Consider the following 422,181-nt stretch of genomic DNA (forward strand, 5'->3'; position numbering starts at 1 on the left):
GCCTTATCCTTGTGACAATCCCTCAGACTCTTGAACTTTGCCCCGAAGAACTCTCCTCTCTTACTGTTCATTAATAATCCCTTTAAATAGTGTGTTCTAGAAGTTTTCTAATAGTCAAAGTAAAGCTCAATGGCCTATAGTTTGTAGATTACCTTTTAGAAAATTGGTGCGTTTGTAGCCGTGTCACTTTTTGTTAGTGATCTTCCAAAGATCAATGAAAATGGAGTTTAGTGATTGGTTGCCAATTATTGGAGTGCTCTGAAATATGTTGATCTGTGTCTGATAACTTGAACTCATCAAGACAGCTAAATGTCCACTAGCGGTCTCCAAGCTTACCTTTTATTTCTTCTCCCTTTTATCCATTTTTTCCTCTTATCCTTTCCAGTTCAAAGAAGATACTTTTTGGCAGAGAAAATAGATGTAAGAATCTAGTCATTCTGCCTATTCTCCATCTTTTATGGTTATCACCCCTTCAATCCCAACTGGCCTGCTTTTTCCTCAATAGAACTTAAGACAAATCCTTATTGTTATCTTTGGCAGTACTTCCTAGCCTCCACTTTTTCTGAGCTTTAGTGTTTCTTTAGTGTTTAGTTTTTTAAAATTGATATGTTTTGACATGTCCCAAGAAACACTTAAATTCCCCACCAAGTATTACATACAAAGAGTTAACTAAAACTATGTAATGGTGTGACTGGTACTCACAGGACTTGTACTGACACTTGAATTTTCACCTCATACCCATCAACAACAAATAAAAAATTTATTGGAAACTCAGGTTCACTAATACGCTTCTGTTGGAGTTGTGAATTTATATAAATACTCTGGAAAACAATTAGTAACTTTTCTTCCATAATCCCAAAATTGTTTATGTAATTTCACCCAGAAATCCTACTACTGAACATGTACTCCAAGAGACAGAGAAAGCAACTATACATGCCAAACTCTTCAACACACCTTTCTGGGGGCTGTCACCAGTTGTCTGAACCTATGTCTTACAGCTGGACTGTGGTGACTCTGGAGAAGTGAGTGAGGTTAATAACTTTGCATAGCTTTGCCTCACTTAAATTGGAGTCATTTGCAAGTCAAAATATCACCCTTCTTATGTTATTGGTCTTCTTCAAGAATAAAGGACAAACAACCTACCTTTCCAGGTTTTATTTTATATATATATATATATATATATATATATATATATATATATATATATATATATATACATATATATATATATATATAATAACTGCCTTTACTATGCCCTGTGTACCAGTCAAACGAGTCCTGTTACTGTTCCTCACAGATGATATTGCATCTCCTGTCTTTATACAGGTTTCCCATGTCTCTCAATCCAAATACCTTTTCTTCATATTCCATGGTTATCCTTCCATTCCTTCAAATCCAACTAAAATAACTTCTATCTAGACCTTTCCTGATTTCCTAAACTGCTAGTATCTTGCCCTGAATATATATCTTCTATTTGTGGATATATAAATATGTATACATATATATATATATATATATATATATATGTATACATATATTTGTATTTATGCATGTTGTTGTTTCCCCTGGAAAAAATATAAACTTCCTATGTGCAGGAAACATTTCATTATTATATCTGATAAAATCACAGATCTAGGCAAAAAAATATAAAATTAAAATCCTTAACTTTAGCACTAAGAGACAAATACCTGTTGATTGTTGATTTTTATGGTAGCAGAAGTGTACATGTTTTGAAATAATTGTGATATAAAAATATAAAACAAAGACAAAACATAACACAAGAGATTTGTAAAAACATGAGAAGACTTGTATGAACAATGTAGAATGAAATAAGCAGACTGTGATAAGGGGGAAAAAAAGACTAAAGCGTAGCTGAACTCTTCATTGAAAAGACTAATCTAGATTCTTTAAAATAGATGAGATCTTGTTCCCCTTAGTAGAGAAGTATGGGAGTGTGAATCCAATACATTACACAAATTCTGTGTTGTTTGCTTCTACTTAGCTGTTTCCCACCCCACCCCCCATAGATCAGGGGAAAGGGGATGGTCAGGAAGTGATTACAGTATTTTAAAATGAATGAATAAAACTTTAAAAACGAAAATAAAATTTAAGTTGGTTATATCAGATTATATTCAGTTTGCTTCTATATCACAAATTCTAAATTTCATCAGTCACAGTACAGTAACAAAATTTCATCAGTTGCTCTCTTCCTGGTTCCCATCATTTCTACTTCAGCAAGAAGTTCCTCTCTGATTAAGAGAATTTGAGTCAGAAATGAAGTTCACTTTATGAATTTTTATGCCATCAAGACAACAAAATTTTCATTAAAGCAATCCAAATTATTACTCTTATTTGGAATAGCTCCAGTAAATATCTAAAGAATCAGTCTCCTAATACCACACTGTCATGCAAGGTTTCTGATCTACTTCCAAAATTCTTCATCTACTTACTCTTCCTACCCAGGTGATCTATAGTAATGTTAGTACTATTAACTACTAAATTTCAATGTAATAATCTGTAGCAATATTAGTTCTTTTTATGTAATCTCTTCATCTTCACACAAATGCTCTCTACTTTCTGCCCTCACATAAATATATGTATATAAATATGTCTATACATACATAGATATATAGTGAATATTCAATGATGTTGTTCTACTTCATTCACACACACACACACACACACACACACACACACACACACATACAATTATATTGTCTCTTTTAAATAAAATATTCTCAAGTCATATTATAGTCATGGATTCTTTCCCAAATTTCAGTGATATGTATAAGGTCAAATTTTTCTCCTTACTTATTACACATTTGTGTAGAGACAACTTAGACCTCAAAGCTATTTGTAGTCATATAAAAACATCTAAATCACTATTGATTAGAGAAATGGAAATTAAAACAAGTTTGAGATGCCAGCACACACCTATTAAATTGCCTACTATGACAGAAACAGAAAATGACAAATGGTGAGGAATTGTGAAAAAAATGGGATATTAATGCACTTTTACTGGAGTTGTGAACTACTCCAACCATTCTGGAGAAAAATTTAAAAACATGTGTAAATATATGCATAGTCTTGGACCCAGCAATACCATTATTAGGTCTGAACTCCTAAGATCTAAAAAGAAATAGAGAAAGGAGCTATTTGTACAAAAATTTTTAGAGTAACTTTTTGTGGTAGCAAAGAGTCAGAAATTGAGAGCATGCTCATTAATGAGGGCTGACCAAGTTGTGGCATATGATTGTGTTTTGTTGTTGTTGTTGTTGTTGTTGTTTTTTAAGGTGACAACATTTTTATTAACATCTGATTTTACATTTTTTTTTTTTTTGGTGGGAGTAATATGCTAATCTTCTGCCCCCTTGCAAGTTAGGCTAGTTTTTCCTTAAAGGAATTGAGATTATCTTTGAGCTTTTATTGGCTCAGGAGACAAAATCTTCAGGATACCACTTTCTGAGCTGGCATGTGATTGTAATGGAATACTACTGTTCTGTAAGAAATGACAAGCAGGAGGCAATTAGATGGCATAGTGGATAGAGCACCAGCCCTGAAGTCAGGGGGACCTGAATTCAAATCCAGCTTCAGACACAACACTAGCTGTGTGAAACTACTCCTAATGTCTATTTAATTAGCAAATTTTATCATGGAAGTCAAACATCCCAGATAGTTGTCTGATCTCTGGAACAGCTGGAAAATGTTTTTCCTTAGAGGTGAGACTGCCATAGAATTGTTTTTCTGGTTCCAAGTTACTAGTAGAGACTTCAAATGTTCCTGCAAAGATCTCTTACAAAATGGATATTAATACAAGTTGACACAAATTTTATTTCTGCAATAACAAGTTCATGTTGTAAAAAACAACTCACAGTTTAGAACTCATGGTTCTAATCTAATCAATAATTAATACTAAAAGGGGGAACACCAAATTAGGAACTCAGAGCACTTGAACTTCAGGAAACTTAGTTCTTTACAAGTCCCATGAGAATCACATATACTTCAATATTTGACATAAAAGATTGTTTGATCTTATTGTTTCTCAAAATTTTTTACTTTGATTCCAATTCCTTGAAGAAGATAAGATGCTATTGAGGATTCAGTCCTATACATGAAAACATAGATAACAATACTCTTGCAGGTAGAGACTTTCTACCTCTAAATTCAATGATTATACAAATGAATTTATTTAAAGAAGTTGAAGTCACTTGTCAACTAGGCAAGTCACTTAACTGCCTCACCAAAAAGAAAGAAAAGAAAAAGAAAAAAAAAAATGACAAGCAAAATTGTTTCAGAAAACTCCTAAAAGATTTATATGAACATTATGATGGAAAGTGAAATGGGAAGAACCAGGAGAATATTGTACATAGTAACAGCAAAACTGTATAATGAACAATCGTCAATGAATTAACTATTCTGATCAATATTGATCCCAGACAGTTCTGAAAAATTTATGATGAACAATACTATCCATCTCCAGAGAAAAAGCTGATGGAATCTGAATGAAAACTGAAGCAAACTTTTTTTTTTTTAACTTTCCTTGTTTTTTTGTGGGTTTTTTTTGGCGGGGGGGGGGGGGGGGAGGTATTGTCTGTGTTTTTATTTTGAAAAATGATATTTTATATGATTTCAAATAATCCATACCAAATCGCTTACCTTCTCAAGGAAGAGAGAAGAAGTAGAGGGAGGGAGAGAATTTAGAACTTAAAATTCTTTTTAAAAATGTTTTAAAATTTACATGCAATGGAGAAATTTTTAACAAATTAAATAAAGATATTTGGGGGAAATGTAAAAAAAAAAAAAAGAAAGAAAGTTAAGGCAAAATGTTGGGTTTTTTTTAATTATAGTTTTTATTTACCAGATATATGCATGGGTAATTTTACAGCATTGACAATTGCCAAACCTTTTGTTCCAATTTTTCCCCTCCTTCCCCCCACTCCCTCCCCTAGATGGCAGGTTGATATTCAATGCACGTTAAATATGTTATAGTATAAATTAAATACAATATATGTATATATGTCCAAACAGTTATTTTGCTGTACAAAAAGAATTGGACTTGAAATAGTGTACAATTAGCCTGTGAGGGAAATCAAAAATGCAGGTGCACAAACATAGGGGTATTGAGAATTCTGTGCAGTGGTTCATAGTTGTCTCCCAGAGTTCTTTCACTGGGTGTAACTGGTTGAGTTCATTACTGCTCTATTGGAACTGATTTGGTTCATCTCATTGTTGAAGATGGCCACGTCCATCAGAATTGATCATCATATAGTATTGTTGTTGAAGTATATAATGATCTCTTGGTCCTCCTCATTTCACTCAGCATCAGTTCATGTGAGTCTCTCCAGGCCTTTCTGAAATCATCCTGTTGGTCATTTCTTACAGAACAATAATGTTCCATAATATTCATATACCACAATTTATTCAGCCATTTTTCAATTGATGGGCATCCACTGGGTTTCCAGTTTCTGGCCACTACAAAGAGGGCTGCCACAACAAACCTTCTAGGAAAAATGTTTTTTAAAAATATTTTTAAACTGTACTTTAAGCACCAAATAAAATGAAGATTTTCATATAAATAGAAAAAAAAACAACAACAGTGGAATTGGAAATTGTGGAAATCTTGTGTACATCTTATGCAATTCTGCTTTTCTTTTTAAGTATATTTACTTAATCTTAGTTTTGATGGGATGAAAATACATATATCAAAGTTGTACTATTTGTTATTTCCTCTGGCCTTCCTGTTTAAGTGCTCAGATGACCCTCTTTCCTTTTTCTTTATTTTATGACTGTATCCTTAACCTTTTTCTACCGCTCAACTTCTTCTCCCTCCATTGAAAAACAAAAACAAAAGAAAAAAAAAAGAAAATCTTTATTACAAATATGCGTGGAAAATCAAAATAGACTTCTACATTGGCAAATCCCAAAGTATATCTTATTCTTCAATATGAGTCCATTTACCTCTCTTTCTGGCAGTGAGTAGCATGCTTCATCAAGAGTCCTCTGGAATCGTGGTTGGTCATTGCATTTTTCAGAGTTCTTAAATCTTTCAAAGTTGTTTGTTTTTATAGTATTGTTGTTAGGCCATCTATTTTATGGGTAGCTTCTTCTCTCTCAGATAATCTCCATCCTCCATTTGTGTGTGTGTATGTGTGTATGTGTGATTCTATCCTCTCTGGGTGCCTTTGTTCGTGATGTCTACCATATATAACTAATTTTTTTTACATTTATTTTTTTCTGAACTTAAATACTAAATGAAATTATATTTTCCACATACACAGTAGAATAGGAAAAGTATTGTAAATGAAAGTACTACATACAACTTTCCTTTCCTTTTAAGGAAAATATAGAATAGATTTTAAACTCTTAAGCTCTTCTATCCATGTTTTTCTCAGGCTTTCCTTTTGCTTTCCTCTGTGCATTTTTTTAGAGTTGTTCTTATTATGCCACTTTAGTATATACCTCATTGGAAAAGCTAATTAAACCTAGCTACTTGTTTTCAACTAATAATCATTGGAGGAAGCATTCTCGTGGTGATTTGTGAACTGTAACACTAAAAAAACCTGCATTTCTTAGGGCTACTTCTAGACTACTAGTACAAATGGAGATTAAGTTCAAAGCCTATATATACTACAATTGTATTTATTTTGCATATAGTTTGTATATATTTATGTGAGGACATGTTGTCTCACAGAATAAAATATAAGCTTCTTGAGAGAAGAAACAATTATAGTTTTCTGTTTATATCCCTTGTATCTCACATAGTTCCTGACAGGTAATAGAGATTTAAAGATGTTTATTGATTTCTTAGAAAAGAAAAGAAAATAGCAGGAGACCAGTAACTTGAGGTTCAGTAACCTCAGCCCCACTTGGGCCAGCACATGTTGCCATGTGCTTCTCTGAAATCATAATTTTTCTGCTCCTAAAGTATATGGAGAAATCCCTTAGCTAACTTCCCCTGTACTCCAGTTTTGGAAATTCAAGAATAAGAAGGCACATGAATCTAAGGTTGACCATTGTTTAGTCCGGGAAAGGGTTCTAAACAAAGGGTCTTACCACCCACTCTCACACCCAGAGATCATACTTCATGACTCTCAGTTGACAAATACTTTGGAAGTAAATCTAGTCACTGGTAAACGAGGAATTTTCCATGCCCTTTCAACAAAGTATTAGGGAGATAGGTGGTATTATTATCTTCAAGTGCTTGTCAGATTGATTAAGATCATTCCTAACAATCACTCTTAAATGATTATTATAAACTGCTTACAATTTCAACAATCAATTTTCCTTACCTAGATATATTATTTGTTGCAGTGACCTTATCCTAAATTGCCACAATAATCACTTTAATCTCAGAAAACCATATGTGTGTTTACAATATGTCTTGGGTGATCAGAACCTCTTTTCTCTCCTAAAGAAGCATGTGAGTTAAGATTAGTCCCTTTCTGGCAACAGTGACAAAAGTTGTTTTTTTTCAAAGGGTAACTTTGAGATATGCCAATATTTATGCTAAAATTTGTACTGAAAAGAAAAGTATACAAAGTGATGTTTATTTGCAGAGTGTGCCATGCCAAGAGTAATGACCTGGAAGGTAAGATAGGGCCCTAGGTGGTGATTGGCAATAAGAAACATGGGAGTCAGAGGGTACTTTTTTTTTTTTTTTTAATTTTAAAAGAATGGAATCAGAAAGTATAAGGAACCTAGAAACAACCTACATGTTCACCAATTGGAGAATGACTGAATAATGGTATAACAATAATAGTATAACTATGTAATAGAACATGATTTTGTCCTATAAGTGAAAAATATGAAAAATACCCAAAATCCTTATATAAGAATGTATCCCAGTATTGCCTTGAATCTATTACAAAAGATCTTGCTGTCCATGGATAAAGACTTTGTTATGGTAATGAGATGTGAAATTCCTATGGCTATAATCCTATCAATAGTTTTAATAATTATTACTGCTTGATTATGCAATTTGTAGTGTGATAATTTTTTTCATTTTTTTTTTTTTTTGAAATGTGGCCCTTCTGTTTCTCTAGTTCTATAAAATTGAATAATTTGGTTGTTCTTGTGCCAAATATGTAGATCAATTTAGGTAGTACTATCATTTTCATTGGTTCGGTACAGTGATAAACATTGAGTAGCTCTACAATTATTTATCTTTCAATTCTTATTTTGTTTGTTGTCTCTGCCAGTGAGAATGAACTATGGACTGGAGAGGACAAAACAAAATTGGCTAATGGGAAACTGATCCTCAAATAAATGTGAGAATAGTAAAGAATCTGGCTATCCTTGATGAATTCAAGCTACATGGCCAAGATGTATTATATATCATTGAGTAGAAGAACTAGAAGATGTGACTACTGAGCTACTCAAAGTGAGACCTGAAAAATCATTGAGAAAAAGAGAGATATTGCAGGGAGACATTGCCCCTTTTCAGAAGAGTAAATATGTCTTTATTTTTTTTTATTTTAAAATAGAAAAACAAACAAAATAGAAAAAGAAAAAATATTTCCATGTGCCCAGTAGAACATAAAAGAGGATTCAAAATATGAAACAATAAATTTCCATTTTAAGAAAGTCTATATAATGAATCCTACACATTGTGTTCAGAGCTATCTTTGCTTCCTTGTAGATTTTCTTTTGTTCTCTGCTGTGCACTTTTTACTTTATTCCTTTTCCTTCCTTTCCTCCCCACCCTTGTATCTCCTCCAAGAAGCTACAATTAAGCAGAGATATATTTATATATACACATACACACAAATAGAGAGATTTATACTAACACACATGTATACATGTACATTCATATACATCTATATAGGTAAGGCTATACTATGCTTGTTTTTCCTCTGTTTCTTTGAATGTGAATATCATCTTTCATAAGTCTAAGGCTTTCCATATTTTTCCAAATCCACCAACTCATCATTTCCTAGATCCACAGCAATATTCTAACCTTTTGCCATTTAGTTATTTTAAATAATCTAAAACAATATTGATTAATATGGCTAGTATATAGTGTAGTTTTCTTATTTTTCTTTTTTGATTAAACCTATTTTAGTTTTAACTTTATCTGAAGTCAATGACTATTACCCCTATTTTCTCTAGTAAATTCTACTCCTGATCATTGTTATGTCTCTTTGTATCTATTTCCTAGCTTACTGACTCTTCTGGTTTATTTATATCCAAAGTAGAATTATTACTTAATCTAGCTTCCCTCAAAGATCCCTTTCTTATCCTCTACCTTGATCTTTCCCCTCTCTCTTTATATCATCCTGTTAAACTATGCACTGTATTCCATTTCCATTAATCTACACACCTTTCTATATTCCTTACTGTTCTATTCTCTCCCTCTTATTTCTTTACAAATTTAGAAAACTTTTATACATACATGTGTATATGTATGTATGTATATATAATACGCGCACACGCACACACACACACACACATATATAGTTTCCTCTTTAACACATTCCTAATATGAATTGGATTCTAGAACTATCAGACTTCTTCTAATTCCTCTATGGCATTTCTTTCTCTCACACCTTATTCATATAAGATATTCTTTTTAAAAAACATAATTACTCATAAAAATAATTTAAAATAAAACACAATCACCTTTTTTTGCCTTTTATTGCTTTTTAGAATCACATAACACTCAGCTCTACCCCAGTCTTCCAAACTACCCAATTACTGACGACAATTTTATATCTAAACATATGGTTTTACACTTCCACATATAAAAGTTTGTCTTTAATGAGTCCTTGAAATTAGTCTTTGGTTTTTATTTTATATTTCTCTTGGATCTTAAATGTTAAATGTTCTATTAAGTTTAAAAAATCCTAATAAAATCTGAGAATTCATTGAATATTCATTTTTTTCATTCAAGCTTAAGTATAATTTAGCTGCACATTATATTTTTGGCTACTACCCCAAATCTACTAAGTGACCTGGTATATTTACACCAGATATATTTTCAGACTTGTCTATCTTTGTGCATTTAGGGTTGGGCTTGGTTTTTTTCTTCTTCCAATGAAACAGCAAGTCTGATAGTTTTTATGCCCTAGCAAAGATTACAAGATGAGAATGGGTTACATAAAACAATTAGATTAAGAACAAAATAAAGTCCTTAAATTTTTTTCAGTGTAATCCAAAGAATTAATTCATTATTTAGGTTAAGTGGAATGTACCATTAGTAGTAATTACCATAACAATGATAATGAAATGAAAAATAAATAGAAAGTAAAATATAATAACATCAAAATCTAGAGTAATTTGAATGGGCATGTGGTTTTGGAGAAAATGTGAATTTACAATTTTCCATACTTTTCTTCATATTTTATCCCTTGCTCTCAACATGGGGATAGACAGTGTTCTGGGTCTTTTTGTAAATGAGTGCTAGTAAGCATTAGTCTTAGAGCCAGCCCAAAGATATAAGGAGAAAGGAGCCAAGGGGGCCACCCCATCTCCTTAGTTTTTTGGTGGTGATTATGAATACCTCTTACATTGTAGCTTCTAAAAAGGCTTCATTCAGTTCAATTCCTACCATTCTGGTTGATAGTCTGATTCTAATCATCTGATACTTCATCAGGCTAACTTGGGGGGGAGGGACCCAAGGAAGCATTCTCCAGGCACAATTTCCTCTGCCCCTTTTTCCCTGTGTGTGGCAGATGTACAGTGTAAGTTAGAGAGCACCAGCCCCAAAGTCCTTTGAAATCTGGTTCCATTCTTTCTTTCTAGTTATTTCACATAACTATCTCTAATGTACATAAATTTCAGTCAGATCAGCATCCTGTTCTCTGTATACACCAGTCCATCTCCTCCCTTAGCAGATCATGAGACCTTTCTCCATTTACTTCTACCTTATGAAGTTTTCATCTCAGGTTGAAGAAATATTTTTAAAAATTATAGCAAGTTTCTTTGATAAAAGTCTCTTCTCATTCAATATTGTAGATAATTTTGCTAAATATAATATTTTTGGCCATAGGCCTAGTTCTTTGGATTGTTGATAGATATGATTCCAGATCTATGTTCTTTTATTGTGGCTACTGATAAGTCCTATATACCTCGAATTGAAGCTTCAGCATATTTGAATTGGTTTTTTCTTCTTTCTTGTATAATTTTCTCTTTGATCTGGAGGTTTGGAAATTTGGCAGTAACATTTCTATATATTTTTTTTGTTTGTTTGTTTGTTTGTTTTTTTTTTTTTTTACAAAGGCTCCTATTGAGGTCTATTCTATTTCTACTTTCCCCTCATGTTCTTTCATTCCAGGACAATTTTCTTGGATTATTTTTTACATTATTGTATCAAGGTTCTTTTTTAGGGATCACAACTTTCAGGCAGTCCAATTATTCTTATATATTTTTCTTTTTGTTCTGTCCTTCAGATCTATTCACATTCTGTTCTATTTTCTCATTCTTTATAATCTGTTTTGTTATTTTTTGGTCTCTCATAGTTTCACTGGCTTCTCCTTGCTCGATTCTAATTTTCAAAGAATTAATTTCATCTTTGAGACTACCTCCTGTTCTAATTGTTTAACTTTTTAAATAATGTTCTTGTTTGTCTTTGTTGATTAAAATTTAGTTAGTTTTTCTTCAAGTTACTCTTTGAGGTAGAAGTTTTTTTGTTTTGTTTTGTTTTTTTACTTCAGTGGCCTCCTCTGAAGATGAACTCGATCTTTCCCTTTCCATAGTAAGTTTCTATTGTAGAGGTTCTTCTTGTAGATTCATTTTTTGAAATAAGAGGTATTGGGGCAACTTGGTAGCACAGTGGATAGAGCACCAGCCCTGAAGTCAGGAGGACCTGAGTTCAAATGTGATCTCAGACACTAATACTTCCTAGCTGTGTGACCCTGGGCAAGTCACTTAACCCCAATTGCCTCAGCAAAAAACAAAAAACAAAAAAACCCTTAAATACACAAAATAAGAGATATTAGTATAATCATCTCTAACTTTCCTTCTGACCCCCAAACCAAGAACTCTACTCTCCAGTAAGTACCTGAAGCCAACAGTGTCACTGCCCCATAACCTGTGCATTCAGTAGGTGGGCTAGTTCCTTTTAGCCCAGGCTGTGTCTCTGCAGTACAGCTGGGTCTGGGGTTACCAAACAGCCAAGGTTCACTCAGGCACTCAGACCCCCACTCCACAAATGGTCCTGGAGGTGAAAAGTTTCTGTGGTTCCTGCTGAGATTCCAGCTAAACCTAGCTAGACTCAGGGATCCCCACTTGATGTTTTTGAAAAGCTAATCTGGAGGTTTTTGTACTTCACGTTGGTTAATCCCCGGCCTGGGGTCTTTCTTCAGATCTTTTCAGGTTGTGTCTGGGGAACCTCTGTTCTTCCTCAAGTCTTCTTGATTTTTCACCAGTCTATGTTCACCCTGAAAGTGCAAACTTATTCTATTTGGGGGGAAAATCTGGAGAGCTTGAAATTTACAACCTACTTCTCCATCTTCCCAGAATCCTCCCAAAGCCTCCTTTCTCAAATACATGCTGAGTCAAATTTTTATATATATATATATATATATATATATATATATATATATATATATATATATATATATATATATATATATATATATATATATTTTTTTTTTTTTTTTTAAATAGCCATTATCCAATTGATAAATTGTCAAGGGATATGAACAGGCAATTTTTAGAAGAAATCAAAGCTGTTCTATATTTTAAAAAATGGTCTAAATCACTATTGTTTGGAGAAATGAAAATTAAAAAATAACTCTAAGGTACCACTTCACACCTATCAGAAATGACAAATGCTGGAAGAGATGGGGGAAAATAACAGGTAATCTAATGAAAAGTTGATGGAACTGTGAGCTGGTCTAATCATTCTAGAGAATAATTTGGAACTATGCCTACCTTTTGACCCAACAATTCCATACTAATTTTGTCTATACTGGTTTGAATCAGGCAAAAGAGATCAAATGAAAAGGAAAAGGACAAAAATGTTCATAGCAGCTCTTTTTGTGGTGGCAAAGAATTGAAAATTTAGAAGATGCCCATCAATCATGCAGCTAGGTGGCGCAGTGGATAAAGCACCAGGACTGAAGTCAGGAAGACTCATCTTGAGTTCAAATTTGACATGACACTTAATAGCTGTGTGTCTATGGCTAAGTCACTTAATCCTGTTTGCCTCAGTTTCCTCATCTGTAAAAGGATCTAGAGAAACAAACGGCAAACCACTCAAATATCTTTTGCCAAAAAAAAAAAAAAAAAAAAACTTAAATAGGGTCACAAAGAGAGATGACTGAAATGACTGAACTACAAAAATTATCAGTTGGGAATGGCTGAATATATTGTGGCATATCATTGTGAAGAAGTACTATTGTGCTATAAGAAGTGACAAGGGAGATGGTTTCAGAAAAAGTGTGCTAAGATCAATGTGAATTGAGCAAAACCAAATCATTGTACACAGTAACAGCAATATTGTAATGATGATCAAATGTGAGGACTTAGCCACTCTAATCAGTATAATGATGGGGGAAAAATTCAAAAGACTCATGATGAAAAAAGGTTAATCTCCAAAGAGAGAAAACTGATGAATTCTGGGTGAAAACTGTAATATTTTTCTTGCTTTTTTTTTTTTTTTTTGTGTGTGTGTGCAATATGGCTAAAATGGGAAATAAGTTTTCCATGATTTCACTTGTATAATTATACGTAATTTATAATTGATATCATATTGCTTGCCTTTTTAGTGGGATGTAGAGGAATAGGATGGAGGAAGAAGATTTGGAACTTAAAACTTTAAAAATACAAGAATTAAAAGCAAATAAAATTAAAAAAAATTAAAAGGAAAGGTTCAGAGAAACTTTGAAAGACTTGTGTAAACTAATACAAAGTGAAGTGAACAAAACTAGGATAAAAACTTATACTATGACAACATGATAAATATAAACAATCTTGAAAAACTTAAGAATTCTTAAAATCATTGTAATAACCAACCAACATTTCAGAGAAGTGCACTATCTACTTCCTGAGAGGGGTGATGAACTCAAGATGCAGTATGACACATATTACACACTTTTTTCTTTTTGGCTGAGGAAATTGGGGTTAAGTGACTTGCCCAGGGTTACACAGCTAGAAAAGTATGTCTGAGGTCAAGTATTCAGATCCTCCTGATTTCAGGGCTGATGCTCTATTCATTGAGTTACCTAGCTGCCCCTACCATACATTTTTATATATGACAAAATCTGTTTTGCTTGAAAATGCATATTTGTTAAAAGATTTTTTTTTCTTTTTTTAAATTGATAGTAGATGGAGAGAGAAATAAGTGCAGGAGTATTCTGGAATCAACTTATCTGGGTTCCTGGACTTACTGGAACCAATTGTTAAATTTTCAGTCTGTGCATTTACCCTCTGAAAATTGGGAAATTTTAAAAATCAAGGCTTGATTTACATTTTATTATTTACACTTAAGAATGTGATAGAGAAAATGTTAATAATGCATATTAAACTTAAAAGTGTGTTATACATATATTTATTTTCAGAGAACCAGGTATTAAATATTTACCAGCATACCTCTGGATTTTTTTTGAGATGCTACAGACAATATTCTTTAATCAAAATAAATGGGGATGGGGTGAAGGAAGCCACCTAGTTCCCCATGGGAAAGAGAAAGAGTTTATCATAATCATCTTTTAGTTTAGTTAAAAAGGGAGCCATGGAAATTGAAGGTCTAAATAAGGTGAGGTCTGGGGAATTTGGTGTTTGAAAGGGCTATGGGCTTTGTGTGATTGAATTGTTGGGGGATTTCTAGTTTCTGTCTGACTAATTTGTGTACTGAATATTGCCACAGATATTTGTCCATTTTCTTTATATTTTCAGTTTTGATGGTATTTAATTGGATATAATAGTATGAAAGGAAACTGAGGCTGTCCCTGTCTCCTCTTTAAGATGAATATCACAAAAGAATATTAGGACAATATTGTTATCTAAAGTCTTTGGTCTCACCCAAATGAGAAATCCCTTATCGGCCTTTCTTTAGCTTCTAATTCTGAAGCAACTACTCTTTACTAATTCCCCTTTCCCCTTACCAATGACCTGAATCACTTTCTGAGTGGAAACTGGCTAAATGTTTAAGAAGGAGAGGTGGGAAGTCCACTAGTGTAGTCCATTGTACATATTTTCAGATATTTGGCTAGGTATTGATCGGTTTTGCCAATTTCCTTTTCTTTACAAAAATATTTAGTTTTAGGGGCAGCTAGGTGATGCAGTGCCAGAGCAGAGCACCAGCCCTAAAGTCAGCTGAGCTCAAATTTTGCCTCAGACACTTAACACTTCCTGGCTGTGTGACCCTGGGCAAGTCACTTAACCCCAATTGCCTCAGCAAAACCAAAACAAAACAAATATTTAGTTTTGGAGTTGCTCTCTTGGGAGGGAAAGAAAGAGTGGGGGAAATTTTGGTGATGTTTAAAATATGTTATCAATAATTTCTCTTTAAGTTTAAGAAGGAACTCTAAATGGATTAATATGGCAACCAGATTTAGAGAAGGATCATCTTTATCTAATTAAGAGATGGGTAGTTGGCTCAGTGAATTGAAGCTCTGGAATCAGGAAAAGCTGATTTCAAACCTGGCCTCCTACACTAGTTACATGATCCTGGGCAAATTATTTAAAATCTCCTTGCCTTGTTTCCTCATCTACATAATGAGGATAATAGCATTATTATCCTTCTAGAGTTATTATAAGGATCAAATGAGATAATAATGTAAAGTACTTAGCACAGTGCCCAGTGATTTCATTATAAAGAGAAACGGGATATTCCCCACCTTCTAGCACTAGTTCCCACCTTCTCTACAATTTATAGTTTTAGAAAATTGCTTGGGACACTGTAGTCTTCTGGTTGGTTTTCTGGAAGTCTCTGGACCAGCCTTCATTTTAACAAAGTAACCACCACAAGAATAGCCAGGTATTAAAGTGCAAATTCCTTATTATCTCCTTCAAAGTTTTGTCTCCTTGCCTGGGGCTTTGGCTAGCTTTCTTGGAGGCCTTTCAGAGTCTTAGTTTCAGTGGAGAAGCAAAGGAGGAGAGCCTGCCACGTGGTGTGAGATGGAATGATTCTGTCTGGCTGAGTTTGTCTCAGCTTATAAGTTCTGTTACATTATCATAGCTATGAATCTTGTAGAATAGGTGTGAATCTTGTGGATACTTAATATAGTTCCACAAGATTCATACCTGTTCTACAAGACTCACATGTACTGAAGTAGAGAACAATTAATCACCAGGCTAAACCATACTAAACCATCATCACATCAAATTCCACTAACTTAACACCTTGTAAGAATCCTTGTTTCAAGTATAGAGTTCTGGCCCATAACAGGAAACTGAAGAGTTAAGTGACATTCCCTATCCCAACATCTTCTCTCCCTCCACCCCAGCACTTGAACCCAGCTTGTACTGATTTTTCAGAATCGTAGAATAGAAGAATTTGAGGGTTGGAAGAACTCTCAGAGGCCATCTAATCCAATCCATTCCCCAAAAGGAATCCTGACATAACACATTTGACAAGGGGTCATCCACTTTCTACTTGAAGACCTCCAAAGAAGTAAAAAGCATGACCTCTGAAGGCAGTTCATTCCACTTATGGATAGTTATAATTGTGAAGATTTTTCTGACATCAAGCTTAAATATGCAATCTCATTGCAACATCTACACATTGCTCCTGGTTTTGCCCTTTGGAACTAAACAGAACACATCTAATCCCTCCTCCATATGACAATTCTCCAAATACTTGAAGTTACTTATCTTGCCCCATTTCTGACTCATATATCTCTTACTCTTCTCTAACCTAAAAATCCTCAGATCTCTAGCCACTATATCCTAGTGCCTTTGACCTGATCATAGGATCCTAGATTTGTCTGGTTGTTATTCAGTTGTTTCAGTTATGCCCAACAGTTCAGGACCCTATTTGGGGTTTTCTTGGCAAAGATACTAGAGTGTTTTGCCATTTGCTTCTCCAGTTAATTTTACAGATGCAGAAACTGAGGCAAACGGGGGTAAATGACTTGCCCAGGGTCACACATCTAAGCATCTAAGCCTAGACTTAGACTCAAGAAAATGAGTCTTTATGACTTCATGCCCAGTACTTTATCTACTATGTCACCTTGCTGCCAGATTTATCTTAAAGTGACCATAAAATTCATCTATTCCAACACTCCATCTTATACCTGAAGAAATTAAAACCCAGGGAAATTAAGTAATTAGCAGAAAGTTATTTAGGTAGTAATTGGCAGTCTGAATCCAAATCTGTTAGCTGATTTTAAATCCATTTCTTTTATAGAAATTAGAGCTGGAAGATTCCTTTAAAGTTCATTGTTTGGAGAAGAGTGAGATTTTATAGCAGTTCCCTTTGAATCCTCATATAGGACCATTTCCACTGATAGACTTTTATAATCAGTGGATTCATTACATTTTGCTGGTGTAAGCCCATCCTTCACAAGCACGGATCATAATCTCTTTGCTTTTTTTTTTTTTTTTTTTAATTTTGTACATGCTTACCCAAATCCTGTGTTTTGGCTTACTTGGTATGATGCTCAAGATCATCAAACCAAGTTATATCTGCAATTGTTTTTATTAACTAATTTTGTAACATAATTTTGAGAGCTACTTTGCTGGATGAGAAATGCTAAGCTGTGCTCTCTTTTGCTTGCCAAATATCCTTTTGTAATAAAATAATAATAAAACATGGAGCAATTGCATGATGCAATGACTAGAGCACCAAGTTTTGAATTAGGAAGGCTTGCGTTCAAATTTGACCTTAGACCAGCTTGCCTCAGTTTTCTCATCTGTAAAATGAACTGAAGAAGAAAATGGCAAGACACTCCAGTATCTCTGTCAGTAAAACCTCAAATGGGACCACAGAGAGTTCAGCACAACTGAAATGACAGAACAACAATAAACACAATGTTTTCTCACATATTCCATAATATGGGATCCAACAGATCAAAAGCTTGCCTATATGTTTACTTCTTGTGTTTTTAATCAAGGATACTCTTATAAGACCATTTTCAAAAAAATGTTATAGAGATAAAAAAGTAATTTTACTAATCAATAAATTTTGATTCTTTATAATTCCCTTTTCTTGGACCATGTCATCTGCAATGATTTTAATTCTTTGGAATCTTATTTCTTAGCAATATCATTAGAAAGCAATCCTTGAGTGTCTTTAAATTTGTGTTACTTCCCAGTACAGATTTATTTTGTTTGTTTTTGCTGAAGACCAGCCTTCCCTGGTGCTTCTTCTTACATGTCTTCCTCGTTACTGTTACTTTCTTAAACTTTCTCATATAGAATTTTGGGTACTGAGGTGTTAAAGTCCAAATGTATGATTTTACTACTAATAATGAGCATATATTGTTATATTAAAAAATTGGCAAAATCTATTGCATTTTTCACATTTTTATTATCCTTTCAGTTTTTTCTCTCTATTTTGGCCAACATTTTGTCAGGTTTCTTTTCCTCTGCTTTTCATGATTTTTGAGGTGAATGTTGCTTATAATTTATATGAATTTATAATCTAAGCAAAAGTAATTCTTAGCTGCTACCTAATTTGAAAAAGAGACAAGTAACACTTCAACAACAATACTGTATGGGGATGTATTCTGATGGAAGTGGAAATCTTCAACATAAAGAAGATCCAACTCACTTCCAGTTGATCAATGATGGACAGAGGTAGCTACACCCAGAGAAGAAACACTGGGAGGGGAATGAAAATTGTTAGCACTAATATCTGTCTGCCCAGGTTGCATGTACCTTCGGATTCTAATGTTTATTGTGCAACAAGAAAATGATATTCGCACATATGTATTGTACCTAGACTATATTGTAACACATGTAAAATGTATGGTATTGCCTGTCGTCGGGGGGAGGGAATAGAGGGAGGGGGAGTAATTTGGAAAAATGAATACAAGGGATAATATTATAAAATATATATATATATATATAATAAAAAAAAAAAGAAAGAAAAAGAGACAAGTATTCAGCGAATGAGATAGCTTCAGTTCCCTTTTGATCATTGTCACTATGATGGCTGTTTGTGGCTAATCTCACTAAGAAATGGTCATCCACTAGAGTTAGTCTTTTAGCCATTTTCCATTTTTCAAAATTAACATTTATTTCAATAGATCAAGCCAATGCTGTTGTGATTGAATCAAATGTCTTCTCATTTATTTTTTCTTTTGGAGAGTTGATAATTGATAAATATAGCTGATTCATGGAGGAGGGGGAGAATCCCACAATGATAGTTAATTATTTCCCATGCCGAACAGTATATTTTGTTTTTTATGATGTTGTTTGATAGTACTCAAATTTAATGCCTTTAAACTCTTTTTTTTTATGGTATGTATGTATAAATAATCCAAAATTTATAAACCTTTGATTTCTTTCATTTCTTAACCCTCAACCATATTTTCAATGTATTTTTCACCAATCTTCCTTTTTTCCCCTCTTTTTTAAAATTAATTTTATAATTATAACAATTTTTTGGCAGTACATATGCATAGGTAATTTTTTTTACAACATTATCCCTTGTACTCCTTTCTGTTCTGAATTTTTCCCCTCCTTTCCTCCACCCCCTCCCCTAGATGGCAGGCATTCCCATACATATTAAATATGTTATAGTATATCCTAGGTACAATATATATGTGCAGAAGCGAATTTTGTTGCTGTTGTTGTTGTTGCAAAGGAAGAATTGGATTCGGAAGGTAAAAATAACCTGGGGAGAAAAACAAAAAATGCTAACAGTTTACGCTCATTTCCCAGTGTTCCTTCTCTGGGTGTAGCTGATTCTGTCCATCACTGATCAATTGGAATTGGATTAGCTCTTCTCTATGTTAAAGATATCCACTTCCATCAGCATACATCCCCGTACAGTATCATTGTTGAAGTGTATAATGATCTCCTGGTTCTGCTCGTTTCACTCAGCATCAGTTGATGTACGTCTCTCCAAGCCTCTCTGTATTCCTCCTGTTGGTCATTTCTTACAGAAAAATAATATTCCATAACATTCATATACCATAATTTACCCAACCATTCTCCAATGGATCGACATCCATTCATTTTCCAGTTTCTAGCCACTACAAAAAGGGATACCACAAACATTTTGGCACATACAGGTCCCTTTCCCTTCTTTAGTATTTCCTTGGGATATAAGCCCAGTAGTAGCACTGCTGGATTAAAGGATATGCACATTTTGATAACTTTTTGGGCATAATTCCAGATTGCTCTCCAGAATGGTTGAATTCTTTCACAACTCCACCAACAATGCATCAGTGTCCCAGTTTTCCCACAGCCCCTCCAACATTCATCATTATTTGTTCCTGTTGTCTTAGCCAATCTGACAGGTGTGTCAGATATCTCAGAGTTGTCTTAATTTGCATTTCTCTGATCAATAGTGATTTGGAACACTCTTTCATATGAGTGGAAATAGTTTCAGTCTCATCATCTGAAAATTGTCTGTTCATATCCTTTGACCATTTATCAATTGGAGAATGGCTTGATTTCTTATAAATTAGAGTCAATTCTCTGTATATTTTGGAGATGAGGCCTTTATCAGAACCTTTAACTGTAAAAATGTTTTCCCAATTTGTTACTTCCCTTCTAATCTTGTTTGCATTAGTTTTGTTTGTACAAAAGCTTCTTAATTTGATGTAATCAAAATATTCTATTTTGTGATCAATAATGATCTCTAGTTCTCCTTTGGTCACAAATTCCTTCCTCCTCCACAAGTCTGAGAGGTTAACTATCCCATGTTCCTCTAATTTATTTATGATCTCGTTCTTTATGCCTAAATCATGGGCCCATTTTGATCTTATCTTAGTATGTGGTGTTAAATGTGGGTCCATGCCTAGTTTCTGCCATACTAATTTCCAGTTTTCCCAGCAGTTTTTGTCAAATAATGAATTCTTATCCCAAAAGTTGGGATCTTTGGGTTTGTCAAACACTAGATTGCTATTTTTATTCACTATCTTGCCCTGTGAACCTAACCTATTCCACTGATCAACTAGTCTATTTCTTAGCCAATACCAAATGGTTTTGGTGACTGCTGCTTTATAATATAGTTCTAGATCAGGTACAGCTAGGCCATCTTCATTTGATTTTTTTTTTCATTATTTCCCTTGAAATTCTCGACCTTTTGTTCTTCCATATGAATTTTGTTGTTGTTTTTTCTAGGTCATTAAAATAGTTTCTTGGGAGTCTGATTGGTATAATACTAAATAAATAGATTAATTTAGGGAGTATTGTCATCTTGATTATATTCGCTGGGCCTATCCAAGAGCACTGAATGTCTTTCCAATTATTTAAATCTGACTTTATTTTTGTGGCAAGTATTTCATAATTTTGCTCATATAATTCCTGACTTTCCTTTGGTAGATAGATTCCCAAATATTTTATACTATCCACCGTTATTTTGAATGAAATTTCTCTTTGTATCTCTTGCTGTTGGATTGTTTTGGTAATATATAAAAATGCTGAGGATTTATGTGGATTTATTTTGTATCCTGCAACTTTGCTAAAGTTCTGAATTATTTCTAATAGCTTTTTAGCAGAGTCTTTGGCGTTCTCTAAGTATACCATCATATCATCACCAATCTTCCTTATGAAAGTTACCAACTATTTAAATAAATATTGAGTTGGGATCATGAGATCATAAATTTAGAGTTGGAAATTGCTTTATAGATTATCTCCTCTTCATTTGACAACTGAGAAAACTGGAATTCAGAAAAATTAAGAAATTTGCCCAAGGCTTATTGGCAAGCAGCAGAAGCAGATTGTAAAGCCAGGTGTTCTAATTCTACTACCAGTGTTCCGTGTTCCTTGGAGGATCTTGTTGAGTTCTCTGTACAATTTCTCTTCTCTTCTTCTTCATTCTTTACTAATTTAGCTCATAGGCTACAAGAGCCTTCAAGATCATCTGTTTGCTTTTGAAAGAATAAATAAAATGACCAATAACCCCATGAAATCATGTTTTTTATGACTTGAGATAAAGAATGAAAATGAGTCCACTTACTCCTTTTTTCACTTTACTGAGAACTTGTGAGAGATCTTTACATTTAATTTTCCCATTTTAATTTTACATTACATTTAATTTTAAGTCACATCTAATTTTTTCATTAAATTAAATTTAAATTAATTATGGTTTATTGTATCATATATGGGTAATAAGTATATATACAACTCAGTCCATTAACTTGTTTATTAAACATGGATTTCATTTTTAGAGCATTACCACTTAATTAATTTTCAAGCTATGTAAAAAAATGGCTCTTCTGTCCTTTCTGAGCATCATTACTCCGTTTTCTACTTTTGTTTATTTTGCAGGTCACCACAACCAAAGAATTCATCATCTAATTAGTGGCCAATATAATGGTGATGAGCATCTTTGTACTTGTATTTCTTGCTTTGACAGTAGCTGTTGTCTGTTGTCAAGACTTTAAGAACTTCCAGACCTGGGGTCATCGCCAAGTAATAATGAGACATCAGATACACATTTTGTGGAGATCCTACTCTCTATACTACCCAACTTCCTTTAATACTGGAACAATTAGTCTATATTCAGTTGTTCTCAGGGAAACAACTCAGGAACATCCAAGAGGAATTGTACAAAATGACTTTTTTGCCTGTGAACCTCATACTACTAATTCTACTTATTATTCTGTTCAATTGAAATAACAGGAACTATTTACAGTTTCTCAAGGATATTTTTCATGCTAACTTTTCAAATTTTTTCAAATTTCCACTATTGCCAATTTATTCTCAATCACCTGTTTTCAAAAGTGATATTCCTTTTAGGTTCTTGACAATTATCTCAGTTTGCTAATTTAAAAAAAAGTTAAACAGATTCTGTTTTCCATAAACTTATTTCTTGTCCCTTCTATCAATAGTTAACAATATTTATGACTAAAACCAGCTCTAACATCCTGTAAACAACGTTGTTAGTTGCTTTTTTTTTTAAGGTTTTTCACAGCTTTTGGAATTACAGAATGATAGTTGAAAATGATGATTAGTTATGAGTAGTTTGAATTGATGGTTTTGGAAAAACAGTAAAGAATGAGGTGCTAATTTAGCATACTAGGAAGAGCATTAACTTTGGATTCAAAAGACTTGTGGTATCTTGGGCATATAACTTCATCTTTTTTATTATTATAGCTTTTTATTTACAAGATATATGCATGGGTAATTTTTCAGCATTGACAATTGCAAAACCTTTCGTTCCACTTTTTCCCCTCCTTCTCCCCACCCCTCCCCCAGATGTCAGGTTGACCAATATATGTTAAATATGTTAAAGTATAAGTTAAATACAATATATGTATACATTTCCACACAGTTAATTTACTGTACAAAAACAATCAGACTTTGAAATAGTGTACAATTAACCTGCATCACTTCATCTTTATGGCCCTTAGTGTGCTCATTTATAAAAGGATAAAGGTATACTAGATAATTGCCAAAATCCTTTCTAGAGTTCAATTCTATCAGCTTATTTCTCAGCTTTCCCCTTCACATACTCTATATTGTAGAAGAAACTACTATCCCCAATTTCCCTATTCTTCACTGTTTTCTATGTTTTGGTGTATATCCTTTTTTACATGGAATGCACTTGGACCTTATCTTTTCCTCTTTCTATCCCTATCTCTGTTTTTTGAAATCCTTTCCATATTTCAAGGCTCATCTCCATGAAACTTTTCCTCATTTTGGATCTAGCTCTAAATTGTGTGATCCTAGGGAATGTAAGATGAAGCTTTAGAATGGCAGTTGGAAGTAGGAAGTTGGGAGGGGGTGGATAGAAATTATAGTTTAGAATAACAGTTGGGAGTAGGTGGTTAGAAATGCAAGTAGATATCTGAAGAAAGGGAACTGCCAATTGAGTTATATTGGGCAGGACCTTGCAAGCTTTTAGTTCTAATATTTCCTCCACTTGTCACTATGTGGAGGACGTCCTGATGCTTTTCTTTTTTCCCTTTTAATTAAAACAACACTCCACCCCTTGAAATAACTCAGATATTTATGAATGTATTTAATAATTTTTCATAAAGGATAATTATAGATAGTGTGTGCGAGATGCAAGAATACAAGCTCAATATATGGGCATTAAGTAATCAAATAGAAATCAACTAATGCCATTACTTGGTTTTGTGAAAGCATTCTAAACCAAATGACAGCAATTAGGTATTGAAGAATTGTAGATTTTAGAGCTGGAAGAGACCTTTGTGATCTAGTTTTGTAACTCTTGTTTTGTAACCTGAAACCTAGAGAAGGGACTTAACGAAGTTCACATGGTAAATAACAAAGCTGGGAATGGAATACTAAGACAAGAGCTTCAAATCTGGTGTTTTTTTCTGTTAGACTACCTTTTTCCCATTGAAATAACCTTATAAATGACTAATTATCATTATAGAAGGTTTATCATTAACAACAGCAAAATTGTGTTGATCAGATCATTGTAATATGAAGTATGTCACAAGTATTTTTCTCTAAGTATCAGGATGCATATGGGGGAAAACATATGTATTTTTATTTGATATATTGTGTAATATGCTTTGAACTAAAATGACAAGAACTGATATGAGACTGGGTAATAATAATAATATAATAATTTTTACTTAATTAATGTGATTTAATCTTCACAATAACTCTGTAAAGAAATATGTGGGCGTTATTTCCATTTTATACATAAAAAAATGGCCCCAGGAAGTAAATGGTCATCACCTGGTAAGTTGCAGAGAGTTAGGATTTGATCTCAGGTATTTATTTTATGTTGAAATACATGTTAGATCCAATATGTGTATACATATTTATACAGTTATCTTGTTGAACAAGAAAAATCAATTCAAGAAGGAAGAAAAAGAAAAACTCAGAAAAAAATGCAAGGAAATAACAACAGAGAGAATGAGAATACTATGTTGTGTTCCACATTCTGTTCCCATGGTTCTCTCTCTCTGGGTGTAGATGGTTCTCTTTATCACTGCACAAGTGGAATTGGTTTGAATCATCTCAATGTTGAAGAGAGCCACGTCTGTCAGAATTGATTGTCATATAGTCTTGTTGTTGCCATGTATAATGATCTCCTGGTTCTGCTTTTTCACTTTGCATCAGTTCATGTAGGTCTCTCCAAACATCTCTGAAATCATCCTGCTGGTCATTTCTTATAGAACAATAGTATTCCCTAGCATTCATATACCATAATTTATTCAGCCATTCTCCAATTGATGGGCATCCATTTAGTTTCCAGTTTCTTGCCACTACAAAGAGGGCTGCCACAAATATTTTTACTCATATGAGTCCCTTTCCCTCCTTTAAGATCTCTTTGGGATATAAGCCTAGTCGTGTCTGCTGGGTCAAAGGGTATGCACAGTTTAATAACTTTTTGAGCATAGTTAGTTCCAAATTGCTCTCCAGAATAGTTGGATCTGTTCACATTTCCACCAACAATGTACCAGTGCCCAATTTCCCATATCCCCTCTAACATTAGTGATTATCTTTTCCTGTCAGCTTAGCCAATCTCAGAGGTATGTATTGGTATCTCAGAGTTGTCTTAATTTGTATTTCTCTGATTAATAGTGATTAGGAGCACCTTTTTATATGACTAGAAATAGTTTCAATTTCTTCATCTGAAAATTGTCTGTTCATATCCTTAGATCATTTATCAACTGGAGAATGGCTTGATTTCTTATAAATTTCTCTATATATTTTGGAAAAGAGGCCTTTATCAGAACCTTTGGATATAACAATATTTTCCTAGTTTATTGCTTCCCTTCTAATCTTATCTGCATTAGTTTTGTTTGTACAAAAAACTTTTTAACTTAATATAATTACAGTTATCTATTTTATGATCAATAATGATCTCTAGTTCTTTTTTGGTCATAAATTCCTTCCTCCTTCCCAAATCTGAGAGGTAAACTACCCTATGTTCTTCTAAATTTGTTTATAGTATCATTCTTTCGGTCTAGATCATGATCCCATTTCAACATTGTTAGATGTGGATCCATGCCTACTTTCTGCCATACTAGTTTTCAATTTTCCCAACAGTTTTTGTCAAATAATAAATTCTTATCCCAAAAGGTGGGGCCTTTCAGTCTGTCAAATACTAGTTTGTTATGGTCATTGGCTATTTTGTTCTGTGAATCTAACCTATTCCATTGGTCAACTAGACTATTTCTTAGCCAATACCAAATGGTTTTGATGACTGCTGCTTTATAATATAATTTTAGATCTGGTACAACTAGGCCATCTTCATTTGCTTTTCTCTTCATTAATTCCTTTGAAATTTTTGACCTTTTGTTCTTAAAGACAAATTTTGTTACTTTTTTTCTAGTTCAGTAAAATAGTTTCTTGAGTGACATACCACTAAATACAAGGGAGTATTGTCATCTTTATTATATTTGCTCAATTGATCCATGAGCACTTGATATTTTTCCAATTGCTTATATCTGACTTTATTTGTGTGGAAAGTGTTTTGTAGTTTTGCTTATATAGTTCCTGACTCTGCCCTTGGCAGATAAATTCCCAAATATTTCACATTTCAATAGTTATTTTAAATGGAATTTCTTTTTGTATCTCTTGCTGTTGGATTTTGTTAGTGATGTATAAGAATGTTAATGATTCATGTGGATTTATTTTGTATCCTGCAACTTTGCTAAAGTTGTGGATTAAAGTTGTAGCTTTTTAGTTTATTCTCTGGGGTTGTTTAAGTATACCATCATATCATCTGTAAAGAGTGATAATTTGGTTTCCTCATTACTTACTTTAATTCCTTTAATCTCTTTTTCTTCTTTTATTGCCAAGGCTAGCATTTCTAATATAATATTGAATAGTAATGGCGATAGTGGGCAACCTTGTTTCACTCCTGATCTTATTGGGAATGGTTCCAGTTTATCCCCATTACATATGATTCTTGCTGATAGTTTTTAATAGATGCTACTGACTATTTTAAGGAAAAGTCCATTTATTCCTATATTCTCTAGTGTTTTTTTTTTAATAGGAGTGGGTGTTAGATTTTATCAAATGCTTTTTCTGCATCTATTGAGATAATCATCTGATTTTATTTATTTGGTTATTGATATAGTCAATTATGCTAATAATTTTCCTAATATTGAACCAGCCCTGCATTCCTGGTATAAATTTTTTTGTGGTCTATTATCCTGGGGATGATTATCTGTAATCTATTTTCTAATATTTTGTTTAAGATTTTTGCATCAATATTCATTAGGAAGATTGGTCTATAATTTTCTTTCTCTGTTTTCACCCTACCTGGTTTAGGTATCAATACCATGTCTGTGTCATAAAAGGAATTTGATAAGAGTCCTCCATTCCCTATTTTTTCAAATAGTTTATATAGTATTGGAGGTAATTATGTTTTAAATGTTTGGTAGAATTAACATGAATATCCATCTGGTTCTAGGGATTTTTTTCTTAGGGAGTTAATTAATAACTTATTCTATTTCTTTTTTCTAAAATGGGATTATTTAAGTATTTATTTCCTCTTCTGTTAATATGGGCAATCTATATTTTTGTAGGTATTCCTCCATTTCACTCAGATTGTCAAATTTATTGTTATAAAATTGGGCAAAGTAATTCCTGATAATTGCTTTAGTTTCCTCTTCCTTGGTTGATAGTTCTCCCTTTTCATTTTTGAGACTAACAATTTGATTTTCCTCTTTCCTAATCTCAGGTATTTTGACTATCAATCTAGCAGCATTTCATGGCTATCTTAGGTGTGAATATGTTGGAAATTGCCTCTAATCCATCATCAACTCTTTTTGTTCACCAAAAACACATCTTTATTTTAAAAGATACCTCTATTGATAAAGTACTAATTTCTATTTAAATATAAAGTGAGACATGAAGTGCAGCAAAGGTATTGTATTCACATACTTGGGTATGATTTAAGAATCTATTTCGAAGTAACTCTTATTAAGATTCCATATAAATCATTTTGTGTGTAAGTGTTTGGATTTAGTTAGTTTGTTAAATACAATCATCTCTGGATGATGTCAAGGCTTATTAACATCTTTGGCCCATCTTGTTGTCTGATCTAGCCTATTTTTCAGCCACTTATCAATGAAGCTTATCAAAGTTGATAGGACATAATAGCATCCCTTCTATTATTTTGACAATAAGTTTACCATTGTGTGAAAATACTAAATCTTATACAAAGGTCCACCTGACCTATACCAATATCAAAATTCCTAGATACTATTTGTTAATTGCCAACTCACTGACAGAATCTCTAAATGAAATAAGTCCTTTTCTCTAACATTATCCCATCCATGTACTAATATCTACTGTCCCAGTTTTTCTTAACTATATAAATCAATTAAAATAGAATATTATTTAAACTGTCATCTTAAAGGAAACAAATGTTGGACTCTTTAGATGAATATAAGAAAAGAAGGGGAAGGGAACAAGCATCTATTAAGTGTTTATTATGTACCAGGCAGTGTGCTAAGCACTTTACAAATATCTGACTTGATTTTGGACTGGCTTGAGGAAAACCACTTGAAATTTTCAATAAGTGCTAGTTTTTCAGAATAAGTGCCTCTCTCTGGGATATAGATCATATATCTCAAAAAGATTTGAACACTAACTCAGAAAAGACAAAAGAAGTCCTCTGACTTGATCCCATCCATAGAGAATCTTTGAGATCTAAGAGCTTTTCCAGAATGTGATAGTTGCTATCACAACTTTGTTAAGAACTCTGCAACTATTGTTAAACCATTGCATGATCTTACAAGTATACATGATTGAAGCAACCCAGAAAGAAGCATAAAGGCAAGAAATGCAATCTTGTTATAAAACCCACAATAGCCTCTAGAAACTGATCGATAACTAAGTGAAAATAAGTGTTCAAAGACATGGTTAAATTGCCTCACATATTCCCTAGTATTGATTTATGCTGATTCAGAGAAGCCTTTTTTCTCCTGCTACATATATACCAGTGTAGAAGGCATTAAAGCTTTCCTGTCACCAATAGGGTGCTAGTCCCCAGAAAGTAGCAGAAGACTAGTGACTAATCTTGATAGTATTATTCATTTTAAAGTAGGCTGTCACCAAACAATATATGGAGTGGTTTGGTAGTAGGTTCAAGTACAGACTAACAACAATTCACTGACATATTCTGACTGATGCCAAGTTAGATGTTACTTGCCAGATGAGTAGTGGTACTAGACACTTCAATTTTAGCCTCTATTTCTGGCCAGGGAAGATTAATATATATGCAGATGCCTCAATCTGTCTTTTTCTTTCTTTGCTGAGGCAATTGGGGGAAAGTGACTTGCTCAAGGTCACACAGCTAGGAAGTGTTAAGTGTCAGAGGCTCAGGTCCTCCTGATTTCAGGGCTGGTGCTTTATCCACTTAGCCATCTAGCTGCCCCCAGATGCCTTGTTCTTAAAGTTTTGAGTTAGTAACTGGGCTCCCAAGACCCAAAATGGTAAAACTTTGTGGTAGAGTAAATTGCTTTAAAGGAATAATTCTCCCAAATTCACTTCAAACAACCATAAAATAGCACCCCAAAATAAATCCTGGAACAGCAGAGCCAGTAAAAAGACAGAGTGAATTAATCTATAGACTCAGAACAGACAATGTCAGAATCATTGGACTATCTGAAAACCATAATCAAAAGGAGGACAAGGACAGCATCTTTGAAGAAATTATCAAGGAAATCTGCTCTGATGTCCTAGAACCAAAGGGCAAAATATACAATGAAAGAATTCACTGATCAACACAGGAAAAAGATCGCAAAGTAAAAACGTCAAGGAACGTTATATCCAAATTACAAAATTATCAGATCAAGTTAAAAATACTCCAAGTGGCCAGAAAGAAACAACTCAAATATTGGGAAGCCACAATCAGGATTACACAGAACTTAGCAACTAACATTAAAGGATTGGAGGTCATAGAAATGATTCTAGAAAGCAAAGAAGCTAGGACTACAACCAAGAATCACCTACCAAGTGAAATTTAGCATAATACTTCAAGGGGGGGGGGGAAATGATCATTCAATGAAATAGAAGGATTTCAAGTTTCATAAGGAGACCACCAGAATTGAACAAAAACTTGATCTGCAATATCAAGATCCCAAGAAGCATAAACAGATAAAAAGGGGAAAGAACACATAAGAGATTTGATAGAACTGGATTGTTTACATTTCTACATAAGAAGATGATACTTGTAATTCTTAAAAATTGTGCCATTAATAGAACAGCTAGAAGGAATATATATTTAAAAAAAATAAGGAATGAGAAAGAGGAGTATACTGGTGCAGAAGAAAGGGAGAGGTAGTAGGGTGCATTATTTCACATAAAGAGGTACAAAAGACATATTACAGTAGGGGAAGATTGGAGGGTGGGTTAGAAGGAATAATATATACAATCACTTGAATATAGAACTCTATCTTAACAGGCAGGAAAATAGGAAGGGAAGAGATTAAGTAAAGGTGTTGGGAAGAACTGACAGAAGTGTGGGCAGACCAGAGAAAGTGGTTAAACAGAAGTAAAACATTATTGAAGAGGAAAAGGTGAAAGGAAAGAGAGGACAAACAGGAGGAAAAATAGGATGGAAAGAAATATGCAGTAATTATAACTTATAATATAAATGAGATGAAATCTCCCATTTTAAAGTGCATCAAAAAACAGAATCCTACCATTTATAAGAAACGCACATGAAACAGACACCCAAACACAGAATAAAGGTAAGAGGTTGGAGCAGAATCTATTATGATTTAGTTGAAATTTTAAAAAGCAGGAAAACAATCTTGATTTCAGACAAAGCAAAAGCAAAAATGGACCTAATTTAAAAAAATATTGAAGGAAGCTACATCTTGCTTAAAGGTATCACAGACAATAAAATAATATTAATACTAAAAATATATGCACCAAGTGGTCTAGCCAATTCCTTTTTTCTCCCTGAGGCAATTGGGGTTAAGTGACTTGCCTAAGGTCACACAACTAGGAAGTGTTAAGTGTCTAAGGTCAGATTTGAACTCAAATCCTCCTGACTTCAGGGCTGGTGCTCTATCTCCCGAACCCCAGATGCCCCAGCATCCATATTCTTAAAAGAGAAGTTAAGGGAATTGCAGAGTCATGACCAAACAAATTGATAGGATTATGAAATGGAAAAAAAAAAGATGTTTTTATTATATTAAAAAGATTTTGCATAAAACCAAAATTAGAAGGAGAGCAAAAAGCTAGGAAACAATCTTTATAGCAAGTATCTCTGATAAAGGTCTCATTTCTCAAAGGAGTCAAAGGATATGAACAAACAGTTTTCAGATAAAGAAAACTATATGTAGGCATAGGAAGGAATTCTCCAATCACTGATTAGAGAAATACAAATAAAAAAACAACTCTTGAGCACCACCTCACACAGTCAGATTGGCTAATATGACAAAAGAAAAAATGTAAAATGATAAATGTTGGAGAGGATATGGGAAAATTGGGACACTAATGGACCATTGGTGGAACTAGGAATTTTTTTTATGTTTTATTTTGTTTTTTATTAATTTTTATAATTATAACGTTTTCCTTGACAGTACATATGCATAGGTAATTTTTTTTACGACATTATCCCTTGTACTCCCTTCTGTTCCGAGTTTTTCCCTTCCTTCCCTCTACCCCCTCCCCTAGATGGCAAGCATTCCTATATATATTAAATATGTTATAGTATATCCTAGGTACAATATATATGTGCAGAACCGAATTTTGTTGTTGTTGTTGTTGCAAAGGAAGGATTGTATTCGCAAGGTAAAAATAATCTGGGAAGAGAAACAAAACAAAACAAAACAAAGCAATGCTCACAGTTTATACTCATTTCCCAGTGTTCCTTTTCTGGATGTAGCTGATTCTGTCCATCATTGATCAATTGGAATTGGATTAGCTCTTCTCTATGTTAAAGATATCCACTTCCATCAGAATACATCCTCATACAGTATCATTGTTGAAGTGTATAATGATCCCCTAGTTCTGCTCGTTTCACTCAGCATCAGTTGATGTAAGTCTCTCCAAGCCTCTCTGTATTCCTCCTGTTGGTCATTTCTTACAGAACAATAATATTCCATAACATTCATATACCATAATTTACCCAACCATTCTCCAATTGATGGACGTCCATTCATTGGTGGAACTAGGAATGGAACTAGGAATTAATCCAACTATTCTGGAAAGTCATTTGGAACTATGTTCAAAGAGCAATCAAACTGTGTATACCTTTGATCCAGCAGTAATATCACCACTGTATCCAAAGAAATCATAAAAAGGAAAAAGGATCTAAATGTGCAAAAATATTAATAGCAGTTCTTTACATGGTGGCCAAGTTTTGAAAGTTCCATCAATTGGGAAATGGATGAACAAGTTGTGCTTTATGAATACAATGGAATAATATTGTGCAATATGAAATGATGAACAGACAAATTTTAAAAAAGAACTTGGAAATACTTATATGAACTGATAAAGTAAAATGAGCAGAAACAGGAAAACATTGTATACAATATCTGAATGTTGTATGACTTAATTATGAATGACTCAGGTCTTGTCAGTAATACGATGATCCAAGACAAATATAAAGGACTCGTGAAGGAAAATGCTATCCACATCCAGATAAACAACTGATGGACTCTGAATGCAGATTCAATTATACTTTTTTATTTAATAATTTTTCATGTTTTTTTCTTTTGATCTCTTTTTTCTTTCACAATTGTGACAAATATGGAAACCAATATAGCTTCTATCAAATCGCTAAACATCTTAGGAAGAAGGGAGAGGAGAAGGGAAAGGAGAAAAATTTGGAACTCAAAACTTTGTAAAATTTAATGTCAAAAGTTGTCTTGACATGTAATTAGAGGGAAAATACTATCAAAGTTAAAGCTTTGAGGCACCACAGCAATGGTGATAACTAAACAACAACAATAAACTGAATTATGTTTAATACCCAGAGAGTTGGTCTAAAAGCAAATGACAGAAATTGAGAATTTGAGGATTCCACCAGCCAGCCTAACAGGAGTATATGCAGATCATTCTTCATTGAACCAAAATTTTTGTGTCTGTTGTCTGTGGATAAGTGTTAATAAGAGCAGATAGCTGATGAGAAGCTACAAGAAATAATATAAAATGCAAAGTAAATTCTGATATATCATCTCACACCTATCAGACTGGCTAACAAAAGAAAAGGAAAATAAATTACTGGAGAGGATGTAGGAAAATTGGGACATCAATGAACTGTTTTTGGAGTTGTGAATTGATCAAATCCCTTTGAAGAGCAATTTGGAACTATAGTTAAAAAGGCAATCAAAGTGTGAATATCCTTTGATCCAGCAATACCACTAATAGATCTGCATATATCTTGTAAATAAAAAGCTATTAAATAAAAGAAGAAGAAGAAGAAGAAGAAGAAGAAGAAGAAGAAGAAGAAGAAGAAGAAGAAGAAGAAGAAGAAGAAGAAGAAGAAGAAAAGAAGGAGAAAAAGAAGGAAGAAGAAGAAGAAGAAGAAGAAGGAAGAAGAAGAAGAAGAAGAAGAAGAAGAAGAAGAAGAAGAAGAAGAAGAAGAAGAAGAAGAAGAAGAAGAAGAAGAAGAAGAAGAAGAAGAAGAAAAAGAGAGGAGAGAAGAGAAAGGAAAAAGGAAAGGAGGAGAGAATCCTGGAATTAGTAGTAATAAATTTTGCTCACCAAGATGGTTGCTGTTATGACAAAGAGTTATGAGATTTCAAAAAAAAATGTACTACCAGTTTATGTTGTACATTTGGAGAATATAAGGAATAGCAAGGTTTGGGAATGTATGTGAATTGACTTTGTATTGGGAAGAAAGGACAAAAAAGGGGGGGAGGGAAATTATTATTGCATAAGAGGAGGTGCAAAAGCTAGGGATGGATGGTACATGTCTATAATTCTTGTTACTAAAGAGATTGAGGCTGGAAGATTGATTGAGCTTGGCTGATTAGGTGTCTGTGCTATGTTGGCATTAATATGGTCATCCCTCCCCCTCTTATGGATGGTTGAAATGAAAGTCAGAAATAAAGTAATTGATCAAATTAATTAGGTCACCCTGTCAGTGTCAATCAGAGTAGGACTGGATCCATCTGGGTAAGAGAGGGTCTTTAAAAAGAGAGGCAGAGATAGAGAGCACAGAGGGGGAAGAGGAGGGCAGGCAGAGAAAAGGAAAGAGGTAGAAATCTAAGATGGAGGGGAGGTAAGGAAACTATCATAAGCAAAACAAATATGAATATTGGATGGAGGAATCTGAAGATATAATGAAAGGAAGAAAGAGTGAAAACCTGGAATCAGGGGCAGGATAAGGACATGAGAAGAGTTGCAGCAGAAAGGAAACAGGTTGTTCCATTAAGCACATAACAAATATTTGGCAAACTGCCTCTCCTCTACCTCCTTCTTATATGTATAGAGGGAGGTGGGAACCAAGAGAAGAGGTACAAGAAGATAGGATGGAGAGAAATATGCAATTAATAATCACAATCACAAATGTAAATGGGATAAATTTGTCCACAAATGGAAGAGGATAGCAGTATGGAATAAAAAGTAGATTTAAAAATAAAATCTTATTTATGAGAAACATATGTGAAACAGATTCACTGATTTAAAAATGAGAAGTTAGAGCAAAATTTTGTATTGCTTCAACTGAATTAACAAAATCAGAAGTAGCAATCCTGATACAGATAACTCCACCATAAATGCAGAAAAGAAAAAAACCAGGAAAGTTATATTATGCTTAATCCAACCATATATAAAAGACTTTAACACCTCTTGCTTTGCTCTATATCCAATTCTTTTTTTTTTTTTTTTTTTTTTTCTTTTCTGAGGCTGGGGTTAAGTGACTTGCCCAGGGTCACACAGCTAGGAAGTGTTAAGTGTCTGAGACCACATTTGAACTCGGGTCCTCCTGAATTCAAGGCTGGTGCTCTATCCACTGCGCCACCTAGCTGCCCCCTCTATATCCAATTCTTTAGGTAAAACTTCAGAAAATGTTTTATGTATACAATGACTAAAGCAATGTAATTTTTAAAATACTGAAATGATGATGAACTCTGATTAATTGTAATAACTAATTTGATATTAAAAACAAATAAATACTTGGCTCCTTTTGGCAGAAAGTTGGAGGAAAATGGGTATATATTACTCATGTGCAGTCCAAAGTGGTCAATGTGCATGTTGGTTTTAAATAACTTTCACTTTGTATAAAGGGAGGATTCAGTATAGGGAGGTGGGGAGAGTAGCTCAGGAAATGACAATGATTGCAAAAACAAAAGAAAAAATTGTTTTAAGGATATAGTTAAAAAACAAACTCCCAAGCTAAGGTATTGTTTGTTGCTAATCATGTTGCCAATGAAAATCCAGCTTTGGCCTAAAATAAATGTTGAATTAAATCCCAAATATCACAGAAGAGATTAAAATACAGAGAAGATAAGATGTTTCTTAGTAATTTTTCAGTTGTGTCTAATCTTTGTGACCCCATTTGGAGTTTTCTTAGCAGAGATGCTGTAGTGGTTTGCTATTTCTTTCTCCAGCTCATTTTATAGATGAGGAAACTGAGTTAGAGTTAAGTGATTTGTCTGGGGTTACATAATTAGTAAATATCAGATCAGATTTGAATTCAGGAAGATGTCTTTGTGATTCTAGGCCCAGTACTCTATCCACTGCAGCACCAAGCTGCCGCTAAGTAAGATAAACTGTGACCTAATTAATTTTAATATGCCTAATATAATAATGTTGTTTTAGAGAAAAGTGAGGATTCAGGAAGTTCAGGAAGAAGGGATTTTATCCAGGTGAAAAGATTCCCTATCTAGTCCATACAAATAAAAGCTACAGTCTATTTGGTAGATTGTGTGAGTGTGAGTGTGTGTGTGTGTATGTGTGTGTGTGTGTGCATGCACACATGTGCAATGTAAACCAGAGCAAAAGGAGGTTTCTTATGCATGATGCAGTAGAAGATGCCAACTGACAGTTTTATCACTTGTTCCCCAGTCCTGAGTAACATATTCAGGGTAAACTGAAGAGGGAACATGTGCCCACCAGGTAGCTTTGTGGTTCAGATCCCAGGAGCAGAAAAGGGGTCTCAGTTTCAGCTTCTAGCTCAGTCTACAGAAAGATAACCAAAACAGGAAGCTGGAATCTATGAGGAACCTGCAATTCTATTACTCATCATCAATAGAGCTTCAAGGCTGTCTGATGGTTGCTGAGTCTAGGAGTAATCTATTATGGCTTAGTCCCAAACCCAAGTTAGAAATTTACAGAACTCAAGTTAGGGGGGCATCAATCAAACTTTGTTCTGGATTAGACCACTTTAGGAAGACTAAAAGCTTGCAGATCCCCAGCATGCGCTTTCCTTGAGATTCTAGAATAACACTTAAAACACTTAGAAAATAACAACAGGATCAGTCCAGACCTTAACTCTAGAAGTGTGACCCAACCCAGCATTAATACCAAGTCCAGAGTTGGGAAACAGATAGGAAGAATAGTTAAACAAACAAACAAAAAAATCCTACCATAAGATAATATGGTGATAGGAATACTCAAGACACAAATCCAGAAGAGAATGATTCCAAACATCTTCAAACTTCAGAGAAAAACACAATTAGTGTTTTGGATTTTTTTCTTTTTAATCAGGAGGAGGTTGAAAAAAGAGAGAAAGAGAAGAAGCAGATTTTTGCTGATAAATATATATATATAAAAGTAGAATGTTCTTGTGGGTTTGATAGATGCCAAACATTAATCAGAGAACCTGATCACCCCTGGGTTATTTGAAAAACAAAATTATGGAACTTCTAGAGCTTAAGTCCAGATAGTAAGCCCCAGTTATAGATCATTCTCTCTACTCAAGTCTTCTTCATCAAGGTCCTTAAAGTAATATCAGGCATATTGTCAAGGAAAAATGATTTTCAAAACATTTCTCCAACATTTATATTAACAAGATGCCCAAGACTTCATAACTTCTCAATTTAAGCCCTATTCAACCCCTCTTCTTTCCTGACATTCACTTATTACAGGATATATAGAATCATTGGTTGGAAGCTAAGAGTGTCCTTGAGCCCACTGCCCAGCAGGTAGTAGTGGGATGAGAGACAGTTTCTAATCCCATGGTCAGAATTGCTGCCAAGAATGTGGCAAGGATATGCTTACTTAGAATTCTGAACATATATTCTCAGAAAAACATTATTATACATTGTGGTTAGATTCTATACTATTATTAGAGCTACATTTTGGTACGTTTAATATACTTTTATAGTTTAGTCTTAGCACTATGCTAAGCTCTGTGGATAAAAAGAAACAATCAGAGATTTATGCTATCAAAGAGCTCACATTTTAAAGGGGGAGAAACCACATATAAGAGGATTTTAGCTTCAAGAAGGAAAGGTTCTGTGATCCTTAAGGTACAGTAGCAAAACAAATGGTGATACATCTTTTTTAGTGTTGATTTTACTGATGAAAACATAAGCTTATGGTTTTGAACCATTTGACAATGCTTATCACCTTTAATATTAATTAATTATAATAGTAGTTTGACTTGCCTAATGTACCCTACCTCTTACCTGTTGTATCCTGCTTTCTAGAGCTCCCAAGTTGAGGTGACAAAACATCACGCTTCATCACTTCTCCACTAGAAAAGTATATTTTAATCACCCCAGCGGGGACTCTAGAATGCAGGACACAACACTTACCTTTTCTACAGAGCGACTGTTGTTTCAACTAAACTGTCTTATCTGAGAATCCAATCTTCATGTACAGGTATACCTCACAGATATTGTGATTTTGGCTCCAAATCACAATAATAAAGTGAGTCACATGAACTTCTTGGTTTTTTAGTGTATATAAAAATAAACTACAATGCTATATTGTAGTTTATTGTGTAATAGTATTAGGTCTAAAAATGTACATTCTTTAATTAAAATATTTTATTGCTAAAAAATGCTAACCATCATCTGAGCCTTCAGTGAGTCATAATCTTTGCTGGTAGAAAGTCTTGCCTTGATCTTGGTGGCTGCTAACTGATTAGAGTGATGGTTCCTGAAGATTGGGTTAGCCATGACAATTTCTTAAAATGAGACAACAATGACTCTTCCTTTTGTGAAAAATTTCTCTCTAATATGAGATGCTATTTGATAGCATTTTATCCTAAGTAGAACTTTTTTCAAAAGTAGAGTCAATCCTCTCAAACTCTGTTACTGCTTTATCAAATAAGTTTATCTAATATTTTTCAATATTGTGTCTCAGATACTAGGACAATAGGGAGGGAAATTGCAGGACAGCTGGTTGGTGGAGCAGTCAGAACACATACAACATTTATCAATTAAGTTTTATCATCTTAAATGATTGTTGTTTGGATGCCCCAAAACAATTACAATAGGAACAGTAAAGATCACTGGTCATAGATCATTATAACAATTATAATAATAAAGTTTGAAATATTTCAAGAATATAACAGAGAGACATGATATGAGTATATGCTGTTAGAAAAAAAAAAAAAACCAGTGCTGATAAAGTTGCTTGATGTCGTGTTCCTACAAACCTTCAATTTGTAAAAATCAAAAAATTCCAACCCCCTCAAATCCCACCAATATCTGCAAAATAATAATTTTTGAAAATGAAGAGAAACAAAATAAAGTATACCTGTATTACATTGTTTGTATGAAAAATACATTTACATGTAGCAAACACTATGCTAAAGTGCACATTTGCTTCTTTATATTATATATCTAATCTGTTCCAGTATTCATGTTCTCTAAATCTTGCCCAGTAATTGTGCATTTTTTGGGATTAGAGCTTTTGTTTAAGATGTGTATGGTCAGGCTCTCTTTTTCATTAATTCTCTTGATATTCTTCACCTTTATTCCTTCATTATTATAATAAAATGATTCTTTCTCAGTTTAATTGATATGGCATAAAAAAGTGATTTGTTAGCTTGTATTGTTATTTTTACTATATTGTATCAGCCTACTCACGAGCAATTAATATTTCTCCAATTATTTAAATCTGTCTTTATTTAAATAAAGATATTGTATAATTTTGTTCCATGTAATTTCTTGGCAGGCAGACTAGCAAGTATTTTAAACTATCTATAATTATTTTAAATGAAACTGATTTTTATCTTTCTGTTGGATTTTGTTAGTAATATACAGAAAGGCTGGTAATTTCTGTGAGTTTAATTTGCTGAAGTTAATTGTTTCAATTAGTTATTTTTTTTAAAGTTCCATAAATCAAAACCATCACATTACCTGCACAAAGCAATAATTTTATTTATGATAGGGTTATTTTAATATTTCATTTCCTGTTTAGCTAATCTGGGCAACTGATGTTTCTGTAAACTTTCATTCATTTAATGTAGATCGACATTTTTGTTGGCTTACAATTGGGTTAAATAAATCCTAATAATTTCCTTTTTAGGGAAGAGATTGGGAATAAGATTGAGTTATAGTTTCTACTATGTGGCAAGCACTGTGCTAAGATCTTTTACACATATTATCTCATTTTCTCTTCCCAACAACTGAGAAATAGGTGCTATTATTATTCCCATTTTACAAGTGACAAACTGAGGCAAACAGACTTGACTAGCATCACAGAGTTACTAAGTGTCTAAGATCAAATTTCAACTCAGGTCTTCTTGACTCTTGACCCAGTGATCTATTCACTGAATCATTAGCTGCTATTATTTCTTCTTCATCACTTGTGAATTCACTTAATTAATTTCTGTTACCAGTAATTTGTTTTTTTTTTTTAATTTTGAAGAGCCATCTTTTGCTTTTATTCAGTAATTTAAGACTTTTTGCCTTTAATTTTGCTAATATCTTTTTTTTTTCTTTTTGAGGCTGGAGTTAAGTGACTTGCCCAGGGTCACACAGCTAGGAAGTGTTAAGTGTCTGAGACCAGATTTGAACTCAGGTCCTCCTGAATTCAGGGCTGGTTCTCTATCCACTGCGCCACCTAGCTGCCCAGCTTTTTTTTTTTTTTTTTGACCTGAGTTCAAATCTGGTCTCAGACACTTAACACTTCCTAGCTGTGTGACCCTGGGCAAGTCACTTAACCCCAGCTTCAGAAAAAAGAAAAAAAAAAAAGAAAGAATTTTGCTAATATCTCTTGATCTTCAGAATTTCTATTTTGGTGTTTAATTGGGGTTTTAATTTGTTGATTTTCTATTTTCTTTTTTAGTGTCATGCCTAATTCATTTATCTGTTCTTTTTCTCTTTTATTTATAAAAGTATTTTGAGATATAAATTTTGTATTGTTTTATCTGCATCTCAAATTTTTTTGGTATTTGTTTCCATTATCTTTAATAAAATTATTATTTCTATGATTTCCTCCTTGTCCCACCCATTTTTAGAATTAATTTTGTTTCCAATTAATTTTTAATCTTTGCTTCAAATATTGTTTATTGAATATAGTTTTATTGCATTATGACTGCTGAAATATGCCCTTAATATTTCTGTGCTTGTGAGGTTTTTGTTTTAATAATGGTCAAATTTTGTGAAGAAACAGGTATACTCTTTTTATTCCTTTTAATATTCTACAGAGATCTGTAATTTCTAACTTTTCTAAAATTCTACTTAAGTCCTAAAATTTTTTTTTAGATTTATCCAGGTCTGAGAGGGGTAAATTGACATCCCTCACTCTTAGTTTTACTTTCTATTTCTCCCTTTAACTCATTTAACTTTATTTTTAAGAATTCAGAAGCTTTTCCATTTGGTACATATATGTTTAACACTGATATTGTTGTCCTTGGTAAATTTAATAAAATGAAAATTTCCTATTTATCTCTTTTCTCCCCAAAATATCAATTTTTGCTATTTCTGTGACTGAGATCATGTTTGCTACCCAATTTTTTACTTTAATTGAAACATAATGGAATCTGTTCCTGTTTATTATAATTTAATATGTATCTTTCTGTTTCAAGTATGTTTCTTCTGAATAATATTTAATTTCTAATTTATTCCTCTTCTATTATGGGTGAGTTAATCCCATTCACAGTTATGATTGCAATACACATAACATTTCAGCATTATTTACATAAACTGTTCTACTGATCATCCTCTTGTTGTCTGACTCTTTGTGATCCCATATGGATTTTCTTGGCAAAGGGAATATACTGGATTTGCTATCTCCTTGTCCAAATCATTTTACAGATGAGGAAAAATAGGTAAATGGGGTTAAGTGAATTGATCAAGGTCACATAACTAGTCAATGTCTAGGGTCAAATTTGGATTTAGGAAGATTAGTCTTCCTGATTTTAAGTCCAGTACTCTATCTTTACTATTATATTAATAGTAAAGTAAGTACTATATTACTATTACTACTATACTATTTACCTTATTGCCCTCGATCATTCTCTTACCCAGTACAAATTTGTTTTCATGATGGTGGCTTTTGTCTTAGACTTTTCCTGCCCCATTTTAAAGAAATTCTTTTGCTTTTAACTATTCTTCCCTTAAACTTACGTCTCCCACATTTCCTTTAACACTGCTTTAACACTACTGTTTCCTTGTTTAGTGAGAGATAATTTTGTCTCCATCTGTAGGTGTATGTGTATTCTTTCCTTTGACTAGTTCAGATGAAAGTATAGTTAAGTGTCACTAATTCTGTGCCACCTCTCTAACTCCCTCTTCTTTGTTGTGTAGACTTCTATTTATGCATACAATTCACATAGAATCCCCCCCATTTTTCCTCTTCCTTATCCCCTTTCCTAAGTTATTGTTCTTTTCTACTCTTTCTGTTCTTTTTAAAAAGTCATCAAAAGATAAGAGAAGCATTCTGAGCTCCTCTTTTTAATATAAGAATTTCTCAATGATCCTTGACATGATAAAGTTCTGAGGAGACACATACACATGTATATCTGTATGTATATATGTGTATATATGTATATATATACACACACATACATACACACACATATATGTATATGTGTGTTTCTCTGTGTGAGAATGTAAATAGTTTATCTTTCTTTAGTCCTTTGTGATTGCTCACTCATTTACTTTTTTATGTTTCTTTTGACCCTATATATTATATGTCAGATTTTCCACTCAGGTATTATCTTTTCATCAAGAATGTAGGGAATCATCTATTTCTTTAAAGGCCCCTTTTCCCCTAATACAGCTGTATTCAATTTTGCATGACAACTTATTCTAGGTTCTAAATCTACATAATTTGCCTTCAGAAACACCTTGTTCCAACTGTCCACTACTCATACTGGTAATTTATAAATCTGGTATTACCCTGACTGTGGCACTTCAGTACTTGAATTCTTTCTTTTTTGGTTACTTGCAGTATTTTTTCTTTGACCTAGAAACTCTGGGTTTTGATTATAATGTTCCTGAGAGTTTTCATTTTGCTTTTTTCTTTTAGCAAATGATGGATTGTATTCTTTTTTATTTCTACTTTGTCCTCTAGTCCTAAGAAATCTGGGCAATTTCTTTTAAGATTTCTTGAAATATCATGTCTAGGTTCTTTTTTTGGGGTGGAGTGGGGTGGTGGTCATGACTTTCTGGTAGTTCAATGCTTCGTAAATTATCTCTCTTGAATCTGTCTTCCAGGTCACTTGTTTTTGCTGTTACTTTACAATTGTTCATTTGCCTAGTCTTTTGACATTGCTTTTAATATTTTCTTGATATCTCATGGAATCATTTGGTTTTTTTTTTTTTTTTTAGTTAATTCAAATTTAGTCATTCAAGATGTTTTCTTGCCAAAGTTTTTGTACCTCTTGTTTCAGGGTGTCAATTCCCTTTTAATATCCTTCCTCTGTAGCTCTCATCTTTCCATTTCTCTGACTACTACTTTTGTTTGAATTTTAAAAAATTTAGCTCTTTCTTTAACTCTTCCAGGTTATTAAATTTATTGTTGAGGCTTTGCTTGCAGATATTTTTTGAGCCATTCTCTTCTGGGTTTGTGTTTTGAACTATCATTAATATACTATTTCTTTTTGACAAGATTCTTATTTATTTTGCTCATTCTTCCATACTACATCTTGACTTTGGATTTTATATTTATGTTGAGTTCTGTATGACCTTACTTTCTTTTTTGTGATAGCTTTTTATTTTTATAAATATATGCATAGATAATTTTCAACATTCACCTTGGTAAAGCCTTGTGTTCCAAATTTTTCTCCCTCTCTCATCATCCCTCTCCCCTAATTAGCAAGTAATCCAATATAGATTAAACATGCACAATTCTTTTAAACATATTTCAATGTTCATCATACTGCACAAGAAAAATTAGATCAAAAAGCAAAAAAAAAACTTAAGAAAAGAAAAAAACAAAACAAACAAGGCTTTTCTGAAATAATATCTTATATTTGCATATTTATAATATAATATATATATAATAGGACGCATGCAAATATAGTTTTCAACATTCATCTTTGTAAAAACCTTGTGTCCCTAATTTTCCTCTCTCCCTTAGACAGCAAATTATCCAACATAGGTTAAACATATATAATTCTACTAAATATATTTCCACATTTATCACGCACAAAAAAAAAAAAAATCAGATCAAAAGGGGAGGAAATGAGAAAGAAAACACAAGTAAGCAAACAACAACAACAACAACAACAACAAAGTGAAAATACGATGCAACAATCTACATTCATCCTCCATAGTTCTCTCTCTGGATGTGAATGGCTCTTTCCAACACAAGTCTATTGGAATTGCCTTGAATCACCTCTTTGTTGAAAAGAGCCATGCCCATCATAGTAGATCATCACATAATCTTGTTATTGCTGTGTACAATGTTCTCTTGGTTCTACTCACTTTACTTAGCATCAGTTCATGTGTCTCTCCAGGCTGTTCTGAAATCAGCCTGATGATCTTTTCTTACAGAAAATAATATTCCATTATATTTATATACCATAATTTATTCAGCTATTCTTCAGCTGATGGCCATCCACTCAGTTTCCATTTCCTTGCCACTACAAAAAAAAAAAGAAAAAAAAAAAAAGGATTGCTATAAACATTTTTGCACCTATAGGTCTTTTCCCCTTTTATATGGTCTCTTTGGGATACAGTCCCAGTGGAGACACTGCTGGATCAAAGGGCATGCACAGTTTGATAGCCCTTTGAACATAGTTCCAAATTGCTCTCCAGAATGGTTTGGAGCAATTCACAACTCTACCAACAATTCATTAATGTTCCAGTTTTTCCATATGCCCTCTAACATTTTTCATTATGTTTTCCTGTCATTTTAGCCAATCTGAGAGGTCTAAAGTGGCATCTCAGAGTTGTCTTAATTTGTAGTTCTCCAGTCAATAGTGATTTAGTGCTCATCCTTTCTTATATAACAAGAATATTCCAATACATTCATACACTATAACATTTATTCAGCCACTTTGTAACTGATGGGCATCTATTCAATTTCCATTTCCTTGCTATGACAATGTTTGCTTGTTTTTTTTTCTTTATTATGTTTTCCCCTTTTTATTTAATTTTTCTTGTATAACATGACAAATATGGAAATATGTTTAGAAGAATTTCACATTTTAACCTATATAGGATTGCTTGCTATCTTGTGGAAGGTGGGGAAAAAGGAGAAAAATTTGGAATACAGTGTTTTGCAAAGATGAATGATGAATCCATGTTTGCATGAATTTGGAAAACAAATTACCATTTAAAAAACACATTTACTGATGCAAAATGAAGTAAACAGAATCAGAGTACTGAACACAGTAACAACAATATTCTATGATGATCAACTCTGAATGACTAGCTATTCCCAGCAATACTATGATCTAAGACAATTCCAAAGGACTTATGATTTTAAAAAATGCTATCCATCTCTAGAGAAAGCACTGATTGAGTCTTAATGAAAATCAAAGTATACTTTAAATTTTTTCTTGTTTATTTTTGTTTGTGTTTTTTTTAATCAGAACATGATTAACATGGATATTGTTTTACATAGCTGCACATGAATAATCAAATCAAATATATCAAATACCTTGCCTACTCAATGGGGGAAAGGAGAGAGTAGGAGGGAAAGAATGTGGAATTCAAAATTTTAAAAAATGAATGCTAAAAGTTTTTACGTATATTTGTAAAAAATAAAATAGTAATTAAAATGTTGAAGGTTGAAGAGGATGGGAATAAAGAATCAGATGATGAATTTTGGAAGACGATATTCAGGGCAAAATCATTCGAATGTAAAGAATATGATCAGATGAAGAATGTTCATTAATGAATAGAGGATACCATTTTTCCCAATAGATGTTAGAGATCAGGCTAGAGGCAAGAATAGGAGAAAATAAGAAATTCTACTTATTTACTCCTCTTCCAACAAAAGGGATTAGGCAAGGAAAAGATATAACAGAAGACTGAGGCTGACCTTGTTCAGTAGGAGAATGAAGTTTTATTTCCTACCAACTATCTTTTCTCTTCCTTCAAAGGAAAGATGAAGCTAGAGTCGGAGTGGGAGACTGGGCTGGCACCAGGAAGAAATCAGTGCTTTTGGGCAATGCCTGAAGATGTCTGGCTAATTGTCACCTTTCTTCAAGGGACAAACTGTATCCAGGAAATTGAAGACATAAGTTCATCTCTTATTCCCTCTTCTCACCTTAGAAGGCCATAGCAGGAAGTGGCAGACTCCTTGCTCAGGGGCAAATCCTTTGGAACCGATGGAAGATACTTAATGTGTTCTCTAATTGTCTTCCCTCAGAGGACATGCCATATCCAACAGAAGATATAAAGTATTTAGTCCATAACCAATGTATGTTTGTTCGCTAGGTCCCCTTGTTTCAACATGAGAGCATCACTGTGCTCAGCTGATAAAAACCTTACATAAGTTTCGGCCCACATATAATTATGACTTTTTCTGATCAACTAACCAGAGTAAAGAAAAAGATTTTCTGATTGGTCTCCAAGCCAGAATACAAATGCAAATAAAGGTTTACCACGTGAGTAACATGGTCTCTCCTTCCTTTTCATTGTTTTTTTCTCAATAGGATTTTATTTTTCCAATTACATGTGAAGATATTTTTTAACATCCATTTTTGTAAGATTCTGAGTTTCAAATTTTTTCTTCCTTATCTCTCCCCTCCCCAAAGATAATTGCAGCTGATATTGGGTTGTATATATACAGTCATTTAAAATATATTTCCATATTAGTCATGTTGTGAAAGAAAAATCAGAACAAAAGGGGAAAAAACACAAGAAAAAGCAAACAATAACAAAAAAGGTGAAAATAGCATACTTCAATTTGCATTCAGTGTCCATGGTTCTCCCTTTGAATGTGGATGGTGTTTTCCATCCCAAGTCTATTGGAATTGTCTTGGATCACTGGTCCATCTTCCTTTACATTTTTTCCCCATTAATTTCCTTGCTATTCCAACCTTTTGTTCTTCCAGATGAATTTTGTCATCATTTTTTCTATTTCAATAAATTGTTTTGCTGAGAAGAGCTAACTCTATCATAATTAATCATCACGTAATCTTATTACTGTGTACAATGTTCTCTTGGTTTTTCTCACTTCATTCAGCATCAGTTCATCTAAGTCTTTCCAGACTTTTCTGAAATCAGCCTGCTCAACATTTCTTATAGAACAATAATATTCCATTACATTTGCATATCACAACTTACTTATTCAGATATTCTCCACAAAAAGAGTTGTGATAAACATTTTTGCACAAGTGAGTCCTTTTCTCTTTTTTATGATCTCTTTAGAGACCCAATAGAGACATTGCTGGATCAAAGAGTATGCACAGTTTGATAGACCTTTGGGCATAGTTCTAAATTGCTCTCCAAAATGGCTGGATCAATTCACAATTCCACAACAATATATTAGTGTTCCAATTTTTACACATCCCCTACAACATTTGTCATTTTCTTTTCCTGCCATTTTAGCCAGTCTTATAGGTATGAGATGATACCTCAGAGATGTTTTAATTTGCATTTCTTTAATCAATAGTGATTTGGAGCATTTTTTCATGTGATTGTAGATTTAATTTCTTCATCTGAAAAATTCCTGTTGATATCTTTTGACCATTTATCAATTGGGGAATAATTTATATTCCTATAAGTTTCTCTAGATATTTTACAAATGAGGCCTTTATCAGAAACATTGGACATAAAATTTGTTTCCCAGCTTTCTACTTACCTTTTTTTTTTTCCCCCCCTGAGGCTGGGGTTAAGTGACTTGCCTAGGGTCACACAGTTAGGAAGTCTTAAGTGTCTGAGACCAGATTTGAAGGGTTCTCCTGAATTCAAGGCTGGTGCTCTATCCACTGCGCCACCTAGCTGCCCCCTCTACTTACCTTTTAATCTTGATTAAACCTTCTAATTTAATGTAATCAAAAATACCCATTTTTCATTTCATAATGTTCTCCTAGTTCTTCACTGGTCATCAGTTCCTCCTTTCTTCAAAGATCTGATAGGTGAACTATGCCTTGCTCTCCTAAATTGCTTGTCATATCACTCTTTATGTCTAAATTATGAATTTATTTTAACTTTATCTTGGTATAGGATGTGAGATGTTGATCAATGCCTACTGTCTACCAAACTGTTTTCTAGTTTTCCTGACAATTTTTGTGAAATAGTGAGTTCTTATCCCAGCAGTTGGAGTCTTCGGGTTTATTAACAGCAGATCACTATACTCATTGATTATTGTGTCTTGTATAACTAACCTATTCCACTGATTCACCATTCTATTTCTTAGCTAGTACCAAATGGTTTAGAGGACTGCTACTTTATAATATTGTTTTAAGTCTGGTAGAGCTGGGCTACCTTCCTTTGCATTTATCCCCATTAATTCCCTTGATATTCTGGGCCTTTGTTCTTCCAGATGAATGTTGTCATTATTTTTTCTAGCTTTATAAAATAATAAAATGGCAGTTTGATTAGTATGACACTTTATAGGGGGTAGAATTATTATTTTTATTGTATTAGATCAGTCTCTCCACGAGCAATCAATATTTTCCTGCTTGTTTAGATGCATGAAAACTATTTGCATGAAAAGTGGCTCGTAATTGTGTTTACATAGTTCCTGATTTTGTCTTGGCAGGTAGACTCCCAAATATTTTATATAGTCAACAGTTATTTTAAATGGGATTTATGTCTCTATATCGTAATTTTTTTTGTTCATTATATATAGAAATGCCAATGATTATGTGGGCTAATTTTATATCCTGCAACCTTGCTAAAGTTGTTATTTCAAGAATTTTAGCTGATTCTCTAGGATTTTCTAAATACACTATCATATCATCTGCAAAGAATGATAATTTTGTTTCCTCACTGACTAAATCCTTCAATTTTTTCCTTCTCTTATTGTTAAAGCTAACATTTCTAGTATGCTTATCGAATAATAGTGTTGAAAATAGGCAACTTTATTTCACCTTGGGTCTTACTGGGAATGCCTCTACATATTGTGCTTGCTGATGATTTTAGATATATGCTACTTATTATTTTAAGGAAAACTCAATTTATTTTTATGCTCTCTAGTATTTTTATTAGGGTTGGGTGTTGTATATTGTCAAATGCTTTTTCTTTTTTTAAATCTTTTTAGGTTATACATATACATTGATTTTTTTACATATTTCCATTAAGTCATATTGGGAGAGAAAATGCAAAATAAAAGGTGAAAAACATGAGAAAAAAAAGCAGAAGAAAAAATAAAGGTGAAAATAGTATGTGTTGATGCACATTCAGTTTTTATAGTTCTCTCTTTGCATGTGGATGGCACTGTCCTTTCCAAGTTTATTGAAATTGCCTTGGATCACTGAATTCACTGAGAAGAGTTAAGTCTATTATAGTTGATCATTACACAGTCTTGTAATGTTTTTCTGGTTCTGCTCACTTCACTCAGCATCAGTTCATCTAAGTCTTTCCAGGTTTTCTAAAACCTACTTCCTCATCATTTCTTATAGATCAATAGTATTCCATTACATTCAAATATCATAACCTATTCACACCTTTCCTAATTGATGGATCTCCACTCAATTTCTAATTTCTTGTCACCACAAAAAGAGTTGCTGCAAACATTTCTGTATGTAGGTCCTTTTCCCTCTTTTATGATCTCTTTGAGAGAGAGTCCCACAGTTGTATTGCTGCATCAGTATATAAGCATAATTTGATAGCCCTTTGAGTGTAGTTTCAAATTGCTCTCCAGAATGGTTGGATCAGTTCACAATTCCACCAACAATGCTTTAGCGTCCCAGTTGTCAAATTTTTTTTTTCTGCAGATATTGAAATAATCATATGATTTCTGTTAGTTTTATTATTGATATGGTCAATTATGATATTACAGCTTTCCTGATCTTGAACCAGCCCTTCATTCTTAACAAATTTCTTTTATGCCAGAGATATGGTACTGCTACCTAAATCAGAGAGAGCCAAAACAAAAAAAGAAGATTATAGACCATTTTTCCTAATGAACATTGATATAAACATCTTAAATAAGATAGTAGCAAAGAGATTGCAGCACTTGTCACCAAGATAATAAATACACTATGATCATTATACGAGGATTCCTTTTTTTAAAAAACTTATTTTTCCTAGTTGCTTATATAATATTGGAATTAATTTAAATATTTCATAGAATTTACTTGTAAATCCATTTGGCTTATGTTGGAACATGGAAGATATGTTGTAAGTCTCTGGGTAGGGCCTTAGATAACATATGACTGGGCTAACTTGTAGCCTTTGTTCTTTGCATTGGTTCTTTTGTGTTCTTAGATGGAGTATTAGGAGTATTAAACTCTAATTTGTGAGTTTCAAAACATCAATGGGAGGGAGTTGCCATTAGTCCAGTAGCCAGATTTTGCCAATAGATGAGCCCTATGAGGAGCAAAATCCTAAGTAAATTGGCTGACCCAGCATAGAAATGAACAAAAAGGAATGCCAGCATATGAACTTGATGGGGTGAATGTTTTTGTGGCAACTGCTTTTAAGTTGAGCTCAGTCTTCCCAGGGACTAAAGTAGTTTAAGAAAGACTATATCACCAAATAGTATGAGGAAATACTTTGTAATATCTAATCTCACTATATTTTCTTAGCATATATCCTTTTGTAAAAGCTAATTGATATTATATGGTTAAATGATAGTGGGGTACACTACTGGAGGTGTTCATTGGTATAAGGGTGATATTAATTATAATTGGCCATTCATACTAAGGAGAGTACATTAGAATGGTGACTTCAGTCAATAGCATAATAGAGTCAACCCCTACTGCATAGAATCTAGATAAGGACTCCCAGCTATCTATAAAGCCTATACTTCACTTCTTGAGAGTAACTTTCTATTATACAGGCAGAGGTATGTTCCTGAGGAATCCTAGGTAAAAGAGGAGGTAGAATAAACCAATGGTGACATTAATTCCTTCTCTGAGAAGACAGGCAATGTCAGAGAATGAACCCAGATAATTTTTTAAATATAACTTTTATTTACAAAACATATGCATGGGTAATTTTTCAACACTAACCCTTGCAAAACCTTCTGTTCCAAATTTTCCCTTCCTTCCCCCCACTCCTTCCCCTAGATGGCAGGTATTCCAATACATGTTAAAATATATGTTAAATCCAATATATGTATACATATCTTTACAGTTATCTTGCTGCACAAAAGAAAAAAAAAAAAAACCTGAGAAGGAAAACAAAAATGCAAGCAAACAACATCAGAAAGAGTGAAAATGCTATGTTGTGTTCCACACTCAGTTCCCGTCTTCTCCCTGGGTATAATGGCTCTTTTCATCACTGAACAATTGGAACTGGTCTGAATCAATCAATTAATTGTTGAAGAGATCCCTGTCCATCAGAATTGATCCTTGTAGAATCTTCTTTTTGCCGTATACAATGATCTCATGGTTCTGCTCATTTCACTTAGCATCAGTTCATGTAAGTCTCTCCAGATCTCTGAAATCATCCTGTTAGTCATTTTTTACAGAATAATAATATTCCATAACATTCATATACCATAATTTTTTTCAGCCACTTTCCAAATGATGCGCATACACTCTGTTTCCTGTTTCTAGCCACTATGAAAATGGCTGCCATAAATATTTTTGTACATGTGGGTCCCTTTCCCTCCTTTAAGATCTCTTTGGGATATAAGCCCAGTCTTATATCTTCTGGGTCAAAGGGTATACACAGTTTGATAACTTTTTGAGCATAATTCCAAATTGCTCTCCAGAATGGTTGGATTCATTCACAGTTCCACCAACAATGTATCAGTGTTCAGTTTTCCCGCATCCCCTCCAACATTAGTCATTATCTTTTCAGAGATGTGTAGTAGCATCTATCGCAGAGTTGTCTTAATTTGCATTTCTCTGATCAATAGTGATTTGAGCATCTTTTCATATGACTAGAAATAGTTCAATTTCTTCATCTGAAAATTGTCTGTTCATATCCTTTGACCATTTATCAATTGGAGAATGGCTTGATTTCTTATAAATTTGACTCAATTCTCTATATATTTTAGAAATGAGGCCTTTATCAGAACCTTTGAATGTAAAAATGATTTCCCAGTTTATTGCTTTTATATCAAAGATTGCATCAATTATTGTATTTGTAACCTCAGCATCTAACACAATACTTAGAACTGAATAGTAGTTTAATAAATATTTATTGTCTATGTCCCCTTTTTTTCCACTTTCATAGCCGTTACATCTCCTCTCACTCAGGGTACTGAAATAGCTTCTCTCCTTCTAGTCCATTCTCCATGTAGACAATAAACAATAAGAACATCACAACACTATCACCACCAAAAAACTTCCTTAAACACAAGTCTGACCATACAGCTTTTATTCTTAAGAATGAGTCAAAAAATAAATTAAACATTAAAAAAAAAAAGGCAGCTAGATGGTACAGTGGAGAGAACACTGGCACTGGAGTCAGGAGGACCTGAGTTCAGATGTGACTTGAGACACAATACTTCCTAGCTGTATGACCCTGGGCAAGTCACTTAACTTTGCCAAAAAATTGCCTTACCAAAAAAAAAAAAAATTGTTATTCTCTACTGTTTCTTGCCTTTAAAAAATGATAAAGCTTTGTATTTACAGCCTTGTATATTTGATTCCTATCTTTCCCAACTTATTTTACATTACTTTCTTTAATGCATTTCATTGATAATGATTTACTAATTATTTTCCCATCTTGACATTTTCTCTTTCATCTTCCACTTCTGGGCCTTTACATATGTTGTCTTATATACATGGAGTAAGTACTGTCTGACTTCACCTCCCCCTCTTAGAGTATCTTGCTTTCTTCAGGGTTCATTTTACGGACCATAGGAAGCCTTTTCTCCTTCCTTTAGTGGTTAGTGCTTTCCAAATCATCTTGTAGTTACTAATTTGCTTTTGTTTGTATATCTCACTAAAATATAAGCTTTTTGAAAGCAAGGGCTATTTTGTCTAATTCCCAGAATTTATGTTGAACGTACTAAGCACTCAAGTAAAACTTGCTAAATTATATTAATTAAATAAGGAAGATTCTTGCAAATATAACAGGGACTAGAACTCTCTCCCTGATCCAGTTTCCCTCATTAGGAGTAACCAACTTTTTCTTTTTTTCTTTTCACCCTTTTAGTGATCTTTCAAAAAATGGCTTTAGGTTAATTTCAATAATCTGGCCCAGAAGTTTAATGGCAGATATGGAATTGAGGAATAATTAGGAAATGCTGGTGGGAATAGAATATATAGTATTTGGGGAACTGGGAAAATAAAGAGGCTGAGTGGCAGCCATTATTCATAAGTCTATAAAAAAAGTTAAAGATAGAAAAAATAACATAGCAATAATATTCTATTATATCCATAAACCACAGCTTATTTAGTCATTCTTCAATTAAGAGGAACTCAAAGGCATCTCCTTAGATTCTAGTTCTTTTCTTCCTCCTCAAGATCAAGATTCTTTGTAGTTATTCTGTTCCTGGTATTATCTTCCCTCTTGTTCCCTGCTCTCTCCCTAATTTTGTCTGCTTCCCTGTTGAGACTAATGTGTTTCCTCAAAAAAATTGTCTCTATGTTTTCAACCTTCCTTTCAGATATTAGTAAAGTTTATCTTACATTCTATCTGCCCATTATTCCATGTATATATACTCTTATTACCCTAGTTAAATAGCATCTCTTATCCTTTTCTTCCTTTCTATGTGAGTATATTTCTTTTACATTTCCTTTTCTTTCTCCTTTTCAAAACAGAACCATTTCAACCTTTAAGACTTTTATTTTTCTTATTTAATTCCTTTGGTGCCCTTTGAGGACATTAAGATGCCGAGGGGTCACTTATTTCTTCCCCTCTGTTAGAATGTTAGCACTCCATCATCATACAGCAACATGTAATTACTCAAATTTACCTTCCTGGGTTTCCTGGATTGTTGTGGTTGTATTTCAAAGTTCCTATTATTCTCTGTCCTTTTAATCAGGAATGCCTGAAAATTCTTTATTTCAATATAAATCCATTTTACTCCCCTTTAGGATGATACTCAGTTTTGCAGGATATATTATTCTTGGTCTATATCTTGTCTTTTTGAATTTTGTATGCCAAGATTATTTTTAGTATCCACTTCTATCTGAACACCTTTCTGGATATTTACAATATTTTTTGAAATGAGAGCTCTGGATTTTGGTCATTTCCTTTTGGGCTCCTTTTGGAAAGTGATGGATGGATTCTTTCTATTTTTCTCTTGCCTTCTAGTTCTAACACATTCAAGTCATTTATGACTTCAAATACAGTGTCCAGGTATATATATATATATATATATATATATATATATATATATATATATATATATATATATATATATATATATATATATATAATGTTTTTCAATGATTCTTAAATTCTCTGTGTTTACTGGTCAGTTGCTTTTGATTCCTAACATTTTCTACTTCCACCAATCTTGATATTGTTCTTATATTTCTTGCTATCTTGTGGAATAATTGATTTTTGTTTAGTCTATTCCAGTTTTCAGGGAGTCCAATTCATATTCTCCTCCCTATTCTTTCCTCTAGAACTTTTAATTTAAAAAAACAAAACAATGTTGCTTATTCTAGGTATTCATTCATGTAGTCCTTGTGGAAAGTCCATATTTTCCCTCTTGGAGTCAATGTTTACAGTTATTTTCTTCTTTTTGGAGATCTTTAGGTTCACAACAATATTTGATACTACTTGTTTAATTTACTTATCTCTCCTTCCTACTTTAATTGCTGAATTGGAACTTTGTGCCAGGGCCAGGCTCTGCCCTCTGCTGCTGCTTTTAAGTAAGATAAGTCAGCCCCTTGGTGTCATCCTGAGTCCCCTGAAATTTTTTAAAAATTGATTTCTACCTCCCAGTGCTAGTCCTCTTTGGATCTTTTGAGGTCCAGAGCATAGGATCTTCAGAGTTTGCTCTGGTATTTCAGGAAAGGTTGTTAGGGGCAAGGAAGTGCTGGTAATTGTTAAAGAGCCAACTCTCTAGAATAAAAGGACACAGGGCATACTTCTAAATTAATCTGAATTATTAACATTTTCTCTCTTAAGGTCAAGACTATTTACAATATGAATCAAGTAAACTGATTTCTGAGATGAAAATACTGACACTGAAAATTTAATAATCAGCTCTTGAGGGTGGATTCCATTTGGCTTCAGCAAATCCCTGCTTAAGGCCCAGAACCACTGGGCCCGGACTGTTTTGATCTGCATGCCAGCTATGGTCAGGAGCCACAGCTCCGCTGTACTTTCATGGTCCCCATCCTGGGACTTTTTCAGGTGCTCGTGTTGCTCCAGGACAGTTATTTAACATGTAGCTGGCTATACCTGGTTGTCTCTTGTCATCCTGGGAAGTTATGCTGGGATGATGTTAGCTTTACTGGTGGAAATATCCTATGGCTCTTGGGCTTCTGGCTTATTTCTTGTGTAGTTCTGAGGTAGAAGAAGTCACTATAGTTTCTTATTGGATCATCATGTAATTTAATGCAAACTCAAGAGTTCTGCTGTAACGGAATATGGGAGCTGGCCGGTCTGTCTGTAATCCTGGCAGGAAGTCAGTAGTGTTAATTTCTATTGGCTCAGGTTTGAGTCCTATCTATTTCTATTAACTTGCAAATAAAGCTGCTCATGTTTTGAGCTTTGTGACTCTAGATAATTGTAAAGGAAACAGAGACTGCCTTTGAGGAATCCTAGACCCGACTACTTCCAGATCATTTGGATAGGAGCCACAAATTAGAGAAGTAAGGGATCCCTTAGTGTCAAGGGAGATGGTACCAAAAGTTTTACATACGCCCCCTTCATTTTACATTACACCTTTGTTCCTTTGCTTCAGATATTATCACAGACTTCTAAAATTCATAAATATTGTTGTTGGGACCTTATCTGGAGTTTTCTTAACAAAGATGTTGGGCAGATTTGCCTTTTCCCTCTAAAGTGGATCCATTCTGTAAGAGATTAGGTGACTTATCCCAGATCATACAGCCAGGAAGTATGTAAGTGGATTTGAACCTAGGTCTGTCCTGACCGCAGATCCAAGTGCTGCTCCCCACAAGCCTGACTACTGGTCGCCCCCCAGTAGTTGCCATGATCTCCGCCTGCGTCGGATATTATCACAACCTCGGCATGTAAGTCAATGGCTGTGATCATGTAGTGAGTAATGACTTATTACAAGCGTTAAAGCGAAGACCAGGTTAGACAATAGTCACCGGAAGGAATAATGGTAAACTCCAAGGTAGAATCATCTTAGAAACCATCAAAACATAGAAGTCCTGAAGAGCTTCTGTATTGTTCTTGGTCCTCCTCTGACTTAATAGGGATTTTCGGACATGTTTTATTCGTTCTCACAACTGCTAGGTGAAGATTGGGGGAAAGGAGATGAGTGTGTGTAGGGGGTGGATGAAGGTGGGAGAGAGGGAGAGAGGGAAAAAGGGAGAGAGAGAGAGAGAGAGGGAGAGAGGAAGAGAAGGAAGGAGGGAAAGGAGGGAGGGAAGGAGGGAGGGAGGGAGAGAGTGTGTGTGTGTGTGTGAGTATATGTGTATGTGTGTGTGCATGTGTGCGTGCGTGTGTGTACACGCGCCGGTGAGCACGCGCACGCGCGGCGAATGTGCCCGGGAGGGAAGGGGGCAGTCGCGTGCGCGCGTGCTCACCCCCGGGTAGGAGGGCAATCGTTTGTCGGGCGCGCGCCTTCTCTAAGTTGCCCCGCCCCCTTCCTCGCTCTGGAAGGATCCCGGGAGAGGCGGGAGGAGCCGGGAGCCGCCGGTGCGCGCACGCGGGGCTGCTAGAGCTCCAGCGCGACCTCCGAGGTCCGCGTTGGCCGAAGGGGAAGCGGAGGGGAGGGGGGAGAAGGAGAAGGAAGGCTGGGGGAGGAGGGACTCCCTACGCCTCACCACCCGGCGGACTGGGCGGGTCGCGGTGACGTAGGCAGGCGCCTGGGCTGTGCACTGGTTGTGGCGGCGGCGGCGGCGGCGGCGACAGCGACAGCAGCCTTGGAAGTGGTGGCGGAGGCGAAGCAGAGGCAGCGGGAGTCGGAGCAGCAGTAGCGGCTGCAGCCGCCGGAGTAGCAGCAGCAGCAGCAGCAGTAGCAGCCGGAGCCGGAGGTACCCGGGCGCCCTCTCGGCTCGGCCGACGTTCAAGCTTCTAGTCCCCGGGAAGCTCGCTGCCTCTGGCGTCTCGGCCCCGGGCGGAGTCTGCGGCCGGGCGAAGCGCCCCCCGGGAGGGAGGTGGGGCTGGAAGGTGAGGCGCCCGGGACCACCTCCTCTGCTCCCCTCCCCCTCTCCTCGGCGGCCGCTGCTCCTCCCCCGCCGGGCGGCCCCACCCTATCGGCTCGCTAGACCGGGCGGAGACGGAGGCGGCAGGTTTGGGGGATACCCGGGGAGGATGCGGGGATCGGGGAGAGTGGGGCTGGACCTCGACGGGGCGCCGGCTTGGGGGAGCGGGGAGGCGTGGGAGTGGGGGGTGGGGCCCCCACGAGGTTCGGGGGACTAGAGGGAACCGATGTGAATGAAACTGCCGAGGAAGCGGAGGATTCCTTACTATGCCTTTGAAGCCAGACCCCCGCCCCCAACCTTCTGGTCCCCCCCTTTCCTTTCCCTCCTCCCCCCCCCCCCCCCGAGCGTATTAAAACCTGCCGCCGTTCTTGGGAGGGAAGGCGCGGGGATGAATGGATCTGAAGTGAAATGTCCGTAGGGGAGATCCCGCGTGGGAACTCTAGGCTCCCGGGCTCCCGCCGGGGCGGCCGGGTCTGATCCCACCTGCCTTCCCGACGTGACCACTGCCCCCTTGCTTCTACTCCCTGATGCAAAGCCTGCTCTGCGCGGCTATCTGGGCTGTACCGTAGGAGGTCTCCAGGCCTTCCCAGACTGGAGCGGTGAGAGCAGGGAGGCCTTGGAAGCAGAGATTCTGAGTCACTTCGCTAGGCGTTTCTGGATGACAATTCTCTGAGGCTGTCGGAGGCACCGAAATCCAGTTTTATTAGGAATGGATATTTGAAATACAGCTGTGTGGTTTTCAATGATTGACATCTTGTGTTTGACAGTTTCCTAAAATTGAAGTTTTTCATTTGCAGTTATTTCACTAAATCTCAGCTTAAACGAAATAAAGTATTTCCCCAAATGGGCCCTTCAACTTCCGAGAAATTTTTGGTGTTCTGATATTCACTGTGCTAGGTAATGCGCATTTCTTTCCAGTTAAATTTATAACTCCATTTTCCAGGGAAATGTAAAAATCCTACCATAGGCAGATGTTGCCCAAGACCATACCCACATTTTTGTTTTAAACTTAATGCTGGCACGGTAAATAAAACTTTTGCTGCCTTAGACTTGCTATTCAAAGTTCACAATGAATTGACCTTACCTAATACTACCTGTTAGTGCATGGAAGACAGTTCCAAAAAAGAGATGTAGTGAATTTTTTTCTCTAGACTGATCTAACTTTGGAAAATAAGTCACTGGTATCAAAATAATTAAGAGAAGTACTTTCTTTCAGGAAGCACCTTTCAGTTTCAGTAAAATAGGTATAATTAGTTGTCTTTTCTCTTCAGCACTTAATTGAGCTATCTTATAAATAAGAGTTGCTTATACCACAAATTGATTATAAGTAAGGATGTTACAAGTATTAAGAAAAAGTGTTATTCCAATTGTAACTATAAAGTAAATGTTTGACCATTTTTAATGATATCAAGTATAAAGTGGAATTATACAGTGACTTGTTTTTATTTTTGAGATAGGAAAATTAAAATTTAGTCTAATTAAACTTTATGTCTAGAGTTTTGAAAATTTTAAAATACTATTCAAACATAAACAAAATATGAATAAGTTAAATGAAATTTTCTGAAGTTGTTCAATGGTATTTGCAAGGCTATGAGTAGGATATCTTTATTTTCAGTTCAAAAACGTTAAATACTTGCAATGCTCTAAGTTCTTGGGATACAAAGAAAAATAAGATTACTTGCTCTTGAGAAACTTGACATTTAGATTCATTTAAGTATGAGGTAAGCAGAAGATGAAGGCCACTTTTATTCTTTTGAATGGCTTATAACTGAAGGAAATTGTATATCTGCTTTTCCAACTGTGCTACTTGCTACTTGTCATGACTTTTTAATGTAAGATATTAAGATATTTTTTTCTGTTGCTCAGTGGAATCCCAGATAAGATGTAAATCTTTTCATTCATTTTTAAAACTCCTGATGAAATGAATTGGAAAGCTAGCCAGAAAGACCTTATCTCAAGTCCTGCCTCTGACATAATCCTGGGCAATTCACTTAGGCAGGTTTCTTTAAGACTAAAAGTTGCAGAAATACACCTGCCTGGGTAGAGGGAGTTTCTAGTCCTGGAGTTCTCTAAATCATTGAAATCATAGTTCTACTTCCTTTCACTATTTCTCACGGTATCACAAATACATGGAATGCTTTTCCCCTCCACCTCTTTCTCATGGCTTCCTTCAATTTCCAGATAAAATCCCACCTTCTAAGGCAAGTCTTTCATGTGTTCTCTTAATGCTAGAACTTTCCCTTTGGTTATCATTTCCAATTTATCCTGTATATAACTTTTTTGTACATAGTCATTTGTATTTTACTTATCCCATTAGATTGTCAGTTCTGAAGAACAAAGACTATCTCTTTCCTTTCTTTGTATTCCTAGAGTTTAGCCTTGTGCCTGAAATACATAGTAAGAGCTTAATATATGTTTTATTGGCTGACCCCATTAACCCTGTACACTCAAAATAAAATGAAAAAGTCTCATAGCAACTGCTGAGTTTTTCCAAACCATACTCATGCTTTGTAGACAGCTCTCTTGGAAGAGGGAATTTCTTCACCTGGAGTTTTCTATATAGTTGCATTTTGAACAAATTCTGATATAAATGATTCTACTTTATGGTGTACCATTTGAAGCTGTTAAAAGTGTTTGTGTGTATTCTATGTCTATAAATGGGGGGAGGGGGCTATGTTATAGTGATAAGGTGTTACTTCAAAGTACTCAAAAGGTATCTGTCATCTTACTGATATGGAAATTCCTTTCAATGAAGCAGGTCATGTTTTAGACTTTTCATGGTGTCCCTAAAATGTGAGAGTAAGGTCTGAAATTTTTTTTATACTTTGTTTAGATACTTTGTAAATTGGTACCTCAATGGTATTATGATTGTATTCATTCCTTGATAACATCTCTGTCTATACTTGCAATCCAGTTGCCTCCCTTTTTATTTGTTCTCCTTTGTGCCATTTTTACCTTCTCTGTAAGTGTCTCAAGGGATTGTGTGTAGAGTCCAGGTGTAACAAGAAAGTTTATAATACTTTTTGCAAATATCTTCCATTTTTCTTTGTTCTTTCATTCTTTTTTTTTTTTTTTCATCTTAGAGTGCCGATAAAATGGCTTTCTCAAGTTGTATATCTTGCTAAAGTTTCTTTTCATGGGTTTTTATCTCCATTACTTCTCTCTGCTTTATGATATGCTGCTGCTCATAACTGTTCATCATCCTTTATTGTAACATTTTATAGTTGAGTTTTTAGTTGCCATTTCAATTTGGCAAGAAAATCGACTATTTGCTGACTAAGGCTCTTTTGGCCTCTTGATTTAGCTATTAATTAATATTGGTTTAACTGAATGAAACCATAATCTATGTTAATAGAATTTCTGTTCTTTGTTTTCCAATTTTTTTTGTTTGTTTAATTCAGAATTAAAACTTCTTGTGTGCTAAAATCTTTCTTATTTTTTTCTTGTTATAAATTTTATTCTTTGTTTTTAAAAGTTGATGGTTCAATGGTACACAGATATCTGACTCTTGTATAACTTCCCATAACCATAAAAAAGTCTTTCTGTCATTTAAAATTTAGTGATTTTCATTCTTCATTACCTTGTTTGGTGCTCATCATTTGTGTTTTTGAAGAAAGTATTTAGGATATATAGGCAAGAGGCTTCTCACAAATATAATCAATCTTTTAAGTTTCTGGGCACTCTTAATTTTTTTCCATAGTTTTCCATATCTTTCTCTCCATTCTCACCTTTGCAATGGAGTTGCTAAGGAATAGAGTATATTTTGATTTGTTTTTTAACGTTCACAGCATTGATACTTAAATTCTTCATTCTCAGATATTAGCATATAAGGGCACAATTATTTATTTATTTATTTATTTTTTTAACTGCCAAACATGAAGGCCAATTGTCCAGTAAAATAAGATTTCTTGTTGCTTTTGAACTTTTGATGAATTCCACTCTGCTAACTCCTTTGCTTCTCTGAGGACTACTTGTAATCCAATCTTTCATTTAATTATAGCTGCTTTTTTGTAGATTCATTTATAACAAGAGTATAAAGATTGATGTGATTTTGTTCCTCCAGAATATGTTTACTTCTTAGTAAGTGGACAAAGATATTTAGAGTACCAACAATCAAATGAAAGTTTGTTGATGGTCTTCAATTTGTATGTTTCTTAGTACCCCTCTGTTCTTCCTTCCTGTAATTTTGTTACTTTCATTGGAGTAAGGAGACTGTAGGACCGAAAACCATTTTTACTTCTCTGCTTATTGTATATTGTGTGGTGAAAAAAAGCTTCATTACCAGGTGGTTTACAAATCTACTGGTGATTATCCATGATAAGTTAGACTGGTCCTTGAAAAGAGATTCAATGTGTTTCTGGGGCCAACCTGCCAGAGTTTATATTTCATAACCTTGAAGAAACCAGAGACACCTCCATATCACAATGAAGCATCAGAATAGCCCTTTCATGTTCTATATAAGTGTATTACCTTCTGTTTCTTTAAAATATGCACATTTATTTTCCTTCCTCCCTTCCTTCCTTCCTTCCTTCCTTCCTTCCTTCCTTCCTTCCTTCCTTCCTTCCTTCCTTCCTTCCTTCCTTCCTTCCTTCCTTCCTTCCTTCCTTCCTTCCTTCCTTCCTTCCTTCCTCTCTCCCCCTCCCCCTCCCTTCCTCTCCCCCTCCTTTTTTCCCTCCCTCCCTTTCTCTTTTCTTTCTTCCTTCCTTTCCCCTTTTCCTTCTTCCCTACCTTCCTATCACTTTTATCTACCCATTCACCTCAGTCTTTTGTTTATCTCCATATACAGTTTCCCAAAAGTTTTAATTCAGTTTTAAGCTTTAATAACATCAGAAGTATCAATGCTGTGAACTTGCAAAGAACATAATTTGAAAGTTTAGTTATTAATATATTTGACATTTAGTTTTGTGAATTTTAAATATGTTTTAAGTTTTAATATTTTATTTTATCTTTTTGTTTCAGCTACTCTTAAAGCCGAGATCTTAATCATTTTAGTGACAGTGAAGGTTTTGGCAAAATTTGAAAATTGACTGGAGTGTATAGGACAAGACTGTTTTTGTTATTCACTTATTTCATTCATATGGGTCTTTGTGACACCATTTGTTCTTTGGGTTTTTTTTGCAAAGATATTCCAGTGGCTTGCTATTTCCTTCTCCAGCTTGTTTTACCTATGAGAGAATTGAGGTAGTCAAGGTTAAGTGACTTGCCCAAGGTCACACAAGTTAGTAAGTTTCTAATGCCAGATTTGAACCCAGAAAGATGTCTTTTTTACTCTAAACCTGTCCTGCCATTCTGTCCATTGTGCCACCTTGTTTTCCTAGCACAAAACTATAGTTATGTTTAATTTTAATAAGAAATAACATTAAAAATTATAATTTATGTACTCTAGTCTTGCTCTATAAATATACCACAGTATTTGATAATATAATGTTAGAATAACTTATTGTATTCTTGGGGGAAAAGGAATTGCTGTTTAAGGATAATTGCTAGGGGTAGACAATGAGAAATTTTCAGTTTTGTAGATTCTTAGTTTGATTCCCTCCCCAAAGTTAGTAAATTATAATCTGATGATCTATTTTTCTTGTAAAAAAAAGTTGTTTTCAAATTTATTACTTGGGTTGTAATTTAAGCTTTTAACCAGTTTTTAAAAGTATAGTTTGAAAAAATATTTTATCTCAATCACTTTTTCAAATTTACCTATCTTTTAAACTCTTTCACATTTTAACATTCAGGTGTCTTCTGCTATTATCTCAGCCTCTACTATATCTCACATGAAGAAGTGATGTATTTCCTTACCGAGGCAGACAGACCCCTGTCTTTGTATAAATTATTCCATTCTTCCTTATCTTCTTCAGGAGATTGTTCTCTCCTCTCCATCATCCTTATTCTCTACTTACTTTCAGGTTCTCCTTGTATTTTGACTGCTTCCCTACTACCCTATACTCACATGTCTCCTCAGTCCTTCCTGCCCTACCCACTCCATCCTGTCTCTCCCATATCTCTCCTCCTTTTGGGAGACTAAACTTGAGAAGGCCACTTCTCAAGGATAGGTGCCTCCACTTCTTTTCATCTTACTCTCTTTGCAACTCTTTCTCATGGCTCTACTTTCTCTCTTCTCACTTTTTATCTCTATTCTAATTGGCTTCCAACCTTATCATTCAATCTAAACTGCTTTCTTCAAAATTACCAATGATCTCTTAATTGCCAGTTCCAGTGGCCTTTTCTTAATCTTCATTCTCTTCTTTATAACCTTTGACACTCTTCCTCACTCTCTTATTTGTGATTCCCTCTTCTCTCTTAGTTTCTCTTTTCTATTCTAGTTCTCCTACCTGTTTGATTATTCCTTCTTAGTCTTCTTAGCAGTATCTTTATAGTAGTAATTCCTGGTCAAAGTAGGTGGTCTCCAAAGACTTTGTTCTGGGGCCTTTGAAATCATCAGCTCCCATACTTTCAATTATCATCTCTATACAAATGATTCTTTGATCTATTTATCTAGCTCTAACCTTACCTTCATATCCCACTGCTTATATGGTGACCTTGAGGCAGGTGGGATTAAGTGACTTGCCCAAAGTCACACAGGTATTAAGTGTTAAGTGAGGTCAAATTTGAATTTAGGTCACTACTGACTCCAGGACCCATGCTGTATCTAGTGAGCCAGCGAGTTGCTCTTACCTGCCAACACATCTTAGTATTTTTCTCCCCAAATCTCCTCTTCTGAATTTTTCTTGTTACTGTTTCTACTGCTATCTTTCTAGTAACACAGGTTCACAAGTTAGGTGTATCCTCAACTTCTTACTTTCTCCTCCATATCCAATTTTTTTTGCCAAGTCTTACTGTTTTTATCTTTGATAATATTTCTCCACATATTCTTCCTTTTCTCTGCTGACACTGCTACTATTGTAGCACAAGCTTTTATTACCTCATACCTGGACTGTTACAGTAGCCTTTTGGTTGATCTCCCTGCCTTAAGTTTCTTCCCACCCCAGTCAATTCTCTATTGTGCAGTCAGGTTCTTTGATCTAAATCTTAGGTCTAACTATGTCACTTCCCTAAACTTTTATCATCTCTGGAATAAAATATAAATCTTCTATTAGACATTTAAGGCCATTCATAATCTAGTCTTTTCCTACCTTTCAGGTCTTATGCTTTGCATACTACCATGTACTTTCCAAACCAAAAACTCTTGTGTCCTTGCTGTTCATCGCACAAGACTGTAATGTTCTGTTGTCTCCAGAAACTGCTGATCCCTCTCTGGGAGGAGATCTGCTGTCTCAACTCAATCTCCCGGCCAGACTCTGACCTAGAGTAGACTCTCCCTTGCTCAATGTTGCCTCCTTTATCCTCTCAGAGAATGGGTGTGCAATAACTCAGGGGCTTCTGGGAAAAAATACTTCAACCAATAAACTTGCTCCTCCTAAGCATGCAAGCTCCTCCACAGAAGTTCCAAGGGGTAAAACTTCCCCCAAAGGCCGGAACTAGAGAATTGTTAAGTACCGACTTAGCACCTAGTAAGAACCTAATATCTCATTATCTCTTTAGCACTTAGTAAGAACCTAACACAAGATACTCAGTTTCTTGATTTTAGTCATTTTCACTAGTTGATACTTAGATTTTTTTTCTCCCTTATCTACCCTTTCTGGCTTCTCTGGCTGTCTGTTTCAATACCCTCCTAATTAGTTGCTGGACTTTAGTCTCTTCCCTTTCCCATTCATCCTCCACATAACTAACAAATTGATTTCCCAAATGCACATTTCTGACCACATCACTTCCCTAAATTCTAGGGATTCCTATTCCCTCTATGACTAGATATAATCTTTATCTCATTCTTTCAAAATTTATGATTTCAAAATTTTTTATGGCACACAAAATTATTAATGCACTAGAATTAGTGCATGTTATTTATGAATAAGTATATTTAGGTTGTACTGCAATTTTTTAAATTGATAAGTTTGCATCAAAAAAGTTTGGAGACTTTCTAGTAATTTAGAGAAAGATTCTACCTCTATTTCTTCCTATTGTTGGTATTTATTCCTACTTTTTTACAGAATCTTAACATAGTGAAAGGGAAAATGAGGGAAGAGGAGAAAAGAAACTCTTCGTTGCCACTACTCTAATAATCTTCTCATTTCTTATCCCTATTGCTCTGAATAGTCCTTATCACTAGTAAATGCTTCACAAATGCTTTTTCATTTATTCATTAATTCTGATATCCTGGCCTTATAATTACTACTCATCTCAGAGTCTTCTAACTCTTTTTTCATTGTAGCCAGTTCACATGATAGGACAGATTAGACTTTTAAAGTACAGATTGAGTTGTCATAAGTTGACACTACCATTGACAAAAGTACTTTTTTTCTTTTTAAAATTTATGTTAGAAGAAAGAAGAGTAATAAAGAAGCAATAGGACAGCTATTCAGGAAGTATTTTTAAATGTACGGTAAAGCAGCTAGGTGATATAGTGGATAGAGCATTTACCCAAAGTCAGGAACACCTAAGTTCAGATGTGTCTTCAGATCTCAGGTAATACTGTGTGACCTCTGGCAAGTCACTCCATATACCTTAGCTTCCTTAGCTGTAAAATGGGGATAAGAATAGTTTCCTAGACTTGGAGTGATGATTAAATGCAACATTTGTAAAAGGTTTAATACAGTGCCTGGCACATATATTTAATAAATACTTGTTTTTTTCTTTCCAATGAGCAGGGCATATGAGTACTCATCTCTAATTTTGTTTTTGTTCTCTATGTCTAAAGAAAGGTCCTTTGGAAAGTAAAGAATTGTAAAATAACAACTGACATGATAGTTTACCTTTGTCTCATTTATACTTCACGATAACTTGTGATGTTGGTGGTAAGGTGTTATCCTTTTTTATGTAGATGAGGAAGTTGAGATGTGAGGGCAGACCTGGAATTTTTCAGATTTTTCTGATTTACACAGAATCACAAAATTTTATAATAGAAAGGGACGTTAGAGGAAATTAGTATAACCCATACCAGGAAAAGAATCACCATGACAACACACTTGAAAAATGGTAAGCTAGGTTTTGTGTGAAGATCTCCAATGAAGGGGAATGCTTTACCTGGAAAGGCAGACCACTCTACTTTGAGACAGCTTTAATTGTTAGGAAGATTTTCTGACATCAGATCTAAATTTGCCTTTCTGCACCTTGTTATGTTCCATGTGGAAGAGCCCCTCTTCCACATGATGGCCATTCAGAGATGATGTTCTCCTTGAATAAGATTATGTTCTCCTTGAATATCCTTTCCTCCAGGCTAAAAATCCTTACTTCTTTCAACTGGCCTAAATATGGTAAGGATATAAGGGTTTGGTTTTCCTCCAAGTTACTTTTTCTTAATTTAGGTGCTAGAACTCCAGATATGGTCTCATCAAAGGACAATATACCAGAACTGTCACTTTTCTTGTTCCAGCGTGCAGTCTGTCTTGGTGAAGCCTAATGTAACACATTTGCTTTCTTGATTATCATATGCTGTTGATTCCTATGGTTCTAGAAATATAAAAGTCCTAAGTTCTTTTTAAGATGAATAGCTCTCTCCTTTATCTTATATTGAATTTAATTATTTCTATTAAATTTCCTCTTTATTGATTCAGCCTATTGCATTAACCTGTTAAGATGTTTTTGAATACTGTTATCATTGTATTATTCCTTGTGTCATTGGCAAATATGACAAAGATGCCTTAATTTAACTCATTGATAAAAATGTTAAACAGCACAGACCTAATGGTAGATTATAAGAATGTATTGTATCTACAATATATACAATATATTGTATCTCTCTATTGTATATACCTTTCCAAGACCTTTTTTTTCTCCTTAAAATATTTTTATTAGGGACAGCTAAGTGGCGCAGTGGATAGAGCACCAGCCCTGAATTCAGGAGGAACTAAGTTCAAATGTGATCTAAAACACTTAACACTTCCTAGCTGTGTAGGACTCTGGGCAAGTTACTTAATCCCAATTGCCTCCGCAAAAAGGAAAAAAAAAAATATTAGAAACTTAAATGTAAACTAAAATGGATATTTCTTTGTACTAAGAACAGAAAAATAGGAATTTATGAATCCGGAATTTATCGTGTATAGCTTGCTTTTCCTTGTAAGCATATGATAAATTTAATCTATCTCTTTTTCTTTTTGGTTTTTTTTTTGTTTGTTTGTTTGTTTGTTTGTTTTTTTTGGTGAGGTTGATGGTGTTAAGTGACTTACCTAGAATCACTGAGATAGGAATTGTTAAATGTGTGAGGTCAGATTTGAACTAAGATCCCCTTGACTTCAGGGCTGGTACTCTATCCACTATGCCAAATAGTTGCCCCAAACTATAACTTTCAAAACTCTCCTGCTCATGGCTTTCATAACAGATTAACTCATAATAATGTTTTCTTTTTATTTTCTAGTTTAAAAAAAATTCTGAATATAAGCACCAAATAAAATGGTTATTATGTAGAAGAGGAGATTGTATCTAAAATTGTTAAGTTCAATTATATACATGTTAGCATGCTTTTAAAAAAATATATATTACATGTAACTTTCAAAGCTGTTTTGTTTGTAATGATTTCTATTATAATTATTTATTCCTTCTGTTCTTTCCCTGTGCACTGAAAGAATGCTTCAAGTTTCTTATTTCTTTTTTGCTATCTTATTGCCAAGTCTCTTCCTTTCTACTACTGAATAACCCTCTTCCTACAATTTGGAGGAAAAAAAAGGAAAAATGAAGCTCTTATAACATATGCATAACCAAGCAAAACAAAATTCTATATTGGTTGTGTCTGAAAAACATATATCATATTGTGTGTCTTGAATCTATCACCTTTCTGTTGATAGATAGCGCATGTTTCATCATCAGTTCTGTGGAATTATGATTGGTTGTTGCATCGATCAGATTATTTAAGTCTTTAAAAGTTGTTTTTATTTCTAATGTTATAGTTATTGCATAAATTAGTCTTCTGGTTCTGTTCATTTCAGTCTATCAGTTCCTAAAAGTCTTCCCGGATTTCTCTGAAACTATTCATTTCTTTTCTTAGGGTGCAACATATTCCTTTACCTTCATATGTCATAATTTGGTCAACCATTTCCTCAACTGGTCACCTCCTTATTTCTTAGTTCTTTTCCTCCACCAAAATAGCTCCTCTTAATATTTTTGTATGTAATATTATGTATGTATAGGTTCTCTTCTGCTTTCTCTGAGTTTGGGGGGTATAGTAATAATATTACAAGGGTCATAGTTTAATGATTTTTGGGAATGATTCCACATTGTTTTTAGAGCAGCTGGGCCAGTGCAGGGTTTTTACTAACAGGACAATAATGAGTAACTCCAAAAATTGTTATTTTTTTTGAGTCATCTTTGCTAGTCTGATGAGAATTTGGTGGAGCATAAGATTTGTTTCAAAGTGTATTCTTCTAATTGTTAGTAATTTAGACTTTTCCTTAAAATATGATTATTGTGATATGTATTGATTTTTCTTATTTTGAAAACTGCTTGTTCCTATCCTTTGGTCATTAGAGTATAGCTATTGTTCTTAATATGTTTGGATAAATCCCTTATGTATTAATGAAAATGAAACCTTTCTCAGAGAAACTTACTACAAAGATTTCTTTTCCCCCCTATTTATTTCTCTTTTTAATTTTAGCTGCATTTGTTTTGATTGTACAGGAAAAATTTGACTTTGTGTAATAAAAATTGTTCATTTTAGCTCTGTGATCCTTTCTAGTTATTGTTTTAGTTTTAATGGAATTTCCCATTTTATGCTGAAGTTTCTTGATAGTAGAAATGCTTATGTTTTTCATGACTTTATTTTATATTCTATAATTTTGTAATTAATTGAGTCATTTAATTTTTTTGGTTCTCAGGATAGACCATTATATCATCTGCCAAAAAAATCAATTATTTCCTTTTTACCTATTTTTTAATTTGATTTTTCTTTCTCTTTTTTATAGAGCATGCGTTTTTAGTACTATTTTAAATAGTAATAGTGATTCTAATCTTATTGTTTTATCCGTGTTCATGAAAAGATGATTTGTGTACCACAATTTTTTTTAGTCATTATCTTGTGGCCAAATCCTCATTGGATCAAACAGTGCTTTCTCTATTTTATGCCTTCTGAACATGTTGTTATTGAAGCTTATTTCAGTCCAAACAGGGCCAGACCCTAGATCAAAAAGCAGTACAGTGAGATCTTGAGAATGACTGATGGAGACATGCTTTCATCTAGTTAAGTATAAAGGTTACAGAAAGGTGAAGTGGTTTCAGTTCCATGTTAGTGAGTTTTTCATGTACATTGTTGTAGTTTGTTATATTTTTCTTTTGATCCTGCATATTTTATTTTGCAGCAATCTATAGAAATCTTCCTGCAATTCTCTGAGTTCCTTTGTTGTCACCATTTTTTAGTGCATAATAGTAGAGAGATAGCCTTGGATTCAGGAATTTGGGTTCCAAGTGCTGCTTTAAATACATATTGATTTTGTGATCCTGGGCAAATACTTAACTTTTCAGTGTCTTGGGAGGCTCTGTAAATCTTTAAGTTTTAAAACAGGGAGAGATTTATACTGACAAAACAAATTCTTTCTTAGGAGCTTTCTACTCTAATGAAATACCAGATGCTATTAAAAAAAAAAAAGTTCCTATTTCAAAGTTTTTTCACTTGTTCCCCAATTTATAGGTGCCCAATTTGTTTCCAGTTTTTTGCTATCATAAGAAGTGTTGCTATGAATATTTTTGTTATTTAGTGATCTTTTTCTTTAATCCTGACTTTCTTAAGCAAAACTCAATAAGGGTATTGCTGGGTCAAAGAGTATGAATAGTTAAATGAATTTTCTTACATATAATTCCAAATGGATATCCAGAAGAGTTGAACCAATATATCTGCAAAACTCCAAATAGTAGGACTGCATAAATTTTACTTTTTCAAATAATTTTTTTTGTTTTGAACTTAAACACCAAAAAAGACATTTCCATGTATTCAATATAACATTTAAAAAAAAAAAAGAACCTGTTAATTTTCATTGTTTCATTTAAAAAAAAAAAAGGTGACTGTTCCCTATTATTGTTTCACAACAGTTCTGCTTATCTCTGCTTCCTTCTGAAACTTTTTTCCCCCCTTCTGTTCATTTAAAAAATGTTTCAGTGGACTTTTAAAAAATATCAGACTTAAGTCTTTCAAATTCGATTTTCTTTACAATATTGTCTCTGTGGATTGTTCTCTGATTCTGGTCATTTCATTCTACTTCTGTTGCTATTACACAGAATTATTTGAAATTATCTTTTTAAAAAATTTCTTATAGCACATTAATATTCAAATACTAGTACATTCACATAACAGAGTACACCCATTCACCAACTGATGGAGGGACACTTTTAGGTTCTAATTCTAAATTAGATTCTATTTCTTCACCAGGTAGATGTGTGTATGTGTGTGTTCCTTCTTTGTTTCAGATAACAGTAAGATTCATTGAATGCCTGCTTCATTCAAGCCTTTTTCCATGTTTGTATAGTTTTCTTCCATATTACAGTATTGAGAAATAGCAAATTTCATCCTCCTCTTTACACTAGTATATTCCTTTTAGCCTGCCTTCTCTTTCTGCTTTTCAAGTTCCAAGAGCAGAATTAATCCATTCCCAAGACTTCTGTTTTTCTTATTTAATTTCCTCAATATCTTTTGAAGATAAGTTGTGAAAGAATACTTGTTTCTTTTTCTGCTCTTATAATATTAGTGATACATCATCATATAGACCTTGCCAATTGCCCGAGTGAATTTACTTTTTTTTTGTTTTCTCTGTACTCTTATGTTCATATTTCAGAATTCCTATTCCTGTCTCATCTTTTCATCAGTAATGCTAGAAAATTCTCTTTCATTAAAGTCCATTTTCCCACATGGGAAGATATTTTTGCATGTAAACATTTTTTTTTGGATAAATAGATAAATCATTTATTAATTGCCTACAAAATGCCAGGCATTATGAATTCAAATATATTAAAAATGGCAGTTCCTGTACTTAAGGATTTTACATTCTAATGGTGGAAACACATAAAAATGGAAATAAACTCATAAAAGAATCTGGAAGACAGGGAGCATGCTTGTTTGGGGAAAAGGTGGAAACACCTGGAGAGGCAGGAATGGAACCAAGACAGTGAACATGAATGCTTTATGCATTTCAACAAATGGTTGTCCTGAGATTGTTTTTTTACCTATACTTGTGATTTTTTTCTTTGCTGTGGAAACTTTGTTTTTTGAAGCTGATATACTTAGAACTTTACCTTTTGGCATTTATTTCGTGTGATCAATGCATTTTCACTTTTTAAAATTATTATTCTAATAAGTCTGTATAATTTTAATTTGTGATTTCTTGATTATAATATTCAGAAGATGTTTTTTAAATAATAATTTTCAGGGGATTTATTGTTTGTTTTTTGAATTTTTTCTTTTCTTTTTTTTGGTAAGGCAGTTGGGATTTAGTGACTTGCCCAGGATCACATAGCTAGAAAGTGTCATCATCTGAAGTTGGATTTGAGCTCAGGACCTTCTGACTTTAAAGGCTATGCCACTTAGCTGCCCTGAATTCATTGATTCTTTAAAAAGACCTCTTCCCTTAGCCAATTTTCATAACGAGCTGTTTTTCATACCAGATATCTTATATTTTCTTCTGATTTTCATTCTTTTGATTTGTTTAACTATTTCTTTCTATCTCTTAGAGTCATTGATTTCAATTTAGTCTAATTCATTTGTCAGGGAATCCATTAGCTAGACAAATTTTATTGTTTTTTTTTTTTCCTGAGTTCTTTATTCTGCTATCAGTTTTTTCTCTAGAACTTTCATTTCATTTTAATTTATTGCTTCATTTCTTCAAGACATTCTTGTAAACCTTGCAGAAAATTCTTTTTATCTCCCTTCACATATTAGTATTATGGAGAGTTTATTGTGGAGTTATACTCTTTTTTGAGGATTTCTACAGTAATCAATCAGTAAACATTTATTAAAAACCTACCAGTGTACCAGACATTATGCTAAGTGCCAGGGATACTAAAAAAGGAAAAGAGATAACAGGAAAACAAATATGTACAAAGCAAGCTTTCTACAAGATAAATAGGAAACAATGGAGGTAAGGCACTGGAATTAAGACTTCCGATAGAAGTGGGATTTTAATTGAGATTTAAAGGAAGCCAAGGGAGATCATTAGAGTGGAGGAGGGAAAGTGTTCCAGGCCTGGTGAATAGTCAGAGGAAATTTCTGATGCTGAGAGATGAAATGCCTCATTTATGGAGCAGTCAAGAGGCATTTCATTAAAAGAGTACCTGGTAGGATAAAAATAGCAAAAAGAACATTTTGTATTTGCCCCGTTAGGCAATAGGTAAGGCAGTGAAGCTTATTGAATAGGATGTGATGTGATTAGATATTCACTTTAGAAAAATTGCTTTAAGTACTGAATAGAGGAGAATTGGACTAGAGAGACTGTTGAGGCAGGCTAACCCTACTAGCAGGCTATGCAATAATTTGGGTATGAGTTGATGAGGGCCTGCAACAGAGTGTTGGCAGTGACAACAGGAGAGAAGAGGGTGTATTAGAGAGATGCTGGGAAAGAGAAATCAACAGCCCTTGGAATAGCTTGGATATGAGGCATGTGAGATAGTGAGGAAACCAAGATGACTCCTAGGTTAGGGGGCTGAAGGAACTAGGAGGATAGTATTAACAGTTGTAGGGAAGATAGCTTGGGGGAAAGGCTTTGAAAAAAAGGAAATTTATGGTGTTTTAAGTTGACTGCTAGGCATTTAGAGCAGTTAGGTAGCCCTGGATAGAACACTAGAGTCTGGAAGACCAGTGTTTAAATCCATCCTCAAGTACTGCATGACCTTGGGCAAGTCACATAATCCTGTTTGCTCCAGTTTCTTCATTTGAAAAATGAGCTGGAGAAGGAAATAATAAATCACTCCAGCATCTTTGCCAAGAAAACCTCAAATGGGGTCATGAGGAGTCGATGACAGAACGACAACTGTCCATTCAGTTCAGGATATCTGAAAAGTAGTAGTTGGAGATGCAAGATTGAGGGGCCAGTAGAGAGTTTGTAGGCACAATAGATAACTTTAGGAATCATCAGTTCAGTGATACTAATTAGATCTAAGGGAGTTGATGAGATAACCCAGTGAAGTGGTACAGAGGAATAGGAAAAGAGGATCCAGGACAGAGCCCTTTGGGACATTTTTGGTTAGAGGGCATGATTTGGAAGAGGGTCCAACACAAGGAGGCAGAAAAGTGGTCAGAGAGGTAAAAGGAAAACCAGGGAGAGTGGTATCCTGAAAACCCTGAGAGAAGAGAAGGTTGCATAGGCCAAAGAGAAGAATTGAGGAAAGACTATTGGATTTGACAAGTAAAAGATCATTTGTAACTTTGAAGAGAATAATTTCAATGGAATTAAGGGTTAAAAAGAAAGAAAGTAGAGGCAGCTCTTGCAGATAGTCTTTTTGAGGAGCTTAGCTATAAATTCAGAAGAGATAGACAATAGCAGGGATGGAGGGATCAAGGGAGGATTTTTTTTTTGGAGAATAAGGAGAAATAGACATGTTTATAAGCAAAAATAATGAACCAAGGAAGAGAGAGAGAGAGAGAGAGAGAGAGAGAGAGAGAGAGAGAGAGAGAGAGAGAGAGAGAGAGAGAGAGAGAGAGAGAGAGAGATTTTGAAAATAAGTGAAAGATGGCAGAGGGGCAATCTGTTGAAAGAGACAGTATGGTCTCATCCCTCACTTGAACGTGTAGCAGGATTACCCTTCATAAGGAGTAAGGTAAGGTCATTTCATCATGTGTGTTTGTTGGAGGGGGCACTGAAGAGAAAGGGGGAAAAGAGGGAATTCGTTGCATATGGCCTCCATTTTTCCTGTAAAGATGAGTCAAAGTTGTCAGCTGAGAAAGTCTGAGGAAGGGAAGTCATGGAAAATTTGAGGAGGGATTTTTTTGAGGAGCCATTGTGGAGAGTGGGACAATGAGTGGATAAAGGAATGGGGGAAGGATTGCCTAGAAGCATTGAGGACCCAGTTAAGGTTATGTAAAGATCTGTGAAATTTTGGGAAATCTGAATTAATGTGTTTTGTTATTTTCTTTGTTTTACTCACCTCTCCAGCTTTAGTTCCTAAATTGTGGCTTTGTTCCTGAGTCATTTTTGTTCTCTGATATTTTTTTGTTGAGACAGTTCCCCTATTTGATCACATTTTTGGTCCTTTGGGTTCTTTTGCTGACATCCTCAGAACAGGTCCTCCTGGATCTTTGAGGTTCAGAACACTGGATCTTTAAGGCTTTATACGCTATCTCAGGATGGAGAGATACAGACTTCATAGTTTCCCTGGTATCTCAGCTATCTATTCCTAATCTGAGGGCTACTTTGCTTTTGCTGCTGCTACTCCCAGGGGTTTCTGTAGTCTCTTAAACTTTCTGGCTACCTAGAGGAATCAGTTCTCCCTGTGTCTTTCTAATCATTCTTGGACTTACTGACAGCTTGGGATTTTTTGGGAGGATCTGTTCTTGCTGCTTCTGGATACAGTGTTGTGAGCTGTACATTTCTCTGATCTGTTACTGGTTGCTCTGGGAGGCTGGGCTTATTTGCTTGTGTTGGTGTCCTGCAATTTTCTTTCCTATTGCCTGTGAGTTTCTGGCTCACATTTTGTGTACTTCTGAGGTCAAAGAAGCTGTTTACTTTAGTTTCCCATTGGGTTTCTTAACCATTGTTCTGTCTAGTACAATTTTCAGCTTTAGAGTAGCTATTTGGGAGCTGAGTGGTCTCCCTCTGTTCAGACAGATATCTTGGTTGGAATTCCTCATGTGAGCTAATTTTATTTTATTTTATTTTATTTTTAGAAATTAGCTTCAAATAATGAATGCATTGCCTTTTTGTTGTACACATTTATTTTTATACAGTCAAGTCTATTTGGTATCTAGTAATTTATTTTGTTTGCTTGATGGTATTTTTTTTTTCTTCTCTACAATTGAAATATAATATTTATATTTCTTCCTTTTTGTTTTTAGAAATATTTAGGTCATTGAAACAATTAATATTTCTTTTGGTATGTGATATGTTTAGAGCTAACTCATTCAAAACACTGTCTGCTATTCAGTTTTCATGATTTTTGTTGAATTATTTTCCTTAGTGCTTTACAGTTTTGAACTTAAACACAGAGCTCTTATATATTTTTGATTTTATATTATGATTTGGTTCGATTTATTTTTTTTTTTCCTTTTTTAATATTAATATATTTATCACTTTTTTAGATGAACTACATTTTAATCCTAACATCTCATCATTGTAGTGAGCTGTCGTCTCCAGAAGCTGCTGGATCGCTTTCTGGGAAGAGATCTTCTGTGTCTACTCAAATCTCTCAGAAAGATTCTTCTTCCTGTAGTGAACCGTTGTCTCCAGGTAGTTGCTGTGAACTCTTGTCCAGAGAAGTGACTTCCCTTCCTGCAGAGAGCTGCGTCAAGCCAGATGTAGTGCAGACTCTTTGACTCTTGTCCTTCTCCAGTCCAATCTGCTCTCCAGGTCCAATGTTGTCTCTTTTACCCTCCCAGAGAATGGGCGTGGGATAATGCAAGGGCTTCTGGGAAGAACCACTTCAGCCAATGAGCTTGCTCCTTCTATCAAGTCAACCTGAGTTCTCACCTTGTAATTGTCCAGACAACCTGAATTCTCACCTTGTCATTGTCCAGACAACCTGAGTTCTCACCTAGTAATCCTAACATCTCCCCCTTTCTTTTGATTTAGAACATAGGTTCTCACCTAGTAATCCTAACACATCATGATGATTCAGTTTAATTGATTTGGTCTGTTCTAATCTGTCTTTTTTGAATGACAGAAACATTTAATAATGTTAAATTTCTAGTTTTATATTTGGGTTCAGAAAGTAAGTCATACATATACAACCATTGAATATTTAAAAGACCTAAAGTTTTAGTGGATACAAGCTATTACTTGCTCCATTTTTGGCCTGAGTGAATTGGTTGCTTCATGGGTAGCCTGCTGTCAGACTTTAGCCCATTGCAGCTCAGAACTCTGGAGTTCTGGCATCTACCAGGATCAAGGATCAGCTTCTGGTAATAAGAATTATAGGAGTTGAGCCCCAGCCTGGGTCCAGATAGATTTTCTTAATTGTTGTTAATGTGATTGTCCAGGCTTTGAATTTCTCCTTGAATACTCCTTTTATCTGTATCATTTAGATTCTGATACACAGTAAGATTGATAGTATTATTATCTTTGAGGTACTTATAATTGAGGTGTTTAAAGACATCTCTCATTTTCAAATGCAAATACTTTGATTTTTCTGAGGAATGATTTTGGAATTTTTAAAGCATTTTGTGTATGTCAAAATTCTTTGTCTTTGCTCATATTTGGTTTTTATAGAAACTTCTAGTGATGCCATAATTTAAAAAAAATAAATGATTTCTTTCTTTTTTATATGTTATTTTGAAGTTTGATAGGCTGGAGTGAGTGGAATTTTGAGTTTCTGAGGAGGGGAGAGCAAAATTGTGTTTCTGGATTCTGTTTGTAGAAAGTTGTTTTTTATTGCTTGGGCAATTTTCCTGTACTGTTTACTGAAATAAAATGATTATATATTGTCCTTGGGACCATATTGGAAGCATTTCTGGCTTGTAGATGTTGTTTTCTGCTCTTGTCTTAAAGACTTTTTAAAGTTATTTTTAAAATGTAGTGAAGCATAGAAATTAAAGTAACTTCTGAAGAGATAATTACTTAGACTTATTTATTTATTTATTTTTAGGATTGTAGGTAAAAGAAAAATTTATCTTTTTATTCCAGTATTGTTTGTTTTAAATTGATTATGTGTTGATGAACCCAAAGATTCCAGTTTCAAAGATAAGAACTCGCTGTTTGACAAAAATTGCTGGGAAAATTGGAAAATAGTATGATAGAAATTAGGTATAGACCAACATCTCACCCCCTATATGAAAATATAGTTGAAATGGGTTTATGATTTAGACATCAGGGATGATACTGAAAGGAAATTAGGAGAGCTGTGGAGAAGGGAAGAATTTATGACCAAATGAGTTAGAGAATATTATGAAATGCAAAACTGATAAGTTAATCATTATAAATAAAAGAGGGAAAAGACCCACATGTGCAAAAATGTTTGTAGCAGTTCTTTTTCTGGTAGCAAAGAATTAGAAAATTAGTAAATGCCCATCAATTTGGGAATGGCTGGATAAATTGTGGTATATGAAGGTAATGGAATATTATTGTTCTATTAAAAATGATGAACAGGCTAATTTTTAGAAAGGCCTGGAAAGATTTACATGAACTGATGCTGAGTGAAACAAGCAAATTGAGGAATATATTCTACACAGTAACACTAAGAATGTGTGATAATCAAGTGTGACAGATTTAGCTCTTTTCAACAGTGTGGTGATCTAAGACAGTTTCAATAGACTTGGGAATGAAAATGCCATCCACATCCAGTTTTATTGAACTATGGAGACTGAGAATTGAAGCATAGTATTTTCACTTTTTTTTTTCTTTTTTGTGATTTTTCACTTTTGTTCTGATGTTTCTTTCACAACATGACTAATATGGAATATGTTTAAAAATCCTTGTACATGTATAACCTATATCAGATTATTTGCTGTCTTGGTAAGGGGAGAGATATAAAAAGGAGGGAAAAAATTTTGGAGCTCAAAATCTTATAGAAACAAATGTTGAATTCTATCTTTACATGTAATTGGAAAAAAATAAAATACTATTAAGGGAAAAACAAATCATGTGCATTATTTTGTTAAGTTCTTCCAGCAATCCTGTGGGGTTGATATTGCAGATATGATTATTCCATTTTACAGGCAAAGAAAAAAACTTAGAAAGATTAGAAAAAGTTTAGAAAGCTTAGATTGCTTTGGGGTCACTCAGTAATTTTTTCAAAGTGGAATTGTTCTGAGCTTGTGTCTCCAAATTTCAAGTTTGTTTGTTTTTTTCTTTTGTGCCATGACAACTTCTTTTCCCTTTAAGTTCTTGATAAGTATCTGGCTATATTTTTAATCATTTGGGTCTAAGAATCAGCAGTGGAGTTAGGAAGACCTAGGTTCAAATCCTGTCTTTGACACAAACTGATATATATATATATATATAATATAAGCAAATCATTTGTGTCCCTGAGCATCTGTCTTTGAGACTGTAAGTTGCAAAAAAAAAAAAGTTCTAGTCTTCATTGGTAGAAGTTTCTCACTGACTTCCTATACAAAAGTATTCAAGAGTCTTCTCTTCCTCCCAGTCCCAGATTTAGAGTTATGACTGTCCCAGACAAGTAAGGTCTTTGCCATAGACATTTGAAAAATATGCTATTTTAAAAAAAACTTACCTGTTCTTTCAGCCTTATTTTCTGAATTGGGGATTTGTGTCAAGGCCTTATTTGGTCTTGTTTTGTGTTCTCTAGGAGCTTGGCTTTTGTATATTTAATTCTGTGTTTTTTGAAGGAACTCAGGCACAGTTTAGATTAGCTAACTGCATATTTTCTTTTTCTTTTTTTTATTATATCTTTTTATTTACAAAACATATGCATGGGTAATTTTTTCAACATTGACTCTTGCAAAACCTTCTGTTCCAAATTTTTCCCTCCTTCCCCCTGCCCCCTCTCCTAGATGGCAGGAAGTCCAATACATGTTAAATATGTTAAATTATATGTTAAATCCAATATATGCATACATATTTATATAGTTATCTTGCTGCACAAGAAAAATCAGATCTAGAAAGAAAAAAAACCTGAGAAAGAAAACAAAAATGCAAACAAACAATGATAGAAAGTAACTGCACATTTTCAATTTAGTAAGGTAGTTTGATCTAAAGAGAAGGCTGATTGATAACTGAGCATTGGACTTCACAAAAAGCACTGAATTTGGGTCTGAGGAACATAATTGCAGGCTTGTTTCTGATTGGAGCTTCAGTAGACTTCTGCTGGCTTCATTTCCTGACAGCTAGGTAAAAGCAGGTTCAAAGAAACAATAAGAGTCTACTTTGATCTGAATTTCTTGCCCAGGTCTCTAAGCTTTGGATCACAGACTGAGTTGAGTTCTGACTTCTTAACTACGAAAAAAAAATAAAGTTAAAAAAAATTTCATCTGCATTCAGAGGCTCTATCTCTTCTTTTTCTGAAGATGGATAACACTTTTCATCGTTAAGTCCATCTAATTTTTTCCAGGTTTTTTTGAAATTATCCTGGTTGTCATTTCTTATAACACAATAGTATTCCATTGCAATCATATACCACAGTCTTTTTTAGTCATTCCTCACCTGATGGGCATTCACTCAATTTCTTCTTGTTAGCCATCACAAAAAGAGTTGCTGTAAATATTTTGTACAAATGGGTCCTTTTCTCTTTATTATATTTTATTGATGTCTTTAGGATATAGATCTTGTAGCAGGACATCCATAATTTGATTGTTCCTCCTGCATAGTTCCAAATTGCTCTCTAGAATGATTGGATCAGCTTATAACTCCACCAACAGTGCTTTATTTCTCGTGCCTATTTACCCATTTCCCCTCCAAAAATTAACATTTTTTTTCTTTTGGCATTTTAGCCAAATTGAAAGGTGTGAAAGTGACCTGAGTTTTTTTTTTTAATTTTCATTTCTTTAATCATTAGTGATTTAGAGCATTTTTTTCTTATGACTATAGATAGCTTTGATTTCTTCATCTGAAAACGACCTGCTCATATCCTTTGATCTTTTATCAATTGGAGAATGACTTGTATATTTTTTTAAATTAAAGTTTTTTATTTTCAAAACATGCATAGATAATTTTTCAGCATTAACCCTTGCAAAACCTTGTGTTCCAAATTCCCCACTCCTTTCCTCTCACTCCCCTCCTCTACATAGCAGTAATCCACTATATACTAAACATGTTAAAAATGTATATTAAGGGGCAGCTATGTGGCGCAGTGGATAGAGCACCAGCCTTGAATTCAGGAGGACCCGAGTTCAAATGTGGTCTCAGACACTTAACATTTCCTAGCTGTGTCACCCTGGGCAAATCACTTAACCCCAGCCTCAAAAAGGGAAAAAAAAAAAAAAAAGGTAAAAATGTATGTTAAATCCAATATATGTATACATAGTTATAGAATTATAGCGCTGCATAAGAAAAATCAAATCAAAAAAGGAAAAAAATGAGAAAGAAAACAAAATGCAAGCAAATAACCACAAAAGTGGTGAAAATGCTATGTTGTGATTCACACTCAGTTCCCATAGTCCTCTCTCCCTGGGTGTAGATGGGCTCTTGTTCATCACAAGACCATTGGGACTGGCCTCAATCATCTCTTTGTTGAAAAGAGCCATGCCCATCAGAATTGATCTTCATATAATGTTGTTGCCATGTACAATGATCTCCTGATTCTGTTCATTCTGCTCATTAGCATCAATTAATGTTTAAGTCTTTCCAGGCCTTTCTATAGTTATCCTGCTGATCATTTCTTATAGAATAAATAATATTCCATAACATCCATATACCCTAACTTATTCAGCCATTCTCCAATTGATGGGCATCCACTCAGTTTCCAGTTTCTTTCCACTATAAAAAAGAGCTACTACAAACATTTTTGCACCTTTCCCTCCTTCATGATCTCTTTAGGATACAAGCTCAGTAGAAATACTGCTGGATCAAAGGGTATGCACAGTTTGATAGCCCTCTGGGCATAGTTTCAAATTGCTCTCTAGAATGGTTGGATCAGTTCACAACTCCACCAGTAATGTATTAATGTCCCAGTTTTTCCACATCCCTTCCAAAATTTGTCATTGTGTTTTTCTGTCATCTTTCCCAATCTGAGGGGTGTGTAGTGGTATCTTAATTTGCATTTCTTTGATCAGTAGTGATTTAGAGCACTTTTCATATGACTAAAAATGGTTTCAGTTTCTTCTTCTGAAGTCTGTTGGTATCCTTTGTCCTTTTATTAATTGGAGAATGGCTTGAATTCTTATAAATTTGAATAACTTGTATTTTTATAAATTTGATTCAGTTCTCTAGAGATTTGAGAAGTGGGGCCTCCTTTATCAGAGAGACACTTGCCATAAAAGTTGTTTCCCAGTTTCTCCTTTCCTTCTAATCTTGGCTGGATTGGTTTTGCAAAACCTTTTTATTTTAGTATAATCAAAATTGTCCTTTTACATCTTATAAGGCTCTCTCTCTCAGTTGGTCTTCTGTAAAATATAACAATTAAACTATTCATTGCTCTGCTCTCCTAATTTGCTTATTGATTCATCTTTTATGTCTAAATCATTTATTCATTTTGCCCTTATTTACTGGTATATGGTATAAGATGTTGGTCCATACCTAGTTTCTGTCATATTATTTTCTAGTTTTTCCATCACTTTTTGTCAAATTGTGAGTTATTGTCCCTAAATCTGGGGTCTTTGGGTTTATCAAATACTAGATTATTATGATCATTTACTATTGTGTCTTGTGTACCTAATCTACTCCACTGATCCACCATCCTATTTCTCAGTCGATGCTGCCTCATAAGTTTGAGATCTAGTATGGTTAGGCTACCATCCTTTATTTATTTTTTTTTTATTTCAATAATTTCCTTTATATTCTTGACCTATTGTTTTTCCATCTGAATTTAGTTATTATTTTCTTCTAATTCTATAAAATATTTTTTGGCAGTTTGATTAGTGTGGCACTGAATAAACTAATTTAGGTAGAATTGTCATTTTTATTATGTTGGCTTGTCCTATCCATGAGCACCATGAGCATCTGATATTTTTCCAGTTGTTTAGATCTGACTTTGTGTGGAAAGTGTTTTGTAACTGTCTCCATATAATTGCTGACTTTATCTTGGCATGTAGAGTCCCAAGTATGTTATATTGTCTATTGTTATTTTAAATGGAATTTCTCTTTCTCTTCTTGCTGGGCTTTGTTGGTAATATATAAATGTTAATTATTTCAACCAAATTTTAAGTTGATTCTCCAGAATTCTCTAAGTATACTATCGTATCTGCAAAGAGTGATAGTTTTAGTTATAGCTAAGATTTCTGGTACAATATTGAATAACAGTGGTGTCAGTGGGCATCCATGCTTCAACTTTAATCTTATTGAGAATGCTTTTAGCTTATCCCTATAACAAATAATGCTTGCTGATGGTTTTAGATAGGTAATGCGTATCATTTTAAGGAAAGCTGCCTTTATTTGTGTTCTCTAGTATTTTTAATAGTAATGAGTACTGTATTTTGTCACAACCTTTTCTGCATCTATTGAGATAATCATATGATTTCTGTCAGTTTTATTATTTATATGGTCAGTTATGCTGACCTAATATTGAACCAGTTTTGTGTTGTGGGTTTATGACCCACCTGGTCATAGTGTATGATTCTTGTGATATATTGCTGCATTTTCCTTGCTAGTATTCCAAGATCTCGTATTTTAGTAGAAACTAAATTTTATATGATTCTGACTGTAATATGATACTTGATACTTGAATTGTTTCTCTTTGGATCCTTTCAGTATTTTTTCTTTGATGTCTAAGGTCTGGATTTTAGCAACAGTATTCCTAAAATTTTTCCTTTTCAAATTCTTTTCAGGAGACAATATTAGTTGGCCATTTCACAACTTCATCAACAATGCTTTAGTGTTCCAGTTTTTCTACATCCCCTTCAACATTTATCATTGTCATTTCCTGTTATCTTAGCCAGTCTGAGAGGTGTAAGGTGATACTTCAGAGTTGTTTTAATTTGCTTTCTTTAATCTATAGTGATTTAGTGCACCTTTTCATAAGACGATAAATGGCTTTAACTTCTTCATCTGAAAATTGTTCATATTATTTGACCATTATCAATTAGATAATGTATTCTTATAGATTTTATACCATTCTTTATATATTTTAGAAATGAGGTCTTTATCAGAAACACTGGCTGTAAAAAAATTTTTTTCCCCAGCTTTATATTTCCCTTTTAATCTTGTTTCTATTGGTTTTGTTTGTGCAAAAAGTTTTTAATTTAATGTAATTAAAGTTGTCCATTTGCCTTTCATAATGTTCTCTAGTTCTTCTTTGGTGTGCAGGATTTTTAAAATATCAGGGAGTAAGTACATTGATTTTTTTTTTTTTTTTGATACCCAGTTTCTTATAATTCCATTCATTCTTTAAATCTTTTATATTTCTTAATGTCATTAATTTCTGTTTTGTCTAGTCTAGCTTTCAAAGATTCCATTTCTTGAGTATAAGCCTAATTTTCCAAACACCATAATCTCTTATCAGTTATTTCCTCCAGAGTTTTTATTTAATTTAAAAAGATCTTTTGCTTCACTTTTTCTAGGTATTCATGCAAGAAAATTAATTTTCCTTGTGGAAAATACTTTTAAAAAAATCTGCAGTTGTTATGGTGTTAGATTATCAATTTTTGAGTGTAGTTGGTGTTTTCTTTGACTCATATCCATCTTTAGTTCTTGAATTGTGATTTTTTTTATATTTCCATTTCCTGTTACATTTTTGGATGATGTGGCAAGTCCTGATGTATCTTGCTCCCTGAGTCCTTAAAGTTCTTGAACTGACCTCCACTTCTCTGGCTTAATAGTACTAGCTCTGGATATTTGTGGTTCAGAGTGCTGGCTCTTTGTGGCCCTGCCTGGCATGCCAGGATTGATTGTTCCTTGTCCTATCACCATGTTGGCATGTTATACCAGCTGCTGCCAGTCACTACTTGATTCCCAGTTGGCTGTTCTTTCTTTAGGTTTTTTTTTTTGGGGGGGGGTTGCCATTATAGATTCTATTTTTTAATTTTCTGCCTATTATTTTTGTTCTATATACTAACAGTTCTGTACTTATGATTCTCATTTCCCATTTGAACCCATAAGAACACTATATTATAATTCCATGTTCTCACATTCCACAGGGTTTTCTGTGTCAAATATGGAATAATTTTCTTTTGTTTTTTAGGACTTAATATTTACTAGACTTGGAGGCTGCATTTTTTTGTTGTTGTTAATTTTCCCCCTATTGATTTATCTGTTTATATTCAAAGTCTTTGAATGTTCTTATTCCTGAGGTCTTTGGTAATTTCACTCTTTTCTCTTTTTCCCCTTATTTTTCTCCATTGCTTACTTTTTTACTTTTTAATCCCTCTGATGATAGTTAGATTTCTCTTATGCTGGGCAATTCCCACTTCCCTAGCCTAGCTTTCGGCCCCAAGTCGCTTTTGGGTGGGTGAAGGTATGTTGAGCTCTTTCCCTCAGACCTGGCAGAGTGCTGCATATTGGCCATTGCCTCTTGTCCCCCCACTACTCCTCCCCAAAGCACACAGTAGTGAATTGACCTGGTGCCTTGCCTCGCCTTCCTTATTTCCTATGTTCTCTGGCTGGGCAGAACTCTGTTGCATTGGTGTTGTGGGTTTGATTTCTGTTGTTTGGTTCTTTAAGGCTTTAGGAGGAGGAGAGAGTTAAGATCTTTTGTAGCCCATCTCAGTGCTGGCTGGCTGTTCTGTTCTGCCCAAGATCTATGCTGTAGCCTCTCTGTTGATATTAGATGAATCTCCCACAATTTGGAGCTGAGATCTGGAAGGGGGCCTGGGATGTGAGATTGGGTTTTGTTATAAATTTGTGTATTGGGTCCTCAAGTCAGCTAGGGTTCAGTCTCATTGCTTGTGGGAGGTGAGGAAAAAGTACTGAGTAGTGATCAGTTCATGGTGGTGTGTTTTTTAAAAATCTTCTTTTGGAATCAATGTGCCCTAAGTTAAAAAGATGTTAAGCTCAAGGCTTACAGATTCCTTAATGTGCAACCAAATTACAAAATTTTCAGTGAAATAAATATAACATAAGACAATGCAAATTTGTAATTTTCTAAGTCAATATGAGGCTTTCAGGAATCTGGTTTGTTGGTTTGTTTGTTTTTTGGTTTTGATACCACTGCGTAGACCATGGGGACAGTTGAAATTGCTTTATGTTTGGCTTATAATTTCAATTTTGGAGTTTGAGAGGTTGTGGGGTTTAGAGAGAATGCTTAATTCTCTATCTTTTTGCTCAGAGTTGCTGTCCACTCCTGCTGCTGGGGGCTTCCAGTGTCTCCATTAGCCTTACTGATCACCTAGAACTTTCTCAAGGGAGCCTTCTGTTTCTGCAGTCTCTAGACACTAAGTGTCCATGTGTCCATACCAGATGTAAGTTACATATTTCCGGGGGTAGAAGAAATTAATTACTGTAGTTTGTCCTTGGGTTCTTTTTTTTAAAAAAAATCATTATTTGGTGTGTTTTTTGCTAATTTTGGTGTTTTGCTGAAATTTGTTTGAGGGAACAGTGCTGTTTGACTACTGCTCAGGCAGTCATATTGTGAGTCCTAGGTCCCCTCTTAAATTCATTCTGGTTTCTTCTGCAACTCAGAGACACACAGCTGTAGGCTGATTGCTGTTACTGTTACCTATAAGTACAGAGGGTCAGATCTACTGGACAGATCTGCTGGACAGATTGCTCCTTACTCTGGATCCCAGCCACAGGTCAAGGGCCCTTACTTGCCCTCCCAAGTTTCTATTGGAGTTAGAACTCAGTTTTCGGGTTGGAAAGAAAGAGCAGATAATTGCTGACTAGCACCTGTTTATACTCCTGGGTGTGGAAAATAACTTGTGTTTTCTGCTTGTATTTGCCAATCATTTCACAATGTGGTACTCTTAGATCTTAGTTGGAGTAATTGAGGGGAGAGCTGATCCACACTGCTTTCTTCTTCACTATTTTGACTGGTCTAGTTCTGTAGGATTTTTTGGGGGGTGGCGATAGGGGATGGTTTGTTTGACCTTAGTTCTTTTTATTTATCTAATTTTTTTAGAATAGTACTTCATGTTTTTCCCCAGTTTCATGTCAAGAAAATTTTTAGCATTCATTTTGACAAGATTTTGAGTTCCAAAAAATTTTCCCTCCCCTCTTCTGAAGATGATAGATAGACGGTTTGATAAAGTTTATACTGTCATGGAAAATATATTCTCATATTAGTCACAATTGTAAAAGAAGAAGACTAAATGAAAAAATAGAGAAAGAATAAGTGAAAAAATACTTTGATCTGCATTCAGATTCCTTCAATTCTTTTTTTCTGGAAATGGATAGTACTAGCTCTGTTTTTGAAGATGTAGGAGCATTATATTAAAGAAAGAAGTGTTAAATTTTGAAGTAGATCTTTACAAATTTGTAGATCCCTGGAAATTATATTAAGATATTAAGACCAGTTCTAAACATGCATGAGATGACCAGTCTCTTTTACTTGTACTTTTATGTGGAATTGTAGAATTTAAGTGTAAAAGTCACAAAGTACTTGTGTGCAAGCCGTATTATTCACTGAAATCTTATTGTTTCCATTTATTTAAAATTCTACTATGAATACTGTTAAAAATTGTCTAATGATTTTCAGGCTTTAAGTTAATTTCCTTTTTACATAACATAAATGAATATGGCTTTTTGATCTAAGAAAGAGAACATGAGACAGTTTTTGATGGTGTAGCTAGCTGCTGCTATGAAGACATAATAAAATTTTTTATGTGCTATATTTTAGCATATTCAGTTTGATTCAGCTCTCTGACTTTAATGTAATGTGGTATTTTGCAGTGTCATTTCTAAATTGTACTTTGAGAAAGATATGATGGGCCCAAGTAAACTTCAGCATGTTATCAACAATGGACAAGGGAGGGCTGACTTGCTCACCTACTGGGCTTACAAATGGACAGCCTACATGTTGCCTTGATATTCTTGAAATGTTTGTTAAATTGGAAATATAACAAGATTTAGAGAAAGACCTTTTGCATATTGAATTGATTCTTTGTGTATATTAGACTAGATATCCAACTTCATAATGAAAACATTTTTATTTTTTGGCAAAGGTCTTTTCCTATTGAGTGGCAAAATGAATATGAATATTTAAAAATTCCTTTGCCTAAAAACATGTAAGATGGTGCCCCATATTCTAAAACTAGTCATATATTTCTCTGATTTCCTTCAAGACTCAGTCCTATTTCCATCTTTTTTTTTTTTTTTTAATGCATGGTCTAGTGAAAAGACTGCTGTATTTGGAGTCAGAATCTGTTGGATCTCAGTTCTGCCACCTCTTTTAGTTGTGTACACCTAGGCAAGTCATATAACCTCAGAGCCTCAGTTTCCACATCTGTAAAATAAAATTTTTGCCTAGTTCAACTCTAATACTTTTTCCAAATCATTCTTGGTTCTTTTCCTCAATAGAGCACCTCACATTTTAAACAGATCTTATATTCATTGTGTGTGTGTGTGTGTGTGTGTGTGTGTGTGTGTGTGTGTGTGTGTGTGTGACTTGTTCAGTTGTTTCAGTTGCGTGGAATTTTTTGTGACATCAGCACAGGTTTTTCTTGGTAGAGATATGCTGTATTTTTATTTATTTTGCTAAACATTTCCCTGGTCCATTTTAACAACAAACATGAAATATATCAAACAACTGAACAAGCGACTATTGGACCTCTGGGTGTATAACATGAGGGATAGAAGTTTTCAGCATGAGCGTTTCCAAAGACAGTGATGGGAATTTTTTCGGGTGGCATTCCTAGAAAGGAGGAGCTTAAATGTTACAAAATACAAGAGGTCTCCCTTATAGTCTGAGGGCTTTTTGGAATATTACATATTGATTCCTTTGAAAAGAAAGTATGTTTTTGATTGGTATTTGGATAGCTAGAGGAATTGGGAATTGGGAATTTTTCCCTTCCATTTGGTAGAAATAAAAGGTTCTTAAAGAAAAGTCTATTTACAGCTATTTGTGTGTTCCTTTTATTGCAGATATGATTTTTGACATCATGAGCATATGACTTCAAGAATGGATAACTGGGACTCTACTAATTCTTATTAGCCTTAAGGAGATTCAAGCATAGAGAAATCTCATCCAATTCCATACTTTCCCATTTAAACCTGCCTTGACATCACAGTTCTTTGTGCAGCCATGTATGGGAGTGCACGTTCGGTTGGTAAAGTTGAACCAAGCAGTCAGAGTCCTGGACGTTCACCAAGGCTTCCTCGTTCACCTCGTTTAGGTCACCGTCGAACCAACAGCACAGGAGGGAGTTCTGGAAGTAGCACTGGAGGTGGCAGTGGTAAAACTCTTTCAATGGAAAATATCCAGTCTTTAAATGCTGCTTATGCGACATCAGGGCCTATGTACTTAAGTGACCATGAAAATATGGGTCCAGATACTCCTAAAAGTACCATGACACTTGGCCGTTCTGGGGGTCGGCTGCCATATGGTGTTAGAATGACTGCTATGGGCAGTAGCCCCAATATTGCTAGCAGTGGGGTTTCCAGTGACACCATAGCATTTGGAGAACATCACCTCCCTCCTGTGAGTATGGCGTCCACTGTACCTCATTCACTGCGTCAAGCAAGGGATAACACAATTATGGATCTACAGACACAATTGAAGGAAGTGTTGCGGGAAAATGATCTATTACGTAAGGATGTAGAAGTGAAGGAGAGTAAATTGAGCTCTTCAATGAATAGCATCAAGACCTTTTGGAGCCCAGAGTTGAAGAAAGAACGAGCTCTGAGAAAAGATGAAGCTTCCAAAATCACTGTTTGGAAGGAACAATATAGAGTTGTACAAGAGGAAAACCAGGTTAGTAATATTTTTATTTATTTGTGTACACTGAATTCACATATATATGAAATGGAATCACATTTTATTCTCCTAGCTGTCCCTATCTTTCATATCCTCAGTAGTTGAGGGTTGTTTTTTTTTTTTTTTTGCCTACTTCCATTTCTTTATTTTTTTCCTAATTGTTTAATTTTCTCTGTCCTACTTTTTTCCTGTTTGTTTAATCTACTTTGTCATTTTTCTGCTTATTTTGTTTCCATTTGATTTTTAGAACTGCCTCTGACTCTCTCCTTTGAGCATGTTGTATTTTCCCAGTCCTAGGGAGAATATACTACACCACAAGCTGTACCATCCATTGCTTAGAGCATTTGAGAGCACATAAAGTTATCTTCTGTTTTCACAAATGTCCAGAATTATAGCACTGTCTTTTCCTTTAAAACAGAGTGCTTCGAGCTGTTCTCTATTGAATAATAATATAACATTGATGACAGTGCATTGAAAATTTAATTTTTTAATTTTAATATTTGAGTATCAGCTATAAATTATCAATCAAATGTTTGTTTTATTTTATGACATTAGTAGAGTTTGATATTAAAGATGAATAGGCAGCTTGTTTCTTGTTTCTTTCTTTAATTAAAGTTCAAGAAAGAGAAAAATTTAAAAACTTAAACTTATATTTAAAAAATTGGCTAAATATTGGAATGATGAGATATTATCAATTTCATAAGCTGTTCATTTAATGCTTGCCTGCGCTTTCAGGTAATTTAAGTTATGCTTAATTCATTATTCTATCATTTATCTCTCCTTGCAGATGCTTTATAACATTCAAAGTGTGAATAGATACTTTTGTGTTTCATCAATAGAAATCTAAAATATAACTTCTTTTTAAAAGATTTTTTGGGAGCAGTTTTTGAATTTGTGAGTCTCCGTGATTTGTGAGGGTTTTTTTTTTTTTTTTTTTTAAGCATTTGGCTTTTGACATGAGTGCATTTAAATATATCACTTCATTTACAGGAATCTATTGATTGCTTAAATGATTTGTTTGAAACTTCAGCTGCATCTTGTCATGTTGCTAAGAAGGAAAAGAATAAGTATTATAGCAATTTTGCTTTCTGTTTGTATAATGCATATATTGTTAAATATAATTTATAGTTGTGGTGGTTAGCTTTCTTCGCCATCATAAATACAATGTATGTTCAATAATTAAATAACTCTGATGTGATAATTTTAAAGTCATGGACTTTTGAGAAAAAAATTTCTATTTTTTTTTATTATTATATATTTTTTTGTTTACAAGATATACGCACAGGTAATTTTTCAGCATTGACAATTGCAAAAATTTGTTCCAATTTTTCCCCTTCTTCCCCCCACCCCTCAGGTGGCAGGTTAAATATGTTAAAGTATATTTTAAATACAATATATGTATACATGTCCATATAGTTATTTTGCTGTACAAAAAGAATTGGACTTTGAAATAGTGTACCTGCGAAGGAAATAAAAAAATGCAGGTGGACAAAGATAGAGGGACAATTTCTATTTTAAACAAAATTACATTTGACATAATTTCCTATAGTAATTTTCTAGATCAGTTTGTCCTCAAACATATTGACCTTCTCTTGAAGATTTTACTGGTGCTTTGGAATGCCATTTCTAGAAAAGAGAAATTTTTGAGAAAGTCCGTGACAAGGAAAATCTAATTTACCATTATGTAAAATTAGCTGATGAAAGCAAAGTACCAAAGCCCATACCTACATTCCCGAAGCATAAAACATATCCTGTATTTTCTGAATATTGATATGTTATGGTTTTGAGCCATAAAGTCAATATGGCAAAAATTTGATAATATGAAAAAATGAAATGATAATTTATTACCCTATGTTACTCTAAAGAATGTAGAATCTGCTTCTGCTATATGTATATAGTTTTGTTTTAATGATGATGATGATGATACCTAGCATTTATATAGCATCTACTATGTGCCAGTCACTGAGCTAAATGCTTTACAATTATCTCATTTGAAACTCACAACAACCCTCTGTGTGGAGCACTGCAAAAATTATCCCCATTATACAGGTGAAAAAACAGGTAAAGAGCTAAGAGACTTGCCCATGATCACAGAACTATGAAGGGTCTTAGACCAGATTTGATTTTAGGCCTTTATGACTTTAGGGCCAAAGCTCTATTTTCTGCACCTATTTGTGTGAAAATGCACAGGATACTTCCAATATCTAGATATATTATTGTGGGTGTGTGTGTATGGCATTCTAAAAGTCTTAATGTAGCTTTAAGCTTTAATAGTTTAGTATTAGCTTAGTAGAACAGTGTAGATAGGTGGGTCAGTGGAAAGAGCACTGAACCTGGAGTAAGGAAGAACTGAGTTTTCATCTGGCCTCACACACTAGCTTTGTGACCCTGGACAAGTCACTTAATCTCTATTTTCATATTATACTGGAGAAGAAAATGGAAAACCATTCCATCATCTTTGCTAAGAAAACCTCAGATGGAGTAATGAAGAATCAGACTAAAGTGAACAACAATTACAGGGGTGCCTTGTAATACTAGATAGTTGTGTAAATTTGTGTCCATAAATATTTTAATTGTTTGTAAATTTATGGTTATAAGTAGTTTGAAGAATTTTCTCTACTAATGCTGATCAGTATTGTCTATGTTACTTGTAGACTGAGAGGTGCCTGAGGTATTAGAGATTATAGGCAGTATATATCAAAGGTGGCACTTGAACCCATATCAGCTTTCATCCACTATGGTACACAGCTTTTACCTTATACACTTATATATGAACAAGAATTTATTAAATGCCTTTTTTTGTACCATGTGCTAGTCATTATGTTGGATATGGATGATACACATTTTAAAAAATGAAACAATCTATTATTTTAAAAAAATAATAATAGTTTTTATTTACTAGATACATGCATGGGTAATTTTACAACATTGAAATTGCCAAACCTTTTGTTCTAATTTTTCCCCTCCTTCCTCCCCCCCTCCCCTCATATGGCAGGTTGACCAGTACATGAAACAATCTATTCTAAGGCTCATTCTGTTAACATTTATATACAGAATAAATACAAATAAATACAAGGTATTTGTATATACATGGAGGAAGATGATGAGAAGATCAGGAAAGACTATGTAGAAGTAGTTGAGCTGTGTCTTGTAGAAAGAGCAGTCTGGGAAACTTTAGGTAAGGAGGAAAAGGAAATACATTAAAGGACTAGGGGTGAGGGGTGAGCAAAGGAATGGAATAGGAAATGGAGTATTATGGGTGAGGAAAAGAAGGAAAGCTGATTGACTGGAAGACAGAGTAGCAGAAGGGGAGAGATGAGAAATAAGCCTAGAAAGAAGTTTGTGGCAGGTTTGAAAAGATTTAAAAGCTAATCAGAGTTGTTTGTATTTTGTCTTAGAGGCCATACAGAGCCCGTGACTTGAGTAGGGGAATTGAGTAGTTGAGTATGTCAGATCTTGCTTAAGGAGAAGCAAGCTCCTTGTGGGCTGGCTGTTGCAATGATGTAGGTAAGAAGTGAGGATCTAAGTTAAGGAGGTAGCAGGGGAGTAAAGAGAATGGATTGAATGTGAGAGATAGCAAAGTATATTCAACAAGATTTTGCAAGTGATTGGATATGTAGATGCAGCAAGAGTGATGCTGAGGTTTAGATTCATGCCTATATATACACAAACATACATTCATTTACATAAATATACAAATGCACATAAATAGGTGAGGTGTGGCATAATGTATTAAGGTAGTCTCCAGTCTGCTTCTGACACATACTAGTTGTGAATTAACTTTAGGCAAGGTAATTAATTTTTCAGTATCCTTAGTGATACTCTAATTTATTTGTTTGCTTGCTTGTTTTTTGCTGAGGCAATTGGGATTAAGTGACTTGCCCAGGGTCACACAGTTTGGAAGTGTTAAGTGTCTGAGGTCAGATTTAAACTCAAGTCCTCCTGACTTCAGGGCTGGTGCTCTATCCACTGCGCCATCTAGTTATCAATATGAATTGGTAGGAAAATTTCCTTGTATCACAGGAATGATAGGTCAAAGGGTGTGAGCATATGTGCGCACATGCATAACTATTCTCTCATGAACTAGGGGGCTAGCTTCTTGCTTGTCTTTTAAAAATTGATTTCATAACATTTGTGTATTTTGGGTATCTTAGTTCCTCATTACACATTGTAAGGTATTTAATAGTTAATTATAATGCTTGTATCAGGATACCATCCAACTTCAAATGGATTAATTGATAAAGAAAAAAATCAGAACCTATTTAAATTGCATTTTTCAAAAGTCAAATAAGCAAACATTTATTAAGTGGTTATTATGTGCCAGAAACTATATGAAGCAAGGCAGAGATCAGTCCCCACCCTCAAAGAATTCAGTCCAATGCCATAACTTTTTAATGTGGGAAATCTTTTTTTTTTTAATTGAAAACAAAGTCACTTTATTATAAAATTTTTTGACAGTATATATGCATGAGTAATTTTTTTTTTTATAACATCCCTTGTAATCATTTTTCCAAATTATCCCCTCCCACCCTCTAGTCCCTTTCCTAGATGACAGGCAATCCCATACATTTTACATGTGTTACAGTATAATCTAGATACAATATATGTGTGTAAATCCAATTTTCTTGTTGCACGTTAAGTATTAGATTCCGAAGGTATAAGTAACCTGGGTAGATAGATAGACAGTAGTGCTAACAATTTACATTCACTTCCCAGTGTTCCTTCTCTGGGTGTAGTTGTTTCTGTCCATCATTGATCAACTGGAAGTGAGTTGGATCTTCTTTATGTTGAAGATATCCACTTCCATCAGAATACATCTTTAATGTGGGAAATCTTAAGGAAAATAATACACGTGACAGGAAAAATACTAAGTAGGTTTAGTTTTAAGTGGTTTATTTTCTAAGAACTGCGTATGTAGTGCTTTTTGTTAAATGGGTGTAACTGAATTTAGTTCACCCTTTTTGACACTTTTTTTTTTCTCCTTTGTTCCTTATATGCTTTGAGTGCTCAAAAATTAAACAGCAAAAACGTTTTATGTTATATTTCCAGTAAAATGCCCATTCCTAAAATGGGTATTTCCACCAGAATGCTTAAGTACTAATATTAACATTGGAGATAAAATCAGGCATATTCCTTTATTTTGAAATAATCTTGTTAATTTCTGTTTTGAAACTATCATCCTTTTCTCCCAATTATGCTGTTTTCAAAGAAAATTCATTCAATTTTAATGAAAACTCTAGGTTATACTCAATTCTTTGAAAGTGAAATAGTCTAGGGAATTATGATGCTAGAAAAAGCCATATGACTGAACATTGACTTTTCTAGATTTAGAAGCTGGCAGGACTTGATTCTTCTTGCATACACTGTAATTACTACTACAAAGCTAAGAGTGTGCAACTTTGGGCCAAAAAAGGAAAGGTACAATTTAAAAGTAAAGCTGAAACACTGCAATGAGTTGTAGTAACTGGAAATGCTAATTAATAGATTATAGTAAGCCAGCAGTGTGCACTAATTAAACTTTGCATTCATTATATTCTCCAGAGCCTTTAGTGGTCCCTCTTTTCACTTTTTATAAAGAGGTTGCTTTAATAGGATTTACTGTAATTAAACCAATTTCCCCAATTTACTTTGGGACTAAGAATTTTTTGCTATGTTTTGTCTATTTAGAATATATACTCTGAATAGGACATTGATATCTTGGTCCAATTATAACAAATTATACATAAGTAACTGGTATATGGTTCATTTTTGTTTAGTTACTGCAGAAGATTGTTTTCAGCATACCTCTGCTGTTTTTAGATTCTAATAAATTCTTTTCAACTTAAATTTTCTGATAGTGGAAGCTGTTTGGTTTAAGCAATAAATGCTATATCAGAGCTTTTTAATTACATATTAGCATTGACTAAATTTGAAAATGCAACTAATCCCTTGGTAAACTCCCAGAGGTAAGTCTTTGGAAACATATGCTCACATGCATATCTGATCTGTAACTACAAAGATTTTTATCCTTTCTTTATGATAATACTATCTTGTACTCAATATTTATTAAAAAGTTATGTTTTAAATAATTTTATTGTTTGGTAATTGATTTAAAAACATTTTTTACTGGTGTTTTTCTTTCACAATTTCCAGAAATTATTTCACAAATTAATATAGTAGTTACATAGATAGTTTTTCTTTTATGGCTTGTTTTTACAAGTTGGATACTTTATATAATTAAAGCCTTATCTTGCAGTATAAGAGATCATTTCTTTGATTTAAAAATATAATTCCTTTAAAAAATATTTTAATTGATAACTTTTGTATTTTTCCTCATAGCCATCCTTACCTTGAGAGCCATCCTGTATAACTGTTAAAATAAAACAAAACAATAGTTTAGCAAAACTAAAAAGCATATCTAAAAAAACTCTGACCTTATAGCCAGTGTTCAACGTCTAGAGTTCCTCATATCTGTTAAAAAAAAAAAAAAAAAAAAAAAAAAAGGTGGTGGAGGTTACCTTTACAATGTCTGCCCTGGGGCTATGACATCATTTTTATGGTTTCACAGTTTCAGTTTCAGTTATTTTGTATTGTTCATCATTATTACCATTATGTATCCAATTCCCAATTTTAATCCTGTATGACTCTTCATAACTCTATGTATCATAGCATACCAAGCCTTTCTGTCTTCCATTTTTAGCATTCTTATTCTGTCTATGGGGTTTTCTTTGCAAAGGTACTGGAGTGGTTTTCAGTTTTCTTCTCCAGTGGATCACCTTTTGTCAGATCTCTTCCCTTGCTCTCCTTGGGTAACTGCACAGTATAGCTCATAGTTTCATTGAGTTACACAAACCTCTCTGCCATGACAAGACAACCCCTTCTGGAGTTGCTTAACATTAGTGGATTTGAGCTCCTTGGGGACATGGATTATTATTATTTTTTTTTTCCCCCCCTGAGGCTGGGGTTAAGTGACTTGTCCAGGGTCACACAGCTAGGAAGTGTTAAGTGTCTGAGACCAGATTTGAACTCGGGTCCTCCTGAATTCAAGGCTGGTACTCTATCCACTGCGCCACCTAGCTGCCCCCGATATGGATTATTTTTTGCATTTCTTTATATTTCCAGGGTCTAGCACAGTGCCTAGTACAAATTAGATGCTTAATGGTTGTTGTCTATCTTTCTCGAACAGGGTCAAAATAACATCACTATGTTGGGATCAGTATATAGTGTGTCCAACTGTGGCTGATCAGACCAATATGAGCCTGGACAGCTCTATCACAGGTCTGGCACTGATAGTCTGAACATTTGTATTGGAGATGTCTCCAAATTTGCACATTTTTTCCCCAGCTACTCCAGTTCCACTCTGCTCCTAGAACATAGAGTTGGCATTAAGACATTGTGGCTGTCCATGAGTTGTGTTCTCTGCAGTAGAGTTTGAAGGCTTGCCAGTTCAGCTTGAGAAAGTATTGCAATGTCTGGTACCTTATTTTGCCAGTTGAACTTCAGGATCAGACAATTCAAAGGAAAATGATTTAGTTTCTTTGCATAGTGCTTGTAAATTGTCCAGCTTTCACAGACATACAACAAGGAGGTCAGTACAGTGACTCTGTAGACCTTCATTTTGTTAGACAACTTCACTATCTTTTCTCTTTCACACTTTCCTTTGGAACCTCCCAAACACCGAACTATCTCTAGCAATGCATGCTTCCGTTTCATTGTCTATGTGTACATCCTTAGAAAGTATATTGCCAAGGTAAGTGAGTTTATCCATAGCATTCAAACTTTTCTCCATTTGCTGTAACGGTCCTTCCTTTGAGCTCCTACTCTACCCTGTGCCTGTCCCTTGGACTTGGGGGTGGGGAGGAGGCTTCCTGGGAGGATAGCACTTGAAGATGCTGGGCATTATTGCTATTTTACCCTCTGTTTGATAATAGCTTTCTAGGCCAGTGTGGGAATTCTCAGTGTGAGAAGAGGGGTTTATAAGTTCAGGGATTGACTCAAGCAAGAAATGAATGTTGACCCCTCCCCCCCCAATAATCCAGGGTACCTGGACTGCATCTTCATTCTCACTATCCTCTTCTTCCTGCTATAGGAGGGAGAAAGTGTAGGGTCATTTGATCAGTTCTGGCCCACAACTAGTCCCATCTGAGAAGCAGCCACCCAGTGAAATGCAAATGACAATTGGAGCTTGGAAGTTGATCTTATAGGATATCTTATTAGAGCGCTTTAAAAGGGGAATGGAGCCCCTGACTTAGTGGTGATTTGAACTCAGGAGTTCAACTGTTGTCCCTCTATTCCTACCCAAGGTAATAAAGCCCAAATCAGCCTCCAAAAAAGTTTGTCGACTAATTGACTATAGGAATTACTGGGTTTTAGCTGCGTCCTAGTATCTTCAATAAGGTTTTAGCCTTTGTTCATTTTTTTTCTCCTTTTGGCACAGTTTTGAATCTGCATTTGGCTTTGTTCCTTGCTATGTGAGCATGACTTGTCTCAGTCACATGTTGTTTATTGTGTTAGTAACAGGCTCCCTGGGAGGACTTATGTGTTCCATATGTGCTGCCTGCTAGAGGCAGGTAGGTGTTCCAGTGTTCTGTCTGGGAGGTAGAGGAAGACCAGAACTTAAATTCAGTGTTACTACTAGGTAAGCTATCCATAGGAGGTTGTATAAGCTCTGCCTCAGTTTCCTCAGTTGTAAAGTGGGGATAATAACTATGTATTGCACAGGTGTTGTGAGGAGCAAATGAGATAATATTTGTAACTTGCTTATATCTTGGCACATTATAGTTTTGGGATTCAGGGGTACAGGAGGTCACCAAAATATAGTAATTCCAGACTAGTATTGCAAGTGTCCCAAAGGATTTCTAATTCAAGAGGCAAAGTTTTATGATAATTTTAATGCTAATTAAAGCAGACTAAATTTCTTTTTTTTTTTATTTATAATTTTTTTTCACAGTATATATGCATGAGTAATTTTTTTTTATAATATTATCCATTGTATTCATTTTTCCAAATTATCCCCCCCTCCATTCCCTCCCCCCGATGACAGGCAATCCCATACATTTTACATGTGTTACAATAAAATCTAGATACAATATATGTGTGTAAATACCATTTTCTTGTTGCACATTAAGTATTAGATTCCGAAGGTATAAGTAACCTGGGTAGATAGACAGTGGTGCTAACAATTTACATTCACTTCCCAGTGTTCCTTCTCTGGGTGTGGTTGTTTCTGTCCATCATTGATCAACTGGAAGTGAGTTGGATCTTCTTTATGTTGAAGATATCCACTTCCATCAGAATATATCTTCATACAGCATTAAAGTGTACAGCGATCTTCTAGTTCTATTCATTTCACTCAGCATCAGTTGATGTAAGTCTCTCCAAGCCTCTCTGTATTCCTCCTGCTGATCATTTCTTACAGAGCAATAATATTCCATAACCTTCATATACCATAATTTACCCAACCATTCTCCAATTGATGGACATCCATTCATCTTCCAGTTTCTAGCTACAACAAAAAGAGCTGCCACAAACATTTTGGAACATACAGGTTCCTTTCCCTTCTTTAGTAATTCTTTGGGATATAAGCCCAGTAGTAGTACGGCTGGGTCAAAGGGTATGCACAGTTTGATAACTTTTTGGGCATAGTTCCAAATAAGCAGACTAAATTTCAAGAGAGAAAGATAACAAAGAGCAAGGAGCAAACAGGTACATTTATGGGGATTTGAAGAGTACAAAACAAAGAACAGAGCAGAGTAAATGACATCTTGGATTTGGGATCAATACGATTCGTGGAAAGTTTGGTAATGAGAACTAACAATAACCCTCTTTAAAATTTATTAAAGATTTTATTTTTCAAAACATATGCATAGAAAATTCTGCAACATCAGCCCTTGTGTTCCAGTCCCCTCCCCTTACCCGTTCCTCTCCACTAGTTGGCAAGTTGTTCAATTTATGTTAAACATGGTAGAAATATGTTAAATCCAATAAATGCATACATATTTATACAATTATCTTGCTGTTCAAAAAAAATTAAACCAGTAAAAAAATGATGAAGAAAATAAAATGCAAGCAAACAACAACAAAAAGAGTGAGAATACTATGTTGTGAACCACATTCAGTTCCCACGGTCGTCTCTCTGGGTATAGATGACTCTCTTCATCACACCACCAGTGGAACTGGCCTGAATTATCTCATTGTTGAAAAGAGCCTCATACATCAGAATTGCTGTTACTGTGTACAATGATTTCCTGGTCCTGCTCATTTCACTTAGCATCAGTTCATGTAAGTCTCTCCAGGTATTTCTGATATCGTCCTGCTGGTCGTTTCTTACAGAACAATAATATTCCATAACATTCATATACCACAATTTATTCAGCCATTCTCCAATTGATGGGCATCCACTCAGTTTCCAGTTTCTGGCCACTACAAAAAAGGCTGCCACAAACATTTTTGCACATGTGGGTCCCTTTCCCTCCTTTATGATCTCTTTAACTCCCTTTCTTTCATGAGATTAAGAAGTACTCATTATTTGGATCCATATGTGGGATAGCAGCCCAGACTTTTAGATGACAAAGCAGACATCCTTGGAAGACAATTTAGTGGAATAAAGATCTCAGGCCCAGCTCCCTTTCTCTCACATTTCTCCCACATCACTCCCAGTGGCTGCATTCCTTAGTCTGAGGATTGGACTACATTATTCCCAAGGTCAGGTGACCTGAGGGTTTCTGTAATCACTAGGCACTATATAGCTACTTATTCCCTTCCCCCATCCTCTTCTGACCCTTTATTTTACTGTGGTTTGGGCATGGACTATGTTGGCTCTAGGTTGCCCCATATGTGTCTGTGAATTTCAAGCTGGCCCATTCCCATTGTACCTTGGGCAGAGCTGTTTTGTTGTGCCTCTTAGGTTCTGAACTGCTGTGGTGTTGCATGCTGTATTTCCTCAGTACAGCTTTGGCTCAATCTCCTATTGTAACCTTCACTGCCTGCATTCTTTGTGCTGTGCCCCTATATGCTGAGCATTGATCTGGCTCCATCTTAGACTATGCCTCCATTGAAGCTGTCTGGTCACTGGTTTCTTAGCTACTTAAGTACATGAGTCCAGCAGCTTAATACCTTTATTGCCTGGGTGTATGGCCCAATTTCTTCTTGTATTTTTGTTTGGCCTAAATGGCTGCTGTGCTTGTTTTCTCCTGGGCCTCTTTAAAGTTGCTTAGGCATAGAGTTGCCTGGGTGATGAGCTGCTTGAGTATTGGTCTCATCTTGCCTTTTGATATGGGTCTGTGCTTTGGCTTTTGCTTGTCTTGTTTTTTCTTCACTTTAAAATTCCCAAGGTCTTTAGAATTCTGGAAAACTAGCTAGAGGAGTGTGTAGATGTTTCTCTTTAGTTTTTATTTTTCCTTATGTTTTATTTTTAGAGTTTTTATAAGGTTTTTGTGAGAGAACCTGGGCTACTAGATCTTAGCATGCCTGATATTTTCAAAGCTCCTATCTGAAGCTCCTTATTTTTAACTCTTTGTAAATTTTTACATTTTAGCTGTGTTTCTTTTTTGAAGTTGTTTTTATTTTTTCTTGATTTGAGAGCTGAGGGTTTTGACTATTGTAATATTCCTGGGAAATTTCCTTTTCCAATTTCTTTCAGTAGGTTACCAGTGAATTCTTTCTGTTTTCCATTTTGCTTTCTCATTCTAAGAGAACATAACAGGTTTTTTTTTTGTTTTTTTTTTTTAATGATTCCTTGGGGGGGGAAAGTCTAGCCTATTTTTTTTTTTTTTTTTTTGGCTGGGGGAGACATCTTACTACATGCTATCTTAGAATAGTCACGCAAAACTCCAGTGACCTAAGTACTTGGTAGATATTGGTAGATACTGTCTTCAAACTGATATTGGATGATTTCAAGGAGGAGTGTATTTAGGGGAGGAAATAATGAGTTATCTTTGGTACAAGTTGAGTTTTCAAGCTTATAGGACCTTGAAACAGAGATGCTAAACAGACCATTAAAAATATTGGACTTGAGCTCAGGACATGTGGTAGAGTTGAGAATGCTTTTCTTAAAAGTGGTAATTGAATGTGTGAGAGTGGTACAAATGGAACTTAGTTCCTAATTTGACAAGACTCTACAGTGGATTCTGGGGTATATATAATTAACCTCATTTATAAAAGAATAAGTTTGTAGAGGGGAAGGACAATGTTGGTTTTTTCTGTATGTCTACCTGTAAATATCATTCTTCTTAATCTTCACCCCACTTAATAATTTCTCAGACTAGATCAACTATCAAGTCTTACCACACCTTTTCCCTTTCATCACTTCTCACCTTGTCAGTTATTATTATAATAGCATTATAAATAGTCTCTTTGCTTTTCTATTCTCTTATCTCTTCAATCTATCATCCACATAGTTAAAATACAAGGATAACATGTGTTGCCTTCCCCCTCCAAAAGATCCCTAAATCTTCAGTAGCTTCTTCCAGTTTCTGGTATAAAGAACAAATCCCTCCATTTGTCATTTGAAACTCCTCAAAATTTGGTGCTTCCTTTTTCAGATATACTTTATTTTATATTCCTCTTCACACAGAGCCACATTCTAGTTAAACAGGTTTTGGTGCCTTGGTATTAAATATAATATTCTATCTCCCATATCTTTGCTTTTTCACACATGACTACAATGCATTTTCTTCTTACTCCTGTAGCTCTTAGAGACTTATAAGTAACCTTTCTTAAAGGCTCACCTTAGTATTATCTTTTACTTAAAGCCTTTCCTACTTCTCTTCAACTTGTTCATAATTTTTCTCTCTCCTCAATTTACCTTGTATATTTGTCTGCAAGTAATTTCTTTCTAGACATGTTCTCTTGGTTCTGCTCAATTCACTCAATATCAGTTCATGTAAATCTTTCCAGGCTTTTCTGAAATCAACCTGTTCATCATTTCTTATAGAACAATAATAGTCCATTACATTCATATACCATAACTTATTCAGACTTTCCCCAACTGATAGACATCCATTAAAGTTTCAGTTCCTTGCCACACTATAAAAAAGGACTGCTATATTAATATTTCTCTTCTTTTTGTAAGAGCTTGCTTTGTAATTTGTGGTCTTTACTGTGGTTTCTTAGTACTTAAACTTTTTATTTCTGACTAATTATATTTCTTTGACCTGGGTGATCTCTGGATTTTGGTTATGATGTCACTGAGACTTTTCCTTTTGGAGTTTCTTTTGGAAGGCAATCAATAGGTTCTTCCCATTTTTTTTTTTCCCCCTGAAGCAATTGGGGTTAAGTGACTTTCCTAAGGTCACACAGTTGGGAGGTGTTAAGTGTCTGAGAACAGATTTGAACTCAGGTCCTCTTGACTTCAGGGCTGGTGCTCTAACCACCAAGCCATCTAGCTGCCCTGGTTCTTCCCATTTTCACTTTATGTAAAGTGCAATGATCCTAGTAGATCTAAGCAGTTTTAAATTTGTGATTTCTTGAAATATAATATCCATAAACATCCAAGGCTAAGTACAAGGGACTCAATAAGGATGGACATTATATATTTTATACATGGACATATAAATTGTATGTTAAAAATTGTCATGAATAATTGGATAATTCAAAAGAAAGATTGGAGTAGAGCTGAGTATGATGTGAGATGGGGGAAAAAGGCTGGTAATTTTGCTTTCATCAGGAATGGTTTAAAGAGGGAACAATACATACATATCTAGAATGGTATAAAATTTCTTCTAAATTTATAAATAAATAAAATGGGGAAGAAAAAAGGTGGAGAATATAGAAGGGTGTGTAGATTAATGGGAATGGAATAAAGAGGAAGGGAAAGGGAAGGGGAAAGAGAAAAAAAGGGATCCTTGGAGAAAGGTAAATTAAATAATAGCAAGGCAAAGTAATGGGTAGAAATAAAGCAGAGAAATCTGCAGGTATAGGAAAAAAGAAACCCACATAAACATAATAATGATCATGAATACAGTTTATTAGAAGAAAAAGTCTGATATCAGACAAAGTTAAAGCTAAAATAGATTTAGTCAAAAGAGAAAAAAATAGGGAAACTTCATTATATGTTAATATTGTTTTAGATTATATAAAGTAACTAGATAGTATAAGGTTGGAATATTGCTGTGGTATAAGAAATGATGAATTGGTAAATTTAGAAAAATATGGAAAGACTTGGTCTTATGAAGAATGATGTTATTTACCTTTAGAAAAGCAGAGTAAACAATTATAGTGTGCCCTATGTGTGTGTGTATGATCACAGATACTCTATATTTATATATGTGTATGTATACATATATGTGTGTGTATGTATATGTGTGTGTATGTGTAAAATAAAATAAGTATATTCAGGGTTAATTGTAGCCTTCTGGAGTTAGGGAGAAGGAACAAAGCAGGGGAAAGAATAAGAAAGAAATTCACAGTAGAGAGCAGAAGAAAACCTACAAGGAAACAAAGATGGACAGCTGAACATAGTGTGTTGTATTTATTACATAGGTTTTTCTTGAAATGGAAATTTATGGTCTCATATTTTTGAATTCTCTCATATTTTGTTGTACAAATGGTAATTTTTTTAATATCCCAATTTTATTGTTTTTTAAGTTAATTTTATAATTATAATTTTTTTGACATTACATATGCATGGGTAATTTTTTTACAGCATTATCCCTTGTACTCACTTCTCCCCCCTCCCCTAGATGACAGGCAATCCCATACATGTTACATGTGTTACAGTATATCCTAGATACAATATATGTGTGTAAAACCGAGTTTCTTGTTGCACGGTAAGAATTGGATTCAGAAGGTAAAAGTAACCTGGGTAGAAAGACAGTAGTGAAAACAGTTTACACTCAATTCCCAGTGTTCCTTCTCTGGGTGTAGCTGATTCTGTCCATCATTGAGCAATTGGAACTGAATTAGATCTTCTCTATGTTGAAGATAGCCATTTCCATCAGACAGAATACATCCTCATACAGTATCATTGTTGAAGTGTATAATGATCTCCTGGTTCTGCTCATTTCACTCAGCATCAGTCCATGTAAGTCTCTCCAGGCCTCTCTGTATTCATCCTGCTGGTCATTTCTTACAGAATAATAATATTCCATAACATTTATATATCACAATTTGCCCAGCCATTCTCCAATTGATGGGCATCTACTTAAGTTTCCAGTTTCTGGCCACTACAAAAAAGGCTGCCACAAACATTTTGGCATGTACAGGTCCCTTTCCCTTCTTTAGTATTTCTTTGGGATATAAACCCAGTGTAGCACTGCTGGATCAAAAGGTATGCACAGTTTAATAACTTACAAATGGTAATTTTCAAAAATACTTTTTTATTCTATTTATTGGTCTTTATTTTTTATCTTCTGTATGAATTGATTTCTTTTTATTTTAACTTTTGGGAAGTATTTTTTTTTCTCTATCCAATTTTTTCTTCTAGAGGTATTCTTTTCATTAGAAAAATCTCTTGCTTCATTTATTCCAGATATTTATGTAGTCTTTGTGGAAAATCCAATTTTTTTCTTTTTCCTTTGTATCTCTTTGCAGTTGTTAGAGAGTTGACCTACCATGTTGGATTTTTTGGAGCTACTATATTTCTTTCGTTCCTAAATTGGGATTTTTTTTTTTTTTTTTCTTTCTTGCCAGGACCAGACTTTTTTTCCTATTCTGTATTTGGGTGAAATGAATTATTCCTGCTTGGCTTGGACTTTGGTCACTTAGTTTCTGCATAGATTTCTCATGGTGTAATTATTCCCAAAGGGATTTTTGAGGTCACTTAGTCAACAAAGATTAAGAGCTTTCTATGTTCTATCCTCCTAAAGGCAAAAAACAGGCCCTGCTCCCATCTAATGGGGCAGAGTACATGTAAATAACTAGGTACATAGATAATTTGGAAGAGGTCATTATTAGCTGACATTCTGAGTGATGGATCTTCAGTGCTTTTATTTCAGAGTGCTAAGAATATCTTGGGCTTAGATTGTCTTGATGTCAGCACTCTTGCATTGGAACTGGTTGTTAGTGTGTTTTTTTTCTTTTTGGAGAGGCAGTTGGGGTTAAGTGACTTGCCCAGGATCGCACAGATAGTAAGTGTTAAATGTCTGAGGCCAGATTTGAACTAAAGTCTTCCTGACTCCAGGGCCAGTGCTCTATCCACTGATCCACCTAACTGTGCCTATTCTTGTTCTGTTTCCAAAGTCCATGCTATGGATTCCCTGTAGGAATAGGAACCTTTTGCTTTTGATGTCTTTGGCTATAGAACTTTACAGTCTTGGGTGCAGCTAGGTGGCGCAATCGATAGAGCACCAGCCCTGAATTCAGGAGGACCTGAGTTCAAATTTGGTCTCAGATACTTAACATTTCCTAGCTGTGTGACCCTGGGCATGTCACTTAACCCCCGCCTCAGGGGGGAAAAAAAAGAAAAGAAAAAACAAATTAAGGAAATTTACAGTCTTCAGGTGTATTTGCTCCTAGGGATATTTCTTCTTAATTTAGTGAGTCATCAAACATTTATTGAACAACTGCTGCCTTCCCCCCCCCCCCCCCCCATTTTTAGTTTTTTGGTGGATTGAATTTAAAATCTGGCTTAGTTGGAAACCTTACTGTTCTTATATAGTCTTGTTATTTTCTGGAGGCATTAGAAGCTTTTAGCAGAATAATTGGCTGTCAGAATATTCCATTATGGTTGTGGTCATATCCTCCCTTTAACATTATTTCCATAGTAAATCATTCATGAATGTATCTGATGATTTTAATGAACTACTCCACTGCGGAGAATTACAAATATCAGACTACCTCTATTAAAGGAAAGTTATGTGTTCCATTTATTCATTGTTTTTAGAAAGTTTGTTATTAGAGTAATAATATAATAAAGTTGCTTTCATGCCAATTAAGGAAAGTTTAGTATGGAAGCTTATTATAGGAAGTACAGATAAAAAATATTCTGAGATAACAAATTGGCTGTCATTGAGTTGTCAATAAATGTGTTTGATTATGTTTTAATCAATGAAAACACTGAATCAAAAAGACTGATATCATATGCTTTCTTATTTGTACTAGGTGATAAAGTAGAGACAAAAATAGCTCTCACATATAAATATGTATACTGTATATATTGTGTAGCATGGTGTCTTGGACATAGGTAGAAAATTCTGGGATTTAAAATATGTATGAAAGAGAAAATAAAATATGCCTAGTCTGCTGTTGGAGGAATAGCTTTTAAGGAATAAATAAGATTTAGGTTTTTAATGCCCTTGAAGAGCATAGTTGTATGTTCATAAAATCACTAGGAATTTTTTGTAATATACTACTATTTTTTCAAAGGAAGCTCAAAGATGTCTTAGAAAACAAGAATAAATATCCTTTCACCCATTCAGAATGAGTGTTGATTTCTGTGAATTTTTTTTTTTTTTTTTAGCTTCCTTGGATTTGGGGGGAGGGGGCAAGTCAGAGGGAAAGAAGTCACTAAATTCAATCCTTCCATTAAGGTGATAGGCCACTGGCTGTTAATATTTGCTTTGCATCTGAGAACACTTCTCTGTGTATTGTCTCCTATAATTAAATTATAAGCTCCTTGAGATCAGGGCTGTCTATTTTTTATTTGTATTTCCAGCACTTAACATAGTGCTTAGCACATAGTTAAGTGTTTAATATAAGCTTTTAAAACTAATTTGTGTATTCTTTGTGAAGCGGCCTTATTCTCAACAGAAGTTTTTTTGTCTTATAATAAATAGAATCATTGTAATACAGCTATTCTCAAAATGTTGGTCCACAGGTGCTTGAGGATCATTGAGACCCTGTCAAATTATTTGGTTCATGAGGTCAAAACTATTTTACATAGAAATAATAATACTTTTTTAAAACTTTAAAAAATATTCATCCCTTTTTTAGGTATTTATTTGTGTAATGCTATTGTTGCATTTTATATAGGGTATACTTTAACAGTGTACGAAACCAAAACAATGTATTATAGCAGATTGTGTGCAGAAGCAGATATAAGAATCCAGTTTCTTCTAATAAATCATATAAAGAGATTTGCAAAAATATATAAGCAGTGCCAGTGTTTTCACTAATTTATTTGTCATAAAAATAGTCATTTTTTTGTAAAAAGGTTATTTACATTAACATGTAATGAATTTTTTGTTGTTTAAATAAATCCTTTAATAATTTACCAATTTTAATTTTTGATATAGTAAAAATCTATAGTTATGACTCACATTTTAGACCATTGTTAATTTTTTAAAATGTAGACAAGATCTTGAGACCAAAAAGTTTGAAAATTGCTTTTGTAATCTTGTGGACAAGGAGATCCTGCATTTCTAACTCCTTTGACTTTTAAAAAAATCTATAAAGTAATGCAAAACTTAATTGCCTCAAGATTACTTGCAAAACTCTTCTGCTTGGTGCTCTCTAGGAGCTTTCAGTGATAATTCCAATAATTGTTTTAAACATTTTTTTTACCCTTTAATGACTATATTTGAGTTAATGGTTAATAATGAAGAATTGACACTGAATATGATATTCCCAAGCAGTCAACAAGCTTCGCTCCTACTTTTTCTTAGGTATTGGGGACAAAAATGCAAAAAATGAAACCTTTTCTCCCCTTAAGGAATTTACATTTTTCAGAGGAAGATGGCATGTGTATAGATGCATACAAAATAGATTGATTTTGGTGTTTAGGCTCTAGTATATGAAGGAATCAGGAAAGACCTTACATGGAAGGCGACACTGGATATTATCCTTGAAGGAAATTTGATGTTCTGAGAGATGAAGATGAGGACGAAGTACATTCCAGACATAAGGAATAACTCATAGAAAGGCAGAAAGACAGAGTATATGCTGAAAATAAAAATAAAACTAAAAAAGGCCAATTTGACTGAATTGTAATGGGAGCATTTTGCAATAACCCAGGATAGACAGATAGGAGCCAGTTTGTGAAGGACTTAAAAAGTTGAATGGAGGAGTTTATGCTTGATCCTAAAGGTAGCAAGGAACTCATCTAACAGAGAATGAAGGGTGTCTTGTTAAGGGAAGTTTGGGAGAAGGTACATAATGCTTTTTTGGACACATTGATTTTGAGATGTCTGTGCAAAATATTTATGTAAATCCAGTGTAAATTGTCCAATAGAAAGTTGGTAACATAGTTAGTACTGGAGTTCAGGAGAGAGACCAGAGCTGGATTTATAGTCAAAGTTACATGAGATGTGGTTGGCCAAGTGGCTATCAAGATATTAAAGGAGATATGAAAAGAAGGGGAGAAACCTTTTCTCATTTTAAATAGTCTGTTTACAGACCCTAAAATAAAGGAGAGAGAGAGAGAGAGGGAGAGGGAGAGGGAGAGGGAGAGGGAGTGTGGGTTAGTTTATTAGGGAAGAAAGGTCTTTAGCTTTGTTGGGAAAACTTAACATTTCGGCTGATACTCTGATTCATTCTAAAGTTTTGTGTAAGTGTCCCCTAAACTAGAGGTGTGTAAAAGCTCAAAGAATATTACTTTCCACTTGGAATTTGTTTTACTTGGCTGAACTTGTTAATTTCTTTTTCTGGGAGACAGAGAGAAAAAATACTTAGTAATTGAATAATAATAATAATAATAATAGCAACTTACATTTATACAGTGTTGACTATGTGTCAAACGCTTTATAAATACTATCTCATTTGATGTTCACAACAGCCTTAGGAAATGAGAGCTATTATTTCCCTCTTTTTCTAGTTGAGTAAACTGAGGAAGAAAGAAGTGAAATAACTTGCTGAGAGTCACATAAATGTTTGAGGCCAGATTTGAACCTAAGTCTCCAGGCTCAGCACTGTGCCATCTGGTTTTCTATTAATAATATGATGATAAAATAAAAATAAAGCTTTGTTACTTATCCTGTTTTAAATGAAATGAATTTGCTTAGTTGAAACTTGTGCTTTTAGGTGATAGTGATGGAGAGTGAATGCCTATTTTATAGTTCTCAAATTTTATAATAGAGGAAGTGAAGTTTGGTCAGTTTTTCTTCTTTCATTCATATTTTTTACATTGGTATTTTTGAAAACTCACATATCAAGATCAATTATACTCTCCCCCTATCCCACTGCCACCCCCAAATTATAATACAATATAATATAATCCTCCTTTTCTTTCTGTGAACAGATGGCTTCCCCATGTGGCTACATGCCTACTGCTGAGTTTTTGAAGACTAGATGCCATGCATTTCGTATTTTGGCTGCTTCTAGGTTCTCTCCACACTCACTGGCTTCAGAGAATCTTGAAACTGCATGTACTTGCTGTTGACATTTATGGGGAGGAAATAGGAAATCTCCAAACTTACAAGCAAGATGTTAATTTATTTTTAAAAATTTGAAACATCCTAAGTGATTTGTCCTCTACTTCCCCCCCCCCCTTTTTTTCCTTTTACTAGATACTTATTTGATAAATATTAAACATATTAAGTGGCTTTTTTCATAAGTACTGTTTGAAATGCAGGCTTATGTTTCTTAATTGATATAATTTTGTAAAACTTATAAAAACATTTAGAGTAAACTCAGCTATATTTTCATCTTCTCAGGACATTAAACTGATTCTTGCTATGGAGACTAATCCCATAGAGAAGATGCTAGGTGGTGCAATGGATAGAGTGCTGAGTCTGAAGTTAGGAAGACTAATCTTCTTGAATTCAAATATGGCCCCAGAGAGTTAGTAGCTGTGTGACCATGGATAAGTCATTTAACCCTGTTTGCTTCAGTTCTTCATTTATAAAATGATTTTTTTTTTGTTGTTGTTGCCAAGAAGACTGCCTTGAGAATCTCTGAAACAATTCAACAATAAAAGTAGCATAAATTAGTTTTAAATAAGTACGGTTTTTGAAACATTTGAATGTGGTTGTGTTTGATCTTAGAATTCAATGAAAACAAGGAAAGGGAGAGAACTTGTCAGTCTTTCATTTTCCTTCCCTGCTAAGAGTTCTTATTCTTTATTCCATTAGTAGGAATGGACATCATCACCTTTCAGTTCAAGAATACTCATTGATGAAAATAGAGAAGAAAGAAAAAGGAAGTAATTAAATAATAATGGAAGGGGTAGGCAGGGATTTTACCTTGGTAGGCAGGGATTTTACCTTTAAGCTACTGCTGGTGTAGGCTAAGCAGAGATCTTATTTATCACTAGGCAAAAGTTAATTAAACAGAATCAGTGACTATATAAATAAATATTGGAAAGCCAGATTTTCCAAGCTTCATTGTTGGAAATCAGTTCAGGTTAACAGACCTTCTAAAGAAATAGCACATATTCTACTTTGGGGGATTACAAAACAAAAGACTCACTTATGTATAGCTGACTTTGTTTCTCACAAAAAATCTTGTCAGGTAGATTGTACAAAAAACCCTATTTTGCAAAAGAGAGATGTAAGCCCTAGAACAGGTCTAGTAGCATAAATATTTTAGGCAAATACTATGGATGACTTTGCTCAGAATTGATTAGGAGGAGAGGTGTGTCTGTGATCTCATGTTGTCTTTTTGTACAGCTTCTGCTAGGGGTACTCCTTACAGAACTCCCCAAATGGTATACTTTTGCCCTGTCTCAGTCTTCAGTGTCAGCTGACCTTCATGGCCAAGAGGCCAGAGCCTTCTGTCTATCTTGTCTGGAGAAAGAGACATGACTTTTTCTAGATTTATTTGGCAAGATTTGTTGTGGTGCATTTTCTAGATCTTTTTTGTTAGGTCCTTGAGGTCAGGGATTGTCTTTTGCCTCTCTCTTTGTAACATGCATAGCACATGGTGAGCATTTAATAAATACTTATTGGTTATTGATTGGTTTAGAGGGTTTTTGTGGAATAGTACTTGGTTATATTGCTTTCTGTTATTTCATCATCTTGTCCTGACTTTTAAAGTTCTTCATAACCTCTAACCTATCAATCCATTCTTCACATTATTCTCTTCCACACATATCCTTCCATTTTTCATCTCTGTGCCTTTTTGTAGTCTTGTGTCCAGAATACATCCTTTTCTTTTCTTTTCTTTTTCTTGAGGCAATTGGGGTTAAGTGTCTTGCCCAGATTCACACAGCTAGGAAGTGTTAAGTGTCTGAGGCCAGATTTGAACTCAGGTCCTCCTGACTTCAGGGCTGGTGCTCTATCCACTGCCCCACCTAGCTTTCCCCAGAATACATTATTTTTTCATCACTACCATTTATGATTCTTAGCTTACTTTCAAAGCACAACTCAGGTACTGCCATTTTCATGAGAACGTTGACATTCTTCACTGAGTGGAAATACTTTTTCCCTTTTGAGATTACTTTGTAGTATTAGTTTTATATTTTTTGTTTACTTATCTTTGTATATATTGTATCCCTGCAGTAGAGTGTAAGTTTTTTGAGAACGTTTGCTTTGCTTTTGTGTGGCTGTTATTAATGCCCAGTTTATTGCAGATATTGAGCATTCACAAATTATTGTTAAATTGAATAGAGATAGTTTGATACTTTGGGTCTCCAACAATGTTCACATGGAACTTCTATTTCTAAAGGAGTAAGGCCCCTAATAAGGGGGAGGTAGAAAGCAGAAAAAGTGACATTTTGTAGAGAAGCTGAAAGAGTGGTGAGGAGGTTGAGTTCTAGGCAAAACAGAGTATAAGCTCTCCTCTCAGCACCTGGCTTCTTGGGGCAGAGTCCAAGATATTAATGAGAGGGAGATGAGGATAATTGTCAGTGTAGGCGGCATGGTGTGGATATTTGGAAGAAGGGTAGTTTTAGGTGAAAGCTAATTCTGTTGTGGACATATTTGACTGCTTTGAAATATGCAGAAGACAGTTGGTAATAGGGTATCAGAACCCAGTAGAAAAACTGGAACTTCAGATATCTATATCTATATCTGTATGGAGGTAATAATTAAACTCATGAGAGTTGATGAGGTCATCATGTGAGAAAATATACAGAGAAATGATAAGAGTTCCCAGGGCAGAGCCTTGGGGTATACACCCACAGTTAATGATTATGATGTGAATGAGATAAAAATTCAGCAAAAGAGACTAAGAATCAGTCAAACAGGCTCCTCCTCAAAAGGAGAACCAAAGAAAACGCCAGAGAAGGGAGAGCCACTGAAGCAGTCTGAGACCATTGCCAGAGTACCTTCCTTCTAACCAATAAGTGTGATCAAATATCCTAATTAACACATTTAGCCAAATTAGAAAAGGTAGCATTCTCTGTACTTGTAGGACACCTCCTTTCTCTTGAGGGAGCATATTTTACCATTGATCTACCAACTCAGCATTGCTCTCTGCATTGGTCAATTCTGACATTTTTCATTGTTGGGGTCATCAGAATAGCTATTTTTCTAGTTCTTCAGGTTCACATTATTGGAGTTTTCCTTGAGTATTCTATTTCTCTCATCTCTCACCTATAGAAGTTTTCTCCTATCTAGTACATTCTGTCCACTTAGACAGCTCATTCCAGAGGTACAAAATTCTTTTACTCATCTCATATATTTTACATTCCAGCTAGGCAGGTTCCCAAAATTGCCTCTGTATTTGTCTCATTCCTCCCACCAACAAGGATCAATGTCTGGAATATACTATTATACATTTCAAAGTTCCTTTTTTCCTTCAAAACTAGGCTCATGTGTTACCATTAGACCTTGAACTCCCTGAGAGTATACTTTTTTTTTGGAGTGCATTTTCTTTCCTTCCCAGTGGTCATTAGTTTACTATCCTCCTGTTCATAGTCTCTCTTCGAAACATTTTTTAAATCTCTCCTCAAACCTCCCATGACTCCCCTTCTTCTCAACTAAGAACCTTGCCTTATATTTTACAGAAAAAAAAATTGAGCTCTTTTTCTTACCTTAAACTCCCTTTCTTCTGTTCATATAACTCTTTTGTCTTCTCTACAATCTCCTTCAGCCTTCCTATTCCACTTATTGTGAGACAACTTAACTCTTTTCCAAAGCTAAAGCCTCTACTGCTCAAGTGAGCCCATTCCATTTCATCTCTTCTAGCAGATTTCTCCCTCTCATCCCCAGTTCCCACTTACCTTCAATTTTTCCCTGTTTACTGGATCCTTCCCTGCTCCCTATAAACATGTCCATATGTCCTCTTTTTCTTAGAAATCACTTACTTGGTGGTTCTATCCCTGTTTCCTATGTTTCCCTGTCATGCTACGTTTCATCTGCCCTTTGTAGACAGACTGCTTGAAAAGAACCTCTACAAAAAAGGTGTTTCCATCTCCTCTCACTCTCTTCTTAACCATTACATTTTGATTTCCAATTTTATCATTCCATTGAATTTCATCCACTCTGTAAGATTGCCAACGACTTTAATAGTAGCCAAATCCAATGGCCTTTCCTTTATTCTCATTCTTTTTGATTTCTCTGCAGTTTTAGACACTGCTGATCATTCTCTCCTCTTGGTTTTCAGGATATCACTCTATTTTGATTTTTCTTTTGCCTATTTAACTGCTTCTTTTTAGTCTCCTTTGTGCAGGATCTTCACCTAGATCACACTGTCTAAAAAAGTTCTGTCTTGGGTCCTCTTTTCTTCTCTCTCTGTCTTTTTCATAGATAAAAGATCTCATCATTTCCTATGAATTTAATTACCATACCTTTGATAATCTAATATATCATCTACCTCTCCTGCTGCAACCTCTAAAGTCCAATATCACATCTCCATCTACTTTTCAGACATTTTGGAAGTCAAGAGTTTTTTATTATTTTAATAGCTTTTTATTTTTCCAAATATGTGCAAAATTGGTTTTCAATATTTATCTTTACAAAACCTTGTGTTCCAAATTTTTTTCCTTCCTCTGCAGCCCCATCCTCTAGAGAGTAAGCAATTCAATAGAGGTCATACAGTTTTTCTTTAAAACAAATTTTCATATTTTTCATACTATGCAAGAAAAATAAGAACAAAAGGGAAAAAAAACAAGAAAAAAAAACAAGCAAATATACAAAAACTACAACAAAAAAGGTGAAAATATTATAGTTTAATCCATATCCAGTCTCTTTAGTTCTCTCTCTGGATGTGGATGATTCTTTGCATCTCAAATCTATTAATGCCTTGGATCATCTCATTGTTGAAAAAAAACCATGTCCATCACAGTTGATTATCATATAATCTTGTTGCTGTGTACAATCTTTTGTAACTCGCTGATCATCAGGTCATGTAAATCTTTCCAAGCTTTTCTTATCCATATCATTTCTTATACAACAATAATATTCCATTACATTCATCTAACATAACTTATTCAACTGAGAGGAGTCACTCACTTTCCAGTTCAGTCATAAACTCAGCATGTCCAAAACCTGATGCTTTCCCTTCTAACTTCTTCCTCCCCCATCTTCCTTATTAAAGAGGAAACCATTCTTTTCCCATTTCCCCAGGTTTGCCATCTAGAAGTCATCCTGGATTTCTCACTATCTAACTACCCATTGTTCCATATGTTTCCTAAAATTTTCAAGTTGATTTTGCGATTATCTCTTGAATGTGCCTCCTATTCTCAGACACTGTAGTGCAGGCCCTCACCATTTAATGCCTGTATTAATACAATAACCTGTGGTGGATTTGCCCTCAAGCCTCTCCCTACTCCAGTTCATCCTCCATTCAGCCAAAATCACCAGAGTGATTTTCTTAAAGCCAGGTCTGACTATGCTGTCCCCTTACTCAATAAATTCCAGGGACTCCCTCTTGCCTTTAAAATCAAATACAAAATGCTCTTTGACATTCAAAGTCTTTCATAATTTGCCCTCTTCTATCTTTCCAGTATTTTAACTTCTTCCTCCCTACCATGTACTCTTTTAATCCATTGACACCAGCCTCTTGACTGTTCCACCAACAAGACAGTCCATCTCTTAACTAATGGCATTTTCTCTGGCTGATCATCATACCCGGAATACTCTCTCCTCATCTCATCTCTCTTCCTGGCTTCTTTAATGTTCCAACTAAAATTTCATCTCTTGTGGGAAGCCTTTCCCAACCCCTCTTAATTTCAATTGCTTTCTTCTGCTAATTGTTTCCAATTTATCCCCTTAAAGCTTGACTGTAAGTATTTGTTTATTTTCTCCCCCATTAGATTATATTGTAAGCTCTTTGAGTTGAGGGATTGTCTTTTGTTTCTTTTTGTATCCCCTGAGCTGATAGGTGCTTAATAAAATTTTTTTTTGATTTAATATATTGTAGGCATTTAACAAATGTTTATTGACCTGACTGAATCTTGAATATAGTGAACAATTCTGAAATATGATTTGAGATGAGTACAATAGTAATAATTGCTTTCTCTCCTCCTCCTGTCTCAAAGGCGGGTAGCTAATACTTTGTGACATAACCATGGTCATTGAAGACCCAGAAGAGAAGTTTCTTACCACCAAAATCTTTCTCGATAATATATTGTTGACTCAGAAGAGAAGCTTCTCACCACCAAATTCATTTGCAGTGTTAAATGATTAAACATTACAAATGGATATGATGTTATTAATAAAATAATTCTAAAGAAATGCATTGTCTTGCTGCTCTATCCTATGAACCCTTTGGCCTTTCTGTTTGATTTGAAGCTGAAATCTGTGTGTGTTTCCTTCATTAGGATCTGAGTTACTTGATAGCAAGAATTGTCTTGTCTATTTGTATTCTTGCTGCTTATCACATGGTGAATGCTTAATAATTTTTTAAAAAATTCATTTATTAATATAGTACCTATGACTAACTCAAAATTCTTCTTGACAGATCAGTCTAAAAGATATATTATATAGAAATCTAAGGGGAAGGATGTTGCTTAATTGAGATGACTTACATATGGACAATTGTCATAAATGATGAGTATTCAAATATTTAGCATTTGATAATGACAAAACCAGAACTTCAATAAAAATATTTTTTCAGTGCTATTTTTTTAGGTAGCATGACTATTAATTTAATTTAATCCTGCTTTTTAAGGAACTTTTAAAATTGGTATTTTTTATTCTGTTTAATATATATTTCCTGATATTGGTGAAGTTTTGGTCCATTTAAAGTTACAATCCAAGTGACTGAATGTAATTTTTTACCTTCTGAAATTTTTCATTCTCAAGTGATTTTATATAATAATTTTCCTTTTGGTAAAGAACGAATGTGTCATCTTTGCCATTTATTTTTGCTAAATTGTGTCATCATAAAGAGTGTTTCTTTCCATTTAATTTGATGTGAAAAAAATTATTTACATTTGTCTGGATAATTATGGAGCTTTTCTTTTTTCTTTTGCCTTTCTCATGTATTTTTGTTGTTTTCTTGGAAGAAATATGTGTTAAAAATAAATGCGTATTCGAAATTCTTTTTCTCCTTGCAACATCTGAAATTTGTAATCTTGAAGTATTCTTTTCATAGTATTTGTTTGAATTCTACAAACATAGATATTTTAATAGTTCTTTTAAAATAAGTTACCTATACAAAAATGGGAAATAGAATATTATTTCTAAGTTTGCACACTCACTTTCTGGATTTCATTTATAGGCACTTTTAAATTTCATTTTGACATTATGTTGCTTAAGATCTAACTACAGTTTTTTTCCCAAATGTCAAGGCAGTGTGATTTTATCATGCCTGAATGATGTGAATCTTACTGATGTTTTCTATTAGGTATTATGTTAAGGTTATAGCATTATGATCTTAGTGTTTTAGTTGCTGTTTGTTGCTTTTACATGGTATTATGAAATGAAGATCTCAACTTCTATCTTTTATTATTTTATTCACTATACCTACTTTATTATATTCATTTTCAAGCCTTTTGTTCTTTGTATTTTGCTTACACATTCTTTTAAATTCTTTAGAACTTTGATTACTTATTAGATTGAAATCTGAAATCATTGTGGAAGCAAAGGTTCAAGCTTCTGAGCATACCAATTTTTTTTTTCATATGACTATAGATAGCTTTGATTTCTTCATCTGATACGTGATCATATTTTTTGATCATTTATCAATTGGGGAATGGTTCTTATTCAGTTCTTGATATAAGAAATGAGGCCATTATCAGAGAAACTTGCTTAAAATTTTTTTTAAAAATTACTTTTCTAACTATATTTCCCTTCATCTTTTTATTCTATTCTCTCTCTTCTTTCACTCTTTCTCCTCAAAAGGAATTTGGTTCTGATTATCCTCTACCTTAATCTGCCTTCCCTTCTATCATCTCCCCTCCTTGGGCTATCAGCTCTCCTCCTCAGGCTTTCCCTCTATTCTTTTATTCTTTTGACAGTTTCTTGAAAGATGATTGAGTGGCTCCCAGTCTGTGACAGTGTAATTTAAATATCTTTTCTTGTGCAGCATGATAAAGGTGGAAATATGTATAGAAGAATTGCACAAGTTTAACATATATTGGATTGCTTGCTGTCTAGAGGAAGGAAGGAGTGGGGAGAAAAGGAGAGACAAATTTGGAGTATTTTTTTTTTTGTAAAGATAACTTGAAAATTATCTTTGTACATATTTTAAAAATAAAAGGCTATTCTTAATATATCATTGAATTAAATTAAAAAAAAAATCCAAAACTTTTTTTAACCTGAATCTTACCTTTCACTGTGTCAAATGATAGTGTAAGAGTGTTGTACTGGATATTCTACTGCTGTAAACTTTTTCTACTTTGGCTGCCTTCTGAAAACCAAAAGATTGCTGGGACTGAACCTCATTAAGAGCCCAAAGGACTTATACTTTGCAACATAAAACTCGAGTTTTAAAAGAAAACAATGGAAAAATACAACAAATGCACAAAGCTGTAGCCACTCACCCCAGTCTAGGCCTCCAGTACTACTAGGGAATTAGAGAATAAAATCTGGGTGTTTTTAGTCATTGTGTCCACTATTCAGGTATTGGAATCTTCCACTTAAATACTACTTTTTTCACCCTTGAAGTTGGCTCATTTTATGGTGAACCAAATTTAATTTTTACTCTCTTTAAAATGTAGAAGCAGACTAGTTAGGTCCTCTCACATCTGACCAAGGCCTCGGTTTCTAAAATTAGTTGATTTTTTTAATTACCAGACATGTAAAATTGATTTCTGTAGAATATGGAAACTAGTTATTACTTCTTAGTAATAAGTCATAATCCTAAAATAATAAGTACATCTATTTGTATTGTTATTCATTTCTATAAGCATTCATTGCTATATATAAATGATATATTAATATAAAAATTCTGTGGCTATAAAGATAAAAATTCCTTCATGGAATTTAAGTTCTGCTAAAGGAATGCAACATGTTCTCTCTCTCTTTCTCTCTCTCTCTCTCTCTTTCTCTCTCTCTCTCTCTCTCTCTCTCTCTCTCTCTCTCTCTCTCTCTCTCTCTCTCTCTCTTTCTCTTACACACACACACACAGGTGGGGGGCGATCTAAGTAATTTCAAGGATGAGAGTGTTGATAATTGAGGGAGTTTGGAAAAGGTGGACAGAACTGTCCTAGGAGAAATAATTAACATTTTATGTCAGAATCTGGGTCCAAAGATGTCTTGATAGAAGACATTGTTGGGCTGATTGAATTAGATGAATTCTAATAGGAATAAATATGAACTTGTATATTTGGGTTAAGAAAAATCTTCTTCACAGATTCAAAACATGGAAGGTGTGGCTAGATACCAGTTCAGTTGAAAAAAAGACCATATCTACTTAATCAGCAAGGCCAGTATAATTGAATAATTAAGCCAATGCAATTTTAGGCTGAATTAAAACTGTGGTCTGATTTAATACATTGCTTTTCAAAGTAAGAAAGGAAATAGTTCTATACTCTGCTTTAAATATCACTTTTTAAGAAAGACATTGATGACCTTGAGCCAGAGGGAGACAGAGGAGGAAAGGCATCGAGATCATGACATAGAAGAAAAGTCTTAGCTCTCTCAAGTATTCAGACGTTTTAGATTTGCCCTTCTTGGCCCCAGAATGCAGAATCAGGACTAATGGATGTAACTTGTAATGATTTAAATAAATTTACTAATAGTTTTTAAGCAAATTCTGGATGGTCAATTACTGTATATATTTCAATAGAGATGTTTTTGTATATATTGGACTCAACCCCTGTGGTTCCTCTAAACTCTCTTTATAATAATGAGCACATTCATTGTGATTTGGTAAATTGAGTCTCTGTGTGAGTGTTTGCTGCCCTATCTTCTTTCATTTAAATTTCATCAGAGATTAATGCCTAATTTTGTTGATGTTTAGGTCAATTGAGGTACTTTTAAAGTAGTTTAGTCTCTCTCTTTTTTTTTTATATGCAAGAAAAAAATTATCATCTAATTTTTAGGCTATTTATAGCTATACTTGATAGCTTAGGACAGAGGTGGGGAACTATTTTTCTGCCAAGAGCTATTTGGATATTGATAATATCATTAATGAGTCATACCAAATTGTCAACTTAAGAGAATTCAAGCAGTAGGGAGGTTGTTGTATCTGGCTTTCAACTCATCATTGTCTGTGGACCTTATATGGCCTATAGACCAGATGTTCCCCATCCCTGCCCTAGAATATATATGTGGAAAATAAATTACTCACTTATGTTTTGAGAAATCTTACATCTTGGTTAATTCCTTTCAGAATTATTTATGGTACTGGTTGAATTTTTGGCATTTTGTAAATCAGTCTTTCTCCCCTTCATTTGAGGATAAAATAAGAAAGACATCTCCTGTGTAAAATGCGGGATTGTAAGAAATGCCCTTAGTTAATTTCTAGCTTACCCAAGGATCTAACTATAATCTCATTATTCCTCAATATCAAGTTACTGATTTAGGATTTTTGGGTTTTTTTGTCATTAAAGCACATGCAGATGACAATCCAGGCTCTCCAGGATGAATTGCGGATCCAGAGGGACCTAAACCAGCTATTTCAGCAAGACACCACTAATAGAGCTAGTGAACCCTTTGCAGCAGAGCTGACTGAAGAGAACTTTCAGAGGCTACATGCTGAACATGAGAGGCAAGCCAAGGAGCTATTTCTTCTTCGTAAGACTCTTGAAGAAATGGAGCTGCGCATTGAGACTCAGAAACAAACACTGAATGCACGGGATGAGTCCATAAAAAAGCTTTTGGAGATGTTGCAGAGTAAAGGACTATCTGCCAAGGCTACTGAAGAAGACCATGAAAGAACAAGACGTCTGGCTGAGGCAGAGATGCATGTACATCACCTGGAAAGTCTTCTGGAGCAAAAGGAAAAAGAGAGCAATATGTTGAGAGAGGTGAGTGTCTTAACTTTTTGGTTGTCATTATCCTTGTTTTTGTCTTTTGCTAGGCATGTCTTCTGTGTAACAGTTATCTATTTTGTTATCCCAGAAGAAGAAGGCATCTCTTTTTCTGTTGAATTTTTCTGTGATGTTTATTCTTTCTTGCCTACTAAGTAGAGGATAACTGTCTGCTGAATTAAAGTAGGCTGTTATCTCTAGGATTTCTAAAGAACCCTATCTAAAGATTTAGTCACTCAGTTTCTTGTGACTTCTTACATTGTTTTTATATGTGGACAAGGAGAAGTGGCTACTATCTCTTAAAAGCTGATCATTGTTCAATTAAAAAAATGAATAAAACAGCCATGTGTAATTACTAGAGTACATAGGAAGATCTTGACAGTTATAATAAATGATTGCCCTGTGGTTTCCATGGAAACAGTTACTTTAACTGTAAAAGAGCATTTGATAAAGTCATTGACTGCTATGTAGATACAGCCAGAAAAGAAATATTTAAAGGAAGAGTGTTACATACATTTAAAAGAGAAACATAGTCTTCAACTCATATTCAGCAATTAACACAATATTCATTGTTTTATTTTCATTTGTACATAACAAAACTCTTTTAATCTGATAGCTTTAAAATGCTATCCTTTGTGACTAAGAGGAGAAAATGTGCTTTCAGATATTGTTTTCTGTAAGGTGATGTGACTCAAGCGATTTACTTGTCGGTCTCTTTACAACTTAAAAAAAATTTTTTTTTTTTAAACAGATATATGCCCTCATATTATATGTGTAATGAAATTAGCTGTTACAAGAATTGTCATGTTTTTGAATATTACTGTATATCTCAGTAAAAACAGTGAGAATAAATTGAAGTTACTTCTTTACATGAAAAGGAAAAAAATACATGAAGATTAGGGCATTTAAGAATTTATTAAAAGGAAAGCTGTGCCAATAATATTTTAAGGAAAAATATAATAGCTACTTCCAAAAGGTGGCCATAGCTAGATAGTTAAATTCTAGTATAATATATAGCCTGTAAAAAAAAAAAGAGAGAGAGAGAGCAAGATGTTACACAATGTAGTATAGTCCAAAAATATTTAAATTCTATATTATCTTAAATTTTTATAAATTGAAACTGATAATTCTCTAGTGGGGAAGAGGCTATTCCTTTCATCTTTCCTAAATCCCATCATTACCTAGTATTTATACTTAATGTCAGTTATTCACTATACCATTTTATTTGTGTTTTAGTGTTTGTTGAAGAAGTAACAAATATTTTTATAGATATAGCATAATCAGTTCTCAAAAGATTCTTGTATAATTGGGAATGTAACAAATATTATTCCAAGTTTGTAGCTTGTAATGTATTAAATGTACTTTAGAATGTACTAAAAGACCAGTCCTTTCAGTTACAAAGTAAAAGAAGTATCTGAACTCAGTACTCTTTATTCAATTTGGAAGATTCCCCTGCATCACTTCTGAAAGGGTCTAACTTAATAAATTAAAAATATGACTTAAGGAATATGCTTAAAATAAAACTGCCAATTCATTATTTATTTTTAGTAATTAATAAAAACTGATTAAGCACAAGAAAAGCATTGTTCTTAAGTGTGTGTATAATAGAAAAAACTGTCAGAATAAGTAGCAATAAATATAACTAGTACAGTGTTGAGAATCCAAAACTGAGTTAACAGCATGATGAGGAAATTTCAGGGGCTGAGCTTACCTTGGATAAGGCGTTTTTTTCCTGGATACCAAACCAACCCAGTCCAAACCAAACTGGTGGAAAGTGGAGAGTAGGAAAAAGACCCAACTAGCATTTCCATTGCTTACTCCATAATTCCAGGATACATATCCCGGGTGTGTGGAGGAAGGGATGTGGGCTTAGTGATGATGGGTATATGACTGACCGCTGAACAGGCTCTTCTCTTAACCCCATCTGAAGTGTACAGCAGTTATTCTGCTTGGGCAAGAATCTAAGACCAAAAAGAAGCCTAATGTCATCTGAACCTAAAGAGTATTCCAAATGATGGATAATGTCTGAGTACAGTAAGAGTTTACTAGATATTTAGCCAGGGCCAGGTTCAGAGGTTAAGGGCTGTGATCTAAACCCTATGCAGGAACTTCCAGAACTCAGATCAGGGCTATGAATCCCCAGCCCAAATTGTCCCTAAGATCTTGGAATAACACCAACAGTTAAAACTCTTAAGAAAATAGCAGAAAGACCCAAAAGAATAGAAGCTCAGCCCAAACCCCCTCTCCAGAAAAGTTCCAAATAAGACATAGGCTGAAATGATTCCATGTTATGGGGATGGGGATGCCAAGAATACAAAGCAAGAAAAAAAAGACTCCAAAACTTATATAAGCAAAGGCTAAACACATCAAGAAAGAAACCAACAAAGCCTCCCCGCTAAACCACAACATAAGTACAAATCCAGTGAAAATTCCTGGAAGGAATGAAACACTACTAAAAAACTTGATTTTAAAAAATGAAACAAGTAAGTTAGAGGAAAGAATTAGAAAAGAAATATGATCCATGGAAGAAAGTATTAGAAAAGAAAATAGCACAGTGTAGTGGTACAAGTAGTATTTTGATACTTACTGAAGCAACAATCTCTCTGAAAATTAGAATGGATCAAGTATAAGCTAATAACTCCATGAGACAACAAAAACATGTTAAAACAATGTCAAAAGATTGAAAATATAGAAAACAAGTACACAAGGGTTAGGTAAGAATATATATATATATATATTGTACTGAATAGGGAAATATGATACAAAGAAGCAAAAGGGAAAAAAGAAGAAGGGTAGATTAACGGCAAGGCAATTAGGTGGCACATTGAATAAGTACACTGTTGTTAGGTTCTTACTAAGTGCTAATAAGAGGAGGAAGTGTGAGGAAAAAAGGAAAGATCAAGATCTTGCCCAAGAGCAAAGGGATTTAAATGAGGAATTAGGGTGTGATAACTCTAATTCTCTTGAAGAAGCTTCAACCCCGCTTAGAGAGCAGATTATTGATAGGCCCACATCAACTTCACCTTCAGAGGTGGAGGAAGAAGGAGGAGGGGAAGAGGCAGAAACAGAAACAGAATTACCTGTGAAGAAGCCTAAGCCTATGACAAGATTAGAAAAAGCATTGGTTAAAGCTAAGAGAGAAGGACAGGATATAAGTGATTTTATACATACATATCCTGTGATTGAAGATATTGACTCTGTAGGTCATAAAAGGAGAATATATGCACCTTTAGATTTGAATAAAATTAAAAAATAAAATTAAAGATTTGAAAAAAGGTTGTACCCTTTATGGGGCTACATCAGCTTATGTTAAAATGTTACTAGATGGTTTGTCTTATGAAGTCCTAACCCCAAATGATTGGAAATCCATAGCAAGGACATGCCTAGAACCTAGAGAAAATTTGTTATGGCTTGTGGAGTTTCATGAATTATGTAAAATCCAAGTCAGATGCAATTTGGAAATAGCAGTTAACACAAAATTCACTTTTGAGCACTTAGCTGGTTAAGGTCAGTATGGAGAGAATTCAGAACAGATTAATTATACCATGACAATATATGAGCAAATTGCTAAGGCTGCAATAAAAGCTTGGGGTGTCCTCCCTGGACAGAAAGATCAGGGAGAGGTTTTCATTAAAATAGAGCAAGGTCCCAATGAAACTTTTGCGGATTTTGTGGGACGTTTGAAAACTGCTGTCAAAAGAACTATTGGAGAAAATGCAGCTACAGATATAATGACCAGACATCTGGCTAAGGAAAATGCCAATGAGATTTGCAAAAGAATTATATGGGGATTAGACAAAGATGCTCCTCTAGAGGGGATCATAAGACGATGTGCTACAGTGGGAACAAATGCTTTTTACACCCGTACAATGAAGAATGTGGAAAGACAGGGTCCCTCCTGGCAAGGGACTTCTAGAGAAACTCGGCGATGTTTTCAATGTGGAAAAATTGGGCATCTAAGAGCTCAATGTAGATATACAGTGAGAAGACAGGGTGAGAGAAGACCTAAAACTCCATGTCCAAAATGTCACAAGGGTCTCCACTGGGGCTCCGAATGTAGATTGACCCAGGGAAATGAGAGGCGGGGCCCAGCTTCAGCCCCCCAAGTGAGGCACGATGGCAGCCGAGGTTACATCCAGAGAATTTTAAGACATGATCAATCAGCCAAAAGGCAATCAGATGGAAGAAAGGGATTGAAATTAGGGAAAATAGAGTTGTGTGCAGTAGACACTACTGAGATACTCCCTGGAGAAGTGAAATCTGTTCCTGTTGAGCCTATGGATCCTTTGCCTCCAGGCACAGTAGGCTTGACCATTTCACCTTCTGAGAGTGCCTACAAAACAGTGTCCATGCATACACTGATGTGGGAAACTGGAGAACGTGTAGCTAATATCCCAGTCACTAACACAGGTAGACGACGTGTGATTTATCAACCAGGAGAAGTAGTAGCATCAGGCTTATTGTTACGTACCCCTAATAAGCAACCTGGTGATAGTCGCCTAGATTCTGACTCCAATGAACAAAATCCAGGAATATATTGGACAGCAGCTGTGACTGCTGACCGACCTATGCTTACTATTTATATAAATGGAGTACCATTTGAAAGATTGGTAGACTCGGGTGCAGATTGTACAGTTATTAGAGATGCCAATTGGCCCAGTCACTGGCCAAAGATTAAGGCAGACACCTACATGTCTGGGGTAGGAGGATCAATAGCATCAGAAGTTAGTGCTAGGCCTTTGAGATGGATATTTGAAGGTGAAACAGGAGTTTTTACTCCTTTTGTGGTTGAAAAAATCCCCATCAATCTGTGGGGAAGAGACATTTTACAGCACATAGGATTACAAATAAGCACTTCGGCTTTTAGGCAGGGCTGCTGTTGAAGGCCTATCTGCACTTTCACCAGTTCCTATTCAGTGGAAGACTTATTCACCAGTGTGGGTAGAACAGTGGCCCTTAAGAAGTGATAAAATTCAGGCCTTATTAGACATAGTGAACGAACAACTTGACCAAGGACACTTGCGGCCTTCTCTAAGTCCTTGGAATTCCCCAGTATTTGTGGTGAAAAAGAAATCTGGGAAATGGAGGATGTTAACTAATCTAAGAAGAGTAAATGAACCGATGGAAACTATGGGAACTCTTCAGCCTGGACTTCCATCTCCTACTCAGTGGCCAAGAGAATGGCCTCTATGGGTTATAGACATTAAGGATTGTTTCTATTCTATCCCTCTAGATAAGGAGGATATGAAAAGATTTGCTTTTTCAGTGCCTAGTGTTAATTTGGCTGAGCCTTATAAAAGATATGAATGGACAGTTTTGCGACAGGGAATGAAAAACAGCCCTACTATCTGCCAAATGTATATTGCTGCTGCTCTTGCTCCAGCAAGAAAAGCCTTTCCAAAAGTAATATTGTTACATTATATGGATGATATTTCGGGATGTGCACCTGAGGAACAAATGTTAGAAGCATGTCTACAAAAGACCATGGAAACACTAAAGTACTACAAACTGCATATAGCTACAGAAAAAATTCAAAGACATGCTCCTTTTCAATATTTAGGATATGAAGTATATCCTAAGACACTCACAGTACAAAAGCTTTCTTTAAGAACAGAGGAGTTGAACACCTTAAATGATTTCCAAAAATTAATAGGAGATATCCAATGATGCGTCCAGTGTTAGTCTTAACTACCAATCAACTGCAACCTCTGTATGACATTTTAAAGGGAGACAGCACTTTAAATTCACCACGCCAGCTTACAAAAGAAGCACAAGAGGCTTTGAGAGAAGTTGAACTGGCTTTATCCAATGTGGTTGAAAGAGTCACTCAAAAACCCTTGGAAATATCAGTTTTTGCTACAAAAGAGGCACCCACAGCAGTCCTTCATCAAGGAGACAGTGTGATTGAGTGGGTGAACCTCCCAGCACAACCAGAACAAAGCCTTACTCCTTACCCAGTGCTTGTGGCTAGAATTTTATTAAAGGCAATTAAGAGAGTAATACAATTATCTGGAATAAGTCCTGAAAAAATATACACATTCTATACTAACGCACAAATTAATGTATGCTGTGAGACCATCCCAGAATGGCAAATTTTATTGGCCACCGCTCCAAATTTTGCACATGGATCTTCATTAAAGATAACCCGGATACTACATAATTGGCGATGGATTTTTGAAGAAAAGATTTCTAAGGTTCCTCTTAAAGGACCAACAATCTTTACAGATGCCTCCAAAGAAAATATTTGTGCTGTATACTCTCATGATTTAACCATAAAGAGAGTAGTTAGGACTCCTTTTCAGTCACTCAACAGAATGAATTATTTGCTATCATGCTAGCTCTTACTTATTACCCAGGAGACGTAAATATAATTACTGATTCAGCCTATTCAGTAGGTGTAGTACAAAAAATTGCCACAGCCCAAATAAAATTTGCAGCCTCTAATATTTATCAGCTCTTTAAGGAACTTCAAGAGCAAGTGAGAAAACATCCAGGCAAGATTTATATCTTGCATGTCCACTCACATAGTGGACTTCCAGGTCCTATTTTTGATGGAAATTCAAAAGCAGATAGCCTTCTAACCATGTTTGCCAGTAGTCCTTTATTTCAGGAAGCACAAGAATCTCATTCTAAATATCATCAGGCTGCTCGAGCTTTACATTTACAATTTGGAATCACAAGAGAGGAAGCTAGGAGCATAGTAAAAAGCTGTACAGCTTGTCTTCCTTTCCAGGCTCTTACACTCCCTCCAGGGAAGAATCCTCATGGTTTGAGACCCAATGAAATCTGGCAAATGGATGTGACCCATTATAAATCTTTTGGTCGTCTGTCTTTCATCCACGTGGTAGTGGATACCTTTTCAGGATTCACTTTTGCAGTGCCAACAGCAAAAGAGACAGCTCGAGTGGTCACTGAATTCCTTATCCAAGCATTTGCAATTATGGGTGTGCCACAAGAAATAAAAACAGATAATGGACCTGCATATAGTTCTAAACATTTTGTGCACTTCTGTGAGCAGTATAAGATATTACACATTACTGGAATACCTTTTAATCCGCAAGGTCAGGCAATAGTAGCGAGAAGAAACAGAAACATTAAGAAACTCTTCCAAAAACAAAAGAAAGGGGGAGCCACAGGCAACCCTAGAGAACTTCTAAATTTAGTTTTCTATACCATTAATTTTCTAATTTTTGACAAAGATGCACTGGCTCCGGCAGACAGGTTTTATAACCTACCAGAAGGGCAGTGTCCAGTGCCAGCAGCTCCACTGTCCTTAGCTAATCGCCAGGTGATGTGGAGAGACCCAGAAAGTGGTGAAGGGAAGGGACCAGATAGGTTAACTGCCTGGGGGAGAGGGTTTGCATGTATTTCTTAAGATGGAGAAGGAATCAGATGGGTGCCAACGAGTCGTAATTGCCTTGTCCATCAGAGAGAGACAGAAAAAGAGAAAGACCTCAAAACAAAGGAGAAAATCTAAGAAACATCTGACACTGAAAGAGCATGGCTAATAAGAACTTTTAATAAGACTGTTTAAGAACTTTAAAAACCAGCAGGAATCATTGGATTTCCTAACACAAGATGGGACTAATGGACAATGGACTTATGGACATTTATAAATTCTCAATTTATGATTATTTGATCATGTTATTTGTTACATACTTCTAGCATATGTTATGTTACTATGTAATCTATGTAATTATATGTAATGCCTCCCATATTGATGGATTTGTGTTTCAAGGTCATGACCACCCTATGTTCTAAATCAAAAGAAAGGGGGAGATGTTAGGTTCTTACTAAGTGCTAAGTCGGTACTTGACAATTCTTTAGTTCCGGCCTTTCCTGTGGAAGAGCTTGCATGCTTAGGAGGAGCAAGTTCATTGGTTGAAGTAATTCTTCCCAGAAGCCCTTGTATTATCCCTCGCCCATTCTCTGGGAGGATAAAGAGGGCAGCTCTGGAAGAAAAAGGGAGTCTCTGCTCTAGACCAGACAGCTCTCTGCAGGAAGGGAAATCACTTCTCTGGACCAGAGTTAACGGCAATTGTCTGGAGACAACGGCTCTCTACAGGAAGAAGAATCTGTCCGAGAGATTTGAGTTGACACAGCAGATCTCCTCCCAGAGAGTGATCAGCAGCTTCTGGAGACAACAGCATGTTACACACTGTATCTGCAGTCAGGAACACTATCCTCCTGAATTCAAATTTGGCCTCAGATACTTATTAACTGGGTGACTATGAGCAAGTTACTAATTCTATTTTTTTTTAGTTTTCTTATTTGTAAAATGAATCGGAGAAGAAAATGGCCAGTCACTTCATTATCTGCCAAGAAAACCCCAAATGAGGTCATGAAGTGTTGGACATGACTGAGAAACAGTTGAACAGGAACATCAGAGCATACTGTCTTGAATAGAAGGGATGGGAAACAAAAAGAAGGAAAAATTTAAGAAGTTAATGTGGAAGGAAATAGGAATGATATGACTTATATCTTTGCGACATTGCTTGCATTTGCCCATTTCTTTCCCCGGTGTAGGTCTTCATCTTCTCATCCTTGAACTGCTGTAATAACTTCTGGTAGAGTTGCCATCAATTCTCTCCCCACTCCAAATCATTTTTCATTCTTCCTCAAAAGGCGATTTTCTGAAAACCCAAGTCGGATTCCTTTTCCTACTCTCCTTCCCCTCCCCACTTTGTCCTGCTCCCCTCTTCTTTTTCTCCCCTTCCTCTTCCCTTCCCTCCTCCCCAATTAATGCCGGTAGTTTTCTTTTATCTCTAGGAATAAATACAAATGCTGCCTAAGTAACCCAAGCCCTTCCTATTTTTCCAGTTTCCTTATACTGTACTCTCTAACAAATATAGTCTTTTATGTCTAGAAGGTTCTCCCTTCTTTTTTCTGTCTATTACTTTTTTGGTTTCCTTAAGTTTCAACTGAAATATTTCTATGGGAAGCTTTTCCCAATCCTCTTAATTCTAGTACCTTCCCTCTGTTAGTTATTTCCTATCTATTCTGTATATGGCTTGCTTTGTATGTATCCATTTGCTTGCTATCTCCTTTGTTAGTTTGTAAACTCCTTGAGGATACGAATTGTTTTTTGCTTTTTTTCCCTCAGATATCTCAAACACTTAGTGCAGTGCTTGGCACATAGTAGATGCTTGATAAATGATTTGTGATTGATTAATTCAGTGTAACAGAACACAAGGTCCAGTGAGATATTGTTTGTAAGAAACATTCAAAATAGAAAAATTCACATAGACTTAAAGTAAGGGATTGGAACAAAATCTTTTTTGTTTCAACTGAAGTAAAAAAGACAAGGGATAGCAATCATGAATTGACCAGAAAGCAGCAAAAATTGATTTAACTAAAAGAGATAAATGGGGAAACTACATTTTATTGAAAGGTACAAAGAAAATGAATTAATATTAATATTAAATATGCATAGTGTCTAAATACAAAATATTAAGCCATTTTTAAAGAATCATGATACAATAAAAGTTATGTTAAATAAAAGGCTGCTGAAAAACTGGAAAACTAATTAAAGACAATATTGTGAACTGCAGCAGACAAAGAACAAATCATGGAAGCAATTGGTGATTTCATTTAAGATAGCAATAAGATAATAATATTAAAAAAATTTGGGGGAATGTAGGCAAAGCAGTCTTTTGGGAAAAATTATATTCCTAAGCACTTTCATCAATAAAAGAGAGGAAAGAGCAGAACAATGAATTGGGCTTGCAATCAAAAACACCTAGAAAACTAACAAATGAAATTCTAGTTAAATATCAAAATAGACATCCTGAAAGTAAAAAAGATTCATAAAATTGAAAGGAAAAAAAATTCAGCTTAATCAGTAAAAAACACTAGATATTTACTGGTTTAGGGAACACATCAATATCATAGAACATTAGTTAAAACCAAATTACTACTACTGAAAGTGTGAATTCAAAATGAAAGAAATACATTATTAGAAACTAATTTGCCCAATTGTATACCAATAAAATTGATATTCTAAATAAAGTAGATGAATATTTACAAAAACAGGAAATGCCTAGAACATGAAATAGAGCTTGTAATTGAAGAAGATATAATGTGGTTTCTTAAAGAAAAAAAATCTGCATTATATGAGTTTATAAGCAAATTCTTTGAATCATTAAATATTTCTGAACTACAAAATTTTTTTTTTCTTCTTTTTTAAGTAGGGGGAAAATGAGGCAATCGAATTACTTATGTGGTACAGATATGGTCTTGATACCTAGACCAAGGAGAATCAGTGCAGAGAAAGAAACCTTACACTCATTAGATTGGCAAAGGTGGCAAAAAGAGAAAATGGCATGTTGGAAATCTGTGGGAAAATATTGATAGACTGCTCTTGCAGTTAGTTGTGAATTGGTCCAGTCATTCTGGAAAGAAATTTGGAACCAAAAGTTATGAAAGCTTGCATACCTTTTGTCCCACAGACATAATTACTAAGCTTCATAACTAAACTTCAGCAGAGAAAAAAGACCTGTATGGACCACAGTTATGTAGTCTTTTTGGTTTGGGTGCTAAATAAAATGAGACTCTTATCTGTAAAATTTTATTATCAGGCTACAGTTGTGTATTTTTGGATTTTACAAATTAAAAACCCAAATGATTGTTCTGGTTAAAAATAGCTCCATCCTTGAAAAAACATGCAATATAAAGCAAAAACCCCAAAGATAGAAATCCACCTAGTATACTATCTTTTGCTGATACATGATCTTTATCCAGTCCTCTGTTCATTTACTTTAGTTGTTGTGAAAATTACACCATCTGGTGGACAACTTCAAACAGCAGCAGATTCTTTCCAACAAACTATTAAAATAAAGCAAAGCAAAAAACCTCTTTGCATCTAGAGCCAAACAAACCATGCCTAGTGATAAACTTTTAGGATCATTGATTGCTGGATGAGTACCAAGTGGATTGAGGTCTTGACTTGGCAATAGGAGGACCAGAGTTCAAATAATGCCCTATATCCCCTAGTTTTGTGATTCTGGGCAAATCACTTGACCTCTTCATGCCTCATTTTCTTTATAAAATGAAAGAATTAAACTCAGGGACTTTTAAGGTATCTTCCTCTATAAAATCAGTGACCTTGTGACTCTCTGATCTCTAGCAATTGTGAGATTTACTGTTAGCTGGGGATAGAGAAGATAAGAGTAAGGAGAAAGGAAAGGAGGTGGAAGAGGAGGGGACAGAAGACTTAGGCAATTCATTTCAACTATCATTAATTCGGGAGCGAGATCATTCATTGTAAGTTTAAGAGGAAGAAGAAACAAAGAATTGATGATGATTGCTGATTTCCTTCTGAGGTGTGTGTACTGAAGCAGATATTTGTTGCCCTCATGACAAAAAGATGGATATCTGCCATCTATCTGGCATAGGATGAATGAGTTTCCAAGATGTGTAGAATCTTATAGTTAAAGTCAGTGACTTTTGCTCTTCAGTGTGAGCACAAATGATACTGCCAGGAACAATCTCAAATGTCATGGTTAAGATGATGAAGTGAAACAGAATTAGGAATGCTGGTTAAGAATGTGATTTGAGAGGCAACTAGGTGGTGCAGTGAATAGAGCACTGGCCTTTGGGTAAAGAAGATGAGTTCAATTTAGCTGTGTGATCTTGGGCAAGTCATGTAACCCTATTTGTCTCCCCCCCAAAAAATTAAAAAATAGACAAATAAAAGAAAGTATGTCTTTAAATTTTTTACAATTTTTAATAATATTCCTAAAATAGTATTTTGATATTTAAAAATAATATTCTAATAAAATATTATTTAAATAATATTTGATGATAAAATAATTAATAATTAATTTAAAATAATTTAAATCATATTTTTAATAATAGCTTTTAATTTTCAAAACACATGCATAAGTAGATAACTTTCAACATTCATCCTTGCAAAACCCTGTTTTCCAAAATTTTCTCTCACTTCCTTCCACCCCCTCCTCCCTTAGAAAGCAAACAACCCAATATATATTAAACATATGCAATTCTTCTAAACATCTTTCTGCAATTATCATGCTACACAAGAAAAATCAGATCAAAAAGGAGAAAGAAATGAGAAAGAAAAAAAGCAAGCAAATAACAAAAAAGGTGCAAATACTATATTAAAACATATTCAGTTCCCACTGTCCTTGTTCTGATGAAGATAGTTCTCTCCATTACAAATCTTTTGGAATTGGCCTAAATCACCTTATTGTTGAAAAGAGCCACATTCATCAGAATGGATCATCATAATCTTTTGCTGTATGCAATATTGTCTTGGTTGTACTCACATCATTTATTTATTTTTTAGTTTTTTTTTTTTTTAATCGCTTTTTATTTACAAGATATATGCATGGGTAATTTTTCAGCATTGACAATTGCAAAACCTTTTGTTCCAACTTTTTCTCTTCTCCCCCCCACCCCCACCCCTTCCTCTAGATGGCAGGTTGATCAATACATGTTAAATATGTTAAAGTATAAGTTAAATACAATATATGTATACACGTCCATATAGTTATTTCACTGCACAAAAAGAATCAGATTTTGAAATAGTGTACAATTAGCCTGTGAAGGAAATCAAAAATGCAGTTGGACAAAAATAGAGGGATTGGGAATTCTATGTAGTGGTTCATACTCATCTCCCAGAGTTCTTTCGCTGGGTGTAGCTGGTTCAGTTCATTACTGCTCTATTGGATTTGATTTGGTTCATGTCATTGTTGAAGATGGCCACGTTCATCAGACTTGATCATCATATAGTATTGTTGTTGAAGTATATAATGATCTTCTGGTCCTACTCATTTCACTCAGCATGACTGAGAAGTTTATAAAAAGAATTTGCTGGTGTTGACTTTCAAGGTGGTCTTTATTGAAGTGCTGTAGTAATTTGAGCTTGATGTTGTGCTTTTTGTCATTTTCTTCAGATGATAACTTGATAATGAAGAACCTTGAGACCATATCATATACAGTTTCATGGAGGGAAGTAGAGATATTTAGCCTGGAGAAGATAAAATTCATGATTTTAAGCATAATAACAACAACAACAATTGCAGATGTTTATTCTTTGTTTTTGAAGAGGACTGATAACATTATGTTGCGTGTGTATGTGAATTGTATTTAAGTTCTTGAATTATCAAAGTCCAGTCAGTGATAAGATAAAAGTCAGGATAAATGGTGATATCCTGAAATGGTTTGGATGAACTTGGTGTCTTAAATGTCTTCCTCCTTGTTTCCCTCTCCCTTATTTCTTCTGACTTTGGGTCCTCCTGTGGGAACCTTGCACCAGGAGCAACTGGGCAACACAATTAGAGGTTTAAACCACCCACCATACACCCTGCACAGTTTGATTTACAGTACACTGAGAGATGCCTCAGTTGGAAGACTTTTTTTTTTTTTTTTCATCTACCAGGTCTTTGGGATGCCAAAGCACCAACAGTGAAGTCAGATGGGACAGGAGAGAATTTTCTTATGCTGAAAGCAGAGCAGTAAAGCTTAAGGAAAGGTACCAGAAGAAAATAAGGAAGAAATACTTCTTGGAAGAGTTCATTTGCTCCATCTGCAGGCAGTACTTCACAAACCCAGTGATCATTAGTGTGGTCATAGTTTTTGTCATAGTTGCCTTGGCAGCATCTGGCAGGAATCTTCAACCCCTTTCTCTTGTCCAAAGTGCAGGGCTGTCTCCCAGTGGAGGGATTTTCAAACCAATGTGTAATTTGGGAAACGGGCAGACATTACCAAAAAACTAAGGTCTCATTGTTTGCAGAATGCTGGTGTCCAGAACAAGTGTGAGATGCACCAGAAAGTACAGAAACTGTTCTTGAGGATTATCAGAGTCTAATCTGCCTGTCCTGTTCTGAGTCTCAAAAGCATAAGGCTCATAGTCTCCATTGCTTAGATGAAGTTGCTGAGAACTTCAGAAAGAAACTCCCAAAAACTGCAACAGATTTGTGGAGGAAAAATAAGGATATTATGTAACAAATGGCTAATAAGAAGATGGAACTGGTTTTTTTGGAGAGCAGGTGAAGACTCAATAGGAAACTCTTCTGAATTCCAGAAAGTACAATGGTTCCTGGAGAAGGAGAAACTTGAGTATCTATCAATTGTGCAGAAGCAGGGAAAGGCCAATGTGAAAAGTCTGAAGGAGTAAGGGAACTGTCCCATTAGAGTCAGAAATTAAAGAAGAGGATCCGAGAGTCACTGGATATTTGCAGGAAACCAGATGTGGATTACCTCCAGGATGTGAAAGGAGTGTTAATCAAGAATGAATCTGTGCTCCAGATGGAAATAAATACTTTTCCCATAAACATGATTATTTATTCCATCCCTGAAATTATGGAGATGCTTTTAAAATGTAAAGTGGACATCACTCTGGATTATGACACAGCCAGTCCAGATTTCATCATCTCTGAAGATTTGAAGAGTATGAGATATGGAGGTGCACAAGTGGAAGTGCCCAACAACACTGGGAAATTCAGTGATTTTGCTCAAGTTTTTGGTACTCAGTCCTTCATTTCAAATAGATACTTACTATTGGTCAGTGTAGGTGCCAATCAGTACTGGATGGTGTGTTAGTATCTCTAAAGGATTCCTTGAAGACTTCTTTGTACTTATGGCTATACTGAGTCACAGTGGCTGCCATCTTTATGCCATAGGCAGCATCCCCTTCTGAATCTCATGTGAAATACTGCCAGAACTCACTTTCATTTTCACTTTCCCAACCATTTCTTTCTTGGGATCCTTCCAACCTTTCTGTCTTTCTAAGGAAGTCTTAACAAATGATTGTTGTCTTATGATCTGTCCCTTAATGACAGAGATCAAGGTTATGTACTCATCCTTCAAAGAAACTCCAGGCACTGTATTCCACCTTTCTTGAGTGTCATAATATTTTAAGTGGATCTTCAGAGAATACATCTCATCACCATTTAATCTCACTCTTTAACAACAGAATTTGAGAGGTCAAACGACTTGGTCACACTAAGAATCACAGACCTATCTCCCACCCAAACCAAGTACAATTATACACTTTGTGTAGTTGTATCTACTTATCTTTATATATTTTCCCTCTAACCTTAGAATAATATAAACTACATGACAATCCAAATGGAGAGAGGGGAGAGGAAGAGTGAGAGGAGGCTTCCAAATCCTCCTTAGGATTTCTTTGGGGGAAACCTGCTAAGAATTGGGTGAAATTCATAGGGAAGGATCTGAGGAAGAAGAGTATGGCTTTCTTTTAAATACTGCCTAGCCCCAATATAATTTAGAAAATCGGGAAAGGTGGCCTGAACATGGGTTTAATGTTCTTAGTCACCTTTGGATATACCACCTTCCTTCCCCTCCTGCTCCAAGATCCCATGATGGACTCAGGAGCTTTTCATTCCCCTCTTCTTTTCATTTCTTCCCTACAGGCTTTCCCTCTCTGCTGTTTCTCTTGGACCTTGAATTCTTTTCCTCCAAGTCTCTGGCCCTGTGAGCCCAGAGTAATTTTTTTTTGCTCCACCTTCTTCCTGTTCCTCAGGGAGCAGAACAGGGCAATACTCCCAGTCCTGCTAATCATACCCACTTGGCTGCAGTAGCTCCTTCTTACCCCATGGAGCCCCATGCTTGGGCAACCCTACTCAAGCCTTTCCATTTTACTTCTTGGGCTTCAGGTTACCTTCTCTCAGCCTTGTTGTAAAGTCTCAAGTATCCAGATGGAGAGTCCCGTTAGATCCTGTGGATGCATGCACAAGCACGCTCAGGCTGCTAGAACCCTTAAGTGCTGGGAGGGTCCTCATGTGCATTGGGGATGGCTCTAAGGACAGCAGGGGCTTCACACTATGATCTCTCCAGGCAGTGGCCAGTGAGCTTCTAGCAGGTTGGAAATTTCCTGCTTAGGGAGACTGAGACTTAAAACAATCTGACCGCCCAGGGAGCAGAACTAGGGTGGGAGAGGAGGGCAGATCCCCAGAAGAGAGAGGGAAAAGCAGGGGAAGATGTGGAAAGAGGAAATAGGAAAGGATTGAGGAAAGAATATGAAAGTTACTAAAGGTTTGGTCAAACCACAAGAGAGACATACAAAAATGAAAAGAAGATTTAAGTATGTTTACAAGATTAGACAGAAGAAGGTTAGGTTTAGAAAGTTTAGAAGGAAGTTATAGAATGCTAGGAGAAAACTGATAAGCATTGGGTTCTTTCTGAGATTACAGAACCTAAATTTAAATTAAATTATGATATATTCTTAAGTCTGATAATTGGGTTAGTGTGATGTTCTGTTGTCTCTAAATTGTTATCGTTTTCTTGGGGAGCTTCTGGAGGCAGCCTTCCTTTCAGTTCAGTTCAATAATCCCAAATGCAGCCAGGAGTTAAAGTCCTTTATTGTCTCTTTCCAAATCTTATTTCCAGATCCTTTATTTTCTCCTTCAAGTCTTGTCTCCTTCATTTGGGGCTTAACTAACTTTCTTAGAGGCCTCTCCTTCATTTGGGTCTTGGCTAGCTTTCTTAGAAGCCTCTCTCTCTCTTTGGTTCCTGAGAGCTCTTGTCTGAGTGTCTCTAGCCAGCAGGAACGTTGAAGTTGGAATGAAATCTTGACTCCTCCTCCCAGAGAGTGGGCTTTTATATGTTCTCTAAAGGTGTGAGTCTAATGGGTGGACCAATGAGTGAACTCCTTTAAAGGTGTGAACCAAGTACATTATCTTGTCTCAAGTTCTGGCCCATAACATCTTGTAGGATTAGATCAACCATGCTAAATTAGATAATTATTATCTCTTATCCATTCCAGTGATTTAGCACCTTATAAGAATCCTAACAGAGTAGATTGCTGCTTCTTTGGCATTGGATTGATTGGAAATAGTAAATCCATAATATGAAAATGTGTACAAATTGGAAAAGTGAATGAATTGGGAAACTGTGAGATCTTAAGACTGACTAGCATCTTGCAGAACTCACAGAAAAATCCTACCACTTCCTCCGGGAGGCACAAATTCTGGGTCAAGTTCACCGATCTAGATTCCAAATTCTAGGCAGGGTCTACAATCCTGGCCATGTATTTTCTTTCAAATTTAGCTCTGAACAGTTTTCAGAAGCTCCAAAAACTTAAAAAGGGTCCTCCAAACTCCCTTTTGGAAACTTCTTGTTGTGACCTTTGAGGAAGATGGAGTAGAAGGTTTGGAGGATTAGACAGAAGGCTCAGGCTTTGGCTAGCACTTTAGTAGCAGTCAGTGACCAGAACCAATGGTTCCCATCTCTCTAAGGATGGGACACCGGTCCCAAGACTGTTCTCTCAAGTCCTTGTGTATGTGGCAATTTCCTGGACCCTGCCCTCTCTATAATTGCAAGGGACACTGGAAACAGGACTGTCCCCAAGGTTGATGTGCAATATGAAGCTGGCTATTTAGCTTTCTGGCATCTGAGACCCTCAAGTCTTAGACTGATAGGAGTCTGGAGGAAGTCTGTCTCCCTTCTTGAACATCTCTGTGGCTGAACCAAGGGTAACTTTGGATGTCCAGGACAAGTCTACCTCCTCCTTGATAGCTACAGTTATTATATACTTACTCTGTTCTGACCTCCCTCTCCTCAGTCCTCTGTGCATTTAGATGGTAAACCCTGAACAGGGAAATGCACAGGATCTCCTTATTGTCTGTCAGCTTTTGGTTTTCCATGAATGTCTGTGTCTTCTGCTCATCTGAAACCTTATGCTTAGCTTGGTCCCATTTTTATATTCTTTTCCCAGCTGGCACTACTTGCCCCCATATACCTCATCCTTGTCTCCCCTTTCCAAAATCTTGTAAATCCAGAGGTTTGGGAAGATGGCATACTGATTACCCTCAGCGCAACCTTCATATTCATATGTCATATTCCATAGGACCCCACAAAACAATATCTTTTCAAGCCCCATCCAGAACTGTGGCCATTCTCTCCATTCCCTATCCAGTCACTTAGAAATTGATGATTTTCCTTGGTGTGGCTGCATGTTGCCAGCTCTAGATATCCTTTTTTAGCTCTATTGCTGTATCCCTCTATGAAGCCACTTGTGGACATTAGGTAGCTCCCTCCTTGAATGGGGATTCTGTCAGGAAACATCACTTTGAGATCTAAAGGGCCACCTTTCTTCAGTGCCAACTTTAAGCTCCCCGACCTTGCCAAACTCTTCTATTTTTATGTTGTTATGTGTCCTTGTCCAGTTTGCAGGCCCTGACCCTTGTCCTGTGGTGGACTATTTTTTCAAAGCTCTTAATCTGGTCACTTCTGGCTGGCCTTCCTGCTTGTAGCAGCTAGTACATGAGGCTTTCAAGATAGATCTTGGAAAACCTCTTACTGTCTATACCCCATTTGTGTTCAGTGCATCTTCAAGGTAAAGGGATCTTAGAGGCTGTCTAGTAAGCACCTAATTCCTTGACCTAACCTAAAGATCTGCTCTATCCTCAAATCTGCTACATTATTTTCACTCTTACAGAACTCTATGTAGATTCCATGTCCTCCATGCTCAAGGGGCTGGAAAGAACAAGGCCTCCAAACCTCCTGTGGGCCCCTTGTTAAACAGGGTCCTCAAATTATGGACTTCCTCACCATTGTACAGCTCTCCTTGTAGATTACTGTCTTGCATTGTTAAGGGACTCCAGATTGACAACTTTTGAGTGTCCCATGGCAGTTGGCTTGCTGATCAGGCTGCCTAGAGCACTGCCCAAGGGCTCTTTTCCATCTTCTATCTCCCAAATCACCCCAGGGGTCTCCAAAGCATTAGGAGTCACATTATCTCCACTCTCCCTGATACTCTCAAACCTCTGGAAAGGTAGAGCAGTCTAACCAAACCTCCCACCTGCCTTCTCTGTAGTAGGATAGCTCTGCCTGAGCATCTGTTAAACGTAGCCTTTTTGATCTCCTCTATGGGAGATCCTTTAAAATGCATCATAATTAGAGATGGCCCCTGAATCAGGAACTGTGGCTTCTTGCTATCTCCTTGCTATTTTTAACCCTTTTTATCACTTCTTCGTGGTCATCTATTGGGACTGGTGCAAGGAAGGCCCATTGACAATCATGAGCTGTCCTCCTATTAGGGTATGGTTTTTACTCACTAGCCTGACTCTCCATAGCTCCTTTCATGCCTTATTTCTACTGGCCAGTGCCACCAAATACCTTCTTCATCTTAATCTCCTGTTGGCTCTACCCTGGCAATCCTAACTCTATAAGGATAAGTCCCATTTCACCCTTTGCATGGGGTGAGATTAACCTAAGTCTCACCAGCTCCCCTTTTAAATACTCAGACTGCATAATACCTGAAAAAGATAATCTTCATGATCTAAAGATCTATATAGGCCTTATAGATCTCCCCACTGAGGTAGATAACTCGGATTCACCTTCCTAGGACCTAAGACACTCCTTACTGAGATCCCCCATGTTCTCCTCTATTCCTTGAGGAGTCTCTCTCATTTTATTTTTTTTAGCGAATCCTAAAAATGGGACTCTTATGAGCAATGTCTCTACAACTTTGGCCGATATCTGCTCTTCCTGCATTCCTGCTCCCCCCAGTCCCTATCGAGAGTGCAGATAGCTTAGCTGGTCAGTTCAGATTTCCCAACTTAAAGTCTTCCTTTTGAAAGGTTCCATGGATAAGAATTCAGTTCCTCCCACTTGCCAGGGGAAGGTTAAGGGGATAGGTACCATCTCAATACCCACTACATCCTGGGTAAATGAAAGAATCTTGTCAACAGCACTTTTGCCCGTAAACATTCTGTAGGGTTAAGTCTGCAATGCTCATTCCAACAGTCACTCTACCCACTCTTTCTTAAGAAGGTCTAACTAATGAGCAAAGAGTAAACATCTCCCCCTTGTGCCCTTACTTTTTTCCTGGAATACCCTCTTAGACCAACCAGTCCCCTGGTATTGCATGGTCCCATGCTGCTTTGTATGACAATAAAAGCTTTTCCTTTGAGACTGCAGTCCCCTGTCCAGGTAATTCTTACCAATTGAACTAGTCTTCCTCTGTACCACAGCATCTTCTGCCTTCATGGTCTTTGGAGTAAAATGTTCTCATTTGCCCATTCTTTTGGAGGAAGTCTTTTTATCCATTGAATCTTTAACTCACCTGTGGTTTGGTGGATTGGTTGATTTTGGTGAGGCAATTGGGGTTAAGTGACTTGTCCAGGGTCACACAGCTAGTATTATGTGTCTGAGGCTGGATTTGAACTTGGGTCTTCTTGACTCCAAGATAGGTGCTCTGTCCATGCAGCCATCCAACTGCCTTATCGCTTATGTATTTTAAAGCCTATTAGTTACCTTCAACCTGTCTCAGCCCACCTCCTGAGATGTTTTGTTTTGTTTTGTTTTTGTTTTTGTTGTTGTTATTGTTGTTGTTTTAACCAGCATTTGCCTGCTACACATTCTATTGCTTCTTGGAACCATTCAGGATACAATGAATAAAAAAAGAAAGTTTACAATAATAATAGTTGATTTCATAGAGTGTTTAAGGTTTGTAAAGCATTGTTTGTAACTGTGTTCAAGTTTTTGAATGGTTATCTTATAGGAGAGCTTAGATTATCCCATTTAGCCTCATAAAGAAGAACCAACAGCAATGGGTGTAAGTTGTATTGTTGGAGGGAATTTCTCACACCAATAAAATTATGCGCCAAGATAAATTTTAAAAATGTTTATTTTTGTCTCCTATGTCTTCTTTCATCTTAATCTTATACCTATACCTTATAGGTTATACCTATTTCTCTTAAGCAAAGTTATGAAAGATCACATTATATTAAAAAACTTGTATATCCATTTGGAACTTCAAGATTGATCTAAACTGAAAATATTTTTGAATTGAATTTTTGTTTTTATTGGGTCAATTCCTAACTCTACCAGTTTTATATTATTGCTCTTGTCTTTCAACAATTCCAACAATTTGGAGGAGGTGTGAGAAAACTGGGACACTAATGCATTGATGGTGGAGTTCTGAAATGATCCAAATATTCTGGAGAGCAGTTAGGAACTATGCCTACAGGGCTGACAAGCTGTGCATACCCTTTGTTTCAATGTTGTCTCTCCGGGTCTATATCTCAAAGAGTTCATAAAAGAGGGAAAAGATCCACATGTGCAAAAAAATTTAGGAGCCCTTTTTGTAATGTCAAGAAATTAGAAATTGAAGAAACGACCATCAGTAGTGGAATGACTAAGTTATGGTATATGAATGTAACAGAATATTTTTGTTGTATGAGAATGATGGACAGGCTAATTTCAGAAAAGCCTGGAAATAAATGAACTGATGTGAAGTAAAGTGAGCAGAACCAAGAAAACATTGTATGTAGGAATTAGATTATGTGATGATCAACTGTGATGGACTTGATTCTTTTGAACAATGAGGTGATTCAAGGCAATTCCAATAGACTTTTAAAAATTTATTAAAGTTTTTTTTCCCCCCAAAACATATGCATGGACAATTCTTTAACATTAGCCCTTGTAAAACCTTGTGTTCTGATTTTCCCTCCCTTCCCCCCATGCCCTCCCCAGATGGGAAGTAGTCCAATATATGTTAAACATGATAGAAATATATGTTAAATCCAATATATGCATACATATTTATACAATTATCTTGCTGTACAAGAAAAAATCAAATCAAACCAGAAAAAAAAAAGTGGCAGCAGCAGAATAAAATGCAAGCAAGCAACAACAAAAAGAGTAAAAATGCTATGTTATGAACTACATTCAGTTCTCACAGTTCTCTCTCTGAGTGTAGATGGCTTTCTTCATCACTGAACAATTGGAACTGGTTTGAATCATCTTTTGTTGAAGAGAGCCACATCCATCAGAGTTGATCATTGTATAGTCTTATTGTTGCCTTATATAATGATCTCCTGGTTCTGTTCATTTCACTTAGTATCAATTCATGTAATTCTCTCCAGGCCTTTCTGAAATCATCCTGCTGGTCATTTCTTAAAGAACAATAATATTCTATAATGTTCATATACCATAATTTATTCAGCCATTCTCCAGTTGATGGGCATCTATAACATACTGTTGTCTCCAGAAACTGCCGATTGCTCTCTGGTCTAGAGACTTTTTCCTCCAGAGAGCCACCTCAAGTCTGGCCCAGACAAGAGACTCTCTCTCTCTCCTCCAGAGAGCCGCTCTAACTCTGACCTAGAACAGAGACTCTCTATCTCTGGAGTGCCACCTTCTTTTATTCTCCCAGAGAATGGGCGTGGGATAACACAAGGGCTTCTGGGAAAAATTACTTCAACCAATGAACTTGCTCCTCCTAAGCATGCAAGCTCCTCCCCCAGGAGTTCACAAGTAAAACTCCTAGTAAAGGCCGGAACTAGAGAATTGCCAAGTACCGACTTAGCACTTAGTAAGAATCTAATAGGCATCCACTCAGTTTCCACTTTCTTGCCACTACAGAAAGGGTTTCTACAAACATTTTTGCACATGTGTGTGGGTCCCTTTCCCTTCTTTAAGATCTCTTTGGGATATAAGCCCAGTAGTAGCACTGCTGGGTCAAAGGGTATGCACAGCTTGATAACTTTTTGGGCATAGTTCCAAATCGCTCTCCAGAATGGTTGGATCTGTTCACAGTTCCACCAACAATGCATCAGTGTCCCAGTTTTCCCACATCCCTTCCAATATTCATCATTATCTTTTCCTGTCATCTTAGCCAAGGTGTGTAATGGTATCTTAATTTCCATTTCTCTGATCAATACTGATTTGGAGCACCTTTTAATATGATTAGAAATAGTTTCAATTTCTTCATCTGAAAACTCTATTCATGTCCTTTGACCATCTATCAATTGGAGAATGGCTTGAATTCTTATAAATTTGAGTCAATTATATATTTTAGAAATGAGGCCTTTATCAGAACCTTTGAATGTAAAATTTTTCCCCCCAGTTTTCCAATAGACTTTTAATGCAAAGATCCTTCCCCATCCAAAGAGAAAACTGTGGAGACTGAATGTGGATCAAAACATAATATTTTCACTTTTTTTTTTAAAATTTAGTTTTGTTTTATTGTTTTGTTTTGTTTTTCCCCTTTTAATCTGATTTTTCTTGCACAGTATGAAGAATATGGAAATGTATTTAGAAAAATTGCATATGTTTAATCTGTCTTGGATTGCTTGCTGTCTTGGGGAGAAGAAGGGTTGGAGGAAACGGAGAAAAATTTGAAACAAGGTTTTGCAAAGTTAAATGTTGAAAACTATCTTTACATGTGTTTAGAAAAAATAAAATACTATTAAATTTTTTTTAAAAACCCAATTGTTCTAACATTCACCATTTCCTTCTTTTATCATCTTTGCCAGATTATTGGATAAGGTAAAACCTCAGAGTGGTTACAATATACATTTCTCTTATTAGTGATTTGGTACAGTCTTTTATATAGTTGGTAGTTTTTAGTTCTTTTAAGAGCTGTTTGTTTATATCTATTGACCATTTATCCATTGGAAAAAATCCTCTTGGTTTTATATCAGTATTGTCTCTTTTCTTATAAATCACACTCTCATCAAAGGTATTTTATTCACATTTTTATGTCTATATGTGTGTATGTATGTGTGTGTGTATATATATATATTTATATCTATGTAACTAAATATATATACTTGACACCTTCCATTATCATTGCTAACTTTAACCCTAATAAACTGAACAAAATAAATATTTTATACATGTAATAGCTTTTCATTTTCACACATTCAAAATTATTTTATCTTTTCTGTGTGATCTCTGTCCCTTATTTGATGAAGACTTCACTTATCTGTAGCTGTGAAAAACTAACTGATCTGGTTCTCTTCTGGTTTTTCTGTGCTAAATCTCTTAATATGCAAGGCATATATTCATTCTATAGTGTTTATTGTAAGATACTGAATTTAGGGGCAGCTAGGTGGCGCAATGGATAGAGCACCAGCCTTGAATTCAGGAGGACCTGAGTTCAAACGTGGTCTCAGACACTTAACACTTCCTAGCTGTGTGACCCTGGGCAAGTCACTTAACCCCAGCCTCAGGGGGATAAAAAAAAAGATACTGAATTTAAAACTTAATTTTTGTCACCTACTTTCCAGTTTTTCTGGTAGTGCTTTCAAATAAGAGATTATTTCTCAGTTTATATACTTTGGTTTTTCAAGCAGTGGTTTATTGATTTCAACAGCTAACTCTAAATTTCTGCCAAACTACTTTCTTCTTTTCCTGACATTCTCCCATTCTCCTAAATTGTCTGAGGTTTTTTTCTTCTGTACTTCTTTTCTAATTTTTTTTAACCACTAGCAAATATTATTTATGAATAGTACTTTATAATATAGTTTATGATTTTGTATACTATGGTCCCTTCATTTCTGCATTTTTCCCCCTGTAATTTGCATTATGTATTTGGACTATCTGTTCATGTAAGGTAATCTGGGAGCCAGAGAGCAAGATAAGTGACATCATCAAGAATGTTCTAATCTACCTGGCTAGGAAAAAAAAGTGAGTTTAGGAAAGTAATTACTACTTTACATGGGATCATTGATGATGGCATTAAATTATTTGGGAATCTGCTAAAAGCAGTCCTTAACTTTTGACTTTACTTAATTATAATTTTATCCTTCAAAAAAATGGAAGAATGAAAGAATTATTCTGGGTTTGATTCTCACTAGGTTCCTATGATGTAAATGAAGACACATTCGTGGGAAATATTTATTTTCAAACTTTGTGACAGATTGTCTTTGAGTTTATTTCTCTAACGTGCAATTTCCATTTTGGAAGAACAGAAGTCAAAAGGTTCAGATAAAGCATAGGTTGGATCCTATGGATCCAGAATCTTCTGGGAAAGCTTGCTGTGAAGAGATATGTGAAACTTTTTAGAATGAAACTTTTTTTTTTTTATTATATATATATATATATATATATATATATATATATATATATATATATATATATATATATATTTTATAATATTATCCCTTGTATTCATTTTTCCAAATTACCCCCCCTCCCTCTATTCCCTCCCCCCGACGACAGGCAATACTATACATTTTACATGTGTTACAATATAATCTAGGTACAATACATGTGTGCGAATATCATTTTCTTGTTGCACAATAAACATTAGAATCCGAAGGTACATGCAACCTGGGCAGACAGATATTAGTGCTAACAATTTTCATTCCCCTTCCAGTGTTTCTTCTCTGGGTGTAGCTACCTCTGTCCATCATTGATCAACTGGAAGTGAGTTGGATCTTCTTTATGTTGAAGATTTCCACTTCCATCAGAATACATCCTCATACAGTATTGTTGTTGAAGTGTACAGTGATCTTCTGGTTCTGCTCATTTCACTCAGCATCAGTTGATTTAAGTCTCTCCAGGCCTCTCTATATTCCTCCTGCTGGTCATTTCTTACCGAGCAATAATATTCCATAACCTTCATATACCACAATTTACCCAACCATTCTCCAACTGATGGACATCCATTCATCTTCCAGTTTCTAGCTACAACAAAAAGAGCTGCCACAAACATTTTGGCACATATATGTCTCTTTCCGCTCTTTAGTATTTCTTTGGGATATAATCCCAGTAATAGCGCTGCTGGGTCAAAGGGTATGCACAGTTTGATAACTTTTTGGGCATAATTCCAGATTGCTCTCCAGAATGGCTGGATAGAATGAAACTCTTAAGGCATAAAGGAGAAACTGCTACTGTGAAGGAAAAAGAGAATTTGAAAAGAATGATTGGATGCACCAGAAATTCTTTAGATGATTTAGAATTGCACAGCCAACTTATTCATATTCACTCCAGTTTCCCATATTAAGGAGATTTGCTTGCATATCAGTCATATTTTCTCTTGCCTTTTCTAGCAGATTACTTCCTTAGTTATCCCAACTCTTTCTAGTCTTCAGCCTCTTTTTATTTACTGATTATTTCCCTATTGCCTTCAAAAATGCCTGTCTTCCTTTAACCTTTTTAAAACAAAAACAAGAAACCTTTCCTCATACCATATTACCCCCTCAAGTTATCCTCTATTTCCTTTTTTCAGGTAAACTCCTAGAAAAGGCAATCTACACTTCTTGCTTCCTCCTTTTCATATTCATTCCTCAGTCCTATTGCATTCTGGCTTCTGACCTCATAACTCAAATGAAACTATTTTTTCAAAGTTGCTGGTGTTCTCTTCATTGGTAAATTTTTTGGTCTTTTTTTTTTTTTTTTTTTTTTTAAGTCCTCCTTTTTTGCTTATCTGCTGCATTTGATACTGTTTACCATCTTCTCTTCCTGGATAGGCTCTGGGCTTTTGTGACACTACTTGTTCCTGGTTCTCCTTCTACCTATTCAATCACTCCTTGTCACCCTACTTTGCTGGCTTATCCATCAGATTACACACATTACCTCTAAATTTTTCCTAAGACTCTGTCCTGGCCCTATTTCTCTCTTTACATTCCCTCTCTGACTTCAGGGCTGGTGCTCTATCCACTGCACCACCTAGCTGCCTTCTACTCCTCCTTTTTTTTTTTTTTTTTCCTAATGAATTTTATTCTTGATCATTTTGATGTTTGAGTGTTACCTTACCTTGCTGTTACTTAATCTACCTCCTTATCCCCTTCTTTCCTTTCCCTTTTTATCCCATTCCTATTAATCCATGCTTCTTCTACATTCCCACCTGTTATCCTAATTTCTCCCCTTCATATTTCTTAATAAATGCAGATTTTTATACTTGTCTAGAGATGTCTCTTTAATCCATTCCTAATGTGATAGGATTCCAGAACTGCCAATCCTCATTCCCCATCTGATTCTTGTGTCATTTCTTGCTCTTATACCTCATATAACTCATAACAATTACTCTTTTTTAAAAGAAACATAAATTACTCCTTTTACCTTTTCCTACCTGGTTTTGCTTTTTAGAATCACATCATACTCGGTTCTACCCCAGTCTTTTGAATTACCCAATTGCTAATGACAATCTTAGACATAAGATTTATATTTACACATATAAAACGTTTGTCCTTATTGAGTCCCTTCAAGTTAATCTTTGATGTTCACCTTATATTTCTCTTGGATAGTATGTCAAATTTTTTTATTAAGTTCAGGGGTGTTTTTTTTTTTTTTTTTTTTTTTTTTTAAGCAACAATAATGAAAGTGTGGTAATTCATTTAATGTCCTTTTTTTTTTTTTTTTTTTTTTTTTTGGTTCAGGATTATGCTTAACTTTGCTGCAACCTTAGTTCTTTTGTTTTAATATAGCTACCGCTAAATCTGTGTATTCTAATTGTGACTCCATTATATAGGAAATTTTTTTCCTTGTTGTTCCCTTGTTTTGGAGGTTTTGAAATCTGGTAATGATGTTCCTTGTAGGATCCCTTTCAGGTGGTGATTGGTGAGTTTTTTCTATTTCTACTTTCCCTTCTTATTCTAATAATTTGGGACAATTTTCTCTATTATTTATTATATTATATTATAAAAATATAATAATATTTATATTAATAACAATATCAATATATTATATTATGATATAAATTTTATTTAAAATAATTATTTTTGTATAATTATTATATAATTGATATAATTTTTTCAAGATATAATAATAACTATTATTATATGGAAGTCCTATTATTTTTATTTTTTTGTTCTTGATCTTTTTTCTTCTTGATCAGTTCTCCAGATCTGTTGTTTTTCTTATAAGATGTCTCACATTCTCATCTATTTTTTCATTCTTTATATTCTGTTTTGTTATTTCTTAGTCGCTTAAAATCCAAGTGGCTTGCCCTTGCCTTTGCTCTAGAATCTTTAAGAATCTGGATCTCCTTTTCTAATTGGTTGACTTTCTTTGTATAATCTTTTTCTTTCCTAGATAAATTTTTTAAAGTTTTTCCTTAATCTCTCACTTGATTTTTAAGGCTTTTTAAAGTTCTTACATGTTTTCTTTTTTAGACAGGTAACCATCTAATGTTACTCTTTAATATAGGAGAGGCTGTTTTTATTTCAATATCTTCTTTGAAGATGAGCCTTGATCTTCCCTATTCCCACAGTGATTTTCTGTGGTTGGGGCCTGTCATTTATCAGATTGTTAGTGTAATCACTTCTAGTCCTAAGGGATGGTGTCTCTAGGCTCAGGTCCTCCTTCAGTTCTCCCCTTTGGCCTGGAATCCAAACTAAGAACTCCATTCTCTTATAACTAACTGCCTGGAGCCACCAGCTTCCCTGCCCCACTGTGCTTGCATTACAAGCTATGTCCTGGTTCTTTCTCACTCAGGACTGCATCTCAGCAGCACAGGTAGGCTGATATTCCTTATCATCGAAAGTTCAATGTCTTACAGAATCTTCCCTGACTCAGACCCCTTGACTTCTCACACTGTCTAGTAAGTGAAAGTTTTTGTGGCTAGAGCTGAGACTGCTTTCCAACACAGATAACCCCAGGACTTTCACTGTTTGCTGTTGGAACTAGCCTGGGGGTACAAACTTTTGTCCTGATATCTTTTTTTCCCCCCCAGATATTTTGATTGCCTTAGGAGTACTATTCTTTTACTCCAACTCTTATTTGTTTTTAACAATTTTGTGTTTATCTGTGTTGGAATTTTGTCTTGTTTATGGGGGAAATCTGGAGAGTTTGGGTTTTTCTGACCTATTCTACCATCTTCCCAGAATTCTTTCCTCTAACTTTTTCATTCTAAGTAGAATTGGAAACCGAATCTTGATTATGTGGTTCTCATGATACAATGAGTGTATTATGAGGAATTTCTTGAAATAAAAAATTTGTTGATAAAACTTATCTGTTAGCAGTCTTTATCTGCAAATGTTGTTCAGAACATCTTATTTGTTTGTACTTATTTTCTTTGTTTCCTAGTATCTTATAGTTGAGAGACATAATTTCTGACTACTTAATCATTTTATTAATAATACTAGCATATTACCATTAATATGTGTCAATGGTACTCTTCAATGCCAAAGATGAGTTGTGGTGATAGACTTGCAATTTAAGTGTCCTTGGAAGAGTAGATATAGATATTCCTGAACATGGCAATCCATTCTGAACCTATTATAGTCTGAAGTAGACATATTTTAATGAAGTGCTGGGGTAACATAGAATACCTTACTTATAGAATATCCAGCCTGGGCAAGCTATTCAAAGAATTTATCCCCTCCATACAAATACTACAAATACTTGTATAGTATACTAAGGACTTCCCCATCAAGGTGGGATCTGAAGAAGATTGAGAAGTTAATTCAGTCTCATTATCGGCAATATCCTTTAGAGGTTAAGCCTTGAAATGGAGGCTTTAGGGGAAAAAAAGAGATCTCTAGACTTCTCCAAAGTATTGGTTGTTAATAAGTCAAATCCCTCAAGTGACATTACATGATGTATTGATGCTTAGACTTGGAGTCCTGTCTTCTTATAGCCTTATTTTGAAGAAATCACTTTATGAGGACAGCTAGGTGGTGCAGTGGATAGAGCACCAGCCCTGAATTCAAGAGGACCTGAGTTCAAATCTGGTGTCAGACACTTAACACGCTCTAGCTGTGTGACCCTGGGCAAGTCACTTAACCCCAGTCTCAGGAAAAAAAAAAAAAGAAATCACTTTATAAACTATATTTTACTGTGTAAATATGAACTTTCATTATTGTAGCATCAGCCTTGTAAATCATGTTAAATCACTTGATCTGCTTTATTTGCAATATTGTATTGCAATACATGATTATATGCAAATTTTACATCTCTGAAAGCAGAGAAAATATCAATAGCCTTGCTTTAAAACTCTGAGGTCCTCATTTTAATGTCATTCTTAGCCATTATCCAAAGCATACTTGTAGTATGATAGGTGATGCTTTTTTACATTGTATAGAAATAAAATGTAGGTATTTCTAACTTTCCAAAAGTTAACCTACCCGAGATATTTCTTGGTGAGTCACATTTTTCTATTGATTCTATACATAAGCAGATTACTTATTTACATAAAATAACATTTTTCTTGGAGTATGGATGCTATAGAGTGGGATATCAACATGAATTCTTTCACAGTTGCTGCAAAATATAAATGTGGTTGTTTCATTTTTTCTCCTTTACAAAAAAAGGGAAGTATTTCTCACAGAACACCTTTTTCTTTTTGTTATATTACTGTTGGTATTATTATTTTTTTTTTTGCAAAATCAAGTTTATGAGAAACAAAAAAGCTTTTGATAAACTGTTTCTTAGAGACATGAACTCTCTGTGCTTTAGCGAATAAGTTAATTGGAGCAGCAGGGATTGGAAATGTATGGTGGAAAGTTAGTTTAAAAGTTAACTGGAGAGATGTCTTGTATAATCACTTTTCTCTCTAAAGAAAAATTCTATTTATTTTTTGTGAAATGGTGATGTTGCAAATTTCATTTGGGCTTACATATTGTTTTTCCTCTTATTTAGGAAATGCATCGGAGGTTTGAGAATGCTCCTGATTCTGCTAAAACAAAAGCTCTGCAAACTGTTATTGAAATGAAGGTGAGATTCACGTTTTCAGTTGATACAGAATACTCTCTTTTTAGAGCTAATAAAAAGGAAAACCTTACAAATTTACTAATGAAGGGGGAAATTATTACCATTTGGTTAAAAATAAAGGTTGAATTATAAAATATTTTAAAATAATGCAATTTTGTTATTTTTTTGATATAGGTGGTAATTAGATTAAGTTAAAAATGTTACACAAGCACTTAATTATATTAATAATAACCAATATTTACAAATTCTTTGTAAAATTTTAGATTTTAATACTATATACTTTTTATATAGTATCTCTTTTGATTTAAATGAATGGATTAGAATATTCATGTATTTGTCTTATTTCCCAAGCTGATTTATGAGATTCTATATATATTCTATGGTAGAAAGAATGATAAAATCATCTATTCCAACTGTGTAATTTAAAGAAGAGAAATATGAGGCATGGAGAATTTAAATGACTTGCCTTTCTCTTAAAGAGCTGGAATTTGAACATAGGTCACCTGACTCCAAATTCAGTGTTAATTTTAAAGCATCATCTCAATTATATGTAGCCTTCAACTTTTGTAAAAAAACAAAAAACAAAACAGAGCCAAAGCTGAGCACAATTCCTGTTCACCCTCTTAATACATATTCTTTGATTTGGGAAAATGTTTTATAGTTGACATATCAGTTTTTTCATTAAATAATTGAATACTGTTATATTTTAATCTTTTGTTTTGAAAAAAAATTTAAATTGATTAATTAGTGCTATCCATGGGGAATAATTTCCTAATCAGTGATATATTTATTTTAGTCTGGCCTTTTATGGAAATATCTCAGATGCATAATTAATGGAGCGTGGAATTAGAAGATTTGCTGGGAAGTCAAATAGGAGTAGAATTGAATATGGGTTTCTTTAAAAAACAAAAAATCTTCAAAAAATGATTCTATTGGCCTCAGCTTTAACTTTTTCACCATCCACTACAGGTTGGAGGTACTAAATTATTGACTATTAGAATGCAATCTTTTTATTGTATAGATATTGAATCTTAGGTTCATTCTTGGGGTTCCATAGAGCCAGATTAAAAATTCTGCTAGTATTTTTTCTGTTAGCTTAATTCCTTATTGCTCTTTAAAAAAATCCCTATAACATTAATCATTTTTAAATTTATAATTTTCATTTTTCCTATATGTTTGCCAGATTTGTTATTTGTCATTGTTATTGTGATAGTTAACTTTTCTTGTTTTGGAGTTTGGAATATGCAAGGTTTTTTTTTTATTTTTTGGGGTTTTTTTTTTGTTATTTTTGGGTTCTTTTTGAGTCAATGTGTGGATTCTCTTTAGCTTGCTGCTTTGTTTTTTGCATTCAGGAGGGGTCTGGGCTTTTTTTTTTTTTTTTTTTTTTTTTCTTTTCCTCATTGTGTCCATGGTGGTATGTTTAAAAAATTTTTTTTTCATTTGTCATGGTTCCTGTAGTGGGACAGTTAAGCTTTCTTTGCATATTTTGTTTCTTAAGTCTGTAGTTTTTTTGGCTTTTATGGAAATAATGTGTTCCTTTAACATTGTTGCCTTTTGGTTCTCTTCTGCCTTATGACAGTCTTTTAATGTTAGAAATATGTTAATCTATCTTCCCTTTCTTTGGAAAAACTCAATTGTGAATCAGTTTTTTCCTAATGTGTAAGTTGAGTTTTTAAACTCTGCCTTAAGAGCTATAAAGTAGCTTAACCATATTGCTCATTTCTTCTTTTTTGATTTTCATTTTCTTTAATCATTCTAGAATATCTTATTCTATATTCTGCTAAGATTCCTTAAGATCTTGTTGCATAAGGTTTTTCACTTTCCTTTGTCATATAATACTTGTTAAAGGAGTTATGTAATCTAATTTTAGGATCTTCTCTATTGAGTTATTTTCTCATGCTCCAGATTTTTATTGAATTTTCTTCCTCTCCAAATCATTTATGTTTTAGCTTTTTTTGTTATTACCCTTTGTCACTCACTTTCTGACACTTTTCCTTTTGCTTGTGGTAGTACTTTTAGGAGTAAGTTGTAGAGCTGCCTCAGCCTTTCTACTTTTGGGGATTGAGTATTTTTATGCCTTTGTCCCTGTCCTAAGTAACATGATACTATTTAACCACTAAAAACATAAGACTTCTTACTGGATTTTAATCCCATTTCCTTTTAGCCAGTTTAGTCATTCACTCTGGTCCACTTGCTCTTTCCTTTTTTAGCTCTCCGGGCTTTCTTTGAAATAGCTGCTGCTTTAAAAAAAAAAAAAAATCAATTTTACAATTAATAAAGGTATTTTATTTCCCACCTATCCTATTGGAAAAATAAGAAAAACAAAATTATTTTAAGAAGTATGTGCAGTCAAGTTATTAATTCCCACAGTGACCAAAAACATCTTATTTTGTACTCCAAGTTCATCATTTTTCTTTCAAAAAGGTAGCTAGCATGCTTTACCACTAGTCTTGGTTGATCACTTTATCAATCAGAATTTTTTTAAGTCTTTAAGTTGTCTTAGCAGTGTAGTGTATAAATAATTATTCTTTTGTTCTCTTCAGTCTGCATTTAGTTGTGACTGATTTTTTAAGTGTTCCACACAATATACTCTCCAAATTGGGGTGTCCTTAACTTAAGGGTTATCCCAGGCAGAACACAGCATACTTCCCCTCTTACCCTTTCATCTCCAGTGTGACTGTGCAGAATCTGTTGCTTGTTTTGGGCTGAGGCATGGGCACATTGTGGAACATACTAGAAATAATCTCTATAGCAGGAGGGCATCTGAATGTGGGCCTAGGGACAAAACAGCTGGCCATTTTGTGCATTCCTGCCGAAAGCATTGGAGGCTGATTTGGGAAAGGAATAGGGTGAGTTTGCTCCTTTAAGGATTGACACTCTTTAATGCTACTTCATATGGATTTTACTTTTGTCTCTTCTTTACTTTCTATTATATGGTTCCAGCTGTAATTCCTATTAGATGTGACATAATTCTTTTTGGAGTCTCTGCGGGTTGAGAATTAGTGGTGATTGAGAAATTGCCTCCTCATATTGTTGGTTCTTATCATTGTTGACACTAATCATGTCAGCACCACAATAGGATTCATATTTATATTCATTTAGTCTGAAGCAATTTATCTACCAAGATTAAGAATTTGAGCGACAATGATATATGTTTTGAGAAGTTAATAGTTATTTAAAAGGAAATTTCTAGTGATGAGAGCTTTATTTAGTTTGCTACAAGAAGCAACTTGCTTTTAATGAACTAGAAGCTGTCTCTTCACCCAAAAATTTTAGATACAGAGTTCAGAACCTTAGTGAGCAGAATTTGTAATTACATCATGGTCACTGCATACTGTTTTTCGGCAAAGATTGAAACAGTTTTAATTGGAATGGTTTTGGGAGTTGCTATTATGTTTCTTTAGATATAGGGAGGTAATGAATTGATTCAGAATTTTTTTTTTTAACATCAGAGCATGTTACAATCTTCTGCTTAAATATTTAAACATATATATAGTCCTTTAAGTTGTACACAGATATTTTCATCTTATCCTCATAACAAACATGGGAAGAAGATATTGTTACCCATTGGACAGATGAAGAAACCAAGGCAGTGAACAGTTAAGTGACTTGCCTAGGGTCACTAAACTGTTGTCTGAGACTGGATTTGAACTCAGATTTTTCAGACTGGGTACCAGTGTTCTGTGTGGTGCATATATATGTAATTGCTTAATAAGTGATTGTTGATTGACTAAGCAAGAGATAAGGGAAAGGTTTTCTTGTAAATGAAAATCAAAAGATACATTGTGAAAAATCTGATTTGATTACCCTTTTTGGAGGAGTGATTCAGCTTAATTAAAGTAGCATCTATTAAATAGCTATTGTATGTTAAATGAGAGGCAAAATATAGTGGCTAAAAAGTTGGCCTCTGAACCTGGAAGACCTGGGCTTGAGACCTGTCTTTGGTCATATCACTTAATCTCTCAGATGCCCTAGACAGCTCTTTAAGAATTTGAATTTCAGAGAAGGCAGCACTTGCTTTGTAGGAGGTGATTTGTTACCTGGGAATTTCTAATAAAAATGAAATTACAGAACTCTGTCCCTTGTCTCTACGTGTTAGTTCTCATCCCTATTCTAAATAACATCACCTCTTTAGTTTCGACTTCAACCTTGTTTACCACCTTAAATTCTTCCTTTTGTTGTTCTGTTTGATAATATAGTTGTATTTGCACCAAAATCCTCATCTCCTCAGATGTTCTAAGCCATATTTCTTTTATTCTGAAATTGTGGAATATGAGTATTATGATTTTATACAGTAAGAAATTATGAATCTGGGATGTTTAGTGAAACATAGTAAGACATATAAACTGATACAGAGGTTAGAAGGGAGAACAAGAAAATGAAAACATTCCATTGATCTTCATTTAAAAAAAAAATAACCCAAATCCTACTACTTTATTATTTTTGTGAAATGTGCCATTCTCTATTTATTTGTATTTTTTTTTAGCCCTTATCTGTGGATAATTTTAACCTTTTATTTTTCCAAGTTAATTTTATTTTATTGCGAAGTATCTCTGGTGATTTTGTTGACCCCAATCCATCTACTAAAGTGATTTTCTTTAAATAACCAAGTCACTTTCTTAAGTCACCATATGATTCCCCTAGTCAGAAAACTCTAGTGGCTTTTTTTTTACCTATAAAAGCAAATACAAACTCCTCTGTTTGGCATTTACAGCTCTTTATAACTTGGTGCCAACCTTTATTACCTTATTTCACATTATTTTTCTTTATACACTATAGTCTTTGGGGGCAAAATGATTTTTTGAGTGTTCCTTATATTTGACACACCATCTCTTCTTTTTGTATCTTTTCATAGACTTTGTTTTTTGTCTGGATTTTTTTTTTTTTTTTTTTTTTTTTTTTTTTTTTTTTTTTTTTTTTTGAGACATTGTGGTGCAGTGGAATGAACTCTCTGATTATTCACAAGAGACCTGGGTTTGACACTGATTGCATGAATATGGTCAAATTACTTAAACTTTCTGACCTTTTATGGTTCCCTCTGTAAAATGAAAATAGTAATACTTGTAGTACTTAACTCATAGGGTAATTGTAAGATTCTAATGGCATATAAAGCCATTTCTGAATGGCTTTATGAATCTTAAAATTTCTATGTAAATTTCAATTATTACTGCCTTCCTTGCCATTTATTCATTGTATTTTCCTTCTTAGCATCTAGCTTGGAGGTCTTCACAGAGTAGGAATTAATGTCTTCGTTGTATTCAAATATGATGAATGAATTCTGCTTGTTAATCTATTTAAGGGATTCTTAATTTGACTTATTTTAACCACATGACTGTTCTATTCCTGTCAGGACTCAAAAATATCCTCCATGGAACGTGGGCTCCGAGATTTGGAGGAAGAAATCCAGATGCTGAAATCCAATGGAGCTTTGAGCACAGAAGAACGTGAGGAAGAAATGAAACAAATGGAAGTATATCGCAGCCATTCCAAATTTATGAAAAACAAGGTAATGGGATGTCATTTTCAATCTCCCTAAACAATTTACTTCATTGGGTAGAACATAAGATGTCTTCCTTACTGATCAAAGAGAACAGTTCTATCCTATTTTTATATTGCTTCAGAAAAGCATAAATATTAATTTCAGGCTCTGAAACTAACTCAGTATTGAGGAGAGAATTGCTGAATGGATACAATTATTAATTGATGTAATGTATTAATGTGTTTTCAAATAAAATTACCCTCATGTGGCTTAGTGTACATTTGACAAATTCAGCATTTCTCAATTTTTTCAGTAGATTTGGATTGACTTAGAAACATGTCTACCTGTGCTTTCCACAGTTTATAAAACAATATAATGTTTTACTTTTCTTGTGAATTATTACAGTGCTCAATAGGCTGGAATAATTTTTCTAAGGAAAACTACAAACTACATCCTCTTGAGAGGAAGTTTCATTTAATGGGTAATTTATCTCCATTCTCATTCTGTCTAGTTACTGGAGTATTACATAACAAAATAGGTAGTAACAAAGCATACCAGTTTTCAGTCAGTGCAAGCATGATTTTATTCTTGCTTAAGGCCCAAACATTCCACTTTGATTGATCTAAATACTAGAAGACTAATTAGAATGATTAGCTAGTTGGAATTTAAAATATTTGGGAATGAATTAATGACACAAAGCAATTGGAAAGCAGAGTTTTTCTTTGTAGAGTCTGATTATACCATTATAATAGTTCCCCATTTCTATTTTTTCATAAAATATAAATAATCATTAGATCCAAGGAATCTTTCTGAAAAAGAAAAAAAAAAAAAAGAAACAGAAAGAACACAGAAAGACTTGTGTCTCTCCTAAATCTTGCTTTTGGCAAATCTTTTGTTCCATATTACTCACCCCCATCTCCCTGAATTTAATTTTTTTTTTTCTATAACAAATTTTTTTTTCCCCTTGTGATATTTGTATTCTCTTGGCTCTTCTTGTTGCCCCTACCTTAACTATGTCACCCATAAGTAGCCTAGAAATATATAATTATGATTTGTTACCTTATATATCAAATAAATTAATATTTATAAAAGTGCTTAGTACAATGCCTAGTATGCAGTAGGTAGCTAATAAATGCTTATTCCCTACCTTCCCTCATTTTATACTAATTATAAATGTGTTTTCAATCATTTTTGAATTTAAACATTTATAGTTCCAGTTTTTTAGTAGTTTTGTTTTTATAACCTTATTTGGAAGGAAAGGTAATTGCAGTTATTTATGTATTGGTGAATAATCAGTGCAATTTCATATCATTTTTTGATAAATCCTTTCCTAAGATCCCTTCAAATACTAGTAAATGAGCAGAATAGGCTTGAGTGTTTTTTTTTGTTTGTTTTGTTTTGTTTTGTTTTTTAACTTTTTCTTTATAATTTTTCTTAATTTGAATTCCTGCCCTGGCCTTGAAACAGATAATTAGAAGATATATAAACTGATTGAGAAATGAAAAAAGAATAATAATGTCGTGACAGGTAGAGCAACTGAAGGAGGAACTAAGTGCGAAAGAGACTCAAGGGGAAGAGCTGAAAAAGAGAGCGGCTGGTCTCCAGGCTGAGGTCTTTGCCGTAAGATTTATCTCTGTGTGTGCAGTGACCCCTTCCTAAAGTGGGACTCTGCTAGCTCTTGGCTTTCTGGGTGGTTCATGCTTCATTTCTCTTGTGGTAAACAGCTGTACCAAATATTAGCACTAACCAGCCTCCTCTGCTTTTTAACCAATGTCTGTTTCAACCAGCTGAAAATATGCTTAGGGAACCTGTACATGGTGATTTGATGTTGGTTTTTGTGAGATTCCTTTAAGGGTGTTATGAATCTCTTTTCTTCTGAAATTTTCCTGTATATAAATAGTATTGAATAATTGGGATTTCTCTTGTTTTAGATGCAAAAGCATGGATATTTCATGCTTTCAGAAATTTCAGTCTATCTCATATTAAACATGATAGACATTTGAAATTATCAAGCAAAATATTTTCCTTGCTTTGTGATCATTAGTTTACAAAACTCCCATTAGATTTTAGTTACCCAGCATTATTTTCCCTATAGAACAAGAGATTAAAAAACTTAATCAGGTTGCCTTGAATTACAATAGTAAATGAAGGACAACTTGGGGCTGTCTATTGCCTTTTTGAAATAGACCATAATTCTAATCACAAAAACTACTTAAGTTAAAATGTTTGGGAGAAGCAGAAAGAATATGAACTTTTTTTTGTTTGTAACAAATTATCAAATAAAGAATTGTAGGGCTTAGAAGTCTAATTTTCAGACTTAACCAGATGTACAAGAAAATCCTATATTGTCTTGAGAAGAAAGATGATTAAAAATTATTTTTTTTAATATTGCGTTTTTTCCTTTTGCTTTCTTTTTTCTCCTGTTTTAAAAAGGACCATTAATGATATTTAAAATGTATGTAATAATTCAGATGACACAAAACTGATTATAGTTCTTTTAGGTCCCCTTCTGTGTCTGTTTTTTTCTTTATGTATAGGTAGATGTGATTCATAGAAAAATCTAGAGCAACAAACCTAGACATAAGAACTATTCCCATTTGTCTTTTCATGATACTATTAACTCTATATTGTGACTAGTTACTGATCTTTATAGAAATAAAATGCACTTACAACATACTTTCTACTAAAGAGAGGTAGTTAAAAGTAAAACATTCCTAGAGCTTTCTTTAATTTTTATTTCATTCCCTTTATTAAAACCCACGTTTTGAATGAAAGCAAAATGCACTTAAAATATTATTTTAAATTTTTTTGGTCTTTTTATGCAAAGGAGAGGGTAATAAGCACATAAGATTTCTGTCTGGCTTTATATTTTAAATATGCAAACAGATGGGATTGGAGAGATCAGGTAATTGCTTAACTTAATAATGGAAATTCAGAGGAGAATAAGATACACTCTTTCTATTTGGTTTAATTTTATCCTACAGTAGACATAAGTTTCAAATTGTAATAAATTATTGACAACCATGCTTTTTACTTCATTATAATTTTTCTTCTCTTTTTTATGAGAGTTACTTGATTTAAAAAAATTAGTGGTATTTAAAATTTTTAAAAATACTTTCAGTATAAATACTTAAGTTATCCATATTTAAAAGTAAATGAGAAAAGCAAAATTAAATTTAAATGTAAAAAATAAATTTGAAATATACCAGTTGGGAATGAAAGAGCTGCTTGATTTCCCTCTTTGCTGCATCTTTTATAAGCCTTTGTTTCATATTTTGGGATATGTGAATGTCTGGCCTTGCTACCTTGATTTGCGAAAGAGAAAGGTGGTGGTATGATGTCTATTGATAACCTCTCATATCTTATATTTAGTTAAGATTTCTTTTTTATTCCTTTTATATTAATTTTCTTGGCAAGTAGACGGAGATAAAAAAAAACTCAGACTTAATTAGTTTTTTTTTCTAATCTTTTAATGGGTTTCAACAGAGAAGAATTACAGGTGGTGTTATAGAAGGATCATTTGGGCTTGGACAGAGAACATCTGATCTGATTCAACTTCTGTTTTTATAGTTTATTAGCTGTTTGGTTCTGGCCTCTATGAGTTTTAGTTTGTTCATATTCATATTCATCATATTCAGAAGGGGGTGAAAATGCTCACTCTACCCATGTAGGTATTTTGGTGAAGAAAGTAATTTGTAAAGAATAATTATGTAAATCCAAGTTATATTTTTGTTTATAGAATAATTTTGCAGGACATATTTTTATTTGCTTTGATATTGCAGATTACTAATAAAAATTACATTTAATTTCTGTCTTGTGATTTGTAAAATATTCTGATCGGAAATGATTATCTTTTCCCTTTCTTTCTCATTGAATTTCATTTTCTTCTCCAGATTGGTCAGGTGAAACAGGAACTGTCTCGAAAGGACACAGAACTCTTAGCCTTACAGACAAAGCTAGAAACACTTACAAATCAGTTTTCAGATAGTAAGCAACACATTGAAGTGCTAAAGGAATCATTGACTGCAAAAGAGCAGAGAGCTGCCATCTTACAGACAGAGGTAAATCTTCTTGTTGATGTTTTCATATTGTTTCATTTGCTCATTGTAACTTTTTAAAAATTTATCTATTTGTCTTAAGCAAGTCATTTAATTTCTTGGCATCTTAGGTTCTTCATCTGTAAAATAGAAAGGTTGAACTAATGGCCTCCAAGGTACTTTCCAGCTCCAAATATATGTTCTTCTAATCCCCGATCGGTGTCAACATCTAGCCAGGCTAATTATTGAGTCTCATCCCCATTTAGTTGGCCAGTGAGATTTTGAATTCTTTGGTCTTAGTAACACATTAATCAAAACAAATTATGAAGTGACCCTTAATGTTGAGTTTTTCCCCCTTCTTCTTTTGCATTAATAGTTGCCAGAATAACAAAAAAAAGGAGAGTGGTAAGAACAATAGTTTTTTAGACTATTTGTAAACATTAATATATCTGTTGAAATGCTAAGTGTAAAATGCTTATACATTGACATAGAAGGTTATTTATTCATTACTAGAGGAACAAAGCCATACCAATGTCGATCATCTTGGTATAAAAGGAAATAAGATGGTGTAAGGAAGTTCCAGGTAAATGGAAGGATTGTTCTGAGATTCTCTTTAATGTTTTTCCTATAATATTGTTTTTATGTATATCTTTTGTTTTTATGTCACCACCATTTAAAAATTTATGCCTACCCTTTTCTCTGTCCAGCAACCCAACTTTTGTAACAGATTTTTAAAAAGGAGGGGGAAAAAAGCAGTTTAGCTAAATCAATCATCCAATATGTGATCCCACGCAAGAAGTATAAATAAGAGTCTCACTGTGAAGATAACTAGATTGTATTTGCCAAAACCTCTTACAAGAATGACTGCATCACAAGAGAACTGTACGGATCTGCACACATATATTGTATCTTAAGATATACTTTAAAATGTTTAATATGTATGAGACTGTTTGCCATCTAGGGGAGGGGTGGAGGGAGGGAAGGGAAAAGTTGGAACAGAAGTAAGGGACAATGTTGTAAAAATTACCCATGCATATGTTCTGTCAATAAAAACTATTAAAAAAAAAAAAAGAATGACTGCATCAGAGGAGAAGGAGAAATTTGAAGTTACAAAGGCAGGAGATGATCCTTGAAGAGACAAACTTCTGGAGAAGATGAGTATAAAAAGGATCAAGGGATTAAGTATAGGGTTTGACAAGTAGAAGGGTCATCTTTTACTCAGACTAGATCAAACAAAAAAGGAAGAATGACGTTAGAGTGATTTTTAAGGGTAGAGTTGAGCAGAGGGAATTAGAGAAAAACAGTCTTAATTTTATTTATTAAGAAGACTGAACTTCATATTTTTTCCTTCTGTTCTAATGTAGCACAAATTAAAGTATATCAGAAAAAAAAAAAAAGAATAACTGCATAAAGCAATTCTGAGAAGAACTAAAGGTTTTCTCTGCTAAATTGGGAAGCTCCTTAGTGACTCAGAGGATTGAGTCAGAAATACCTGAATTCAACTCTGGCTTCAGACTCTTGCTGACCGTGTGTTCCTGGTAACCTCTAATTTTTTTTAATTCACTGGAGAAGGAAATGGCAGCCTGCTCCAGTGTCTGCCTAGAAAACTTTTTGGACACTAGGTTTCATGGGGTCATGAAGAATCAAACACAGTTGAATCAGTTGAACAACAAGAAGCCATGTTAAACTTTATAAAAATTTAAATTACTTAGACTATACTGTAAATTATGTAAAGTGATATGCTAAGACTTTCATGTGAGTCTAAAGGGAAAGAAAGACTATTTGTTGGAAGTGTGACTTTGGGTTTGAAAGGATAAGAATTGGACTAGATGACATAAGTGGTTCCTTCTAATTCTTAAATTCTGTGATTTTATGATATAAAGAAATCATTAGAGTGAGGAGACAGAAGAGACCAGAAGCAGTCTGAGTTTACACATACTTGATCTCTTTGCCAAGTAGAGATGTGGCAAGCCAAGGATAATTTAGTTTACGACATACAAAATCCAGCTATCATCTGTTAGGATAAATATTAAAGAAAAATGTAAAAATATGTACAACAGACACATTCTTCTCATTAATTTTTTTGTCTTGGAAACTATAATTACTTTCCTTAAAAATTTTTTAAAATTGTAATATATTTTTTCTGGTTATACATGTTTATTAATGTTTAAATACACCTTTCTTTATGAATCATATTGGAAGAAAAAAACATCAGAGCAAAATGGAAAAACCATGAGAAAGGAAAAAAAAAACACCAGAAAAAAGAAGTGAACATATTATTGTGTAGATTTACATTCAATCTCCATAGTTCTTTTTCTGCATGCAGATGGTATTTTCTATCCAAAGTTTATTGGGATTGCCTTGGATCACTGAATCACTGAGAAAAACCAAGTCTTTCATAGTGGGTCATTGCATAATCGTGGTGTTACTGTGTACAATGTATTCCTGATTCTGCTTGTTTTGATCAGCAACCAGTTCATGTAAATCTTTTCAGACCTTTCTAAAAAGAGCTTGTTCATCATTTTTTATAAAACAATAATATACCATTATCTTTATATACCACTATTTATTCAGCCATTCCCCAATTGATGGGTCTACACATTTTCCAATTCTGTTGCCAGAAAAAGAGCTGCTACAAACATTTTTGCACATATGGGTTCTTTTCTGTCCTTTTCTTAAAAAATTTATAAATATACAAAAGGCTTATTATTATTTATCTATTTTAATTTTTAATATAGTAATTATCAGTAGATATAATTCCCATAAACAATAAAAGCTCTTTGGTATTCTCAATGTTTTTAATAAGGCATAGAAGTCCTAAGACTAAAAAGTTTGACAACTATTGGTTGATTCATATGTATTTATGACATCCAAAGGTTACTGGAAAATTCACAAGTGGTAGTAGGTATGAGAAGGTGATTTGACTAACAGTTGGCCTACACCCCATGATGGTCTTTGAGAATATTTAATGATTATTTTGCTTGTTTCCACACTCTCATTTCAAAACCAATCAACAGATAGTTTTCAACATTCACCCTTACAAAACCTTGCGTTCCAAATTTTTTTCTCCCTCCCTTCCCCTTACCTCTTTCTCAAGGCCAGCAAGTAATCCAGTATGTTCTAAAATGTACAACTCTTCTATACATATTTCCTGCATACACATGTTGTACAAGAAAAATCAGATCAAAAAGGGAAAAAAAAATTGAGAAAGAAAACAAAAAGTGAACAACAACAACAAAAAGAAAAAATGCTGTGTTGTGATCCACATACAGTCCCCACAATTCTGTCTCAGGATATAGATGGCTCTCTCCATGACAAGATCATTGGAACAGTCCTGAATCATCTCAGTGCTGAAAAGAGACACAGAACAATAATATTCCGTAACATTCATATACCATACTTATTCAGCCGTTCTCCAACTGATGGGCATCCACTCAGTTTCTAGTTCTTTACCACCACAAAAAGAGCTGCTACAAACTTTTTTGCACATATGGGTCTTTTATCTTTTTTTATGATCTCTTTGGAATACAGGCCCATTAGTGACACTGCTGGATCAAAGAGTATGCACAGTTTGATAGCCCTTTGGGTGTAGTTTTAAATTGCTCTCCAGAATGGTTGGAATAGTTCACAACTCTACCACTAATGTATGTGTCCTTTTTTTCTTTTTCTAATTAATTTGTCTTGTAATATTCTCTAACATTTGAGACATAGTGTTACTCAAAATTAAATTTCATTGAGAAGATCAGAGATTGGAAAAATGAAGAGGTAATACATACTTATAAATCTTGCCTATAAATCAGCAAATTTGATGTTACATGAAGAATTTTGAAAGAAATCTGAATGTTGAGTGAGAATCTGATTGTGCTGTTGGGGGGGAGATTACAGGAGAATGGGAAATTTTGGAACTCAAGTTCAACCCAAAAAGTTCATAGCAAAACAGTTGGAAAAAACATTTCATAATTTGAATGAATTTTTTTTCTGTGTTGAAAAGATGAATCAAAATATTTGAGGAGTTTGAAAAGTTAAAAGATTAAGAGGAAGTAGACTCTTGAAGGTGGAGTAAAGGCAGTGACTCACCTGAATCCCCCAAATTTCACTTCAAACAACTTTAAAATGATGCCTTAAAACAAATTCTGCAATGTCAAGAGCAACAAAGGGACAGAGTAAAACAATAAATATTCCAACTCAAAACAGATAGGTCAAAAGAAAAAGTCTGTCTTACTGGGGTAAGATAGGAAGTCAGTCTAGTGCATACCACACCTGGACATCAGCAGGGCAGCAGTGAGGTCTTACCACATGCCAGCAGAGTAGCAGTGAGGCCCTTGTTCCTGCGCAAGACACTCAGTAGTATGGCATGCCTGGTACAAGCTTTAGGGAGAGTCAGGCAACTGGGGTCAGGAGATTACAAGGACCCTTTATGGGCAGAGAGTGCGGGACTCTGTTGCCTTGATTCTGGATTGCAGTCCCAGGGTGAGGAGGAGAAATAGCACCACAGGAGAGTGGGGTCCTGGTCACAATTCCAGGGCAGTAGAAAATATTTGAAGTTATTCACAGATCAGAGTATAGTCCAGAAGAGCAGTGATGATGCTTTTCCTTATATCATACCATATTAAAAGAAAACTTATGAACTTGAAAACAATAGAACAAAAAATCTGAAGCTTTGGATGGTACCCTTTTTACTCGAAGGAGCAGAGACCACTTTTAATATAAAGTTAAAAGTCAAGACATAGGTTGGAAAAATGAGCAAACAACTGAAAAACACCTGACCTAAGAAAGTTACTATAATAACAAGGGAGATGGAAACACAAACTCAGATGAGGAAAACATTGTCAAAATGGGTACATGCAAAATCTCAAAGAAAAATGTGGATTGGTCTTAGGTTCTGAAAGAACCCATGAAAGAATTCAAAAAGGATTTTTTTAAAACACCAAATGAGGTAGAGGAAAAATTGGGAAAACAAATGAGAGTGATGCAAGAAATAACAGTTACAGAAACAGAATAGGCCAAATGGTAAAAGAGATAAAAATCCACTGAAAGATCTTTAAAAAGATAGAAAAAGATATGCAAAATTTCCAACTTCTTAAAAAGTAGAATTGGCCAAATAAAAAAGAGGTACAAAAGTTCACTGAAGGAAGTAATTAATACCTAAAATTAGAATTTGGCAAGTGGAAGCTCATGACTTCACTAGATATCAAGAAACAATAAAACAAATCATTGGCATTAAAAAATAGAAGAAAGTATGATATATCCTATTAGAAAATAATTGACCTGGAAAATAGATCCAGTAGAGAAAATTTAAGAATTTTGGGCAGCCTCAAAGCCATGATCAAAGAAAGAACCTAAATTTGTATTTCAGGAAATTATTAAGGAAAAGTGCCCTAATATTCTAGAACCAAATGGTAAAATAGAAATTGAAAGAATCTATTTGTCATCAGAGATCCCATAATGAAACTTTCCAGGATTATCATAGCCAATTCTAGAGCTCCCAAATCAGAGACAGTGTTTCAGATAACCAGAAAAAAACAGTTCAAATATTTTAGAGCCGTAATCAAGATAACACAAGGTTTATTAGCTTTTATTTTAAAGGGTCAGACAGCCTGGAATATGATGTTTTATGAAATTATAACCAGAAATCATTTACTCAGCAAAACTGAGCATATAATCCTTTAGGGGGGAAAAAAAGGATATTCAGTGAAGTAGAGGACTTTCCATCATTCATGAGGAAAGAATAGAAGATATGATTTTTGAATATAAAACTCAAAAGAAACATAGAAAGAGAAACAAGAAAGAGATAAAAGGGAGTCAGTAAAACAATTGTTTACAATCTTATATGGAGAAGTGATACTTGTAACTTCTAAGATGTTTTCATTATTAGGACAGTACATACAAAGAGAGCATTCGTGTGAATTGACTACAACGGAATATCTTCCCCCCTTCCCCCCCCCCCCAAAAAAAAAAAAGAAAGAAAGAAAAAAATTAAGAAATTAGAAATAAGGATGTATTCCTAAAAAAAAAAGGAAGAAGGGAGAGATAGAATAGGTGATTTCTTCTGTGATTTCTTGATCTTAACCTGTTCTTGTGCTCTCCTTAATTTTTTTTAGCTTTTCTTTTATATTAGCATGGGAGAAACGTGAGCTATACCACTTCCTTTTGTTCCTCTATCTTTGTTGCTATCCTCTGTGTTCTAGTGTTTGTCAAGTACTGTATTATAACATTTGATTATTTCTGGGTCTTGTTTATAGTTTGTTCTAGTGACACTACTTCTGAGTTTTTGAGCCTGTGGGACTAATTGTCTGGAGTAATGAAGGTGGTGGAGAGGATTCATACTAGGGAGATTTTTTCAGGGATGAATTCTATCAATTACAAGAATTATTGGATATTTTCTAATATCCTGCATAGATCTGTCTGCATTTTATAATAAAAGCTTTTTAAAAAGAAGTCAAGCAAAACAAGACTAACAAGGTAAATTCATGTCAACTCATGATTACCATATTCCCATGTTTATTTAATATAATATTTGCAAAAAATATCCAATTTGAGGTGTGCCAACAGAGACAGTTAAGTAGTAGGAATATAGAAACAAAATAAACAGCCTGCTCCAAGAAATATAATCTATTATTTATTACTAATAATGCTAATGATGAGTATTAAATTCACATTGTTTACTTTGTACAAATACTTTTACTGCAGATAATGACATTCAATAAATTGAAAGTATGCCTTAAAAAGGTTATGTCCTGAATATATTGGCTAAATAATAGAATTTTCCAGAAAAGATTAATGCTGATACCAAATTACACCAGACTTTTTCAAAAACTGATTGTGTGGCAGACAATATAAGGATAGTGTCTATTGTGCAATTTTTTTTGTTAGTGCTGTCAGTAGGTCAAAATGATGTAATAAATCATATTAAAACAGCTTTATAGATTTCATTTGTAAAAATATGGAGGGAAATTTGTACCCACACATATTGGATGGCAATAGATTGCTAGACTTGGAGTCAGTGAGAAGTATTGGATTCTGATGCTTTCAATTTCTAGACGTATGGCCATAGGTCAATAACTGAAAGTCTCTGAATCTCCTCAGTGTGAGAGTAAAATAATAGTACATTGAATGCCACAGAATTGTTGTGTATAAAAATTATTCTGGGCACGAACTACAGATCAATACCCTTGTATTCTGCCCAAGATGCTGTTACTGATGAGGGACAATGAAGAATCAAACTTAATTTAGCTACATAGGAATGATAAGGATCCAGGTGCCAAATCTCTTACAGAATTAGAGAATCTTAGAACTTTAAAATTGGTTGGCTCATCTGCCAATTAATACAATTGGTGCCTTCCTCTACAACATATCCTACAAGCTTTTCATTCTCTTCTTAAAGCCTTCCAGAAATGAAAGCCATTTCTGCTAAGCAGTTTATTTCACTTTGGAATAGCTCAAACTCTTTTTCCCTCCAATATTAAGCCTTTGCAATTTCTGTGCATTGCTCCTGGGTTTTGCTTCTGGGCAGCTGGAACAAGTCCAATCCTTTTTCATTCTAACTTCTCTTCCCAGTATTTTTTTCCTATTAGCAATTTATTTTTTCAAACACATGTAAAGATAGTTTTCAACATTTATTTTTGTAAGATTTTGTGTTCTAAAATTTTCTCTCTCTTACTTTCCCTCACCCTAAGACAGCAAGCAGTTTGATATAGATTAAATTATATATAATCCTTTAAAACATATTTACAGATTTGACATGCTATACAAGAAAAATTAGATCAAAAGGGGAAAAAACACAAAAATACGATCCTTTGATAATATTAGTCTCTATAGTTCTTTCTCTGGATACGATTAGCATTTTCTTTCCTAAGTCCTTTGTCTTCCAAGTATTTAAAAAGAATTATAATTTTTCCCTGAGTATTCTTTTCTACTGACTAAATATTTCTATATGGAAATAGTGTGGAATAGACTGGAGGACCTTCACATATTTCCAGTGCTTAACACATTGCCACAATCAAACAAAATTTTACCTGTTAAAATCATATATGTTGGATTAGTGGTCAGCAGACAAGTTAGAGATGAATGGATTTAAAAATCATCAGCATAGAAAGGGCAATTAAGAGATCATCAGCACTTAGCACACGATGCCTAGATTATAGTAGCTGCTACATAAATGTTTGTTCCTTTACTTTTCTCTTCCTTTTTCTAAGTGCTGGATATAATTCTCTAATACTAATATTCTTTTAGTTCATGTGGTACAAAATGACACATTTTAAAAGTTATTGAATATTAAGCAAAAGGAAATTTACTTTGTCCTAACACAGCCAGGTTATGTTGCAAGGATATAGCAGCACAGCTTCTCTGAAAATAGCACCCATTCTATGCCCATTTCTGGCCCCCAGGTTCATATGGAGTTTTACTTATACAACAGGGCTAAGTATGGTAATGTGTGTGGCCTTCAGAAATCTACCAAGCAAGTCAAATGGACCAAGACTCCATCTACTCAGAACTTTTTATGTCTTTAAATAATCAGGAAACTGCTTCAAGGAAGCCTAGTTGGGAAGCCCTAAGTGCCAAGGGCATCTTTGTCTTAGGCCTATGGCATTTTGAATGGAGGTGGGCAGCAGCTGTACAGACAAGCTGTATATAGCATAAATTGTAAATAATCAAAAGAGTTTCCTTTTAAGGGGGAATCATAAAAGATTTCCTGTAAAAGATGAGATTTTAGCTGAGACTTAAAGGAAGTCAGGAGATAGAGATGAGGGCAAACATGACATAATTGAAGATACCTAGAGCCACAAAGTGTTTTTTGTTTTTGTTTTTTTTTTTTTTGAAAGAATAAGGGGGGGGGAGGTAATCACATGATCAAAGACTCAGTGGCAGAAGTGTATATGTAGGAGGGGGGAGGGTTGTAAGGTATAAGGAGATTATATAATAAAGAATATATTGAATATGGGAATGATGTGGTGAGACTTACACTTTAGAAAAATCCCCTTGGCAGCTGAATGGAGGATGACTAGAGCAGAGAGAGGCTTGAAGCAGGTTATCCACCAACAGGCCATTGCAAAAGTCCAAGACATGATAAGGACCTGTACCAGGTTGGTATCAGTATCAGAGGAGAGAAAGGGGTGTATTTGACAGATGTTTTTAATGTTAAAATGGATAGATTTTGGCAACAGTGTGGAAATAAGAGAGGAGTGAGAGATAGTGAAGATAGAAGATGACATGTAGATCATGAGTCTGGGGGATTGGGAGGGTGGTGGTACTCCAGTTATAACGGGGAGTTGAGTGAAGAGAGATTTAGGGAGAGAGAGAGAGTTCAGTTTTGGACATTTTCAGTTTAAGATGTCTGAAAGAGAGTCAGATGTGTTGGAATAGTGGCCAGCAGACAAGTTAGAGATGAATGGATTTAAAAATCATCAGCATAGAAATGGCAATTAAGAGATCATCAAGTACAGGGGGAAAAGAGAAGAGGGCCTATTCAGGGATCCCTGTGAGATACCACTTATTAGGTGTGATTTGAGTGAAAATCAAGGGAAGGAGTGGTCAGATAGAGAAGAACCAGGAAAACAAACTTCGAGAAATGAAAGTGACTGACAGTGTCACAGGTTATAGAAAGATCAAGAAAAATGAAGATTGAAAAATAAATCATACATATCTTTGGATAGAGCAATTTTGTTTACGTGGTAAGATCAAAAATCAAATTGTAGAAAGTTTAAAAGAGAGAAGACCAAGTAGAGAGACTTAATTGTAATCGTCCTTTAGGAGCTGGGGGGGGGGGGAATAGGAGAGATCAACAGGGAATGCAAGGATCAAGTGTTTGGGGTTTTTCCCTACAGGGAAAATGTGGGCAGAAGTAGAGAATGAGCCAATACAAAGGGAGAGAGATTGAAATGAAGATAAGTAAGAGAGTGGGTATATCACAGGAGACAGTTTGTTGGAGGAGATGAGATGGAATCATTGGAACAAGCAGAAGGATTGGTCTTGGCCAGGAAAAGGGCTTCCTTACCTCTTTATGTGAGATAGAAGTGAAGGAAGAGAAATTGGGAGAAAGCATGCTAGTTTTGTGAGATGAGAAGAGGAGGAAAGAGCCCTATTCAATAAATGGCTTCAGTTTTTTTTTTTTTTTTTTTTTTTTTCTGGGAAAAAACATGGTAGGTTTGAGGAAGAATGAAAAGTTTAAGAACTGCTGTGGATAATGAGTTAATTAGAGAATTATGAGAATTGTTTCATATTCTTCAGGACCCATTTGAAATTTAGTATCATACATTTATAATAGCCCCAGTCAGATCAGTTGCATGTTTTTCTCTACTTTTATTCAGTAGCATGGGTGTAGGAATGAAGGCAGTGGTTGGTGGAAGAGATCCAAGGCTGAAGCTGAACAGAGTACTATATGATGAGGGAGCAAGAGACTCAAAAAGAGATATAATAGAATTGATTGGTCGCCCCATGAAGTCAAGATGAGGAGATGAGAAGAGAATGGCTAATGCAGAGGGTAGTGTCTTGGGAGAGAATTGAGATGTGGAGATTGGAGGATGCATAGGTAGTTAGTGCCATAGAAGTATAGAATCATAAGTTATGACAACTCGTATTTGAGGCCTAAATATAATTCATTATGGATCTTACATTGATCAACCTTAGCTTCAGGAAGCAAACTTATTTTTAACATTACATAGATAACTAAATGTATCATGGGACTTTCTGGTCTCTGAGTAGATTGGTTCTTTTTTAAAAAATCTAAATACAAAAAAGAAAAATATTGCCACGTGCACAGTAAAACATAAGAGGATTCAAAATATAAAGCAATAAATTTCTGTTTCAAGAAAACCTATGTAAAAAGACTACGTATTGTGTTTAGAGCTGTCCGTCTTTTCTTTACTTCATTGTAGGTTTTCTTTTGTTCTTTTCTGTGCTCTTTTTACTTTATTCTTTTTCCCCCCTGTGCAGATATATATTCTCTCTCTCTCTCTCTCTCTCTCTCTCTCTCTCTCTCTCTCTCTCTCTCTCTCTCTCTCTCTCTCTCACACACACACACAGATATCTATATCACACACATCTATACATAAATACATTTATATATCTTTGTAAGACTATAGTTTGTTTGTCCCCCCTCTTTAAAAGTGGATAACATTATTCTTCATAAGTCCAAGTTTTTCCATATTTTTCTAAATTCACAAACTCATCATTTCTTCTTTTTTTTTTTTCCCTGAGGCAGTTGGGGTTAATTTAAGTGACTTGCTCAGGATCATACACCTAGGAAGTGTTAAATGTCTGAGATCATATTTAACTCAGGGTCCTTCTAATTTCAGGGCTGGTGCTCTATCCACCACGCCACCCTGCTGCCCTAGGTTATCCTTTACAATCTTACACTGTCTAGCTATTTTAAATAGTTTAAAACTTTAATATAGCTGACCTATTTTTCTCTTTTGGCTAAATCTATTTTAGGTTTAATTTTAGCTTTACATTTCTTACCTAATTTTTACCTAAGAAATGCTACTCCTGATCATTATTATTATTATGTTTGCATGTATCTCATTTCCTATCCTAATTCCTCTGTTTTATTTCTACCTACTATTTTGCCCCTTCTATCATTTAATCTACTCCCCCCCAGCCCGCAAGGATCCCTCTCTTATCCTTTTCCCTCCACGTTTCTTTCCTTGCCCTCTTGTTTCTTTCTGAATTTTGACTTTTATAACCTTTCAAATATGTATTGTTCCCTTTTTATCCCATTTCTGTTAATCTAAACATACACCTCTATTCCCTCACCCCTCCATCCAGTTCCCCTTAGTCTCTTTAACCCATTCCCAATGAGTACTGTTCCAGACTACCAGTCTTCCTCCTTATCTAATTACTCTGTCAGTTTTCCTCTTGTATATTTTGTATGTAAAATTTATGTATTTTACCTTTTCCTACAGTTTTTTTTTTTGTTTTTTTTAGGGACACATCATATTCAGCTCTACTTCACTCTTTCTCCCAAAACTACCACATTACTAACGTCAGTATATTTTTTATGTGATATTGTTATCTGTTATCTTTTCAGTTTATCCTATTTTCTTTCTTTTTTTTTTTATTTTTTATTCTTCATCATTAGGTGGATGCACTGCGATTACGGCTAGAGGAAAAGGAAACCATGCTTAATAAGAAGACAAAGCAGATACAAGAGATAGTTGAAGAGAAAGGAACCCAAGCAGGAGAAATACATGATCTCAAGGATATGCTGGATGTGAAGGAGAGGAAGGTCAATGTTCTACAGAAGAAGGTAAAATGCATATTCTCATTAACTCCACACTACACCTTTGATGTACATTTTCATTCTAGCCATCAAACAATAGCTAAGAACTGCCAAAATGTCCTTATTCCTCAATTTATATTTTTGAAATTAGGGTGATTGGACTATTAGTGGTAAATTGTTCTGGTTAGTTTCTAAAAGTTCATGTAGCTCTTTTTTTTTTTTTTTTTTTTTTTTTTGCTGAGGCAATTGGGCTTAAATGACTTGCCCAGGGTGACACAGCTAGGAAGTGTTAAGTGTCTGAGATCAGATTTGAACTCAGGTCCTCCTGACTTCAGCACTGGTACTCTAACCACTCAAAATAACTTACCCTGGAAAACTATAAATAAGCCTTTAAGAAATGAAGGACTTTGAAGCCATGTTGGTGAAAAGACCATAACTGTGAATAGATACTTTAATATAAAAACACATGAGCCATGAGAATTAGAAAAGGTAAATATAGTTGAGCAATTTGGAAAGGTTAGTATTATGAAGTGTTTGCATTTTAATGAGAAAAGAAGAAATAAATGTTTTCTCAGAATTATAATTCTTTCAAGCACTACAGAGTAGTCTAAGAAAAATGTAGCACTTGTGGGTGATATTATTATGTTTTGATTATCTTAATAGCAGAAAGGGGGAATCGGGGAAAAATAACATATTGGGGACCAAAGGAGAAATAAATATGTACAGTGAGAGTTTGAGAAAATAATGTACAACCTTGAAGGGAAAAGGTAGGGGAAGGAGGTATCATATGAATCTCCTTGAATTAATACATACAAAGGAATGAAGAGTTTGGATTTGAATTCATCTCAGATGGAAAAACGACAAGACAGAAAGAAGGGATACTTAAAGGAGATGATAAGGGTCAGGGGGACCCTTATCTTAAAAGTATAATAAACTAAGTATAGAGGATTGATAGGGAAGTGAGCATTATTAATAGGAGAAGAAAAAAAGAACAGTGTGTATTGTGAGCAGGAATCTGGGTGAATGGTAGAGGAGATAGTGGAGCATAAGTAGATTGTTTATCAGCGTTGAGCACATTCTATATTCACTTCATTCTTTTTAAAGAGAAGTGCAAAGGAGTAAGGAGAGGAAGATAGTATAAAATAAAGTAAGTAGCATAAAATAGCAAAATGTATTAGAATAGCAGAATAGGTATTTTATCTGCAAAATACTGAAGTATATTCTGTATAAGAAATGTTTAAATATAAATAATTAAGCTGAATTAAAATAAGTGACGAGCTGTATTTATTTTGCATAAGTTAAAAAATAAAGACCATCAACTATGATATCTCATAAGATAATAGTAGATATATATGGGATTAAAAGAAATAAATATGTTCTTTTTGAGTAAATTAAATGTCAGACAATGAATTAGAATCAATACTTAAATAAATATTCCCTGAATGGCATTTCATCTAAATTAGAGCTTCTTAAACTTATGTGACCTCAGACATAGAGATATATAAAATATGTATACAAATCAAACATTTAGTGATACTTATAAAGAAATTTATTTTAAAACTATTCTTTGGCATACATAAAATTTTACCACTTATTAAAGATGAAAGCCAATTTGCATAGTAATGAAATGAATGTGTTTGTTTAGTTTTACATAAAGAATTAAATCTTGGAGGAATATTTGATATTTTTTATCATTGCCAAATTTTTTCCCCTCCCCCCACATTCAGTTACATGACCCCATATGAGGTTGTGACGCACACTTTAAGAAACTTTGATCTAAATAATTAAAGGAAAACTTTACAATTTATTTTGAGAAATGGACAGTAAAAAACTATAATATGTAGTACCTTCAGTATTTTCAACACTTTTAGTATTTGCTAATAAGAAAACTAAATAGGTAAAACTAATAAAAAGAAAAAAAGAAATTGAGGACCTGAACAGAATCTTATAAAAGCCAACTATGATGTATCTTTGACAATTGCTGAATAATTATTTAATGAAATATATGTATCCCTTAGCTTTGATCAGAATTTTTATAAAAATAAAGTTTAAAAAGTAAAAATAAATAAATAAATGAAATGCAAAAAAATTTTTTTTCAAGTAATCCATCTATTAGTGGACACACACACAAAAACCCAGAAACAGTAGGAAACACATCCGTCGTCTACATTAACCACACTGCTATAGGTCTTTTCACCTCATTACCTACATCATTCCTATTGCCCCCTGATTGGTCTCTTTTCTATCTTCCACTCACCTTGATATTCCTAATACACAGACCTTGTCATTCATGCCACTTCCTTTCCTAATATTCATTTAACTCCAGTAGCAGCCTGTTTCTTTCAGGATCAAATATAAAATCCTTTTTTGGCTTTCAAATTCTTTTATAACCTGAACCCATCCTACCTTTTCAATTTTCTTCTATCTTACACTCCTCTAAATACTATCCAATGAAACTGGCATCCTTTTGATATTCCTGGCACAGGACTCCCTAAATCATTCACACTAAGAGTATTTTCAGTATTTCCTTCTCCTTACTTCCCAGCTTCACTAGCTTTCTTTGAATCCTTGCTCAAGCACCACCTTCTACAAAATGTCTTTCCCAGGCTTCCTGAAACTTAATTATTCCTCTAGAGACCACCCCCATTTTTCCTGTATACATTTATTTGTATATATAGCCATTTGTATATTTTCTCTCCTATGAGATTTTGAGCTCCTTGAGACCAAGAGTTGTTTATTTTTTTCATTTCTTTGTATATTCCGCATTATGGTGTTTGGCACAAAGTAGATACTTAATAAATACTAGTTGATTGGTCATAATGCTATGGTATTTTTAATTGATATAGATCCTTTTGGAAAAGTATTCAAAATTAATTGAATACTCTTAATCCTTAGGTGTTAATGGTTCAAAAAATGAATCATAAAAATGATAATTTCATTACAGAAAATGAAAACAGTGTGGCACATATCAAAACATGTAAGGTATAGCCAAAGTAGCCCATAAAGAAAAATGTGTGTTTTGTCCACAAAAGAGAGAAATATTTAATCAATGATTTGGGTGGGAAATAAACTAAAAAGTAAACTTGAGAACCAATAAATCAAAATACCATAAGAACAATGGAAATTGTGAATTTTTTTTTATATTACTGTTTTAATAGTATTTTATTTTTTTTTTTTTACATTTCATAATGTTCTTGAGTTCTTTTTTTTTTTATAAATTTTTTTGACAGTATATATGTATGAGTAATTTTTTTTTTTATAACATTATCCCTTGTATTCATTTTTCCAAATTATCCTCTCCCTCCCTGTACTCCCTCCCCTTGATGACAGGCAATCCCATATATTTTACATGTGTTACAATATAACCTAGATACAATATATGTGTGTAAATACCATTTTCTTGTTGCACATTAAGTATTAGATTCCGAAGGTATAAGTAACTTGGGTAGATAGACAGTAGTGCTAACAATTTACATTCACTTCCCAGTGTTCATTCTCTGGGTGTAGTTGTTTCTGTCCATCATTGATCAACTGGAAGTGAGTTGGATCTTCTTAATGTTGAAGATATCCACTTACAACAGAATACATCTTCATACAACATTGAAATTACAGCGATCTTCTGGTTCTGCTCATTTCACACAGCATCAGTTGATGTAAGTCTCTCCAAGCCTCTCTGTATTCCTCCTGCTGGTCATTTCTTACAGAGCAATAATATTCCATAACCTTCATATACCATAATTTACCCAACCATTCTCCAATTGATGGACATCCATTCATCTTCCAGTTTCTGGCCACTATGAAAAGAGCTGCCACAAACATTTTGGCACATACAGGTCCCTTTCCCCTCCTCAGTATTTCTTTGGGATATAAGCCCAATAGCAGCACTGCTGGATCAAAGGGTATGCACAGTTTGATAACTTTTTGGGCATAGTTCCAAATTATAGTTATAAAATACCAATTTCACAAGAGTAAGACAGGATATAAGCATGGATGGATAGCAGTTCTTCTGAAAAAGATCTGAAGCCAACAGTGTGAATGTCATAACCCAAAAAACTAGTGTAGTTTGGGTTACGTTAATATAAAGGAATAGCTTACAAAAAAACCCATGTTATAAATAGTTCCATTTTACTCTTTTTCCCCTAGCTTAGCTGGTATCCAATTCTCAATGCAATAGTTTAAGGACATTAATAAACTAGAGATGATCTAGAGGAGGGAAGCTAGGGCAATAAGTCCATGACATGAGAGAATTGATTGAAAAAATTGGACATATATCTACATATATATATATATACAAATTAGATGTTTTTTTATGGCTAAGGGGTAGATTTAGGTTTGATGATAGGGAAAACTCCCAACAAAATAATAGCTATCTGAAAATGAAATGGATTGCCTTAAGAGGTGGGAACCTTCCCTTTTGTGGAGTTTTTCAAGCATGCTTTTTTGTCAGTTATTTTATGGTGGAGATTCCTTTTATATACATATCTATTAAAGCTTTTTTATTTACAAATCATATGCATGGGTAATTTTTCAACATTGACACTTCCAAAAACTTTTGTTCCAAATTTTTCCCTCCTTTCCCCAACCCCCTTCCCTAGATGGCAGATAGTCCAATGCATATTAAATATGTTAAAATATATCTTAAATCCAATATATGTATACATATTTATATAGTTATCTTGCTGCACAGGAAAAATCATATCTAAAAGGAAAAAAAATCTGAGAAGAAAAACAAAAATGCAAGCAAACATCAAGCGAAAGCGTGAAAATGTTATGTTGTGGTCCACACTCAATTTCCACAGGCTTCTCTCTGGGCGAATATGGCTTTTTTCATCACTGAACAATTGGAGCTAGTTTGAGGTTCCTTTTATATTTAAGTTGGACTAGATAACCACTAAAGTCCCTTCAAATTCTCAAATTCTGTGATTTCTCTCAGTATTATTAAAATAATAATTTTTATTGTCCTTAACTTCTTTCATCAGCCTTAAAAGACTGCATCAAATTCCTATATTCATCCACTAGTACCTGATTTAGCTTCTTATCTCTACATTTCTTTTTCAAATCTGAGGTAGAAAATCTGGGATTAGGAAAGGTTTCATAGAGCAAATAATATAAGCCTTGAAGTAGACTTAAAGATTCTGAGAAGTAAAGCTAAATAGGGACTATATTCCAGCCTTTGAGAATGGATAATGCAAGCATATGGAGTCAGGAGAAGAAATATCAAGTTCATGAAACTATAGCTATTTCTCTGAATTGTTAGAGTGCTTGAAAGGGAATAAATTAATTAAATCTAGAAATGCAGATTTGATACAGATTGTGGATAGCTTTATTGCACTAGCTTCTATTCTGTGTCCCATAAGCAGCTGGGAATCATTAAGAGGAGGATAGCGACCTGTACCTTTGAAATTATTGATGGTGATTTGAAGAGTGAATAGACTTAAGGTAGCAAACAATTATGAGGATATAAAACAATTTTTTGAAAAGATTGTAAGAGTCTCAATTTTATAGTTGTGACTTTGTGAACAAAGGCAGTTGGGGTTAAGTGACTTGCCTAGGGTCATACAGCTAGGAAGTGTTAAGTATCTGAGGTCAGATTTGAACTCAGGTCCTTCTGACTTCAGGGCTGGTACTCTATCCACTGTATCACCTAGTTGTTCCCTATATACTAACTTCAATAAAAATTTAAAAATCTTACTGAACTAAATGGTAGTCAAGAAATCTAGAGCTAGAGTATAATAAATGACTGTTTCCATCTCAAAATTACACAAACTTACTGATCACAGGCATAGTAGTTGACGTCATTGTTGAGTGTGTGCTTTACCATCATCATTAGTTGACAATGTATATCTTTGTGAAGAATTTGATTGGCAAAACATTACCCTTGAAGTGGAACTAAGTGATACCATAGAGAATATTAGGGAGGTGGGAAAAACAGACATTAATACGCTGTTGTGAACTGATTCAGCCATTTTGTAAATTGACTTGGAACTCTACCCAAAGGGCTATAAAATCCTGTATACCCTTTATATCCTTTGTTCTAATAATAGCATTTTTAGGGCTATATCCCAAAAGAGATTAAGAAAGAAAAAGGACCTAGATGTAGGACTTTTTTGGGGGCCAAAGAATTGGAAATCGAGGGGAGAGCCATTAATTGAGGAGTGGCTAAACAACCTAATGGTGTGTGATTATGGTGGAATACTATTGTGCCATAAGAAATGATGAGCAACTGAGATTTTTATCCCAAAGAGATCATAAAAAAAGGGAAAAGGACCCACATAAGGAAAGATGTTTGTAGCAGTTCTTTTTAAGGTGGCAAAGAATTGGAAATTAAGTAAATACTCATTAACTGTGGAATGAATGAGTAACTTGGGTTATCTGAATGTAATGGAATATTGTTTATTCTATAAAAAATGATGAACTTACATGAATTGTGAAGTGAACAGAATCAGGACAACAGTACTAACAGTACTAACTAATTCTGTACTAATGTAAGATTGTGTGATGATCTCCTAGATATATTTAGCTCTTCTCAGGAATATAGTGATCCAAGATAATTCCAGTAAGCTTTGGATAGAAAATACCATCTCATTTAGAGAGATAACTATAGAGACTGCATATATATCAAAGCAATACTATTTTCTTTTTTCTTTTTTTTTTTTCTCAATAGTATTTTATTTTTCAAATACATGTAAAGATTGTTTTCAGCCTTTATTTTGGTAAGATTTTATGTTCCAAATTTTTTTTTCTCTCTCTCTTACCCCTCCCCTTTCACTAAGACAGTAAGCAATCTGATATGTTAAACATGTACAGTCCTTTTAAACATATTTCCATATTTGCTGTTTTGTGCAAGAAAAACCAGGTCAAAAGAAAAAAACCACTATGAAAGTAAAAGCAAATAAATAAACAAATGTGAAAATACTATGTTTGAATACACATTTTACTCTCCATAGTTCACAAGAATTATGTGAACAGTGTTCTTTTGGTTCTGCTCACTTCACTCAGCATCAGTTCATGTAGGGCTTTCCAGTCTTTTCTGAAATCAGCTTGCTCATCATTTCTTAATAATGTAATAGTATTAATAGTATTTTATTTTTCTGAACTCATGAAATGATAGTTTTCAACATTCACCTTTGCAAATCCTTGTTTCCAGATTTTTCTTCCTCTTTCCTCTAGTGCTTCTCCCCAAGACAACAAGCAATCCATTGTAGGTTAAATATATACAATTCTTCTAAATATGTTTCCATATTCATTATACTGTCCAAGAAAAATCAGATCAAAAGGGGGAAAAAAACATGAAAAAGAAACAACAACAACAACATGACAAGGTCCGGGCTAGCTCCTCTGAAGGGCTCAGAATCAGTCCTTGTCAGGATAAGCAAAAGTCCTTGCCCCACACTGGGGCGCCAATATGTAATGTTCTGTCTTCTCTCAGTTGTAATCCTTTTCTGGGAGGAGTTTTCTTTTCTCTGTGAATCTTTTTCTCTGTTCTCTTTTTCCCCTCCAAAAGTGTGGAATTGCTGGGCTTGCGAATCCACGGGACATCTTCTCCTTGATGTTGGGCACCAATATGTAATGTTCCTGTTGTCTCCAGAAACTGCCTATCGCTCTCTGGGAGATCTGCTGTCTCAACTCAGTCTCCAGGCCAGACACTGACCTAGAATAGATTCTCCTCTCCCTTGCTCAATGTTGCCTCCTTTATCCTCCCAGAGAATGGGTGTGGAATAACTCAGGGACTTCTGGAAAAAAATACTTCAACCAATGAACTTGCTCCTCCTAAGACTGCAAGCTCCTCCCCATAAATTCAAAGGGGTAAAACTCCCTCCAAAGGCAGGAACTAGAGAATTGTTAAGTACCCACTTAGCATCTAGTAAGAACCTAGTATCTCATTATCTCTTTAGCACTTAGTAAGAACCTAGCAACAACAGAAGGTGAAAATACCATGCATGGATTCATATTCTGGATCCATAGTTCCTTTCTGGATGCAGATGACATTTTCCATCCCAAGTCTATAGGAACTCTATTAATTCATCTCACTGTTGGAAAGAGTCAAGTCCATCTCAATTGATCATCCCACAATCTTGCTGTAACTATATATGATGTTCTCTTGGTTTTTCTTGCTTCATTCAGCATTAGTTCATGTAAGTCTTTCTGGCTTTTCTGAAATCAGCCTACTCATCATTTCTTATAAAACAATAGTATTCCATTACATTCATATAACATAACTTATTCATCTATTACCCAATTGATGGACAGTTTCCAATTCCTTGCCTCTCTAAAAAAGAGTTGCTACAAACATTTTTGTACATGTGGATCCTTTTCCCTTTTTTATGATCTTTTTGGGATAGAGACCAAGTAGAGACACTGCTGGATCAAAGAGTATATGCACAGTTTCATTGCCCTTTGGATATACCTTCAAAATTGCTCTCTAGAATGGTTGAAGCAGTTCACAACTCCACCAGTCAGATTTTCTATTCAACTTTAGTGTTTTTCAAGAATGCTTGAAAATCCTCTGTTTTGTTGAATTTCCATTTTGCTGGGTAATGCTAACTCCTTTATCCTAATGCCTATTCTTTATCCTTTGGAATATTGTATCCTAAGTCCTCCAGTCCTTTAATATGGAAGCTGCTAAATCTTGTGTTATCCTGACTATGGTTCCATGATACTTCTTTATGGCTGCATGCAGTGTTTTTTCCTTGAACGGAGAATTCTGGAATCTGGCTACAATATTCCTTGGAATTTTCATTTTGGTGCCTTTTTCAAGAAGTGACAGTTGGATTCTTTCAGTGACTATTTTACCCTCTACTTCTAGACTATCAGGGCAGGCTCATTTTTAAAATCGTGACTTTCAGGTAGTTCATTAATTTTTAAATTGTCTCTCTTGGATTTGTTTTCCAGATCTGTTGTTTTTCCATTGAGATATTTTACATTGTCTTTTAGTTTTATTTTATTGTTTCTTGATTTCTCATAAAATCGTTAGCTTCCATGTTCTCAATTCTAATTCTTAAGGAATTATTTTCTTCAATGAACTTTTGTATCTCCCTTTTCATAATGTCCAATTCTCCTTATTAAGGAGTTTTTTTCCTTCAGTGAATTTTTATATTTCTTTGATCATTGCACATTCTCGCAATGTTATTGTGAACATTGTATTCCTGGTTCTGCTTGATTCACTCAGCATCAGTTCATGTATATCTTTCCAGGTCTTTCTGAAATCAGCTTGTTCTTTATTTTTTTTATAGAACAATAATATTCCATTACCTTCATGTACTACAACTTGTTCAGTTCTTCCCCAGTTTATGGATATCTGTTCATTTTCCAATTCTTTGCTACCACAAAGGAAACTACTAAAAGCATTTTTGTACATGGGGGTCCTTTTCCCTCCTTTGTGATTTCCTTGGGATAAAGACTCAGTAGAGACACTTATGGGTCAGGGATTATTATATACAGTTTTATGGCCCTTTGGGCATAGTTTAAAATTGTTCTCCAGAAGAATCTTGTCTTTCATGGGTTTCTTTCATGTCTAGAATCCCCTTCCTCCTCATCACAACCTTTTATAATGTGTGGCTTCCTTCCAGATTTATCTCTGGTACTACCTCCAATGGTTCCAGGTCCCCTCCAATTGTGAATGCTTTAACGGGGTGATTTTTTTTTTTTTTCCCTGTAAGTTCCTTGAGAGCAAAAATTGTTTCCTTTTTCATTGAGTTCCCAGGGCCTCTTATACAGTTTCTGGCACATAGTAGATGCAATAAATGCTTGTTGGATTGTTTTTAAAAAAAAAAAAAAAAAAAAAAAGAATATTTTTGTGTGCGTCTTTTTCCATGTGGCCAATTAATTATGCTTTTTAAGACATTCTTCTCATTGATTTTTTTGTACCTGCTTTACTCTTTTCTTTTTTTTTTTTTTTTAGATCTAATTTTCTTCACTGTGTGTGTGTGTGTGTGTGTGTGTGTGTGTGTGTCCGTCCTTTACCAAGCTGTTGACAAAAATCAGAGGGAAGAGTTTAGGGAGAAAGATAATGAATTTTGACTTTGTATTGAGTAAAAGATTCCTGCAAGACATCCAGTTTGAGATTTTAATAGTGTGATAACAATATGAGAGGAGAGGAGGCATATTCATCATTCAAGGAATTTTCTCTTTTCACTGTTATGATTTTCTCTTTTCACTGATGATAGCTATAGGGAATAGTGATTAGATTTGTCATTTCCTTGATACTGGGAATTTTCAGGTGAGGAAATTCCGTCTACTGATGAAAGTGGTCACTTTTTTTCTTGCAACTTTTTGAGAATTGATTAGAGCACAGAATGAATGTTTGAATGACTTGCCTAAGTCCAAAAGCCAGTGTGGGTTAGAGATGGGATTTGAACATGTCTTTCTGTCTTTGAAACAAATTCTCTGTTCGTTGTCAGCCAGAAATTAAACTTTAATTTATTACAAGAGAAAAACACATGTATGTGTGGACTCCTTTTACTAAGGAATTCATAATAAAACAATAAAGGGTTTGAAAATCTTTTCATCATCTCTGAAAATCCCTTGCTAGCTTTGGCTTCAGATATGCAGATTAAATTAAAACATCTGATTAAAATTCCAGATAGTTAACCTTCCTACCTACATTGTCAAGACAATTCTTAAGATCATTTATCCAGGTCCTATGGCCATGAAGTGTGGCATTCTCTTTAGGCGGCTTTGTTAGATGCCTTATTAACCAAGGCGAACATACGAACAAAAAAATTTATTTTATTTTTATATTCTTAATTCATTCATATGTTCTGTGTTTTGTGTGAGTTTTTTAATCTTTAATTATTTTCAGATTACTAGAAACCAGAGCTCAAATTAGAGCCCTCTTCGTTCTGCTTGTTATTTAGTTAGGTCACCTGAAACCAAAGCTCACCATAGAGCCTTCATTGATTGCACCTAATTGACTCCACTCAGAAATCAGAGCCCAACATAGAGCTCCTTTTGACCAGTTCTTTTAGCTAACCACCACCAAAATCTAGAGTGGAGAAGCCCAATCCTGTCCATCTAGGATAATTTTTTCATTCTTATCCATTCAATATGCCCCAATTGTCTGTATCATTGGACTTTGAAATCCATTTTGGTTGGGATAGTCTAAAGCAGTGGTCCTCAGACTTTTTAAATAGGGGGCCAGTTCACTGTCCCTCAGACTGTGGGAGAGCCGGACTATCGTAAAAACAAAAACTCACACTCTGTCTCTGCCCGTCAGCCCATTTGCCATACACCCAGCGGGCAGCATAAGTGTCCTCAGCGGGCCGCATCTGGCCAGCAGGCTGTAGTTTGAGAACCTCTGGCCTAAAGGGTTAAAATGCCTTACATGAGAGCTCTTTCAAAAGCAGGATCTGCTACTCCCTTAGCTGTGAACAACCTGGATTCTCTTAGCTGTGAACAACCTGGATTCTCTTGTAACAGGGGACTCAACTGAAAGAGAAAGGAATAGGAGATTGGAGCAGAGGAGTGTTGCTTAGGGAGCCAGGTACCAGGGACAGGAGTACAAGGACTCCCCTTAGTACCTTACTTAACATGGGCCTCCTGGGTAGCCTGAGTCATTTTGTCTGATCTTAATCCTACTTTTGACATCAATTAAGCATTCATTCAGAAATTAAAACTCCATGGGATATGGGTAATAATTTGTTTTATTACAAAAGGAAAACACATATGTGTGGGAACTCCTTATACTAAAGAGTTTATAATCTAAACGGAATCTTTCATATTTATGAAATTGCCACAGAAAGGGGAGGAGTGGACAGTAAGTGCTCCCTGAATAGGAATGGCTTGGCAGAAGTGAAGACTGCAGAGATGGGGGGAAAAATCCCCTCTTGAAGGGGAAAAGAAAGGAAAAGAAAATGGAGGAGAAAATAAGAACATGTAATAAGGTAAAAGCAGCATTCTTTTTCCTTGAGGGGTGCTAAACTATGAAAATAGGATGATCTGCTTCTCTGCAAAGGTCTTAGTTGCATAGTTTCTCATTCTGGTGCAGGCTGACTGATAGCTGTCTTTGTAGCTGGTTCAACTTCCAAGGACACATAGGGAGTCCAGCTAAGGATACAAACAACTAATTATGCCTACACAGGAGCAGGGGAAAAGACCTTCATCCTTGATATGTTCAGGGAATCTTGCATATTTTATGTACAGTCTTTCTGGAAAATATGGCAACTCAAGAAGACAAGTTCAGGTCACCCCATATCACCATTAAGCCATGGCGTCCCTTGGCTTTTATTTATATGAGGTCATATTTTCAACTATGCTTTTAAAAAATTTTGATTAAGTAGAAAAATATTTGGAAGATGGATCAATATCTTTATATTGCCACATATTAGGCAAATGCATCACAAAATTTTTGAAATCTTTGTTATTAAAATCTCATTTCAGATGTTTATGTTAATGCCAGTTGATTTTATCAAGATGAGAAATAATCCTTATGTCTGAAACCTTTACAAATATTTTTATAGGATGTCAAAACCAATGCATTTGTGAAGGCCATAACTATTACTTAACTTTTTCACAAGGATATGTTAATTTGTGTACATCTTCTCATGATTGTGTTCCCATTCGTAGGCCTTTCTTAAGTGTATACTTTAATCTAACTAATGTTAATAGGTCCTTTGAAAATCTTTTCCATTTATAGTCCACCATTGATTTGCCTCTCACCTTGGGAAAATTGTTTTATTTTCTATTCAGCTTTCACATCTTTTTGAAGAGATATACTTTTATTAGTGATTGCAAATAAATTGAGATGATATGTTGTGTCAAAAAATATATAAACTTAAATTATTATTTAACTGTTATTTACCTATTTTGTTTCATATAGCTGTTATATTATTTTTCTGTTACTTTTTGTAAGAAATTACTTTTATTATTTTTCATCTTCTTGGAAGTGTTTAAATATTATGATGTATGTGTATATTCATAATATATAGATATATAATATAGATTTATTTAAGCTGTTATTCTTCCTGTTTTCACTTCTTTTCCTTTTTTTTTTTTTTTTTTTTTTTTTTCATTTTCTTTCCATCATGGCCAAGAATTGCATTTAAGAGCAATTTTGAAACTGAGACTTGGGGATCTGGTTTGAACTGTATTTAAAGCATAAAGGCCTTGGGGTAGCTAGTTGGTGTAGTGGATAGAGCATTAGCTCTGAAGTCAGGAGGACCTGAGTTCAAATGTGGCTTCAGACACTTAACATTTCCTGGCTGTGTGACCCTGGGCAAGAAGAAGAAGAAGAAAGGCTTCATATTTGTGCCTCAAGAGCAGTGAAGGACTTAAATTCATTCTTGTGTCTACTTTTCTCAGTTGGCTTTCCTTTTGGCTCTCTTTATAGATAGAAAATCTTCAAGAGCAACTTAGAGATAAGGAGAAACAGATGAGCAATTTGAAAGAACGAGTCAAATCTCTACAAGCTGACACCACCAATACTGACACTGCATTGACTACTCTTGAAGAAGCCCTTTCAGAGAAGGTGAGTGGTAAATCTCATGTTACTTTTGATGCTTTAGGAATGGTATTTGTTGCTAAATAATATTTTGAAAACAAAGGGAACATATATAGGGGGAAATGAATGGTAGAAAATTAAATTGGAAAGTACCTAGCTGTTTTTTTTTTTTTAAATAATAATATTTTTATTTTTTCCAGTTACATTTTAAATATTTTTTTACATTTGTTTTTTAAAATTTTGCTACTGACAATTCCCTCCCCCAATATGCTCTCTCTTTTATCATCTTCTCCCCTTTCTTTCTCCCCTTCTTTCTTTTCCTCAAGGTAAGATAAATTTCTATATCCATATGAAGTGTATATGTTATTTCCTCTTTGAGCTAATTCTGATGAAGGTAAAGTTAATTTACTCTCCCTCTCTTCCCCCTCTTCCCCTCCACTGTAAAAACTTTTTCTTACCTTGTTTTTGGCTGATAATTTGCACTATTCCATTTCTTCCTTTCTCTTTCTCCCAGTACTCTCTCACCCCCTAATTTTTTTTTTTAAAGTCCCTTATGCTATCGCTCTTCTGATTATCTCCTTATGCTTCTCCTCAGTCCCGTATTTGAAAATCAAATTTTCTATTCAGCTCTTTTCATCACAAATGCTTGAAAATCCTTTATTTCATTGAATGACCAACTTTTCCTCTGTAGGATTATACTCAGTTTTGCTGGGTAGGTGATTCTTGATTGTAATTCTATCCCTATTGCTCTCTGGAATATCATAGTCTTGTGTGAAGTTGTTTGTATTAATTAAAAATGATATTGGGTCGTTAGAATATTAATGAGTAATTGATATTCTTCTAGTTATTTAGATCTAGCTTTGTGTGAAAAGTGTTTTGTAATTGTGTTCATATTGTTCCTGATTTTATCTTGTCAAGTAGATTCCCAAATATTTTATATTATCCTATAGTTACTTTAAATGATATTTTTCTTTATTTTGTTGGTAATATGTAAAAATGCTGATAAGAAATCTTGTTCTTTTTTTGAACAGGGTTGTTAGATTGATTTCATCAAAACTTTTCTTGAGTGGTATATTTATTTTTGTTTATTGTAGGGAAATTGGATATTGTGGGATAGTAATGTTAAGTGGATTCATAGCTTGTTGAAGGAATAGTTGTTATTGGGTCACTATCATCTTGATAATAGTTCCTTAATGAGAGAATCTTTGTCCCCATTCTGTTTATTTGTTTATTTTTATTATTGATTTACACAAAGGCCAAGAAAATTATGCTTATTAGATTTGTAGAAACACAAAACTAAAGGGGTAAAAATAACAGATGAATTAGGATCTTAAAATATCTAGTCAGATAGTATCTAATAGAGATTGTAAAATGTTACTATTGGGTTAAAAAAAAGTCAGCTTTACAAGCATGCGATTGGGAAATTTGGCTAGATAGCCATGTGTCTGAAAAGTTTTGTGGGCCATGGAATTCAAGTTCGGTATTCCAATATGGATTGAACTAGATGACCTCTAAAGTGTCTTGTAAATCTCTGATTCTGTGAAATCCCTGGGGTTATAACAGAGGAGAATATTTAGCACTCTCTTATTGGCATACATCTTATACAAAAAGAGAAAATCCTCTCACAAGTTTCCAATTTCAGCAACTGCTACTAGAAAAGATAAATTCCATATCTGAAGACAATTAATTCCAAGATTTTCCAGGAAGCTACATGTTCTGCCATCAATTCTGGGGCTTTCCTCCTATTTTGAATTTGTTACACATTAATCATGTTTATTTTTAGAATATAATGGTAACTTTTGTTGTTCTGGAATTGTTTTAGTCATGCCTGAATCTTTGTGAGCCCATTTGGAGTTTTTATGGAAGAGATTCTGGAATGATTTATTATTTCCTTCTCCAGCTCATTTTATAAATGAGGATCTGGGGCAAACAGGGTTCAAGTGGTTTGCCCAGGATCATACAGCCAATAAATGTCTGGGACCAGATTTGAACTCATGAAGATGAGTCTTTGATTTTAGGCCCGGCATCCTATGCACTGTGCCACATAACTGTCCTTATCATGGCAGTGGAAGTCCTGAAACTTTATTTGCCCCAGTAATTATCTTCATTATGGGATTTTGCATAGTTAAGACTTAGAATTCTCTTTCTATAGAACCAGTTATGATATGCAACTTTCCCCTCTTCACCCTTCCTCACCTTCCCCCCCCCAACCTCCTGCCTCAGTAACCCCAGTACTTCTCTGTTATCCTTTGTTCACAATCTGTCTCTTTCTGACTTTTTCCAGTTTTGTATACAGCTCTCCTGTACCCTGCAATTCAACCATACTGACTTTGTATGAAAAAGAATCCAAGGTTTCCTTGGTTCAAATCTTATCTTAGACATAAGCTTCTTATCTTAGACATAAGTAAATCTAAATCACTCTCCACTTCCCCTTGAAAGGAAATAGCTTAATTTGGGCCAGTCTTGGCATAGCCCCTCTCATCTCCCTGACCTCATTTCTAGCCCTATGCCTTTGCTGAGCCTGAGACATCTCCACCCTGAAGGCTGACTCAGTGATTGCTGCTTCTCTCCCTGAAACCTCCATACCAGGAAAAGGCCAGCCTTGCCTCTCATTCTACATCACCATCTGTTGCTCTTCTGCCTGACCTGCTGAGAACACACAGGCATTGGTTCTCAGTGATTATCATGACCTCTGAACCCCATGAATCCTTCAACTCTTACTGCACAGCCATGTTCTCTGTGCCATTGTGCCTGCTCCCGAGGTCCCTGTTTTCTCCTTTGTCCCCCTCCCAGTGGTCCATCCAAGCTCTGCCCGCCTCCTCTGCTCTCCTCTCCACAGGAAACAAGCTGGTTATCATCTGACATCTTGTTTTTCACTCATTCAGATTCCTTGCATTCAGGTAAATCTCGTTCCTTTTGAAGACCTAGCTGCTCCAACCACCTTTTCTGGAGTTGTTACCCTCCCCTCTTCCCTCCTATCTTGTCATGGTGCAGGAGTCACAGATCTCCCTGGTTCTATCCACTTCTACCCATCCTCTACCACCATCACTTAATCTGTTCTCCTTTGAGGTTCATTCAGTACATATTTATCACCTAATCAGGTTTCTGGTAGATGTTTACCAACCTCTGGAATATTCCCTGAATTCCCTGAAGAAGGAAAGTCTCTCCATATAAGGTGGCCTTTGTCCTTGCCAAAGCAGATCTGTGTCCATAGGTGTCCCCTCCATCCCCTTTTCTCTAGCAGATTGCTCATTCTCTCATCCCCACTCTCTAACTGACTTCAGTCTTTGTCTGTTGGCTTCTTATCTATGTCTACAAATATATCCAGGCTTACTTCACCTTTAAAAACTTGATCTTTTTCACCTTTAGGTTTATTTTGTTTGTTTGTTTTTGTTTTTACATTTGATGTCCCCAATACCTGCAGTACTTTCTCCTCTTTCAAAACTTCTCAGGATTCTTTTCTGCCCTCCATCCACTTTCTGGAGAAAAGTGCTCTCACATGTTAGCATCTCTTAGATAAGATTACCTTTCATATTTACTCTGGATGTATCTTTTATGTACCTACTTATTATTTGTGGTCTTCCTCACTAGAAAATGACTCTTTGAGACAGGGATTTTTTTTTTCTTAAACTTTTTGTTGTATTCACAGTGCATAAGCATAGTATTTAGCAGGTAGTAAATGCTTAATAAAGGGATGTCAATCAACAGATTGATAGGTGTATATTTCAGATATTGACCACCTGGAACCCTTCAAGTAATCCTATGCTGTCTTCCTAATTGCATCTTTTTAATAATTCTTTTGCTTGATCTTTTTAAAAAATCATTTTTAACCAATTTTATTATCTTTGTGTGTTTTTTAATTTAAAAAAATGACACACTTGTTATTTTTATATTTTTAACCATTTGAAATTGTATTGTAGTTTTGGAGTGAAATAACCGTTAATCTTTGCTGTTATTTCATGTTTTTATGTACGAAGATGTTGGTTTATTTTTTGTTATTATTTAACATTTAATATTTGTATATTATTTAAGAATGACTATTTAAAGAAGTGGCTTGACTCATCCTGGGGCAGCTGGGAAAGAGATCCCTATGCATTTTAGACTTGATTTTTTTTTTTAAAGAACATGGTTCCCTGACTTTCTTGGATTCAGAAAATTTTGGTCTTAGGGTTTTCTGTTTCAACTTTCCAACTTAGCGACCCCCTTGAAAACAAATCATTTTAATAATATCCCTTCTTTTTACTTAATTTTTAAATTGCATGCTTTATATACCATAAAGTTTAAGATGTTTTTGATGACTTCTAAATAAATTGGCTTGTGAATAATTGAAAAGGAAATATTTGTTTCTTGTTTGTCATATACCTAGAAGCAAAGGTGGGTGGGATTCTGGATCTGAAGTCAGCAAGACCCAAGTTCACTTGTGGCTTCAAATACTCTGTATGACTCTGGGAAAGTCAGTTAACCTTTATTTGAATCAATTTCCTCAAATAGGGATAATAATACCATCTTTACCTTACAGGATTATTGTGAAAATGGAATGAGATATTGTAAAGCTCTTAGCATTGGTTCCAGCACATAGTAGGTTCTTCAGTAGATGCTTATTTGCTTTCCTTCCTTTCTTTAATGACCTTAGCAGATATGACCAGTTTTATTTATTTATTATTGGTTACTTGGAACATGAATTAGTGGAGTTATTGCAATCTCCAGTACTAGCAGAAGTTGAAAAAAACAACCTGGGTTTTTCATGAGGGCAGAGTCAGATGAATATTGACTCTCTGTTGTCAGAATCATTGTAGGAAAGATAGCTTGCTTTAAAACAAACAAAGGCAAAAAAAAAAAAAAAAAGTCCACAATATTTAAAACTGTTATAGATGATCCTTACCCATAATCAGAATTTGTAGCAGTACCAAACAAAAATCCTTAAGAGATTGTTATATTTTTTCCTTAGGAAAGGACAATTGAACGCTTGAAGGAGCAGCGGGACAGAGATGAGCGGGAGAAGCAAGAGGAGATTGACAACTATAAGAAGGATCTGAAGGACTTAAAGGAAAAAGTCAGCCTCTTGCAAGGAGACCTTTCTGAGAAAGAGGTTAATTTCATACAAATTGATATGCTTGATTTGACTTAAAAGACGTGTGTGTGTACATATTTTCTCATGTTGTGAATGTGGATATAGTGTCATAGTTACTTTTGAGATAGTGATCATATAGAATATATTTGGGAGGGTGAATCTAATAATTTTAGCAACAAGTTTTCTGAAAAGCACTTGAAGGATGTGTTCAAAATGGCTTTATTTTAGGACATTGTTCAGTATCAGCAGAATATTACATATATTTTTAAAATTCTTGGCTAATTCCTTGAATAATTGAAATTCTGATAATTTATATCATTTCTCTAGATCAGTTCTTGAAATCATTGGGGCCCTGTTAAATTTTTGGGGTTGTTGGAATGATGGTAAGGCAGAAGGAATGTGAAGATGAAGGAAGGATTTACTTCATTTCTGGAAGTATTTCTTGTTATTGGCAGTGAAATCTGGAATTATCGTCAACCAGCAGGGTATTTAATTTCCTTTTAAACTGAATTTGGAGATACTCCTTCATGTGAAATATGTAAACTAAAGAGCAAAAATGGCTTACAGCCATGTGAGCCGTTAATACAAAGGCTTTTGAGGTACCTTCTGAATACTTATCCTTTGGAAATTTATAGAAGCATAAATATGTAGCAGAGTCGTATATAGTATTTTTCCATGTTATATGATTGAAGTTATACCTATTCAGGATTATTGAATATGATAACAGAAGCTTTAAAAGTATAATTCTTAATTTGACTGTTATTAACTTTCAGTTACTCTTAAATACCCTTTGACTTGAGGTTAGATTTAAATTTAACATGGAGAAAAGCCAACTTGTCTAACAATCATTGTTTGTTTTTTAAACAAGAACACATTTGTATATACTGGTAGAGTGAAAATCAAAATGCACAGACATAACATAAATGTTGAGGCCTCTGGCTGTCACTGATAATATGTATCAGTTATTTTTGTTTTTAGGCTTCACTGTTGGACCTCAAGGAACATGCTTCTTCTCTGGCTTCTTCAGGACTAAAGAAGGATTCAAGACTTAAGACACTGGAGATTGCTTTGGAGCAGAAGAAAGAAGAGTGTCTGAAAATGGAATCACAATTGAAAAAGGTTTTTTTTAAATACCCTGTCTGGGCTGGTTCAATATTAGGAAAACTATTAGCATAATTGAGTATTTCAGTAACCAAACTAACAAAAATCATATAGGTACAGTCACTAGACAAAGATGTACACATCCCAGCTAATTATTAATACTACTTTTTTTTTTTTGGTAGGAAATTCATGTATCACTGAATATCAGAGTAGGAAGAAACTTCAGAGAGAATCTGGTTCACTCTATATCCAAAAAAGAATTCTCTCTGCAACATAACCTTAGAAGTGTCATGTTGTCTTTGTTAATAATAGTGGGACCTCACTACTTTTGAGGCAGCTCATTCCATTGTGATAGACCTTAGTCTTAAGATTTCTTTGACAAAGCCTAAATTTGCTTTTTTCCAATTTCTACCCATTATTCTTAATTTTGTTCTTTAGGCCACTGTTCCAATAATAGCTGTTATGCCTTGCCTAAATTTCTAAATTTTCTTACTGTTAAACATTCCCTCTCCCTTCCAGTTCCTTTAATCTGCATCTAATTATCTTAAAGTACTTCATCATTTTGGTCACTATGCATTAGTTCTTCCATTTCTTTGTTTTGTCAGAAATCTTTCTAAAATGTGTTATCCACAATTGATCATATTTCTTAGTTTTGAGCTAGCCAAAGTAGGCTGTAACAAGGCTATTATTTATTTAGTCCTTTCTTTGGCCACTGCATTACACAAGTTGACTCCACAATATTACATTATTGAATTTGAAGTCTACTGAAGTTGCCAGATCTTTTCCAAATGAACTTTTGTATAACCATAGTTTATCCATCTTAATAATTTTGAAGTCTTTTGCATTCACTTCATCTTATTAGATTGACAGCTTAGGTTCTTTTAGAGTCTTAACTCTTCCAAGGTATTATGTATTCTAACAACTTAATATTCTGTAGATTTGCCAATCATCTTATAAATGCTCAGTTAAACAGCAGAGAACAATTCACAAATCCTTAATGTAATAATATAAAGAACTTCTAATTTGACATCAACTTCTTAATGATTCCTTTTTGAGTTAGCCGTTCAACTAGTTTGGAATCTACTTAACTATTTTGTTTAGTCTACATATCTCCATTTTGTGTATAAAACAAGGAAATTAATATGGTTATGAAATGGTAAAGCCAGGAATAAAAATGGAAATTTTCTGATTTCTGCTTTAACTCTTTCTCAAATACTTAGGTTATCTGGAAGAATCATTGGTATTAAGACTGTATTTGTGAAATGATGGGGGAGCAAATTTCAAACCTAAAACAAATGAGCAAGTTATGTATCGTAAGGTTACTTTTGAATAGATAGAAACTACTCACCAAACTTCATTCCTTAGGGATTTATTTAGTGATGCCTGACTCAGCTCAATCAATAAACATTTATTAAATACTGTGTGCCAGGAACTGTTCTGAGTGCTAGAATTACAAAAAGAGATAGAAAACAATCCTGCCTTCAAGAGCTTACAGTGTAATAAGGGAGAAACATGCAAATAAATGCATGCAAAGCAAACTATACATAAGATAGATAGGAAATAATTAATAGAGGAAAGGCACCTGGAATTGTTGGGGAAGGCTTTTGTAGAAAGTAGGACTTTAGTTGGTATTTAAGGGAAGTCAAGGAGGTAAGTGGTAGGAACAAAGAAGGGAGAGAATTCCAGGTGTGAGAGACTGACAGGGAATACCTAAAGACAGTATTTGGAATGTCTTCTTCATGGAACAGCCAGAAAATTCAATAACGTTATTCTATGGAAGAGTACATTGGTAGGAAGAGGCATAGGATACAAAAGTGATGAAGGAGATGTGTGGCATAAAGTACTGGACTGATAGGCTTATTTTCTTCAAGTTAAACTTTTGCTTTCAACAAAAATAGTGGCCCCAAGGCAAGACAACTCCCAGAAGACAATGTCAACAGAGTAGAATGTTTCTCTGAGTATGAGCAGTTCATTGCTAACTTGAAAGGAAAGCTGCACAGAATGAATACAGAGAGGCTTAGAGAGACTTACATCAACTGATGCTCAGTGAAATGAGCAGAACCAGGAGATCATCATACATTTCAACAACAATACTGTATGAGGATGTAATCTGATGGATGTGGATATCTTCAACAAAGAGAAGATCTAACTCAGATCCACTTGATCAATGATGGACAGAATCAGCTACAACCTGAGAAGGAACACTAGGAAATGAGTGTAAACTGTTTGCATTTTTGTTTTTCTTCCCAGGTTATTTTTACCTTCTGAATCCATTTCTTCCTTAGCAACAACAACAACAAAAATTCGGTTCTGCACACATATATTGTATCTAGGATATACTATAACTTTAATATGTATGGGGGGGGGTGGAGGGAAGGAGGGGAAAATTCGGAACAGAAGGCAGTGCAAGGGATAATGTTGTAAAAAATTACCTATGCATATGTACCGTCAAAAAAGTTATAATTATAAAATTAATTTTTTTAAAAAAAAAAAAGGAAAGCTGCACTAACATGTTATTGGTAATAGTGGAGTAGAAAAGGAGTAGGCAGCTTTCAGAAATTTGGTGTACAACATTGCATTTACTGTTCTGGGCTAGAATACTCACAAACATCAAAATTGGTTTTAGGAAGATGATGGGGAAATTCAGAACTTGCTAAATGAAAAGCAAGAATTCTACAACAGAATAGTTCATCTATCTCTAAGAAGACAACATTTAACTCCTTTAGAAGTAAAGTGCAAGGAAAACTTAGAGAGATGTAGGGTTCTTGACTCAGTAAGAAGGCAGATGAAATTCAGTTTCAGGTTGATAGGAAAAATCCATGTTTTTTTTTTTTTTTGTTTTTTTTTTTTGTTTTTTTTTTGATGCCCTGAAGGATATATATGGGCTGAAGCCCTATAGTCACATCTCAAAATGGAGCCATATTGATTAATGATAAGGACATCATCCTAGAAAGATGTATTAACACTTTTATAGCATTCTCAGCAGATGATCATCAATCAATGCTGAAATCATTGAAAGTATCTCTCAAGTAGAAGACAATACCTTTATTGCCGAACTTCCAACTGAAGAAGAGATTTGGATTGCAAGTACCTGATGCTGATTCTGTTTCCAACTGAGATGTACAAGACAAGACAGTACACTGCCGATATATGCTATATGACAAGAGGAGGAACCTCCCTCAGGAGTTCAAGGATTCCTCCATTGTCCATCTCTATAAAGGAAAAGGAAATAGGTTCTCTTTTTTAGTCAGAGCTGGCAAGATTCTTGTCAGAGTCCTTAACAGGCTACAGAATGGGCCAAGGATCAGTCAGTATGGTGTTTACAATTCCAGGAAGAATGAAGATTGCCCCAACTTTCATTGATTTGATCAAAGCCTTTGATATAGTTGTGAGAACTTGTGAAAAATAATGGCAATTTCATGACAATATGTTTGCATAGCTTCTGGATAATGAGCAATGCTCTTATATTTTCCTAGAGACTAATGGAGTGAAACAGGGATGTGTGTTTTTTTCCTTGCTTTTTAGCACAGTGAAAATGGCATCAAGTCAGCTACCTCACATTAATGTAAATTATTTAATTTAAAAAGGATATGAGGCAAGACCAAAGTGGAGGGAAAGTTGGTGCATGACTTTCTGTCTGCAGATGATTATGCACTCAGTGCAGCTTCTGAGGCCAAAAGGCCACAAAGTTTGAATTGATGTCTACTGCTCCTGCCAATTTTGGCCTAACAGCTAACACCAAGAAAACTCAGGTTCTCCACCCACAAGCACCCCACCATCTATTTATGGAATCGTCAGTTATAAGTGGAGAACTGTTGAATGCTGTGGATAAGTTACTTACTTTGGCAGTATATTTTCCATATAGATAATGAGGTTTATTTGTGCATTGCCAACGCTGGCTCAGTTTGGGAAAAAGTATGAAGGAGGTATGGAAGAGAAGAGATATTAGACTACCTACCAAACTGAAGCTGTACAGAGCTGTTGTGCTGACTTCATTGTTGCATGCCTGAGAATCTTGAATGGCAATCAGTGCCATGCCAGGAAACTGAATTGCTTCCCTTTGAATTGTCTTAGGAAGATTTTGAAGATCACCTGGCAGGATAAGGTGCCTGATACTGACATGCTTTATTGAGCTGAACTGCCAAACCTTTCAACTTCAGAGAGTTGGTATTGAATTATACAAAGAATGCAACTGTATTGGGTTGTTTGAATGTAAATGTACTTTTTGCCCAAAAGACTATTTTTTTTTTTTTTTTTTTAGGGAACTCATACAAGGAAGGTGCTTACATGGTGGTCAAAAGAAGTAATACAAGGATTCTTTCAGTCTTTCTGAAAAACTTTAGAATCAATTGTGAGACCTGGGAGGTACTGGCATTGGACTGTCCATCATGGTCTGCCCACATCAAAGAAGGCTCTATAGTCTATGAGCAAAGCAGAATTGTAGAAGCTCAAAAGAAATGTGAGATGCACAAATTGAGAGGCATTTCCACTTCATATGTTTATACAGACTGTTTGTGCCTGATCTGTTGTAGAGCTTTCTGAGCATGTATTGGTTGACCCAAACATAGTAATGTCCTTACAACAACCAAGCACCATGATGAGAAATAAAGTGTAAAAAAGGCTGGAGCAGTGGAGAGGAGCAGGGTGAAGTTAGGTTATAAAAGGCTTTTAATGCCAGTAGGTCGTTTTAATTTGGTATTTGTTACTACTTCTCATAAAATAAGGATTATTTTTTAATAATTCCTTCCCTCCATATCTCCCTTCTTTCATTTTCTATCACCCTCCCTTTCTCATCTCCCTCCTACTTTACTTCCTATCTTCTCTCTCTCTTTCCCTCAACATAAATTTCTTGAGGGCAGGACTATCTCATTTTTCCTTTATATTGACAATACTGGGTACATAGCAGGTCCTTAATAAATATGACATTTTTTGATTGGGGTTGTGTGGGGGGGTATGTGTTTCTAATGGATTTTACTACTTTATTTTGTAGGCACATGAAGCAACTCTAGAAGCCAGAGGCAGTCCTGAGATGAATGATCGACTCCAGCAGTTAGAGAGAGAGATTACACAGCATAGGGATGAATCCAGTAAGGCCCAGGCAGAGGTAGATCGTCTCCTGGAAATCCTCAAGGAGATGGAAAATGAGAAGAATGATAAAGATAAGAAGATAGCTGAGCTGGAGAGGTAAGGATGGATAAGTTGGAAGTTACCTGATGAAGTCAGAATGGTTAAAGATTTGTAACTTTTGGGTTTAGGGGTTTGGATGGGAGTATAATTTGTGTAACTGGTTTTAGCTTTAACTACATTAGTTCTTTTTTTTTCTTTCTTTCTTTATTATATTATTATATTATTTATGCTTTTATTATTATAACTTTTTATTGACAGAACATATGCATGGGTAATTTTTCAACATTGTCCCTTACACTCCTTTACAGTTACACACACTTACACTTACACTCACTGTACGAACTTTTCCCTTCCCTCCCTCCAGCCCAGCCCCTCCCCTAGATGGCAGGTAGTCTCATACATGTTAAACATGTTAAAGTATATCTTAAATACAATATATGTGTACACATCCATACAGTTCTCTTGTTGCACAAGAACAAACGGATTCAGAATATAAAAATAATCTGGGAAGAAAAACAAAAATGCAAACAGTTTACACTCATTTCCTAGTGTTCCTTCTCTGGTTGTAGCTGATTCTGTCCATCATTGATCAATTGGATCTGAGTTAGATCTTCTCTTTGTTGAAGATATCCACTTCCATCAGAATACATCCTCATACAGTATTGTTGTTGAAGTGTACAATGATCTCCTGGTTCTGCTCATGTCAGTTCATGTAAGTCTCTCCAAGCCTTTCTGTATTCATCCTGCTGTTCATTTCTTATAGAACAATAATATTCCATAACGTTCATGTATCACAATTTACCTAACCATTCTCCAATTGATGGGCATCCATTCATTTTCCATTTTCTAGCCACTATAAAAAGGGTTGCCACAAACATTTTGGCACATGTGAGTCCTTTTCCCTTCTTTAAGATCTCGTTGGGATACAAATCCAGTAGTAACACTGGGTCAAAGGGTATGCACAGTTTGATAACTTTTTGAGCATAGTTCCAAATTGCTCTCCAGAATGGCTGGATCCATTTACAATTCCTCCAACAATGCATCAGTGTTCCGATGTTCCCGCATCCCCTCCAACATTTGTCATTATCTTTTCCTGTCATCTTAGCCATTCCAACAGGTGTGAATTACATTAGTTCTTGATCTTGCTTTATTAAAATCTTGGCATTCAGGTTGATGTGATCATTGCCTGTAGTTTATTAGAGGTTGCCATATTGGTGAGCAAAGTAATAGGGTAATCATATTATATAGTACAGTAAAAGGTGGTCATTAATTCAAGAATTTAAGGCTTAGTCAATGATATTACTATTGGTTTCTATAATTAATAGAAATTACAGTATTAGAAATATTCCCTGTTGGAATTAACCTTATTAAATTAGCTATGTTTCCAGTGTATTTTTAATTCTTGGGATTTTCAAAATGATAGGTGTGTGAACAGTTATATCACAATTGATAGTTAAGAAAATTTAGAAAGATTTTGTTAAGATTTTGTGGGCCTTTGACCATAAATCTAAAGTTTCCTTTATGAACTTTGTTTCATAGGCCTACTTAAAGTTCTCTAGTTAATTTTTTTGGTCTCAGAGTATTTGAACACAATGAATCTTCCTACTTCTTTCCTTTCTTATTGCTTTCATCACTTTTACATAGAGATATGTATCTATAAGCATTTAATACCAATTACGTTAACCTCTTCAACATCTTCCACTGGATCCCGTTTAAATGAAGAAGTTAATCGGTGCCAAAAACTATTTTTTTAATATCTTGAAATATTGACAAGGATTTACAAACACTAGTATGTATTGTTCAATTTTTGGGAGGTGTTCATTTTCATTACATTGAAAGCTATGGAAACCATCCTATAATTGTTAGGTAATTTCCTTCCCTTTTCATTTCCCTTTCCTTTCCTCATTCTCCCTTCCCCCTTCTCCTTCCTCCTTTTCCCATGTCTTATTCCTTCCCCTCATCCTTTCTTAGAAAATTTTGAGGCTTAAGTTTCCTAATTTTTTTAATGTTATATTCTATTATTATACTATTATTATATTATTAATATATTAATTTTAGATAAACCAAACCTCTCCTCCCCCCCCCAACGTATATCCCATAACAACATTTTTCATTATTGTAATGACTGTTTAATATGTAACTTCCTTCTGTATTAAATGCCTCCAATTTTGGTGTATTTAGCTCATCACATTGTGTTTTCAAAGCCATCATTACCTGAAATGACCAAGGTTAGATACTACTCTTGTTTTCTTTGATTTTTGTCTTGTCATTTATTTGTGTGTATCATTTTCATATTTAGAATTATTGCCAAATATTTACTTAGTAAATTTTTATGAAAAAGCACTTGGATTTATTATATTGCCCATTTTACCATATGGTAGTGAGGATTATGTTTAGAAAGCCTCACATTGCTATTAAAAAAATAATACAACAGTGCTTGAAAGTATCATCTCTTTATTTATAAAAAGGAGAAAATAAATTCAGTAGTGCTTGCTTTGAGGTATAGGTGTAGTTTTTAAAAGGAGTAAATCTTAGTTTGCTATCTAGAATTAGGTCCAGTGGCTATTTTTTATTAGTCATTATAATTCACCCAATTGAGGAAAAACTATAAATTTCCCATTCTTTACTCAGAATTTAACTCGAAAGACTATTGAAAACATTGTCCCTTTTGCTCTTTCAGGCATTTGCTGATATTTTTTAAATAATATATAATCCAAAAATTTTTAACCATTTGAAAATTTATATTTTTCTATTCCACACCCATATAATTTCTTATGTATAATGATTTTAGATGGAAACAGATTTATAGAAATTTAAAAGTTCAGGAAACTTTATAGATTATCTCCTTTTGGCACTATGGAAGTAGAGATGATCTGTCTAATTAGTCATTGGTAGAACAAGATTTAACAATTCAGGGTCTCCTTAATCTTAGAATTATATTCTTTCCATTCCACTAAAACCATGTGTTTCTGGCTGGATTTAGTTGTAGCTAGCTTTCAAACCTTTTCTGCCTGGATCTGGTACCTTGATACTACATTAAAAAACATTGTATTGTATGTATGAATGTGGCATTTTTTTGTGACTTGATGTTTTTCTTTTTGATCTAAAGAGTGATATTTAATTTAGCTTCTCACAAGTCTTAAAAAAATTCCTTTATCTTTGATGAAGACTGTTTAAATCTTTATACTTATCTAGTGGAAGAACTATTGAGAAGATCACAATTTTTTTTTTTTTTTTGCTTATTCTCTTATTATAAAGTATGTGTTGTGGTGGTTGTTCCTCCCCCCCCCCCCCCCTTTCAAATCATTGCTTTTTGTTTTGCCATTTTAATTTTTCTTTTGTGTTGGTGTGTATTTCCCCACAATTTATTTTTTAAATTTCCCCTCTTTTTCATCTGCTGGTTCCATTCTTGATGTGTCTATCTTTTTTCCTCTTAGTCATGCTGTTTCTCAAAAGGCTAATCTTCTATAAATTGTATCCCAATACCACATGTTGGTCTTCATTGTGAAGAGAGTTTTTTTGGGATGTTCTAGGGAAATCATTGTCATATAAAGGCTTTTATTGTTCTGAATTGTTACTGTTGTTCTTGACTGTGCTAGTGTTTGCTGGGATTTGGCTTAAATAGAATAAAAGAGGAACCACTTACATTAAATAAATTTTTATTTTTTTGTAATTCTTATCTGATTTTAGACAAATTTAGTTATGTGCTACACCGTACTGTGGTTTAAATATTGCTAGTTTCAGTGAACTTCATTCTTTCTATTTACTCTTATTTGGTCATTCTAATTTTGTTGTACTTTTTCAGTTCTCTGCTATAGACTCTTTCCAGTTACTTTTTTTTTTTCTTAAAAATTTTTTAAAATTTAGGACAAATAGAAAAAATTGTTATTGCACAGCAGAACATAAGAAAAGATTCAAAATATATGATGATAAATTTTCACCTCAAAAAAGCATATATAATAATAGAACACATTGTATTCAGGATTATACATCTTTTCTTTGCTTTCTTCTAGATTTCCTTTTGTTCTCTGCTGTGCCTTTTTTACTTTCTTCTTTTTTCTATTTTCTTCCTCCCCACTTCCCCCAAAGCAGCCACATTTATATATATAGATTTTTTTTTTCTATTTCTATTTTTCCTCTTTTTTTCTGACATTTTAGTACAGTTTTCTTCCTTTATTTCTTGTATTATTGTATCAAGGTTTGCTTTTTTGTTTGTTTGGGGGATTTTTGGTCATAGTTTCAGGAAGGTCAATTATTTTCATAATTTTGTGATCTGTTCTCTGGCTCTGTTGTTTTCTTATGAGATGTCTCAATTTCTCTTCTATTTTAGAATTCTTCTCTTTTGTTATGTTATTTTTTGATCCCTTATAACTTCACTGGTTTCCTTTTGCTCAATTTTAATTTTCAAAGGGTCATTTTTCCCTTAAAACTATGGATCTTTTTTTTTTCATAATCTTCTTGTTTTTCTTGGATTATTCTTATCCTTTTTTTTTTTTTTTTTAAGTTTTTCCTCAATCTTTCTCATTTGACTTTTAAAGTCTTTTTTTGAGTATTCTTTGAATTCTTTTTGGTAACTTGCTCACCAGTCTGTGTTTATCCTGAAGCACAATTTTGTTTTGTTTGTGATCTTTCTGACTTGCTATTCCATCTAACCAGAATTTTATCCTCCTATTATTTTTTCAGTGTCAAAAAGTTCATTCAGTTGATGTACTTAATTCCTAGAAGGCAGGTGTTTCTATGAGAGTTGCTCACAATTACTCATAGACCTTTAGATTCTTCTCAGAAATAAAAACATTTTCACAGTGCATTAAAAGAAAAGGAACAATGTTAAAATTTTGAGCATTGGGTTAATTTGTATTTATAGCATTTTTTTCCATATAAAGGTCTGCAGATAATTGATCCACATTACAATGTACCTATCTTTAGAGAGAGAAGTAGGTGTTGTCTTAGTTGGATAACTTTCCATAATAGACATTTTCTTAGGGAATATCAAAAACTTCAAAACTTAACAATTCCTGCCTTTATCTGTTTTCAGTTTTACATATAGGTATAAATTTCCTTGCCTGTTTTTGATACTTTCATTATAGTTAAAAGAAAGCAAGATTATTTCTTTAAATTAAAGTTAGTATGGTGTTGTAGGATCATAGATTTAGACCTGAAACTGACCTCAGCCCAGACCTTGTTTTACAAATGAGAAAACTGAAATCCAGAAAGATTAAGTGATTTTCCCAGATAAAATATTGGCTTTTATTGACTTTAGTCAAGAATACCAAGATTAAAATCTTGCTTCTATGATATAACCACTTACCCTTTACCCCTTATATCCTCCCTCACAAGAATATTGTAGAGTTACAAAGAAAGTATTCCACAAACATTTATTAAGCTTTTACTATGTTCTTGGTATTTTGCCAGATACAAATGGCATAGTATCTTCCCTTCCAAAACTTGCGTTTTACTGAAGGGGAAATAAAATGTATAGAGAGAAGTTATTGGGAAATATAGACAAAGTAAAAAACACAATAATTTCCAGGTTTGAGGGACAAAGAGCACTACCTACTGGGGTAAACCACCTTGAGTAGGAGCTGCCACTTGAGTTTATTAGCCTTAAAGAAAACTAGGGATTAAATGAAGTAATGGGGAAGAAGGAGTATGTTCCAGGAATGAGAGCCTGTTTGCTCTAAGGCATGGTCAGAGGAATGTCATATATGGGAAGTAAGCCAATGTGGCTGCTGTCTAGCATAGGGCACACAAAGGAGAAGAATTGTTCAGTAAGTCTGGAAACCCAGGCTAGACTGGGAAGGTCTTTAAATGCCTAACAGAGGAATTTGTACTGGATCTTTTTGAGCAGAGGAGTGATGTGAGCACGCATCTATGCTCTGGAAAGATCAACTTTTGGTTCTTTTTGCAGGAAGGATTGGAGAGGGTAGAGACTAGATGCAGGAGGACTAAGAATTTCTTATAATAGTAAGGGCCCATTTTAAATGTTTTCCTTGACCTTTCTGCAGACTTTGACACTGCCGATCACATCCTCTCTAGGTTTGGGGGACATTATTTTCTCCTATTTGTCCTTCAATGTATCTGACCATTCTTCTGTCTCCTCTGCTGGATCCTCATCCAGATTATGTCTATAGTTGTCCCTCAGTGTTCTGTTCTGTGTCCTCTTCCCTTTTTCCTTTATACTACTTCATTTGGTGATTTTAACAGCTCCCGTGAATTTAATTAGAGATGAATTCATCTCTAAGCTGATATTTCTTATATCTGTCTTTTTTGCTCCATTTTCTTTGTTGATTTACAATCTTGCACCTCCAACTGTTTTTCAGATATCTCAGACGGAATGTTCAGTAGGCATCTTAAATTCATTACATCAAAAATTGACTTCTTTATCATTCTGCCTAGCATCCCAACCCCATTTCCGTATTATTTTTGAAAATACTACCATCCTGTCAGTCTCCCAAGCTTTCCATTTCATTTCAGTTCTGAGTGTTTTTTCTCCTTTTCCCATTTTCCTGAAATGCTTTCTCTTTTCATTTCAATGTTCATCTTCATGTTGACCAATTGGCTTCTTTCAAGTTCCAGCTTAAATTTCACCTTCACTTACAGGAAGTCTTTCTCAACTTTCTTAATTCTAGAGCCTTCCCACATTATTATATCCTATTGCTTGTTGTTACTTATTTGTTTTCTTGCCTCCTTATTAGATTGTGAAGTCTTTGAGAGCAGAGGCTATCTTTTTGCTTTTTTATATTCTTAATGTCTAGCACAGTGCCTGGCACATAGTGAGCACTTAATAGATGTTTATTGACGGATTAACTGTGAATAAAAGAAATTATATGTCAGGAATGAAAAACTTTAATTTTTCTCTGGCACAAAAGAAATGAATTCTTTAACATGTGCCATTCATGTCAAATTCATATCATAAAATACATTTTTCTTGTCAGAAAATCTTCAGCAATATAAATTATTAAATACTTATCTGAGATAGTATTTACTTTTTGAAGATCCATTTGAGGTGATGTTTGAAATTATTACTTCTTTCTTCCTTTTCTACTTTCCCTTCCAATTATTCAGTGAATTAACAAAAGTTTTATATTTGTGAATTGTAATTTCTGTTCTGCTTGAACTGTTTGAAGGAAATGAAGATTATGATTTCATTCATAGTCACTTGAGGAGTTTGTGATTGATCCATAATTCTTGTATCTTCCTGTCTCATTTTTGATACTAATATGTCTATGAAATATTGCCATATCTTTTCTTAGAATTTCTGGGAATTTTTTTGAAGTCATTGCTTCCATATCAAGAGGTGGTGAGATAAATACCCTTTAAAAGTTATCATAGCCTTGAACGAAGAATATAGAAACAAAGTCCAAGTGGTACTTGATGTTAGTAAATAAAGTACCACTTTCCCCTTTCTTTTTTAAAAAGTTCTATTTCTTTTTCCTTTTTTGTGTTAATAGATAATAGTGAGCCCTAAGAGCTTTATGCTTTTCAGTAAGTTGGAGACTGGCTACATTGTGATTTGAAATTTGAGTGCCACACAGAGAGAAGTATGAATATATTTAAAAATATATATTTTTTTGTTTTTAGATTTCATTTTATGAGCTATACTTTAAAACTTTTGAGGTCAGCATTATGGGAAGAAATGAAAAAAATTCTTCCTACATTCAGATAAAATAAATTCCCATTTGAAATTTTTAGAGAAACAAATTTTTTTTTTTCTCTACTATCATTTATAATTTAACAGGAACTATATGGTATTGCTATTTTCAATCATGTTTCATATAATTTGGAACATTTTCAGGAGGAAGGTTTATAAAAGCTTAGTCCTAGGCATCAGAGGAATAACCTTTTATTTGAATAGTCTATTAGCTCTGTCCTTAAATTAAATACAGTCCAATTTTCACATATCTAATTACTATTTCTGAAAGCAAAGTAGCCAATTTCTTTACCCCATGGTGTAGTTGAATTCAGATAGTATTCTTGCTGGAGAAATTCATATTGATGTAAAATGGCATAATTTTATCAAAAAGTACTTTTTTTGACTTTAGAAAATCTGGCACATAATAATTGCTTAATAAATGCTTATTGATAGTTTGGTATAACTCATGGTGTCCTTCTTTCTCTCTTTAATGCTGTGCTTCTTGTTTTGTTTTGTATTCTCCATTAGTATTATTTCTGAACAGTAATTAACTCTTTACAACTTTCTCTTTCGCTTCTTCCTGGATGTGCTGCTCCCTTCAGTCTCACCTCAAGGTCAGTATGTCCTTTTAAAAATAAGTATGTTTAATATTCCATGTACTAAATTTATCTTGAGTTCTAAAAAGAAAGTGGAATAATACAATTTTTCCCAGGAAACATATCTAAGAAATCAGTGCAGAGGACATAATATCTTCCAAACTATAAATTTTATAAAGAAAGAATTTTTAAATAATTAGCAGCTGTCTTGTGTGTTTGTTAGAGAATTATCACATGATCAATCTGTGGGAAATACATAATAAATTAAATTTTTTCCCCCTTTTTCTTAAGTAGACTCTTATCAGTAAGAGAAAGTACAGTACATGTTTATAAGGTGATTCTTCTGATTTGTTTTTCAGTTGCTATCACCCCAAAACATGTTTCTTCTCCTATTTGTAATTTCTTTTCCTTTATGGATTTTGCTTTGTCTTAGAAGCAGCTATTTCAGTGTGGCAGCAAAAATTGCAGCATTAGTAGTATTAGTTTATGTCCTTTTTGTAATTTTTTTTGTAGAATTCACACATTGTAAGGGATAAGGAATGGAAGAAGGAAAGAGTATATTGTCAAGAATGGTCATTGAAAAAAATACTGATATCCATACATTTCAAATGTCTTTAGAGTAATAGTTACTCTAGAACTGTCAAATATGTTGCTCCCAGTTCACTTACAGACCTCAACACTACTAAGTGCAGCTTAAACCAGATTAAAAATTATCTAAAATTATATTTTAAAATTTAAATAAATAAAAATACATATATACAACAGATAGATAGATAATGTTAATGTGTGCTTTCTAAAGGCATATATATTCTTATGGGGATTCCTTCTTTAGAATCTGTCTCTTTCTTTGTCATTGCTAGCAAGAGTCTTACCAGAGTCCTCCTTAAACAGTTTATCCTTCATCTGGAACATAGTCATTTGTGTGAAGTCAATGTGGCTTTGGAAAAGGTTGAGAAAGTTTCTTGATGACATACTTGCATGGGTCCTGGATAATGGATGATGCTCTTGTACTTTCCCATTCACCAGTGGAGGGCTTTTTATTTTATTTTATTTTCCCAACACTTTTAATTTAAAAAAAATTTTTTTTAAATAATTGTTTTTCAAAAAACATGTAAAGATAGTTTTTAAAATGCATTTTTGTTCTCTGTGTTCCAAATTTCCAAATTTTTCTTCCTCTCCTCTTTATTTTCTCCTTCCCTAAGACAGCAAGCAATTTGATCTGGTTAAATGTGCAATTCCTTTTTTTTTTATTTTTTTTTAAATTTTTTTTATTATAGCCTTTTATTTTCAAAATACATGCAATAATAATTTTCAATATTCATTCTTGTACAACCTTGTTTTACAAATTTTTTTGGAGTGCTTTTTAGCTTGATGTTTTTAGCAATGTTGTCAGATGCCTTTAGCAAGGACAAAACCAACAAGTTCAACTAACACACTGATGGCATCCTATCATGAATCATTTTGTGGTAGCTGATAGCACATTATTCAAGTGGAGAAAGAGTTGGTGGAGGTGTTTTTTTTGTTTTTTTGTTTCTTTCTTGTGCACTTAGTGCTGCTTCTGAGGTCAAGATGCAACAAAGTTTGTATTGATCCTCTGCTGCTTCTGCCAATTTTGGCCTAACAGTTAACACCAAGAAAACTTGGGTTCTCCACTAGCAAGTACCATACCATCTATAAATGGAGTTATCTGTTACATTAAGTGAAGAATTATTGAGTGCTGTGGATAAGTTTGCTTACCTTGGCAGTATACTTTCCAAAGATGTCCACATAGATGAGGAGGTTTATTTGTACATTTTGCCAAAGCTGGCTCAGTGTTTGGGACCTTCCAAAAAAATATGGGAGAAAAGAGGAGAAAAGACTGCCCACCAAAGTGAAGTTTTCCAGACCTGTTGTGTTGATCTCATTGTTGTCTACCTGTGAAATCTGGACAGTTTGCCAGTGCCATCCCAGGAAACTGAACCACTTCACTTATTATTTTAGGAAGATTTTTGAAGATCATTGGTGGAATAAGGTACCAAGTGTTTGGGGTTCTTTCTTGAGTTTTACTGCAATGCATTCCGACTATGCTGCAGAGTGTGCAACTCTAGTGGGCCAGCCATCTTTGAGTGTCAAATGTATATTTGCCTAAGACTGTTCTCTAGAGAACTCATAAAAGGAAGGTGAAATACAGCTGAGATAAAATAAAGTATTGATCTGTTCTCTGCTACATATACTAATTTTGGCCTACCAATTAACACCAAGAAAATGCAGGTTCTTCAGCAGCCAGATAACAAGGTTACCCTACACATTGCCAGACGTAGCTTAGTGTTTGACAGGTACTGAAGGAAAGTTTGGGAGAGAAGAAGTATAAGCTTCCATTTGAATTGTCTTAAGATTCTGATCATCTGGGAAGATGAGGTTCTGAGCACTGAGATCCTTTCTTTCTTTCTTTCTTTCTTTCTTTCTTTCTTTCTTTCTTTCTTTCTTTCTTTCTTTCTTTCTTTCTTTCTTTCTTTCTTTCTTTCTTTCTTTCTTTCTTTCTTTCTTTCTTTCGAAGATGTGGTTCTGAGCACTGAGATCCTTTCTTTCTTTCTTTCTCTCTTTCTCTCTTTCTCTCTTTCTCTCTCTCTCTTTCTCTCTCTCTCTCTCTTTCTCTCTCTCTCTTTCTCTCTCTCTCTCTCTCTTTCTCTCTCTCTCTCTCTCTCTCTCTCTCTCTCTCTCTCTCTCTCTCTCTCTCTCTCTCTCTCTCTCTCTCTCTCTCTCTCTTTCTTTCTTTCGTTTTTGCTAAGACAATTGGGGTTAAGTATCTGAGACCAGATTTGAACTCAGGTCCTCCTGACTTCAGGGTTGGTGCTCTATCCACTGTACCACCTAACTGCCCCACTGAGGTCCTTTCTTAAGCTAAACTCTAATGGGCCAATAATGTTGTTTGAATGAGAAATGTATGTTTGCCTAAAAGAGTATTTTACAGAGAACTCACACAAGAAAGGTCTGAAATGGTGATCAGAAGAAGCAATACAAGGATATTCTCAAGGTTTCTCTGAAGAAATATGGAATCACTTATTTGACATGAGAGACACTGGCAAAGGACTGTCCAGCATGGCATGTTTGTATTGAAAAAAGATCTATGAGGGAAGAATTGCAATAGCTCAAGAAAGTGATGTCTGCAAATTGAGAGACATCTTCACTCTTAAGTGTTCATGTGGACAATTTGTGCCTGATTTGTGCTAAGTCTTATGAGCTCAGAGTGATCTAATCAACCATAGTTGGACACACTGGATTTTGACCCCAACATAGTCATGCTGTTTTGGTCCTCTTTGAGAATGAAGGACAACAGCCAACATGCCTGTAGAAATCCTGATGTACAATTTCATGGTCTCCGATTCTCTTTGGTTCACTGCTATGGAGAATATCCCTTCTTTTTGTTAGTCTTAGTAATTTTTTTCTTCAGTAATGTCCAATTCTTCATGACCTCATTTGGGATCTTCTTGGCAAGCATACTGGAGTGGCTTGCCATTTCTTCAGTTCGTTTTACAGATTAGGAAATGAGTTAAAACAGTGACTTGTGACTTGTCCAGATCACACAACTAATAAATGTCTGGGACCAGATTTGAATATCTAAAGTTGAGTCTAGGTCCAGCACTCTATCCATTGTGCCACCTGGCTTCACTTAACTTTGTTAACCTTCTTATAAATAATCACATTTTAATGGGCCCCTTTCCCAGGAGGCCTATTAATGGCCTTTTAGTCTTATTACTGCTGACTGTTTCTCTAATTTAATTCTTTAAATTTGTAACACCATAATGGTACCATTGTTAGACTAGAGAAAAATGACAATATTAAGCCAAAGGATTTTTTTAAACTTTTTTCCCCTCCTTTCCTCCACTCCCTCTCCTAGATGGCAGGTATTCCCATACTTGTTAAATATGTTAATTGTATTTATCTTGCTGTACAAGAAAGATTGGATTTAAAAGAAGGTAAAAATAACCTAATAAGAAAAAACAAAAATGCAAGCATGCAATAACAGAAAGAGTGGAAATGCCATGTTGTGGTCCATACTCATTTCCCATGGTTCTTTCTTTGGTATATAGCTGATTCTATTCATTATGTTCAATTGAAACTGATTTAGACCCTCTCATAATTGAACAGAGCCACATCCACCAGAATTGATCATCATATAGTATTGTTGTTGAAATGTATAATGATCTCCTGGATCTGCTCATTTCACTCAGCATCAGTTCATGTGTGTCTCTCCAAGCCTCTTTGTATTCATCCTGCAAACCCAAAGGATTAATGTAGTAAAGCCAAAACTGATCTTTTGACATTTAAAAATGACTTTTACTTGTGATATAGTTTTTGATACTAAATTGGCAGATATGCAGAAAGAATAAATGACATGATTGTTACAAATTCAAAGCAAGGAAATAATTTAAAATGTACACATATTTAATTATGACACAACCATCATTATTTATTTTTTCATATCAGATTTAATTCTCCATAATTTCTGAAACTAGTTTATCTCCAGAAATTGTAAATCAAAGCAAGTCTAAAATTTTATCTCACTTCCCACAAACTAGGTTTCTAAAGATGAAAATAGATTGGAGGGACTGAAAAACAAGAATATTAATACATTGTTGGTGGAGAAGTCCAATCATTTTGAAAAGCTATTTTTTAATTATGTTACAAAAGTGATGTCAGTTTCTATAACCTTTTCCCAGAGATTAAATTTCTAGGCATATGGAATGTCAAGAAATATTGACAGGTCAACAAAAGGAAAATAAATTATTTTTTTAACAAAATGAGCAGAGCTAAATAGTTAATTTGTTTCTACTAAATAAAAGATGCTTTCTATTTTTAAGAAATTTATTAATACAAATAAAATATACCTCATTGCTGCTATGACTAAAAGTGTATCTGAATGAAAAGCCAAGAAAAAACACAAACATTTTGTGGTAGTTAAATAGAAAACTCTTTAATTATGTAATTTAGACCTTTATGATAGAAAAGACAATATCAAATTTCAAACTTGTATTTCCTGTTCAAACTATTTTCAATATATAAAAAAGCCAAAAGTATTCTTAACTTCTGTAAATCTGACTCCAAATATGTAATTTGTTAAGGTTTCTTTCCATTATCATGAAGCATGTATGAATTGATAAATATATGTTAATGTGTATAGATATATTAATTTGTGAAAAAAATCTGTTGTATGTCAAAGATATTATATGCTAATTGGCAGCACAAAAGCAAAAAATAAGATAGTCCTTAACCCTCAAGGAATTTACATTCTGATGGGGGGAAAACAAATTTTAAAAAGTGATCAGTTAGGAAGGAATAGCATTTATATTTGAAAAATTACACGACTTATTTCAGTGCTGTCATGGGAGATTCAGAGTTCATCCTTTCTAGAAACAATGACTATAAATATTTGTTACTAGTTGAAGAATATGAAAGTTGATGGGAGAATAAGATTGGAATATCAGCTAGGGGGCTGGCAAAAAAATGTTAGGGGAGTTAAAAAATAGAGGAACTGACTTGATTTATTGGGCCAGTCATGGAGTGTGGTTGGAGATAAATAGATATGGTCTCCAGTCAAAGCAGCAACTGTGATGAAAAATTCTGTTTAAGGCTTTTTTTTCTTGCCAGTGTGAAAGGCTTTTTTTTCTTGCTTGCTACTTTAAGTTAAACCAAATATGGGCAGCTATACTCTTATTGGCTAAAGCTCAATTTCCTGGGGTAGTTCCCATAAACCCATTCCTTCAGCCAATAAGATTGAGAGTCAATGATGGGAGAGATTTTTTTGCTTTAGGACTATTTTATCTGCTGTTCTGTCTCCATAAGGCTCCTCCTCCCTTTGCTTGTTTGACTGTAGTGATACCTGTTTCTCTCCAGAATGTATAATAAACTTTTGTTTTGCTCCTAGAGATATCTCCAGCTATTTTATTATATGGTGGTCTCTCACCTCTCTGTCTGAACCACACAAAATCTTATTAAGTATAGCAAATAGGTACAAAAGGAGTTTACACTCTAATGAGGAAGATAATATGGAAACAAATATTTAGCTAGCAATCAATCTGTTTATAAGTTATAAAGGAAATAATTAATTGAGTGAAACACTGGAATTAAGAAGGTTTTGTTAAAGGCTTCTTGTGGACAGTAGGGTTTTAGTTGGGATTTAAAGGTTGCCAGGAGGCCAAAAATCAGAATGGAAGAAGGAAAAAAATTACTTAAATGGGAGACAGCTAAATAAATGATGGAATGTCAGCTAGGAGGAGGTGGAATGCTCCTAGCTCAAAGAATATGTGTTAGGGAATAAGTTATAAAAAGATTGGAAAAGGAGAGGGCCTGGTTATAAAGTACTTTGAATACAACATTTGAATACGCATTTTGTATTCATTCCTGGAGGCCATGGGAAACCTTTGAAATTTACTGTGATAAGAGCATTAGGTTATCACAATGACTGAGAAGAGAAGGAAGCACTATGAAAGATATTCCAAAGGTGAAATTGGCTTTCCCTCCTGATAACAGATTGGATGGATGAGATGTCTGAAAAGACTGTTGGAGATAGGAGATTAGAGTTCTTGTTAGGAAAGAAATTTTTGACATTCATCAGTTTAGATATTGTAAATTCCTGTTCATTAGAGAAATGTACATTTAAACAACTCTGAGGTATCACCTCCACCTATCAGCTTGAATAATATGACAGAAAAGGAAAATGACGAATATTGGAGAGGATATGGGAAATTTATGACGCTAATACACTACTGGTGGAGTTCTGAACTAATTCAACCATTCCGAAGAGCAATTTGGAACTATTCCCAAATAGCAACCAAGCTGTCAGGCAGACCCTTTGATCCAGTAATACCACCACTTGGTCAGTATCCCAAAGGGATCATTTAAAAAAAAAAGAGAGAGAGAGAGAGAGAGAAAGAAAAAAATACTTACCTGTACAAAAATGTTTATGGCATCTATTTTTGTGGTGGCAAAGAATTGGAAATTGAGGGAATGCCCATGAAATTGGGGAATGGCAAGTATGTAATGGAATACTATTGTGATATAAAAATGATATTCAGGCAGATTTCAGAAAAACCTGGAATGCACTTTGCAAAGTGAAATGAACAGAATCAGGAGACCATTGTACATAGTAACAACATTCTTGTCATGATGATCAACTGTGAATGACTTAGCTCTTCTGAGCAGTACAATCATCCAAGACCAAGTCCAAAAGAACTCATGTTGGATAATGCTATCCATTATCCAGAGAAAGAACTGAATTCAGTTTGAATACTGTTTTCAGCTTATCTTCATTTTTTTTCCCCTTTCAATCTGTGTTTTCTGTGTGAAATAGGTTTTACAAGATTGCACATATAAAACCTTTTTTAAATTCTTTCCTTTTTAGGGAGGTTTAGAAGAGAAAAAGAAAGTGAGAAAATTTGGAGCACAAAAAAAATTAAATTAGTGCTAAAATTTGTTTTTACATGTAATTGGAAAACATAAAATAGTATTTAAAACTTAAAAAAAAAAAAAGACTGAGCCACTCTAGACATAACAGATCAACTCTCAGACTTTGTTTTAATCCCTCTATGACTCATGAGGGTTATAGACTTCAGAAGGGACACTTCTCTCCATATTAGAATGTAAGCAGGTTATCCTTGTTTGGTCTCATATTATTTTTTGGTCATATATATCATTTTACATTTCTTTGAACTCTTGTATTTGAACTTCATTATTACACAGCTCTGATCTTTTCATAGGAATGCTTATCTTTACTTCATTAAAGATATATTCTCCCCTCTTTTTGCCACTCCTTCCCTTCTTGCCTCCCTTCCAAACAGAATTATACCCATTTTTGCTAACTAAATATCCCTGTTTTTTGGAATATGGTATTTCAGAGCTCTCTGTTCATTTACACTGGTGCTACTATAGTGTGTATGGTCCTGACTGTGGCTCTTCATTACTTGAATCCTTTCTTGCTTGCAGTATTTTTTCTTGATCTAGAAGCTCTGAATTTTTACTGTGATGTTTTTATTTTGGAATTTCTTTTAGTGATCAATGGATTCTATTTCCATTTTTGTCCACTGCTGCTTAAAGTTATCTGCAGTTTTTTAAAGAGTTCTTGAAATAGATTGTCTCAGGCCTTTTTCTTAGTCATGGGACTCAGGTAGTTCAGTGTTTCTTAATCTTCCTTCTATTCCCTTCCCCCAGTTCTTGTTTTCCAGGTAATTTGTTTTTGCTATTTTTAGATTTTCTTTTATTGAATGTTCTTTTCCAATATTTCTTTTTGTTTCTGGTTCATTATAATTTTCCAGGAGTTTGGTTCAGTACCTCTTGTATTCTCTTTTTTATTCTTTATTTCATAGTTTGCATTTCCTTCTCATTTTTTTCTTCTAACACTCCATGAAAATTTAAAAAAAAATTTTTTTTCATCCTTGTTTCTTCTCATCTAGAAATTCTAATTGAATTTATGTCTAGGGTGCGTTTTTCTCAGAAAATTCCAGTTACCCTAGTACCTTTTTATGATAGAATTTTAATTTTGTTTGTTTTGTTTTGTTTGCATTTTATTAGGTCTAAGGTCTGCACTCTTTTAGTGCTCCCAAAGTGTCAGAGTAGAGTCTGATTATTACTCTCATAGTTCAAGCTCTACAAGTAATTATAGACTGCTGTGTACTATTAGCCAGTTATGCTATTTGATAGTAACAGAACTGAATGCTGCTCTCCTTTGGTGTGTGATTCTTGCTTTAATTATTGTTGGAATCGAGATCCTGTTCTACTTCTGAAATTGGAGTCAAACTATTGCTATTTGCAGTTGAAATGGAAAAGAACCCCAAATGGGACCGTGAGAAATATAATCTTGAATCTTTGTAGTTAGAAATTTATTACTAGTTCTTCACTCCCTAATGCAGATGGTATTTTTTAACAACCCAGATGTATTGTCCTGAGATACCTGAGACCTTCACAACCTGATAAGCTGCTGCTGCCTGAGCATGACTCCCTTAGAGTGATAATTTTTTTTTTTTTGCCTCCTGTTTAGAATAGAAATTCCTTTATTATGACAAATGTATCAAGAAACATTTTGATGTCTCTCTCTTCTTTCTATAAATATGTGGCCCTGAGACCACTCATTCACTGACTCCCCTGTTCTAGTGGGGTTCAGTCGCTAGCTAGCAATAAACACTCTTAAATTTTCATTATTTTGGCTTCCCTGTTTTTCTCTCGCCTGGGTACTTCACAGTGGTGTCAGTCCTTGAAATTGAAAATGAGCAGGAAAGTTTACTGTAAAAAAAATTTTTCATTTATTTTTCTTGTCATTAGGTTTTTTAAGCAATTTTGGCAACTTTTCCATGAAATTAAAATGTTTTGAGATATGAATAGCAAATATCACAACAACTTAGCGAAAATTGGTTTCAAGATTGGCTTTCATTGTAGCTATTATGAGGCATCTAAATAAGTTAAATTTAAAACTTAAGAGTGGAAATCAGATTGTAATATTTATGTAGATTAGATTATCTTAGAATCTTTAAAGTAAAACTTGGTCTTTAATAAAAATACATAAAATTGTAATTTGACTTAATTTAACTCAAATTCCTACATGTAGAAAACTATCAAGAATCATTTTGCTGTAATTTCAATAAGTATGAATCAGATATTCAGGAATTAGTATTTTAACTTTGTAAAAATTTGAAAAATTCAAATTTTGTGAATTTTGCACTCCATTTTCTTTTAATGGTGAAAGAGCAAAAAGTAACATTCAAATAAAACTGGCTGAAATTATTGCTTAAAAAAAATATAATGAAATGTTCCAAAAGCCACTTTTTGGAAATGCATGTTTGTTCTAAGAATCTTCATAATGTTTGATAATATGTAACTATACAAATAATTAGGGCAAAATTTACAAAGGGATATTCATCATACATACTGAAAATTTATCTCAAAAACTTATACCCAATGTTGATGAAATGGTTTCTGGCAAAACATGCCAAGTTTCTAGCAAATTATGTTAAATTGATTTTGAATTTTTTTTTTTTTTTACAGTGGTATGTTTTGTAATGATTTTGAATCTATTCAATGTAAAGTCATAAAATTGTATGCTTTTCATCTGTAGTTTCTATCTGATTTATATGCAAATGTTATAATATGTAAATACACATAAATATATTTAAATAGTCATGTATTATAATACTAATATGTGGAGTATTTACATATTTGTTATATCTAGTTTCTACATGATTTTAATGGATTATTGAAATTATTAAATATATACATAAATATATATACTTTTGTAGGCCAGTGAGTGGCTTCAGGGACTCTTATATACTGTAGTAGCTGCCGTTTTTGTTTTTGATATTGCTGTCTTGCAAAATATGCATCAGTAAATTATGATAAATTTATGTTTGCATGTTATTTTTTAAAAATACGATTAATGAATTTGTTTCTAGTATTTTTGTTATCTCTCAAATGAATATGACCGGTATACATTAAAATACACTTTATCATTAAAAATTGATGAGGTGTGTGTGTGTGTGTGACAGACAGAGAGAGAGAGAGAGAGAGAGAGAGAGAGAGAGAGAGAGAGAGAATTCTGCATTTGTAGCTATGAGTTCCCCACCTCATATCTTAGGTGACTCTTACTTCCATCACAACCCTCACAAATACAAAATAGTAGTCTCTTATCTATTGTGAATTTCTTTTTAAGGATTTTGTATCACTAGTCAGAGAAATTTGGCTAAACATCATCAAAACTCTCTTGGTACTAGAGAAAAATTCAACTTTAGTCTTAATCACACCTCCAGGGTTCACAGTTCTCTAGATTGACAAACTTGTCACATTTGTAATTTAAGACTTTGATAATATTCTTTTCTGCCCTAGGAAGTTAAAAATCACCTTTTCTGATCCCCTAATTCTGTTCATAACATTTTGACATGTAGTTTTTTGCATATTATTAATCCTATTAGACCCTTGAGATTAGGCATTCTGTCCTTTACTCCCTCCTTTATTTGTATTCCCAGCACTTAGTACAATTTTTAACATATAGTGATTGCTTAATAAATGTTTATTGATCATTGACCATAGAGTGTTCTTTTGTTGTAGGAAATCATTGTTAAGCCCTATATATGGAATTTAAATAAATATTACTTAATAGAAAAATGAGGTATCATTTATAAAAATTTTGTTTCAGTGGAGTAGGAAAGTATTGGAAACCATAGAAATCTCAAGAACACCTACCTGCCTTAAAGTTTCTTAGCATCAGCTTCATAGAATTAAAGAGAAAATACATTTTTGAAAAGTTCATTTTCTTTCCTCACTAGGCAAGTAAAAGACCAAAATAAGAAGGTTGCCAACCTGAAGCACAAGGAGCAAGTAGAGAAAAAGAAGAGTGCGCAGATGTTGGAGGAGGCCCGGAGGAGGGAGGACAATCTCAATGACAGCTCTCAGCAGCTCCAGGTCAGAGCAGAAAGAAAACATTTATGGAGTGTGTTGGTGATTTGGAATGGCCTATTGTTGCTTGGATGTCCCTCTCTAATTCTTTTTGCTGCCTTTCTCCACTCATTGATCAACTTGAGCTCAAACATCCCCTTAATTAGTCCCTATACTCCTCTATTCCCTTCCTTCTGCCGTGTCCTAGATACTTTTATCTCTCCTGCTCTTGCATTAATGTATTTACTTTCTTTCTAGATCTTTTCAAAGTGTTTCTATCTTGTGCTCATGAAAACCTGAGTCCCTTAGAAAACCATTGCATTCTTGGCTCCCATCTTTAGTGCTGGAGACTTTCCATTGACATACGGAGTGGGGAAGTGACACACTGTCATTTATTAGGCCTCCCTCTGCCACCTTTCCCAGCCATCTGTGCCCCTTTGAGCTCCATTCCATTTGTTTTTATTATTCGTCCAAATATCATCTGGCCTTAGCTTTTTTTCTCAAAAACTTCAGCTCTCAGTTAAATCTTTTTTTCCCACTAAAGTCATTTCTCTCATATTGAGGAATTTTATTGACACTGTACTTTTTTTTTCTATTTGTAGCTTAGGTTTGTTTGTTTTTTCATTTCTTCATTAATACCTTGCTATACACTCACTCATACAGTGTTCTCTCATTTTCTTAGCTTCCTTATTTTTTCAGTTGTTTACACTTGAGTCAGCTGTACACTTACTTAAATGAGCAATCATAGAATCACCTGTAGCTAAGTTTATTTTTCTGATCCTAGATTCTGAAATTCTCCTTTCTGATATTAATGTTCTGTTCTCTCATCTTTCTTTCTGCTTCACTCAGTAAATTTGTTTGTTCTCACTAAGCAAACACTTCATTTCCATGCCCTGACTTCATTCACTTTTCTTTATTTTCTTTGTCTTTTAAACCTATTCTAGACTCACTTTCTCTTCCTTTCTGTCCACTACTCCAGCCCCTGCTGACATGAGGTTCTTATTACCACTTACCTTGTCCATTGTAACAAACTCCTGGCAGATCTCCCTGCTTTTGGTTCTGCCTTTTTCAGCTGTCTTCTCATTGATTCCCATAATACCCTTTCAAGTGCTGAGGCTATCACTCTTCTGCTTAAAAATCTTCAGGAAATCTCTGTAGCCTCAAGACAAAATAGGAATTCAATTATCTGGCATGCTAATCTCTCCTCTCTTTCAGTTTTTGCATCTCCCATTAATTTAATTATCAGTTCTATTTAGATGACTTCCAAATTTGTATTACCAATCTATTTTCAGTCTAAATCTGTCTTTTGAATTCAAGTCCTATGTCATGAACTACCTAGAAGACATTTTGAATTAGGTGTTTTTTAAGACTCTCATTTAACATATCCAAAGTAGTACTAATTACTTTTCTTACAGTCTCTCTCTCTCTCTCTCTCTCTCTCTCTCTCTCTCTCTCTCTCTCTCTCTCTCTCTCTCTCGCTCTCTCTCTCTTGCTCTCTCTCTCTCTCTCTCTCTCTCTCTCTCTCTCTCTCTCTCTCTCTCTCTCTCTCTCTCTCTCTCTCTCGCTCTCTCTCTCTCTCTCATTCTGAATTTATCTCTTGCTTTTGAGAGTATCACATTTTTCCATTCACCCAAGTTCTCAAGCTTGGTGATATCATTGATTCCTTCCTTGTAATCTTGTTGTTGCCATGTACAAAGATCTCCTGGTTCTGCTAAAGAATGTTTTTTTAAAAATCATTTCAATTATTTTGAAGGGTTTGGTTCCAGTAAGTAGATCAGAGTTTGAATTTGGACAAGATGTTTGCAAAAGTTGGGAGAAATTGATGAAAATTTGAAGAACGATCTCCAAACTCTGATATTGGTTCAATTCATGTTTCTGGGTAGTAAAAGAAGTCGTTTCAAAGACAATTAAGAAGGAGAAAATTGAAGTTAGGAAAATTAGACAATAGAATCTAAGGAAGAAGATAGGAGAAGAGAGTTGAAAAGACATAGCAAGGTGAATTAGGAAAAGTAAATGAATAATTAGTTAGCTAATCAAATTGAGTAGATTCCTGGGTAGAGTAAAACTGACAAGTGATTGATTCAGGCCTAAAGGGGAAAAGAGGTTCATGGCTGTCTTTGGAGAGTAAGAAAAAGGGATTTTTTGAGGTTGAGATTATAAATTTATTTTAAAATGATAATTGATCATAAAAGTTTTAATTGAGTGCTTAGGGTTCTGATATAAACCCTAAGCACTTAGTTAAAATGTTGCAGTAATTACAGCTTAAAATTTCTATTAAGCAGAATAAAGAAATTTCTACAAGTGACTGGTGTCAAATGTGAGATGTTTGCATTTTTCTGCTACAACTAAGTGACTGGTGTCTATTTTTTAAATGTAGGGTAATTTCTCTTTAGGAAAAAGTAAAGAGAATGGAAAAACATCCTTCTATATGTTAGGTTGTTAGGAAAAGAATGTCTTCACTAAGTAAACAAAGGATCTTAGGTGGAAAAGGGAAGACTTTCTTGCTTTTTGTCAGGATACTGAAGAGTAGAAGAGTTATTCAGAAGAGAAAGAGAAGGGAAAGAGTAGCTGCTGTGCAGTTAAAAAACTTTAAAATGGACTAGAGTCTCTTCCTGAAAATTAGAGGACTACATATTCTTTCAAGATTTCCCCAAAATGTTATGAGTATGACAGAAATGATAAGTTTCATCCACTAAGACATTAGCTAACTGAAAAGTTATTAAGATTTTCCATTAAGAGAGAGAAAAAGAAGAGTTGATGATTCCTTGGTTACATTACTGTCACCTGTTCTCTGCTGACCTGATAACAACAATGGAGAGGTCTGTTGTCTTCCTGAGGCATGTATTCAAGACATAACAAGGAACCATCACTACCCCATTCTGGTAATTCACTTGGGCAGTAGCATTGTTATTATTCAGTAGTTCAACTGTGTCTGACTCTTCTTGACCATAACATGCCAAGTGCTTTTACATTCTATTACCTCTCAAAGTCTGTTCAAGTTCAAGTTTATAGTTTCCATGACACTGTCTACCCATCTTATCCCCTCCCGTCACCGTTTCTTTTTGCCTTAAATCTTTCCCAACATCAAGGATGAGTCTTGTCTTTTCATTTTGTCACCAAGTATTTAAACTTATATGTAGGCTAAGAAGCAACAGTTAGAATTAAATTTTGAACTACAGATTGGTTTAAGATTGGTCAATATTACAGAAACTTAAAATGTTTCACTAATGATTATAAAGTCTTAGACAAGAAAATGTAATAGGGAGTAAACCTGAAGTAGTAATCTCAAGAAAGGTTAAGACAAGTTACTTGTCTAGTCAGAATGAGGTATGAAAAAATATAGGGACACATAAGTTGATTTTTCTTAACTCTTGTCTAATGAAGGCAAAGGACACAAAAGAGAATAATTTTTTAGGGAAGTGAACACTAAAAGGATGGTGTTTACAAAAAGGATTTAGATTCCTTAGTTATGGCTGACAAGCTAAAGTTGTCAGATTATTGCTTAGAAATAACATATATCTAAGAAAGGCTGATTTGATTGTATTTGTCAAATGTCTTGCAAGGCTAGTCAAAAGATTTTTAAACTAAAAGGGTGATGGAGACAAAAGACTAATAGATAAATCTATCTTTCTTTCTGTCCCTGCAAATTAGATACTAGAGAATAGCCCCTCCAAAAGGAAAAACAATAGTAAACGAGACATCCCCAAATTCATATGAGACAAAAATGAAAAAAAAGAATCAATGATCTAAACTTTCTATGTAGGAAGTAAAATTACCCAAACCAGAATAAAAATGACTGAGGTAGAGCTCTGAGCCAATAGTAGTTTATTAAAAGGTTTATGGACTCCTCTAATGAAGTGGATCTCAGATTTTCCTCATGATCTGAGATACTTCCTTCTTCCAGGACTTTATTTTTATGACTTAATAGTAGATTTAATAACTGATCATTCTAAAGAGGCGATACAAAATAAAGAATCCTACAAGATCTTGCTTTGTGGGCCAAAAAGTGATGCATCTTCTAGAAAAAGTTTGTCAGAGGGGGTTCTTAAGTTAGGTGGTGCATGAAGCATCTTCACTGACTAAGTGGACATGAGATGGTCACATGCTCATGTTGAACAAAAGAGAATGGTCAAAATAAGTTGGAGGATTTTTCATATGATTTGAGTCACCTCTACCACACTAAGTTTGGTTACTATTATAAGAAAAAACAAGAGTGAATGGTTTCTAGTTAGCTTTCTGTGATTAAACAGGTGGACTTAAAATCTGTAACTCACTGCTCTGGGGCCTAATATACAGAATTTATAATCATTACTCTAGGGAATCATATCAAAGTGATTTATATAGATAGAGTAGGGTTCCAAATGAATTATTTCTCACACATATGTCTATGTAAATATGTTGTTTAGAAAGCAAATAACAGGAATTAATGGTTAAAATGAAATTATGTTTAACAAAATCCAAAATCCATTTCTTTATAGGAATAAAGGTATCATTGCTTAATATGTTAAGAATTTTATTTTAGATTTTGAGAAGAGAACATTAATCACAGACAGAAGAACTGTGAAAATTACATGTTGAGTTTGTTATCCATCCATATATCCATATATCCATATATCCATATATATGGATATATGGATATATGGATATATGGATGGATAACACACACATACATACATATACACATGTAGAAGTATGAACAGAGAGGTACCTTAGTAGATAGAATCACCAGGCCTGGAGTGAGGAAAACTCATATCCCTGTGTTTAAATCTGGTTGCAGATTCTTACTAATTTGGTTACCCTGGGCAAGTAACTTGTTTGTCTCAGCTTCCTCATCTGTAAAATAAGCTAGAGAACTATTCCAGTATCTTTCCCAAGAACACCCCAAATGCAATTATAAAACAAAAATATTTACAAGTAGGCATGTGTTAAGGCAAATTATATGTCGTGGAAATGTATGTTCTTTTTTTTCTGTCCTTTGTTTGTATGAAGACTTACATTATTTGGCATTCAGTTAAAAATAAAACATTTGCATATGAAAAATTAAAATTCTTGAGGGGATTACCAGAATACTGGCATACTTGTTGGTGCACTATTGGTAGCATTGTGATTTACCCTAACCATTATGAAAAGTAATTGCAACTGTGCTCAGAAATCAATAAACTTTGCATGCCCTTTGAATCCAGTGATACTATTGACCAAAAGAGACAAAAGAAATAAGAAAAGGACATATATACATATATAAATTTATAGCAGCTTTTTCGTTATAGCAAAAGAACTAGAAGGAAGGGATATGACTATCAAGTAGGGATTTGAATAGAATAGTATTGTAATAAGATGACAAAGGAATTTATATAAACCTAGTAAGAATTGAGTGAAACTGATTCTAAGTGAAATGAACAGAATCAGAAGAATAATGTATACAATAACAACAGAACATAAGGAAAAATATCTTTGATCAGTGCAATAAACAACCATCATTTCAGAGAACCTGTAAAGAAGCTTATTTACTACCTATTTCCTGACAAAATTGATGGACTCAAAGTACAAAATGAGACATACATCTCTTGGCAAGGCAAATTTGTAGATTTGTATTGCTTAACCAAGCCTATATGTAAAATGATATTTTTTAAAAATTGGGTTACTGTAGGAGAGAGGAACTGATGATAAGTATAGTGTCAGGGAAAAGAAAAAGGAAAGAGGATCACTGAAGCATTTTTAAAATGCATAAAAGTGAACACAAAGAAGATCAGAATGAAAGACAAAAAGAGCTTTGAAAATAAAAACGTTGAATGTGTTATATATGTACATATTCTTAAAAATAGACTAAAATTTTAAAGAAATCAAATCTTTTTATGAAAAGTTTCACATTTTACTTTCTTTTTAAAATTATATTTAATATTTATTTCCCCCCAATTACTGTTGTTTTGTTTTGTTTTTAATTTTGAGTTATAAATTCTTTTCTTCCATTCTTCCCTTCCCCTTTCCTTGAGATGACAATTTATGCATATGTGTTATACATATGTGTTCATACAGCATACATTTCCATATTAATCATTGTGTAAAAGAAAACACAGATCAAAACACACACACACACACACACACACACACACACACACACACACACACACACACACACCAACCAAGAAGAAGAATAAAGAAAGTAAAATTAAGTATGCTTCAATCTGTCTTCTGTCTCCAAGAATTCTTTCTCTGAAGATGAATAGCATTTTTGATCTTGAGTCCTTTGGAATTGTTTGGATCATTGTATTGCTGAGAGTAGCTAATCATTTATAATTGATCATCATGTATTATTGCTGTTACTGTGTACAGTGGTACCCTCCTTCTACTCATTTCACTTTATATCATTTCATGTCAGTCTTTGCAGGTTTGCATGCTATTCATCATTTCTGGTTTGAATGTGTTTCATTTTTTTCCCCCAAAGCATTTGAGGTAAAGTTATCTGCCCTGGGGTCACATAGCTAGTAAATGACCTTTCCCCCTCCTTTTTCCTCTCTTCCAGTACATTCCTCTTTCTCACCCTTTAATTTTATTTTTAAAAATATCGTATTCATCTCACACCAGTTCCCTCTGGTTCTTAGGAGTTAAAAGTATCATCTTTCCATTTTGGAATATAAATAGTTTATCCTCATTGAATCCCACATGATTTCTTTGAATCTTGTGTTTGAAAGTCACATTCTATTCAGCTCTGGTCTATTCTTAGGAATACTTGAAAGTCTTCTTTTTCATTGAATGTCTGTTTTTCCCCCTAAAGGATTACATACTTAATTTTTCTGGGGGCAATTCTTGGTTGTAATCCTAGTTCCTTTGCCCTCCAAAATATCATATATCAAGCTCTCTGATTCTTTAATGTAGAAGCTGCTAAATCTTTTATTATCCTGATAATAATACTCCATAATACTTGAATTACTTCTTTCTTGCTATTTGCAATATTTTCTCTCGACCTAGGAGATCTGGCATTTGATTATAACATTCCTGTGAGTTTTCATTTTAAGGTCTCTTCAGGAGGTAATCGGTAGATTCTTTCAATTTCTATTTACTTTCTTGTTCCAAAATATTAGGGCAGTTATCCCTGAAAATTTCTGAAAAGATGATGTTAAGGCTCTTTTTTGGATCATGACTTTCAGGTCATCCAAGAACTCAAGTGAACACTTCTCAATCTGTTTTTCAAATCAGTTGTTTTTCCATTGAGAGATTGAGAATCAGTTGGAGTCAGGATAAGCAAAAGTCCTATTCTTGGTCTTTTGGGGTTGCTGTCAGGGGATTAGATATAGGAATCTCCACACAGCCCCTCTCTGTCTCTCTGTCTCTGTCTCTCTGTCTCTCTGTCTCTGTCTCTCTCTCTCTGTCTCTGTCTCTCTGTCTCTCTGTCTCTCTCTGTCTCTCTGTCTCTCTCTCTCTGTGTCCTTCTCTCCCTCTCTCCCTCTCTCCTTCTCTCCTCTCCCTCTCCCCTCTTCCTCTCCCCCCTGCCAAAGAATGACACACCTCCTCCTATTCCCCCCACTGATATCACTTCCCCTTCTTTGTCCACACCCACTGATCCAGCCAGGACAGAATAGTTAATAGACTATTGTCCAATTGGTAATTAGCCTCACGTGCCAGGTTATCTTGCATCTGCTCATTTGTAGCCCTTTACAGATAAGTTTGTCCATCATTTAAAGAATAACTCATATTGTTTATTAACATCTGTAGGTAGTTGATCTTCAAGGAATTGATATAATGATGTTTCTCCTTTTACTTTCCATCAGGTAGGCCAAAAAACAGGATGGAGTGATTTCTAATATAAGACATTAGCATGTGATGAAGAATAAGAAGGAAAATTTAAATTTAATTAACTTAAATAATTTCCCTTAACCATAGATATGACAAATACATTTTTTCATGAACCTCTAATTTATTTATGATTTCACTGTTTGGGGCAGCTAGGTGGCGCAGTGGATAGAGCACCAGCCTTGAATTCAGGAGGACCTGAGTTCAAATCTGGTCTCAGACACTTAACACTTCCTAGCTGTGTGACCCTGGCCAAGTCACTTAACCCCAGCCTGGGGGGAAGATTTCACTTTTTGTTTCTAAGTAATTTATCCATTTAGAACTTATCTTGGTGTACAATGTGAGATGGTAAGTTATTACCCCTAAAGCTTGGATCTTGACTTCATTTAGATCTTATCTTGGTATATTGTGTGAGATGTTGGCTTATTCCTAATTTCTTCCAAATGACTTTCCATTTTTCCCCAGTAATATTTGTATGGTTATTTCCCTTTTCCTTTTCCCTTTTTCGAGTGGGTGGGGTAAGGCAGTCAGGGTTAAGTGATTTGCCTAGGGTCACACAGCTAGTAAGTCTGAGGCTAGATTTGAACTCACATCTTTCTGACTCTAGGGCAATGCTGTCCCATCTAGCTACCCCTACTGTGGTTATTTTCTGCTGTGTATTATATAACTAATGTATTTAACTGATTTACTATTCTCTTTCTCAGGCAGGACAAAATTATCTTGATGATTGCCATTTTGTCAATTGGTAGACCTCCTTTATTCACAGATTTTTTTCCCTTAATATTTTTGACATTTCATACTTACAGTTGAATTTTGATATGATTTTTCTATTCTGTAAAATAGTTCTTTGATCATTTCATTGGTATGGCACTGAATGCGTAAGTCAATTTAGGGTTATTTTTATTATATTAGTTTGGCCTATCTATGAGCAATTAATATTTCTTCAATTATTTAGATCTGTCTTTAATTGTGTGAAAATTATTTTGTGATTATGTTCATATATTCCCTGGATTTATCCTGACAGGTAGATCCAAAGTATTTTATATTGTATGTAGTCATTTTAAGATTTTGTTGTTTATGTGATAAACTATGCTGCTCCTTTTCCTATTATTGAAATAATGTAGCATGCCTGGTACAAATCAGACTTTTTCATTGTGAATTATTCCTAGAGTTTCTCTGGTAAAGCTTTATTCAAAATATTTTCATCACTATTGATTAATGACAATAATATATAATAGCAGAGTGATTTCTGTTACTTCATTATTGCTCAGCATTTGGTAGATTTGTCATGTGTGTTGTTATTATTACATATTATATTATATTACATTACATTATAATATTACAGTTGGTAAGTAACTTAAATTTCTTGAGCCCCAATTTTCTCAGGGGGAAGTGATTTAAGAGATCATTTTTAAGGTCCAATGCATCTTTGTCATTGTTGGTATCCAGAACAATATGGAATGCTCAGTGTCATAGGTTTCTTGCCAATGTCTTTGTTGGTTTAAAGGCTTCACCAGGAACTAATACTGATTTTTCTTTGCCAGAATTTTAATTTATGGGTGAGTAAACTAAATTATAAGACTAACAACCACCATGTCATCAGAAACTATTGTAGAATGAGAAATTTTATCTTTCTCATTTTTATAGGGGCCTCAACTCCAAGAAATTCTGCATCACAAATCTAAAATAATTATATTTACTTTTATAGTAGAACTTAAAAAAAAAAAAAGCTGTTGCACATTCAAGTAAAACTCTACATGAAATATCTGGTCATTTTCCATTGAAATAGTTAGCAAACAAAAAAATTTATTTTGGAACACCAGTTTTTTATTTGAATAGGATTTTATTTTTCCAGTTACATGCAAAGATAGTTTTCAATATTTGTTCATTTTTTGTAAGATTTTGAGCTCCAATTTTTTTTCTTCTTCCCTCTCTTACCTTTTCCCTCCCCAAGACAGCAAGCAATTTAATGTAGGTTTTATATGTGCAAAATCATTTTGAAAAAAAGAGAGAACAGAATTTTTTTATCCACATTCAATCTCTCTAGTTCTCTCCCTGAGTGTGCCATGCCAAGTCTAATGTAATTGTCTTGGATCTTTGTATTACTGAGAAGAGCTAAATCTATTATAGTTGATCATTATACAATCTTGATGTATACAATGTTTTCCTGGTACTGTTTGCTTCACTCAGCATCAGTTTATTTAAGTCTTCCCAGGCTTTTCTGAAGTCAACCTGCTAATTTTTTCTTGTGGAACAATTATATTCCGTGACATTCATATGACATAACTTATTCATCCATTCCCCAATTGATGGATATCCACTCAATTTTGAAACACCACTGTTGTGAAGTATTACAAAGTTCTATTCTTTGTTTCATGGACTTTTTGGTTATTCAGACTATTTAGTCATGTCTAACTCTTCATGATTCCATGTGGAGTGTTCTTGGCAAAGATGTTGAAGTAGTTTGCAATTTTCTTCTTCAGTTCATTTTATATATGAAGAACGACAGCATAGAGGTTTAAGTGACTTACCCAGAGTCACACAGCTAATAAGTGTATGAGGTCAGATTTGAACTCAGGAAGATGAGTCTTCCTGACTCCAGGCCCAGCATTCCATACACTGTACCATCCAGATGCTTCATTTCTGGAATTCTCTCCTTATGAAAGTCTGAGTGTAAAATAAATAAAAGGGAAAGGAAACTATAGTCTCTCTTAGTAGGTTTGTTATTAAGTCTCAAAAAACAAATTAACAGCCAAATTTTATTTATCCTTTCTCTTGTGGTGTTCTGAAGAAGATTATCTCTGTCTTCAATTTGCTTTGTGACTAGTCTGGCTTATTTTTGTTCACTGAAAATGTCTACTGACACATTCCATTGTTGGTAAATTATTTATATCAACTATATAATAAAATGTGTTTCATTTTATTCTTTCTCCCTTTTTTTGCCATTGTTATTTCACATGGCACTTGTTCTTTTTCTTCATATGGGGAAAAAAGCTTTTGAAACTGATTTTTATCAGTGTAAACCGAAGGAGTTCCATCTAATCAGGTGGCTTTCTCGCTAAACTGAACTATGAAATGACATTATCACTGGTTTTATTCCTAGTAAATCAATTTAATGTTTCTATATTTCTATTATTCTGTGATCCTTTTTAGCAGTTCATGAATCACTTTTTTACTGCATAATATCTGTACATTTTATCTTTTAATACCATAATAATTCAGACTTTTTTCTGATTTGAAAAAAAGGGCCAAACATTTTTACACTGATTTTTTTTTTTTCAGATCATGGAGCACTGCATCCCGATTCCTATGATGTGGAAGGGATAACTGTATTCTAATCCTATCTCTTCCTTCAATACTCTTCTCTTATATACCATTCCAACACATTTGTCAGAATATAAACATTTATTATATGCCTACTTTTTGCTAGATATTATACTAAGTACTAAGAATACAAATATGAAAAAGAAAAACATTTCTTGCCCTGAAGAAGTAATATTGAAGCAAATGAAGAGATGGCTGACATGGGAACAGACCTGTTTAAATAAAAGGCTTTGGGAAGCATTTATTCTTTTTTTCACGTTCTATGCAGACCCCTAGCTCTCTTATAATATGGCTCCCTCTCACCCTCTCGAAACAGAGTGGGACCCAGAAGAAAGCTGTGTAATAATGGTATAATTTTTAAAGTATTTAAGTGAATCCATGCCTTCAATATAATTATCTCAAAGTAACTTCTTTCAATATTCTTCTTTCAATATCTCATTCATATCAGTTGCTTTACTGTCTTGGGATTTGAGATCAGTTTCTGACTTTTTGATAGCTTTCTTATGACTCAGTTATAGCTTCAGCAGTATTGTGAACAGATTCCTTTCAGAACAAATAAACTTGCCTTCTTGATGAAGAAACAACAATAACCAGTAATAAATTGGTACAAAAAGACCAAAACTCTAACTTAGGTTTCAATGGAGGTTTTCAAAAAGTATACAAAAAATATTTTTCTGGAATTATATGAAGCTATATATTTCCCAAATATCTTATTTTCTTTGAAATGCGAATTTGCTGGATTTTTTTTTGTGAGAAGAATGAAAATTTTTAAGACCATACTCTTCTTTACCTTTACTTAACTTGACTTGCCTGGAAGAAACAGAAACATGGGCCTTCAATTTAGCTATTTGTATTACATTTCAGCTTGCTATAAACTCTTATTATGTGTTCCAAAATATCTACATTCCTTAAGAAAGAAACTCTGCTACCTGTGCTAATACAGTTTCAGTGGCACTATTGCACCAAGCAAATTCATCATCCAGTATATTTGTCTTGCTTTGCTTACTTGTTGCTTCAATCTTTTTTTTACTTCTTCTTTCTTCTTTCCTTTTTTCCTGTGGATACTTCTTTCACCTTCATTATTTCCTTCTACAAGGAAAGAATTGGTTTAGCCATTTTCACTTTCTTGAAAAAGAGGCTCTTCTTTTGGTCTACATTGGTCTACTTCATCCCATCTTCCATCATTTTCCAGGACAATCTTCGTAAGAAGGATGACAGAATTGAAGAACTAGAAGAGGCACTAAGAGAAAGTGTACAGATAACTGCTGAACGAGAAATGGTGCTAGCCCAAGAGGAGTCAGCCAGAACCAATGCTGAAAAACAGGTCTGCTATTTTATAATTCACTGGCACTTCTGCTCAGTGAATTTAAGGTGCCGTTCAATTGGTAATTTATTAGTTCTAGGTAACATTTTGTATTTTGCAGATCTCAACACTTGGTCATGTTTAAGTATTCCAGGGTTAGATAAGTGCTCCAAAAATTGGTGGAGGATTTCTTTAAATGTATGGGAATTTAAATATATATATCTTAAGATCTTTAAGTCATATTAAACCAGTGCTCTTCTTTGAGGCATTCGTTTCATGTTTTTCTGCATGTTTTTAGCTATTGGAATCATAGAAACTGACAACATTGAACATGGCGTTTTCATTGAATAGCATTTTGAATAATTCTTTTGCTTATGTATTTTCATGTTTATTACATTGTAAGCTCTTTGAGAGCAGGAAACTTATTTTCTTTTATTCTGTATACTCACTAAAACAATTAAGGTTCTCAGTTTATATTTTCAAAATTTAGTTTTATCCAACTCTGCCATTTTTTTTTCTGTATTAATAATAACATTCAAAGGCTGATTATAATTAGTAGGGCAAAGTAAAAAAGATCCAAGTGTCATTATTTTTCATATTCACTAAAGGAGACTTGGTTAACACTTTTCTCTTACTAGAGTTGATTACATTTGGGAATTTAATTGACTTTTATTTTTTACTTGATTTTGCTGCCTTAGGTTGGGAATATTTGGTATAGTTTTTATGAGATTTTTCTTTTTGCAGAAAGTTGAGAAATAAGAAAGAAGGATCATTTATTTTTAGAGGCAATTTTATGCAATTAACCATAAGGATGCTTTCTTTTGTTCATAATAGGCAGGAATGAGACATTTGTTTTCAGAAAATTTTATCAGATCTCAAAGTGAGTAACTTTCCTTTATCTAATTCTGGAAAATGCTGTGTCCAATTTCCTTTTTGCATAATTTTCTCCATATCAAGTAAATTGAGTGTAGATAGTGAAAGAATAGCAAGCAGACATTGGTCCAGAACTGGAAGGGATCTCCTTTTAGCTTTATTTTGTGTACTTTTTTTTTTCCCACATTCTTTTCCTTCATTTTAAAAAGTCTAATTTTTTTTTCTTCTTCTGAGATTTCTTTTGTCTCTTGCTTAGCATATTTTTTCATTGTTTAATGAAAATATTCACACTAAAGGTATAGATACATATACATAGAGTTTATTAATTTTAATGATGCATTTTTATCTCTGTACCATGTGTGTTTTTTCTTTGTTATATTGGTCGCATACTTACTGTTGCCTGACCTGATTATAATTTGCTTTTAATTCCATGCTCTTTCTTTTTTCTTCCTTCCTTCCTTCCTTCCTTCCTTCCTTCCTTCCTTCCTTCCTTCCTTCCTTCCTTCCTTCCTTCCTTCCTTCCTTCCTTCCTTCCTTCCTTCCTTCCTTCCTTCCTTCCTTCCTTCCTTCCTTCCTTCCTTCCTTCCTTCCTTCCTTCCTTCCTTCCTTCCTTCCTTCCTTCCTTCCTTCCTTCCTTCCTTCCTTCCTTCCTTCCTTCCTTCCTTCCTTCCTTCCTTCCTTCCTTTCCTTCCTTTCCTTCCTTTCCTTCCTTTCCTTCCTTTCCTTCCTTTCCTTCTTTTTTTTGTGTGTGTGTTTATTTTGTTTTCTACTATTCTCTACTCCCTGTCTGAAGCTATTCAGTGATTTAGTGCATAAGACCAATCATTTGGCCTGTAAATGGTTCAAGGTATGAAGGAATTGCTTTTTTTGTTTCTGTCTCAGAAATTTTCCTATCCTCTTCCCTTAGTTTCTTTTTATTCCCTTACTCTCTTAAAATCCTAGTATAGATACTAATAATCTAATATTTTTGCTTATTGTGCTACTTAAACAGATTTCTGAAATCTCTTTTAAAAAAAAGAAATGTTTGCAATTTTAGCTTGGATGGGAGTTGGGGTTGGACTAGGAAAAAACAATCCTAAGAATTGCATCAAAGGCCAGAAATTTAGCATTTGCACATAGAAGAAAAATTATTTAAAAGAAATGTTTCTACCTTTGAAATGTGAACATCTTTGAATTTTCAAATATTATAAGTAGAAATGTAATTTGTAGAATACATTGTATCTATATTATCTCTACATACTAAAAATTATATATTGAAAAGAATATTGTTTGCTTCCTAATAATTCATTTATAAATTATGTGTGTATTACCACAACATTGCTATCTTGCATAAATCTTAATTGTGGCAATTTGTTTTTTGAGGGTAGATTGAATTTTTGGGAAAAAAATCAAAACTTATTGAAACCTAAGTCTCATAAATAAGGTGAGTTTAAGTTTAGCGGTACTTTTTAAATTCTAAAAAACAAATCAAAATAACCCATGTAACTAGAAAAGTCATAAAAAGACTTCTTTTCTTGTGGGCCTTGTCAGCTAACATTGATGATAATTTTGAAAAAAAGGAATTTCAACATGTTGGAATTACTGGAAATTTAATGAAATCTTTGGTGAAATGTTCTCGGTGACTACTTTGAGAAACAATGTGTTTTGAGTTTATAAGTTCTTATATATTCCTTTAAAAAATCAGCTTAGCCACATCACTAAATACAATGTTATCACCATCACAGAGTTGGAAGTAGAATTCATGATATTTTTAGTTTACTGGCTAATATTCCAATGTTGGGCCATGCTCCCTCATCTAAAATCAGATTTATCCTTTTATTCAAATTCATGCCAGTACCTTGTTTTATTCTTGGATGGCTCTGCCCTCCATAGGATTATGCCTCTTCATCTACACCTCCACTCTTTTCCACCTGTTCTGCCAAATCAAACTACCAGAGGCTATGGCTGAAAGGAGATAAGCCACTTAGCTGTGTACTTTTTCTTCTTTTTTTATTTTTACCTCCTAGATTCTTTATTTTCCTTTATTAATTTTAAAATTTTTGTTTTCCCCGGTTACATGTAGAAACATTTTTGGGGGCTATGCACGTACATTTTTTTTTTACACATTTCTTTATGAATCATATGGGGGGGGGAAATCAGAACAGAAAGGAAAAATCATGAGAGAAATAAACATAAAAAGTGCTGATTTATGTTTAGTATCTATAGTTTTCCCTCTGTATTTGGATGATGTTTTCCATTCAACATTTACCAGAATTGTCTTGGATCATTGAACTATTGAGAATAGCAACTCTGTCATAGTTAATCATCATACAATCTTGCTGTTGCTGTATACAATATTTTCTTGGTTTTGCTTGTTTCAGTCATCATTAGTTCATGTAAATCTTTATAAACCTTTCTAAAATCAGCATACTCATCTTTTTGTTTTTATTAATAGTTTTTATTTACCCGATATATGCATGGGTAATTTCACAACATTGACAATTGCCAAACTCCCTCACCCCACCCCCGATGGCACATTGACCAATACATGACAAACATGTTAAAGTATAAATTAAATACAACATATGTATACAATATTCATCATTTTTTTACAGAACAATACTATTCCTTTATTTTCATATACCATAATTTATTCAACTATTCCCCAATTGACGGGCATCTAACTAATTTTCTATTCCTTACAACTACAAAAAGGGATGCTACAAACATTTTTGCACATGTGGGTCCTTTTCTATCTTTTATGATCTCTTTGGGATACATGCCCAATAAAGACACTGTTGGAATAAAGGATGTGCACAATTTTGTAGCCCTTTGAGCATATCAACTATGTACTTCTTAAGAGTCTTAAGAGTACTTAAGTACTTATAATCTCTCACCTTTAATTCTGCCTTTGCAACTATTCCCTGATAATTGTAATCAAATTGCCATCAATCAGCCAGTATTTTAAAAATGTTTACTACGTGCCCCTCAAAAGAAAGGCCAAAAAAATAATTTCTCCATTTTAGAATCTTAATATTCAGATGGGAGAGACAATGTGAAAATAGCTAGCTAAATACAAAGATAGAAGATAATTATTCTGTAGAAACTAAGGAAACTGGGAAGAGACTAAGGAAATTGAAGGGAAGAGGAAGCAGGGAGAACATTTCAGTTAGTATAAAAACATAGAATTGCGATATAAAATGTCCTATGGGAGGACTAGAGAGTAGAAGTAGAGTGTGATATCTGGATTGTATGTAGAGTTCAGAGAATGTGTAGAAAAGTAATGTGTATGCAGACTGGGAGGGCAGGAAGGGAGCTAATTTGATGGACCTTAACTACCCAACATTAGACTTGTTTTCTGATGCTGTCAGTCACTGGAGTGATGCTGTAAAGAGTGTGTTAATGGGTTGATCTACTTTTTCATTCATATTTTTGTGACTCATAAGAGTCAGTCCCTTCCTATCTTTCCAGTAGAATTGGAGGGCAAGGATTCTTCCCTTTTGTATTTTTGTATTCCCAGAACTTAGAATAGCATTTGGTATGTTTTTCTGGGTTAAATAATATATTTAATTGATCTTATAAATTCTATAGTAATTAGATGGGTGCTTGAATAAAAAGCAAACTACTAATTCTCACCAAACTGAATAATAAACAATAAATTCAGTGAAAAAACTGTAAAAGGTGAATTCTACCTCAGAACTGAAAAAGAGGTTTTAGTAATGAATGAGGAAAAGTGGTTTTTCATATTTTGAGGGGGAAGTCCAAAATTAGTTATCATAATTTCTTTTCATTCATTTTCAGTTGTTTTATCATTATTTTCCTTTCAATCTATAATGTAGTCATATGGAGTTACCTACTTTTACTTATTTTACATTTGTTCACTTGTTATTAAACAATTATTTAACATAGGAAAGACAATTGCTGTGAAAAACAAAAAGAAAAGGAGTTACCATTTGTAAAAATTACACTTCTGTTCATTATTAAAAGAGTTAAAGCTTAGCTTAATGAAGAACACAGTGCTTTTTAAAAATTTATTTTTAACACACATTGCTTTTTGAATCAGGTTGGGAGAGAAAAATCAGAGCAAGAGGGAAAAACCATAGGAGAGATTTAAAAAAAAAAAAACCAGAATAAGGAAATAAACATAGCATGTGTTGATTTACATTGTCTCCTTAGTTCTTTTTTTGGATGCTGATGGCATTATCTGTCCAAAGTATATTGGGATTGCTTTGAAAAAAATACATAGTAGTAAAATCAAAACTATACCTTGTTTTATTCACAAGTTTTCATGGCTTCAGGAAATTAATCTTGAGATTATTCTCTTCAGAAAAGATTAAGAACAGTGAGAAAATTGACGATATATTTTATTATTTATAATTGTGAGTGGTCTTAATGAAAACAAAAATGTTGTAGCAAAACTCATCGATATGGTATTTGTAGGAAGTATCCTTAATGTTATGTTTACAGTTTAAAATTAAGAATTTGATCTAAAATAATGTAAGTTTAACAAACCAAAAGTTTAACAAACAAAAATAAAGTTGGATTCAATCCTAATTCATAAGTGCTATAACTATTTGATAAATTCATTAAAAGTTTAACAGTTACATAGGAAGATACAGATAAAATATAATAGTAGGCAGTTATGATAAAAATGCTTAGTAATCAAAATGGAATTTCAGAATCACAGAGAAAACTACATGTGAAAGTAATTGTGTGTACAGTTACATATATACATACATATACTTACTTATACCTATACATAAACTTTTTAAGTGCCCATAAAAATGCCCACAAAAATTTAGCATATAAAAGTTTACACATTTGAAAAGGCAGAAATTATATTGAGTATTTTCAAATCGGAGTGAGAGGAAAACAATAACATTAAAAAGAGAAAATAATATAAAACTATGTGTAAACTAACTAATGATGTATTAGAAAATTATTGTATTTTAAAAAGTATAAAGTCAATTGAAGCACATCCCTGGGAACTAGTAAATTGGGGGAAAAAAAACAAACACACACTTATTTGGGACCCTGAAGAAGACATATTGTCAAACATATAAAAACCCTTTCTACAAATAGGAATGTTGGGGAAATGCTTCTAACTTAATCAAGACAGGAAGATCCAGTTTCAAATGTGTGTAATTTTAATTGTCCCTTAAAAGCATAAGAAAAGGAGCAAAGGAGACATCCAATGGAAATATTAAAAAGCCAGTTATGGTTTTTTAGGAAAAAACAGAATAGAAAATAAAAGTATTGAATTGAAAAATAAAACCAAGAAATTTTTTTTGAAAAGACTGGCAAATTAGCAAAACAATGATAAATTAATTTTAATGGGAGAGAAATATGCAAATCAGCATATAAAAGTTAAAGACAAGAATAAAGAGAAAATACATTTAAAAATCATTAAATTGTATCAAAAGTTATATTTTAAGTTTTTATTAATGCTTTTTATTTTTTACATTAAAATTCTATTTTTGCATACTACTTTCCCCATACTCACCATTGAACAAGATTTCACAACAGAAAAATATCACATAAATCCAAGGGACAGTTAACTCATCTGACAGCATATACAAAATTTCAGATTTATGATGTCACTTCTTTAATGAACTTAACTGGCCAATAGGAATTTGAGTATGTTTAAAATTTATTATTTTAAACTCTTAAGAGAAATCAACAAACTTGTCAGGAAGTTGCCCCATATAAAAGTATAAATCCTTTGGGGCAGCTAAATGGCTCAGTGGATAGAGCATCAGCCCTGAAGTCAAGAGAATCCAAGTTCAAATGTGGCCTCAGACACTTAATACTTCCTAGCTCTATGACCCTGGGCAAGTCACTTAACCCCAATTGCCTCAGGCCCCCTCCCCCCCCCCCAAAAAAAAAAAAAATATATATATATATATATATATATACACACACACACATCTTTCTCTGGTGATATTTAATAATTGCATATTATTAAACAACTAGATAGCAAAAAAAGTGAATGTAGTTTCAAAAATAATAAGTAAAGTACCATTTAATTAAACAAAGTACTATATATGTGTACACACATTTGAAACTGGATCTTCCTGTCTTGATTAAGTTAGAAGCATAGCTTCCTCTCTGATTGTCATGGGAGCTTCCTTTTTTTCCAACCTGGATTAGTTCTATTTCTCCTTAGCCTAGTAATGTTGCTCTAGGGAGCTTACTATATTGCTACAGGTTGTGGGGACACCCGATCCACTTAAAACATTGCAGCTCAGAATCCCCAAATGTAAGCATTCCACTTATCTTAGCTTTTCTGGTAGCAGAAATTATAGGTATTTGTTACTTTTTACTTGACATAGTTTTGAAAATACTTAATAATTTCAACTTGATGACATCATGTGAATTCAATTGTGTCTCAAGAACTAAGACTAATCTACAAAAATCCACAAAAATCTTTTGCTTTATCATGTACTATCCATAAAGATCAAGAACACAGAATAAGTAACAAGAATTCTAAAACTATAATTACTGAAATAGACATGAATAATATGAGACATTTGTTTTTCATGACAGTTACTGAAATATAGTATAAAAGCAATTCATTCCATATTAACTTAAATATTTAATGCAACAACAATCAATACCAAGTTGTTCCTTTTCAGAATTAGATGAAACCACAGTGAAATTTTTTGGAAAAAAATGGGCTGAACATCAAGGCAATACCAGAAATAAAAATCTAGTAAAGTTTTTTGCCTTGATTTTATTTTGTTTCTCACTTGTTTTAGGAAAAGAAAAAGAAATGTCACTGTGATAGAATAGAATCTAGACACCCAACCAAATGGCATATAAAAATATTAGTGTTTGAAAAACCCAATAGAATTTTTATAAAAATAAAAACTCTGCTATATGGTAGGTTTAACTATAAAAAGGTATATAGCAAGTCTATAAGAAAATAGAATATTATATCTCAATTGTAGAGGGGAGATATCTTGGATCATTTTGTTTAACTGAGCTTCTTACTAAATTTTCATTAAACTGGTTTTCCCCCTCAAATTATTCTCTATTATCTTATGAGATGATATTGCCCATAATCTTTAATTGGAGACTTACTATAAATTAAATTATCTCTTCAGTTTTGGATGCACCTTTGTTCACACCTTTGTTTACACCTTTGTTTATAATGTTCTTGGTTGGGTTTTCTGGAGGTCTTAGAAACAGCTTTCTTTTTATTTCAGTAATCACCACAAGAATAACGAGGTGTTAAAGTCCAAAAGTCTTTATTGTCTCCTTCACCTGCTTAGCCTGGTGCTTTCTTTTGCCTTCTGAAGAGACTTGGTTTTAGTGGAGAAAATGCAGGAGGATAGACCACCATGGTGGTATTAGGTGAAGTGAGTGAATCTGTCTCTCAGTCCCCCTGGAGAGCCACCAGGAGCCTGACTGAAGATGGAATTGAATCTCTCTGAGTCCTCCCTGGCTTATATGCTCTTTTCTAAGTATAAACCAATCATTATATCACTAGGAAACCATTATTTGTTGTAAGATTAAATCAGTCATACTGAGAACTATTAAGCACCATGCTAAACTAGATAACTATTGTCTCATCAATTACACTGACTTAACATTTTATAAGAATACGTATTTCAGAGTCCTGGAATCATAACATTTGTTATATATTCTAGTTTTATAATTTGATTTCTTGTCTCATTGCTCAATTAAATCAGTTCTTTTTAAAGTTTACAATGATCTCTGAATTGCCAAATCTAATGGTCATTTTTCAGGTTTAATCCTTTACTTTTCTGCTGCATTTGTTACCATTCACCATCCTCCTGTCCTCTAGAGTGGAATATGAAATTAAATATCATGAAATACCATCTCTTTACTACTGATATACTCTTTAAGAATAGCTATTATTTATGTTTGGATTATCCTCATTAAAATGCCATTATATAGTAGCCATATAAGACAGTGATACTGAACATTTTGGGTTTTTTTTTTTTTTTTTTTGGTGGGGAGGGGGGACTATTAACAAGATACAAAAAAATTTCCCCCTCATCTTTAATAATTTTACTTCCAACAGCCTTATGAATCAGCTTTTTAAACTCTTAAAATTATGTCTCATCTATTTGACAATCAAAAGCTTTTACATCCTGGCTCTAGTCTGTTTTTCTAGTCCCACTATATTTTATTTATAGGATCATAGATTTAGAGTTTGAAGGTGCAGAAGGAGAAACTGAGACTGAGAGAAGTGACTAATTCATGTCAAGCAGCTAGTTAATGTTAGAGGCAGGATTTGAAGTTACTGACTCCAAGCACAATACTTTTATTAATGGTACACTTAGCTGCCTCTAGGTATTCTAAGTTGGAATTCAGCCCCAGTAATTTCTTCCTATTCATCGCACATTGGCATTCTATTCCCCATGTATGTGTCTTTACACTGGCCATACCCTATGTTGTAAAGCAGGAGTTCTCAAACTACGCCCCTCGGGCCGGATGCAGCCGCTGAGGAAGTTTATGTGTCCCCCGGTTATGGCAAATGGGCTATGGGGCGGAGACAGAGTGTGAGGTTTTGTTTTTACTATAGTCCAGCCCCCCAACAGTCTGAGGGACGTGAACTGGCCCCCTATTTAAAAAGTTTGAGAATCGCTGTTCTAAAGTGTCCCTTACTTCCTTCAAGACTTAATTCAAGCATCACCTTCTGCATAAAATCTTTGTTAATCCTCCCTACTGCTAATATCTTCCTTTCATAAATAGTTTATGTTTACTACTTCATTTTTATTCAGAGGCAGAACTTAAATTAAGGCAAACTTAAAGAGGAAGAACTAATCTTCCTGGCTCTGGTGCCACGGGAACCACCTGTTAAAGGTTGCTGGGGATCTAATTCTGACCAGCAGAATAGATCTTATCATGTGAGAAGATGGTAATGATACAAGGAGATGGAGAGGCAGTTACAGTAAAAACCCATGAACCTCTCTCATTTATTTCATTCCCAATACAGAATGTATATAAAAGTTTTTAAGTACAGCAAGGTTATTAAAATTAAAACACTTTTACAAGCAACATCTGCATCAGTAAATTTGTTTTATGATCTCCAGACAGATATCTCTGATTGTCAGGGTCATGTGTTCCTTGAGTCAGTCAGTTCTGCTCAGAGAGTAAGATAAAAGTAAAGACTTGATTTGCAGCTTCTTACCTCTGTAAAAATCAAGAATTCTTTTAGTCTCTAAAGTATGCTGTGATTCCCAGTTGTGGGGCTTCAGAGAACTAACCTGCCCCATACGGTGCAGTCCCCTTGAACTCTTTACAGACTTTTCTGGGTTCCACATTTAAGCGTGGTCCTCAACATCTTTCTTCTGGCACATACTGATTATGTAATATTGAGAGCCGCTCTAGGTTCTAGGTTCTAGGAAGGAGAATTCTACAAAAGGCAGAGAGGGGACCATTTTTCTCTTGTAGCATGAGGTGTCTCACCAGATTTCCTGCCTGGGAGCAATTGGAGCTATATTTCCTCATAATGATTTTTTTTTTTTCTGTGATGCAGAATGATTTAACTATTTTTAATATCCTGCGAATTTCCACTCCAAAATATTTTGGCTATCTCTTTTAAAAACTAATTTGCCCCCAAATTAAGAAGTTTCTCAGATCTTATTTATTTCCAAAGATTATCATAATATCTATGCAATGAAATATAGGTTGATAATTGAATTAGTGTGGAAACTAATATGAGCTATTTCTAATTAAAAGATAATTCTTTAAACACTTTTTCTAGTTGCTTTTTGTGAACAAAAATACATTTTTCTGTGGGAGCATATCTTAAGAAAGCTATTAAAAATGAAAACATTCAGATTCAGATGATATTGGTTCATAGCAATAGACTCAAATCATGTCATTTTTCATTTAGTATTCAAAGAAAGATAAGTACCATAGGCTTCCTACATCAGTTTTCACATTCAGTAGTTTACCTTTTGAGTCCAGAAGCCCATGCTTCACACGTTCCCCCAGATTGTTTTTAAAAAAAAAAATATATATATATATATATACACAATTTTACTACTTTAGTGGTGAAATACTACTTTACAAATGATAAAATAGCCAAATGCAAAAAACTCAGTCAATACATATTGATACATTAATAAATATATAATAAATTGTCTGTCCTCCTAGAATGTAAGATGGGGGTGTGAGGAAGAAGGAAGGGAAGGATAAGAGAGAAACCACTGCTTTGCCTAGACATTTTAGGAACTTTAACACTGATAAACTAATTGTGTATTGATCCAAGTTAGCCTTTTTTTGCCCAACTTTGAACTTTGCAATTATGTTTCTATTTTTATAAGTATACCATCCATTATGATTAAGTTAATATTCAAATGTGGTCGTTTCAATGTCTTCAGTGATCTAAATAATTTATTTTTTCAAATCTTTGCTACCTTTCATCTGTTGTCCATACTTGGAGGTATATCCTTCAATGTTCTTGAATCATTTTGTGTAACTGGGCCTCTTAACAAGCTTTCATTAAACTGTTTTTTACTCTTCACTGCTTTCCATTATTTTGCAAGGTAATATCACTCATAATCTTCTGTTGTTCTTTTTCATAAGATTTTACAAGGGAACTTATATTCTGAATCAGTGTTGACCTTGATTATAAAATATCATTCCACTTGGCATGTCGGTCAAGTGTTTTCTAAGACACTTCTTAATTTCTTTTGGAATTTTCATTATGGCAATTGATTTATATTAACAACTAAATTATATTGATTAATTTCTACGTGATAATGTTATGATGAATGTGTGTCCTATCAAATTTCCTATTTTTACTGTCAACAACTTATTTCAGTATATCACATTGAAATATTTAATTGCATATCCTTTTCTCACTTTGACTCTGTTTAATAAATAATTTTGAACTTTTTGCTAAAAAGGTGTCATTAATTTTTTTCCTGAGAATATAAATATGATATATTGCTACATCATTCTCAAAGCTTTTCTAATATGATAGAAGCTTGTAAAATTTGTATAACACTAGTATTACTTTTATAAACCTGGACTTACACTCATGTTGTGATATAATTTAAGTGTAAATTTCTGAGTTTTTTATGGATATCTATAAATATATATTATTTATGAAAATTAATCACACCTGGGGTTAGGCTTTCTAATTATTTTTTCTTTTAGTGTCTTTTCTTAGTGATCATTTTAACCAGGATTTGCAAAAAGTTGGATATGATAAAATTATAACGAATGAATTAAATTTACAGTAATGTCTATAGCTTAATTATCCTAAGAGTGTTCACTACTTGAAAGAACTTTATAGCAAATGTTTAGATAAAGCTGAGAATATTTTTGTAATATAGCCATTTTAAATGATTTAAGAAATCTGTGATCTTGTTTATTGGGTTTGTTAAAAAATGGAGAACATTTTTAATTTGTTTCACCTCTTGCATAATTTTTTTACTCAGCAAAATTTAAAGGTATCCTAAATTTTATAATATCTGTTAAAACATTGAAAAATTTATGAAGAAATAAAAAATAAGCCATTAAAATCCTTGCTGATTTTTTTTTATTAAAAATGGCTTATAATGTTGATTAAGCATACATACAAGTATTTGTGAATAAACTACCATGTGATGTACAATAAAAGAAATTTTGTCCTCAATTAGTTTTCTTTGTACCATTTGTAACATTTATGAAGGGCCTAATATTTGGCAGAAACTTGTACTAAGCACTGGGGATATACAATTGCTGTTTATCCTTTGTTCTCAAAGAGGACCATGACATCAGGAAGAACATGTCATGACTTGTAAGTGAATTGGATTTGAGTGAAGGTGGTGTGCAAAGTCACCAACCTCACTCTCTCCTCCAGAGCCAAGTTGAATCCAATGGCCAGGTAAGAAATAGGACCACTTGGAAATGGCCCTAGATGCAGTGGGAGGCCTTGGTCTTTTTAAGCTGTAGTCTTTTCCAGGTCTCAAGACCTTGCCCTCAAGAGCTTAAAATCTAATGGAAGGAGAGTGGAACATGGGGAGGAGAGGAAAGCACCAGGAGACATCTAGTTTTATGTTGTTTAAACCAGCAGAGTAGCAGATACAAAATGAAATGAGCCCAAAAGTCTGGGTTCTGCCCTCTACAAAGGAAAGCATTGGGAAGAGTTTGACACTGAACACCTTAGCCTTCCAGTCAGAGGAGAGAGGAGGCTGAAGGAGGTAGTGAGTGGTGTGATGGTAAACACAAATATATACAGCTCAAAGGTATTACAGAGAGGTTGCTTATCTGAAGTTCACTCTTTCAGTGAATTCACATCTAGCTGTGTGTGTGTAAATAGAGATGTGATAAAATCAGTGATATCAGTGTGTCAAAAACATATGTGCAAATGTGAAATTCTCCATTTAAAATGCACCCCAAAGCTTCCTTTTAAGAAACAGTTTGATGGGAGATTTTTTTGCTGAAGAGTTGCTAAGTAGTTGCTATTTATGTTAATTTAATTGAAGGATACCAATTTATACCTTCTGGTCCCATAGTTTAATAACTACTATAATTATCTCAGTTTAGGAGATGAAAGGGGATTAAGACATGGGAAAGGAGGTTGTCTGGCTATTATGTGTTGTAATCCATATTTTTCATGTGATTGATCTCCCTTTGACTATCCAGAAACTAGGTACAATCTTTCATTTTTGCTAGGAATAGAGTAAAGTTCTCTCTTTTATCCCTCTTTCACACTCTCTCCTCCTCTCCCCTTACCTCACTCATTAGGAAAAAGTTTATTGCCACAAAAATTACTGCTTGACAAATAGTAAATCTAAGATTGTTGCATTTGGCGATGTTCTTCCTCACTGAAGGGTTTTTTGGTTACTAAATAGATATATTTTGTGATAAGCTTGCTTTTGCTCCCTATTTAAAATGAAAAATACAAATATGAATAATTTCCCATGTATGAATGGTGCAGGGAGAAAAATAGAAATGACTCATGAAGTCTATTCCTTGCTTTTTGATTCTTTTTCTTGACTTTTAAAAAAAATAATCTTTCTTCACTCTACTTTCTATTTGAACATAGTTTTGCACATAGTTTTCTTTTTTTTCTTCATGTTCCTTACAGTTTTTGTCTTCCCATTAGTCTCTTAATAGTTTTTCAAAGGGAAAAATGAAGTAGACAATAAAAATCTAGTTTGAATCGATAAAATTGGATCCTTTATATTCTTAATACCTTCCTTTTCTTTAAAGATGTATCATTGAAAGTTGTTTCCATTATCATACTTGAACATCCTTTTCTAATTCTATCCTGTCACTTATTCTATGATTTCTAGAAGGCTCCTCAAAAATGGATTTTTAATAACTTATCTTTTTTTAATATATGTTTGAGTTGTCAAAATATGATGTCTTTGGTGGTTTATTAAGAGAGGAAAGATTTTTTTTTCTCTTGACTCAAACATAAAAGAAATGTAATTGGTTGCTTATAAACTGTAACAAACTTCAGATGATATTATATTAACAATAAGGGCTCTTTAGGTGAGTTAGAAATCTTAGGTTTCTTTGGAGTTGTTTGTTCCAAGATTTATATCAAATTCCATAAGCTCTTATGTATTCATTACTGCTGTGTTTTAAATCATTTTCTTTTGGTAATTGTGTTCTATTTTTTCTCATTTCTGTGTTCCTTAAAGGTGGAAGAATTGATGATGGCCATGGAAAAGGTAAAACAGGAACTAGAATCCATGAAAGCAAAGCTGTCTTCTACTCAACAATCATTAGCAGAAAAGGAAACTCATTTGACCAATCTTCGGGCAGAAAGGAGGAAACATTTGGAAGAAGTCTTAGAAATGAAGTAAGTGTTTATAATTTATTTCATGCAAATGTTTTAGAAACTTTTTTCCTATATTGATTTTATCTTTTATCATTGTTTATTGGCACTTAGAAAATTAGAAAATTTTAGAAATGATAGGCATGTTACTAGTTATCTAGACCAACTTAAAAGAAAACTCACTATAAATACCAAGCTTATTCTGTACTTCAATACCTCCTATGATGAATTACCTCCTTTCTCCTGGGGCAGTCCATTCCACTTCTGAGTAGTTTTAATTGTCAGAAGAATTTTCCTTGCCTCAAGCTTGAGTTTGCTGCTTTGTCATTTTTGTACTCATTGTTACTAATTTTGCTTTCTTGAACCATCACACAGAGATAACTCTTCTCATATGAAAGCTCTTAAAAATCTTGAAGATGTCCGTCAAATCTCTTCTCTAGGCCCAAAGTTCCAAGTTCCTTAAACTTATCCTAATGTAACATGGACTCAAGGTCCTTTCAACAGCCCCACTGCCCAACTTGTCAATGTCTACTTTAAATTATTACTTCCAGGTCAGAAGATAATACTTTTGGTATAATCTGAACAATGAAGAGTATAACTATCACTGCTTACTTCCTGGAAATTATACCTTCCAGTGCTACTCAGAGTCACATTAGCTCTTTTGTTTGTCACATCACACTTCAAACTCAAATTGAACTTGTAATCCCCTAATACTCCCATAGATCTTTTACTGATAAAATGCTGTCTATGTTAATTCTATTCTATGCAATGCATAATTTTATCTCTAAAATTGTGTAATCATTTAGAGAATTGAGGGAAAAACCTCGTCTAGAAAGCCTTATGAATGATGAGTCTATGAATGAATGAATCAATTTTCTCTATTATTTCAGTTACCAATTTTGCTGGTAAAATATTCTCTTTGTTAGCCAATTTAGCCTTATTCCTTTCTAAATGATGATTCTTACATTAATATTTCATATCTCTAAAATTCCTTTCTAAATGATGATTCTTATATTAATATTTCATATCTCTTATACATATTCCATACAAATTCATATTTGTACAGTTTGTTATTACAAAAAATTTATGAATTAGTTTGTCTGAATATTTTTATTACTATTTTCCAGATAAAAATTTTAGCCTCAGAGAGGTTAAATGATTTGCCGAAAGTCAGAGTTAGAAAATCAGTCTTGAAAATCCATGTGTAGAGTTTGTTGCTTAATCCTAATTTATAGTTAATGCTAGATTTAGTGCTTGGCAGTCCTTCCTGCTTCTTATGTGCAAATAATCTTAGGGGTGTGTGTGTGTGTGTGTGTGTGTGTGTGTGTGTGTGTGTGTGTGTGTGTGTGTGTGTTTAATGGAGTGGTTGGAGAAACACTATATTTTAAAGTAGTATTTACTTTTTGAGACCTACCTGCAGAATATGTTATGTTGGAAGGAAGAGATACAATATAAAACAAAGATTATCTAAAATGGGTGAAATAAATCATTCCAGGTGTCAGGAGATTAGAGAGTGGAAGAATGTGACAGTTAAAGTAAATGCTTGTTATTGGAGTTACCTGATAGAAAATTCTCACCAAAGATGAATGAGGTATATCCTCTGGAGGAGGATAAAAAAAGCTTCTTGTTCTCTATTCTGTGCACAAATTCTCTCAGATGAGAGAATAATCCAGCACGAATCAGAGAAGAAGACACTGCTTAGAGGTGCTGATGAAATACTGACATACATAATGGAGAAGCCTGTTTAATTCAGTAGTTACTTCTGTTTTCTTAATTTTTTTTTAAACCATAACAATTATATCTGTGATATTTTTCTAACTTCCCCTCTTTAAGATTACCCAAAAAATGGATTCTTAAAATAGCAGTTGTTCATTTACTTTATGGACTTCATCTGGTCTAACCTCTTTTTACTGTCCTTGTTTTCTTTAGCATCATTTCTGCTTCATCATGTAGCACATCAAATATTGTGATGTTAAAGTCCTGATATGATTCTACTTTTGTTAATGGAGAAAGAAATTTGAAATTATGTAAGAGGAAAATATGAAAGCATATTTAACTTCTGCTCACTTTAGTCTGTACTATTTGATAATTCTAAGGTTAAACTAAATTTTCTATTTTGGAATATCTTGGTCAGATTCAGTGAAGAAATGAGATATGAGTGGTGTGGATATAGAATGTAGCTTTTCTTCATCTCTGCATTTTATGATTGTAGTTTCTGAGCAATATTTTACAAATAAGTGATTGCCCTACATTTTTGGAGAGTTATTCAACTATTCATTATGGTGGTAAACTGACCTAACAGTGTGATTCATTAAAAAAAAAATGTTGTTGTTTAACTAGGTCTCAAAAAAAACCCAACAAAAAACAAAACAAACAAACAAAAAAACCAACATTTTTATTGGCAGAGCAAACATTGATTTCCTTACTCTTTGGTGGTTTTTAATTTTTTTTTTTTTTTTTTGTTCTTTAAAAAAATTGTGAAACAAAAAACAACTAAATGAAAAGAAACAATTTAGTTTGAGATATACTATCAAGAGATAATAATCCTTTATCCAGGTTTCTGTTGCAGTTCTACCCATTACTAGTATGACCGTTGTAAAATGAGAGAACTCAAAAAAATTATGCTTTTCATTTTTAAGAAAAAAAATTTAATTGACCTATAAATTTGACTATCCCAAGAATTTGTGTGGAAAGGAATATCTCTCAGTTGTATGTGAGAATCATAGTAGCTTTTAATGATGCATCTTATAACCATTTCGCTGACAAGTAACTGAGCTAAACTACCATGTTAGGGGCTTGTTAAAATATACATAGTGGATACATGTGTATGTTATTTCTTCTGTCTCTCCATATTTAGCCTTTTTGTGGAATTGTTTATATATCTCGATTTGATTTTCTTTCTGTCTTCTGAATCTTATACCTAGTCAACGAGACTTATTAAGTGTCTGCTGTATAACAGGTACTGTATTAAACTCTTGAGGATACAAAGAAAGGGTCATACATGGTGTCCTTACTTTGAAGGTGTTCACATTTTAATGGGGGAGATAACTTGTATATAACTATGTAAATGGAAGATATAGGCAGTGTAAATAGAAGGCACTCTGAGGAAAACCATGGGAAAGTAAGAGTGGACCAGGGAAAGCTTAATGCAGAGTTAGAATTTGAACTAATTCTTGAAAAAAGCTAGGGAATCAAGGAGATAGAGATGTGGAGGGGAATGTATTCTAAGTATGAAGGACAGTAAGAGAAAAGGCACCATATTGTAGTTAGGAGGGTGAGAGCTCTCTGCAAGGAATAATTTAAAAGGTCAGTGTTGCTTGACTGTAGAGTGTATGGAGTGGAATCCAGTATAACAAGACTGATTTAAGTAGGATGGAACCAGATTATGAAGGACTTCAAAGCCAAACAAGTTTCCTCTGCTTTACCAGAACTAAAATCCATACCACATGTCAGAGTGATGGTTTCAAGGAAGTGAGTCATTCATTTGTTCACTTTTTTGGGGGGAAGGAGGCATTCCTTGACCATTGCTAGTATTTTTATGTGTAACGTACCTTATGCTTTCCTGTGCTCTGGAATGTTCTTGTTTTCTTCACTTACATTAAAGTTTACTTGTGTTCCATTTATGTCTGTAGGAGGAAATAGATTCACTATAGAAACTCTCTCTTATGCAGAAATTGACTATTGCCTTTTTTAGATAATGTAATCTAGTTAAAATGCAGTTTCCTAAAGACCTAGTCATGAAAAGAAATATTTTTAATCTCATTTTTCCTTCCATTGCTTTTTATGTCAGTGAAGGGGAAAAGAACATGCATTTATTAAATACCTACTATACATCAAATGTTAGGTTCTTACTAAGTGCTAAATTGGTAATTAACAATTCTCTAGTTCCAGGCCTTTACTGAGAGTTTTACTTGTGAGTTCCTGGGGAGGAGCTTACATGCTTAGGAGGAGCAAGTTCATTGGTTGAAGTAATTTTTCCCAGAAGCCGTGTTATCCCACGCCCATTCTCTGGGAGGATTAAAGGGGGCGGCACTGGAGAGATAGAGAAGAGTCTCTGTTCTAGGTCAGACCTGAGGCGGCTCTCTGGAGGGAGAGAAAGAGTCTCTATACAAGGGTCAGAATTGGTGGCAGTTAATAACAGCAGATCTCCTCCCAGAAAGCAATCGGCAGTTTCTGGAGACAACACAACATTACAAAAGTGGAGAAGTAATATAAGAAAATGAGAAGAAGGAAAAAGAAACTAGACATAAAAATCTATGATAGTGGCAGAGCAGAAGATAACACTATGGAAAGCAGTTGCAAGCAAAGCCTCAAAGAAAAATGGAAGTGGGACACAAGTCCAATATGAATTCCTGTAGGAGTTAAAGAAAGAAATAACAGGAGTAGAAAAAAATTGGAAAAGTAACATGAGTGATACAAAAAAAAAGTATGAAGATAATTAACAACTTTGTAAAAGAGGAACTAAAAAAAAGTTGAAGAAAACTACACATCAAAAACAGAATTGACCAAAAGGTAAAAGATGCAAAATAAATTCACTGAAGAAAAAAAACACCTTGAAAATCAGAACTGGGCAAATGGGAAAAATTACTTCAACCAATGAACTTGCTCCTCCTGAGCATGAAAGCTCCTCCCCAGGAGTTCACAAGTAAAATTCCCAGTAAAGGCTGGAATTAGAGAATTGTTAAGTACCAATTTAGCACTTAGTAAGAACCTAATAACCAAATAATATGTTAAGAGCACTGGAACAATTCGTTGAATTTTAATTTAACATACTCTTACTGACTGCTGTTTGACTTGATCCCTATTCTGGTATACTCTGCTGCTTCCTGCCTATCTTTTGTTCTCTGCTCTCCTTCTACTTGTGGTGCCTCAAGTGGTAGCAGAAAGTTCATTTTCTTTTTTTTCTTTTTTTTTTTTTTTTTTTTTACATAATTAACATTTTTATTATTTTAAAACTCTTTCTTAAAAGCATGGTTCAAATGTATCTTTTTTTCCCAAGAAAACTTTTTTTTTTTTAATTCATTTTTCCAAATTATCCCCTCCCTCCCTCCACTCCCTCCCCCCGATGACAGGTAATCCCATACATTTTACATGTGTTACAATATAACCTAGATACAATATATGTGTGTAAATACCATTTTCTTGTTGCACATTAAATATTAGCTTCCGAAGGTATAAATAACCTGGGTAGATAGACAGTAGTGCTAACACTTTACATTCAATTCCCAGTGTTCCTTCTCTGGGTGTAGTTATTTCTGTCCATCATTGATCAACTGGAAGTGAGTTGGATCTTCTCCATGTTGAAGATTTCCACTTCCATCAGAATACATCCTCATACAGTATTGTTGTTGAAGTGTATAGTGATCTTCTGGTTCTGCTCATTTCACTCAGCAACAGTTGATTTAAGTCTCTCCAAGCCTCTCTGTATTCCTCCTGCTGGTCATTTCTTACAGAGCAATAATATTCCATAACCTTCATGTACCACAATTTACCCAACCATTCTCCAACTGATGGGCATCCATTCAACTTCCAGTTTCTAGCTACAACAAAAAGAGCTGCCACAAACATTTTGGCACATACAGGTCCCTTTCCACTCTTTAGTATTTCTTTGGGATATAATCCCAATAACAGCAATGCTGGGTCAAAGGGTATGCACAGTTTGACAACTTTTTGGACATAGTTCCAAATTGCTCTCCAGAATGGCTGGATTCTTTCACAACTCCACCAACAATGTATCAGTGTCCCAGTTTTCCCACATCCCCTCCAACATTCATCATTATTTGTTCCTGTCATCTTAGCCAATCTGACAGGTGTGTAGTGGTATCTCAGAGTTGTCTTAATTTGCATTTCTCTGATCAGTAGTGATTTGGAACACTCAGAAAGTTCATTTTCAATATAGTTCTGTAAGCCCAGTGTCACCTGAAACAATTTCAAACTCTCCTTAGAATGTGTTTTGGCAAACCAAATTATCTGCAGAATGTCAGTTGTCCAATCAGGAATTAGTCCAACTCTAGAAAAGTCCAAGAAGAAGACAAGGTTGAGAGTGTGAAGTTAGAGATTGCAATTTTGCCTGACTTCTCCCCAAACTTCTACAATGACCTAAAAAGTGCTTCAGACTGAAAGAAAAGGAAAAGTCCAAGTCGTTTTCTAGCCTAGAACATTCTGTAGCTTAGGAGATAGACAAGTTTATAAACCCTGGAGTGGGAAGTTCACTGGGAGCACAGTCACAGCAGCAAACAAGTGAAACCTTGTACTAGAGAACAGCCTAGCACCCAGGAGCAGCAAAGATACTGAACATCTAGACAAGAGAATTCTGGGACCCTGAGCTAGTATTGGGAACTATAGTAAATGCCATCTGGCAACCCTGTTGTCTGTTAACTTATTCTGGGTCATGGTTCCAGAGCAGAAAAGAGCAGTTGTGATTGTGAAAAACAGTTAAGGGCCCTATCTGTGTAAGGAACAAAAAGCAAGGAGCTATGTGGCTCTGAATCTAAGAACAGAGTGAAGACTCAGTTCTTCTACTCTTTAGCCCTACATGTGAAGGCAAGAGACACAAACCAAGGTGGATCCATCAGTTCATTCTGAAATTACAGAACAAAACTACTGGCTTATTGTGATTGAGTCTGGTAACAATTATATCCAGACCAACGGACGAAAACTAGTTCAGGAGTTTGCAGACCATAAACAAGGAGGTTAGTGAATACACTTCCCCTTGAATTATACTACTTGAAAATACCAACAACTTAAAGACCCTTAGACTGAGCTATGAAAGCAACAGAAGGATATAAAAAACAAGTTCAGGTCAGAACTCCTGTATTCCCCCAAACACATACTCCTAAGGAGAGAGTAAAAGCTAAAGTTTAAAGTTAAGAAGTAGACTAGGAAAATTTAAAAAAAAAAAAAAAAAAAGAATAGGCACAAACACAAAAGAAGATAGTGATTTGAAAACATATAAAAGTAAATCTTTTTGAAAAATCAAACGAACAGTAAAGAAAAACATGAGAAAATAAATGACTACTCTACTAGAAAAAATTTAAAAGAGAATTAACAACTTGGAAAAAAGATATACTGAAAAATAACCCCATTGACCAAATAGTAAAAAAATAAAATAAAATAAAAAAAATGCATAAGACTTAATCTCCTGGAAGAAGATAACTCCTTAAAAAATTAGAATTGGCCAAATAGAAGGTAATGACTCTATGAGGTAAAATAAAGTTAAAAGAATGGGGGGCGGAGGAATTGAAGAAAATGTTAAATTTCATGCCAACTGACCTGGTAGATTTATCAGGGAAAGACAATTTAATAGTTCCTGCACTACCCAAAAGCCATGAGCAAAAACAACAAAAGTCTAGATCTTGTATTTGGAAAGAAAATTGCCTAAATGTCTTCGAACTAGAGGGCAAAATAGAAATTGAAAAAAGCCACTAATCACTTCCCTGAAAGAAAGCCCCAAGTGAAAAACTCCCAGAAATGTTATATCCAAAAATCTAGAATTCCTAGGTAAAGAAGAAAATATTCTAAGCAATCAAAAAGTCTTTCAGATACCCTGGAACTATGGTAAGGCTCACGCAAGATTTAGTAGCAACAAGGGAGTAGAGGACTTGGAATACCATATTCTAGAAGATAAAGAATATTTATAGGATAATTACTAAGAATAACCTTCCTTTACAAAAAACAACACTGGAAACCTTAGGAATTGTTAGGAATTAAAGTGAAATCTATTTAAAATCAATTGCAAACAATTTTTTTAGTGGGGATAAACTAGAAACCTTTTTTAATAAGATCATGGCTGAAGCAAAAATGCCCATTATCACTTTTATTATTCATTATTGCACTAGATAGCTATAACAGAATAGCAAGAAAAATAATTGAAAAAGTAAGCATAAGCAATAAGGAAATATAGCTATTACTTTTTATAGATGATATACTTATTTATTTAGAGAACCCTAAAAAATCAACTAAAAAACTTGACAGAATTAACAATTTTGTCAGAGTAGCAGGATATTAAAATAAACCCCCCCAAAATCATTGACATTCCTGTATATTACCATCAAAACCCAGTAGAAAGAAACATGAAAGAGAAATTCTATTTAAAATAATTACAGAAAATATAAAATATTAAGAAGAGTATCTGCCAAGACACACACAAATTACATGAACACAATTATAAAAATAAGTTTCATACAAATAAAGACAGACCTCGGGGCAGCTAGGTGGTGCAGTGGATAGAGCACCAGCTTTGAATTCAGGAGGATCTGAGTTCAAATCTGGTTTCAGACACTTAACACTTCCTAGCTGTGTGACCCTGGGCAAGTCACTTAACCCCAGCCTCCAAAAAAAAAAGAAAGAAAGAAAGAAACAAATAAAGACAGACCTAAATAATCAGAGAAATGGTAATTATTCATGGCCAAACCAACATAATAAAAATAACAATGCTATATAAATTAATATACTTATTCAGTGCCATACTAACCAACCAACAATTAATTTCTCCATAGAGCTAAAAAAAAAAAAAAAAAAAAAAAAAAACAATTCACCTGGAGAAACAAAAGTTCAAGAATATCAAGGGAATTAATGAAAAGAAAAATGAGATAGGAAAGGGTGTTTTGTAGTACCAGATCTCAAAGTTTATTAGAAGTATGTAATCATCATATAGTTTGATACCAGATATAAAATAAAGAGATTGATCAGTGAAACAATTTAGGTATATATTATATGAAAGCACATGAGCCCAGTAATCTAGTGTTTGTTAAACCCAATGATCTGAGCTATTGAGACTCAAACTAAATATTAGACTAAAACTACTTAAGCTGGAGGTAATCTGGCAGAGACCAAAATACCACATATGCTATAACATATGCTTAAAATGGGTATTTGATTTGTACACAAAAGATAATATCAGGAGCAAATTATTGAAATATGAAAGAAATTGTCTTTCAGATCTACAGATGGGGAAAGGTCATACCAAACAAAACAGAGAGGTTCACAAGAGGTTAAATGAATAATTTTGATGACATGAAATTAAAAAGTTATTCACAAACAAAACTAGCACTGCCAAGATTGAATAAAAAAGAGGAAATTAGAAAAGAATAGTTAGAGCAAGTTTCTAAGATAAAGTTATAATCTTTTGAAAGAGAAAACTGAATTAAATTTATAAGAAAAAAAAACCATTCCCCAGTTGGTAAATGGTCAAAGGATACGAACAAACTGTTTTCAGAGGAAGAAGTCAAAGCCATTAGTAATCATATGGAAAAATGCAGTGTATCACTGATAATTGGAGAAATTTTAAAAGTTCCGTATTAATCTGTCACATCGCCCAGACTAGCTGACATGAAACAGGAAAGGAAAGTGAAAAATGCTGGAGGGCATGTGGGAAAATGAATATGTTACTGTACCTTTGGTTGAGTTGTGTACTGCTCCATTTATTCTGGAAAGTAATTTGGAACTATGCCCAGAAAACTATTCAACTCTGAATATCCTTTGACCTAGCTATATTGTTATTAATTCTATGTTCTCTTATTAATTAAACAGAAGAGATCAAAGAACAAGGAAAAGAGTCCATATGTACAAAAAAATATAGCAGCTTTTTTGAGCGGGGAAAAAAGTTAAACTGAAAAAAATTGCCATTATTGAGGGAACAATGAAAGAAATATGAATATGAGGAAATACTTTCATTCTATAAGAAATGATTAACATTGATGGTTTCAGATAAAACTAGAAGTCTTATATGAACTATACAAAATGAAATGAGCAAAAGTAAAAGAAAAATTGTAACAGCAATATTATAAAGATAAACTGGGGAAAAAAACCAACTTTGATCAACAATAAGCCTACCATAATTCCAAAGAACTCATAAGAAAAAATGCTGTGCATCTTCATATAGAACTGATGAATTCTGAGTAAAGATTAAAGCATAATTTTTCCCCTGGAATGTGGGGTAATATGGAAATTTGTTCTACATAATTTCATATTTCTAATGGGATTTTTTTTATTTCTGGCTTTGTAAATGGGTAAGAAAGAGGATTTTGTCAAATAATCTTCCCCTTCCCCCCCTACTTACATGTAAAGATAGTTTTCAACATTCATTTTTTATAAGATTTTGAGTTTGAAATTTTTTCTCCCCAACAGCACCCCTCCCCAAGATGGCAAGCAATCTGATATATACATGTGCATATTTCCACATATAACATAATTAATATGGGTAAACATAATATAACATATTTCCCCATTAGGCATTTTGGGGATGAAGAAACTACAAATAGGGAAAAACCACATAAAAAACAACAAAAAAAAGTTAAAATAGTATACTTTGATCTGCATTCAGACATCCCAATTCTTTTTTGGATTTGGTTAGTATTTTCTGTCACGAGTCTTCAGAATTTATTGAAGGAGAGAATTTTGAGCTGAATCTGAAATAAAATTGAATATCATTAAATATTCTACAGCTTTTCTATGATCCCATTAAAGGTATAGCATCCAACTCTGTTTTCTTGAATCTTAGCAATGTGGGTGTATAATAACAAAGAGGAATAGAAGTAAATTCTGACTCTTTGGGATGTTCTCTCCTATATAACAACTGAGCCCATTGTGAAGCAGTCACTGACATGATAATAATTCATGCTGTGAGTTGGCAAAAGTCAAATGATATTTGGAAGTTTAAATTTGTGCTCAGCGACTGAACATTTACAAGTACCTTCATCAAGTATTTTGACTTTTTATTTTCTGTTATTTCTTCTTTCTTCCTTTCAGTTCTTCCTTTCTCAATATAAGAATAGTAATATTGGCTGACATTTATATAGTGCCTACTGTCTGTCAGGCATTGTGCTCCATTTTTTAGATACCTTATTTGATCCTCACAATAACCTGGGAGATAGTTCATATTATTGCCTCCATTTTATAGATGCAGAAATTGAGACAAACGAGAGTTAATTGATTTTCAATTCAAAATAATATAATAAATGTCTGGAGCAGAATTTGAATTCAAAGCTTCTTTACTCCAGGGCTGATCTTAACTGCCCTTAATCTGTACTGAGTCCTTTTCAATAAAGACTTCATAGCCTATATTTTGATTTTTACCTGCTTAGTTAGACTGCTATTATGCAAAGTCTTTTATGCAAAGAATCACTCATATATTTCTTTTCATTTCTGCTGGAATAGGATGGATTAAAATAATCTGTCCATGGACTACATCATTGTATCAAATAATTGGATCAAAACTATGATGAAAAGGCATGTTTATCCCTATCTCTTGTCTTCCTTTTAAATATAGTTAATTTAAAAAAAAAAAAAAAAAAAAAAAGGACTGTGGCCTTTCCCCTATTTATGTAAGATGGGTCATTATTTCTCCATAATACTTAACATTTTCTTCTAAATATTTTTTATGTGATAGAATGCTTTTTTTTACTTTCCACTCTTAAAATTTTTTTTGTTTCCAGTTTGCTTGTTTTTGCTTTGCTTCATAGTTTCATTCTGCCTAACAATAAACACCTCTCTGTATCTCATTATATCTCAAACTCAAGAAATAGCTTCCTAGAGGGAATTCTCTGAACCATTTAAATGAGCTCTGACAACTCTAGGAAAGTAATGGATTGCTGAAAGTACACCAGGTGTTAAAAGAGCTTGTTAAATGTTCAACCCATTAAAGTTGAAGAAGGAATGAATAAAAATGAGTTCTTTTAGCTCCTGGCTTTCTGGAAAGGTGGAGTTACATAGGGATAGGATTTTGTATCTCTACTCGTCCAGTTGTGGTTGTTTCTTTTTTTTTTTTTTCCTGTGTCTGTATTCTTTGCATCTTTGTATTTCCAATTCCTTTAGTTAAGAACAGCTAGTAAGAAAATAACTGGAATTAGATTTTTTTTGGGGGAGGAAGGGGGCAACTGACTTGGGAAAATAACAAAATTCTTATCCTGTTAGAAATCAGTTCTGATTATAATTTAATTTGATCAAAAATTATGTAAATTATTACAAGTGGGAAGAGAGAAGCCTCATTTCTTAGGTCAAACCTAGTTAGGTGTATCAGCTTTCCTTTAATTTTATTTTGTTTATTAGATTATTAAATATTTGTTGGAATTTATCTTGAAAACTTACACCTTTCCATTAGAAAGCATCTAAGTATATAAGTATCACACATAAAATATTAGATACATATTATTGAAATCTTTTCTTAGGATGCTGATAATTAGAAATTTTAACTTGGAACTATTTGGGAAAATGCTTAGTCTTTCCCTGATGCTGTTCTATGTACCAAATGTCTCACGAGCAAAATGCAGCCTAGGAGATGATTTATAATATGGGTAAGCTTATTAGTACCTCATCTCTTATATCACTCATTATTTTGACAAAACTAAATTACTGTCAGGCCCTGTGGATTGATTGCCCTAAAAAATAAAACAAATGAGTTATTTTTCTTTCTTCCTTCCAAACATAGCTTATCAAGTCACTTAATGTTTTATTAACAAAGGATTGAAGGGACAATTGATTTTGATTGATATTGGGGGAAAAATGGTTCTTTATGACAAGAACTTGAGTTGGCACAGCCCATATTCTTATCTACCTTCCTTTTTTCCCTATGAATCCATCTTTGATTTCTATAGAATTCTTTTAATATTTTTATACTCTCAGATCCTGAAATTAGAATCTGTGGTTAGTTTTTATTTTACATATTTCCTTTTGAGAAAAGAAAATGTGTATTTTTTTTTTTTAAAACTCCTTTATTTAATGAATAATTATTTTTAGTTCTGTCCAACTCCATGTTTAGCCTTTGAAAAGAAAAACCAAATCCTTGTAACCAACATATACACAATCAGGCAAAATTTGTTTCCATGTTGACCATATCTAAAAAAATTAGTTCTCTGTCCCCCAATCTTCAAATTCTACATTTTTTGAGGCAATAACAACAGGTTTCCATTGTTGTAGACTCTATCGTCCTATCATCCTTACTTTTTCTTTTTCCAAAACATTTCAGAACAGGATCCTATTTTGTACAACTAAACCCTTGTTTTTACTTTAAAACAAGAAATTTCCAATGTTAATTATAAAGCCATTTTCTTCAATAATAGACTCTCTTAGTAAGCCAATTGATAGTGACTCTATCTTTACTATAGGCTCATTTTAATAATAAATCTATAATGCTTCTGGCTTATTTTGAATTTGATTTAAAATTCATTGAGAAATTTTGATTTTCAGTCATGATCATGAGAATTATGGCATCCACTATTTTCACCCATACTCATATCAGCATTTGTAAAGAAAATTATTAAAATTGTGGCTTGTCTTTCTAACTGTATATGAAATACAGAGCAAAAATTCTTTTTTTTTTTTTTTTTTAATATTTATTTTTATTTTATTTTATAATTATAACATTTTTTGACAGTACATATGCATGGGTAATTTTTTACAACATTATCCCTTGCACTTACTTCTATTCAGATTTTTTCCCTTCCTCCCCCAAACCCCTCCCCCAGATGGCAAGCAGTCTTATATATGTTAAATATATTACAGTATAATTTAGATACAATATATGTGTGTAGAAGCGAATTTTTTGTTGCACAGGAAGAATTGGATTCAGAAGGTAAAAATAACAGTTTACATTCATTTCCCATTGTTCCTTTTCTGGATGTAGCTGGTTCTTTCCATCATTAATCAATTGGAATTGGATTAGCTCTTCTCTATGTTGAAGAAATCCACTTCCATCAGCATACATCCTCGTACAGTATCATTGTTGAAGTGTATAATGATCTTCTGGTTCTGCTCGTTTCACTCAGCATCAGTTGATGTAAGTCTCTCCAAGCCTCTCTATATTTCTCCTGTTGGTCATTTCTTATAGAACAATAATATTCCATAACATTCATATACCATAGTTTACCCAACCATTCTCCAATTGATGGACATCCATTCATCTTCCAGCTTCTAGCCACTATGAAAAGGGCTGCCACAAACATTTTGGCACATACAGGACCCTTTCCCTTCTCTAGTAGTTCCTTGGGGTATAAGCCCAGTAGTAGTATGGCTGGGTCAAAGGGTATGCACATTTTGATAACTTTTTGGGCATAATTCCAGATTGCTCTCCAGAATGGTTGGATTCTTTCACAACTCCACCAACAATGCATCAGTGTCCCAGTTTTCCCACAGCCCCTCCAACATTCATCGTTATTTGTTCCTGTCATCTTAGCCAATCTGACAGGTGTGTAATGATACCTCAGAGTTGTCTTAATTTGCATTTCTCTGATCAATAGTGATTTGGAACACTCTTTCATATGAGTGGAAATAGTTTTAATTTCATCATCTGAAAATTGTCTGTTCATATCCTTTGACCATTTATCAATTGGAGAATGGCTTGATTTCTTATAGATTAAAGTCAATTCTCTGTATATTTTGGAGATGAGGCCTTTATCAGAACCTTTAACTGTAAAAATTTTTTCCCAATTTGTTACTTCCCTTCTAATCTTGTTTGCATTAGTTTTGTTTGTGCAGAAACTTTTTAATTTGGTGTAATCAAAATGTTCTATTTTGTGATCAATAATGGTCTCTAGTTCTCCCTTGGACACAAACTCCTTCCTCCTCCACAAGTCTGAGAGGTAAACCATCCCATGTTCCTCCAATTTATTTATGATTTCGTTCTTTATGCCTAAATCTTGGACCCATTTTGATCTAATCTTAGTATGTGGTGTTAAATGTGGGTCCATGCCTAGTTTCTGCCATACTAATTTCCAGTTTTCCCAGCAGTTTTTGTCAAATAATGAATTCTTATCCCAAAATTTGGGATCTTTGGGTTTGTCAAAGATTAGATTGCTATTTTTATTCACTATCTTGCCCTGTGAACCTAACCTATGCCACTGATCGACTAGTCTATTTCTTAGCCAATACCAAATGGTTTTGGTGACTGTTGCTTTATAATATAGCTTTAAATCAGGTACACTTAGACCACCTTCCTCTGACTTTTTTTTCATTAGTTCCCTTGCAATTCTCGACCTTTTATTCTTCCATATGAATTTTGTTGTTATTTTTTCTAGGTCATTAAAATAGTTTCTTGGGAGTCTGATTGGTATAGCACTAAATAAATAGATTAGTTTGGGGAGTATTGTCATCTTTATTATATTCGCTCGGCCTATCCAAGAACATTGAATGTCTTTCCAATGATTTAAATCTGACTTTATTTTTGTGGCAAGTGTTTTGTAATTTTGCTCATATAATTCCTGACTCTCCTTTGGCAGATATATTCCCAAATATTTGATACTATCGACTGTTATTTTGAATGGAATTTCTCTTTGTATCTCTTGCTGTTGGATTGTGTTGGTAATGTATAAAAATCCTGAGGATTTATGTGGATTTATTTTGTATCCTGCGACTTTGCTAAAATTCTGAATTATTTCTAATAGCTTTTTAGCAGAGTCTTTGGGGTTCTCTAAATATACCATCATGTCATCTGCGAAAAGTGACAATTTGATTTCTTCATTTCCTACTCTAATTCCTTGGATCTCTTTCTCGGCTCTTATTGCCAAGGCTAGAGTTTCTAGTACTATATTGAATAGTAATGGTGATAGTGGGCAACCTTGTTTCACTCCTGATCTAACAGGGAAAGGTTCTAGTTTATCACCATTACATATGATGTTTACTGAAGGTTTTAAATATATGCTCCTTATTATTTTAAGGAATACTCCATTTATTCCTATACTCTCAAGCGTTTTTAGTAGGAATGGATGTTGGATTTTATCAAATGCCTTTTCTGCATCTATTGAGATGATCATATGGTTTTTATTAATTTGATTATTAATATGGTCAATTATACTAATAGTTTTCCTAATATTAAACCAGCCCTGCATTCCTGGTATAAATCCCACTTGGTCATAGTGTATTATTCTGGGGATGATTTTCTGAAGTCTATTTGCTAATATCTTATTTAAGATTTTAGCATCAATATTCATTAAGGAAATTGGTCTATAGTTTTCTTTCTCAGTTTTCGATTTACCTGGTTTAGGTATCAGTACCATGTCTGTGTCATAGAAGGAATTTGGTAGGACTCCTTCAATCCCTATTTTTTCAAATAGTTTACATAGCATTGGAGTTAGTTGTTCTTTAAATGTTTGGTAGAATTCACCTGTAAATCCATCTGGTCCTGGGGACTTTTTCTTAGGAAGTTGGTTAATAGCTTGGTCTATTTCTTTTTCTGAGATGGGACTATTTAGACTACTTACTTCTTCCTCTGTTAATCTGGGCAAGCTATATTTTTGAAGGTATTCTTCCATTTCATTTAAGTTATCGAATTTATCGGCATAAAGTTGAGCAAAGTAGCTCCTAACTATTGTTCTAATTTCCTCTTCATTAGTGGTGAGTTCACCCTTTTCATTTTCAAGACTATCAATTTGCTTTTTCTCTTTCCTTTTTTTAATCAGGTTTACTAAGGGTTTGTCTATTTTGTTGGTTTTTTCATAAAACCAACTCTTAGTTTTATTAATTAATTCAATAGTTTTTTTACTTTCAATTTTATTAATCTCACCTTTTATTTTTTGAATTTCAAGTTTTGTGTTTGTCTGGGGGTTTTTAATTTGTTCCTTTTCTAGCAATTTTAGTTGTAAACCCAATTCGTTGGCCCTCTCTTTCTCTATTTTATGCAAGTAGGCCTGTAGAGATATAAAACTTCCCCTAATTACTGCTTTGGCTGTATCCCACACATTTTGGTATGATGTCTCATTATTGTCATTTTCTTGGGTGAAGTTATTAATTATGTCTATGATTTGCTGTTTTACCCAATCATTCTTTAGTATAAGATTATTTAGTTTCCAATTATTTTTTGGTCTATTTTCCCCTGGCTTTTTATTAAATGTTATTTTGATTGCATTATGGTCTGAAAAGGATGCATTTACTATTTCTGCCTTACTGCATTTGATTTTGAGGTTTTTATGCCCTAGTATATGATCAATTTTTGTATAGGTTCTATGAACTGCTGAGAAGAAAGTATATTCCTTTCTGTCTCCATTTAGCTTTCGCCAAAGATCTATCATATCAAACTTTTCTAGTATTCTATTTACCTCTTTGACTTCTTTCTTATTTATTTTGTGGTTTGATTTATCTAATTCTGATAGTGCAAGGTTGAGATCTCCCGCTATTATAGTTTTGCTATCTATTTCCTCTTGCAGCTCTCTTAATTTCTCTTTTAAGAATTTAGATGCTGCACCACTTGGTGCATACATGTTTAATATTGATACTGCTTCACTATTGATGCTTCCCTTTAGCAGGATATAATGCCCTTCCTTATCTCTTTTAATTAGATCAATTTTTGTTTTTGCTTGATCTGAGATGAGGATGGCTACTCCTGCTTTTTTGGTTTTGCCTGAAGCATAATAGATTCTGCTCCACCCTTTTACTTTTAGTTTGAATGTCTCATCCTGTTTCAGGTGTGTTTCCTGTAAACAACATATAGTAGGATTCTGACTTTTAATCCAGTCTGCTAACTGCTTCCTCTTTATGAGGCAGTTTGCCCCATTCACATTTATGGTCAGAAGGACTAATTCTATACTGCTTGCCATCCTATTAACCCCTGCTTATGCTTTTCCCCTTTCCTTCCCTTTTACCCTCCTATCCAGTATTAAACTGGTAAACACCACTTGCTTTTCACAGCCCTCCCTTTTTAGGATCCCTCCCCCACCTTAAAGATCCTCCCCTTATTTTATCCCTTTTCCTCGAAATTACTGTATTCCCTTCCCCTTAGCTTACTCCTTCCCTTTCACTTTTCAATGAAGTGGAAGAAGTTTCACCATAAATCGAATATGTCTATTGATACACGCTATGTTCATCTCCCTCCTTTCTTTCTCTCAGATATAATAGGTTACCTTTGCCTCTTCATGAGATGTAGTACCACCACTTTATACTTTTTTATGATATAATCTCCTTTCCACCTCTAGTTTCTAAGACAAATTGTACATATGTTCTTTACATATTTTTTTGACAGAAGTATAGCTCTCAAGATTTCTTTTTACCTTTTTTAGAAGTCTCTTGAATTCTGTATTTGAAGATCAAACCTTTTATGTAGGTCTGGTTTTTTCATCAAAAATAGATGGAATTCATTTATTTCGTTAAATGTCCATCTTCTTCCCTGGAAAATGATGCTCATTCTTGCTGGGTAAGTCATTCTTGGCTGCATACCAAGTTCCTTAGCCTTTCGGAATATCATGTTCCAGGCCCTGCGTTCTTTTAATGTGGACGCTGCTAGATCCTGTGTTATCCTTATTGTGGATCCTCCATATCTGAATTGTTTTTTTCTAGCAGCTTCCAATATCTTTTCCTTTGTCTGATGGTTCTTGAACTTGGCCACTATATTTCTTGGCGTTTTGATTTTAGGGTCCCTTTCAGTAGGTGATCGATGAATTTTCTCAATGTCTATTTTACCCTCTGTTTCCAAAACGTCTGGGCAGTTCTCTTTGATAATTTCCTCGAAAATGGTGTCCAAGCTCTTTTTTTCCTCCCATTTTTCAGGGAGTCCGATTATTCTCAAATTGTCTCTCCTGGATCTGTTTTCCAGGTCTGTTGTCTTTCTGGTAAGGTACTTGACAGTCTTTTCAATTGTCTCATTTCTCTGGTTTTGCTTGACTCCCTCTTGGTTTCTCCTTGAGTCATTCATTTCTACTTGTTCCAGTCTAATTTTCAATGATGTATTTTCTTCACTCACTTTTTTTATATCTCTTTGTAATTGTCCAATTGAGTTTTTATCTTCTATGGAATTTTTTTCCATTGTATTTTTTAGAGAGCTGATTTCTTTTTCCAGCTCTCTAATCCTGTTTTCCTTGGAGTTGTTTACCTTTTCCAGCTCACTAATCTTGTTTCTCAATGATTTGATTTCTTTATCCATTCTGTCTTTGAATGCATGGGATGACTTCTCCAGGCTCTCTTGCCAAGCTTCCCTTTCCTTTTCCCATTTCTCTTCCAGCTCTCTTGTGAGAGCCTTTTTGATTTCCTCTATGAGGTTCTTTTGTATTGAGGAGCAGCTTATATCCCTCCCAGGGGATACATCTGGGGACATTCTGTTCCTAGTCTCTTCAGCATTTGAAGTCTGCTCCCTCTCCACACAGAAGCTGTCAATGGTTAGAGCCCTTTTGAATTTTTTGTTCATTTTGTCAAAGTAGGAATCAAAGAAAACAAACTGACAAGAGAAACAATTGGTCTGTTTTGCGGGGGATAGGGCTGGATGGTATTAATGGGCTTCCTCTACAGACTGGGGGTAGGGCAGCAGAGAGCCACTAACAGAACAGCAATGACTGTACTGAGTCTGCGCTCTGAGGCTCCGAGAATGCACCGAGTCAGTCCAGGTGGGGGTTGGGGGTGGCCGGGCTCTGAGAGACGCTGGCTTTCTGGGGTTTTAATCTTCACCTCCAGTGTTTACACCCTCTCCACCGCTCCTGGCTTGCTGCCAAGACGGAGCATCCACACTGGGGCAAAAGCCCTTTCACAAAAACGACAGAGATCACACCCCTCCCCCTCCAGTCTGAGCTGTGTGAGCTGCCTGTCTTGCTCTGGCTGTCTTCCCTCAGTCTGCGCCCAGTCTGATTGACCCTCCCCCGAACAAACACAGACCTTTTCTGGCGACTTTCAAGGATGTCTTCTCTTGGTGATAATTTGTGGATTTCTTTCTGGGTCAAGCATTAAGTCAGAGGCTTGTCATGAAGTAAGTTCTGAGAGAAAACGAGGAGCTCAAGCAGCTGTCTGCCTCCATGCCGCCATCTTGGCCGGAAGTCCAGAGCAAAAATTCAAGGGAAAATATTATATTATTGTACTCACATAATTGCACTGTTTTATATTCTATACAATGTTATATGAATCGTAATAGTTTAGAACCATTCTAAATCCCATGTGGACAAAACCAGAAAATATCCATTACAAAAGATTCTTATATGTGCATATTTGTAGTATTTTTGACAAAGATGAGTGTTGCACTTTCCCAAAGGCTTTTTCTATAGTTACTGATATAATCATGTGGTTATAAATTCTTTTGTTTTTACTGTGATTATTTTTGTTAGTTTCCTGATGTTGAAACTTTCATGCCATCTCTGTTAAAAATCTAGCTATATAATAGTGAAGTGGAGGGATAGGGGGAGGAAGAACACATTTTAACAGTTTTTTTGGGTTTTTTGTTTTTGCCTGCATTTTATTTAAAATTTTCAAATCAACATGTACTAACAATGTTGGTTTTTGTTGATTTTCATTCTCTTTCCTTGCTTTAGATATTAACACTCTGTCTGATTCATAGAAGGATTTTTTTTAAAAAATGTGTCAGAGTAGGGAAAGATTAAAATGAAGAAGATTTTCAGTAATCCATATAAAAATAATTTAGACTATATTATTAGCCAGTAGTCCTCAAACTTTTAAAATAGGGAGCTAGTTCACTGTCCCCTCAAACTGTTGGAGGGCTGGATTGTAGTAAAAATAAAAGCTTACACCCTGTCTCCACCCCTCAGTCCATTTGCCATAACCCAGTGGGCTGCCTAATAGTCCTCAGTGGGCCACATCTGGCCTTCAGGCTGTAGTTTGAGAACCCCCTGCTAGCTATGGAAATCAGATTTTTCAATAATTTTTCATGGATGGAATTAGGAAGGGATGGATCAATGAGAGAATATAGAATACCATAATAGGTCTTCCTTTTTCATTTAATTGGGGAAAGAATAATAAAAGCACTCACATTAATCTTTTTTAAAATCACCTTCTCAACTTCTTTTTAGTACCTTGAGAAGTACTCTTTATAAGCTCTAATCCTTGTTATGCTTTCTCCAGACTATTTCGTTAAAGGAAAATGTATAAAGAAATATCATTTCTGTGTAACAGAAAAAGTTTTATAGTTAATCTTTTATACCATCTAAAATTCAGGTATTTTCCCATGTTTTTCATATCCTATCAAATGTTGTTAATACTATAATTTTCATATTTAAAAATAATTCATCACTGATTGAAAAGACTCTTATAATTCATGTTTTATTGTATAAGACATTGATTTAAGGTGAATCTTCCTTATGACATTCAAATCATGCTTTAAAATATCATAGAATTAGTATGATTGGAATGAAACTCAGAGTATAACTCTATCATTGACTTAACTAGTGACTGAAATAACTCCTGGTAGGTGGACAATCACCAAGGACATTTAATAATCCACCTTGATTCATTCTTCCCTTGATTCCTCCACTCCTCAACAGGGAGGAATTCTGGAGTTAAGTGTGCATGGAGGGAGAGAAATGTTGGTGAAGAACTAGTGGAAAGACTGAAAGAATAAGAAAACCAACCAACCAGCCTCCAAATACACTATTAATAAGTATTTCAGAATAAGGTAATCCTGGTCTTGGGCTGTAGAAGAAAACAGTTTTGTGATAACTACAACTGAAAGTCCAGAAAAGGACTGACCCTAAGACTTTGTTAAGTGGAAATAAGTAGCAAGAACTGAAATCTCTTTGAGAACATTGTACAGAGAGAGGTAAGCTGTTGACATGGAGCAAATGGCTCTCATCTCTGTGGCCTATGGTGATTTTCCTCATAGTTGCCCAGGCTTGCTCCCTGGTCAGTGTGGTTTTTCCTACTGGAACCTACTATGGCTAGGAAACCCCATCATCAGGAAACTTATCTTTTTAGATAATGTCAGCCTTGGTACTCATATTTTTGATTAGAGAATTAAAGGACAAAGAACTCCTCCTAAAGCCTCTTATTTAAACAGGTCTGTTCCCATGCCAGCCATCTGTTCATTTGCTTCAATATTGCCCCCCCCCCCAAAGGCAAGAACTATTTTTCCTTTTCATATTTTATCTTTAGCAATTAGTACAGTATCTGGCACAAAGTAGGCACTTAATAAATGTTTATTTCCTGACAAATATGTTGGAATGCCGAATAAGAGAAAACTGTTGAAGGAAGAGATAGGATTAGAATATAGTTATCTCTTCCACATCACAGGGATTAGGGGTGCCTTGCTTCCATGATCTGGAAAAATCCGTGTAAAATTTTTTGGCCCTTTCATATCAGAAAAAATCTGAATTATGGTATTGAGAGATAAAATGTGATTATGTAATACTATACATATATTTTATGCATTTCTGAATTTCTAAACTTTGTCATCTGCTGACTTTCTCATGTCATCTGCTGCTTTTACAAAATTCCCATTTAATTTCTTATGCCAACCTGTGATCTATCAGAACTGATGAGGAAAGTTGCACTGTGGAAGGGCTAACTGCAAATAGGTCAGAAGATTAGTTGGGAAACCTTAGTCGGGTTTTAAATGTTTTGAAGGAAAAGGATGCATCATAAGGATTCAAATGATAGAACAATTTTTAAAAAGTCACTTGATAGTAAAACTGGGGAACCAGGTGAGATATCTACTCTCAAAAATAAGTGATCAGAGAAATAACATAACTATCATCTGCATCTAAAAAAAATAAGAAAACCTGAATACTCTTTAAAAAATAATTAAAAGAAAATAATCTATATTATTGGAAGGAGAGGACAAAATATAAATACTTTTCAGATCACTGTTAGAAAAGCAGTGTGGGCATAATATTCCCCATCACAAAGACTTACTGTTAAACAAAATACATTTCTAGATTAGTCATGTGTGTATGTCCAAAAAAAAACCTCAAACCAAAAATATGTAAAGCTGCATTGTAGGTATTTATATTTCATCATTAGTCCTCTGGAATTGTGCTTAGCCTTTACACTGATCAGAGTTTATAATTCTTTGTAAGTTGTCTGTCTTTACCAAATTGTTGTCTTTGTATAAATTGTCCTTCTAGTTCTGTTCATTTCACTTTATATCAATTTATACATATCTTACCAGATTTTTCTGAAACTCTCATTGTTTTTTATAGCACATTAATATTTCATCACATTTATATAGCATAACTTGTTCACAGCCATTACTTAATTAAAATGACCAACCCCTTTCTTATTCTTTATTATCTCAAAAAGAGTTTTAAATATTTTTGTACATCATTATAATATGTTTTGCTTAAGATTAATCCCTTCCTTAATTTACTTTCAAAGTCTCGCTTCTCCTTTCCTCTCTATTTGCCTTTTTGAAGTATATTTTTCTATCCAACTCTGTATGTGTATTCTTCTCTTCCTTCACTAGTCCAGAGAGGTTCAAGTGTCAGCCACTTCCTCCCCCACTCTTTCCTCCATATTAACTTCTTACATTTTTGTTAATTCAGTCAATTCAATAAAGTGCAATTCTTTGGGACCCCAAAATTGGGACTGACTGGTGATAGAATTATAAGAATCAAATAGGTATATGACTTAATTTTGTCATAATATCATGTAGAAGAAGCACTTATTCAACTTTTCTAGATACTTGTTTATATTAGTTTAAATTTTTTTCTTTTTGTATACAGTGTAAAAAAAATCCATGTTTTTCTTCATTTCCCATTTTTCAAGAATCAGTGGTAAACTGTGCTGGAAATGCTGAAATCTGTCAATCATTTTGAACTTTAATTTCTCATGTTAAAATTACCTTTGTAAGTTTGACTTTATAGAAAAAAATGAAATATTAAAACAAAAATGTTTTATAAGTTTTATGTGTTTATTTCAAATTTGTTTTGTTTTTATTTCTCCAGCCAAGAAGCACAGTCTGATTATCTTTACAATTCGTGCTTCTGTATATGGCTAAATTAATTTGTGTAGGAAACAAAGGTGATATAAAACTTATAATTATGGTTAGGCTCATGATTTTTTTAATGGCAGTATATATAAAGTATGTTTAAAATTATTGAATGTAAAGTAAAAATGAAAAATTATGTAACCTTGGTACTTTTGCCTGCAAAAATAGTCTTGATTTTTTTTGGACTAAAATTTTATTACTTTTATTGCAAATAAAGCATGAAACAAATTGGCAAGTCCAGAATGGCTTAAGAACAGTGGTTCAGTGTTTGCTTTCCAGTTGCCTGACCTTGAAATTTCAGCAGAATTCACAATTTAAATAAAATTGGGATTAATCACAGCTATATTAAAATAAATCTCAAATCATTAATCCTCTTCTTGGTTACAATGCAGTGGTGGTGTAATTATTTTGAGAATAGGCATTTTATATCTTATAGAAAAAAATCTTTGGAGCTAAAAAAATAGTTTATGTAAAATTGCAAATGAATTAATAGAAGAATTGGCATTGGGCTGCAGAACATGTAGAAACCTTACTGGGATCTTCCAATGAGAGTAAGTCATTGCTGGCAACTAAGAACCTTTTGATCCCAATAGCAATTTTTCCAAGGTTGGGTTCAAAAACATCAAATGCTACAGCCCTCAGTTCTTTCCAAGGTTAGAAAAGAAATAAATACAGATAAGTTTATTATCTTTGGTAGAAAATAAGTGGCAGAACCTAAAACTTTCCCCTCATTATCCCCCCCTTAAAAAAACCCTACACAGATTAAAATTTTCAAATAATTTTCTTTCATCTTACCAATTTTTAAAGTCATTGATAATTGTTTTATGATGTATTTCCCAACTTTCTGCTGCTGTTATATTCTATAGTGATGATTTTTTTTCATATTTCATTTTTTATATTCATATAAATATCAATATTATTTCTTTTTTAATTGGAATTCAGTGTAATACCATTTAATGTTGGGATTAGGATGTCTAAGATGGTAGCCTCATGGATTCATTTTTCATTTATAGTTATAGCCATGTTCTCTATAGTGTGTAAGAGTAGTTCTTTTCACATCATTTAGTTCTTGTTTCTGTTTGCTTGCTTGCTTGTTAGTTTTGAAGGCAATATAATAAGTTTTTAAAGAGAAAAAATATCAAAGTATCATCTGATTGACATAGTGACAAAGCTATGAGAGAACTATAATCTACTTCTATTAAGGGCATGTATTCAGTTAAGATGTATTATGTAATTTGTCATACAATCTTGATTTAAGCCTGATTTCTGGCAGACTGCTTTCTAGTTTTTCTAGCTATTTAATTATTAGATTGTGAAATTTTCCTAAGTAATTTAGGTATTCAGTTTATTGAGTTCTATTCTTTTTTTTTTTTTTTTTTTTTTAATTTTTTAATAGTTTTTATTTACCAGATATATGCATGGGTAATTTTACAACATTGACAATTGCCAGACCTTTTGTTCTCTTTTTTTTTTTTTTGGCTGGGGCAGTTGGGTTTAAGTTACTTGCCCAGGGTCACACAGTCAGGAATTATTGTCTAAAACCAGATTTGAACTTAGGTCCTCCTGATTTCAGGGCTTAGTGCTCTATCCACTGCACTGCAATTTGCAACTATTTTGGGGAACACAGGGAAAGAAAGTCAACAAAAAGAAGAAATATATATTATATGGTAAATAAATTTGCTAAAACATCATATTATTAGTTTCTGAAGTCCTGCACACAATTAAGTATGTTTGATTGTATTTTTTAATTCTCCACTCTCTTAAGATGTGGTCAGAGACTTTGCTGTTCTCAGCAAAACAACGTTCCAAGACTACTCTAAAGGACTAAAGATGAAGAATTCTGTCCATACTCAGAGAAAGAACTGTTTGTGCCTGAATAGAGACTGAAATATATATATATTTACTTTCTTTTTTTCTTGAGGGTTGTTTTTTTTTTTTTTGGCAGGGAGAGAGAGAAATCTAAAATTTCTTATACAACATGACTTATGATAGAAAATGTTTTTTGCACAACTTCACATGGGCCTTCTCAAGGGGGGAGGGTGAGGATCTGGAACTCAAACTTTTAAGAAAAAAAGTTAAAAAATGTTTTACATGTAACTGGAGAAAAATTAAAACAAAAACAAACATCCCCCCCCAAAAAAAAAAAGTTATGGTCAGAGAAAAACTTTTTGCCCCACAAATTGAAAACTACCACAAGAATGAGGCATCAATATTTATTATACATAATTCCATAGAGCAGTTTTTTCTCCTCTATTTTGACTCTCCTTAATTTCATTTCTTTTTTTAAGGAATGTGTTTCGAAATGTAAATTTTCACCTAAGGACTATTTTGGCTTACCCCCTACCCTCCCCCCAATTTTAATGTTTCTCATTGTAAAATTGCGTATTATTTCTATGATTTTTCTTTGACCTCTTCTTTAAAAATTTTGTTATTTTATTTTAAATAATCTTATCAAGCAGTATTTTATTAAATATAGTCATTTTTATTAGATTATTTCCAGTAAAAATGTTTTGGCATTCGTTGGTGAGGTTTTAATACCATATAAAATATTTCTGATTAATTTTTATAGCATTTTTGGAATGCAGAATTGAAAATAAGCTTAAGCAGCTAGGTTGCACAGTGGATAGAGCCCTAGCCCTAAAGTCAGGAGCACCTGAGTTCAAATTTGGTTTCAGACACTTAACACTTCCTAGCTGTGTGACTCTGGGCAAGTCACTTAACCCCAATTGCCTCAGAAAATAAAAAGAAAGGAAAAAAAAATAGGCTCTCTTTAATTTCATTAACCATAACAAATAGCTTCAAGATTATACTTGAAGTTAATAATAAAAAGCTTTTAGGAATCTTATAAACTTATAATTCTTTTAGGTCTTTTTTTTTTTTTTTTTTTTTTTCTGATCTCCAAAAACTAAATTGTGGATCATTTGGGAAGCATCCATGATCTTACTACTTATGAATCTATTTTGAGAATTCCATTCAACAATGTAAATAATAGCCCGGCTGAGTCCTAAAGATTTTCCAGCTGCCTAGAAAGCTAAGTGATTCACTCAAGGTAACAGAGCTAGTGTCTGAGATTGGACTAATGCCAGTTCTTCCTGATTCTAAGTCCAGCACTGTCCTTATCAAACCCTTTCTCAACCCACCACATAATACAGTATCCCAGATGATTCCTGTCCAGAAGTAAACAGGTTTGGGTGACTTTGACTTCTGTTTTTAGCATAGAAGAAATCTTTGAAGGTTTTCTATTTTATTGGATGGAAAAAGATTAAGGAGAATAGATTTTTCCATAGAAAATACCATTTTCTTGGGTTGGGAAAAAATAAAGACAGTTGAGACAGAAAATAGGATTTTTTGAGTTAAATTTCCTTCACAGTTCTGTCACTCCAGTAATAACCCGGAAAAGGGGCATTTTTGAAGCTGCCATTTTGAAGGGGCATTGAGAAACAATGGTAGAGCTAAACCTGTTGTGTTTTTAAGTGGTTTTAGGTCCTACCAGGAGTTCAGACGATTTTCCTTTTTCACATCTGAGCTTAGATTTGCTGTTTTTTTGAAGCATGTTTCAAATTCTATCTGAATTTGTTCTTGATTTTGATAGAATTCTTTTACAGAAATGATTAAGTTTTTTTTAATTGCCTATACCTTTGAAAAATATTAATATTGTTTGAGGAATGGATATGCTTTAAGTGTCTGTGATATGTGGGGGGTAAAAAGGGTGTGTGTGTGTGTGTGTGTGTGTGTGTGTGTGTGTGTGTGTGTGTGTATTTTTCCATTGCAGGTAAAAGTCTCTCTTTTCATTCATGAGTTATGGCAGAAAACATTAATTTAGCTATATGGGATCCTTGGATGAAGGACATAGAATCTTTCCTACTAGACTCACACTTAATGCCTTTGCACCTTGAATCTGTCAGACTTTCTGTTGCATTATTAAAGCCTTGTATATCCCAGGCTTAACTCTATTTTACAATAAGACACTGAAATAGTACTTGAATGACTGATAAGATTGGTCAACAATAGTTATTTTGGACAATATCTCTTAAGTCATTCATTTTCCTTTAGGACATGTTTTTGTCAGAGATGGGAAGTCATTGACACCAACAATTACCTGGTTATCCTATATAATTCCTTTAGAAGTAAAACAGCTTTTTTTAAGTCATCACATCAAAACTTCATTGGTGTTTTCCATAACCAATATGTGGGGTAACTTGTCAACACAGCTTAGCATCATTTTCCCTGCCCCTACTGACTTAGGTATCATGTCTCATGTGCTGTATGTATTACATAATGGACAAAAAGCCAGCCTTGGATCTGCTTCCCACCTTTGATATTAGTTATGTGACCCTGAGCAAGTCTCTTAACATCTTAATATGATACAGACAGTTCTCTAAGCCCATAAGATAAAGTGAAGGTACCAACTTAAATTGGTAAAGAGGGTTTCCTCACTGGAATTTCTTGTGCTACATTAGTCTCTATACCTGTATATCCCCCTGTAGGTCTCTCCGAATATTGTGTGTGTGTGTGTGTGTGTGGATACATACATATATACCGTGTATATTGTGGAGGAAAGGCTTATCCATGTATAGGTTGGATTTCACTGCCACAAATCCTGACAGTGTAAGTATGTGAAGGCTTCATTCCTATCCTATTTAGAGTTAAATTACATTTCAAGAAGAAATAATTAGAATATGACAAAGGGTTCAGCTTTTTTTTTTCTTATGCCTTGAGAAAAGAGCATAATTCATTTTTAATTTAGTAATCTGGACCTTTAATTGTATAGAAACTTTGTAATAAATGTGTAGCAAATGTAGTTTTAGATCATGTTGTAAAGTATCCAGTTCAAGATGTCCAATTAGCAGCTAGAAATGTGAGATTAGAGGTCAAAAGAGAGATCAAGACTGGACAGATCTTTATGACAGTTTATTCTATGAGAGTTGATAAGATTGCCAAGTAGTATATATAGAGGAAAAAAGAAAGGATAGTACCTTGTGGTGTGCCCAGTTAAAGGTCATAATTTGCATTGAGATACAGTCTAAATTTGCCTTAGTGCAGTTTTACCCATTGCTTATATTTCTGCTTTCTTCTGCAAGATTGGACAACCTCACTTCCACACGACAACCCTTCATACTTAAAAACTGTCATAGCATCTTCAAATCTTAACTTCTCCAAGTTAAATATCTTTACTAGAAAAATGTAAGGAATGCCAAGTTTAAGAGCTTGGAAAGAGAAAGAAGAGCCAGTAAAAGAGACAGAAAAGAAGATGAGGATTGTAATCTTATGGAAAACAAGGGAAGAAAGGTTATTAGAGAGGAGGTCACAGTACTGTCAGACTCTACAGAGAAGTCAAAGAGGATGACGACTGATAAACATCCACTGATTTGGTACAGAAAAAAGAAGTGTCTCAGGAATTTGGGAATATTAAAAATTGAAATTCCATTTCCTTAAAATCTATTGATATAGGCAGTAGTCTGTGTGACCTATGGATCAGTTAAATCAATATTCTTTCAACTTTCAACCATTTATTGTGTGAGACCAGATTTTCTTGGTAGTAAATAAATAAACCAAAACAACATATTGCAGTGGATTCATATGTGAATCCAGCTATTCTTTAAGCTGGACATCTACTAAATCTACTAAATTTTCTTGGAAAATAGGGCTATTTTTATAAAAATTTGTTATTTATATTAACATGATATTTTTATTGTCAGTTTAAAAAATTAATTACTGTTTTTAGTTTAGCAATTTTGATTTCTGATGCAGTAAATATCACTAGAATACAATCAAATGTGTACTGTAAAATGTTTAACAACCAGCTAGGCTCTCCAGGAAAAAATTGTGCACAACCCTTTTATATTTAATATTCATTTTTAGGACTTTCTTAAATCTAGATAATCAACAAAACTTAAATCTAGATAATCAACGTCAAATTTTCAAAAATTGACATTCTGGAGTGAAATTTTAATTATTTCTCAGCATACTTTTGGAGATAACCTCCATAAATAAAGGCTATTTGGGATTCTGTGTTGTTGTTGTTGTTGTTGTTGTTGTTGTTTTTTTTTTTTTTTTTAATGAAAAGGGGTTGTGAGAGCTATCAAATTTGAGAACTACTAACTATAGGTATCCTTCTTCTACCTGCTTTTTCTAACACTAAACATAACTCGTCCTACTTCCTGTGTAACCTGATTAGGTCAAGTTAATTAAACTCTCTGAGCCCCTTTGAATCACTTATCTTACAGGATTGCTTTGAGTTAAGTGTTTTATAAATTGTAAAATACATTATAAATATAGTTATTATGTTAAACTTCATGTTATACTTTTAATGTTATTAATAATGTCATTCTTAATAAATTTATGTTACTTGAGGTCAAGTATCTTCTATCTTTTATCTTTCTATCTCTTCTTGCAAATAGCACAATTACCCATCGTAGTAATTTAAGAAATATTTAATGAATGAAATTGAGATTTTCTTTCTTAAAAATTGTTTAACTTAACACAACAGTAAATTTTACTTAAACAAAGCTATCTGGAAAGTTTTTGTTTATTCAAGAAAGAACCAATGAGTCAAAAGAATGTTAAGTCAAATAGGTTACCACTTGTTTTATAGAATTTACTCTATTTGAACCTTTGGAAAGAAATATCAGAATTGGAGCTAATTTCCAGTACTCCAATTACTCGTCATTATTAATCTATAGTTTGGCTAAACTTTCTTAAGTACTTTTTTTGTGTGTGTGATGTCTTTCAATAAAAACTTTCATTTCAGGGCCCACAGATTCCATTCTAAAATTATAAAATCATCTTTCCAGATTTTCCAAGAAAATAGATTTTTGGTGGCAGTTAGGTGGCGTAGTGGATAGAGCACCAGCCTTGAATTCAGAAGGACCCGAGTTCAAATGTGGTCTCAGACCAGACCCCTTCCTAGCTGTGTGACCCTGGGCAAGTCACTTAACCCCAGCCTCAAAAAAAGAAAATAGATTTTTTTAAAAACCAACTACTTATCTTTGAAATATTTACATAAAATCTACAATTCTAGCCTGCATGATTTAGAGGAGGATAGAAGAGGAAGAGAAAGACAGGAAAAGGGGGAAAAAAAAAAAGCAGAGCTTCATTAGGTTACTTATACAACTTAATCTTTGCCAAAATTAAATAATCCATTTCATCTAAAGATTATTCCCCAACGAAATTTTTTTCCTATTCTGTTCATTACAAGGGATCTTCATGCTCAGATCCTCTGCAAGCTTCTTCTGCCCCCTTGTGGCATCTCTTCAGCATTACTTTTTTATTTTGTATTATTTACCAGATATGTGCATGGGTGATTTTTCAGCATTGACAATTGCAAAACCTTTTTTTCCACTTTTTCCCCTCCTTTCCCCCACCCTCTCCTCCAGATGGCAGGTAGACCATTACATGTTAAATATGTTAAAGTATAAGTTAAATATAATATATGTATACATGTCTATGCAGTTATTTTGCTGTACAAAAAGAATCGGACTTGAAATAGTGTACAATTAACCTGTGAAGGAAATAAAAAATGCAGGCAGACAAAAATAGAGGGATTGGGAATTCTATGTAGCGGTTCATAGTCATCTCCCAGAGTTCTTTCGCTGGGTGTAGCTGGTTCAGTTCATTACTGCTCTATTGGAAGTGATTTGGTTCATCTCATTGTTGAAGAGGGCCACGTCCATCAGAATTGATCATCATATAGTATTGTTGTTGAAGTTTATAACGATCTCCTGGTTCTGCTCATTTCACTCAGCATCAGTTCATGTAAGTCTCTCCAGGCCTTTCTGAAATCATCCTGTTGGTCATTTCTTACAGAACAATAATATTCCATAACATTCATATACCAGAATTTATTCAGCCACTCGCCAATTGATGGGCATCCACTCAGTTTCCAGTTTCTGGCCACTACAAAGAGGGCTGCCACAAACATTCTTGCACATACAGGTCCTTTTCCTTCTTTAAGATCTCTTTGGGATATAAGCCCAGTAGGAATACTTTCAGCATTACTTTCTTTAGATTCCTAGCTACTCTGTAGAAGATTCTCCCTCTCTTCACTAGGAAAGATTATTTCAACTTTGAAGTGACTCTTCTTTGTTCCTACCCTCCTTTTGGTTCTCAACTGACTTTCTAATATCTCCACTTCCCAATAGCACTGGACATGTGGTTTGAGGGAACCATAAACAGTAACTGTAGCCATAACAGATTTCAAGAATTTCATTTGGCCTACATATATTTCCAAGTCTCACAAACTAGCTGAAATGTGGTAAAAGATCATGATGTTTAGGGCTTGAAAGGATCTTTAGCAATATCTGTCCTAAATCTCACTATGCCATTTCATAAATATTGATTAATTAACTACTGTATACCAGGCAACACTGGGGACACCAGGAGACAGTTCATGCCCTCAAGGAGCTCATAGTCTTTGGAGGGAAACAACCTACAAATACCCAAAAAAATACACAAATACACACCTTGTCCTTCCTTTCTCGGTCTCCTTTCTCTTTCTGTGTGTATATATAAACACACACACACACACACATATACACACGCACACACACAGAGAGTCTGTGTATAAATGTATACACAGAGAGAAAAAAAGGGAGGGGGAGAGAAATTGGAAATAATCTTACAGAGAAAGCAGTTGCATTACAGAGGATGAGGAAAGGAGGATGTGGTGGGATTTTGACGGATACTTGAAGGAAGGCAGAAAGGCCAGGAAGCAGAGATGAGGAGTGGAAAGAGAGAATCCCAAGCATGAAACACTGCCAATGAAAATGCCTGGAATCTAGAGATGGAGCATCTTGTTTAAGGAAAAGCAAGGGGGCAAATGTCACAGATCAGACCTCTGTTGAGAGGTGGGACGCTAAGGAATAGAGGACTGGAAAGGTGGGAAGAGGTCATTGAGGAATTTTGTCACCCAGCAGAGTTCTCATTTGATATGGAGATGAGAGGGAGGAATCAGTTATTGGGGGGGGGTAATGATATGATCAGGCCTATGCTTTATCATTTTTACAGCTGAGGGCAGGATGAGCTTGTGTGGAAAAGTGTACCACTCCCTAGGCCAGTGAAACAGTTGTGACTTGGGGTGATGAGGGCCTACACCAAGATAGGGGCAGTGTCAGAGAGAAGAAAAGCATGTCTGAGGGATGTGAGTGGGAATGGGATGGGAGAGGTGATAATCAGGAGCTAAGGGTGATACCTAGAGAACTGGACAGATGTTGGTATCATTGTGCCCCAGAGAAATAGGAAGGAAAAAGGTCTGCTGAGACTGAAGAGGATCCATTTTGGACAGGTTGAGTTTCAGATGTCTAAAGACATCTAGTTTGAGGTTTGTAATAGTTAGAGATGCAAAACTAGAGATCCACAGGATTTTGGATTGGGCATGGAAGTGTAAGAATTATCAGCCTAGAGATGATTGCATCCATGAAAATGGAGGGGATCAGCATGTGAAGCATTCTAGAAGGAAGAGAAGGCTGAAGGACACTGAGGGCTGGTGGCCTGAACTGAATTGCGGTAGAGATTGTGAAGGTGAGCTCAGATAGGGAAGAGGAGCACCAGGCCAGCCATTATTCTTACCATTACCCAGAGTGTGTGCAACAGGATAATTATTACCCACCATTTAAAAATGCACTGCAGAGGCATAGTGCACTAACCACAGTAAATATTAAGCTCTTATACCCTGTGTAAAGCATTATATTACTCATTGAAAATAATACAAATACATGATTCCAATCATAAAAACAGGAAAAGAAATGGTGTAGACAATACATAACATAAAGTAGAACACGTTAGGTGCTTCTAGCCGAGGGGAGAGCCTTCAAGGATTTTTGTGGAAGAGATGTCACTTGAGTTGGACCTTGAAGAAAGAGCAGGAATTTTTTTTTAAATAAGTGGAAGAGATAGAGAGAGTGAAAGAGATAGTAGCATGTGTGAAGGAGGAATTATGTATGGGAGGAAGAAGGAAACCAAAGTATGTATCTAAAGTTCCTTTGAAAGTGAAATTGATGTAATAAGTCAGTCATTAGCATATTCACTTTGTGATATTTTTCCAGTTATGATGAATTTGCATTAATTTATCCATAATTTTTCCCAGTCTCCTTTTAACAAATGTGTTATATCTTGAGGATAAATAGCTGACATCAGATGCATACTGATCTTGAGACAGAATCTTAGAGTTAACTGGGAATTTATGTCTTAACATGTGTGTGTGTGTGTGGTGTGTGATCCCTCTACCTCACCAAAAGATATATGAATGTATACAATTGCATGTATGTATTTGGTTCGTGTGTATACATCACACATATACAACAACTATTTGTGTGTGTGTGTGTGTGTGTGTGTGTGCGCACACACATACACAATTGTACTGTTTTAGTGGGTGGCACTAGATTTTTTTTTCCCTTTCCATAGTGGATTGTGAAGAGGACAGAGTCAAGGGAAGAAGTCTGAAATTACTTGAGATAATGGTATGCAGCCAGTTGTGAAAAGAAAAGAGAATTTAGAGGGATTGTTCTGATTTTTAGTTTTATATTAAAGTTTATTCTGTATTAAATTTATATTAAAGTAGACTTCATAGACATATAGGTAGAATTTTGTTCCCTTGTACAGAGGATAGAATCAGCTATTCAAAATGTTGGAAAATTTTGAATCTTTAGAATTTATATTTTAAAAAATAACTTTTTATTTCTTTTTAAGTACTTTATTTTTTCCAGCTATATGTAAAGATTTTAACATTCATTTTTTATAAGATTTTTGAGTTCCAAGTTTTTCTCCCTTCTTTCTGTTTTTCTTCCTCAACACAAAGAACAATCTGACATAGGTTACATATTTCAATCATGTTAAACATATTTCCACATTAATTATATTGTAGAAGAAGAAACCAGTTCAAATGGGGGAAAAAAATGACCAAAAAAAGTTAAAATAGTATGCTTTAATCTGCACTGACTCCATAGTTCCTTCTCTATATGTGGACAACATTTTTTATAATGAGTCTTTTGGAATTGTCCTAGATCATTATATTGCTGGGAAAAGCTAAGTCTGTCATAGTTGATTCTCGTATAATGTTATTGTGTACAATGGTCTTGTGATTTTGCTGACTTTACTCAGTATCAGTTCATGTAAGTCTTTCCGGGTTTTTCGGAAATCTTCTTGCTCATCATTTCTTATAGTACAGTAGTATTCCATTATATTCATATATCACAGGCATTCTTCAGTTGATGGACATTCCCTCAATTTCCAGTTCTTTACCACCACAAGAATAACTGCTATACATGAAAATAAACTATATATCTCAGATTTTCAAATACTGTCCTTTTTGTATCAAGAAGTCATGAAGAAGATAATCATTCTTTTTTTTTTTTTTTTTTTTTTTTTTTCCATTTGTCTGCCTTTAGATCTTGTGATCAGATTCAGAAAGTATTCTTCAGCTGAAGAGGTTTTAGGAAGACAGAAAGCTTGTTTAGCTCTAGAAAATGGATTCAGTGGAATCTCAGCTTAAGCTTATTAGTTAGTGTGAGTGGGGAACATATGAAACAACCGTATAGGAAGTGCTCAGCATGATTGTATGAGGCTACAAGTTGAGACAAAGCCAGCTCAGGGATGAGGTTCTGTTAGGACACCTTTCAAGAATCCTGACACCAACTATCTTCAACATCCATTTGATTTGTTTTAGTTCCATAACAAATGATGTAACCAATTTTTTGTTGGGATTGTTCAAGGAAAAGAAAATTGAGCAAGGTTGACGCCAACCTGCATTGGACTGGCAAGAGACAATGAAAAAGCTAGCTTGGAGCTTGATTCCAAACATCCTTCAGAATTGCAATGGTAGTAGCAGTATCTAGACTAGAAAGATAATAGAACCAAATAGGGTGTCTTCTTTATCAAAGAAGAGAGAGTCTCTATCTTAGCCCCAAATCCCAGTCATGAAACAGATCACAAATAGAAGTCATAAGGAGAAAAAAACTTTAATTTTTTAAAAAATAGAATATAAAAGAAGCTCATGATGTTAATCTAGAAGAAGATAATAATTCCTTGAGACGAGCAAATAGAGGCTCTGAGCAAAGAGTGGTTTGATTGTGGTTAGAAGAAATGACATAAGATATAGAAACAATGATTTTAAAACTCTTGAGGGAAAAAATAAAGGGAGAATGTAATAAAAAGTATTGTCCAAATAATGATTTCCCTGGGAGGGGGGAAAATGGAATGATCAGAACTTAGGAACTTCATAAGAGAAAAAGAAATAATAGATTAAAGTTAAAAGACTAAAAAATGGAGGAACATGTAAAGTCAACTTATCAGAAGTGATTACCCCTGGAAAACAGATCAATGAAAGTTAATTTAAGAATCATCAGATTCCTTGAAAACTATGACCAAACAAAAAATCTGGATACTCATTTATCTTTTTAAAATTTCATTTTAATAGTATATTATTTTTCTAGTTTCATTTTAAGATAGTTTTTGGGGGGCAGCTAGGTGGCGCAGTGGATCAGCCCTGAAATCAGGAGGACCTGAGTTCAAATATGATCTCAGACACTCCACACTTCCTACCCGTGTGACGCTAGGCGAGTCTTTTAACCCCAATTGCCTCAGCAAAAAAAAAAAAAAAAAAAAAAAGTTTTCAACATTCATTTTTGTAAGATTTTGAATTTTAGATTTTTTTTCTCCCTCTCTCCCCTTGCCTTTTTCCCAAGACAGCAAGAAATAAGGCATAGGTTATATGTGTATAATCATTTTTAATATATTTCCATATGAAGCATATTGAGAAAAAAAATCAAAAGAAATGGGAAAAACCTAGAAAAAGAAAAAAACAAAAGCAACAGAAAGTGAAAATAATGTGCTTCATTCCATATTCAGTCTCCATTTCTCTCTGGATGTGGATGGCATTTTCCATCCCAAGTCTGTTGGAATTGTCTTAGATCACTGTGTTGCTGAGTCTATCTTAGTTGATCATCCCGCAATCTTACTGTTGCTGTATTCCGTGTTTTTCTGATTTTACTTGCTTCACTGAATGGCTTAAAAGAAAAATAAGAATTGCAGAAGCAGAATTTATGAATTGATTGAATAAAAAAAAAATCTTAAATCTTTGAAACAAAAAAGAGAATAACTGTTTAGGAATCCAAGTGCATAGAACCAAAGGACAATCTACTAGAGCAAAAAGCAATATTTTTTAAATGAAAACAAGCAAAGACTTGTTGAATGAAAACATCTCAAAGACTAAATGCCTAGAGCTAAAAAATATGAACACCAAAATATAAGAAATAATACAAGAAAATTACCTAGACCTTCTGAACATTAAAAAATCCAAGGTTCATTAAAAGAATTCACATATTATATATTGCCTCTAGATAAAAAACACCCTAGGCTGCAAACTCCAAGATAAATAGGGATTAAATTGAATAATTCCACTAGTAAAGAACACTATTACTTTAGTCCAGACAGTGTCTGAAAAGGGTCAGAATGAAAGTGGTGGCTATGGAAGTGGAGAAAAGAGAAGTGATTTAAGAAAGGTTATGAAAGTTGAATCCATAAAACTTGGGAAATTTTTGATTATGGACAACTAGGGCGAGAGGGAAAACTTTAAAATGCTTCTAAGATTATATACCTAGTTGATGTTAAAGATCATGGCCTTTTCCTACAGAAACCCAAATTTGAAGAAATGTTAAAGTTCATTTTAGAAATGTTGAATTTGAGATTCCCATGGAAGATTTGGGAAATATCTAGTTGGAAGTTTGTGATATATGATTAGAACTCAGAAGAAATTTTGCCTTTGGATATAGATTTAGCATTCATATATATAGATTTTACAGTTATCTGTCTAGAGAGGATATTTGAACCCATAGTAGCTGAGAGTCCCAGATGTAATTATGCAGTAAGATGAGAAAAGCCCAAGATCAATCACCTTATGTTTGGAGTGATTCCTAGGTCTGCTTCTCTGCAGTGAAGACTGTAAGTCTTAAGTGAACTTGAAGATCTAGCTCTCTGCAGATGAGGGGTCTCCTGCTGGGGTAAGATGCTTTGGGGCAAGATACCATTACTAACTGGGTGAAAGGAAAGGAATCTCTCCTTGCACCCTTATTATGGAAGGGGAAGGGGGGGGAGAGACAGAGCCAATTCCTTCTCAAGAACTGGTTTTTATTCCATAGCTAACTTTTTGTGACTAATTAAGCTTTTGCTGTATATTGACTGTTAAAGTTAATGAAGGTCTATATTTAAAGGGCACTAGGGGCATGGCATGGAATTATAATTCTGGTTTGATTGAGGAACTTCTTTAACCCTTTAAAGGAGAAAATAAACAACTCTTTTGAAATATAATTGGACCTCCTTTATGATGTTTGTGTCTGGATCCTCTATTCCTTTCTAGATTGAAGTCCTAATCATTCCTAAAATCTGGTATTTGCCTGCTTCTTTGTATTAACTAGAAATTAACTAGAAATGCTTTCTCCAGATCTTGGCTTGTAAGTTTTTTTAATTTACTTAAGACTTGTGTACTATCTCTTTCCTGATTTTTTTCCCTGATCCTTTCCTGTAAAAATGATCTTTTCTTCAACAAATACTCTGTTCTTAGGAGATTTTTGTCTTTATTACTCTATTTTAACCTATATGTTCATTCTTGTTTTCTCTGTCTCTCTTTCTTTCCCTCTCACCCTTTCTATATTTGTCTGTCTCTATCTCTATCTGTCCCTCTCTGTCTCTGTCTTCTCTCTTTGTCTCTGTGACTGTGCCTGTCTCTCTAGTGTGTCTGCTGTGTGTGTATTTCTCTCTCTAGTGCTTTGAGATTTTGACAAGTAGAAATATTACAAAATTTTATCAGTTAATCCTCATCCCATAAATCAGGAATGTGAGGAAGATAGGTTAAGTGAGCTGCTCAAGACTGCCCAGCTAAGTATGTCTGAGATGGGATTTGCACCGAGGTCTCCAAATCTACTCCACTTGGATGTTTTCTGAAAGCTAAAAAATATTTTAATAATTGGACTTCAGTGCTACATTGTTCCAATAAAATATTTTTGATTTCTTTTAATCCTTTTTGCTTTCTGGTGGATTAACCCAAATTGATTTTGTTGCAAGTCACAAAATTGTATTGCTCTATTGATTCATCCTTTCACTTCCTTCACTACAGCTAATTTAACTTAATGTTTCTCTGCTTTTGACTCACGTTTCATGTTCCAGTTGTATTTTTAGTGATAAGGTCCTGAGTAACTAGGTGAGGTTGGCAGAGAAAGACTGAAGTATTGATGGAATGACTTCCTCTGGCAAGCAGGGAAGGACACTGATGGAGTCATTTCAGTCTTATCATCCCACCCTCTAAGACAGCCTGGCAGCCCCACCCTGCTATGTTCATTCAAAAATCTAAATTATGTCAAACACCTGAAAGTAAATTTCCCTTATAAATATGTCCATGGCTCCCCCTGTACCTTTTACTCTGCCTGATGATGTCTTTTCCCCATTCCTATGCCACAAGACATGGCATGTAGTATCTCTCCTTTTACTCTCCTCTTCTCTCCCCTCCCCCCACTATATGGCTATTCTTTCTCCTTCTTATAGTTGTGCTAAACTATAGATTTAGCCTGTCAGTTAAAGGCATATTCCAATCCTATGGGGTAATCTCTTCTTCCTGGTTAATTGTGAGTTCCACTAAGGATTTGTCTTTTTCTTCATTATTAAAACCCTTTTCATTGCTAACTATATGCTCTCCCAATTCTATTTCATATTAACTACTCTTGGTGTCTACTGTATCTCTTCATTTTGTCTTTACCTCTTGTAAAGAAATCTATCTTTTGACAAAGAGACTGACCATTGTGAATTCTTTACATGACCAAACCTCATCATTGGTGCCAAACTCCAAACACATCATTTGGAACCAGGAATTGCTCTCCTAAATCACATCATTTGGTGCCTACAATCCTTTCTTTTAATATTAGTTTTTTCCTTCTCTACTGAATCTTTTTTATTATTATTAAATTGGTAAAATTTTCTCTTAATTAAGCTGGAACCTGCCATATTGAAATTCACCATCCTTGATCCTCAGATTATATTGACTTTTTTCAGTTTTACTTGGCCTAAACTTTTTTTTTTTACACAAAGTTTCTCAAATTTCTTCCAGAGTATCTGTTACTGAGTGAGTGATTTCTCTAGAAGAGAAATTTCCAGATTTATAGGCACAGTTTTTCTTTTTTATTACATCAGATGCTTTCCAGTTTGATTTGTTACTTAAGATCCCCTGACTTCATGGTGTGCTATTTGTTTCTTTTCTAACACCTTATAGACGACTTTGCTTATTATTATTAAAATGGCTTTAAAAGGATACTGGAGGTAATAGGCAATCACTCTGGAGTGTTTTGAAAAAAGAATTAACTGGGTGGCAATTAAATTCTGCCAAATCATTCAAATTAGCAGACTGTAATCAGTCAAGATAGACATTTCCTTCCCCTCTCAGATGAAGAGAATGATATGTTGGTGGACATGCCCTGAAGGAAGAGATGGAGTGTCTTGGGGAAGTAAGAGCAGAAGGCCAGGCAAATGTGTGGAGGGGAGTAAGCTGTAAGAATGATGGAAGAGGAAATCATATCTTAAATGGATTTAAAAGGATACTGGAGGTAATAGGCAATCACTCTGGAGTGTTTTGAAAAGAGAATTAACTGGGGCAGCTAGGTGGCACAGTGAATAGGGCGCCAGCCCTGAAATCAGGAGGACCTGCGTTCAAATGCAGCCTCTGTCACTTAACACTGCCTAGCTGTGTGACCCTGGGCAAGTCACTTAATCCCAATTGTTTCAGCAAAAAAAGAAACAGAAAAGAGAATTAACACATTGTTTCTTCACCTACCTTTGAAACATGGAGTTGGTATAGTTTTGTAGGCCAGAAAGTTTTAGGATTATGAAAGCCTCTGAAATGCCAAAAGAACCATCTATTTTAAAATTAAAAGAATTTAAACCAGTTTCTACCTAAGAAAGGGAAGAAATCATTGATGGAACATGAACTGTAGTATTGCTGTCAATATCCTTACCTAACACTATGAAAATTCAGTCATTCTGTATTTGCTTTTATTCTACATTTGAATGGGAGAGGGCCATGTTTTTCAAGGTTCGTAGGGTTGTTTTAAAGATTAATAATTGTAAATAAATAACTCTCTTCTGAGAAGGATATATTAGTAAAGTTAGATATATTTCTGTAGGTTTTTGGAACCTATCCTTTTACTTGAAAAAGCCAAATTTTCATAAGTATTGTAATGGATCATCTTTATAAACCTTTGTTATTTTTCACCATCAGTTTGGAGGGCCAAACTAAAGATTGAAGGTGATTAGTTTTTACAGATTTTAGACTACAAGCTCCTTGAGAGAAAGGATGATTTCCTTTATTTTTTTTAAAATAATAATCAATCATCTCATTGTTGAAAAGAGCCATATCCACTATAACATATTTAACATGTATGGGACTGCCTGCCATCTAGGGGAGTGGGTGGAGGGAAGGAGGGGAAAATTCGGGACAGAAGTGAGTGCAAAGCATAATGTTGTAAAAAATTACCCATGCATATGTACTGTCAAAAAAGAAAAAGGAAAGAGCCATATCCATCAGAATTAATCATCGCATAAGCTTGAAGTTGCCGTGTATAATGATCTCCTGGTTCTGTTCACTTCACTCAATATCAGTTCATATAAATTTCTCCAGGCCTTTCTGAAATCACACTCCAGATCGTTTCTTACAGAACAATAATATTCCATAACATTCATATACCACAATTTATTCAGCCATTCTCCAACTGATGGGCATCACTCAGTTAAGGATGATTATCTTTTGCCCTTATTTGTATTTCCAGTGCTTTAAAAAATGCTAGTTGGCTGGGTGACTATCCTTTAGGAAAATCACTTTGATATCTGTATTGAGGATGGAATGAAGAGAGGAAGAGATTTAAAGCAGGGAGGCAATTAGAAAGCAATTACAATATTCTAGCCATAAAGCAATGAGGTCTGAACAAGGGTGCTAGGAATGTGTGAAGGAAAAGGAATGCTTATGAGAAGTATTATGAGGTAGAATAAGATACAAATACTGTTTTAATCCATCACTTATTCTAAATAGTTGAGTAAATAGCCATTGACAAGAGGCAAAAAAAAAAAAATCAAAGATTTTTTGCTACTTGACTTATTATCAGTTTACTTTGAGACTTTGTTCAGGAAAAGAAACCAAAAAAGTTGGAGTAGATAACATATCTGTATTTCAGTACCTTTAAAACCTCTGAAAGCTCCTGACCTCAGTAGAGCTTTCGTCTGATACTATTAGGGTTACTTTGTGTGTGAGGAAAATCAATTTTAAATTATTCACAGGGAACAACACTGTGATTGATAGAGTAGGGGAATGGGGAAAAGGAAGAGGGAATAATAGTCTTTTATAGGTCCTCTTACCTTTATTCATTATTTTCTTTCATATTTCCACTCCATATACACACAGACACTCCTTGGTTTGTCAACTACCATCAGTTCAATGTTAATTATAGCCTGTCATCATTTTAATTTTATTGTTGATAATAGACCCAATGTCATGGGTTCAAAGATTCTTGTGGATTCTCAAGGGGGTTTTGTGTTCCATTTTCCTTTCATATCTGTCAAAAGGCCTCTCCTCTGGTTTCTGAGATTTGTTTGAAAGGGGTAGGGGAAAAGGAGGGGGGTGGTCAAACTATTTCCTGAAATCCAAATGCCACAGCAGAGCAGCTTTACAGACATCTTGGTTCTATTAAGATTTGCAGGTCAAAGGGCAGCCAGGACTGGTCCGGCGGTTTAAAGAATTGGAGTGGGTTGAATGGACAAGTTTAATAGCTTATAATTAAACTTCTGCTACCATCAATTCATTATCCATAATGAACTTATTAAATCAATAGGGAGTTCGTTATAGCTTTGGAAAGGTTCTGTGTTCACATTCTTGAATGTGTTTTATTTTGTGGGGGGGAAAAAAAACCAAAACAACTAGCCAAGGCTTCGAAGTTTGTCATCTAATTCAGGCCAAGGTAGTGATGCAGGCTCAGAGACACTAGGTTCCTTGCTATTCCTTGGAGGCAATATGTCACCTCCCTGTTCCATTAATTTTTACTGAATTACCCTCATGCCTAGAAATCCCTTCTTCTTCATCTTCACTTCTTACCTTCTTTGAATTTTAAGTCTCACTAAAATCCCATATTCTGAGTCTTCATGGTTTGTTTTTTTTTTGGGGGGGGGGGTTTGTTTTGTTTTGTTTTGTTTTTCTTTTTGCAAGGTAATTGAGATTAAGTGACTTACCCAAGATCATATAACTAGCAAGTATTAGATTTGAACTCTGGTCTTCAGACTTGATGCTCCATCCACTACTCACTCCATCTGGCTGCCTCCATGAGTCTTAATCATAACATTAGTGCCTTCTTTTTACCATTTTCTCCAGTTGAACTGATCTAAGTCTTATTTGTACATATTAATTTGCATATTGTCTCCCTCTTTGTTCTGTGAACACTTTGAGAGCAGCAACTATTTTCTATCCCCAGCCCATAAAAATAGGAGCTTAATAAATACCTGTAGACTGAAAAGTGAAATATTTGTGTATCATAAAATGCAGTGAAATAATATTACTTTATTACTAAGCTTAAAATATAGTTATTTAGGTAAAATAGCTACATTCCTTTGCATTCACAAGAACAACTGGTCACTCTAGATCAAGAAGATGTCCTAAAGAATAAGACATATCTCCATTAAACTAGATCTGTGCCTCCTGTGGCAAGGAACTCAAACAGCCTTTTTCACATTCCTTTAAGGATCAGCCAAGCCTCGATAAAATAAGTGCTATTCCTACCACACAGTTCTTAGTTATTCCAGGCTTGTAACACATTTTTTATATGAGTTGCTCTATCAGAAATTTTATATCTTCCAGGCTTTTAATGTTAAGCTTGATGTTACTTTTATTTTTTCTTGTTTCATTTAAATACAACATCTCTCCTGACATGACCCAATTCACTTTCTCCAAAAATAGTTTAACAAAGTGATTACAAGTAGTGATATATGAGATTTTTTGTTTCTCAGTAACAGAATGGAAAAACATATTTGCATTGTTATAATTGTTTGCATAATTCTAAATTTTCTAACAAAATGATTAGACCAATTTCACAGTATTATCACTCCATTAGACCCTCTTTTTTGCTGATTCATTTCCTTGATCTCTTTTCTTTTTGCCTGTGGGCTTTTCTTTATCGTGATTTATTTTCTTCTTGTTGTTCTTTTACTTTATTTTGGTATATTTCTTAATGTTCTGAGGTGATTGAGGAAAGCTGGCTTTAAAGATGCCTATTTATTGAAATTCCAATTTTTTTTCTTACTTTTAGAGAAGGCAGCTATTGAAGTAAATGCAATAAATAATTAATTGTATTATCTTCCTGTTAATTTCATTTCCCTTTAGAAAACCAAGTATTATTCATTAATTTTAGGATTTTGTGTCTTTCATCCTATAGCAAGTTGCCAGTATTGCTTGATTGTAATATGTTATATTTCCCCATTAATATTATGTAAGCACATCTTTCTTTTTCCTAAATGACTACTAGATGCTTTCTTATTTTATGTTCCTGAGAGACAGTGATGATATGTTACATAGTGAATAGATTGATGAATTTAGAATTAAAAAGACTTGGGTTCAAATACCTATCCTTTACTTATTTGCTGTGTCACCATTTGCAAAATACTACATCTGTCTATAAAATGAGAATAGAAATCATCTATATGTATATGTTTATAATAAAATGATATATATGTGTGTATAACATAGTATCACAATATTATTGTAAGCCTCAAAAAATAATTTAAAGTACTTTGCAAATATTAAAACCTTCTATGGATGTCAGCTTACACTAATGACCGTGCCTTGGAAATTTTAACCATTTTATCTCTGAGCTTTCTATTCTGGGATTTTACTTTCCTTCAGGAAATAGAAATGAACATTGAGCAAGCAGAGGTTAAGTGAGTTGCTTAAAGTTTTAATTCAGGTCCTCTCAGTCCCAGGCCAGATTCCTTATCTGCTACACCACTTAGCCTTGGATTCTCTTTCTATAATATTTCTCATTTTGTCAGAATGCTTTTTAGATAATCTGAACTTTTATATAATGAAGTGTAATATGTATGTATGTGTATACATATATATATGTGTATATATATATATGCATGTGTATAGTGTAATATTTCATACATTGTAAGAGTTCATTTAAAAAAAAAACAACCCAATTCAGAATGGGGAGAAAGAAAAACTGATAGAAATCAAGTTATTTGGGTTCTAATTATCCAATAGATTCAACCAGGATTTCTCTGAATTATGCATATCACTAAGCTAATATCCTTTTTTAAAAAAAAGACATTTTTATTCAATTTTATTTTACCTTCAATTCCTAGTTTTCTCTCACACTCCTCTCCTGCCCACATTACCAGTTGAGAAGGCTAAAAAACAAAAACCCACTGTGTTACAAAAATGCACATAATCCTGTAAAACTAATTTGGCATTGTGTGTATTTGAGAGAAGAAAAGATAGGATAAAAAGACAAGCTTCATCAAAAGTTCTTTGGAATTCTGGATGATCATTGCATTAATAAGAGTTCCTAAGTCTTTAAAGTTGAGATGTTTACAGTATCATTATTATTATATAATTTTTTTCAATTTTAGAAATTGAACTTTGCATCAGTTCATATAAATCTTCCCAAGTTTTTCTAAATCTATCTGCTTCAGTTCTTATAGCACAATAGTATTCTATTGCTTTATATACCATAATTTGTTGTCAGTCTCTGATCAATGTGTACCTCATCAGTTTCAAATTCTTTGCCACCACAAAAAAAAAACAAGAGTTAGTATAAAATTATTTGTGCATATGAATCTTTTTCCTTTATTTTTGGTCACCAGTTCATAGCTCTACCTATAGTACATTAAGATACCAGTTTTCTCAAATCCCCTCAGGCATTATCATTTATTTTGTCAACATAAACAATTATTGGGTGTGAAATATTACTTCAGAATTGTTTTAAATTGCATTTTTCCAATTATTTGTGATTTAAAATATTTTCTTTCATATGATTATTGATAACATGTCATCTGAAAACTTCTTATTCATATCCTTTTGATCCAGTACCAACTGGGGAATAGCTCTTATTCTTATAAATATAACTGAGACCTTTATCAGAGAAACTTGCTGCAAAGAATATATATATATATATATATATATATATATATATATATATATATATATATATATATATATATATATATATATATATATATATATATATATATATATATATATATATATATATATATATATATATATTTTTTTTTTTTTTTTTTTTTTTTCCTTGTTTCTCTTCTAATTTCAGCTGCATTGGGGGGGTTTTTGTACAAAATTCGATGTAATTAAAATTTTTCATTTTACTTCCTTTCTAGCTCTTTTTTTGAGTATGAATTCTTTCTCTAACCACAGCCCTGACAAGAGTTTTTCCCCCATACTCCTCTAATTTGCTTACGATGTCACCCTTTATATCCAATCATGTACCCATTTGGATTTAGCTTGATTACAGTGTAAGATAGTCATTTATTCCTAGTTTCTGCAAGACTACTTTGCAGATTTCTCAACATTATTTGCTAAAATGTTCTTTGGGTTTTTGAAATGCTAAATGCTAAATTGTTGTGCTGATTTCCTCATATTTTGTGTGCTTAATCTGTTCCATTAATCAACCTTGCTGTTTGTTACCCAGCATTAAACTGTTTTGATGATTATAGCTTTCTAGTAGAGTTTCAGATATGATACTCTCTTCTTTCCCACATTTTCCATTAATTCCCTTGTTATTCTTGACTTTTTTCCCCTCCATATAAATTTTATTATTTTCTTTTCTAACTGTCTAAAGTCATCTTTTGGTAGTTTGATAGCTATGGCACTGAATTGGTTAATTAATTAAGGCAGTATTATTTTTATTATATTGCGTGGCCTACCCATGATCAATTAATATCTTCCCAATTACTTACATCTTTCTTTATTATATAAATAGTATTTTGTAATTCTGTTCATATAATTCTTGAATGCATCTTCACTGATTATAATTTTTTAAATGGAATATCTCTTTCCATTTCTTTCTGGTCCATGTTCTTAGTAACATACAGAAATACTTTTTTTTTTTTTTTTTTTTTTTTTTTTTTTTTTATATTTATTTTTATTTTATTTTATAATTATAACATTTTTTGACAGTACATATGCATGGGTAATTTTTTACAACATTATCCCTTGCACTTACTTCTATTCAGATTTTTTCTCTTCCTCCCCCAAACCCCTCCCCCAGATGGCAAGCAGTCTTATATATGTTAAATATATTACAGTATAATTTAGATACAATATATGTGTGTAGAACCGAATTTTTTGTTGCACAGGAAGAATTGGATTCAGAAGGTAAAAATAACAGTTTACATTCATTTCCCATTGTTCCTTTTCTGGATGTAGCTGGTTCTTTCCATCATTAATCAATTGGAATTGGATTAGCTCTTCTCTATGTTGAAGAAATCCACTTCCATCAGCATACATCTTCGTACAGTATCATTGTTGAAGTGTATAATGATCTTCTGGTTCTGCTCGTTTCACTCAGCATCAGTTGATGTAAGTCTCTCCAAGCCTCTCTATATTTCTCCTGTTGGTCATTTCTTATAGAACAATAATATTCCATAACATTCATATACCATAGTTTACCCAACCATTCTCCAATTGATGGACATCCATTCATCTTCCAGCTTCTAGCCACTATGAAAAGGGCTGCCACAAACATTTTGGCACATACAGGACCCTTTCCCTTCTTTAGTAGTTCCTTGGGGTATAAGCCCAGTAGTAGTATGTCTGGGTCAAAGGGTATGCACATTTTGATAACTTTTTGGGCATAATTCCAGATTGCTCTCCAGAATGGTTGGATTCTTTCACAACTCCACCAACAATGCATCAGTGTCCCTGTTTTCCCACAGCCCCTCCAACATTCATCGTTATTTGTTCCTGTCATCTTAGCCAATCTGACAGGTGTGTAATGATACCTCAGAGTTGTCTTAATTTGCATTTCTCTGATCAATAGTGATTTGGAACACTCTTTCATATGAGTGGAAATAGTTTTAATTTCATCATCTGAAAATTGTCTGTTCATATCCTTTGACCATTTATCAATTGGAGAATGGCTTGATTTCTTATAAATTAAAGTCAATTCTCTGTATATTTTGGAGATGAGGCCTTTATCAGAACCTTTAACTGTAAAAATGTTTTCCCAATTTGTTACTTCCCTTCTAATCTTGTTTGCATTAGTTTTGTTTGTGCAGAAACTTTTTAATTTGGTGTAATCAAAATGTTCTATTTTGTGATCAATAATGGTCTCTAGTTCTCCCTTGGACACAAACTCCTTCCTCCTCCACAAGTCTGAGAGGTAAACCATCCCATGTTCCTCCAATTTATTTATGATTTCGTTCTTTATGCCTAAATCTTGGACCCATTTTTATCTAATCTTAGTATGTGGTGTTAAATGTGGGTCCATGCCTAGTTTCTGCCATACTAATTTCCAGTTTTCCCAGCAGTTTTTGTCAAATAATGAATTCTTATCCCAAAATTTGGGATCTTTGGGTTTGTCAAAGATTAGATTGCTATTTTTATTCACTATCTTGCCCTGTGAACCTAACCTATGACACTGATCAACTGGTCTATTTCTTAGCCAATACCAAATGGTTTTGGTGACTGTTGTTTTATAATACAGTTCTAGATCAGGTACAGCTAGACCACCTTCACTTAATTTTTTTTTTTCATTACTTCCCTTGAAATTCTCGACCTTTTGTTGTTCCATATGAATTCTGTTGTTATTTTTTCTAGGTTATTAAAATAGTTTCTTGGAAGTCTGATTGGTATAGCACTAAATAAATAGATTAGTTTAGGGAGTATTGTCATCTTAATTATATTCGCTCGGCCTATCCAAGAGCACTTAATGTCTTTCCAGTTATTTAAATCTGACTTTATTTTTGTGGCAAGTGTTTTGTAATTTTGCTCATATAATTCCTGACTCTCCTTTGGTAGATATATTCCCAAATATTTTATACTATCGACCGTTATTTTGAATGGGATTTCTCTTTGTATCTCTTGCTGTTGGATTGTGTTGGTAATGTATAAAAATGCTGAGGATTTATATGGATTTATTTTGTATCCTACAACTTTGCTAAAATTCTGAATTATTTCTAATAGCTTTTTAGCAGAGTCTTTGCGGTTCTTTAAGTATACCATCATGTCATCTGCAAAGAGTGATAATTTGATTTCCTCATTTCCTACTCTAATTCCTTGAATCTCTTTCTCGGCTCTTATTGCCGAGGCTAGCGTTTCTAGTACTATATTGAATAGTAATGGTGATAGTGGGCAACCTTGTTTCACTCCTGATCTTACAGGGAAAGGTTCTAGTTTATCACCATTACATATGATGTTTACTAAAGGTTTTAAATATATGCTCCTTATTATTTTAAGGAATAGTCCATTTATTCCTATACTCTCAAGCGTTTTTAGTAGGAATGGATGTTGGATTTTATCAAATGCCTTTTCTGCATCTATTGAGATGATCATATGGTTTTTATTAATTTGATTATTAATATGGTCAATTATACTAATAGTTTTCCTAATATTAAACCAGCCCTGCATTCCTGGTATAAATCCCACTTGGTCATAGTGTATTATTCTGGGGATGATTTTCTGAAGTCTATTTGCTAATATCTTATTTAAGATTTTAGCATCAATATTCATTAAGGAAATTGGTCTATAGTTTTCTTTCTCAGTTTTCGATTTACCTGGTTTAGGTATCAGTACCATGTCTGTGTCATAGAAGGAATTTGGTAGGACTCCTTCAATCCCTATTTTTTCAAATAGTTTACATAGCATTGGAGTTAGTTGTTCTTTAAATGTTTGGTAGAATTCACCTGTAAATCCATCTGGTCCTGGGGACTTTTTCTTAGGAAGTTGGTTAATAGCTTGGTCTATTTCTTTTTCTGAGATGGGACTATTTAGACTACTTACTTCTTCCTCTGTTAATCTGGGCAAGCTATATTTTTGAAGGTATTCTTCCATTTCATTTAAGTTATCAAATTTATCGGCATAAAGTTGAGCAAAGTAGCTCCTAACTATTGTTCTAATTTCCTCTTCATTAGTGGTGAGTTCACCCTTTTCATTTTCAAGACTAACAATTTGCTTTTTCTCTTTCCTTTTTTTAATCAGGTTTACTAAGGGTTTGTCTATTTTGTTGGTTTTTTCATAGAACCAACTCTTAGTTTTATTAATCAATTCAATAGTTTTTTTACTTTCAATTTTATTAATCTCACCTTTTATTTTTTGAATTTCAAGTTTTGTGTTTGTCTGGGGGTTTTTAATTTGTTCCTTTTCTAGCAATTTTAGTTGTAAGCCCAATTTGTTGGCCCTCTCTTTCTCTATTTTATGCAAGTAGGCCTGTAGGGATATAAAACTTCCCCTTATTACTGCTTTGGCTGTATCCCAGACATTTTGGTATGATGTATCATTATTGTCATTTTCTTGGGTGAAGTTATTATGTCTATGATTTGCTGTTTTACCCATTCATTCTTTAGTATAAGATTTTTTAGTTTCCAATTATTTTTTGGTCTCTTTTCCCCTGGCTTTTTATTAAATGTAATTTTGATTGCATTATGGTCTGAAAAGGATGCATTTACTATTTCTGCCTTACTGCATTTGATTTTGAGGTTTTTATGCCCTAGTATATGATCAATTTTTGTATAGGTTCCATGAACTCCTGAGAAGAAAGTATACTCCTTTCTGTCTCCATTTAGCTTTCGCCAAAGATCTATCATATCAAGCTTTTCTAGTATTCTATTTACCTCTTTGACTTCTTTCTTATTTATTTTGTGGTTTGATTTATCTAATTCTGAGAGTGCAAGGTTGAGATCTCCCACTATTATAGTTTTGCTATCTATTTCCTCTTGCAGCTCTCTTAATTTCTCTTTTAAGAATTTAGATGCTGCACCACTTGGTGCATAAAAAATATTTTTCAATTTATTCAATTTAATTCTGACCATTTTGCTAGTATATTCCCTTTTTTTCTTTATTGAATCTTGTTTTTTTTTCCTTTTTCTATCTGAACTATGTAAAGCCTTCATAAGCCACAAGGGATCTGTTTCATAGTCTAAAGATCAATTAAAAGGTCAAGTTTCTCAAGAAAAACCATGAAAAAAAAAAATAGGGGACTAGGAATGTCTAGCAATACCAGAAGTGAATGCTATAGTGCAATAATTATCAAAGTAATTTAGTACTGGGAAAAAGAAAAAGAGATGTTGATCATTAGAACACATTAAATACACAGCACACAGAAACAAACATAATTACAGTGTTAAACAAATCCAAAGACTCCAGCTACTGCAGTGAGGACTCATTATTTGACAAAGGAAAAACTGAAAAACAGTCTGATCAAAATTAGATTTAAAACCTCTTATTGCATATACACCAAAATAAATTCTAAATGTATAAGTGGCCTAGATATAAAAAAGTAACATAATACTGAATTTAGAAGAGTAAAGAAAGCAATGTTTTTCACCTTTATAAATAAGGGAAAAGTTCATGACCAAAGTATAAAGAGAATTTCAAAAATAAAATGAATAATTTTAATTATATTAAATGTAAAATGTTTTTCACAAAACAAATACAGTTAAAATTTAAAAGATAAAGTTAACTGGGAGAAATTTTTGCAACAAGTTACTCTTTTCTAAGATTTGTAAGGAACTGATTAACAAACATATAAACAAGTGTCGTTTCCAGTAGATAATCAATTAAAAGATTTGATCATAAGGGACTCAGAGAAAGAATTCCCAGTATCAATTGACCTTATGGAAAAAAATTCTCCAAATTATTAACTATTTGAAAAAGTCAAAACAACTTGGGCTTCCATCTGCCACACATTATATTGGCAAAGGTGACAAAAATTGAAAATATAAAATTATTTATATTTTCCAAAATTATTTGAGGAGTATAGGACAATAGGTACAGTGATTCACTTCTGGTAGAACTGTGAATAGATTCAGCCATTCTGGGAAACAGTTTTGTACTATATACCAAAATTCATGAACTCGCATACTCTTTAATAATAATGATAATAATAATAACAACAATACTACTAGGCTTCTTTACCACAAGTAAATAGAGAAAGATCCATGTACACAATTTTTTTTTATATCAAAAAAATTTTTATAGCAATTCTTTTTCAGTTAGAAAAGAATTAAAAAGTAAGGAGGCGCTTATCAAACTATGAAATATGAATGGAATAAAATGTTATTATCCCCAGGAATGATGAGAGGTACTTTCATAAAAACAAGGGAAGACTTAAGAATTAATATAAATTAAAAAGAACAGATTCAAGAGAATGATTTCTTGAATAGTAATGTGACTACAAAAACTCTTAATAACTTTGATCAATACAGTGATCATCCATGATCTTAAGATAAATCATCCTCTTTCTTATGATAAAGGAAAATTAGATTCAAGGTGCATAATAGGATATACACTTTTGACATGTCCAACATGGGATTTTTTTTTTTTTTGGTCAGACTGTGTATTTATTACAAGGATTTTATTTTGTTTTAATTGTGGATCAAGATGAGAAGGAAAGAGGGACTAATGATAAGACTCCTTCTCCTCCAATAAAGAAGAAAAAAAAACTGGGTTCAAATTTTTTTTTTTTTAATGCATAGATGATAACATATGGATGGTCAGAAACACAAATTAAATAGTTTTGAAAGTTGTTATATTTTTAATTTCTTAAAGTTAAAAAGTTTCCTTGTGACAGAGATTCAGTTTTCAAAGACAATCATGTCCAATTCATAAAAAGTCTTTTCTTTTCTACTTTGTATAGGGCAAGACTCATTTTATTTGATGTTTAAATTAAAAATAATAACCTTGCCACATAAAGTCACTAAGTATAAATATGTATATATATATATATATATATATATATATATATATATATATATATAGGTTAAGGAAAGATTATTGTTAATACCTCAAGAAGAAATAGCTATTTTTCTAATTTGTATTTATAATTTGTCTTTGACTTTTTCCATGTGAGTGTTGAAGATTGCAACATTGCATCTTCACTCAAGCACCTGCAGAATGCTTTCACTGGAGTGAGATGTGTGGGTAGAGAGAAATATGTAATAGTTCGTCTTGCCAAAAAAAAAAAAAATAATAATAATGATTAAAACTTTTGAGCCGAATTATATTTAAATCTATTAATTTGGGTTCTGCATTTCCAGTTTTATAATTATTTGTTCATTTCTCAGTTCAGTTATATCTTGCGCTCCAAAGAATTACTAGCTATTTATTTCAGATTATTGATCAAAGACAATAACATCTTTGATATTGAAGATGAGAGACCCTCTTGTTGGCTTTCTATTGACTTCTTTACCTTTATCATTTTCTCTCCTGTATTTTTTTTTATATTAAAGCCTCAGTATCATCATTGTATTATTATCTTTATCTGTTTCTGTGTTCAGTACATATGAGTTTTTCCATTAAAGGTATCCCAGACATTAAATTGTCCTAGAAAATGTCATTTTTTTGCAATAACATATTTAATTCCTCATAATCAAGCTTCACATTTATAGTCCAAAACACCACTAAAATATTATTTGTCCTTGGTAATAATTGCATGGTTATCAGTATTATGAGCTATCATGTGAGACTTAAAAGCAATAGCTCTTTTGGAAAACAGCCTTTTTTTCTGTCTATTGCTTACTTTGTATTCATAAGCATTATTTTTATAACATTAACTATGTGGAATAATGTCTTTTACATTAGGAAAGCTAGTTTACATTTTTATCCAGAAGTAACAACTTTTTTTGAAAGGGCAATTTCATTAAATCCTGATTTATGCAATGTCCTAAGTGCTGCTATGAGAAGAAAAAATAAAATAAAATAAAGATCCTCCCCTAAAGATGCTTATAATTTGTGGACTAGATGTGGAGGAAATTAAGAAAGACACACAAAAAATAATACAAATTAGAATATGTGAATATTAAAAAATTGAAGTGTTCTGAGACAGATGAAGAAGTTGCCCAACTAATTAGTTTTTAAAAGTACATGAAACTTAATTAAGCTTGATGTCTGGAAAAATTTGTGACAAAATTGCCCAGAAGTAGAGTTGGCTGCATTAGGAACCTCATTGGAGCTATTTGAGCAGAATCTTAATGACTACTTTGTAGTCATGTTATATAAATATTTATATTACACTAATAAATATTAAATGTATTCATCTACTAAATCCCTAAATTTTATCTAGTATTGATTGGACTAAGTAATCACTGAAATCTCTTCTGGCTTGAATTTTATAGATATAGGAAAAATGGACAAATAGAATGCTCATGGGAGTGGCAAGGGAAGAGCATTCCATATTTAAGGAGCATTATTCACAAAAGAATTCTTCCCCAAATTATGAATAATTATTTTTACAATTATAAACTATGTAGACATAGAGTATCATGAATTATAGCTGAAGCCACATTGTGGAGTATCTTGAATACCAGCCTAAGGAATTTGATCTTTATATGGGAGACAATAAAAAACCACTGAAATGTTGAACAGTGAAGCAACTTGATCTTTTTATTTGTTCACTAGGAAGACCACTTTGGTCACTTAGAAATAAACTCCATAGTTCTGTGACTACTGAGTCATGCAGAATCATAAAATATAACTTATCAAGACTAAATTTTTACATAGCATATAATGCAAAATAGTGTTTGCTTAAGTCCCAGCACATTCAAGTGACAGTTTTGCAACCATTCCAAATGATCATTTGATTGGAGGGTGGTGAGAAGGGGGAATCTTGTGCTGTTCAGAATATTAATAGGCTTTTTACTTTGTTTCATAGGCAGGAAGCTCTCCTTGCTGCCATCAGTGAAAAAGATGCAAACATAGCTCTTCTGGAGCTTTCATCCTCCAAGAAGAAGACCCAAGATGAGGTAGCTGCATTGAAACGTGAGAAGGATCGTCTGGTGCAGCAACTGAAACAGCAGGTATGATTAAAGAAACAGTGGAAACCAAGTTAAGAAAGGGCCTCTAGAAATATAGTTACATTTCATTCCAGGATATGTCTGTCTTCCCTCCTTCCTCTCTCCATCCCTCCTTCTCTCCCTCCCCATGGTTTAAAGTATCGTGTGTTTTTTAAAATATTTCATTTTCTAAGTATCAAATTGGTCTTTGTAAACAAATGAGCTCATCTTTATTATAGATCTCTTTTCTGTGGATATGATATGTATAGTTTTCTAGAGAAGCATTGAAGAATCTCCAGGTACCTCATAACCCTCTCTGTGTATTGTAGAACAGGAACTTGGGATCCATTAACTTTTTTCAAATATGTTTTGAACTGTATTTCAATATATCGATTTCCTTTGTAAGCATTTGCATTTTATTTTATCAATTTTAAAACATGATTCTGAAAAGGAATCCAAAGGCTTCACTGGACTGTCAAAAAAAGTCCAAGAACACACAAAAAAGATAAGATTCACCTCAAACAATATCAGGCACAAAGAGGACTTTATTATAAAAGGATTTATAATTCTTGGAGATTAGATGGTAAAGGCAATATTGAACTCAACTTTAACACCATCCCTTTCAAAATTTTGTGCCTAAGGTTTACCTAAACCCTTTCACCTGTAAATATGAGAGAGCCAAAAGTTACCCTTTGTAAAGGACAGAAACAGATCTGAGATTTCCTTTGGTTTTGTTCACTGCTTAGGTCATTCTCTTACCATCACATTATGCACTCTGTCTTTTCTCTATCATTATTCCCTACTCTTTTCTAATTACATTACTTTTTTTTCCCTAGTTGTCTATGTGATTCTACTTGAAGAAATTAGAACCACAAGGCTTTTTCCCAGATTTCTTCTCTTCCATTGTGGGAGATTCTAGTGATCAAACAGTTCTGTTTTTCATGGAATATTTGTACTATAAATTTATTTTTTCATTTTGCAGACCAATATTAAATGTGCTCAAAAGTTTACTTATTAATTTTATAGCCCCCAAAGTTGTCCCTTTTCCACAAGATGGCATATACAACACATAGGATTCACTTAAGTACAAGGAAAATTTGAATATTCAATACAGGAAGTAGAATTATCTGATTTTAGGATAGTTGTGAAACAAATATCAAGTCTATTTACTTTGCCATGCATTTCCATTAGCTTATAGGAAACAATGCAGAAAGTCATAAAAAATGGTACATAATAAGAATATTACTACATATGATTCTAATTTTTATCTTTTTGCTTCACTATTTTCCCTTGCTTGAAAGGAGGATTCTCGTGGGTGAGGTAGGCGGTATCAAGTAGAAAAAGATTATAGTGGGGCAGCTAGGTGGCGCAGTGGATAGAGCACTAGCCTTGAATTCAGGAGGACCAGAGTTCAAATCTGGTCTCAGACACTTAACACTTCCTAGTTGTGTGACCCTGGGCAAGTCACATAACCCCAGCCTCAGGGAAAAAAAAAGAAAAAGAAAATGATTGTAGTATAAAGAACAAAAGACATCATAAAGCAACAACAGAAAAATACTGACTAGGAAAAGAGGTTGCTCTCATGAAGTAAGAACAAAGTCTAACAGATAAACTACCCTTATGCCACACTTGTATGTATGCAATGTCAAGCCACAAGTCAACAAGTATTTATTAAATACCTATTATGTACTAGTCATTGTACCAAAAATTGCCAAAAACAGTCCCTGCTCTCAGAGACAGATTCATGGTGGAAACAACAAACAGATACTTATATACACACAAGATATATATATATATGACAAGTTGGAGATCTCATAGGGAAGGTCCTGGCATTAAGGAAGATCAAGAAAGGTTTCTTGTAGAACCCAGCTTAAACTGTGGTTCATGACCCCATGTGGAGATTCATAAACTGAATGCAAGGGTTTCAGAATTGTGACATTGTCAGTAATTGTTTGATTTGCATACCTGTTTTATATACATATGTATCCAGGGTCATGTAAAAATTTCTCAGGCAAAAAAAAAAATAAAAAAAAAATCACAAGCCAAAAAAGTTTAAGAAGTCTTTTTATAGAAGATAGGATTTTAGTTGAAATTTATAAAACAGTTGGTAGAGATGAAGTAGAACATTATAGGCATTAGGAACAGGTAGTGAAAATGCCTAAAGTTGGGAGATGGAGTATCTTATATAAGGAACTGCCAGGAGGACATTGTCAATATATTGCTGAGTACATGAGGATTGATAAATTATAATAAAATTGGAAAGGTAGCATTGAGCCAATTTGTAAAGTTTTAAGTGCTAAACATGATATTTAATATATAGTCCTAGAGGTGGTAAGAAATCAGAGTAATTTATTGATTGGGAGTGGTAGGAGTGAAATGGTCAGATCTGTGGTTCAAGAAGATCAATTTGATATGTAATTGGAGGATGGACTAGAATAGGGAGAGACTTATAGCAGACTATTGTATGAAGAGATAAGATCCTGCATCAAAGTGATGATAACATGAGAGGAGTGGAAAGCTATATCCTATCACATATCCTGTGACGAAAAATAGAACCACCGGGAATTGAACACAGATTGGATGTAGGGAAAAAGAGGGTAAAGAGCCCAGAATTATTCATGAGATGAGCCTGAGTTATTGGAAAGTGGTGTCCTGGAGAATAGTAGACAAGTTTGAAAGAAGGGATTCTAGAGGAACTTTTGTATGTTGGACAGGAAACTGCCTCTCAATTTTACCTACAAAATTCTAAATTTAATTATTCCATAGTAATTGTCAAATCTAGATTAATATATGCCTAGTATATGTGAATGTCCCCAAAATCCTACAAGAGTATTGTCCATTTAAAGATAAAGATGAAGCATTTCTGAGGAAAACAGTAATGATTCCCTCCAGATTGTAGAACCCAGCTTAAACTGTAGTTCATGACCCCATGTGTAGATTTTTTTTTTTTTTTCTCTTGCATGCATGGCTTTACAATCCTACCCACTCACGGTACATCTGGGTTGTATAAGAGCAAAGAAGGAGAGTTCTGTCAGAGACATTTTTGGTTCTTTAATTTTTCAAAGAGCATGTATTTAAAGCTTAGATAATAGAAAAGCATTTTGAGAAAAGGATATGGCATCAGTGTTGTTTTAATTTAAAACTCCTAGACTTGAATTGCAAGGATGTGCCTCAGTCTAGAGACCATTTCTTTATAGAATCCTAACACAGAATTAACTTGAAGTAGACTTTTCAGTAAATGGAACAGCTGAATCCTGATTGATTGTTAGCATTCACGTGGGGCCATTTTCATCATGGGATGGAGATGGGGAAGGGATTTAAAAAGTGGGAGTCCTTATCTAATGTGGTACCAATTTACACATACACACTCACACACACACCCTCTAGGATAGTTTGTCTCTCTGACTTATTCATGGCAAAGCAGTCATAGGGGAGGCTTTTTCAGAGAGAGAGAGAGAGGACCATTACAAGAAAACAGAGCTAAAAGTTGTCTAACAAAGTCCAGATGTGCTGTGGTGTGTGCCAGCCAGCATGTTCAGATTATAAGTTATGGCCTGCTGTGCTTGTCAAGCCAGCAGTGCAATTAAGTAAAAATAGAAAATTCACTCTATTCAGTGGCACAATCTTTCACAAGGTGATCTCCGAATGTTTTTCCTTTTTCAAGTAAAGATTTTTGTAATTTTCATATACTAATTGCTATAGTTTGTGGGTCTTGTTTTTTAACTGAGTTGCAAAAAAATTCTTTTAAAAGGTGGGTTAGAGTTTCTTAGTTAATTTTAGAGACTATAAAGCTCAATGCTAAAAAGGTTCTCCTTTATTTTATTTAGTTATACTTTTAAAAACATTTTTAATTGACTTTGTATTTAATATCAATTATTTGTACTTGTGATTCCTGTCTGGTGATCCCTCCATACCAACAAAATCAGAGGATTTGTGTTCTGTGTCCTATCTCTGTGACTTTGGGCAAGTGATTTATCCTTAATAGGGCATAGTTTCCTTCACTGTAAAACTGAAGTGTTAGACTAGATAACCTATAATGTGCCTTTTTATTCTAAAATCTGGGATTTTCTTGAGGAAATTAAAGATCAAATAACTAAAAATATGAAAGACTAAGTAACCTTTTCAGCAATTCTTGTAACTTCTCAAAATGTTGTAAAACAGTATTACACACAAGGTAAAGTATCTTCACAAACTTAGATATTTAAGAACCTTTTAGAAATAAGAACCTGACGAATTAACACTAGAGAAGGCTAATCCTTGCATGCTTTACAGAACCCACTTCATCACTAACCCCTAGGCTTTGTACTGCACAAGTACCCATCGGCTAAAGCTATGGGATCCACTTAGCAGTTCTCTTCCTACTAATATAGTCTTTGCCAGCACACACCAGCTTTGCCCTCATGGTACTATTATGTGACAACAAGCAGAAAAACTCAGTTCTTTGCTTCTTCTTTCCTGACCTTTACAAGAATCATCAAAGGAGAAGAGTCAGAAAGTGAGCAATAGGGGATTGAAAGGAAAAAAATGACTGAAATTTCTAAAGATCTTAGGAAGAAAAGAAAGTAAGTTTAAAAACTTAGGCATAAATAGATAAATCAACAAGGAAGACATTAATAAGAGAAGAAAAGATGCCATCCAGAACATCTTTAATAAGTCCAAACAGCTTTGGATAATTGCAAAAAAGATGAAAATGAATCAAAATCTAAGGAAGTAGAGGACCTATGCATTTCCAAAAGAGCACAGTAACTTGGAGGATCTCTTGGTTTAAGAGAGAAACAAGACTTGAGAAAGTGGAACTTATGACTTGCTCACCACAAAAAGTTGTCAAAATAGAAAACTTGACATTGGCAGTCTCTCTAAAGAAACAAAAGAGAAAAAAACTAATTGGAAATAAAAAAACATAAAAGTGAAGGATATTCTCAAAGAAGAGAAGCAAAAAGTAACACTAAAAAAAATAATAATCTGCACATAAGAAAAAACATGGATATAAAATATAGGATGCATAGAGACAAAGATAAATCTCCCAAAAGAAAAGTAAAAACAAAAACAAACAAGAAAAAAAAAAAAAACTCTTACTTTTCAGAGTATGAAATAAAATAAGACAACTACCTTGAACTTCTGGACATAGAAAATAAAGCATCAATTTTTAAAAATCTAAACTTCTCTTCCAGAAGAAAAAAATATTAAAAACATGTACTGTAAATTCCAAAACACATATTGATTAACACTAACAATTTGAATGACAGAGAGCAAGTTCTGTAAGTGACCAGGAAAAAGACTTTCAGATATAAAGAAAAGGAGATTCAAATTACATTGATATTCTGTACCTAACAGAAATCACATAAGGGAATGGAACAGTGTGTTTGGGAAAGGAATTTAAGATAGAACCCTAAGTAGCATAAAGTTGAGCTGAAACATCAATCAAAAATATGATTGATGAATAAAGGTTAATTATTTGAAGGATTTTTTTTTTAAATAAAAAAGCAAGTTGTTTGTTTGCAAACAATTCAGATAATAGAAACGAAAAAATGGCAAACCATACAGCAACCAAAAAAAAAGGTGATTCAGGGTAGTGGGGAAAAGGGGAGAAGCCAGAAAGACATCTATGATTTAAAAAATAATGACAGGAACCATAAAGAGATTTCTTCCTCAAAAGTACATAAGAGAAAGGGCCAAAAGGGGAACATATATGGATCAAATGAATGGAATAACAGTCCTGAAAATTCATGGACTCACTCACTATATCCTATCATCTAAAAGTCAATCATTTCTTTGTTGGTCAAGATAAAAGAATTGTTTGATGTACTTTAATAAAATTAGTAGTAAAAAAAAAAAAAAAAAAAAAAAGGAGGGGGGATTAACTCCTGTGGTTTCCTAGGACTAAAAAGGGTTATATATGGAGGAATAGGTAAGGTTTCGAGAAAGCTCATTACTAAAAGAAAAAGGTGGAAATCTCTATTTGGTGGTAGAGAATACAATTGAAGAATCACTACTGATTATAAAAGTCAGTTCTTGCCCTTGAAAAGCTTACATTCTTTTGGAGGAAGTTACTCTCCACCTTAATTATTCCTTGATGTCTAATGGGTTTCAGTTCTCTAATTTGTTTCATTTCTCCAATTTAATTTTCATAATTGTGGAAAACAAACACCCATCCATTTCTCCTAGCTCTAACAGTAGTTATCATTGAATGAAAGTGTACAGACAAATTAATAAAATACTTTGCTTTTCATGACGGCTAGACCAATTCAGAGTTCCATTAACATACCTGTTTTTCCACAAGCCCTTTAGCCTTTGTCATTTTATTTTTTTTGTCAACTTTGATAATAATAGATGTGAGGTAGGACCTCAGAATTGTTTTAATTTGCATTTCTCTAATTTCTAGTGCAATGTTTCTTTTTTATGTGAATATTGATAACCTAGATTTCTTCTGATAACTTTATGTACTTTGACTATTACTTGGGGAATGTCTTTTATTCTTTTCTTAGAATATTACAGAAGGCTACTGTAAAAAAAAAAAATTTCCCCCATTTACCTTCTTTTCTTATTTTAGTTCTCTTGTTTGTGCAGAAATTTAAATGTTATGTAATTAAAATTAGCCATTTTACTTTATATGATCTTCACTCTTATTTGGCTATGAACTCTTCCTTTATCCTTAGATTTGCAGATGATTTCTTTCATGTGTCTCAAATTTTTTAAAAGACTAAGTCATGGACCCATTTGTACTTTACCTTGATTTACAGTGTGAGATGGTGGTCTCTATCAGACTGCTTTCTAGTTTTTCCAATGGTTTTTATCATATGATGAATTTTACTCTTAATAGGTAAGATCTTTGGATTTACCAAACACTAGGTTTATCAAATTGTTTTGATGCTTATTGTTTCGTGGTGTATTTGGAGATTTAATGATAGGTCATTTCTTTTCCCATTTTAAAAAATTAATTTCCTTGATTTTTCTTAATTTTCTGAACTTCATACAAGTTTTGTTATTTTTTTCTAGTTCTCTAAAGTCATTTTTTTGATAGTTTGATTAGTGTGGCACTGAATAATTAAATAGTTTTAGGCAATATTGTCAAGTTTATTATTGTGGCTTGGCCTATCCCAGACAATATGTCTTCCTTTATTTAGATCTGTCTTTATTTGTGTGAGGAATGTTTTGTACTTATGTTCATATAATTCCTGTATGTGCTTTGACAGGTAGACTTTCTTTCTTTTTTTTTTTTTTCCAACTCATTTTTTTTTTTATTTAGAATTTTTTTCCACAGTATATATGCATGAGTAATTTTTTTAAATAATATTATCCCTTGTATTCATTTTTCCAAATTATCCCCCCTCCTTCCACTCCCTCCCCCCGATGACAGGCAATCCCATACATTTTACATATGTTACAATATAACCCAGATACAATATATGTGTGTAAATACCATTTTCTTGTTGCACATTAAGTATTAGATTCCGAAGGTGTAAGTAACCTGGGTAGATAGACAGTAGTGCTAACAATTTACATTCACTTCCCAGTGTTCCTTCTCTAGGTGTAGTTATTTCTGTCCATCATTGATCAACTGGAAGTGAGTTGTTGAAGATATCCACTTCCATCAGAATATATCTTCATAGAGTGTTGTTGAAGTGTATAGTGATCTTCTGGTTCTATTCATTTCACTCAGCATCAGTTGATATAAGTCTCTCCAAGCCTCTCTGTATTTCTCCTGCTGGTCATTTCTTACAGAGCAATAATATTCCATAACCTTCATATACCATAATTTACCCAACCATTCTCCAATTGATGGACATCCATTCATCTTCCAGTTTCTAGCTACTACAAAAAGAGCTGCCACAAACATTTTGGTACATACAGGTCCCTTTCCACTCTTTAGTATTTCTTTGGGATATAAGCCCAATAGCAGCAATGCTGGGTCAAAGGGTATGCACAGTTTGATAACTTTTTGGGCATAGTTCCAAATTGCTCTCCAGAATGGCTGGATTCTTTCACAACTCCACCAACAATGTATCAGTGTCCCAGTTTTCCTACATCCCCTCCAACATTCATCATTATTTGTTCCTGTCATCTTAGCCAATCTGACAGGTGTGTAGTGGTATCTCAGAGTTGTCTTAATTTGCATTTCTCTGATCAGTAGTGATTTGGAACACTCTTTCATATGAGTGGATATAGTTTCAATTTCATCATCTGAGAATTGTCTGTTCATATCCTTTGACCATTTATCAATTGGAGAATGGTTTGATTTCTTATAAATTAGGGTCAGTTCTCTATACATTTTGGAAATGAGACCTTTGTCAGAACCTTTAACTTTAAAAATATTTTCCCAATTTGTTACTTCCCTTCTAATCTTGTTTGCATTAGTATCGTTTGTACAGAAACTTTTTAGTTTGATGTAATCAAAATCTTCTATTTTGTGATCAATAATGATCTCTAGTTCTCCTCTGGTCATAAATTCCTTCCTCCTCCACAGGTCTGAGAGGTAGACTATTCTCTGTTCCTCTAATCTATTTATTATCTCATTCTTTATGCCTAAATATAAAGAATGCCTAAATCATGGACCCATTTTGATCTTATCTTGGTATATGGTCTTAAGTGTGGATCCATATCTAATTTCTGCCATACTAATTTCCAGTTTTCCCAACAGTTTTTTCCAAATAATGAATCTTTATCCCTAATGTTGGTATCTTTGGGTTTATCAAAGATTAGATTGCTATAGATGTACCCTTTTTTGTCCTTTGTATCTAATCTGTTCCACTGATCTACCGGTCTATTTCTTAGCCAATACCAAATGGTTTTGGTGACTGCTGCTATATAATGTAGCTTTAGATCAGGTACACTTAGACCACCTTCCTCTGACTTTTTTTTCATTAGTTCCCTTGCAATTCTCGACCTTTTATTCTTTCATATGAATTTTGTTGTTATTTTTCCTAGGTCATTAAAATAGTTTCTTGGGAGTCTGATTGGTATAGCACTAAATAAATAGATTAGTTTGGGGAGTATTGTCATCTTTATTATATTCACTTGGCCTATCCAAGAGCACTGAATGTCTTTCCAATTATTTAAATCTGACTTTATTTTTGTGGCAAGTGTTTTATAATTTTTCTCATATAATTCTGACTATTCTTTGGTAGATGGATTCCCAAATACTTTATACTCTCAACATTTGTTTGGAATGGAATTTCTCTTTGTATCTCTTGCTGTTGCATTTTGTTGGTGATATATAAAAATGCTGAGGATTTATGTGGATTTATTTTGTATCCTGCCACTGTGCTAAAATTCTGAATTATTTCTAATAGCTTTTTAGCAGAGTCTTTGCGGTTCTCTAAGTATACCATCATGTCATCTGCAAAGAGTAATAGTTTGATTTCCTAATTTTCTACTCTAATTCCTTGAATCTCTTTCTCGGCTCTTATTGCCGAGGCTAGCGTTTCTAGTACTATATTGACTAGTAATGGTGATAGTGGGCAACCTTGTTTCACTCCTGATCTTACTTGGAAAGGTTGCAATTTATTTCTGTTGCATATTATGCTTACTGACGGTTGTAAATATGTGCTCCTGATTATTCTAAGGAATAGTCCATTTATTCCTATACTCTCAAGAGTTTTTAGTAGGAATGGATGGTGGATTTTGTCAAATGCTTTTTCTGCATCTATTGAGATGATCATATGGTTTTTATTAATTTGATTATTAATATGGTCAGTTATACTAATAGTTTTCCTAATATTAAACCAGCCCTGCATTCCTGGTATAAATCCTACTTGATCATAGTGCATTATCCTGGGGATGATTTTCTGAAGTCTTTTTGCTAATATCTTATTTAAGATTTTAGCATCAATATTCATTAAGGAAATTGGTCTATAATTTTCTTTCTCAGTTTTCGATCGACCTGGTTTAGGTATCAGTACCATGTCTGTGTCATAAAAGGAGTTTGGTAGGATTTCTTCATCCCCTATTTTTTCAAATAGTTTATATAGCATTGGGGCTAATTGTTCTTTAAATGTTTGGTAGAATTCACATGTAAATCCATCTGGTCCTGGGGATTTTTTCCTGGGGAGTTGATTAGTAGCTTGTTCTATTTCTTTTTCTGAAATGGGACTATTTAAGTAATTTATCTCCTCCTCTGTTAATCTAGGAAGCCTATATTTTTGGAGGAAGTCATCCATTTCACTTAAGTTATCAAATTTATTGGCATAAAGTTGGGCAAAGTAACTCCTTATTATTTCTCTAATTTCCTCTTCATTGGTGGAAAGATCCCCCTTTTCATTTGTAAGACTAACAATTTGATTTTCCTCTTTCTTTTTTCTGATCAGATTTACCAAAGGTTTATCTATTTTATTGGCTTTTTCATAAAACCAACTCTTGGTTTTATTAATTCAATAGTTTTTTTACTTTCAATATTATTGATTTCTCCTTTTAATTTTTGTATTTCAAGTTTAATTTTTGGTTGGGGGTTTTTAATTTGGTCTTTCTAGCTTTTTAAGTAGCAGGCCCAATTCGTTAATCTTCTCTTTCTCTATTTTCTTCAAATAAGCCTCTAAAGATATAAAATTTCCCCTTATTACCGCTTTAGCTGAATCCCACAGATGTTGGTATGATGTTTCATCATTGTCATTATCTTGGGTGAAATTATTAATTGTTTCTATAAGTTGTTGTTCAATCATTCTTTAAGATGAGATTATTCAGTTTCCAATTACTTTTTGGTCTATTTACCCCTAACTTCTTAGTGAATGTAGCTTTTATTGCATTGTGATCTGAGAAGAAGGCATTTATTATTTCTGCCTTCCTACATTTAATTTTGAGATCTTTATGTCCTAATATATGGTCAATTTTTGTATAGGATCCATGAACTGCTGAGAAGAAAGTATATTCCTTTCTATTGCCATTCAGTTTTCTCCAAAGGTCTATCATACCTAGTTTTTCTAATGTTCTATTTACTTTTTAAATTTCTTTCTTATTTGTTTTGTGGTTTGATTTGTCTAAATCTGAGAGTGCAAGGTTGAGATCTTCCACTATTATAGTTTTACTGTCTATTTCTTCTTGCAATTCTCTTAACTTTCCCTTTAGAAAGTTAGATGCTATACCACTTGGTGCATATATGTTTAGTATTGATATGGCTTCATTATTTATGCTACCTTTCAGCAGGATATAGTTTCCTTCCTTATCTCTTTTAATTAGATCAACTTCTGCTTTTGCTTGATCTGAGATAAGGATGGCTACCCCTGATTTTTTGGCTTTACCTGAAGCATAATAGATTCTGCTCCAACCTTTTACCTTTACTCTGTATGTATCTCCCTGCTTTAAGTGTGTTTCGACAGGTAGACTTTCAAGTGTTTTATGTATTCAGAAGTAACTTAAAATTAATTTTATACAATGATAAATACAAATGTTACTAATTATGTATAGGTTTGTTTTATATCTTGCAATTCTACTCAAGTTCTTAATGGTCTAAATTAGTTTTTAGTTGACTTTAAGGTTTTCAAAGTAAACCATCAAATCATCTGAAAAAAGCAATAATTTTATTTCTTCACTGCCTGTATTTATTCCTCTAATTTCTTTTTCTTATCTTATTACTATAACTTGCATTTCTAGGACTATAATGAATAATAATGATGATAACAGACATCCTCACTTTTTTCCTGTGCTTTCCTAATCATTTTAATAGGAACAAGTAATTTTTTTTGTCAAAACCTTTTATTGTACCTCTTGAATTAATTTTATGATTTTGGGGGGTTTTTTGCTATTAACATGGTAAATTTTATTTATAGTTTTCCTGGTATTTAATCAATATATTTCTGATATAAAATCAACTTGTTATGTTTTTGTCATGTTTGTCATTTGCTGTAATATGTTTTCTAATATTTAATTTATAATTTTTGCCTCGGTGTGTTCCTTAGAGATATTATATGTCCATAGTTATCTCTCCATTTTGATTTCCTCAGATTAGAAATTAAAACTTCATTTGTATCATAGAAAGAATTAGGGAAAAAAAAAACAAAACTTTTTAAAAATAAAATAAAAAAAGAATTAGGCAAGACATATAGTTCCTTCTTTTCCTATTTTTTCCAGTTTATGTGGTATTGGAATTAACTGATCTTTAAATGTTTAGTGGAATTCATTTGTAAATCTATCTAATCCGGTTAGCTTTTTTCCCCTTCTTTTGGATCAACTCACTTCAGTGTTTGGAAGTCTCTAATGGAAAGTGTGGGAGAAGAGAGGTATTGTATTAGACTGATTACCAAAATGAAGGTCTACAGAGCCATTGTACTGACCTCATAGTTGTATGTCTGTGAATTCTGGACAGTATGCCAGCACCATGCCAAGAAACTGAATTGCTTCCATGTGAATTGTCTCAGGAAGATCCTGAAGATCACCTGGCAGGATAAGATACAGACACTGAAGTTCTTTGTTGATCTGTTAGCATTCCATTTCTACTGCAGAGAGCACAACTCAGTTGAGCTGGTCACTTTGTTCAAATGCCAGACATATGCTTACCAAAAAGATTATTTTATGAAAAACTCACATAGTAAATGCTCACAAGAGTCAGAAAAGGAAATACAAGGACACTCTCAAGGTCTCTCTTAAGAACTTTAGAATCCATTATATGACATGGAAGACACTGGCACAGGACCACCAGCATGGTGTGCCCTCATCAGAGAAGATGTTGTACTCTATGCACAGAATTGAATTAGCTTAGAAGAAACATGAGATATGCAAAGTTAGAGAAACCTGAAATGTTCTTTAAGACTATTTCTGTCTGACTTCAACAACAATACTGTATGAGGATGTATTCTGATGGAAGTGGAAATCTTCAACATAAAGAAGATCCAACTCACTTCCAGTTGATCAGTGATGGACAGAAATAACTATACCCAGAGAAGGAACACTGGGAAGCGAATGTAAATTGTTAGCACTACTGTCTATCTACCCAGGTTACTTATACCTTCAGAAGCTAATAATTAATGTGCAACAAGAAAAAGGTATTTACACACATATATTGTATCTAGGTTATATTGTAACACATGTAAAATGGATGGGATTACCTGCCATCGGGCGGAGGGAGTGGAGGGAGGGAGGGGATAATTTGGAAAAATGAATTAAAAAAAAAAAAAAAAAAAAAGACTATTTCTGTCTGACCTATGGCAGAACATTCCAAATTGTATTGGTTTGGTCAGCCACAGTTGGATACTCTATAACTTGACTCTAACATAGTGATATCATTTTGGTCCTCTTCAAGAATGAAGGATACCAGCTAAAAGCTGTGCCAGACACTATGCCAAGGGCTGGAAATGAGATAAGAAAATAGAAATTAAAAAAGGTGAGTTTCTGCCCCCAAGGAGCTTACAGTCTAATGGGGAAAGATAGACAAAAGGATACTGAAAAGGGAAGGGAAAAGTGGCCATCGAGAATTTGATGGATTTGAAGCCAAGCAAGAGATGCCAATGGAAAATGGAGTTACCTAAAAGATTGTGAATTCTCTCTAAAGAAAGGCAGAATTTAGTGTTTAATGTTCCATCCTCAAATAGTGAGAGGCAGAGGTGAAGAGAGAATGCATTCATGGATGGGAAACAGCCAGTGCAAGGGAGTAGGATTGAGTGTGCAGAACAGCAAGTAAACCAGTTTCACTACAATTGCAGTTTGCCAGTTTTTGTAATATTTAAGACTAGAAAGGTAATAATAATAATAATGGTAACTAGCATTTAAAGGTAGCTAGCATGTTAAGATTTGCAAAAAAAAAAAAAACTTTTATTAGCTAATTTGATCCTACTTGATTTAGGAAATGACCAGATTGTAAAAAGATATGATATCAGAAATCATAAGAGCCCTTAGGTCATATGAGAAGTTTCCATTTGATCATGGGTTTAATAGGGATTCACTGAAATTTTTTTCAATGAAGAATTATCTTTGTGGCACATGATTTGACCCATACTATAAGAGAATCATGTTAGCAGATAAATGAAAGATAGATTGAAATGTGGAGAGATTCGAGATAGACCAATTAGAAGTATGTTGCAGTTGTTGTTTGTCCTTTGTTCACAAAAAGGAACATGGCCTCAGGGAAGTGATACCATGTAAGTGAGGAAGGATTTAAGTGAGAAATAGCTGTGCAGTCACCTGGCTCCTTGGGTCCAGTGGCCAGATATAGATCAGGACTGATATGCTATTTTATGGCTTAAAAGTTAGATAAATAAAACTAGTCTTCTTTCTTCCAAACTCTTAGGCATTTTCAGGGTAGAGCCAGCATAACTGAGTCTATAAAACCAGCATTCTTTTGTAGTTAAACTAAGACAGTGTTCTTAAGACAGAGGTCTTTGAATCACAAAGTATACACTTAAAACAATCTAAATAATAGAGACAGCTTGGAGTCATGGTACAGTATCCCTGAGATTACAATCACATCATTCCTCTCTCAAACAGTATTCTAGAAATTACAGTCACATCAAAAAGATAATAGTACCCTTGCTGGTAATACAAAAATGTGGAAGAAGAATGGACTTAAGTGGAAAAAAATAGTGATTTCTATTTTAGATATGTGAGTTGGACATAGCTACAAGATATACAATTTAAAATGCCCCGCAAACAATTCATGATGGAAGACTGGACCTCTGAAGGAGACAGGTGGAAACATATATGTCTTGGACGTCCTATCAATACAATTACCTGAAAAGAAGTCAGTTTGCTCAACATTGATATAATTATTTCAGAAAAACCCTTTTGGAATATAGTATTCTAAATTGTTTTCTGATTATAGTAGAAGCAACCATTTCTTTTGTTATCCTGACTGTGATACTTTGGTTTTTGAATTTTTTATTTCTAGCTCCTTGCTGTTTTTTTCTTTTGACTTAGTAGCTCTGGATTTTGCTTATGATATTCCTGAGAATTTCTATTTTCAGGTTTTTTTTTTCAGGAGAATGACCAGTGAATTCTTTCTAGTTTCATTTTTCCCATCTCATTTTAATATTTATTGGCAGTTTTTATTTTTTTGAAATATGGCATACAGGTGGGGTTTTTTTAGTTATGATTTTCAGGCAGGCTGATGATTCATACATTATGTCTTCAAAATTCTTTTCTAGATCAGTTTTTTAATAGAAACTATCTTTATATAATGGTTTTTAATTTTGTGATTAAAATCAACATAGCACTAAATAAAAGAAATGTGAGAAGAAAACAAAATCATCAAAATTGAAAATGAGAAGGAAAAATCACAACCAATAAATAATACAGAAATAGAGAACATTGTGGACAGTTCTTTGTCAAGAGAATTAATTTTATTCTTATTAATAAGCTATAAAAAGATCTTTTCCTGTATCTCATCAGTTCATCTATGTGTTTTATTTGTATTCCAAATACCTAACCCAGAAACTGTTACATATAAGTTCTTTAAAAATTGTAGTTTGTCAACTTGATATATGTTCTCCAGGGAAAAGTGTTCTTATCTTAGTTCTGACATTAACTAATGTGGTTTTAGACAAGTCACTTACCTCCCTAAGCCTTGGTCTCTTCATTAAGCACTTTGAATCTCCATATTTTGATGGACAAAATATTGGGATATTTTTGCATTACCTATTCAGGATAATACATTCCTATTAATTATTAATTCTAGTGATGGGGAAAGAAAAGGTGAAGGAAGAGGAAATAACTTGTACTGATTGTCTGCAACATTTTTAGAAATGTTATCTTCATGGAAAAATAATTTTTACATCTTGAGATAAAACCAAAATCCTCTTTATTTTGTATCTCAGCTCCCTTCTAAAATCCACAGGAAAATATTCTAAATTTGAATGAATTCTTCTTGATTAGAATAAATGAATTTGAGGTTGAGAAACAGAAAAATGTGGAATCATCCCAGTTTTTCTTTGTCCTTCCTTTCTGCCTTTCAATTCCATATATTTAAGTAATGCTTCTTTAGGGTTTTTATAGGATTCTTCCTTTCTTCTTTACCTAACATAAGACTTGACTCATCTCTTCATTGTCTTATTGTTGACTTTTATAATTTCCGTTTTGATTGGTTTGGGTCAACCTCTCTTCTCTCTCTCTCCTCTCTCTCTCTCTCTCTGTCTTCTAGATGCAAATAAATCAGCATACAATTCATGCTTCTGTTTCTAAGCTCCTCTATCTATTGCAGCTTCTTTCTTTTTTATCTGTCAGGATTTCATGATTTATATTATTTTTTCCTGTACTTGTCCTTGGACTAAATAGTCCAAGTCACCTCACCTACTTTGTTCTTATTATTGAAGGTTAGTCTCTTCCTCAAGCCCTTCAATGAGTTTCTTTAACCTGATGGAAAATAGTCCTTGTTAAAATTAATTAGGGCAGCTAGGTGGCACAGTAGATAGAGCTCTGGACTTGAAATCAGGAAGATTCATCTTCCCGAATTCAAATCTGACCTCACACATTTGCTACCTGTGTGATCCTGGGCAGATCACTTAATACAGCCTCAGTTTCCTCATCTGTAAAAAAAAAAAAAAAAAAAAAAAAAAAAAGCTTGAAGGACATGGCAAAGTACTTCAGAACTCTACTAAGAAAACCTGTAATGCCAGAGAAACTCAGCAAGATAATGATTAGAGAGTATTTAATAATTTATTAAATGGAAGAGATTTACTGGGACCAAATGGATCCATGTTTGGTCCCAGGGCTGAATGAGACTATTGTCTCAAAGAATCCAGCAGTGAATGTCAGATACAAAATTCTTTTATAGGGTAACTAGAACAATGACATAATGGGGGAGGTACCTGGATGGGAATGACCTAATGAGGGGGGAACCTAGGATGAGGATGACATCATGGAGAAGGCTCCTGATATTCTAATGATGTCTAAAAAGGATAAAGACCTTTATCCCATCAAATATTAAGAGGGAATGGTTATAACCTGAAGCAGAGTAACTGAATAGGACAATTAGGGAAACTGGGTCCAGACATTAAAAGAGAACTGTAGCACAACATTCCATATTCTCTCCCTTCTAACTATTCAAATCATTGAATTACCTTCCTTTAGAAAGTCTTAGCCCCATAATTTTGACCAATCCTATGTAAATTAAATAGGCCAAATAAAAACCAAAATAAAGCTAGAACAATGCTAGGACTTAAGGCAAGGACAAGTCTCTCCCTGATAACCCCAGAGTTAATCAGCAATACACAAAGCTCCTCATTGCAATAACTGTGAGTTAAGTCTGTAGTCATTTGTGCATTTGACTTGGCCTCTGCTTACAGAGCACAGGGCTCAAGACAGTAGTGCTGCCCATTCAGAGGAGTAACCCACTCCAGGGAAGAAGGGTGAGGCTCAGAGTAGCTCCATCTGTCCCTGCCCAGAGGAACAGACAGGGCTGCAGAAAGGATCAGATTTCTGAGCAGATTGTGCAGTTAGACCAAGGCAGGCAAACCCCAAACTTTTAGAGGCCTGACACCAAAACTGTAAGGTTCTTTTAAATATGCTGAAATACTAATTAAGGACCTGGGGTAACAAGATTGGAGAAACAAATCAGAGAGATTGCCAGTCCCAGGACAGGTGTCCAATTTCTGCTTATTTCTAAAAAATAATCCTGAAAACTGATTTTGTCAGGGCAATTCAACAGAATAAGGGGTTCCAAGGTTAAAGCATAACCAGCAAATCAGTCCAGTAAATTTAAGCAAGGAGTGAAAAATGAAAAGGACTGTTTAAATTAAATCTGTACTAGTAAGATAGGAGGTAGGGCAGAAGTGCCTAAGAAAATACACCAGTTTCCCCAATTTCCTACGCCTTCCTCCCTTTTTTCTTATGGAAAGGAATTATTAAATAACTGTTCCACATAGAAATCCCAAGAATGAATCAAAATTCCTATGCAGATACATAACAGACTAAAATCCCTCAAACATAACAGCAATAGTTTAACAATTTCCATCCCAAGTCTTAAATACAGTAATAGTTTTAACAATTCAGCCACTTTCCCACTTCCCCATATCAGTCCAAATTACATCAGGAGCAGGGGCGATAGTTTTCTCAAAAACTGCTTCCTTTTGAAGATGGGAGAAGATGCTTAGTCCAGGGAGGGGGATGTTATTCTCTGTTCACTTCAAAGATATAATAGATTTTTATCTAGATTCTATGATACTTGGAAACAAAGAAAAAGAAGTAGACATTTCCTGAAAGGATCATAAATTTAAATTAGAAGTGAATTTAGATCCCATTAAGGGCCCTCATTATTCCTTCTTCTATGAGTTCAGAGATCTTTCTTTTAAACCAAATATTGTTGGATGTTGCTTTCTAATTCATTCTTTTCTCTGTTTTGTGGGGCCGAAGTCATCCCATTTAGGCTCACAGTCGTAATCGATACTGTTTATTTCTCTCTTTGTCCCTATCCCCTTTTTCATAAAAAAGAGATTGATGGGAGAGGAGTATGCTTAACACTAATGATCCATAATGAATATCTTATTCTTCATTCTGATGCCTTTTTTTCTTCCCCTTCCCAACCTGCTAAACATAGGATTTTTTATCTTCCTCCTCTCTTTCCATCTCCCTTTCATATTCTGTCTTCCAAATTTGGAATGAGTTTTGCTCATTATTAATCTTTCCCTCTTAATACTCTCTCCTCTCCCAGTTTGTGACTATTTTTCTTTTGAGTTTAATGTGTTATATATTTTAACATATTTAACATGTATTAGACTACCTGCCATCCAGGAGAGGAGGTGAGGGGAGAGGGAAAAATTTGAAACAGAAAGTTTTTCAAGGGTCAGTGTTGAAAAATTACTCTTGCATATGTTTTGTAAATAAAAAGCTTTGATGAAAAAAAATTGAATTTAATGTGTTTCTACTCCACCTTCTGTTTAGATAAACCTTTTTTTTCTTTTTAGATAAAAGTGTTTTTGTGATCCCCTCCAACTATTCTAGCCCTTTTTTCCATTTACTATCTCATTTACCTTGATTATATGAGGAAGCAAATTCTAGTTTCTTTTCTCTTTATTGCCTAATGAATTTTTTCCTTCTTTTTTTATATGAACTCCTCAAATTATTTTTTTTAAAATTAATCCCAGTACTTCTTTCTTACTTTCTCTATATCCATTGAAGACATTCAGATTCTCAGAATCTGAATTGTATTCTTAGAAAACCAGCATTTCCATATCATATAGTCCTTTTCAATTGCTTAGACTATTTAACTTTCTTGATATCTTTTATTTATGTACTTATATTTTAGAGTTTCTCATCATCTGGGTTTTTTATCAGAAATGTTTAAAAGTCTTCTATTTCATTAAAGGTCAATTTTTCCCCATAAAATTATATTCACTTTTGGCAGATAAGTTATTGTTGGATGTAAGCTCTATATTTTGCCATTTGGAATATAGTATTATATACTTTACTTCAGTTGTAATATTAATTGGGGCAGGGGTTAGCACTGTGCCTATTTTTAGAACACCAGTCTCCACATGACCAATAGATATAATACCAAGACCAACAATCTTGTAGACATCTTGGAGGCAAATTAGTGCTTGGCTTCAGCATAGTGTCACTATTTCGACCTGAAACTGGTACAAAGACTACCATATTGAAATTGTAACTAGTTTTCTTATTATAAATACTGATTTCCTTGACAAACTTTAACCCAATCTCATTTGTTTTAAGTATTGACCTCCCAAGACCCATTTTTTAAGAACTGTCTTGAATATTTAACTTGACCAAAAATAATGTTAGTACTAGAACCTTCAGTAAGAGCAATTAAATTATTATTAGTTGATATGCTAAATAAAATTTCTAAATGACTATATATGTATTTTTAAAATCACAAAAAATGAGTTGTGGTTACTATGCACATCAATTATATTATTAACAACTACATAGACTCCTATTGTAACAGATTCAAAAAGTATACACTGAAATAAGCTTCTGGTAGGGCTATACTTGGGCAACAAATAGTTCAGTGTCAAAATGTTGAACCTGCAATCGGGAAGACACATTTTCCTGTTTTCAAATATGGGATCAGATTCTTACTAGATGTATGACCTAGGATGAGTCACCTAACCCTGCTTGCCTCAGTTTTCCCATTTAGAGAATGTTCTAGAGAAGGAAATACCAAAAACTCCAGTGTCTTTGCTAAGAGAACCCCATGATGGTATGCATCACCCAAACTTGGACACAACTGAAACAACTAAGCAACTATAAAAATGCCATACTTAGTTATCTTTTTTTTTTTTTTCTTTTTTGAAAAGAAGACATTTTTGAGAGTTATATAAAATTCCTCAGGACTGATACACTAAAATATAGATCAATTTAGGACAAAGTATACAATTTAAATGAAGAGATTACATACAATTAAGGCAATCTAAGTTAATTGACTTACCCAGGGTCACACAGCTAGAATGTCTGAGGTAAAGATTAGAAGAGAAGCTAATTTAAATCAAGCTTACATAGAGTAGAATTGTGCTGGAGACAACATAATTTTAAAGACATTGAAGGACTTCTTCTCAGGCTAGTTGAAAGATGAAAGATTTTGATCTTATTTTTAACCCCAAAAAGGTGATTGAAAAACTGTTAATAAACACTAGTCCACATTTTCACTTTTCTGAATGCAAACTTTGTGTGAAGATAAGCTAACTACAAACGTCAAGGACATCCTTGATGAAAATATGAGAAGGAAACACTAGGCTCCTGTCAATTATATTCTATAACAAACCATATCTTTACATCTTATACTTTGATTGAAATGTATAGAATACAAAAATATGACTGTATCTGTTATTTGTTGACTACAAAAAAGTATTTGATTAAAGAGAACAAAACAACACTTTAGAGACTTTCCATGTACAAGTCAGAAACATACAAGTTTCTTTGAAGTATATAACAACAGATAGCTTTCTTCAGTGAAGCTCTGATTATTGATATCACATGGTGATAGCAAGAAACTCAAGGAAAAGCTCATGTGCTCCTTTGGAGTCTACATGATGTCAGGACATCCAAAGGAAGACCCCCAACTGTGTGAGTGGACCCATGATGGAGGAGTTTTAGGAAGACTTAGACAAAGAGCTTCTTAGGATAAGAGGACACGGGTGACTTTTCTGAAGAGCTGAATGCTGACCTCTTCTGCAGCCCATGGAACAGGCCCCAAGGACACTAGATTAGGGATAATAAATTCATCGTGTCATTGTGGTAAGTGGTTCCATTCATACCGCTGATATCCAGAAACTTTTTTAGCCAATTAACAAGAATCTCAGGACTAGTGAGTCTGCTGCTTATGGCACAAACTTCTATCTTGTCGGGGATGAATCTAAGAATGAGACTCCAAGACTCACTGCTTATGGAGTTATGACCCTTATAATCCCTCCCACACGCACACACCCCAAGCAGACACAGCCTTCCTCAGACAACCAGACAGATGTGCTTATTCAAGTTTGTGAAGGCTAGAGAGCAACAACAGAGGATGACAGCCTGCTTCATAAGCTTGAGCTCCAAGGCAGTCTCTCTGCCTTAGGGATGTTCCTTAGATGGAAGTAACCTTCAGCATTGAGGCACCTGGACGAACACTGAAAATAAAAATAAGAATTTGTCATGAAAATGTGGGCCAAAGCCAGGGCCAAGATGACAGCAAACTCCACTTGTCCGTTATGTAATAGTCAGATTTTCTTTTTAGCAATCTTTACTCAAGTAATGGTTATTAACATTCTGGCTCTTTTGGTCCCTTCTGCTTGTGGCTTTCCAGTCACCAAGCTTAAAGGTCACCTGAGCAAAGAAGACATTCTATTGATTTTTTTTTTTCTTTTCTTTTTTTTTTTCTTTTTTTTTCTTTTTTGAGGCTGGGGTTAAGTGACTTGCCCAGGGTCACACAGCTAGGAAGTGTTAAGTGTCTGAGACCAGATTTGAACTCGGGTCCTCCTGAATTCAGGGCTGGTGCTCTATCCACTGTGCCACCTAGCTGCCCCCCAAAGAAGACATTCTAGAAGCTGAGAAATGCAAGACTGAAGATGAAAAACAAAAAAAGAAGATATCTTTCAAGGACTCGCTTGAATTTTATATTTTCAACATGAAGGCTACATTAGAGGAAGAGAAACTCTTAAGTCAAAATTTAAAAAGACAAAAGAAGATCCTTGACAAATGTAGGGAAATAATTAGCCAGCTGGATAAGACTGCTAAGAAGGAAGACTGAGCAGCCACAGAAGAAAGAGTTGAAGAAAGTCTTCACTCCATTATTACTAAGCTATATAAGAATGTAGAGGCCATGTCTGGCATGCCGGGTGGATTGCTGTGTGATGGGGTAGACCTACTCAGAAGAGCTACTTCTGTACCTGTCTCTGGAGAGACTCACTAATGCATCAGAAAAGAGAGCATTCAATACAGCTTTTTAGAATTTTAAGGACTCAAATTTGGAGCCAAGGCAATGGCTAAACTAAAACTTAAGCTATAGTATAAATCTGGAACTGGAAAAACTGCAGATTTGTGTAAATAGTATAATTTTGGGTATTCTAAATACTTGAAGAACAGAAGTGCTATAAATAAGTAGAAATTGATTTGTAGATATTGAGAATAAAATTTGTTTAAAATTGACACCATAAAAAGAAGGGAGGGATATGGGTGAGTTTCAATTTGTATCACTGAACGAAGCAACTGCATTGATGGGATCTAGACTGTCTAGAAACATAATTCTTAAAAAATCTCAATGCATTATCTTGGCCCTGAGATTAGTGAATGGCCATGATCCTGAAACAAAATATTGTCTTCATCTGTTCCTTTACTACTTTCAGGCCTGAAGATTCAATAATCCCCAAAATTTGAGAACTTACCACAAGACTGTCGGATTGTCAGAGAGCCAGTGACATGCCCCTATTATAGGAAAACATGCTAGTCTGTTATATAATACTTGGGTTTTCCTTATTTTAGTAATGGTTAGCGTAATGGTTGTTAACAATTAAGCTATCCTTTGATATCTTTTTTCCTGGTACATAATCTCAGAAAATCTTTCATAGGATAACACACTGAAGATAATAGAAGTCTTCTGACTGGTTTTTTCTTATTAATAGTAAGTTCTTCCAGTTCCAAAATAAGGTCAGAGTTGAAAGTTTCTGTGTGTCTTAAGATCTAGGTAATTCATTCTTGGTAGTAGATGAAAGGAGTGTTTTGTGTGTGTGTTATGACTGGCATGTAGCTTTTGTTACAGCAATAGATTGCAATGCTTCCTAAGATTTGACCACAGAGACAGCTAAACTATTTTTCAACTGAATGATATTCTAGTTAGGTATGATTTCCTCTCAGTCTGAAAATTATATCTGCATTTTTTATCAAAATTATATTCCATTCCTCTTTTCATTAGTATTATTGTCTACCTATATAAAAAATCAGGAGCATAAAATTATGGTGTACATTCTTCCTGGGTCAATTTATCTCTGTGTGTTTTAAAGCTTCTTGAGATACATCCTCCTAAATCCTTATTAATTGTTTCTCTCACATACTTGGAGACTTTTGTGATCAGAGTAGATGAGAACTTTGATAAATTTTTTACTGCCTAAGTATTTAACTTCAGTTTAAAAAGAGAAAGGAAAGGAAAGAAAAAGAAGAATTTACCTTTAATTAAAAGGGAAATTCCTGGACATTTTTAAAACGACCAAATTTTTAAATGAGCAATACCAAAATTTAAGGTTCCTTAGGGGAAGCATGGCAGAGGGGAAGAATTGTATCTAAAATTTTGTTGTGACAAAGCCCTTGAAAATAAGATTTCTGCATAAAGCTCTTCTTTCCAGATGAAGTCATAAAATAACTTTTTTCTCTGAGATGTGGAAGAATATTATCATGATATTTAATTTTTCATGTCTTTCTGTTTAAAGTCTCTCTCTATCTGGGCAGCTAAGTGGTGCAGTCGATAGAGCACCAGCCCTGAAGTCAGGGCTGTGTTCAAATCTGGTCTCAAAACACTTAACACTTCCTAGCTGTGTGATCCTGGGCAAGTCACTTAACTGCAATTGCCTCAGCCTCCCCCCCCCCAAAAAAAAAAAAATCTCTTTCTATGTACAGTTGTCCAACAAATGTGACCTCACATTTTTTGGTTTGCTCATATCATGAATTTTCAAATTTTCTTGGAAAATAGGTATGACTTGCAAAAGTTGTTAAATTATTTCAGATTTATAAGAAGGAGTGGACAGAGTAATGTGGTAGTGATATGAAATGAAACCTGTACCTCAGTCTGTTTGGTGAATATCAAATCAAATGAATATATAGAAGTTATATTAGCAAGAAAGTCAAAGGAACAAACCCTCTGATTTTCTAGATATTTAATTCCTAAGAATGCTTAGTTCATGACCTTATTTAAAAATGAATGTGTACCTCTAGCATTCAATATTTGTACCTAAATTCCAAAACAAGTGGCTTTACCAAAAAAGTACTCAAGTAGAATAACAATGTTGGTTTATAAATTTTGAATATGTCTTCATGTTTGATAAATGGTTGAAAGGAACAACACATTAAAGACTGTGCTAACCCGTGATGTTATAAGGAAGTACCAGATCTACATGATAACTAAAGTTAGCTTTGTACAAATAGCATTTTTTCTTTAAGATAAATATCTTAATCTCAAATGTAATCACTGGAACATCTTGCTACCTCAATTGATGATGGTGGTAAGTAGTGGTGATGATGATGATAAATTACCATCTAAGTATGTTAAATAAATGATAGACCAAACAACTGTGACCTTTTCTCATAAAGCTAAATGAGTATATATTGGTTTATAAGGAAATTATTACCAAAAAGTGTTATCAACTGTAATAACATGTAAAGTAATTTGCAAATCTTATAATACTATATAAATGCTAGTTATTATTATTCCGTTAAGGAATTCTGATTCTGTGGATAATGTAACATTATCACTTTAGAAATTAAATAGTAATGTCCACATGTGTTCATTCCTGTCGGACATATAGAGAATGCCCTTAAAATTCATGTTAGAAAATGGTACTTGTATTCATTCTAGTTTTAGTTAAGTTTCTGAAAAACATTACAGTAGAGTCATTGCTTGACATTCACCGGTTTCACAATCACAATTTTGGTTATTTGTGGGTTGACCACTTATAATTAAATGAGCATTTTTGGAGATTTGCAACACACTGTGGAAATCACACATGGCATATGTATGTAAAGAAATCTAAAATATTTTTAGTAAGTCATAAATGCTGTATATTATTAACCTATTTTATCATTTACTACCATAAGCATATATCCATAAATTTATTATAAACAGTTAAATTTTGTTTAAAGTTTTAATGTGTTAAAGAATACAGGTTATATACTCTCTTTGGGAACACCTCCTCTTTGTTTCCCTACCTTCCAGAGTTAGTCACATAATTTTCCCCACATCTTGCACTTTTCTTAAGAAAAGGACATCATTTTCTCTGTGAAGCAGTTGCTGTAGCTACACCTGTGTCTGCAAAGACTTTGCATATTATGTGAGATATTAATATCCCTCACATAGAACCTAAAACTTTTAATGGGTGCAAGCATGTTTTTTAATTACTTGATTTGTGCGTTAAATAAATATGATCAGAATTATTAAAAATAAAGTCTTGGTGTGAGGCCGAATTAATTGTGGCTTTTAACATTCACAGAAGTCCTGCACCTCTAGCCCTTGCAAATGTCAAGAGACAGCTGTATATACCTTTTTTCCCCCCACTTTTTACTGAAAAGATCTGAGTCCTAAAATTTCTGATTCTGCTTACTATCCTAAGTAAGCTTTATTAATCTTCAGTATAGATGTAAAGGACCTCCATTAAAGTCACTGGGGGATCCTTAAAGGTTGTAAGGAGAGTCTTGATGAGGATGAGCCAGTCAATATCTACTATGATGATGATGATGATGATGATGATGATGATGATGATGATGATGATGATGTTAATTTTGAATCAAGACTCACTTCTACAGCATGGAAAGAATCTGAAGGAAATCTTGATGGGTCTTTATCCTATTTAATATTATTAATGGTCTACTAAGATTTATAAAACTTTTCTTAAAATCTTTATTGACCTCCCTGCAGTTTTTTGACACAGTTGGTCACCCTCTTCTAGATTCTCCTTCTATATATCTGACTGCTTTTCACTCTCCTTTCCTGGATTTTCTTGCAGATCAACCACAGTAACTATACAGATGGTCCTCCAGGCTCTCCTCTTTTCCCTCTTTACCATCTCACTTGTCAATCTCACCAGCTTCCATCAGTTCACTTATCTTCTCAATATGCAGGAAAAATGTATTTTATCCTACTGTAACCTCTTTGTTAAGCAGCAGTCTCACACAACCACCTACCTTTCATACATTTCAAATTCAACATAGCCAAAGCAGAATTATTTTCCCCAAAATCTATCCTTGTTACAAATTCTTTATTACTGATGAGGAAATCACCATTTTTCCAGTCACTCAGGCTTACAACCCAGATGTTATCCTTGACTCCTTACTCTTTGTATCCAATTTGTTGTCAGAGTCTGTCAGTTTTACTTTTGTAAATTTTGTCCATTTTTACGCCATTATTCTGATGCAGGCTTTTACTACCTCATTCCTGGAATGTTGGCTATAGCCTTTCTGTTGGTCTTCCTGGTTCAAGTTTCTCCCTATTTTAATGTATTTTCCACTTAATTGACAAAGAGTTTTTCCTACAATGTTTTGTTCAATTCTGTATTTGTCCATTGGGTCATCTTTCTGTTAGACTTGTCTAAAACCAAGAGAGGAACATTGAAATCTCCTACATTATTGTTACCATTTTTGTATTCTTATAATTCAGTTAATGTTTTCTTTGTAAATTTAAGTGTTAAAACTTTAGAACATGTAAGTTTAATATTGATATTAATTTGTGCATTTTTTAAGCAATATTTTTTTATTTATTCATTTTTGTATTTTGATTGTTTTTTGTTTTATCTCATTGCAAGATTGCAGCTTTTGCTTTTTTGGATTCATATAATGCATAATAATTTTTTTGTTTGTTTTTATTTTGTGTACATCTTATTTTTTTAATGTATTTCTTGTGAGAAAGAGATTTTGGGAGTTTTGTTTTCTTACCCCATCTATCTGTCATTTTCTTTCATTTTTATTGAATCATTTAATCCTTAAAGTTGAGTTAACATTTTCTTCCATTTTTCAATAATATTGTCTTGACTTTTTTCCTACAAATTAGGACTTTTCCCCTCTTTCACTATAAACACAACATATTCATTATTTTAGTTTAATCTATTTTATGATGATTTTATTCCCACTGTCTTTTTTCCTTACCCTCAAGACAATCCCACTCATCTGTTACACGTTTCCCTGGTTTTGAAGTGTTGCTTCATTTTGTTCTCTTAATTGTTTTTACCTTGCTATTTAATTCTTACTCTCTTTTTTCCCCTCTCAGTTAAGTAGTCAAATAAAATACCCCTTTCTTTCCTCTCCAATTTGATTTTTTTCAATTCATATTCTGTGCTTTATTCTAAAGACAGAGTCTTTCTTTCATTCTCTTTATTGTTTTACATTTCTGTTTCTGCTAGACTTTTATTCTTTGATTCATGGTCCTTAAACTTTAGACCTTTTTTCTCTGCTTTTTTCTCCTCTGACAGGGACCCACCTTCAGGGCAGTTAAATGGTTTCATTAAGATTAGCCCAGGACCACTCCCTACTTAGCTCAAACTTAAGTGGTCTCATTTAGCTGGACATCTGGACCTGATATCTCCATTGATTAACTGCACCCTCTATTGAGTTGAAAATTAGTCCAAGACCATTCCTACTTAACTTGAACTTAAGTGGTCTCATTCTATTGGAAATCTAGGCCTGGAGGCAGTAATTTCATTCTCATATTTTCTATTAAAGGGCAATTTGGGGCTCATTTCTTTGCAGGGGCTCAAAAGCAGGACCACAACTTGTCAAGGAATCTCTCTTCTTGGCATAACTAACTGCCTATCGGACCCCTGTCTGCTGTGAAGACATTCTTTTCTCACTGGTAACTCTGCCAATCTTTATCTCTCTACCAGGACTTTGTCACTTGGGACTCAGTCTTCCCTAGCAAAAACTGACTTCTCAGTGTCAATAAAACTTCCCTTTTGCCATCTAACCTTTTTAGGTTCGTGAATTCTTTCACGTTGCACCTGTGCTGACCAAAAAGGGGTTCCCACAACTTTCTGCACTGCCACTAATCACATCATTTGGTTCCCTGACCAACTCTTCCAGAATCTCTTATTGTGAAAATTATTATTGACTTTTGTCCTCTTCTGAGTAATTTTTTTTTTTCCCCTACTTGCCTCAAAATCTTTTCCCTGGAGCCATGCCCTCCACTCTTATGAATGTCACTTTATTCCCTCTTCCCTCCCACCTTGAGCTGATTTCTCATCTTTTTAGGCAGTATGATGGGCACATCAAATCCTACAAATCCTGTTCATTGTAAGGGTCCCCAATATTCCCTTAGTTACTATCTCTATTATTCCATATGCACATTTTTTCAGTGGGATCCCCTCCCTCACTGAAACTTGATTTGTCCCCATTTCCTCCTTTTTCTATTTCCCCCTTTATCTCCTCACCCATTTTCCTTTAGGTTGTCTTCTTTCTGAGAGATTACAAGACTTATTTTCCCTTCCTTAGCCTTTGACTTTATTAGACCATGTCACATGTTAAGCTCTATATTTTGATTCCCTATTCTCCCTTCTGAATATCCTTTCATTTTGCTATCTAGTCCTCCAAAAAACATTGATTCACCTTATAAGCAGTGTCATGAGGTTTAATCCATGATATTTCAATCCTGTTTCTCCATCATTTCTGTTTGTCTTCTACTTTTACCTTAGTCTCCTCTTGTATATTTAGGGAAAAAACTCTTAATAGTATTTTTGTTATCATTTTATTGTTGTCGTTCTTGGTTGCTATATTTGTTGACTCTTTGGATATTTCTGTTGTTTGTGATGGTTAAGAAGCAAATAATTTCTTCAGGTCTGGATTCTTTCTAGAAATATTAAATTTATATTAAATATACATCTTTTTTTCATTAGTGATTAGGCTCAGATTTGCAGTGTAGAGTCATCTTGAACTGCTTCTTGAGTTTCCTTGCTCTTTGGAACATATTATTCCATTTCCTTATATATTTTCCCTTGGGTACAGAATAGTTTTGTGTTATTCAAATTTCCTTTCCTTTATATTTGGAAGTTTTTTTTCTTGATCACCAGTTTTGAAATTATCTTTACTTTTGTAGAATTAAAAAAAGATTAAGACACTTGGGGAAAAGCATATTGTTGTTGGCACATTCTTAGTATATTGATGTGAAAAGCTTCCTTAGCCAAATGAATAAAATACAGGTATTTTCTTCCTCTTTACAAACTTTGTGGGTGAGTCCATTCAGTCCATTTCTCTCCCTTTTTCACAGCTTTCTTTGCAACATACTCTCATGTATGCAGGAAACATAAAAAAAAAAAAAAATTGCCTAAAATGCCCTAAATATCAGGAATGCCACCCTAGAATACAACCTTAAAGATGTTCAATATCCCAAAATCTATAACAATTTAAGATGCTATTAGGAAAGAAGATTCAGTGTCTAATACAAAAATATATGCAGATCTGTACATCTTAAAATATTTCTTTTGTATTATCTTAATACTAATATCTAATTTAATCACTAATCCTAAATGACTCTCATTCCTTTCGATGTTGCATAATTATAAATTGTAAAATTTGCTCATGTCACAAAAATATTTTTATGTTGCTTTAATTCGGAGTTTAAATTAATTAGAGTCTTCATAGGGTCACTCACGGTTCTAATTCTCCTTCTTGTAAAATATGGATAGTAAATGGGATATTCAAGTATAAAGATTCAGGAAAAATAATTTCCTAACTAATTCCTTATCCAGTTTTAGATGTCTGTTTTTTTGCTTGTCCTATATTTAATGTGTATTCACAAACCCTTTGCTAAATTTATTCTCTTAGTGTTGTTGTTAGCCTCTAATAAAATTCTTTAAAAGCTTCTAAATTTTACTTTATCGTGTCATAGGAATTTTATCTAAATATTATTGTATCTTTTTAGACTCAAAATCGCATGAAGTTGATGGCTGACAACTATGAGGATGACCACTTCAAATCTTCTCATTCCAGCCAAACCAACCACAAACCCTCCCCAGATCAGGTATTCCTTCTCTTGTCTTTTTTTTTTTTTTTTTCCCCCCGGATGTCTTAAATATGTGGAATGTATTTTACATCTGCATATAGAATCTTCATTTTCAAATGATGGTAGAAAAATGAATCATTAACTTCCTAAAAACCTTCTTAAAAACTGTTAAGGTGATGATTTTGAACCTTAAAAAAATTAGCTACTCAAAAATTTTAATAAGAACAAACTGTTATAGAAATTTTTAATACTTGAGAAGTTCTTTCTTTATCCTCCTTCAGAATTGTCCCATGAATTTTCAATTGTCCTGCTATTTACTATGAAAGGAACTGTGTCCTATGAGCAAAACAAACTGAAACTATTTCCTTGTGTATGGAAGGCATAGAAGGAAACAAAAAATAAATGAACTCTTTGGCATGATGATACATATACATTTACATATATGTCACAGATTACCTTGGATCACATAGATGAAAAATGGAAATGGGAGGGCTGGGAAAATAAATGACCTACAGAATATAAATTAAAATGTGAGTCATCTTTGATTCAACTGAAGATTTCCAATTTCTTTTGAAATTAAGATTAAGAACTCAAATATGGAATTTCTTCCATTTATTTAGAAGAGTCCTTTAGCATGAGTCATTCTCAAGGAAATTCCCTACTTTCAACTTTCCTCTCTATAATAGAGACAACCATATCTAATTCTATTCTTTCTGGAGAAAAGGGGGAGGATAAGAAATTTTTTCAGGGTCTCTTAAGTGATGAATGGGGAATAGAAGTAAAAGAATTGCCTGTATCCCATCCTCTAAAATGTAATTTCAAAATCTCCATCATACCCAATCTTGAAATATTTTGATAAGAGTACAATGGTTACTTATATCCACATGACTAAAAAAGTAAAGAAAATTCCTCTCTTAGCCTTCTCTAAGAAGACAGCCCCTTCACTGTCTTTTAGGAGACAAGGCAGAGTTTTTATAGATCAAGACAATTTCTGATTCTTTAAAGTTTCAGTGGGAATGTCTAACTATAGTAGTATATCATGTGCTGTACTAATAAAGTCTCACACAGAAGAAAGAGGAGCTATTAGAGTATAAATAAGCAAAAAGGAAGGCTGCCTTAACTAGTGTTATTTTAACTCTTCATTATACGCTTCCTTTAATGAGGACGAACACTTATTATTTTATTATTAAAGCTAAACGTTCAACTGCAGGTAGCCCTTGGAATTAGAATATTGTATTAAATTCAAACTGAGGCATGTATTATAGATGACAAGATCTTTTTTGCAAGCAATTTTTATTGAGGATATGTAGTCCTTCATTCTCAAAGAGGACCATGAGATCAGGGAGGTAATGTCATTACATTCAAGTGAAGTGGATTTAAGTGAGGCAGAGCTAACCTCTGCCTAGTCATTCTGCTACTATGTAAAGTCACTAGCCTCCCTCTCTCCTCCTGAGCCATCTGGGCCAGTGGCAAAATATAAATTGGGACAATGGCCCTGTATGCAGTGTAAGGAGAGATAGGTGAAAGAAACAGGAAAGGGTACATAGAACAGATTGGAAACAAGTAACCTAATTCACAATTTTGCCTAGAACCACTTTATGATATAGACTTTCTCCCTTAAAGGTAATAGAGTAGAATGTATAAATTGTAACATCCACATACCAGAAAAAGTACATTTCTTGAACTAGATAATGGTCAGTTTTTAGAAAAATGTGTTAAATTGTTTTACTCTATTTTTAACTATCTTTTGAAAATATAACTTTTTGTGGGAGTCTTTTTAGATTCAAAAATCACCTGAAATGTATAACTTGAACCTATAAGGAAACTACTTTCAGTGAACCAGAATATTGAATGGGAAGATGGAAAGGTCAAAAATGAGTAAATTAGAACCTAGTCTTTTCAACTTTATACTTTGTCTGTTTTAAATACTAACCAACTCTTTTTCATTCCCATGCTGCTCTGGGGCATTATTCCCCTTGTCATCTCTCTTCCAATAGGATGAGGAGGAGGGTATATGGGCATAGCCAATCAGATGCTCTTAGTTCAGCCATTTTGTTCAGAACGGTGAGAACCAGTTTTCCTTAATTATAGAAAAGTTGTTTTTTACACAATCACTTGTTTCTGTGTGATTCATGAATTTCCCTTTTTTCACGTGGTGAATGTATTGTGTTTCTGACATCCTTGTGTTTGGGTGATGGTGTTTTTCCTGTTGTGTGTTTTTATTGGGGAGAACTTCCAGGGCATATAATTAATTTTTTCCAGCTATGTTATTTTTAAAAATAGGATATCATTTTTAGGATGCCCTCACAGGGTCCTGACTACACTATAATATGATTCATGCAAAACTAAAAGCAGAAAATAGATCCTGTATTATATTATTTTCTAAATGGAATAAGTCTGGGTTTGGGCTTTGGGCTTATTCTTTGCATATAACAATTATTCATATGTGAAGTATTTTTTAAAAGCCCAGAAATTTTAAAAAGTCATCCAATTTAGGGTTTATTTCATTTTCATCTATAAATGCACATCCTAAGGCCAGTGGCTTAGGATAACTCATTTGAATTATTGGAAGCAATAGTTTATCCCCTACGACATTCTAAAAAGTTATTGTCCAGAAACTGCCAAGATTGGGGAGAAGGAAGCGAGGATTTTTTTAAACGTCAATGCAAAGAGCTATATTTTCTCCTTTTATAGTTCAGCAGCTATGTTAAACAGCTGTCAGGATACTGTCTAAATTTTTATTTCTGGGCCAAAATTTAATACGACCTTGGCAGCATCCTTGATCTTATGCCCTGAAGGTTCCTTAGGAAATCCATTTCTGTAACAAAAATAAGAATTATGATTATTAAGTTTATACTCATTGATGATTATACTCAATTAGATTCACTATCTAAGCTTATTATAAACTCACTGTTTATGAATTAGCTCCTTTTGAAATGTCTTTCCTTGGTATTAAATTGCCTAAAATGAATAGAGCACTCATTAGGAAACACAGACAAGGATGTTAAGGTAAGTTAATGGAAATGGGTACAAATTATATGGAATATTCCTAGTAACTTATACCAGAAAGGTATAAAGGAAAGTAGTAAAGCTGATACCAATAAGCAAATTCTTTGGGAAATAGCACAGACCTTTCTAAGAAGGGGCTAAAACTGAGGGAATTTACTTCCATATGATATAAAACAGCAATAATACAAAAGTTAATATTGTTTATTAGTCTTTCTTTCAAAATGTAAAAATAAATATCAATAGAAATAAATAGTTCATTTGAGTCAGAGTTTCTGCCATATGACATATCTAGTGAGAGGAACATTTATTTGCTTTGTACCTCCATACATAAGTATGTATCAGTTATGATTCCTGCTACCGTGCTTTTTCCAAGAGTTGGTATCAGATGTTTTAGTGTTCCAGGATTTGTTATTTTAATTCAACTAATCTACTATATCTAAGAAGTCCCAATTTATCAGACCAAATTGTGCTTGACATTTTATTATAAAAGTTCATTATAATCATCTTAACATCTGCTCTTACCAGTCATCTTCACTCTACTAGTTTTCTCTACAAACTGCCAGTTTTTCACCTCTTGCGCTGAACACAGTAATCAAATCAGTACTACCATATTATTTTCATTCTTGGAAAGAACTTTTAGTTAATTGCGCTGTGCATCACCTCACCACTCCTTTGACTTCTCATACAGTCTTTTTTCTAGTAACCACTCTTTAGTTTACCACAATTATTGGCACACACTAAACTCTATATAAATGTTTTTCTTATTTATTCATTGAAAAGTAGCACTAAATTTAAAATATGATTATGCCTCGTCTTGTTCCAAATACTACTGTTTTGATCTATCTCTTTTCCTCTGTTGTACTGTCCAGTATTAGACTTTACCTGATCTCAGAATTTCAGGGAATACCCCTCAGTGGCCATCAAGTGTAACTCTTATGCCAGACTATACAACACCCAACCAGATGGCCATAGAACTTCTGTTTAACTCCAGTGAGGAGGAAGCTGCCATGTTCTGAGACAGCCTACTCTTCTTTTGGACATTTGTAATCATTAAGAAGTGTTTCCTAACATCAAATCTAACTTTGCCTTTTTTCTGTTTCCATGCATTGTTCTTAGTTCTGTTCTTTGGGATCAAACTGAACCTTTTCCACCTAAACAGATCCAATATTAATAACAAAGTTCTATACCAATATCTGTTTGAACAGCTTTGGAAGATCATACCTATCTATGCTACCTTTAGTCTTACTAACACTTAAGCTGTGAATTACAAAGTAGGAGAGTTTTATTCAAGATTTTTAAAATAAGAATTGACTATTGATAGTGATGTAAGTACCATCAAGAGCTTAAGTAAGTACATTAAGAAAGGGAATAAATAAGCAGTAAAAATGATTGGAAACAAGAACTAGAAAAGAATGTTGGAAGCCAAAAGGAAAATCATGAGTGTTCCAAGGTTTGAATTTTGCTGTTCAATACCAAGGAAAATGCAGCTAACCATGACATAGAAATCTTTTCCTTTTGTTGCTAACTAAGCATGCTTCTGAATGATGTTTTCTTCCTTCCTGTACAGAAGGTACACTTGATGCATTCTTTCTGTGAATTTCGTCATGCAAAAGTATATATAAACTAGTACCAGAACTCCTTCAAATAGTATATGTGCCATCTAAAAAAGACAACATTCAATTGGGGGGAGGGGGTGCCTATATATATGCACATGTAAGTATATGTAACACGTGTATGTGTGTGTGTGTACACAGACACATACATTCTCCTGACTAAAATCTAAAAATTGATTGCATGCTTTAATGAACACTGTAGTTTCCAAAGAGTTTTGATTAAATATATACATTATATATTTATATTATATTATATATGTTATATATTACTTAATATAGCTAATTAATATATAATTAGTAATAATGCATATTATAATGTATTTATTATATGTATTTTAAAAATAATATCTATATATACATATATATATATATATATATATGTATGTATGTATAGTTATACCTTAAACTGTAGTTTCTTGGGGGGGGGGGGACTATGGAAACCTTAGCACACCTTTCCTTTCAGAAGAATAATGTTTTAAGATAGTTTTTTTAGTTTTTTTTGTTTGTTTGTATAGTTTTAAATGTTCGTAATGTTTCCTTATTACTTTTTTAATTTCCCAAGTGTTCAGCATGCTAATTTAGTGTAGTTATCAGTATTTCCATAGAAGTCTGTTAAATCTTCAAGAGAAATTTCTTTGGATGGGGCCTGTTATCTAACAACATTGAAGAAAATATCATATGGAAATATTACCTTGGAGGAAACAGTTACCTCATTGAAGCATTATAAATTCTCCCATATAATAAATATGAGGATTGGTTTTTGAAATAGAAGATTAATCAAAGCAAAACCTGACCCCCAGTTTTCAAAAATGGGTCAGAGATCACTTTAAGCACAGAGTTTATCTGGATAAAGCTAATATGAAATTTGAAAATATTGGTAGAGTTCTGGAAATAAGAAAATCCTAACTGCAAAGAGAAGATATGTATTTTTTTTCCTAAAAGGGAAAGTAGTACAACTGCTTTTGCTTAAAAGCAATTTAACTGTAGCATCCATTGAACTTCTGTGGTAAAGAGTATAATCTCAAAGCAATCTCATAACAAAAAGCACCTAATTAACTTCTGTGAACTTTGCCCTGCTGCCACCCAGAGACTCAGAAGCATAAATCAGTCATCAGTTCTTCTAAAAACTTTGTTCCAGGAATTCATTCAGTAAGTAAAAAAATCAGTACTTAGTCAGTACCAGCCATGTGCTCAGCATTTTACTAGTCACATAGTAAGAGTGAAAAGAATATAAAACTAGTTTGCCCTCAAAGGGTTTAAGTCTAAAAGTAATATCCTGCACATAAAACAATAGTGAACAGTATTATTTTTTAAATCTAGGTCTGTGATTTTTGTACTATAATATATAATTAAAAATTGGACCTATGACTTCATTGGTATAGGGAACTCCTAGGTAAGAAACCTTCTGCTACCACTGCAGGTCACCACTTTCTTTGCAGTTTCTAGTCATCTGAAATTCTCTAACACACTGAGAATTCTAAATGCCGTGCACGATGGCAGAGATGAGACATGAGTCTGCTGTCCCTCCAAAATGACCCAAGAGCATTCATATGTAATTAAAAAATCTGGAAAATGCCCAAGCATTTTAAGGCTATTAACACTAAAATATAAAGTGAATTACATTTGACTTTAAGGAACATTCAGTTTCCTGAAAAGGTTAGTAATAAGAGAGATTATTTTTAAACAAATTCTTATCCTATTTATTTCCCTTATGAAAAGAGAATGTTTCCAAATAATAAAAAAAAGGTATAGATAAAAGATCACAGGACTGCCATAGCAATATGTGTAAGGGAGTGAAGGGGAAAGGCAACTGGGTGGCACTGTGAAGGGTGTCATGCCTGGAGTAAGGAAGTCTCATCTTCCTATGTTCAAATCTGGTTTCAGACGATGAATAACTGTTTGGGAAAGCTTGGGTGAAAAAAAGAGATGGGAGAGGTTAAATAATGTAGACTACATAGAAACCTCACACCTGTATTTTATGAAAACTTTCTTCAAGAAAAGAAATTGCTAAACCTAGATGTGGCAACCAGAAAAATGGCATTTTAAAAAAGAAACTGATTAATATTCTAGCAGACCAAAAATGTCTTGTTATTGATTTGGGAGTTTTGCCTGAAAATAGGCTGTCTGATGTAATTACAGTCACTATACAGGCAGTATAAAGTTAGAATTTGTTAAGAGCAAAAAAAAAAAAAAAAAAAAAAGGAGGGAAAATATATATAGCACACAGTTGAGGTAATCCAGTTAAACAAGTAGTTGGCAATGGGAAATGGATAGCAGAATGATATCTATGCCAAGTACAATAATTTATTCAAAAATTAAACATTGGTCATTTTTTTTTTGCCAGAATAAGAGCATCTAGAAAGCACCTTAGTTAACAAACATTTGACTTACTTGCCAAGCAGAGTGAGATGGCATATTTAGATAATAGATTTATTTTTAATACTGTATGAAGAAAAATAATGAGCAATGTGTTCTTATGAAGCAAAAAAATAAAAAGTATGAAAGATAAACTCAGTTTAAAGAAAATTCACCAAGAAAGACAAAGCCTTTCCAAGAATATATCACAGTCAAAAAATTTACAACAAATAAAAATGGAAAAGATTTATAAAGATTGTGATGATAAACTACCAAGGACAAAGGAAAAACCATGCATAAATTCTAACATTACAATCATTTATGCTCTCAAAAAGGAAAAAGTTGAAAGGGAAAAGTTGCCAAATGGGACTAAATACATGTAGAAAAGATAAATTCTGGAGATTAATTCAAGGGCCACTTTCTTTAAGAGGCCTTGCTTCTCCCATTAATTAGACTCTTTCACCTTATATATGTTACTGATTTGTGAAAATATTGAATTTGACTCCTTTTGGGCTAACTTTTATATTTGTGCCCATAGAAGTTAATATAACTTAGAAAGGGTGCTTTAGAAATGTTAGACTGTTTCAAGTACTTCTATCATTAAATTCACAAATTCCTTTTGTCATTTCTTGTAGGTCCTCATTGCAAATATGTTGCAATCTGTTAATGCATAGCTCTTTGGGTCAGCCACAACTTAGATAAATTCAAATATTGTGGATTTTCTAAGAATTATAATCCTATCAATTCACCAGGAGAACTTAGTGAAATAAAATTCTTAAGTGAATCTGTGATTTCATCAATATAGATGTTCTCTCTTTAATGGTACATATTACAACGTATCTATGCTTTCTTATTCTGTACAGCTCTTCTCTGTATATTCCCATAAATCTTCCATTAGGACCTTCTTCTGGGTCTTTCAACATTATTTTAGTACAATTGCTCTTTCTCTCACTACAGGACTGGTTCTCTCCTTTTATATTTCTTCATCTATTTAATGATACATTTATGCTACTTCTGGCATGTAAATATTTACTACTTCTGGCATACAAATCATATTTACAAATTATGAAGCTAAGTGGCACAGGCCACAGTGAATAAAGAGCCAGCCTTGGCCACAGAAAATCCTGTTCTCCTCCTTTACAACTCCTCTCAAGTATCCTTCTTCTGCACGAAATCTTTTCTGATCCTCCCTATCAACTGCTAGTGCCACCATTCCAAACTATCTTTTATTTAACTATTTTGAATAAGTTTTGTATTTATTGACTTTATATTATGCTATATATTTTCATAAACACATATTTATTACACACACATGTGTACGTTATCACTGCCATTAGAATTTGCTTCTTACAAATAAGAATTGTTGCCTTCTTTATCCTAACATCCCCAGCATATAACCCATTAGATGATACTTCATAGATTGAATACATTATTTCTTTTGTCATAGTTAAAGATCTAGGTAATATACCAACAAGTAAGTTAATTTTTAGAGATGGTTAAATTTTATTGATGTGACTTTTAGCGCCTACAATCCCTTTGTTATACTATATATACCACAAATAGCATTAAACTGATTACAGTAAATCACAATATAAGTCTTCTTTACGTAAGAAACTTTAAACTGTTTTAAGTTTTATAGAAAAAAAATGCAAGGAAAAAAAAAACCAAGAGCTAATAATAGTGAATTACACAGAGCAACAGTAATGTTCTAATACAACTAATCAAGGAAAATAACAATAAGATGAGAGTTCAGAAATCTGTCATATTAAAATACATGGGGCTGGTAGTTTGCACAATGGATAGAATAGTGGCCCTGGAGTCAAGAGAATCCTAGTTCAAATTCAGCCTGAGACACTTAACAGTTATGCAATTCTGGGGAAGTCACTTAACCCCAATTTCTAATAAATAAATAAATGAAGACAAACAGCTTCCCCCCCCTTTAAAGTTTTTTTTTTTTTTTTTTTTTTTTTTTTTTAACTTTGGAAGTCAAATACATTGTTACTCTAAGATGGAATTTTGCATCCTTTCCTTTTGCAGACTCCTTGGTGAGAGGTTAATTTGAATCTCAGCCTCTTCACTGACACTTTAAGGACTCTAGTTTGTGAGGTAATATTTCTATCATCTATAAATAGTTATTTGACTGCTGTTGTAGATGACTTCCTTTGGTTCCTCTCTTCTCTAAAGTTTTTAACATCCCAAAGCCCTTGCAGTTGCTTGTTAGTGCCAGATCTTGCGATTCTTATTCAGTTAAAAAATAATAATTATCAGATATCTAAACCTGAAAAGTAGCAGTATTCTGATAGTTTTCAGTTCCTTTTCAGAGCAATGTTGAAACAATGATTTTGTTACAATATGGCACTTACTTGTACTAGGTTTAGGGAATACAAGGGAGACAATCTTTACATATGGAGATGTAGTCAAAATAGAAACAAAATAAATATGAAGTAATTTTGGAGAAAAGCAGCAAGTGGATAGAGCACTGGGCTTAGAATTAGGGATATGCATCTTCCTGAGTTCAAACATGGCTTCAGATACTTACTAACTGTATGAATCTGGTCAGTCACTTAACCCAGTTTGCCTCAGTTTCTTAATCTGTAAAAATCAGCCAGAGAAGAAAATGGCAAGCCACTCCAGTATCTTTTGAGGGGAATACACCAAAAAAAACCAGAATGTGCTCACAAAGAATCTGACGCAATTAAACAATAATAACTTAGGGAAAAGGCATAAATATTTGAAGAAATCAGCAAAAACTTCAAACAGCCATCTTTCTCTCCTTGGCATAAAAGAATGTATACTCTTTCCTCATTAAATTTCATTATCAGGTGCTAAGATACTGCATTAGCTCTGCCAGAGAACTGTTGAAGTAAATAAAAATTTTAATTGAGATCATAAAGCATAGATAATCTAAACCTTAATTTAATTCTGTTGTTAACTAACATGAAAACAAATAAGGGTAGCCAGCCGGATGAACAGCTGTACTTTCCTAGAAGGTACAAGCTATAATTAGTAGTATGAGATACCAGGATATAGTAGTTTCATTTCATAAGAGCCTACCCGGAGCTAAATCAACTCCCACATATTTGCAACATATGACTCTACAGTATTACTATCATACTTAACACTGGAATACAGCTTTGTACATATGAGGCACTTAAACAGTTACTGATTTTATGAATTGGTGAACAGGCTTTTGTAAATGAAAGCAGATCAAAATTGGATATATTGAAAATGTTTATAATACATAGGGTTTTGGACATAGATAATAATAAGAATTGATTTCATGATGGCCTTGTAGTGTGCTTTAAAGAGAAGCAGCTGATTAAAAGAGTGAATTGTTATTATGAGGATGAACGATATTGACAAATTATTCATGTGATCTAGAAAAAGCTTTCTTTTTCTATCAGCAGCACTACCATGTACAGAAGTGTAAAGTATCGATACTTTTTTTTGTTTTATGAAGAGCTCCAGCAAGTAGGTAGTACAAGCATAGTATTTTCATTTGGCTGATCAATTTGAAGTTTGACAAGAGCATTTATTCCTCCTAGTTGTTGTTATGTTCTCTGATAACAAAAGGAACACTAGCTGGAAAGAAAATGAAGGAAAAATAACATTAATAGTAATAAGATAATGACTGGTCTTAATGGGAGGAAAGGGTAAGAAAAAAGAAATATCATTCTATAAGTAGAAATTAGGAACGTACATTGATGCACATGCTTTTCCCTTCCCTCCCATCACTGTTCTCAAGTGTGGAATTTTCTATTTCTTCTTCTCAAATATTAATAAGACTTAATTTGCTAACTTAAGCATTCTAATGAATTGAGTACTATGAAAAGTAAGAATAACACAGTCTTTGACCTCTAAGTACTTACTGATTAAAAAGTATTTTACTAGAGTTGAGAATAAAAGTAAACAACCATGACTATTTATGAAGTATCAGCATAATCAAAAAAAATATATGTAGGTGTGTTTTACATTTCTTTTTTAAAAGTACAAATATAATATACATCTTATCAGAATGCTTTAATAGAGATTATCTTAGATTAGAGTCAAAAATACCTCAGCAACTATCCTTGGGCAAGTCACTTCACCTTTCTGTGCCTTAGTTTCCCCATCTGTAAAATGAGAAGTTTGAATTCAGTGGCCGCTAAGATCTTTTTAGCTCTAAATATATGATCATGAAGTAAAGCTAAATGGTTGAATAATAGGAAAAAGTACAACTATGTCTCTGTCCACAGCTGTGAATTCTGATAGAGAAATCCAAGAAAAGATTAATAAATCATTTTTCCAGCCCAAGTTGACATAGGAAGACAAACAAGAGAGGTCTGTGGATAGTGGGGACTGGGTGTAATCATGATGGCTGCACAGAGTACTCCAACAAGCAGGAAGTGAGGGCACCTTGGCAAAAGGAGATCCCAGATTAAGTAAGATGGCCCTGGCCAAGTGCCAATGGGCACCTCTGTCACTTGGCACCCACTTTTAGGTCACAGGAATACTGAGGGAGGGATCCATACCAAGGGATAGTGGTCCAGAGCAGGGAGTACTTAAAGGTGTTTTAGAGTGAGGAACGAGTTCAGAAGCAAGAAACAATTATAAAGCTCTGGCTCTGAGAACAAAGCAGAATGAGGAAAGAGGCTTCTCAGTTCTGTCCACTAGACCAAAAGGGAACCAATAGTTCCGTTACTCTCAACCTGTAGAGCTTTTAACTGGTAGTGGTTGATAATAGTTATCTAATGGAACTCTCAACCAGAGGCAAGCCCACAGTTGTGCTGCTCAGATCCAAACCTTTATCAGAAACTAGTAGCACTGAGACCAAAAGAGTGGGGATCAATTTGCTCAAAAGAGAAAAGTGAGGTTTAAAAGAAGAGAAAGAAAAGATAAGTCGTAATTGGGTGCTGAATGAAGAGAAGAGAGGCAAAGAAAAAGAAGTAAATTGTACCTTAGAACATGTGCTGAGTATACAACTTATCTCTTGCCACCTTCTTTATTTAAAAAAAAAAAAAAAAAAAAAGGAGGCAGCTAGGTAGTGCAGTGGATAGAGCACCAGCCCTGAAGTCAGAAGGACCTGAGTTCAAATTTGGTCTCAGACACTTAACACTTCCTAGTTGTATGACCCTGGGCAAGTCACTTAACCCCAACTGCCTCAGCAAAAAAAGAAGGGGGGGGGGAGTGAAAAACTAAGCAAAAATGCTGCTATAAGGAAAAATGGAGAGGAACTTTTTTGTTGTTGTTGATTTTTTTATTACATTAATTTAGGTTTAGAAGGGATAATTTGAGATTCCTCATTATTATAGTTTTACTATTTCTCCCTATAAACTCACTTACTTTTCCTTTAAATTCTGATGGAGAAATTTGGTGCTTGTCTATTTAGTACTGATATTAATTCAATGATCATGGTACCTTTCGGGGGGGGAAAAAAAGGAATTTCCCTGTTTATCTCTTAAGATAATTTATTTTTATTGTTGTTTTATCTTCAATCCTAATTGCTACCCTTTGTTTTTACTTTAAGTATAAGAGGTTTTGCTCTAACCTCTTTTTTAAATTCTCTGTTCATTTTTCTGTTTTAAGTTTAAGTAAACAACATTGGATTTGGCTTTCCAATCCATTCTGCGTTTTTATATTTTATGAGTGAGGTCATCCAAATGACATTGACAGTAATATTGCTAATTATAAATTGGCTAATTTATACTTATTCCTAATAAATACTTATTCCCTTCTCTTTCACCCATTCTATAGCTCAACCAAATTGGCTGTCTCTCTCTTCCTCATATGTAACACTCCTCCTTTCTCCATGGTTTTGCACTGCTTTTTCTCCATATCTGTAAGGTACTTCCTCTCATTTCCACTTCATAGAATTCCTTTTATTTCCTTCTCTGATTACCTTATATTTATCTCATGTTATATTTATTCTGTATTCTCTCTGTTCTTACATGTACATGTACACATACACATTGTCTTCTGTGATAAAGTATAAAGTCCTTGAAAGGAGAGATTGTTTCATATTCAAGTCTGATAGAAAAGTTCCTAGAGCCTTTAAAGTATAGCAGCAAAGAATAATCTAGTGACAAAATCACATAATTTTCTAATTTTGAGCCATTTCCTAGTGCTAAAGACTTAGGTGCTGACTTTTTTTTCTGGGTCTTCAGTAGCTATGACTTCAGAACTCATAGAAATAATAGACTATATTCCCGAGGGTTCTTCCCAAGCAGGATATAAGCCAAAGCCAGACTGGTAGTTTGGAAAGCTGCTACCCAATTACAAGTGGGCAGTTAGTGGTGTCAGGGGAGCTAGTGATTAGCTCCCTCAGTGATGGCTGAGGACTAGATAAAAATGTAGTGATTTATGGAACATTAACATATGAGGGGATAATGAACTTGTTACATCTTTTATCTCCCTTAGGATACTTTGCTACTTGAACTACTCTGACTTACCATGGCTAAGAGATGAGATTTGTTCCACATGAGTCTAATAGAATTGGGAGCAGCACATGAAATTTGAAGAGAAGTAGATATATAGTTGTAAAGAAAAGTTACAGGATAAAACTATCCAGGGTTAGTATGAGCTGCCCTAAACCTCCTCTTATTAGATGTTGGATGATCACTCATCAGAGATTTTGTAGAAAGGATTTCTCGTTCAGCTGTGAGTTATACTTGGCCTCTGAAGTTGCTTCTTGTTAGACTCTGATTTCATAAAGTAGTCCTGAAATCTCCTTGCCTTAGATCACCACAGCGATGAGTTATACAATCACCAGTTCTGAACCACCCTATAGAATCTTGTCAGTACCATGAAATTGTAGCCTTACATGAAAAAGGTTTTCCAAGATGTGCATTTTAAATTGTATTGATTTGTATGGTAATACTAAACTATTAGCAAATGCCCAACAAGGTCTGGGTTGAACTAAGTAGATTAAACTTTTCCTAGCAGAATTTTTTAAAATTACCGATTGTATTTTGCGATTCAGATATTTCATGGGAATGTTTGCTTTTAAACAGATAAAGTAGATAGAAAAACAGTATTCCTTGTTTTTACTTTTCCCATTCAAAAACAAAATAAAACAACAACAACAACAACAACAAAAAATCGCAGATATAAAAAAAATCCCAAGGTGAAAGAAAGCATACTCCAGAAAGTTAACATTTTAAACAGTAGAATATATCTATTGGATGTATTCATCATGGTGTATAAAAGTTTCAAGAAAAATTTGCCTTATGAATATGATTTCTTCATGCACTCTGGCAGAAATAAATCCAGAAGAGATAATTCTGTCAAAGCAGCCAAGATCTCTCTCAGCTTTTGAGATATGAGGGGATTTCCAAGTAGTGGAAGTAAAAAAATTAAATATTGCTCATTTGGTTAGATCATTGATGAGGGTGAGGAAGTAACATTAGAAACTAGAATAATAAAGTCTATTCAAAAGTGCTTAGGCATTTTGATAGAAAAAAAGTCCAAATGATCTTTTGTATCCACTCTTACCTCACTGGGAGCTGTACCTCATTTCAACATAAAACAATTAAATTTTTATCCATGCTAATTGGGACACTTCCCATATTTCAGCTGGTTAGCTAATCTCTTTTCTACATTCAGAAATGTCTTAGCTTGCTTTCATTTTCTTGTAGCCTATGTAAATTCTCATAAATATTCTTCCTGTTTCTAAACGACCTGGCTAATAACAATTGAAATTTTCCCCTCTATGTTGCCCTGTCTTATTCCCTTCTCACTTCCCACCTTACACAAGCACACACATACACAAACACACACATTGAGGGCCACATGTTTCTGATCTGTCATAGTTTGTGCCCTAGATATTCCTGCTTTTAGCAATGGTAGAACAGATATTATTTGTGACTTGTCTTTCATCAAATAGCAAACACCTCCATTTCTGATTTTATATATACATATGTAGTACATCTATTTATATTTTTTTTTGCCCCAATTCCAAAAGATAGCTAAACTCTCTCTCTTTGCCATTTCCTTCTCATTTTACAGATGAGGAAATTGAAGCAGAGAGGGCTAGGGACTTATCCAGGATCACACAGCTAGTAGTATTTGAGGTCAGATTTGAACCAAAGAAGATGAATCTTCCTGACTCCAAGCTGGGAATTCTATTCATTGAGTCACCTAGCTGCCCTATAGTCATTATCACTAGAACTTATTCTTAGGTTATTTCAGGAATGTAGTCTCTGCCTTTTTTTGACTACACATAGTATTAGACTTTGTTTCTTATTAGAAATTTACCCTGTGATTTATGAGTTCCCTAAATTTTCACTGAATATAGAATTTGGGAAAAGCATGCAAAAAATTTGAGTCTTATGTGATCTATTGTTATAACCTATATTTAGAGTGATAACTTCATTATTAAGATACCTTTATGATTTTTTTAAAAATCCTTAAAAATTGCTTCTGTCCCCCTTCTCACCCTCCCTCCAAACCAAGTTTATTTGAAACATTTCAATTCTTTTTAAAAGGAGGGGATAGGTAGTGAATCTGTAAGTCTGTTAATAAAGAAACTCCAAGATGAAGAAACTTTTACCAATCTAGATCTTTGTCTTCTCTACAAGAGGTTAGAAAGTTTCCTAGAGCAGAAGTATCAAACCCTTAGGCTGCAAAACTCCCTAGTATATCCTGAACCAAAATAAAATATAATTGGGAAATGTTTAACAAAATAAATAAAAAATACATTATAGCACAGATAATGTTAATCTGTGGTTTTCTGAGTCAATATGTAGCCCACAGCCCTGTTTCTATTTGAATTTGACATCATTATCTTGGAGCACTTAAGAGTCATAAGTGACTTGCTCAGAATCTCACAGCAAATATGGATCAAAGAAAGGACTTGAATTTAAGTCTTCCTGTCTCTAAGACCAGTTCTCTATCCATTATGTCTGATGCCTGGTTTTTAAATTGTTTTTAAATTCCCTTATGCAAAAAAATAAATACAAGCATATCTGACATTGCATGTAACATTCTCCTTAATAGTACTTTGTTTCTCTGCCATTAAAAAGGAATGTTTTTATTATCTATTCATTAGCTTTTTCTTTACTCATTTGTGCACTTCTGGGTAGTGATTTTTTCATTTGCCCCACTGGAGTCATTCTTTTAGTTCTGCTTATTTCATTCTATATCATTTCTTAGGTAGATAAAGTATATATTAAATATTTACTATGTGCTATATACTAGGCTAAACATTAAGACTACTAGTAAGCAAAGCACTCGTTGCTTTCAAGAAACTTAAATTCTAATAGAAGAAGATAACATCTAATGGTCTTACTTGTGGTGGCAGGGGGCCATGGTTTCCAGCAAAATAAAATGAAAGCTTACCTATTAGACCCCGGCATTACAAGACAGAAGTCTAAGATATATGAAGTCCAAACTCAAAATACAGTGAAACTGTACAGTGTACAGTGAAAGCTCAAAGTTGTTTTCATTTGCATTTCTTTTACTATTTAGATGATCTGGAGAATGTTTTCTTGTGATCATAAATTTTGATGTTTATAATCTTTAACCACATATATTAGGAAGTGGCTCTTGATGATATATTTTTATGTTAATTCCCTACTTTGGATATTAGATTATCATTAGTGATCATAGAATCATGGATCTAAATAAAGCTAGAATAGGTATGGAAACCACTTAGACCAAATTCCTAATTTTACATATGACAAAATTGAGGTCTAGGAAACTTAATTATTTGGCCAAAGCTATGTGAGTAGTAAATATCAAAAATGGGATTCGAAATCATGTACTCTGGCTCTCGAACCAGTGCCTATTTTACTATGCCATGCCATCTGTATAGATAATGCACATATTTTTCAACTTAACAGAGTCTCTTATTATTAGGATTACAAGGTGAGAACTCAGGTTGTCTGGACAGTGACAAGGTGAGAACTCAGGTTGACTTGACAGTTCTCTGGCTCAGACCTTTGGTTCGGGCCTTTAAAGGGAGTTTACACCTTAGGGATTCTAAGAGGAGCAAGTTCATTGGTGGAAGTATTTCCCCACGCCCCATTGAATTCTTACATGCCTTTTCTCTGGGAGGATAAAAGAAGGGCAGCATTGGGTCTAAATCAAAAGAAAGGGGGAGATGTTAGGTTTTTACTGAGTGCTAATGAGATAATGAGATATTAGGTTCTTACTAAGTGCTAAGACGGTACTTAATAATTCTCTAGTTCCGACCTTTAGGGTAGGTTTATCCCTGTGAACTCCTGGGGAGGAGCTTACATGTTTAGGAGGAGCAAGTTCATTGGTTGAAGTATTTCTTCCCAGAAGCCCTTGCATTATCCCACACCCATTCTCTGGGAGGATAAAAGAGGGTGGCACTCGAGAGATAGAGAGTCTTGTCACTGTCCAGACAACCTAAGTTCTCACCTTGTAATCCTAACATCTTATTATTCTAATTTTACATAAACAAAATTTCCTATATTGTCTTTTATCATCTCCTTTACCCCTAGGTTGATTAATTCAACCATTCTCCTCATATAGTCGTGAAAAATGCCACCTTTCATTCTTTTATAGTTTGTTTATGATGTCAATTTAAATATTTGAATATGTATATATTCACATTGAGAGTCCAGTTTGAATTAATTATGTAATACAAAATATTGGTTCTAAATGTAATTTCTGCCAAACTGTTTTTCTGTTTTCCCAGCAATTACATCAAAAGGGAAGTCCTTCCCTCAATAATTGTGTGTTCCTGAATTTATCAAACATTGGACTACTGTTTTTTTTTATTGTTCCTATTTTGTTTCTTGCTTATTTAGTCTGTTTCCATGGTCAACTTTGCTATTTGTAAACCAAAGTCTTAGTGACTTTGGCATTATAATAATATGAGATTCCATTCATACTTTTTCTTATTTCCTTTGATAGTATAGACTTATTGTAGATTAAAGTATTTATTAAACACTTTGTGACAAGCATTGTACTGGGCACTACAAATTCAAGCAGAAACAACGATAGACCCTACCCTCAAGGAGTTTTACTTTCTGGAGGGAGAAGACATACATAAAAGGGACACCTGAAAAGGGTTGGGGAGTATTATAAGTAAGCAAGCTTCTTCCTCATCCCTTTTCATCAGAATGTAAAAGTTCAGAGAATAAACAGCAGAGGCAGATGAGGAAAAATTTATCTATAGCCTTGGTACTCCCACAAATGAAGGTTTCTGGCAGAAACTCAGCAGGTAGAGGAAGGGGTTAGAAAGGTAGAGGCATTTGCTGTAAGAGTCATCAGCAGAGACAGAGGTTTAATACTCTAAAGGATCAGGAGTAGATCTAGAATTTGGTAATTTTGTTCAGTTCTATAAAATATCCCGTTGCTAATTTAACTGTTATAACACTGAATCATTAAATTAATTTAGGTATTAACATCATTTTCACTGAGCTAACAACCAACCACCATGAGTAGTAAAGAGAGGAAAAGGGGTTGGTTTTATACTTAATATAAAATCTTGTGCGTATTTTGGTGAATTAGTTCCAAGATACTAACATTTTATCCCTTATTAGAATTTTACAGTCAGAAAGCTAGATGATGACTTATAAACATTATAAAAGGAATTCACTGAGTAATATGAAACCTGAGCTAACAAAAAACAAATTTTTCCCAACCCAAGCCCCGCTGCCCATTTCTTCATTCCCATGCACTTCAACTCTACAACAGTATCCCCATCCAGATATAGATACTTTTCTCTATAGACAGCCAGGTGGCACAATGATTAGGGGATTAAGCCTGGAGTCAGAAAGACCCTAAGTTCAACTCTAGCCTACTAGCTCTGTGACTATGAGCAAATTACTTCACCTCTGTCTGCCTTGGTATCCTCAACTAGAAAATGGGAATAAAAACAGCACCTACTTCACAGGATTGTTGTGAGGATCAAATGAGTTTTGTAAATTTGTAAAGTGATTATTCTTTTCCCTTCCCCTTATGCCTTTTGGAAATCTCCCACTCCATAATTAATAAATTACTTTTTATTTTATCTTCCTTTCTTACTCCATTCTTCTAAGCATACTCAGTCAGACCTAGCTTCCTCTGAGTGATAATGCATTATTATCCATTCTTTTTTTATTCATTGTTTGTTGTATTCTTTCCCATATTTCTTGGCTTACTGTAGGTCATGATAAGGGAATTAGAATTTTCCTTTTTTCCCATTTTTCTGTTCCTTCTAGACTCTCTTTCCACCTCCCATTACTTATCAAATCCCCATCTATATTTTGTTATCTAGTCTTTATATCCTTGTGACCTTTATCTACTAACCTTGTTAGGTTCTTACTAAGTGCTAATGAGATAATGAGATATTAGGTTCTTACTAAGTGCTAAGTCAGTACTTGACAATTCTCTAGTTCTGGCCTTTCCTGGTAGTTTGACTTCTGAATTCCTAAAGAAGAGCTTGTGTGCTTGGGAGGAGCAAGCTCATTGGTTGAAGTGGTTCTTCCCAGAAGCCCTTGCATTATCCCACGCCCATTCTCTGGGAGGATAAAAGAGGACAGCACTCCAGAGATAGGAGAAGTCTCTGTGCTACATCAGGCTTGACACGGCTCTCTGCAGGAAGGGAAGTCACTTCTCTGGACAAGAGTTAACGGCAACTGTCTGGAGACAACGGTTCTCTACAGGAAGAAGAATCTGTCCAAGAGACTTGAGTTGACACAGCAGATCTCTTCCCAGAGAGCGATCAGCAGCTTCTGGAGACGACAGCACGCTACATAACCTAACCCTCCAGATCATTCTGCCTCCTTTTGGAATGAATTCAGTACCTGTTTCATAAGTCCCCTTCAATCTTCAATCCCTGTCCTTAAGCTGAAGGAATTCCTCATATCTTTTTTTTTTTTCAAAATTTTTTTTCAAATACTTTTAATTTCCCAGACCTAAGACTGTTCAGTTCCCATGATTATCTCCTCCACCTTACCTTGGTTACAAAGTAGGGTAGTCATACCCTTGCTTTTGCTTTTCACCTAATACTGTTCCAGTTCCATGGTCATGAACTCTGAAATTTCTCTCTCTACTCTTAATCATTTGTCATTACATCTTTCCCTATGCCTTACTATTCTTTCTTCATTTTCACTGTGACCTTCAATTTCTCCACCCCTCAGTACTTTCCTAGATGTGTTAACTCTGGTATCAATTCCATATTCCTTCCCCAGTTTTGATCTCTTGATGAATCCATTTCATCCTTAAATAATTTCCTGTCTCTTAGAATATAATCAGTTTAGTTTTTGTGACAATGTGGTACATTCAGTGTTAAGTATTTCCTGAATCATCTTTTTTTTTTTTAAGTGGTTATGCTACTTATGTTATATAAGCATAGGGCTTTTTTATAGCATAAGACTATAGCCATTATCTTTTTTTAATCCTGAATTATGTTTTGAATATATTTTAGTCATCCTCCCTTTTATCTCCTTTTTTGGTTAAGTTATCAGTAATTAAAGTATAAGTTTTCCCTTAGAAGGTCTTACTAAGTTCTTCATAGAATTTCTCAACCTATTCATCCTTTGTAACATCTGCTAAGGTAATATAAGTTACAATTATCATCATAGTAATAATTTTATAACTGTCATGATCACAGGTATGAAATGATTCTCATTGCTTTTAGATGCACATTAAAGTCATTTCTGCCAAGTGTGAACTATTTTTCCATTTATTTATGCCTTCCCTTTGTTTTCTGATTTAATTTATAATGAAAATATCAAGACTGATACGTTTCAATTCCCTCAGAAATTTGTCCTCATGAATTACTAGAGAATTAATCACAAGTTAGTACCAACAGTTAATGCTTTTAGATAGTATAATAAAAACTGATTCTTAACATTCTTCTCCCTCCTCCCCTTTCTCCATTCTGCTGCTCTTATGAAAGAATCAATGTATGAAAAACTATTTGTAATGTGTCAGGCATTATGCTAAGCTTTAGGAATACAAATACAAATAAGCAAGACTGTTCCTGCTTTTTTATTCTAATGAGAATGTGATTACACATAAAAGGGGAGGGTGGAAAAATGTACATGTACATAATCGGAGTTTGCAGATACCTGGTTCTGGACAAAATAAGGTAAACACTCATAGACAGGTAGCACAGTGAATTGAGTGTTGAGTTTAAGGAGACCGGAGCTTGTTATGTGAGCCTTTGCAAGTCATTTAACCTCTCTCAAGCCTCCATTTTCTCATTTGCAAAAAATAATGCCCACCACACAGGGTTGTCATGAAGATCAAATGAAGTCTGTAATGGTCCTTCTTTTTAGCTCCTTACACATATAGATGCTCAATAAATGCTTAGTGATAGCTTGCTTAATCTAATAGCTTGTCTGTTTGTTAGTATTATGATCATCTCAGTTTAGAATATTTAGTTAATATTTACAGATGATCTAAACAACTATGATTCTTAGCCCATACTCTGCCCATTTTTATCACTCTACCACCTTCATAAAAGCAGAAATTGGTAGTCCAAGATTAAGTTCCTTCTCTCTTTTTTTTTTTTTTAAATTGTAATGGTTTTATGGCCTTCTGTGAACAAAAAATTTGTTAACTAGTAGTCAGGCTATTCATGAAGAGATTTCTATATGTAGTTGGTCCTCAGGAAGATCTGGTCTCTTAACTACACTTCAAACTTTTCTATCTTGGAAGAATTTGCCAGATTTTTTCCTTTGAAGAAAATTGGGTCATTTGTACTTTTATTATGTGGCATCAGAATGGGACTGTTGTGGGAACCAGCAAAGATGTAACAATTTTAGACAGCATTAAGAAAAGCGTAATGTTTTGAGCATGGGAGGTGATTGTTTTACTATCATGATGTAAAGAAAAACTTCCTAATAGAGCTATCCAGAAGTAAAATGGACTGCCCCAAGAAGCAGTGGATTCTTGCTCACTAAAGATCTTTAAGCAAAGGCCTGGTGAGTTGGGCATTTTATAGACGAGCTTCATATTCAGTTATATGTTGGACTAAATGTCCTTTTGAATTTGCTTCCAACTATGTGATTCTGTAAAATTTCCTGCAGATTTGCATCACCAGAGGGAACCAAATAGCTGACATCTTCATGCAGCTATTGTGTCTGAAGTAATTGCTAAGTTTCCTTGTCGGTCCATGTTTGTACATGAATAATATATATTGCTTTCAGATCCAAGGACATTGTCATTCTGTCAAACCAATTCTCTTGCATACTCTTGAAATTATGCAGTAGCAGTTTTAGAGTATATACAATGCATTATCTTTACTAAATAGCCAATTCATGATAGATAGTAAAAGAACAGAAGAGATAGGATATTGACTTTCTATTTCCCTCTCTCTCCCTATTCATCCTTTTCTCCCATCTCACGTGGCCACTACTCAAATTCAGGTCCTCTCACCTCTTGCCTGGATTATTGTGAAGGCTTTCTCATGGATCTCCTTGTTTCTTATTTCTGCCCTCTCCAAACCGACCTCAGCCAACTGTCAGAATTTTCTTCCTCAAGCACAGGTCTCTGATCAAATCACACATATAATCTTTCCTCTCAGGTCTTCAGGGACTTTGTCTTACTTATCTTTATAAAGCACTTCTTACTTGGGCATGTAAAGCCTTCACAATTTGGCTTCAACCTACTTTTCCACACATTTCATATTTTTTCTTTGTTGTATACTTTACATTCCAGCCAAACTGACCTGCTTAGCACTCTCTCCCACTGCCTTCTTTCAAGGCAGATATTGTAATGTTTTTTGGTTCGGTTTTCCTTAGGGTCTTTGAGGCAGCCTTCGTTTCAGTTTAGTAATCACCACAGGAACAGCCAGGGGTTAAAGTCCAAAGTCCAAATCCTTTATTATCTCTTTCCTGGGGCTGGGAAGCTTTCTGGAGAGCCTTTCAGACTGGCCTTGGTCTCAGTGGGGAAATGCAGGAGGAGAGTGTGCCACCAAGGAGCTTGACCGAAGGTGGAATTGAAATTCTCTCCTTGGCTCTGAGAGCTTCTAGTGCGCTTGTCCTCAGTGGCTCTCAGACCCTGCTTATATGCTCTACACTGAGTATAAACCAATTGTTATATCACTAGGAAACCTTTATTTGTTGTAAGATTAAATCAATCATACTGAACCATGCTAAACTAGATAACCATTGTCTCCTCAATTCCACTGATTTAGTTCTTTGTTTCAAGTTCAGAGTTCCAAGCCATAACAAAAGTTTATGTGCCTTTCTTATGGAAAGCCTCTCCTGATACATCTATGTTGATATACTTTCTCTCCTTACATTATTCCCTTAGCTGTTGTACATGTTGTATATCTCCCAGCAGAATGTAAACTCACTAAGAACATGGACTGTTTTTCATATTTTTTTAATCCCCAACACCTAACATAGTCTGTTATACACAGTAGAAACTAAATAAATGCTAGTGGAACTGAATTACATAAAGTTATTTTCTGCTTAACTCTCAGAGTGCCCTAGATACCCTGGTTTGGAGATGTTGGCTTTTTTCACATACTTTCAGTAATCACCTTAGTAGAAACTTCAAAAATGAGCAAAGGAGAAACAGAATAGCCACTGGATAGAATGGATTCTTGCCCAAGAAGCTATAAAATCAATTTTCATTCTAAAAGTCTTCAGTAGTATTTTCACTCAAACTGTAAGTACTGTTGTTACTATTATCTTTGTCAGTTAGGACTCTCAAGCCCAAGTGATTGATTTAAATCAATTAGAGACAAAATTGCCTATGACTGAAAATTGGAACTGAAAGATTTGTTAAACTTCTAGTCATACATCAGTGGATTAGTAGCCCTCAAAGTTTCATTCCATTATAAGAAATCTGAACTTTCGATTACTATTGTCTACCACATTTTTTAATCCCACAAAATGTTCACACTTTTAATGCCTAGTTTCAAGTTTGGAACATGAATGCAGTAAATACAGAAGACATTTCTTGAGTAAAAATTCATATCTTTTAACCATGCAGCACAGATATAGCAATCTAACATTGGAAATCATTACCTGAATTAATCTGGCCTTTGAGACTCTAAACATTAAAAAGAAAGTTTAAGTTGTTCAACTCCACTGAGAATACAAGTAATTATTGTTTTGTCGACAGTTTTGGGAAAAGAGTTAGAAAAAGCATTCTAAAGGAAATCAGAAAATAAAATGGAGCTGTGTTGTCCTACATTGTGGCTCTTTAAAAAGTGTGAAAATGAAATTAAAAAGATAGGTAATAAAAAGAACATAATGTAAATGCACTTAAATGAATTCTGCCAGTGGGATGCCCTCTAACTTCTCTCTAATGTTTTTTCCTACCTTCTAAGAGTCCTATTCTTAATTGAAACAATACTTGCTTTCCAAGATTGATGAGCAGTATATATACCTATAACTGAAAGGAAATTCCAGCAGAAAGCTAGTCCCATTAGTCTATTGATTAGGCTGTCAGGTACCAAGTGTTATAATTTTTATCCTAATGCAGTTTTTCCTTCAGTAATTTAATAATCAAAATAATGATAATTGGTATTTTTAACCTTTATTAGTTTCTGTATACTTGTCTACTATATGTAAACTAGTTCTTTTCCTTACTCTTTCATGTACTCTAGTAATATAATTACTAGATGTAATTGTGCAGTGTAATTGTAATATCAGATTTCTTCTAAAGTGGTCATGATTTATTATGTATGATCTGTATTCTAGTCTTTAGTGAATTGTATTAGATAACCATTTAGTGGTGCCCTTTTTTCTCATTTTATAATAATTAACTTATTGAAATATTGTCAAGATAAAAGGAAGGGTACAGAATTATTTGGCGATAAAGGGGAAAATGTAATGTCATCAATGAAAATACTAAGCTTTGTTTCTGAGAAATTATCAGGCACTCCATTCACTAGTAGAGTAAGAGGTATCTTTTGCCAATGTACAGCAGGCGCAAATCTCAATTTATAGGCCTTAGGAGTTGTTTTGAGTATTGCTAGCATTGGTATAGCTAGTATTGGTAAGGCTGTCCAGTCAACCTGTTGTGAATCAGGCATGTGCTTCTCTAACAATGATGTGATCTGTAAAATTTGTCTAGAGTCCCTTCTTAAACATCAGACTTGTTTTTACTACTTTAGGTATGGCTAAAAATATAAGGAATAGCTATAAAATGAGATCCTAAATCATGTGTATTCCTGGGAGGGAAATCAGAGGAATATTACCCAAGAAAAACTAAATATAAAAATACCTTTCAAGGCTCCATAAGGCTAAATAGGCTTGGAATAACTCATAGAACTAGGAATAGAACAGAGAGTTCTGGACTCTTGACTCAAGCATCTCATCCTATATTAGAATTTATTAACTAACATGTCAAAAGACATATGTGGGAAATTCAAGGATTAATTTGGCAACAACTCACTTAACTCATTGTCCTCAGACAAAACGCTGTTTTCAATAGAGTGGCTGTAAAAGGTAAAAGAGGCATATAAATTATAGTCTTGTCTTTCAAGTGAGAAATTTCCACTGGCCTTTATTGTAATTAAATTCATAAGAATCTATTAAAATAGGATTATTTTTTAGATTGGCCCAGTGGAGAATGGCACAATAAAAGCTATGAAGTAACAGGTGGGTTAGGATTGTCATCTCTGATAACCCTTGAGGTTAGGGGGTTTTTGTTAAATCTTTTGTCCAAATGTAATTTTTGATTCTTATGTTGATGAAAAGTTCAGCATTCTCTCCTGTTTTATCTCAGAATGGTTAAAAAAAAAAAAAAAATGTGTTGTTTTAGTAATTATATGAAATTAATTGTAATTAAAATGTCTGAAGGGTTGGACAGTTTTATTTATATTTTTGCTTTTTGAGGCATATTAAAAGGAAATTTACAAAAGATGTTTGAATTTTTTCAGCCAGATTGTCTTTGACGATCCCTCATTCTTTTCATCTCAGATAATCCAGCCCCTCTTAGAACTTGACCAGAACCGCAGCAAATTGAAATTGTACATTGGACATCTGACGTCTCTCTGCCATGACAGAGATCCCCTGATTCTGCGAGGACTAACTCCACCTGCCTCCTATCACCAGGATGATGATCGGGCAGCTTGGGAAAGTGAGCTGCAGAAGATGACTCAGGAGCAGGTCAGTTTACACCTGGACCACCATAAAAACTTATTAAAATATCATGGCTGTTTATATTGAAGCAGTGGGAGCAGCCTGTAAGGTATACTATGTGGATTCAAGCTTTGTTTCACTAATTATGGAACAAATATCACTTTGACTATCTATAAAGTATTTCCATGTGGTCTGCAAAGGAAAAGAAACAATGCCATTTATGGATGTTATGAGGATTGATTGTTACTCTGACTACTTAAGGAAAATCGGAACTGCCAAAGATTAACTTTTATGAAACAGATCCAAAAGTCCAGAGCAGTCTTCCTAGGTACATTATTCCATTGAGTAAGATCCTAGTAGAGGGTTCACAGCCTTTAAAAAAAAAAATGTTGGGTTTTCTGCTGTTACATTGTTTGACATACATTATCTCATTCATTCTCACAATCACCCTGTAAGGTAAGTGCAATTGTTATCTCCATCTTATAAATTAAAAAAAAACAAAACAAAACAAAAAAAAAAACTGAGAGGTTAGGTGACTTGTGTTGAGGCACATGACTAGTAAATGTTTGAGGTAAACTTCAAACCTGAATCTTCTGTATTTCAGCTCCTGAATATTGTCCATTTAGCTTCTTTAGATGTACTAGATGACCTTCCCTGCCAATGTTTATGTAGAAAATCTAATATTGCTCTTCTTTTGTTTTTAGAATAGGATAAAGAAGACTCCTTGAATGAAGGGACTACTTTTATCTTGTATCACTAGGGCCTTTCATAATGTCTTACACAAAGTAGGAAATACCTGTTCAATTAAGTTGAATCTGGGAGATTGAAAACAAAAGAAGAGAATGCAGGCAGAGTAAACTTACAGGTAGAGTAAACTTAAAGGTTTATTAGCAATAGCAGGAATATGTCTGGGGCAGAAAATAACAGTGAAGAGATAAAGCAGAAATGAGCAAGAAAACTGAACACCACAGTCAAGTAGTCAAGGATTAAAGGGAGTACATTCTAAAAAGCCAGAGACAGATAAAGAGGTAGGAGATAGGGCAGTGTTTAAACTACGATTCCAAGCATTCTGCCTTCAGTGTCATCCACAGGCTTTTAGTCACAGATCCTTAGTGTTTGAGGGGAATTCAGATAGTATAGTCAACTCATGCCTGAATAAGAATGTCCTCTCCATATACCTAACTCATGGTCATCTTGTTTTGGTGTCAAGACTTATCCTCCTATGAAGAAAAACTTCTTGCTTCTTAAAGCAACTTTTTTCCTCTTTTAGATAGCATTAATCATTATATAGTTTTTCCTTATATTAAGTCTAAATTTCTCTCTTTGTACCTTTTACCTTCTGCTCTTGCTTCTGTTCTTTGAAACCAAACAAAAGCAGTGTTTTTCATATGACAATCTTTTCAGATACTTGAAGACAATTGTCACATTGTCAATTTGCTAAAGCTTTATGAGATTCCCAAACACATTGACATTGGAGCTAATCAGTTTTTCTAATTAATAAATATTTTCCTTTTATTTGCCATTTTAAAAACTTTTATTATTTAAGAGAATGATGCTTTAAGGTTAAAAAACAAATGTCCCCCCTCCCCACCAAAAACACCTTCATATTATGTAATATTAGAAACTACAGGTGAACATCTACAAGTCAAAAATGTAATCTCAGAGTTGGTTTTGCTCACTTCACTATAATGTGCATATTGCCAAATAATTTATGTATTTATCAATCTAGCTAATTGTCCTTGCTCTCCTAATTAATAAAAGTCACAGCATTTAGCCTGCCCCACTCACCAAATTGTGATACTTTTATGTTGCAGCTCAGTTTATTTACTCATCATACCACACTTGTTCTCTGATACTACCATCTCTCCCCTATATAGATTATCTTTACCTACTAGAATATAAGCTCCTTGAGGGAAAGGTTTGTCTTTCATTACTATTTCTTCTTTTCCCCCCAATGAACTTTTTTTTTTTAATTTAAAACTTTATTTTCAAAACACATGAAAAAAATAGTTTTCAACATTCCTCTTTGCAAAACCTTGTGTCCCAAATTTTTTTCCCTTCTTTCCCCCCCACACTTCCCCCCAGATGGCTAGCAATCCAATATATGTTAAACATGTGCAGTTCTTCTATACATATTTACACAATTATCATGGTGCACAAGAAAAATCAGATCAAAAAGGAAAAAAGTGAGAAAGAAAACAAAAAGCAAGCTAACAGTGGGGGGGGGGGGGAATGAAAATACTATGTTCTAATACACACTCAGTCCCCACAGTCCTCTCTGTGGGTGTAGATGGCTCTCCCTCACAGGATCATTGGAACTGGCCTGAATCACCTCACTGTTGAAAAGAACCATGTCCATCAGAATTGAGCATTGATTATCTTGATTTTGCTGTGTACGATGTTCTCTTGGTTCTACTCATTTCACTTAGCATCAATTCATACAAGTCTCTCCAAGCCTCTCGGAAATCATCCTGCTGATTATTTCTTATAGAACAATAATATTCCATGACATTCATATGCCATAATTTATTCAGCCATTCTCTAATTGATGGGCATCCATTCAATTTCTAGTTTGTTGCCACTATAAAAAAGGCTGCCATAAACATTTTTGCATCTGTGGGTCCCTTTCCCTCTTTTATGATCTCTTTGGGATACAGGCCCAGTAGAGACACTGCTGAGTCAAATGGTATGCACGGATAGCTTGATAGCCCTTTGGGCATAGTTCCAAATTGCTCTCCAGAATACTTGGATCAGTTCACAACTCCACCAACAATGTCTCAGTTTTCCCACACCTCCTCCAACATTTATCATTATCTTTTCCTGTCATCTTAGCCAATCTGAGAGGTGTGTAGAGGTATCCCAGAGTTGTATTAACTTGCATTTTTCTTACTAAAAGTGATTTAGAGCATTTTTTTCATATTTCATTAGTATTTCTATCCCTACCAGTTAGCCAGTATCTGCCACATAGTAAGCATTTAATAAATGCTTTATCACTTATTCATTCATTTGCACTGTATGTGAAAACTTTGTTCTCAGAATTCTAATTTAGTGTATTTATATGATTTTGTAATGAATTTATTCCTTTAGAGAGAGGGAAAAATGAATATTTTTCACCTATTTCCCCTCAAAATAAATTTACTTTTTAAATTTTTATTTTATTTCTAAATTTTCCTTCCTTCACATCCTTTTCCCCTTTTATACTTTTGAAGTGAAATCCATGCTCATTAATGTTTCTTGTGAAATCATGTTTTGTTTTTAAAGCAAAGTCCATTACAAATATATAGTCATATAAATTTCTTCATTAACTATGTCCTCATTATCCTGTCTGAAAAAAGAAAGAAGGAAAAGAAAATATGCTTCATACTACACTTTGAGTCAATCATTTCTCTGTTTAAAGATGGATAGCAAGTTTCATCATGACTCTCTTTCCATTGGTAAAGTTAATTATGGAATTGCCATCACTATATAAAATTGTTCTCTTGATTCTGCTCACATTACTCTGTACCAGTTCAAACGAGAATTCCCAGGTTTTTCTGAAACAATTGCTTACAGCATAGTAGTATTCTACCACATTCACGTACCACAACTTGTTCTGCAATTCCCTAGATGATCAACATCCAAAGGGAAATTTTTGTAGAGTTTTTGTTGTTGTTGTTGTTGTTGTTGTTTGTTTTGTTTTTAGTACTAATAGGTACTTAGTGAAAATGTTACTAAAGACCTACTCAAAATACTGGTGCACATGGGCAATTAGAGTGAAAGGCTGTTTTGTAGAGATTTTCTTCAAATCTTGCAAAAAAATCAAAACCTGTTAAAAGAATGAATAATCTTAGCAAAGTGTTAATATTTATTGGTTTTTAAATTATTTGCATATGAAAGTTCTTGTCATTAAAAAAGGGGAAGAAATACTTTTTTTTTCCAAGTTTAAAATTCAGATGTGCCTGAATTCACACTTTCTTGGGAGGAAAAATAACCTTTGGAACAAGATCAAACATGGAAATTTTCAACTGAAGAAGATTTTTTTTAAGACAGTTATAAGTGAACGGAGCCAGAGATTCATAATGAAAATGCCCTTGTGGACCAGGTGTTGGTAGATTCTATTGCCTGCACTAGGTCTTTTGTAATCTTTTGTAATCTTACAGGTGTGTGTGCATGTCAAAGATGTTTTCTTATAATTATTCCCTGGAGCCAATTTTGTTTTTTTATAATTTTGCAAATTATATCTTCATGCTCAGAAATGTTTCTTGTGAAACTGTGTTTTCCAATTTTAAGGTACAAAAAGAGAAACCTATTTTAAGTGATTTCAGTGTTTAAATCTCTTTCATTTCAATTGCAACTTAGTTGAGAGAAATATGATGGCACTAACATTCACCTTTTGGTTATTTGTGGTAATTATCTTCACTTTTTCCATTGTTGTAATTCTTGTGCACATTGTTTTCCTGTCTATTTCACTCCATTTTAGTTCAAGTAAGTTTCTCAACATGAGAATAACTTTTAAAGAGCAGCCCATCCTTGTGGAAAGAGTACTGAGTTTAGAGTAAGAGGATGTGATTTTTTAATTTTTAAATCAGATGGATTTCTCTATTTCCTTCCTTTTCATAGAGAACTATCCTTTATAACAAATAATTTTTAAATAGAAGGGGAGAGGGGAAAAAAAAACAACAGTAAAACAAATTAACACATCAAAAAAAAAATCTGAGGCAATATTTTACACGTGTGGACTGGCCTCCTCCACCCCTCAACCTCCACAACCTCCCCACCTCCACAACCAATTTCCTTGGCATGGTGGAAGTTGAAGATTCTGAATCTGGGAAAGTTTTGACTTTATCTACTTGTTTATATTATGACAGAGCCTTACACAAAGTAACATTTAAAAATTAATAACAGGGCAGCTAGGTGGAGCAGTAGATAGGGCATCAATCCTGAAGTCAGAAGGACCTGAGTTCAGATTTGGCCTCAGACACTTAACACTTCCTAGCTCTGTGATCCTGGGCAAGTCACTTTTGCCTCAGCAAAAAAATAAAAATAATAATAACATTTTAAAAAATAGGAAAGTTGCAGCTGCTACCATTATCATAGACTTCTTTTTATTTCTAAAACATTTTTGTGTTATCACTTAACTTGAGTAAATAATCAAACTGCTTTTCTGCTTTACTCCTCTAACCAATAAAATTGAGAGTAGAGTTCTGAAGGGAAGTCATTCTGCACACGAATCCAGGATGGCTTGTTAAGTTAATAGTATCCCACAAGGATCCTTCTTATTCTTATAGTTTAGTGGCCTCATTTCTATTTTGAGGCTGACACCACAGTCCTACAGTGTAATTTTCTGGTTGGTTTTCTGGAGGTCTTTGGGACCAGCCTTTGTTTCAGCTGAGCAATCACCACGAGAATAGCCAGGGATAAAGTCCAAATTTTTTATTGTCTCCTGGTGGGAGATGAAATGAAAGTCTCTCCTTGGCTCCCCAAGCTTGAGCTCCCGCCTACAGTCCTCTACCTTCTCCCAGTCTGTCTCCGGCTGAGTCTGTCCCACTTTATGTGCTGTATTACAGTTAAATCCATTCCTCATACTGAGTATAAGCCAATCATTATATCACTAGGGAACCATTATTTGTTGTAAGATTAAATCAATCCCACTGAACTAGAGAACTATTAATCACCATGCTAAACTAAATAACCATTGTCTTATCAATTCCACTGAGTTAGCACCTTGTAAGAATCCTTGTTTCAAGTACAGAGTTCTGGCCCATTACACTACAGCATCATGGACAGTATCCCATGGAAAGAACATTTTGTGTCCTAGGACCTACACAGATGTTGGCCTACAGAATCTTATAAATGCAGTACTCCAATTTATGATTCCTTACAGGACACAAAATAGTACTTGAATAGTCTTTCCCTTCCCTTTCTATCAACAGTCTTAAATTGATTCTGTTAGAGCATTCAAATCTGTGTTTTAAAATTTTCTTCACATCATAATCTCAGGATAAAAATGAACCAAAGGACAGGGTCTGGAGGTAAATTGAAGCTGTTATATTGAAGGTTCTGACATCTTCTGGTTCCAAGTTAGAGTTAATGTTTACATAAAGCTCTCTTTATCCAAAACTCTAAAACTCTGCTTACTTAGACAGCTGGAGTAGATTAAGCATAGCCGAGGGAGAGAACATACTCTAACATTTCAGCTATACATTCTTGTAGAGAATACATACAAGACAGATATGTAAAAATCAACTCATTGCACAATCATTTGTAGACTTTCTAGATGCTAACTGGCAGGTGTTGCTTTATTGTGAACTTAACTAAAGAATTAGAAGTCTGAGAAATCCATGTGAGTTTTAATGGCATAATGTCCTTCAGACAAGGAACATGTCCTAAAGACATTAAGATTTCTCAGTTTAGAAATTTTTTTAAAGTTTTTATTAAGTGTCATTCTCATAGTTGAGATTAGGTCCTATATAGCATATGTTTTTATGAGGGATATAAGCAAAAGATCCAATGGGGTTTGACAGTTCTTGCCATATATGGAGAAACTTAATTGAATACAAATGCAATTTTTGGTGAAAATGATAAAATTATTAGAATGCTTTGTTTAGAGTAAAAAATAAAATCCCAGAAAGCAGTAAAGATTGGTGTGACATAAAAATCTAAAAAAAAAGTGCTGATTTTTGCTTTCTTTGGTTGTTTGAAGCGTTATTTAAAATTGGCAAAACAATATACACTTACTCCAACCAAAATACTCTCCATTTTTGTTCAAGTTGTAGGATTGCTTAACTTTCACTAATTTTTGATTTCTTGGTTTTTCTCAATTCTAGCACTACAATTTTCTTTCTTTGAATAGATCAATAAAACCTTTCTGTCTCCCAAACCCCAGTAATACCAACTTTTCTCATCGTGTGTTAATATTGTTGGTCAGAATCAGTATTGCAGACTTTGTATTAACTTTATATTTTCTATTGCTTTGGATCATTCAGCCATGGAGAATTCCGACCACCACTGTGATCACATCTGCAATTTTTTTCAATAAATTCGACATTTATTAATCACTTATCATGTATGAGGGCAGCTAGGTGGCGCCATAGTGCACAGACTGCTGGGTCTGGAGTCAGTAAAACTTATTCCTAAATTCAAATGTGACCTCAGATACTTACTAGCTGTGTGACCCTGGCCAAGTCACTTTGCCTTACTTGCCTCAGTTTCCTCATCTCTAAAATGAACTGAAGAAGGAAATGGTAAACTACTCCAGTGTCTTTGCCAAGAAAAACTCAAAGGGGATCATGAAAAATTAGACTTGACTGAAAAATGAACGAACAAGTACTATGTAAAAAGTACAGCACTTAGAGATTCAAAGACAAGGAAAAAACAGTCCCTAGTTTCAAACAGTTTATATATACTCCTCTGCAGGGATACAGCAGGTATGCAATTAAGCAAATGCAAACTAAATACAAAGTATTTTAATGAGGAAAATAGGGCCAATCAGTGGAGAACCAGGAAAGGCTATAAGAAGGTAGGTTGGCTAAAACTAAGAATATGTGAAAAAGAATCATGACTAGAAGATCGGAAATTCCTTGTTATTTTCTATGTGTTCTGAAATAAGAGAACAGTTTTTAACAGTTTATGTTTCAGAAATCATCTCCACTGTATCATTGTTAAGTTGATTTATTACTACATCAAACGCATATATTTGTATGTGTCTGTGTGTGTTCGTGCTTTCAATCCTGCTTTGTCCATTTCAAATAAGAATGAGGTTCATCTTATCTGAACTCCATCATAGGGGGCAGCTAGGTGGGGCAGTGGGTAGAGCACCAGCCCTGAAGTCAGGAGGACCTGAGTTCAAATTTGGTCTCAGACACTTAACACATCCTGGGCAAGTTACTTAACCCTAATTGCTTCAGGAAAAAAAAAAAAAAAAAAAAATTAGGTTAATCAGATACCAGATCCCTCTTCTTGTTCTTGTTTATATACTCTTCTCACATTCTCCAATTATAAAAAGGACTAAGTTCTGCTTTCTTCTTCATTTTTCTTGCTCTAGTATATTCTTCCTCTTCTGCTTCTTAACACCCTAAGAACAGAATCAGTTGCCTCCCCTAAATCAGGACCTCTGTTTTTCTTAATTCCCTTCAGTATCCTTTAAAGTCATGAAGATTCCTAAAGGTAACACATATTTCTTCTCCCGCAATTAGAATATTACTACTCCCTCATCATATTGTTCTTTCCACTTGTTCAAATAAATTGACCTTTCTAAGCTTTTTTTCCTAAACTCTGTTTGTATTTTAAAGCTTCTACTCAACTCTGGAATTTTCTTCAAAAACACATGAAATTATATCTTTATATCTTTATATCTTTTTATATATATCTTTTTATATATATCTTTTTATATATATATATATTTTTATATATAATATTTATATATTTATATTTATATATTTTTTATATATATCTTTTTATATATATCTTATATCTTTAAAGGTCCATTTTTTCCCCTTAGGGCATTATACTCAATTTTCAGACTGTAATTCTTAGTTATATTCTGTTTTCTCCTTTGGGATCATATATTCAAGATCTCTTCTGGAAAATGTAGTAGAAGCAAAGTTTTATGTGATCCTGCCCCGTAGTTTCCACCTGGTTTCTTGGAGTATTTTTTTCTTTGATGTGGTTGTTCTGGATTTTGTCTGTGGTGTTCCTGGAATCTTTTTTTTTTTTAGTGTTTATTTCAGGAAGTGATTAGTGGATTCGTTCTCTAGTAGATCTGGGAACTTCTGATTTTAAAATATAATGCCCAGGTTTAATTTTTTTCCTCAGGAAATTCAAAGAAATTATCTCTAGACATGTTTTTGTGTATGTTTTTGATAAATCTTAAATTTTTTTCTTCTTCCTCTTCACCTTCTCCTTCTCTTTCTCCTTCCTTTAATGTTATTCTAATATTTCTTGTTGTTTCATATAGACATTGATTTCCATTTGTTCTCTTCTAATCTCTTCTAATTAAAATGAATACTTACAAAGTATTAAATATTCATGTTAATTGAATGAGAACTAGAGAATAAATAACCTAATTCCAGAAAAAGAAACTGAATGATCCATAAATGAAATCCCCCAAAAAAGTCTCTAAGATCATGTTTTTACAAGAGAATTCTACTAAACATTCAAAGAACTAGTGATTTCAATATTATATAACCTCTTTGCAATAATAAGAAAAGAAGGGATACTTCCAAATCAAATAATCAGAAATTACCTGCCAGTTAAATGAACAACTGAGAGAGATATATATTTGTACATACATATATATGGATATGGATGTAAAATTTCTTTAACATTATTAAAGATAATTAACAGAATAAGGAATAGAGAATTTAGATAATTCAGTTTCACAAAAGTACATTGAACAAGATTGATTAACTGAAAGAAAAAGCTTCAAGACTAGATGACTTTATAAGAAATTTCTGTCAAACTTTCTAAGAATTAATTCTAATTTTACATAATTCATTTGTAAAAATGGGAAAAAGAAAGGTTTCTACCAAAATCTTATTTTAATATATGTATGGTTTTGATAACTAAAGTAGGAAAATACAGAATAGACAATGAAAAATATTGACCAATATCTGTAATGATTATTTATGTAAAATAGTAAGTAAAATATTGTCTCCAAGGATACTAAATAGCATATTAAAAAGATTATGACCTGTTGGATTTATATGGAATAAAAATGCAATATAAGGAAATTATAAATATAAGAAATCAAGAGAAATACAAATTAAAACAACTCTGAGGTACCACTACCCTCAGATGGGCTAAGATGACAGGAAAAGATAATGGTGAATGTTGGAGAAAATATTGGGAAAACCGGTACTCTAATGCATTGTTGGTAGAATTATAAAACTGATCCAACCATTCTGGAAAGTAATTTGGAACTATGCCCAAAGGGCTATCAAACTTTGTACCCCCTTTGATCCAGCAATGAATCTACTGGGCCTGTTCCAGAGAGAGATCATAAAAAAGGGAAAATATTTGTGGTAGCCCTTTTTGTAGTGGCAAAGGAAATGGAAACTGAATGGATGCCCATCAATTGAAGAATGGCCAAATAAGTTATAGCATATGAATGTTATGGAATATTATTGTTTTGTAAGAAGTGATTAGCAAGATAATTTCAGAGAGGCCTGGAAAGACTTATGTGAACTGATGCTGAGTGAAGTGAGTAGAACCAAGAGAACATTGTATACGGCAACAAGAAGATTATGTGATGGTCAATTCTGATGGATGTGGATCTTTTCAAAAGTGAGATGATTCAGGCCAATTCCAATGGTCTTGTGATAGAGAGAACCATCTCCACCCAGAGAAAGCACTGTGGGGACTGAGTGTGGATCACAGCATAGCATTTTTACTTTATTGTTGTTGTTTGCTTGCATTTTGTTTTCTTTCTCATTTTTTCCCTTTTTGATCTGATTTTTCTTGTGCAGCATGATAATTGTGGGAATATGTATAGAATGTTTAATATGTATTGGATTGCTTGCTATGGGGGGGGGAAGGAAAGAGAAAAAAATTTGGGAACATAAGGCTTTGCAAGGGTAAATGTTGAAAACTAGCTATGAATAAGTTTTGTTTTGTTGCTGAGACAATGGGGTTAAGTGACTTGCCCAGGGTCACACAGCTAGGAAGTGTTAAGTGTCTGAGATAAAAGTTGAACTCAGGTCCTCCTGACTTCAGGGGTAGTGCTCTATCCACTGCGCCACCTAGCTGCCCCTTATGAATATGTTTAAAAAAAAAAAAAACTTTTAATAAGTAAGCAAATATAAGAGGCCACAATAAAAGATCAAAATCAGAAAATGCTTAGAAAAGCTTTTGACAGAATACTTCTGTTTATAAATAAAATATTTTAAAATATAGGTATAAGCATACCTTTCCTAAGAATAGTAAAAAAATTTCCCTAAAACCAGGAACCAGCATTAAGGTAAAGGAAGAAAGAACAGAATCCTTTCCAGTAAGAATAGAGGTAAAGCAAGGACTTCCATTTTTATCATTAACATTATTCGATACATTATTTTCAAAATGCTAGTATAATGATAAAGCAAGAAAAAGAAATGGAGAAAATGAAATTTGAAGGATACTCTATATAAAGAACTGATAAATATATAAGAATAAGAGCCCTTCCTTACTTAAACAATGAAAAAAATTGTGTGGATAGCACCCAAAGGAAGAAATGTAGGTTATCAATTGTCAATAAAAAATGTCCCAAATTATTAATTGGACAAATGAAAATTAAATTAACTCAGAAGTTCTACATCACTCATGTGATATTTGCAAAAATGACAATAATAATTTATATATTGCTTTATTTATTTGTATGGTGCTTTAAGGTTTGCAAAGTACTGTGGGCTATTGTTATCCTCATTTTACTTACAGTTAGGCAAAGATTAAGTAACTTGCCCAGGGTCACACAGCTAGTAAGTTTCTGAGACTGAATTTGAATTCAGGTCTTCTTAATTCCAGGTCCAGCATTTTATCTAATACATCACAAATGTTTCCAATAAATATAGTCAATGCTTCTAATAAATATAAAATAAAAATAGGAAAATGACAATTATTGGGGCTCCAAGAAGACAGATACAATAATGTACAATTGATGGAACTGTGACCTAATCGGACCTTTCAAAAAAACCAAAAACAATTAGACCTATACTCACAGAATTACTAAACTGTGCATGCCTTTTGACCCAACAATATCACTGCTAAGTAACCTTTACTGTAAAGAAAATAAAGAGAGAGGGACAAGCTACATGGATGAAAATACTTCCATTTTGGGGATAGAGCAACTCTCAAGTCAGGAGGACCTGAGTTCAAATTTGGCCTCAGGCTTCCTAGCTGTGTGATCCTGGGCAAGTCACTTAATCCCAATTGCCTCAGCGAAAGAAAGAAAATACTTCCACTTGTCATTACAAATAACTGAAAATGAAGAGAGTGTTTCTTAATTGGGTTATCATTCAACAAACTGTGATACTTAAATGTAATGGAATATGATCATGCCATAAGAAATGATGAAAAAACTGATTTTAGGGAAACATAGAATGATTGTATGAACTGATGAAGAATGAAGTAAGCAAAATCAAGAAATTTATTGATAAAATAACATTATAGATATATAATATGAATAATATAAAACATATATATGTATATGTATAAATATTATTTATTTATTTATACATGTTATGTATAATATATATATAACAACTTTAAAAGGCTTAATAAATGAATAAAATAATCAACTCCAGAAGATCCCAATGATGAAACATGCTATCCACTTCATACTTGACAGATGATTATCTCAAGGTATAAGACATGCATTTTTAGACATAGACCATGCTTATTTGTTAACAGACCTTTGTTTTTCCTTCCCTTCCCCTCCCCGCCACCTTGAGGTTATATTTGGAGAAAAAGAATGGCTAGGAAAAAAGAAAGAAATGGGTGATCACTAAAGCGTTTTTTATATGTATGTGAATAGAACAAGAGTAGTATCATACTTTATTACATAGTTGAAAAGAAAAGTAGGATCTTATTGGAAATACTTTCAGTATTTCTCCACTTAAAATGCTGTTATAGCTCTTTGTTATAGATAAATTTTGATCCATATTTTTAAAATTTTCTTTAAACTTTTTTTTCTAATGACTTATTATAAATGCTTATTAAACACTAGTAAAAACCCATAAAATACCACTGCAGCTTTTCATTAACTCAGAAGTTTTCAGCAGTATTCTCTGTCTAATCATTCTCTTTTACTTTTCCTTCTATATGATTAATATTCTCTGTCTTTATTTCCACTTTTTTCATTTCGCATCTTTTCATAAACCTCTTTCCATATTTCATCTATATTCACACTTTTTGACTTAAACAGTACTATAGTGTTCCATTATATTAGGGTGCCTATACTTTACATCTGGGAATCCCCAGTATGTAAACTCCAAGAATACAGCTCATATTTTTAACTCTAAGAATATTATTTTGGAACTGAGCAGTAAAGTAACTTGCCAATGATCACATACAAAGAAAGGACTTGGACCAAATTATTTTTTAAACATTCACCTATTATCGAAAATTTAGTTTGCTGAAATAAAGTTTTGGGGCCTTGAACCATTACAAATGATTGTTGCTAAAAATATCTTTAGACAGATATCCCTTTTTGTTCTTTTTTTATGACATTTTGGAGGTATATTCACCAAAATAAAATTATCAAATTAAAGGGTATAATTATTTTTATTAACTTTTATTTTGAATTGCCAGATTCCTCTCCTACTGTTCTATGAATTGACAATTCCACTACCAGTTAATGATTATGTTTGAGGCTTTCTATTTTTTTGTAAATTTAATGCCTACAAAGCATTTTAATTCATATCCATTTTTATATTTAGTGAGTTTGAATATTTTTTCAGATAATAATTAACTATTTTATATCCTTTTTTGAAAAATGCTTATTTTAATCTCTTGTAGACTGAGGATTTATATAACCTTTATGTATTTTAAAGAGTCCCATAAAAAATTATAGAGGCAGCTAGATGGCACAGTGGATATAGTACCTACCAGCCTTTGAATCAGGAAGACTTAACTTCCTGAGTTCAAACATGACTTCAGACATTAACTATATGACCCTAAGCAAGTCACTTAAGCTTGTTTATCTGTGTTTTTATCTGTAAAATAAGCTATATAAGGAAATGACAAACCTTTCCAGTATCTTTGCCAAGAAGACCCCAAACAGTGTCATAAAGAGTTGGATGTGAAACAAAAAATGTATATTTATGTCCATGTTTTATTTATCATATTTTTCATAGTCTGTTTTTATTTCAATTATATTGGTTTTTATTACACATTTTAAAAAATTTTAATATAATCATGGCATACTAGACCCAAAGTCAGAAATACCTTGGTTCATATTCAATCTCAAATTTGCTTGCTATGCTACCTTGGACAATTCATTTAATCTTAGTCAATCAGTAAACATTTATTAAGTGCTTACTTTGTACCAAGCACTGTGTTAAGTATCAAGGATACAAAAGACAGTATGTCCTCACGGAGCTTACCATCTAATGGAGGAAATAACATACAAACAAATATACAAAATTAGTTACATAATCATAAAATCTCAATACTTCAGTTTCTTCATCAATGAAATGAAAACTCTCTTCCAATAAATACCAGTCTACATACATACAGACAGACACATAGACACACACACACACACATTGAAATGGTCATTTCACCTCCATATGATGGGTACACATACCCATTTGCCATTTACATATATGTGCAGACTTGCCATTGTCTTCCATCTCTTTGATCTTTTTGTTTGTTTCAGTTTATCATCTCACTATAATTCACACGAGCCATGTGTTTTTTGTCTAAATTCATTTGATACCAGATTGCCAACCAGTTTCCCCAAATACATTTTAGTACTTCCCCCCCAGTTCTTATTTTTAACAGGCTTACCAAGTTCTAATTTTTTATTTATTTGATGTCAGCTGTTTCTATTCTATTCCATTGATTTATATCTCTATTATCACCAGATAATTTTGATGATTTCTTTTTAATATACTTTAAAGTTTGGGATTGCAAGAACCAATTTAACCATCAGCTTTTTTCTTTTTGTTCTACCTTTTTATATTTTTCCAAATTAATCATTAATATACTCAATTCTATGAAGAAAATTTTGTGGTACCTTGATTGATACTGCATCAAATATATGTTCATTTGTGGAATGTAAAAAACAAAATATCTTAACCAAGAACTCCATTGACTCACTGATGAAGGCAGGAAAGATTTATTTTACATTCTTGCAAGAATGGGTACCTAGATTAGTAGGACATACTTTTGAAACTGCAAAGCCAGTATTATATTTCCTATTCTAAAGTCAAGCCCCTTCACTGTTCCCCATTAATTGGATGATTCAGAAATTACGCAAAGTGAATATCTATCCTTCATTACATAGTCTGTCCCTGGCCCCTAAGAAGCTTACTTCTTAGGGAGGCAAAGTTCAGAGGGCCCCCAATGTCCTTGTGGATTTCACTTTTCTAATTTAAGTTTCATTCTTCCAAATTAATTTTCATACCTGTGGAAACCAAATGTCTGTCCATTTCTCACATGGAATATTATTATTTTTAACTATGTTAATCTGACCTTTTCATGAACATTGAATGTCCCTTTAGTAAAATACTTTTTTTTCAATTATTCAGTCATTATTATCTTATAGTTCTTATACAGGTCAAGTATATTTCTTGTTCATTTGTTCAATCATGTCCACCCCTTCATGACTTCATGGATTGTAAAATAACATTTATTACTTAACCCTGAGCAGTCACTTCATTTGCAAATGCCCTAGGTTATTCGGTATTTTACATTGCCAGTTTCTCCTAATTCCCAGGGTGTCAGAGAATCCTCTGGCCACTGACCTTTGCAATTAATTTTACCCGACCCACCTCCTCTGAGGCCTTCAGAGGTCTCTGGCTATGATTTCTTGGACCATAGTTTAATAACTGATAGCATATCCAAGAACAGCCATGTGCAGACTTAAAGTCTTTATTATACTTGCTCATATAATGCCCTGACCTGTTAACTCCCAAATGAACACCTGGTTTTGAGAGACCTACATGTTCACTATCATGCTCTTTACCTCTCTTGGCTATCCATCCACTTGGCTCAGCTATCCCCTGATAAAGAGAGCATCCTCCTGCTGCAGTGGGCTTAAAAGGGGTCTGTGAGGTCACACACAGCCAATCAGAGAGGGAGCCATCTCCTATTTTGAAGCTATCTCCATATGGCCAGGATCCCACCCTTGGGGCAGTCCCTAGCCACAGAAATTACTTCAGGGCCACTTAAACCTCTTGCTCGCACTGTGTCGACTTATTTAAAGACCTTTACAATGGATATAAATACCCCCCTCCCCCACATAGCTTTCCAGACCATTCTGTCTCAACTCGTGTTTGTTGCTTCCTTGACACTTTCTCACTATCTCATCTATTGGCAACAAAATTAAAATAGTATAAAGTTTAAATCCCTCTTCTTTATTTTTAAACACTTTAGTCTAGATCTTGCCTCTTTTTATTTACTCCGTTACCCTATCAGACTTTTTCCTCCTTTTCAGAATGCAAGTACTAGATCTTCAGTTAGTTTTCCTAACCCATGCAGCTCATTTAGCCTTCTTAAATATTTTATCCCCTCAATTTGCATTTCAAGAAATCTTCCTAACTCTGTTGTGTTTCTTTTAACAAAAGGAATGCCTAGAAGTCATCAGTGTTGTTGAAAGTCTTGTTTCTGTCTCACCACCCCAAGAGTTGTTTTCAGCTCTATAAATTTAGTATTACTAGGTGCTAACTACCTAAGAGCTCTGGTGTTTGGTGGCCACTTTTCTGCATGTGTGAAAACTGAATCTCCTCTTTGTTATTACCTGTGTATTCTATCAGTTTTACATTTTAAAAAAAAAAACCCCTCTAATTTCATTCTTTATGTCTTCCTTCAGTTTTGTTTTGTTTTGTTTTGTTTTTTAGGCCTTTTTACCATTCTCAGAGTTATTAGGTTCATTTCAGACTAAGAAAGGAAAACAGAGCTTCCAAACAAGTCTTTGAGATCTAAAAGATTTATTGAAGTATAATTGTCTTGTACAAGCCAACTGAAAGCTCAGTCATCAGGAGTTGGGTTAAATATTCCCCAACTCCTGTTTTTAGATCTGTACTTGTATCAGCTCAGGTCCCAAGAGTGTGACATCAGTTTGGCTTTTCCAGTTTTTCTTTTTTATACTGGGAAAGATCTTTGAGGTCTGTCAGTCATGTATTACCAGTATATACAATACAATGTATTCCCTTTTTTTCCCAGGGTTCTGGCAGTCATAATTAGTAGAGAAGCAAGGTTTTAATTCTACTTCCCAGGTTTACACTTTAATAAATCTTTGATAAGAATCACACAGTTTGGGAGTTGAGAGCAACTACAGAAGCTACCTAATCTTTAGGTTGAGAGGAAAAGGAGAAAAAGAAGGTAGGAAAGAAGATAGTTGAATTCATCCTATTATTGATATTGCAAGTTTATTAGACCTAGGGAACTTGGGGCCTATTTTAATAGCATTGGATGAATTCTATAAGACATTGGTTTGTTGTGACGACCATGCTAGCACCCTTAGAATCAGCCTGAGTCAGGATAAGCAAAAGTCTTTATTCTTGGTCTTTAGCAGTAGAAGTAAAAAGAGTGGATGCATAGGATCTCTATGACCTCACCTCTTCCTCCCTCTGTGAAGAAGGGACCCTGGCTAGTCTCACTGTACCTCTTAGTCTCTCCCACAATTCTCTGTACACACCAAACGATTGGACCAGCACAGAATAGTGGGAAGGGGTATTTTCCAAGCATATTCTAATAGAGTATTGTGCAATCAGTAATTACCCTCAAGTGCTTGATTGTCTGACCTCAGTGCATTGACTCAAGAGTTTCAGGCCTTTACAGGTTGTGTTCACATTTTTCCATGTAAGCAGTGATTAGCTCAAATTCTTTTTCAACTTCTCTGTCCAATGTTAGCCATGCTATTCATTTTCTGAGCCTTGATTTTCTTATCTATAAAATGATGGTTGAACTTGGTGATTTCTGAGGATTATTCTAGCTCTGTGTAATAATAGCAGCATTTATGTAACATATTAAATACTAGTTCTGATTCAATGAAACTATATTATCCTTGGTTGATAGAATTCTGAAGTCCAGCAATAAAAGTAACTGGATTTTCTAAGTATCATTGCATGGCTAGAAACAAGCATTCAACAATAGAAGTGACTAAACATACATAAATACAATATCAAATCATCAAGTTAAGGAGTTGGATTGGACATATTTGCTGTGGACTGCCTAGACTAGAATAATTATTATAAGCTTATAATTCCAGCCCTTCTTAATATGAGATTGGGTTGAAGTAGCTAGTCAAAAGCCTGTGTTTTCACTCCTTCAGTTTGCCAAGATTCTAGCTCTCATGTGGGATTTATCTCTCAGTCTCCCAGTTTTTGTTAAATATTGACTCTACCTTTCAAAAACATGGTGAGAAATGAGTAAAAATAATTATAGAATAACTCTAGGAGGTGCAAAACCAAATTGAATCTCTCCCAAAACCTTCTTTCCCTATTTTTCTCTCCTAGAAAATTATTTACCTGGAGCCCAGTCCAAAGCTACATTGACCACTGGATTTCATGGTCATGAAGAAAACATATATTTTTAGTTTTTCTATAAGAAATATTTTCAGTACATTTAACATAATTGTACATGCATAATCTATTCAGATTGCCTACTATTTTGGAGAGGGAAGAAAATAGAGGGAGAAACTCTTTATTGGAACTCATTATTTTATGAAAATGAATGTTGAAAACTGCTTTTACATATAATTGGAAAAAATAAAATACTATTAAGGAGGAATAGTTTCAGCAAATAATACTAAAAAAATAAAATTTAGAATGTTATGCCATACTTTTCATAGGACTGTAAATTTAAAGCTGAAAGGGACATAAGACAGTGTCCTATCTTATAGATGAAAAGGCTGAGTTCCAAAAAAGATTAACTGATTTGCCCAAGACTGAGGGATCTGTGCAGGTGACAGTGTTGTATCTCCTAAAGTTCCATGCTATTGTGTGGCAGAGGGGTGGGGAGCAGTATGGGGGGAAAGGGTCTTAATTTTTTTTTAATTTCTGGAATTTGAAAGCAAAAGTATATTGCAATATGACATTGCAATGTGGCATATCAATGCCTTAAACCACATAATAATTTTACCTTAGCTACATGGAAGGTACTATGATGGAGTAGAAAGATTAATGGGTCTATAATGACCAGTACTGGGTTCAGATTTCATCTCTGACACTACCTGTGAGACCTTAGACAGATCATCCAACCTCTCTAGACCTCAATTGCCTTATTTGTTTTTTTGTGTTTTTTTTTTTAAAAAAAAAAAAAAAGGAGGGGGAAGGAGGAAGAGAGAGTTGAATTAGAGGAACTCTGAGATTCCTTCCTGCTCAATCTTTGATTCTATTTTGATCCATTTTCAGCAGCAAGCCAAAAAAGCCCTGGCTATCTGTTTTTTTTGTTTGTTTGTTTGTTTGTTTGCCCTAAAATACATATTTGGAGTGCTTTAGGAATTTCCTCTGATTTTGACTTTGAGGAATCCAGTTGAATCTTAATGTATTCAAGGAAGTCTCTGAAAACTATATCCAACTCTTCAATGACATCACACTCAAGTAGAAACTTATCAAACCACATATTAACATTTCCTTTGTTTTGTTGTATTGTTTTTTAAATATTTCTCATTTGGCTCTTGATACCTGTTACCCTTTGGTTCCAGCCATAGTTGTTTTGGTTGTCAGCCGCTCATAAAGCATTTAAGTGTTTTCTATGTGCCAGGCAGTAGGCTAAGCTCTGGGGATACAAAAAGAGGCAAAAGATAGGCCTGACCTCAAGAAACTTAAAATATAATAAGGGAGACAAGAAACAAACAAATATGTACAAATAAACTATATGCAAAGTAAAGAGGAAATAATAGCAGAGAGAAGACACAGGAATTAAGAGCGATTGGTCCAGGCTTTCTGAAGAAAGTAGGATTTTAGTTAAGACCTAAAGAAATCTGGAGAAGTCAAAAGGTAAAGATGAGGAGGAAGAGCATTCCAGGTATGAGGGACAGCCAGGGAAAATGTCTGGAAGGGGATGGAGTTTCTTGTTCATGGAATAGCCAGGAGGCCAATGTCTCTAGGTCAGGGAGTGAGATATAAGAAAACTGCTATTCAGTTAGTTCCTCACTGTAGACAGGTAACATCTTGTTTCCTTTATAAAAGCAGCAACTTTGTCTAAGCCATTCCTCCCCCATAAAAACAAATTAAAATCTCATTACTGAGAGGATGGTGAGATGCTCAGCACCAGGGTCATGATTGGAGATGCTATTGGAAACTCTCCATATTTGAACTTCTGTAAGCCGAACCAAGCACTGTGCTAGCTGAACAGTACTTTTGGAAACTATTCAATAATTACTTTGGAGAGTCTTTATCTGTTGGTTTTAAGACAAAACAAGACAGTTACAACTCCAATATGCTTCCCTTTCCTTTCCCTTCTCCTTCCCCTGAAATGTAGTAAATTCAGCAAAGTAAAAGGTAGAAGAGAAAATATTTTGGGGGGGCAACTAGGTGGCGAAGTGGATAGAGCACCAGTCTTGAATTCAGGAGGACCCAAGTTCAAATTTAATATCAGACACTTAACACTTCCTAGCTGTGTGACCCTGGGCAAGTCACTTAACCCCAGCCTCAGCGAGGGGAGGGGGGAAGAAAATATTTTTGGAATTTTATTAGGAAGATTAAATATCTGCAGAAAAAGATGTAACAATTTCCCAAATTGCAGTCAGACCCTTCTTATCAGTTTTCCCCAATTTGAACATTAGTTAATTTAGCAGAATAAATCATTACTTTTGTCCTTTGACTGTTTCAAAATCAACAATCAGAAGCTATTTTGTTTCTTCTAATCTCCAAGACAAATTAGCTATTCAGGAGACAGATGAGCCATGCTGGGGTCTGCAGAACAGGACCAGTTGTAGCAAGAGAGAGATTTCAGCCTAGCTACTTTGGCTGTTGTCCATCACCTCTAAAAGGGCCCAACCAGCATGCCAGCATACAGTTCAGTTCCATAGCTCAGGCAATCCAGTTTTGAGATATCAAGTTCAGATTCTTAGACCAAAGTAAGAGACTCCTTTATACTTTTGTCCTTACCGACTAACCATCTGCCAAAAGAAATGGAGCTAAATCACTGCCAACCATGGTTGGATTTACACATTAGTCTCCCCTGGTATATATCTCCTCTGTTTGAACTCACAAAACACATATCCTTTCAGACTTTTGAGAGGCTGAATACATTATTCTTTTCACTTACTCAGCTAAACCCTCACTAGTTTTCACTTTTTAAAAATAACATCTTCTTTTATTTTATGATGACTCTCCTTTAATTCCCAATTTTGGTCTAGACTATAGATTGTTAACCTGTGGCAAGGATGATAGTTAAGTAGTGCTTTATAGTAAATGTGTTGGGAGCAAGGCACCTGGAACCAGAAAACTGCTATCAGTGATGAAGTTTTGTTTCTGTTTAGCCGTCTTAAGCCTTTTCTTCCTGTTCTTCTGACATTGTACTATCCACCTACATTCTCTGCCTTTGTCCCCAAAACAGAAGGCAGAAAGGAATTTCAAGATAATTTCTCCTCATTACCTTATACATCTCACCACTGTCAGTTACTTTTCAGCTTCTAAAGCTTGGTTCATCACATTCCTATAATTATCTTCTCTAAATCACCTCAAGTATCTTTTGAGCCCTATCTGTTCCTCTCCCATTGCATTCCTGAAAGCTAGAACCTTCTCTTCTAGGTATCCCAACCCATTTATTTCTCCTCTTCCACTCACCCCCAATAATTCTCTCCCAAATTGCACATTTATCCAAGGATGCATATTTGGTTGCTAATGCGTCTGTGATTCTCAGCATGTATTCCTCTAGAAATCATGTTACTACTCAGTGAGTTTAGAGAAGGTTGTAGTAATGACTAAAAACATAATTATTTAAAAGCACATGAAAATGATACTCTACAAACAAAACCTAGAAAATTCCTAGCAAAGGTGACCTGAATTTGCTATATTTCTGTATTTGTTGGTCTTCAAAAAAAGCAAGATGAGTAGAGCTTATGGTTAATAAGCTATCTAGCAAAAGACCACAAATTCTGCAACTTGGAATTGTCTCAGCTTTGTTAGAACTCTTACCAGGAAGGTGCTAAAACACTTTGTGAATGGTATATGCATTTTCATGTTGAATGCTTGCATTTCTTCTTGTCATGTACTTTTTGTTGATTTAATATTTTCTTCTGTTTCACCAGTTGCTTATGTAGTAAACAATATTAAGCCGTTATAATTAGATTTTTATCATTAAGGCAGAATTGTAATTATGGTGGGGCAACTATAGGTTGCCAAGGTTTCTGAAATTGAGAGGGGCACTTCCACAACTTGGTAGAAATTAGACTTTTTTCAGGATATAGGAGTAAGTAAACAGAGCAGTACAGCTTTCTCAAAATTACCACCAAAAAAGGTGAAAAAAAGAGAACTAGGCCATGTAGTAATCAGAAAATCCAAGAAGAAACTCTATTAAAAGCAACAAAACAGAAAACCACAAGCCTATAGACATTGAGAAAGGGGTTCAGACATAAAAATTTAGCACAGGATCTTAAAAACATCTGGAACCTGCAGCTATATCATCATGATCCCAGATATGGATTTGGAAACCTGCAGGGCTGTGACCATGCAGGGAAAAAACTCTCACTTCCTTATGAAGTTCCTTAAAGAACATAGAGTTCATAACTAAGACATAGGCAGGGTAGATCAAGACTAAAGAAGGCCTTGTCATCCTTTCCAGAAGTACATAGAACATAGCCAAAACACAAAGTTCCTATTCAAGAAGTAAAGCCAGAACACTAAAGCAAAAAACAAAAGAAAACACTAATGATAAAGAAATATTAAAAGCCCAAGGATACACAAATGCAGACAACAAGAATAGTTCTAGATTATGTATAATAAAATCCTCAAAGGAAATTACAAATCTGCCTCAAATTTACAGAGTTGCTGAGAGAAATGAGCCAGGAAATCTATTAATAAAATAACTTTGTGAATTAAAATGTAAAATGAAGCAAAATTCCTTTTAGAAAATAAAAATAGCATAGAGAAAATAAAGTCTGCAGGGAAAACTTGATAGAAGAATAAAGAGCTTCTTAGAACAAGAGTAACAGAACCTTACCAAAGTAATAGACTCCTTGATAATTACATTGAACCAAAGATTCCAAGAAGATACAAGAAACACTAGAAAAAATCAAAAACTTGAAAAATTAGAATAAAATAAGATATTTACAGAGGTTTGCTGAAACCATCTCTAAAAGGTTTGCAAAACTCCATTGTTAAATTCTCTGTGTTAGTGTTTACATCCCAGAAATTGTCAATTGCTACAAATTAGGGTTTAATTTGTTATTGTGTTAATTATGTAAAGAAAGTGTTGATATTGGATAATAATTAAAATCCATGTCATTTATATGTTGCTATAAGGTTTACAATGTAATCTACATCCTTTACCAGCATACTTCTATATTGGTTATAAACATTGCTTGAGTTCAACAATGCAATGAAATTTCAGGGGATGAAGTTATCACTAGATTAGAAGCCTCATCACCATCAACATCCATGTCATTTATATGTTGCTGTAAGGTTTACAATGTACTCTACTTCTACAAGTGTCACTCTTGGACTTCCAAGGGTGACACTCAAACTCTCTTGTTATAAGAATATGGTTTCTGCTTGTTATGGCTTCTGCTTGACATTCTGTGACAGTTTTGCTGGGTAGTTTTTACCCCTTGTATCAAGATCAGTACTAAACCTTTACTTCAAGTAGGTGATCCAGTCAGCATAGAAAGTAAAAATGAATGGTGGACTGTGACAGTGAGGGAGTAAAAATACTGGGGTGGACAGGCTTCTGAAATAGTTCGTTCTTTTTTTTCCCCCTCAATAGTATTTTATTTTTCCAAATACACGTAAAGATAGTTTTCAATATTCATTTCTGTAAAACTTTATGTTCCAAATTTTTCTCCTTCCCTCTCTCGCCTCTCCACTCCTCAGGAAAACAGGCAATCTGATATAGGTTAAATTTATGCTATAATAGGTTCATTCTTACCAGAGGAGTGCCTCCTGTTACTCTGAAAACATAGTCTGTGAATTTAATTGAAGATGGGAGGGTACTGTTGTACTTGGCAAAAAAGTAAAAGATAAAATCCTCTGAACTATAATAATTTCATAATAACCAGCAATACAATTTTTAATAATAATGAAGTCTGCTCTTTTGTTATAGACATAGATTTCTTGAGAAGAAATAGGGATCTCTCTTAAACTTAGTTCTTCCACTTTGAGACTTTAAATGTGTTTTATATTGGTTGACTTGAGTCCGGAACTTATCCTTATTTTATCTGAAAATCCTCTTTTTTCCATTGCAGCTTTGCAGTGAATTAGAAAAAGGTGAGCGAGATAATGCAGAACTGCAGGAGTTTGCCAATGCCATCCTCCAACAGATAGCCGATCACTGCCCTGACATTCTGGAACAGGTGGTCAATGCACTAGAGGAGTCCTCCTGACGCCATCAAATGACCTCATGGGAATAACCAAGTCAACAGCCAACCCATTCAATCCAGGGACCTAAGAAAGAAGCAGTAAGAACTATAGACATCTAGGAACCTCTGGTTTGTCTTGCACGTGTTAAAACCAATTAGCCAAACACCACAAACTACTTCCTATCTCTGTTTTTGCATCCAGAGTTCCACAACGTTTTTACATTCATCTTTTTGCTGTGGAGGTTGTCTTATTATTTGGGGGGATCCATGGTAGGTGGCTTTTTCTCTCCACAAAGATCATTTAATTGTCATCAATGACTAACTGTTGGAAACTAGTGATTCTGCTTCAGCACAGGGACAAGAAGTGGTTGCCTTTTCTCTTTTGTCCTTTTAACATAAAAACAAAACCTGCAGTTGCCACTTTTTCAAAATGTTGAAAAAATGACCTGCAATAGGCCAGAAAAATCTAGAGTGTGCTCTGTGTTTGAAATGATTTCTCTAAAAAGGGTAGTCTCACAGAAAGAGAGAAGTAAAGAAGGGAAGAGAGAGACAAAAGAGCAAAATAAGAGAGAACTAACTTCCATTTAAATTATTTTCCAGGGAGGAAGGTGCTCAATATTCATTCTTTCTTTTACTTGCTTTTTCTCATTGTTGATTTTGTCTTCTGGGAGACTTCAAGCTGGGAAGTAGCTACTTCCTTATTGCCTCAATAATGGCTTATTGAACACTAATTCAAAATACCCCATCTAATCTAGCCTGTTCTTCCTTGGCCATCTCCTCTGAAAAGCTAATGCGAGACTGCTACAGAAAGTTCAGTCACACTGGAGCCCTTTGCTCCTACTGCTCTTAAGGCTGTCAGAGAAAAAAGTTTTCTAGAAAATTTTAAAAAATGAATTAGGACCCAGAGGATCTCTCACATTCTCACACAGTCAGGTTTGCCTCTGAAGAAGATAAACTGAATCCATAAAAGTCTGCTCAGACCTTCTGAATCCACAGTCATTTCTCCAGGTCACTCTTCTAGATTCTTATCTATCTTGAGCCAATAACACAATTGATCCAGCTTCTTTTTTCTAGGCTCTTTCAGTACATTTTGTTTCTTTTGATTCATCATGTACTTGGGAAGATGAGCTCTGCAGGCTTCCCTGGCCTCCCAGAGCCAGGGCCTCCTCATGTATGACTTAGTGCCTTCCTGTCTTTCAGATAGGCTCTCTTCACTCCTCTCTATCAAAATGCCACCCAGCCTTTCCCTAGTGAAAAATGGGCTGTAATTGCCATGTGACAAACCTGGTTGAGAGTGAGAGAATGAAGAAATATGGCCTTCTGCCCTTTGTGTCCCACAGTCTTTATAGAATGAATTTTTTTAGTAAATCTCTTTTTTTTTCAAGAGCCTGCTTTGCTAATTATACCAAAATTGATGCATCTAGGGGTTTGGTTCACTTATTGCTTGTTCAGTATTTTCATTTTTAAAAATTTTTCTTTTAGTTTTCCTAAAAAAGGTTATCCTATTTAGGAAGATAGCTTTAGATGCCCTGTTAACATATTCAAGTAACTCTGGTTTTTACTGTCTATAAATTGTAAATCAGAAATTAGACTCCAAAATTACAAGAATTCTTAAGTCATAAAGGCTTTTTAAGGACTTTTCCAGAACACAAACAAGGACAGAGGTAAAAGAACAGACACTGCCACTCAAATATGGACAATTCATGTCAGAACTGTCCCTTTTACCACTTCCTTTGCCAGACATCTACATGTTTTGGTAAAAGCCACTGCCCTAAAACATTTAGGACTTGCATTTTCTCCCTCACCCTTAATTACCAAAGGAATTTAGTGCTATCCATAAAGTCATCATATCCATCAGTCTTAACATTTTCCCACTGCCATTCTCTGACTGACCCATTAACATACATTGTTGGTAATCTTAAGAACCCTCATTCCCTGTTGTAAAACGATACCTCATCCCTGGGAGATACCAGAATTTTCTTTATCCGTGGTCTAACTAACTCCTGCTCATAAACTTCTTACTGATATGTTCCTTGATAGGAAGGCTAATCTGCTAAGAAGGGTGAGGAGATGAGACAGTGATTGGGGAGTAATAGCAGTCATTTGTGACCAATTACCTGAGTCTTATTTGTTTATTGCCCTGCCTATAAATCATCCAAAACTCCATAGCCTTTCTAGAGGAAATGGTAGAGCCTTAATTGAGTCAGTGGTGTATAGCTGAACTTCTGAAAAACTATTATGCCCTTGTCAGAGCAAGATGGAGACATCAGATCCAGAACCCATGCTTGGGGATCTGAGACCATTCTGCCTGTTTCTTTTGACCAAAATTGACATGGAATGATCTTAAGCAGACCCACCTGTAGTTCTTACCTATCTGGAGTATCAACTCATGCTCCCTTCCTTTTTACTCTTATGCTAGCCTTCCCCATGGATTTCCATTGTGAAATGGAATGGAACACAGTTGTTCTGACTTGATCTCTCCTGAACCATTGATAAGCTTTTTATTCCTACTTGGGTAGAGATCCTGTCTTATCAGATAGTCCTAGAAATTGCCTCAAAGACAAAGGCATCTTTGGCCATAAGTTAACATTGATGATCACTTATACTTTACCTTGCAGAAGGAAAAGTAATCGGGTCATTGGCATTTGTTATCTTCCTGGGCTTGGCACAGTCGTTCACTCAATACCTATTGCCTCATGGCCTAGTGGTATAAGGCCTACATGGGCATCATCATGCAGACATCATCAAACAATGACTATTTTGATTTTGCCACATCATTCAACCTCTGCTCAGTGTTTTTTGTCTTGATTATCCTTTCACATTTGACAAGGACATTTGACAATAATCTTTCCAAATTCCTCCATTTCATTAATCAGTCTATTTGCCCTTAATCACTTGACATTCCCCCCCCCCCCCCACACACACACACACATACACACAAAATAGTACTGTAACAGGAACAATTGAAAGAGAGTGGTGGGCCGAATTAGTGTAACAGCAGTCATCAACTCTAAAGAAACAGAGAATGTTTCTCTCTGTGTGTTATGTCTCTCTGTCTCTCTCTCTCCTCCCATCCCCATTTGTCCCTCCAGTGTATTAATATACCAATCTATGAAGAATCTAGGTTGAAGTTTGTATACTGATTTGATTAAAATGGATAAATCATTCTAAGTTTGAATGTAATGAAACATATGAATGGAATTCTGTGAGTCCATTTCAGTCCTGATATTTAGTCCTCACTTCTCTCACCACCTGAAGGAGTTTTGAATGAAACTATCCCCTTTCCTTAAAAAAGGGAATTAGTAACAATGATACAGCATGTTAAAACCTGAGACCTTCTTCCTAGTTGATGGTACTGCTGGTAACATTTAAAGTAAAGATGTCTAGGTTCTTGGAGAAAGTGAGCTGGAAGGATAGGAGAAACCTAGTTGTGCCTGGCATTAAACTGTAAAAGGAAGGCTAGGCTTGATCATCCACCAATAGAAACTAAGGGTCTGTCATGTCTTTTGCCCAGATAAAAGCCCTGGGTAAGGGAGGAAGAAAATAAAAGGCGCCAAATGCTAAATTCTAATGATTCCACTGGGCTAATTCCTCCCTCACTGATGTTCCAGGATTAGTATTTGGTGTTGCTGCTCAAGGGTTCTATATCAAACAACAACAACAACCACAACCTACATAGCTTTTCTAGACTTAGTTCCATTCTGCCACCTGACCCCATTTCTCAGAAGCTGTTAGCTGCTCCATAGGTTTTACTTTTCTGCTCTAGGAAATTTGGAAGTTTTCCAGAAGATAAAATGGTTCATCTTTCCACTTTGTGGTAAATTACCCCAAGACTAAAGCCTCAAGTCCAGGGTATATATTTGGGCAAATTTCAAGTTTCAACAAGACCCTGTTTCTTCAGGAGTCACTTGTTTCCCCCAGCTATCAAAGCCCAGAGGCTAGAGGAAGTTGGTGGAAAGAGAGAAAGCAGTGATTCAGCAGTACTATTCCCATAAAACCAGCAGGGACCTCCATAGAGATCATGTGGGGGCCATCCGGATGAGATCCATCCCACTCATCCAGACAGTGGCGAGAAAACAATTCTGACTTAACCATTCAAAGGAAAGCTCTTTTTAAAAATCTGTGGGGTTTTTCATGTGAATTGAGGGGATATTTAAGCAGGAAACAAAAATCCCCTTCACTACAGGGAAATCCTTCTGAACAAAATGGTTGCCTCTGCCAACTCTTTTTAAAGCAAAAACTGTTTCCAAACTTTTTAGTGTCAAAACTATAACCAGGAGGCCCCCAACTTTCCTGATGTGTTTGGCAAGTGCTGTGACCCTATCATTGATATTTCTTCTCCTGACTTTTTTGGGGGGATGAAGAGATTTAGGATTTGATTTCTTGAGTTCTTTGTCCCCCATCCCTCCTCCTGTTTTGCTGTTTTGTTTCTCTGCTTGTCAATATTGTCTGTGTGGTCCAGAGAACTGGAGCAGTTATAAACCATGTGTGTCCGTTGTTGAGATGTTTTTTTTTAATGAGAGAAAAAATAGTAGTAGAACTGAAAAATAAGAACTGTGTTTTATAAAAAAAAATAATAATAATAATAATAAAAATGCAAACCAATATTGTTTTAATAAAGGAATTCAAGCTAGGGGCAGCCAAACTCCTCCCCCTCCTCCAGGCTTAGCTGAGAGAAAAATTATGGCCTGCATCTGGACGTTTTACCTTTTTTTTTTTTTTATTTTTTTAACAAGGCCTAGAAGAAAATGAAAACTTGATCTTTTGAGTAAAAGTTTCACGAGTCCATGCCCCCAGTGCCCTAGCACCATGTAGCATCAGGGGCTGATTCTCTTTGATGCTTTGTCTAAGTTCATTAGCTATGGTGCTAGGGTGAGTGGTTGGCGGCCCCCTTTTCTGGCAACAGCCACAGTACAGGCCACACAACCTCTTTCCTCCTCCCTTGGTGCTAATTCTCATCCAGTTAACCTCTCACTTTTCAGGCTAGCCTGAAGCCTACATGCCAGGTGAGACAAATTACACTCAGTTTTCAACTCCTTCAACTTTCAGTCCCCTAATTCTGCTCTTGAACTTTTTAAACCTCTTAAGTTTTCTGGGCCAGAAAATCTCCAGCCAATGAAGTTGCTTTTAGAAAAGGAGATAAATTAGACCAAAGCCAGAGAACTCACTCCTGGGCCTGAGCACAGTTTCTGGACCCAACCCCCCATACTGTACCATACCAGTATTTCAGTATTTCATTCACCCTAATACACAATCCTTTATGACCTTCCTGCCCCCTGCAAGAACAGCCCAATAAAAAGTTAAACAAGTCAGCATGTCCAAGGTAGGAACATTAGGTACAGCCTGGGACTCTCTCCTCTGCTTGCTTCAGAAGAGAGGTGTTGCACTTTAGTGGAGGAGGAGAGGAGTCTCTAGGGTACCATCTCCCTTACAGCTTGAGTTCCTTTTTGGTAACAGAGGCAGCTGGAAATGCTGGTGTTACCATACCTGCCCACTGCCTTCAAATGTATGTGTGTGTGTTATTGCTGGAGTTGTGTAACTGACAGGATAATGATAATGCAAAGAAATTGTGTTATATTCAACTTTGCCTTGATAATTATTATAAACACTTTGTTCGGTTTTCTTTTTTTATTCACAAACTTAATTCATCAGGAAACTATAAAAGTTATTTAAAAATTCTACACTGTCTCCTTTTTTGTCTTGCATATTATCAGGAGTTTTGGGCCAAAGGGCATTTATGCCTGCTTGTAATAAAGAAGACCTTGCAAGGTCATGCTCAAGTGATAACTTCAAAATCAGTAAGTGTAATTGGAAGGTGGGAAGAGAAGTTGCACATTCAGTCAACTAGTGTTGCCATTACTGACGCAGTGATAAGGACTCAGACCCAGCTCAAACTTTGAGCACTCTACAGGATAGTAGTCCTCAGTTGAAATACATCTAGATCTGGAAGAAATCAAGCAAAGCATAAAGGCATTGTTTTGCATTTTGGGGTCCCTTTGACTCTTCAGAAAACTTAAAAACAGTTATAATCAAAAGGTGAAGACAGAAATTTTTTCTGCTTAAATAACAGAAAACTTTTTTTCTGCTTGAACTGTTGGGAATCAGACACAACTGGAAACTCCATCAGGTAATAAGAAAAGTAAAAATATAAAAGAATCTCCTTTGTTTCACCATCAAAGCATAACATTTTTACTCTACCAAACACTCAGCAAAATGAATTTCTATCTACTTTCCTGTGGTATTACATTTTCCTGGGCCCTAAATCTTGGATTTATAATTTTAGTGAGACTCATTGGCATTCTTTTCCCCTTTAGCCTCATGAATTATATTATTTTCAAATAGGTTCTTTCCTATCTATGGTCCCAGTTAAAAGGTGAGAAGTATTGTGAGGTACTTTGGAATGTTTGCATGAAATCAGCCAATATGAAGAATAAGAACCATGAATAAAAAATACACTGGGAAGGGAGGTTTTAATGATTGCTATGAACTTGAAAATGATTGGAATTTTCAATTTTCATGATTACCACTGGCTAGTCCTCAATGAAAACTGAGTTTGGAAATTTTTTTGTAAAGGATTAGATTTCTGCCTAATATTTTAGTTTTTTCTAGGAAAGAGGAGTTGTATTAGGAAGGAGAAAGGAGAAAAATACTTCCATCCCTTAATATGTTGGAGTTTTCTGCCTTTTCCCTTTGGAGGTTGTAGAGTCAAACTAGTGTATTTTTTTTTCCTAATGGAGAAATTACTTATTTAATAATAATCCCTAATCTCCAATTCTTCCATACTTTATCCAGCTAGATCCCTTGAGATTTCTGCGATGTATTTGTGGCTTTGTCATTTACCTGTATAATCTTAATAAAAGTTCTGAATCCTGATGTCCATTTACAGTAGGCAAAATGGGATAATAATACTACCTAGTTTGTGAGTTTTTTGAGAAAACAAAATTAGATAACCAAGGCAAAATTACTTTTAAAAGCAGAGACATTAAGTTGGGAAAAGATGGAATTTGGGATTTCTTAAGGACATGTCTTTTGTTTTCATACAGAATCACAGAATTCTAGAGGTAAAAAGGATCTCCCCAGTATAATACATTTGAGCAGCCACTACTTGGAGAACTACAGGGAAGGAGAAACTCACCAGTCACTAAACAGTTATTAAATGCCTACTTTGTACCAGGCAAAAGCAATCAGTCCCTCTGCTATGCTCACAGTCTAATGAGAAAGACATGCAAATATGTAAAACAAGCTTTGGATAGATTAAATAGAAAATAATCAACAGAAGGAAAACACCAAAATTAAGGATTGGGAAAGGCATGCTGTAAAAGGTGGGATTTTTGCCTTCATTTTTGGACATTTCCAATTGTTAGGATGTTTTTACTGATAAAATAGGTCTAAATCCATGTGATATCTCTTCTATTATTTGAATACACTTATCATGTTCTCTTTCCCTCCCACCTCCGCCAAACATATGTCTTATTTTTTCCAGGATTTGCAGCCCAGTTCCACCAATCAGTATTTGTCATGAAACTCAATTACCTTAGCCATCTTTATTGTCCTTTTTTGAAAACAGAATGGCACCTAGCATGTTTGACATATATTGGATTCTTGCCACTTAGGAGAAGGGTTAGGGAGGAAAAAAAAATTTTGGAACACAAAGTTTTATATGAATCAATGTTGAAAGCTGTGTATGCTTATATTTTGAAAATAAAAGGCTTTAAAACAAAAAAAAAAAAAAAAAAAAAAAAGATGGGGGAGCAGCTAGGTGGTGCAGTGGATAGAGTACCAGTCCTGATATCAAGAGGACCTGAGTTCAAATGTGGCCTCACACTCTTAACATTTCTTAGCTATGTGACCCTGGGCAAGTCACTTAACTCCAATTGCCTCAGACAAAAAAAAAAAAGAGAGAGAGAGAGAGAGAGATAATGATGAGGAATTGTTTTAGTTAAACTATGCTGAGCTGAGCTATGAATGTCTGTAGAGCTCCTGTGTTGATATGTAAAGAAGCCACCCCTTTAAGAAATTAACCTGTGCTTTAAAAGAATGGTACCATGAAACTACATGGATGCCCATCAATTGGAGAATGGCTGAACAAATTGTGGTATATGATATTATGGAATATTATTGTTCTGTAAGAAATGACCAACAGGATGATTTCAGATAAGGCCAGGAAAGACTTATATGAACTGATGCTGAGTGAAATGAGCAGGACCAGGAACTTGTTGTATACTTCAACAACAATACTATATGAAGATGTATTCTGATGGACGTGGCCATTTTCAACAATGAGATGAATCAAATCAGTTCCAATAGATCAGTAATGAACTGAACCAGCTACACTCAGCGAAAGAACTCTGGGAGATGACTATGAACCACTACATAGAATTCCCAGTCCCTCTGTTTTGTCCACCTGCATTTTGGATTTCCTTCACAGGCTAATTGTACACTATTTCAAAGTCCAATTCTTTTTGTACAGCAAAACAACTGTTTGGTCATATATACATATATTGCATTTAATTTATACTCTAACATATTTAACATGTATTGGTCGACCTACCATGGCGGGGGGGGGAGAAAAATTGGAACAAAAGGTTTGGCAATTGTCAATGTTGTCAAATTACCCATGCATATATTTGGTAAATAAAAACTATTAAAAAAAAAAAAAAAAAAAAAAAAGAATGGTACCATGAAGTCTGATTAGAGCAAAGAAGAGTGGAATTGTCACCCCCTTCTTTCTGAAAGCCATGCCCCTCCTAATGCAACCCAAGGTTAAATTTTTGGCTGCCAAATCAGACTGAATACTCACTGAAATTGAAGTCCATTCATACCCTTCATTCTTTTCAGAACAATTGCTGTCTGTCCTTACTCCCTTCACCTTCTATTTGGGAAATTGATTTCTTTGGTATTCAAATGCAAGATTTGTCCCTATTGAATTTCATCTTAGATTTATTCCAAATAATAAATTCAATTTTTTTTTAAGATGCAAAGTACAAAAAAAAAAAAAAGGAAAGAAAGAAAGAATGTAAGAATGACAAGAAGAAAGGTAAAAAGAATCTGCTACCAATCTGTTAGGGAAAAAATAACTGAAAACTCATCACCAATTCATCAGTCTAGATGCTCCCACTGCCTCTTGCTTTCCCCTACTCCAGTAGGTCCAGGGACTATTCTGGATGGCTATGACTGGTGAAATCTTAGGCACATAACTTTTGAAGTTAACTACTTGCGATTTCCAAAAAGTTCCCCCCTCCAAGATTTGGAGATCCTTTTACTCTGGCCATTACTCTAGTTTAACCTGCTTGTGACAAGAAAGTGGAAAAGAGAAAAGATGAGAAGAAAATGCATTGCTGTCTGAGATATATTAATGTATCAGAAGGAAAAAGGCAGTCAATAAGAGTGAAAGGTAAAGACACTCAAATGCAAAAACTTTATAGAAACCACTCAGCTCTCCTGATGGATTCAAAAATCTCTCTTAACTATTTTCCTAAGACTACCTCCAACACTGAAGAAAATTAATTATAGAAAGGATGGTGGAATCCATAAGAATAGGGCTGGTAAAAGATAGCAAAAAGTACCATTTAAAAGAACCAATTAGAGTCTCCCTGAAGCAGTGACCCAAAAATTCACCTTTACTTTCTCAGGGAAAAGTTCTTAACCTGAGGCCCATAAAGATGTGTGGGTGGGTGGGTGAGTGTGTAAAACTAGATTTCAATAAAATTGGTTTCTTTTGTGATGCATTTTATTTTAAGCATTTAATAAATATTCCCGAGGCACCAGAGCACCAAAGGGGTCACACACACACACACACACACACACACACACACACACACACGTTAAAACCTTTGCTTTTAAGAGAAATGTTTTATCTAACAGTGGGAGTCTGAGAAACCAAAGCCAAGCACTGAAGAACAGGAGAAAAAGGTAACAGTCTTCTAATGGAAAAGGATATGTGGTAAGCACATTGCACTAAGGAAAAGTGTAAAGGTCCGGAATTGTAAAGGTCCAGTCGTCTCTAAGTTATCCTTGGGGATTGCCGTCTCAACTCAATCCCAGACTAGACTCCTTGCCTTCCTGCCCTCCTCTTTTATCCTAGCAGAGATTATAGTGAGAACTCAACGGGGCTTGTGAGAAAATAGTTCAACCAATGAACTTGATCCTTTTTAAAGGTTGTATAAACTCCCCCGAAAGGCCGGAAATAAAGGTATGAATTCTGAGCTAGAGAATTGTCCAGACAGCCTAAGTTCTCACCTTGTAATCCTAACAGAAAAGAGAGGAAAAAAGAATGGTACCATGAAACTATGTGGATGCCCATCCATTGGAGAATGGCTGAATAAATTGTGGTATATGAATATTATGGAATATTATTGTTCTGTAAGAAATGACCAACAGGATGATTTCAGAGAGGCCTGGAGAGACTTACATGAACTGATGTTGAGTGAAATAAGCAAGACCAGGAAGGAGATCATTATATACTTCAACAACAATACTATATGATGATCAATTCTGATGGATGTGGCCATTTTCAATAATGAAATGAACCAAATCAGCTCCAATAGAGCAATAATGAACTGAACCAGCTACACCCAGCAAAAGAACTCTAGGAGATGATTATGAACAACTACATAGAATTTCCAATCCCTCTAATTTTGTTCCCTCATTAGAATGCGACCTCTTTTAGGATAGGGACTTGGGGTATACAGGAGCAAACTTAAACCAGCTCTTGAGAGTCGATGGTTAAATTTTCAGTGTGTTCCTTTATATCTCAGAAATCAGCAAATGCTACAAATCAAGTCTTGATTTGTTTTGTTGATTGTCTAGACTTAAGAAAGTGATGGAGAAAAATATCTAGGGTTTTCTTAGCAAACTTACTGGAGTGGTTTACCATTTCTTTCTCTCTTTTTTTTTTTTTTTTTTAAATAGAAGAGAAAACTAAGGCAAATAGAGAATCTCAGGATAATACTAAGCTAATACGAGTCTTAAAATGGATTTGAACTCAGATATTCCTGATTTCAGACCCAGAACTCTAACCATTGCCATTTACCTGTTAGTATTAAATGTTAATAAAGCAAATTTAAGAATCATGAATACATTTTTGGAGAGTCAGATGTTAAATATTGAACAGCACACTACTACTGGTAGGGATTTTTCTTTTTAGTTATGTCCTCAGTGTTTGAACATCATAAACATTTAATAAATGCCTTCTCTAAAGACAAATTAAGTTCTTCAAAGAAAATCAAGTCTAACTAGAAACCATTTAATTTAGAACTAAATTTGAGACCTTCTCCAGAATAGTATATTCTCTCAAAAAGAAAATAAAAAGAATTGGAACACCAAAATGCACAGGTAGAAGAAAAATAATGGGATAAAAAAAATTAGGAAACATAAAGAGTTCTAGAAAAGCAAAAATATTGAATTTGAAGCTCTGGTGCAAAGAAATAATCCTAAGATTAGAGGTCTTCAAAAAAAAAAAGTACTTGAAGATCACATGAAATCATACATTTTTCATTATGAGCCTTTGGAGTTGTTATAGATCATGTACATCTTTCCAAGTTTTTCTGAAATCATATTGGTTTTCATTTCTTATAGCGTTATTATAATCCATTATAATCAATCATATACCACAGCCATTCCCCAATTGATGAGCATTCTTTTGATTTCCAAGTCTTAAGTACCACAAAAAAAGATTTGTCATAAATATTTTGTACAAATAGATTCTTTTCTCTCTTTTAATCTCTTTGGAATACTGACCTAATAGTGATATTTCTGGAACAAAGGATATACACAGTTTGGTTGCCATAGTTCCAAATTGCTCTCCAGAATGGTCGAATCAGTTTACAATTTCACCAACAATGCATTAATGTCCCAGTTTTCCCACATTTCCTCCAACATTTATAATTTTCCTTTTTTTTTTTTTTTTTTTTTGTCATATTAGCTAATCTGAAAGGTATGAGGTGGTACCTCAAAGTTATTTTAATCTTTATTTCTCTAACAAATAGTGATTTAGAGCAATTTTAAATATAGATAGCTTTGATTTGGAGGGGGGGGCCTGAAAACTACTTGTTCATATTATCTGACCATTTATCAGAGGATGACTTCTATTATAAATCTGACTCAGTTCTCTATATATTTGAGAAATGAGGCCTTTTTCAGAAATATTTGCTGTAAAAAGTTTTCTGTTTTCCTTTTAACTAATTCATTGGTTTTGTTTGTGGAAAAAAACTTTTTAACTTTATATGACAAAAATCATCCATTTAACAATTTTGTAATGCTCTCTATATCTTGTTTGGCCCTACATTCTTCCCTTATGCACAGATCCAACAGGTAAACTATTCTGTGTTCTCCTAATTGCTTATGGTATCACCCTTTATGTGTAAATCATATACCCATTTTGACCTTATCTTGATATATGATGTAAGTTAATGATATATACCTAGTTTCTGCTATACTGCTTTCCCTACAGTTTTTGTCAAGTAATGAATCTTTATCTCCAAAGCTTAGATCTTTGGGTTTAGCAAACATTAGATTAGTTATTTACTACCCAGTTTGTAGGTACCTAGTCTATTCCATTGATCTACCACCCTATTTCTTAGCTAGTACCAGATTATTTTGATAATTATCACTTTAAAATAGTTTGAGATCTGGGTTGGCTAGACCATCTTCCTTTACATTTTTTTTATTGATTCCCTTGATATTCTAGACCTTTTATCTTCCAGATGAATTTTTTTTTAGCTCTATAAAATAATTCCTTCATGGTTTGATTCATATGGCACTGAATAAGTAGATTAAGTTTGGGAGAATTGTCATTTTCATTTCATTAACTCAGTCAACCATGAGTAATTAATATTTTTCCCAACTATTTAGATCTGATTTTATTTGCATGAAATGTTTTGTAATTGTGTTTATATAGTTCCTGAGTTTGTCTTAGCAGGTAGACTCCCAAGTATTTTATGTTGACTACAGTTATTTTAAGTAAAATTTCTTATTTCTTGCTTCTATATATTACCATAAAGCTATTAGTTTTATGGTAATATATAGAATGCTGATGATTTATATGGTTCTATTTTATGTCCTGCAACTTTGCTAAAGTTGTCGATTCTAGTTTTTCAGTTGATTCTCAAGGATTATCTAAGTACATCATTATACTGTCTGCAAACAGTGATAGTTTCGCAATCTAACACTTTCATTAGTCTTTCCTTTCTCTTTTAACATTTGTCCAAATATTTAGATACATCAACAATTATAAATTATTCCATAGATCAGTCAATCTAAAGGTACTTAGAGCTAACTTGGACCATCAATGAGTTTAGGATTAGAACTAAGACTATAAAAGTGCCATATAAGAATATAATACATCGGGCTTATTCCTCACCTAGAACTGGGTCTAAAAGGAAGAAGGATGTGATTAGCACAAAGATCTCTTGTTCCCAATGTTGTCCAGGGTCATTGATTTTCTGGGACTCAGGTCATAAAAAATTCATAGCTTTTTAGAGTCCTCATTGGGAATCAATAAGCTCCAAAGTCCACATAAAACTATTCTTTTGCCATATTGTCCAGGAAAGACATTAATACAATCCTCAAGCAGGACCAATCTATTGAAGTATACAACCTTGCTTCTGGTCCTGACTTGAGAATGTCTCATCTTCAGATTGGTACTATAACAAGCAGGCTGACCCTCATTTTCCTGCAGTACCTTTTACTTTTATCTTGACTGCCTTGAAAGCTCTCAGGATTCCTGGGTTCAGCCTCCTTCAACACTTGGTGTTTCTTTTGTTTTAAAATAGGTCTTCTTGACCCTATTCAAAAAAGAAAGAACTCCATACTTTTAAGGAGAGAGTTGAGAGTGTATAAAAACAACACTGTCAAAAGTCTGTTCAGTTTCCAGGTCAAGAAAAGTTGAATTTGGCCTCAGTATGGAATTCAGATGCTCAAGGTAGTTCCTGTTTGTTTTGCTTTAGAGTTAATGTTTTCAATGATTTGAAATCATTGTTAGAAAATAGCCTTGTAAGAAAAATCTGCTTGTAATCCTAACTTGGATTTGGATTAGTGGCAGATCCTGAATGTATGTTCCCCTTTTTCTTTACTATGTATTCTTTTCTTGCATGTCTATGAGGACTTCTTGTAGACAAAATTTCCTATTTTGGGCATTTTTACTCCTTCCTTCACACAACATGGCAGCGTTATTAACATCAAAGGTTTGTGGATCTGGATATGTGATCAATAAGAAATGACACTTTCTTTAAATCCTTGAGGCATCAGATACCTTCCCTCTCCCCAAAAAATTAATTGTGTGCCAGAAGTTATCATAATTACAGCTAAATCTGCAGAAGATAGAATATCCAAGAGGGTAAATCCTTTATGAATTAATGTGGAAGAACTCTAATTTTTATTGTGCTTAATCAGTTTCTATTTCCTATCAGCAAACATTCGAAGGTGAAAATGGCACAAGCAAATTTTCAGCTTTGTGTAAGGCTTAACTTAGAGTCACCCATTGCTATAGTGACTGTCCAAATAGCTGTCATACTTCACATACTGCAGAAGTGGCAGACCCTGTGTTTTGGGCTAGGCTTAACCTAAGCCAGTCTGGTCTTTCAAGCTGAGGGGTTGAAATACAGTGAGGCATTGGACCATAAAATGCAATAAAAACAACTTTTTTGAGAAGATATTAAAAAGAATACACATTCCAATAAAACTACACTTCCACATTCACCATAGCAGCTAGCTACATTAAGTCAAGAAAACATTCTCAGAAAAAAAAAAAGAGAGAAAAATTCTTAGAAGAAGAACTCTATTAATCTTCTGACATTAATTCCTCCCCCTAGGGAGGACAGGCAACAAAATGCCCTCCATGTCTTCTTAAAGGACTAATCAAGGTTCTGTGCTACTAGAACCATCTGGTGTATATGGGACTGTATGACATGAGGGGGAAGGGAGAAAGAACAACAGGGTGAGGACAAAAGGAAAAGAAAAAAGAATGAGGGTCTGGCTGTCTGTGGGAGACTTGTCTGTGGGAGTGTTGTAGAACAGGTAGGGAGTTTGTATGCACACTCCCACCTTCACCACTGAACTTATGCAAAAACCCGCCTGCTCTTTCCCAAGGGATGGCTCCTTCTCCTCCCATCCCTGGCCCATATAAGATTTATTGATCCTTATCCCAACTCATACTGTCACTGATGAGTTGGATTTTCAGAGTTAAACTAGCTACATTTCCCCTTCAGAGTTCTTAGATCTCCTCTTAATAGTCAAAGGTTATTCCCTAATGACATTAAGGTCTCACAAGTATATCTCCCCCCTAACATCAGTTAAGTCAGTCAGCCTTAAGTGACATTTAGAAAGAGATTATTCCTACTACAGTAAAAACAGTTATTACAAAGCATCTTCTCAAATATCTGTTACATAAATATATGTGGACGAAGTTCAAGGAAAAGTGAACTCAAGCTTAAAGAATATATGAGGCAAAAAGGAAACTCATAGCTCCTGCTAACTGGAAATCCTTGTGGAGTGCTCAACACGTTCCCTTAAGCAGCATGAATCTGATCCAGTTTGTCCTTTCCACATTAGTGTATTCTTCTTCTTCTACTTCTTGAAACTCTTAAAACATAATTGATTGACTTCCACAACCCCTCCCTTTGACAAAGATTTCTGTTTTTCTTATTTCAATATATCAATAAACATTTTTAAACACCTACTATGAGCCCTGCACTGTGCTAAGAGCTAGGGCTACAAAAAAAAGACAAAAGATAACCTCTAACCATAAAGAAATTGCAATCTTAACTCCCTCAATACCTATTAAAAACTTTAATGTTCTTTCTTGCCCCCCCATCCTTTCATTTAAAATAGAAATAGAAAATAGAAAAAGAAAAAAAATTGTTATATATAGCAGAACATGAGAAGTTTCAAAATATGAAACAATAAATTTCCATTTCAAGAAAGCCTATATAATAAATAATTCACATTGTGCTCAGAGATGTTCATCTCTACTTCTTTCTAGGTTTTCTTTTGTTCTCTGCTGTGCATTTTTTCTTTTTTCCACTCCCCAAGAAAGATACAATTAAGCTCTGGGAGGTTTGTGTGTGTGTATATCTAGAGAGAGAGAGAGAGAGAGAGAGAGAGAGAGATACACATACACACATATACATGTACATAGATATCTATAATCAAACACATATTCATTCATATACATCTATGTAAGGCCATACTACACTTGTTTGTCTATTTGTCTGAAAGTAGATAACACTATCTTTTTTAAGTCCAAAATTTTCCCTATTTTTCTAAATCCACCAACTCATCATTTCGAAGACATTAATATTCTAAAAGGGAATCTTATTTCTTCTCTCCAATTAGAATGTTATTGCTACATTATTATATAACTCTTTCCCTGTTTTCCCCTAAGTTTCCTTAGACTTTTGTGTTTGTATTTTAGAGGAATTCTTCCTGAGCTCTAGTCTTTTCCTGAGAAATGTTTTTATACTTTTATTCCATTAAAGATCTAGTTTTCCCCTGCAGGTTTCTACCTAATTTTGCCTATGGATGAGTTATTCTTGGTTATAAGTTTCTATCTTTTCCCTTTTGGAATACTGAATTCTAGAAGCTACCAAGTTGTATGTGATTATTTCCTCAAAAGTTTTTATTGCATCTTTTATTTTTTGCTTCATTTCTTCTAGGTATACTTAGACTCTAGACTCACTCTCTCAACCCACATGTATTGTAGCAGTCTAGGTTTTTAAGAGTTAAGATATGTACTCACTCTTCCAGATCAAGATCTGCTATCCCTTTTTCTCAGATTTCTAAAAGCACCCTAAAGAGCAGTCTGTCTTTCTCCATTGTTATTATCTTGAGTCACCATTCTAGTATATTCTCTCCATTGTTCCATTAATGATTAGTACCCCATCAAAGGATATGAACAGACAATTTTCAGATGATGAAATTGAAACTATTTCCACTCATATAAAAGTGTTCCAAATCACTATTGATCAGAGAAATGCAAATTAAGATAACTCTGAGATACCACTACACACCTGTCAGATTGGCTAAGATGACAGGAACAAATAACAATGAATGTTGGAGGAGATGTGGGAAAATTGGGATGCTGATGCATAGTTGGTGGAGTTGTGAACAGATCCAACCATTCTGGAGAGCAATCTGGAATTATTCCCAAAAAGTTATCAAACTGTGCATACCCTTTGATCCAGCAGTGTTACTTCTGGGCTTCTATCTCAAAGAAATGCTAAAGAAGGGAAAGGGACCTGTATGTGCAAGGATGTTTGTGGCAGCCCTTTTTGTAGTGGCTAGAAACTGGAAAATAAGTGGATGCCCATCAGTTGGAGAATGGTTGGGTAAATTATGGTATATGAATGTTATGGAATATTATTGCTCTGTAAGAAATGACCAGCAGGAGGAATACAGAGAGGCCTGGAGAGACTTACATCAACTGATGCTGAGTGAAATGAGCAGAACCTGGAGATCATTGTACATTTCAACAACAATACTGTATAAGGATGTATGCTGATGGAAGTGGATATCTTCAACATAGAGAAGATCTAATTCAGTTCCAATTGATCAAGGTGGACAGAATCAGCCACACCCAGAAAAGGAACACTGGGAAATGAGTGTAAACATTTGCATTTTTGTTTTTCTTCCCAGGTTATTTTTACCTTCTGAATCCAATTCTCCCTGTGCAACAAGAGAACTGTTCGGTTCTACACATATATACTGTATCTAGGATATACTATAACATAATTATCATGTATAAGACTGCTTGCCAGCTAGGGAAGGGGGTGGAGAGGGAAGGGAAAAGTCGGAACAGAAGTGAGAGCAAGCGATAATGTTGTAAAAAATTACCCATGCCTATGTTCTGTCAATAAAAAGTTATAATAAAAAAATGAAAAAAATGATTAGTACCCCAGTTCCATTTAACTAATAACTATTAATTATCTTTTGTAAATGGATAATAACTGCAAAGATATTGCAAGAATAGAACATACACTCATTTATGTTCAAATTTAAAGCAGCTTGTACATACCATTAGTCCCACTAGCTTTACTTTTAAAATGTATTTTAAATAGGCTGGATCATCAAGTCATTTCTGAGGACTTAGTTGTTGAACTCACTGACTATAAAACCCAACATGGTCCCTTGACATTCTAATCTTCAAAAAAAAAAATTTCAGAAATCAGTCCAGAGACTCCCAAATGTATATATGATATATATGTGCGTATATGTGTATTAAATAATATTTATATAGCATTTTAGGTTTGCTCAAAGGTTTGCATATATTATCCAAATTGATCCTCACAACAACCCTGTAAATTAATTGCTTATAGGTATTACCCTCTCTATTTGTAGATGAGGAAACTGAGACTTGTATGATTTACATATATGTGTGTGTATCTCTCTCTCTTTCTCTCTCTCTCTCTCCATATATATGTTTACATATCTATATTACATACATACATATGTTGTTTCAAAAGCCTTGGTTTAGTTTTAATCTATTAAAGCATAATCATCATCATCATATGTATTTATATGGCACTCACTATGTACCAGGCTAAGAACTTTATAAATGTTTTCTCATTTAAAGCTTAAAAACCTTGAGCTAAGGGAAAAGGACCTATTTGTACAAAAAAAAATTGTGGCATCTCTTTTTGTGGTGGCTAAGAATTGAAAATTGAAGGAATACTTATTAATTGTGGAATGGCTGACAAGTTGTGGAATATGATCATAAAGAAATGCCATTGTGATAAAAGAAATGATGAGCTAGATGATTTCAGAAAAACCTGGAAAGACTGGTGCAGAGTGAAGTGAGTAGAACCAAGAGAACTGTAATATTGTATGAATATCAATTATGCATAATTTGGCTATTCTCAACAATAATAATAATTCAATATAATTCCAAAGGATTCATGATGATAAATACTGTCTACCTCCAGAGAAAGAATTGATAGTCTGAATGCAGATCCAAGCATACTTTTTTTTCACTTTCTTTTTTTTCTTGTCTTTTTTTGGTCTATTTTCTTTTACAACATGACTAATATAGAAATATGTTTCATATGTATAACCTACATCAAATTGCTTACCAACAATTCAGGGAGAGAGAATTTGAAGTTCAAAAAAAATTTAATTGAATGTTAAAAATTGTTTTTACATGGAATTGGGGAAAAATAAAATATTATTCATAAAAATAAAAACTTCAAACTGCTTTTAAAAATTAAAACTACAAATATATATATATATATATATATATATATATAAAATAAAACAAAACAACATGTTTAAATCTGAAAAAAAAAAAAAAAAAAAAAAGAAAGACTTGATATGTCTAACCTATGTACCCAAGGATGATTCTAAAGGACTTCTGAAGAAGTAAGCTTCTCATCTCTTGACAGAGGAGATAGACTGGAGGTCAACAATATAACATGTTTTCAGATAAAAAAAAAAAAAATTAAAACTACATTTACAAACACTTTTGAAGTATACTGTATATGTACATATATGCAAACATACCCAGTCCTAATCTCTCTCCCAGACATCTCACATCTCTACCCAAATGCTTCATTAACATTTAAAACTAAACATCCAAAACAGAAATTTAAAATCTCCCCCCATTCCCCAAAACTACTCCAAATTTACCCATTCTTATTAAATATAGTGTTCTAGGTTCAAGTCTTTAGATTCATCCTTGACTTTCTCAGAATTCTAATCCTTTGTATTCAACAAGTCTTCAAGTCTGGGTTAATTTTGCTGCCACAATATTTCACATCTCTTCCACTAAACCCGTTCATATGATTGATCAGCCCAATAGTTTGGGTCCATTTCTAAGGGGTGCAATGGATAAAGTACTGGGCTGGAATCAGAAAGACTTCATTTTCATGTGTTCAAATCTACCCTTAGATACTTACTCATTTGCTTACCTAACCCAGAGAAAACCACTTCACCGATTGCCTCATTTTTTCATCTGTAAAATGGACGGGAGAAGGAAATGGCAAACTACTCCAGCCAAGAAAACCCCAAATGGGATCTTGAACAGGCAGAGATGACTCTCAACACTTCAGATCCTCCTCCCCCTTCACCTACAGGCGCCTAATTTTGGTCTCTCTACTTCAGTATCTCTCTTCTTCAAACGACCTTCTACATATATTTGCCAAAATAAACACAGTCTATGTTATTTTTCTGCTCAAAACCTCCATCCTCTTTCCTCGAATATGAAATATGAAACTCTTAAAGAGGCATTAAATGCCCTCCAAAATCCAACCCCCACCTACCTTTCTCATGTTCTCTGTTCTAACCAAACTAACCTGCTAGCTCTTTCCTGGACTTAGCATTCCATTTTCTACCTGCCTTTCACCTAGAAAGGACTCCCTCTTTCCCTCTGACTCTCAGGACCTGCATTTTCCTTCAAAGTTTAGGTGTCACTTACCCTGAGAAACCCTCCCTGATTCCTCCCCATCTCATACCTGATTTGTTATTGCTTTCCTCACATACTACATTGTAATAGCAGTACCTACATTGTGCTCACCTAGTCAACTATAACCTTCTAAATAGCAGGAATGTTTCTTTTTTTTTCTTTGCACACCTATCCTAGTGTCATGCATCTGATAAATACTTGACAACTGTCCATTTGAATTGAATCAAATCTTAGGAATATAGATTTAAAACTAGAAGGAATCTTCACCAGCACCTAATCTAACTATTTAGAGGTAAGGAAATGAGAAATTTATCTTGTTATCCCCCAGTTAGTAAATGTTTTAGCTGAAATTTGAACCCAAACCTGCAATGCCAAATCTAACTTTTTCCAACACCAAGCAATTTTTTTCAATAATAAATTGGGTCAATTAGGGACAGAATCCATGACCTTGGTATTGTTATCAATCAGATGCTTCAATCATCTGAGTTAATTGGCTTTCATTTAACCGTGAACACAAGCTCTGTCCACATTTCCTTCTTTCCTTCAGATTTAATATTATGATTCCCCAACCCGCAAATGAAAAAGTGGAGACCTGGAATACTAAGACTACCTGACATTAGAGATGAAGAAGAGAGTATGCGCCTAACATCTCTTTCCTTCCCCTCTTCCCTACCAGGCTCCCTCCTTCCATGGGCCCAATCAACTAACATTTGTTGCTGTTCAGTCATTTTAATTATATCCAACTTTTCATGACTCCATTTGGCATTTTCTTGACAAAGCTACTAGGTGGTTTGCCAGTTTATTCTTCTACTCATTTTATAGATGAGGAAATTGTGGCGAATGTGGTTAAGTGACTTGCCCAAAGTTGCACAGCTAATAAGTATTTGCAGCCAGATTTGAACTTAGGAAGATGAATCTTTCTGACTTCAGGCCAAGCACTCTGCACACTATGGCACCACTTAGCTGCTCAATCACTGATATAGTTACAGATAAAATAAGATACAGATAAATTGCTATGTCAAGACTTTACTATCCGAAAAGCAAGATTCCCTTTATCTTGGGCCTGCTGCCACCTTTTCTCAAAGGTTCCATCTGCTGGCAATCATATTGTTTCTATTCTAAAGTGAAAAGTCAAGATGCCAGCCTCCCCACCTCTTCATTTGGGTTTGTATGAGATAATTTGAGACTCTCAAATGAGAACCTTGTTTGTGCTAGCTGTTAGTCACTACAACAAAAATCAGTGGCAGAAGTTTGGATTCTTTGCCCAGAACATCATGTTACAGAGTTTAGTCTAAAGTCTAAAAATGAACATTGGTTTAAACATCTCCTTGCTCTCCTGCAAAGACACAGATGTCCAGAGAGCCAACTAAGGCATCCCCATTCACCATCCAGAATCAATACACTCCTCTTCCTGTCCTTACCAATGGCTGATACTTTCCTTTTTCTGCATTGCTAACCTCCTTATGATAATCAGATTTCCTCATTCTTTCTCACTAAGCAATATGTTTGGATGGAAAAGTAGCTATTCTACTTATCTATATCAGAAAGACACTCAGAACAGTATTCCCAGCAGAGATCTCTATCCTTCCTTCAAAAGTCCTCCCTACCAAGAACGCACGCAGTCTACTTGGCCTTTTTTATCCCTGGCCATTGCCAGAATTGTGGTCCTCATACTTCTTCCTCCAGATCAGGAACTTATGATAATTTCCAAGAGTAAGTCCAAGCTTCTTGGATGAGCATTTTAGGTCCTCCATTGTCCTCAGCCTATCTTTTCAACCTTCTCTCCCAGGAGTTACGTGTAACTGCTCTATCAGGCCTATTGTCTAAGTACCTTCTCTCCACATACTGACTTTTTCCCTCCTCATTGATTTTCCCTCCCCTCCTTAAAAGCTTCCTTGAACCTCCTTACTTATTCTAATCCTATTTATTTAACCTCCAATACCCAGATTCTGACCATGCCATGGCAGCCATTCTACTAATCCCACTCCACTGGGCAAAAGGTAAAGGAGGATTGCCGAGGATTCTGCTTAATGGGTCTACCCTAGTTGCCTTCATGTCCCTTTTATTAGTGTAGTCTTGGACCTGCTCATTCCTATATATAGGCCTTCTAGTGCTCTCTGAGCTTTCCTTTCTTTTGTGTGGTTCTTAACCAGCCTTGCTTCACTTGCAGATCAAGGCGTCACTCTCCTGATGCATTGGTCCTTTTTGAGAATGAAAGACAACAGTAACCTAGGGTTCTTGACCTACTAGGGGCAACTGGACATTGACCTTTATGAGAAAGTAGAGCCTGAGTCCCTTACTTATTATCTGAAGATTTGGGGTTCTCTGGGAATATTCAGAACCTTAGAAAATAACTTTGCTACAGAAGGGCTTTGGGAATTATGATTGCTCTACTTTCTCTTTATGTGTGTGTATGCGTATACATGCACAGTCCTAACATTATGTGGATTTAAACACATGGAGGTTTTGGCAAAACAAGAGGGTCTCCGTGTTTTAGAAGGAAATGGGTAAACAACTCTGACATTTTTGTTTCCCTCTGAGGCTTGTAAAGAAGGTGTTAAGAGTACAAGGTTTGAATCATAAACCTTATTAAAAGGCAAACAACTCAGCACTACAGATCCTGCCAACTTCGACCAAGGCTTTAGGGTCATGCTGCACTGAGCTAATCAAGAAAGAATCAAGAAAAGACAAATGGAATGAGAATGATTCAAGGCATACTGGAACTGACTGGAGTTCTGACATGGGGTCATTCATTCCTGTTTCTGTGAGTAAAGATAGAGAGCCAGGTAAGGACTTAGGGATTTTATCAGAACATTTGGGCATACTGCTTCATTTGGGATGGAAATCATTCCAAGTATCTCTATTGCCCATATCCCTAGTTTATTTCCTCTAAAGATCGTGATTCATGGCACCATGGGGTCAAGTAATTTTTAAAATTTTAATCCATCCAGACTCAAGATATATTAAACACTTCCCTGAAGAGCAACTAAATTGTGAAATGTGTATCTATCTGAACTATCACCAATATGCCCTGACCAATCAACTGAGAACTGAACTATATGCTTAACAAATATCACTGACACTATAAAGTTATTTTAAAAAATTAAGACCCCAATATTCAAAAAGGTATATATGTATATGCACCTATGTATGTGTGAGTATGTATTTTCATAGCAACACTTTCTGTTGCAGTTAAAAAGTAATAATAATTTTCCTATTGTTTGGAAATGGGGAATGTTTAGAGAATTGGACTATTATAACTAATGGACTATTATAATGCTTAGTAAGGAAAGATGAGTACAAAGAATTTAGAAAACCTTGGAAAGACTCGTATGAACTGATGAAAAGTGAGTAATGTAAAAGACACCTCTAAAAGATATATCCCATCTCTACTTGATAGATCTTGACTTCAAATGACTTAATAACAAAGCATACTTCCCTTCTATCCACCCTCTCCCTTCTTTTTCCCCTTTTTCCTTCCATTTCCCCATAGATAAGATAAAAATTGTATACCCAAGTGAGTGTGTGTTATTTCCTCTTTAAGCTAAATCTAATGACATTAAGGTTCCAACAATATTCATCACCCTTCCTTTTTTCCCTCTCCTGTAATAGTGCCTCATCATGTGGTATAAAATTATACCAAACATATTTCATTATACCTCCCCTTTCCTCTTCTCCTAATACAATCCTTTTTTCTATCCCTTAATTTCTTTTTTATATTATCATGTCATAGTCAACTTAAACCTACACACTATCTATAAAACCCCTTCTAACTTCCTTAACAAAGATATAGTTCTCAAGAGTTACAAATATCTTCCCATGTAGGATTGTAAAAAAAAAATAACCTTTAAATAACATGGGTTTCTTTCTTTCTTTCTTTTTTAACCTTTTTATACTTCTCTTGAGTCTTGTATTTGGATATCAAATTTTATGTTAGTTCTGTTTTTTTCATCAAAAATTATTGAAAGTCCTCCTCTATTTCATTGAATGTTCATGTTTTCCCCTGAAAGATTATGCTCAGTTTTGTTAGGTATTTGATTCTTGGTTGCAAACTAAGCTCCTTTGCTATGTGGAATATTGTATTCCAAACCCTTCAATCCTTTAATAGGCTGATAAATCCTGGGTAATCCTGACTATGATTCCTCAATATTTGAATTGTTTCTTTCTGGCTGCCTGCAGTGTTTTTCTCCTTGACCTCATAATTCTGGAATTTCATTACAATATTCCTTGGACTTTTCATTTGGGAATCTCATACAGGAGATGATCAGTGAATTCTTTCAAGTTCTATTTTATCTTTTGGATCTAGGAAATCAGGATAGTTTTCCTTGATGATTTCTTGAAAAATGCGGTCCCACATTAAAACATTAATGGTGGAGTTGTGAACTGATCTAACCATTCTGGAGAATAATATGGAACTATGCCCAAAGGGCTAGCAAGTTGTGCATACCCCTTGATCCAGCAGTGTCTCCACTGGGTCCGCATCTCAAAAAGATCATAAAAAAGGGAAAAGAATCCACATGTGCAAAAATGTTTGTAACAGCTCTTTTTGTAGTGGCAAGAAACTGGAAACTGAATGAATGCCCATCAGTTAGAGAATGGCTGGATAAGTTATGGTATAGGAATGTAATGAAATATTATTGTTCTATAAGAAACAATCAGCAGGATGATTTCAGAGAGGCCTGAAGAGATTTACATGAACTGATGCTAGTGAAGTTAGTAGAACTAAGAGAACATTGTACACAACAACAAGATTGTGTGATATTCAGCTGTGATGGACATGGCTCTTTTTCAACAATGAAGTGATTCAGGCCAGTTCCAATAGACTTGTGATGGTCATCTGCATCCAGAGAGAAGACCATGGGGACTGAATGTGGATTACAACATGGTATTTTCACCTTTTTGGTTGTGGTTTGCTTCTTTTTTCCTTTCTCATTTTCCCCCTTTTTTGGTCTGATTTTCTTCTGCAGCATAATAAAAATGAAAATATATTTAGAAGAGTTGCATATGTTTAACCTACATTGGATTACTTGCTATTTAGGAGAAGAGAGCAGGGGAAGGGAGGGAGAAAATTTTGGAACATACAAGGTTTGACAAGAGTAAATATTGAAAACTATCTTTGCATGTATTTTGAAAATAAAAGGCTATTATTAGAAAAAATTTTAAAGATGCTATCTAGGCTTCTTTTCCTTTTTTCCATTTTTCTTTCTTTTCTTTCTTGCTTGTTTGCTTCTGCTTTCTTTCTTTCTTTTTTTTTAATCATGACTTTCATCATGATTATCTTAAATTATCTCTCCTAGATATACTTTCCAGCTCAGTTATTTTTCCAATGAGACAGTGGAGTCACAGATGGAGTAAATGTCTCTCCTCCAGTCCTTGTTGGCTCTTATATACTGTCTTATAATTACATCATAGTAGAATAGATGTCAATCTTGTAAAACTATATTAAGTATTAAGTTCATGTACTCAACTAGAGAACGATTAATCACCATAACTAGATAACCATTGTCAATTCCACTGAGTCAACACCTTGTTGTAAGAATCCTTGCCTAAGTATATTGCTCCAGAGTTCTGGCCCATTACAGTTTGCTTCTTGATGTTTCACAGAGTCACTAGTTTCCATTTGCCCAGTTCTAGTTTTTAAGGTATTATTTTCTTCAGTTAGCTTCTGTACTTCCTTTTCCATTTGACTAATTATGCTTTTTAAGGAATTCTTTTCTTCAGTCAATTTTTGTCCTTTCTTTTCCAAGTTGTTGACTCTCTTCCATACCTCTTATTTCTTTTCCCAGCTTTCTTCTACCTCTAATATTTAATTTTTAGATGTTTTTTGAGTTCTTCCAAGAAGGCTTTTTGAGCTTGAAGCTAATTCTTATCTCTCTTTGGGGTTTTGTCCTCTTTTGATTTGGAGTTTTGATCTTTCCTGTCACCATAGTAACTTTCTATGGTCAAAATTCTTTTTTGTTTCTTGCTCTATTTTTTTTAATTTTTGCCTATTTAGTGTCCCTTGTGACTATAGATCAATACTAGTGGGAAACTGTATTCAACTTAGTCATTGCTTTCTCCTGGCTTTTCTTCTGAATTTCTCCTCCTATAGATTAGTAACCTTCCTTTTGTTAACTTCCTTATAGTACATGATTTGCAAATGTCTAATTTCATAGTTGGGCAGCTAAGTGGGTGCTGTAGGTAAAATACTGGACTTGGAGTTTGTGTCTTGGAGTTAAGTGTCTTCAGACACTTAAGCTTTGTCTATTTCTGTTTCCTCATCTCCAAAATAAAATTAATAATAACCCCTGCCTCCTACAGTTGTTGTGAAGATTAAATGAAATAACATATGCAAAAAACTTTGCAAATCTCAAAGCACTGAATAAATGCAATGATGATGATGATAATGATAATGATTCGAATTTCAGGTCTATATTTTTTCCCCCCTGAGGCTGGGGTTAAGTGACTTGCCCAGGGTCACACCACTAGGAAGTATTAAGTGTCTGAGACCAGATTTGAACTCGGGTCCTCCTGAATTCAAGGCTGGTGCTCTATCCACTGCGCCACCTAGCTGCCCCAGGTCTATATTTGATAGAACTGGTGTTGCCTGATATTAGTATCTTTCTACAGGAGAGACAATACCTTTTTAATCTAAAAAGTTGATCTTGTTTATTATAAAAAGCTACAGATTTATTTTTTTAATTATAGCTTTTTATTTACAAAACATATGCATGGGTAATTTTTTAGCATTCACCCTTACAAAACCTTCTCTTCCAACTTTTCCCCTCCTTCCTCTACCCCCCTCCCCTAGATGAGAGGTAGACCAATATGTGTTAAATAGGTTAAAGTATATGTTGAATACAATATATGTGAACATATTTATACAGTTATCTTGCTGCACAAGAAAAATCGGATTTAAAAATAAGGTAAAAATAACCTGAGAAGGAAAACAAAAATGCAAGCGGACAATAACAGAAGGAGTGGAAATGCTATGTTGTGGTTCATACTCATTTCCCAGAGTTCTTTCCCTGGGTGCAGCTGGTTCTCTTCATACCGAACAATTGGAACTGATTTGATTCATCTCATTGTTGAAGAGAACCACGTCTCCTAGAATTGCTCCTCATTTAGTCTTGTTGCCATTTAAACTGATCTCCTGGTCCTGCTCATTTCACTCAACATCAGTTCATGTAAGTCTCCCCAGGTCTCTCTGAAATCATCCTGCTGGTCATTTCTTACAGAACAGTAATATTCCATAACTTATGCAGCCATTCTCTAATTGATGATTGATTCAATTTCCAGTTTCTAGCCGCTACAAAGAGGGCTGCCACAAACATTCTTGAACATGTGGGTCCCTTTCCCTTCTTTAAGATCTCTTTGGGATACAAGCCCAGTAGTAACACTGAAAAACTACAGATCTAAAACAAGCTAATAAACAAACAAAAATTCAGAATAATGAGCCAAATTGGATGATTCTGCTGAATTCTCAGAAGAAGAACTAGTGATGAGATCCATGAACAAGAGTGTCATTTACTAGAAATCATGACCTCCTGGGGGAACTCCCAGAGTAAAAGGGAGGAAGAGTGGGGAAAGGTATCAACAGCTTATAAAATGACTTAGCTATATATTTATTTACAAATGGCCTTGCATATAAAAATTTGATAAGCATGATTATATATCCCTGGAAATCATGGCTTCCTTTAAATATTGACTTCTGCAGTGCCGTTTGTGAGCATGTGAGCATATCAAAAGAGTAACATGTACTCTAAAGTCAGATTGTAAAGGAAAGAATCAAGGGACAACACTCCACAGAATTCATTCACAGAATTGGAAAATCTTGCACTTGAGTGAAATAATCACTTCCTGGGGTTAGATAAGCAGCAGAAGTATAATGCCTTCATTCCTGAAACTAGGAAATTCTCTGTAGACAAAGGGATAAAACCCTCATTTTGCCCCTTTGACCTTATCACCCGCACTCTGACCATTTACTAATCCTCTTCCACTGGAAAGCTTTCCAAGGTTCCAAACCTGTCGAGCCATTTTCTAGCCACTGCTCTTATTTTTTTCCCTCTCCCTCCTTCTCCCCAACCTTTTTCACAAAGCAAATCCACCACAAAAATGTTTCCTTTTTTTCTCTCAATATGGAGCAGCCAGCATCAGGAAACCACAGGGACTGGTAATTACACTTGTCTGAGTGACTAGGAGTTAGCTATATTTGAGTCTAGACCAAGGACACTCTTGAGGTTTGATGTGTTACAAACCAGAGCTGGTAAAGAATACTGAAGGCTTGAAATTCCAATCTGTCACTGGCAGCTCTGCTGGGTAAATTAGGGATTTTCTAGTGTTAATGATCACTCATTTGTGCTTTAGTCTCTCCCTGGCTTCTCTCCAGATGCTTTTAGAAGTTGAACATTATGAGTTTTTTTCCTTAGGCTTATGTCACTTCTTTGTTGCTTTATATTAGCTACCAAGGGCTAACCATGTCCCCAGATTCCTCATCCAGTCAGAATCCAAGGCTGGCGCATCACCAAAATACTGATTTATGTGGAGGCAACATTCTGGGAAATGTAGTCCGGAGGATTTTCCCCTCATTCTCATTCTCTTTCATTCCCAAAGGCTGCAGGGGGAAATAGATATTCCCCAGGCGGTCCCTTCACATGATTTAAAGTCTTATAGCATCACCAAGATTGTTAGACTGATTTCTTCTGAATAATCATAGACCTCATTGTTGGCATTGTTCAGCATTGTCCAACTCTTCACAACACCATTTCGAGTTTTCTTGGCAAAGATACTGGAGTGCTTGGCCGTTTCCTTCTCTAGCTCATTTTACAGATGAAGAAACAGACAGGGTGAAGTGCCTTGCCCAGGGTCATGCAGCTAATAAGTACCTGAGGCTGGATTTAAACTCTGATCTTCCTGATTCCAAATCTAGTGCTCCATCCACTGTGCCACCAAAATAAATCTCTTTGGCTTAATATAATAAGAATAATAGCACCTACAAACAGGACCTGAACCAGTTATAAAAATCCCTATTTCCGGGGATATGGATAGGGACGGTATAGTGTGGTGGAAAGAATAATCAATCAATAAACATTTATTAAGTGCCTACTATGTACCAAGTACTGTGCTAAACTCTGGGGATTTTTTAAAAAAAGGCAAAATATAGTCCATACCCTTAAGGAGCTTACAATACAGTGGAAGTATGGGGATATGCAAACAAATATATACAAAACAAGCTATATGCACCGGTTTTGAAGTTTTGAAGGGCTTGAGTTCAAATCCTACCCTGGCTCCTTGCTACTTACATGATTTTTGGCAAATCTAGGACTCAATTTATTCATCTGTAAAGTGAAAGGACTGGACTCTGGGGTGTGTTTTAGATCTAAGAACCAAAACAAGACCTTCCTCCTTCACCCACCCCAATGTCAAAGGTGAATACTTTTGGCAACCATGTGTCTCCTTGTCAATAATCAATGGTTTTTGTTCCTCACTTGCCAACAAAGGATGTAAATTCCCCTGGTACAAGAACCATTCCTTTCCCCCCCCCCAAATATATGAAAAACAGTTTTCAACACTCATCTCTGCAAAATCTTGTATACCAAATTTTTCTCCTCTTCTTCCCTCCACTCTCCCCAAGATATCAAGCTATCTGATATAGTGTAAACATGTGCAATTCTTTAAAACATATTTCCATATTCATCATGCTGCACAAGAAAAATTAGATCAAAAGGGGAAAACAAAATCAAGGAAAAATAAACAAACAACAACCAAAAAAAAAAAAAAAAAAAACAGGTGAAAATACTATGCTTTCATCCACAGTCGGTCTCCATAGTTCTCTCTCTGGATGCAGATGGCACTTTCCATGACAAGTCTGTTGGAATTGCCTTGAATCATCTCATTGTTGAAAGAGCCACAGCTGATCGTCACATAATCTTGTTACTGTGTACAATATTCTCTTGGTTCTGCTCGCTTCACTCAGCAGCAGTTCATGTAACTCTTTCCAGGCTTTTCTGAAATCAGCCTGCTTATTAGATCACATCCTTAGACCAATAGTATTCTATTACCTTCATATACCATAACTTATTCAGCCATTCCCCAACTGAGAGGCATCCACTAAGTTTCCAGTTTCTAGCCACTACAAAAAGGGCTGCTATAGACATTTTTGCACATGGGAGTCCTTTTCCCTTTTTTATGATCTCTTTGGGATACAGACCCAGTAGAGATGCTATTAGATCAAAGCATATACACAGTTTAATGGCCCTTTGGACAAGGTTCCAAAATGATCTCCAGAATGGTTGGATCAGTTCACAACACCAACAATGCATTAGCAGGACCATTAGTAGTGATATTGCACAGCAGCTGCATCACATTTTCTGTTGAATTAAAGTAATGGATGACCCTAAAGGTCATGGGGCAACTCATGGTGGTGGAAAGGTAAGCTTTTCTCCAATAATGACTTGTTAAAGGAAATCCTCCAGCATGTTAGAAAGACTCACCAGAGGAAATAAGGGAGAAAGGGATAAGAAAAGGATAAGAAAGCTATGATGTGCACTGATGGAAAAGATGTTAAGACTGGCATTCCCTATTTCCTTGAAATAGAAATTTGTTTTTCATAAAAGGCAACAAAACTGTCCTTGGTTCTAAAGGGTCTCTTTATTCCCTGATGAATCTTCCTGGTTCACTGAGGAAGTCAAAAATTCCACTCACCATGTTTTGGTGCCCTTCTGATTTGGTAGATGTTTGGAGACCACTTATACCCTGCCCCACCAACCCGACGTGTTTCCATATGGGTACAAGCTAGATGCCACTGTTTTGCATATTTTTGTGTGTAACGAGCTGAATTCTCACCTTGTCACCATCCAGACAACCTGAGTTCTCACTTAGTAATCCTAACATTTGTGTATTAGTGAACATTTCTGTTAACCACTCAAAGACTTGTGAATGCTCCATTTTGTCCAAACATGAAACCTGAACCAAGAGGATGATGATTGGGGCCCTCCCCTAATATAGTAAAATGAAATGGCTCATATTATGAATGAGAAAAAAGGCACTGGAAATACAGAGTATGCAGGCTAGGGTGATTGCATGGCAGGGCACTACCATGGCACTTGGTCTCAAGACCCCTTCTCACATAGGGGGCATCCTCTCTCTGGGACAAGTGCCCACTCAAGTAGAGCAACTAACTCAGTGGGAGCTGGAGAAGGCTGCCCAGGAAGATAAAGAGAGTGACAGGTTCCCCATTCTCTGATTACTGTTGATCACCCAGCAAAAAGGTTGGACTGCCAGCATAACATGACTGAAAGTGAACGATTCAACACATTCAGCGGCTAGAGGCAGAGCCTTGACTTTTAAGCTTCATACAATGGAAACTGAGGGGAAACTAGGGGAGATACCAACCATGAAAGTCAAGGGAATCTCTCTAGATGTAAGCACTTCAGCATGACTGATAAGCTCATGGTTACCCAGGCTGACATTTGACTGGCTGCAGCCAGGAAGCCACCTGGTCTGTACCCCAGAGCCTGGGGAAGAAGCTGCTCCGAGAGGAGGGGAACACCCTGAGGAAGCAGGGAGTGGACAGGCTTTCACCTCCAAGAAACTGCTAAGTTGCAAGAGAAATTCAAACAGTAATTTGATGAATCACTGGAGCAATGACTGTCAAGGGTATAATCTAATGGAACCATTAGAGATTATCTCTCCAGAAGAGTTCCAAAGGCTCTCTGATGACTTACAACATTGCAAGAGCAGTTTAAATAAGTATCCACTCCATGAAGATTGCCCTTTTCTCCTTTTTAAATTGCTAAAATGAGGACTTATTTATACGTGGAGACATGAAGATGGCAATGCAGCCAGCTCCTCCATAAGGATCTACGTAGGAAGGGATAAAGGAGATGAATTTCATAAAGAATAATGGGTTTGATAGATTGTATTTGTATCCACCACTCCTCCCCCAACCCTGGGACTGCCATATCCTATACCAAGCCTATGTTAGGGGAAATTAGATCCTGCCTTTGGAGTAGAACCCTACTAGAATAGTTTCAACATTTAGCTATAAGCCTTCCCTGCTACATGACAACCAGTGTGGGCAATTAATTAGTAAACTTTTTGCAGAAGGCAAGGACAATTGTGACTTGATGGAAAAGATACAAGAAATCATGAGTAATTCAGAAAGAATTCACAGATTCAGGCCATTTTCCAGTCAAAAGTGTAAGCAGCTTATAAATTATATTTCCATATAGGACAAAGACTGAGAGAAGGGTCATGTCAGCTGAGTAAATTGTACAAAACAAGATGAGCCGATAAACTGATTTTTAAAAATCACACTCAAAACAAGGTGAAAAATAACTGCAAGCACTGAGTACACTTGCTTAATAAGTTAATTAACATTAACCTCTCCTCCAAAAAGGAGTAATATTCAGACCTTTTATGAACATGAATTGTATGATGAGGAAGGGGAAACACGACAAGGAGGAATATGTGATAGAAGGATCAAGAAATATGTTAATTTCCTCATTCCTAGCTAACTGGGGCAATGAGGAAGGGACCTTGGCTTCAGGATAGGAAATAAAAGGCTATAAGCATGGATCTGCCCAGGTGGATCCTGGTGCCCCCAGTGAGATCATCCATTTTGTGGAAGAACTGTAAATAAACAACTTACTTCATACACTCCTGAGTCCTTCATATTTTTGTAGCATATTTCTAACAAGAGACAAAAGCTTTATTATGATGTTTAGTGACTAAAATTCCCTGGAATTGATAATTAACCAGAAGAAAGAAGCCATAAGTTGAGCAAAGTTCCTAATGAACTCAAAATTAACAAGGAAAAAGACTCAAAGGCAAAGTTAGCATAGTAGTGTCTTGCTCCAGAAAGTTATATACAATATAAGGAGGAGTGTGTGACATCTATAACCTGAATTCCTGATTGTAAACAGTCACTGTGGGGTCACTATAATTCTGTTAATGCAAGGAATTCAACAAGGGCCCATTGCCACAAAGACCCATTAAAGACAAGATAATCTTGTTAATGCTTCTCCCCTTCCCTCCCTATGGGCCACTTAGACACTGGGTTGCTAGTGGGGACATGGCCTTTTGCTGGAGTCTTAGTCACCCCATCAAAGGGAGAATAATAATTCTGTCAGTGCAAATAGGTACTTTTGAAATAGAGGAAGGAGTCACAGAAGCCTAGGTCCAGCCTGTGGGTAGAAAGCATTGGGAGGAGCATTGGATGTGGCTTCTGAAACACAAGATTAATAAGGAAGCAAAAGCAAATCCTTGGGAGTGCCATTAAAACTGGACAAGAAAATTCAATCCTACCCAAGTCTGAGACATCCTCAGATCTATTTGAGTCATTCAGGAAGATTTCAGAGAACAGATCATTGCAAGAAAAGAATATTTTGAACTCTTTTTGGCTAAATTTAAGCTAAGATCAAATGGAAATTCTTAGAATTGCTTGAACTGATGTGATGCAAGGTTTGAACCTAAAAAATGCATTGAGATTTCAGCCCGATGTCATAAAATGTTTGTTTTTTTCCCCAAATTTTATTTAATAAGAAACACATCTCTACAGTTTTTATTGACTACATCCACAACCAAATACCCCTCAAAACTGGAATTCTGTTGATGACCCAGCCCCAGCCTCAGCCTTCTTGTCAGCACTTCTGTGTCTCTGACAGCTTCCTGCCCGGCAGGATCTTCAGGTCTTGGCCTTCATGTCTCAGGATGACTTCTGCAGAGTGTGGCAGGCACAATCTCAGGGCAGGTGGAGGTAATCCCAGAGGCACCGAATGCCTCTTTGCTGAGGTACCCGTAGAAATGCCTCCATGCAAAGGGCTTCTTAACATAGCCCAGAGAATTTAGAAACTACATAGCCTTCATAACGGAGATTTCTTGTCTGCCAACTCAGGGTGTTCCAGCATGTGGACAGCCTTACTCCCTCCTTAAAAAGAACTTCCCAGATGGCATTTTTGTTCTTCTCAGTAAAGGTGACAAGTGCTAATCTCTATGAAATGTTTCTAAAGAATCTGTAGGCTTAGGCCATCTCCAATCAAAAGGCAAAGATTTTATTATGCTGTTTGCAGGGAGCTAAGTTCGAAAAGAGGCATTAACAATGAACAAGAGGAAAAAGGTGGGTTAAGTTCCTTAGCAGAACTCGTCATTGACAAGGAGGAAGACACCAGGAATCTAAATGTATCGCCATTGTGACACTTTAGGCTAAAAGCCTAAAAGGAATTCGCTAAGAAATGGGGTACCCTCTTCATAGGAGAAAACTAATCTCAGTGGCTGACATCTATAGCTTGGCCTTCTGATTGGATGCAGTAACTGTAGAGTCATGGTAATGTTGTCAGTGGAAGGAATTTGACAGGGAATTCAACTTCAACAAAGACCCATGTAAGGACTACTAAAGGGCCTACTTAAGAACAAGATAATTCTGTCAATGTTCCTCTTTACTTGCCTCAAAAAGTATACAATATACTGTAGGTAGTAATTCAGGCCCTCTCCTGTAATGACACTCTGTATGGCCCACTTAACTACCAAAGACCTAGTCTTATTCATGCCATCAAAACCATTTCAAAAGTTAACACCAAACAATATTGGGTTGGAGGGTTGTACATCTTGAATGAGTGGATCAAAACACAAAAACACTTAAAAAATAAGTATATTACATTTAACATGTATCGACTACCTGCCATCTAGGGGAAGGGGTGGGGGAAAGAGGGGAAAAGTTGGAACAGAAGGTTTTACAAGGATCATTGTTGAAAAATTACCCCATGCATATAATTTGTATATAAAAAGCTATAATAAAAAATAAAATTAAAAAAAATGTTAAAGAAAATCATAATGATGAAAAATGCCAATTTTTTTGGAATTTTCTTAAGAAAAATGCTGCTATGAAGAAAAGTTAGATTTTAATGTATGTTAGAAATTAATGTATGGGGGAAGATGGTAGAGTAGGTTGGAACATTCCAAGCTCTCCAGTATTTTCCCTACAAACAAAATACATTTATTCCTCCGGGTAAACATAGACTAGAAGAATAAAGACTTGGGGCAGAACAGGGGTCCTCCTAGATAACCCAAGAAAACTGGAAGGTCCAAGATTTAACCTGGGTAAAGTGTAAACACCTCCAGGATACTCCACAAAAATAGCAAGCAGGGAGCTCTGAGACTACTAGGGGTTGGAGGTAGCCTCAGACTAAATTATAGGAACTTTCACCTTTCCAACAGCGTGTAAAGTTGGGGGTCTGAGTCTGGAAAGATTGAGGGAACCTAGACTAATTAGAAATGCCAGGCCCAGTTATGCTACTTAGATGCCACCCCCAGGGAGAAAAGGAACTCACACCCAGTGAGTGCATAAGCAGTGGGGCAGGGAAGCTAATGGTTATGGGCGCTTATACGAGAGTGAAGTTCTTGGTTTGGGGTTCCAGGCCCAAAGGGAGAATTGAAGTGAAGCCAGAGGCACCATTCCTGCTCATCCTAAGATTAGATGTAGTTATATTAATAAATTCTCATTTAAAAAAAAATGAACAGGCAAAGGGGAAAGACCTATCATAGAAAATTGTGGGAATATAGGGAAACAGAATTTCATTAAAAAAAAAAAAGTCTCTCTTACCTCAAAGAATAATATTAAATGACTACCTTCCCAGAAAGAATTTATAGTACTCAAAAAAGATTTTAAAAATCAAGTGAGAGAAAATAAGAAAAAACTAAATCCAAGAAAAACATGATGATGAATATGAAAAGAAAGTTAACCAACTTAAAAAGGAGATCAGTCTTAAAGAAAAAAATGATTCTTTGAAACTTAAAATTAGGCAAGGGGAAGCCAGTGAAGCTAAAAGCGATCAAAAAAATAACAAAGCAAAACAAAAAGAATGAAAAAGTAGAGGAGAATGTGAAATATCTTGTAAGAAAAACGAAAAGATAAAACATGAAAATAATTGGACAACCTGAAAGCTATGACCCAAAAAAAGAACCTTGACACAATGATACAAGAAATAATTAAAGAAAATTATCCTGAAGTGATAGAACAAGAGGGAAAAGTAGAAATAGAAAAAAAAAATCTACTGATCACTACCCCAAAGAATTTTTACAAGAAAAACAAATAGGAATATTATTGTTGAATTTCTAAACATCCAGATCAAAGAGAAAGTTTTATAAGAAACAAACAGAAACAATTCAAAATTGCTGGACCTAAATGTTTGTACAAGTTTTATCAGCAGCTGCAATAAAATACTCACAGGTCCTGGAATTTATATATTAATAACCAAAAGAACTAGGCCTGTGGCCAGAAATATTATATCCAGCAAAATTAAGCATAATGTTGAATGAAAAAAATAAAGGACATCCAATGTTTTCAGGGTTTTGTCTCAATCAAACCTAAACTCAATAGAAAATGTGACATAGAAGAGTCAACATAAAAAAAAAAAAAACAATTTCAAGGGACCAAACAAGGACAAATTGTTTATTTTTTATATGTAGAAATATAACCTGTATGTCTAAAATTGGCATCAGTAATTGGATAGTCTAAAAGAAAGGTTGGGGCAGAGCTGAGTATGATGTGACTCTAAAAAGCAAAATCATCTAGAAAAAGGTAAAAAGAATAATTACACTATAAAATAAGGTGCAGGGGAAGAACTGACACAGGCATTAGATCAGGAAGGAGGGCTGGTAGTTCTGAAAACCTACTCATATCTGGAATGAGTTAAACAGAAAACAGTGTGTGTGTGTGTGTGTGTGTGTGTGTGTGTGTATAATCCCATGAAGGATATATAGCACCCTCCGAAATCTATAAGAAAGGGTGAAGGAATAGGATAAAGTAGAATATAGAAGAGTGTGTTAATTTAAGGCAGTGGGAATAGGAATATAGATTAAGGGGAATGAGCTAAGAGAGGATTTATAGTGGAGAGTGGAGTGCTAGCAGGGATATTAATTAATAAGGCAAGTTAACAGCTAAAAGTGAATGGGACTGATTGGATGAAGTTTTCTCAGTTTGAGACTAAGTCACATGATCCCAGGATCCAGAAGATGAGGTCTTGAACCCTGGGTTTCAGGAAATCACATGGTCTCATGATGATCAGACCCTCCAGAAGTGAAGTGACCTGTGGGAAGCAGACAACATTGGTGACCATTGGTCAATGATGGTTACATCCTTTTAGTCTATCCAATGAAAAGGTTTGGGTCTTATGCTTTTTAAATCCCTGACAAGCCAGAAACTGGTCAGGTTCCGGAAGCACATGGTGGGAGCTGGGATGGTTGCCAGGTGTGTGTCTGGGCCTCTCCCTGCAGGGACTAAATAAATGCTTTCTCTTTGTACCTGATGATGTCTCTGATTAGTTAATTTGGGGAAGGGGTCTTGCACCCATCCCACACAGAGGTAAAGAAGAAGAGTTAGCAGGGATAGAAAAAAAGAGATATACACAAACATAATAGCAATGATCAATAATACAATTTATTAAACAAAAATGTAGGGATCTTAGTCAAACTGAAAAAAGATTCAATCAAGAGAGAAATCTACATTATATGTCAACCTATTAATATTGTTTTAGATGTGTGTATATATGAGTATGTAAATATAAGTGAGTGCATGTATTTATGGGTATGTATATTTGTGTATATGTAACTGATGAGTGTGTGTGTGTGTGTGTGTGTGTGTGTGTGTGACATAAACATATCCATGCTTAACTACAGGCTGCTTGAGGAGGTGAAAAGGAGGAATGGGGGGAAAAAGAATAAAGTAAAAAGTTCACAAAAGAGAAGAAAAGAAAACCTACTAGGAAGTAAAGAAAAAATGGATAATTATGAATACTTTTTATTATAATATATACTTTCTTGAAATGGAAATTTATTATTATATATTTTGAATACTCATGATTTCCTGTACACATGACAATTTTTTTGTTTTTGCTTTGTTTTAAATAATTCAATACATTAAATTTTAAAAAAAATTTTAAAGAAAGTAGCAAGAATTAAAGGTGTGTTCCATCATATCTTCAAAATACTTTTTATCATATGAAGGAAAGGTCTATTTATTCCTATCCTATTTAATGGATTTCTTTATTTTCAGAATTTTTAATTTAGTCTTTGGTGGTAGTGGGGAGGGTTTGTTGCCTTTAAAGAAAAAAAATTACATGTATAACTCATCTTTTCCTTCTTTTATTGATGAAAATGTTTAATTTGACAATTACCTAAAGTTAATAGCTAAACAGGATCCTCATGCCAAGGCTACCTCCTCTCTTTTCATTCCTCTCTTTTTACTATTAGGAGTCACCCTGTTTTCAAGAATTAAACCCCAGAAAGTAAGTTATGCTCTGAGCTTAGCTTAACAACAATCCTTTGTGCTCACCCTGTGAATGAACCCTGTTGCAACCAAATCATTAAATTGGTTCACACCAGTCCCATGGTCCTCGAGTTCATACAAATACCTATAGGAACCACATTCTACTCCAGTCATGTAACCCTACTGTGAATTAAACTTGCCTCACCATTTCTGTGATCCCTTATTGCCATGTCTACCACTCACTGCTTGCTTCTTTGTCTGTCTCACCAGCCCTTCCTTTTGTCTGCTCATACTCCTGCCCGACTTTTTTTATTCAGCCATGGTTCCTCAATTCCTTATCCCAACCAATGAAATTTCAGGGAGTGATTCCCCCTCCTTCAGCTTGCATGGTGTCTCCACTTCTCCACACATCAGCAACTCTATGAAGTTAGTTCCCATATGCTCTGTGACCATACCAACATCCTCTAGGTCAATGTCACAAAAACTTGGCAAAAAAATGGTATTTACTAACAATCACTTCTCTTTTCCTAATTTTTCATGGCAACAACTCAGAGTGTGATAGAGAGTAGTTACTTTTTTTTAAAAAGCAAATGAAGAAAATCTTTAAAATACAAGGAAACAATAAAATGGAAAACATATTACAAAATTAATAAACCTCAGTCTCTGAAAAGACTAAAAAGATCAACAAACTTTTAGCCAATCAATTAACAAACATTTATTAATCACCTGAGTTCAAATTTAGCATCAGACAATTAGTAGTTTTATGACTCTAGGAAAGTCACTTTAACCTCTGTTTGCCTCAGTTTTCCCAACGGTAAAAAAAGAGATGTAATAAAAGCATTCTAGGGTTGTGAGATCAGATGAGATAATAATTGTAAAGCACTTAGTACAGTGCCTAGCATATAGTAAACACTATATAAATGTTAACTACTACTATTAAATTCAATGAATGAAGTAATCACTATTTCTAAGGAACTTAACTTGATCAAAAAAAAAGACTGGAAAAACATTCTCAAAATGAAAAAGGAATAAAGGAATAGAGGAGAATTTTTTTTTAATTATCAGAACCTAACTAAACCAAATTATAAGCTGCTCAAATTGAGATTTAAAAAAAAAAAAAAAAGGATTACCTGCAAAAATATAAAACACCCAAGTTAACAGAATTTGAAATAGTGATCTTAAACAACTAGATCTCAGAAAATGAAAATTTTAGCATTATATATCAATTCAATTATCTAAAAAGCAGCAAATACCTATACTATGAAAATTATTTTGAAAAATCGAGAAAGAAAACATTCCACCAAGCCTCCCTTAATGAGTGAAATATAGCTGTAATATGTAAGGAGGGAATATAAAGAGAATTGTAGATCAATATGCTAATGAATATTGATGAACATAAACATAAAATCTAAGGGGAAAATTCACCTACGAATTATTCACTGTAACCAAGTTGGATTTATATCAGGTATGAAATCAAAAGAATTAGAAACTATTCATATAATTATATATAAACTTATCTCAATGAACCAAAAAAGCCTTTGACAAAGAACAAATCTGACTTATGCTAAAAATCCCACATAGTGGGATAAACACCAAAGGGTACTTTTAACATTTTATTTCTTTTATTCTGAACTTAATAAACACCCCCAAAAAGAGAATATTTCCATTTACAAAGTAGAACAGAAGAGGATAAGATGGAATATGTGAATATTGTGAATAGCTCACTTTTTAAAAGGGATATAATAAATTCAACATGTTATTTTCAAAGCTATATAGTTTGTCTTTTTTTTTTTTCCTGAATTTTTGTTTGGGTTTTTTCTGTGTTTTAAAAAAATCCTTCAATGACCTTTTCTTTCTTTTGGCAACACTCTTGCTATGGACTTTTCACACTAAAGCCAATGATTGATTGATTAATTTATTTGTTAGAATAGTGTTCTCATCTAATTAGAGTATGAAGGCTAAAATCATCATCCCACAATTTTACTATTTGCTGTTCTCAACAAATCTAGTGGAATGTGTTTGGCAAAGGTCAATCTTGGATAGCTCTTCAGTGACTTGGGAAAGTTCCACAGTTGTTTTTTTTCAAATTCTTTCCCCAGTGACTTATACTAAAGAGTTCCTAGAAAAGTCCATGTGCCTCAGTTCATAATTAAATCCAGCATTTCACATTCTTCAATACTTCCAATACATGACGATACAATTTAACAAAACCATTATGTTTTACAAATTTCTTAGAAGCAGAATCTAGGAATTTCAGTTAACTTGATGCTTTTATACATGACCCTGAGGGCATGACAAAATCCCTCAGAAGAATTGGGACAGACTTCCTATCTGGAATCATTCCACTTCTAATGGCTTTAAAAGACTTGGTACTTAATCTAAAACCTATGATTGAATGATTGATTGAAACCTATGATTGAAATTGATTTAAGTTTAATCAAAGTTAGTGAGTTTTTAACATTAATCTTACATTATAGCATACTGGTGTGGTATTGCTAGGCCCTTTTCCCTCCTACATTAAAAAAAAAAAAAAATCCCTTGAGAATCTTGATCTTTTGTTATTTTTTTGTTCTAGATCTAGAAAGAATTTTTTTGATAGTTTGATTAATATAGCACTGAATGTGTAGATTAATTTAGTACTATCATTTATCATATAGGTATAGCTCAACATGAGAAGTGAATATTTTTCTACTTATATCTTTCTAGAAAGATAGTTTTTTGGGATTATTTATATAGTTCTTGAGATAGCTTAGTAAATCAACTCCTGAATTAGTTGTAATGGTTACTTATTAATAATTTTAATTTAAATTTTAGCTAATTCTCTATGTAGATCATCATATCATCTGTGAAATGTTATTTTGTTTCTTCTTTGTCCTTGCTTATTTAATTTCTTTTTCTTGTTTTACGGTTAGGCTATAGAATTTATAATTGTGGTGATAATGTTTATTCCTGACCTTCTTTGGAAGACTTGTAATTTATCTGTACTACATATAATATTGGAAGTGGGTAGTAGATAATTATTATTTGTCATAATAACAAACTGCTCCCTAATAAAAATCTTTTGGAGGTATTAATATATCCTCTTTGCTATTACTTTCTTCACAATTTTTGCAGTAATATTAATTTGGGATATAGTTTTCTTTGGGATATAATCTTTCAAGATTATATTTACATTTTTTAAAGTATTTTCTGATTTTTATAAACAATTTATATAATATTTGAATTGATTGTTCTATGAATATACAATAGAACTTACAAATTTGTTTAGTTCCTAGAGTTTTTATTTGAAGTTCATTTATTCATTTTTTTTTCAATTTCTTTTTCTGAAATTCAGTTATTTACATTCTCAATTTCTTGTTCTGCCAATCTGGGTATTTTACATTTTTGTAGAGATAAATTAACTTCATTTAAACTATCAGTCTTTTTGTCTTGTAATTAGGGAAAGTAGTTTCTAAAAACTTTCTTTTTTTCCTCTATTTGTTATGATTTCTTCTTTTTCATTGTTGATACTGACAATTTTCTTTTCTTCTCTTTTAAATTAGACTATTTAACGGCTTATCTATTTTATTTTGTTGTTGTTATTGCTAAAACATTAAATTTGTCATTCAATACAATTTTGCTTTCAATTTTGTCAGTCTCTTCATGGATTTTCAGTATTTTTATTTTGATATTTCTCCAGGGATTTTTGATTATTTGATTTTTTTTAGAGTTTTTTAAGTTTCATGACTTATTTATCAAATTGTTCTTTTTTATTTTCTTGATGAAAGTGGTTAAAGATATACATTTTCACATAAAGACTATTGAACTATCTGTAATATAATTTCCCCACTTAATTTAATCAAATACATTTTTGTGGTTGCCTTCTCTGAGATCATTTATTATTATCACTTTTTTTTAGTTCATTTGAAACAATAGTTTTACTCTAGTCACAAATATTCTGTGAATACTTCTGATCCTATTATGTTTCTTTTAAACAACAAATTGTTGCATTCTGATTTCTTCTCCGGTATTATTTTGTGGGTGAATTCATCTCATTCATGTTCAACTGTGATTGTTAATTGTGTATTTTTTTGCCTTTTTGTTCCCACAAGCCTTCTTTTTTCAAATTTAAAAAAAAAAAAGGATATTAAGAAAAATGTTGATCAAGTTGATCAAGCAGTTTCTGGTCTATTGCTTTTCTTCTTTACTTTTCATCTAGTTCCTGGTCATAGATTCTTATTCTTTCTTTTTTTGCTAGTTGCTTTTTATATCATCTATTTTAATGTTTGATTTCTTCCTTCCTTTCTTTTTTAGTTTTTTTTAAAGTTTATTTTACTAGTATATTATTTTTCCAACTACATGTAAAGATGGTTTTCAACTTTTTTTGATAAAAGTATGAGTTCCATTTTTTTTCTCCTTCCCTCCTCATGTTAGCAAGCAATCAGATACATGTACATTCATTTTTGACATATTTCCATATGAGTCATATTGGGAAAGAAAAATGAGACCAAAAGAGAAAAGTCACAAGGAAGAAAAAAAAAACAAAAGGGGAAAAAAGGTGAAAATATTATTGCTTTGATTCCATAGTTCTCTCTCTGAATGTAAATGACATTTTCCATTATCTAAAGTTTTTTGGTCTTCAATCACTGAATTGCTAAGAAGATTGTCTATCAAAGTTGATCATCTTGCTATTACTGTGTCCAATGTTTTCCTGGCTCTGCTTGCTTCACTCAGCATCAATTCATGTAAGTGTTTCTAGGCTCCTCTAAAATTAGCCAACACATCATTTCTTTTTTTTTTCAATATTATTTTATTTTTCAAATACATATAAAATAGTTTTCAACATTTGTTTTTGTGAGACTTTATGTTCCAGATTTTTTTCCCACTCATCCTTACTTTCTTACTCCCCAAGACAAGTAATCTGATATAGGTTAAATATGTGCAATTCTTTTAAACATTTTCATGTTTGTCATGTTGTATAAGAAAAATCAGACCAAGAGGAAAAAACCCATGAAAAAAAACAAAAAAACAGACAAGCAGAAAGTGAAAATACTATGTTTTAATCCACATTCAGTCTTCACAGTTCTCTCTCTGGATACAAATTACATTTTCCATTACAAGTTTATTGGAAATGCCCTGAATCACTACATTGTTGAGAAGAACCAAGACCATCACAATTGATCATCACATAGTCCTGTTATTATTGTATACAATGTTCTCTTGGTTCTGTTTACTTCACTTAGCATTAGTGCATGTAAGTCCCTCCAGACTTCTCTGAAATCAGCTTGTTCATCATTTCTTAAGAACAAAAATATTCCATTACTTTAATACACCATTCTTTCAGCCATTCCCCAATTTAACGGATATCCATTTATTTTCCAGCTCTTTGCCACCACAAAAAGAGTTGCTACAAACATTTTTGGTATATGGGTCCTTTTCCCTCTTTTATGATCTCTTTGAGAGAGGGACCCAATAGTGGCACTTCTGGATCAAAGGGTTTGTATGCACAGTTTGATGGTCTTTTGGGCATAGTTCCAAATTGCTCTTCGGAATGGTTAGATAAGTTCACAGCTCCATCAACAATGCTTTAGTGTCCCAGTTTTCCCACATCCTCTCAACATTTGTCATTATCTTTTCTACTCATCTTAGCCAATCTGATGAATGTTTAAGTGGCACCTCAGAGTTCTTTTAATTTGCATTTCTCTAATCAATAGTGATTTAGAGCATTTTTACTTACAACTATAGATGGTTTTTATTTCTTCATCTGTAAATTGATTGTATGCTTTGACCATTTGCAAATTAGGGAATGACTTGTATTCTTATAAATTTGATGTGATTCTCCATATATTTTAAAAGTGAGACCTTTATCAGAAACACTGTTTATAAAAATTATATACCAGCTTTCTGCTTCCCTTCCAATCTTGACTGTATTGATTTTGTGCAAAACCTTTTTAATTTAATGTAATCAAAATGATCTATTTTGCATT

The 422,181-nt window shown here is 34.3% G+C and overlaps 1 protein-coding gene and 1 pseudogene across 12 annotated transcripts; one reads left to right on the top strand and one right to left on the bottom strand.

Annotated features, from left to right (window-relative positions):
- Positions 1-56,113: 56,113 nt before the first annotated feature.
- Positions 56,114-383,260, top strand: ERC1 (ELKS/RAB6-interacting/CAST family member 1). Of its 12 annotated transcripts, none has more exons than XM_074269366.1 (19): positions 56,114-56,603; positions 87,376-88,204; positions 118,884-119,300; positions 149,607-149,681; positions 155,029-155,184; positions 156,685-156,777; positions 159,051-159,218; positions 171,271-171,438; positions 184,739-184,876; positions 189,798-189,938; positions 190,899-191,039; positions 196,012-196,205; positions 215,666-215,801; positions 228,079-228,210; positions 242,664-242,824; positions 297,320-297,464; positions 327,397-327,495; positions 353,276-353,464; positions 377,466-383,260. In XM_074269366.1, the coding sequence occupies exons 2-19, from the start codon at positions 87,536-87,538 to the stop codon at positions 377,601-377,603; spliced, it is 3,360 nt and encodes a 1,119-aa protein (XP_074125467.1). In that variant the 5' UTR covers positions 56,114-56,603; positions 87,376-87,535; the 3' UTR covers positions 377,604-383,260. The 12 variants fall into 12 exon arrangements, with proteins under 12 accessions (XP_074125467.1, XP_074125471.1, XP_074125474.1 ...); XM_074269370.1 differs by having other exon boundaries at positions 156,685-156,768; XM_074269373.1 differs by lacking the exon at positions 377,466-383,260 and adding an exon at positions 329,475-329,541 and having other exon boundaries at positions 353,276-353,411.
- Positions 383,261-411,514: 28,254 nt separating this feature from the next.
- LOC141543929 (small ribosomal subunit protein eS10 pseudogene) lies at positions 411,515-416,389 on the bottom strand (annotated as a pseudogene).
- Positions 416,390-422,181: the final 5,792 nt, after the last annotated feature.

The sequence above is a fragment of the Sminthopsis crassicaudata genome, chromosome 5 (assembly GCF_048593235.1).
Source record: "Sminthopsis crassicaudata isolate SCR6 chromosome 5, ASM4859323v1, whole genome shotgun sequence".
In the NCBI taxonomy this organism is placed as follows: domain Eukaryota; kingdom Metazoa; phylum Chordata; class Mammalia; order Dasyuromorphia; family Dasyuridae; genus Sminthopsis; species Sminthopsis crassicaudata.

What these genes read in the sequence shown, in the direction of transcription:
- ERC1 (XM_074269366.1), top strand. Translation starts at nt 87,536, where the DNA reads ATGTATGGGAGTGCACGTTCGGTTGGTAAAGTTGAACCAAGCAGTCAG. An exon ending in AAGATAGCTGAGCTGGAGAG is followed by an intron (nt 196,206 to 215,665) that starts GTAAGGATGGAT and finishes TTTCCTCACTAG; the next exon opens with GCAAGTAAAAGACCAAAATA. An exon ending in GAAGAAGTCTTAGAAATGAA is followed by an intron (nt 242,825 to 297,319) that starts GTAAGTGTTTAT and finishes TTTGTTTCATAG; the next exon opens with GCAGGAAGCTCTCCTTGCTG.